At 39.5% G+C, this 576,716-nt stretch overlaps 2 protein-coding genes and 2 pseudogenes across 4 annotated transcripts; 3 read left to right on the forward strand and 1 right to left on the reverse strand.

The window, feature by feature from the left end:
* Positions 1-13,353: 13,353 nt before the first annotated feature.
* On the forward strand, positions 13,354-14,019 carry LOC149238067 (uncharacterized). Its single transcript, XM_089369460.1, has one exon. The coding sequence runs from the start codon at positions 13,354-13,356 to the stop codon at positions 14,017-14,019; it is 666 nt and encodes a 221-aa protein (XP_089225586.1).
* An 84,025-nt stretch (positions 14,020-98,044) lies between these two features.
* LOC149238068 (phospholipase A1-Igamma1, chloroplastic pseudogene) lies at positions 98,045-99,214 on the forward strand (annotated as a pseudogene).
* Positions 99,215-118,124: 18,910 nt separating this feature from the next.
* PEX1 (peroxisome 1) lies at positions 118,125-444,569 on the forward strand. 3 transcript variants are annotated; one of them, XM_089372907.1, is made up of 17 exons: positions 118,125-118,587; positions 176,276-176,449; positions 180,149-180,248; positions 231,462-231,944; positions 232,348-233,130; positions 233,248-233,339; positions 237,387-237,460; positions 237,698-237,920; positions 238,133-238,226; positions 238,445-238,599; positions 307,320-307,565; positions 313,190-313,393; positions 314,620-314,745; positions 314,852-314,913; positions 414,996-415,113; positions 443,569-443,862; positions 444,137-444,569. In XM_089372907.1, the coding sequence occupies exons 1-17, from the start codon at positions 118,378-118,380 to the stop codon at positions 444,173-444,175; spliced, it is 3,477 nt and encodes a 1,158-aa protein (XP_089229033.1). In that variant the 5' UTR covers positions 118,125-118,377; the 3' UTR covers positions 444,176-444,569. The 3 variants fall into 3 exon arrangements, with proteins under 3 accessions (XP_089229033.1, XP_089229035.1, XP_089229034.1); XM_089372908.1 differs by having other exon boundaries at positions 118,126-118,587; positions 313,193-313,393; XM_089372909.1 differs by lacking the exon at positions 443,569-443,862.
* LOC149238070 (calcium-transporting ATPase 3, endoplasmic reticulum-type pseudogene) lies at positions 268,755-282,764 on the reverse strand (annotated as a pseudogene).
* Positions 444,570-576,716: the final 132,147 nt, after the last annotated feature.

Raw genomic sequence — 576,716 nt, forward strand, 5'->3', positions numbered from 1 at the left:
ATGATTGTGCAAACAAGATAGTCTCCCCTGAGATACATTAAGGTATGAGCTTGCTTATGTCAACTACTTTGTGCTTGAATGTTTATTATGTTGTCTATTTGGTGTTTGAGTGTTTGGTATCTATTATGTAGTCTAGTTGATTTATCTAACATGGTACGTTTATCGTTTGTTTGAATGTTCGATTAATTGCATGATATGAGTATGTGTCTATAATATTACATGAAAAAACGATCTTGTTTTAAGATGATTGTACTAACACATGTGTGTTGAGACAGCTAATATGTACTTGAGTGTAGTAGGTGATAGTTGTACCATTATGTATAAAGACTATGAGTTGACTATGGATTATGACATGATCGTTAGTCTTAGTAAAGGTTGATTTCAAATTGATAAATATGATTATCTTGATATTTGGAACATTTGGTTGACATGTGTAAACAATTGTATGAAACATGTCTAGTATTAGCCTGACAATGTAACAATTAGTGTGTTTATATAACTAACAGTTGGATGATGTGACAATACATAGTAAGCATTGATTGCAACAAGGTAAAAAGGAAAAAGAAAGGAATTAGGAAAGAATTCCTTTGGTTATGTTTGGAAACCCTAATTCCAAACGAATGAGTGCTTTGCATATAGGAAGTCTTCTTAACCTTAATCTTGTCTGACATTATGTGGATATGTGCTAGACTCATGAACATGTACTTGACAAGCATATTAGCTAGTCTCTAGTTATAGGTGGATATGTCAAGGGAATTGGAGTCCCTTGAGAGATGGCAAGGATGTTTTCAGTTGCAAGAAACATGCTTGGCACAACAAAGTAAGGTAATTAGTGTATTGTTATGTTTATTTATGCACTGATTGTTATGTGTTGATGTCAATATGATGCAGGGATTGCATGGCAAAAGATATTTCCATGAAATATTAAAGAAGGCTCGGGTTGAGCTTTCACTGGGAGGCACTAGGATCCAGTGGGATTGGGTCATGGTGTTTGTTTCCAGTCTTTTGTTTTTGGTCTTTTGGTGATTTTTTGTGCTTGATTGTGATTTTGTTTGTGTCTTGTGCATGGTAATTCCACTTTGGTTGTGGTGTCGTATTGTTGTTTGCTTTCCATGGTTTTCTTCTTGTTTGTTTCGTGTCTTGCCTTTATGTTTGGGATCTGGGGAATTGGTTGGGAAAGAGGAAAGTTAATGGAGCCCAGGGAGAGATGAATGAAACCCAATAGGTGATGTAAGGCCTGGATGAAGCTCAGTGCATGTATAAGGGCAACTAAAGGCAAGCGTATAACAACTAGTTGGATTGGTTGGGTCCATTGGTGTAAATGGACGATGGCAGGACAATCATGAGAAAAGTAATTAGGAAAGGTAAAGTAAATAGATTTGAGGCATCATATGCCTTAACTACGTTGGGAATTGTTGTTCTCGATGTTGTACATGCGTTGCACAGATAAAGGAAGTTCTCTTAACCTTGACCTTATGATATATGGTAATTATGTTGTGATCATGATTGTGTCGATGTATATATATGTATACATGTATGTATGTAGGTATGTCATTTTTTACGAGATCATGATTGTTTTTTGCTAAATTTATATGTATGTATGTATGTATGTATGTATGTCATTGTCTGACAAGGTCATCAAGAATCGTTCTTGTGGAGGAATGATTTCTTATGCAAGTGAATGGCATGAAGAGATTCTTGGTTCATGAGGAATCAGGTGAGAAGAGTAGCCTCACAGATATCTGAGGTCTGTATCATGTGGATATGAATTGATATTACGTGATTATACTATGTTGATGTTTGTATTATGGACAGGCTAATACTGAGAGATACTTCAGCGAAATGAAAACAGTGTGATGCGCAACATGTTAGGATAAGCATGGATGGCAAAGAGACACTGGAAGCAAGGTTGCTTGGTAGAGACAGTGTGGTTTTGGATGTGTGGTACTATTGTTGTTCATATATTGTATATGTTGTGAATGTTGCATATGGAGTGTTCTGTGCATGCGGTGTTATATATATATAGTGTGTGTACATGTTGTTTATGACATGTTATACACAGGGTGGTATAGATAGTGTTGTGTGAATATTGCATATGCAATGTCGGGTATAGATGGTTCTATGTACATGTTGGATATGCAGTGTTGTCTATAGATGATGTTATGTACATGTTGAATATGCAGTGTTATGTATATGTGGTGTTGCATGTATGTTGTACATATGGTGTTATGTGCATGAAGTGTTGTGTACATGTTGTACAAGTGGCGTTGTGTGTGGGTGGTTTTGTGTAAATGTCATGCATGTCGTGCTGTGTACATGTCGTGCATGTGGTACTATGTACATGTGGTATTGTGTACACATTATACAGGTGGTACAATGTACATGTGGCATTGTGTACACATTGTATAGGTGGTACAATGTACATGTGGCGTTGTGTACACGTTGTGCAAGTGGTGCCATGTAGATGTTATGTTGTGTACACGTTATGCAGGTGGTGCTGTGTATAGGTGGTACTGTGTACATGTTGTACATGCAGTACTAGTGTACATGCGGTATTATGTGTATGTCGTACATGTTGTGTTGTGTATATGAGGTATCATGTATGTGCATGGTGTAGTCGTGGTATCATGACATGTGTATTCGTTGTGTTGTACTTTGTGTACGTATATGTATTGTGTTGTACATTAGGTGTAGGTGTATGTATTGTGTTGTGGTGTACACCGGATGTAGGTGTATGTATTGTATTGTGTTGTACACTAGATGTAGGTGTATGTGTTCTATGTCAGGTATAGGTGCATGTATTGCATGGTGTTATATGTCGTATGTGATTGTATGTGCATGACACACACTATGTGTATGTGTACATGGTTGAGGAGAAGGCACTAGGTGTTTTTCGAGTGTGGAAATTGATCTGGCAAAATAAAGATGAAGGTAGAATCTAAGGATTGATTAAAGGATAAGTATCAGTATTTTATTTCAGTTTTATTATGCCTGTGAATTATGATTTTCGTTTATGATGGTTACATGTGATTTATGATTTTGATCTATGATGGTTGTGTTTTGAGCTAACCTGATGTGATATATTTATACATGATGATTTGGTCAAATATGCTAGTTTGACTTGTTGTGACAGGAAGTAAATAGGATTGCAAGTGTACCTTGTTGATGAGCTACCAATGAGGTATGATTTGAATTTATTTGAATTTATTTTAATTCTAATGGAAGTTATGTGCTTGGTACAGGAAGCACAGAAATTCCCTGTTGGGTGGTTCAAATCAACTGCAAGCATTAGCAGCATCAGTGAAAGGAATTGAAACATGCAACAGTATGTTGGTAAAGCACTTCAGGAGCAGGGCTATTATGGTACACTGGTACCCAATAGTTTCCATTGATTTCCATGAGCATGCTATGACAGATATGATGGATTTGAGGCAGGGATATGCCTAGGTTTTTGACCTTCTGATGGAGGAAGGCTTTCCAAGGGATGGATCACCCAGGATAAAGGATGTCAGGGAACTTGTAAGGTGAGTGACTACACGGAAGGGGTGACCGGATTGCTCGAGAGATTGTGTAGCAGAGAAGGGAAGGTTGGGGATATATTTGTTTTTGTCATTAGCATTGCCAGATGGAATCATATGCACATTGGGAGTGTGCCCTGGAACAATGAACCAATAACTGTTCAGTGAGAGGACAAGTGGTGCATGATTGTAGCATTGGACATTGGATGCAATTTAACTGTGGCAATTTGATTCTGGACCTCCTGGGGAGGAGGGGAATCATGGTATTACATTGAGGGTAGAGGTGTGAGCCCCTAGATTCCCTTGTTGATTGATATGGCCATTGTATCCTTTTATTTGTTGGTTTAGAAAATATGCATATGAGTATATGTGGCTATTTTAAATATCGCAATGACATATTTTATAAAGCTCCAGTATGCGGTATCTTGTCATGCTGTCATGATGTTTTACTTTTGAGCAGGTCATTCATTGTAAATACTGCAATGAGCTAAGTTAGAAAGCTCCATGGGCAGTATGTTTGTTTTTCAGTGGTTTTGTTGAAGTCTTGGTGTGGTTTAACATCGAGGACAATGTTCCCCAAGGGGGTGGGTTCTATAACAGCCCTAGTGAAAATTCCATGTAATAAAAGTTAATAAAGGAAAAATAAGAGTATGATTAAGGGACACTTATTCCAAGCTGAATGTTGGGCAAAAATATCCTAGTGGGCATCACTGGATGTGTTTATGGCTAAAGGAAATTGGCAAAGGTAAAGACAAAGGCATTAAAAAGGAAAAAATGCATTTTTGGCACACTTATTTATGAAAATAAAGGAAAATAGGAGAAAAGGGAGGTGAAAGGTCACAGGTTGCATGTGAGAATTAAAATGAAGGAAAATAATGGAAATTGAAGAAAATAGAGACCTCATAGATAAAAAGGTTTCTAAGGATCAGTTGGTAGGCTTGGTCAGTGTAAGCATGGTCAGTTCAGTTTTGGAGCTCTCTCATTATTCTCTCTCTCTCACTCACTCTTGGACACTTAGAGTTCTCTTGGAGCACTCTAGCCTTGGAGCAAGGAAGGAAAAGCAAGAAAAAGGTAAATCAAGGAAAGAAAAGAACAAGCAAGGAAGAGCAGGATCAAGCAGCTTCAGCAGGAATACTTGCAGGTAACATATTACATGTGTGATTTCCTAGCTGGTTTTGACATGCATGGCTTTGCATGTTGATGTATATTTCTCTTGTTGTCGGTGGCATGGTTTTTCCAGGTTATGGCAATGGTTTTTAGCCTAGCCTTGCCTTTTTCCAGATGCCATGGTGTGTTGAGATGTTGATCTCGGTTTTGAGCTTTGGAATTGCCAGATGGATTTCATAATCTAGGGCGGAGGTTGTCTCAAGGTTCATTGCCAAAGGCCTAGGAATCCCTTAACCAATTTTGGTGGGATACATGGTAAAGCCTGAAGGAGGTGTCTCAATTTAGGGCCTAGTGATTCAGGATTAGATTGCAGTAAAGCCTGAGAGACAAATAGATGGAAAATTCCTCAAGGATAGTGATGGATTACAGATGGAATTCCAAGTTCGATTCAGTTTTGTGATCGGAGCACCGGTTTTGGTGTGATCACGGTTTGGTGAGGGTGGAGGTGTTTAACCTCTGGATTCCCTTGGTTGTTTTGTAATTGGTTTATCCATGAGATCACACATTCATGCTTGGAATATGGCATGGGGGTGATTGGCTAAAAGAAAGATTTGGTTTAGCCATATCTACAGTCGGGTGGTATGCAGAAGTCCTGAACCTAGTCGGATTTGCCTATGTTTAATAAAAGCTAAGTTCTCTTACTTTTGTACTTATTAATATGTGGATTTAATGGACGATATCTCACTATTATTTTCATGGTTTAATGTTGGTTATAATCATGGTTATATGACTGGTTATTTTCATGGTTATTTCATGTATTTACTTGTAACTGAAAGGATAATGGATGCAAGACCTAATTGATGTCATAACAATTCAAGAGAGAAGGTGGTGATCCTTCTTTTCATGTCTCATAAGATTTTTCAGTCATTCATTCCCTGTCATGTATCCTAGACCTGTAGATTTTATTGATGCCAAGTGTTTGACATAATGTTAGTCCCTGTTAAGGATGGTCAGGCTTAGTCCTGGAGTTAGTTTTTGGTTTATTAGTCTTGTCATCATGTGTTTAATGGATTCTGGAAGTTACAACAAGTTCTGGGTAGCGACCAGAATTTTGGGCTTGAAAAGTGAATTATATCCCATAGACTCTAGCACAGGTCTACTGGAAATAGTCCCTGGATGCAGGCATGCAGGCTTGTGGATAGCATGGGATTGTCCAGAGGTTTAATAGCTTAAAACCTCAGTGGGACCCAGGGGCATGATACTTGTGTGGTTGGGATGGATCATGGCAATGTTTTCGTCGATGTGAAAGGTATGTTTGGTGGGTTTACGTCGATTCCACTTCCTTAAGGATACCTAGGAAGAAGGTGTTACATGTTTACGTTGATTCACATGTTTACCCGGTTAGCCGGTTACTTGGGTAGATATAGGAAGAAGGTGTTACAGCCCCTGTCAATGTAATAATTAATCTAAATTTAATTTGAGCATATTCTTATATAAACAATACAACAATTATATATAATTTTATTGCTTCCCATAAAAATTTGTAGATTATAAATAATTGAATTTTTTATTTTAAAATATTTAAATGGGATGACTAATTATTATAATTATAATGAAAACATTTTCATCTATGAGATTATGATATCCATTTTATATGGTCGTTTCCATGCATATATTCAATGTAAATAAAATACCTTTCTTCATTCCATATAGATCTATCCATCACCTATTAAGTTCTCTTCATCTAAAATTACAACCTTTTCATATCCAATGCAACGTTTAGATTTTACCATATGCTAAATACTGAATTAGATGGTTCTTTTCATGTTGTGTTTTGCATTTTTCTTAGACTCGTAAGGTTCTCACTACTCAACCCAGTTGGTTCTCACATTTTAACCTATAGTGTAATTCTTCCTCATTATGTCTTAACTTCTTTACTTAAGGAGATTAAAAAAATTAATATATATAGCAACAATAATAAATAAATAAATATCATGGTTCGTACGGGGCTAGGGTAATACCCTAGGGTTTCTACTGTTACTGCAGACATACGTCTCTGTTCCGGCACCGCGCTCTGTCTCCCTTGCCGTCTCCATCCACACCCGTCGCTTTCAATTATAGACCTCTCGCTAAAAATGGGGGATAATATGGAGGTTGAGGGAGTGGATTATTCCGAGGAGCCTCTTCCTGATCGAGTCATCTTTGATAACCCTAGTTTTTCTCGTTCTCTGCCACTTAACTCTGCTACCTCGCTAGCTTTCCCGAATCCGCTATTGTCCTCGCCAGTCGTCTCTTTTCCTCGGCATAGCTCGGATCCCTTTCCCTCCAGGTCGCTTTCAGTGGACTCTCCGGGCTTTGAAGTCCCACCTCTGTCACCAGGTACCCTTCACATCCTATCCTCTCACACCCCCCCCCTCGCCCTCTTTTGACCTGCATCCATCGATCTTCACTATTCCCTCTGTTGATATTCTGGTGACCGCGGCTATCCCTCACCCTCCCTGCTCGGGTGCTCGTCCATCTGGTTGTTTTGAGACCCCTGCGGTCAAGGTAAAGCCGGCAAAACAATCCCCTGTGGTAGGCATTCCAAACCCTCTGGTGGACCATCCATCGGCTCCTCGCACCAGCAAAAAGAAGACTAAGTGCGTCAAGGCGACATCAAAAGATATCACCATTAGATTTGGAGAGACCTCGGCGATCGGTGAATTTGCTATCATGGCTCGCACGGTGCTGGTCGGTCATGTACGAGGACGAGCATATTCAGCCAACAGGCTGACTCAGTGGGTTAAGGAGATTTGGGGTGGTATCCTAATGGAACTAGCATAGGTCCATGTTTTGCCCAGGGGTTGGTTTTCCCTACATTTCTCAAAGGAAAACTACACGGACCTAGTATTGGCCAAGTACTGGCACATTCAGATGGCCCCGGTCCTTCTTAAATGATGGAGCCCTTTATTCGATCTTGAACATGAACAAATTGGGGCAGGGCCGCTCTGGGTTCGCCTGCCAGGGCTTCCACTACAGTTCTGGAATGAGGAGGTCTTTATCAAGATTGGCAATGCTTTGGGTACTTATCTAGATCATGACCGTACCTTTGTGGAATCCAAAAACAAAACTCTTGCTCGCATTTTGGTCCATTTGGATACACATGAGGGCTTGGAGGAAAAGATTACTCTGCAATGGGGGAAGTACATCAGGGTCCAGATCTTAGACTACGAAGGGGTGCCATTCCGTTGTAGACGATGTCACAAGGTTGGACATCTCTTCAAAGAATGCCCTCTCATTCGGAGAACAGAGGACTCTCCTAAAATCACGCCTGCTCCATCGAGGGCAAACTCTCCAGTTGGTTCGCACCCCCTGCCTTCAGGTCCGGCTCCAGTGGTCATCTCTCCTCCTCCAATGACTGTAGACAGTGGCTCAAGACTGTCTTCACCGCAGATGACCAGAGCCCGATCTACTGCGGAGGCCACAATTGCTTCGGGTATCTCTCTGAACCCTCTTCACTCATCTTTTGATTTTACCTCGCATATGGTGGCTTCTCCGACTCTATCTTCTATTGCTCATTGTATCATGTCCACTCCTCCGTCCATTGTCACTACCGCCCCCACTATTTCTGCTCTCCCTACATCCGATGCATTGTTGTCATCCTCTGGGCTGTCGCCCCCTCATCATTATTTCCTTCGCTCCAGGTCACACACCAAGGAACCTCCGGTCGGTCAGACTGGCCTAGGTCTTATAATGCCTGGTGTCATATCCCTATCTTCCAGGGGTCGAAAGTCAGATCTCTCCAAGGCTATCAGGAGGGCTGGGGCGGAGGTCGCTTCCGACCGCCAATCCACTATTGATGGGGTCCTTAGAGCAGGACATACCCCGAGAGGTGTCCCTCCATGAAGTGCTTGTCTTTTAATTGCAGGGGTTTAGCTAGTTCCCCAAAGAACTAGCCTTGAGGAGACTACTTGAGACTGAACCGATCGACATTATCTTACTTCAGGAGACTCTGGGTATGGCAGAACATATCACTCTTTCTCTCCAATCTTTGATCCCGAGCTGGTCATTTGTAGCTCTAGATGTTGTGGGGAGGTCGGGGGGTCTGGCTATAGGATTCAACCCCCGTGCAATCAGGATTGACGCATCTTGGGGGGGATCGGGATACTTGGGCCTGGATATTTTCTCAGCGGACCTAGGTATGACCCTCAGAATCGTGAATGTGTATGGACCCTGTCATCAAAGGGAGCAGTTCTGGCAGCGTTTTCTAAACCTATCCCTTTTGAATTTTGAGCGTACTATTGTTGGAGGGGATCTAAATTTTTCTCTAGGGTTCAGAGAATCATGGGGATCTGCAGCCCAAATCGATGCCATCTCGGACCATATGACTAATCTTCTGGAGCAGGCCGATTTCATTGATGTCCCCATGTAGAAACCATTACCCACCTAGAGGAACAGAAGGGTGGGAGATGCTGCTTTAGCTCGCAGACTCGAGAGATTCCTTATGAAAGGCCCTATGCTCCAACAATTGCATCATTACAGACAATGGCCCATCTATCTAGAAATTCAAGGGCCTTTCAAAAAGCCGAAAGCCCCTTTCAAATTCAACCATGTCTGGCTGAGCGACCCTTCATACATCAAGATGGTTTCTGACTTCTGGAATGCAAACCCTATTAACCGAGCTGAGTCCTTTGCAAAAGGATTCTGCAATAACCTCTCTGAAATCAAACATCTCTCGATTAATTGGGCTAGGGAGAAACATGTCCGGGATACCACACAGCTATCTAATATTGAAGCTGAGCTGAACACATTACTTGATGATCGAAGCGTGGGATTCAGCTTGGTAGAAGAGAAGATGCGACTGATTGAGCTTGAAAATCAGAAGGCCAACATCCTTAAGGAGCGTGAGGAATCCCAGAGGCTGAGGAGTAGAGCTATATGGTTAAAAGCTAGAGATGATAACACGAGGTTCTTTCAAAATTTTTCCAAGGGCCGAAAGGTATCTAATACCATATGGAATCTTCCTTTACCAGAGGGCGGACTTGCTGACACTTTCAACAAGCTAGCCAACCTTGGTACTTCACACTTCAGGAACCTCTACAAATGCCCTCGTGAAGCAAATCTTCCTGATATCATTAATGTGGCAAGTCACTTTCCTAGGTTTGTCAATGAGGAGGAAGCAGAAGAGCTCTTTGCACTAGTCAGTCCTGGTGAACTTGAAGGTACTTTGAAATGGTTCAAGAAGGATAAGAGCCCGGGGTCGGATGGCTGGACCATTAAATTCTATCTGGCTTTTTATGAGCTACTGGGGCAGGACCTATTGCAAGTAGTGGAGGAGAGCAGAATATCTGGTTCCCTTTACCATGCCATCAACTCGACCTTCATCGCCCTCATACCAAAGTCTGACTCCCCATCCTCTTTTGATGATTATCGGCCTATGTCCTTATGCAACTGCCTATATAAGATTATTTCAAAAATTATCGCAAATCGACTCAGGCCGATCCTCTCCAAGCATATTGCCCCACAACAATTCGCCTTCCTTGAGTCCAGACAGATCCATGAAGCCATTGGCTCAACTCAGGAAGCCATACACTCCATTTGGACCAAACAACTCAAGAGCATCATCCTCAAGATTGACCTCTCCAAGGCTTTTGATCGGGTCATCTGGTTGTATATTAAGATGATGCTGATTCATCTGGGCTTCCCTCACAATAATATCTCCTAGATCATGGCCTGCATCACCTCCCCCTCCTTCAGTGTCCTCATTAATGGATCGACCTCACATTTTTTTCACTCGGAAAGGGGACTTCGGCAGGGCTGCCCATTATCCCCAGTACTTTTTCTTATTGTCATGGAGGGGCTGAGCCGTTTGATTGCATCCGCCAAAAGGGATGGTGATATCTGTGGACTCAAGATCTCAGAGGACTGTTTCATCACTCATCTCCTTTTTGTAGATGATGTGCTTATCCTTCTTGATGGTAGCATCCGAGACTCCATATCTTTTTCCAAGATCCTCCTTCTCTTCTCTGCCACCACTGGAATGCTTGCCAACCAATCCAAATCCACCATTACATTCTCCCACACCTCTGTACAGGAATACCAATTCACTCTCCAAGTCTTCCCCTATGGTATTCATCCCTTGGATAGAGGTCTTAAATATCTGGGTTATTGGCTCAAGCCCACTTGCCACAAAATTGCAGATTGGGTCTGGCTAATGGAAAAATTGGAGAAGAGGATATCCATATGGAGCCATAGATATTTGTCCAGGATGGGTAGACTAGCGCTTATCAAATCGGTCCTGGAAGCTACTCCAGTTTACTGGATGGCCCTTGCATGGATTCCAAGGAATATATTATCCATATTGAAGCAATTATGTAACAGATATCTATGGAATGGGAATCAAGACAAAAGATTATTTGCATGGATCAGTTGGCAAAAAATCGCAACTCCAAAGAAATGGGGAGGATGGGGGCTGAAGGATCTCCCCCTTTTTGCCCAAGCCCTAGCTGCCAAAATGGGTTGGACGCTGTTGACAGGTCAGAATCTATGGACTCACATCACTTACCATAAATACATCTGGCCACAAAACTTGCTGGACTGGGCTCGACTTCCCACTTGGTCGTCGATGGGTTGTTCATCTGTATGGAAGGCATTGATTCACTCCCTCCCCCTCATTAGAGACAACCTGTCATGGAGAATTAATGATGGATCCTTGGGCAGGATAGGGTTGGATCCATGGATTTTTTTTGTTCTTCTAGAAAAGTGGAAATAGAAAAGTTTAGGTTTATTGGGTTGAAAGGCATGTAGCGAACGAAGGACTGGAGACCTAGGGTTTGGAGCTGCAACTTGCAGGTTCAGCAACAGTTCTGGAAGCACAAAGAGATAGATTAGCAGATCTACTTCTCAGAGGTCGAGGACTGACCCGACAAATGGTAAACGAGGGGTCCACTAGGACCCCATCCTTTAAGCAGGCGGTCATGCAGAAGCAGAAAACGCATGAAGGATTTAAAATCAATGGGTATGGAGAACGTAAGGATAACAGCGGCTGTAGTAGAGAAAGGACGCAGCAGCTGCAGAAAGAGACAAGAAAAAACCCAAAGATGGCAGGTAAAGCTAATAATGGACAGGAGAAAAATGAAAAAAGATTAGATGCAGGACAAAGAGACACAGCACCAATAATAACCCAAACAAAAGGCGAAAAAGAACATGGAACAGAGCAGCACCCACAAGAGGAAGAGCAGCAAGCAAATCCTGCAAACCCTAGCTCCAACCAAGCAACCCAAGGAGCTTGCAAACCGAAAAAAAATGAAACCCTTCGAGTGGTCTTCTCAGATCCGGACATTCAAGCCTACAGAGACCACATGATGGAACATGCAATAATATGCAAATTTATGGGACTGTGGCCAACAGAACGCGCACTCTGCCAATGGATCAAGCAACACTGGAAGCCAAAAGGTGATGTTAAACTCCACCTTGGGGCAAAAGGTTTCTTTACAGTTGTCTTTACAAACTTGGAAGACAAGGACAGAGTCTTCGATGGAGGACCTTATTTCATTGCCTCAGCTGGACTCTACATGAGACCCTGGAAGGCAAACTTTGTGCCTGAAAAAGAGACATTCACACAGGTTCCAGTGTGGATCCACCTATTCTCCCTTCCTATAGACTACTGGGGGCTAGAGACGCTTAAGCAGATAGGAGACCGTCTCGGAACCTTCATTAAAGCTTCAGAAGCAACGATGCAACGAAGATATACCTCCTGTGCAAGAATTTGTGTGGAGATGGACGTTTCAGGAGCCCTGCATGAAGGCCTGTGGTTGGAATTCAGAGATGAGGATTACTATCAAGCCATCGACTACGAACAAATCCCCTTCCGTTGCAGAAGGTGCCATGAGCACGGACACCTTGTCCGAGAATGCCCTCTAAACAGAACAGGGGAAGAACACAAACAAGAGCAAGCAACAAAAAGTAAAGAGGCCTTCACAAAGCCAAAAACAAGACAGAGAGCCAACAGAAAAAGAATATACAGAGCAGAGGCAGGACCTGGCATCATCAACAACACCTTCAGCATTCTGGAAACTGATACAGATTCAGAAGGCACAAATAGGGAAACAAAACTTATTGAAGAACCAAAAGACAAGCCAGAACACACAACAAAGGACGGGGAGGAAAATATAATCAGAACAGAAGTTCAAATGCAAGAGTTCGAAGACGAACGCGATGAAGACACTGATATGTTAACCAGCGATGGAGGTAGTGAGGAAATGGAGCTCAATGCAGTTCTAGAAAAGGAAGGGGTGAACCTCCCAGATATGGAGAAAAACTGGAGAACTCAAGGGCTGGACAACATTCTGGAAGAAGAAATAAGGAAGATCAGTGATCTCTTCATCGCAAGACAAAAAGCGGAACTAGATAGGCAAAACAGGAGATTAAGGATTGCAAAAGGCACAGGTAATCAGTCAAAGAGCATCTCTCTTAACCCAACAGGCCGGAAGCAAAATAAAAGAAGAGGCAGAAGAACCAGTGGGGAGGTGCTGCATGATCTGGGGATTTTAATGATAAACTCTGGTAAAATGAAGGCTCTTCACGCCTTCCCGTCCTACCAATAAGTATCTAGTTATAAATGAAAATCATTTCATGGAATGCAAGAGGGCTCAATAGCCAAGCCAAGCAAAGACTGCTCAAGAGAAAGTTCCAACAAGAAAAGCCAGACATTATGTTCATACAGGAAACCAAATGCGCCACTAACCAAATGGAGAACATCAGCAAAAGGCTAGGCAAACCTATCAAATATATAGATGTAGCCAGTCAACGATGGGAAGGAGGCATTGCTACACTTTGGGACACCCGAGTAATAGACATTATCTCAATGGAAGCTGCACAATCGTTTATTGCCACAGAAATTCAAATGACAGGTAACTCTGAAACTTACCTATGCATAAATGTTTATGGACCGCAAAGATTAGAAGACAAATTTTCTTTTCTTAATTCTCTCATGAATTTAAAGCTAAGATACCCAACCTCTAAAATCATCATGGGGGGAGACTTTAACATGATAACCTCTCTACTGGAGAAGAAAGGAGGACTCAGGAGGCTTAACAAAGATTCAGAACTCTTTGTGGATTTCATAAAAGCCGCCAAGCTTGTAGACATCCTTCCCAAAAATGGTTCCTACACTTGGAACAACAGGAGAGGAGGAAACAATAGGATTGCCTCCCGTCTGGATAGATTTCTGATCTCGGAAAGTATCTTACTCAATGGAATAACAGTGGACTCTGACATTCTTCCTAGTGGAGGATCAGATCACTGGCCAATAGCTTTGGAAGCAGCCTTCCTATGCACCCCTAGAAACAAGCCCTTCAGATTTGAAAAGTTCTGGTTAACTCATCCCAACTTTGCAAACCTGCTGAAGGAATAGTGGTGTGAACCATTAGATTTAAGAGGAACCAAAATGTTCAAGCTCCAAAGCAAACTAAAACACATCAAAAATAGAATTAAAGATTGGAATGCAGTCGAGTTTGGAAACATCTTCCAGGAAAAGAACATCATCGAAGGTAAGTTAAACCTAATTCATAAAGAATGGGCTTCAGGGAACTATAGAGAAGACTCAAAAGAACAGGAGAAGATACTGATGCAGCAATGGCAACTACGCTGCCAACAGGAAGAGACATTGTGGAAGCAGAAATCAAGGATCCAATGGCTAAAGGAGGGAGAACAAAATACAAAGTTTTTTCATAGATCGACGCTGGACTACAGGGGGGCAAACAAAATCCTTAGGCTCAACAATGAAGCAGGGGAAACTCTTCAAAATCACAAGGACATATCAACACTGCTCACCAGGCACTTCAAGCATATAGCTCAGGAAACGCAGGAAGAAAGATCCAAGGCCATAGAGGAACTAACCCAAGCTATACCCCACATCATAACCTCTGAGCAAAACACTGCTCTGCTAAGAAAGGTCTCAATGGAGGAGGTGGAAGACGCGGTCAAGAGCATGCCAAATGATAAGGCACCGGGGCCTGATGGTTTTACAATCAACTTCTACAAAGCTTGCTGGCCATCTATTAAAACAGAGGTATGGGAAGTTGTCGAAGACTCCAGACGTTCAGGCTCCATTCTCAAATCCCTGAACTCCACTTTCCTTGCACTAATCCCTAAGGAAGAAGAAGCCAACTCCCCTGATAAGTTCCGACCTATAGCTCTCTGCAATGTGATATATAAAATCATATATAAAGTCATAGCCAACAGACTTAAGCCTATTCTTCCTAACTTAATCTCAGAAGAGCAGTCAGGCTACGTGGAGGGCAGGCAAATTTTAGACAACATCCTTTTAGCACAGGAGATGGTTCATACCCTGCAGACAAGGAAACTACCAGGCATGCTGATGCAGCTCGATCTCTCCAAAGCCTTCGACAAAGTTAACTAAAATTATCTGGAAGCTACTCTAAATGCTTTTGGCTTTGACAAGCAATGGACCAAATGGATCCTTGCTCTGATCAAATCTACCAATTTTTCCATTCTGGTCAATGGCTCCCCCTCTGCACCTTTCTCCCCCTCCCGAGGCATTAGACAAGGAGACCCTCTCTCCCTCTTCCTATTTGTGATCCTTATGGAAGGGCTCAGCAGGCTCATTCACAAAGCAAGAGAGGAAAGGAAAATCAAAGGCTTACACCCTTTCCCCTCCATTCCTGCAACAACGCACCAGCAGTTTGTCGATGATACAATGCTGCATGGCTCTCCAACTGTGAAAGAAGCTATGGCCTTCAAAAACATTCTAAATCTCTTTAGCAAAGCCTCAAGCATGGAGATTAACCATGCTAAATCGACTATCTTCTTCTTTAACACTCATCCTGCCATCCAGAACCATATTTCCAACATTCTTGGCTTCTGAAAAGGCACTCTACCATCTAAGTATCTGGGAGCCCCCCTCACTACTAAGCCTTGGCTAAAAATTCACTGGGAAAAAATCTTAGTGAAACTGGAGAAAAAATGCAAGCATTAGACTCACAGGGCTCTTAACTTTGCTAGGAGACTAGTCCTCACCAAAGCAATACTGCAGGCCATCCCGCAGTATTTGTTATCCATCATGCCGGCTCCTAGCGGTATCCTTCAGAAAATTAGAACTATACAAAGATCTTTTCTGTGGGGTGGCAATGCGGAGAAAAAGAAATGGGCATTAGTGGCCTGGAACAAGCTTTGCACCTCGAAAGCAGCAGGTGGTTTAAATTTAATTGATCCCCACACCATCAATATGACATGCGGAGTCAAGTTGTGGTGGCGCTGGCTGAAGGAAACCAACCTACCTTGGGCCAGACACTGGAAGGAGAAATACACTCCTAACCACAACGAACAGGACCTAATCCGGATACAGGAAACACCGGAGGGTTCTCCAATATGGAATTTAGCCAGAAGAAACCGCAACTTAGTTCAGGACCACAGCTTCTGGGAGATCCGCAATGGGGAAACGACCCTCTTCTGGGAAGATGCCTAGCAGCAGCTCCCAAAGCTGGAAAAACTAGAGCTTGAAGAGTTTAAAAGAGAATGCCAGAACAGGGGAAAATTTACCGTCCACCACTACTGGAATCCTAACAGCTGCGACCAGGAATGGAGAGAATGGGCACTCCAGGACACTGAGAACCCAATTGAAGAAAACAACAACACAAAGGACCTTCTGAACTACATAAACAATCGAAAGATCAGAAAGACCACAGAAAGCGACATACTGAGATGGGGTATGACAGGGAGTGGTAATTTCACTCTCAAAGAGGCCAGAGAACAGATAGAACACTCGGAGCAGATGGAGGCGACACAATGGTGCAACAAAGTTTGGGATGCCATGTTCTGGCCTAAAATAAAAACCTTTCTATGGCTCCTCATGAGGCGAAAAACTCTCACATGGGAGAACCTTCGCAAAAAAGGTTTCGAAGGCCCCTCCATATGCCCTATGTGCAATCAAGCAGAAGAAACCATGAACCATCTTTTTAATACCTGTGAATGGGCTGATCACCTATGGCAAGGGATGGAAACTATATTGCAACAAACAAACAGAGATAGTGAATCCATTCAAAATACCATCATGAATTGGCCAAGCAAATACTCTAACAACGTAAGAATCAACAACATATGGAAAATTCTACCAGGCTTCATAACTTGGACCATATGGAAAGAAAGAAATCGCAGAATCTTTCAAAGTGAGCACAGAAATATAGAGTACCTGCAAAGCACCTTAATCCAAAACATGCGTCAATTAATCTTGGTAAAATGCAAGGTAGATCCTGAAAACCAACCTTCGGTCGAGGATCAGTGAATTCTGAATGCCTTCAACCTGCTCAACGAACAACAACTGGGATCCACTGCGCAGCAGCAAAACCTAAACACTGAGCCGAAGGGCTGGAAGCGTCCGCCAGAAGGGTTTCTAAAGCTAAACTTTGACGGTGCCTCGAGAGGCAATCCCGGCCCAGCAGGCATTGGAGGAATTATCCGAAACCATGAAGGAGAAATACTTCACATCTACAGTAAAGCTCTTGGGGAAGGCACAAATAATGAAATGGAATTTGCAGCTATGGAAAAAGGGCTAAGGATTCTCCAAATTAACCAAACAAGCAAAGCAGTAATTGAGGGAGATTCAGAAGTAGCCATAACTGTGGCCAGGAAAATCTATGGGGGAACGCCAGCCAGCAGAGTCACAAAACACTGGCGATTGTCCAAGGTCACAGACAACATTGCCAAGCTGATAGGAGAAATGAAAGGCCTCATCTTTCAGGCGGTAAGGCGAAATGCCAATTCGGTTGCTGACCACTTGGCAAATCATGGGATTGAACACCCCAACGAAATATGGGACAGTTGTTGGCAGCAGGTTGACAACCAGCAATTAAGGGGAAAATGCATCCAACTCTCACGGTTAGATATGGTGACGGCAGAGGAGTCCGACCGAAGGGTCGAATAGCCCAATGCCATAATTGCATGATCAAGTTGACTAGACGCGCCCCATTAATTTCCAGCAAGCCGCGAAGGACAAACAGGATGAGGGCAACTATGACAGAAGCAGGTGACAAAGATTTGTGCAGGTTCATAATCTGTGGTGACATGAGCCGCCGAAACATAATAAGGAAACGGGACACTTGGCACAACTTGGAGCAAGCAAGGAGCGGTGACCGTAAAGGGATTCAATTATTCCACAACCCAACCAAAATTCCATCACGCAGCAATTATGGTGATCTGACGTGCAAGTTGCACAAAGTTAAATGATCACACACTGGAAATATCCCCAAATTTTGTTATTTAACCACTCTCAAAGGCCAAACAAAAACATTGTCTCAGCGTGCAGCGAAACTAATCCTCCTCACTCTGCAAACAGTGCTCAGGATAAAGCCAGGCAAGTCAGAAATACAATGGCAGGGGAGGGCAGCCGCAAAAAATCCGCCAACCATGATCTGCAACAATCAAGAGAGATGTTTGAGAGGCGAACCTCACAACGGAACAAGCGCAAGATCATTGACTTAGAAGCCACTGTCCAGGACGAGGAGAGCAAGCTCTCTGACCAGCAAATCGGGAAAGAAGTTGATTAGCTCCAGGACCCTGGAACTACCAGCACTCGAGCCACTCAATTCGTAAGAACTCAGGCGGAAAGTTGGCGCATGAAGACCCTCCTCGCGAAAGCAATGGATGTCCAAGGTGAACACATAGACCAGCTGCGTAAGCTTAAGCAATTCGCAGAAACTATATCGCATGACCATATGGCGATGGTGGAGAGCAGCGAGTTCAAATTAAGCGCGATTCACCAACAAGTTGACACCATGGATAAAAAACTCACTGTTCTGATAAAGCTTCTACGACAAACCATCGGGCAAGACAACAAGCCCTCTGACATGCAGAAGGGTGAACCGTCGGGAGACCAGCAGGGCAATTCGCCCAGGCCAGGGCAGATCAACATGTCAAGATCTACTCCGATCTCGGAGATGTTCAAGCGCCTTTGACTTTGCAGTCTATCAGACCCCTCGTCCCCAGCGGTCTTCTTTTGGCTCGAGGCTTGCCACCCCTGCTTCCTCTCAGCGGGTTATTATGTTATCTGTCCAGGTTTCCTCTGTCTATGTCTGTTGTCTACTCTTGTTAGTTGCCGCCCTGCGTGGTGTGCCAGTTCTCAATCTCCTGTTATTATGTCTTTTCTCGTCTTCAGTCACTTTGTTCTCTTCTAGTATCATGGGGTAAGGCCTACAGCTTAACGGCCAGTAATCTGCTTCAGCAGAAATTTTGTACTATATTTTGTTTTTGTTAATATCAAAGCTTACTTAGAAAAAAAAAAAAGGGTTGGATCCGTGGATAGGATGTGGTGGAAGACATATTCTATCTAGAGAACTCATTGTATTTTTACATGCACGCGGGATCATGTTTTTCTCACACATCGCAGACCATCATAATTCAAATATTTTTTCACAAGCTTGGAAATCGGCCTAGCACATCGACCTTCCTCCTTGATGGCACCAAGAATGGCATGATTATGTTCAAGCTCTCCTGGAATCCCACATCAAATTAAAAGAGGGGCCTGATGAATTAGTTTGGAGCTTGATAGACAATGGTATATACTCCCCAAAGGCTGGATATTGCACTCTGATACAACACAAACAACCAGATCCGATTATGAATTGGTGGTGTCACATCTGGAAGCTTATTGCACCCCCACACACTAGACTTTTTTTCTGGTGCATCCTTAAAAACATAGTGCCCACGGGAGAGCATATGACACACAGAGCTATTTTTGGACCATCTTGGTGCATTCTGTGTAAGCAAGAGTCGGAATCCATGGATCACATCTTCCTTCTCTGTGTGGAAACACAAACACTCTGGCAGAACCTTTCCATATCTATCGGTTTCACGGGATTATGGGCTGGCAATGATATTCTCAGAGCATGGGAGGACTGGTCTGGAAGGAACAATGGGAAAAAACTACTGTGTATCCCCCTGATTGTCAGTTGGTCTATCTGGCATGCCCGAAACCGGTATATATTCGATAATAAATCTGTGTGTTGGCCCCACATTGAAGCTCGTATTACCTCTGCATATCATGAACTGCCAGATCCTGCTCCTCCTAGAGATCGCCGCACTCATCCACCTCCCAGCATTGATAAAACTACCCCCTCGGCCTTTTTTGATGGGGCCGCAAATCAACAGGGTTGTGGAGGGGGCTTCATTCTTTACATCAATGAACATCATTATTACAAAGTAAAAATGGGGTTAGGAGTGGGCACCAACAATTTTGCAGAACTCATTTCTCTTTGTCACCTATTGTATTTCTCTTTGAGACATCAGTGCTACAATTTGAACATATTTGGGGACTCAAAGATTATTATTAATTGGTTCAATAGCATTTCAGTTTGTCACACACACACACTCAGCATCATTCTAAATGAGGTGAATACTTTCAAGACGGAATTTAACAATATCTCTTGTAATCACATATACAGGGAACATAACAGCAGCGCTGACCAACTATCCAAGGAGGCCGCGTCACTACCCAGAGGTGAATGGATAATTCAAGAGCAGAGGGGGGCTGAGGAATTCCGTTATTACCATCGTCCGTATATGGATCAGTAGCAACAGGGGGCTCCCAGCCCCTGATTTACAAATGTAATTGAAAAGAATCATACAAATGTAATTTTTGAACTTTTTTGATAGTATATATATGAGATAGCATACTGAATGGGGTCCTGTGTGGCCTATGTATAGGCGAAAACAAATATATAATAGCATATAAATAACAAATTTTGTTTATTTTAAAGCAGATCACCCTGCGTGGTGTATCAAAACAGCACAGAGTCTCTCACAGACTCAGGTTATAGCATATGCAAACGCATCTACAATATGTAATTTTCTCTATCTAATGAAAATTACAGATTTTTCCAGTGGAAAAAAAACAACAATAATAAATATGGTTCATGATGAGAAACATGGGTATGAAATATGGACCAAAGATTATGGAAAAAAAAGATAACAACAATAATAAATATGGTTCATGATGAGAAACATGAGTATGAAGTATAGACCAAAGATTATGGAAGAAAAAGAATAAGGTAAAAATCACAGGTTCAAAATATGTTATTGTTTTAGATGACACTTTGATTATAGATGAACAAACTAAAATCTTTGAGTAATCATCAATATCAACGTATGTAATTTTTGAAGATAAAAATCTTGATGGAGGTTATTTAAGGAGATGATTTATTAAAAAGGAATTATGGATATAGTACTTTTATGTGTTTATAGCTTTTTTTTAATTTATATCTTCATCTAGTTTATTTTTCTTAATATATAGAAATGAGTACTTTTGTATTAAATCCACTCACAGTGGCAACAAATAACTAGGTGAATTAAATTATCATTATGCCCAAGGTCATCTGGGATATTTTTTGGTATATTCTAAATTGTTGCACCCAAATTGCATTAAAAGAACCATATCCTATAAGTACTCCTATTTGTCAGCAGGAGAATATACGACAAAATTGGAAAAAAAAACATTTACATTGAAAACCAAACATCATAGAGCTAGTCAATCTGAAGGTTCTGTTGGTCGATTGCATTCAATGTCATGAGGAGGTTCAACTACGAAGTTGTTTAGTTGAACACATTGCAATTTGAGGTCCGACACGATACTGCAGAGTGTGTCGAATTCATTTTTGAGGCTCGAGACACATTGTTGAAGAGTCATTATTATGTCATAGGTAATGCAGTCTGGGGCGCTTTGTTGATACAACATGACATGCAGATCATAGAGCTCATAGTTAATGATTGCATGTTCATTATTACAATGTTCACACATGGAAGAGGTTGAAGAATCTGAGTCCAAAGAGCTAGATTCCATGTTGAGGATGCATTGATGATGACATCAGGCATAAATTATTTTATCAACAAGATTAGTGGAGAAATAGGACCCCTGGTTACCGAGATAACTCCTTAAAATTAGAATTCCTCGGCTGAGCAACTGGAAAGTGTGGGATGCACTTAAAGAACCAAAGCATGGAGAAGAAGGGAAAGTCGCTCCCAATTAGACCATAGTGACAATAACAAGACAAGGGTATGAAAAAAGAAGGAAACTACAGGTAACCAAAATCGCACACTGGTAAAGGGAATGGAAATTACCATGCTTACCTCTAACCTAAAGGGGCCAAAAAACCAAACCACCCAGTTGTAGTGATTTTGGTTCCACCCTTGACTCACGTAACTATGGTAATCATGATACGTAGGCTAAAGCTCATCTTTGAGCTTCCAAAAGTGCTTGCGGCTAGGTGCAACCCTTATTAGAGGATCTCTCTGCTGAAAATACAAAGGACTATGGATTCAAAGTCTACTTAATTCACAAGAGATGAGTTTGGATGATCTCCCATGACCATATTTATTCTCATCGTTCTCTAAGGGTCACACTCAATCCATCAATTCCACATCATTACTTTCAGTTCTCCCATACAAAGTAATTATTAGAAATTTGTCCGAGAAGGCACACTTCTCACAGGCCATGAGCACGAGATTGATAATAGGTCTATTCTGTAATAATGGATTTGAATTATGCATGCTTGCAGAGATGCAACCATAAAACTATTTAAGGACCAGAATGAGGGCAAGTCTAATCCATACATTGTCCATTAAATGAGGCATGTCTGCATGAAAACGTTAGCCATGCAATGCCACATTGAACTGAAAAATGATATCATTGAAGAACCTTAGGTGGCGAACAAGGGGGTTTATACTATGGTTCAAGAGACCATATACGAATAGGGAATGAATGAGGGAGGGAGGGGAGATGAGGAGGCACCTAAGTTCAAGAGGGGGGGAGAAACGATTAATAGTGATAGGGGAACAACCCATAGTCAATTTATGGGATAGGGATATACTCACTAGTACAATTAATTTCAACATGTCCTTCACACAGAATACAACCTTTGTCATCTTGCAGATTCGCTTCAAAGTTAAGATTCTAGAGGATATGAAAAAAAAAGCATTGGAGAAGGAAAGAAGAAGAACTTTGATTCGATGGAATAAGAGACTTAGAGTGTTATATTTTGGAGTGTCCCCTCTCAAAAATCGAATAATCAGAAAAGAGTCACCCAAAATTTTGATTTCTTAGATTCCATGTCTTTGTGTTAGCAATATCCCCAAGTAAAGCCCATACAATTCTGCGTGATTGTTGGATTTTTTACCAAGCCCCCACGAGAATCTATCCACAATGTTTACTTTGGGATTTAGTAATATCCCTCCCCATCCTGCCACCCTTGGGTTATGCTTTAATGCACCATCAAATTGGAGGATCCATTTTTGGGCTTGAAGACACCACTCAACAAAGTCTTGAGGTGAGAGAAGATGCATCTAGGTGAAACTGGGCTTTCATTGATCAGAAGGAAAAGAGTTGGGAGAATGGGGGAGAAGGATCCAAAGAGATAACTAATGATGCTTTGCAGAGTCCAAAGAAGGGTCCAGGGAATGAGGATTAACTTCAAAGAAGAAGGAGAAGTATTTTAATGCCATGGATTGAGTAGGGGAAGGGACATTTTTTAAAATGGCATGATTATGGAAAGCCATATTTTCCAACACAGGTATTTGGGGAGAGCATTCCAGAGTAATTTGAAGGATGATTTGGTCTTAAGGGAGAAAATGTTGGATTTACACTGTGTCAAGAAAAAAAAATGGATATCAAGAGGAAATCAGATTCTATAAAATAGAGGTCCAAGGGCAAAGGCCCAAACAATATTTGTGCATGGGAAATAAAGAAAGAGGTGAGGGATTGAATCCTATGATTTGTCGAAGAGGGGGCATCATGAGGGACCAATAATTCCACACTTTCAAATATTTTTAGCTGTTAATTTTTTTTATGCATCAGAAGCTAACATAAAGTGTTTACATCGGGTATTGCATTGTCTCTCCAAAGTTTGTTCCATATATAAGACTTCTTCAAAATCTAGGACTGGAAAAGGAGAGTAGAATAACCCTCTTTGAGTGAATAACAAGAATATTTCCACCCTAACTTGTCGATTGCAGATCGGTAGAGTGGGGCACATTCGACTAATTTTCTTTTCATAATTTCGCTAGTTGGTTTATGAATGTTAGTGACATCCTCTAGCTTCTATTTCTTCCAAAGGCCTGTTACAACCAAATTCGAGAATTGTGAAAGTGTTTCTATCCCTACTTGCTTTAGATATTTCTGAAGGATTTGAATGGCCTCTTCTTGACCCATTGGAGGATGACCTAAGATCAAATATTCCGAAAGATTAATTTTTTTCTCGTTTCCCATAACTAAATACAAATGATTATTAATTAGGGGGGAAGATGAAACAATTAGTTTCCAGATCAAAGATCCTTGACTAGTTGCTCCATCCAAAGAGAAAACATTGTTTGCTTACATATACTTCGCTTGTAGGACCTGAACCCACCATAGGTCCGGTTGGGTTTTAAGCTTCCAATATAGCTTTGCACCCATCGCCATATTAACCAAAGAGGGATCTCAAATACATAGTCCCCCGTGAAGCTTCAAAGCTATGATATTGTGCCACTTCACTAAATGGAACTTTTTTAAATATGACTTACCTCCTTCCCACAAAAAATTCCTAAGATAGACTCATATTTGAGTCAACACATAATTTGGGGCCAACAAGGAAGAAAATTGATATGTGGGGATGGATGAAAGGATTGTATTTACCAATATTGTCCTCCCCAAAACATTAAGCCAGAGAGCACCCAAATTATCCAATTTGGCTTTGATCTTATCCAAAATATTTTGCCAAGATTTAGGAGACGTTTTCCTAAGATATATTGGAACTCCTAGGTATTTAAACTCCTTCCAGTCTTCGCGCACCTTGTAGCCCAGAATGCCTCAACTTTTCCTTTTTTTGTGCGTTGAAGTATTCCATGTGAAGATATGACTTTTAACAATATTTTTTAATCCCCCAAAAGCAAAAAGGAATCTATCTAGAATTGGTTTAAATATTTTTGCTATCAATAATGAGGCTCCCCCTAATAGAATAATATCATCTGCCATTAAGGGAATTTTGAGGTCTAAAATGGGCCTCCTAAGGAAATTATAAAATAATAGTGGAAATAATAAAATAAGATTACATTACATCATCAAATTTTAGAGGGAAAAAAAGAAAAATTATTTTTTTTCAACTCGTATTTTCAACTTATCTCCCTATGGGTTTACTTAAATTTCAAGTGGCAACACTTGTTGAATGCAGAATTTGATTCCTCATCCAAGGAGTACCTATGTTGCACACTTTCGATGGATTCTACAACACGAAAAATGCGAAATACATGAGAAACGTGATTGCAATCACGCTTTTTCATGTATTTCTCATTTTTCGTGTAGCAGGGTCCATCAAAAGTATGAAACATGGGTAGTCCTTGTATGAGGAATTAAATGTTTCATCCAACGAGTACTCCCGCTCAAAATTTGAGTAAAACTTTAGGGAGATAAGTTGAAAATACGAGTTGAAAAAATAGTTTTATTATTTTATTATTTTTTAATCTTTTTACTTGTTTACTCCAAAAATGGTGAATCATCCCCCATGGTTGACATCATTATCTTGAATCCTATTGGTTCTTATAAGGTTTATTTTGGTTGTACATTTTTCTTAGGAGGCCCATTTTAGACCTCAAAATTACCCTAATGAAATTTTCCATGGTTGGTGCTCTTTATTCAAGTTGTAAATATGATACCCGAGAGGCTGGAAGAAGACATTTCAAATTCCAGATGTCGACTTAGAGAGTCTGCCACGATGATGTATAAAAAGGGGGATAGTGGGCATCCATGTATCATGCCCTATAAATCTTTGAAAGAACAACTCATTTCTCCCATTCACTAAGGGAGCTATCCAAGGAGAGTCGATGCAAAGCTCCAACCTGTATTATAAATTTGGCATCAAAGCCCATCTTTTTTTGAAAATAAATTCATGGATAAATCAATCAAATGCATTAGCCATGTCCAAGTTTATGATCATCCCCTGATCTCCTCATCTCCAACTAAAGTCCACATCCTCTTGGACTAGGATTATATTGTCAAAGATTTATCTACCTGGGACAAAACAACATTGATTCACTAAAATGAGATGGGGAAGGAATTTTTTGATATGGGAAGTCAGAATATTTGAAATAATTTAGCAGATACATTGCAAATGGAAATCATATGAAAACAACATTCAATTATTTTGGGATTAAGTCCAAAAAGAGGATTTGATGCCTCCACCGATACAAAGTTGTTTTAAAGAGTATCCAATCATTCTACATAAATCCTTACTGATTAACTCCTAGTATTTTTTATAGAAGTCGGCATCAAATCCATATGGCCCGGAGCCTTATTCGGATGGACGGAGAGCATGATGCTCTTTGTTTTTTCAACTGAGGATGCGATTATAAGATAGGAATTCATATCTTCCATGATCAGATTGGGAACATGTTCTAGCATGTAATCTTCATCAATAGGATCTCCTAGGAAGTTATCTTGATATATGTGACTGTAATGAGTTGTGGTAGCATATTTAATGGCTTGGAAGTCTATGATATTCTTCCCTTGAAATCAAATTTCTAATATTTTGTTATTTCTCTCTTTGATTTTTGCTTGTTTGTGAGAAAAAATGATGTTTCGATCACCCACTTGGGGCCAAACATTGCTTGACTTGAGGCGCCAATATTCTTCCTCTTTATTTAGGAGCAAATGGTAGGTCTTAAAGGTTTCAACTTCTTGTTGCAAGACATCTCGGGTGACCATGTCAATTTACAACTTCTCTTGAATAGAGGTCATTTGTTGTTCCACTTTCACTATTGAATGTTGGAATTTGATCTTCCCATCCTTCAACCATTTCTTGATATTTTGTTTAAGATGTTTGATCTTAGTTTCCACAACACAATTTAAGGGTAGAAGCAGAAAGAAATGGGACCATAGTTTGGGGGGGGAGAGATTTAGGCAGATGGGCTGATGATCAGAACCTAGCTAGGGAAGAATAGAGGATTTTTTGGTAAGATTTAGGGTGCGGAGATTGTCAGAGGCTAAGAAGTGATCCAAGCGAGAAGCAATATGACCATGACCACAACACTTATTACTCTAGGTATAACGAAAGCGAGGAGGCTTACCATCAAAGAGGTTGAGAGATTGGATGAGGTCTTCCATTTCCTCCTGGAAGGGGGCCTTGACCAGGGACCCCCCCCCCCCCCCCCTCTTTTCCTTATGAATCATTGTGGTGTTGAAGTCCACCCCAAAAGTACATCTCTATCCAAACCTTGTGTCTTTTAGATCAATTAAATTTTTCCAACACTCTTTCTTTTCTCTAAAGCGAACAAGCATGTACAAGTGTATTACAATAGATATCTAGTGAATATCCAGTATTCTTAAGGAGATCGTTATCCAGTGAGTAGTTTTCATGGAGTGTAGGAGTTGCAGTTGATTTAGGTTCCATAACATGCATAGACCTCCAGAGGCGCCACAAGAGCCAACTACTGCCATATTTCCTCTACCCCATAATTTATTTTACTTAGAGGAGAGCTCACTCTTGCTCATTTTAGTTTCCTGGAAGAGTGCCATTGAGGGTTTTTCTTTAAGAATCATAGATTTTGTTTCATCCATTTTTTTTAGATCTAAGGACCCTGTAGTTCCAAGACACTATACTCATAATTTACTTTTGGAGGTAGATATCCCCTCAGTGTGGCTTGTCGATGTTCCTACCCCCCTGTTTATTTCCAAGATCTACTTCTTATTGGGGGATGGTGTGCTAATAACCAAGTTCTTTATCTTTCTCAGTTTTCTCTGTCTTTATCTCTTTATTAGATTTGTGTCTTGATCTACGAGTTCTCATGTCTAGTTCCTTTTCTTTCTCTTTTTTTGACTTCTCATACTTGTTTCTTGATATGATATTTTAGGAGCACACACCATTGGGCAGTCACAGTGCTCTTCTTTCATGAACAGGCTCTACAATTTCAACAAAACTCACCCGACAGGCCCATCTCTTGATCCTGTGTATGCTAAGTTACTGAAGGCCCAGTGCCCCATAAGCAATGAACGCAACAGCAAGAGTATTGTGGCCATGGAGGATGTAACACCCAACACCCTCGACAATGTGTAATACGACGATGTTATAAAGAATAAGGGCATGTTAACCTTTGATGCAACGCTTCTTGCAAATGAAAACACTAGGAATTTGGTGTTTGCAAACTCGGGCAGCTCTAATCTGTCTGGGTGGCAACAAAATTTTGGGGGTGCCATGGTCAAAATGGGAATGATTGGCGTATTGACCAGTAAAAATGGAGAAATCCGCCATAACTGCAGGGTTATCAACAATCGTCGTCGAGAATGATTTTTTTTTTTTTGTGTGACTCAGTCACCTTTTGAATTTGGTTTAGAGAAATGTATTCTTTACTATTTTAACATTTCACAAATTCTGGGAAATGAAAAGGATTGCCTCTCCACCACCATCTATCTGAATGGAAAAGTTATGTAGGAGATATCTTCAATCATAAATTTACACTATTCTTCTCACTAGTAAAAGTAGTACTATATAACAATCAAGTTTATTATGCAACTCTACAAGTTATGCATGGAATATTTAGAGTTATAAAGTCCCATGTTCTTCTTAGTCGTGAAAGTTAGTGTCTTTTTATTAAATATAAATTTTAGTGTCTTTTTATTTTCACCTCATCATGTTATCAAATAAATTTGAATGATTTTTAGATAAGTTATTATCGTTCAAAAGCTTCATTTTCTGTTTCCAATCCTAATTCTTTTCTTCATTTATTTAAAGTTTCTTTTATATATATATATATAATTTTTCACCAGATAATTGTATATATTTCATGAAAAATAATTAAATTATTATTACTCGCATTTTTACCATAGATGGTTGTACATATTTCACATGGAATAATCAAATTATTGTTATAAAAATATAATTTCACACATAAATTTACAATAAATAGTTTTTATTTATTTATTTTTTATGTTTTTTTTTTGCTATAGAATATTCTATTTTTAATATTGAGATGATATTTTTTTATTATTAATTATGTTACAATTGTTTGAAGTTTAGGTTAGCAATTGATTTATGTTAATGGAAAACAACTACTTTGATGTTACTTAAAGTGAATCTTACTTTCGATGGTTTTGGTTATGACACTCTTTTTACAAGGTGTTAAAAGTTCCATCTTAAGGGTTCGGCTCTGGAGCACGCTCAACATCTAGCCGTTGTTGCTCCTGCAGAGCTCTCTTGGCAGCCTCTTGTTGCTGAGACCAACCAACAAGAGTGGGATAGCTCTGCGCGGTGAGACTCTTCATCAAAAACTTGAGTCCAACCAGTATGGATGCTGGAGGGGGCCCCCCTCCCCTCCCTCCTGAGATTGTTGCCTTCAAACGATTAGTAGCCTCTTGTGGCAATAGGAAAGCAAACTCAAACCAGCAGAAATTTGTTAAGAAAGCCGAAGCCATCCCTTCGGTAGAATTGCATGTGGAACACCCGTGTTGGACTGCGCTGAACCTGGCAGAACGAGGGCTCGTTGGACAATTCACGGGCCTCTGGCCCTTTTCCAAAGCTATTCATGGATGGATCCAATGAAACTAGAGGCCCCTTGTCTCTGAAGGAATATGAAGCCACATGGTAAGCAGAGGTTATTGTGTTTTTGTTTTCGAATCAACAGAAGATTGAGATCTCATTTTCCGAAACGGTCCATATTTTATGGGCCCCCAAGGGCTCTATCTGAATAAATGGACACCGGACTTTGATCCTTCCCAAGACACTCCTTCAGCCGTCCCTGTCTGGGTAAGGTTACCCCATCTCCCTCTTCATTGCTGGAACTCGGAATCTATGGAAACAATCGGGAACAAATTAGGAAAATACATTAATAGGGCTGAAAGGAGAGAAAAATATTTGTGTTCCAGAATATGCGTTGAAGTCGATCTGGAGATAGGATTGCCTGAGGCAATCAAGTTGACCATAGCTAGCTAGTCTCACATCCAGGAACTAGATTATGAACAGCTCCCCTTCAAGTGCCGACACTGTCACGGCTATGGTCATTTCGCTCGAAACTACAAGAAGAAAACTGAGGAAGAATCTGAAAAAGAAAAGGGTGAACAGTGGACACAAGCCAGAAAAACAGGCACAACCAAACAGACCAACAGAGTGAAAAGGAAAGGAGGGAATCCAGAGACCGGAGGACCCTCTGCTGGGAAGAGTTTAACCGAAGATCAAGCCGCAACAAATGCCACCATCTCAACAAATCCTTTTGCTTCTCTAAACCCTCCAGAAGACCAACCAGAACTTGAAGAGGGAGAGGTGCAACAGAATATGGAACAGATAGCAGACACATAAATAAACTCAGGATCTCAGGAACAAACTGCAGAAGCCATTGCAGAAACCCCTTGTCTAGATGCAATCCAACAGGAAAATCAGGGCCCTCCAGTATGCGCCACTTCCCCACCCTCTTATGCAGAAATGACCAAAAAGAAAAAGCTAATAGACAGTCCTGGTTCTTCCAAAGATGAACCTCTTAAGAAATCCAACAAAAATGCAGGAAGGAAGTCTCGAAAGGAGATCAGAGAAGAAGAGGTGGAGTGACTAAAGATGCAGGACAGTCAGTCCACTAAAAAAATGTCACTAGGCAGAAACACAAGGACGAGACCCCCAAAGGGTGGGTCTGCACCACGCTTCTCCAGTAAATAATGCAAATCGTCTCTTGAAATTGCAAGGGTCTGGGAAATCCTCTGAAAGCTGAAGCAGTAAAAGATCTATTAAGAATGGAAACCTCAGATATTATCCTGCTCCAAGAGACAAAGATAGAAGAAGATTCTCTTCTATCTTTAAGTCGAACCAAATGGAAAAAGAAATCAGGAAAAGTGGTCAGCGCCCGAGGTACTTCAGGGGGCCTGGCACCCTTATGGTCGGAGGATATGTTCCATCTTAAAAGCTCTTTTACAACCCAACACTGGATATATACAGATCTTCTACACCCCCCAAGTAAGATTTCTTTAGCTCTCTTCAATCTTAATGTTCCTGTTAACTTCCTGGAAAAGAAGGACTGCTGGAATTCTCTCTCAGAATTCCTAGAAATATATGCTTCCCCCCCCCCAAACATCATTCTGGCAGGAGATCTCAACATCACTCTAGACCCAAATGAGAAAAAAGGCGGAGTATGGGGTAAATATCCCTTCCATGCCTCGGCGGAGTCATTAATTCTCGTGTGGGACCTTCTGGATCTCAAACCTAAGAAAGGTCGTTATACTTGGACCAACAATAGAGTTGGTAATGCCAACATTGCTGACCATTTAGACCGGTTCCTAGTTCAAAGTACTCTGCTGGAGGGGAAGCATTTAATCTCTTCAAAAATTTTGCCCAAAATAACTGATCATAACCCCATCTCATTGCTCATAGAGAAAGAGGACTTGGGCCCTATTCCCCTTAGATTCAACCCTCTTTGGGTATCGAGAGAGGGCTTTATGGACATAGTGGCTCACGTTTGGTCGCAACCAGTTGAAGGATCCCCCAACTTTGTGTGGGAACAGAAACACAAATACACTAAGTCTGCATTAAAAGCCCAGGGAAAAAAAAACCCCTTTCCACTCCAACGAACCATAGACAAAAGACAGTTAGTTGAGATTCAGTTAGGCATGGAAGGATCTGAAATCACCAAAGCTCAACTACTTATCAAATAGAATGCCCAGTTCAACTCCTTTCTTTCCTTTCGACAAGAAGGGGAATACTGGCGCCTTAAGTCCCGCAGTCTCTGGCTCCAACCTAGAGACAGAAACACAACTTTCTTTCACAGACAATGCAGAGCCCATCTCTCTCGGAATCACATTTCTGAAATATCCAACAGGGAGGGGGAAGTTATCAAAGGACAGTCTCTCATAAAACAGGCAGCCACAACCCATTTTCAGCACCTGTTCCAGGAGGATGGTTCTTTCGATGACGACCTAGCTGCCGACTTTTTTTCAAACATCCCCTCTCTTGTCACTGCAGATGTAAACGCTGGGTTAATGTTGCCTTTTTCTGAAAAAGAGATAGTTGAAGTTATTTGGTCAATGCAGCCGGACAAAGCACCTGGGCCAGATGGCTTCACCATTCATTTCTACAGAGCTTGCTGGAATGTAATAAAACTCGATCTTCTCAGAATGGTAAAAGCCTTCCCAAAGAAAGCCAAAGTGGTAGGGTGCACCAACTCCACCTTCCTTTCCCTGATCCCGAAAGAAGTTAACCCTAAATCTTTCGACAGGTTCTAGCCAATATCTCTTTGCAATGCCTCCTACAATATCCTCACCAAACTCTTAGCCAATAGACTCAAGCCTCTGTTAGGAAACCTGATCTCCTCTCTGCAGGGCGGTTTCGTCAAAGGAAGGCACCTCATAGACAATGTGATCCAAGTGCAAGAAGCCCTCCACTCTAGCCACTCTCGGAAGGAAAAAGGCATGCTCATCAAGTTGGATATGTCAAATGCTTTTGACCAAGTTAAACTTTCATTTCTCTATAAAATCCTCCTCTCCTTCAGTTTTAGTGTTGAATTTGTCAACTTGATAAAAGCCTGCACACTCAGACCTTGGATAGCCCCCCTGGTCAATGGCAGACCTTCTAACTTCTTCCAAGCTTCTAGAGGGCTCCGCCAAGGATGCCCATTGTCACCCTTTCTTTACATCTTGTTGGCAGAATCCTTAAGTAGAAAGCTGACAACGGAAATGGAAGTTGGCACTATTCCAGGTATCAAGGCAGCAAGAGGGGTGGATCCTATAAACCACACACTCTTTGCGGATGACTCTCTCCTTTTGGGAGGGGCCTCGATAAAGATAGCAAAGGCATTCAAAGAAATCCTTCAACACTTCTGTCTAATCACAGGAGCCTTGATCAATAAAAGAAAAAGTGTGGTTTATGGCTGGAATGTAGATCACCCAACTATTCTTCGAATTTCCTACATATTTGGATTCCCTGGGTATGACAAGTGGGAAAAGATCAAATATCTAGGCCTTCCCTTAACCTTGGGACCAAGCCCTCCCTCCCTATGGACTGAAGTAGTTAGCAAGATAAAAGCAAAAATAGCTTATTGGGGAGGCCAATGGCTAACAAAGGCTGGAAAGATAGTTTTGATAAAGGCAGTCCTCTCTGCCCTTCCCATCTTCCAGTCTTCCCTCCTGCTAGCTCCTAAGTCTACCACGGAACAGATTTCCAAACTCCTCTAAGACTTCCTATGGAATGGGGGCAATGGCAATCAAAGCAAGTTACATCTAGTAAGATGGCATATCCTAAATAGACCAATCCAGCAAGGTGGGTTACAGATACGGGACCCAGGCTTAGCAAATCTGGCTCTCGATGGAAAAATCATATGGCAATTGTATGCAGATAAAAATCATCCTGTCAGCAAGATCCTTTGGAAGAAATACCTAAAGGGAGGCTCCCTGAGAAACCTCACAACTGCTTCTACTCCAACAGGAACAACAATATGGAATTTAGTCAGAAGAAGTATCGACCATATTCAGCAGCATTTATACAGAATACTGGGTAATGGACAAAGAACATTACTGTGGGAGGACACCATTCAAGGGAATGCCCCATTAGCCACCCTAAATTCCTGTAACGATTTAAAGATCTGGCTAGTGAACAAAGGAATCCTCCGGCTTGCAGACATATGTTCTTGGGACAGCAAAGGGAATTGGGCAATATGGACTTTCCTAGGGATTCCTGACCCTTTGAAAGCACAAAAAAACTTGCTATGTGCAGCACTCTCTGGCCTCACCCCTGTCCATCGTACAACCAAAGATAAATGGGGGTGGGGAAAAACCGGAATTTATACAGCAGCTCAAGGATTCTCCTCTCTACAAGTCACACACGCATCTTTGCTGACACCGAAGCTTTGGAAATCCATTTGGTCTCCCTTTTGCCTACCAAAGTTGAAATTCTTCACTTGGTTACTCATGCATAAAAAGGCACTAACAGGAGAAAATCTGAACAAAAGAGGCTTCCACGGCCCCTTTAGATGTTGCATATGCACTTCTGCTATTGAAACCTCTAACCATTTAATGGTTGATTGCATTTCACACAAGAAGTCTGGAAGATGGTCCTCCACGGACTTAGCGTACCCACCCCTTCCCAGATTTCAGTCGTTTCTCTATACACCTCCTGGGCAGATCAAAACCCAGAGAAAAAAACTAAAAAATGCAGGCTGGAAAAACATTTGGCAAGCTATTCCAAAATTCCTTTGGTGGAAAGTGTGGTTGGCTCGAAATGAGTGTGTTTTCAACAACAGGCTCTCGAAATCAGTGGAAGTGGCTGCCAAAGTTAAAGCTCTCTTATTGGAAATAATAGACAAATCATCTTTTGCCTTTATTTTATCTGCAGAAGTCTCTGCGTGGATAGGACCCTGCGTGATAGGAGAAAGGAAAGATTCAATCAACAAACTGATGAAAGCTCCTACTTGGCGCCTGCGTCTCTCTGAAGGTGATTTTCTTACGTGGTGGTAGGGAACCCCAAAATCCACTAGCTTCTTTGATGGAGCGTCCAAGGGTAATCTAGACACTATAGGCGCAAGGGGATTGATTCTTTGCCTAGATAGATCGAATAAAATCAGCTATAGCTGGGGCCTAGGCATAAGTTCAAACAATCAAGCAGAGAGTTACAGCCTCCTAAAATCTTGCCAGATTGCGAAGGAGTTAGGATATAAAATAATCCAAATATTCGGAGACTCGAAGCTTCTGATTAAGCTCTTAAACTCCGAACATTATTTTACTAACCCAGCTTTAAACAAAACCTTGCAGAGAATTCGAAATACATTGAAAGACTTCGACACAGTTGACTCATATCATATTCTACGGGATTTAAACAAGCAAGCAGACTCGATGGCAAATAAAGGCTGCCTGTTGTCTCAAGGTAATCTTAGCCTTAATGGATGACCCTGCTCAATTCATCCTTTGCCTTAGACAATCTACAGAAGGCAGATCTACACTCACTGGCCCCAATATTCAGAGTGAGAGTGGTAATTGGAACCTTGAAAGTCACATTCAGGATCGCCAAGCAGCAAGCAGATGGAACAACAAGCACAAGGATTATCAAGCAGAAGGAATAGCACCAGAATGTGCAGCAGCAGATGGCAGAAAGAACAATAACCAGAAGGAACAGTAGCAGAATGAACTGCACCAGAAGGAACAGCAAGCAGAAGGAACAACATCTGAAGGAGCAGGCCGAAGGAACAACATCTGAAGGAACAACAAGCAGAAGGAACAGCACCCGAAGGAACAACAAGCAAAATGAATAATAGTAGAAGGAACGACAATTTAAGGAACAACAAAAAGAAAAACACAAGGAAAAGGTCGCAGAAATTGCTTCCCGAGATAATATGTAAGACAGAAAATAAGAATAGCCAAAGAAATCATTGAATTTTAGAGAATATAAGCATAGGAGAAGGGACTACGTCATCAGCTCTTTCTCATTGTTCAGTTTCTAAAAGCTATTGTCGATTGTAATAGGAGCATGCTCCACTTTTGGCAATAAATACATTAACTGTTCTTGTTAAAAAAAAAATGAATCTTACTTTCGTAAAATCATCCGGGAAAGAAATAACTTAAATAACTTATAAGATTTGTTACCTCCTTAATATAAAATTTAAATGCTACAAAGTTTTGTAATAAATGTTATACTACTGGTATTTATAAGGAATGTTTTCCAATGTCACCATAATTATGTTCCCTCTCTATAACTAGCCACATTGACTTCTTAAATTGTCACCATAATTATGTTCCCTCTCTATAACTAACCACATTGATTTCTTAAATGCAAAAAATTAAAGGAGGCTCCTTCCGAAGTTGTGTCTCTTTAACAATTACAAATTAGTAGTGAAATCTTGCAATTATGGAAAAAAGAAATATGCAATAACTTTAACATATAGAAATGAAAATAATAAAGCAATTATTGAACAATGATAATAATAAGTTATAAGAAGGTTTTGAAAAGTTCAATTAAGGTTATAATGCAAATCTTCAAATTACAAAACTTTTTAAAGACTTCACTAAAAAATAGTGCTCTTGTTATAAACCTTATGTCTTAAAAATGATAAGAAACCATAATTATAGTCTTTTTAAAGGGGAAAACTTCTTTTTATAATGAACACAATGTACAAGACAAAATTTGATGAACCTAGACTATATTTTCTTAGTATGTATATCAGACACAAAGGGTACAATTATAATAAAGTGGCACCATAAAATGTTCTAGCTTACATAACAATATAACAGTAGTAATGTAGTCACTCAATATCGAGGGCTTAATAAGGCATTTTAGGATTAATATGTGGCTATTGTAGGAATTAACATGCCCCTCCACTTCAAACAATGTTTTCCTCGACACTTAACTAACTGTTAGTGATTCTACATGAATAAGCCATCTTCCCATATCACTTCTTTCATTGGTAGGCTTAATTTGATGAGGCACCTCCAAAATTGTTTGGTTACTCAACTCTTAATTCTTGTTTTAACTTGTGTGACATGGTCTGTGCCACCCAGTTTACTCAGTAAATTCAAGTTGGAGGAGCTAGAGTTCAGTTAAGCATGTGTGATTGCTAATTTTTAGCAATCAAGGTCATTTATTTCAAGTTGTTTTCAGTTAAACTAGTTCCAACTGTTGGAGGAACTCGTGGAAGGTCAATTTTGCAGTGAGACTTTAGTATAACTCAGTGATCATCCAGTTAACTAATCAATCAGCCCAAAATAGCTAGTGCATGCAGAGAATTCGAGTTCCTCAGTTGTGGTGGAGATTCCAAGGTAATGTAACATCATTTGTAGTTTAGTCTTTAGTGTACAGGTGTTTCATGCAATCAGATGATCAACCTTGGGAATTGCACAATCATTTTGGAGGAATTTCCTAAATAATAAGGGCCTAATTTCTCTAGGAATTGCATAATGAAATAGGGGCTCAAGCTGAGGTAGAAATTGACTAAGTTTGGGTCAGAGCTTCTTAGTGAGCGGAGAGGTAGGTTATTCACTTGCAAGTTGTGCTCAGTTGAGCAAAGAAAACATAGAGATTGTTAGCAAATTAATGCAAGAAAACAGAGGGATTTTTAACAGATTTCTTTCCCCTGGAAAAATATTGTGTGCATGTGTTTTATTTCTCATTGCATGTTTGTGATTGATGTTCTAAGTTATGAATTGAATTCCGCAAAGCAGTAGAGTAGGTTTGTGTCTTGTGATTTTGATTAAAACTTCATGAGTAGATGCAAATCTACACCATAATTTCTACATGGTATTAGAGTAGGATTCACATTAGAGCAGGGATTTTTAAGTTGTTTCTGAGGAGGTTTGAATTTGCAATTTAGTGTAGTAGGATCTCTTAAGAGTTGGGAAGATGACCTTCAACAAGTTGAGACTAGAGTATACCTTCGAAGGAATCTCTAATTTCATTGCATGGAAGGATCGCATGGAGGTAGTGTTGGATGACAATGGCTTGCTAGAATACGTCAAGAGAGATGTCGCAAAACCAATGGAATCTGATGTCCATAACCTAGCCCAATGGAAGAAAGTTGTAGCCAAGGCGAGGAGAATAATCTTGAAGGGAGAGTGTGACCACATTGTCACAAATAGCCATGGGAAAGAAAACCCTTATGCAATGTGGCAAGCACTAATCTATCTGTTCTAGAATAACAACGACCATAGGAAACGGGTGCTTAAGGGTAAACTTCAAAATATCAAGATGTAGAGGAATGACACTATTCTGCAATATCTGAGCAAGTTCACACAAGTTTGTAATGAGCTTGCATGAGTTGGTATCACTGCTTCAAATGATGAATTGGTAAGCCTAGCCCTTCTAGGCCTTCCCAAGAGTTGGTATAGCTACCAAGATTTGGTGAACGGGAGGGAATTGGGAACACTTATGGTCTGATTTGGTACAGAAGGAAATAAGATGGAATACCAGAGATGGAACTTCATCCAAGGGCGAGGATGAAGAAAACATTGCATTGGTTGGAAAGGGAAAGAAGGGAAAAGGGAATAAATCTCAAACCAAACAAGATCCAACCAAGAGGGCAAGAAGAAATATTTTTCCAAAATTAAATTCTTCAATTGTCATGAATTCCAGCACTATTCCACGAAGTGTCAACACTAAAATTCAGGCAATAAGACCTCTGGAGGAGTAACAGGTGAAGCATTGGCTTCACAGTTCAATCTTGACTTCACCCTTATCACATACATGGCTAGCATAGTGATGGGGAGCGTATGCTACTTGGACTCAGGTGCATTGTTCCACATGACACTGTGTAGAGACTTTTTTAGTGACCTGGAGGAGAAATATCTCCAAATGCACATCGAGTTGGGGGATGACGGAAGGTACAACGCAACCAGGATTGATACGGTCACCTTTCAGAGGGAGTCAGGCTCCCCTCACAGACTCAAGGATGCCATGTTTGTTCCAAGCTTAAAGAAAAATCTCATCTTTGTTCTAGTTTTGGAAGACCTTGGTTATGATGTGAACTTCAGTAAAGGGAAAGCATTCTTGAAACACATAACCACAGGACACGTGAAGCAGATCAAGGTTTGTGTGAAGAACTTATATAAGCTAGATATGGAAGATTGTGTTGCATTAAGCATTAAGGCAGAGAAAGTGTAGAGTCGCGATGTCAGTGAACTTTGGTACAAAAAACTTAGCCATTTTCATCATGGCACCTTGAAGATTATGCAGAAAATAACCATTGGTATCCACAAAGGATCACTTGAGAAGGATGTATGAAAAGGATGTAGTTTGGGGAAGTGCACAAAATCCACATTCCATGATCGGGACAACAAAGCACATGCATTCTTGGAAAGGATCCACTCTAATATTTGTGAACCTTTCTCGATAGCCTCCATTTCCTAGACACAAATATTTTGTCATTTTTATTGATGATATCTCAAGGAAGTGTTGGATCTTCTTCATGCAAAAGAAATATGAGACATTCTCCAAGTTCATAGAATTCAAGGCACTGGTTGAGAAAGAAACTGGCAAGAAGGTGAAGGCTCTCAGGAGTGATAATGGAGGTGAGTATTTTTCGAATGAATTCAAAAAAAAAATATGTGAAATAAGGTATTCAAAGAGAGCTGACAACACCCCACAACCCATAGCAGAATGGGGTGGCTAAGAGAAAGAACCATAACATTGTGGGAATTGCGAGAGCTATCTTACATGACCAAGCCCTATTGGGCCTGCATTTGTGGGACAAGGCATTCAACACAACAATTTACTTGCAGAACCAGAGTCCTCATCAAATTCTTGGTATGATTAAACTAGAGGAGGATTTCTTGGGGAGGAAGCCAGATGTGTCGCACTTCAGGATTTTTGGAGCCTCTATTTACTGCCATGTCTCCAAATAATCAAGGAAGAAGCTTGAGCCAATATCAAAGTTGGGGGCATTTATAGGTTACACAGAAACTCCTCACAACTACCATGTGTACGTGTCATCCCTCATACTGACATTTGTGCGAAGGGATGTAAAGTTAGATGAGGAGAAGTGTCGCACAACAATTGTAGATTCACGCAGAAATGACAGAGTGCTACATGACAATTTCAACAACATGAATTTGGGGTTTCCAGTAGAATGTAGTGTAGACGGGTGGTAGTGGCAGCACGAAGGGCAAAGTTGCATGACCGAGCACGACTGCAGGGCAACTTTGGCAAATTGTACAGGTCGACTTTGGGTGGCTGCAAGGACTTGTAAAATATTGTAAATTGTAAAGTATTTGCATATTTATATTATTGTTGGGTATTCCTTACATGGAGTTTCCCCTCCCATATAAATGTGTGTATTTGTGTCTTGATGATGATTTTTATTTTGCTGCATATAATTGAAGATAAATGAATGAATCTTATTTTCGTTGCATTATGAACACTTGAAGAAATTTGACTAAGTGTTGAGTAGGCGTAGTCCGTGTACTTGAGTAGTGGTGAAACGAAAAATTTTAGTGGTGTTGCACCTGCCTATGTGTGGTTGGAAGACTACCACCGGGTTGGGGCGTGACAAGTGGTATCAGAGCCCATTTTACAGAAATTGGGCTTTGTTGATTTGAAATTGAAGAAAATCACTGCAACCAATAGTGTGACGAAAGTGAGACATAGTTGAGCAGGGGTGAAGCAGTGAGCTTGGGCCAAGATGAACGAAGGAAGATTAAAAATGTAATGGCTTTTTGAAAGCTTGAAGACATGACATATTATTGGAAGGACAATAGGAAACAACATTATGAAACTCTTTTGCAAGAGTGGGAACTCTTTGGGCACATTGGAGATGGAATAGTGGACGTGCGAAAGGCCTTGAACAATCTTCAAGGAAGGTTTGTTGAACTTTAGGAACTTGAAAAGAAGATAAAACAGGGTGACCGAAGTGTAGGTTTTAACCCCATACAGAAATTACCTGCATACGAATTATAAAACATAGAAAATAAACAATGCGAGAGCATAACACATAAAACACATATACACAGAGATTTTCCCCTGGATCCCAAAACCGGGACTACCAGCTTGATTTTTCATTATGTTCCTGTCAATGTTACAATACATATTTATACATGTCGAAGCATCCAATACCATGGACCGAAAACCATCGCGTCCAATACCATGGACCGAAAAACCATCACGTCCAAAAAAAAAACATGTGCGAAAATCATGCACAAAACCATAGGTGGGTCCGCCCAACCTAACATAGGGTCCAAAACCAAAATTTTCCCTTCAAACCCCCTGTGACCTTCCCCCCTCTAACCCCCGGTTAGCTATGTGGACTAGTCGTGGAAAGAATATAACACAACCCAACATTCTCCCACTTGTTGTTTTCTTTCCACTAGGGGCCACAAGAGAGCTTAGTCATTTTTCCAGCCCAGAAATGCCCATTGTCTCTCTACCAAGAGAACTTCTCAGAGCTCACAGATTTTGTCAATGCATCTGCAGTATTCTTCAAAGTGTCCACCCTTACCAGCAACACCTTTTTGTCTTCTATCATATCCCTCACAATGTGATACTGAACATCAATGTGCTTTGTCTTTGAATGATATGCAGGGTTCTTTGCCAAGAAAATTGCACTTTAGCTGTCACAATCTATCCTTATAGCTTCCTGTATTAACCCCATACTTGAACACAATCTCTACAACCAAATTGCTTCCTTGCTTGCATGAGTGGCTGCCATGTATTCTGCCTCTGTAGTTGATAGTGCCACTACAGATTGTTTCTTACTCATCCAACTGACTACACCTCCAAATAGGTTAAACACATACCCACTTGTAGATCTTCTCTGATCCAGATCTCCAGCCCAGTCTACATCAACAAAGCCACGAATATCCAACACTCTGTCCAATCCTGGTCTTCCTTGGTAGCACAGACCATAATCACTAGTGCCACACAAATACCTGAAAAACCGCTTCACTGTTGTCCAATGCTCCTTTCCTGGTTTTGACATAAACCTGCTCAGTACTCCCACTGCATGTGCAATGTCTGGTCTAGTACAGACCATTGCATACATCAGGCTACCAACTGCACTTGCATATGGAACACAGGACATGTCCTCTTCCTCTTCTTGTGTCTTGGGACATTGTTCAACAGATAACCTCACACCTACAGGAATAGGAACTTTCACCGGTTTACTATCCAGCATATTAAACCTCTGCAGTATTGTCTCGACATACTTCCTCTGGTTTAACCAGAGCTTCCTCTTTGCCCGATCTCTTTTAATTTCCATGCCCAAGATATAGTTTGCAGCACCAAGATCTTTCATGTCGAATTTGGAGGACAATTGGGTCTTCAAATCCTGGATAATTTCTTTATCATTTCCAACCAGCAACATATCATCCACATACAAGACCAGATAAATAACACGGTCACCAATTAATTTAAAATACACACAGTGATCTTCTTTGCTTCTGGTGAAGCCAAGTCCCCGTATAAATGTATCAAATTTCTGATACCACATCCTTGGTGACTATTTTAACCCATACAGAGACTTCTTTAACTTGCATACCAGTTCTTTCTTACCCTTCACCGCAAAGCCTTCAGGTTGCTTCATGTAGATTTCCTCTTCCAGATCCCCATGAAGAAATGTTGTCTTTACATCCATCTATTCTACCTCAAAATCAAAAGCAGCAGCAACAGATAAAAGTAATCTAATAGAAGTTACCTTGGCAACAGGAGAAAAAAATATTGCCAAAATCAATTCCTGGCACCTGGGAATAACCTTTTGCTACCAACCAAGCTTTGTATTTCTCCACTTTTCCTTCTGCATTTGTCTTCTTTTTTAACACCCATTTGCTGCCAATGGGTTTCCTTCTAGCCGCAACTCCACCAGATCCCAAGCCTCATTTTTGTGCAAAGATGTCATTTCATCAACCATGGCCTCTTTCCAGAGTTTTCCATCCTCTGAATACACTACTTCCTTCACAGTTTGGGATCACCATCAGTAACAGACAAAGCAAAATTGGAATGGAAAGCAGATGGACTATACCTTTCTGGTTGCCTTCTTTCTTGAACTGATCTTCTCACAGCCAGAGTTTGTGGCTTTTCATCTTCTGATTCCTCCTCTGCTGTAGAGTCTGATTCTTCCTCCTTTAGCTCAAACTCTATCTTCTCAGGTTCCTTTGGTTGGACTTCATGTTTGATAACATCTTTCACCTCTCTGAACACCACATCTCAGCTGTACACAACCTTCCTTGTTACTGGGTTCCAAAGCTTATAACCCTTTAAACCATCCTTATACCCAATAAAGATGCACTTTTCAGATTTACTGTCCAACTTGGTTCTTTTCTCCTTTGGAACATGTACATATGCATCACATCCAAATACCCTTAGATGTGAAAGAGAGGGTTTCTTACCAGTCCATACCTCTTGTGGATTCTTATCCTCCAACGCTGATGAAGGTGACCTGTTGACCAGGTAACATGCAGTATCCACTGCCTCTACCCATAATTCCTCTCCTAACCTGGCACCACTGAGCATGCTTCTTGCCCTTTCCATCAACGTCTTGTTCATTCTTTCTGCAACTCCATTTTTCTGAGGTGTATATGGAGTAGTCTTCTGTCGTGCTATACCACACTTCTTACAGAATTCTTCAAATTCCTTGCTGCAAAACTCTCCACCATTATCTGCCCTCAGCACCTTTATCTTCTTCTCTGTCTGATTTTCCATGAGAGCCTTAAATTCTTTAAACCTATCAAAGACTTCAGATTTCTTCTTAAGGAAATATATCCATGTATTCCTTGAGAAGTCATCTATAAATGATACATAGTACATAGACTTACCCAGTGATGGAACCTTCACAGGTCCAAACACATCACTGTGCACAAGCTCTAATATCTGTTTCGCCCTTTTACTACCAAAGGGGAAACTCACCCGATTCTGCTTCCCATATACACAATTTTCAAAGAAATCAAAATCTAGAGAGTTATTACTCATACCTTCTACCATACCTTTACCATGAAGTATTCGAAGGCCCTTCTCTCCAATATGTCCAAGCTTTTGATGCCACAACATGGTCTTCTCTCTAGAGACCATTAGATTTTCTGCTCCACTTTCAGGAACCACAAAACTGTTGCACCCATCAATAACAGTGCTATCTTTTAGCTTGTATAGAGTTCCGATTTGAACTCCCCGCATCAATACCAGTTCTCCCCAAACCATTTTGCAGGTATCCTTCTCGAACACTGTTTTTACACCTGCATCATCCAGCTTGCTTATAGAAATCAGATTTTTGACCAATGCAAGAATATGAAGAACACCAGGAAGTGTTCTAACCCTTCCACCTTGCAACTTCAACTTTACTTTTCCACGGCCAATGATTCTAGCCTTCCTATCATCCCCTAAGAAGACATCAACACCATCGTATTTCTCATACTCGCAAAACCACTCTCTATGGGGAGTGAAGTGAAAGGATGCACCTGAGTCAATCAACCATGCCTCATGATCTACATGTGTACTTGAAGAAGCCAAGTACACATCCCCACCTTCATCTGAGGTGGTTTTCACCTCTGCAAAAGGAGCCTCATCAGATCCCTTTCCTTTGTCAAGAACTTTAGATTTACAGACCCTTTTAAAGTGGCCTTCCTTTCCGCATTTCCATCACACCACCTTTACAGGTTTTCCTGGAGATTTAGATCTCCCTCTAGATTTATATCTCCCACTCTATGACTTATTTTGTTTTTGTTCTGGGACCGTCCTCGTACAGACAAAGCATCACCATTCTGGCTCTCCATATTTTTCCGTCTCATCTCCTCCGTCAAAAAAGATGAGTCTATTTCATCAAACTGCAAGGCAGTTGCATTACTACCTATTGCAATAACCAGACTATCCCATGAAAATGGTAGAGAACACAACAAACTGATGCACTTATCTTCATCTGAAATTTTAATATCAACAGATGCTAACTGACTTACCACAGTATTAAATGCGTTCAGATGCTCTATCACCGAGTCTCCATCCTTCATCCTCAGGTTATATAGTTTTTCCACAGGAACAATTTATTCACCAGAGACTTAGATTGGTACAAAGTCCCTAACTTGTCCCACAAAGCCTTCATCGGAGCTTCCCCCGATACATTCAGCAATACTGAATCTGAGACACACAATCGTATTGTGCTCTTTGCCTTCTGATCCAACTTCTTCTATTCTTCATCGGACACTCCCGTTGGTTTAGTACCCGGATCTACCATGATCCACTGATCTTTATCCACCAATAGATCCTCCATCTTGAGTTTCTACAACTCAAAACTCTAACCATTAAATTTCTCGATCTCTATCTTTCCACTGCTCGCCATCTTCTTTCACCACCAGAATAGATCTCGTAGATCTCCCACTGAACAGGGTCTACCACAGGCCTGAGCGAAACCCCTCAGCAACAAATGCGTCCCCTTGAAGCCAAAACTGCTCTAATACCAAATGTAGGTTTTAACCCCATACAGAAATTACCTGCATACGAATTCTAAAACACAAAAAATAAACAATGCGAGATCATAACACATAAAACACATATACACAGAGATTTTCCCCTGGATCCCAAAACCGGGACCACCAGCTTGATTTTTCATTATGTTCCTTTCAATGTTACAATACATATTTATACATGCCAAAGCATCCAATACCATGGACCGAAAACCATCGCGTCTAATACCATGGACCGAAAACCATCGCATCTAATACCATGGACCGAAAAACCATCACGTCCAAAAAAAAACATGTGCGAAAATCATGCACAAAACCATAGGTGGGTCCGCCCAACCTAACATAGGGTCCAAAACCAAAATTTTCCGGGGCGCTACCCCGGACCCCATAAAGTGGGGCTACGGGTGCCCTTCGAACCCCCTGTCACCTCCCGCCCTCTAATCCTCGGTTAACTACGTGGGCTAGTCATAGAAAGAATATAACACAACCCAACACAAAGACTCCAAGAACTCATGGATGAACGAGTTCACATAAGGGAGGAAAGTGCCAAGTTGCAGGGAAAAGTCAAGGGACTTGAGGAAGGGATCAAGAGGGACTTTCTTGATCGTAAACCCGTTGTAATAGAAGAAGTTGAGATTGATTACATTGACAAACTTGGAGATTATCACTGGGCCATGCAGGATGAATTTTAGATGGTTGGGTCGCTTTTCATGGGGGAGGTCGATGTATGCCAAGTAGGTGCAGTTGAGCAGCATACAAAGAAGGAGAAGCTTGATGGAACTCAAGCTAGACCAGAATCAAATTGCTCGAATGAACCACAAGGGCAAGTTGGATACCTTAAGAGGACAGTCAGGTCAAGGCATAAGTCGAAAGACAACTCTGAGGTGGAATTGTTAAGGAAGGTTGATGAGATAAGATGTAAGATGAAGCCTATGAAGGATGGAGATGCCTTGAGATTGAGTTTTGTGCAGGTGACCATACATGGGAAGAAGTTTGTTTCATTTGTTGACACAAGAGATACACATAGTTTCCTTAGCAGGAAGGCAACAACATCTTTTAGGAAGAAATTTGAAGTGGAAAGGGATTTGAGTGCTTTCAGAGCTATTAAATCAACTATGAAATATGTGACAGGTGTTTTCAGGAACACACAAGTGAGAATGGGTTCATGGTTTGGAAAGTTGGATTTTAGGTTGATTGAGATGGATGATTATGCAATGGTTTTGGGGCAATATTTCTTAGTAGTTGCACAAGCTATTTCGATGGTGGATCATGACATACTCTTGATTACAGCTAGGGGAAAACCATGACTGTTTCGATGACAAGGAAGAGTTGCTTGGGATACATATCAAGGGTTGCTTCGATGACCTTATATGAGAAGGACCCAATTGTGAAGCATGACTATGTGGAACAAAGGGAACTTGGATGTGTGATTCAAGTAACGAAGGAGAAGAGGATGGTTGACTTTATTGCGAGAGCCATGAAGGAAAGGAAGGATGGAGATGGAAAGACAGTTCCACCCATCATGGAGAAAATGACAGGGGCATCTTCTACTGGGAAACTTCACCATGAGGTTGTTGATGAGATAGGGAGTCTGGGTACTTATTCTAAAGAAAAGATTGCCATTGTGGACTACTGCAGGTATTCTATGTGCATATATGACTTTCAGTTGACGAAGGAAAACCTTGGGAAGCTTGGTTGTACACAGGAGGAGGTTTTTGTTGTGCACGAGTACTTGAGGATGAAGTATCAACCTGATACATGGGTGGACGAGAGTCACGAAGGCAACATTCTGGCCCTTGGCATGCACTAGACCTTTGAAAATGGGTGTGTGTAGTGCCTTGATGATGAGGAGGACTGCACCACCATGACAAAGGGGCCTTTGGGGAAGGGCCTCTCACACATATAGAGATGATGCTTGGATGGACGTGGCTGATTGGTACATGACCATGGACAACACATGGACGATAACATTGATGACAACATATTAAAGATGAGATGGAGGCTACTTCATGGACCTGGATATGGCTTACTTATAGTATTGGATGGAGATGGGATGGATTCTTGGTCAAGTTGAAAAATGTGAGAGAATGCAAGAGAAACAACCAACGATGGCATTAGGAGGAGCATTCTCATGGATTGGACATGACAATTGGATTGATCACCCGACTAGTTCGAGCCATGGGGGCATGCATTACACCAAGCTATGTAAGAGATATGTCAAGGGTTTACCGAGATGTGTTGTGTTAGGATGGAGTATCATGGTAGAGGTTCACTTCATGACGATACATGGTGGGTCGACACGATATATGTTGCAGTGAGAGCATGTAGCTGACTTAGAGGGACCAACCTTCCATAAGATGGGGAAGCATGGAGATTTTGACAAAGGTGGTTGATAACCATGGATTGAGGAGACTTACCCATTTATGGAGTCATGAGCCTTGGTGGAGGTTTGTGCGATGGAGAGTAGAGTTGGGAAGCATGAACATTGGATGTTGGAGTTGATGACACTTTGTGATATTAAGGAGTTTAGACAAGAGATGGGAGTTGTCGAGGATGACAAGCTTATTTAGAGTGGGGAAGGATGTCAAGGCCTTGAGTTGGGAGAACTCGAGGGAGTCGAAAAACCAAAGTCATAGTATGGGTGCACCTAGATGTGTGACAGGCACCTACATTCGGTTAAAGGCGACTCAAGTGGAGCATTCGATTAAAGGCGACTTGGAGATGAGACGTTTGGTTATGTGCGACCCATTGTCAATTAAAGGTGACTCAAGTGTAGCGGTAAGTTAAAGGTGACAACTTAGCGCGCATGTGTGGTAGGAAGGTCGTGATGGGCAGGAACTTTCCCAATGAGATGAGCAACCAAGTCTAGTGGGAAAGGCATTTGAGTGGACCAACAGGTTAGGCGCTCGGGTGAATGAGTCACTGGGTGGGCGAGTTAGTCGAGTCGAGTAGCTGCGAAAAAGGTGTGTGCAAAAGGTCGTCTCGGGTGAAGAATCAAGGAAGAGTCATGTCGTAGGTCGATTAAATGTTCAGGAAGGCCGACCCATGGGTAGACGCGGTGGTCCATGAGTAGGTGTGTTATGCACAACAGGAAGATCGTCCGAACAATATATGGGCAGGCTGACCCATAGGCAACACCAAGCGACAAGTTTGTTGGGAAAATGCATTTAGTGGAATGCGTATAAGAATAACATGAGTTAATGGAGTTTCACTTATCCATCACCCACTCATTCAACACAGAACGGTGGGAAGGAGTTAAGGGATAAGGTCGCAAAATAAAGGGTGAGTTCAGGCGAAGGTCGGGTCAACAGTTGTTCGGGTAGTAGGCAAAGTTTAGGCGGACCCCGACAAAGGCATGGGCAGGTCAGGTTTCGTCAGCACTGGGTTAGGTGATGCGCCCACACGACAGGCAACACGTGGGTGATACACGAAAATTCTAAACTTGGGAAGCATTGGTAAAAGTGTCGCACAACAATTGTAGATTCAGGCAGAAACAACAGGGTGCTACATGATAGTTTCGGCAACATGAATTTGAGGTTTTCAGTAGAATGCAATGCAAACGGGTGGCAGCGGCAGCAAGATGGGAAAAGTTGCATAACCGAGCACGACTGTTGGGTAACTTTGGAAAACTGTGCAGGTCGACTTTGGGTGGCTGCATGGACTTGTAAAATATTGTAAATTGTAAAGTATTTGCATATTTATATTATTGTTGGGTACTCCTTACAGGGAATTTCCCCTCCCATATAAATGTGTGTCTTTATGTCTTGATGATGATTTGTATTATCTTGCATATAATTGAAGATAATTGAAGAAGATAAATGAATGAATGTTATTTTCACTGCATTATGAACACTTGAAGAAATTTGACTAAGCGTCGAGTAGGCGTAGTCCATGTACTTGAGTAGTGGTGAAACAAAAAATTTCAGCGGTGTCGCACCTGCCTATTATGGTTGGAAGATTACCACCAGGTAGGGGCATGACACATGTTATTCCATGACAACCTTTTTGTATGCATATAAGGTCTTACCATCTTATTTGGCTTAAAGAAATAAGGCTCTATGAAGCACAAAATAAATGCCTCCCAATGTCACACTCATTTCATTTCCCTTATCTCAAATACATGTGGAGTACCTTGTTGGCGTCGATGTGTTTTCATGTAAAGAAAGGTGGCAAACGGTTGGGATGAAGGTCATGCGCCTCCTTAATTAACTCACGTGGCAAGGATGGATCCAAGCCTTATCTTTGTTCACTCCTTTGATTGTGTAATAACTATGATGGATTCCGAATAGGGTAAATTTAAGTTGTTCTAGATGGATTTGTTCCGTGAATCCTGGAAGATATCAGGGTCTTGTGCTATATTCATGGAAGAAAATTCTAGGTTAAATAGGAAAAATATAGTTTGAGAAGACGCAATGGTGCAAAACAATGGTATTTATGTAGGATGGTGGGAAAATTTATTCCTTGTCGCAAGTGAAATTTTGCCTTGGCTTCACAATTTGAGGTTGATTTTACTCAAATTTCATGTATGTCCAACAAAGTGATTGGAAGCGTGTGACACCTCGACAGTGGTGCCTCATTCCATATGACGAATAGTGATTTTTTCAGTGATTTGGAGGAGAAGGATATCCGGATGCACATCAAGATGGGAGATGATGGAAGGTGCAATGTGACTAGGATTGGTACAAACACCCTTTAGAGGGAGTCGATATCCCCTCTTAGCCTCAAGGATGTGATGTTTATTCTGGGTCTAAAAAAGAATATGGTCACCATTGCAGTTTTGGAAGATCGTGGCTATGATGAGATATTCAAAAAAGGAAATGCATTTCAGAGACTCATAGCCACAGGACAAGTGAAGCAGATCAATGTTCGAGTGAAGAACCTCTACAAGCTAGATGTGGAGGATTTTGTTGCATTGAGCACAAAGGCGGAGAAGGTGCAAAGTCACGATGTCGACGAACTTTGGCATAGAAGACTTGGTCATTTGCATCATGGCACTTTGAATATCATGCGACAAATTACCACATGCCTCCACAAAGGAGCACTAGAGAAGCAAGACACATGCAAAGGGTATACCTTGGGGAAGTACACTAAATCCACTTTCCATAATTGGGACAGTAGAGAACATGCAGTCCTTGAAATGATCAACTCTAATGTTTGTGGACCTTTCTCAACAGCCTCCACTTCTAGGCACAAGTATTTTTTCATATTTAGTGATGAATACTTGTAGAAGTGTTGGATCTTCTTTATGCAGAAGAAGGATGAGACTTTCTCCAAGTTATTAGATTTCAAGGCACTAGTGGAGAAAGAAACAAGAAAGAAGGCAAAGGCTCTCATGGGGAAATAATGGAGGTGAGTACATGTTGAATGAGTTTAAAAATTTATGTGCAAAAGAAGGAATTTGATGAGAGTTGACAGCGCCCCACAACCCACAATAGAATGGGGTGGCTGAGAGGAAGAACTGCAACATTGTTGGAGTAGCACGGGTGATGTTACATGACCAAAGCCTAGTTCTGCATTTGCGGGCTAAATCATGCAACACAAAAGTCTATTTGCAAAATAAGAGTCCTCATCGGATTCTTTACATGATCACAATAGAAGAGGCTTTCTTGAGGATGAAGCTGGATGTTTTTCACTTTAGGATCTTTAGAGCCTCTGTCTATTGCCATGTGTCCAAAAAATAAAGGAAGAAGCTAGAGACGACAACAGAGTTAGGGGTATTTTTGGGTAACCAGAAACTCCCCAAAACTACCATGTGTATTTTCCATCCCTCAGAATGACATTTGTGCGACACTACATCAAATTTGATGAAGTGTAAGCCATGTGGTGCTCTCTTGAGAGGGAGCTTCAGATCCCACCAGAGGAGGAGAATTTTTCTCCAAAGGGGGAACCTCAGGATGTGGAGAAACCACAAGCTTAGGGGCAGAGACTGGAAACATCCACTAAGAAGAATCATCCAGAGAAGGTAGGGAGAGAATCAAAGAGGCTGAGAGACTTGTGCAAGATGTGAGGGAGAATGGGGGTGATCCTTCAAATCAGTGTAGACAGAGAAGGTCACCAGATCGGTACACTAGCTACATGGCTCTAATTATTGAGCTAGTAGAGACCTAGCCATCCTATTTCGAGGAAGTAGAAGAGCATGGGAGCTTCACTCTATGAACCTTTGAAATAAAACGTGCATTCATGGCATACTAAACAATACCCCTAATTTGACTACATATTGGAAAATGCCTCTAAAAATCGCATTATTTAACCCCCTACCAATACGAACCCAATACACATTTCCAGTTTAAAAAACGGCTACTTTCACTAGATATTGTAGGTATCCAGTTTTTCATTAACATTTTTTTGTACCCCTTATATTTTTTTATTAACTTTGAGCTCCATTTTTTATACCTTCCAATATAAAAACCCTTTACCTGCTAATATATGGTCAATATATTATGTCATTTTTTCTTCAACATATATCCCCCAATATGAACCTCCATGGTATGGTATTTCTCTCCCAGTGAAGCCCCCGTGGAGTAGAGAAACCAGTCTAGGTTGATGCAATGGCAGAGCGGTAAGAATCCATTGTGAAGAACAGTGTTTGGGAAGTGGTCCCAAGACCAATAGACAAATTAGTTGTGTGCTCGAGATTGATCTTCAAGGTGAAGTAGGTTGCAAATGAAAGCATAAAAAAGTACGAAGCTGAATTTGTGACCAAGTGGTACTCTTAGGTGGAGGGGATTGAATATGAGGAGACCTTTTCTCTTGTAGCAAGGTACTCATCCATCAGATTAATCCTTGCTTTGGATGCACAGATGGGGTGGAAGATCCACCAGATGGATGTGAAAACAACATTTCTCAATGGAGTTATTAAGGAGGAGGTGTATATCGAGCAACCAGAAGGCTTCAAGGCTTTTTATCAAGAGTCTCATGTGTGCAAACTTAAGCAATCTTTGTATGGTCTCAAGAAAGCACCCCGTGCTTGGTACACTAGGATCGATAACTATCTCACTGGTTTGGGCTTCACCAAAAGTGAAGCGGATGCAAACATCTATCATATTTTGGTAGAAGGTAAATTGTTAATTATTTTTTTATATGTTGATGACTTGATCTTGACTAGTGATTGTTATAGCCTAAATCTACCTCAAGCTGAGAAAGGCAGGTCTAGGGTAACATCAAACCATGCTTAACCTGGTAGCTAGCCCTACCAGGTCGGGAGAGGGCTCTCTCCTTGTCAATCTCAGGAAAATATGGCAAATAATGCTAGAGATGACTGATGTAAATACTAATTTTAGGCTAGGTATATGCTCAAAGGAGTTTGATTGATTTTAATGGTTGTTTGCTGGATCAGATGAGGAAGGCAGTTTTGGGTCTGGGAAATCAACTCAGATTTGCAGAGGTTTCTGTGGGGCGAGGTAGGCAAGTGTTTTAGCACTTTGAATTGGGTGTAATGGTGAGTCTAAAGACCGGTGAGGAGTTGGAGAGGGCATGCAAGTGTCATGAGTCCTCTTCAAATAGCAAAAAACATTTAAAACTAAATAAACCCCAAGGCAGAGCACTGAAACATCAATGAATTCCACCTTTTACACTTGATTCATTTAGTTATGCAGAAAAAGAGAGAGATGATGGAACATATAAACATATGATAAACTAAATAAAAAAGGAGAAAACAATACTAATTCACATTACCACAAGAATCCCACAAAATGCTACAAAACCCTGGTTTATTTCCTTGCCAAACTGCAGAAGTGATGTACAAAGTAGCTTAATGCATCCACAAGAGTCCAACCTTGACAAATGACTAAGAAAGTACAAGATATAGGCATCAAACCACCTATGATAGCCATCAGGGGTCGAATCCATGAGTCAAGGATCTGTTTCAACAAGATCTAAACTAGGAACTGAAAAATAGGCAGTGGAATAGCTTGCCTCTAAAACTATGGAAACTTATTCATTCATCCTCAAACCAACTCTAATTGATGTATCTACCTCCTTAAGTCATTTTCTCATCATATTTACATCATGGTACATCAAGTTACATCAAATTACATCATTAATTGACCAAGAGAGAAGAAAAAGTCAAAGTGACAGCAAACTAGGCGAAATTCTGAACAAACAGGAAAAATTGGCAAATTTTTCTCCTATGCGTAGCGCCACTGATCCTATGTGTAGCGCTTTTTCAAGGCCACTTTTGGAAGGCTTCCCGAAGTCTAAATCAGGTGCAGGATAGCTCATTGGAAAGCTTGGTGAGTCTACTTTCTGGGAAAATTTGAATTTGTTTATTTGGAGTCCATCTGCCCCTCCAAAAATGCAATCTCCTAAGACTTCTTTCTGTGTGGCAAAAAAGTGGCAGAGAAGGCACTTTTTGGGTGTTTTGGCCCTTTTGGAGGTCCAAAACTTGTCAAAATTTCTCAGCCATTTATGAGCAAGCATAACCTTTCATGATGATTCCAAAATGCAAATGGAGGCCCCCATCAAAAGCGTAGTGCCAGTGGCACTACGCACCTGCTGAAAAAACCTGTTTTTTGCCTCAAAAAATTCAAAAATGACAAAAACTTCACCAAATTTCTTGAAATTTGGCATGAGTGATCCTTGTTATGTGCTATGCTAGGCCAATGATACTTCAACCAAGATCTTGAGCTTATCTTGCTCTTTTTTGTTCCTCAAAGCTCTCTTTAGTTTAGCCTTTAACCTCTTCACCCTTGTTTTGCAAATTTTATTCTGGGTTAAGTAGTGATAAGCCATATGGCGCAACATTTTCTTCTCCTTATTAGCTTTCTCAAGCAATTTATCCAAGTGAATGTTTGCCCTCTCTAACCATGATTCCCGGTCAGCCTCAATTTCTTGCTCAAGGGGTGTCATTTTGATTTTCCTTCTTTTTGTTGCTTGCCTGTTTTCTCTAATTGTTTGCAGCTCCATGATAGTTTGTTTATCCTCCAGTCGCTTGTTCTCTTGCTCAAGGAAGTTAATGATCCATTTAGCCCTCTCAAGGTCAAGTGACAAGGCTTGGATTTCAACCTCTTTTTCTTTGATGATCATATCTTTGAGTTTTGAGCTTTGGGAGCCCAAATCAGTGTCCTCTTCCTGAACCAAAACAAAATCTCTATCTTGACCTTCAGTAGGCCCTTCATCATGCAATTTTTGCTTTCCTTTGTCCTATACCTGTACTGCTGAAGAAGAAGGCAAAGCCCCTTTCACCCCATGTGAAGATAGCATTTGCCTATGATCTGGTGAAGGAAACGAGACCCCTTCCACCCCTGGTGGAGATAATACTCGTTTGGTAGCTGCAAAAAGTCTTCTTGTACCTTTTTCATAAGTTATAAACATAGGAATGTGAGCCTCTTCAGTTTTGCTTTCATGCTCTTTTTGTTGCCCGGAAGGTCCACCTTCCTCTTGAGGATCTGCAAAAATTTGAGGCCCCTTGAAGATTTCATGGGCAATGAAGGTGTCCCATGGCACTCCCAACTAAGTAAGCTGATCCAAAACAACAATTTTAATCAATGAAAAATGGTAAATGCTACTAAATTGTTGATGAAGAGGTTTCCTTTGCACATATAGAGCCATCTTCTCAATATTCCTGCATATAAAATATGGGAGGTTCATCATCCTCACTCTTGTGAAATGCATCAACAATCTAACATGGTAGGTATACAGACGAGAAACCTCCCTTCACAAGTGAAATACTTGATGATGAGTTTCACGAGTGGAGCATAAGTATCTTTCAAGTATTTGAAAGGAAAGACCCTACTGATTTGCCTCTGATAACTAGCCTTGATGTAAGGCTCATAATGCTCTCTGCCCACATGTTGCCCCTTATTCCACTGTTCACCCACATTAGGGATGCATGTTGTTGCTACAATGGTTTCAGGTGTCAAGGTGAAAGAGACACTAGCTAGTTTCACCTGGCCATTGTGAAGATGAAGAACAAATAACCTAGCAAGCTCATGGTGATATTCCACCCTGTCCACCATTTCACAAAACTAGTAACAAGACTGATGTTTAAAACAAGTTACTACAAGAGGGCAAGCAAGTAACTCTGTGAGAGTGGTGGGCTCCTCCCGGATATGTTTTCCTCCTTTATGTGGTTTTCTTGGTGCATGAGCCTCTTGGGAAGAATCACTGACAATTTCATCATCCCTCTCATATGCTGAGTCTATCTCCATACTTGCAAATTTGGAGTGAAAAATGATGAGTATGAAGATATTTTTAAAGTATGAGGGTGAGTAGGGTGATTGTTGTTTTTCTTTTGGGAAATGAGGGATTGACTGATAGTATGACTGTAAATGAGGGTTTTGATGGTGGAAGTAATGTAATGAGGGAATAGGAAATGGGAATTAGGGTTTTGGGAATGTATAGGGTTAATGTTTAGGAATAATGTATAGGGCTTAGGGTTTGGTAATAGGGAGTGAGTGCCAATGATTTTGGGAGAGGGAAAGAGGAAGGGATTTAGGGAAATTTAGTGCAAGGGAATGGAGTGTAGGAAGATAATCAAAGGGGAATTAAAACAGCAAAAAACAAAACCCTATGCAAATTTGGCAAGACAATTTTAGAGATAGCTAGGGTTTAGTTTTTAGACACACAAATCACCACCATAGATGAAAAAATCCCTTGCTAGACCAGATGTGAGGCTTTACTTACTTGTTGAGAGGTTACTTGTGAATTTGGAGGCAGAGGAAGGTGATGAAATTTGATTTGGAGCTCAACAGGCAGGTGTGTAGCGCTGCCTCCCAGGTGCATAGCGCACTTTGTATGCGTAGCGCACGACCAAAATTTAGTGCAAAACCTGCACCAAGTGTGTAGCGCACTTTGTATACGTAGCGCACGACCAAAATTCAGTGCAAAACCTGCGCCAAGTGCGTAGCGCCAATGCCCAGGTGCGTAGCGCCAGTGAAAATTCGTGTTTTTTGCTCAATTTCGCCTCTTTCTTCCACAAACCCGATTTTCTCCTTTTAGCTCACTCTCTTGCACAAAATGAAGACTTTCAAACACAAAGAAGAACTTTATATCCCCTTGGTTTTAATTTTTCATTTACAAACCCACTTTTCTAAAGTCTTATTCACTTTGCTTTAAAAACTCTATTTTTCATTTTGCAGTTTGACTCTTCTTGATCACTTGATGAACTGATGCATTGATGTTTTTGTTTCTTGCAGTGGTTGGAGTTGGCAAGGTGACCAAGGGCAATAGCTGGAACTTATTACATATAAAACATTGAAATTACATAAAATTTGTACATGAAATGGAAAAAACCCTGTTTTAAAAACCCTTTATGAAGCATATCATCAGTTAATTTGTAATTTTATGAACATATTAGACCTCCTTATGTGCCTCCTGACCTCTTATTGAGTTTTTTAGGACCATGGTGGCAAACCCTAGACCTAGTGAGACCTAAAACCCTAAAACTAATTTTGGTAAATGGAATGAAATAAAATGACAGTAAATGACCCGAACGTGTGAAAATAGGCCAACAAGTAAATGGCATGAGGGAAATTGACAATGAACCACTACCTTGAGTTGATCCATGACCTAATGGAATGCAGCTGATCGGATGAGACACCTAATATGTATGCAAAAAGAGAAATTTGATCACTGATGGAGGGATGAAGATACTGACACTAACATTGGCTCCAATGGGGATGGTAGCTCCTGGGAGGTGTCAAGAACCATAGATCTCTGGAAAAGTAGACCAGTGCCTCTTCCATTGCGCAAAATGGAGTCAATAACTTCTGAAGACTAAAACAAATTTCTTGACTCAATTACAAAGACTAAAAACTGACTCAATCTACGATCACTAAATAATAAAAGACTGAAACCAGACATTCAGTTTTATAGCCTTCACTTCGGCCCCCAAACTAAATGAATGACGACAGTAATACGTTGCAATGAGAGAAATAAAACGGTATGTACAATGACAAATGTGACAGCAAAAAATTTCTCAAAGATAATACCATTTCAGAAGCCGACCATTGGCCGGCCCTGCTGAACAATCTTCCCGGTTCATTTCTTTTAGTATAAAAGCATTTTGACCTCAATATGCAAAAATTTTGTATGGTCCCTTCCACAGATTCTTGAACTTGTCGTTCTTGCCTTTGTCCTCGTTTCTAGCATCCCACTTTAGCACTATGTCTTCAATCTGAAATTTGTTCGCCTTTGCCTTCCGATCATAAATCTTCTTAATTCTCTCTTGCAGCCTGAAAGTATTCTGAAAAATTTCGTCTCTCGTCTACTGTAAATGCATCATTTGGATTATTCTTCGCTGAAAATGATCTTCCTCGGTGCCAACTTCCTGCAGAAGTTTAACAACCGGGACTGCGAGAGATGTCGGGAACATCATGTCAACACCATATACAATCTCGAAAGGAGACATGTCGATTGACTTCTTCTAACTTACTCTATCCGCCCATAGTGCATTAACCAGTTTCTTATGCCAGCTCTTTGTGTTTATTTCCAGCAGGTTTTTTATGATGTTGACCAATGATTTGTTCGAAGATTCTGCCAATCCATTACCTTGCGAATAGTATGCAGTAGAATGTCCCAAGGTAATTTTGTATTTGTTACAAAAGTCAATCATCCTTTTGGACTTGAAAGCTGCTGCGTTATCTGTAATCAATTTGTTAGGACAGCCAAAACGTGACAAAATATTATTTTCAAGAAACTGAATTATTACCAAATCTGTAGCCTACCAAGTGGGAATCGCCTCAATCCATTTTGTGAAATAATCTATCCTTGTTAAGATCCACTTGTGTTGAGTTGAAGATGTGGGATGAATCTCTCCAATAAAATCTAGGCCCCACTGCTAAAATGGAGCACTAACTTCGACTGGCTTGAGAGGTAGAGGCTGCAACTTTCTCCTTCCCTGAAAAATCTGGCATTCATGACAGCTTGTGACAGTTTTATAAACATCAGCAAAGAGGGTAGGCCAATAGTACCCTGCTCTCAAAATTTTGTTAGCCGTCGTCTTCCAAAATAGGTGACCTCCATAGTCTCCCTTGTTAAAATCATTCATGACCCATTTTGCTTCTTCCTCGACCAAACAATTCAGCAAAATACCTCCGAGATTTTTCCAATAAAGTGCATTGTTCATAATACAAAATCTAGCAACCTTCAGTTTCAGAGTTCTACCTTTATTTTTAGCCATCCCCGGTGGCGATGAAAGGTGCTGAAGCATGTACACAATATATGAATACCAAGGAGAATGGAGAAAAATGTCAAATACCTGAACAAACAAACCATCTTCATCTTCTTCGAACATAGCAGCAATCAGTTTTATGTCCAAGGCATGCAAATTAGACTCGCCCATCAATTTTGCTAGACCCTGCCCCTTGATTAACTTTGTTGGCTTTATCTCCAAGTCATATTCTAACAAAGTTGCGATCCATTTACCTCACCTCCCTTCCGGATCTGTTTGTACCAAAACATCTTTGACTGCTGCGTTAGGGACATAAGTAAGAATATGAGAGTGTAGAATATATACCTGGAAATCTTTCAAATCTTTCACCAAGGCAAGAGCTTGCTTCTCAATAATGTTATATTTTAAGGTCGCATCTCGTATTGTCCTGCTAAAAAATGAAATTGGCTTTTCAAGCTGGTCTTTTTTCTGCATTAGAATTACTGTCATAGTATGCTCAGAAGTGAATGAAAATAATATGAAATCTTGAGAATAATCCAGGCTTATTAAAATCGGAGCTGAAGAAAGAGCCAACTTTACCAGGTTGAAAGACTTTATGGCTTCTTCGGTCCACTTGACCACACTATCCTTCTTCAACATATTTGTAATCTCCCTCAAGTGTTCAGCTAAATTTGGCACAAAACGACGTAAGAAGTTCATCTTACCATTAAATGCTTGGATCTCTTTCTTACTACGAGGAAAATCAATTTTCTGAATGGCTTCCACTCGAGTAGGATCAATGCAGTTACCCTCCTTTAATATTATGTGACCGAGAAGCTTTCCCTCGTCCATAGCAAACAAGCTCCTTTTGGGATTAAGTGAAATTCCATATTTTTCTACAACGCTGAAAAACAATTTTCAGATGGTAAAGATGCTCCTCATCTGAATTTGGAAAGACAACCAAATCATCGAGGTATACTACTAGAAACACATCTTTTTCATTTGCGAAGGCGATGTCCATGGCGCGCTGAAATGTTGCACCAACATTCTTTAATCCGAACGGCATCTTGGCATAGTGGAATGTTCCCCACGGAGTAGTGAATGTTGTCTTGTCCCTATCATCCTCATGAACCAAAATTTGATTGTAGCCGGAATACCCATCGAGCAGCGACATACGAGATGCCCCAACTACTCTTTGGAGTATGTGGTCCATTTTCGGCAATGGATAATTATCTTTCAATGACACCTTATTCAAATTTCTGAAATCAATGCACAATCTAATCTCACCTATCTTCTTCCGCACGGGCACCAAATTGGAGATCCAATCTGAAAATCTTATCGGAACGATTATACCAGCCTTGTACAATCGATTCACCTCTTTTTCTATTGATGGCAGCAACTTCGGATTTATCCTTCTCAACTTCTGGCGAAATGGCTTTTGATTTGGCTTGATTGGAATGATATGTTGAATTATACTTTTATCGTACTCCTTCAAATCTATATAGTCCCATGAAAATACATCAGAAAATGAAGACAATAAACTAATGTATTTTGCTTTTACCTGAGGAGGTAATGCCTTTGACAACTTCACCATCTTTGGATTTTCTGTTGTTCCGATATTCACATCCTCAACTCCTTTCTCGGTCGGCACTAAGCTTGGTTTGCGGGCTACATCATCTTGATCAAATAATTCCTCTAAAGGTATAAGGCCTTTAGGGATGACATTGTCCTTCAGCTGTAAGACTTCCATCTAATTTACCTCTATTTCTATTTCACCATCATCTTGCTCACCATCTATAGAAGTGTCTTTATATTTGCCTTCATTTTGCAGAAAATCTTCAATCTCTTTGTCATCTTGAAACACCTGCCAATATCTTTGATTATCAGGGACAGTTGAGCGATGTTTCACATGAATTTCAAACTTATTATTTGAATTCATCGGGATCTTTAGGTTACTTTCAGCTGTAGCAAGGGAAACTGCAATAACATTTTATGTATGAGGGACACATGTCAAAGTATGATCTGGAAACAACTTCAAAATATCTAAAACCGCATTACGGTAAGCCCTCATTCGAGGATGTTTGGCTTGGTATTCACCCTTGACTTGTTTGATTACTAATTCGAAGTCACCATAAACTGAAATTCTTTTTGCATTCAACTTCTTGAGGATTTTCAAGCCCACAATCAGTGCCTCATATTGGGCTTCATTATTAGAACAATCAAAAGCCAATTTATATGAACAAACTCTTGCATTAATCAGGACTTTATTTGGTAGGAAAAGTGGGCTGCGTATCGAAATACCAATTCCTGCACCATCCTTACCTACTGCTCCATCAAAATCCATACTCCACAAACTGGCTTCTTCCTCCAAGTGCTGGAATTTTGCCTGCTCTTCTACCTCTGGCTGTTGTCCGTCAATTTTCTGTTGCTGGCGAAATGTTCACTGTTCAACGATACTTTCAAGCCTTTGTCTCTCTTGATCAAGTACTGCTCTGAAATTTTCTGTTATCCCTGGAATATCTTCCACTTCAACTAATTGACTATTCACATCATTAAAACCATTGTCAGAATAAAGAACAAAAGATTATAAATCTATATGTACATAATTAATTGGATGATTCAAAGGTTTCTCCTTGCTTGTGATCATATACTTCATCTTTTTCTCCCTATATAATTTCCTCAACTGACCAAACACGGGAATAGTGGCATAGGAGAAATCTAACTGCAATGTCCCTTTGAGTTTTGCACCCCATGACCTAGATAAAAGCATGCCAAATCTAGGGGGAATGTCAGCCACAACTACATCCATGAGAACATTCTTTGCTGGAATCTGATCTAAAGTCACAACCAAATCCTTAATGAGACCAATACATCTGACCCTACCAGAATCAAAGGAATAAAGATCATGATACTTGTGAGTGATGTCTAAACCCAATTTTTCCATAATTGCCTTTGGCATCAGGTTGTGAGATGCTCCTGAATCAAACATGGCGTTGTGCAAGACATAATCATGCAATCTAAGGCTGATGTAAAAAGGGGCTACATCACTATCCTCATATTGGCCTTCTAATGCCGGACCAAAGATAAGCTCGGGTTGGTCATCTTCCACATTAACCATATCAGACAAGGGATCTACATTCAAAATCTTTGACACTTGACTTTTATAACTGCTATTCTTCATTAATTCTGTCAAAGGTATTGACACTTTTAACTTAGCAATCTCATTCTCTAAGCTAAAGGTTGTAGTTTTCTCTACCTCTTTGAGTGAAGCATCCTTCTTTTCGGACTTCTCCTTTGCTGCACTTGGCTGATTTGACTTTTCATTTGTTGATTGTGCTTTGCTGGAAGTAGGATCTGCTGGCTCCTTTCCTTTCTTCTGAACATTTGGAGAATCATTTTTTGATGGTGCTGCTTCCTTCCGCTTTTGAATTGGATTGATTGGTACATCCCTGCTCCTGAGTGAATACTGTATTTTTTGTGTTGTCAATGCATTTGTATATCCTCTCTGATATTCATCTGATTCTTCTTCTAGGACTGTTTCATTGGCTAATATAAAATCTTCATCTTTCTATACAACTGGGCTTTCTGAATACTCCTCATCCTCCGTGATATAAATTGGAAAACCATCTGGTGTAAAAAAGTGATTCTCCTCTCCTATTAGATTCTCATCATCATCTGATTCTGGACCATGTACAAAATTCTGTTGTAATGGTGTTTTGACTTGTTGTTGTGCTGCTTGGTCTTGCGCTCTTTGCTCCCATTGTTTAATCCTGAACTGTGGTTGCTGCTGACCACAGAAATTTGGATTTCTGATCTATGTCTCAGGCTTATCTGCAATGGTTAATCTATCAAACATCTTCTCAATTTTGCGAAGCAAATGATCTGAGGAAGAAGCTTCTTCCTTTATGGTCACCTTCTTCTCGGTCTTCGTTCTAGCTCTCTTAGCTAGCAGATTTGCCTCCACACTCACTGCAATTTTCTGCATATCCTCCAATGTAGTCAGGTCTCTTTCTCTCAATTGATATGCCATGTCGGGATCAAAGCCATCGGGAAATTTTATCAAAGCTAGCCCCATTGGTGGCTTGATATCAGCTAGAATAGCATTATAAATAGTATTGAATCTAACACAGTAATCCTGGACACTTTCACCAACATTCCTCTTTATGTTTTCATACTCGGAAAGAATTTGGAGTGGATTTTTCTTTACCTCCCAACGATCCAGAAATTGTCTATGAAGAACCGCCAATGTATTGATAGTCCCAGTTGGCAATGCTCTGAACCACTTTCGCACTTCGCCTCCAAAAGTTTGCACAAATAATCTCATAGTCACATTCTCTGCATCTATCTCATGAAGATCAAAGAAATCATTCATCCTATCAACATGTTGTTGCACTGTGATACCTTGGGTAGCATCAAACAATGGAATTTTACTTTGGTAATCAGCAGGCATAGCATCCAAATTTTGTGGCAAAACGAGAGGTGCATATCTGGCAGCCATTGCTCAAGGCGGATTTGAAACTAGCCTTGGGGATGTAGGAGGAGTGGGAACAACAATAGCAGTCGATGTAATGGGTGTATGAGGTGTAGAAGGAGGGGAAGAAATTTTAGATGTTTGAGGTGTTGAAGGGGTTGATGGGGGAGAAGAGACAGCGGATCTCTGATCAGATATGCGCTGTACGGGAATGGTGGGGATAAAAGGAGTTTCAGTAGGAATTTCTGAACTAGACACAACAACAGATGAACCAAGAGTAGCGGATGCAGATTCTAAGAACTCGGGAATATTGGTAGCCATGATAGAAGTTTGAAGATTCAAAATATAAGCATCAATTGATCTATTTGCCCTTTCAGTTTCAAGATATTGGACAAACTCCGGATTTAAAACAGTAGCACCAACTACACTTTCAGATTTAGTTTCAAACAATGATAGATCAAAATGTTCATTAAACTCGAGATCTTCAAGATATTCAAAAACAACTGGGCATGAATGAGATCTGAAAACCAGTATGACAAAACTTTTAGAACTTTCTTACCAGAGAATTCTTAGAATTAGATTCGGGTTTTCATACACGGGAGGAGGATCAGGATCAGGATTGGCCCTGGTATATCATCTAGAAGCCAATGTGTTGAATTATTCTCAAAAATCAAATAGACATTACAAATTTGTCAGCCTATTGAATTCTAAACTCATCATCCAAAAGTCTAGAATTGTTTTAATGTACTGGGGTAATAATTTTCAGTTCTTCCCTAGTACGGTCACCACTATGTTATAGCCTAAATCTACCTCAGGCTAAGAAAGGCAGGTCTAGGGTAACATCAAACCACGCTTAACCTGGTAGCTAGCCCTACCAGGTCGGGAGAGGGCTCTCTCCTTGTCAATCTCAGGAAAATATGGCAAATAATGCTAGAGATGACTGACGTAAATACTAATTTTAGGCTAGTTATATGCTCAGAGGAGTTTGATTGATTTTAATGGTTGTTTGTTGGATCAGATGAGGAAGGCAGTTTTGGGTCCGGGAAATCAACTCAGATTTGCAGAGGTTTCTGTGGGGCGAGGTAGGTAAGTGTTTTAGCACTTTGAATTGGGTGTAATGGTGAGTCTAAATACCGGTGAGGAGTGGGAGAGAGCATGCAAGTTTCATGAGTCCTCTTCAAATAGCAAAAAACATTTAAAACTAAATAAACCCCAAGGCAGAGCACTGAAACATCAATGAATTCCACCTTTTACACTTGATTCATTTAGTTATGCAGAAAAAGAGAGAGATGATGGCACATATAAACATATGATAAACTGAATAACATAGGTGAAAAAAATACTAATTCACATTACCACAAGAATCCCACAAAATGCTGCAAAACCCTGGTTTATTTCCTTGCCAAACTACAAAAGTGATGTACAAAGTAGCTCAATGCATCCACAAGAGTTCAACCTTGACAAATGACTAAGAAAGTACAAGATATAGGCATCAAACCACCTATGCTAGCCATCAGGGGTCGAATCCATGAGTCAAGGAGCTGTTTCAACAAGATCTAAACTAGGAACTGAAAAATAGGCAGTGGAACAACTTGCCTCTAAAACTATGGAAACTGATTCATTCATCCTCAAACCAACTCTAACTGATGTATCTACCTCCTTAAGTCATTTTTTCATCATATTTACATCATGGTACATCAAGTTACATCAAATTACATCATTAATTGACCAAGAGAGAAGAAAAATTCAAAGTGACAGCAAACTAGGCGAAATTCTGAACAAACAGGCAAAATTGGCAAATTTTTCTCCTATGCGTAGCGCCACTGATCCTATGCGTAGCACTTTTTCCAGGCCACTTTTGGAAGGCTTCCCGAAGTCCAAATCAGGTGCAGGATAGCTCATTGGAAAGCTTGGTGAGTCTACATTCTGGGACAACTTGAATTTTTTTATTTGGATTCCGTTTTCCCCTCCAAAATGCAATCTCCCAAGACTACTTCCTGTGTGGCAAAAAAGTGGCAGAGAGGGCACTTTTTGGGTGTTTTTGGGCATTTTGGAGGTTCAAAACTTGTCAAAATTTCTCAACCATTTCTGAGAAAGCATAAATTTTCATGATGATTCCAAAAATGTAAATTTTTTTGCAAATGGAGGCCCCCATAAAAAAAAAACCTGTTTTTTGCCTCAAAAAATTCATAAATGACAAAAACTTCACCAAATTTCTTGAAATTTGGCATGAGTGATCCTTGTTATGTGCTATTCTGGGCCAATGACGCTTCAGCCAAGATCTTGAGCTTATCTTGCTCTTTTTTGCTCCTCAAAGCTCTCTTTAGTTTAGCCTTTAACCTCTTCACCCTTGCTTTGCAAATTTTATTCCGGGTTAAGTAGTGATAGGCCATATGGCGCAACATTTTATTTTCCTTATTAGCTTTCTCAAGCAATTTCTCCAAGTGAATGTTTGCCCTCTCTAACCATGATTCCCGGTCAGCCTCAATTTCTTGCTCAAGGGGTGTCATTTTGATTTTCCTTCTTTTTGTTGCTTGCCTATTTTCTCTAATTGTTTGCAGCTCCATGATAGTTTATTTATCTTCCAATCACTTGTTCTCTTGCTCAAGGAAGTTAATGATCCATTTAGCCCTCTCAAGGTCAAGTGACAAGGCTTGGATTTCAGCCTCCTTTTCTTTGATGATCATATCTTTGAGTTTTGAGCTTTGGGAGCCCAAATCAGTGTCATCTTCCTGAACCAAAACAAAATCTCTATCTTGACCTTTAGTAGGCCCTTCATCATGCAATTTTGTCTTTCCTTTGTCCTGTACCTGTACTGCTAAAGAAAAAGGCAAAGCCCCTTTCACCCCAGGTGAAGATAGCATTTGCATGTGATCTGGGGAAGGAAACGAGACCCCTTCCACCTTTGGTGGAGATAATACTTGTTTGGCAGCTACAAAAAGTCTTCTTGTACCTTTTTCATAAGTTATAAACACAAGAATGTGAGCCTCTTCAGTTTTGCTTTCATGCTCTCTTTGTTGCCCGGAAGGTCCACCTTCCTCTTGAGGATCCGCAAAAAAGTGAGGCCCCTTGAAGATTTCATGGGCAATGAAGGTGTCCCATGGCACTCCCAACTAAGTAAGCTGATGCAAAACAACAATTTTAATCAATGAAAAAAGGTAAATGCTACTGAACTGCTGATGAATAGGTTTCCTTTGCACATATAGAGCCATCTTCTCAATATTCCTGCATATAAAATATGGGAGGTTCATCATCCTCACTCTTGTGAAATGCATTAACAATCTAACATGGTAAGTATACAGACAAGAAAACCTCCCTTCACAGGTGAAATACTTGATGATGAGTTTCATGAGTGGAGCATAAGTATCTTGCAAGTATTTGAAAGGAAAGACCCTACTGATTTGCCTCTGATAAGTAGCCTTGATGTAAGGCTCATAATGCTCTCTACCCACATGCTGCCCCTTATTCCACTGTTCACCCACATTAGGGATGCATGTTGCTACTGCAATGGTTTCAGGTGTCAAGGTGAAAGAGACACCAGCTAGGTTCACCTGGCCATTGTGAAGATGAAGAACAAATAACCTAGCAAGCTCATGGTGATATTTCACCCTCTCCACCATTTCACAAAACTGGTAACAAGACTGATGTTTAAAACAGGTTACTGCAAGAGGGCAAGCAAGTAACTCTGTGAGAGTGGTGGGCTCCTCCCGGATATGTTTTCCTCCTTTATGTGGTTTTCTTGGTGCATGAGCCTCTTGGGAAGAATCATTGACAGTTTCATCATCCCTCTCATATAAAGAGTCTGTCTCCATACTTGCAAATTTGGAGTGAAAAATGATGAGTATGAAGAGATTTTTAAAGTATGAGGGTGAGTAGGGTGAGTGTTGTTTTTATTTTGGGAAATGAGGGATTGACTGATAGTATGACTGTAAATGAGGGTTTTGATGGTGGAAGTAATGTAATGAGGGAATAGGAAATGGGAATTAGGGTTTTGGGAATGTATAGGGTTAATGTATAGTGCTTAGGGTTTGGTAATAGGGAGTGAGTGCCAATGATTTTGGGAGAGGGAAAGAGGAAGGGATTTAGGGAAATTTAGTGCAAGGGAATGGAGTGTAGGAAGATAATCAAAGGGGAATTAAAACAGCAAAAAACAAAACCCTATGCAAATTTGGCAAGACAATTTTAGAGATAGCTAGGGTTTAGTTTTTAGACACACAAATCACCACCATAGATGAAAAAATCCCTTGCTAGACCAGATGTGAGGCTTTACTTACTTGTTGAGAGGTTACTTGTGAATTTGGAGGCAGAGGAAGGTGATGAAATTTGATTTGGAGCTCAACAGGCAGGTGCGTAGCGCACTTTGTATGCATAGCGCACGACCAAAATTCAGTGCAAAATATGCGCCAAGTGCATAGCGCCAATGCCCAAGTGTGTAGCGCCAATGAAAATTCGTGTTTTTTGCTCAATTTTGCCTCTTTCTCCCACAAACCCAATTTTCTCCTTTTAGCTCACTCTCTTGCACAAAATGAAGACTTTCAAACACAAAGAAGAACTTTATATCCCCTTGGTTTTAATTTTTCATTTACAAACCCACTTTTCTAAAGTCTTATTCACTTTGCTTTAAAAACTCTGTTTTTCATTTTGCAATTTGACTCTTCTTGATCACTTGATGAACTAATGCATTGATGTTTTTGTTTCTTGCAGTGGCTGGAGTTGGCAAGGTGACCAAGGGCAGTAGCTGGAACTTATTACATATAAAAACATTGAAATTACATAAAATTTGTACATGAAATGGAAAAAACCCTGTTTTCACCTCAAAACAGAGTTTTGAGGTAAAAACCTTTTATGAAGCATATCATAAGTGAATTTGTAATTTTATGAACTTATTAGACCTCCTCATGTGCCTGCTGACCTCTTATTGAGTTTTTTATGACCATGGTGGAAAACCCTAGACCTAGTGAGACTTAAAACCCTAAAACTGATTTTGGTAAATGGAATTAAATAAAATGATAGTAAATGACCTGAACATGTGAAAATAGGCCAACAAGTAAATGTTATGAGAGAAATTGACAATGAACCACTACCATTAGTTGATCCATGACCTAATGGAATGCAGCTGATCAGATGAGACACCTAATATGCATGCAAAAAGAGAAATTTGATCACTGATGGAGGGATGAAGATACTGACACTAACAGTGATGAGAAATTGATCAAATCTTGCAAGGGGGACCTTGCAAGATAATTCGAGATGAAGGACATGGGTATCATGCACTACTTCCTTAGATTGGATGTAGGGCAAGGTGATGGGGAATTGTTTGTCTCTCAGGGCAAGTATGCCAATGAGATACTTCAGAGGTTTTTCATGGACATGTGGAAACCCATGGAGACTCCTCTAGAGACCAATTCGAGGAAATAGGATGCCATTTTAGGTGAGAAAGTGGATCTGACTGTTTGGCAACAGTTGGTGGGTTCACTCATGTATCTTGTGAACACATGACCATATATGTGTTATGTAGTCAACCAGTTGATTCAAGTTATGGTTAGGCCAACCAAATTTTTTTCAAGGACAACAAATCATGTTTTACGGTACGTCAAAGGCACAACCTAGTTTGGACTTTGATACAGAAGGATAAAGGGAGTGAAGTTGTGTGGCTTCACTGATGCATATTGGGCAAGAAGTCCATCAGATAGGAAGAGTACATCAGGTGGAATTTTCATTGTTCTTGGTACAAGAGGAAGCAGAGATCAATGGCACTCAACTCAGTATAATAAGAATACATGGCTGCAATTCAAGCACCATGTGAGGCGATCTAGTTGAGAAAGATATTTGTTGGCTTGTTTAGTCAGATGATGGATCCCACTGTGATATATTGTGATAATCAAAGTTGTATCAAACTCTATGAGAATCATGTTTTTCATGATCAATCCAATCATATTGATATCCGATATCACCATCTATGGGATTGTGTGTAGAGGCAGATTATGTTGTTGCAACAAATTCCAACAGAGGAACAAGATGTTGATATTTTGAAAAAGGCCTTGTCAAGATGGAAATTAGATTTCCATAGGTGTAGGATAGTGGTTGTTGATAATCTTGTTCTTGTTGAGAGGATGTTTAAAATGCAACAATAAAATCTCAGTTTGACTTTGCCTTGGTCAAAATAGAGAAAATTCAAATTTCCACATTAGCAAACAACTTGGATGATGTTAACTTGTCTGACATGGCTTGTGTCACACAATTTACTTAATAAATTCAATTTGGAGGAGTTAGAGTTCATTTATGCATGATTTATTGCTAATTTGTAGCAATATATTTCAGTTAATTTGAGATATTGTCAGTTTAACTAGTTCTAACTGTCATAAGAACTAGTAGAGGTCAAGTTGTGGAAATGGAATGGTGATGCCATTTTGATTTCTAACATATAAAAAATAATGTACTTTAATAACAATATTACTTAGATGCTCATTTTAACAAGTTAAACAACTATATACAAACCAAGGTAGATCCATCTTAACCATGATGTAGAAATTTTGAAAATCTACTCTCTTTGAAATTTCCACCTCACTTTTATTGGGTTGTAGATCTCCTCCATAGATTTTTCAATGTTGGAGATTAAACTAATTTCTACATTGACACTACGAAAACTTTAAATTTTCCTAATGCTACATCTAGGCAAGCTCAAGAATGTGGACATAGAAGAGACTTCAAGCATAAATCATTTCAACAATTGTTGGGGAAAATATCTATATCTATACATAGATTTGAAATTTTTTCAATTATAGTAAACACAACATCAACAAATATGATATAGAAGTTTCATTAAGCATGTTAAAACAATATAGGATTCAACCTTACTTTCCTGATAAATTGACTCACTAAATAGCCATGGAACTTTCTCAATACATGACACGATTAGATTTTGAATCAAATTCAAAACAATGAAGGTATACGTCATATTATCATAGTAGTGGAAATAAGGTATGCTACCTTAGCTCATCCCAAGCTAGGAAAATAATTCCTTCAGCTCAACATATGCAAGGACTCTCTAGTGCATCACAAACCTTAGCTAGGGATTCCATATTCTCTATGAACCCTAACAAGTGACATAAATTCTAGGCAAGTATCCCATTGAGTTTTATAAGCCAACCTTTGGAGGTTCCAAATAATACAACATCACACCGACTATTAAACTTGATTTTTTTCCACTTGCATCCCACAAACTATCGAGGAGATTCACTTGCATCCCACAAGCATTAATACTCAAAAATTTCATCTCACAAGCCAAGGGACACTAGCACTAGCATCGCAAAAGCACTTCTTGTTATATGAATATTGCATGATCTTCTAAGAAACTTGAAATATATATTATTATGCTAATTATTGATACAAAATACACAAATTAGTCATTTATGAAAAATATATTATCCTTCCTTTATATAGACTAAGGTGAGTCGAAGAATAAAACATAGACTAATTCCATAAGCAACCTTAGGCTAAGTTAATAAACAAAACCCTCAATGGAGACTCCTCAAAGCAAGGTGTCCTCATGTCACACTAGGGTTCATCCAACCCCTAAGGTGGTATGCCCTCTAAGCTAGGTATTTGCATGTCAAGTGCTCCACCTCCAATATAGTGTGTCATTAATCAATGATCCTAAATTCATGTGTTTCTTCTCAAAATATGTGTAAGGTGGTTGCTTGCTCTCAGTCCAAAACACCCATAACTATAATAAGTGTGCCCTTATAGAAGATGTAAAATACACCACATTATAACTACCACATCCAAAAGTTTACTTCCTTGGTATTGGTATTAACTCAAGAATGCACTCGATCTAAGCTATCCAAATGTAAGTCAAAATGTAAACAAAGGGGCTAGGAGACCATGAGCCATTCACACCCCATGAAGCACTTTCTTAGTTAAGTGAAAACACTTTTGAAGTAACCAATAGTAATGGTTCCCTTTTATCATGACAATATTTTCTCCATATATACCTCAATTATACACTCATTGTGCAAATCCAAGTCTCATGTAGTCTATAATTGTCTCCCAAACATCACCCTCCTCCACAATGGAATCACACACACACACACACGCGCATTTTACAAAACTAGAAGACTTGATAATGGAAGAAGTCAATACAACATGGTTCATGAATATCTTAGTGCAAACAATTTCCATAGCTAAAGTTTTAGGTGCTCCCACACATTTTGTAATGCTTAACTAAGCAATATCAACTTCCAAGGGGCAAAAGCATAGGGTAAAGAGGCATGCTTCCCTTGGCCTTTTGTGACCATATTCTTTGAGTCTTGTTTTATACCTAGACCATGTTCTAAAACAACAACCTTTTCAATTTCTTCAATCGGAGAAGGATATCAAACTTCAAATTTCTCACCAATAAATATTGCCTTTGATGTGTTGTCCTTTGGAATAATATGAGGATAATTATTCAAAATATGCATTTTTGCATTTCACACCTTTATCCAAAGACACATGGCCAAATATATGTCATGGACTGTTAAAGAATCTTAGCTTGAGTGGTTTGGTGAACAGTTTGTTTCCTTAGTTGTGTGGGTTCAAAGCTTTGGAAACACGAGCCCCGGGGGTTACCTCAGTTGGTCGAGTTCCCATTTCCAAATCACCTCGCTAATGGCAGGTCATAGGGTCAATTCTCCTTGACTCCCTTAGAGTTAGGCTCTGCTAATAAGTTGGTGGGATGTGATCTCTTCTGGTTGATCTACTTGGTTATTTCCTCGGAATATATATATATAACTCGAAATTTGTAGTTGTTAATCAATTCAGACTGAAAACAATAGACACAAATTTCCTCTACTCAATCTGCAGAAAGGAAAACATACAATAGAAAAACATGCAAATATTCAATCATAATGAACATAGTTTTTACTGGGGAACCCAACTAGGAAACACCCCTCCTCTGTTTGTATTATATCATATGATAACATTGATCTATTATAATGACAACTTCAATCCTTGAAGCTCAACTTTCCCTGCAATATTAGGAAGTATTATTGTACATATATATATATATATATATATATATATATATATATATATATATATATATACTTAAGGGTTCTAACTTAGTCTTTTTCTCATTGAAGGCATGAATATAAATTGGACTACTAAAGCCATGAAAATGTGATACCTCAAATGTCTCACCAATAAATATTGCCTTTGATATCTTGTCCTTCAGAATAATAAGAGGAAAATTATTCAAAATATGCATTGTTGTATTGCACACCTTTATCCAAAGACACATGGCCAAATATATGTCATGGAATGTTAAAGAATCTTAGCTTGAGTGGTTTGGTGAACAATTTGTTTCCCTAGCTGTATGGGTTCAAAACTTTGGAAACACGAACCTCGGGGGTTACCTCAATTGGTCGAGTTCCCATTGCCAAATCACCTTGCTAATGGCATGTCATGGGGTCAATTCTCCTTTACTCCATTAGAGTTAGCCTCTGTTAATAAGTTGGTGGGATGTGATCCCTTCCGGTGGATCTACCTAGATATTTCCTCGGAATACGTATATATATATATATATACATACATATATATATATATATATATATATATATATACATACATAGTATGTATGTATGTATGTATGTATGTATGTATGTATGTATGTATGTATATATGTATGTATGTATGTATGTATGTATGTATGTATGTATGTATGTATGTATGTATGTATGTATGTATGTAATAAAAAATAAAATAAAACCCCTAATTGTATGGGTTCAAAAATTTGGAAACACGAGCCCCAGGGGTTACCTCAATTGGTCGAGTTCCCATTGCCAAATCACCTCGCTAATGGCAGGTCATGGGGTCAATTCTCCTCAACTCCATTAGAGTTAGGCTCTGCTAATAAGTTGGTGGGATGTGATCCCTTCCGGTGGATCTACTTGGATATTTCCTCGGAATATATATATATATAATATAAATATATATAAACTCAAATTTGTAGTTGTCAATCAATTCATACTGAAAATAATAGACACAAATTTCCTCTACTCAAGTTGCGGAAAGGAAAACATGCAATTATTCAATCACAATGAACACAGTTTTTACTGGGGAATCTAACAAGGAAAAACCCCTCCTTTGTTTGTATTATATCATATGAGAACATTGATCTATTATAATCACAACTTCAATCCTTGAAGCTCAACCTTCCCTGCAATATTGATCTACTCCTCTTGAGTCTGCTCTGCCCAACACTTAGGCAAAATAGACCTCCTTCTATCTCATATTTCCTTGTGAAATTCTTGCTTCTAAAAAATAGGGAAGTTCCAATTTCCTTATGCAAATCCCAAGAGAAATAGCTCACCTTCTCAATGCAAACTCTGTACGCTCACTAGTATACAATAATGATTAAAATTATGCCTTTTTCCTCCACTCCATTACGCAATTCGAATTGCATACATGACTAGGGCTATTTTTAGTAAATTGACTAGTTAACTGAGAGATCACTGAGTTAACAATTGTTACAACTACTCACATGAAATCATACTAACTCTATTTTAGACTAGAGCTCAAATAATTGACTTTCACTAAATATAATTCCACTAGATAGCTAGATCTTATAAATAAATTCATGCACAACTCTACTTCTTTCCCACAAACTCGAATTGACTAACTTAACTGAGTGACTTAGCCATGTCACTCCTGCTAACAGTCTAAAAACTCATCCTGTTGAAGTGGAAATTCAATTTTCTACATTTGACTAAGGCACAAGTCAAATGAAACCTTTTCTTACTACAATTTAGCACTCCCTTTTAGCAATAAAATGGTTTTGAACAACCCTAATCCTACTCTTGTCGAACTGAAAATATAATTGTGGAAATAGATACTAGAAACTGAGAAAATACTAGCACACATACAATAAAAATGACATCATTATTTTTGGACAAAATTCTGTGGAAAAATCCAATGAGGGAAAACCGGTGTAGCAGTTGAGGGTTTTTATTATTACGCAACAGTGAAATTCTGAGTACAAACTATGTATTTCCAACTAGAAATCGAAACAACGAGAAAATATGGCCAAAATTATTTAAGGGAATTCCCTTCTTCCATAAGTAACCCTTACACAACTTCCCTTTAGAAAATTCGTCCTCTTGGACCCTCTGCGTCAGCGTATGTGCAGTGGTTTCCCAAACCCTTGGACATCTAAGCCATGAAATTCATCCGATGAAGTTCCTGTCTCTACTAAGGAAAATGATTCTCTATCCCTTAAGAAGGATTTCCTGACCTCTAGAAGCTAAATCAATTTTTCCTCTAGCCCAATCGAATTTCTCTTCTAAAGCAACTGCATAATCCTCTACACTACCTCACTAGGATTAACTTAACCTTCTTGTTGTTGCCTCTATGGATCTGGAAAACTACTTTTGGATAATTGTCTCTTCCCCTCACTGTCCCTTCTTACTCACTAAAGCTCGAACTCTCTGGAAACTAACTACTGCTACTATAGAAAATTGAATTCTCCATCTGACTATTGTGTATTTTCCATCACCACATCGATCCCTTCTTATATCTTCTTTGTTGGGACTCTAATGGCTAAGATTAAATCTTACTTGATGGCTGAGATCATTTCTGAATCGATTCATGTGAGTTTCTATATAATTCGCACCTCGACTTAATTGATCCTGATTAATTAACAAGTTTTCCTAAGTTTAAACTTAGGAAACATTAAAAAAATTGGTTAATAATCTAACTAAGACATTTCTAGGTATAATCTCCAGAAACGATTTATGGGTTTTGGATATCTCATGCATTCTAGTCTCTCCACCAAATTTCATGGCTATAACACATCTGATGCTACATAAACTAACTCTCCCTCTCAGCAAGGATTGTGTTCTCTCTCATGCTGCACATCCTATCACAACACCCTATATTCTATCACCTCCTATCATGCTGCTGATGTTCTGATGTTGTTGCCCATCAACCACTGTGAAACTCTGATGTTGCATTTGTGTTGCCACTAACACTGCCAACTCCACATCTCCACTACAACTCCCTCTCATCTATTGTTGTTGCAACCGCAACTAATGCAACTAAAAATCATCCAAAATATTGAATAATGTATATTCCATATGATGCATCTGTCTCTTGATTCTTGACTGCTACTAGCCTCTGCACTGTCACTAAAGAATCTGCGTTGTTGTTAGCTCTGCATTTATCCACCTTCTCTGTTGTCAACACTGCACTGTGCTCCCCAGTATCTAACTGCTACTAGTCTACAATTGTCACTTTGGTATTGACTACATCTACTGCCATTGATCCATCCTGCTACTGAATTATGTGGGCCCCCATAGCTAGGTAATGATCCATGAGGCAGACTCCTCAAGGACCTTGCCCAAATATGTAGCTCTTTGGGGCTACAACTCCAAGTCACCCCACCTCGCTCCTAGAGGTATGGTTGCCAACATTATGAAGTCTTCCTCCAATCTAGAGGACAACTTGTCGATTTCAACTGACACTGTCTACTAGTCCTGATTCTCCAACTTGTCCTTCTTCCTAAGAGGACATTGTATGTTGTAGTGACCAAACTCACCACTCCTGAAGAACTTGACCTTTATCTTGGACCCTTAGATGCTAGGGCCACATTCTCCTCCTCTTTCACCACCTTTTGTTTTTTGTTATTGTTGCCACTGATGGAACTCTTCAATAGAGCTCGCCTCAATTCCTCCTCCTGTAAATCAGCCCACATTATGTCCCATCCTGGTAAATCATGTCTTTATTTAATACACTTTGGATGACAACCTACCAATCCTCTAAGACATTATTGAGTGCCAATTGCACTAACTCGAAAGGTTGAGGAGCTACCCCAATAGCTAAAAGTTGGTCTTAGACCTCCTAAATCCTGGTGAGGAAGGGATCTATGCCTTCTCCCTTCTTCATCCTGATGAATCTCAACTTCTCCTCCAGGAACATATTTCGTTGCTCGGAAGTACCCTGGTATAGTGTGGAGAGAGCATCCCACATTTCTTTGGCTATTCCCTTGGCCACTATATGTGATACTATATGGTCTCGGACTCCATCCAGGATCAAACGCTTCACCCGCACCATCTCCTTCCTATATTCCTTAAGTTGGTCTGCATCTCGAGGAAATGCCACTATATTATCAATGTTGGCTTTGAAGACATATTCATCTAGAAGGAAAGACATCTTGGTTGTCCAGATGACATAGTTGGATGATCCATCCAACCTATCATGATCTCTAACCCTTGAAGTGGTCATCTCAAAAGCTGTCAAAAATCCACTCTTTCCTTATACTTAGTTGTTGCTCTGCTACTCGCACTCTCGTCTGGAGCGAGAATATCTCCTCACAACTACTGTCAATCTGCAAGGAAAAATCGAACTTCTAAGACTCAAAGTTCCATGAGAGAAATTTTCCCTCTATTATGTGTGCTTTTCTCTTCCACCTGATGTTGGTTTTGTTGTTGCAAAAATTATTTTCGTCCAACCATAAATGGTAGGCCCCTATACTACTAGTGTAACCCCTTATTGTTATTAGTACAACCCCCTTATTCTATTGTTGTACCTATGTAGTCCCCATATTGTTACTATTGTGCCCCATAGAAGCGCACTATTGTTATATTGTGCCCTTCCATTATTATTGTTATGTTGGATCTGACTCTCTTATGACTCCTTACACTCCTATATATAGAAAGGAGGTCTCATCATTTGTATCATCAAAGAATCATTCATTTGTGTAATGTAAAGGAGGTTGCCCCCTCGAAGAGGTTGAATTCTAAGGCGTTGACCTATCTTTTCCATCTTTTTGTGAGCTGGTTTCATAACGTTTGGTATCAGAGCTTTGGATTCTAGGGTTTCGCTGCTCCAAATAGGTCATCGTGGCATTTTCGCTATAACTTTTTTCTATGATGTTTCAAAAAAAAAAAAACCATTTGAGACGAGATCGCACTAAACCTCGGTTGCAAATTTCAGAGCTTTTCGCACTATATTTGCAGAGATATGATCTGAGGAAGTTGGTCTTTTTGTAGACTCCTGAATTACATTCCAAATAGGTTACCTAGGGAAAATAGTCATAACTTTTGTTTTGAGCATCGGATTGAAATTTCGTAAGAAGTTGCAAAAAGAGGACGAATTGTAGTTTCCTGTATATGTTTTTCAAATCCTAAGGTCAAAACAGTGACACGTGGCACTTCCTACAAGTTCCCTCTTCTGAAAAGGTCTATAATCAGGTCACCGTGGGAGCTTTGGCATAACTCTTCCTTGGAGAATCCAATTTGGATCAACTGGTGGCATTGGAAAGAGCACACAGAGGGCTATTGCAGGTCATGATTTTAGAACTGGAAGATCCGAAATTACAGAGTTACAGTCATTTCAAGATCAAGCTCCTAAAATCAAGAAAAAACGAGATGAGGATGTTTGATGGCAAGGATCCGGTAAATTGGATACTACATATGGAGAAATTTTTTGATCTACAGGGTGTACCACTATTACAAAAGGTATGTATTGCATCTTTATATCTAGAACCGGATCAATTTTTATGGTATAAAGTTCTTTGCTCTCGTAAACCACTCGTTACGTGGTCAATTTTCACGGAGGAAATGATAGCACATTATGAGGATACAAAGAGAAACACCTTGTTTAGCCAATTGATAAATCTCAAACAAAAGTGTTCAATGGAAGAACACATTGAGGACTTTCAAAAATTGAATATAAGGGTAAATGATATTCCAGAGAAGCAAAGGATTGATGTCTTCATAGGTACTTTAAAGGATAACATTCAACATGAGCTTCGTCTTTGGGAACCTGATTCATTGGAGAAGGCATTCAAGTGGGCAAGAAAAATTGAAAGTGAAATTATGGAAACAAGGAATCCAACCACTCACGACTATAATTATGGAAGTTTTTCTTCTCCTAGCCTTCCACAACCTACAAGGGTGACACCACAACAATTGGAAGAAAAAAGAGAAAAAGGGCTTTGTTACAATTGTGATAGCAAATGCACTAAAGGTCATAAGTGTGCTGAGAAGAAATTATTTTACATAGATTATGAAAAGGAGGAAGAAAAGGATCAAGAAACATCAAAAGAAGATTATATACACCAGGAACCAACCCCAGAGAAAGAAGAAATGAATCCGACCATATATTGTAAAGCATTGGCAAGAATTACCACTCCTCAAACTCTCAAGATAGAAGGACATATCAAGAAGAAAAAGGTTCAAGAAGTGAAAGATCACATCGAGAAAGAAGAAATGAATCCAACCATATCTTGTAATGCATTGGCCGGAATTACCACTCCTCAAATTATCAAGATAGAAGGACATATCAAGAAGAAAAATGTTCAAGAAGTGAAAGATCACATCAAGCATCAAGAAATGAATCCGACCATATCTTGTAAAGCATTGGAAGAAATTACCACTCCTCAAACCCTAAAGCTAGAAGGACATATCAAGAAGAAAAAGGTTCAAGCAGTGAAAGATCACATCGAGCATCAACAACAAGTTCTCCAACTTTTAAAGGATAATGCCACTTTGGTGCAGAATCGAATGAAACAACTGGTAGATCAACATCGCAGTGAAAAATGTTTTGATGTAGGTGATTGGGTATTTTTACGGCTACATCTCAAGCAAGCTATTTATGAGAAGGAAATGTTGGCAATACTACATGCACTTAAGAAATGGCGACCTTACCCAATGGGAAGACACTTCAAGGTAAAAATGGATCATGATAGTCTTAAATACTTTTTAGAACAAATATTATCTATAGAAGAACAGAAAAAATGGGTCACAAATATATTGGGTTATGAGTTTGACATCATCTATAGAAAAGGGAAGCAAAATTTTGTTGCAGATGCACTCTCAAGAAAGGATGAGGATGTGGAAGCATTTTTTTGTGCTATTTCTATTATCCAACCAGATTAGATAAACAAAGCAAGGGATGAATGGAAGAAGGACGAAGAAGTGTGGCCACTCATTCAAAAGTTGCAGAAGATCCCAATTCAAACAATATTGCCAGAACTTGAAGTGGAAGGAAAAAATCATATTGGAACCTGGAGCAATCACAGAAACAAGAACCCGACAACTACGAAATCGATCAATTTCAGAGTATCTCATCAAGTGGAAGAACTTACCCGCTAAAGATTCCACATGGGAGGACAAGAATATTCTACAAAAGCATCAAGAACTACTCAAGTGTTGAGAACAACACTTTTTGAAGGAGAGGGGCATGTTAGGCCCCTATACTACTAGTGTAACCCCTTATTGTTATTAGTACAACCCCCTTATTATATTTTTGTACCCATGTAGTCCCCATATTGTTACTATTGTGCCCCATAGAAGCCCACTATTGTTATTATTGTGCCCTTACATTATTATTGTTATGTTGGCTCTCACTATATTATGACTCCTTACACTCCTATATATAGAAAGGAGGTCTTGTCATTTGTATCATCAAAGAATCATTCATTTGTGTAATGTAAAGGAGGTTGCCCCCTCGAAGAGGCTGAATTCTAAGGCATTGATCTATCTTTTCCATCTTTTTGTGAGCTGGTTTCATAACAATAAATCTGCTCAGCAAAATCAGAGTTGCAACTCCTCCCTCTGACTGCTAGAATCACTTTGCTGGGCAAATCAATATTTTTTGCACCCCTGTAATTGAAAATCGAACTGTCAACCCAACAATTCAGCTTGCCTATCTGAGCATTAAACTTCCTCAAGAATTTCGGCCTACTTCTCCCTCTGAGCAGTGAAATTCCTTCTCCACTTCTTAGCTTCTAGGCTAATAAATCACACTCTGATACCATGTGAAAATTTCACCATTGAAATCCTATTGCAGCAACTGGAATTAATTCTTCTAATTTTTAATTAATTTAACAATTTATTTTCTATGGAAAATACCAAATTAATCACACTGTAGCCTTCACAAATAGAACTGCGGAAATAAATAGCACTGGAAATTGAGAAAATACTAGCATGCACACAATAAAAATGACATTGTAATTTTTAGACAAAATTCCATGGAAAAACCCAATGCAGGAAAGCCAGTGCAACAACTAATGGTTTTTATTATTATGCAGCAGTGAAATTCTCAGTACAATCTATGGATTCCCAACTGCAAATCCAAACAACAAGAAACTATGGCCAAAATTATTTAAAGGAATTTCCCTTCTTCCACAAGTAACCTCGACACAATGTCGCTTCAGAAAATTCATCCTCCTAGACCGTTTGTGTCGGCCTCTACATAATGCTTGCACAGACCCTTGGACATCTAAGCCTGGAAATTCCTCTGATGAATTCATTATGCCTATCTTTGTTGAGGAAATTGATTCTTAGGCCCTCTAGAAGGCTTTCCTAACCTCTGGAAGTTGAATCATTTTTTCCTCCAGCAAAATAAAATTTATTTTCTGAAGCAACTATGCAGTCCTCTGCATTGCCTCACTGGGAATAACTCAACCTTCTTGTGGTTTCCTCTCTAAATCTAAAAAACTTCCTCTGGATCATTGTCTCTGCCCCTCACTCTCTACTTCCTCACTATAGCTCAAAATCTCTGGAAACTGAATGTTGCTACTCTGGAAAATCAAATTCTCCTAGTAACTCTTATGTATTCCCCATCACCACATCAATCCCTTCTTCTATCTTCCCGTTGGCACTCTAATAGCCAAGATTAAATCTTAATCAATGGCTCAGATCATTTCTAGATTGATCCGTGTGAGTTTCTAGATAATTCGCAGCTTGACTTAATTAATTATGATGAATTAACCAGATTTCCTAAGTTTAGACTTAGGAAACATTAAAAAATTGGTTAATAATCTAATTAAGTCATTTCTAGGTGGAATTTCCAGAAATGATTTCTAGGTTTTGAATGTTAATTTTTCATAGGGCTATATTGTTCTTTGCTTTGATAATTGCATTTCTTCATTAACACATTAAGTTCACCTCGTAACATCGTGACATTATTCATATTTACATCATTATTCATCATCATATGCAATTATGTAGAAAGAACAATATCATCATCATCAATGTAGCGGAACATAACAAAACAATAGAAGAAAAACATTCACACATAGAGACACTAGGATTGGTCAGAGACTAAGGAAAAACCCATAATGGGGAAAACCCTTTTAAATTCTTCTTCTTATTAGAAAATCATCAAAAGATTCAGCAAAAGAGAGTACAATGATCCATATCTTCATATATGCAACTAATTAGCAAAACAACTAAAACATCCATGAAATGAACCCAACCATGTATATACTCAAAACCATGATTCTCAAGACTATAATGAGTTGTCACTGTGTGCAGTCAACTACCAAACTCTTCGGTCACTGAGCAAAATCTTTGAGCAACTGAGATTTCAACGTTTAGGCCTCATTCCCATGGAGGAGGTGTCATGTGAGCAATAGTGGCTTCCTAGACGCTCCCTTAAGCCTAGAATGTGAGAGACTAGGGTTAGATATGGACTATAGAAACCCTAAACCCATAGTCGCATGGATGGAGAGTTGTTCATGCGAATGGAAGGCTCCAGTCGCATGGATGGAGAGTTGTTCATGCGAATGGAAGGCTCCAGTCGCATGGATGGAGAGTTGTTCATGCGAATGGAAGGCTCTAGTCGCATGGATGAGCTTATGTGTGTGTGACTATGGTCGAATGCTTCCTATATTGTGCCTGCAACTGAGGCCTAAAACCATAAATTAGATATGTGAGCTTTAGACCCTGTAATTTCACCTCAGAGTGAACCTGATCCTCTGTGGACAAGCCTTGGAACTGTGCGACCCAAAAAAAAAAGAGATAGAAGAGTGTCTCATCATTGTGCCTAAATGAGGTAGAGGGAACTTGTATTTATAACCTTCCAAGGGTGTCCACTTTGCTTAGGGCCGACCTTGATAAATGTGCCCGTGGGATTTTCTTCATAAGTACACTTTCCCTTATCTGATTTGAGTGATATTTAGGTTAATTTTGGTCCTCTCAAAAAGAGGAATTCAATGAAATCATTATCTCCATCAAGTGAGTTTTCCAAAGTGAACTTTGACTACAGTTTCATATTTTTAACACTCCTTTCAACTTGGGAGAATTCCACCTGTCAATATCTGACCATCGATCAATATGTCATCCTGTCATCATATTCAATCTCAAGTATCTCATCATCTCATATCATCATTGATCATCTCAATTCATCTCATGCTCATTCCTGCTTAATCTATTGATTTTCCTTGCTCATATGTTGAATATTCTTGAAACTAAAAGAAGAAGAGTTTTGACATTGGAGGGGAGAACAATCTACCACCCTCTATCCATTGGGCTACTACCTATAAACTCTACCAACGGGCTTCTACTCGGAATCTCGATCAACGAGCTACTACACGGAATATCTGTGGGGAGTCAGATATACAACCCTCATCATCATCAAAGAGCATATCTCAGCCTATTATCTCATAGGGGAGCTACTACTATGACCCCATATCGAGAAATAGGTGATATAGGGGAGGTACTACTCAACCCATCATATTGCCTACTGATCTTCATAACAATGACCCTCAATAGTCATGTGGTAGAACACGTCATCATAATCTGAGCTTAGACGAGATACTCGACTTACCAATAGGTAAGGATCACACACCTCCAAGCCTCCTCAACCTATTGGCCAAACGGTCAGGGACAATCCCAGCAAACCCTGCTTGTGGGTATGATGCCAAATGGGGTATACTCTACAAATACCAATATAGGGTGAGCTACTACTCCAACCCTATGGGTAACAGATAGGGGTGATACCCTATTATCCAGAGTTCCCTCAACCCCATGAGCGCTCTATCTCAATTCATCACCCTAGGGGTTCAGACAGGGGGGAAGATATGGCTCAGTGTCCTCGATCAACGGTGCTCTCGTCATACTCATATCTGGTATCATATTGATCATTATGTAGCAATAGCAGCAGTCTCTTGTTCATGTAGGACATAAAATTAAATATCATATTAGAACATAAACAATGATATATATATCAAAATACGATACCATATTCATCCTCCCTCTCAAGGAGGTTCCAACCACAAGCTTAAGCTTGTCTCGTACAACAACACTATATCAATATATGAAGGTAACTCATTCCCAGATATATGTGAGATTGTTTGCTGATTGGTTCCCACTCTTCGTCATCATAATGTATCCGTGTCTTATCCATATGCTACTCGAACGGTTCTCTAAGGAGCTTCTTCATCCTGCCTCATAGCTAGCCATGCTAGAAACATTGTACTCAAACTTGGTCGTGCCATAGACCTCTCATTCAAGATATCATGGTAGAAATCATACTAAGGCAACATCCAAATGTGCTCATCAATAATAATCTCAAACATCATCAGTACATCCATGCAGTCACATATCGTAGAATGAATATCTCGTATCAAAATTGATTGTCCCATGCAAGTATCTTGAAGGGTGCTCAATGACAATTCTATGTTGATCTGAACTTAAACAGGAACGCAATAAATAACAAATATGATCATAAACACAGAGATGCAACAAAAAAACACTTCATTTCATTAATAGAAAAATATTGAACTATGCTTACAAACAAAATGGAAATAAGATAGCTCAGGCGATGGTAGCTTATCTCTGAGAAGAAATGTGGCAGCTACATGCCTCTGAACTGAGTTACAATGAGGCTCAAGGGCATTTTTATTATTGAAAAATAAGAGAAAACCCTAAACAACTAAAACCCTAACCCGAGGAGATGTAACACCAAGAGTTTATGGGCCTCGTTGGGGTTAGTTGGGCAGCCAACTTCCCGGGGTCGTAACTTGGTCAAATTATCTCCGTTTGTCGTGTATGATACCTCGTTGGAAAGATCTCTCCCAAGACTATAGTTGTTGACATGATTCCTTTAGCAATCATTAAAGGAATTTTGTCAAAAAAACATCGTTTAGGGCCTCAAAACGGCTCCGAAAGTTCAGGAACCGAAAAAACTGCCAAAAATAGTAAATTGTGCTACAATTAAGGAAATTGATGAAATTGACTGGGGGGTCTAGGTGGAATAGGTGGCTAGCCACCAATATCCACCTAGATCATATGTGTATGAAGTGTCTTAATCATGAATCATCTCAGATTCAATGTACAACATATATGTATACGAACGTGTGTTCAAATGGAACATCAATGCTTCAATGAACTGTCGATTTCCATGTCAAGTTCAACAATATCTCTTTACAACTTCTTGAAATTCAATTGCAGTGTCCAAGGATTTTCATTTCTACTTTCTAACAATTCTTCAATAGCTTCGCAATATAGATTTTCTTTTCCAACTTTATAAATCGAAACGTCATGCCATGATTCATAATTTTTCACCTCAAAGACCATATCCCTCTTACTTTGATTATCAGGCGCTCATTTCTTGTCAAGAATAGACCATCGGTATAAAACCAAAATCAAAATCAAAATCAAAGTCATACCTTGGAAAACTTCTGAAGTAGAGGTTTGGATCAACACATCTTCTTCTTGGCTTCACCAGATAACTCTCAATGTGGACATATATACATCGGGGAGCTTGCTTTACACAAATCTTTCTGCAAACATAACACTTTACCAAAGCAATATGCTTAGCTTTACAGGAATCAACTAATATCAAACTCATCAATATCATTTGCATCAATTATTTAGACTAGGTGATAAGTAGAGCTTTCATCAAGTCATGACTTCATCTATTGTCATGCCAACAAGTTGTCATTTATAAAAAACTATCAATCCAAATTTCATCAAGTCATTCTCATGATCATAATATAAGTCATTTTGTCACTAGATGAAAATGTAAACACCAAGGATAAGTTGTGCATATTCTATCCATTCATTTTCAGATTTCTTCATACGGAATACTTCAACCAATGTGCTAAGAACGAGGAGGCCAATTCAAAACCATTATCGAATACCAATATTAGTCATTGGAAGTTCATATATCATTCTCATCAAGGGAAATCATCAGTCATCAAATCAAATCATTAGTCATAAGGTCAAATCCCAAATTATATTTGTAAAACATATCTCAATTATCAAGTCAAGGTTCCAAATCATTATCGTGTCAAAACTCCAAACAATGCTCATCTATATTAAATAGCTAAATCTAGTCAAACTTTGCAACACAAACTTCAATAGTTAAATCATAATGACATGTCTATATGCATATCCCGGTCACCTACAAACATAAGTTGAATCTACATATTCAAATTATAGTAAGTCATTAAAACTTCCCTACTCATAAAACTTTTTGTTGTTTGCTTCATGGCTATAGCACTGACATCCTTCATCTGATTTCGTGCACAAAACTTCATGTTTGGTTCAAAAGGCATAGTCGCACCCATAGGCCTTCCTGCGTGCAGTTGGGAGATCACAGTCGCATCCTTCAGTATGTTATGTGACCGATTAAGGCCGGATCTACCCAGAACTATCTAAGTGCCTCGGTCTCACCCTTGAGCTTACTTCCATGCAAATGGGAAGCTATAGTCACACCTGTAGGCTTTCTTCCATGTGACTGAGGCTTAGAGTAAGGGTAAACTCTCTCTTCTTGTATTAGAACTTTGTTGCAGATCAATAATGTTAGATATTTTTCTGTTTATGCCCGTAAGTCATACTTCACTAGTAAATAATATACATATAATGCCAATGGTAATAGAAGTAAGGATCTTATGGAGATATTCTCCCTTTGAATGTGAATCCACTTTAGTCATCTTCATTCATTCCATCAACCTGTCTATAATGCTATCATGCATCAACAAATCTATTAGATCATAAAGTCATACCATATCACATATTCATCATGGTTATATTATGTTACCATCAGCTACTTCATCATGACATCAATTTGTCATCAAGGGTTAGTGTCAAAGAGCATATGAGCATAGTTCAAGAATCATAATATTAATTCTTTGTATGTAACTCAATCCATTGAGTTAGGGCATTCAATTTTACCAAATGCCATAATCACTAAGCACATCAAAACATAACCATGGCCAACAAAAAGATCTTGAATATCAATCTCATTGTTAGACTTCTATCATCATGACTACCATGCATTTCACAAACAAATAGTGTCAAGTTACCATCTACTAGAATCAAGGTGCTAACCTTATTTATGGGATCAAGATATCCAAAATAATATATGTTAGCCAAACATCAAGTATACCACTATATCAAAGATCAACATTAAGTAGCTTCATAGAATCAAGAAGTTCATCATGTTCAAGAAGTAAGATACTTGTTCAATACCAAGTGCACCATTTCATCATAAGAACCAAGAATCCAAATCACTTTCATATTTACGATCCAATTGTGAAAGCAACATTATCATCATACCTTAGATCTTACCTTTCCATCTAATATTACAGCTAAAACATAACATTGAAACAATATACCATGGATGCCTTGTAGTATTCAAGTACTTGTGCATCTTTTCATTTGACATAAGCATATTGTAGCACTTTGTCATCCTTTTATTAGGTGCCTATTTACCTTTTCCATCTCTAGATTTTCTTTCCTACATCTCAACTGATCCTCATCAAGGAGGTTAGAAGCATCCAAGTACTCAAATATTCATGCAGGAAGCAATAGTAATAACCAAAAACAATAATTAGATCAATATGTCTAAAAAAAAGTAAAACATAAAGGATCATCATAAGTCAAGAATACTTATCTTCAATGAGAGGTGATCTTCTCCCTCTTGAACCAAACTTCAAGAGCCATCACCGTCCATTGTCCACTTGATGCCTTCATTATTTCAATCAACTTATCAACAACCAAGCCTACTAGAGACTATCCCATCTAGGGCTTCATCGAATTTGCCACAATTGCTTGAACATCTTTACTTTGAGCATGCTAGGGTTTCTAGATTTCATATCTCAAACCTTTACCATAAACTAGGGTTTCTCTCAAACCCCCTCCTCATGATAGCCATCAAACCCTAATACACAAATTGTCTACGGTTTTCTTCAAACCCTAGAATTCTTTAAGGTCTCCACCATCCTCTTCTTGCTTCCATCAATGGTGTCATCATAGGGGTGATCTCCATGACTTTTCTTCAGCCATCTTTGATACCATGTTAATTTTTCATAGGGCTATATTCTTCTTTTCTTTGATAAATGCATTTCTTCATTAACACGTTAAGTTTATGCCATAAAATCATAACATTATTTAGATTTACATCATATGCAACTATGTAGAAAGAATAATATCATTATCAGCAATGCAATGGAACATAAAGGAACAATAGAATAAAATCATTCACACATAGAGACGCCATGATTGGTCAAAGACCGGGGAAAAACCCACTATGGGGAAACCCTTTCACATTCCCCTTCTTATTAGAAAGTGATAAAATTATTCAACAAAAGACATTACAATGATCCATATCTTCATCGATGCAACTAATCAGAAAAACAACTACAACATCCATGAAATGAACCCAACAATGTATATACTTAAAAACCTGATTCTGAAGACTATAATGAAATCTCACTATTTGCGATCAACCGCCGAAATCTATGGTCACTGAGAGAAATATTCATACAACTGAGATTTCATCTTTTAGGCCCCGTTTTCATGGAGGAGGTGTCTTGCGAACGACTGTGGCTTCCTAATCACTCCCTTAGGCCTAGCACGTGAGAGACTGGGGTCAAATCTGGACTGTGAAAACCCTAAACCCCTAGTCGCATGGATGGATAGTTGTATGTCCAGCTGGAAGGCTCCAATCGCATGGATGAGCTTCTATGTGTGCGAATATGGTCAAATCCTTCATGTATTGTTCCTGTGATTGAGGACCAAAACCGTAAATCATAAGGATTTCATCTTTGGCATCATTTCGATCGATTAGCACCTTACCCAAGAGACTCATTTTTTATTACCAATACAGATCCAGAATATGCATGTACTGATTTAGACATCCATGAGTCTGGTGAGTGTTTGGCACCCAATGAGCAACCACTGTTATGAATTTTGAATTAGAGTGACAATTCTACTCAGTAATAATATCTTCCTTGGATTCTCGAAGCTCTTACTGAATTTCTAGTGGAGTCTGCATGTGGGAAAGACGAGCCGACGATTAAGCTCAAGCTTGAGACTGTGAGCTCCCTTAGGAGTTGCAAGCCCTAACACCCCTTTGAGACCAAGCCCTTTGCCTGGGCAAGGTGACAAACCAATTGAGAGAAGCAAAGCATAAAATATATGAAGGCAAAAAATACAACCACTGGCATAAACTAGAAAAACCCCCATGCTTCCACCATGAACAAGGTATTTTTAAGGCTTCAAAAATTATACCTATGTATAATATTCTAGCTGATTATTTTGGTTTGAATGAAAAATCATACCTATATAATGTAGGTAAATATTTAATTAAAAAGACATGTAATTTACTATTAAAATTTATAAATTTATGGTGAATATTATCAATTTAATCACATCTATGTAAAAAATAGGTGGTTTTTTAGCCAAATAAACAGTTTGTTTATTTATTTCAAGAAAATGGCCAAAAAATAGCCAGTAACCAAAATTTTGCCCCTAAAAATATCTCTAACCATGAACAACCAGTGACTGAAACCTAATGAACCTTGTCACCAGATGAACCACCCCTACATTTTCAAGAGATGAAACAAAGCAAGGAGACCCATGGGACCACCATTGCTAGCCTCCCCTCACCCTTCGAGACAATCACTTGGACATATGCTCCCTAAAGAAGTCCCCAATGGGATAGGGCCAAGAATCTAATAATGCTTCCACTTCTAACCATGAGGCATTAAATGAAATAGAGCATACCCCTCTTCCTAGAAATCCACTATTGCACAAGAATGAAGCACTTCATTAGATTTAACGTTCCTAGATGAAGTTCTCTCTAAAAAGAGCCACAAAACCAACATGAACTCCTCTTTCCAACACAGACCCCCAAACAAAGAAAAGCTAAAACTAAATGAAGAGGGCCACCTATTTGTGCCTACATAACCAATAAATTTTCAACAGAGAAGATGGGAAGGAAAAAATTAAGAAGGAGCCAATATCCAGAGAATGGATGCAAGGTAGGGGGCTTGGCCTTTCACTTGGGCCACTCTTGAACAAATTCCAACACCACTAGCAAGTCCATTAGCAGATGCAAAGTCCAACCACCAAAACAATAGCCAAGAAGAGTAGAGAGTTTTGAGGATGCAACATTAACAATTGGAAGTTGCTAATCCATACAATTACCACCATCAGGAAACATAACATAACACCTTCATGAACCTTCCCAAGTCCTGCCACCTGCCCTGCGTGGCTGTTAGCCTTGCATATCTCCTACTACATGTGAGAGGAGCACAATCCAACCACATATTCATTAATCCAAATGCCATATGTACCTCCACTTTTTACACATTTCATTCATATTTAGGGTGATGGGCAAGTCTCCCTCAACTAGTACTTGAGGTGAGTGAGATGACTACGACTACACCATGCTTACCTCGACTCTCTTTGCATTGAGAGGCACTCTCTAGCCCAATATGGAAGAGATGTTGTAATGTCCTATCCTATTATGTTATGTTATATAAACATTTTGACTCAGTCTAGTTAACAATGGTTTTAAAACTTCAAGTTTTGACAACCCATGGTATTCTTCTCTAATGTAGCATGTTTAAATATTATATATAATATTTTAAACCAACCTAGATCCATACTAACTTCAGGGAATTGAGTGCCGCAGTATTGGTCTCACAAAAATTTATTGTTGATTTAAGTCATCACTCTCTAATTGTAAAGATTGTGTAGTGTGTGAGAGCAAGGTTTTGGTTGATGCATATAGCTAGTAAGACATGCCATGGGATTTGATTTGAAGATCGAGTTAGGATCACAAGATTCTAATCATTGTACTAAGGTTTTGCCATGAGTTTCGATCCAAAGATCAAGTTAATGAGATATTGAAATACAAGCATTTGTTGATTGTAATTGTTGCCCGAAAAGTAGCATGAGGGTTTGTGTGAAATTTATATTTCATGACCTTGCCTTTATCGGTGCACTTGTAAGCGAGTCTACACGTTAATAATAATACTTGAAAATGCTTTTCCTTTCCGAAAGGGTCGTGCATGACTATTTTTCCTAGCAGTGCCTCCTGCTACTGTCCTCTTGTGAATGGGCTTGATTTAGGGAGTAATGGCATTTTTTTGTTTTTATGTCTCTTGTTATTTCCTAATTAATTCCTATTTTGCTAATGAGTTTGTTACACCAGATGTTAGAACATTTCTTGTTTTTAAACTAAAACCCTCTTCCGTGCATAATATTATAGAAACACTCAAAAGCATGACATTTACTTGTGGCACAAAAAAGGTTTTAAAGTTTTTTTATCAATAAAAAAACATTAATATAAAAGTAGGGATTTTGATCTCTTGAGACCGGCGAGGATTGTATAAATTTCAACAGTGTAATCATTCTACCCATAGAGTTCTAATAGGTATTATAACTTGAATTATTTAAGAAATAATTGTATTATAAATTATTCATTCAATCACACCCTCGACATCACCTGATAAAAATAATTAAATATATTTAATAAAATAATAATTTAATTATATCAAATTTAAATTATAAAAATGATTTTAGAAAATTAAATATTTAAATATGTAAATTATAAAATAATTGTCTCTAGAGATGTTTTCTAGCTCATTATGTAAGAGATGTTGTCATGCTTTGTTAAACATGTAATGTCTTGTTAAGCATTTTGTTTTCATAATGAATTAAGCAAAGTCTTTATGTAGAAATCACATAAGAGAAATTTGTGGCGCACGCGTTTCGAACCAACAAGTGTGGTTCATCATCAGGACTAGATGATGAACCACACTTGTTGGTTCGAACCCGTCTGCCAAAAAATTATCTTAATCACATAAGAGAAATTTTTGGCCCACGAGTTTCGAACCAACAAGTGTGGTTCATCATCAGGACCAGATGATGAACCACACTTGTTGGTTCGAATCCGTCTGCGAAAAATTTCTCTTATGTGATTTTATCGAAAGACTTTGCTTAATTCTTTTTTTTGCTAAAGCAAGAGTCGTACCTTCGTTATCATTAAATCAGAAAATAATTGATATAGAACACACCCATCCACATGGATCCATGAACCAAGCAAAAACTACTCTCTAAAAACCAGGGGCATCGAGTTAAGGGTAAAAACTCCGATCCCTGCCCACAAAACAACAAAACCCTTAAATGCCCGACAGCACCAAGGCCAAACATTCGACCCACCAAAATCCAAATGGGGGACTAACACTCGTACCAATGAAATACCTAACATCCTCTAAACGGAAATCAGCCTTGAAGCCTTTAATCTCCACCGTCAAAACTCCTTGCACGAACCAACGATAGAGGAAGACATCGCTATGCCAAGACGTTCACCAATTAACAGTATGCACCCATTGACCTGCACGTTGTTTCCTGACCGTAGATCCTCCAAGCTTGATCTGACGGTAGAGGAAGATATCGCAATGCCTAAAAGCCCGCCGCTTAACTTTATGGACCCACTGACATGCTCGTTGATTCTTAACCGTAGATCCATCGTGCTTGATCCGACGGCCGAGGATCATATCGCACGGGTCTAAAGCACTACTAGTTAGCGTGCGATGAGGGTGGTATTCGTGCCCACCCCTCAGCCACGTGTAGCGAGTTGAGTGGGATCGCTCCCAAATCTTAAAAACCGCTTCCAGCTTGAAAGGCTCCCGATAAACCGAAAACCACTCTGCGGGTGGAATTGCGTCCCTGTGAAGAGAATCAAGGGTATTCTGGCCGCCACGAAAGCCCGGATTCCGGCTTCTCACGCCATCCCCTCTGCACCCGTTTATGAACCCATATAAAGTAAAACCCCATCCCTCCAGCCAACTACCCGGGCAGCAGAATCTGCCGAGCAACCCAAGAAGGAACAAAAAGAGGAAAAAATAGCAACTCATAACGAAACCAAATTATCTGGACACAACCTCCATGGCTTTATTACGATACACCATCATATCTTCATCGCTTGGCCACAACACTGTTCCTTAAGTCCGTTCTGAGGAAACCCTTGCCAACCCATCGTGACCCTGCTAATGGTACAGTTCACTCCTTGGTTAGCCAGTAAATCCACCAGTTTGTTGGCCTTCCTTCACACATGGTTAAAACTTATCGTGCGTAGGCCCCTGAGGTGGAGCTGGATCCATTGAAAGACTTGGATCAACCTCCAATGTTTTGAAACCTTCTCCGGCTCCGTGCCCCAACTAATTCTTTTGACTGAGTTAATGATTAACTCAGAGTCAGCTTCGATAATCACATTTTGCCGATTATCCTGCACCAGGAGTTCTAAGCACTGCTCCATAGCCATTAATTCTGCCATGTTGTTAGTGGCTCTGCCTAAATGGAAATGGAAGATGGAAAGGATATTTCCAATTTCATCCCTTAACACCCCTCCAAAGCCAGCAGTGCCCGGGTTGCCTTTTGAGGCCCCATCAATGTTATATTTCAGAAAACCCTGAGGGGGAGGATGCCAGTAGTCCTGCTCAGTGTCCATTATCCTAACCTTTCTATCCAGGCCCTGAGGAATAAGCCCCTGCATGCCCAACTGTCTTAGAATCCTCATATCAGCATCTGAAGGTGGATTCTTAGGGGGATTTCGCACAATGGTACTAACCGTCTCCTTAAGTTGTATCAAGGTCTGCTCAAAAAGACATTGGAAGGGTCTCTTTTCATTTTTGAAGATTCTATTGTTCCTTTCTTTCCAGACATTCCAAATAATGAAGCTGGGCGTAAGAGCCCAAGCTGAGCCAAGAATTTCATAATCAGAAAAATACATCCTCCAATTGGTTAGGGTCTTGATGATACTCCCTCTATCCCTGTCCGTCGTTTGGAAGATGGTGGCAAAAGAATCCCACAATCTAGAGGTGAAGATGCAATTATTGAGGAGGTGTTCCATAGTTTCCTCTTGGGCCTCACAGAGCTGGCATTTGGAAGGCCCCAGAACACCCCTTTTCTGAATGTTATCCCAAGTCAGAATTTTCTTATGATAAACTAGCCACATGAAGAGTTTAATCTTCATCCAGCCTTGATGCCTCCATAGATTCTACCAAATTCTATCCGGAGCAAGAGAATCTAGCTCAAGGAGTATATGTTTTGCCTCCTTAAGGTTAAAGGTGCCCTCATTGTTGTTGCCCCATCTTAACTGGTCATGCCCCCTGTTACTAGAATCTTCCTTTGTTCCAACATTTTCATAAGAGTCTCTCCTTTAGCTTTCAAGGGGCTATCTTCCCTGTAAACCATGTTCCTCCAATTTCTCCATTTACCTGCATTATTGGTTTGGTCCCAAAAATCTTTGACCTTAGATAACCCTATGATGTCTGTCTCTATCTTTAGGTCCCCAAAATCCTCTTTTAAAAGTGTCGGTTCTTGTTGCCATTTATCTCCCTCTCTGATTTCCCAGAAGTTGTTCTTTTGAACTAAGCCTCTATTCTCCCATGCCTTATTCTAGATGTAAGAGCCCTTTATACTTCCAAGCATCCTTATATGATTGTTAATTTGCCAAGTGTTGGCATATTTTTCTTTCCAGACATTAGCCCACTGAGCCTTTAGTTCTTTAACCCAATGCCACCATAATTTAGCCCCTAAAACCCTGCTTAGAACTTCTGGATCATCCAAACCAAGACCTCCATGATTTTTAGGTTGAAACTCCTTTCCCAAGCTACCAAGGCCCATTTCCTTCTTTTCTCCCCCTTACCCCAGAGGAAGTCTCTTTGAATGGTTTTGAATTGTTGTAAGACTCCTTTTGGTGCTGGGAGTGTTGATAGCATGAAAACTGGGATAGATTGAAGAACAACCTTTGTAAGCACCAACCTACCAGCCAAGTTTAAAGATCTGATGGTCCAATTCCTGATTTTATCCTGCATCTTATTAATCACAGGCTCCCAAATGCTCTTATGCAGAGGTTTAGCAGTTAGAGGAACTCCAAAATATTTTGAAGGTAGGGAATCCCTTTGAAAGCCCACAATTTTGGAGATATTCCTTTGAATAGCAATATTGGTATTAAAGAAAAAAATCTTAGATTTGGAAAGATTAACCTCCATACCTGTAGCCATGGCAAAGTCACTTAGAAGTTGTTTGTATGCAAGAGCTTCTTTGACCGTAGGGATTCCCTGCAGCATGGTATCATCCACAAATTGTTGATGAGTCAAGGACTGCCCATTCTCAGAAAGTTGGAGACCCTTGATTTTGCCTTCTTCTTTTGCCTGCTTAATAGACCAACCAAGTCCTTCCATCATGAGTATAAAAAGAAAGGGAGAGAGTGGATCACCCTGCCTGAGGCCTCTTGAAGGAATAAAAATCTCAGAGGGAGAACCATTTACCAAAATTGAAAAGCTGGAAGAAGTTACCAGAGCCATGACCCATCTAACCCAGTTATGATCAAACCCAAAAGCAATAAGAACCCTCCTAATATAGGTCCAGTTCAACTTATCATAAGCTTTGGCTAGGTCCAGTTGCATGATCATTCCATGGTCATTGAGTGCACCACCTCCTGTGCTTGAATGATATTATTGAGAATTTGTCTGCCTTCCACATAACCAGATTGTTCCCCAGACACAAGAGTGGGAAGAAGAGGTTTGAGTCTATTGGCTACAACCTTGGATATTATCTTGTAAACCACATTGCACAATGCTATGGGTCTAAAATTGTCTGGAGTTAGGGCATTGTCCTGTTTAGGGATCAGAGAGATGAAGGAGGTGTTGAGTGCCTTCAGAATAGTTCTATTCCTCCTGGAGTCTTCTACTACATTCAGAATATCCTGTTTAACAATATTCCAGCAAGCTTTAAAGAAATCGACATTGAAACCATCAGGGCCTGGCGCTTTACCATTCTGCATTTCCCTAAGGACCTCACTGATTTCCTCTTTAGTTACTGGCCTATTGAGGTTGAAATTGTCCTCTCTAGACACTAGTATTGGTATATGTCTTGTTAAATCCTTGATAAAAGGCTCTCTGTCTGAAATGGTTTCCTTTGCTATCCCACGAAAGTGTTGAACTAACACAGCTTCTATTTCTTCGTGGGAGCTAAGAAGTTTCCCTCCCTCATCCTTGATCGAAGAGATTCTATTATGAGCTCTGTTTGCCAAGGTGGATCTGTGGAAAAATCTGGTATTCCGTTCTCCTTCTTTTAGCCATTGCACTCTAGATTTTTGTCTCCAAAATATTTCTTCTTGTTTACATAAGTTCTCCCAATCTTGCTGGAATTTGGTGGCTTTATCATTTCTGACTTTATCAAAGCCATCCTTGATAAGGGATTGGTTGAGTTCCTACAATTTGTTTTTGACAGCTTTTTTTCCTTCAAAAATATTGCCAAATTCATTTTTGTTCCAATCTTTTAGCCTAAGCTTGATATGTTTTAGTCTTTTGTGAAGAAGAAACATACTTGTACCCTGAATATGCAAATCTTCAACCCACCAACTTGAAATGTTGTTGGTGAAATCTGGATGGGTGAGCCAGATATTCTCAAATCTAAAAGGTCTATTCCTAGGGGTACCAATGCCCTTGACCTCTAATTGAACCGGCCAATGATCTGATCCTCCAAAGGGGAGAATTCTCACTTCCATTTCTTATCATTGAGCATAAGGTCCTCTGAGATGATGAATTTGTCTAACTTTGAGGCAACTAGAGACTCTCCTCCTCTTCTATTGTTCCAAGTAAAGATACCATTACTCGAATCAATGTTAACTAGCTACATAGTATCCATAAAAGTTTGAAAAGCTAAGGAGTCTTTGTTTAGAGTTCTGGTGCCCCCTTTTTTCTCCGATAGTGACTTGATCATTAGTGACTTGATCATGTTGAAGTCCCCACCGATAATCCATGGTATCTCTACATATCTCTCTCTGAGATCCATAGGAGAATCTAGAAACCTGAGTTTGTCATCCATTCTCTGAGGGCCATAAACATTCGTGACCATATGGGTTTCCCTATCCCCCATAGGTTGAATAACCACTGATAAATAATTTCTATAAGCCTCAGCATCTATTATACCAATCTTTAGGGGGTTCGAAAGAGTAAGAATGCCTCTTGCTGTATTTCCTGCCTTGACTTCTAGAAACTCAAATCGATTGAGCCATTTGCCATATATTTCTTTGATCTTCTGAATGGAACATTTAGTTTCCTAGATAAAAATCATATCTGGGGCTTCTTGTTTCATTCTGTTACTAAGTAATCTTTGTTTCCTTTTACTACCTAGAACCCTAATATTCCAAGAAGTAAACTTCATCATTAAAGATTTGTGAAGGAGTAACTGGTAAGGTCTTTCATCTTACCTGAATCTATCATTAGCTTTCCACATTCCATCAACAACTCATTCTGCGCTTTTTCTGCCTCTTTTCTTTCCTGGGCATCTAGGTGCTAATCCTAGTGTTTTTTTTATAGTTTTCACACCTTCGCTACCCTGTCTTGTAGTGTTACTTTGCCTATCCATCCCTTTAGCCTGGATTTTCCATAAGTACAACTGTTATACTCTAGCGAACTCTTCTTGAGGTAACGAGTCTAACCCTCCCATGGTTCCCTGTTTCAAGAACCCTTCCAAATCTAGGTGTTCTCTATCAAGAATCTCCTGTAGTTCATGGTCCTCCATTTCCATCTCGCTCTGGGTCATTTCCTGGTCCATATCCAGTTCTACATCGCTCATCATAGCCTCTTTCTGTTTATTATTATCCTTTGTTAGATCTTTGTCTTCCTCTTTCTCCTTCTCCTCTGGACTTCCCTCCATTCCCTGATCTACTTTTGTTATCTCTTCTTCTTCCTCGAGAACTTGGTACCTGTTCAGATTGGCTTGAGGCCCTTCTGCTTGATGTTGCTTAAGTCCCCTTTTGCCCCCTTTTCCTCTATGGCTCACTTTATGAAAGCTTTCAGTATCTTTCATTGTGGAAGCTTTGCTCTTGTTCTCTATTTTACTGAGAGGGCAATCCCTGAAAAGGTGTCCATGCTCATGGCATCTGTGACATCTAAAGGGAATATGTTCATAATATATTGTTTGTATCCATTCTTCATCAAAAACTTCCAAGATCACCTCATCCGGTAGAGCTCCGGAGAGATCCATTTCCACACAAATTCGTGCAAAGGAAGTGTATTTTCCTCTTCTGGTGGCTTCAGAAGCTTTGACAAAACGTCCTAATTTATTTCCTATGGTTGTTAACGATTCTGTTTGCCAATAATCAAGAGGAAGGGAGTAAAGTCTTACCCATACCGGAACTAAAGTGAAAGTCTCCCGCTCCGGGACAAAGTTCATCATCCACAGCCTCATGTAGAGGCCAGCAGCTGCGTAGAAGTAGGGCCCTCCTTCAAACACTTTGTCTTTATCCTCAATATTTGTGAAGACCATAATAAAGAATCCCTTTGACCCCAGATGTAGGTCAATGCTCCCTTTTGGTTTCCAATGGTATTTAATCCATGTCTGTAACGCTTTTTCAGTGGGCCATACTCCCATGAATTTACAAATGATAGCATATGTCTGCATGTGGTCCCTGTGTGCCTGCAGAGCAAGATCATTCAGAACTACTCTGGGTGTAACTTCAGTTTTGGGTTTACATGGTCCCTTTTGTGCCTTGGTTTTTGCTCCCTGTTCCTTGTCGTCTTCCTCCTTTTCTTTTGTGCTTTTATTCTCCCTTGCTTTGAATCCTTCTTGCTCTGCTTCCATGCTCTCTTTCCCTTCTTTGGCAAGACCTCTTACCTCTTCTCTTGGCTTCTTACCTCGGCTGGCTACAACCTACTTGTAGGAGGGAGTGGAGCTCCCTCCTTTGCGCCCTTCCATGGAGTTCAACACCTGCTAGAGACTGTAAACCCTAGCTGTTTTTCCAGCGCTCCTCCTCCGTTGAAACTTCTTAAGAAAGATTTTGCTTAATTCATTTTGTTTCCATTAAAATAAAATAAAATAAACTAAAATTGAAAACATAAAATTCTCCCACCTGGCAAGGTATAAATGTTATAATGTCTTGTTTAACATTTTGAGCAAGTAAAAAAAAAACTATAATTATAATTATAATTAATAATTAAACCCACCTAGATCCATCTTAACTTTGGATCTACCAAGTGTCAAGAGGGCTCAAACCTCTTTTCACTCTAAAAGAGGTTTGCATCTCAAGAAATTTGATCCCTCTTAGCGCTTGGTAGATCAAGAGTTAAGATGGATCTAGGCCCATCCTTAGTCATCCCAAAGGTAATAAAATTTTAATTTTAAAAAAAAATCCTTGTCAAAATAAAATAAAAAAGTTAAAAAAAATAACAAATAAAAAATATCCCTATAAAATAAAATAATAATAAAAATAAAAATGGCCATGGTATTGACCTATGTATTCATGTGGAATATAACCTATTTAAAAGGGGAAATTAAACCAGCCTAGATCCATCTTAATTCTGGATCTACCAAAGGATCAAATATTAAATAAAAAAATTAATGTAATATAATGTAAACAGTTTAACTCAATCAAAAGATCTTGATATGCAATAAGAGTGAATAAAGATTTGAGGGCCTCTAGGTTAGTTATGCCAAGTTATGCTCTCCTTCCAAGTATAGAAAATATGTTGTAATGTTATATTATGTCAACGTTTTGACTTAGTAAAATTACATTAAATTAAAAAAGCAAATAAAATTAATAATTAAAATATTTTTACCCAATCAAATTACATAAAAATACAATTAAAACTAAAAATTCATTTCCCTACATTTCAAATTACTTATAAAATTAATAATTAAATTAATTTTATCTCATCTCAAAATCTAATGTCCAAAAAAATCAAATCAAATCAAATCTCTCATTAATACAAACAATTCCTTCAATTAAAATTTGCAATTTTTACGCCCAAAATTAAAATAAATATACACTAATTTTAAAACTTTTTCAATAAGCCATTTTAAATATTCTCCTCATTACCCCGTAAGGCGTTTCCCTCTGAAATGAACTCTCCAAACTGTTGTCGTGTCAAAATATGTGCCATTCAATTTGGTTGTTAGACGATCGGGTAATCATTAACCGTTGATTTGAATTGAGCAATGCCAGGCACGACGCTCCATACGAACCGTCAACCGTCTTTCAACAAGATGTTCCACAAGGTGGGGCTGGACAACACGGGTTACAACATCACCAAGTATCTCTACGCCATGTCGAACATTCACCTCCCTAAATGGTTCGGCTGCCCATTTTCCATGGACGACAATACATGGAGCAGGGACTCCAATTGGATTGGCTACGTTGCGGTGAGCACAGACGAGAAGGTGACGCGCCTGGGGAGGCGAGACATCGTGGTGGTGTGGAGGGGGACTGTGACGCAGCTCGAGTGGATGGAGGATTTTCAGGATATTCTCCATCCCTTGGGAGAGGTAGGCAGCCTACACGAGAATTCATCAGTGAAGGTGGAGCGAGGGTTTCTGAGCATATATACCTCAAAGGACCACAACACAGGATACAACAAGCTCAGCGCGTCCGAGCAAGCAATGAAGGATCTCGGCCGCCTGGTGGATGTGTATATGCAGAAAGGGAAAGACGTGAGTATCACCATGACCGGCCACAGCCTCGGCGGTGCCCTCGCTCTGCTCAGCGCTTACGAGGTCGCAGCGAAGGGCCTCAATTCGCTGAAAACCGATCCCGACAGGAACGTCCCTGTGACTGTGTTCTCTTTCGGAGCTCCGAGAGTGGGCAACTGGGCTTTCAAAGACAGATTGGAGGCTATGGGGGTTAAGGTTCTGCGCGTGGTGAGCGAACAGGACATGGTTCCCAAGATGCCCGGGATCATCTTCAACGAAGGGATGGAAAAATTCGAGCGACTGATGAAGCCGTTGCTTGACCGTTTCCCCTGGACATACGCTCACGTTGGAGTGGAAATCAAGTTGGATCACGGACGTTCGCCTTCTCTGAAACCAAATCTCGACCCTGCAGATTATCACAACCTGGAGGGATATCTTCATTTGTTGGATGGGTACGAGAGCTGGTGCGCCCCATTCCGATCAGGGGATGCCAAACGAGACGTGGCGTTGGTGAACAAGGCTTCCGACATGCTGAGGCCGGAGTTAATGGTGGCGGGGAACTGGTATCAATTGGAGAACAAGGGCCTCGTCTGCAACTCGTATGGAAGATGGGTGCAGCCTGAACGAGAAGCCGAGGATATCCCATCTCCTAACCACGTACTAGTGCAAGAGTCTCTGGGTTTCGAGGTTCCAATATAGTGAATGTGTACAGATCAATGTGTGAAAGTAATGCATTTTCGCTATTTTTTTTATATAAAAAGAGTATCTTAGTTTTTAGGAATACATTTTTCGAGACTCTGACTAGCAAGGCATGTTGGAACTAAAAAGCGAAACAAATTCCAATCATTTACAGTCTGTCAATGTGATCTTTCAAAAGAAAATATAGCTGTTACAGACATGAACAGTGCTACTAAAGAGCATATTAACTCTCAAATATTCAAAGAAAAATATAGAAAATATGAAAGCTGCAGCGTATTAACTATCGAATATTCAAAATCTAAGTTCTGAAAAATTTAGAAAATATGAAAGCCGCCGGAGTAGACCCTGTTGTCTTGTATATATGAAGCTTAGGAGATGACTCCAGGTGTTCCAATCACACCTTTTTTGGAAAGCATATCTATAATATGATTTTGCAATGTGTGTAAAGCATATCTGTAATATGGTTTTCGTTTCAGGAAAATGTGTGCAAATGAGATGTGCTGAAAGGTAAATTTTATGGATTTAATACGTTTCATCCCGTATGACATCACTGGAGGCCGAAAGCAATTGAGCCTTTTTATCCCATCAATGCAACTTTTTAAATCCCCAAACACCTGAATATCTTTGATGTTGAGCCACTGAAACAAGTATAAAAAACCCCAGATGCAATAATTTCTGCCCAGTTATTAGTACCCTACCACCTTAAAAACATGTTTATGTTGTATATATGGCCGTAGTACTAGCTGAGATATGTCAAAATAATAATATGGTATAAAAACTCTTATAAAGGTTCATAGTTGTGTGTATGAAAGATATATAATTTATCAGTTCTGTTGAACATATAAAAACCAGTCACAAAGTTTATAATATAGAGAAAATAAGATTGTCCTCCTGATAATCCACAATCAAAGAAAAAGCATGTAAATTGCTTTGAAGAAAAACTGACTTTATTACATTCTTTGAAGAAAAACTGATTTTATTACATTGTTCCGAGAATTGTTTAGTTTTTAGGAATACATTTTTCGAGACTCTGACTAGCAAGGCATGTTGGAACTAAAAAGCGAAACAAATTCCAATCATTTACAGTCTGTCAATATGATCTTTCAAAAGAAAATATAGCTGTTACAGACATGAACAGTGCTACTAAAGAGCATATTAACTCTCAAATATTCAAAGAAAAATTTAGAAAATATGAAAGTTGCAGCATATTAACTTTCGAATATTCAAAATCTAAGTTCTGAAAAATTTAGAAAATATGAACGCTGCCAGAGTAGACCCTGTTGTCTTGTATATATGAAGCTTAGGAGATGACTCCAGGTGTTCCAATCACACCTTTTTTGGAAAGCATATCTGTAATATGGTTTTGCAATGTGTGTAAATCATATCTAGAATATGGTTTTCGTTTCAGGAAAATGTGTTCAAATGAGATGTGCTGAAAGGTAAATTTTATGGATTTAATACGTTTCATCCCGTATGACATCACTGGAGGCCGAAAGCAATTGAGCCTTTTTATCCCATCAATGCAACTTTTTAAATCCCCAAATACCTTAATATCTTTGATGTTGAGCCACTGAAACAAGTATAAAAAAACCCTAGATACAATAATTTATGCCCAGTTATTAGTACCCTACCACCTTAAAAACATGCTTATGTTGTATATATGGCCGTAGTACCAGTTGAGATATGTCAAAATAATAATATGGTATAAAAACTCTTATAAAGGTTCATAGTTGTGTGTATGAAAGATATATAATTTATCAGTTTTGTTGAACATATAAAAACCAGTCACAAAGTTTATAATATAGAGAAAATAAGATTGTCCTCCTGATAATCCGCAATCAAAGAAAAAGCATGTAAATTGCTTTGAAGAAAAACTGACTTTATTACATTCTTTGAAGGAAAACTGATTTTATTACATTGTTCCGAGAATTGTTGATCCTTTTTTTAAATAGCCTTGTTGTGCCTTTGTCCATTTGAATTGGATGCGGAGGAATTGTTTGGATGGCCAAAAGTGGTCGGAATCTGGGCAAAATAATTTCAACAAATCTTGTAGATGCAGTGTTTGAATTTTATTTTTGATAGTAGAAATAGATTCAGCACCATCAAAAACATCTAGGACACTTAAAATTTTGAAATTTAACAACTATAACTTGGATTTACAAAAATCTTTACCACATATTTTCTAAATATAACCTAAATTTCCATAACAATCCAGACAATTCCTCAGCTAGTTAAACTATGGCATTTAGATTTGTTCTTACACAATTCATGGATCCTTTGATTCTATGAATGTGATGAAAACTGATAGGAGAGAAATGCATGAGATTTGAAATCATATTTTGATATATTGATAACAAGGTGTAGTTTCTTATTTCGAATGTTCCATTAATCAATCTATAATAAGTTTGGAATTTCTAGGTGATATTTTTTTCCTTTGCCATTCAGATATTTAGAGAAAATAATTGTGGATAATTGTTTCACACTGTGTCTATATTTACACAGAATAAAAATTGGAGTATGAATTGTTTATAAAAATTCAGCCTCCCATCCATCCTTTTGATGTGTCTCGTCACGCGGCTCTATTTTCAGTTTTACTTTACATATTTATTGCCTAGCATATTTATTTCTTTACATATTTACGCCATAAGGCGTTTCCCTCTGAAATGAACTCTCCAAACTGTTGTCGTGTCAAAATATGTGCCATTCGATTTGGTTGTTAGACGATCGGGTAATCATTAACCGTTGATTTGAATTGAGCAATGCCAGGCGCGACGGTCCATACGAACCGTCAACCGTCTTTCACATGCTGCAGGCAACGATAGCAAAACTCGCCATATTCTGTGCCTGCCGGGAGCAAAAGAGAGGCTCAGACTCTTCAAAGCTGACCTCCGCCAAGAGGGAAGCTTCCATGCTGCCGTTGAGGGTTGTGAGTACGTTTTTCATTTGGCAACTACAATGGATTTCGCCATTGAAGCACAGGTATTTTTTAACAACCACCCGAATGCACAACTTCCGGAAACAACGAATTTATTACTGGATTTTGACCCCTTTTTTGGATATAAATTTTCCCTTTTAATGTACTTTTTCTTCAGACACAGACGAATGTTATCGAAGCTGAGGTGAATGGTACTCTTGATATTTTGAGGACTTGCAGTCAGGCAAAGTCTGTGAGGCGTGTAATTTACACATCATCCATAACTGCAGCCTCGCCACTTAATGATGATGGCGAATTCAGGGACTGCCTCGATGAATCTTGCTGGACCCCAATCGATATCATGAGACGTGAAAAGCCTATTTTCTGGGTAAGTTCGTTGTTACTACTCACTTCAAAGATTTGTATTAAAAGATCCGTAAGTTTATTTTAACTTCAAATATAATCAATCTAGATTTATTAGGGTTAGGGTCCAGAAGATCAAATTTATGAGTTGTAAAGTTGCATGCTCATAATAGATTTAGAATTAGATAAATCTAATCAATCTGGATTTATTAGGGTTAGGGTGCAGAGGATCAAATTTATGAGTTGTAAAGTTGTATGCTCATAATAGATTTAGAATTAGATAAATGTAGACCGGTTTTAAAAAGTGATGAAATCCCAAATAATTTTCATATTCCACTGTAAAATGAGCTTCTTAACACAATCTCTTACCCAACACAATCATTATTTTGACTCGACTGTAAAATGAGCTTCTCAACCATTATTTTGAAATTACTTTGAAATGCAAATCTCTTGATATTTAGAAAAATGTAATTTACATTTTTATCTTGTCAAAACAATAAGGAGTAACGAATCACTTGATTTTAAGATGTATTATGTAGCAAAAACATTAGCAGAGCAAGCAGCTCTTCAATATGGGTCAGAGGATCATGGTATTGAAGTAGTGACGATAGCTCCAACTATAGTTGCAAGACCTTTTCTTACACCCACACTTCTGGCCAGCATTGAACAAGCGTTGCCATTTGTCACACGTATGGTATGCGTTCATTAGATATTTGATCTTATTTTTGTAAATTTTCATGGCTTGGTGTTTCTCTTATGGATTGTTTTATTTCTTTGAGTTTAGGTTGATTATGGATTCTCTGTATCTCATGGGTATAAGCATAGTTTTGTTTCATATCAATAAGATACATGAAATCTGAAATCAATATAAAAATGTTCATTTCATCTAATCTTATATTAAAGTCGCATCCTGTATCAATGTTGAACATTTTGATTCTCAGTATCCAATGGGTAAGAGCATAATTTTGAGATCTGCCATTAACAGAAAAATGCCCATTTTTTCTGTTCTTATATTAATGTTCACATCTCTCAGGCAACGCTGAACATTTTGAATGGTTAAGGGAGCTTCATGATATCATGGGTTCCATTTTATTAGTCCACACTGAGGATGCTTGTAATGCTCACATATTCTTGATGGAGCATCCCTCTGCGAGAGGTCGATATATATGTTCTTCTCCACCTCTCACTCTGCGAGAAATGGAGGATTTCTGTGCTAAACGTTATCCACAATTCTCCCTCCCACTCAAGTAATCAATTACTTCATATTTTGTTTAGTTTGTTTATTCCATTTCTAAATAGATATTCTCAAAAAGTCATTCGCTTATTTGGGAATTTGAATCGCATATTTCATATCAAAGACAATGTTCTTAATGGTGTGCCCTTTCCCTCAAGAAACTTGCTGGACATCGGGTTCACTTACCAGTATGGATTAGCAGAAATTTTAGGTGATAGCATTGAATTTGCAAGGAAGATAGGCCCGCTACCCTGAACATGTAAGTGCCAAGGATGTTTGGTTGGTTGACGATGAGATAAATAAAATGGTTGGATATTTTGTGGTTTGTATCAAAAACATGTTTCTTAAATGAACCTTAACTTTGAATTTATAGACTATAAAGGGATTATTTTCTTTTAAATATCTTTGGTTTATTAAATTTAAAGGTATCAAAAATATGAATATTTTAATCTAATTTAAAACTAATTATATTATTCTTAATTTAATTAAAATAAATTTAATTAATAATTACATTATTAATATGGAACATCCCAATATTATATTATATGTGAATATGGATTTTTAAAATTTAAAATTTATGTGAATGTGGATTTTTAATGTGATTTTATTTAATATATAATATATATTTGATTATAACCCAAAAAAAATTTATTTAAATGTTATTTTTATAATATATATAATTTAATTTAGTATGGAGTAGATTTGTAGGTATTAAATTTTTTAAATGTGAGATGTGTAAGAGTTAAATATGTGAATATTTTATATTTGAGGTTGAGAAATATACTTAACTCCCATATAAACATCCTAGTATGAAAAAATGTTGTTATATTTAACATTTTTCTTAATCAAAATAAAACTAATAAAATAAAAAACATAAAACTAATAATTATATTTATATTGATAATTAATATAAATCTAATATATATATATATATATATTAGGTTTATAATAATAATTTTATACTTTTATTTTCCTTACTCGTAAATAAATTAATATAAAAATAATATGACGTTAAAGGTATTAACTAATCTATTACACTAATATCTTTTCAACTTCTTAATGGATTACGTATGATGTAACATTATATAAATATATTTTCAATCTTTTAATGGATATTTAGTGTGATTAGATAATCATTGCTAACATGGTATTGTACCCAAGTTAAAGTGGTTGATGTGCTCTTATTATCACCTGTTAATATTTCTTCCTTAATTTTGTGAATTTGGCTTACTTGCTTTTGGTTGATTTGCATTATGGTGTGGTGGTTTTGTTATGCAAGTTTTTAGTTATTTCTTTAGTTGTTTTGCTTTGTTTCTATATATGGGAGCTAGCATTTGTCAATGCTAGGCCATATTTTTACTATGCGGAGGGCCTGTGAGTTGGTCATAGATGCACATGCATGCAATTTCCTATAGTTAGGATTTTTTTTTTTCCTCCAGATCCTTAAGCTTCTTTGTTGGATTTCTGTCTAGATAGCTCTCCTCCAATCGTGGATGCTAAGACTACTTCTTTAGAGAAAAATGGAGATAGACCCGATGGTATGTTTTTTTGTCAATTCAATCAACTTTTAATTTATGATTTTCCCCATAGATAGGGAGGAGGTCTAAATAACTATATGATGGGTTTTTATTCATGTGCCTCCAGAGAAAGAAGCTAACATTTCAGAGATTGACAGTACCGTTGTTGCGGCAGACAGAGCCACTACTGAATTGCCAGCAGAAGGAACTATAAGAGTGCTTCACTTTCTGCATCCAACGTTGTGTAGTAGTTTTTTGAAATATGGGATAAATTGCCTATAACAAGGATGAAGTATATTAGTGTATAAAAGTTTATTGCAGACACTTAGGTAAGAATGCATGTCATTAGTGAAGTATTTCGCGTAAATTTTGCTTTGTGATTGTAACAGATGGGAGTCAGCAGTGCATTTGAAGGCAAATATATATCAGTAGATAAAGTAAGAGATTAGGAGAAAAAGGAAGATAGTTCAGAGTACAAAGAAGGGGAGAAGAGCTCTTGTAAGGGAGACCTCATAGAGGGAAGTGTTGTTGAAAGACATATAAAGGTGGAAAACATTAAGGAAGAAAGTCAGGCAGACAGTATACGAGGAAACAATAATGATTCAAGCAAATTATTGCCACAGAAGCAAGAGGTAATCACCAAGACTGATTCAAGAAGGCAGAAACAAGAGAAACCTGGTTAGTGAACTTGCTCTTTTAGTGACAAGAGATTAATCTGAAAATTCAATTTATGGATTTTGTTTTCTTGCTTGTTTTCCATCTAAAAAACCTCTTCCATTAGTCATGGTCACGTTTTCATACTAATATACATCATCATATTTCTAACTGTCGGGTTCCATCAGATGTTCCATATCTCGTCATTTCAACTTCATGTGTTGTCAGTTGCTCCACCAATGGAGCTGTTGGACCTTCACCCATATCCATGGCTGTAGTAGGGTGGCCTAGAGCCTTATCCAAAGGTGAGAAATCTCTTCAGAGATGACTTATTGCTTTGGCTCACTGTTTCCAATAATCCATCTTTTACAATCTTAGAAATGAACTGTGTATATAACTAAAATCATATGTTATAATGTAAAATAGAGGTCATTTTATGACAAACCAGTCGATCTGATAGTTCCAATAGCGATGAAAAAGTTGCGATCAATTTCCATAATATCATATCGAAATTTATACTAAACGCTTCATAACAATGAATTGCTAATCTAATGGATCAAATAATGAAAATTGAAATAAATCTGATGGTTGTTATTCCATATTGGAATAGAAGATGTGAGCACATTAACCCAAAGCTCTTGATCTAATAATCCAGTGGTGAAAGGTGAAGAAATATCCAAATTCCATAATACATTAGAAATTAAGTAAAGTTTAAAAGCAAGTTACACTTTCACTGGATCTGACAGCTCTCATGATCCATGATTGAAGGTCTATATTCATACCATATCGTAACATACATAGAACTTAAAGTCAACTTACACTTTTGATATATTGAAGGGTCAGAGTGAGTTGAGATTGATGGTGAATATTCATATTAGGTTGTAACTTGCAGAGTTTTTAACCATAAGTTACATTCCAGTGAATCTAACAATGAATATCAATAATGGTGATTGAATTTTTAAATGGGTGGAGTTAATAGAATTATAACAAGTGGGTTCCACCCAATATTCCCACTATCTGTTATTAGGTCATTTTAATGGTGGTAATTAATAGAATTTGTACTTACATTTACATTAACGGTTTAAAGTACATCATTTTAATTGTGGTAATTAGTAGAATTTATTATTAATGGTTTAAAGTACATGTTATCACTGGGAATTTTACCGGGCTGTGTAAAGGAAAATCCCAAGGTAACATTGAATTAGTTTTTAGATTGGAAGTGGACCTTTCCAGCTTAGAGAGAGTTATCTCTCATAACTCAGTCACCCTGTGTCACCTCAATAACTCGCTATTTAATCAGTATAATGGCTAGATATTATGTACGATAAGAATTAAAATGTTGTAAGACAAAGTAAAATATCCATTGGGCATGGAGTAATGATAATAGCAAGAAATCTGATGGATCCATTTAAAATGTTGTAGGACAGAGTGAAATATCCATTAGGCATGGAGTCATGATAATTAGCCCGATATCTTATGGATCCTCCATTACCTGGGTATGGATATTAGGGATATTAAGGGTTAAAATGTTGTAGGACAGAGTGAAATATCCCTTGAGGATGGAGTCATGATAATTAGCAAGAAATCTGATAGATCCTCCATTACCTGGCTATAGATATTAAAAGCAGGATAGATGAAACTTTCTTAGATTATCAGTGTAGTTGAAAGTTGAATGGGGATGATAGTCCACTACAGTAGAGCATCCAACGCGGATGAATTCTAAAGTAGCTTTAGAAGGAAATGAAAGTATTTGATTGTAAGAAAATAAAGCATCAATGAGAAATTATAAAATATTTGCTTTCCAAAAAGTGAAAGTATTTGATTGTAAGAAAATAAGACATCAATGATAAATTTCAAAATATTTACTTTCAATAAAAGATTGAAGATTACATATAAAATAAAATCACCTAAAAAGAAAAAAATTCAACATAAAGAAACAGATAGGAAAGTAGCATCTCAAAATTCAATAGGGAAATTTGCATCTCCAGTGATGTAAGTCTTTCAGAACACAGATGCACATGCATGCAATTTCCTATAGTTAGGATTTTTTTTTCCTCCAATTCCTTAAGCTGCTTTGTTAGATTTCTGTCTGGATAGCTCTCCTTCAATCGTGGATGCTAAGACTACTTCTTTAGAGAAAATGGAGATAGACCTGATGGTATGTTTTTTTGTCAATTCAATCAACTTTTAATTTCTGATTTTCCCGATAGATAGGGAGGTGGTCTAAATAACTATATGATGGGTTTTTGTTCAGGTACCTCCAGAGAAAGAAGCTAACATTTCAAAGATTGACAGTACCGTTGTTGCAGCAAACAGAGCCACTACTGAATTGCCAGCAGAAGGAACTGTAAGAGTGCTTCACTTTTTGCATCCCATGTTGTGTAGTAGTTTTTTGAAATATGGGATAAATTGCCTATAACAAGGATGACGTATGTGTATAAAAGTTTATTGCAGCCACTTCGGTAAGAATGCATGTCATTGCTGAAGTATTTCGTGTAAATTCTGCTTTTTAATTGTAATAGATGGGAGTCAGCAATGCATTTGAAGGCAAATCTATATTAGTAGATAAAGCAAGAGATTAGGAGAAAAGGGAAGATAGTTCAGAGTACAAAGAAGGGGAGAAGAGCTCTTGTAAGGGAGACCTCATAGAGGGAAGTGTTGTTGAAAGACATATAAAGGTGGAAAACATTAAGGAAGAAATTCAGGTAGACAGTATACGAGGAAACGATAATGATTCAAGCAAATTATTGCCATAGAAGCAGGAGGTAATCACCAAGACTGATTCAAGAATGCAGAAACAAGAGAAACCTGGTTAGTGAACTTGCTTTTAGTGACAAGAGATTAATATGAAAATCCAATTTATGGGTTTTTGTTTTCTTGCTTGTTTTCCATCTAAAAAACCTCTTCCATTTGTCATGGTCACGTTTTCATACTAATATACATCATCATATTTCTAACTGCCGGGTTCCATCAGATGTTCCATATCTTGCCGTTTCAGCTTCATGTGCTGTCAGTTGCTCCACCAATGGAGCTGTTGGACCTTCACCCATATCCATGGCTGTAGCAGGGTGGCCTGGAGCCTTATCTGCTCTTGGGTATGAACATCTCTCTACCCTATTATGTTGATCATGTTGTTTTGTTGTTGCTTGTAATAAGCAATCATTTTTCTGAGCTGAAACAAAGATTTGTTCAGCAGGTATTTTGGACCAGCGACGACTACTTGGCCTGGAACATCTCTGCCTGGAATGATGCCTGTTGAAGGAAACTTGATGAAAGGCATACAGGTAGCTAATTTGTTTCCACTGATCCTTTAGTTGTGGACTACTTTACATTGCATGGTGAGTCCTTGTAATTTTTTTATTATCGATGTACGCTGGTCAATTCTTGGTAATGAAGAAGGCGACATGCAGGCTTTTATATTTTATATTTTATTGTGAAGTTATGTGTGGCTTCCTTAGGGTTGATTTTCCCATCTTTTGAACCTGTCAGATCATTGGACTGTAATAGCTCCTGGCGTGCACGTTATCATTGTATCTATGAATGGGTTTTTCTGCTTCTTGGCTTCGATTATGACCATTTGGGGTGGCCTTGTGCACTGATTTCCATCTGCCTTCAACATCATGAGCTAAAGAGTCTATGATGTGTTTTGTCTTATAAGTTGGCATGTGTTCTGTTTGATCATTATTTTGTGTCTTCGATCATGGTTTCAGTATTCCTGGATATAGTCTTCCAATTGAAGTGTTATATTTGTTAAAAGATGTTCAGATTTTCTCATTTTATCATGTGATGAATCAATGGGGATAATGAAATGAATGAATTGGGATATCGGTTTTATGTTGTCCTTCATGAAACGTTGTTCAAGTCGACATCTTTGAGACTTACCAATATATTCTCTGATGAAGGATTCGTGGTAGAAGGACCTTGAAAAAAACCTCGTTCCTCAGATTTTGGCAAAGATGATTAGATTTCATAAATGACAAATCAAACACATGTAACCATCAGTGTTGTTAGATTTATCACCAGCAAAATCTAACACTAAAAATTCAAATTCACCAAAGAGTATTTCAGAGGAAAATCATTGTGATAATTGAGTAATATGGAGAACAACTACAGATCCGTGCTACTAGCATTTTTCCAGGGAAAATAACCTTGCAAATTGAAACCCAACGACACCCTCTATGAAGAAACCAAAAATACCAGAAACCCTTGTCTTCTCATCAGATCTACCAAAAGATTCATATAACCGTAAGTAATTTCAATACTCTTCCACAAGAATCCTCAGCAAACATATCAGTCTTCAACAGTCCAAAGGTGAGAAATCTCTTCAGAGATGACTTATTGCTTTGACTCACTGTTTCCAATAATCCATCTTTCACAATCTTAGAAATGAACTGTGTATGCAAATAGCCACGCTTACAAAGATAGAATTAGATAGAAATGAGGGTGATGAATATGCAATATACAACCAATTAATAGGATTCTCATTGCTATCATTGTTACAGTCACGCATAAGTCAATGTCATGCAATCAGTGTTACTCTTACAGCATCAACAAATCGTTAAGGATTTGTCACACAAGGTTTCTGTCCTGTGTCAAGGTCATAAGCTATTAGTGTTATTGGTGAAGCTTCAGACCTAGGATCACAACTTGAAGAGAAGAAACTGGTAGAGCCTCCTAATATGAAGATAAATATCACAGATACTCAAAGAAAAGCTCGGTCTTCTCAAGTAATGGTGCTTCTGAGTTTGCTACTGAGGCATGACAACACAAAATTGTACATTGCTTCCTTTCTATTTTCTGAGGGGCAATGTACACTCTGAGTAGCCACTTGTGATATTAAAACAGTGAGCTCTGAGGTCAATATAATGCTCAGACTTATTGAGAAACAAGAGTTGGAGATATTCAATAGAAAAAGATGGAGATGGGAGTTTCAATGGACAATCTACTTCAAACAATTTCACCTCACGGAATCAGGAATCGATTTCAATTATTATGCCTCTATATAATTCATTCTCTGATGAAGGATTCGTGGTAGAAGGACCTTGAAAAAAACCTCATTCCCCAGATTTTGGCAAAGATGATTAGATTTCAGAAATGACAAATCAAACATCCATAACCATCAGTGTTGTTAGATTTATCACCAGCAAAATCTAACACTGAAAATTGAAATTCACCAAAGAGTATTTCAGAGGAAAATCATCGTGATAATTGAGTAATATGGAGAACAACTACAGATCCATGCTACCAACGTTTTTCCAGGGAAAATAATCTTGCAAATTGAAACCCAATGACACCCTTTATGAAGAAACCAAAAATACTAGAAACCCTTGTCTTCTCGTCAGATCTACCAAAAGATTCATATAACCATAAGTAATTTCAATACTCTTCCACAAGAACCCTCAGCAAACATATCAGCCTTCAACAGTCCAAAGGTGAAAAATCTCTTCAAAGATGACTTATTGCTTTGGCTCACTGTTTCCAATAATCCATCTTTTACAATCTTAGCAATGAACTGTGTATATAACTAAAATCATACGTTATAATGTAAAATAGAGGTCACTTTGTGACAAACCAATCGATCTGATAGTTCCAATAGCGATGAAAAAGTTGCGATCAATTTCCATAATATCATATTGAAAGTTATACTAAACGCTTCATAACAATGAATTGCCGATCTAATGGATCAAATAGTGAAAATTGAAATAAATCTGATGGTTGTTATTCCATATTGGAATAGAAGATGTGAGCACATTAACCCAAAGCTCTTGATCTAATAATCCAATGGTGAAAGGTGAAGAAATATCCAAATTCCATAATACATTAGAAATTAAGTAAAGTTTAAAAGCAAGTTACACTTTCATTGGATCTGACAGCTCTCATGACCCATGATTCAAGGTCTATATTCATACCATATCGTAACATACATAGAACTTAAAGTCAACTTACACTTTTGATATATTGAAGGGTCAGAGTGAGTTGAGATTGATGGTGAATATTCATATTATGTTGTAACTTGTAGAGTTTTTAACCATAAGTTACATTCCAATGAATCTAACAATGAATATCAATAATGGTGATTGAATTTTTAAATGGGTGGAGTTAATAGAATTATAACAAGTGGGTTCCACCTAATATTCCCACTATCTGTTATTAGGTCATTTTAAAGGTGGTAATTAATAGAATTTGTACTTACATTTACATTAATGGTTTAAAGTACATCATTTTAATTGTGGTAATTAGTAGAATTTATTATTAATGGTTTAAAGTACATGTTATCACTGGGAATTTTACCGCGCTGTGTAAAGGAAAATCCAAAGGTAACATTGAATTAGTTTTTAGATTGGAAGTGGACCTTTCCAGCTTAGAGAGAGTTATCTCTCATAACTCAGCCACCCTGTGTCACCTCAGTAACTCGTTATTTAATCAGTATAATGGCTAGATATTATGTACAATAAGATTTAAAATGTTGTAAGACAAAGTGAAATATCCATTGGGCATGGAGTTATGATAATTAGCAAGAAATCTGATGGATCCATTTAAAATGTTGTAGGACAGAGTGAAATATCCATTAGGCATGGAGTCATGATAATTAGCCCGAAATCTGATGGATCCTCCATTACCTGGGTATGGATATTAGGGATATTAAGGGTTAAAATGTTGTAGGATAGAGTGAAATATCCATTGAGGATGGAGTCATGATAATTAGCAAGAAATCTGATAGATCCTCCATTACCTGGCTATAGATATTAAAAGCAGGATAGATGAAACTTTCTTAGATTATCGGTGTAGTTGAAAGTTGAATGGGGATGATAGTCCACTATAGTAGAGAATCCAATGAGGATGAATTCTAAAGTAGCTTTAGAAGGAAATGAAAGTATTTGATTGTAAGAAAATAAAGCATCAATGAGAAATTTTAAAATATTTGCTTTCCAAAAATGAAAGTATTTGATTGTAAGAAAATAAGACATCAATGATAAATTTCAAAATATTTACTTTCAATAAAAGATTGAAGATTACATATAAAATAAAATCACCTAGAAAGAAAAAAATTCAACATAAAGAAATAGATAGGAAAGTAGCATCTCAAGAATCTTTGGACCATAAAATCAAGAATTTTTGGTCCAATCAGATTCAATTTATCTCAAATTTACACAGTAATTTTTTCTCTCTGAAACCGAACCCTTTGTCCTTTTTTTCATCTGTTTTATAGAGATATTACATATGTTTTTTCATCTGTTTTATAGAGATATTACATATGTTTTTTCATCTGTTTTATAGAGATATTACGTATGTTTCAGATCCAAAATCTGTGGAAAAATATTAACTACGAAATATTCAACACAAAATTGTACACTGCTTCCTTTCTATTTTCTGAGGGGCAATGTACACTCTGAGTAGCCACTTGTGATATTAAAACAGTGAGCTCTGAGGTCAATATAATGCTCAGACTTATTGAGAAACAAGAGCTGGAGATATTCAATAGAAAAATATGGAGATGGGAGTTTCAATGGACAATCTGCTTCAAACAACTTCAGCTCATGGAATCAGGAATCGATTTCAATTATTATGCCTCTATATAATTCATTCTATAATGAAGGATTTGTGGTAGAAGGACCTTGGAAAAAACCTCGTTCCTCAGATTTTGGCAAAGATGATTAGATTTCAGAAATGACAAATCAAACACCTGTAACCATCAGTGTTGTTAGATTTATCACCAGCAGAATCTAACACTGAAAATTCAAATTCACCAAAGAGTATTTCAGAGGAAAATCATTGTGATAATTGAGTAATATGGAGAACAACTACAGATCCGTGCTACCAGCATTTTTCCAAGGAAAATAACCTTGCAAATTGAAACCCAACGACACCCTCTATGAAGAAACCAAAAACACCAGAAACCCTTGTCTTCTCGTCAGATCTACCAAAAGATTCATATAACTGTAAGTAATTTCAATACTCTTCCACAAGAATCCTCAGCAAACATATCATTCTTCAACAGTCCAAAGGTGAGAAATCTCTTCAGAGATGACTTATTGCTTTGGCTCACTGTTTCCAATAATCCATCTTTCACAATCTTAGAAATGAACTGTGTATGCAAATAGCCACGCTTACAAAGATAGAATTAGGTAGAAATGAGGGTGATGAATATGCAATATACAACCAATCAATAGGATGCTCATTGTTATCATTGTTACAGTCACACATAAGTCAATGTCATGCAATCAGTGTTACTCTTACAACATCAACAAATCGTCAAGGATCTGTCACACAAGGTTTCTGTCCTGTGTCAAGGTCTTTAGCTATTAGTGCTATTGGTGAAGCTTCAGACCTAGGATCACAACTTGAAGAGAAGAAACTGGTAGAGCCTCCTAATCTGAAGATAAATATCACAGATACCCAAAGAAAAGCTCGGTCTTCTCAAGTAATGGTGCTTCTAAGTTTGCTACTGAGGCATGAAAACACAAAATTGTACATTGCTTCCTTTCTATTTTCTAAGGGGAAATGTACACCATGAGTAGCCACTTGTGATATTAAAACAGTGAGCTCTGAGGTCAATATAATGCTCAGACTTATTGAGAAACAAGAGCTGGAGATATTCAATAGACAAAGATGGAGATGGGAGTTTCAATGGACAATCTGCTTCAAACAATTTCAGCTCACGGAATCAGGAATCGATTTCAATTATTACGCCTCTATATAATTCATTCTTTGATGAAGGATTCGTGGTAGAAGGACCTTGAAAAAAACTCTTTCCTCAGATTTTGGCAAAGATGATTAGATTTTAGAAACGACAAATCAAACACCTGTAACCATCAGTGTTGTTAGATTTATCACCAGCAAAATCTAACACTGAAAATTCAAATTCACCAAAGAGTATTTCAGAGGAAAATCATCGTGATAATTGAGTAATATGGAGAACAACTATAGATCCATGCTACCAGCATTTTTCCAGGGAAAATAATCTTGTAAATTGAAACCCAACGACACCCTTTATGAAGAAACCAGAAATACCAGAAACCCTTGTCTTCTCGTCAGATCTACCAAAAGATTCATATAACCGTAAGTAATTTCAATACTCTTCCACAAGAACCCTCAACAAACATATCAGTCTTCCACAGTACAAAGGTGAGAAATCTCTTCAGAGATGACTTATTGCTTTGGCTCATTGTTTCCAATAATCCATCTTCTACAATCTTAGAAATGAACTGTGTATGCAAATAACCACGCTTACAAAGATAGAATTAGATAGAAATGATGGTGATGAATATGCAAAGATGTGGTTGAGTCAGAGATTGCAGACTCAAAGGTTTTCTTTATTTCTGGATGAAGTTTGGAGAGATGGTTCCCAGTTGATGGAAGAAATTTGGTTTGTTGCTGCTAACCCACCACTCCAACTCGAGACTTGTTGTAAGTTCAAGGAATCGCAAAGTCCTGTCAGAAATTGGAGTTGCAGAGACATCTATAATAAGAATGGGGGATTTGGTAGAAGAGGAAAATTGGAAGCTATTTTTTATTCATCCTTTTCGAATTCCATGATTCAGTTGGGGCTTACTCACGAGGTTCTTCTTCGGTTGTCCACACTCAGGGAAAGTGTTCAACCTTCAGCCAGTTCTTTGTTCTTGATTGGCATATTTGATTACAAGTTATTTTCTCACTGATATACAACCAATCAATAGGATGCTCATTGCTATCATTGTTACAGTCACGCATAAGACAATGTCATGCAATTAGTGTTACTCTTACAGCATCAACAAATCATCAAGGATCTGTCACACAAGGTTTCTGTCCTGTGTCAAGGACTTTAGCTATTAGTGCTATTGGTGAAGCTTCAGACCTAGTATCACAACTTGAAGAGAAGAAACTGGTAGAGCCTCCTAATCTGAAGATAAATATCACAGATACCCAAAGAAAAGCTCGGTCTTCTCAAGTAATGGTGCTTCTAAGTTTGCTACTGAGGCATGACAACACAAAATTGTACATTGCTTCCTTTCTATTTTCTGAGGGGCAATGTACACTCTGAGTAGCCACTTGTGATATTAAAACAGTGAGCTCTGAGGTCAATATAATGCTCAGACTTATTGAGAAACAAGAGCTGGAGATATTCGATAGACAAAGATGGAGATGGGAGTTTCAATGGACAATCTGCTTCAAACAATTTCAGCTCACGGAATCAGGAATTGATTTCAATTATTATGCCTCTATATAATTCATTCTCTGATGAAGGATTCGTGGTAGAAGGACCTTGAAAAAAACCTCGTTCCTCAAATTTTGGCAAAGATGATTAGATTTCAGAAATGACAAATCAAACACCTGTAACCATCAATGTTGTTAGATTTATCACCAGCAAAATCTAACACTAAAAATTCAAATTCACCAAAGAGTATTTAAGAGGAAAACCATCGTGATAATTGAGTTATATGGAGAACAACTACAGATCCGTACTACCAGCATTTTTCCAGGGAAAATAATCTTGCAAATTGAAACCCAACGACACCCTTTATGAAGAAACCAAAAATACCAGAAACCCTTGTCTTCTCGTCAGATCTACCAAAAGATTCATATAATCGTAAGTAATTTCAATACTCTTCCACAAGAACCCTCAGCAAACATATCAATCTTCCACAGTCCAAAGGTGAGAAATCTCTTCAGAGATGACATATTGCTTTGGCTCACTATTTCCAATAATCCATCTTTTACAATCTTAGAAATGAACTGTGTATGCAAATAGCCACGCTTACAAAGATAGAATTAGATAGAAATGACGGTGATGAATATGCAAAGATGTGGTTGAGTCAGAGATTGCAGACTCAGAGGTTTGCTTTATTTCTGGATGAAGTTTGGAGAGATGGTTCCTAGTTGATGGAAGAATTTGGTTTGTTGCTGCTAACCCACCACTCCAACTCGAGACTTGTTGTAAGTTCAAGAAATCGCAAAGTCCTGCCAGAAATTGGAGTTGCGGAGACATCTATAATAAGAATGTGGGATTTGGTAGAAGAGGAAAACTGGCAGCTATTTTTTATTCATCCTTTTCAAATTCCATGATTCAGTTAGGGCTTACTCACGAGGTTCTTCTTTGGTTGTCCACACTCAGGGAAAGTGTTCAACCTTCAGCCAATTCTTTGTTCTTGATTGGCATATCTGATTACAAGTTATTTTCTCACTGATATACAACCAATCAATAGGATGCTCACTGCTATCATTGTTACAGTCACACATAAGTCAATGTCATGCAATCAGTGTTACTCTTACGGCATCAACAAATTGTCAAGGATTTGTCACACAAGGTTTCTGTCCCGTGTCAAGGTCTTTAACTATTAATGCTATTGGTGAAGCTTCAGACCTAGGATCACAACTTGAAGAGAAGAAACTGGTAGAGCCTCCTAATCTGAAGATAAATATCACAGATACCCAAAGAAAAGCTCGGTCTTCTCAAGTAATGGTGCTTCTAAGTTTGCTACTGAGGCATGACAACACAAAATTGTACATTGCTTCCTTTCTATTTTCCGAGGAGCAATGTACACTCTAGGTATAATCCCAACCACGGGTATGATACAAGAGAGACTAATTATTTTTATTAATTAAATAATAATAAAAAAATAAAATTATGATTTAGTTCTAATAATCATCTTCATCTTATTGGAGAGAAACTAATTATTTTTATTAATTAAATAATAAAAAAAATTAAAATTATGATTTAATTCTAATAATCATCTTTATCTTATTAGATCGTTCACTATGATTTTAAAGCATACTTTCAGTGTTTCACAACCATTAATTAATTTTTATGAATAAAAGTGACTTTAGAAATAAATAAATTCAAATTGAAACTAAATTACTATGATTTTAAAGTAGATTCAAATTAACTCATATGTACAATTTATAGTTTTCTTCCTACCTCTCCTCTCCTTTGCCTATAACTTTCCCATTGAGCAACTTGGTAGCTTCATAGTCATGAACAACATTTATATGCAATATTAATTCAATCAACAATTTATATGCAATATTAATTCAATAATTAATAAAAAATAGTGTAAGGCACCCTAAATCAATTTCATTTCTACTACATCTCTACATTTAATTTAGATTTGCCCATTCCATATCGTGATTGTTCCTCAATTTATGCCTTAAAAGGTTTCCTTTGCAACATTTGGTGCAAATGCTAATTATTCATTTAAACAAATATAAATAAAGCATGAGATTAAAGTTTTCCACTTCTACCATAAAGCGAACGAGCACGTCATCTAATGGAGACGATCGAAACTAATTTGTATTTAGCAGAACTCCCGTCGGATGCATTTGCCCACTGGGTTGCAGTCCGTTGTCGCAGTAACTTCAGGCTTCAGAGTCTTCAAAATCTAACTAAAATACATGCACATCAGAGTGAATTATTCATGGAGTAGGGTTTGAAGGGTGGAATTATCACACAAAGCAAAGCTCGAAAATCAGAGCAGAAGAATCGAGCGAGAGCAAATTTTTTGAGATGGAAGTGGAGGTGAGAAGTGTTGCAGGCATGCAGGGGTGCTTTGCTGCTCTGCCTCTACATCTCATTGAGACTCTGCAGGCCACTTACTCGGGGTTTCTGCCTCCTCTTCTTGCTCTCGAGCTTCAACCCAACGACCCCACAGCAGCTGAGGCGTCCTCGTGGTTCGTCGCATGGATTGGGGCCGCTTCAAACTCTAATGCCATCGAGGTATATCTATGCAAATTTTCCTTATGTGTACATAATAACATGGACTGTGAATTGTAACTTTACTGCCTTGTTCGCGAATGGATTAGTTACAGTAACGTCACGCCAGTTGAAATATCAAGCATTTAATTGGGATGTTGCAACGTATCTAAAAGGCCTGTCTGAAAATTGTTATAAATGTGATAGTTTTAAAGTTCAGAAAGGCACGTATGCCAACTAAACTTTTAGTTTTATAGGCTCTCTTTTCAAATTGTAGGATGATTACTTTAGTGCCATTGTGTAATACTTGTTCACTATTTGTCGGTTCGAAAACATCGAGGTGCTAGTTTATTTACGGTGTTTTGCAACATAATAGCCATTCCGAGGAAGAGAGAATAATAAATGACAGGAAAATGAACCATACGACTCTGCCCCCCATAATGGTTTTCTTGGATTGTTGTAACTTTGAACTCCGGAGAAATTACAGTTGGCTTGGAATATGTTAGGCACCGGCATTGCAAAGCGGCCTGTTTTCAAAGCCTTCAAAGGGCAAGCCATGAATCACAAGCACCAGCAGAGTACTCTTTCGTCAAAATCACATAGGAATTGCTCCTGGGCCTAACCACTTATTTCTACCTTTAGGGGGAATTGAACCCTGGGGGGTGCCATGACATGCTACTGCTCTCACTCGCTGAAATACGACCCCATTGGCACCAAGAATACCTCAAAATGATGTGTTATTCATTTTTGAAAATATTCATACGAAGAATACCTCGCTAACAGAGTCATGTTTGGATTGCATGAGTCCATGAATGCTTAAGCCTCATTGTATCAATGGAGTTTAAAACGATTAGGGATTAACTGCTGGGTTTTAATTAATTGTGTTTTTTTAAAAATGGTATTCATAATTTTCAGATCTATATTGAAAGGATTAACTACAATCACTAAAAAAGGGAAATGGAACATTGGTTAGAACTTGTTTTGAAATGCCTGTTATCACAAAATTTAGCACCTTAATACAAAGCCTTTGACAAGGGCCTAGGCAAGTTTAACATGGACTTGTTACCATTGTCACTTTAGTAATCACCTCCTTCATTTTAGTGAATGATGAAATCCTACACAAGGGAGGCTTCCCTAGTAACTTCAAGGAAGCCTAGAGCAAGATGGGATCAAGTCTACAACCGCCCATCTTAAAATGGGTTCAAGTCTACAACCTCCTATATTAGTTACTCAAACATACCACCACTAACTTTAAGTGTTCAAGGTAAAAGCAAGGTGGTTTAAGCAAAGTGATTTCCAGATTTATGTGAGTAAATATCCAAGATAATTTGTGATATTTACCAAGTGAAGATAGGCCACGAGGGTACCCCAAACACTATAAATAAAGTAAAAGGTTATGGCTGTGTAAAACGTGTGTGGAAGAGGACCATCTTCAGCGAAGTATCAAGTTATAACAGCTTAAATAAATCAGCCCTTTAAACAAATAAGCATGTAACCAAACTAGCATTGAAATGGGAGTCAAACTGAGTTTTATAAACGATTATTTTTAAAGATTTAAAAGGCAGATGACAACCCCAAACAATGCAAAAAGTCAAGACCTAGAGGGCTGAAAATTCAATTAGCAATGCAATAAGTAACAAGGAGATACCTTTTGATGATAAAATGCTAACTAAACCCTAGACGTCTAGCCTAATTATGGCTGAAAATTTAAGAACAGTTGCGTACAAACTCTAACTTAACCCTTAAACAATAAATGAAAAGGTAAATTTGATTTTAAGGTTTGAGTAATGGGAGTTAAGACTAATGCCTACTATTATTGTTTTTTGGGCTTATGGAGTCAACCATGGACTCTCTCGAAGAAGGTAAAGCGTGGATATTGGATGATACCTAAGCTTGTCCACTACTAAACTTAGGAGATCTTTCTGTAGGATAAATCTAGGTTTGTTCACTATTAGCCCTACAAGATCCTCCTATGTTCTTTAACAAACTTTCAAGATAATATCAAGGGAAGGTTATCCATTAGAATCCTTTCCAGGGTTTTGCAAGATAAGATCCATTCAAGACTAATACAAGGAAAAAGCACCTTCACCACTTGATAAACACATTTACACTTCATACATTCAATAAACAAATACACAAAGATTTAAAAAGAACTTTTACGGGTAACTCAATACTCATCTATGAAACCCTAGCCAAGAATCACCCATCAAACTTGAGAAAGCATACGTAAATCATCTTTCCAAAAGGTCGTATAAGTTGTTTATCCATAGCTAGAGAGAAAAGATAGAAGTAGACAAGTAGTCGTAATCCCCCACAAGCAACAATGAATAAATGAGGTGAGCGCTCTCTCTATTTATATGAGGAAGCCAAGCACTTTACCTCTCTAAGTCTAATATCCACTAAAAGCCCCTAAAACATAAGAAATCTGTGATACAAGGTGGATAGGTTTAAAGCCTTTTGGAGATTGTAGCTATGGTCAGTCTTCATAATTTATCTTGTACTTGTAAAAGCTATAAAAGTCTTGTTGTATCATTTCAAATTTGTATAGCATGATCATCATGCTTGTTGTTAATCAAAGAATTCTCTAAGAAAATCAATTGTAAAAAGAAGGAAATTTAAATTTTTGTTTCAAGTATTTACCCTCCCACATGTGCCAAGTCACCCCTCATACAGTCAGGTCATCTCATCATTTTTGGAAACCATTTGCATGGCTGGAAGCCTATATATAGAGGCTATATGCATCTCACCCTGTTTTGTGATATCAAGAAAGGACGAAATATGTTGAAGACAAGGCTGAAGTCTCCTTATCTCTGTTTTGCTCACTCTTAACCTTGTTTGAAGGCTGGAGTGGTGGACTATAACTCTATGATTAGATCGAAGTCTCTCAAGCATAAAGAAGTCTATAATAAATTCAAATACCTGAAATCTGTCTCTCTGTAATAGCTTCCAAATTATGAGCAGAAGTTTGTCTCCTTAGCGAAGATCTTCTCTGTGGTAGACTTTGAATTACGGACTGTGGAAAGGGCCAAATCTCAAAGATCTGTGGACAGTTTTGAAGAAGAATCTATGGAAGATTAACATTGGAGGGCTGACTTGGCACAAGGAGAGGGTTTGATAAGCTACAAATCTGGTTTGTTTATCCTGACTTTGATGTATCTTCAGTTGAATTGACTATTTCTTAAGAAGATGGTTGCTGGGTTTTTGCCTTTTGAGGGTTTTCCCAGGGTAAATATTTGTCTCTTGATTCTTGTGCACTGTGATCTCTACTTTCTATGCTTTGCTACTGATTAAATTTCTGAAGTATAATTATTTGATGATAATTGAAGCAACTAACATAATCACAAATAATTATCATAAGTTCAGAAAATTTTCTAGATCCTCTTGCATTCTAGATTTTCAAAAAATCCAACCCCCAAAAATGCTTCTACAATGAAGATGTAATGCCAAAACAGCAAATTGTCCTCTGTAAATGCCATACATGTGAGTGCAATGGGTTCCAAAAGGTGACATCATCTCCAAAATAAGGTAGAAATGCTCCAAAGATCATGTGTCTGCCGAAAAGGTGCAATGCATCATCCAAAATGCGTGTCTCCTCATAAAAATGGTGCCTCATCATCATCAAATTATGTTTGGTTGACTCAAATGAGTGTCCCATCATCATCAAATGCAACGTCCCATCAAGAATGCAATGGCATCAAGCATCATCATGACATCATCAAGATGAAAGTCTCCATGACCTGTCCAAAGAGGTGTAATATCATCATAAATAGCAACACACCATAATGCTAAGGGAGAATGTCATCAAGGGGCTTAATGGCCTCTCCAAGTGGCACGTCAAGCTCATACAAGCAATGTCCTATCTCCAAGATGCAACGTCCATGGTCCAACAAGTGATGGAGCATATCAAGCAAGGTGCCAAGTCATCACATATTGTAACACTCCTCAAACAATGTGCAACATCATCCGTGGAGTGTGGTAGAGGCATCATCAATGCCCTTAAAGGACCATGCCTATGTATGAATCATCATCAAACATGAGCTCAAGGAATCCAGTGAGATCAACAAACTTGCATACAAGAGTCAATGCAACATAAAAAGTGAATCAAATTTAATGTAATAGCCTTCTAAGTAGATCACATTAGGTATCTTCTTCAAACGTCACACTAGCTTATGACCTTATACTATTTAGTATTTACCTAGTTTAGGTATGGGAGGACCATCATAGAATCCCATTAGGTGTGCCATTACCCAAGTAGAAGATTATTTCCCAAGAAACCCATCAAGGTGTAAGTGTGAATAATGATGATATGACTCGGGGTCCACTCCATTCGATTGGTGTCTTTGACATGTAAGGCCGTGTCTAATGGTCTTCTCCATAGGTGCCTTTGTAGAATATTTCTTTGATGCTTGAGTAGCCCTTTCCTTCAATATTTGATTTGGGGCATCTTGCTTCTTGTTTCATTATGCTTGTATGTAAATATACATTTATAATCTAGTTCATTAGGTTCACTGTTTATATACAGTTCATTGCCTGTGACATTGAGATAGTTCATTAGTCTTTTTTTATAGTAGATGCATTTGATGCATAGGATTAGGGGTGATGACCTCATGTAAGGGGGCATTGCTCAATTTGCTTGGCTTTTGTGGCAATATACATACATACGTATACATATACATATACATATGTATGTATGTATATATGTATATCCCTTTTGTTTCTCTTTTGCATTTTGACATTTTCATGAATGCTCTTAATTTTCTTTTCATTAGCATCAATTTTGAGCTTATCAGCACCTTCTTCCCACAGGAATATGAGGTACAAACCTTTTTGGGACACATCTAATAGCCTATCCTAAAAGATAGGACAATGGAAGGAACATGGGTGGAAAGTGTTAATTATGGAAGGGTATGGGTACTTTACCCTCTGAAGGCATCCTGGAAGTACCCCTTTTCCCCAAGAATGACAACATCTGACTAGAATACATATGTTGGCCACCAAGGTGAAACAAGGCAATAAGTATAACTCCCAAGCATCATGATTCATTATTCCATTTCAACCCATGATGTTTACTTAAATGCCATACATTAAATGTAAACACTTTGTATGAAATGATGGCTAAAGTATCTCATGTGTGTTGAACACCACCATCATTGGATGAGTAAGTTGATTAGGTGAATAAGCTGATAATGATATATAAGAGGCATCTGAGGGTTGTTGCATTTGGAGAGGTCATCATCGCTAGGATCACTATCTACAATGTGGATCATGAAAGAATCATCTCCTCTAGTTACCCCTAGGTGAGATGGGGTAACATTTGGCTGTAACATGGGGACTTTTGCTTACCATAGAGCACATGAGAACCTCAACTTCTCCAGTACTCCAAGACCCACATCCCTGCATCACTCTAAAAATGCCTTCTATTTTATAGCATAATACTATTAGTAACAAAATTGTCGGGGGATATGATCCACCTTGGTATATGAAAGGTATAAAATAAGTGTGAGAAGGACATTTTCATTTCATCATATATCATTTTTTATTATTATATGAAACTAAATTACATAAATGCATAACAACTAGACCTAATCAAAAGAAGGCACAATCAAGATGCAAGCACACAACATGACCTAATCAGAGTGAAAGTCCTTTTGCATCGTAGAGTTTGAGAAGGTACCCATTAATAGGTCAGGGTAATTTATCTCCATCAAGTTTAACAAAGTAAAAGGAGTTAAGTCCAAACTTCCTCTCAATCTTGTAAGGACCAAGCCATAGACCATCAAACTTCTTATTCATACCTAGATTTTCCTTTCTCTTGTCCCACATGAGTACAAGGCTACCTTTGTCAAAATTTCTTTGTCTTGCTTTATGATCAAAAGTTCCCTTGTTTTTATCTTGGTTCTTCATCATTTGATCAAATCATGTCTCCTAGACTCATCTAACTCTATAAGTTGATCAACTCTTCCTTGTAATGCTTCCTTATCAATTGTAAATTGTTGCATAAGGTGAAGGGCAAGAATCTGGAGGTTAGTGGGCAACTTGACTTCCAATCCATATTACTAACTCAAATTGGTTTTTTCTTGTGGAAGTCCTGGTTGTGATTCGATCTGCCCATAATACATACTTGATTTTACCATCCCAATTCTTATTATTTTCAGCCACAATTTTCTTAACAATATTCATTGGGTTCTTATTACTAGATTCAACTAATCCATTCCCTAATGGATAATAATTAGATGAGTGAGTGAGATAACACAATGCCACACTTGAAACATAAGTTTGCCAATGCTAAAGAGATAATTGCTTTTGCATTGTCAGTGGTGATTTTGGTTAGGGAAACAAATCTTGTGATCATTTTATCTTTAAGGAAACTCATTGCAGCTTCCTCAGTTGCTTTCTTTTTGGCATGGCTTCTATCCATCTAGTAAAATAATCTATAGTGGTCAAAACCCAATGATATCCATTACTAGAATTATCCTTAAATCCACTAATGAAGTCCAAGCCCCATTGTTGAAAAGGTGCTTCAACAATGACTAGTTTTGAAGGTAGAGCAGATAATCATTTTTCCCTTATGACATGGTTGACAAGACCTAACAGAATTATTAGTTTTATTGAATAATGTAGGCCAATAGTAACCTCCCCTCAAAATTTTATGTGCAGTAGTGTAGGCTGTTGAATTTCCTACAAGATTCATAGTAGACTTCAATTTTTTGCTAGATAATTTCTTCCTAATGATTTTTCCCCAAACAATATTCTCACTGATATCATTGAGCAATTACACTTCATAAAATATCAACAATAAATGCAGTGGAAACAGTAAAGATCATAGAAAGACAACCATGCACAATAGAGACAATATTTTTACCCTGGGAAACCCAACCTTGGGAGAAAACCTAACAACTTTTCTTAGGAGAAATTATTCTTCAACAAGGTTTACAAATCAACAATTTGTCTAGAAATTTGTGCCAAGTACAAATCCAAATACTAGTCAAAACTTGGTTAAAGTAGTAGCAGGTCAACGTTGCCCAAACCAGCCAAAATGCTTAGAAATCAACGCTGGTCAAACAATCAACTTGTGGTCAAACTTTGGCCTTGCAACTCCTGTGGTCAAATTCCTGCACACGTGCGACCATATTATAGCTCGATCAACTCTAGTCAAACTCGACCCAAAATAGTTCAGTCAACTTGGGTCAAACTCGATCAAACTAAGAGATAAACAACTCGGTCAAACAATCAACTCGTTCTCCTTTTTCTGTTGGAAAATCAGGAGACTTGTGTATTTAGATGATTTTCTGTAACTTGATAATTACTTGTGATTTATGTTGGCCTATTATTACTTTATTAGATCTTTGTGCATCAATGCAATTACCAAAAGCAATGAAGATCACAACAAGACAAAGTACACAAGATATAAGCTCCAAGCTAGGGCAAAACTCCTCCAAGGGGAAAACCTAGAAAATGCTTCTCTTCTTCTTTAGGATCTGCTTACAAAGAGACTTCCAAGACTCAGACCTAAGCCAACAACCCTACCAAGCACCAAGTTAGCCCCCAACAAGATCTTCTTCAAGGCAGCTTCCAGAACTTTGATATTGCTACTATGATGCTGCAACTTTGGCCTCTTGCAATTGCTTCACAGAATTTCAGCCCCCTGCAACAAAATTTTGGCCCTTCTGCAATTGGCAACTTCACAAACCCTAGAGCGAAAACATGAGAAGATAACCTTTAGACAAATTTCGACTTCTGCTCCTCTTCTTCATCCTTTCAACTACTCTCTTTCTACTTCGCTATTGCAGATTGAACTTGTGCTTGTTGTGTGTCCAAATAAGTCGAGCTTCTCTCCTTTATATAGCCTTTCTTGAGGGTCGAATTCCCTCCCTTAAGGTTGACTTGATCTGCTCCTTGGGTCGACTTGATCTTGGGCTTATAAGTGGTTTTTTCTTGACAAAATAAATATTTTTCTTTATTACAAAGTGTCCAAATGGGACTATGACACATGACCAATAATATTCTTTATCCTAGAAAGACCTAGAAAGCCTAAAAGCACGAAGAATACGCTTTTGACTCAAACTTGAGTATGAAACCCATACTTCAAAAATAAAATATAATTTTTCTTTCTTTCTTTATAAAGAATATACAATGTCATGATTACAATTAGGTCATTATGAAGACCAAACCTAATTACAATTTTCAAAACTCCCTCTTAACTAGAGAGGTATTCATAATCCCATTACATGGTACAAGGAATCTCAATCTTGAAGCATTCTCGTAAAAAGAGTTGGATTGATAAGCCATCTTTTTTCAAGCATCTTTATCATAACCAACACTGTTCTTGAAGGCCTTAACTAGACAAACTCATCCTTATTTGAGAGCATTATGCTGGGAGGCTTTACATGAGCTGCCACACTACCTCTAAGGCACATACCCCATTCGAATGTTCACTGGGTATGTCCTTTTAAGACTATTCTTATCTTGGATTGCCAAACCTGAACCCTCAAAGAATATCGGTTCTCTTCGACTACTCTTATCTAGGATGCACTACCTCATCCTCAAAGAGTGCCGTTCAACAACTTCTATCCCTAGATTCCACAATCCATTAGAAGTCTCAAACTAAGATGCTTATCCAATCCTCCAGACTCCATTCTTTCTTTATGGCCTTCACTAACACTTATGGTTGTTAGTCCTAGTCTAACGCATGACCCATAAAGACAAGAACTATCCAACATCACTCCCTCTCATATGTTAATGACTTACTTAACGCAGTTGAATCCCAAAATGATATCTAATATAATGCACTGCGTAAAAAATTCAAAAAGAGTGAAGGGATCTCTTCTTGAATGGTTCATGAGGCACAATACTTGCTAAGGTTTTGCAAATGGGGTAGCAAGCTAAGTGGGCTTGATTGTGGGGAAAACTCCACAGTTAAGCGCGCTTGAGCCAGAGGCGATCTGGGATGGGTGACCTCCCGGGAAGTCCTGGTTACCGGGTGCAAGCCCCGGAAGTGATGATTGACGCTATGTGATTCATTTCACTAGTTTCAATCCCACTTCTTCACCCCTGTGAGCATCACCCGATGCAATGAGTGCTAAGTGAACTATTAAAAAATCATGAGAAATTAGTCAGTTACGACTACCTCTCATGGAAATGGTCATACGTTAATGACTTACTTAACGCAGTTGAATCCCAAAATGATATCTAATATAATGCACTGCGTAAAAAATTCAAAAAGAGTGAAGGGATCTCTTCTTGAATGGTTCATGAGGCACAATACTTGCTAAGGTTTTGCAAATGGGGTAGCAAGCTAAGTGGGCTTGATTGTGGGGAAAACTCCACAGTTAAGCGCGCTTGAGCCAGAGGCGATCTGGGATGGGTGACCTCCCGGGAAGTCCTGGTTACCGGGTGCAAGCCCTAGAAGTGATGATTGATGCTATGTGATTCATTTCACTAGTTTCAATCCCACTTCACCCCTGTGAGCATCACCCGATGCAATGAGTGCTAAGTGAACTATTAAAAAATCATGAGAAATTAGTCAGTTACGACTACCTCTCATGGAAATGGTCATACGTTAATGACTTACTTAACGCAGTTGAATCCCAAAATGATATCTAATATAATGCACTGCGTAAAAAATTCAAAAAGAGTGAAGGGATCTCTTCTTGAATGGTTCATGAGGCACAATACTTGCTAAGGTTTTGCAAATGGGGTAGCAAGCTAAGTGGGCTTGATTGTGGGGAAAACTCCACAGTTAAGCACGCTTGAGCCAGAGGCGATCTGGGATGGGTGACCTCCCGGGAAGTCCTGGTTACCGGGTGCAAGCCCCGGAAGTGATGATTGACGCTATGTGATTCATTTCACTAGTTTCAATCCCACTTCTTCACCCCTGTGAGCATCACCCGATGCAATGAGTGCTAAGTGAACTATTAAAAAATCATGAGAAATTAGTCAGTTACGACTACCTCTCATGGAAATGGTCATACGTTAATGACTTACTTAACGCAGTTGAATCCCAAAATGATATCTAGGGAAGAGATGTCCACCAAACCAAGCTTACCTCTTAGGTACTCAAGCTTCTTGTTTGGTAACACTTTAGTCAGTATGTCGACTACCTGTTCATCTGTAGGTAGATAGTGCAGCTCCATGACCCCATCTCATACCAAGCTTCTGACGTAGTGGTACTTATTATTTATATGCTTTGTCCTAGCATGAAACATCGAGTCTTCTATCAATCTTATGCAACTTTCATTATCACAATGTATCCATGTAGGGCTAAGTGGTCCTTCAAACAAGTCTGATAACAACTTCTTGAGCCAAACTGCTTCCTGACAGACCTCGCTTGCAACAACATATTCAACTTCAACATTTTTCAAAGCAACTGTATTCTACTTTCTGCTCATCCTTGACATCATGGAAGATCCTAGGCTGAAGCATCTACTTGTTGTGCTTCTTCCGTCTGTCTCACTACCACCCCAAATTGAATCTGTATATCCCATGAGATGGATTTCATTACCAGTATACCAGAGGCAATGATGTATAGTTCCACACAAATATCTTAGGATATGCTTGGTTGCAATCTAATGATCATGTTTTGGCTCCATCTGAAATTGACTAAGGACATTTACTGCAAAACAAATGTCCGGTCTCGTATTCACCAGAAACATCAAGGACCCAATCAATTGTCTGTAGCAAGTAGGATCCACTAGACTAGACTATGAACTCCTCAATTTCTTTAGATTGGTAATCATAAGTGTCATCATAGGCTTGTTATTCATCATGCCAAACTTTTGAAGTATCTTGATCACATACTCACTTTGACCAAGAAACATCTCACCTAGCTTTTGCCATACTTCTAGTCCCAATTAATAGTGCATAATCCCAAGTTCCTTCATATCAAACTCGACTACTAACTACTTCTTGCATTCCTGAATCCGATGCTCTATATGTGTGATTAGTAGATCATCCACATTCAAGAGTGATGACCGATTCATCCTGAACCACCTTGATATATAGGTTAGGATCTACAGTACTCTTGATAAAACCAAGTCTCAACATGTATACATCCATTCTTTTTTTCCAAAGGAAAAAGCGAAACTTTTTATTAAGATTTATAAAAAGTTTACATTGAAAATGCAGAGCATCACTGATCCGTCAGAGGGGATACCGAGAACTGTTTTACAAACAAAAACACGCTGACTTGAACCTCAGCTGTTCTAAGTATGCTGCTGATTCTAAACTGAAACCTCTGAAAAGAGGTGCCATTCAAACACTGCAAAGGCACGGGACTGTTTGCACAAAAATTAAAACAGAAAAAATAAACGCAGCATGCCTGGCCTCCTCAGCATAGAGGAAAACGGCCCGACACCTGGTATGGAGGAAATATATGCAGTCCTACCAAAAGCTGTTTTGATTATATGGAGACACGAAAAATGGAGCCGAGTAATGAAACAAAAACAGCTCGAGATTCAGGGAGGCTGATGGTATGGCGGCTGAAACGATCTTCTAGTTTGACCTGGTTCTTCTTCTACGATCACCCAACTGCCCAAAACCTGTTGTAGTCCATCTTTAGACAGTTGGTCTGCTGATTCATTTCTTTCCCTGAAGATGTGGCGAAGAGAGAAGCTGTTAAAATATGATTTTAATCTCTGAACTTCTCCCAAGATTTGTTTTAGAAGTTGGTTCCTGCACGTACTTTGTCCATTTACCCATCTGATCACTATTTGGGAGTCTCCAAAAATTTGAATTGAGAGGATGCGCCTTTGAATGAGCCAACAGATGAGGAGTTTCAAGGCCATGAGTTCAGCATAGTTGTTTGAGCCAGCTCCAAGTCCCACCGATGCTTTTAGAACAGATAAAGGGGATTCGTTGATGACTAAACCTGCTCCGGCTTTATTATTCTGAGATGCGCCATCGAAGAAGGCCCAAGGGATTCCTTCTATGATCTGCGTTTCAGGAATGATTCTTTGGGCCAGGGCTTCCTTAGGATCGGGGATACTAGAGTAGATGGCAGTACTCTGGCTTGCGGTGATTGATATAGGAGTATCCTTATCCTGGAAGGTACTTCTGTTCCTACTTATCCAAATACCCCAACTGATGATGAGGGGGAGGTTGCGCAGGTTCCCATTGGGATGGGAGTCCCACCATTTTTGCCAAGCATCTTGCACAGTGTGTCCGTCCCATTCTAACTTTTTGTTCATGAGGTTCCCTACCTCACCCCAGATTTTAATGGCTTCTGAACATTTTAAAAAGAGGTGGTTTATTGTCTCAGCTTCTGATTTACACAGTGAGCACCTCCCAGGCCCGGACATGTATCTTGTCTGCAAGTAGTCCCAAGTTGGAATTCTGCTTTTAAGAATACACCAGAACAAGATTTTTGACTTTGGGGGGCTCTTAAGTTTCCATAGATGTTTTGACCACCACTCAGGATTCTCCCATCCTTTTCTTGACATAAGGAAACTATACCCACTCTTTGGAGCATATTCCCCAGTGTCTGCATGGGTCCAAATTAACTCATCCTGTCTATCATTCAACCGGACATTTGTTCTAGAGAGATCTTGAGTGAAGGTACTCCATTCGATCCACCATCTTTGCTCCAGATCCAACTCTTCACCATTCTTCCACGCTTGACCCCAGAAGGATGAAGATCCCGGATTTGCCACTTGACTAAGATAGAGAAACCCTTTATCCTCTAACTGCTGAATCAGTTCAGGGTTAAGGGCAAACCTTTCTGAACAGCCAACCCAAGGGTCCTTCCCTATCTTAACCTTTTCTCCATTCCCGATTTTCCAAGCTAGGCCTTGTTCAATTACTTTAAAAGACTCCAGAGTAGCTTTCCAAATTACCGACACATTCTTATGGCTCTTGACTGGGTTCCTGATCCAGACTTCCAAAGGAATAGGGTCTATATATTTCCTTTTAACTGTTCTGGTCCAGAGGTTTTCCATTTTAATGAGGCGCCACCCTGATTTTGCCGACAAAGAAAGTCTGAAATCGGGTAAATTTTTTATCCCCCAGCCGCCCCAGTCTTTTGGTCTCGCCACTTTCTCCCATGCAACCCATGGGAGAACCGAGGATTCTTTGGATCCTGCCCACAAGAATCTGCTACAGATCCTTCGAATTTTCTCCAGCACACCTTTTGGGACCCAAGTTAAAGTTGCCCAATATACTGGAATGGCTAGTAACACTGATTTGATCAGGGTCAATCTCCCTGCTCTGGAGAGCCATTTGAAGCTCCAGTGTCTGATTCTGGCTTCAATTTTTGCAATTAGCCAAGACCAGTCCTCCTTCCTATAGTTGTTTGGCTTCAGCCAGAAGCCCAGGTACTTGAATGGGGATGCCATATGGCACATTTCAAATGGAAAGTACAAGCTGAAATGTTCCTTTTCCTGTCTACTTAGCCCTTCCATGATGATTTGTGATTTCCTGGGGTTTATCTGCATTCCGGTAGCTTTCAAAAAGAGGTCAAAGATATTTTTAAGCTCCTTTAAATCGTTTGTGGATCTACTAGTAAAAACCAGAATATCGTCTACAAAGAGAAGATGGGATATGAAAAGGTTTACTGCTACCTCAATACCTTTTATCTTACCTTCCCTTCTGCTTTTGTGAATCAGCTGGCTTAGACCTTCAGCTACCAAAAGGAACAGCAGAGGGGATAAGGGGCAGCCTTGCCTCAGTCCTTTTTGTCCTTTGAAGAAAGGGGTAGCAGCGCCATTTATGAGTAATGCATAACTGAGATCCGTGATGCACCCCATAACCCATCTGATGAAATCCACTTTGAATCCTAGGTGCGTTAGGAGCAAGCGAATATAAGTCCAGTTTATCCGGTCATAGGCCTTAGATAAATCAATTTTTATTACAGCTCCCTTCTTGTTTTTCATCTTTACACTATGAAGGACCTCCTGCGCCACTCCTATTGCTTCATGAATTTGTCTCCCATTCAGGAACCCAAATTGTTCAGGAGATATATGCCTTGATAGAATTGGTTTGATCCTGAGAGCTATCACTTTTGCAATAATTTTATAAATACTGTTACAAAGGGAGATTGGTCTGAAGTCCTCAAAAGATTCCGGAGCTTCCTTTTTTGGAATGAGAGCAATAAAAGTTGTATTAAAAGGACTATAAATTTCTCCCTTTTGTCTTGATTCCTCCACAACATCTGTTATTTCGTCTCCTATCTGCTCAAAGAAGTGTAAGAAAAGCTCTACCGTCCAACCGTCCGGCCCCGGGCTTTTTTCTTTTGCCATGGATTTTATGACACTTTCCACTTCTTCCTTCGTTACCGGCTCCATTAGAGAATCTGCATCTTCCTCCTCCACATAGCTGTGAAAACATTGCGCTGTTTGGATGACTTCTGCTATGGTGATCTCTCCATTATCTTTAAATAAAGATTGGAAGTGGTTTACCCCGAGGGATGATAGCGCTTCAAAAGTCTTAGCCTCCCTACCATCTTCCGACTTTAAATGCCAGATGGTGTTTGCACTCTTCCTTCCTTTTGCATAATTATGGAAAAAACTGGTGTTATCATCCCCTGCTTTGAGCCAGATTGCCCTGCTCTTGAGCCTCCATTCTTCCTCTCTTGCCAGCAGAATTTGATTCTTTTGCTTTTCCAGTGCAACAATTTTCTCCTTTGATTCCTGGGTCGCATATCCATCTGCCTCTATGCATTCGAGAGATTGGAGTTCCTCTGATATCTTAGATAGGTCTTCATTCTGCTTAAGTTTCCTATCCTTAGCCCACGAAATAGTTGCCTTTTTCAGTCTTTTAAGGTTTTCCATAAGAAGAAAACCTTTATTCTCTTGAGATCCTCTGGCTGTATGTGTCCATGTTTCTTGGAACAGATTAGTGTAGGATTCTTCTTGAAGCCAAGTGGCATTGAATTTGAATGGAGCTGGAGGTTTTGAGGGGCCTTTGGATAGCTCAAGATAAATCGGAAAATGATCCGAAGGGCCCCCTTCTTCTACCCATTGCCTGAATAAAGGAATTGCATCTGATAAAGCCTCATTTATTAGGAAACGATCTAATCTCTTCGCCACTCTGGCAGCTCCTACTCTTCTGTTCCTCCATGTTGGTTTCAACTTGATGAGATTTGCTTCAATAAGATTATTTGAGGCTAAAAGATCCGTAAAAAAATTTGATTGCGGATCCTCTCTTGCAGCAGGGCCCCAAGCTTCCGCTCTTCCGAGAGAGAAATTTAGATCTCCTGCCATCACCAGGAGGTTATTCTTCATAAACGATGATCCCATCAACTTGTTCCAGAAAGGGATCCTTCCTTGGCACGGCCCATAAATATTGATGATTGTTAAAGGAGATTCAAATTCAGTGGTCTGGCATTCTATCCCCAACACCTGCTTCATTCCCCACCTGTTCCATATCCTAATTTTACTTTCTCTGATTCCCACAGCCAAGCCTCCAGAGTGGCCGTCGGAGTCCATTGCTATAAAGGACCATCCAGGAAGGAGAGCATTAAGCATTGATTCCATGTCTTCCCCTTTCCCCAAAGTCTCCTGAAGAAGGAGAACGTCAGCTTTGGAGTTCAACACTAGCTCCCTAAGGGCCAGTTTTTTGGGTTTACTGGCTAAACCCCTACAGTTCCAGGATGTAATGATCATTTAGAAACAGGTGTGGGGCTTTGCACTGCTCTAAGTGCCCCGGTTATGGAGAGTTGTTTCCCGTTTGCCACATCAAAGATAGCCTGGACTTTGGCTTCAGAGAGCTTAGATTTCCTACCCCTTTTTTTCCTTGGCAGGCTCTGAGATGAGGCTGGGTCAATGCCCCCTACGGCAATCGAGGATACAGGCTTGCTTACTAGGGAGCGGAGGTTGTAGGGGCATAGGGGTTGCTGATCCGGGGCAGAAGAGGTAAAGGCACACCCTTCACAATTCGGATCCAGGGAGGGGATGGCTGCCAATAAGTTTTTATTTGAGTTTTCCAGATTCCCTTCTTCCAACGTAACAGTTTTAGCATTTTGATCAGTGGGTAAATCATCAGATGAACATTTAACCATACATTTGTCTTTATTTTCAACATAAGGAAGAGGAGAATCTGGATTTATACCCTTTTGTTCCTCTGCAGGCCTTGGGTCTGCAGTTGATGGTGCACCTTCAGCAGCCTTCATAGCTACCTCTGGTTCCGGGTCGGCGAGAAAACTTTCCTTTGGTGGTGCCTGTGTTCCAGCTTCCTCACCTTGGCTCCCCTGTAGCATGTCTTTATCCATATGTTCATCCTCCTGCACTACTGGGAACTCCTTGTTTGGCTGGAAATGAGGGCGATTGAAGGTCCTTTCCGCCCACTCCCTAGTTCTCTGAAACCTTCTCCTGCTTCTTCCTAGAGGGCATTCCGTTGCCAAGTGCCCATACACATGGCATCTATGACAGCGAAACGGCAGATATTCGTAGTCCAAGATTTGATCAAAAACATAGTCCTTGTACTGGAGGATGATTTTCTCTGCCAATCCTCCACTTGGCTTAAGGTTAACCAGGATCCGAGCCATTGCCCTGTTGTGGGTTTCCAGGAAAGACATATCAGCCTCCAAATAAGTTCCTAGCCGGTTCCCGATCGCCTTGAACACTGATTCGACCCATAGAAACGATGGCAGCCCTGGTGCTCTTACCCATACCGGGAAGACATCAGCCTTTTCATGGTCTGCATCAAACATGGGGCTCCAGTTTTTGAAAAGTACCGGAATGTTTTCAATCGACCAATATCTCTTCAAAACCCAATCAGCTGCCTCTTTATTATCGAACCTGACTGAGAACCATCCTTTAGCCAAAGTCATAACCTTAAAGTTTCTAGTTGAATCCGAATGCCAGTTCAGCTTCCCCCAGGCTTGAATGAAACCGGAAGAGAATTTCTTCCCTCTAGCTCTGCTTACCAGGGTACATTCAGCAACCTCCAAAACTTCTTCAATCTGGATGTCCATCCCAAGCACCAGATTCCCTTCTACCCCTTGGGATTTGATCAATCTCTGCTTTTTCCTCTGCCCTTCTGAGACTTTGGTTCCTCTAGATGTATTCCTTCGGGCTTTGTCTGTCTGCAATCCTTTATGAAGATCTGAACCAGCGATCAAAGGAGAGATATCGGGCTCCGGTCTAATCTCCTTCTCAATCGGAGAATATGGGGGTTCTGTCATAGGGGGATTAAAAACCTGAGACCCATGAGCAGATCGCCTTTCATCCTCCCTTAACCCTTGGGTTCCTTCGAGGCTCTGAGACGGTCTCTCAGTCTCTTTAGGGCTGTTCCTGCTATATGCTATTAAAACACTTGAGATAGGTGCTGTGATTCCGACATCTCCAGTCAGCCTTTGCCCTAGTTTTGAGCCTAGGGTTTCGAAATCTTCCAGACCGCCGTTAAGAACCGACCCTAAGAACCCTGACTTCCCTTTATTTCCGAAATGAGAAATGGATGAGCTTGTCTGTTGTAAACCCTGAGACGATATTGTCAATCGATGCTGCAACTTTCCATCATGGGGCTCTGCTGCCGTCGCAGGCTTTTCTTTGGACTCGATTGGGAAGATTTGAGTGGTTCTAACAGGGTCCGAAACAAACGGAGAAGGAGCTGGATTTTCCACCGTTCCAAAGTAACGGACGATGTTCTCAGAGGTAGGGTCCTTTCCCCAGACGGAGAGAATATCTTCCAGAGCTGGGTTCAGGTCAATACCCTCCTCCGGATTAACCATGGTTCCTGTGCTGATCACGGTTTATTGTCGACTTGTCGAGTGCTGAGAAATCGCTGATATTGTCGACAGGTTAATACCCCCACCTGCCGACTACTGCCTACCTTACGTCAGAACAGGTTCAGTCTGCTACTGACTACGCCCCGTCCGAAACGATGAAGGACCCTAACCTCGGCCTTGCGGCCCTAGGGCTGGCTCCTGTTGCCGTCGAAGACTCCTGCTGCGCTCCTCCTCCATTCCAGCTTCTTATGATCTGTGATGTTTGACTTCTGCTGTTCATTATAGTTACCTGATAGAAATAACTACTAGCACAACCAAATTTACCAATGTCATTGTATACATCCATTCTTGCATACCAAGCCCTAGGTGTTTGGTTTAAGCCATATAGAGCTTTTTTCAACCTGCAAACATGAATCTCCCCTTGATTTATTTCAAATCCTTGAGGTTGCTCAATGTAAACCTCCTCATCAGTGGTCCCATTTAGGAAAGCTGTGTTGATATCCATTTGATGGATGTTCCATCCCATAGTAGCAACCAAAGAAATAAGCGATCTTATTGCTGTATATCTAGCTGTGGGAGCAAAGGTTTCCTCATAATCAATTCCTTCTTTCTGTGAGAAGCCTCTTGCTACAAACCTTGCTTTGTATTTAAAAATGCTCCCATCTGCAGCATGCTTTATCTTGTAAATCCATTTTGATGTGACTATAGACTTGTCACTTGTCCTAGGGACAATCTCCTAAACATCATTCTTCATTGTGGACTGATATTCTTCCTGCATTGCATTCCTCCACTCTTGATGGTTAGCTGCATCTTCATAGGAGGAAGGTTCTGCTTCAATAAGCTTTGTCATATATGCAGCTACCCAAAATACCTCTTTGGTCTCTTACTTTCCTGAAGGTTCCTAATGCCATATGTCCTTTTGCTTCTTGTAAAGTAGTTCTCAACCAAGCATGCCTCTTTTGATTTTTTGAAATAATCGCTTGTTGTATTGGCTCACTTGGACCTGTTATCGCCCTTATTGCACAGGCACTGCGACAACCACTCAAGGTGGGGGTCGTCACTCTAATCCCCGCCCACTCCGTTCTAGTTGTCTCCCAACAGTAGGCTATGGGGGGTAGTCCCTATGGAATGAGGTGAAGGAAAACAAGTTGGGAACCAACTTGTTTGGGAGACACGGATGAGTGACCTAGTTACTTGGTTAAATTTAGCAAGATTAATGATTAGATTAGATTTTAAGTATGAGACCAATGCCTTAATGGAGTCACAATTCTTGCTTATGATAAATTAAAACCAAGTGACCGGATGGATAACCGCTGCTTAGATGATTAACTAACCTATATGATGTGCAAGTCTTAGGACCTATGTGAGGTGCAGTGATCTTGGTTATTTTAATTGTATGCCTAATTTAAATATGGCCTTCCTTTAACTATTTTGAAGCTGGGCTTAAAGGTAGGTTGTGGGAAGGAGGTCAACAGGAAGCATGCTAGGGCCTGATTAACGATACTCTGTTGTGCTCCTATCACTCGATGCCTCTAGCGTTGCAGAGATTGTGGCTCTGACAACTGCAAAGTCATCGTGTTAACTGTCGAAGAGTTGCCAAGCCCCTCAAGTTAGGTGAGAAGGGTTGCCCTAGATCATACTGTGTCACAGATGGGTTATGTGTCTTGAGGGTCTAAGTCGAATGTGTATTCCATCTTTGTGTCTTGTAAATGTAAAATCTTATGTATTTGAGAGTCGGAAAAATATTAAATCCCCTCGTGTAAATTAATTAATTTTTTTGAGCCCCAAGGGTTAGCTCAGTTGGTCAAAATCAGTGCCTCGTCGTTCGGGAGGTCACAGGGTCCATTCTGCCCGAAGCCCTTGGGGTTAGGCCTTGCTAGTGGGCTGCGGAGCTAGATTCCCTTTGAGGTCGATCAACCCAGATTTTTCCGTGGACGTAGTGACCACCCGTTGACCAAGGTGTCCATGAACCACAACAAAAAAAAGAAAAAAAAAATTAATTTTTTTGGCAAAATAAAATTAAATCTTAAGCTAGAAAATTAATTAATTAGAGTCAAATTTAAATTGTCTTAGGAAAATAAATTTTCCAAATGGAAAAATTCGTGGGTCTTTAAAAAGTCAATTTTTAAAGGTCCTCCACCAAGGGAATATTGTATATTTCAAGGAAATGTGGACCCTTGGACCTTGGTGGTTAAGTCAAAGTCAATTTTTTGAGGAAATTAACTGAAAATAATTAATTTTGAGCTAATTAAAATGGAATTAAATGATAAATTCGAAAATTCCTCAAAAAATAAAAAAATTAAGGGCCAAGATTAAAAGATCTTGAAGTTTTTGTCAACGAGCAAGATTATTTTGACAAGGATCAAAGAAACTAGCCGTTATTTTTCTATTTGGAGGATTTATCTATAAATTAGAGAGTCGTTTGAGTCTCTAGCATTTTGATCTTTAGCTAGAAAATTGCTACCGAAGCATCTTTGTAACTATTGTCCCGTTGGGAACTATTTTTTCTATCATAATAAAGACTTTGGGGTGCAATTCAAGGTGTTCTTGCTTATTGATTTGTGGTATGTTCTGACTACAGTCATCTCTATGTTGTGTTGAATATTGGTAAGATCTGTTTTGTTCATTATATGGAGATAAAATCATACTATTGATAGTTTTAGGCTAATCTTAGGTGGTTTGATTCCCCATGTGATCTAACAGATTATTTTTTGAGATAAATACATAGTGCTTGCAGTTACTTTAGTCATTGGCCTCCAAGTTCACAAACTTAGGCAAGCATCACTGTTGCTTGGATTCCAAATATTTATATGGTGGATTAAATCTTCTCTAAGGCTATAGTATACATTGGGGTTTCTAAAGTATTTTTAGCCATTCTTCAAAGGAAAAAGCTCCATAAAAATATTTTTCTCAAAAATTTAAAAATTTGCAAAACCCTTGTATATTTGTAGATCTTGTGAATAATTTTGTAAATTATTTTATCTAACTTGAGTTTTGGGGATTTTTTAGTATTTGTATATATTTAGGGTTTGGGTGTTTTATTTTTATTTTTGCAGGTTGGATCAAGGGAATCAAGTGAAGGAAGAGCTAGATCTAGGCCCTTGAGGGTAAGATCTAGCCTCTTGAAGATTTTGCAGGGCTACCCACTGAAGATTTTTAAGCAAAATTTAGATCCAAGGAAGATTTTTTTTTCAAGGCAAGGGCTTCACTTTTCCAAGCTTCCCGGGCTTAGATCCAGCTCCTATAATCCCAACATCCTCCCTCCTTGGCCTACATCAGCCTCCAGAGGCCCTTCGTCATCTTTTTTAGGCCCTTTAGGGCAGGCCATAACCTTGAGAGGCCTCAACCTCCCCTTCCTAGCCCAACATTGGGGCTTTAGGCCCTCAAAAGGCCTAGCTGTGGGCCCTAGGACACATGACTACCCTCCTCTTGCCCAAACGACTGCTCTTTAGGTAGACAATACTCTTTTTGGCGCAAAGTTGCCTCCTAAACCCCAACGTCAAGCCTTTCTGGGTTTTCCTCCTCTAGCGTTGCATTTTTCCAGATGACTCTTCCCTTTTCTGTCCCCGATCTATCCAGTGTTTTTAAAAACGACTGAGCTGGCTCCGAATCGACCGAGCTAGACCCTCGACCGCTCTGGCTAGGCAGAAAAGATGGCTCGGTGGCCGGTTTGTTACCGAACCGGTCAACTCGGCCAAGCCTGAGTTAAACCGGCGGGTTTGGCCAGTAATGCCTAAGCACGCCCAACAGACCGTTTTGGGAGGAAAAACGGACCCCTAAGTTGATTGTAATTGGGTTTTAGGTGTTTTTGAAGTCCATTTACCTCTTCCAATCCTATAAAAGCTACCCAACCCCCCCACATTTCCTCACAACTATCTCATTGCATTTGTGTGAGAATTTGTGAGGAGTTTGTGAAGAGTTGTAGAGTTTGTTTTTGGAGCTGTAGTGAGAAGTCTTGGGCAATCATTGGAGCAGCAGTGAGGAGCTTCTTGGGCAGCCATTGGAGCAACATTGAGGAGTTGGTTTGTTGGAGCAGCATTGGGGAGGCAGTTTGTGCTTAGAGGTATTTTTTTTTACTTCTAAAATCTGTTTTAGCTTATTTTTTTGTGCAAATCTAGAAATTGAAAAGAGTATTTTTTTGTAAAAGAAATGAACATTGAAGCAATGTTTTTCGTTCTTGGTTTCATTTTCAGATTTTTTCCTTTCATTTCCAAGTCCAAATATTAGAAAATGGCTCCTAGAGTGAAAGATGCTGCTTGGGCATATGCTGGAATGATAGATACCAAATGCATTGCAAATTTTGTCATAGAAAAATTAAGGAGGGTGGAGGGGGCATTCATAGGCTGAAACAACACTTGGTTGGTATTAGAGGCCAAATTACACCATGTGAAGCACTATCAACACAAATTGGGGAGATTAGGAAGAAGTTGCTAGATAACTTTGAGAAGTTTGAGCAAGAAAAATATAGGCAAAAAGAAATAGAGGCTGAAATTGGGAGGAAGAGGAGTATACAACAAATGATGGCTGCTAACCCCAATTTTGATTATGAGGGCTCTTCATCTATCCCTTGCATTGATGCATCCAACCCCTTTCATTATGTTCCTCCCTCTTTGGAGTCTATTCAAGAAAAGGGTAAGGGTAAAATGAAAACGGGGGGTGATATCAAAAGTTATTTCACACCCTCCTCTCCATTAGATGCACATGGTCCTCAAGCTAGTAGAAGTCATATGCAGCCCACTTTAGATGACCATTGGAAGAAAGAATTGAGAGAGACTGCTTGTGATTACATAGCTAGATGGTGGTATGATTATGATATCCCCTTCAATGCTTCTCGTTCACCATATTATGAACCTATGTTTGATGCCATATTTGTCGCTGGAAAGGGCTTCAAAGGCCCTACTATGCATGAGTTAAGGGGATCTCTTTTGCGGAAAGAAGTTTCCTCCATTGATGATATTTGAAAGATTTCAAAAGTTCATGGGCAAAACAAGGTGTACCATCATGTCAAATGGATGGATTGATCAAAGGAATTGTACCATCATAAACTTTCTTATCTTTTGCCCACAGGGAACCATGTTTCTAAAATTAGTTGATGCATTTGATAGGATGAAAGATGCACACATGTTGTTTTAGCTTTTGGATGAGATTTTTGAAGAGGTGGGGGTGGCTAATGTTGTTCAAATCATCATAGATAATGCCTCTAACTATGTTCTTGCTGGTAAAATGTTAGAGGAAAAACACAAAACCATCTTTTGGACCCCATGTGCTGCACATTGCATAGACCTCATGCTTGAGGATATTGGCAAAATAGATTGGGTCAAGAACACTGTAGAGCATGCCAAAAGCATAACAAAATATATCTACAATCACTCATGGATTTTGAGCCTGATGAGGAAACACACAGGGGGCAGGGATATTATTAGGCCTACCATCACTAGATTTGCAACTCATTTTTTGACATTGCAATCTATGCTTTCCCAACATAGAAACTTGCAAAGGGTGTTTTCCAGTGATGAATGGAATGAATGCCAATGGTCTTGCAAACATGATGGCAAAGATGTGAAAAAGAAAGTTAATGAAGAAATATTTTGGAAAAGGGCAGCAAAGATTGTGAAGGTTGCTGAGCCACTGGTTAAGGTGTTGCGGTTGGTGGATGGGGAAATATTGGCTATGGGCTTCATTTATGAGGTTATGGATCAAGCAAAGGAACAAATAAAGAAAATATACAAGGATAGAGTGGCTAAGTATGGGCCCATTTGGGCAATTATTGATGAAAGATGGAACAATCAACTCCATTGCCCTATACATGTAGCTGGGTTTTTTCTAAACCTAAGGTATCATTATAAAGATCTGGAGGCAGACGCTTTGACTAGGGAGGTTAGAGATGGATTGATTGACTGCATTGACCGCATGATCCCTAAGGAGAGTGATCAACTGGAGATACACCGACGGATCACTTGTTTCAACAGAGCCACAAGTACCTTTGGCAAGAACCCAGCAAGGATTGCAAGGGAAGCAAATGGGCCAGGTAAACAAACAATTTCAATTTTCAAATTGTTATTTTGTTAAATTGTTTATAATTTGAAAGTTTGATATAATTTGTTGAGCTAACTCATTACACAACTATGTTTTTTCCGCACAATGGTGGGAGGCATTTGGTAGCCATTGTCCTCAATTACAGATTTTGTAATCCGTATTTTGAGTCAAACTTGCGGTGCTACTGGGTGTGAGCGCAATTGGTTTGTCTTTGAGAGGATTCACAGGAAGAAGAGAAACCGTTTGGAACAAAATCGGTTAAATGATCTAGTCTATGTCCAATACAACCTCCGACTAAGACGCAACCAATTGTTGAACAAAAGACCTAATACAGATCCCATTGTGTTGGAAGATATTGATCCAGAATCAGATTGGGTAGTGGAGAGTCATCCAACAGAGTTTGATTCTGACAAGGATTTTGGTATTGATTTGGATTTACAGATAGAGGCATTAGCTGAAGCTGCTGTTGAACATAATGTTCAGTTGAATACAAATCCACTTGTACCAGGCTCAACCCCAAGTCCTCCAGTTACAAGCACTTCCTCTACTCAGCCATGACGGAAGCGCATATCTCGTCTATCTCAGCGTGCAGCTGTTGCGCTTGCTAGTGCTACTACTTCTACAGTTGCAGTTGGAGATGGTGATGAGGAGGAGGAGCCATGGGTTTCCCTGTCTGACTCTGATTCAGAGTCTGAGCCAGATGATGTTGGCTTCTCTAGCAGTAGCCAGTAGTACTGGTGACTAGTGATGCTTTACAGTTTACTTTTGTTATAGAGGCCATTTAGAGCCTCCTTGGTTATGTGTTTTTGTTTTGAACTCTATATCATATATGTATTGGACAGTGCATTGGGTGCCATTTTGATATAATGGATATATTCATGAGCCTACTTTGATCATATGTTGTCTTCTCTCTATATTCTAATGCTTTGTGTTTGGAAACATGAATGAAAATCTTTAAAAATATGTTTTTTCATAAAAAATAAATATTTAATGTATTTTTTACAATCATTGAGTCATCGAAATCAAATCGGTCGAGTCGATACAGAGTCGGAGTTGGAGCTGACCCTTGGCCGGTTTCGAACTCGAGTCAGAGTTTTAAAACATTGGATCTATCATATAGACCCCTTTATCCCCAAATGCTAGCCTTACTTGGCCCAACGTTGCTTTCTCTTGGCCTCTTTTGCTATAATCTGCCCTAAAACCCTAGATCTGAAGTTTTGGACTGAATACTTGGTGGTTTTGCAAGTTTTGAAGCTCAAAAATTCTATTTTTCAAGTGGCTACTTGATCCCAAAGTTTCAACAAATTTTGACCAAGGGATCTTCAAGGCCTTGGGCCTAGGGTTTGACCTCTAAACCCTATTTTTATCTCTGTTTTATTACAACAATTAAATCAATAAGAATTAAGCCCTAAAATCACATGCTACATGGTCAAAATTGTTTAGATTTGCAAAATTTTCATTTTTATGAATTTTGGCCACTTGGGCACTTTAAATCTAGCTTTTAAGCTTGCTGAAATTTACTGCATAACTGAAAAATTTAGATCTGGAAATTTCTGAAGCATACACTTAATAAGTGTCAAAATTTTGAATTTTCAGTTTCCGGCAAAATTTTACTATTTTTAGGCATTTTGGGCATTGTCTTTAGCATTGCTAGCTTGCTGATCTGTCATCTGTTTACTGCTGTAATAAACATATCAGTTCTGAAATTTGCTGAGTCATACTGTCTTAAAGCCCTAAAAATTGATTTTTTTCAAGTTTTAGTGCATTTTTGCTATTTTTGGGCATATTGGTCATTTATTTTTGGCATCATTAGTTTGTAGATCTGTGGTTATTTCAGATCTGAAAATTTGTTGAAGAATACATCTTAAGAAGGCTAACATATCTGATTTTTCAGTTAATCAAGTTACTTGGCAATTGGGCATATTTTGGCAAGCACAGACATTGTTGGATTGACATTTACTTACTGCTGTAATAACTTGTTTATTATTGCCATAAATTGTTTACTTCTCTCATAATAGTCACTTGTTGCTCATAAAAATATCATAGGAACATAAAAGTGCTCAAGTATCTTCATAACCTTATGTTTGGTTACTTGTTCCTAGCATTTATATTGTGAAAGTGGCTAATATTGTTTGTCTTTTGTGAGTTTATATGTTATAAGAATTTATGCTTCACATCTAACAAGCTCACTCACTATAAGCACTTAGATCATAAGTCAAATCTAGTGATAAGTCTCTTGGGAATATTGACATCTTGTGAATCTAGTTTCATATCTCTTTGGCATTGAGTAATAAGATCATGTGTAATCTTGTTTTACATCTTTGATAACTGTGATTGACATCTTGATTGATAAGTGGATAAGTTGGTTTAATTGGTTAAACATCTTGTGGAAATTTCTTGAAGATTGCACTTGTATCTTTCAGCGTCTATCTTGCTTAAGATTGTATCTTAATATTGTTAAGTACTCTTGTTTTAAGACAAATTTGCAATGAGTGCTTAAGTAACATAAACAGTCTTAACCCAAGATATTCTCACTCATAATCTCTTGCACAAACATCTTAGATATTGCATTAATAATTTACCTCTTAGCATAAGCTAGGTTGATAGAAATATAGGGCAACCCTTCTCATCTATAGCTTGAAGGGCCTCGACAACCCTTCGGTGGTTAACCCAGTGACCTTGCAGTCGTTAGAGTCACAGTCTCTGCAGCGCTAGAGGCATCGGGTGATAGGAGCACAACAAAAGGTATTGTTAATCAGGTCCTAGGCTGCTTCCTGTTGGCCTCCTTCCCACAACCTACCCTGCAGCTCAGCTTCAAAATAGTTAAGGGAAGGTTACACTTAGACCAAGCATATAATTAAAATTAACTAAGATCACTGCATCTCACATAGGTCCTAGGATTTTCATATCATATAGGTTAGTTGATCATTCGAGGAGTGGGTGTCCATCTAGTCACTTAGTTTTTTAATTTATCATAAGCAAGAATTGTGACTCCATTAAGGCACAGGTCTCATACTTAAAATCTAATCGAATCATTAATCTTGCTAAATTCAACCAAGTAGCTAGGCCACTCATCCGTGTCTCCCAAACAAGTTGGTTTCCAACTTGTTTTCCTTCACCTCATTCCATAGGGACTACCCCCTAGAGCCCGCTTTTGGGATACAACTAGAACGAAGTGGGCAGGGATCAGAGTGACAACCCTCGCCCTGAGCGGTTGTCGCGGTGCCTGTACAATCCGGGCGACAACAAGACCTTCAGCATCTTCTTGAGTAAATGTCTAACCTTGACCATCATTGTACCTTGACATATCCTCAAAGATAAGTAACTCTTCTTCATCAGAGTTAACGGAACACCCTTCGATTTCTTGTAAGCCATGCTTTCATCAAAGATGAAATCCCTGCTTACTTCAATTCGACTATCCTCCTTAACATAGATTCTATACGCCTTTGATGAAGCACTAAAGCTAATAAAGGTGCCCTTTAGACTGGTAGGATCCAACTTCTTTCTCTTGTCCTTAGGTATATGAATATACACAAGACACCCAAATATACGAAGGTGATCCAGACTTGGCTTCTTTCCCGTAAATGCTTCTTCCAGAGTGAGGACTTCGGTTTTGCAAGTACACCACTGTTACACATGCTTCTCCCCATAGGAATTGAGGGAGATCTTGATCATGTAGCATGGCCCTGACACATTCTTCGATAGTTCTATTCTTCCTTTCAACCATACCATTCTGTTCAAGATTATTTGGAACGATAAGCTCCCTCTTGATCCCAGCTTCCCTGCAGAAAGATATCAGTTCTTTGGAGGTGTATTCCCCACCATTGTCTGACCTTAGAGTCTTGATCTTCCTCTTGGTTAGATTCTCTACTTCATTCTTGAACTCCTGAAACTTTCCGAATACCTCATTTTTGTTCTTGAGAAGGTATAACCAAGTCTTCCTTGAGAAATCATTAATGAAGGTTACATAATACTGATACCCACCGAGAGACTTGACTGCCATAGGTCCACATACATCTGAATGTATGAGATCTAAAACTTCCTTAGATCTGGTATCACTTCTTGCAAATGGCTTCTTTACATTCTTGCCTAGAGCACATCCCTTACAAGTCCCTTCATGTTCTTCCTTCAATTCGGGGATGCCATTGACCATTTGACTTAGAGATGGCAAAATCTTATAATGAAGGTGTCCATACCTTCTATGCCATAGTTCAGCATGACTTACATCCAAGTGGACTAGGGCATGAGATAGAGGTGTATATAGTCTATATAATGTCCCCTCATGAATCCCAATCACCCTATCATCATCAATACTAGAGCCCTTACCCCAAACCAAAACCTTGCCATCAACAAAATCAACTCTATCACCCTTATCCTTTAGACAAGAAATAGAAAGTAAATTGTTCTTCAAACCTGGAACATATAAGATATTGTTGAGGTGAATGTGTTAAAATTGGCAACTAGGGCCAAACTCCACATGGGTCATCTTATTTATGACAATTGATATTTTTCTTGGATTCCTCTCTCTGAGAGATGTAGGATTGATCTAAAGTTCATCTGATTATGACATGTACAAATGAAGTTATAAATTTATTTTGATTATGGTCAAATTGTTAAGGTCGACTAGCAAACTTATGTAGGCTCAGAAGCCCAACAGTCACGTCTATTCATCTTCAACGTTGCATATAAATAGAAGGTGACTTAGCCTCATTTGGACACACTCATCTTCACACTTCTCTCTCTCTCTCCTCATTGATTGGGTACGGATTTTTAGGCCTCTCTCTCTCTCCACATGCCCGAAATTTCAAGAAAGCGAAATTTCAGGATGCCGAAATTTCAGGAGACCGAATTTCTGGACAATTTGACCAAGCGTTGACTAGCATGCATTGACTTTTGACTGCGTTTTTGTGAGGGCTATCTCTGTTTGGGCAGGCTTCATTTATGGGCATAGAAATCGAGGCTAAATGTTGATTGTTGACCAACGTTGACTGCAACTAGGGTTGACTGCAGGTGGGCTGTTTGACTAGACTTTGATAGGGCTGAATTTGATTGTTTTGAGGGCTGTTTTATCTTGCTGTTTGGAGGCCGAAGTTGATTGAAGTTGACAGATTTGCTAAGGGTCAAATCTCCCCTACTGACCAACGTTGACTTTTCTGGTTAGGGCTGTTTTATTGTTGTTATAAATTATCAGATTTGTAAATTGTACTATCTCCTCGTGCTGAAGTATTGAAGACTAAAAGAAGATTTGATCAAGGGTTTCCCCACATTGGGGTTTGTCCCTGGCTGGTGCCACATCTTGTGTGCTCTTGTTCTTGGCTTATCTTCTACTGTTTATGTTTATGATCTATCTGCATTTTACTATCATGTTGATGTGATTGTTAATCTGAATATTGATACTGGGCTAATAAAGAAATTGAAGTAAAATTGCTCTAAAGCATAAAACATACCATTGTTGCCTAAAATTAACATGGTATCAGAGCTGAGGTGAAGACAAAGCCCAAGCAAGAGTGAAAGAGCAATCACCAAAGACAGTTGGACAAGGACAAAAGGTTCAATGGGTTCCTCATCCTACTTCCCGGCTGAAGACAAGCTCCATGATAAATCCGACTATCATGGATGGAAGATGTCTCTTGATTTGACCTTGGAAGAAAAAGAAGTGATGGACTATGCGCAGGGTAAAATTCTTGAACCTCCTTCAAATGCATCGGCTGCTCCGAAGACCAAGTACAATAGGGCTGAAGTCAAAGAAAAGAAGATTATCAGGGATTCCATTGACAAGCATCTGGTGGCCTATATCTCTGAATTGAAGACTTCCAAAGAGATCTACGACAGGTTGGTCAGCATGTTCAAGGTTAGTAATGCTAATCAAATTCTATTTCTCAAGAATAAGTTGAAGGATATTAAGAAGGGCAAGGACGAGGATATTCAATCCTATTTCTTGAGGATTACTGAGATCAAGAATGATCTACTCTTGATTGGAGAAGTCATTCTTGACGGGGAACTTACTCTCACTGCCCTTGGAGGACTCCCACCTGAGTGGTTTGTATTTAGAACCACCATCCTCAACAATGATCGAATTCCAGGGTTTGAAGAATTGATGTCGAAATGCATTCAAGAAGAAACAAGAATGGTGGAGCAAGAAATGCCTTCTAATAGAAGCAACCCCACTACATTCTTCACTCATGCCAAAAGGAGATATAATGCAAGGTCAAAAGGTCATTTCCATGGAAAGCTTGGATCTAAGGGAGGAAGGAAGAGCAGGTGCTTTGTTTGCAATAAGTTTGGCCACTATACAAGGGAGCGTCCAAATAGAAGGGACACATCGCATGATGATGATCACAATCATTCCAGGGGCAACTTCAACAACAACGATCAAAGGAATGGCAGGTCCAATAGCAAAGGAAAAAGGAATGCGGGACATCAAGGAAATGGTCGGCCCTCCAAGAAATCAAGGAACTCCAACTATGAAGAATCAAATGTTGTTAACAATAAGCAAAAAGAGTACTATCTTATATCAGCCCTCTCCACTGCCTCTCCTCCAGACACTCTAGGAAATTGGTTGATTGATAGTGGAGCCTCAAGGCAATTCATTGGATACAAGGAAGCCCTCTCTAATCTGATAGAAAATGAGACAAACTTGGAGATCATCCTTGGAGACGATGCCACTTATCCCATGAAGGGAGTAGGGAATGTTACCCTTCAATTGAATCAGGGTAACACTATTCATTTACAAGAAGTACTATATGTACCTGATCTCAAGAAGAACTTGGTGTCCATTTCAGCCATGGAGGACAAAGGATTCAAGGCGACATTCATCGATGGAAAGGTACGTGTTTAGAAAAGAAATTTTAAAGATGCTTTTACTCTTGGGTTCAGGGTTGACACTTTGTATCAAGTTGGAGGAAGTCCATTGGGAGCCATGTCTTGTGACACATCTCTACAATCTGAACTATGGCACCAAAGGTTTGCCCATCTTCATTATAAGGCCCTACCCAATGTGAGACAGATGGTGACAGGTATGCCCGAGTTCAAAGTAGAGCATGAAGGTGTATGTCCGGGATGTGTCAAAGGAAAACATACAATGGGACCATTCACCTCAAGTAATAGCAAGACCACAGATATATTGCAATTGATCCACTCCAACATATCTGGTACGATGCCCGTAAACTCTTTGGGAGGATACTTATATTATCTCACCTTTATAGATGATTATTCTCGCAAGACCTGGATCTACTTCTTGATGAAGAAGGATGAAGTGTTCACTTGGTTCCGACACTTCAAAGTCTTGATCGAAAACCAATCTGAGAAGAAAATCAAGATATTGAGGACTGATAATGGGACCGAGTACGAATCCAATGAGTTCCAAGATTATTGCAGAGAAGCTATCATTAAGAAGGAGACTACAATGCCATACACTCCTTAGCATAATGGTGTGGCTGAAAGGAAGAATCGCTCTATTGTAGAAGCAGTTCATGCCATGCTTCATGATCAAGGCCTTCCGAAGTTCCTATGTGTTGAAGCTGCAAATACTGCCGTGTATGTTCAAAACCGATGCCCTCATCAAGCATTGGACTCCAAGACTCCCGAAGAAATGTTTACTGGTAAGAAACCCGATGTCTCTCATTTTAGAATTTCTGGAAGTCCTGTATATTTCATGTGGCGAAAGAGAAAAGAAGCAAATTGGGTGCATTTGGGAAGAAAGGAATCTTTGTGGGGTATAGTGAAAATTCTAAGGGATATAAAATTTATGTGGCTGGTCAAAAGGAAGTTGAGATAAGTCATGATGTCACCTTCGACGAAGATATGGCCCTCAGGAAGATCAACAACCTTCCTATCCTAAGGAAGGACAAAGAAGATGACATCGGAAATTAGGGTGCAAAAGAAGACGAAACGATGCTTGATGTTGATGAACCTATGGATCCTATTGATCCTCCTCCTCATGAGCCCTCCTCCTCCAAAAGGAGACCCTCATGGCTTAGGGAGACTCTCGAAGATGCCGAGAGACACATTGCACCAAGGGGGACTTTCCGTGAAAGCAAGAAGTCGAACAAGTATCAAGGATATTTGACCGCCATGAGCACTATCATTCAAAATGAGTCTTCATCATTCGAAGAAGCCGTGAAGCATCAAGTATGGAAGGATGCTATGGATGAACAATACAAGTCAATTATGAAGAATGATGTCTAGGATGTGGTCCTTAGACCCCAGGACAAATTAGTTGTCACCTCTAAGTGGCTCTACAAAATCAAGCATGGAGCTGATGGAAGTGCAGACTCTCTCATTCACAAATGTAAGAGGGAGTTGGCTTCTGAATTTGAGATGAAGGACCTAGGACCGATGCACTGTTCCTTAGGGTTGGAGGTCTGGCAAAAGTTAGGGGAAATTTTCCTCTCTCAAGGAAAATATGTTGTGAAGATTTGAGATGGTGGACTACAAGCTTGTGACTGCTTCGATAGAACTTAACTTTAAGAAGTTATGTGGTAGTGCTGTTGGACCTGAATTGGGAAATGCTTTTGAGTATCGTCAACTCATAGGAGCATTGATGTTCTTGGTGAACTCCCATTCAGACATATGTTTTGCAGTTAACACATTGAGCCAATAGATGGTTGAGTCTCATCATATATATTGGATTGGTGCCAAGAATCTTCTGAGATATCTTTGGGGCACAATCACTCATGGATTGAGATACAATGCCGGACATGTGAGGCTGCATGGTTATTTTGATGCTGATTGGGCTAGCAGTGTGGTGGATCGCAAGAGCACTTTTGGATGTTGTTTTTCTTTGGGTTCTGCTTCGATATCCTGGATGAGCAGGAAGCAGAAATCGGTTGCCTTGAGCATCGCCGAGGCCGAATACGTAGCTTCTAGTATGGCCTCCTGTGAAGTTGTTTGGTTGAGGAAGCTCTTAAGTGAGCTGTTTGGACATGTACTGGATACCACCATGATCCTTTGCGACAACCAGAGTGGGATCCAATTATCAGAGAATCCCGTGTTTCATGATCGCTCCAAGCATATAGATATCAGGTACCACTTTATCCGGGATATGGTACAACGAGGAGCAATAAGGCTCCATCACATTGGGACTGATGAGCAGGTCATCGATATTCTGACAAAGCCCCGGGGAAGGTCAAGTTCTTGGCCTTCCGAGAACGACTTGGAGTTGTGGAGAGACCCTCTTATGAGGGTCCTGTATGAGATGGACATTGAGCTCTGGGAGCTCTGGGGGGCTTGGGGTACTTCTTGGAGCGATGAGCAACCATAGGGTGAGTGGTTCAACCTTCCCCTAGTGGTTTGCTGTGTACAAGGTGATTGGTTCACCCTTCCCCTCCGATACCCCTTGGTCAAATGTAGGCAGGATAAGTGGTTCATCCTTCTCCTGTCGAGACATGCTACCCATGTAGTTTGTGACTCATGGGAAGTACCTCTCATCTGGCCAATGAGTATGGAAATGAGGATAGGAACCATAGTACTACCGATGGACGCATCGTGTATTACCGTATTCCCTATTGTTCTGGGATCAATTGGAACTAACTTCGGGTTAGTAAGAGTGGTATGAGACACTCTCCTTTGATTGGAATTGACTTCGGTCAGTAAGAGTGGTATGACACACTCTCCTTTGATTGGGACTAACTTCGGGTCAGTAGATAATGTTATGATACATTCTCGATCACTTCTTCTTCTTCATAGTTCAGCAAGGCAGAGCAGTGCATTGATGGCAGAGATAGGATAGATTGGCAGATGGATTAGCAGATGGAGTTCTCCCTAGTTGAGAGGGAGTGTTAAAATTGGCAACTAGGGCCAAACTCCACATGGGTCATCTTATTTATGACAGCTGATATTTTTCTTGGATTCATCTCTCAGAGAGGTGTAAGATTGATCTAAAGATCATCCAATTCTGACATGTACAAATGAAGTTATGAATTTATTTTGGTTATGGTCAAATTGTCAAGGTCGGCCAACAAACTTATGTAGGCTCAGAAGCCCAATAGTCACATCTATTCATCCCCAACGTTGCATATAAATAGAAGGTGTCTTAGCCTCATTTGGAGACACTCATCTTCACTCTTCTCTCTCTCTCTCTCCTCATTGATTGGGTACGGATTTCTGGGCCTCTCTCTCTCCACACGTCCGAAATTTCAGGAGGCCAAAATTTCATGAGAGCAAAATTTCAGGAGGTCGAAATTTTAGGGGGCCGAAATTTCAGGAGACCGAATTTCTGGATAGTTTGACCAAGCGTTGACCAACATGCATTGACCTCCTTTGACTGCATTTTTGTGAGGGCTATCTCTATTTGGGTAGGCTGCATTTCTGGGCACAGAAATCGAGGCTAAATGTTGACTGTTGACCAGCGTTGACTGCAACTAGGGCTGACCGTAGTGGGTTGTTTGACCAAATTTTGACTGGGCTGAATTTGATTGTTTTGAGGGTTGTTTTATGTTGCTGTTTGGAGGCTGAAGTTGATTGAAGTTGACCGATTTGCTGAGGGTCAAATTTGCCTTGTTGACCAACGTTGACTTTTTTGGTTAGGGCTCTTTTGCTGCTGTTATAAATTATCAGATTTGTAAATTGTACTATCTCTCTCTGCTAAACTATTGAAGACTAAAAGAAGATTTGATCAAGGGTTTCCCCACATTGGGGTTTGTCTTTGGCTGGTGCCACATCTTATGTCCTCTTGTCTTGGCTTGTCTTCTACTGTTTATGTTTATGTTCTATCTGCATTTTACTATCATGTTGATGTGATTGCTAATCTGAATATTGATACTGGGCTAATAAAGAAATTGAAGTAAAATTGCTCTAAAGCATAGAACATACCATTGTTGCCTAAATTTAACGAATGCTTCCACTAGACTCTAGCTCTAACGAAGTAGATCCAATCCCTTTCACTGGATAGCTCTTCTTGTCTCCAAGTTCGATTGAATGAGAGGAATTTCCTTTAGATATAGTTTGAAGTTGACTGCATTCTCCTATCATATGTATGGAGGCACCAGTGTCAATAAGCCATACATTCTCATCCTTGAAAGTGCTAGATAAAGCAGAGAACAAACTTCCATCTACTACTTCCTTTGCAAGTTTGTAGATGATCTTCAATAGACAATTCTTGATAGATGTAACGATATTTCCAAGAGCCTTGAAACCCTTCCTTATAACCCTTGCCATAGTGCCAACAAAGATGTGATCTTTAGTCTTCTTCTTGCACCTTAGCTCTAATTCCATGTTGGAAAATCAAGAGACTTATGTATTTAGATTATTTTCCGTAACTTGATAATTACTTGTGATTTATGTTGGCCTTTTATTATTTTATTAGATCTTTGTTCATCAAGCAATTACCAAAGGCAATGAAGATCACAAGAAGACAAATTACACAAGATATAAGCTCCAAGCCAAGGCAAAACTCCTCCAGGGGGAAACCCAGAAAATGCTTCTCTTCTTCTTTAGAATTTTCTTACGAAGAGACTTCCAAGACCCAAATGCCAAATCCAACAACCCTACCAAGCACCAAGTTAGCCCCCAGCAAGATCTTCTTTAATTACTATGATGCTGCAACTTCGGCCTCTTGCAACTGATTCACAAAATTTTGGCCCCCCTGCAACAAAACTTCTGCCTTTTTGCAACTGGCAACTTCTCAAACCCTAGAGCGAAAACAAGAGAAGATAACCTTTAGACAAATTTCAACTTCTGCTCCTCTTCTTTGCCCTTCCAGCTACTCTCTTTCTACTTCGCTATTGCATATCAAACTTGTGCTTGTTGTGTGTCCAAATGAGTCAAGCTTCTCTCCTTTATATAGCCTTTCTCGAGGGTCGAATTCCCTCCCTTAAGGCTGACTTGATCTGCTCCTTGGGCTGACTTGGTCTTATAATTGGTTTTTTCTTGACAAAATAAATATTTTTCTTTATTACAAAGAGTCTAAATGGGACTATGACACATGACCAGTCATATTCTTTATCTTAGAAAGACCTAGAAAACCTAAAAGCACAAAGAACATGCTTTTGACTCAAACTTGAGTATGAAACCCATACTTCAAAAATAAAAGATAATTTCTCTTTCTTTCTTTATAAAGAATATACAATTAGGTCATTATGAAGACCGAAACTAGTTACAATTTTCAACATTCTCCACACGTCTGGTTGTCCAAAAGACCTTAGAAAGATGAAGAAGAAGCTCACTTGCTTACTGGAGAAAATAGGATGTCACATCATTTATATATACTAGTCAAATGGGGGTAAATAAACCCAAGGGACACACCCTTTCATGAGTTGGGCCGACTTGGTGCCCCAAAAATAAATTTTAATTTTAATTTCTTAGGCCGACTTGGAGACCTCTTTGGCATACGAGAATACCTCCCGATGCTACACAAAAATCAACACTTGCTCTTAGCAAGGGAGGTATTCTCCTTAGCTGCAAAAGATTTCCCCTTAGTTGAAATTTCTCCTCCACAAGAAAATTTCATGAGCTTGTTATGTTGGTGCATGTCTATAGATCACTCCATTCGGGAGTAGGCAATGTGATTATCCTGGGCCATTTACCCTTGGCCAAATCAGCATGGCCAGGCCAAAGACCTTTATGGCTCCTCAGATAAATGTATCAATCTCTTCTGGTCAAATAAGCATGAGCCAACCAAGTCCGTCTGGCTTCTCAGGTGAATGTATCCATCTCCCCTGGTCAAATCAACATGACCCAACCAAGTTCGTCTGGCTTCTCAGGAGATGGTCTACCTGATTTTGCAAAGACATCAACACTCTTTCTCAACGAGGGAGATATTTTGTATCACACAAAGCTTGTTTTTGAAGTATACAAACTTCACTCTAGATAGAGGCTTGGTGAGAATGTCTGTAATCTGCTCGTCTGTGGATTTGTATTGGAGCTTCACAACTCCCTTATGCACCATGTCTCAGATGAAGTGACCTAATTAAATAGTCCTGCAAGAAGCTTCTGGAGCCACACTACTTCTTGACTTGCGAGACTGGTTGTGATATACTCTGCCTCTACTGTATTGAGTGCAACAAAACTCTGCTTCTTGCTAAATCAAGAAATCATAGTCGATCCCAAGCTGAAGTAGCACCCCAAGGCGCTCTTTTTGTCCTTTGCACTCCTGACACAATCTGAATAAGTGTAGTCCCGCAGCCTCACTTCACCATCTAAGACTTATCTCAAGCCATATCCGATTGTACCATGTAGGTACCTCAACACATGCTTCGCTGCATGTCTTGGCTCAACCATAAACTGGCTAGCCTCCTTCACTGGATCCATCACCATAGCTGCTTTCTAATCACCTTGACTGGGTGCTCCCTCTAACACTAAAGCAAATCCTCCTGTGGCAATCCAACTGCTCTCTTCTTTCATGGAGGCAAATCCTCCTACCACTACTACTCCCTCTGTCATTGAAGCATACCCTGCTGCTGTCTTATATTGCTCCTAGAGACCTCCTGTCTCTGAGTATCTAGTCTGACAATCTTGACCCATGACATCCTCTTGGAAGGCTGCTCCTTCCACTTTGCCTGATTGATTGCTCCCTCTGAACTGGAAGCTCTTCCGGTTATCTAGCATGGTCCTAAGTGTCCTATCAATTTGTACAATCCTTCCTCTTGAACATTAACCCCTCTTGCGGAGTCTATGCTTGAGCCCTTATGCCATACAATAACTTGACCATTTGGCGACTGGAGCAAAAATCTCCTCATAGTCCACTTCCTCTTTCTAGGAGAACTCCCTTGCGACAAAAGCTGCTTGTATGTTGCCATCTGATGCGTGAATCATTGCCTTGGCAGCCTCCACAATGGACTTGTTTTGTCTTTCCCCATTCAGGAGTCCATGGAAAGGAAAAAAATCACAACCAAGCAAAATACAAGAACAAGAGGCTGACTAAAAAATAAAAGTAATAATAATAATCAAGGGAGAAAAAAATATAAAGTACTTATCTCTTGATCTGAGGATTGTAGGGAATTGTCAACTTTCTCTTTGACAAATCTGTAAGAGAGTCTCGTAAACCAAACATCACTACTATTGGTAATAATTTCTAAAGGAAAAATTCCTTTGAGTATCTTGACGTGGATTCTCATCATAATCATCATCAACATTGGCTGCTGATGCATGTTACTTTTCCTTCCTTTTTTTCTTAGGACACATGGAGGCATTGTGTCCAAAATCATTACAAATGAAACACTTGACCTTTGATATATCCTTCTTCTTCGAATCTTGAACAAAAGCAGGTCTTCTACTTGTATTCTTCTTATCAAACTTTCTGAAGTTCCTTCTTCCTTTTCCTTTCCTTGTGTGAGCTGCAAGAGCTTGAGTTTCTTCATCCTGCGGATTCTGCAAGTTATTCCTGGACAACAATTTGGTCTCCTCTTGGACACAATCAATCCATATCTTATCAAACTTGGGCAATTTTTCTCATGCACAAATTCCCTGAATAAATGGCTCCCATGAGGAAGGGAATCCATTGAGAGTCACTGTAACAAGCTTTGTATCATCAATGGTATCTCCAATGGCTACAAGCTCATCTCTGATCTAGGAGACTCTCATAAGATATGAGACAACAAAATCTGATCTAGTCATCATGACACTATGGAGACGATTTCTCAAGGTTAACTTTCTATTAGTGTTGCTGCTCTCATACAACCCTACCAGAGCATCATATACTTCCTTGGCAGTCTTCAATGCAACAACATGAGGAATCAAGTGGTCCTTTATGGAATCTACCAAGATTCTCTTGTCCTTGGCTTCATTCTTCTTATACTTGGCTTTCTCCTCAACTTCCTTTGGCTCTTGAATGACTTCCTTCACATGATCCTGAACATCATTTTCTTCCAAGACAAGGAGTATCTTGGTCTTCCAAGATCTGAAATTGGTGGCACCATCCAACATGTTTTCAACTCTAAGACTTGGTGCCATTTTAACAAGAGATCTCAAGACCAAGCTGTTGAACACTTGTCTCTTAGGTTGAATTCAATGGCTGCTCTTTCAACAACGCTGTGATACCATGTTGAATTTTCTACAGGATGCACAATAGACTACAATTTTCTGCTAGATAATTACTTCTTATTGATTTTTTCTCACACAATATTCTCATTGATATCATTGAGCAATTACACTTCAGAAAATACCAACAATAAATGCAACAAAAAAAATAAAGATTAGAGAAAGACAACCATGCACAATAGAGACAATATTTTTACCCTGGGAAGCCCAACCTTGGGATAAAATCTAGCAACTTTTCTTAGGAGAAATTATTCTTCAGCAAGGTTTACAAATCAACAATTTTTCTAGAAATTTGTGCCAAGTACAAATCCAAATACATATCAAAACATGGTCAAATTAGCAGTTGGACAACACTGGTCAAACTAGTGAAAATGCTCAAAAATCAATGTTGGTCAAACAATCAGCTTGTGGTCAAACTTTGGTCCCGTGGCTCCTGCAGTGAATTGCGATCAAATTCCTGCACACGTGCGGCCCTCCTGCAGCTTGGTCATCTTTGGTTAAACTTGTCCAAACAATTCAGTCAACTTGGGTTAAATAGAGAGAAACAACTCGATCAAACAATCAATTGTCGTCCTTTTCTCCACACGTGCGGCTGTCTAAGAGACCTTAGAGATGAAGAAACTCACTTACTTGGTGGAAAAAATGGGATGTCACATCATCTATATATACTAGTCTAATGGGAGTAAATTAACCCAAGGGACACACCCTTTCATGAGTTGGGCTGACTTGGTGCCCCAAAAATAAATTTTAAATTTAATTTTATTAGGCCGACTTGGAGACCTCTTTGGCATGCGGGAATACCTTCCGATGCTACACAAAAATCAACACAGACATCGAAGTGACCCCTATAATATCTTGAAGAAAGTTCGTTAATCAATTCGTTTCCTTCCTCCTTGTTAACACATCTAAGGATTGTTACTGCTCAAACTAGCAAGGGGTCTTAGGAGGGGATCCTATAGAGCAACTACTAAGTCAAGTGGCAACAATGGAGCGATAGCCCACTATCACCTCAACTAAGGCTCCCTGCTCTTTATGGACTTTCACCGATGGAAGGAGACTCGATATAAGAGGAACCACCAGGATGAATGGACCAATGAATGGATGAAGAGTGGTTCCTAGAGTCTATTCACGAGAGAGACTCAATTAAATAGCTTACTTGCTTGAGAAGCAAGTTGATAAGCTCTCTACGAAAGGCTAAGAGAACACTTGAGCCTAGGTTTGGAGGATATGCCTTGACACCGGGCTTCCTAGACTTAAGGATCCTTGTGGATAAATGAATTCTATGTAATCGTTGTGGAATTTGAGTTATAGAGTTATGGGACCATAAAGAACCCAAGTGGACCCAAACTAGGTCAAGGGTATGAGTTGATCGACCAAAGAGGGGCTTGACCTACTTAGGGAGAAGAATAGGATCAAATGATCATTTCTTTTGAGATTTGAATGCAATGATCCAAGTGAGGACACTAAGCCAAATCAACCTAGGGAAAGAAATGGTCCCGTGGTTAGGGCTTGCTATATGTCGGGATTCCACCGTCAGATTCTTTAAACTTGGAGGACCTGTTGCACAGTTTTTGTCAAAGTTCTAAGGAAGCGGAAGTACCAAATTTTGCAACAGGATTAGATCATCTATCAACAATTTATGTGTCATTGTAAACCCATTTTGCAAGTTATGTAATGTAAATGATGCTAGTAAGACCATGAATGTATGTAACAACCTAGGTAAGCCTATTATTTTGGTGAGAGTTTCATCCTAGGTTGTCTCATTGATTCATTTGTGTTTCTAAATACGGATAATCTGCAAAGTTTGTCCCTCTAACCTCACCCCAAAATTAGGGTGTAATTTTTCATCAAAGTCTTAGGTGAGTCCTAACATTCTAGTCGATTCTTATGTAAAAGTGATTTGAGAATAATTTAAGTTAATTGGCTAAATTATTTTATTACAAATCACTTGGTCTACTAGATCATATTGTGTCGCAGATTGGGTATGTAATTTGAGGGTCTAAGCCGAACAGGTATTCCCCCTTTGAGGGTTGAATTGTAAAAAATCTTATGTAAAAAATATTTTAATGCATGGTCCCTCATACTTAGACACCATGGTTAAAATATTAGAGGGTGGAAAAAATAATTAATCCCCTCAAGTGTCAATTAATTAAATTTTCTGGCAAAAATAAATTAAAATCCTAAGCCAGAAATTTAATTAATTAGAGTCAAAATTAAATTCATAGAGAAATTAAATTCTCTAAGTGGAAAAATTCGTGGGTCTTAAAAGAATTAATTTTTGGAGGTCCTCCACCAAGGGAATATTGTATATTTCAAGAAAAATTGGACTCTTGGACCTTGGTGGTTAAGTCAAAGTCAATTTTTTGAGGAGATTAGCTCAAATTAATTAATTTTAAGCTAATAAAAATAGAATTAAATGATAAATTCAAAAATTCCTCAAAAATAAAAATTCAACGGCTAAGATTAAAATAATCAAATATTTTTTGACGTCCAAGATTATTTTGACAAGTATCAAGCAAACTAGTCGTTATTTTCTATAAATTAGAGAGTTATTTGAGTCTCTTGGCATTTGATTTTTGGCAAAGAAGATTGCTACAGAAGCATTGATGTAACAGTATTGTCCCACTGGGAACGTTTATTTGAATCATAATAAAGACTTTGGGGTGTAGTTCAAGGTGTTCAATGTTCGTTGATTTGTGGTATGTGCCAAGTACGAGCTTTCCTATATTGTGTTGATTAATGCTAAAATTTGTTTTTCATTAGATAGGGATAAAGTCATTCTATTGATAGATTTTGGGTTTATCTTAGATGATTTGATTCGCCATATGTTTAACAATTTTTCTTGAGAAATATATATAGTGTTTGCAGGTTCCCTAGTCCTTGGTCTCCAAGTTCACAAACTGTGGGCATGAACCGACCTTGTTTGGACTCCAAATATTTATGTGGTTGATTTAACTTCGCTAAGGCTATAGTGTGCATTAATTTTCAAAAGTATTTTTAGCCATTTATCAAAGAAAATTTTACAAAAAATTATTTCTCAAAATTTATTTCAAAACCTTTGTATATTTATAAATTTTGTAAATAGACTTGTAAATTAAGTTTGTAAATTATTGTTTCTAATTGGGGTTTTGGGGTTTTAAGATTTTGTATATATTTAGGGTTTTGGGTATTTGTAAATCTATTTGTGCAGGTAAGATCAAGTGGAGAAAGTTGGAATAGAGCTAGATCTAGGCCCTTGAGGGTAAGATCTAGTCTTTAAATTTTTTTGCAGGGCCAACTATTGAAAAAATTGAGCCAAATTGTAGATCTGAAAGTGATAACTTTTTGTTTGTTTGTTTGTTTGTTTTGCAGTTGGGGATTTATTTTTCAGCCCTCCCAGGCCCAGATCCAACCTCCTTGGGCCAACGCTGGCCTCTCTTCCCCATGCGTCAACATTTTTAGCCCTTTTAGGGCATGCCGTAAGCCTTAGAGGCCTTAGCCTCCCTCCTTGGCCCCAACTTTAGGGATTTTAGGCCTTGAAAGGCCTCGCCGTGGGCCCTAGGCCACTCAGCTCCCCTCCTAAGCCCTAGACGACTGTCTCAAAGGCTAGCCGTGGCCTTTTCAAGCCCTAATTTTCCCTCTCCCGATAGCGTCAAGCCTTTTAGGGCTTTCTCTTCCTCCTTTGCCCTTCACTCTCTTTTTCTTGGCCTTTTTTGACCCCTTTTTAGCCCTCTTTTTCCTCTTTTTCATAGTGGCTAACCTTTCTTGAGCCTTTAGCCCTCTCCTAGCCCTAATTTGATTTTTATCCATTTCTGAAATTTTCAAGACTGAATACTTGGTGGGTTTTGCAGGAAAACGTTGCTCAAAATTGGTGTTTTCAAGTGCAAAATCATTGGAGAAATTTTGGGTAACTTGGGCAAGTTTATCTTCAAGGCCTTGGGCCCAGGGTTTACTTTCTAAACCCTATTTTTATCTTTGTTTTTTATACATCTGTAAATTCATCTTTATAACAGTGATAGAAGTGCCCTAAAAACATATCTAATTGGTCACAACACTCTAAAATTGCAAAATAAATCTTTCTTAAATTTTTGGCCACTTGGGCATTGAAGATCTAGCCTAGATCTAATTTTTGGTTTGTTGGAATTTCTCTGCATAATTGAGTAATCAGATCTGATATTTTCTTAATAACACACCTAAAAGGGCTCAAAAATTGATTTTTTTTTTTTTCTTTTCAGTTTGACAATTTTCTTTCAAGTTTTGGGCATGTTTCGGCACTTGTTGTAGCATCAATAGCTCACTGATTTTCTGATCTACCTACTGATGTAACAAGTTGTTTCAGATCTGATATAATTTTGAAATTTGCATCTTAAGAGACCTAAAATTTGAATTTTTTAGTTTGGCAAGCTAATTCTCAAATTTGGGCACATTTTGACACTAGTAATTCACTAAGTGTATGATTTTCTTACTGCTGTAATAAACATTTCAGAACTGATATATGTGTGGTAATTTCATCATAAGAAGATTGAAAACATCTAAAATATTGAGTTGGAAAAGTTGATTTGTTAGTTGGATTTCTCTTTCTTACATTGGGCAAGCATATGCACTTTGAATTTAGCATCTGAGGCAAATTTGTTCACAGCTGTTATCAGTCTCTTACCGCAGTCAAATCATTCACTTGTTGCTTATTAAGAGGTCATTGGAACATAAATTGCATAAGTGCTTTCATATTGGTACATTCTATTGTTTCTTGTTCCTAGCATTGATATTGTGGAAGTGGCTAACATTGTGTTTTCCTTGTGAGTTTATATGCTATAAATTTCAATATTCATTTCTAATAAACTCACTCACTAAAAGCACTATAATCATATCTTTCCGAAATATTAATTGAGCACTTAAAATCTAATTGGCATTGTGATATTAGCATAAAAACATCTTGAATAATTGTTATTGGCATTTTACTTACATCGTTGGTTAAAGTATCTTGTGGATTCATTTATTATTGGCACTAAGTTGATTGGCACTTTTCTTGGTTGTGAGATCGCATATAACTCATTGATAAGTACTATTGTTGTCAAAGACTCATCATAACTTAAAGTACTTAACATTAAGCTAATCTCCAACTAAGAATTGCACTCATAATCATTGCATACACATCCTAAGGTTAGTTGCATCAATAACTTACCTCCAAGCACAAGCTTGGTTGATAGACTCTTAGGACAACCCTCTCTCATCTAGCTTGAGGGATTCAACCCTTTTTAGTGGTTAACACAGTGACCTTGTAGTCGTCAGAGCCACAGTCTCTGCAGCGCCAGAGGCACTGGGTGGTTGGAACACAGGGGGAGGTATTGTTAATCAGGCCACTGCCTGCTTCCCATTGGCTTACATATCACAACCTACTTTGAAGACTGTTTCTCAAAATAGTTAAGGGAGAGGTTCAACTTAGATTAGGCATTTAATATAAAATTAACCAACATCCTTGCATCACACCTCTTCATATAGGTTAGTTTGTCATATAAGTGGCATTTGTCCATTCGGTTACTTGGTTACAATTTCTAATAAGCAAGAAGTTTTGACTCCATCAGGCATTGTTCTCAATATTAAATCTAATCAAATCCTTAATCTTGCTAAATTCTACCAAGCAGCTAGGTCACTCAACTGTGTTTCCCGAACAAGTTGAGTCCCAACTTGTTTTCCATCACCCCATTTCCATAGGGACTACACCCCATAGCCTACTGTTGGGAGACAACTAGGACGAAGTGGGCGGGGATCAGAGTGACAACCTCTGCCTTGAGCGGTTGTCGCGGTGCTTGTACAATCTCAGTGTCAACATGACCTCTTGAGCAAACTCCAGTGCAATAGTGGGCCAAAATCAAAGGGCTTTGGATGGCTACAAGGAATTTCGCTTGATGCCCTAGGTGACCCTCTAGGGTTAGGCCTAGAATTGAGAAAAGTGGAGAAAAGAGAGGTAAATTTGACCACCAAAGGGATGCGAGGATTAATGCCTTGCTTCCTGGGCTTTATGGAGTCAAGATACACATAGATCGAGGATTTTCGTGAACTAAGGAGACCTAATTGACCTTCGCTAGCCTTTCCAAGCGCAACAACTAGGTTATTAGGGATTTACACTTCAAATTTGCAAAGGAGATAAATTTTCGAGGTCTTTCAACCTATGAGGTGCCTCTAAGAACATTCACTCATTCCCTCAAAGAGTAACACATGCATTAAATCACTTATTCAAGGTGTTTAGAAGAATTTCGCATTACTTTAACCCATATAAGAATAATGATAACAATAACATGCATTAGACAAGTAAGATAACAAGAATAGCATTAAAAATTCACTTATATGAACCTCCCTTTGTCTCTCGTGGTGAGAGACATCCTCATTTGGGCCTTTGAACCTCTGCCAAGTGTGTGGTACAAGCGTGAAGCTGACTAGGCATGGTGATCTAAGTGCATCATCCTCATCCAAAAGGTGGATCACAAACAATCTCTGAATGGTGTTGGGGATCCATGAAGTGCTCTATGCTATGGTGGAGGTGCACGGTTCTCTACGCTCAACCTATAAGTGCTAATGTGACCCTTTGGAGGGCTTTGACCCTGTATAGGGAGACCAAGCCCCAAATGGAGACCCACCAACAATCTTGCATAAGATCCAATGCATCCCCTTGCCCTCTAGTACAACAAATCATTAGGATAATCAAGTAAAACAATTTACAAATTATGGAATCAAATGGGCACTTTATGGTGGCATGCATTTCCATAGTGGGCTTTCGCATGTACAGGTGTCTCCAAGTTCAATAAGGGGGTTAAACAATGACCCTATTAGGTGGTTTCAACCTTTAAAGGGGGTGACATGTCCATGGTACATCCATCAAGTGGTAGGTGGCATGTGATATAATGATGGAATGGAGTGGGGATTAGGGGATGGCTCCAGGCCACATGCCATGGTACAAGGGTGGCTATAGTAACGTAAGCCCACATATATGAGTGTAGGAGGGAGCAATCGTGGTACATGAGTTACCCTGACATTTGTTTTTACACCCTTTTTCATATGCTTTTTGCCTTTGATTGATTTTTCTTCATAACTGCTCGGGCTCCTGGGAATGAGAGCATGATGTGTAGGATACAACAGTGGATACCCCCTTTAAGGTGGGGTTCATTTCCCACTAGGGGTTGGGACAATCATGGGTTTCTTAATGTGGAGGGGGCTCATTTAGGGCCCATAGGAACTAGGGTGATGGCCATAAATAAGGGGTAGAGCTCATGTTTGGCTTTTGCCCATGTGTTAAATTCAGTGTTCCACCTCGCACCCCACGCACTCGGGACGGGGAGACTCTCGGGGATGCGTTTCCCCACGTCCCCCTTTTGGGGAGACTCTGGGAGACGCAAGGGGGTGTGTTTCCCCAGTGTGGGAGACTCGACTCCCTGAAAGGGGTACTTCTGGGCGTCCCCGGCGAAAATGGGGTTCTTCTGGGCGTCCCCCCGAAAATGGGGTTCTTCTGGGCGTCCCCCCTTCATTTTTGTCTAATTACCCTTTATAAACCAAAAAAAAAAAAATGAAAATTAATTTATTAAAAAAACATAAAAAATAAAAATAAACTAAATTAACAATTACAAATAAAAAATTACATGAACATTGAAAAGTTAGGGTTAACTCTACTTTTCAAGTTTTCATTCTGCCGCCATTCATTATGCTCTTACCTCAACGCATTTTTTTCTTCCATCTGCTCCCACTGCGCCCACGAGAGCCTCAGAGCTTCAGCGCATCCTCCCTCTTCTCCACGCAGCGGCTTGCTGTTAGCACTTAGCAGTTACGTTGCAAACTTGCAGTGGTTACTGCCAACTGGTTACCTTGCTGCTCCATGCAGCCGGCAGCATATCAGCGTAATCCAATTCTTCCAGACTTAAGGACGAACTGCAGAAGGTTGCAAGGCTGAATTTCTGCATCACATAGGAGGGTCGAGTAATTCAGTGTGACCGAAACCATATTTATAATTGTTGTTGGGCATACATGCTTTGATCGCTGGGTGTGAGACAGTGAACCACGGTTCCACCAGCGCTCCACGCAGCCAATAGTTGAAATGGCCTGCTGGTGATTTTTGTTTTGCAATCTACTATGCCAGTCTCAACATTTTATCTACCTTCTAAATTTTAATTCGATTCAGGCCATGCATTATTATTATTAAACTGTTTTACCAAACCCTCCACGCAGGCAGCATTGCTGCTATACCAACGCCCTCCACGCAGCCGACAGCTTTGCTGTAAGCCTGTAAAGTGTAACGCTGTTCCAAACTTCCACGCATTTGCAGAGTGTTGGGCTGCTGGCAGCTCGACTACCCATCCCCGCGTCCACCAACCCTCAGGACCACGTAGCTGCTCAGGACTTGTCAAGAATCCACGCAGCTGCTCCAGACTGTACGTAGTGAGTTTGGCTGCAATTTTTTTAATTTTTTTTTCCATGTTTCACTATTTCAGTGTTAAATTTTTAACTTTTCTCATTTACATGGTATTAAAAATTAAAAAACTCAAAACTGTAAATTCAATTGTTTGTCAAATTCATTGTTTAATTTTTTTTTTTTTTTAAACTCAGAACTGTAAAATTTAAATTGTTTGTTAAATTCACTGTTTAAATTTTAATTTTTTTTAAAGCAAACCCTTCTTGCAGGGCATTAAATAATACAAAATTTGCAAAATAAACTATTTGCAAAATGAGTGACAGCAACCAAAGTGGCAGTGACAGTCAAACTGAAAATGAATATGATTCTCAAACTGAAACAAGAAGTCCTCTTCAAACTGAAACGCCATCAACAAGGAATGAAACCCATGTCAGTAGTACAGCTAGTGCTGATGTCATTTCAACGACTCCAACCCCATCAAAGTCATTGGCAGAATATGCAAAGGGGACATTCAATCCAAGCAAACCTCTTTTGCTATATGCTACCAAAATCACTGGCTCTTCAACCCAACCAAAACCGGGAAGCACAAGAGGTGGGACACGCCATTGGAAATGCAACATTTGTGCCCATTCTTGGGCTGGGAGTTATAGTCATCTTAGGATGCATCTTTTGGGTGTAGGTGGCAAAGGGGTTAGCATATGTTCACATTTAACACTGCTGCAAAAATCAGAGCTCTTGAGAATGCAAATGGCAGCAGATGCAAAGGGCATGTTCTCAAGCAAAAATGTCATGGCCCAACCTCAAGAAAATTTTAATGAAGCCACAAGCTCAAAAAGAAAATCAAAGAAAGATATGCCTCCACCATCTCATATTGGGACTAAGGGTTCCCGCTCTTGTGCAGTGGGACCAACTCTTGCAGGGATGTACAGTAAGTTGAACCGTGATGATACAGATGATGCCATTGGCAAATTTCTTTTTGCCAACGGAATTCCTTTCCATGTTAGTCGTTCTCCTTACTACAAGGAGATGGTCAAGGCAATTGCAACAACAGGACCCTCATATGTGCCCCCAGGTGAACATAAGTTGAGGACAGTGATATTAGAAAGGCAAGTGGCCAATATTAATGTGCAAAAGGAAACTTTGAGGTAGACATGGGTAAGGGAAGGTTGTTCTATTGTTAAGGATGGGTGGACAGACATTGCCAAACGTCCACTTATCAACATCATAGTCACTTGCCGAGAGGGGCCTTTCTTTCTTAGAGCTATTGATTGTTCTGGAAAGCGCAAAGATGCAGCTTTCCAATTTGAGCTTCTTCGTGATGCTATAGAGGAGGTTGGCTCTACAAATGTTGTATAGGTTGTGACAGATGCAGCAGCAGTGTGTAGATCAGCAGGATTAATGATTCAGAGTAAACACAGACATATTTTTTGGACCCCTTGTTGTGTGCATGCACTCAATAATGCATTGAAAGACATTGGAAAAATTGAGTGGGTATCTAACTTGGTGACAGCGGCAAAAAATGTGCAAATGTTTATTTGCAATCACCACACCTCCTAAGCCATGTACAGGTCTCATGCGAGGAAGGAATTCCTCAAGCCTACCGATACCAGATATGCTAGTTATTTTCTTTTATTAGAGAGGATGTTGGAGGTGCAGTCAGCATTGCAGGCCATGGTTGTGACTCCAGATTGGAACAGATGGGCAGAATCCAAGACAGAGGAAGGGAAGAAAATCAGGATTCAGATATTGGATAATGATTGGTGGACAGATTGTGGTTATTTGGTGTCACTCTTACGTCCTGTAGTTGAGGTCATTCGCTACACTGATACAGATTCTCCTACTCTTGGAGAAATCTATGAGACTTTTGATAGTATGTTGGATCAAGTAAGGGTGGCCATTCGTGAAAAAGATCCTTCCTTAGAGTTCTATATGACTCAAATTCGACCCATTATTCAGCGTAGGTGGGATCGAATGAATACACCTTTGCACATGGCGGCATATGCACTCAACCCAAAATGGTATGTGGCAAGAAGTGGTAGAATTCTTCCCATTGAAGATCCAGAGGTCAAAAAGGGATTTTGAGCAGCCATTACAAAGATGTATAGTTTAGAAGAAGGGAGATCCATTAAGAGACAGTGGATGCAATTTGCAAGTCTCAGTGGTCCCTTCAACAAGCCGGATGCAAGGGAAGATCGCAATGATTTAGGCCAGACTGATCCCATTGGTTGGTGGACCATGCATGGGGATGAGGCTCCAGAGATCCAACATCTTGCTATTCGCTTATTGTCTCAGATTGCTAGTTCCTCTGCAGCAGAGAGGAATTGGTCCACATATAGCTTCATCCACTCTATCAAGAGGAATAGACTTTCCTCTAGGAGAGCAGAGAAGCTAGTTCCAGTGCATAGTTCTCTACGTCTTGCACATAGGAAGACACTAGAGTATCGGAGGGGACCAACAACACGATGGGATGTGGATCCAGAGGATAGTGCACAGATAGATGATGAGGATGGACCAGATGAGTTGCAGCATGGTTTGGTTGGAGTTCCATTGGTTACTTAAGAGAGTGACTCTGACTCAGATAATGACATTCCCATTGATGTTCTTGATGACTTCATGCAGCAGATGGATGTAGAGGACCAATCATTGAGATTGAGTCCTTGAAGTTGATTTTATTTTCAGTGTTCATTTTCCATTTTTACTTTTCAGTTTTACTTTTAAGTTTTAACATTTGAGTTGTGACACTAGATATTGATGACCGACTCTTCACTCTTAACTATTTTTGAGTTTGAAACTTTGAGTTATATAAATTGAAAATTTTAATTTAGTGTTCAATTTAGAATCTAGAAGACTAGAATGATGAATGATGAATTCAAAATTTTCAATTTTCAATTTAATTTATAAATCAATGATTCAATGTAAATTATAAAATGATGTAAATTATAGAATGATGATTGATGAATGATGAATGATATGGATCAATGTACATTGTATTTGAATATTTCATATTGAATTTTATTATTGAATCTTATGGTGTTGAATCTTGATGAATTAGCATTATTGAACAATGAATACGAACATGAAAATTTCAAAATTGAAAATTATATACATATATATAATATATATAATTAAAAATTATATTATATATAACTCGACGTCCCCCTGTCTCCCCTAAATTTCCCTAAAATTTCAGGGTTCTCCCACACGTCCCCTTTGTGCGTCTCCCCGTCCTGGAGACTTGGTGGAACATTGGTTAAATTTGTATGTCCCGACCATCTTTTGCATTTTGTGGTACATTTTCTATTGTATGTGGCCAAATTATGCATTTTCTTTTCTTTTTAGTTGCATCAACTTTCGGGGCATCGTTCTAGGCCCGACCCAAGGTGTGGGCAAGGTGGGTGAGGCTAACGCTATGTGGACCTAGTGGACAAATGTGGACCCAGATGGGAAAGTGATAAATGGGGTTAAAATGACTAGCGGGGAGTGATGTATTTGGTGTCGGGAAGCAGGACCACGAAACCAAAATCAAGATTTCCCATGTACTGCCAGTGCTAAAGCTTATAACAGGTAAAGGGGATTCCACGGGACTAGGATACAAGGCTAAACACCAAATCAAGCAGAGGAGACAAGAGTATAGAACTAGCCCACTCTTTCTGCCGAAGCCCCCCACCAATCCATACCTAAAAGTGTCCATGATAAGTAAACAAAATTACTCAACTATACCAATGAAAAGTCATACCTTTAGGCTTGGGAGGCCCACCTTCAAACATACGATCATAACAGATGGGCGAGAGACCACATGGCTAGCTCAAGTGGTGGATATAGTGGCACATCGAGCTATCTGGTGGCTGCAAGGGGTTGCTGACTGCCCATTGAGGACCTACTAGGAGAACTTTTTTCTCCTATGGATATCACCCACAAAGTGGTGGGTAACATTTGGCTCCAACTGGGATATGATCTCTCAGAAGATGCACAAATGTACTCGAATGGGGAGTTCATGAGAACAACAACAATCTCTTGGGACTGCAAATCTGTTACCTACACATATCAAAGACTAAGCACACAAGGCAACATGTTTTTGTGGTGTCTTATGATCACCCATGCTTGGTTTTAGGCCATAAAATCAACAAGATAATAAAATTCTATTCCAAATGCAATTTTAATCTAAATGCAGCTAGTCTATTTTGATAATATCATATGATGTTATTTCTAATAAGAGAAATCAACATGCAATGCATCTTACCTTAACATTCATATGATACAATGTCAAGAGACAAGGAAAGGGGTGATACGACTAAATTTGACCGGTTGTGGCCAAAGTTCGTCATTAAGTTTGGCAATGTAATAATAATCTTTTATGACTTTTCCATGAATCTTGACAGGCACAGGGTTTTTATCTACTAAAACCACATCCCCAACCTTGTATTCCCTTTTGGGCTTCCACTTCTTGTTCGTCTTGTGATTGGGTCTTTTAAGGATACAAATCTCTTGAGAAGGGAGAATTGAGGATGGTTCCTTGGTCTCTGGGATTTTATAATAAGAGATGGGCCCTGGTTTTACCACGTGAGTAGGGTACATGGGTTCTCTATAAAGGATGAAAGAGGTCCCATCAGATTGCCGAATGGTGACGTAAGATAAGTCCATTTGAAGTTGACCACCCATCGTGGCACCCCATTTTCTTGATAACAACATCCACCATACATCGAGAATATCTATGACATAACATCCATGAGTAATGATATATTAGGATTGATAGCCAAAGAAATTTTGAGATCCTTTTTGAGGCCCTCAACTTCAATGGGTTGAGAATTGAAACCACAAACCACCTTTTATCTATGAGTAATGTTAAGATTCAATTGCTTCATGACCTTTAGTGTTATAATATTTGCGGAAGACCCCAAATATAACACGCAGTTATGCAATAGGAGGTCATTAACAACTAAAGTGAGGAGGAATGGCTCATGCCCTGGGTTTAAATTGGGAAGTTGGATGTTTTGCAATGCTACGAGCTTGTCTTCTTCTTTAAACCCAAGGGTTTTCTTGGCTTGCCAACATTGTCGTGGAAGTTTCACAATCTCTTTTAATGGAACCTGAATGGTCATCTTTCCTATAGAAGCCTCTATATCAACTTCAAGCTCAACCTCTTTACCCTTATCCCTTTTTGTGGATTCCCCCTTTTGAGGGTTCTCTTTAGAATTGACTTTCTTTGGAGGATCCTTCTTATGGGGCTCTTTGAGGAGAGGTTCTTTGTGGTGGGTTTGCTTAGGGAGAGATTCATTCTTGTTGGTTTCCTTGGAGGTTGTGGGGTTCTCACCGTTGTTCTTTCATGAATATTGGATCCCTTTAAATCTTCCACTATCATTGGCATTGAGGATTGGCTCATTTTTCTCTTCCTTAATAGTCACTTCACTAATGGGAGGATGAGTGTACGAACCACCTAGAAAAATGTTAAAGGCTTTGGATTCTACGATATTGGCTTGCTCATTGATTTCTTCTTCTTCACTCTCATCTTCATCACTTTGTTCATCCGCAGAGGATGATTCTTGTTCCACAACATTTGTTGGAGCCAAAGTGTTGGGGACTTGAGATGAGCTTGTCTTGTCTTCATCATTTTGTTTCCCAGGGAAAGGCTTGCCTTTGGGAATATAATTTGATTTTTGGGCCCTTTACAAGGTGGTGAGCTTGTTCATATAGAGTCTATCTTGTGAGTTCATCTCCTCAGTTAGCTTATCGACTTTCTTAAGAAGCATTGAAAGGGTCTCTGCGGTTTGGTCCTTGGATTTTCCCTTTTTCACTTCAACCTTAGCTTTAGGGTGTTTATCCACATCCATTTTGGAAATTCGTAGGTCTTGTTCAACCTCCATAACTAATTCTTTAGCCTCAACCAAGGTCTTAGGTTTCTTATCCCTCAATGCATATGTCAGATGACCACCCACAACTTTAATGAATTTGTCAAGTATATTAGCATCAGGTGGTCTCAAATGGTCAGGGATATCCCTAACTACCCTATCAAATTTTTGGATAAGCTCTTTGATGTCTTCCCTCCCCCTACTTATTTGGTAAAATTTTTCAATGTTGAAAGTTCCCTGTGCATCACATGACCATCTTCTTATGAACATATGCTCAAATTGGTTAGAGTTTTCTACGCATCCTGGGGGAAGACTCAGGTACCACTCCCTAGCTTGCCCCTCAAGGGGGTGTGATCACCAACCTTTTTGAAATTCAGGGACAAAGCTAGTTCTAACAGGTGATGGAGTTCATTCTCCCGTTCTTGCAGTGACCCTAGTTAAAGGAGGAATGTTGTCACCTTCAAGCAAACTGGGGGATTGGACAATGAATGGAGTTGCCAAAGGAATATTTGAGATGTCGTTTATGAATCAATTCCTCAATGATTCACTGGGGAGGCAGACCTGCTTCCTCCCCTACAATGGTGCCAAAATGTTACCGCTCAAACTAGTAGGGGTCCTAGGAGGGGATTCTATAGAGCAACTATTAGGTCAAGTGGCAACAATGGGGTGATAGCCTACTGTAACCTCAACTAAGGCTCCCTGCTCTTTATTGACTTTCAATGATGGGGGGAAACCTGATATAAGAGGAATCACGAGGACGAATGAACCAATGAATGGATGGAGAGTGATTCCTAGAGCTTATTCACAAGAGAGACTCAATCAAATAGCTTACTTGCTTGAGAAGCAAGGTGATAGGCTCTCTAGGAAGGGCTAAGAGGACACTTGAGCCTAGGTGGAGGATATGCCTTGACACGGGCCTTCCTGGACTTAAGGATCCTTGTGGAGAAATGGATTCTATGTAATCCTTGTGGAATTTGAGTTATATAGTTGTGGGACCACAAAGAACCCAAGTGGACCCAAACTAGGTTAAGGGTATGGAGTTGATCGAGCAAAGAGGGGCTTGACCTAATTAGGGAAAAGAATATGATCAAAGGACTAATTCTCTTTTGAGATTTGAATGCAATGATCCAAGTGATGACACTAACCCAAATCAACTTAGGGAAAGAAATGGTCCCGTGGTTAGGGCTTGCTATATCTCGAGATTCCATCGTTAGATTTGCTTTAAACTTGGAGGACCTCTTGAGCAAACTCCAACACAGTAGTGGACCAAAATTAAAGGGCTTTGGATGGCTACAAGGAATTTCGCTTGATGCCCTAGGTGATCCTCTAGGGTTAGGCCTAGAATTGAGAAAAGTGGAGAAAAGAGAGGTAAATTTGACCACCAAAGATGCCTTACTTCTTGGGCTTAATGGAGTCAAGATACACATGGATTGAGGATTTTTGTGAGCTAAGGAGCCCTAATTGACCTTCACTAGCCTTTCCAAGGGCAACAACTAGGTTATTAGGGATTTATACTTCAAATTTGCAAAGGAGATAAAGTTTCAAGGTCTTTCAACCTAAGAGGTGCCTCTAGGAACATTCATTCAATCCCTCAGAGAGCAACACATGCATTAAATCACTTATTCAAGGTCTTTAGAAGAATTTCACATTATTTTAACCCATACAAGAATAATGATAACAATAACATGCATTAGACAAGTAAGATAACAAGAATAGCATTAAAAGTTCACTTACATGAGAGAGAGAGTATAACCATTCATCAACTTTGCATTAGAAAGAAGCTCCAAAGACAATAGCAAAAGTCCAAACATCATAGTGCATCAAGAAAACTCCAAAAATCTCATCCCAACAACAAGTGCGGAAATCTCTTAAGAGATACTAATCCAATCCAAGTGATAATGAGAGGAATGCATGAGCCTCTCATCTATTTATGCAATCCATAAGGGAGTTCGAATAGCCTAATTGGTCTAATTGAGTCCCAAATAATAAAATAATGTGCAACAATAACATTCCTTGGTGACAAGCCCAACAAGATATCTCAAGATAAAAGGATAAGCCTCTCAAGAGGGAAAAATAGTAAGAATAATGATAACAATAACATGCATTAGACAAGTAAGATAACAAGAATAACATTAAAAGTTCACTTACATGAGAGAGAGAGTGTAACCATTCATCAACTTTGCATTAGAAAGAAGCTCCAAAGACAATAGCGAAAATTCAAACATCATACTGCAGCAAGAAAACTCCAAAAATTTCATCCCAACAACAAGTGCGGAAATCTCTTAAGAGATACTAATCCAATCCAAGTGATGATGAGAGGAATGCATGAGTCTCTCATCTATTTATACAATCCATGAGGGAGTTCAAATAGCCTAATTGGTCTAATTGAGCCCCAAATAATAAAATAATGTGCAACAATAACATTCCTTGGTGACAAGCCCACCATGATATCTCAAAATAAAAGGATAAGCCTCTCAAGAGGGAAAAATAGTAAGAATAATGATAACAATAACATGCATTAGACAAGTAAGATAACAAGAATAGCATTAAAAGTTCACTTACATGAGAGAGAGAGTATATCCATTCATCAACTTTGCATTAGAAAGAAGCTCCAAAGACAATAGCGAAAATCCAAACATCATAGTGCATCAAGAAAACTCCAAAAATTTCATCCCAACAACAAGTGTGAAAATCTCTTAAGAGATACTAATCCAATCCAAGTGATGATGAGAGGAATGAATGAGCCTCTCATCTATTTATACAATCCATAAGGGAGTTCGAATAGCCTAATTGGCCTAATTGAGCCCCAAATAATAAAATAATGTGCAACAATAACATTCCTTGGTGACAAGCCCACCAAGATATCTCAAAATAGAAGGATAAGCCTCTCAAGAGGGCAAAATAGTAAACATGAGTCGTTGGGCCATTGGGAAGGCCTAGTGGAGTCCAAAGTATGAGAATGTGTGATAATAGGCTCCAAACATAGTGAATGCTGGGCTGACCCCTAGATATCCAGGCAAGTCACATGTGGTGTCCCCAAGTGGGTGTGGGGGCACAATGACATCCTCATGGGTTTCCAAGTGGATCGATAATGCTTGTAAACCATCTGCAAGGGCTAGAATGATGACATAAGCCCTCCCTTTGTCTCTCGCATTGAGAGACATCCTCATCTGGACCCTGGAACTTCTGTCAAGTGTATGGTACAAGTGTGAATCCGCTGGGCATGGTGATCCAGGTGCATCATCCTCATCCAAAAAGTGGAACACAAGTACTCACTGAATGGTGTTGGGGATCCATGAAGTGCTCTCTGCTATGGTGGAGGCCCACGACTATCTATGCTCACCCTACAAGTGCCAATGTTCAAATGACGAATTCCAAGACCTAAGACCCAAAAACCAAGACCCCTCCAAGGCCAAGTCAAGCCTCCTTCTGATAAGATTTTCTTCACAAAGTCAACACCAGTCAAACTTACTTCCCAACTTCAGTTTTCGACCCTTGCTTCAGATTTTGATCACTGCTTCAGTCCTGCACTTTTCGGCCAGTCTGTACCTCTTGCAATTTCGCACGTGTGGGAGTTTAGGGCAGAATTATAGGTCTTTTCTCCTTCGCTAGAGGTGGCTCTTCTTCCTTGTTAATTCGGCTTCCTTCCTTGTTCTCTCTTGCTCCTAAACTCAGCTCCTTGGTGTGACTGTAATTCTGTCTTACTGCAACTTAATGATGCCCTAATCCTTCTTCGCACGTGTAGGAGAATCTGCCCAGAAACAGTCCTTAAAATTTTGCTCTTTCTTCCTTTATTCGTCCTTACCTTTGCTGGTCTTTCTTGTGCTTGTACGAACTGCTTAGATGCTCTCCAAATGAGGCTGAGTGCTTCTTATTTATAGGCTTCTTGGTAACTCTAATAGGCCAACTTCTCACTGCTTTTAGCCCGACTTGTCTTGGAGGGTGATTTTGAATTAAATAAATTTTCTTGACTAGACACAATATGCCCAAAAGGTTCTCTAACATATTACAATGACACTTTTGACTTCTTGACTCAATGACAAAACCTAGAAGCACTCAATGGGTGCTTGACCTACTAAATAAAATAACCTTGAGCATGAAACCCATGCTACAAATAATAATAATAAATTTTTTTCTCTTTTCATTAAATACATAAAATCGTAATTACATTAGACATTGTGAAGACCGAACCTAGTTACGCTTTTCAACACTAGACATGTAGCCTATGCTAGAAGACCTTCCAATGCTATAAAATCAACAATCAGAAGTTGCTAGTTTTATTGTGGTATGCAATGCACTATACAATCTGAGAACCATTTTCATTCATTGCGATTTGAGCTATATTGCGTTTTTGTAACTCAATGGGATTAACAACCAATACCACAGCCTTGCCTTCATGTACTCTTGACGTTCTATGTTTTCATGATCTCTTCGTCATGGCTGTCTTGCTAAGAAACACATGGAGCTCTAAAATAAGAGATGAAATCCTGCGAATGAAGTAGATAGGAAAATAAATAATGCCCAAAATCTGCATATCTGTATTCAATTTCATTTGAGTGGTAATGAATCTTTAAATTGATGTGGTGTAGTCTCATTAGATGCTTTTTCATTGATATACAGATGCTTTCTTGTACGTTGATCTTTGTTTTTTAGTCTTTATGTTTACTTTTTGCTGTGCTCTTTTTGTCTAGTCTTGTCTTGTTTCGATGTTCAATTGGATTTAAAAGCTTCCTAATCAGTTTTTTTTATTCAAACATTGAAGTACAGAAATGGGAATTATAAGCATACTTCTAATGAAAGTTTTTCTTTGTTGCTAAGGTTGCTGAAAAGCTAGCAGAGTGCATCGGCCTTCCAAATTTTACTCAAGTGCATGTAAGAGCACGTGCAGATTTGCCAAAGGCAACTACAGTCATGCTTGAGCCTGCTACTGAAGATGACTGGGAGATATTAGAACTTAATGCAGATTTTGCTGAAGAACATCTCTTGAATCAGGTACTTTACTACATTTTGAAACTCATTTTCACATAAAAAGAAAGCAAACCAAGTCTTCTTTATCAAGCAGGAAAAAACTGTACAATATTATTACAAAATCGCTCTAAAAGAAGATTGATACTAATTGTAGAATAGATAAAAGAGTTTGCTTATAGAATCTTCAGCAATTTGTGCAGATATTACATTGTTTAATACTTTTTAGTTTTGCTGCATTTGATTGACATTTTGTTTGCAAGCATCTCTTTATTTTTTTTTGATGAAAATGTTTGGGCATTGGGATCTGCCTGGGAAATATATTTCATCCCACTCTTTAGCCTATAAGTGAGAATGAGTGTGCTTGTACCTTGCCAGCTCACACTAATAGCTGGAAACAACAACTTGCTTACATGTACATAGGCTCCCCTCCTCCAGATTTGGACATGTGACCTCTGAGGAGAAAACCTGTGTTCTTAACTGTTAGGCTCACTTGGGCTGTAGAGCAAGAATCTCTATATTAAGGCAATAACATGTAGTTATCATTTCTGTAGAAACTTATTTCTATCAAAGAAAGTAGTTTTTGTGCTTACATTGTTAGGTCTTGTTCTAGCAAGGAGCCAAGAAAATATCAAGTTCACACACATTACCTTTCATTCAAAATAAATTGTTTCTGCAACATGAAGCACATGAATCATGTTGTGTGCTGATAAATAAAATAACTGGAATCAATAAATGCGAAGCTGACTGTTTGTTTTGGGGGAAAATGTCTTATACTTCCAGAAAAATATTTATAAACGATAGAGAAAAGTGGAAGGGTATATACAATTGCAATCATAACATCTTCCATAAAGCAACTAAAACTGAAATAGTGTCTGAGTCTGCTATGGACTCTAAATTTTGGGCATCTTTAATCAACAGAACTCCCTTAGCTAGGTGCTGATGGTAAACTTCATCATGCCACAAGGAACAAAAAGCAGACAATCATCTAGCATCATTCTCAAAAACAGATTTACATTGGATCTTCCAGAGAATGACTAAAATGGAAATCCTCGAGCAATGCCAGATCCCAATAAAGGCAAAATGGACTATGGATCAGCAAACAAGGCAGCATGGCACTGCAAACTGCACCCGACGCTGATTCTGCTACTGCAAGCTGCAAAACCCTTCTGCCCCCAAACAAGGAATCTGCACAGTGAAATTCTGAGTTGCTGCTGCTCCCTTTGCCTGCCAGAATCACTCAACTGGCAAGCCAAATTTTTCTGCCAACTTGCACTGAAAAATCAAACTTCCCCAAGCAATTCGATCTGCCTAGCTTAGGTTTTGCAAAGTCCCCAGAAAAATTGTCCTGCTGCTTTCTTTGAACAACAGATTTTTCTGTCTCCGCTTCTGAGCATCCCTCTCTGATCAATCATGGTCTGAAACCATGTGAAGGTTTCAAGTCTGAAATCCTATTGTAGCAATTGGAATTAACTATTCTAATTGTTAATGAATTAACAATTTATTTGCTATGACAAATATCGAATAATTCACACTGCGACCTTCACAAATAAAACTGCAGAAAAATAATAGCGCTGGAAACTGAGAAATATGCTAACACACACATAAAAATTGACATAGTTATTTTTGGACTAAAGTCCCTGGAAAAACCCAACTTGGGAAAACCGGTGCAACAATTGAGGGTTTTATATTATTATGCAACAATGAGAAATTCTGAGTACAACTAGATGCCGAAATCTGGCAATCCTACAAACAAAATTACTTGCAAAAAATCTAGTGAGAAATTTTCCTCACCCCACAAGCAATCTGGGCTCTAACTGTCAGCTCCAAGTGAGCCATCCAAACTGCTTCTGCATAGGCCAGCATCACCCTAACATAGTCCCTTCCACGCTTAGCCTGAATCAGCCGCTCCTCAAGCCGTCTAGTCTGTTGCTAACTCGGAAAACGTCTCTCCTGGTCTCTAGAAAGTCTTTCTGGCCTCTAGAACTAAAACTCTGCTTCTCCCCAGCATAATCGAATTGCCTCTTAGAGGCTTCTGCGCAGCCCCTCTGTGGCTATCTCTGCCTCTCTGCAATGTACTCACTGGAACTAGAAAAATCTTCCTCTGGCCTCATTGTCCCTGCCCCTCTCTGTCTCTGCTCCCTTCTGAAGTTCGAACTCTTTCGGCTACTGCCTCTGGAAAGTCAACTCTCCAAGGAAATCGACCTCTGTGTCTCACAAGTGTGTTCTCTGTCTACCCATCGACTTCTTATAATCTTTTGTTGGACCTCCAATGGCCAAGATTAAAATTTAATCAAGGGCCAAAATTATTTCCCAGTTGATCCATGTGAGTTTCTAGATGATTCATACCTTATCTCAATTAATTTTGATTAATTAATCCCTTTTCCTAAGTTTAGACTTAGGAAATAATTAAAGATAGGCTAATAATTTAATTAAGGCACTTCTAGGTGGAATTTCCAAAAACGATTTTTGGGTTATGGAGAACTCCTGTGTTTTAGTCTCTCCTCAAAGTTTCAAGACTAGAATACCCCCAATGCTACAAAAACTAACACAAATGATCCAATGACATGAAGAGACGGGGCTCCATGAAGATGTATCCTCCATTTCAGTCCAATGCTCCAAGATACCAGCTGCAAATCTCCATCAATGTGATGGAAATCACAATGTGGAACCTCATACATTATGAGGTTTAACATGGCCGTCCTATAATTTTCTGCTATTTGAAGTAATTGCTTTGGGTTAGTTTGAGCATGTATGTGACAGCCCTACTATGCCTTGTTCCATCTCGTTTGAGACCCCTTGAATGTTAACTTTGACTCCACTGCCTATTGGAAAAGCACTTTGTCTTGATTGACCATTCCATTTTATTAATAGTTTATCTTATGCTTCACATAGGGATTTCCCCGTTGTGCTGGTGGATTTTGGGCCAAAAGGTAGAGGAAGGATTGCTAGCGTGACTATGGGAAATGTTCATGAGTTCCCATAAGGTTGCAGTTGTGTTTCAGGGCTTTATCACTTTGTGTGTAGGTTTCACATGTAACACACATCTCTAGAAGTAGGGCACCCTCCACAAGATGTGTTTTGGAACCACATTAGATTGACTAGGTTGGCCTTAATTATACCCTAATATTACAATAAATGAACTTATTATGGGTCCACCCTAGCTGCATGTGAAGATTACAACACTCTAAACATAAACCAACATTGTTACTTGAGCAATATTTCACCGAAACATTTGGTCTAGTACTTATGTGGTTGATCTGTTAAACTTGTAACTGTAATTTGGTCCCATTGTCTATTTGGTTTTGTATAATGTTGTTGTATGCCAGATTTTCTCACTCGGTTAAGTGTTTACCATTGCAATGTTGTTTTATAGACTATTTTTCTTTGCAAATATTTCTAATTTTCTACTATGATTTCATTTAAATACTATTTACAATTTTAATGGCATGCTTCTGAGAAGCAGTTTGAAAGATACTGGAACAAGAGAGCATAGATTCATTTTCATGTGTTTGAATCACTGAAAAGTGAATTACTGGATTTGTAGTATGCTATTGTGTATGGAACTTTTGATTTTCTTCGTACCTACTGCACCTAGGTGTGTCAAGTCTTGGTATTTTGCTTGAAGTGGCATTCAGATATATGGCAATTTAAAGATGTCAGCATTACCCATTGGTATTACAATTTCATTTTATGTATTTCTCAAGGGTTTTATTATGTTTACAGGTTGGCATTGTACAAGAAGGCTTCAGATTTCCTTTGTGGTTGCATGGGCATACTGTTATCACCTTTTGTGTAGCTTCAACTGAACCTGAACAATTGGTAGGTAAGAAAAATTTCTTGTACTATTGCAATCAGCTCACCTTAAAGAAGGCTTTGTTTATGTTGTTAATGTCTCTATAATAAGAATTTCAAACCAAACAAACAAAATTCAAAGTTTATCCTATCATATTGAGGAAGCACAAAGTATAATTTTGTTGCCATGTACATAACTGCATAAATTTGTTTCTTAATAGTTCCTTCTCTTGATGTCATTTTGGGGAAAATTGCTACACCTTTTTTTTTCCCTTCCCCAAGAAAGAAAATCTTATATTTGATATTCTAAGAGGAAATCAGAACATACATTGTCCAGCCAGTTATAGCTTCAAAGAGAGAGTGCCTGGCACACCCTTCACAGTCCTTAGCTGACATCATTACAGTTTTCCAGTGTTGGACATTTGACTACCAAAATTACAGTCTTCCATCATGAGTCCTTTAACCTTCACAGACTTACAGACAGAAGACACATAGGATGTTAGGGAATATAACTCGTACTTGTCTTAGGTGTGATGAATAGTTTGAGGTTTAAAAAGACTATCAGGTGGAGAGGCAGCAAAACTTGTCCTTTGCACAGGTGTGGGTGCATTTTGGGATACCAAGGTGCATTGTTTCAGACAAGGACGCTGAATTTCTCAGAGCATTTTGGGCTACGTTGTGGGAGACGATGGACACAAAAGTGAAGAGGCCTACAACATTCCATCCACAGACAGATGGAAAAACAAAAATAGTCAACAAGACTTTGGTACAACTTTTGAGGGGTTATAATTAGAAGCGTCCGAAGACCTAGGATGAAAATCAGGTTTATATGAAGCTTCCACAACAGAGTTGTCCACACTTCAATTGGTAAGTCACCATTTGAGACTTGTTTTGGATATTTTCCGCATTCACCTTTGGATGTAGTTAATGGACAGCAAAGAGTGAGGGGGGATCTCATAGGGGATGCTTTAAGAGTAGAAAATTTTGTTGAGAAGATCAAGCAAATCCATTTGCAGGTACAGGAGTAGCTAAAGAAGTCACAAGAAAAATATGAGGCTAGGCATGGTTAGCACAAGATAAAGAGCTCATTCAAAGTAGATAGAGTATGGTTACAGTAGAACAAGGTCTTTGTAAGAAAATCAAGGCATTGTGGTATGGTCTTTTCGACATACTAGAAAAGGGTATGAGATCATTCCTATAGACTCATATACCCCCATACGTGCACCTTTATTTAGTGGTGAATGTGGAAAATCTTAAACTCTATGAGCCTTCCATGTTGGATCAAGAAGAAGAGTAGGTCTTGTTATCCACCAAAATGGGTAAGCCCATAGGAGGAAATGTTTTCTCCTACATTTGACAGCCAACCAGTTAGCCAAACAACCAACAACCCTTGCCAACCACCATTAGATGATGATATGTCATGTGCCTCTGCCACTTACATCAGCCATGTGCCTCTCACCTTCTGGCATTGACACTTGGAGGAAGGTGGGCTGCTATTCAAAAGGTACTTCGATAATTTTGCAATCGAGTGCTTATAGTTGTTTGTTTTGGGCATTTAGTATGGATAATGGGGTGATTTGGAAGACTTGCAGACCTCGACCATAATTTTGTTCCCTCACCTTACAAGGGGGTTAATCTTTGACCCTAGTCCAGTGGAACCTTCCTTAAGGCCCTTTTGGGTTATTGGAGGGGCACGATTTGGAAATCCATGATTGAGATATCGTGTTCCATTCTCCCTATGCCATACTTAACACCTTCCATCCAACATTACATGCCTATATTTCACCTCCATTCTTGGGGTACAACTTGTCATTGGCTCTTGGGGATTTGGCACTCATATGTTCACATACCTTGAGTAGGGCTCGAAAAATTTGTCCTGGGTGGTTGATGCAGCTAAAATAAAAGAAAAAGCATATCACGACCACAACAAAACAAAAGAAAGAAAATCAACATGCAAAATATGGCCGGGACATAAAGAGTAGCATATGGGCAAAAGCCTGAGATGAGCTCTACCTACCTCAAATGGCCATCATCTGGTTCTTGAGCACATGATGCTCCATTATATAAAAAAGGAACCCTTGCATGTCCCAACTTGGATGAGCGATAAACTGACTCATCTTGAAGGGGTAATAAAACTGCTATATCATACAAAACAAGCTCTAACCCTTTAGCTATAACCAGTAATACAAGGAATAATCAAGAAGAAGTAAAAGGCGCACAAGAGGGTTGGAAAATCAGGGCGAGTTGGTAACTCATGCATCCATGAACGTTCTCTCCTCACATCTATACACTTAGGATGTGGACACCCTCATCAATTGGTCCCTTTTACCATGGCACTTGGCCATGAAGTCTTCTCCCCTCCATTACCACATTATTATACACTGACACCTATCAATTGAATGGTGGACCAGGAAAATGTTACTTCCTCATAGGGATGGAAGCACCTGATATGGTTGACCTTTAGCCACCCCTACCAAGGGAGAAAACACCTTTGTGAAAACTTGGTCTTGATTTTGAAAGGGGATCTTTGGTTCGAAGTCTTAATATGTCGTTAACATTCATGTTTAGTTCACTTAGATGCGTTATTGATCTTAGTCTCTAATGGATGGTTGCTTCCACTAGAATCCATGTTGCTTTTGTCAGGTGAGTCACTGTAGCGCATGCCTTGGGCACCCACTCCATAGGTACCTAGGCCTTTTAGAGAAGTACATTGGCCTAAGCGAGTGTAGCAATGAGAGATCATAACCTCCTAACAACACTAGCATATGACACATGTCCCAGAGTACCTTAGGACCCAAGGCGTTAGTCAAGTTTCAACTTTGACCTAGTTTTAAGGATTGTTCAGGATGACGCCACTGGACCTAGTAGGCCCCCAGGCTGGCCTCGACACAACCTGATGGGCAAGAGCTGATTCAAACCCTAGATGAGGATGCTCTCCCATTGAGAGACTAGGGAGGGCTTGTTACACTAGGAGAACCCCTAACGTTGGAGAGGAGGAGGCTTGACAGTTGGAGACCCATGGAAACCACTTGATGGCATCCCAAATGGATCTTGGGATCCCACAGGAGATATTGAGGTGGGTTTACATGCATCTACACACATTGGGACACCTCATCACTCTTTTTCATGGCATTTGGAGCCTAAACTAGGCATGAGGTTTGTTACCCGCTAAAAGTGGGTGAAACCTCGGAGAAACTTTTCTCTTATTCGTCTCTTCCAGCTAGCAGCCAAGAGCCCCTGATAGCCACCTTATAGCCAATGCAACGTGCCATTAATATCTTTGCCACCTGCACCAGTCATATATTTCCTCGCCCATCTGTTAAGAGCACATGTTGGAAGGTGGGCTTTTGATCAAAAGGTACTTTATTCATTTTGCAATCGGGTGCTTATGCTTGTTTGTATTTGGGCATTTTCACATGGATTATGGGGTAACTTGGAAGAAAGAAGGGTCTTGGCTGTAGTCTTGTTCCCTCATCTTAAATGGGGGGGTTAATTTTCAATCTTAACCTAGTGGGACCTCCCCTAATGGTCCATGGTTTTAGGAATGAGCCCTACTTGGGAAACCATGATTGAGATAACATAGCCCCATCTATCCTTATTCCATACTTACCATTTTCCATCTTACATTACAAGCCCTTATTCCACCTCCCTTCTTTGGGTCAACTGACCATTGGTTCATTGGTTCTCTAGGATTTGGCACCCACAAATCCTCATACATGGGTAGGGCCTGGAAATGCACCCTGGAAGGTTGATGCAGCTAAAAGAAAAAGAAAGAGCATATGATGGCCACAAGAAAAACAAAAGAAAAATCAAAATGCAAAAGATGGTCGAGACTTACAAATTAGCATGTGGGCAAAAGCCAAGCATGAGCTCTACCTCTATCATATGGCCATCACCTGGTTCTTGGACCAATGTTACCCTATCTCATAGAAGACAAGGAACCCTTGCATGTCTCAACCCCTGATGGGTGATGAACTGTTGCATCCTAAAGGGGGTAATAACTCCTATACATCATACAAAGCAAGCTCCCATTCCTCGAGCGGCAAGCAATAATACAGGGAAAAAAATCAAGAAAAAGTAAAAGGAAATATAAAGGGTTGGAAAAACAAAGGCCAAGGTAACTCATGCAACCACGATTGCTCCCTCCTTACATCTATACACCCAGGATGAGGAATTCCATCATAGATGGTCCCGTTGACTGTGGCACTTGGCCATGGGGTTCTTTCCCCTCCGTTCCATTATTATTCACATGGCACCTATCGATTGAAGGGTGGACCAAGGACATGTCACTTCCCTTTAGGGGTAGAGAACACCTAACAGGGTCGTCTATTAGCCCCACTCCTATCTAGGGAGGTAACACCATTATGTGACCAAGACCCCAATTTTGGAAGATAAGCTTCATATGAAGTGTTATTGTGCCCATTTATTTCAAGCTTGACATCACTTAGATGCAATAACGATTAATGTACCTGATGGTGAAAGTTGCAGCGTTGGCTATTTGTGTAATTGGTAGGTGGTTACATCTACAGGTTTGGGCAAATTAATTGGGTTTTAGGTCCTCTAGAGGATATATTGATACCCATAGGTGATGCGTTGAGAGCCATGGGACTTTAGACAGTTATAGAGCATCATTTAAAGCCATGGGCACCTTCAATACCCACAACATTCCTACATTTGCTTCATTATTCATGGGATGATGCACTTGGACTAGTTTACCCCCAACTGGCTTAACAATAATTACATGGTGTGGCTGTTGGTCTAGGGCCCATATGAGGTTTATTTCACACCTTAAGACATGGGGGGGCTAGATCATCTTCAGAGCCCTCAATCTTGGAGTAAAATCAGGCTTATTCATCTCTTCAAGACCCATGTGACCTAGTTTTGTGCCCCAAAACCACATTTTGAGTCTATAGGTTGATTTGCATAGAAATATAGGGGCCAACCCCTAGACCTTGGTTTTTGGAGCTCTCTACACTCATCATGGCCCTAGAGGAACTCAACGCATGCCCTAGAAGGGCATACGATAACATGATGTCAACATTTCGACCCTCTTGTTGGAGATTTATCTTGTTTTTACATTGGCTACAAGGTCGACTTGTGACCTTGATTAGTGATTGCTCATTATTTTATTGTTTGAGGGGCTCATGAGAGATCATTTCATTTGATCTCTCATCATCTCATCACTTGGAATTTTGACCCTCTTGAGCAATTCACACTTTTCTCTTGTGGAGGATTTGGAGTAATCTTGATGCACTTTGACATTTGGAGCTGATTTGTCTATTTTTGGAGCTATTCTTTGGATGAATGGAATGGATTCTTTGCATGTTATCTTGCAAGTGTATCTAGTTGTTGAAAATTTATCTCTTACAGGTCTAATGTATGGAATTTTGTTGATTCTAGCAATTGCAATTGTGCGCTAATTTGTTGAATATCTATTCAATGTTAATCTAGATGATCTATTGCATGCATTAGTCATAAATAATGTGTAAATGAACGTCCTTAGTGGTGAACTCTTGGCAACTTTCCATTGCATAGGTAATTGTTGGAATTTTACTTGCTAGGGCATCAAAATTTTGGCCTCCTTAGACGTTCTTTGGTTGATCTAATGTAATGAGGACTCCATACTTTGATGGAACAAGGGACTGGTCCATTTGGTTGGTGATTACATCTTAACTTTGTCCATATTTTATCTCTCTCAATTCGGCCCTTTCAAGGCTAAGTTAGGAAACTAGGGTTCAACGCGAAACCCTAGGTAAGAGGAATGCTGGTGGTTGGAGAGTCTAAACATCAAGAGGGTAGTATTTGCCACCAAATCTATCCTTTTAGTGGGTATCCACTTCAATTTTATTCATAAATTTCCTTGCCCTAGTTGCTTTCCCAAGAGGGGATCCCTAGTTCTCCTTCCTTCAACTTAAGAACTTCCTTGAAGGTGTCATGAGCATTGGCTTAGCAAATATACATTGGAAGAAACCTTTTCTCCTAGCCTTGACCTTCAGTTGCTTCATCACATCAAATTTATCAAGCCTTAGGTCTTGTGCCCTTATTTTTAGGTCTCTTCATAGAAAGCGAATTTCTTCCTTGTGAAGCCTTGAACCTAAATCATGTCTTTCTTGAAGAGTTCCTAATAGATCGTTTCAAATATTAACCCTAGAATACCTTATTATAAGTGATCTCTCTCCTATCAGGACTCCTCCCATCGATGAAATTTTGTAAAGAGCAAGGGATTTCAGCTATGGTAACAGTGGGCGACTACCCCATTGTTGCTTCTTGGTCGAGCATATGCTTTGTTGGGTTTCCCTCCCCAAGGCCTGCTAAATTTTGCGGCAACAAGGTCAACAATTAAGACGCTACGACTCACATGTGTGGGAAAATAAGGCTTAATTTGTTGGTAGCTAATGGGTTGGCTTGAAACCCAATTACATTTAATAATCAAACTTGTTTTTAGGGGTTTTGTAGGCTAAATTAGGAGTCCTAATCCTCATATAAATAGAGCATAGGCTCATTTCATTTCTCATCATCACTTGTGACTAATTTTGCCTTCTTAGAGAATTCAACCAAGCTGAATTTGTGATTTGCATCTCATGGAGATGTGATCTGTTGTGGATTTTTGCTTATGGAGCTATTCTTTGGCTTTGGAGATGTCATTTTGGAGCAATAAAGGACTTGTTCATGCATTCTATCTTGTAAGTGTACCTTGTATTTGATAAATCTTTGCATTTTGTGGCTATTGTATGGAATGGTTAATTATATAAGATTTCTATGTGCAAATTATTGTTGAAGATTATTCTATGAACTCTTGGTGATAGTGTTGCATGCATTACCCACTTAAAAAAAATTGTATGACAATCCCTTAGGTGAGTCTTTCAACTAGTTCTCCCCATTGACTTTACTCCCTCATAAAAGTGATAGTTAGGGTTTGAAATCTAGGGTTTCATAATTCCCTTAGTCTTTTGCCAAGGTTTAGTCATTTTTTCCCTAAGTTGATTGTCCCATAGACTCCATCACTGAAGGTCACTGGCCTTGGTCACATTGTTGATGACCTTGAAAAATCATCTGAAATTTCTTCCTTCCTCTCTTAACACTTATTTCGACCTCTTAAGGAAAGTTGTTAGCTAGGGCTAGGGCATCTTTTTCAACTAGGGTTGAAGACGTTGCTTGGTAGAGGGATTCAACACATGGAGATAAAGTATTTTCCTCAAAATCGAATCATTCCCGTTGCTAATTTCTTCATTTTAGGGCTAACGTCCTTTACCTTAGTTAAATTGGGCCCTAGAAAAGCCATAGTTTGCCCTAGACTTCAACTTGGGCCTTATTGAAGGCTTCTTGTTCCATAAATTGAAGATATATATTTATTGTAAGCCTTTTCTTGGCCTTGTGATCCTAGGCGAGCCTATTAACCTTGCTAATTCTCAAGCCCTAGGTCATGTTGTCCCTTAATTAGGCCATTTGGGGGATGCAAATTTCCTTGTCGTGCTAGCTAAACCTTGTTCTTAAGAAGAACAACCCACCTTGGCCTATCTTTGTCACCTTTACCCCTTGGACTAGACATATCTTGTGGGTGACCTTATGTAGGGAAGCCTTCCTTGTGGTGAAAGCCCAGAAAAGAGCAGGAGGTAGTGGTTGTGTTGGCAGTGGGCCACACCTCATATTGTTGTCCCTTGATCTAGCTCTTGTCTTGTGAGCTACCCTTATAAGAGTTGTTAGATTTTGGGGCAATAGGTCTGACCTTCCATAGAGGACTTAGCTCTAGATGCTCAAACAAGGTTGATAGAGGATACCATTTTGTAGAAGAGGTCCACAACTATAAGACAATGGTAGCCTGACCTTTGGCAGATTCGTCTGAAAGGACAACATCCGAGCAAGTCTAAATGGTACTCTAGATGAGAATGTAGAGGAAAAATTTCCTCACCTCATTCAGTAAAAGATATTGGGGACTGTTACCCCACATCTCAATAGGGTTACATACAATGATTTTGAAGCATTTTGTGAATACCATTGTAAGCGCAAGGTCACAAGACAACGCATTGTAATAACCATGTGAGGTTTTGTATGAGGTATTTTAGGCTTGTGTGTTATTTTTGAGTTTGTATCTTGTTGTCTTGGTCAAAGCATGGCTGGTTCCTTGTAATTCACTTTGGGTGCATCTTGTCCTGTATAAGATTGGAAAGCCTTAGGTGATCTTACTTGAGGATTCATGGTTTTATTGGAGAGTGCTTCTGTAGGGGTGATCACTGCTTTATGGGCCAGTGCAATGTGTGTCAAGGTGCACCTATGTTTTTACTACGTGGTTATGGTCTATAGAGTTGGTAAGTGGCCTTGGATTTAGTGCAATATTCCTCTGACATCTCTCATGCATCGCTGTCTCATTTTTGACAACTTTCATTTTTCCCAAGGTAGTACAAGGTTCCCAATGCAAACTAGTCTCGGTAGTCAAAATGTCAAATTGGTGTTAGATTGTTTAGCTTGATGAGAGGAGTCCATGCCACATTCCAATTTTCCAATCAGAGGTAGTAGTCGCTAGTTACAACTTGGTTAGAGGTGGTCAAATAGATCATACAGGTTTCTAGTTGGCAAAACAGGGCCAGCGTTGGGCAGTTCGGTACATGCATTATGTCAAAAGTGATATACATAATGAGAAGAACCTAACCCATCTCAGAATCCTCATATTGTTGAAAAGAGGCAGCTACAATCAAAATTTCATTTGCAAAGTCACGGAGAAAACTCATATTTTGTATTTTACCAAGTCTGCCTTAAAGAAGTTCATGTTAGCCCACACATGTGAAACGCCACGTCCCAAAATGCATATAAATACGCAATCGTTGACCCTCATTTGGACATCATCTCATCAACAACAATTTTGTTTGAAATTGCAAAGAGAGATCACACATGCAAAGGAGTAGAAGAGGCATTTTTGACCTGTGTTAGCTTTCTTCTTTGGATATATTTTGACCTTCATTGACTTCTATTGACTTGGGCTTAATTTTCTTCTGTTGACCGAGATTTTGATTATGTTTGGAGGCTGAAAATTACAGGGACTTGTTGACTTTTTTTGACTGAGGTTTCGCACTATTTTTGGGCACGTTGGCCATAGGTTGTTCGCATTACAGGACTCTGCGATTTTGACTAAAGTCCAAGATTATTGACTGAGGTGTTTTGACTAATTTCTTAACTATTGAAGGAGGCCGAAAATTGTTGATTGACTTTGATCTTTGACTAGATTCGACTCTCTCTAAATTGATTGTTTTTGGTTTGGTTGACTTGGACCCCATATAGAGAGACCAAACCAAAGAAAATATGAGCATTCATATACCCCTAGGACAATCATTCACTATACTTTGCATAAACATATGGAAAGGCCCTCTCAAAGACAAGATCAAATAAATTTGCATTTCATTAAAGCAACTACTCCAGCTTCATGAGCGAAAATATTCCAAACATTATTCAAGTGCAAGACATGAAAAAGAAACCATGTAGAAGACACTTACATGTATAGCGAAATTTTCCAATCACCAATAGAGACAAAAATCAAAGCTCCAAGATAAGAGATAAGTTCTTCCAAACATCAAAATGCATTAAACTTCCAATTCGTCCATCAATAAGGCCAACGAATTCTCAAGAAGAGATACAAGTCCAAATCCAAGTGATTATCAAATGAAATGATCATCACCTCAATATATATCCTCCCTAAGGGGTTCGATTTGTCTAATAAGGCCTAATAATGCCCCAACTAATATAATAATATGCAAAAATAACATCCCTTGGTGACAATCCCACCAAGATAGGTCCATAATACAAAATTAAGCCTACCAAGAGGGAAACATAATAGATACAATGGGTCAAAGGGCCATTGAAGAGGCCTAATGGAGTCCAATATGTGCCAAGGTGAATAAATGAGCTCCAAACATAGTGATAAAGGGGGTGGCCCCTTGATATCCAAGCAAATGACCTATGGTGCCCCCAAGTGGCTATGGGGGCACAAAACATCCTCATGGGTCTCCAAATGGATTGAAGAAGCCTGTATCCCATTTGTAAGGGCTAGAAGAATGATGCAAGCCCTCCCATTGTCTCCTGTGGTGAGACATATCCTCATCTGGGCCCTAGATAAGTTGCCAAGTGTGTGGTGCAAGAGTGGAGTCAGTTGGGCAAGGTGGTCTAGGTGCATCATCATCGTCCAATAGGTGGAACACGAGCAAGCCATAGGTGGACCTGAAGGATCCCATGAAGTGGCAACCTGTGCTCTGTTATGGTGGAGACCCGTGCCTCTCAATGCTCACCCTACAAATGCCAGTATGACCCTCTGGAGGACTTGGACCCCATATAGAGAGACCAAACCCCAGACGAAGACCCACTTGCAATCTTGCATAAGATCCAATGCATCCCTTCACCTTCCAGTACAACAAATCATTAGTGCAATTGAGTAAATAAGCTTACAAATCATGGAACCAAGTGGACACTTCATAGTGGCATGCCCTTCCATAATGGGCTTTAGAACGTACAAGTGTCTCCAAGTTCAAGAAGAAGGTTAACCAAGGACCCTATTAAGTGGTTTTGGCCTCTAAGGGGGGATGTCCATGGTACAACCATCTAATGGCAGGTGGCATGTGATATAATGATGGAATGGAGCAGGGCATTAGTGGAAGGATCCAAGCCACATGCCATAATACAAGGGTAGCTAAAATAAGGGAAGTCCACACTTGGGTATATGAATGTAGGAGGGAGCAATCGTGGTACATGAGTTACCTCGACCTTTGTTTTTCCACCCTTATTCATATGCCTTTTGCCTTTTATTGATTTTTCTTTTATAACTGCTTGACGCTCCAGGAGATGAGAACATGATGTGTAAGATATAATAGTGGATACCCCTTTAAGGTGGGGTAGTTCATTGCCCATCAGGGGTTGGGACAATCATGGGTTCCTTAATGATGAAAGGGTTCGATATGAGGGACCCTAGGAACCAGGGTGATGGCCATAATGATAGGGGTAGAGCTCTTGTTTGGCTTTTGCCCACGTGCTAAATTTGTACGTCTTAGCCATTTTTTGCATTTTATGGTACATTCCCTGTTGAGTTGCCAAATTATGCTTTTTCTTTTTCTTTTTAGTTGCATCAACCTCCGAGGCATTGTTCCAGGCCCAACCCAAGGTGTGGACAAGGGGAGGGGGAGGCTAACTCCTTGTGGACCTAATGGACAAATGTGGACCTAGATGGGAAATATGGTGATGGGGTTATAATGAGCGAAGGGGGGTGATATATATGGTGTTGGGGAGTGGGAGCACGCAACCAAAATCAGAGTTTCACATGTAGTGCCACCCCTAAAGCTAATAGCCAATAAAGGAAATCCCACGGGACTAGGATACAAGGTTAACCATCAAATTGGACAGAGGAGAAAAGTACAAACTAAGCCCACTCTTTCTGCCGAATCCCCCCACTAATCCATGCCCAAAAGTGTCCATGATAAGTAAACAAAAATACCCAACTACACAATGAAAAGCCATACCTTCGGGGTTGGAAGGCCCACCTTCAAACATACGATCATAACAGATGGGCGAGGGAGCATATGGCTGGCTCAAGTGGTGGAGATAGTGGCACATCGAGCTATCTGGTGGCTGCAAGAGGCTGCTGGCTGCCGACTGAGGACCTTATAGGAGAAAATTTTTCTCCTAAGGACACTACCCACGGGTAGTGGGTAACAAGTCACACGTGCGAGTAGCCTAGGGTTTTTGGCATGCAACTTGTCCGAACTTCAGGAAGGTGTTGCAGAATTAGAATGTGAGATCAAAAAGGCTAGAAGAACCCTTGCTTGAAGAAATATTGCTTCACTGCCTCTTGGAAATCTTGTCTTGCATTGAAGAAGAAAGTTTGGTTGGTTGACATGGTTCTTGGTGGGAGGCTTGGTCTAGGTTTTGGTCTTGGAAGTCTCCTTTGAAATTGATTCTATAAGAAGAAATGTTCTTTTTGGGTTTTCCCCTTGGAGGGTTTTTGCCCTAGCTTGGAGCCTATATCTTGTGTTCATTTTTGTATGCTTGTGATCTTCATGGTTTTGACATTTATTTGATGATAAGAACATAAGCATAATAATGAAGAAGAACACAATGTCACAAATAACTGTCACGCGAAGAAAAATTAAATTAAATTGCTGCCCTAATCAATTTTCCAACTTTCTTTTGTATCATCTATTAATCCTTGGAACACATTTTGCAGAAAACAATTAGATTTATTTGGGAGTTTACTCATCTAACTTTGGCAGGGATTTAGACTCTCAAGGCTGGAAATTACTTCGAATTTTTTTGCAGGCCGTAACCACTGTTTGGGAGCAGAGATTACTCAAGGCTGTGGGCCTTGGAGGCTGCTGCTACCTCTGTTAAAACAGTGAGCAAAGGAGGCTATCCTATCTCTGTTATAAAGTGAACAAACAGTCCCACTTTTCCTCCTTTTTGGGCATATTTCATCACTTTTTAGAGCTGGAGCTGTTTGGAGCAGTTTCCCTTTGAGAATCTTCAGAGTTACAGTGGGGAGTTTTTTCGTATTTTATTGCCAAAATTCTTGTAAAATTTCTTCACTGTTTTCTTGGGGAGGGATTCTATTGTTTTCAAAGTTGAATTTTCGTTGTAAAACCCTCCTTGAAGTTTGAGCCCTTACTCACTAACAAAGGGGTTCCTATCTTGTAAAATCATAATAATAAAAGTGACATTTTTCTCTTGGAGCTTGGGGAACCATCCCCTTGGCATCCATTCCCTCTCTCTCTTTGGGAGAAGGTCCTCTTCTTGTGTAGTGTTTCATTAGCTTTTCATTTTTCTCTTGAAGTTAGTTTTGGTGTTGTTAATGATCTCTTTATCTCATTTGACAAACTAATATTTCATGATCATTTGCTAATTATCCATCTCCATTTTATGCCATCTAATTTCAATTTCATTCATTTACTTCATAGTTTCATGCTCAATTTGGTCTAGTTTACTTGCAACTTGTTTCAATTTGGAATTTCATTTTGAGCACATCTTAACACTTTGAGCAACTTTTGTAAGTTTCATTTGTTTGCAATCTAACTTGAACAATCTATTTGTGCATTTTTGGGATCATTAGCTCAAACCTACATTCCATTTACATATTGGAACAACTCATTAGCCTATGCTCTCTTGCTTTACAAATGCAATGGTCACTTGGATATTTATCATAATATGTTGCAGTGGAGATACATTTTTCATTTCAAGGCACTTGAGTGGGTATTTTAAACATTGAGCTAATTTTCCTTCATTATTTCCATTGAGTTATTGGTACATGTTTTATTGAGCATCATTATAAGTTTATGTCATGTTGTGCTTAATGCAAACTTGATCACAAATTTCATTTGTTATCTCTCTATTTGAAGCACATTGTTATCAATATATTTCTTTGGATACACTTCAATAACTTTTAGGCATTTAACTTGCATATTAAACTTAGGATTGCATTTTCGAATTCACCTCCAAGCATAAGCTTGGTTGAATAGACATTTTAGGACAAATCTTTATGATTTTCTTTCACTATGTACGGAGTAAGGTTAAAACGCATGGATTGCAAGGATCTTGGGAAAAGGGTATCGTTAACGAAGGACTTGTGCCTCCTCAGCACATCTTCTTTGCGACTCACCCCAATCTTTGCCTCCTTGTTAAGTTATGGTATGTTCTATGCTTATAACAGTTTGCTTCTTTTTCTTATTATATTCCATCGATTAGCAATCACATGTACATAAAGTAAAGTGCAGATAGAACATTAAACGATCGACAGAAAACAAGCCAAGACAAGAGACACAAGATGTGGCGGCTAGCCACGGACAAACCCCACAATGTGTGGGGAAACCCTTTGATCAAATCTTCTTTTATCTTCAATAATTCAGCAGAGAGAAATAATACAATAAATCTGATTCATATTAGCAGTAGCAAACCCTAGATCAGTAGCATCAGCATTAGCGGCTTCATTATCAAACTAGGGCAGACCATATCTCACAAACCGACAGTCTGATTGACTTCATTCCACCACCAAAAGTTTCGGCTTCCAGAGGAGGTTCAGATGAACCTACAGCGCAGTTCAGATGAGGAGATCTTCTAGGCCACGCAAGTCAATGTTTACTTCTGCAGTTGCAGCTTCAGTTTCAGCAGTTTTCGGCTTCAAACTAGGGCAGTCGATATCTTGCAAACCATTCGTCGGATTGACTTCATTCCACCACCAAAAGTTGCGGCTTTCAGAGGAGGTTCAGATGAACCTACAACGCAGTTCCAAAGAGGAGATCTTCTAGGCCACGCAAGTCAATCTTTAATTCTGCAGTTGCAGCTTCAGTTTCAGCAGTTTCCGGCTTCACATGTGTGAGAGAGAGAGACCCATTTCAGCGCAGTAGAGAAGGGACTCATATCTGCGCAGTAGAGAGAGAGAGATGTGATGATATGAGTGAGACTAAATGAGGAAAAGTCCTCTTATATTTATACACAACGTTGGTGGGTGAATAGATGCGACTGTTGGGCTTCTGAGCCTACATGAGTTGTAGGTCGGCTTGATAATAATTCCATAATCAAAATAAATTCATATCTCCATGAATACTTATCGGAATTGGATGATCTTTATATCAATCCTACACCTCTCGACGAAAGGAATCTAATAAAAATATTATTAGCCATAAATAAGATGACCCACATGAAGTTTTGCCCTGGTTGCCAATTTTAACACTCCCTCTCAACCATGGAGAACTTCATCTGCAATCTGTCTATCGGTCGTTACTATTCATCCATCAAATGCACTGCCTTGTACAGCCTGACTCTTGCCCTGCTCTGCTCTATTTTTCCTGTTCTGCTTTGTCTTGTTCTGCCCTGCACTGATCTGTACTGTTTTGTTCTGTTCTGCTCTGCTCTTGCATTGTTCTGTTCTACTCTGCTTTTGTCCGAATTATGAAGAAGAAGAAATGATCGAGGATGTATCATACTGACTCAAAGTCAGTCTCAGAGTATGTACCACTGGTCCCAGACCAGTCTCAACCAACCCAAAGTCAGCGTCATAGTGAGTACAACTCCAATGGTCCCAGACCAATATCATCCTCCACTGACTCAAAGTCAGTCTCAGAGTATGTACCACTGATCCCAGACCAGTCTCAACCGACCCGAAGTCAGCGTCATAGTATGATACAACTCCTACCACTGGTCCCAGACCAGTATCATTGATCCCAGATCAATGGAGGTCATCCTAGCGTAGGGAGTATGATAGTTACAACGATGCGTCCATCGGTACTACTATGGTCCCTAACTTCATTTCCTTGCTCATTGATCAGATGAGAGGTACTTCCCATGAGTCCCAGACTGCATGGGTAGGATGCCCCGACAGGAGAACTAATCAATCCTGTCCTCACAGGAGAACACATCAATCCTGCTACAATTGCCATGGAGAACGCATCAATCCAGGCCTCACAGGAGAACACATCAATCCTGCTACAATTGCCATGGAGAACACATCAATCCAGGCCGCCATGGAGAACACATCAATCCAGGCCTCACAGGAGAACACATCAATCCTGCTACAATCGCCATGGAGAACACATCAATCCAGGCCTCACAGGAGAACTAATCATCCTGCTACACAGGAGAGCAAATCATCCTGTTCCACAAGAGAGCGAATCATCTTGTCCCACAAGAGAGCGAATCATCTTATTCCAGTGTGCACCACCAGGGGAGGGTGAGTCACCCTGTGGTTGTATGTTGCTCCAGTAATAATTGCAAGCCCTCAGAGCTCCCAGAGCTCAATGTATGCAACATGCAGGACCCTTGTACAAGGGTTTCTTACCGACTCCTGGAATTTCTGGCCTTCTTGAATGCTTGTCCCCTTCCTTGATTCCCAGCTCTCCTCTTATCTTTGCTGTTGAATTTTTCATTCCTTTGATTGCCATCAGAGGGATTTTGATCATCGTCCTAGAGTGAGTCCTTTCTATCAGGGCACTCCCTTGCATAGTGACTTGCTTTATCGCAAATGTAACATCGTCATTTTCTTCTAGCCTTAGGTCCAGCCTTTCCTTTTGATTTAGTCCCAGAATTATTTCTTTTCTTTGCATGAAAAGAAAAGGTAGTAGGAGGACCTTTAGGCATGGGCATTTCTTACACTTCTTCCCTTGTTTCTTCTTGAATGCATCTAGCCATTAATTCCTCGAAACCAGGAATTATATTATAGTTTAGAAGAGTAGTCCTGAACACATACCATTCAGATGGTAATCCTTCAAGAGTTGTGAGTGCCATTTCTCTGTCAGTAATAGTTTCCCCGATAGATAGGAGATCGTTCTTGATCTCGGTGATTCTTAAGAAGTATGCTTGCATACTTTCATCTTTACCCTTTTTGATTTCCCTCAGCTTATTTCTACGAAACAAAACTTGATTTGCATCATTAACTTTAAATAAACTCACCAGTTTATCGTAGATTTCCTTGGAGGTGTCTAGTTCAGAGATGTAGGCCACCAAGTGCTTGTCGATAGAGTCCCGGATGATCTTCTTTGTTTTGACTTCTCCATTTTTCCATTTGTTCCAGGCAGCAGCAAATGCATTTGATGAAGGCTCAACAATATTGCCTCTTACATGATCCAACACTCTTGATTCTCAAGGGTTAGATCGATAGACATCTTCCATCCGTGATAGTCAGCGTTCTCACGGAGCTTGTCTTCGGCAGGAAAGAGTGTTGAGGACCCCATAGTTCTTTTAGGATAGCCTTGCCAATCTTCTCTTCGATGATTGCTCTTGCTCTTGCTCGGGCTTTGTCTTCACCTCAGCTCGGATACCATGTTAAGTTATGGTATGTTCTATGCTTATAACAGTTTACTTCTTTTTCTTATTATATTCCACCGATTAGCAATCACATGTACATAAAGTAAAGTGCAGATAGAACATTAAACGATCGACAGAAAACAAGCCAAGACAAGAGACACAAGATGTGGCGGCTAGCCAGGGACAAACCCCACAATGTGTGGGGAAACCCTTTGATCAAATCTTCTTTTATCTTCAATAATTCAACAGAGAGAAATAGTACAATAAATCTGATTCATATCAGCAGTAGCAAACCCTAGATCAGTAGCATCAGCATTAGCGGCTTCATTATCAAACTAGGGCAGACCATATCTCACAAACCGACAGTCGGATTGACTTCATTCCACCACCAAAAGTTTTGGCTTCCAGAGGAGGTTCAAATGAACCTACAGTGCAGTTCAGATGAGGAGATCTTCTAGGCCACGCAAGTCAATCTTTACTTTTGCAGTTGCAGCTTCAGTTTCAGCAGTTTCCGGCTTCAAACTAGGGCAGTCAATATCTTGCAAACCGTTCGTCGGATTGACTTCATTCCACCACCAAAAGTTGCGGCTTTCAGAGGAGGTTCAGATGAACCTACAGCGCAGTTCCAAAGAGGAGATCTTCTAGGCCATGCAAGTCAATCTTTACTTCTGCAGTTGCAGCTTCAGTTTCAGCAGTTTCTGGCTTCACATGTGTGAGAGAGAGAGACCCATTTCAGCGCAGTAGAGAAGGGACTCATATCTGCGCAGTAGAGAGAGAGAGATGTGATGAGATGAGTGAGACTAAATGAGGAAAAGTCCTCTTATATTTATACACAACGTTGGTGGGTGAATAGATGCGACTGTTGGGCTTTTGAGCCTACATGAGTTGTAGGTCGGCTTGATAATAATTCCATAATCAAAATAAATTCATATCTCCATGAATACTTATCGGAATTGGATGATCTTTATATCAATCCTACACCTCTCGACGAGAGGAATCTAATAAAAATATTATTAGCCATAAATAAGATGACCCACATGAAGTTTTGCCCTGGTTGCCAATTTTAACAAAACTTGATCACAAATTTCATTTGTTATCTCTCTATTTGAAGCACATTGTTATCTATATATTTCTTTGGATACACTTCACTAACTTTTAGGCATTTAACTTGCATATTAAACTTAGGATTGCATTTTCGAATTCACCTCCAAGCATAAGCTTGGTTGAATAGACATTTTAGGACAAATCTTTATGATTTTCTTTCACTATGTACGGAGTAAGGTTAAAACGCATGGATTGCAAGGATCTTGGGAAAAGGGTATCGTTAACGAAGGACTTGTGCCTCCTCAGCACATCTTCTTTGCGACTCACCCCAATCTTTGACTACTTGTAAGAAATTGAAGGAAGATTTTTCACCATAGATTAGGCATTTAAATAAAATTAACCAAGATAAGTTGCATTTCACATAGTCTAATTTGGCATCATCTCATTTTGCATCAACTTGATTTGTGGGCATTCTATCTTACTTGCAACACTATTGTATGTTATCTCAACTTTTGCTCATGGCTATTTAATGTTGTCCTATTTTATTTGAGCATTTCTTTCAAAGTAGAAGTTTCATTTATTTTGCAAGTTTTATCTTGCTGCTCATTATTTCAATATCTTTTGTACTAACATTTGTCTTGTAGCATTGCTTACCATTGTAACATGAATTGTTATTTCCATTCTTGCAAGTATATAATCTTACCTGAGACTTGTTTGTAAGGCACTGGGTTCTCATCTTTACTTTTTGTTGAATGCCATATTGATCTTAATCGAATTTATCTTTTGCATTGCTCATTAACTTTTGTACTTGCTATTTTAAAATCAAGTTGCATTGAGAAGTGATTTCCTTGCCCTAGAACTTGTTGTTTTCAACAAGTATTTCCTTTAGAAACCTTCTTTAGGGTCCATCCTCGGCTTTAGCTAGGAGAGAGCCGCCAAGGCCACACCTAGTGGGGTTGAGAATTTTTCCCACATTAACTTAGGTGTGTAAGCGAGATGACAACACCTCCGAATTTGAGATGAAAGATCTTGGGTTGATGCACTATTTCCTAGGTTTAGAGGTGTGGCAGAGACCTGGGGAGGTTTTTCTTAGCCAAGGAAAATATGTTGTCAAACTCTTAGAGAGATTTGGGATGATGGATTGCAAATCCATGGCCACACCGATGGAGGCAAACTTTAGGAAGTTATGCGGTGAAGCTGCGGGGCCAGATCTAGCGGTTCCTTCTATGTACCAGCAGCGAATTGGGGATTTGATGTTTCTGGTCAACATTAGACCAGATATATGTTTTGCCATTAACACCTTGAGCCAGTTCATGGTGGAACCTTTGTATGCTCACTGGGTGGCTGCAAAACATGTGTTGAGATATCTACATGGGATGATTAATTATGGGCTGAGATATGATTCCAACGATGATTTGAGATTGCATGGATATACAAATTCAGATTGGGCCGTGTTATTGACAGAAAGAGCACATCAGGGTGTTGCTTTAGCTTGGGACCTGCCATGGTTTCCTGGATGAGTAGGAAGGTGAAATTTGTCGCTCTCAGTACAACCAAGGCAGAGCATATTACAACTAGTATGGCTAGCTGTGAGGCAATGTAGTTGTGAAAGCTCTTTGCATAGTTGTTTGATCATGTGCCAAATACGACTGTGATATACTGTGACAATCAAAGCAAGATCAAACTTTCAGAGAATCTAGTATTCCATGACAGGTCAAAGCACATCAAGATTAAGTACCACTACATCAAAGATATGGTACAAAGAGGAGCAATGAGGCTCCAACACATCTCGACAGATGAGCAGGTTGCAGACATTCTCACCAAGCCTTTGCCGAAAGTGAAGTTCTTATTCTTCAAAGAGTAGCTTGGAGTGCAGGAGAATGTATCCCTCCCTGAGAGGAAACATTGTTGATCGAGAACACCGAGCATATGCTCTTCTCCCAATCTTTTGACTGACCTTGGACTTGGTGGGGGGGGGGGCGAATGAGCAGTGAGGCCCCTGGGTGTGAGGGTACTCCGTGAAGCCATGGACTTGGCTGAGTACATACCCTAGTATGCATCCTACACACAAGTCACCTTTATGTCTTTATTGACCAAGGGCCATACTGAGATGGTTAAGCTTGTCGAGATTGCCACACATTTAGGCAGTGGGGGAGGAGACTTAGGTGCGTGTGATGTTTACCAAAGTTGGACGCGACATGGACTTGATTAAGGTAAATTGATCTCCCTAAGTATTGGATGTAGGTGCTCTACCACTTGATCACTGAGGATCAAGTTGGGTGAGGATCAATTAGTGGACCTAGGGTGTGTGTGATCTTTACCAAGGTCATTTATGGCTGCCATGGACTTGGTTGTGGTAAATTGATCTTCCCTATTGTCGTGTGGATCATTCTTCTTCTTCTTTGGATGGAGACATCATTGCTCAACTGAGATGAGATATACTCCTTGAGGTCATGGAGCTTGACTTGGACACCAGTAGGGTATGTGTTATCTTTACCAAGGTCAAATGTGATTGCCATGGACTTGGTTGTGGTAAATCAATCTCCCGTATTATCGATTGTGGATCATTCTTCTATGAGATGAGATGAGATGAGCTTCTCTTATGTTGAGACATGTACATCCGAGATGAGACTTATGGTGCAACTGGAAATTCCTCCCTAGCTGAGAGGGAGTATTGAAAATAGGCAGCGACGATCAAATTTCATTTGCAAAGTCATGGATAAAACTCATATTTTGTATTTTACCAAGTTGACCTCAAAGAAGTTCATGTTGACCCACACCTGTGAAAAGCCATGTCCCAAAATGCATATAAATACACAATCGTTGACCCTCATTTGGACGTCATCTCATCAACAACAATTCGGTCTGAAATTGTAGAGAGATCACACATGTGAAGGAGTAGAAGAAGCATTTCTGACCTGTGTTGACTTTATCCTTTGGATCTGTTTTGACCTTCGTTGACTTCTATTGACTTGGGCTTAATATGTTTCTGTTGACCGAGATTTTGATTATGTTTGGAAGCCGAAAATTACAGGGACTCATTGACTTTCTTTGATTGAGTTTCGCACTATTTCTGGGTACGTTGCCAGGTCAACTCCGCTGTTTTGACCAAATTCCAGGACTATTGACTGAGGTGTTTTGACTGAGTTCTTAACTATTGAAGGATGCCGAAAATCGTTGATTGACTTTGACTTTGGTTGACCAAATTTATCTTTGTTTTTGGGGCACGTTGAATGAGGTTGACCAAACTTCCACAGGCCAAAATTTGGCCCTTTGTTGCAGACTGATCTTTGACCAGATTTGACTCTCTCTAAATTGATTGGTTTTGGTTTGGTTGACTTGGAGAGTCAAAAGTTTAAAACAGTGCGACACACGCATGTAAAAGAATATCGAATCAATTGAATTAACCTGGAGCAAAACAGCTCAATGATAATACAAAGATATTTACAATATAGAACAAACAGTTTCATCTAAGAAACTGCTAAAAGAATAAAAATAGCAACAACTAAAAGACTGAGCATTACTAAATAGAGATATATTCTAATACCCTCCCTTAATGCTCAATCTATTTACAACACCAATAGACCCGCGAAATTTTACAAACTTATCAGGACCAAGAGGCTTGGTGAAAATGTCGGCGGGCTGCTCTGTTGTGGGAACATAGTGCAACTGAACTGAGCCGTCTTCAACCAGCTGTCGAATGTAGTGGCAGTGAGTTTCCACATGCTTTGTTCGTTCATGAAAGACTGGATTCTTGGCAAGTTTGAGCACTCCCTGATTATCACAAAACAAAGAAGTAGGCCCTGTCTGGAAAACATGCATATCTGCAAGCATACGACGAAGCCAAACTGCCTCACAGGCTGCCTTAACTGCTCCCCGATACTCTGCTTCTGTTGAGGAGAGAGCCACTGCCTGTTGCTTCTTACTAGTCCAAGTAACAGCACCAGATCCTAGACTAAACACATACCCAACTGTAGATTTACGGTCATCAACCGAACCGGCCCAGTCAGAGTCAGTGTAGCCACTGAGAATAGGATTGGAGCTGCGAGTATATAAGAGGCCATAATCAGAAGTACCACGCACATATCGTAGCACCCGCTTTGCTGCTATCCAATGATCAGCTTTAGGAGCTGACATAAAGCGAGAAATGTAGCTTACTGCAAAACTGATGTCAGGTCTGGTAGCAGTAAGATAGATGAGACTGCCCACTAATTGCCTAAATAAAGTTTCATCCACAAGGGGAGAGGATGACTGTGCTGAAAGTTTGAGCCCTGGTTCCATAGGAGTCGTGGCCGGTTTGCAATCCTGCATTCTGAACCTTTCCACAAGATTTTTGGCATACTTGGACTGAGAGAGAAAGATCTGATTTTCAGTCTGCCACACTTCAACCCCCAGACAGTAATGAAGAAGTCCCAAGTCTGTCATCTCAAAAGTTCTGCATAGATCTTGTTTGATCCCATGGATCAAATGTGCAGAGCTGCCAGTAATGATAAGATCATCCACATAGACAACTACAAACAAGATATCATCACCAGTATGCTTGATATACAGGTTTGCATCAGATGGACTCCGCTGAAAACCCTGATCTGTCAGGTACTGATCAATTTTCATGTACCAAGCCCGAGGAGCTTGTTTCAATCCATAGATTGCTTTAGCTAACCGACACACTTTCTGTTCTTGACCAGCAACCTTGAATCCTGGAGGCTGCGTCATGTAGACTTCTTCTTGGAGATCACCATTTAGGAAAGCACTCTTTACATCCATCTGATGAACTTTCCAATTGAACTGAGCTGCTAAGGCAAGCACAAGCCTTATGGTACTCATCTTGGCTGTAGGAGCAAAAGTCTCCTCATAGTCGATGCCTTCCTTCTGTGAGAACCCTCGAGCCACAAGACGAGCTTTGTACTTGTCTATGGTTCCATCAGCTTTGTATTTCACTTTATACACCCATTTGCAGCCTATGGGTTTTTTCTCTGCAGGAAGATCAGAAAGTGTCCATGTATGATTCTTCTGAAGACTCTGGAATTCGGCTTCCATAGCCTGTTCCCACTCAGATGTACCCTTAGCCTCTGAATAGGTTTGAGGCTCAAAAATACTGTGTAGGTTAGCCATAAGAGCAAAATTGACTGTAGACTGTTGTCTGTTCTTATGTCTAGAAGTTCTACCTTCAAGAAGCTCATCATCCCAGAGATCACCAATGGTTTTAGCCCACCATTTTGGCCGAAGAGTAGAAGAGCCAATATCAGGAGTAGCGGAACCAATATCAGGAGGAGGTGGAGAAGACTCAAGAGCAATAGGGGCCGCAAGAGGAGGGTTATTTTCTGGAGGAAGCTCAGATAGAGTATTATCAAATACTGATGCTACATCATCCCTCCCATCAGGTGGACCGACCGGAAGAAGAACACTGTGAGGCTGATCCTCAGAACACTGCTTAGAAGAAGAAGACTGAAAGAATCCTCTGTCCTCATCAAAAACTACATCCCGACTGAAGCTAAGACGACCAGTGGCTATATCTATCAGCCTATAGGCCTTGTGATGATCACTGTACCCTGTCATCATGAGTTTCTGGCTTTTGGAATCCAACTTAGAGCGCTTAGCAGCTGGAATCCAAACATATGCAACAGAGCCAAACACTTTGAGGTGACTGATCTTAGGCTTACGGCCGGACCAAACCTCTTCAGGAGTCTTCCCTGTCACAGCCTGAGTGGGTGATCGGTTAAGAAGGTAAATAGCAGTAAATACTGCGTCAGCCCAGAATCTGTTTGGAACACTCCTGTGTTGTAACATGGAACGAGCCATTTCAACAACCGTGCGGTTGCGCCGCTCGACAACACTATTCTGCTGAGGAGTGTAGGGTGTGGTTAACTGACGTTTGATGCCATGAATATCACAGAAATTGGCAAAAGCTGAAGAACAAAATTCCCCCCCATTGTCGGTCCTAAGAGTCATGATGTTACAGCCAGACTCTTTTTCAACTAAGGTTTTAAACTTCTGAAAGGTACTAAGTGCATCAGATTTGTTTTTTAGAAAATACACCCACATCTTTCTACTGAAATCATCTACAATAAGTAAAAAGTATTTGCAAGCAGTGATAGAAGCTGTATTCATAGGACCACAAATATCAGCATGAAGTAACTGAAGTACCTTAGATGCGCGCCAAGATTCTCCATTCTTGAATGAAGACCGATGTTGCTTTCCTGCTTGACAGGCGCCGCATACCCCCAACTGCTGAGTCTGAATATCAGGTAATCCTGACACAAGTCCCTCCCGGGAGAGCTGAGAGAGATACTGCATATTTAGATGCCCATATCGCTGATGCCAAAGAGCACTGATGGGAGAGACACGTGCTGCTAGAGCCACTTCAGGAGAGTCACCGGTGTCAAGTAGCCTGTATAGACCATGGTCCTCTAGGCCAACAGCAACGGTTAAACTAGTCTCTCTGTCAATAATGGAGCACTTGTGTGCACTGAACACAACATCAAGCTGAGGAGAATTCCTCATAATCTGGCTTTCAGATAGCAGATTAATTTCCATACCAGGAACATAGTATACATTCAGAAATATGAGTGTGCGCCCACCAGACTGAATTTGAACTGTACCTCTGCCAGCTACTGTGTACTTTTCACCTCCGCCAAATACCACGGAATCGCTGAAAGGTGAGAAGTCAATAAACCAGTCACGCCTGTGAGAGAAATGGCGTGATGCACCAGAATCAATGTACCATGCAGAAGAAGGAACATGATCTGAAGACCTTTTAGCCATAAAGGCATAAAAGGCTTGATTTCCTTCTAACATCAGATTGGTGAGCTTGGCCATTTTCTCAAAGACAATACAAATTTTAATGTGGCTGCCTGCTTATCCTGGTGCAGATCAAAAACAGAATTTGTTCTGCGAGAAATATATATATTTACCCAGCAAATAAATCTCCACAGAAATAAGACAAAACTCCAATTGTCTTAATTCAGGCAACCAAAAAAAATAATATAATGATCAATACGTGAGCCGTCGTACTGAACTTTCTCACACAGCAGGAAAAAACGAGGTTAGGTAGCACATAAGCCCATGCTGTGTCGAATGACCACGATATATTGCCGCTGATATACTGCCACTGATATACTGCCGCAGATCTGGAATTCTGAAACCACCGGAGAAAGCAGATACAAGCACCACCGAGCACCGGACAAATTAGATACGAAACACCGCAGAGATATGTTATTTCCACGCCAATACGAACCACAAATGATTGCCGAAGCTCTGCAGAAGATTCGTATTTGCCGACGAGTACCCGAAAGAACTTTGTCAATAATTTTTAATAAATCGAGAGCCGACTGTGCCAGAGATTTCGGCCTGAAAAACAGTCCCTCTAGAAAGACAGCACCTGCAGGGTTTGTTCAAAGCCCGTGGATCGAGAAGAAGACCCGAATCAGCGAAGCGGGTGCCGCTGAGATCAGAAAATAAATAAGCCGATAGTTGTGGAATCACTGCGGCTGAGTCCAAGCGGAATGACTGCGGCTGAGTCAATGACTGCGGAATGACTGCGGCAAAAACAGAACCGACACGCTTACGATGCGGATGAAAACGAAAGGGTCTGCGGAAATTCCTTCTTAAAACACTGTTGTGCCTCCCGCTGTCGTGGTGTAGCTAGCATACAAAGAAAATTTGGCGTCGAGACATATGCAAAAAATTTTACTCCACACGAAATGTTGGCAGTCTCGTGGTGCAGATCCAGGATTGGACGCGGCGGCAGAGAGCGGTCTTCACCGATTGCAGAGGTGACGTAACTTCTGACTGGAATTGATTGATGATTACCTGCAGTTGCTTTAACTCTGCCAACAAAACCCACCGAATCCACCAGCGATATCGATAACAGGAAAAACAGAGGCAAGGAGCTACCAAACGCTGTGAACACAATGTCGAGGGAATATACCACTAAGGAAACCCGAAAATACCACCCTTAAATTTTTTTTTCGAATGTGGCCACGATGACCAAAAATCCAGACCCCTAAAGAGCAATTTCGAAATGAAACAGAATTTTTCAAACAGTGAAAAATTATTCCGAAAGAAACCTGTGCTCTGATACCATAAAACAGTGCGACACACGCATGTAAAAGAATATCGAATCAATTGAATTAACCTGGAGCAAAACAGCTCAATGATAATACAAAGATATTTACAATAATAGAAACATCAGGTTTCTATGTAGAATATAGAACAAATAGTTTCATCTAAGAAACTGCTAAAAGAATAAAAATAGCAACAGCTAAAAGACTGAGCATTACTAAATAGAGATATATTCTAATAAAGTTTGACTTTGACTAGTTTGTGGATGTACTTTTGGACTATGTATGTCATGTTGAACATTGATTAACTTTGACTTTGACTAGTTTATGGATGTACTATTGGACGTGTGGCCTGGTAGATAAATTCGACCCTCTTGGAAATTCGCACTGGTTGGAATCAACTCGGCCTCCACTTGAAAATCTTGACTTCTAGTAGCAAATCGATCCTCCTATGCACATGGATCTTCCTACAAATTCTCCTTGCTCCAAAATTTCTCCCTCTCTGAGCAATTCACATTGCTTGCTAGGGTAATTTGCACCCCCTGCTGGAGAAACTCTCACCAATGGAAAACTGGCCACTTTCTGTAGAAAAATTGATCTCCAATTCTCCTTGGAAATCATTGTGAAGGATCTTTCTGACAGTCTCTGCTAAAACCCTTGTTGTTGATGTCCTTGCACAACCTCTGCGCCTTGCTATCACTGCAACTTCGTGTCTCGATGATATTCTCCAAATGCCCTTCGATTTCCTCTTATAATCTCTTGTTGACGAATCAATGACCACGATCTAATCACAATCGATGGCTAAGATCATCTTGACTCCATCAAGTTGTTGAAGAATCTAGGGCAAAGTAGTGTAGTGTGATTCTTCGTTTCTTGATAACAATTTTTGGAGTCTTTTTACTTTTCTTGTTAGCTTATTCTTCTTCTTCTCTAAGTTGCAGGAAACGTGGGCAGGGGGTCCGTTTCCCCAGGGGAAACGAAATGAAACTCGTTTCCCCGTACCGTACGGCCTGGAAACGCGTTTCCGGCCGTACGGCCACGTTTCCCGAAACGGAAACCTGGCCGTACGGCCGGAAACGCGTTTCCAGGCCGTACGTGCCACGTTTCCCCAAAAAAAACACTTGTTTTTTAAATTTTTTTTTTTTTAATTTGTTTTTAAATTTTTTTAGGGTTTCCAGGTAGTTCTAGAAACCTATTCTAAAGTTATAAAAGAGCAGCTTGGCTCATTCTCTCATCACATCATTCATGCTTTATGATTGCACATATATATAATAATAATTTTTAAATATTTTTAATATATATATATATATATATATATATTATTATATATAATCGCGTTTCACCGTTTCCAAAATTTGGGGAGGTCGCGTTTCGTTTCGCTTCCCGTTTCGGAAACTCGTTTCCGTTTCCCCGTTTCGTGCAACTTAGAAGTATTAGTGCATATGTGTGTACTTCATCAAACTTCTATCAAAACATAAAAACAAGAACACAAGATGTTGGCTCTCTGCCAGGGCCAAAACCTCTATTCTCTTGAGAGGAAAACCCTTTAGTGAATTTCTCTTTTTGAAGCTTCTATTGATCAATGCCAAACCCTAGACCCCTAACTAAGAGATCCTCCAAGCACAAGTAGACTTCAACGTTAACCAACCAAGATCCTTATTGAGATATGAGAGAATGACATTACTGTTGTTCTGCTGCCCTAGTTTCTCGTACGTGTGGGAGGATTACTAGGTACATATGCTCTTCTCTCCTTCGCTTGAGTGTCTTCCTTCCACGCTGGAGTAGGAGGCCTTTGTAGGCCTAGTTACTAGCCCAAACAATGAAGAATATACAATTGTGATTTTACTGCTGATATAGTCGCAAACTGTCCTTCATTCCCTCGCACGTGTGACTGTGTATACCCTAGAAACAGTCTCTTAATCTTCACTATTCTTCCTCTTCTCTTCACTGCCCTAGTAGACCCTTTACCTTGGCTTCCTTCGACCTTCTTGTCCTCTCTGTTTCTTGCGGATTTCAGAGCTTGAGTAGTGCGTTCTAATTGGAGTGGACAACCTCTATAAATAGAGGACTGTCCCTCCATTTAAGCCGACTTGTAGGCCGACTTGACTGGCTGCTTTTAGGCCGACTTTGAGGGCTGTTTGTAGGCCGACTTGTTGAGCAGTTTGTGGATAACTTCCATGGTGGTGTAGCATGCTTGAAGGAGCTTCTTGAAGGTGCCATTGCATAGGAGTAGACTTGACTTTGCTTGGAGGTTTTCTTTTTGACTTTAATACATATTTATACATGGTGTAACATGCCCTTAAGGCCTTCAATATTTTCTCTTGACTATTTGACTCACCTATGGCACTTTGACATGTGCTAGACCTACTTCAATGAGCAAGAAACTCATTCATATATATTATAAAAATAATATTTCTTTTCTTGAATAAGTACAAATATCAAAAGTACATTTATGAAGACCGAACCTAGTTACACTTCCTTCAACACTCCCTCTTAACTAAGGAGGTATTCATACAACATTACAAGGTGTTTGGCTATTATCAATCTTGAAGAATTCACATAAGAGAAACTGGATTAGCAATGCATCTGTTATAGCATCATATCCATCAACATTGTCATAGTGTAAGGCCTTGACTAACAACTCCATCTCTTTACGAGACCATGAGCTACAATGCTGGCGAGACCAATGATTTATAGACACCTTCATCTTTTCTCTCAAGCTACATACCCACCTGGGTGTTCTCCGAGTATGACCTTCTAGGACTATTTTTATCTTGGGTTCCTAGCCCTCAAAGAATATTGGTCCTCTTGCCTACTGTTGTCTTGGATGCCCTACACATCCTCAAAGAGTATCGAATGCCAAATGATTACCCAATCCTCCCATTCTTTCTTCCCAGGTGAAGACAAGAATGTTGTCTATCTTGTGTCTACATTTCCATTCATGGCCTTCATCTAGACTTACGACTGTTAGTCCTGGTCTAGTGCATGGCCCATGAAATGGAAAACACAATTGTCACTCCTTTGTAATCAGGGGTGATCCAAAACTCCCTCTTGAATAGGGACCTGTCAGAGCTCCCTCTTAACTAGGGACTCTTTCCTTCATCAACAGTTTCTTCTTCATGGGTCCTTCAGCGGCTTGATCTCCTTCCTTTCTTGATGTCATGAAGTCTTCATTCAAACTTCTTCTAGGTAGGGCACCATCCATTGATCACTTTCCTCCTTGGTTTGTCATGTCATTGATTTCTTCGAGGAATGTGGCTATCATGTCATATATCAGGTTTTCTTGTCATCTTGGCTACTCCTTTGTCATCTTGTCCATGCTTCGGAATATTCTTCTCATGGATGCTTTATTGTACTTGCTTGTTTACATTTCTGACCTAGTAGCCCATCATGACTTCATCCTGATATTGCTTCAACATTGCTTTTCCCTTTGCTGGATGGCTTCTTCATCACGACATCTTTATAGAGTAGAATCAATTATCTTCCCTTAAATATCTCCAAGGCCTTCATAGGTGTTAAGGGTCCTTTCTTCCTTTATCAGAGTTGTCCTGCCTTCTTTAGGGAGATATATTTAAAGCCTTTTATCAGATAGTGATTCTCGGTGATTATGGTGTTTTTCACATGCTTGATCTCTTTCTTCATTTGCTTCTTCTCAGATGAATAAGCCACCATCTAATGCTTCATGTGAGAGCATTCCTTCATTGCTTGCTTTCTAGACTTGTCAACGTTTCTTCTTGCTTCTTAGTCAACAATCTTATGCTCCTTATGTGAGCATATTCTTTTGTTTGACCTTCATTGCATTGTGGTACATGCCTTCGAGCATGTTCTTGGTGAAAGAGATTCTTTCATGCTTGATCATGTTATAGAACTATCCCATGACTCAATAATATACAAATGATAACATGACTAAACTTTGATGCATACATACCTCATCTTGATTCTCCTTTGATCATCCTTTGGTGTGGCCCTTCTTGCTTCATCTTAGCTTGCTTGCATATCATCCTTTTCTTGAATCCCATGAATGGGATTCCCAATGAGACATCTGCTTTGGTCCATGAACCTTCTTTTGAAGATTCCATCATAGGATCTTAAAGATCCTTGCCTTGCAAATGTTTCCTTTCTTTTGATGATGGAGGTCTTCTAAGATTCTTAATCATGATCAATTTTTCTTTCATCGTGGATGAGGTCCTATACTAGGTATGCTTCTTCTTCATGAATATCTTGAGCTATATCTACCATGCTCCTATATTCTAGAAGATATTTCTACTCATGCATTTTTGTTCTTATCATAAATGCTACATCTTTATGAGTATCTAGAACCTTATGTACATTATGCTTTTAGATTGTAGAGGATGTTTCTAGCCATGCAATTTTATTCTATTCCTACATGCTCCTATACTAAAAACTTTGAAAGAAGTCTAGAAGTAAAGAGTTTGACCTAGTCATAGTAGAGATCCAAAGGATCTTCCTTCTTTTGCTTCTTTCCTTCTTCTTTCTTTTCCTGAGTTATGTGAGCTTCCTCTCTCTTTCTTTTGTTGTTGTTGTCCTTCTTAAGCTTAGGACAATTCCTTTTGTAGTGTCCATATTCTTGGCATCCAAAACATTGGATTTTGGACATGTCTTTGTTGTTTGTTCTTCGTGGACCAAACTTGCTAAATTTACCCTTTCTCTTGGCCATGATAGCAAATGCTTGCTCCTTTGATCCGACATCTTCCTTTACCTTAAATTTGGTTTCCTCTGTTCTGCATAGAGACCACATTTCACTGAGAATGGTTGCTTCCTTCTTGGCATATATGCTTGATGTGAAGTTTCCCCACTCCTTAGGTAGAGCATTGAGTACTACAGTTGTCATTTCTCTGTCAAACATGACTTCCCCAAGCTCTTGAAGTTTATCTCTCATTTAAGAGATTTTCATGAAGTAGGGAGCTATTCCTTCCTTTGTTATCTTTATCGTGTATAAATTTCTCAGAAATATAACTTATCCGGTTGTGGATACCGAGAATAGCTCTATTAGCTTATCATAAATTTCTTTTGATGTATCAAACTTGGAGACATGAGGAATGAGAGAGTCTTTGATTGATTCTATCAAGATCCTTTGAGCTCTTGTCTCATCCTTATTGTACTTGGCTAAGGCTTGAGTCTGTTCCTTAGTAGGGATAGTGATATTCCCTTTGACATGTTCTAGGAGTTCATTCTCCTTGAGAAGTAGATCAGTCCTCTTCTTCCATGCAAGAAAGTTATTGGTTCCTACCAATTTATTGCTTTCCTTGCAAAAAGACATTGATGTATATTTAGAAGGGGACATGTACTTACTTGATAGATTTTGAGATGTAATGGATTTGCTTCCTCCTTGAAGGCTTGATGGCTTGTATTACCTAGATCTTGATGTTCTTCAAGTTGCCTTCTCCAAGTGGACTTGCTTGATGATGGGATTTGCTTGAAGACTTGTAGTTTGATGCAGGTCCCGCTTCAACTTGCTCTTCTTTGTAGGTGCCTTTATGTAAGGCTCTTCTTCTAGCTTTGTAGACCTCCTTGATGAATGATGGATTGTATACCCTTCTTGTTCTTGGAGTAATTGAGACTTCTAAGCTTGATGCTTCAACTTTGTAGATGCTTCCCCTTGATGAGTGTTCTTGAGTTGCCGTTTCCTTGATGCTTCACTTTAGCTCTGATACCATGTTGAAGAATCTAGGGCAAAGTAGTGTAGTGTGATTCTTCGTTTCTTGATAACAATTTGTGGAGTCTTTTTACTTTTCTTGTTAGCTTATTCTTCTTCTTCTTATTAGTGCATATGTGTGTACTTCATCAAACTTCTATCAAAACATAAAAACAAGAACACAAGATGTTGGCTCTCTGCCAGGTCCAAAACCTCTCTTCTCTTGAGAGGAAAACCCTTTAGTGAATTTCTCTTATTGAAGCTTCTATTGATCAATGCCAAACCTTAGACCCCCGACTAAGAGATCCTCCAAGCACAAGTAGACTTCAACGTTGACCAACCACGATCCTTATTGAGATATGAGAGTATGACAATTCTGTTGTTCTGCTGCCCTAGTTTCTCGCACGTGTGGGAGGATTACTAGGTTCATATGCTCTTCTCTCCTTCGCTTGAGTGTCTTCCTTCCACGCTGGAGTAGGAGGCCTTTGTAGGCCTAGTTACTAGCCCAAACAATGAAGAATATACAATTGTGATTTTACTGCTGATATAGCCGCAAATTGTCCTTCATTCCCTCACACATGTCATTGTGTATACCCTAGAAACAATCCCTTAATCTTCGCTGTTCTTCCTCTTCTCTTCGCTGCCTTAGTAGACCCTTTACCTTGGCTTCCTTCGACCTTCTTGTCCTCTCTGTTTCTTGCGGATTTCAAAGCTTAAGTAGTGCATTCTAATTGGAGTGGACAACCTCTATAAATAGAGGACTGTCCCTCCATTTAAGCCGACTTGTAGGTCGACTTGAATGGCCGCTTTTAGGCCGACTTTGAGGTTTGTTTGTAGGCTGACTTGTTGAGCAGTTTGTGGATAGCTTCCATCGTGGTGTAGCATGCTTGAAGGAGCTTCTTGAAGGTGCCATTGCATAGGAGTAGACTTGACTTTGCTTGGAGGTTTTCTCTTTGACTTTAATACATATTTATACATGGTGTAACATGCCCTTAAGGCCTTCAATATTTTCTCTTAACTATTTGACTCACCTATAGCACTTTGACATGTGCTAGACCTACTTCAATGAGTAAGAAACTCATTGACATATATAATAAAAATAATTTTTTTTTCTTGAATAAGTACAAATATCAAAAGTACATTTATGAAGACCGAACCTAGTTACACTTCCTTCAACACAAGTGACTATTTCGGAAGTCTCTAGAGGAAAATTGATTTACCCCAATTAATACTGATTAATTAAGCTTATTTCCCTAAGTTAGACTTAGGAAAATTAATTATTTCCTTAAGTAAATCTAATCAAGCCTTTTCTTGCGAAACCTTTTCTGGGTATTGGAGAAAATGTGTTCCCTAGCCTCATAGACACAATATGGGACTAGAAGACTTGTCTTTGAAGAAGTTGAACCTCACATTCCTCAAAACCTTCGTCAGTATACCTGCTACTTGATGATCCATAGGTATATACTGTAGCTGGACAATCTTGCACTGCACATAATCCTTGATGAAGTGGTATCTGATGTCCATATGCTTGGACTTGTCGTGAAACACCAAATTCTTTAAAAACCTGATGTAACTTTGATTATTGCAGTGCATCACTATCGTCTCTATCCTCTGACCAAACAAGGCTACTAGTAGCTTACGAAGCCATATAGCCTCGCATGTAACAATGCTCGCTGCTATGTAGTTTGCTTCCTGTTGTACCAAGAAACAACAATTGATCCCTTATTGAAGCAACACCTTGAAGTGCTTTTCCGATCCACTGTGTTACTTGCCTAGTCTCCATCAGTATAGCCCACCAACCTGACAACATCACCTCGAGCATATCTAATCCCATACTCGACTGTGCCATGCAAATACCTCAACACATGCTCTGCCGCTATCTAATGCACTCCCTTTGGCTCCACCAGAAGCTGACTAAGATAGTTTACTGCATAGGATATGTTTGGCCTGGTATTGACCAGATACATGAGACAACCTATCAGGATCTCTCAGGATGCATCTATCTTTCTCCAATTGGTGATCATGGGAGTAGATATGGCTCTGCAATCCTCCATCCCAATTCTCCTTAAGATCTTAATGCAATATTTCCCTTGACCAAGAAAAACCTTGCCATTCGTCTGGCACACCTCCATGCCTAGAAAATAGTGCATAAGCCCCAAATCCTTCATCTTTAACTCAGCTGCAAGATCCCTCTTGCACTCCTCGATGAGCCCTAGTGAACCTGTCAAGAACAAGTTGTCCACATATAGGACAAGAATGAGTACATCTCCCCCAACCACCAAGTAGTAGAGGTTTGAATCCGCTTCTCTCTTCATAAAGCCCATGCCCTACAAGTATTTATTGATTTGCTCATACCACGCTCTGGGAACGTGCTTGAGCCCGTACAAAGCTCTCTTCAACTTGCACATGTGGGTCTCTCTGCTGTGTGCCACAATGTCCTACGGTTGTTCAATGTACACCTCTTCCTCCAGTTCACCATTCAGGAACGCCATCTTGACATCCATCTCATGGATCTTCAATCCCATCTGTGCTTCTAATGAGATCACAACTCATATAGAAGTGTACCTGGCCATAAGAGAAAACGTCTCCTTATAATCTATTCCCTCCTTCTAAGAGAATCCCTTGGCTACAAACCTAGCTTTGTATTTCTCAATGCTGCCATTTGCACCGTGCTTGATCTTATAGATCTAATGTGATCCAACCACCGCCCTGTCTGTTAGTTTGGATACAATCTCCCATACATCGTTCTGCATGATTAAGGAATACTCCTCAACCATAGCATCTCTCCACACCTACTGATTGGCAAACTCCTGATAGCTTGAAGGCCCGCTATTTAATAACTGATTGACTAATGCCATATAGCTAGTGTACTACTACGATCTCCGCGCTTTATTGCCCATTTGAGGTGCCCCCGCAAACTCCTGAGCATCCCTGAGTATCTGTTGAACCTCCTGGTTCCTTCTGCCAACAGTGGAGTTAGGAATATCCACCTACTTATCCTCCTGATGCATCTCCCTGATTGACTACATCTGTTGCTCCATGCTCTATGAAGCCTCAAGAGCACTCGCTCTTGAACTCGTGCTCATACTAGTTACCATATTTGTGTTCTTCCCCTGGTTCTTCTGCTCAACTCTAGGAGATACTGCTGGCTGCTCACTTTGATCTTCAACTGTTGGCAACTTTCTGGACCTTCTGTATGCCTTTCCCTCCATGAACTTGACATCCCGCCTAACAATAATCCTCTTGGTCATTGGGATGAAGATCTTGTATGCCTTCGAGGTTTCGCTATAGCCAACTAAGTAACCTCACTCCGCAATCTGATCTAGATTCGAATGTGTCTTCACTGGAATGTGATAGTATGCTAGGCAACTAAATATCCTGAAGTGATTGACATCTGGCTACTTCTTGGTCAATGCCTCCTCGGGTGTCATCTTGCCAAGTGCTTTTAATGGGACCTTGTTCTAAATATAAACCATCGTACTACATGCCTTTGCCCATAAATAGAGTGGGAGATCCTGATCATACAACATTGTTCTAGTTGCCTTCGGAATATACCAGTTCTTTCTCTCAGCAACCCCATTTTGCTGCAGGTTGTAAGGAACCGTCCACTCTCTCCTGATTCCTGTCTTGGTGCAAAACTCTTGGAATTCTTTATTGGTGTACTCACTTCCATTGTTTTACCTAAGAGTCCAGATCTTTCTTCCTATTGCATTCTCCACTAGAACGTTAAACTCCTGAAAGCAATTGAAGGCCTCATCCTTGGTCTTCAAGAAATAGATCCAGGTCTTCCTGGAGAAATCATTGATAAAAGTAGCGAAGTACTCATACTGTTGATTTTTGGTAGCATCAGATGTGCTCTAGCCATGAAAATTGGTGGAGAGGCTAAGACACATGAGATTTCCAAGACCCAGAAATTGTTTGGGGAAATTCCACCCAGATGGAGAGATATTAAAATAATTAATATTTTTAATGAGCTTCCTAAGTCTAAACTTAGAAAATTAAATATTAATGTGTATTAATATAATATGGGTGAGAAAGTTCTAAATAACGAGGATCAAGCTAGATCTAATCTTAGCCGTTGATTAGGGACTTAATCTCGGCCGCTGAATTGTCAGCAGGAAAAGTATAAGAGGAGGCTTGAGGGTCAGTTAGAGATACACCAAGTTGATTAGTCAATTCGATTTTCTGGGGCAGGGTTCGCTGAGAAATCGAGTTAGTGATCTGTTTCAGCGAGGGGCAGTTCGTCAGAAGGCTGAGAATACGTAGCAGAGAGGCAGAGATAGTGCCGGAGAGACAATGCAGAGGCAACCTGGACTAATGCAGAGACAACCAGAGTTGATGCAGAGCTGACGCAGAGGCTTGGAGGGCCAGCGCTGAGGATGCAGGAGGCCGAGAAGCTGATGTAGGCAGATGCAGAGGCTAGCAGAGCTGACGCCGAGCAGGAAGAGCTGCGCTGTGGTGTTTTCGTGGGGCAGACTGAGAGCTAAGAGGCAGACGAAGAGCCGTAGAGGGTGACGCTGTCACCATGGGCCAATCATCCGGTTGCTGATGAACCGGAATAGATCAGCGATAAATTCTGTCTCTGGAGTAAGGTATTTCTGCAAAGGAAAATCTCTTAAGGGTGAGCCATTTTTGGCACCCTAGTTGTATTCAGAAAACTGCATAATAATAAAACCCTCATATATGCTGCACCAGTTATCACGCATTGGGTTTTTCCAGGGATGATTGTCCAAAAATAACGGTGTCCCTTGTGTTGTCTCAGTTATTTCAATTATTGATCTGTATATGTGTGAAGGTTGCGTTTGTGTTTATTTCGATATTTATATTAATAAATAACTTGTTAATGGAAAGAACAAGTAGGAGATAATAAACCAAATAATGCAGTAGGGATTTCTAAACTGTCAGAGTTAGAAATTTCCACATGGTATTAGAGCGATTGCAGATTAAGGAGGACTGGAGACACCAGCGAGCGAAATTTGAAGATTTGCAACAATGAAGCAGCTGTCGTGAGAGACAACGTTGTTCCAGAGCAGAAGCAGCAAGAGAAGTGACGCAGAGCTTGCGTCATCATTTTGAGCCAAGGAAAGGGCCAGTGCAGAGGCAGAGAGAGGCAGAAGAGGCTCACGAAGAGCCACGCCATCCTGCTAAGCCAGGTTGGATTGATGCAGTTGGCCAAAGGAGCAGATTCAGCTCTTGCCGGGATTGCGCAGAGCCTGAAAGGCTCAGTTTCTTCAGTTGCCGGGGCTTGGGGAGCTTTGGGCAGATTGTGATCTGAGGAGCTAGTGGGACGCTGTTTTTGTCAATATAGAATAGTGTCTAAGGAGACGGAACCAAGGTATAGGGAACCACTACCTTGACGGATTTCTAGCCAAGGGATCCAGATCCGAGTTGCAGTTGCATGGAGGATTGGAGAGGAGCAGTTCGACAGATGGCCAAAGGATTTCCAGGAGGGAATTCAGGACTCAAAGGGAGATTTCCAGGAGGGGAGTCGAGACTTAGAGGGAGTCCAGAAGAGGAGTTGAAATGACAGTGAACGGACTGAGGGATCAAGACAGGTTGGATGGGGCTTCCAACTTTGTCATCTAGAAGACCAAGATCCTGGTAGTCCTGGATTGACATCGCATCAAGGACTTTGCCTTGAAAGTAGTGGCTATCCCAGTGGACCTAGCTGAGAATGAGAATTATGAGGAGGTGATGGGGAGGCGAAGTGCATGATCCTAGACGGGGTCAAAGATCATGTCATGCCACATATTGCTGAGAAGAACACAACAAAGGAGATGTGGGATAGCCTGACCACCTTATACCAGGGCTCTGCCGTGCAACGGAAGATGCTATTGGAGAATCAACTCAGGTCATATCAGATGCGTAAGGGAGAGCAGATAGATCCATTCCTTCTCAGGTTGCAGGAGATAAACGACCAACTTACTTCCATGGGGTCTACACTAGATCCAGAGTTTATGGTTAGGATTGCCCTGAATGCAGTCTTTGAGGAGTGGGAGACATTTGTCCAAAGTATTTTGGGCAGGGCTACTCTTCTCGGTTGGGAGGAGATGTGGGCAGTTCTTCGACAGGAAGAGATCAGGAGGATGACTAAGGCGCGGAGTAGTGGTATGGGAACTCGAGTCAAGAAAGAGGAGGAGGAGAATGTGGCTCTAACATCTGCGGGACAACAAGGGAAGAGGAAGAAGAAGGATATCTCCAAGGTCAAATGCTTCAACTGTGGGGAGCTGGGACATTATGCATCTCAGTGCCCCAGGAAGAAAGGCAAGGGAGAAGCTTCCGATTCAAAGGCAGCTCCAGCTAAGGCAGAGAAAGAGGTCGAGACTGATGACGATTATGCCATGAGTGCTCATGCGCCTCTAGAGAAGAGGTGGGGAGACATCGAGTTGTAGTCAGGAGGACTACATACTAGGGGCAGGATCCTTGAGGTACCCAAACTCTTGGATCATATCTGGCTACGGGAGCCCTTAAAGACAGTAGCATGATGATAGGTGTCTGGTGGAGTAAGGTGTGATGGAGCGACAAGGTAGTGCTAGAGTGAAGTAGTCTGTAGCAGTGCAATGGAGGTTGCAGCAGTGCAAGAGGCACAAAGGTGTTTGCAGCAGCCCAGTGGCAGCAGAGGGAGCACATGATAGCAACAGAGGTAGCTTCAGCATCACGAGGCTTGCAGATTGACTAGGATGTCAGTGTTTGGGTGAAATCAGTTACTTACTTCTCGGTAATTGAGTTGCAGTGTAGCAATTAGCAGTGGCAATGCTAGGGGCAGCATGGGCAGCATGTTGAGAGGGAGCTGCAGTACAAATGTAGCAGTGGCAGTGGCAGTGTCATGGGCAGCAGTACAGGGAGAAACAGTGCAGAGGATGTGAGGCAGCAGGCCAAGCATCAACATAGGTACTGATGTAGAAGATCAGTGTGATGTATCTATAATGAAGCATTACTAGAGCACATTCCTCGCTAAGAGGGAGTGTTGATTTTTGGTAGCATCGGATGTGCTCTAGCCATGAAAATTGGTGGAGAGGCTAAGGCACATGAGATCTTCAAGACCCAAAAATCGTTTGGGGAAATTCCACCCGGATGGAGAGATATTAAAATAATTAATATTTTTAATGAGGTTCCTGAGTCTAAACTTAGGAAAATTAAAATATTAATGTGTATTAATATAATATGGGTGAGAAAGTTCTAAGTAACGAGGATTAAGCCGGGTCTAATCTTAGCCATTGATTAGGGACTTAATCTCGGCCGTTGAATCGTCAACAGGAAAAGTATAAGAGGAGGCTTGAGGGTCAGTTGGAGACACCAAGTTGATCAGTCAATTCGATTTTCTGGGGTAGGGTTTGTTGAGAAATTGAGTTAGTGATCTGTTGCAGTGAGGGGCAGTTCGGCAGAAGGCCGAGAATACATAGCAGAGAGGCAGAGATAGTGCCAGAGAGAGCGCAGAGGCAGCCTGGGTTGACATGGAGGCATGGAGGGCCGGCGCTGAGGACGCAGGAGGTCGAGAAGCTGACGTAAGCAGACGTAGAGGCTAGCAGAGCTGACACTGGGCAGGAAGAGCTGCACTGTGGTGTTTTCGTGGGGTAGACTGAGAGCTGAGAGGCAGACACAGAGCCGTAGAGGGTGACACAGTCCCTGGAGGGTGACGCTGTCACTGTGGGGCCAATGATTCGGTTGTTGATAAGCCGGAATATCTGTCTTCGGAGCAAGGGATTTCTGCCAAGGAAAATCTCAGAAGGGTTAGCCATTTCTAGCACCCTAGTTGTATTTAGAAAACTGCATAATGATAAAACCCTCATATCTGTTGCACTGGTTTTTCCGCATTTGGTTTTTCCGGGGATGATTGTCCAAAAATAACGGTGTCCCTTGTGTTGTCTCAGTTATTTCAGTTATTGATCTGTATATGTGTGAAGGCTGCATTTGTGTTTATTTCGGTATTTATATTAATAAATAACTTGTTAATGGAAAGAACAAGTAGGAGATAACAAACCAGATAATGCGATGGGGATTTCTGATGTGTCAGACTTAGAAATTTCCACACATACCCCCTAAAAGATTTCATCAACATTGGCCCACATATGTCTGAATGCACAAGGTCAAGTATCCCCTGGGATCTACTATCACTCCTTGGAAAAGCTTCTTTCGCAAATTTCCTAACACACATCCTCTGCACACATCGTCTTGCTCTGTGCTCACCTCTGGAACACTTGTCACCGTCTCACGAAGCAATCTAAGTGATCCATGATGAATATGGCCTATCCTCCTATGCGATAAATCCCCTTGGTCTCTCAGACTATTGTTGCTAACTAGTGCCTTTAGAGTGTCCATTTGTAGTTTGTACAATTTGCCACTACTCAGCTCGACTTATATCTTGCCTCTCGCTAAAATATCTTGTTCATTAGACCATCTATTCTTTATTTTGTTGCTTGAATTACACTCCCACTCCCAAATGGATAATTGCTAGATGGTTTCCTCAAGAATATAAGAGGATCCTTGTTCTTGGTTTTCCTACATGCATCTGCTATCATTGCCATGCCAATATTGTCCTCTCGTTTTAATTCTTTTTGTTTGGATGCATTCACTTCTGGATATTCTCCAAGTCTACAAGGTGTGCCCAACAAATGACCCTTAACTCGAAAGTAGGTGCTCTTAAATTGACTATGGCAAAAACTACATGTCCAAAAAACATCTTCTCATCCCTTTAACTTGGTCCTGGGCCCTTGATGTCTTGTAACATACTTACACAATGGATACTTTTGTTCTTGAGCCTATTGTCTTGCTAAAACAATGTTCTGTTCAACATTTGAAGCTGCTGTTGCAACCCCACTTCCAACAGATGGAACACTAGCAGAGTCTGATGAAATTTGAAAATGCATGAGGGGCGACATCATCAATGGGGGCATTCCTCCCTCTCCTTCGTCCTTTTCTAGCTGCCCTTGGTGATTGAGCCATGATTTCTGTGAAATGAAGAAGATGGACCGCTGTAGGAAAAATCTTGAAAACTAGTGGATAAAACGACTTTTCCAGCACTTGGAATCCCTTCTAACACTACTTAATAGCCCTTAGATGCACTCTAAAACCTCTTAGACCTCCAACCTGTGAGTGAAAATGAGTTTGAATGAGGGGAAAAATCGGTTTTTATGGACCACAGGGTCACTTTTCTGAAGGACATGTGTCCAAATTTCTGGACATGATAAGGGCACATGTTGGGCACGTGTTGTGTGAATAGGACATGTGCTCAACACATGTCCTCATCATGTCGTGACCGACATGAAAAATACATGACATGGGAGGTATATGGATGTGTCAGGTAACTTAGATTAAAACATGTGTTATATAAAAAATACTCACGAAATGCTTCGCCCCCGGAAACTTTTAGAAAATTGCGCTTTTTGTTCGAATTTCTAAGTTTAACTCATTAGAAATTCTTTCTATACTATCTGGTTTATTTCTTCCTACTTGTTTAATTACTTAACAAGTTATTTACCATGTAAATACTGAAAATAAACACAAGTACAGTATCAACATCTACAGATCATCAACTGAAAGAAAACAAGCACACAAGTGACACCGTTATTTTTGGACCAATGTTCCTGGAAAAACCCAATGCGGGAAAATTGGTGCAGCTATTAAGAGGGTTTTATTATTATGCAGTTTTCAGAATATAACCAGGGTGCCAGAAATGGCTCACCCAACAGAGAATGCCCTCGGCAGTAGTACCTCTCCTCGGAGATAGATATTCCGGCTGAATAATCACCGGATGAACGATCCCACAGCAACAATTGCAACTCCCACTACTTTGCATCACTCTGATAGGGATTGCGTCACCCTATCTGGCTCACCAACACTTAGTCTGTCCCATGAAATCCTTCTAGCGCTGCCTCTTGGCCCTACGTCAGCTCTGCTAGCCTCTGCGTCAGCTTCTGGAGCTTTTGCGTCAGCCCCTAGAGCCTTTGCATCTCACAGGATGGTCTCTCTTGGCTCTGCGTAGCTCCTGACTGCTTCTGCGTAGCACCCAGCTGCCTCTGCATCAACCTCTCCGGGCTCTGCGCTGTCTCTTTGGTACCAACTCTGCCTCTCTGCTATGTATTCACTGCCCCTCGCTGCTGATCACTGATTCTATTTCTCTTAGCAAACCCCGCTCTAAAGAATAGAATGATTGATCACTTTGGTGTATTCTCCAACTGACCCTCAAGCCTCCTCTTATACTTTTCTCATTGGTCCATCAATGACCGAGATTAAATCTCTAATCAACGACTAAGATTAGATTTGGCTTGATCCATGACTTTTGGAACATTCTAACCTAGTTTTATATTAATACCCATTAATATTTTATTTTTCCTAAGTTTAGACTTAGGAACTCCATTAAAAATATTAATTATTTTAATATCTCCCAAACTGGATAGAATTTGCCCAAACCATTTCTGGGTCTTGGAGATCTCATGTGATTTAGCCTCTCCACCAATTTTCATGGCTAGATCACATCCGATGCTACCCCAAATCAACACTCCCTCTTAGCAAGGACTGTGCTCTAGTAATACTCCACACTGAGCATCACCCTGATTATCCAACATCAGTCCTTGTGCTGATGCTAGGCCTCCTTGCCCAACATCCTCTACACTGCTGCATCCTGTACTGCTGCCCATGGCCCTGCCACTGCCACTGCTGCATCCATACAACAACTCCCTCTGCATATGTGCTGCTGCTGGTCCATTCTCCCAACACTGCATCTGCACTGCATCCCCTCTCATCATGTTGCATCATGCTACCGATAGCACTGCCATTGCTAACTGCTGCACTGCAACTCAGTTACTGAGAAGTAAGTAACTGATCCACCCAACTCTAACATCCCTGTCAGGCTAGAGACACTCCTGATGCTGAAGCTCCCTCTGCTGCTAACAAGTGCTCCCTCTACTGACCTTTGCGCTTCTGCAACAACTCCCTGCATCTTGCATCGTTGCAGCCTGCTAGCCTCGCGCTGTCCAGGGACTCTTGCACTGTAGCACTCTCTGCTGCTTCATCCACATTCGTCTCTATCGACATCCGCCAGTCCTGCTACTCCTCTTTGGGGCTCTCGTAGCAAGGTATAATCCAAGAGGTTGGGTACCTCAAGGATCTTGCCCTTCATTGCCTGTAGTCCATTTGACTACAGCTTGATGTCTCCCCACCTCTTCTCTAAAGGTACATGAGCACTCATGGCACAATCGTCATCCTCCTCGACTTATTTCTCCGCCCTCACTGGCGTTGCCTTGGTCTCAGAAGCCTCTCTCTTACTCTTCTTCCTAGGACACTGTTTCGCAAAGTGACCCAGTTCCCCACAATGGAAGCATTTGACCTTGGAGAGTTCCTTTTCTTTCTCTTCTCCTGCTTTCCTGCAGATTCTAGAGCCGCATCCTCTTTTTCCTCCTTCTTGATTTTGACCCGTTTTCCACTACTCCCCGCCTTGGTCACCCGTCTGATCTCTTCTTGGCGAAGCGCCGCCCACAATTCCTCCCAATCTGGAAGGCTCGACCTGCCCAGTATGATCTGGACAAATACCTCCCAATCGTCTGAGACTGTGTTCAATGCGGTCCTTACCATTAATTCCTGATCCGGCGTGGCCCCTATGGAAGTTAGCTGGTCACAGATCTCCTTCAATCAACTGAGAAAGACATCTATCTGCTCTCTCTTCTGCATCTGGTATGACTGCAACTGCTTTTCAAGTAACATCTTCTTTGCACGGAAGTATGCTGATACAATTTCTTCAGGGCATCCCACATCTCATTTGCCGTGTCCTTCTCGGCAATATGCGACACCACATGATCTTTGACCCCATCAAGGATGATGCACTTCGCCCTGGCCATTGCCTCCTCGTACTTCTCATTTTCATCTAGGTTAACTGGGATCGCTATTGTTTTCAAGGTGAAGTCCTTGATGTGACATTTGTCTAGAATGGACAAGATCCTGGCCTTTAAGACCACGAAGTTGGATGCTCCGTCCAACCTATCCTGATCTCTTAGTCCATTCATGGCCATTACGCTGCTCTTCTTCCAACTCCTCCGAGTCTCTCTACTTCCCTCTTGGAAGTCCTATGTTCAACTCTTGCTGAGTCTCTCAACTTCCCGTCTAGAAGTTCTCGGTTTGAATCCCTCTGAGTCTTGATTTCCCTTTTGGAAATCCCTCCTTGGTCTTGCCCTGTTAGGTACTGTTCTGACCACAATACCCCACCAGCTTTGCTCCGCAAATTACCCGTAGCCTCCTATACCCCAGCCACTGCAGGATTGAGCCACTTGGCTCTGCGCAATCCCGAAACCAGCAAATCAACTCCCCTAGCCAACTGCGTCAGCCCTCCTGGCCTCTGCGTGAGCCTGATTCTGCCTCCCTTAGCCTCTGCGCTGTCTTTCTCTGGTCCAGAATGATGACACAGTTTCTCTGCATCACTCCTTCCTCTGTCTCCTTCTGCACGGATTAGCTCTGTCACTCGGGACAGCTGCATCCGCTGTTACTACTTTGCTAGTTGATGCCTTCAGTTATCTTGTGATTTGCAACCATGCTTTGATAACATTTTGGAATTTCTACGTTTAATTCGTTAGAATTCTTCCTGTACTATCTGGTTTATTTCTTCCTACTTGTTTAATTACTTAACAAGTTATTTGTCATGTAAACACTGAAAATAAACACAAGTACAGTATCAACATCTACAGATCATCAACTGAAAGAAAACAAGCACACAAGTGACACCGTTATTTTTGGACCAATGCCCCTGGAAAAACCCAATGTGGGAAAACCGGTGTAGCTATTCAGAGGGTTTTATTATTATGCAGTTTTCAGAATACAACCAGGGTGCCAAAAATGGCTCACCCAACAGAGAATGCCCTCGACAGTAGTACCTCTCCTCGGAGACAGATATTTCGGCTGAATAATCATCGGATGAACGATCCCACAACAACAATTGTAGCTCCCACTGCTCTATGTCACTCTAATAGGGATCGTGTCACCCTATCTGGCTCACCAACACCTAGTCTGTCCCACGAAATCCTTCTAGCGCTGCCTCTTGGCCTTGCGGCAACTCTACTAGCCTCTGCGTTAGCTTCTGGAGCTTCTGCGTCAACCCCTAGATCCTCTGCGTCTCACACGCTGGCCTCTCCTGGCTCTGCGCAACTCCTGGCTGCTTCTGCGTAGCACCCAGCTGCCTCTGCGTCAACCTCTCCGGGCTTTGCGTTGTCTGTCTGGAACCAACTTTGCCTCTCTGCTATGTATTCACTGCCCCTCACTGCTGATCACTGATTCTATCTCTCTTAGCAAACCCCGCTCTAGAGAATAGAATGATTGATCACTCTAGTGTATTCTCCAACTGACCCTTAAGCCTCCTCTTATACTTTTCTTGTTGGTCCATCAAAGGCTGAGATTAAATCTCTAATCAACAACTAAGATTAGATTTGGCTTGATCCATGACTTTTGGAACATTCTAACCTAGTTTTATATTAATACCCATTAATATTTTATTTTTCCTAAGTTTAGACTTAGGAACTCAATTAAAAATATTAATTATTTTAATATCTCCCAAACCGGTTAGAATCTGCCCAAACCATTTTTGGTTCTTGGAGATCTCATGTGCTTTAGCCTCTCCACCAATTTTCATGGCTAGAGCACAACCGATGCTACCCCAAATCAACACTTTTCTCTTCTGCTTCAGCGCCCACTTCTTGTTCCAACTTTCTGCTCCCAACAGCCTTGGTCATGAGCTAGAAACCTCACTAAATTGGCGAGTACACTGTCTAAAATAAAAATAAAAAAACACAATAGTATCTAGACACTGGTTGTAAATTCAATTGAGGGCTTTTATCCATTTTAGTGAGGAAAATGAGATCATGCATAGTGACAATATCTGGAAAGGAATTTGTGGAGTACTACACCATGCTAAAGCGATAACAAGATCTTTAAAACCTGTCGGAATCAACGTTTGATGTCATTTGGTGGAGAAAGGGTGGGAGGGAAGTCACTAATGCAGGTTCAGTTTCAGACAACTGCCAATTTAATGTCCTTTTCGCTGCAACTTGTTTACGAGCCTTTTGCATTAGAGAACATATAAATTTTTCTTTCAGGGAAGCAAAACAAACTTTGAAAGGAAAGAGTTAAAAGCTTTGTCTACTACGTGTAGAGGAACTTTCTTCAATCTGAGTCTTTGAAATATCTTACAGCAATAAATACAGAGCTTACTCCTCAATTACTAACATCATGGATACAGTTGAGACATATGTTCCTATCATGTTTGGTGGGGGTTGGGGTGGAGAGTGCGTGAAGCGTTTCCTTTGAAAAAGCCAAGAGTAGAAGATTGCAATAAATCTTCAATGTTTCTGTTCGTAATTTTGAATTTTATAGTCTTTTTATTGTGTATATCAATGTTCCACCAAGACTCCGAGACGAGGGGACGCGGGTGCAGGGAGACGCGCAAAGGAGACGTGTGGGAGTACCCTCAAATTTTAGGGAAATTTACGGGGGACGGGGGGTCGTCGAGGTATATAATTTTTTTTTTTAATATATATATATATATATATATATCAAATTCATATTCTATAATGAAAGCATAAATACAATAATACATACATATTTGAATTAAATAATGAAATACATTGATCCATACTCATCATCCTTACTAATACATACATGATTCATCCATAGACCATGAGATTCAATAATGAAATACTCTGATCCATATTCATTATTCATTATTCACCATTCTAGAATCTACATTGATTTAAAAATTAAATTCATCATTCTAGATTCTAAATTGATTTAAAATTTAAATTCATCATTCATCATTCTAGAATCTAATTAGTACTAAGAAAAATAGACTATAATAGATACTAAAATCTAAAGTCTGGAATAGTAAATTGATATAGCTAAAACTAAAAAACAATGGAGTGATGAGTCTAAAAGTCACTCTAAAATACACAGAGGGCTTGGTGCTCTTGATTAAATACTAATTTCATACCCCCTTGTACATGACAAAATGCAAGGGAAACATTGCAATCCATTGAATCTTGAATTCTTGAAAAACTGTTAAGGCTGCTAGATTTTGAGTGAGATCTAAAATTCTACTTTCTCCATATGAAATCCAATGAGGTCGGAACCACTCTCAAACATCTTGAGTCATTTCATGGTAACGTTAAAAATTTAAGTAAAAGTGACATTCTCCTTTATTTTTCATTTTAACATTACCATGAATTGCATAGCATTAGTAGGGAAATATGGTCAAATACTAGGTTTTCCCTGTCATAAATCATTGTTTACAAGCAAATTTAAGGGGGGGCGCATAGCCCATTTTGAGGGGCGTCCCCCTTTTGGGGAGTCACGTCCCCCACACTGGGGAAACGCCCCCCTGCGTCCCCTGCATCTCCCCAAAAGGGGGACATGGGGAAACGTTTCTCCAGACGTCCCCTTGTCCCAGGTGCGTGGGGTGCGAGGGGTGCGCACACCCGACCCTGGGGGACGCGTCTCTATGGAACACTGGTGTATATGTGTGCACACACTATTTTAACACAAGAACGGTGAGACTTGGCTATTGTCTTCTGCCTTTGACGATCATGCAATCATGTTTGTTTGTAATTGCTAGAATCTATATGGTTGATGCTCAAATAATTAGTCATTAATGTACTATAGATGTATTCCTATGTTGATTTATGTACAAATATGCATGTTCATTGTTTTCATATATTTGCAACTAATTTCTTGAATATAAATGCAATATAATACACACACACACACACACTTAGACACACACACACACATAGAATAGATGCTTTCGGGATGCTTTGCTTTAAGGGATTTTTGGAAAATGATGTTTTCGACACTTCTCTTTTAAAAATTGCTCCCCCTTTGTGCAACATTGAGCTTGACAGATCTCATTAAACAAAGGTGATCGTGCAACATTAAATGAGATGAAGTTGAGATAGAAAACTAAACTCAATGGTAAGATCAATCTCATCTTGCCTCTCGCTGAAATATCTTGTTCATTGGATCAGCTGTCATCTATTTTGTTGCTTGAATTACACTCCCACTCCCAAATGGATAATTGCTAGATGATTTAGTCAAGAATGGAAGAGGATCCTTGTTCTTGGTTTTCCTACATGCAGCTGCTACCATTGCCATGCCAATATTGTCCTCTCTTTTTAATTCTCTTTGTTTCGATGCATTCACCTCTGGACATTGTCCAAGTCCACAAGGTGTGCCCAATAAATGGCCCTTAACTCGGAAGTAGGTGGTCTTAAATTGACTATGGCAAAAACTACATGTCCTAAAAATATCTCCTCGTCCCTTTAACTTGGTCCTGGGCCCTCGATGTCTTGTAACATACTTACACAATGGATACTTTTGTTCTTGAGCCTACTGTCTTGCTAAAACAATGTTTTGTTCAGCATTTGAAGCTGCTGTTGCGGCCCCACTTCCAACAGATGGAACACTATCAGAGCCTGATGAAAATGAGTGAGGGGCGACATCATCAATGGGGGCATTCCTCCCTATCCTTTTTCCTTTTCCAGCTGCCCTTGGTGATTGAGCCATGATTTCTGTGAAATGAAGAAGAAAATGGACTGCTGTAGGAAAAATCTTGAAAACTGGTGGATAAAACGAATTATCCAGCACTTGGAATCCCTTCTATCACTGCTTAATAGCCCTTAGCAGCTTAGCTGCACTCCAAAACCTCTTAGACCTCCAACCTGTGAGTGAAAATGAGTTTGAATGAGGGGAAAAAATGGTTTTTATGAACCACGTGGTCACTTTTCTGCAGGACACTTGTCCGAATTTCTGGACATGATAAGGGCACATGCTGGGCATGGGTTGTGTGAATAGGACGTGCCCAATAGATGTCCTCATCATGTCTTGTCCGACATGGAAAACACATGACATGGGAGGCATATGGATGTGTCAGGTAACTTAGATTAAAACTTGTGCTATATAAAAAATGCTCCTGAAATGCTTTGCCCCCGGAAACTTTTTGAAAATTGTGCTTTCCTTTTCTGCCCAGCTCCCATTTCTTGTTCTGGCTTTCTGCACCCAACAGGCTTGGTCATGAGCCAGAAACCTCATTAAATTGGCGAGTACACCGTCCAAAAGAAAAAACACAATCATATCTAGACACTGGTTGTAAATTCTTTTGAGGGCTTTTATCCATTTTAGTGAGGAAAATGAGGTCATGCATAGTGACAATATCTGGAAAGGAATCTGGTGAGTACTACACCATGCTAAAGCGATAACAATCTCTTTAAAAACTGTTGGAATCAACGTTTGATGTCATTTGGTGGGGCAAGGGTGCGAGGGAAGTCACTAATGCAGGTTCTGCAGTTTCAGACAACCGCCAATTTAATATCGTTTTTGCTGCAACTTGTTTATGAGCCTTTTGCATTAGAGAACATATAAATTGTTCTTTCAGGGAAGCGAAACAAACTTTGAAAGGAAAGAGTTAAAAGCCTTGTCTACTTCTTCTGTAGAGGAACTTTCTTCAATTTGAGTCTTTGAAATATCTTACAGCAATAAATACAGAGATTACTCCTCAATTACTAACATCATGGATACAGTTGAGACATATGTTCCGATCATGTTTGGTGGGGGTGGGGTTGGGGTTGGGTGTTGTGTGAAGCTTTTCCTTCAAAAAAACCAAGAGTAGAATATTGCAATAAATCTTCAATGTTTCTGTTTGTAATTTTGAATTTTATAGTCTTTTTATTGTGTATATGTGTGCGCACACTATTTTAACACAAGAACGGTAAGACTTGGCCATTGTCTTCTGCCTTTGACAATCATGCAATCATTGACATCAAAATTAAAGGTCTCATTCTCCATTATATTCTTCCTTGATCGGAGATATGTGCTTCTAATCATATGCCTTTCTTCCTTTATTTTTTGGTCAGCCTCTTGTCTTTTTATCTTATAGAAGCTTAATTGTCCATTGAATTTTCTTCTTAGTTCTACTAGGTTGCTTTTCCTGCTTTGGATATCAGGAAATGAGTGCTTGGTTATGATTTTGCCTTTTCCATGGCCTACTATAGCCAGTTTTTCCACTGTGCCCTTATTTTAGGGTATCCTTTTTTACATCCTGCAAGGTTTTCCATGAAAAAAAAAGAAGAGTAGAGGATTGCAATAAATCTTGATTATTGAATGTTTCTGTTCGTAATTTTGAATCGAATAGTCTTTTTATTGTGTGTGCATACAGATACTATTTTAACACAAGAAAGGTGAGACTTGGACCTTGTCTTCAGCCTTTAACAGACATGCAACCGTTTACATCAAAGTGAAAGGTCTGAATCTCAACTATATTTGTTCCTTGGTCCGAGATAAGTAATTCCATCCATATTTCTTTCTTCCTTTATATTTCAGACTTCAGTCAGCCTCGTCTTTTTATCTTGCAGAGCCTTGATTCTCCATTGAATTTGCTTCTGAATTCTAGTCGGTTGATTTTTCCTGCTTTAGATATCAGGAAATGATTGCTTGGTTATGATTTTGGCTTTTCCATGGCATCCTGTAACCAGTTTTCTGACTTTGACCTTATTCTAGTGTATCCTTTTTTGCGCTGTTTACTGTTTAGCTTGGATATAGTGCCTTTGGGAGATGCTTTAGTAATTTCCTTACTGGTTGTTCTCTACAATGTCATTTCTTTCTGTCCAGTTGACTTGTTGTAGGCATTTTTAACTTTTCAATATCAATTTCGTTTTCTACTCATAAGAGAGAAACCATATCAAAGGTCTCCGTTTTCTTGTTTTATTGGCATCTGTTACTCCTTTTCACTAGTTGTAAGTTTCTCTTCTGAGATTTGGGCAAACTAGATTTGATGAATAAATTTTCTGGAACCAGAAGGAATTTCTTGTCTTGATTTTTTAAAAAACAAGATCTCATTCTTCCTCCTTTTTGCTGAAAATTTTCTTTGTTTCTTAAATTTATCTGTGGTGTAATGCTCATTCTGGAAGGATGCTTCTTCGCTTTGGCTTTTAAGGACAAGTCGTAACCAAGTAATCATTGTCTTTGTAACTTTTATTTCTATCGAAGGACCATTTTTCAAAGTCCAGATAAATTGTTCATATGGATCCTGAATAGTTGAAATCTAGATTCATATTCAGCTGAAGCTGGTTTCTTTTCTCAATCATAGTTTTGAATATTTGTTTATGTTATGCATAATGTTTTGGAGAATTTCCTTGGTCACTGGGACCATTGTTCCTGATTAGAGGGGTGAAAGCGACTGACATCAATTGCTTCTTCGGAGCCTGGGCATCTAATTATGTTGGGCATATGTTTCAACCTTGAGTGTGAGCAACCACAAATCAAAATCTGACTGACTAATGGAATCTCTGCTATGAAATGTTATTCATTGCATGTCATCGATTCCTGTTTCCTGCAGGCCTTTATTGTCAGTTTGTATCCTTGTTTCAATGTTAATGTTTTAGACATATATTTCTGTATTTTCCTCAGAGAGGGTTCAAATAAACTAGGAAAATATGAGGATGATGTGTATTAGTCACTTGTGTAAGCAGAATAAGTGACACTCATTTGTACAGATAGTGAGAAAACACTACAGGTGCAAGTGGTAATTTTTCTTTGAGAGAGTTGGATATGAGTGGTTGAGTATCATCATTTATTATTTATATTTGACAGATATTTTACCTGCATGTAGTATCCCTTTGGCAAGTTTATTATGTGCTGTTTATTCTGTTTCTGTTTTTGCATTGCCTTAAATACTTATTTGGTGGTTATATGCCAGTGCAATTGGTTCCAGGAACAGAGCTTGCGGTGGCCCCAAAGCAGCGCAAAAGGGACCTGTCTTCAAATATAACTGAAGCAGTTAAATCTCACGATAAAAGTGTCACCACCAAGGCATTATTGCGAGTACAAGAGCTAGACAGAAATCTGGTACAATCATTTGAGAGTGGAAGCATCAGATTTGGTTTGGTTCCTACTTCCATGGCTTTTATTTCTCCTAGAACAGGGGAAAGATTTTCATTGTTAAATGGGCAATTGGCATTTTTAACATCTATATCTGCGGGGAATAAAAGTATCCAGAACCATGGAAGAAAAAAGGGCCAGTCGTATGTTCCAGAGAATGCAAACAGTATCAGCATAGACAACAATAATGGGGATATCAGACAAGCTATTTGTCGACTTGTCTTTTTGGAAACAGTGGCAAGAGGACATGTCATGCTTGCTCGGTCACTTCGCCATTACATTCATGCAAATCTTCACACTCGTATGTGCAATAGCTTCCTTAAAGTCATACTCAATGATATAATCCATTGCAGTACTTGGACCTTGAATTGCCTGATGATATTCTATTGTGGATATTCACCAATGAGTTCCCATGCGTTTGTAACTGTCAAATGTGCACCTATTGAACTATTGGAAATAAAGTTTACAGTCTAGTCTATTGTTAAATTTATTGAAGTTACTAAATTCATGGTTTTTAGGTATTGAAAAGCTAGTATCATATTTTCAATTAGCTTAAGGAGCTTAAATATATTTTGATTTCATATGAATTTTGAGGTTTGACAAAATTATTGGTTGTAATGTATATGAATGCTATACCTGTCTGCTTATGACTCCTGTTTTTGTGAAGAGGCAATTTGGATTGATCAAATTTCATATTATTGCAGGGGTCGTTGTGAAGGAATGCACCTGGCCAATCACTAAGCCTCCAGCATTATTATTATCTCCTGTTTATTTTAGGCCATTCCAAAACAATAAATCTCATAAAGAAAATGATTCAGATGCTGTGGACAGGAAGGAAAATCTGATTGAAAGTGAAAATACTAACAAGGAATTTGATTCATCCGTCAAAGGGGGAGAGAACATTGATTGGATTAAACATAAGGACATTCTTGATGCTTTTATTTCCATACCATCTCCTGAAGAAGAGAAACAGAATGTTTCTAATACTAGTCAGAGCACAGACCTTCTACAGGCTTGGATTATGAGAGAAACTAGTCTTATGACCAAATTTCTTCCTGGAAAAGACTTGGGATCATTTGTGGTAGGGAATGAAACAGTATTGCATTTTGAAGTATTTCCAGATTTAGGTAGAGAAGGCCAGAAGAATGGTCAACTAGTTGCTAATCAAAGTGCAGGAAATGGGAAAGCTACAGATGAGATTGTGTTTCTTTTGTCTGTAACTGATGTCAATGAAAGTTCACAAAGTGGTAAGGTGCATGTTGGTCAACCTGACAGGAAATCTCTTGCAAAATATAATCAGCTTTATGCTATTAGAGAGAGCTTGCTTTCAGTCAATAGTGAAAATGGTTCTACAAAAAGAACAGAAGTAAATCTGGGACAGCCTCTTCGAATTGTTTATGAAAAGGAAATTTACTTGAAGGGAAGCAGTGGGTCATCACTTTCCTCATTGACCTGGATGGAGACAGCTGCTTCAGAAGCCCTTAATCGTATCTCATTATTCTCTCACTTAAATCCATTGTCTTGTCTATCATGATTGACTTGAGTATTTTTTTGGGGCCAATTTTTATGTGTGGGATCTGATTTGATTTTTGCCATTGTTGCAGGGCTGACATTACTTCTGTCTCCAAATTCGGACAGGATCTTTAGCAACCTTTGTCTTCCACTTCCTGGTCATGTGCTTCTCCATGGACCACCTGTAAGTGATGTTTGTTTGGACTCTGGGGTGCTAATTGCTAACTATATATTTTAGTTTCAACATAGAAGTGCCTGGTTGCACAATAATTTACTGTTTTAATAGGTTGGCAATCTGAAGAGCATTTGATTGCTTTTCAGGACTATGTGCAATTTCAGTCATGTTTTTCAAGTGTTAATATGGAAGAATGCATGCAATTATTGGAAGAAATAGCTGTCATTACTTGTTGTCAATAGAGTACCCAATCTTTTATCGAATGAGATATAACAGCTGAAGCCTATCACTTAAGATGGATTTACTCAATATATGCTTGTAAGACGAGTAATAAAACAACATAATTGCCATTATAAACAGATTGGCTTTACTGGATTTGTAAATGGGAAAATTGTTAAAGAGGTATCCATCTGAGGCCATGGAACTGTGAGCTTGGGAGTATTAGCCAACTAAACATTTAGTACCACACAAGTACAATTGTCTGTGCCTGGCAATAATAGTAGCTGAAGTCTAACATCTTGATTACCAGTGTTGCAAATATCTCTCATTTCTCCTGATATTTTTGACTTTTCTGAGTTTTCCAGGTTGCTGATTTTTCTTTTTCTCCAAGTTTTCCAGGTGGTCAATTTTCAAAATCTTTCGAGTTTTCCATGTCCAAGATTATGCTTGCCGATATTTTCCCTGCTATTTCCGATAAGTTTCTTTCTGGATCTGTTACCCCGCATGTCAGCAGGGGTACATAAAAACTTTTGCAGCGTTATTCACTGAATCACCACTATTGTAAGGCCAAGGTCACAAGATAATGCATCGTAACCTCATGTGAGGTTTTATATTAGGTATCCGAGGCCTGTGTCTTGTTCTTCAGTCTATATCTTGTTGTCTTGGTTGGACCATGGCTGGTTCCTTGTAGTTCACTTCAGGTGCATCTCGTCATGTATAGGATTAGAAAGCTTTAGGTGATCCTACTTGAGGACTCATGGTTTTATGTGAACCTGTTTTTGTAGGGGTGATCATTGGTGTATTGGCGAGTCCAGCGTGCATCAAGGTGCACCTATGTCTTTACCACATGGTTGTGGTCTAGCAGAAATGCCTCTTGGTCTCACCCTCTAATTGCCCCTATCCAGTCAACTCCTTTTGAGGTCTGGTATCCTGATTTTGTTGACTTCCCCCACATGGTGTAAATGGATTCACACCCATGGCCTGTGCACCTTTGGTGTCTCTGTCATGAGGATGAAGATGGTCTTGGTTTATCCCCTTACTGCTACAAAACTAGGCCCACATTCTTTTTAATTCTATTATTTTCTCATTATTTCTGTGGATTTCTTCTTGGATCCTCCATGTACTCCACCTTTCTTGCGTCATTGGGATGTCCATACTCTCACCAATCAATGTGCATGCATGCCCAATACTATCATGATCTTGCTAGCTTCCCTGCAACTGGCCAAGATCATGCTCTGATACCACGGTAATATTCCAAATTGAAATTTATAGCTAATAATAGACACTTGAACTAGGTTATAGCAAATAAAATCACGAATACGCATGCACCAGCAAAACACCAAGAAATTGGGCAAATAAGCTTGAGCCATTTTATTGATTCCTATGTTGCACGAAACTTCTAGGAACCCGACGTTTCGGGACATACCCATACCCAAAACTCCGAAACTCGGCCGAAACTTGACCGAAACTCGACCATTATGTAATCATCTATGAGAGTTAATATAGACTTGGTTTTCCTTCTAAATTGTCATCTATGGGTCTTATTCCCTTTTTTCTTGCAAGATAATGTGTTATTCACTTATTTATAAATTTCTTTTTATATATATAAATATATATGGCTTTCAGCCAACGTTTTGGCCGACATTTTCCTTTTTGGGAGGTAACGTTTATAAACGTTCCTGTTTTGGAAACTCCGCAACGTTTCGGCATTTCGTGCAACTTAGATTGATTCATATGGATAAATCAAGTACAATAGGATGAGGACCATAGAAGCAAGCACGCCAAACCCAGGTGGAAGGATGTAGTCTCAAATGCTGGAAATGGACCCCCCTGATAGCTCACACGACCCCGTAAACTACTACTGCTGCTGAAGTGGAACTGGTGGTTCGGGCCTCCAAACTACTCAGAAATTTCGGGAAATTAACTGGAGCCTCGTCACAAGGAACCCATAATAACCCAAAAAAATCTCATGGACCCAAGTGGTAAAATTGTTCGCTCAAATAACTGCACCCTGTTATAAGAAAACTGGTGCTGCTAGCTGGAGCAAATCTTGTGTTTTTGCCCTCAAATGTGCCCAGAAAATTCTAAGAATTTAACTAGGGCCTCTCCTCATAAAACCCATCAAAATCCAGAAAGGGTTTGGGCTGGTCCCAATGTACCTTGTTGACCCCAATTTGTGCATGGACCTCTAACTGGCGTAGATGAAATCTGCTATAAAATGCTCCAAATCTCTCCTAGGAAATATCCTTCCCACCAGGGTACTTCCTCCCAAAAATTTCCCTTATTTCTCTGTAGCCACACCACAGATTCTCCTTGCACAAGTGACTGCACAATAATGCTCAGTGAGCCCCTGCGCAGGCCAAGAATTGTAGCAGTTGAACTCTCCCAAATGCCTCACCAACAGATCTGCAATTTGACAAGAAACTCCAGCCCTCTGTGGAATAATTCTCTGCTAATTGGTTGGCCCAAACTCCCCTTTTTGCTGGCCCTTCCAAGAGCCATGAGTTTCTCTCCTGCGCCTGAGGGAAACTCACTCCAATTGAAGGAAATGACTGTAAATATGCCCAATGGAAACTCTGAATTGAGCTCCCCAAATTGCCTCACTAGGGAGACACTCGAAGTTCTCTGAAATGAGGGTGGAATTCCCGCTTGGGAAATCCTTGTGCTAAACAACACGGGTTGTCTTGGCTTAGCAGTTCAAGAGAACTAGTGATTAAAGTTAAAATGATCTAAGATGCCCCAAATGAGAGCCTCCTTGCTCTATTTATAATTGTTGGCCTTTCTCTCCCTTGGTGGCCCCCACTCTCCACTAGTTCACCCCCTTTCTTTTTCTCTCTCTTGCTCCCCAAGTGTGCATTCCCTTTAATTCTCTCTTCCTCCACAACTGCACACCCCTCTTGATCGAATTCTCTCTCTTGTGGCCTCCACCTGCCAATCAGCTGCAATCTTGCCTTTTCACCTAAGCTGCTCAAGGCAAATTCATCTCCTAAACTCTAACTATAAAATTGTGCTATGCCTAGCACCTCCCCAATAAACTCTATTAATCTCTTCAAATGAAAAATCAAAATTGGGGATATTACATCTCATCGGCTTCAACTTACAAGGTGGTTGTCAGGTGCTGTTGGCTGCCGGCTGGAAGAAGATGGTTAGGAGAAAAGTTCTCCTAGGGGTAACCACTTTTGGTGGGTAACACCAACTAAACCCAGCAAATGGAAAGAAGCTTTTTGGGGAGAAACAATAGGGATTAGAGCAAGCACGGTGACAAGAATTACAAGTGCCAGAGCGGTGTCTTGATGAGTCCAGTACTTTCTTTGTACTGTGATCATGGATCAAATTTATGCTTTGTCAGATCTTTTTTCCCCCTGTTGCAATATTTTATGCAGTTTCTTTATTGTAGACTGTCACAGTTAGACAATTTTGGCTCTGCCAAGAAAGATATCTCTGTGTAAGCATCTTAGTCCCTAGGGCAGTTGGCCTCATAGACAGTTTAATAATTAATTCTATTGAATTCTCTCTCTCTCCCTCCCCCACACCCCACAGTTAACTCTATGTTTTGATAATGTTCTCGTAAGTTTCACACCCTTTGAAAATCACTGCTAAGCAAATTTTGGATTTGATGTCTCTTCAGTTTCATTTACTTTGAATATTGCCTCATTTCTTCAAAATATGTGATTCTTGCAATGTTTCAAATCAAAATGAAATTCTTTAATTGCTAAAATATAGCATACTAGCATTTCGCATGGCATTTTATTTCCCTGTACAATATCAGATGGTGTCTTTTGTGACCCATAACCTAGCCTTGTGTAAATCACTGGAGATGATATCTTATTTTTGCAGGCTTCTGGGAAAACACAATTGGCATTGGCCCTCGCACAACACCTGGAGGAGGATCAACATGTACTTGCACATGTGTATTTTTCTTGCCTTATTCTCCTCTTTAATGCATGGATAGTACATCCCCATAGATTGACTACTTGCTTAAAAAGGTTGTTTCCAGTCAATAAGTATATGAGATCATAATAGAAAATGACTGCTTTTTCATATAATTGTTTTCATGATATTTGATAAAATAATCTGGAACCTAGGTTGCATATTTTGATCTTGAAAGGTTGTGATTTTCTGAAGTGTCACATGGAGGTTTGTGGCAGTGTCTTTGTGAGATGTTCTGAGTTGTCAGGGGAGCAAGCTGACGCAGTTCGAGAGGTTCTTTCCAGTTCTATGTCTGAAGCACTTGATCATGCACCATCAATCATAGTGTTGGATGACCTAGATAGTGTTATCTCATTTTCAGCTGGCTCAGAGGGCTCCGAATCCTCTGGCAGTGCCATTGGCCTGGCAGAATATCTTGCAGATTTGATGGATGCATGTCAGGTGTTCTACAGTACCAGAACTTTTCATTTCAAGCCTTGACCTATTTACTGAACAAAATGATGTTCTGTGCTTTTTATTCATACTGTGGCAGTGTTAGGTAGAATTTGTGATATACTTTTTAAATTCCAAATTCATGACTGTTTTTGCAAGGGTAATCAATCTTTGATTAAATGCAGGGTAAAACCGTCTCTAATGTTTTTGGGTATGAGCAGGATAGAGGGAAGATAGCTTGTGGGCTTGGCCTTGTTGCCTTTTTGGCTGTTGTTCAGTCCCCAGGGGCACTGCCTGGCTGTTTGTGCTCTTCAGGTTTATTGTCACCTCTACAATTGATTGTTGCCAATGATTTAAACATTAAACATATAGTTTGGAACTTGATTACTGGGAGAATTAACTTTTCTGTGTTATAATCTTTCTCATGGTCTTAGATTGTATTCTTGAATGGAAGTATATATTTCACCATGATGATCACTAAGGTTAATTGTAGAGTTACATGTTTTCTAACGCACATTTGTTGTTCTGCATAGGGAGGTTTGATTTTCATGTTCAAGTTCCAGCTCCTGCAGCTGCTGAGCGTGCAGCTATATTAAATCATGAAATATTAAAGCGTGGCCTGAAGTGTTCTGATCATGTTACTTCTGAAGCTGCATCAAAGTGTGATGGTTATGATACATCTGATCTGGTAATGCATGGCTCAATTTTAATGCTCCCAAGAGTTAGATTTTCATCATGGTTCCGTTGTTCTCTTTGGAAAATTAGCAAAGAAGTCTTATATGTAACTTTTCTTTTCAAAGAAATTTCAAAACTTAATCGTGAATGTGGCTGAAGCAAGTAATATGAAATACTTGTTTGAGCATATATTGAATTTTAGTCTAGCTGCAGGGAGTTATTTGTGCTTATGCATATGTTCAATATAGTCAAAGTTCATTAGCCTACATAAAAGGCAAATGAAAGCTAAAAGGTACATATATTATGGAGTCTAGACTGTACGTTATGCTTATACAATTGCAAATTGATAAATCAATTCCTTCATTCATGCACCCTTTTGTACCTTTTTGATGACTGTTACAATATTATTAATTAGCAATCACATAGGCCAGTCAGCTAGATCAACATGTTGGCGAACCTGTAACGACCTATCTATAAATATAGAGAATTCAAGGATAATAGCGGGCATACGATGCATGCATATGATAGCTACATATGCATGTGTCGCATACACCGCACTAGTATTATATACTAAATTAACCATAAGTGCTAAATACCATGACACTTCTTTGAATAGAGGTTCTACTCATCCATCAATATTGCTTAATGTATGGGTAAATATTAAAAGAGGACTATATAAATTATATATTCCAGATTGTTGATAAAAATTATATTAATAAATTAATAAAATAAATTTTAAAATATATATAAGAAATTAATTAAAAGGGGCACTATGTATAAAGTTATAATCTTTATATTAAAAGAATACTTTAATATATCACATTGTGTTTTTTTTTCACTTACTGGTTCACGGATACCCGGGTCAGTGGGTAGCCGCTACGTCCAGGGTTTTAAACACTGAGTGGACGCCACCCGAAGGGCATCAACACCCCTCGGCCTATTTACTGACCTAACCCCAAGAGCTTTCGGGATTCGACCCTGTGACCTCCCATTGGCGAGGCACTTGATTTGACCGATTGAGCTATCTCTTGGGGCTATATCACATTGTGTTTTATTAAAGTATTCTTTTAATATAAACATTATAACTTTATACATAGTGCCCTTTTTAATTAATTTCTTTTATATATTTTAAAATTTATTTTATTATTTTATTAATATAATTTTTATCAACAATCTGGAATATATAATTTATATAGTCCTCTTTTAATATTTACCCATACATTAAGCAATATTGATGGATGAGTAGAACCTCTATTCAAAGAAGTGTCATGGTATTTAGCACTTATAATTAATTTAGTATATAATACTAGTGCGGTGTATGTGACACATGCATATGTAGCTATCATATGCATGCATCGTATGCCCGCTATTATCCTTGCATTTTCTATATTTATAGATAGGTCGTTACATACACTCCCCCTTCAGAAAACTTCATCCCGAAGTTAAAGTTTTTATTTTATATGATTACTTATGATAGCAATTAGTACACTCTTCTTAGGATTGTAAACCGAGGTTAAATTCTTATTTAATATAAGGATACTATAAAATTGGTGTTTTGAATACTTCTGGGTTTATAATTTTAATGATTAGGTTCCCAAGCTATTCAAAATCATCCTATCCTTCCTAATCTCTTCCGCTCCCATCCTATCCGTCCTCTACTAGAGTATGCCATGGCATCAGTTTTACTGACCTAACCATTCATAAACTCTAAGGATGACAGCGTCGGTTATATCGACCTGATTTCCAGTAGGCATCCGGCAGTCATCATCACACGTCTAGGGGAGCGTGATTCGAACAGTCCTCCCATGACTCTAGGGTTCGGAGGATAAACGGTGGGCAACACCTCCACCCCTCCCAATAGAATTTAGGGTTAATACCCTATCATAGAATCTCTTCGAGCCTTAATTGTTCTGAGGTTTTGGGCACGGGGGAACTGTCGGCTTCTACTAAGAGGCTTACTGGATTGAGCAGCCAGGTTTTTCTCAGTTTGGCTAGGTTGATTCGGTCTTTTGGTAACTGTAGCAACGTAGCTGGAGGCATCTTCAACCGCAGGGGCACAGGTAGGTACCTCAGCAGTTCTGTTAGTTGATTTTGTAAGATTTCAGGAAATTGTTTACAGGTTCATGATATAAATCCCTTTACTGTATTTGCATCTGTTTTCGGTCTTTACATTTGGTATCAGAGCGGGTTAAAACCCTTTGACCTTATAGGCCTTACACCCACCTGTGTTTTCCTGAATTTTGACTTGAATAATGGTATACAATGGTATTACTGTTTGTAAATTCTTCACTGCCCTGCCCTGCCTGTATTCGAATTATAGAAAGTAAGTTATTCCTTACTGGTTCGTGGAAATTGGTCTTTATGCTACAACCTAACTGTCTAGCAAGATAATATAAAGCATTAGGAGGTCCAGAATCAAAATTGAAGAACAGTTTCTCAAATATCAGCACTACTTTCTGTTCTAACCGCTTGATGCAAGGTTCCAGTTCTACCACTATCTATCTGGCAAGTATATCGCTGTATAAACTGTCTTAGCAAAATAACAATTTTCCAAAACATTGCATAATTCAAAAACTAGTGATGTTCAGGCTCACTGTCGGCTTTTAAATTGTTATCGGACTTGGTTGACTGAACAACAGAGGATTGTTTCATTGCTTACGCTGATGGCTGCTGCACAATAGCATACTCCTTATCCATTAGAATGTCCATTTCAAATGAACCAACTCAGAGGGAATGATGTACCCATGACTGATTCCCCTCATTAACATATTTTTTCTCCAGCTCTATCTTCTCAATCCTGGCCTGCAACATGTCTATTTTATCTGCTATCTCATCAATCTTCAGAGTGTTGTTTTCTGAACTGATTCCAATTTGCCTCTGCTGGTTTCAACTGAGTCTATCTGAAATTTGATACCATTTATTTGCCTTTGCATTTCCTTGGCTTCAAATGCATTCCTTCTCTCCCAGTCGTTCCTCCAACCTTCCTACTGCTGGTATACCGAGAAAAGAAATCCTACAGCTGTTAACTGTTTGTACATTTAAATTTGTATTTGAAAACCAAAAATTTGCTAGATCTTCATACATAATAATACTAACACCAATAAAGATGATGTGTTAAAAAAAATATCGTACCAAGAAATATATAATAAGGAATGAATAGTCATTTGCTCTGATGGCGTTGGCGTCGCTGTAAATCCACGACAACTACGGTAATATTGTCTTGGCTACCTCGAGCAATCGCCAGCTTTGTCAGCAACGCTGCGGCGATAGCAGCGGGAGTGTCATCTCGGCCCTCTGCCTGAAGACCGCTGTAGCTTCTGTGTGATCGACCCGACAGACATCTCACACCTCCAGATGCCTCTATGCAGCTCCAAGTTTTCACAGAGAGTGCGATGTTCTGAATGACAATGGGGGTTTGCTGTTTTCTCCTGATGAATTTGTTCACTACAAATAGTTGGGTCTAATACTATCACATCAGGGCGACACTACTTGACCTTTTGAGGGTTTAAATTTGATTATCTTCCCTGAATATACGTAAATTATTGATCTAGATACATTACATCAACGACGTCCATAGTCGACAGAGACGTGTCCTTTCATTCGAATTCACCTTGATCATTGTTGCAGTCAATGAGACAATTAATAAAATAAATTTTAAAATATATATAAGAAATTAATTAAAAGGGGCACTATGTATAAAGTTATAATGTTTATATTAAAAGAATACTTTAATAAAACACAATGTGATATATTAAATCATAAGACATATATACGATATAATGTTTATATTAAAAGAATATTTTAATAAAACATAATATGATTTATTAAAACATAAAACATATACCTACGTGACCTTTAAAAGAGATAAGGGAGATGATACGTGACATGGAGCGTGTCACCAGCAAACTGAGCGGTGGGCTGCAGATGGAAGAGCGGCCACCACTAAGCAACGGGATAAAAACCACGGAACAGAGATTTAGAGGGGACAGAGGGGAAGAAATTCGGAAGGAGGAGGAACATCATCTACTGAAATCATCCACAGGAAGAGCTTGAGTTGTTCTGAGGTTCTGGGCACGGGGGAATAGTCGGCTTCTACTAAGAGGCTTACTGGATTGAGCAGCCAAGTTCTGCTCAGTTTGGCTGGGTGGATTCGGTCTTTTGGTAACTGTAGCAGCATTGCTGGAGGCATCTTCAACTGCAGGGGCATAGGTAGGTACCTCAGCAGTTCTGTTAGTTGATTTTGTAAGATTTCAGGAAATTGTTTATAGGTTCATGATATAAATCCCTTTACTGTATTTGCATCTGTTTTCAGTCTTTATAGAACCAGATAGTTTGGCTAGATAGATTAACCCTGCGGCCTCCATTGCCATATATGGTCGCCAACTAAGTCCCAGCCTGTCTTGCGACTTGTTACTGCTCAAATTAGCAGTGTTGGCAAGGTTCAACCAAGACTGCTACACGGTAAACACTATTGGGAGTACTCCCAATGTCACCTCAGCATATTGCTCTCACTTTAGCCCAAGACTTGCCCAACTCTCACAAAACGCCACGGGCGGTATTCCTACATACAACAACTCAACCAAAGAAATGATAGACCCGTGCCTAGATAAAGTATATGGAAGAGGTAAGAGTTAGTTAAACTAAATTCTGATCTGATTTATGATGTGTTATCCACCAAAATGGATAACCCCATATGAGAAAACCTTTCTCCTCATTTGACGGCCATTCGGCCAACAACCCTTGATGTTCACTTCTTGATGATGATATATCTTGTGTCGCCGGTATCTGCATTAGCCACACACCTCTCACCATTCAACATTCCCACTTGGATGAAGGTGTGCTGCTATGTAAAAGGTACTTTGATCAGTTTGCAATCGGGTGCTTATGTTTGTTTATTTTGGGCATTTATTATGGATAAAGGGGTGATCTGGAAGACTAACCGATGTTGACTGTAAATCTGTTCTCCCACCTTACCAAGGGGTTAATCCTTAGACCTAGTCCAGTGGGACCTCCCTTAATGGCCTAGGGTTATAGGAGGGGCACTACTTGGAAAAACCAAATTGAAATAGCGTGTTCATTTCCCCTACACCATCCTTGACACTTTCCATCTCACATTACAAACCCATATATGCCACCTCCATTCTTCGAGTCTAACTTGTCATTGGTTCATTGAGATTTGGCACCATCATGTCCACACTCCTTGAGTAGGGTCAAAAAACATTGCCTTGTGTCATGTCCCCAATAAATAATTTTGCCAAGTAAAATCCTCATTTTTGCAATTTTGGTGTTAGGGAATATTTTGGCATATAAAACTTAGGAAAAGTGGGTTATGGAGGCCCCACTTAATTTTTGGAGGAAAAAGGAGAAATAAACATTAGAGGAAAAGGAAATAATTTTTGTTAAGTGAAATATGGGGACCACCAAAGAGGGAAATTCGACCCCCTTGAGAAATTCGCACTAGGAGAAGGAAAGAGAAAAGAAGGGGAGTTTGAACTTGTGGAGAGAGGGGACCACCAAGGGAAAAAGGACCAACATCTATAAATAGCACATTGGGGCTCCACTTTTGCATCTTTTGCTCATTATTTTCTGAAGATCGAACTCTCTCTTGGAGGTTGTTCAACACAAGAGAAGCAGAGTTGTTTAGCTCAAGAGTTTCAAGTGAAACTCTCCCTCATTTCGGAGAACTTCGAGTGTCTCCCTCGTGAGGCTTTGGGGGAGTCTATTTCAGGACTTCCATTGGAGTTTATTGCAGAGTATTCACTCAGAAATTCGCTATTTCTGGGCACAGAAGACAAACCCCGAAGGTTATTTGGAGCATCATCTGTCTATTGCAGGTTCCAGGTATTTACAAGAGATTTTCTACTAGTTAGAGGAGTTTGGCACCATTTTTTAGAGTCATTCCTGTATCTTTTAGCTGGGCTGAATTTTTTCTTACAGAGCATGCGCAAGGGTTGGAGAACATAGTATTGTTGGTGTTTGGTGTTGGCATTTGTCGGGTGATTTCAGTGGGGAGTGATAGCTATTTGCCGGAGGATATTGTGCACAAATTTCTCTGCCATTTGTAGGAAAGTTTTATCATTTCTCAATAGTTTATTTCTGGTTGGGTGCGGAACTATGTAGTTGTGAAATTCACACCTATTTTGGGCATTTCGGGTGAGTCAGAATTAGCCCATACGATTCTGGGTTTTGTTGGTTTGGGTGTGGGGAGCCAAAAGCTAATTTTATGGAATTTTCCCGGTGTTATTCGAACTAGAATCATACATTCTTATAGTAGGGCGTATTGTTGGTTAGTTGAACAGTTTGCATCACATTGTGGGTTTGATTTTGGATTAGAGTTAGGCCAAACCTTTTCTGGGTATTTTCGGGTTATATGAGAGGAGTTTATGGTTGCAATTCCAAATCGATCCGGGCATTATTGAGGTTAGAATTTTAGTTTCCTTCTAGCAACAGTTAGCAAAATTTCTGGGCAGTGCACAGATTTTGTGGGAGCCATTTCCAACAGTTGGATTAGTGATATCTCACCTGGGGTTTTCCTAGCTTGCATAACAGGCCCAGGTTCTATCATTCCTTGCCATTTATGTACTCAAATTTCTGTATTAATAAAATGGCTCAGTTGTTTGGCTCAGTTTCTTGTGTATTTTGATGTGCATGTTTGGAATTTGTTTATTGTTGTTGCTTCCTTGTACATGTCTTTGTTATTTGCTGTAAATTTCAATTTGGAACATTACAGTGGTATCAGAGCATGATCTTGGCCAGTTGTGGGGAAGCTAGCAAGGTCATGGAGGTGTTAGACATACATGCTCAGTGATTGGTGAATTTATGGACATGCCAATGATGCAAAAAGGGATCATGGATGAGTTGGTGAGGCAGAACCAACGGAGGTTGAGACAAAACTAGGAGATTCTAGAGATGATGCAGCAATTAATGGGCATACGAATACAGAACATGCAAAGCACCATACCTCCTCAAAAGGAGTGGATAGGACTGGGACAGTTAGTGGGTGGGACCAAGAGGCCCTTTTGCTGGTGGAGACTTGGCTTTAGATATCAAGAGCCTGTAGAGGCGGTTGAGCAAGAAGTTGAGGGCACATAAGATTGTGAGGAGCACGTAGATACACCTAGTGTGATGTAGGAGTCACCCTTGTTAAAGATTCCTTTGATAGCCCCAGTTGACACATTGGTGGAGACAAATGAGCATACACCCGTAAGGCCATCTGTTGATGAAGTGCCAGGGGACACAGAGGTACCACCTGTTGATGAGGTGCCAAGAGACACAGAGATACCCATTGTTGATGAGGTGCCAGGAGACACAGAGGTACCCAGAGTTGTGCCCGAGTTTACAGATGTTAGCCGCTCACAACAGTTTCATCAACTCCAGGCCAACCTTCTAGCATTGAAAGAGAAGGTCAGGATAGTTCGAGAGATCATTCTGCAGCAGAACGAGGAGCTGGATGGCATGAGAGCAGTTTGTGTCGTGTTAGTGGCCAAGCTGACTCGTGTTGGGGAACGACTGGATTCCCTAATGGTACAACTAGAGGAGTACACATTGGAGCATCAGAGCAACCCTCTTCAGGCATACATAGATGGGACTTGTAGCGTTGTTGGGTTACCTTAGCACCTGGGAGAGAAAGAGGCAAAGTTACCTAGTCAGATCTCATGTGTTGACCACGACAATGAGATGAGGCGACATGAGTTGTGCAGGGCGCAACATTCGCATGTTGGGGTTGTTGCATGTATGGGTATATGTGCATTCAATCCTTCCTTTGGGGTTGGATGGCGAAAGATTCTGAGTTGGTACCCGGTGGAGTGGGCTAGACCTATGGAGATGATTGTAATCCAGAGTGAAGCTCAGCGGAAGCTTTTAGACATTGGGGATGTTGGAGGCCCAGGTTGGCATTGGGATCCAGGTGGGGCTTCCTATCATATACTAGAGATGCAGGATGCCTACAACATTGGTGGTATAGTTGACCCAACAATTGAGCACACACATTCTCTAGGGGAGTTCCAATCGGCACTAATGGCTAGTCAATTTGAGAGCAAACTCCATGGGTTGTTTGGGCATGTTGGTTGTGCATGGGGTCGCGGGATGATTAGCATACTCTGGCAGGAGCTTGTCGGAGGAGACAACATGGGTAGGCCACCAGACAAGGCATTGAATGGAGACGATGCTCTCCCATTGATGTATTTGGCATAGGAGCCATCGAGGATTGACATAGCAATGATATCCCCTCTAGTAGGTGTGGAGTTAGGCCGCTCGGGTCTACAGGACAGATGAGGAGATGTGACGCGTCATGGTGGGTTCACTGGTAGAGTGGCGGACACTTTGACGCATGTGGTTTACCATTTGATACAGGATGGTAGAACAATAGGCAATAGTACCTAGGGGTGTATAGAGATATGCCTCAGAGTCTAGTGTTATGCAGAGGGATGCGACCTGATGCATACATACACAATTTTTGACCTTAGCATCCAGAGGCTTATTGGGGTATGCAATGATGAGCAGTGGCCTGTAGAGGAGCACGAAGGTGTATGGTGGTGTGTCATGGTGCATGGGTTTGCACCGTGGAGTAGGAGCGACTCACGCCACATTAGGTTTGCGGATGGAGTGATAGATGCATAGGTACCAGTGTTGCACGAAATGCCCCCCGATCTAAACCGGGATCTATGTCCCGTATGGATCTGCTGCCGGATCCACGGTTCGAAAATTTGGAACTGTGGATCAGGCTGGAAATAATGGTTCTTGGAATTTCGGAACTGTTCTGACCCGATCTGTGGTTCTGGATTTCTGAACCGCGGATGGGGCGCGGATCCAATGCTTGACGGGCAACTAAGTTCCGCGCGACCGACCCAAAAAAACAATTTTCTTTTTCTTTTTATTTTGTTTAACTTGAGTTGGGGGTGGGTTTTGGTTGAGCTAGGGAAATGATAGATGGGGATAAAGCTCATTTCCCCCTCTGATTTCCTCACTCTTATATTTTTGGAGAGCTTGAAGAAGAGAGGAGAAAGAGAGAAGAGAGGCTTGAAGAGAGCTTGGAGGGGTGAAGGAGGAGGAGCTAGGAGCAGTGGAGGAGGAGGAGCTTGGAGGAGTAAAGAAAGGCTTCCATCTACAAGAGCGAGGTAAGTGCAAACCCAAACTCCCTCATTTTTCTGCCATTGTTGTTTGTATTTTTTCTCCTCCCTCTCCTACTCTTTCCCATTCTTTCTTCTTGCTCATTTCATTGCAGGTTGTCCATCTATATTCATATTCCAAAATGGTGTTCTTTTGGCTTCTATGGATCATTCCACTTCTAGTTTTCATGATGACAAGGGGGAGTAGGAATAGAAGGGAAGAAGAACAAGAGGATAGTGGTCTTCATATGAGTGACCAATGTATGATGAGGAGGAAGGGTTTGAAGAGGAAGGGGATGAAGTGAACACTGAAGTGTTAGAGGGGAAAGCTGCATTGACAACCTTGTGGAATTATGAGACCAAACTTGAAGGAGGAAAAGGTGGTGGAAGCTACAAGTTTTTGTGCCGTCATGGTTGTGATGGAGGACAACCATATAGTGGTTTATATACTCGTGTGAGGAGGTATCTTTGTGGGGTTTTGGACAGTGATGACAAAACGGGTGCCGTGGGGATAACAATTTGTGAAAATTTCTAAACACTGAAATTGTACTGCAGCGACTGATTTATTTCATCTACTTATTATTCACAGTAAGTTATTTACGAAATCCCTTTAGCAAATATTAAAATAAATTCTACTGCAGTTATCACACAATTACCTAGAGAAAAATACATGTACAAGAACCAATCACATCAACGCAGTTGTTTTTAAACAATTGTCCTCGGAAAAACCCAATGTCGGAAAACTGGTGCAACAGATGAGGGCTTTATTAATTTGTAGCAACAATTGCTTTTATAAGGAATGATTTTACAGAGAAACTGAAAGAAAACACCCGAGACTTTCCCTTTGAGACTTTCTGACACTTTGGAGACCCTGTTCCCACTCCTGCGTCACTCAACGTGGCTCTGCGTCAGCGTGCGTGAGGGCTGCGTCTCTCTTTGCGCTGTCTCCCACTGTCCCTGCGTCACCTCCTCAGTCACTACCTGCTGCTGATGCCCTCCTCTTCCTCCACCCTGCAACTCTCCCTCTGAAATCGATCTCCTTTACTTGAGAATTGATTTTCCTAGAGATACTGAGTATCTGCCAGTGTGTCTCCAAATGATCCTCAAGTCTTCTCTTATACTTTTCCTGTTGATGAATCAACGGCCGAGATTAAGTCTCTAATCAATGGCTAAGATTAAAACAAACTTGATCTTCGTTTCTTAGAAGCTTCTCACCCTTATCTTTATTAATACCCATTAATATTTTTATTTTCCTAAGTTTAGACCTAGGAACCCATTAAAATTATTAATTATACTAATAACTCCTCATCCAGGTGGAATTTCTCAAAACGATTTCCGGGTCTTGGAGATTTCATGTGCCTTAACCTCTCCTCCAAATTTCAAGGCTAGAGCACATCTGATGCTACCAAAAATCAACACAATTTGCCCAAAGGTTTTAGTTGAACAAAGAAGTAAATATATCCAAATAGAGGACGTTGCACAACAAAAGAATAAGAAACAAAAAACTCATTCTAAATCAAGTGCAACCTCTAGATTTGGTAGCTCATCTCCTCATGGTACTTCTGCAACCTCTAGAAGTAGAAGAACAATAGGGGATTTCCTTAATGTTGCTGGGAGGGATGATGTGGATGGAAATATAGTTCTGTTTCTTTGTGCTTGCAATGTACCATTCAATGTGCTTCGCTCTCCGTATTGGCATGATATGGTTAAGGCCATCAATGAAGCCCCAAAAGGATACAAGAGCCCCAACTATGAGAAAGCTAGAACAATGTTATTAGAAAGGGAAAACGCAAAGGTTCAAAGAGCTTTGACACATTTTACAAATGAGTGGGTGGGTTCTAGGGTATCCATTGTATCAAATGGGTGGGCAAATGTTAGAAACCAACATTTGATAAATGTTCTTGGTGTTTCTTCTAGTGGTGCAATATTTATTACATCTCATGACTCCTCCCTTAGTGCAACTGCCCAGAACATTGCAGATCTCCTATTGCAATCAATCAAAGATGTTGGTCCTCATAATGTGGTTCGAGTGATCACTGATAATATTGCAAATTGTAAGGCAACAAGGAAAATTATTGAGCGTACTCATCCACACATATTTTGGTCCAGGTGCTTGGTGCACACATTGAACCTTTTAATGCGTGATATTGTGAAGCATAAAGAATGTGGATGGATTAATGAGCTTTACAAGAGAGGGAAGCAACTCATTAAATTTATCACAGGGCATACAAGGGTAAACTACTTTTATGGCACTTACTGCAAGTTGCAGTTGCTTAAACTTGCAAAAATAAGATTTGGAAGTTATTACCTCACCTTTAGGCGGCTAGCGAGGGTGAGACAAACTTTAACTAATATGGTGACCTCTAAATCATGGGAGGAAATTAACACTGATAGAGATGGTGCTAATGTAGCCAAGGACACTATTCTTGACAGTTACTTTTGGTCATAGATTTTGCGATTCACCAAACCAATTTATTACATGATCAAGTTTGCAGATTCAGATCGACCAATAATTTGGGAGGTGTATGAGCAAATGGATAGCATGCTGGGGTAGATTAAAGACATTGTTGAGCCTAGAGATATTGCCTTGTATAATTATATTCGTGCAGAGGTGGAAAAACAATGGGATATGCTAAATGTTCCATTGCATGCCTTAGCATATGTTCTGACACCTAAATACTATCATCCATCATGGCTTTCAACACCAACACCTGGGGGGGGGGGAGCAGGAAAAAACCACCTAGATCCAAAGGTTCTATCTGGTTATATGAAAGCATTGGATAAATTTGTCTCTGATGAGGAGGTTGCCATGGTACAAAAACATTTGAGCAACTATACGCTTAGCATTGGTCCATTTGGGAGCATGCATGCAATTAGAGATCGAGAGAATTTTTCGTCTCTTGAGTGGTGGAACATGCATGGAGGTGCTACTCCACTTTTACAAACTTTGGCATTGCGGGTGCTATCACAGGTGGTAAACACTTCTTCTGCAGAGAGGTGTTGGAGCTCTTATTCTTTCATCCACAGTGTTAAAAGGAACAAGTTAAATTTAGATTGGGCAGAGAGCTTGGTTTATGTTCACTACAACTTGCGATTGTTGTCCCATTATTGTGATGATGCAAAGACTAATAAATACCTTAAGGTTTGAGACAGAAATCCAGAAGAGCCCAATTTGAAGGATGGAGTGTTGCGATTAGAGCAATTGGAGGATGCTCTTATCTAGGATGATGATGATTGAGTTGAGATGCCACCTCCATCTGGTCCCTTGGTTTCCAGGTTCCATGCTTCAACACCAACAACATGGGCTTCATCTTCATCAGTTCCACAGTCATTGCCACAACTTCCAAAGCCACCATCTTCTTCATTGCTACCAGGTGGGGCTCACGTCTTGTTCGTGGTGGAAGGATGAGAGATTAGTAGATATATTCATAGTTTACTACTTTTGTCATAGATTAGACTTGTAGATTCCTATTGTGAATTTAAACTTTTTTGTCTTACTCTTCCTAGTTCCTTGTTTACTTGAGTTTTGGTGGTGGCCAAGTGGCCTATTTTGAAAACATTATTATTTGAATTTTGGACATGAGTCATGTTGACAGTTGCTTACTTGCTAGATAAGTTACTTGAATGTTTGATGATTTTATCTTCTAAATATTTTATGTTTTATGATATGCTTAAAAATTTGATGTATGCTTGTAATTGCTAGAATCTAGATGGTTGATGCTCGAATAATTAATCATTGATGTACAATGGAACCATGGATGCCATATATATCTTGATTTATGTAAAAATATGTATGTTTGCATGTCTTCTACAACTAATTTGATATTTGGGATGTTTTTTTTAATATAAATGCAAAAAAAATATAACTATATATATATATATAGATATATATATATATATATATATATATATATATATATATATATATAGTAGATGCTTCCGAGATGCTTTGCTTCCTAGATTTTTGAGAATTGATGCTTCCGCATGCCCACTTCCAAAAAATTTCCCCACTTCGTCCTTGCTTTGTGCAAAGTTGATCGGTACATACGGGAAACCAGAGGATACAGGGTGACACAACAGTGGGCGGTGGCATTTGGTGGTGTACAACGGTATGTCGCAAGGCACAATGGTGCGCAAGAGTGTACAGGGACATATGGTTGTGTGCAACGTGTGATGCTACGTAACGATATCTTGGAGCTTTGCCTCTGAGGGGGACTCTTGATAGGGATGTCAGGCATATCATTGTGTTTGGCTTCCCTGGAGTCGATGAGCGGATGGATGATCATTTGGAGACATCGAGTTCAAAAGGGGACAGGTCTTCGATTGAGTCATCAACAGATTCGAGGCGGAGAGAGGGACATCCATAGGATTACCTTTGAGTATCCATACGGGCTCTTGATCCTACCCTTGGGGACCTATACACCTATCACTCTCCAGTATTGCTCATAGTCACAGAGAGTTTGGTTGCTTCCCCTTGATGCTCTTAGTACAGGTGGTAGGACGCGAGAGGCTCACTTGAGACATTTGGATGGGACATAGTGTATCCAGAGAGAGACTTTATCCAGAGAGAGACTTCTTGACAGTGACCTTTGGTTTGGGTGCGAGTTGATGGATACAGGATCAGGGATTGCGTGGTTTGTCACAGAGGTATCATATGTTCCACCCCTGAGCTCACACTTACGGAGATGATTGCAAGGGAGCCACATGTTGGAATTTCAATAGGATAGACTCAGGCGATATGTGAGCACGAGGTACAATGGATGGTAGACTTCGACTACAGGAGTGTCTAGACTCTAGGAAGTGTCTAGGTGCATCACTAGGTGTTGGGATAGTTGGCAGGAGCAGAGTCGTTTGTCATGTACACGACTGTATCTTGAGATTACATACAGGAGTCAGTGATGAGGCACAGATGGGTCCTAGCGGATAACAGGGCTTCACAACGGCAACTGGTGAGGAGTGGGAGTTGTGAACTTCCAGTGTGGCTATGGGATCTAGGGATCCAGTTGACTGATGGATCGTTCCACTTTGTGGTGAGTACGCCCATGATAGCAGGTGATTCAGTTCATTCTCCAATTGACTCATAGGGAATTGCTATTGTCTTCATCATATGGCGAGGTAGGTTGCTACTCAGGATCGAGGCTAGCCATGGAGTGGTAGACTCTGGCATTATTGAGTTTCCCTTGAAGGTTGGGCATAACTTCGATCATGACAAATATTGTGGCCGAGCGTTACAGGAGAGGAGGCTCTAATACGAGCATGCTAGACAGTCAGTCATGACAGGGGTGTTGCAGTGTGAGCAAGTCAGTCTCACACTGCGATGGGCATGGGATTCTAGCATCACAGGATTCGACAGTTCAACTACCCTTAGGGATGAGCTAGTTCTTATAGGGGAAGATCATTCAAATCTTCCATTGGGTTTTAGTGGTTTGTTGTTGGCGTGGGGAACTTCACCAACATGGCGGGATGATTAGCAGGAGGAGATCAGGGGGAGCTCATGTGGGTGAAGATTTATCTCCACAGGGGTTGGATTGTATCTTTAGGAGTCCACCCTTGGAGATGGGTGACTCAGTAGATCAGTTGCACGAGGAGTCAGTGAACACTTTATATTATCATGATGCTCTACTTACTGACGGTATGTAGAGGGTTTCTGGTGCATGTACTAGGTTGGACAGTGAGTGGAGCAAGGGGTGTTTCACATTGATCAAGATGGCTCAGGACCCTGGTGTCGGGGAATTCCTTTATGACAAGATAGTGTTGGGGACAAGGATGACTTAGTGGTATATTTGGGACGTCGAGGTCGATTGTAGTAGACATTTGTGTTAGGTAATTAAGAGGGTGCTTGTTCAACTATCACTTGAGGACAAGCAATTTTTGGCGGGGAGGACTGTCGTGTCTCCAATAAATAATTTTGCTAAGTAAAATCCTCATTTTTGTAATTTTGATGTTAGGGAATATTTTGGCATATAAAACTTAGGAAAAGTGGGTTATGGAGGCCCCACTTAATTTTTGGAGGAAAAAGGGGAAATAAACATTAGAGGAAAATGAAATAATTTTTGTTAAGTGAAATATGGGGACCAACAAAGAGGGAAATTCGACTACCTTGAGAAATTCATAGTTGGAGAAGGAAAGAGAAAAGAAGGGGAGTTCGAACTTGTGGAGAGAGGGGACCACTAAGGGAAAAAGAACCAACATCTATAAATAACACATTGGGGCTCCACTTTTGCATCTTTTGCTCATTATTTTCTAAAGATTGAATTCTCTCTTGGAGGCTGTTTTGCACAAGAGAAGTAGAGTTGTTTAGCTCAAGAGTTTCAATCAAAACTCTCCCTCATTTCAAAGAACTTTGAGTGTCTCCCTAGTGAGGCTTTGGGGGAGTCTATTTTAGGAATTCCATTGGAGTTTATTGCATAGTATTCACTCAAAAATTCATTATTTCTGGGCGCAATAAACAAAACCTAGAGGTTATTTGGAGCATCTTCTGTCTACTGCAGATTCTGGGTATGTACAGGAGATTTTCTACTAGTTAGAGTATGGCACCGTTTTTCAAAGTTATTCCTGTATGTTTTAGCTAGGCCGAATTTTCTCTTATAGAGCCTGCACAGGGGTTGGAGAACATAGTTCTGTTGGTGTTTGGTACTGACATTTGTCAAGTGATTTCAGTCGGGAGTGATAGCTATCTGTCGGAGGATATTGTGCACAAAATTCTCAACCATTTGCAGGAAAGTTTTATCATTTCTTAGTAGTTTCTTTCTGGTTGGACGCAAAACTATGTAGCTGGGAAATTCACACCTATTTTGGGCATCCTGGGTGAGTTGGAATTAGCCCAAACGATTTTTGGGTTTTGTTGGTTGGGTGTGAGGAGCATATAGCTAATTTTATAGAATTTTCCAGGCGGTATTTGAGCTAGAACCATACATTCTTATAGTAGGGCGTATTGCTGGTTAGTTGGGCAGTTTGCATCATATTGTGGGTTCGATATTGGCTTTGAGTTAGGCCAAACCTTTTTTGGGTATTTCTGGGTTATAGGAGAGGAGTCCGTGGCTGCAATTTCAGATCAATCCGGGTAATATTGAGGTCAAAAATTTAGTTTCCTTCCAGCAGTAGTTAGTAGAATTTCTAGGTAGTGTGCAGATTTTGTGGGAGCCATTTCCAGTAGTTGGCCTAGTGATATCTCACCCGAGGTTTGCTTAGCTTGCACAATAGGCCTAGGTTCTATCATTCCTTGCCATTTATGTACTGAGATTTTTATATTAATAAAATGGCTCAATTGTTTGGCTCAGTTTCTTGTATATTTTGATGTGCACATTTGGAATTTGTTTATTGTTGCTGCTTCCTTGTACATGTCTCTCTTATTTGTTGTAAATTTCAATTTGGAACATTACACCCTGGATGTTCATGCAACTAAAAGAATAAAAAAAGCATACCATGGCCACAAAAAAAGAAAAAGAAGAAAATTAAAATGCAAAAAATGGCTGGGACATAAGAATAGCACATGGGCAAAAGCCTAGCATGACCTCTACCCTTCTCATTAGCCATCACCCGGTTCCTAAGTATATGATGCTCCATTATGTCAAAAGGAACCCTTGCATGTCCCAACCTTGATGAGCAAAGAACTGTCTCATCTTAAGGGGTAACATTGAATGCTACATCATAAAGAGCAAGTTCTAACCCTCGAGCCAATGTTTTAAAACTCCGACTCTGACTCCTACTCGGCCGAGGATCGACTCCGACTCTGACTCCGAAACGGTAATGACTCGGCCGGCTCGATTTCAATGACTCGGTCGTTGTAAAAAATACATTAAATATTTATTTTTTTTATTAAAAAACATAATTTTAAATATTTTAAACATAATTTTAAAGATTTTCATTCATGTTTCCAGAATCCAAACACACAGCATTATAATATAGATGGAAGACAACATATGATCAAAGTAGGCTCATGAACCAATCCATTATATCAAAATGGTACCCAATGGCAATACATAGTCAACTGTCATACATGATCAAAGACTCAAAACAAAATACAAATAACCAAGGAGGCTAGAAATGGCCTCTACAACAAAAGTAAACTGTGATGGTGACCAGACTCCAATACTAGTACTACTGCAGCACTGCTAGCAGCTACACTACTACTGGCTAGTAGCTACTGCCAGAGGAGCCAAGATCATCTCGACCAATCTCTGGATCATCATCATCAGAGTCAGACAAGGGGCCCCATGGCTCCTCCTCATCATCATCGTCTCCAACTGCAACTGTAGAAGTGGTACCAGTACCACTAGCAGGCTGTGCAGCAGATGCAAGCTGAGATAGAGTAGATATGCGGCTGCGCAGGCGCTTCTGTCGTGGCTGAGCAGAGGAAGCACCTACAACTGGAGTCCTTGCTGGCTGTGAGACTGAGGCTGGTGGATTGGGATCTGCATTCAACTGAACAGGCTGAAGTTGAACAACATGTTCAAGTTCAACTGATGTCTCCATATCTATATCTACATCAAGATCCTCATCAGGATCAAACTCTGGTGGACGACTCTCCACTACCCAATCTGATGTTGGATCAATGTCTTCCAACACAATGGGATCTGAATCAGGTCTTTTGTTCAGCAAATGGTTTCATCTGAGCCGAAGGTTGTATTGGACATAAACTAGATCATTCAACCGTTTTTGATCCAAACGGTTTCTCTTCTTTGTGTGAATCCTCTCAAAGACAGACCAATTGCGCTCACACCCAGATGCACTGCAAGTTTGACTCAAAATACGAATTGCAAACCTTTGCAATTCAGGGCAATGGCCACCAAAGGCCTCCCACCATTGTGCTGCAAAAAACATAGGAGTGTAATGAATTATGAGTTAGTTGAAGCTCAACAAAATTACAAATTATATCTAACTTTCAAATTATAAATGATTTAACAAACTTTAATAAAAAAAGTAAAACCATTAAGAAATTGAAAATTGAAATTTTTGTTTACCTGGCTCATCTGCTTCTCTTGCAATCTTTGCTAGGTTCTTCCCAAAGGTACCTGATGCATTGCTGAAGGTTGTGACCTGTCGATGTATCTCCAGCTGATCAGACTCTAATGGGATCATGCGATCAATGCAATCAATCAGTCCATCTCTGACCTCCCCCCTCAAACCTCCTGACTCCTTAGCTTTATAATGATACCGTGGGTTCAAAAAATACCCAGCTGCATGTATACGGCGATGGAGTTGATTGTTCCATCTTTCATCAATGATTGCCCAAATGGGCCCATACTTTGCCACTCTATCCTTGTATGCTGTCTTTATTTGCTCCTTTGCTTGATCCATAGCCTCATAAATGAAGCCCATAGCCAACCTTTCCCCATCCACCAACCACAACACCTTAACTAGTGGCTCAACAAGCTTCACAATCTCTGTTGCCTTTCTCCAAAAAATTTCTTCATGGACTTTCCTTTTCAATTCTTTGCCTTCTGGTTTGTTAGACCAATTGCTTTGATTCCATTCATCACTAGAAAACATCTTTTGCAAGTTTCTATGTTGGGAAAGCATAGATTGCAATGTCAAAAAATGTGTAGCAAATCTAGTGATGGCAGGCCTAATAATATCCTTGCCTCCAGTGTGTTTCCTCATGAGACTCAAAACCAGTGTATGATTGTAGATAAATTTTGTTATGCTTTTGGCATGATCTACAATGTTTTTGACCCAATCTAATTTTCCAATATCCTCAAGCATGAGGTCTATGCAATGTGCAGCGCATGGGGTCCAAAAGATGGTCTTGTGTTTTTCCTCTAACAGTTTACCAGCAAGAACATAGTTAGAGGCATTATCTGTGATGATTTGAACAACATTAGCCACCCCCACCTCCTCAACAACCTGATCCAATAGCTGAAACAACAAGTGGCCATCTTTTACCTTATCAGATGCATCAACTGATTTTAAAAACATGGTTCCCTGTGGGCAGAAGACAAGAAAGTTTATGATGGTACGGTTTCTTTGATCAGTCCATCCATCTGACATGATGGTACACCCTGTTCTTGCCCATGAGTCCCTGAACTCTTGCAAATACTCATTAATGGGTTGAATTTCTTTCTGCAAACAAAACCCCCTTAGCTCATGCATAGTAGGGCCTTTGAAGCCTTTTCCAGCAGCATGTATGGCATCAAACATAGGCTCATAATGTGGTGAACGAGTAGCATTAAAGGGGATATCAGCATCATACCACCATCTAGCTATGTACTCACAAGCAGTCTCCCTCAATTCTTTCTTCCAATGGTCATCTAAAGTGGGCTGAATTTGACCTTTACTAACTTCAGGACCATGTGCATCTGATGGAGAGGAGGGAGTGAAATAACTTTTGATAGTCACATCACCCTTTTTCAAATTCGTTCTACCCTTTCCCTTATCTTGAATAGAACCAATAGAGGGAGGAACATATCGGAAAGGGTTGGATGCCTCAGTTTGAGGGATAGAGGAAGAACCCTCAAAATCATAGTGGGGGTTGGTAGCCATCATTTTTTGTATCTCCCTCTTCCTCCCAATTTCAGCCTGTATGTCTTTTTGCCTAGCCTTCTCTTCTTTAAATTTCTCAAAGCTGGCCAACAAATTCTTTCTAATCTCCCCAATTTCTGGTGAGGTACATGGGGTAATTTGGCCTCTAATCCCTGCCAAGTGTTGTTTCAGCCTATGAATGCCCCCAGGACCTTCCTTAATTTTCCTATGGCAAAATTTGCAATGCATTTGACTATCAACCATTTCAACATATGCCCAAGCAGGATCTCTTGCCCTAGGTGCCATTTTTTGACTAGGAAAACAATCTGAAAATGAAAAAAAAAAACATTGATTCAATGTTCATTTACTTGACAAAAAACACTCTCTAAGCTTTCTAGATATGCACCTAAAATTTACTAAGCAAAAACAGATTTATAGAGGTGGAAAAAAATACCTCCAGGCACAAACTGCCTCCTCAAGCTTGCTCCAAGAATCAGCTCCTCAATGCTGCTCCAAATGGCTGCCCAAGAAGCTCCTCACTCCAGCTACAATGCTCCTCCAAGACTCCTCACTGCTGCTCCAAAACAAGCTCAAGAACTGCTCACTAACTCTCAAAGAAGACTCTCACTCAAATGCATAAGACTGCTGTGAGTGAATGAGAGCACTTGGGTGTGTTAAATAGGGTTTGGGAGGGGGAAATGGACCCCAAAAATCATTTAGCATATTGGTATAACAGTTTGAGATCCAAAACAAACATTAAACAATTTAAAAATCCCAAAAAAATCAATTTTTTAATGCTGTTTACGTGTGGAGGGCCGTCCCATTGTGACTCGGCCGAGTCATATCGGAAACGGCCGGGTTGGCCGAGTCACCCATGACTCGGCCGAGTCATTGAATGACTCGGCCGAGTCATGGGTGACTCGGCCAACCAGACCGTTTCCAAGGCCGGGTCACTCCCAACTGCTTCAACTCGGATCAATCGAAACGGCCGGTTTTTAAAACAATGCCTTGAGCTATGCACTGTAATACAAAGCATTATCAAGAAAAAGTTAAAGGCACACTAGAGGGGTGGAAAAAGTAGGTCGAGCAGGGTAACTCATGTCTCCACGATTTCTCCCTCCTTTACATCTATTACACTTAGGATGTGGACTCCCCATCAGCTGGTCCCGTTGACCATGGCTCTTGGCCATGAAGCCTTTTACTCTCCATTGCCATACATTTACACTAACACCTATTGGTTAAGGGGTTGACCTTGGAAATGCCACTTTCTCTTGAGGGTTAGAAGCACCTAATCAGGTTGACAATTAGCCACCTCTATCATGGTAGGGAACACCTTTACGGGACTTGGTCTAGTTAGCTATCGGGAGGTGATTCAAGTTTGATGTACTATTATGCCCTTAAGATTCAAGCTTGTTCCACATAGATGTTCATATGATCTTAGTCTATAATGGATGGTTGCTTTCACTTGAGTGCATACTGGTCTTGTCAGGTGGTCCATAGCAGCCCAGGCCTTGAAGGCACATTCTCCACAGGTACCTATGCCTTTCAGAGATATAGATGGCTTAACAGATGTAGCATTGAGAGTTTTGGGCCTTATGATGACTTGAGCAGATGTAACATGTCCCAGAGCACCCTCAAGACCTATGATGTTGATCCTCATCAACCTAACACAGAGGATTCTTGCTAATTGCATAATTGGACCTAGCATGCCTCCAAGTTGGCCTTGACACCACCTGATAGGCAATGTTGAAATTGCTAAGTCTATCCGTTAGAAATTTTATCTGTATTTTTCTGGTTTATTTCCCCTACTTGTTAATTACAAACAAGTTATTTAAACATATAAACATCGAAATAAACACAATACAGTCTCAACCATCTATAGATCAACAGCTGAAAGAAATAGCAAACACACAAGTGACACCGTTATTTTTGGACAACTCGTCCCCGGAAAAACCCAATGCGGGAAAACTGGTGCAACAATTTTGAGGGTTATATTATTATGCAGTATATCCTTGAGTACAACTGGGTGCCAAACTGGCTCACCCGACAGAGAAAAATAACTGGTAGTAATACCTCTCTATTCGGAAGTAGATATTCAAAAAATCTGCCCCACGAAACCCTCTTCAGCACAACTGAAGCAATGCGTCAGCCCTCTTAGCTTCTGCGTCAGCCTCAAAACCCTCTGCATCAACGCTTTGAGACATTGCGCAACCTCTACGACCTTCTGCGTCACTCCTGCTGCCCTTTGCGTGGATGACACAGGCCCTCTGGCCTTTGTGCTGTCTTAGCTAGCCTCTGCGTGGCTTGCTCTGGCTTCTGCATTTGCCTCTCTGCCTCTGAGCTGGTCTCTCAGCACTATCTCTGCCTCTCTGTCCAGTACTCACTACCCCTCGCTGCAAAGTGATCACTGATTCGACTTTTCTTAGCAAACCCCGTTCTAGAAAATCGAATCACTGATCACTTTGGTGTGTTTTCCAACTGACCCTCAAGCCTCTTATACTTTTCTCGTTGGTCCTTCGACGATCAAGATTACATCTCTAATCAACGACTAAGATTAGATTTGGTTTGATCCATGACTTTTGGAACCTTCTAACCCAGTTTTATATTAATACCCATTAATATTTTACAGTGTTTTACGACTCCGACTCCGACTCCGACTCGGTAATGACTCGGCCGGCTCGATTTCAATGACTCGGTCGTTGTAAAAAATACATTAAATATTTATTTTTTTTATTAAAAAACATAATTTTAAATATTTTAAACATAATTTTAAAGATTTTGAATTTTCATTCATGTTTCCATTGTCCAAACACACAGTGGGGGAAGAGTCGAAGACAATTTTGGAATTTATTGAAGGTGCTTGGCCCTTTCTTCTAGACCACATATGAAGTATCTGTGGCTCCATTGAAGCTACCTGGAACTATAATCTTGAGCAGTCACATAAAATGCTTGAATCTCCATGTTCATTGCACATGCTAAGTATGAGTTCTGTTGAGGTTATGACAATGTTTGCATTAACAGTTTTGTTGGTGACTCTTCATCCTACAGCAGCATGTAAAAGTTACACAATTAACCAGTCCTATTGTTTGCAGCATTAAGGTGATTGAAGAAGTCTTGGTAACAGTATGGTGGTGGAGCACATACATGTGCATTGATCTTTGGATCCTTGATCAGAATTTCTGAAAGGGTTTGAACTTTGTATTGTTGATATGAGTATTTTCATAAACATTATTGTCCATACCGTGATAGACAGAAGATGCAGCCTTCTCTTCTGTAACTTTTGATCCATCACATGTGAAGGTTTAGGTCTAAATATTGACTCTACCGTAGTCACTAATCACTATCAGTAAAACTTGGATCTCTCCTATTCTATAAAGAAGAGATGATACAGACTATTCGACATATGTCTTAGAGAAATGACGAGCTAGTTGCTATGTAATTTTCATGTTTTGAGTTAATAGACAGTGGTGGAAATGGTTGCTGCAATATTAGCTTGCTGTAAAATTATAACACTTATATTGTGATTTCACAGTTCACTTGTGACTCGGCCAGCTACCCGGCCTGGTTGACCGAGTCACATATGACTCGGCCGAGTCATTGGATGACTCGGCCGAGTCATATGTGACTCGGTCAACCGAACTGGGTAGCTGGCCGAGTCACTCCCTAGGCCTTTGACTCGGTTCGACTCGGCCGAGTCGGAGTCGATTCGGCCGTTTTGTAAAACAATGATATTTTATATTTCCTAAGTTTAGACTTAGGAACTCCATTAAAAATATTAATTATTTTAATATCTCCCAAACCGGGTACAATCTGTCCAAACCATTTCTGGGTCTTGGAGATCTCATGTGCTTTAGTCTCTCCAACAATTTTCATGGCTATAGCATATGCGATGCTACCCCAAATCGACACTCCCTCTTAGCGAGGACTGTGCTCTAGTAATACTCCACACTGAGCATCACTGTGATTATACGACATCGGTACCTGTGTTGATGCTAGGCCTCCTCGCCCAACATCCTCTGCACTGCTGCCCATGGCTCTGCCACTGCCACTGCTGCATCCGTGCGATAGCTCCCTCTACATCTGTGCTGCTGCTGGTCCATCCTCCCAACACTACATCTGCACTGCATCCCTCTCTCATCATGTTGCATCGTGCTACTGCTAACCGCTACTGCATTGCAACTCAGTTACTGAGAAGTAAGTATCTGATCCACCCAACTTCTGACAACCCTGTCCGGCTAGAAACACTCCCGATGCTGAAGCTCCCTCTGCCGCTAACAAGTACTCCCTCTACTGACCTCTACATTGCTACAACAACTCCCTGCATCTTGCACACCTCTCTGTGCCATCCTACACCGTTGCAACACTTTCGTGCCTCTCACACTATTGCAGCCTGCTAGCCTCGCACTGCTTTGGGACTCCTGCACTGTAGCACTCTTTGCTACTTCATCCGCATCCGTCTCTACCTACATCCGCCAGTCCTGCTACGCCTCTTCGGGGCTCCCATAGCAAGGTATAATCCAAGAGGATGGGTACTTCAAGGATCTTGTCCCTCATTGCCTGTAGTCCTCCTGACTATAGCTCGATGTTTTCCCACTTCTTTCTCCGCGTTTGCTGGCGCTGCCTTCGAGTCAGAAGCCTCTCCCTTACTCTTCTTCCTCGGACATTGGTTTGCATAGTGACCCAGTTCCCCACAATGGGAGCACTTGACCTTGGAAAGGTCCTTCTTCTTCCTCTTCTCTTGCTTCCCTGCAGATGCTAGAGCCACATCCTCTTCCTCCTCCTTCTTGATCTTGACCCCTCTGCTACTACTCCCTGTTTTGGTCACCCATCTGATCTCTTCTTGGCAAAGAGCCGCCCACAATTCTTCCCAATCTGGAAGGTTTTCCCTGCCCAGAATGCTCTGGACGAATGTCTCCCAATCCTTGGAGACTGCGTTTAGAGCGGTCCTCACCATCAACTTCTGATCCGACTTGCTCCCTATGGAAGTCAGTTGGTCCCGGATCTCCTTCAATCTCCCAAGGAAGTGATCTATCTGCTCCCCCTTCTGCATCTGGTATGACCGCAACTGATTTTCAAGTAACATCTTCCTCTGCATGGAAGTATGTTGGTACAATGTCTTCAAGGCGTCCCACATTTCCTTTGTCGTCTCTTTCTCGGCAATATGTTGGACCACATGATGCTTGACCCCATCAAGGATGATGCATTTCGCCTTGGCCATTTCCTCCTCGTACTTTTCTTTGTCAGCCTGGTCAACTAGGATAGCCACTGTTCTCAAGGCGAAGGCCTTGATGCGATGTCTATCTAGAATGGACAGGATCCTGGCCTTCTAGACCACAAAGTTAGACGCCCCGTCCAGCCTGTCCTGATCCCTCAGTCCATTCATGGCCATCTCTCTGCTCCTCCTTTCGACTCCTTCGATTCTCTACTTCCCTCTGGAAGTTCTCTCTTCGACTCCCTCGGAGTCGCTACTTTCGGTTTGGAAGTTCTCTGCTAGACTCCCTTTGAGTCTTGATTTCCCTCCTGGAAATTCGCCTGCCAATCGTCGAGTCACCCCTCTCCGATCTCCTATGCACCTGCAACATTGATCCAGATTCCTTGGCTAGAAATCTGCCTCGGTAGCGACTCCCTCTACCTTGGTTTTGCCTCGTTAGGTACTGTTCTACCTACAACACCCCACCAACTTCACTCCCCGCAATCTGCCCACAGCGTCCTATGCCCCAGCAACTGAAGGATTGAGCCTCTAGGCTCTGCGCAATCCCGACACTGGCTGAAATGCTCCCCTAGCCAACTGCGTCAACCCTCCTGGTCTCTGTGTGAGCCTTTTTTCTGCCCTCCTTAGCCTCTGTGCTAGCCTCTCTCTGGCTCGGACTTGATGACGTAGTCCCTCTGCGTCAACCCTTCTTCTGTCGCTTTTTGCAAGGAAAAACTTCTGTCACTCGGGACAACTCTTTCTGCAGCAAATGCTCTGCTTCAGCTTGTGCCTTCAGCTCTCTTGTGATCTGTAACCATGCTTTGATACCATGTTGAAATTTCTAAGTCTATCCGTTAGAAATTTTATCTATATTCTTTTGGTTTATTTCTCCTACTTGTTAATTACAAACATGTTGTTTAAACATATAAACATTGAAATAAACACAATACAATCTCAACCATCTACAGATCAACAGCTGAAAGAAATAGCAAACGCACAAGTGACACCATTATTTTTGGACAACTCTTCCTCGGAAAAACCCAATGCTGAAAAACCGGTGCAACAATTCTGAGGGCTATATTATTATGCAGTATATCCTTGAGTACGACTGGGTGCCAAACTGGCTCACCAGACAGAGAAAAATAACTAGCAGTAATACCTCTCTATTCGGAAGCAGATATTCAAAAATTTGCCCCACAAAACCCTCTCCAGCACAACTGAAGCACTGTGTCAGCCCTCCTGGCCTCTGCGTCAGCCTCAAAACCCTCTGTGTCAGCCCTCTGAGGCACTGCGCAGCCTCTACGACCTTTTGCATCACTCTTGCTGCCCTTTGCGTGGATGATGCAGGTCCTCTGGCCTTTGCGCTGTCTCAGCGAGCCTCTGCGTGGCCTGCTCTGGCTTCTGCGTCTGCCTCTCTGCCTTTGTGCTGGTCTCTTGGCACTATCTCTGCCTCTTTGTCCAGTATTCATTGTCCCTCGCTGCAAATTAATCACTAATTCGACTTTTCTTAGCAAATCCCGCTCTAGAAAATCGAATGACTGATCACTTTGGTGTGTTCTCCAACTGACCCTCAAGCCTTCTCTTATACTTTTCTGGTTGGTCCTTCAACGGTCGAGAATACTCTTTAAGGGAACCTTCTAACCCATTTTTATATTAATACCCATTAATATTTTATTTTTCCTAAGTTTAGACTTAGGAAACTCCATTAAAAATATTAATTATTTTAATATCTCCCAAACCGGGTACAATCTGTCCAAACCATTTCTGGGTCTTGGAGATCTCATGTGCTTTAGCCTCTTCACCAATTTTCATGGCTAGAGCACATCCGATGCTAGCCCAAATCAACAGGCAAGCCATTATTTAGAGCTCAAATGAGGTTGGTCGTCCATGAGAGACTAGGGAGGGTTATTGCACTTGATGGAGCTCTAACGCTAGAGAGAGGAGGACCTGTTTTGACCGTTGGAGACCCATGGAGATGACATGGTTACATCCGAGCTAGTTTTGGGACCCCAAAAGATGATTTGAGGTGGATTTGTAATGTACCCAACAATTATTCAAGCCATTTGGATGCACAAATTCAATTTCCTCAAGCAAATGTTTCCAAAAATATTTATAAATTTTTATGACACCTCTCTTCAAATAATTGAAGCTCAAACATAGTCATTCTACTCAAGCAAGTAACACAAAGAATCTGTGTGCAAACTGGAGTAGGAACAATTTGAGGCAAAGAAGATATTTTTATTGAGAGCAGGGTTGCGGGGGAGCGGTCCCCCCCCCCCCCTCTCGAACCTGCTCCCGAAATTTTCGCTCCTTAGCCTTTTTTGCAATTTTTTTTTTTTGTAGTAACATTCCAAATGCAATTTTTTTCAAAGAAATAAATAATTTTTGTGGGGCAGCCTAATTATCAAGCCTATGCCCCTAGTATTGATACACGATTCATGGTAATGTTAAATTCTTAAAGTAAAAGTGACACTTTCCTTAATCTTCGAAAACGAAAATTAAGGAAAATGTCACTTTTACTTAAATTTTTAACATTACCATGAAATGACTCAAGATGTTTGAGAGTGGTTCCGACCTCATTGGATTTCATAAAACGAAGATTAAGGAAAATGTCACTTTTACTTAAATTTTTAACATTACCATGAAATGACTCAAGATGTTTGAGAGTGGTTCCGACCTCATTGGATTTCATATGTAGAGATTAGAATTTTAAATCTCATTCAAAATCTAGCAAGTTGATCAATTTTTCAGGATTTTAAGATTGGGGGGATTGCAATGTTTCCATTGGATTTTGGCATGTATTAGGGTATGGAACTCGTATTTAATGAAGAGCACCAATCCCTCTACCTTGATGTTAGTGACATTGGTTTGTCGAACTCCTCTATCATGACCCTCCTAAAAATGTAATCATCACTCGAACAAAATCTTGACTTGACATGCTATGTTTTTCTATCTTATGTTAGTGAGGGTGATATTAATGACAAATATCTTGATTTTCCAACAACACTCAAAAATTAGACATTTCTAGCGGCGACAAGAGACCCAAGCATTAGCAATAGATAATAGATTTACTTGTCTTTTCTAGTTTCTAGTAGTTTGTAAAACTGATGACTCTTTCATATTTATTATGATATTTTTTGTAAACAATATATGACAATTTGAGTTTGAAGTTTGAAGTTGGCAATTATAACTCATTGGTAATGAACTATGAATATGATGCTTCGTGAAAGTTTAAAGTTGTTTTATTTCATTTCATATTATAACATTTCATTTCATGTTAGATATTATTTGTTGTAATGGTTACAGTTAGCTTACAAGTACAACTTTGGTGATCAATAATGATAAATGTTATATATTGAATTTTGAAAGCTTGAAACTTTAAGATTGATGAATCATGATTCATGAGACTCAATATGTTGTATGTTACTACCTTGTGGACATGGTTGATGAAGATTATAACTTCTAGATGATTGTTGTTATATTGTTCAATCTATGTTTTTTATGTTTTTTGTATCTAATTCATCATTTTACATGTTTTTGTTGAAATATATGCATCAAAATATAAAAAATATATATATTATATAAAAAATGCTCCGGGATTCGCTCCCAAACCGGGAGCTTTTGAAAATGTCGCTCCCGCTCCTGTTTTTGCTCCTGCTCCCAAGTAACCTTGATTGAGAGCAAATGCCAGTATTACAAATGTTTACACTTGGAAGTTGCATTCTCTTTCAAAATACTACTGGAGGAAGACTTGGAACCAATTCAGCTTCTTTATGAAGCCGCTACAGTCATAAGATCATTAATAAGAAGCTGCTACAGGCACCATGACAATTCAACTTCCATGGAAAGAGCTGCTACAGGGCAATACCTATTCAACCTCCTTGAAATAAAGGCTAAAATGTCCCTCCTTCAGTGGAAGAATCAGGTCTGGAATCAATGGGTGTCCTTGGCATAAACTTAACACAATTCTTTGAGAAATGTCACACGGCATCTCTCAAGAAATCAACTGCTTCATGGGTGTGCAACTTCAATTCTGGAAAATCTCTCAAACAATTCGATTCTCCCAAATGAGACCACAATTTCGGCCCTATGAATTCTCTGAAAAAGACACCCAACAATTCGTAATTCGGCTGCCTTGTCTTAGCAGGGATTTCGAACTTTCGAGGGATTTGACTGCCTTCTCTTAGCAAAGATCTCGAACTTCTGAGGAAGATCACTGAGAAATATATGCAAGGAAACCCCACAGAGTTGTTGAGAAGAATCTCGACCTCCAATCTAATCTTCCTAGTGTGTGCTTCCTTAATGCCAAGAATTAGATTCGGCTCTCTAAACTTTAATTATTTCGCTCCTCCTTTGAATATGAACTTCGGCTTGAGGGTTTGTCACTTGGCCAAGGAAAATTAGTACCAACTCGGCCCACCAATGCTTAATCTTGGCTGTCCTAGGAAGATAGTAATATTCGACCAAATGTGGAAGAAAGAGTAGTCCTACAAATCTAATCACAAGGCCAATAATCTCTGTAAACAAATATCGTTAGATCTTCAAGAAAGAACAATAGGAAATACTAAATAGCTCTACAAGGGTGACAATGAAATTCACCGAAGATAGAGAAATCTAACTAGGGTGGCAAGAGATCCACCGAAGCTAGTGTGAGGATCTGACTGGAAACCCTCGGTAGTGAACTCACTTGAGCTTCTTCACCAATGACAAATTATATGATGGAATAAAATGATCGATCATTGAGCTCCCTTCTCCTTTTATAATCTTTCATTGAGACTTCTCGAAGCTTCTAGATCTTCCTTTAATATTGTTTATTGAAGAAGTCAATTTTCCCTCTTAAGTGATTTTGCCCCTTTTTAAAGTAAAATACCTTTTGCCTCTCCTATTATTTATTATTTACCCTTTTTTATTTAATAATAACAAAATTGGGTAAATTCCCATGGATCTCCTAGATTAATTTTTCGTTCTCGCTAGCCGATTAGGAGATGACTAGGTCACTAGGCAAGCAGAAGTCATGTCTCCAGCTCATGAGATAGGGAACATTACCATCCTGCCCGCCTAATATTGCTTGTCCCAAGCAATCCACCTGTATTCCTGGATCCCACTCTTTAATCAAAAACCTGGATATGAGGGCCAGAATGCTTAGATCCCCACAATTGTTAAAAGTTAAAACCAATGATGTTTGTGCCATTGTTAAGACCAAAAGGTCTCATGATAATCTTGCATATTCTTGTAAAGTTTCTCATCTGTTTTGATCTTGCAAGTTTATCTTGTTCTAGTACCACGGGGTTCATAACTGAATGGTTTGCCGAATTCCCACAGAGCCATTTCGCCACGGCCTTGAGGGTATCTGTTTCATCAGCATCATTAAGTCCATAAACCCCTAGTATGGCATCTCTATTCAAAATATTAATAGGAATGCAACAAACCTTCTATGTACAACTGCAACCCATGATGAATGTCCATTAATGCAGAACATTCAAAACTATTGAGAATACTGCCAACTATGATATTACAGATTTTGCTAAAATTCTCTGTGCTATCCAAACTGACACAACCATATTCCACAGAATACTTTGCAAGATCAACAGGCTTGCCTCTTTCACAAATTAAATTTTCATCTCCTGAATGCTTTATTTCTTCTGTCAGTTTTCCTGGTGTCACAGAGAATAGTGAAATATAGGACTTGGGCTGACAGTGGTCTCCCTGGTTGCCTGTGGCCCCCACAACATGGATGGCATCCACAAGCCTACCAATGCCTGAAAAATGTACATATAGAAGCAAACAGGCAGAAGACAATCGACAACTGTAACAATTGAGGCAAAATTATCATCAATCAGCACCATATCAGAAACACCCATTTCATTTTGGCATTGTATGGCTTCAACAAGCATCCTATTGTGAGGTAGTTCAACCCTTAAAAATAGTACCAAGCGTTGTAGAGCTATTGTTATTTGAATTGGTGATAACTCATCAAACTCTGACACAGTGTAGGAACATCCAACCAGGTCATAAAAGGCTTCAATGCAGTGACAAAGAAACTCTGCTGTTGACTTCTTGTCACCTGTAACTACAACATCACGTATTCCAGCAGACATGCATGTTTGGATGGAATTTCACACTGCAGCTCTTGATTGATTAGGCATTCTGACCAAGCCAATAAGCAGGAGACTTGACTTGTCCTCAAAATTCAATGATTGCTGGCTATGTGTAACCCATTTCAAGGTGAGAGCTGAACACCTTAATGTCTTCTTTTGTCCAAGGCTGTGGGCCCTGTTCTCCACCTCTGATCAAACATTAAGAGTTAGAGGTATAACAGAGCCATTGTTTGAGCATCGAGCAATAATACTCTCTGAAAACATAATTTTTTGTTGGTTAAAGCTATGAAGAACACTAATCACCTTATGTTCTTCGAAAGTTTCCAAAACAACAACCTCTTTAGATTGATGATCCCAATAATGATTGCAGTAAGATACACATCCATGTTTGCACAACATAATCAATGTAGATGGCCTTGGATTGAGAATTGGTGAGCCAACCCTTTCTGTGAGAGCACGGAGAGCAATTTCTGTAAACTCTCCAATTTTTCCATACGTTCCCTTGTCTGAATTAAATTTCAAGCTTGAGTAATTGCACAGAATTGAACACATAGATATATGTGCAGGATGTTGAAATCGTAAACCAGCTGGATCATAAATTACACCGTCTGGAACATATGTTGTCCCTGTGACTGTATATTCTGTTGAGGTAGGACCATGATGAACAGAACGAATTACCCAAATCTTAAAGACAGTCATAATTTTGGTCATTTGAGTGCCTGTCTTGGCACTGCAAATCACTGTTGGGCATCCTTGTGTCTCAACAGAAGGTAGGGATTGCACAATAGCATTCAACTTGGCCATTCTCTGTGCAAGAACCATGGTAACAACAGCTGGAAAGTCGATTTTTAAGGCCATACTAAAACACAAGTCACAACAACACCCTTTGCAAGGAAGGCACCAAATTTATCTAGCTTTTTCTTTAGGAGTGTCATTACATCATGAAAACTTCCTATCACTGTGTTAGAGCCAATACTGACAGCGATGGCTTTGGCCCATCCAACTACCACAACTGTTCCAGAGAAGAGAATGTTTATCTTATCTTGATAGACAGCTTTAGTTGTACTTGTAACACCAACTTCCTTTCCTACTGAACAATTTTCACTGGTTGGTATAGCTTGATCTACATCCAACTGGTTATCGATCATCCGAATGACTCACCTGTCAGCTGGGACTTTGCTTCCAACTTCAACTATATCTCCTGGAACAAGATCTGATGCTGGAAGTATTGATAAAAGGCCCGGTTGAAGAGCAATCAGTTCTAGTGTCGAAGTACCTGAAGAAATCGGATGAAACGAATTGATAAAAGCTGGTCAATATAGATTAAGTGACTTAAATTTAGCTCTGCGAGAACTTGATTCTTTGATCTCCTCAACATCTCTGCAATTTTTTTCAGTGTATGTGTGGTGTTATCAGTTAGAGAAAACCCTGGCTGTAGGGGAAAAACTCTAAGGTAACTCTAACTGCTTTGGGGTTGGAGCTGGCCCTTCAATTCGGAGGGGGATCTCTCCTCAAACTCAACTACCCTAGGTCACAATGGTAGCAGGTCTGTTAAACGCTCTATGGCCAGATTAATGTGGAAGTTGCTAAACTTGGTTGGAGTATGGGAAGAAACCATTGGGCAATGGAGTCAAATAATCTGAGTTAAGAATCTTTGGAGCTTGGTTTGTAAGGATTTTGCGTTCCAAAGGCATGTATTTCAACAATATGCTAGACATTAATCATCTATAGCATGAAAGGAAGAAGAGGAATACACTCAGAGCTTAAAAGCATCATAATGAGGAATTCTGTATTTAACTCATCATCTGAAAGGTGAATATCTGAATATAAGATATGTGACATGAATTCTACATCTGCTTGCTGATTTAGATGAGAAGCTTAAACACTCAATGAATAACAAAGAAATAACACAACACTAAGAAACAGACCACAAATGCTGAAAAATGAATCTTTGGCACAAAACCCCTGTACTTCTGTCCAAAAGTTCTTCTATTAATCAAATGCACATGGTTACAATAGGTTTTCTCTTCAAAGTCCAACCCTGTACATTACAAAAATGATAGTCTTTATAGACTACTTACAAATTGTTCAAGATCCAAAAATAATGGATCTCAAATCAATTTATCTATCTATAGCTTACTAAATCAAATAATAAAGGAGATAAGATTTGACTTCAAGTCGAATTGATGAGGTGGCTTTCCAACTGAAAGTAGGTTAAACGTTTTTTTAAATATAGAAAAAATTAATTTTGGCGAATTCCTGAAAAATAGGCTCCAAATATTTCTTCGTATCTCTGAAACCATGATAACTGTGCAAAATCTGAGAGAGGTTTTTGTTAATGGGCCCGTTCTTAACAAAAACCTAGTTGGGTTTTCAAAAATTCATCCCCATTTGTTCAAAAACTGATTTTTAAAACAGTGGCTAAAACAAGAAAAAACTGAATTGGAAAATCCTGAAAAATAGGCTTCAAAGATCCCTTCGAATCAGTGTTGTTAAAATCGCGATTTTTTCCTCTGCCCGATCAAATCGCGATTTTTATCTGTAAAAATCGCCATTTTTTTTATACCGATTTTTATCGAAAAAATCGCGATTTTTTGAAAATATCGCGATTTTTTTGAAAAAATTGCGATTTTTTGCGTAAAAATCGTGGGAGGCGCGGGCAGCGGGGTTTTATATGGCAAATTCGATTTTTTTTTAATTCATTGTGCTGTCGCCGCGCGGAGGAGGAGGAGAAGAGGTGAGGGAGAGGAGCTGAAGGGTTTCCGTCGGATTTGGGAGCGAATCCAAGCGTTTTTAGGAGGAATCCAAGCCAAGATCACCAATTTGTCCATAAAAGAGGTATGTAGATTAATTTTTTTTGGTTTTGCTTCTATAAAAACTTTGGTTTTCATTGTTTTTAAAGAATTTTTTGAAATTTTTCATTGATTTGGGATGGGTAATTTGTTATGACTATGAGAACCAATTTTTTATTTTTATTTTCTCATTTTTTTTAAACATTGTTTATTTTTTTTGAATTTTCATTGTTTTTTGGCATTTGCCATTGGCATTTGGTTGGGTAACTTGGGTTTAGAAATTGAGATTTTGGAAATAATTAACTTGTAATTTTGCAAATGCTAAATTGTAATTTGTATTATGTAATCCTAAATTCCTATTTCCTAATCCTTATTTTTCCATAGGTTTGCAAATTCAAAATTCAAAAACAAACATGCCAAGGAAATTGGATCCTTTCTGGGAATATGGTGACCCTAAAACTCCGAATGATAGACAAAACTTGTATTGCAAGTTGTGTGAAAAGGAAATATTCGGGGGGGTGTACAGGTTGAAGTTCCACCTTGCACAAATCCCTGGACATGATGTGGGGCCCTGTCTAAATACAAATGCTGAAATTATCCAAAAAGCCATGAGAGCATTGGGAGAATTAGAGCACACTAGAGATGCCAAAGAAGAACTCAAAAGGCAACTAAAAAGGTCAGTTGAAGGAAGTGGGCCAAGTGGCACTGGTTCTACTGCAGCGTCAGTCAATCCGGTAGCTGCATCATCATATTTTGTTCCTCGAACCACACCTGGTTCACAACCAACTATTGGTTCAATGCTAAAAAGAACTGAAAAAGAACAAGCTGACAAGTTGATGACAAAATTTCTCCTCTGGAGTGATATTCCTTTCAGCATTGTAAGGAGTAATCCATTTTTCCAACCTACTGTTGATGCTATTGCCAGTGTTGGCCCGGGGTACAAAATCCCTTCTCTTCATGATTTCAGAGGCCGGCTTCTTCAAGATGAAAAGCGTGACTGCACCCAAAGATTGGAGGATTTTAGGGCATCATGGGCACAAACAGGATGCACTGTTATGTCAGATGGTTGGACTGACCAAAAGGGGAGAACCCTTATAAACTTCTTGGTTAGTTGTCCCAAGGGGACTATGTTTATCAAATCTGTTGATGCAACTCATCAAATCAAAGATGCAAGAACTTTATGTGATTTGCTGGATGTGTTTATTTTGGAGGTGGGTGCAGAAAATGTTGTCCAAGTCATAACGGACAATGCTGCAAATTATGTTGCTGCTGGTAGAATGCTTATGGACAGGCATCCTGCTTTATTTTGGACACCTTGTGCTGCCCATTGTATTGATTTGATGTTAGAGGACATAGGGAAAATTCCCTTTGTCAAAGAGGTTGTTGACTCATCAAAAAGCATCACAAAATTTATTTACAATCACACATCTGTGCTTTGCTTGATGAGAAAATGCACCAACAACAAAGAGTTGGTGCGCCCCGCCATTACACGGTTTGCGACGAGTTTCATATCTCTTCAATCCCTCTTGAATTCTATGTGGGATTTGAAGAGAATGTTTCTTTCAGAGGAGTGGCGTGCTTCGTCAATGAGCCGCAAACCAGAAGGAGAGGCCGTCTGCAGACTAGTTTCATACCAGGAAGACTTCTGGGCGGGAGTGCAGGAGGTGTGCGCTGTTACAGAACCTTTGGTAAAGGTTCTTCGGTTGGTTGATGGTGAGAAGCCCGCAATGGGCTATTTGTATGAAGCCATGGACAGGGCCAAAGAAGCCATTCGGTCCTACTATGATGATAAGGGAGATGATGGGTTTCAGAGACAACTCCTTCTATGGGAAGTCATTGATGAGCGATGGAACAACACACTCCATCGTCCCATTCATGCTGCTGGGCTTTTCCTGAACCCTGCATTTTCTTATGCATGTGGGTTTAATTTTGATGTTGAGGTCGTGGAAGGATTATTAACCTGTGTCCAGAAGATGGTGAGATCTCCAGAAGAACGTATGGAGATCTCTAGACAAATTGAGCAATATAAGTTGTCAGGTGGCACATTTGGCTTTGAGATGGCTGTCATTGATAGGACGATTAAAATGCCAGGTATTTTTTAGTTTGTAGTATGTACTTTGTAACTTTGTTTCAACTTTCAAATTTCATTGTTTCTTCAAATTCCATTTTTTTCTTATGTTTATTTAAAATTTTATTTGTAATTTTGTTGTAGACGCATAGTGGAAGATGTATGGTGGCAGAGTACCCCTTTTGCAAAATCTTGCCGTACGCATCCTCAGCCAAACATGCAGCTCCTCGGGATGTGAGCGCAATTGGAGTGTATTTGAAAAAATACACAACAAGAAGCGCAATAGGTTAACACTTAAACATTTAAAATATTGCAAATTTCCAAATAAATTTTTGAATTCATTAAAGTTTTAAACAATATTTTTTTTATAATATTAATTATTAATTATTATTTCATGAACTTTGTACAGGTTGGAGTCCCATAGACTTAATGACATGGTCTATGTCTACTACAATCTTCGATTGTGGGTGAGACAACTAGAGAAGAGTAAGACCCCTGATACGGAAGCCATCTCATTGGATGGGATTGACACCACTGCTGAATGGAGGGTTGAGACCGAGAGGCCTCTCATGGATCCCACTGAGGATTGGTTAGTGCAGGATGAGGGGGAGGAGGAGGGGGAGGAGGAGGAGGAGCAGGAGCAGGAGCAGGAGGAGTTGGAGGAGCAGGAGGAGGAGGTGACACCGCCTACCCGGGCTACCCGGGCTACCACTACCACCAGTAGAGGACGTGGTCTTCGTCCACCTAAGCCTCCTGTAGCTGCTACTACTAGTTCTTCAGCTTCTAGAGCACGTCAGACTCCACTGCCATTTCCACCAGCACAGGCACCAGCTTCTACATCTAGAGGGAAAGAGAAAGCTGTGCCATTTTCTCGCAAGAGGGGCAGAGGAAATCAATAGGATTAGACTTTCATTTTATTGTATATGACATTATGACATGATGAGATACATTATCATATTTTTTGTTGATATTTTGAGGCTGAGTTGGACTTGGGACTCAGGACTTACTATTCAGGACATGATTCAATGTTATGTGTGATTTTAGCGCTAGAAATGATATTAAACATCTTATATATTAGTTTTTTTATCATATTTATGTGTCAATGTATTTATTTTATGTTGTAGATGGTTTAGATATTAAAAAAATTGAAAAAAAATGAAAAAAAATGAATATTTTTGTGCCAAACGCTTTTTTCCCGCTTTTTTCCGCTTTTTTCCCGCTTTTGTCGATTTTTTCCGCTTTTTTCCCGGCGCCGATTAAATCCCGATCGCGCTTTGTGCAACATTGCTTCGAATCTCTCAAACCATTACACCTGTGTAAAAATTGAAAGAGGCTTTTTAAATGAGCTTGTTACCAACAAAAACCTCTTTTGGTTTTTAAAATTTCGTTTCCAATTGTTCAAAATCTGCGCCCAAAGTTATTGTGTTTTACAGGAAAAAACATAGTAAAATAGAGTTTTGTCGCTAACATATTAATTGTTAGCACTCACTTGATCAAGTTCCCACTCCTTCGTTGACATGTGCTCCATCAATGCTTTTTAATCTTGACCATCCAAACTTAAAATTTCCTTTTAATTTGCCAATTTTACATATTTACGCTGCTACTTTGGTTGTCAGCGCATTTTTATTTTACAAATCCACAATAGCGCTGATATTTTACTTGTCAGCGCTTTTAAACTATTTTTACAAATTGGTACGTTGACACTGAAACTGTTAGCGCCTCAAAACTATTAACTAAAATTGTGATAACATGTGGAAAGGAAAGATGTTGTATCAGAAATTGGTGCATAGTTAGGAGGTACTGGAAGACAGTCTAAAATAAGTGCACTTGGCTGTATGATTGGCATCTTCACACCTAATTTCTTCAGTGATTTTCGAGATATCTATCCCAAAATCTTTAAGGCCTCAATAGGAAGCAGGCATCGAGAAGAACTGTTGGTTGATTGATAGCCATATTTCTCTAAAAAGGACCAAAAGCACTATGTTAAATTTGGCAACTAGGGCCAAACTCCATGCAAGTCATCTTTTTTATGGTAGCTGATATTTTTCTTGGATCCCTCTCATTGAGAGGTGTAGGATTGATCTAAAGATCATCCGATTCCAATAAGTATTCATGGAGATATGAATTTATTTGTGTTATTGGACAAATCATCAAGGTCGGCCAACAACCAAATAAACCCCACAAGTGTTCAACGTTTTAGTATAAAAGGAGATGACTTGAGAGTCATTTCTCACACTCACTTCACTCATGATCTCTCTCCACTTGTTTTGGGTTTGGTGGCTAGAGAGATCTAGAGGGAGAAGCCCTAGACGTTGAACCTAAGATGCCCTAGCCGCAGTCAATTCTAATCCGCAACTAGAAGAGCCCTAATCCGCAGCAGAAGGAAGGCCCTAATCCGCAGCTAGAGGAGGCCCTAATCCGCAGTCAAGAAGAGGACAAGACATGAGGAATGATAGGATTTTTTTGGGTTAGTTTCATCCTCTACAAAGGTCCGAGTTGAGGGGAAAGGAAGCCACAACTCATAGAAGGATTCTAGGGTCACTTAAGGGCTGAATTAAGGAGCCGCAGGGTATTGAAGTCTTAACATAGCCGTAGGTCATTTTGGGCAGCTATAAAAGGAGGCCGAGACTCTATGTTAGAGAGTTGTTCAGCTCAACAAGAATAAAAGGAAAGGCCGCAACAATTTCAAGAAAGATTGGGCATGTTTGAGTGGGTTGAAGATGATTATCATCTTGCCCTAACCAAACCTTAAATTGCAACAGAGATATATCAATCAAGAGGAAGATGCATGTTGAGTTTGTGCTAGGTGGAAGATTATCCATGTGTGGACAAAAGTTTATGCAACTTGTATGAGCAAGTGAAAACAAGCTACAGTCTTGGGTGTAGGATCTAGGTGACTAATGCAGTCATAGATGGAGCATAGATCCGCATTATAGAGGACAGTTTAGGATGTCCTTCTCGGAGGTTTGATATCTCGAATGAGGTACAGTAAGGTACCTCTGCTAAATCATATCTACAAGTTACAACTAGCTGCTTTGCTAGGCTGCAAGCCATAGCAAGCAGCTAAGGTTGTTCCATGACTGTGTTACAGTATGCAGCATGTAGGTGACAGCATGTTGGGTGCAGCATAGTAATGAAGTGCTGCATAGCGATGATGAGATACAACATGATGAGATGCAGCATGATGGAGGATGCAGCATGATAGGATGCAACATAATAAGATGCAGCATGATGGAGGATGCAGCATGATAGGATGCAACATGATGAGATGCAACATGATGTAGGATGCAGCATGATGAGATGCAGCTTGATGTTGGATGCAGCATGGTGATGGATGCAGCAAGGTGATGGAATCACCTTGGAAGAATGTTTGCCTTCATTTGAATTCAGAACTGCAGTCCATGTCCTCAGATCTGCAACCCCATCTTCATGGTGAAGATCTCTGCTCTTATTTTGTCAAGTCAAGTGTTGACTTCTGATGTATATGTACTATCTCTCTCTGCTGAACTATTGAAGAATATAAGAAGAATTGATCAAGGGTTTCCCCACATTGGGGTTTGTCCCTGGCTGGCGCCACATCTTGTGTCCTCTTGTCTTGGCTTGTCTTTTGCGATTTATGTTTATGTTCTATCTGCAATTTACTTTAATGCTAATGTGATTGCTAATTTGGAAAAGGTATTGAGCTAACTATGAAAATTGAAATAAATTGCTCTAAGCATAGAACATACCTAAACTTGTTACTTAACACACTAGGCACACCTTTCCTTGACAATGTTTTCAGATCTAAAATCTTAATACCTTCTAGCCTGCAAATCACCTTAACAGTGATTGTAGGATATGATAACGACCCACTTTCTCAATTGGGCGGTTTCTAAAGGAACTGCACCATTTCTCTTATGGTGTACTTCTCCTCTTACCTCGATCAAATACTATGATTACATTGAAGGTCTTCTGGTTGCCATGATGGTATACATCCTCCAAATTAGCTCCTGTAACTTTACAAGAATCAAAAGGGGTATCCTTCATAATTTGGTCCCTATTCGGTCTTTTGGATAAATTTCTTGTTTTTTCCTTGTAAGGTGATCACACCTGGCAATTATTCCTTTCTTCCCAAGCCCAAGGTTTTGCTACTATGTAGTGGGATAGTAACAATTTCCTTAACAATGATGGAGCAGTCTTCAACATTATTTATAAAATGGCCAGTGCCATCCTTGTCCAATACATGGAAAGACGGTTGACAAACATCTTCTTGGCATGATTTTAACCTTTTTGGTCGTCTATTACTCGTGAAGGAATCGTCTATGGGCTTGCATAGAGCTTTATCACTATCTTGACTCTTGAGGATGATCCCCAGGGAAATCGACCTCATATCCTTCTCCGCATTCTTCTTGGTTTGTGGTGACTGATTTATCTTCGAGTCTACAACCTTCCCTTTCTTTCTCTTCTTTCTTTAACCAAACCCATGCCTCTAAGTTCTGTCACCTTTGTGAAGGCTTCACAGTAATCTTCAAATTTTTGATTGGGGCACATTTCTCTTTAGCCTTTAATTCTGATTCTAGAATTCTCCTCCTTGGTGGCACCACTTGTCTTAGGCCCATAGCTAGACAAGACCATGCTCTGCTACCCCTGTAATGTACCCGACAATTATTCAAGCAATTTGGATGCACAAATTCAATTTCCTCAAGCAAATGTTTCAAAAAATATTTATAATTTTCTGTGACACCTCTCTTCAAACAATTTGAGTGCAAACACAATCATTCTACTAAAGCAAGTAACAAATAGAATCTGTATGCAAAGTGGAGTAGGAAAAATTTGAGGCAAAGAAGATATTTTATTGAGAGCAAATGCTAGTATTACAAATGCTTACACCTTGAAGTTGCATTCTCTTTCAAATACTTCTAGAGGAAGACTTACAACCAATTCGACTTCTTTAGGAAGCTGCTGCATGCATAAGATCATTAATAACAAGATGCTACAGACACCATGAAAATTCGGCCTCCATGGAAAGAGTTGCTACAAGGAAATACCTATTCGGCCTCCTTGAAAGATAGGCTAAAATGTCCATCCTTTAGTGGAAGAATTAGATTTGGAATCAATGGATCTCCTTGGCATAAACTAACACAATTCCTTGAGAAATGTCACACGACCTCTCTCAAGAAATCGATTGCTTCCATATCAATTAAGATTTGCTACAAGACTGGAGATAATTAAATGTTGGGTTTGCGGCTTCAATTCTGGAAAAGCTCTCAAATAATTCGATTCTCCCAAATGAGACCCCAATTTCATCCTTATGGATTCTCTGAAAAATACGCCCAACAATTCGTAATTCGACTGCCTTCTCTTAGCAGGGATTTCAAATTTTTGAGGGATTCAACTGCCTTCTCTTACCAAAGATCTTGAACTTCTGAAGAAGATCACTGACATATATATGAAAGGAAACCCCACAACGCTGTTGAGAAGAATCTCGACCTCCAATCTGATCTTCCTAGTGCCGGCTTCCTTAATGCCAAGTGTTGGGTCTAAAATGTGGATGCAAATTAGAGTTCCATTTACTATCAACTTGGGAAAGTAAAACTTCGAGGAACATCCACCGTATGTGGACTTAGAGACAAACTAAATTAAGCTAGGTGAAGAAATACCAAAGCTCCCTTATAGGAGGTCTATTCATTAATATTTCTAACCATCTTAATCAATAAACTAAGAAATGAAGGCATTTAAACATAATTCAAATTGATTAAAGGAAATATTAAAGCTCTCTTACAAGATACTATTCATTTATATTTCCACCATCAAGATCTTTTAAAGTAATGAAATTAAAAACATAAATGAAAGATTACTATAACAAAACAAGTATGCAAGTGAGGCAATGGGGGCCCTCCATAGCTCCACAAGCACACCTAGAAAGAAGTCAAATGTAGAAGAAAATCCAGTCCACTTTATTTATCATCAATTGCAAATTGCAATTACAAGCTGCAAGTTCTACATTCCAAGAGATTCTAAATCTCCATTACAATGATCCTAAAATCTAAAATTACAAATGAAGGACTAAATTTCTAAATTCTAAGGAAAATTAAGGTTACAAATGAAGGAGATAACACTCCTATTTATACAACAAGATGAGATAACAAACTCATAATGATGATCCACTATTCCCTCCTTTGATCCACTTATTTCTCAATCAATGGTGACACATAACCCTATCCTCCATGATCTTCTCCATGAGGTCCACGATCTTATCCATGAGGTCCATGATCTCCTCAAATTCGAATTTGAACATAGAGTGCCACATAAGGGTGTCTTAGAAGCTTCCTTTGTACCTACACATGTCAACAAACTCATTCTAATTGTTAGGTATAAGTATATGGATATTATTTTCTAAATTTTAACCACAAATTCTCTTAAAAATACTAAGAATTAATAATATTTTGGAAAACACAATGGTAACCCATTTAATGATGAAAGTGAAGCCGATGTGGTGACATGGTGGTGGAATAGAGGTGAGAAAATGTCTGAATGGAGTGAAAGTGGATCTATTTTAAGGATAATTCTTAGGCCCAACACCAAGAATTAGATTTGGCCCTCTAAACTTTAATTATTTCGCTCCTCCTTTGAATATGAACTTTGGCCTGAGGGTTTGTCACTTGGCCAAGGAAAATTAGTACCAACTCGGCCCGCCAATGCTTAAGCTCGACCCTCTTAGGAAGATAGTAATATTCAACCAATTGTGGAAGAAAGAGTAGTCTTGCAAATCCAGTCACAAGGCCAATAATCTCTGCAAACAAATATTGTTAGATCTTCAAGAAAGAACAATAGGAAATAGCTCCACTAGGGCGACAATTAAATTCACTGAAGATAGAGAAATCTAACTAGGGTGACAAGAGATCCACCGAAGCTAGTGTGAAGGTCTCACTGGAAACCCTCAGTAGCAAACTCACTTGAGATCCTTCACCAATGACAAATGATATGATGGAATAGAATGATCAATCATTGAGTTCCATTTTCCTTTTATAGTCGTTCATTGAGACTTCTCCAAGCTTCTAGAACTTCCTTTAATATTATTTTATTGAAGAAGTCAATTTTCCCTCCTAAGTGATTTTGCCCCTTTTTAAAATAAAATACTTTTTGGCTCTCCTATTATTTATTATTTACCCTTTTTTTATTTAATGATAACAAAATTGGGTAAATCCCCTCCCTCTTAGCTAGGAAGGTGTTCTAGTGCTGCACTACTGTTACAACACTCTGCCTCTGTATCACCCTTTGTCACACTGCTGATGTCTGGCCATTGTGACTACCTGCCATTGCTCACCATCCATTGTGCAACTTTGATGCTGCATTTGTGTTGCTGCTGACACTGCTATACTGCTGCCAACTCTGCATCTGCATTGCAACTTCCTCTCATCTATTGCTGCTACTACTGCAACTGCTGCAACTGAGAAGCATCCTAAATATTGAATCAACTGTGTCTGCTGCATTTGTCTCCTGATTTTTGACTACTACTAGCCACTGCACTGTCCACTAAGGAATCTGCATTGTTGCTGACTCTGCACTGCTACCAACACTGCACTGCGCTACTCAACATCTGACTGCTACTAGTCTGCAATTGTCACTCTGGAATTTGACTGCATCAATGACACTAATCCATCATGCTACTATATACTATGGGCCCCCGTTGCAAGGTAATGATTCATGGGGAGGACACCTCAATGGACCTTGCAAAACCTCTGCAACTTTGGGACTATAGCTCCATATCGCCCCCCCTCACTCCTGGAGGTATAGCTGCAAACATCGCGAAATCTTCCTCCAACTTGGAGGACAAATTATCTATCTCTGCAGACGCTGTCGCCTAGTCCTACTTCTCCTGCTTGTCCTTCTTTCTGAGAGGACACTATGTACTGTAGTGGCCAAGCTCGACACACTTGAAGCATTTGACCTTAGATAGGTCCTTCTTTTTCTTCTTTTCCCCTTGTCCCTGACTGGGACCCTTTGATGCTAGGGCCACATTCTCCTCTTCCTTTTCACCCTTCATGCCCTTGTTGTTGCTTCCGCTTATGGTGCTCTTTAATAGATCCCAGCTCAACTCCTCCTGCTGTATGTCTAACCATATCCTTTCCCATCTAGGCAATGTGTCTCTACCCAAGATACTTTGGACAAACACCTGCTACTCCTTTGAGACACTATTCAATGCGAACCATATATGCTTTGTGGGTTGGGGTGTTTCCCCAATGGTTGCAAGTTGATCTCAGACTTCTTGAATCCTGGTGAGGAAGACATCTATGCTTTCGTCATTTTGCATTATGATGCTCCTCAACTTCTTCTATAGGAACATCTTCCTTTGCTCAGAAGTACCTTGATATAGCTCAGAGAGAGCAACCCACATTTCCTTGGTCGTACCTTTGTCTACCACATGTGAGACTAAATGATCTCGGACTCCATCCAAAATCATCCGCTTCGCCTTCGCCATTTCTTTCCTGTACTTTTTAAGCTGATTTGCATCCTGAGGTACTGCTACCCCATTCTTTGCATAAGTCTTTAGACCATATTCATCCAATAGGAAGTAGATCCTAGGCTTCCAGATGACATAGTTGGAGGCTCCCTCTAGAGTCCAACCTATCTTGATCTCTAAGCCCAACCGTGTCCATCTCTAAATCTGGTTGAAAATATCCCCGTTTCCATATGCTCAGCTGTTGGATCTGCTATATGCACTCCCTTCTGGAGTGAGGAATTCTGCCCACAGCTTCTGCCAATCTGCAATAGGAAAATTGGATTTCTAAAACTTGAAATACCCTAAGAGAAATTTCCCTCCTCTGTGTGCTATTTCTCTTCCACCCAGTGCTAATTCTGCTTCTGCAATCGCTGCAAAACCCTCTGTGCCTAAACAAAGAATTTGCTCAGCGGAAATCTGACCTGCGGTTTCTCCCTTTGCCTGCTGGAATCACTCAATTGGCAAGCCGAAATTTTGTGCTAACTTGCACTGAAAAATCGAACTTCCCCAAGCAACTCGATCTTCTTGGCTCAAGCTCTATGCAGCCTCCAGAAATTCGTTCTGCTGCTCCCTCTGAACAACGAATTTCTGCTTCTGCTTCTGAGCTTTCCCGTATGATCAATCACGCTCTAATACCATGTGAAAATTTCAAGTCTAAAATCCTATTGCAACAATTGGAATTAATTCTTCTAATTGTTAATTAATTAACAATTTATTTGCTACGACAAATATCAAATAAATCACACTGCAACCTTCACAATTAAAACTACGGAAAATAATAGCGCTGGAAACTAAGAAATATACTAGCACACACAAATTTGACACTTATTTTTGGACTAAAGTCCCTGGAAAAACTCAACTTCGGAAAATCGATGTAGCAGCTGAGGGTTTTTATTGTTATGCATCAGTGAAATAATCTGAGTGCAATTTGGATGCCGAAAATTGGTGCAATCCTGCAGAGAAAATACTGGAAAAATTTATCTGAGGGAAATTACCTTCACTCCAAGCAATCCCGACACTCTCTGAGTTGTGATAAGCTAGCTGTCCAACTTGGTCCGCACAGGCTTTGCGTCACTCTGGAGCTACCTGCCACATGCGCTGCCTGAATCAACGACCAATCTAACCATCCTACCTGTTGCTGACTGGGAAATTGTCTCTCTGGAACTCTGGAAATGTCTTCCGTCCTCTAGAATTGATAACCAGCTTCACTGCAACAAAATCGAACTGCCCTTTGAAGCTTTTGCGTTGCCTCTGCGCAACCTCCAAGAGAAATTTCATCGTCTCTGTAAAGTATTCACTGGGTTTGGAAAATCTATCTCCTACTCCACTGTCCTTGCCCCTCTCTATCTCTGCTTCCCTTCTGAAGCTTGAACTCTTCCGGCTACTGCCTTTGGAAAATCAAACTCACCAAGGAAATCGATCTGTGTGTGTGTGTGTTCTCCATCTACCCATCGACTTCTTCTTATAATCTTCTGTTGGGGCTCCAACGACCAAGATTAAAACTTAACCAAGGGCTAAGATCATATCAGAGTCGATCTGTGTGAGTTTTTAGATGATTCACACCTTATCTCAATTAATACTGATTAATTAACCCCTTTTCCTAAGTTTAGACTAGGAAATATTTAAAAATAGGCTAATAATCTAATTGAGACACTTCTAGGTGGAATTTCCAAAAACAATTTCCGAGTTATGGAGAGCTCCTGTGTTTTAGCCTTTTCATTAAGTTTCAAGACTAGAACACCTCCAATGCTACAAAAAACTGACAATGTAGGGAACCGTGGACATGGTGGTAGGATGGAGTGACTTTGGAGGCATGCATATGATCTGGAGTATGGAGCACTTATTAACCCTTATTACACCTTATGGTGGCTTATTGAACTCATTTGGAGGATGGTGTGATGCTTTAGGAACATTTTTACCCACACTTGTGGGCTTTTATGACACATTTATTATTTATTTGAGCTACGAGGTTGGCTTGTAACCATCTTCTTGTGGAACACTTAAAGTAAACTTGTCAATTGTTTAATTGTAAAAATGACCAGGAGAAAGGCTCATAAAAATAGAGACTCCCATAATTTTATTTCATTATCACACGTGATCAACATTTTTCCAAGAGTGTGTGACTTGTCTCTTTTTCGTGACATTGGGCAAAATGTGAAGTTTATGGATGCGACTTGCTATTGGAAGTGATTTTTGCTTGGAGACATTGTTTCAGGATTGAAAGAAGTGCTTTTGTGGAAGATTGTTGTAAGTTTATTGTTTATCATTGATATTTTGCATGCTTTAATGTTAAAAGTGGTGTTTTATTTGTTCCATGACTAAATGGTTATCATTGCTGAAATTTTGCTTCATAATTGCACGTAAAATTGTCGTCTTCAAGCTTTGTAAAGAAACTCTATATGTAAAGACCTTATACTTATTTGTTCCCTCACTCTAACAATAGTTAGGGCTTTAGAAGTGGATGCCCTAGAGCATCCCTCCTTACTCCTTCAATATCCTTCCTTGGAATTTTGTGTTAGAAAGACTCCATTAACCCTTGTAGGATAAGGCGCTGGTCCAAAAGTGTGTTGAGTACCTTAAAGCTAAATAAAATTTCTTTTTTCTTTCCTAGACGGCTAGGGAAGCAACTAGGGTTTAGGTATGATATATGCATAGGAATTGTTGTTTTATTGCGTAAGGGTGGCTCATAATTGAGAGTTAGTCTTTATAAATCATATAAAAACAAAATCTAGCACCGTGGATAGTCTTGCATACCCTAAAAGTGTTGAAATCACCTTTTATTTTTGCTGTTTATGCATATCTAGCAACCCGAAAACTGTGTTCCCTACTTTAGCCCTAGTTTCTATCTGAGGGCCTTGTTCCATTCTTGTTGAAGATCATTTTGAGGGCTTTTCTTAGGCTGTTATATGACATTGTATGCCTAACTTATAGCATCCCATGTATTGGTGTAACTTTAGAGTGTTTGAATCTTAGCGTAGGGAACCTAGGTCATCTTTGGCCTTGCCAAGCTCTCTATCCATCTTTAGACCTTCAAAAATTTATCATCTTGAGTCTTAATATTAGAATACCTATCATATAGGGAGCTTTAATAGGTGATTTAGGGAAGCCTCCCTTGTGGTTTAAATCCCCCCACTAAAGAGCAAGAGGAAGGTTGTTGATGTGATAGTGGCAACCGTTCTTCATTGTTGCCACAAGGTCCGGCCCCTCACTTGGTGAGTTTTTACACTAAGCCTGTTAGATTTTGCAGCAATTGGACTCCAAACAAAAAAATAGTACTATCAAAATCCTCTTTAAAATATCCAATAGGATTCAAAATGATGATGTCATCCCCATTGGTAAATATTTTTAGATGGAAAGGAAGAAAACTATTTTTCTTATCATATTTTTGACTCATCTTCCTATAAGTTTACTTAAATGTCATGTGTGGGCACTAGTTGGATGTAGTGTTAAACTTATCTCCATAATTTTTTTTTTAAATGTCAAGAGTAGATGCTCGTTGGATGCATAATTTAATTATTCGTCCAACTAGTGCCTACATTTGACATTTGAGTAAAACTGTAAACCTATAGGGAGATAAGTGGAAAATACCTCTAAAGGAGTAGTTTTCCTTCTTTCCCTTCAGAAATTCATCAATATTATTTTACTATTATTGTATTATTTTCCTTAGGAGGCCCATTTTAAACTTCAGAATTTCTCCAATGCTATATACACAATTCAAGGTGACTCTATTATGATTTTAACTAATGTGAGATTTATTTTTTAAAGGACCAGTGGTAGTAATAATATAAAATAAAAATAGTCCATATTTAGTATTTTAAGAATATTTTTCATATATCAAGACGATATTAACAAGTTCTTAACCAAGATGAGGTTTATGTTAAATATTGCGAAGGAAAACTTGACACAATCATCTTTGGTTTCTATCTATCCAACTCAATTATTATTGTTGACTCAATTTCTTGAAATTCTATTGGTTTTTGAATTCCAACTCATCAGTGCTTTTTCCTTTGGCACCATTTTAGACCCCAAATTTAATCCACTGATTGGATTTGTTGTTTTCTCTCAAATTCTCATTTTATCGTCACTGCTTCGCAAAAGACCCTTATGGTGTAGTGCTTGAAAGTTTGAAACATTCTGCATTGTGTGTGAGGTGACTTATATGAAAAACTAATATTACCACCAAGATCCGTTCTGTTGTTGTTTTCATGCTTAGTTTCACTAAATTTCTCCTTTGGAATGGAACTGCCCTTTAACGCCCTCAAACAATTACACAACCAATTCCTAAATATAATATTGTATTGGACTTGGAAATTTATTTAGACTTTCATTTTAACCAAAATTTAACAATTTAAATTCAGAAAAATACCTGGAAATCCGTTTGAAAGCGTTTTTGGTCTACTATTACTAACACCCCTATTATCGAACCGACTGTTTCCTCCCAGCCTATTTGGGATCAACCTATCTGGTTCCCAAATCTAGAGGACTTCAAAATAGAGGTCTTTTGGCCCTTGTGCCCAAAACTACAAGAACAATTGCTCAAAGTTACTGCTTTGCTCGTAGCTCTCTGTATTTCTTATGTTGTCTTGGCTTCATCACATAAAGACAAAATTTCCCCCTCCCTTCTAAACTCCTCCTCCTCTTGTTAAATCCTCGAGGTTTCTTGCTTGCCCCACAATCTCTTCACCGCCTTCAATAGAATATTGTTCGAAATTCTGTAGGCGGTCACCGCCCTCTGATAGGATGGGTTAATAGATTTGGGGCACCTTTCATTTAATGATTGAAACTCTATTTAATATTCTATATGAATTGTATTTCTTACTTAATTCGTTTATATTTATTTCCTTTAGATTGTAAAATATTTATTTTATGATCTCTTTTAGTTAATATAATATTTATATTATAATTTTATTTAATATATATATATATATATATATAATTTCCCTTTTGTACAATATCATTATATTCCCTTTTATACTTTGTATAACCCATTGTATTTACTTTTATTTTGTATAATATATTCTAGTGCGATGCACATTAAGTACCCCACTTAATATATTCATTATATTCTGGTGAGTTAAGTATTTACTTAGTACTTTAATAATTGACTTATTACCCTATAATTGGACACATTTTTTTTTAATACTAGCATGTATACTAGTGCAGTACATTCGATGCATGCATAGGTAGCTATCATTTGCATGCCTTGTATGCATTCTAATATTCCTATGCTCCCTGTAATTCGAGATGGGTCATTACATGCCCTCTGTCTCTATTGGAAGAACCTTCTTTGTGGAAGAGTTTTGGATTTTTCTAGGGAGTGCTCTATTAATTTTTGGTAGCTCAGTAACAAATTCCAACCATTGGACTATGCTCCTCATTCTGAGAGGACTAAAATTGACCTTTGAAGCACTGGATTTGGATAAGGGAAAGTTTATTTTTGAAGTGAATCTGACAATGTCACATTTATTTAGGTCGGCCCTAAAGTGAAATTGGACATCTTGGAAGCCTATAAATACAAGTCAAGTGACCCTCATTTGGATATTCATCAAACATCTTCTTCTCTCTTCTTTGGATTGGTTAGTACAGGTCTGAAGTGAGTTTGTGGAATTTGGTTCGTATAGGTCCAAGATTATAGGGCCTGAAGTTCGCACGTTTGGTTAGGGTTTTTAGTTTCCAGCTACATGGTTGACTCAGGGAATTTTTGGCTATAACCACATGCACGCAGGTTCATCCATGCAGTTGGAGCTTCTCAACTGCACACATAACTCTCTCTCCATGCGGTTGGGATCTAGGGTTTCAGTTTGATAGTTGATCACAGTTGACCGTAAACAGGAAAAGTTGACACTGATCTATATTATTGCTGAACATATTTTTGGATATTGTTGGGTTAATTTTGCTGGATGATTATGTATTGGCTCATTGTACTCTTTGCTAACATTTTATGACAATCTAATAGAATAAAAATTACAAAGGGTTTTCCCCCTTGTGGGGGGTTCCCTGGTCATTGACCAATCTGGTGTCTCTTGTTGATGTGTTGATTGTATCCTATTGTCATTGCATTTATTGTTCTATGTTCAATTACTGTTGATGATTGGAAACATTACTTATTATTGAAATATTGCTAATTGAAGAATTGAACTGGGCTAAAGTAATTGAAACAACATAAAGCAGTGTAAAATTAACATGTTATCAGAGCTAAGTTGAAGGACAAGTCCAAAGGAGACAAGAGTTGAAGCAATCATCTTTGGAAGAGTTGAAGGAACCTATCTAATCAAGTCAAGATGTCCTCCTACTTTAAGGAAAATGAGACGCTGGGTGACTCATCTAATTTTGTTGCTTGGAAAATAAGATTGGAAATCATAGCTGAAGGCAATGATGCTTGGGAATACATACAAGCAAAAGTACTTGAGCCTCTGGAGAATGCTTCCCTTGCTGCCAAGAACAAGTGCAAGAAAGGTGAGTTAAAAGCAAAGAAAATTATAGCCGATGGTTTACAAGATCATTTACTTGCTTATGTTGGGAATTTGAATAAGTCTAAGGATATGTATGATAAGTTGGACGACATGTATGAAATCAACAATTTGAATGAAATCATCACCTTGAAAGATCAACTGAAAGACATGAAGATGAATAAAGGAGAGACTGTGCAATCCTATATCATGAGGATATCTCGTCTTAAAGATCAATTGCAAAGAGTTGGAGAAATTGTACTTGACAGGAAATTGGTGATTGTAACTCTTAGAGGTCTCCCTCCTGTTTGGGAACCTTCATTACCGCCAAAAGCAATAACAACAATTTTTCATCATTTGATGAACTTGTTGGAAAGCTCACTCAAGAAGAGTCCAGGATGATTTCAATAGGGAGAATTCATAAGCATGGAAAAGAAGAGGTCGCTGCATTTGTTACTCAAGATAAGAAGAAAAAGGGAAAGTGAAGAACATCTGGTTTGAATAGGTCCTCTCCCAATTCTAGGGACTCTTATAGAAGATCAAGGGTTGTTGAATGGTATAATTGTCATAAGCATGGTCACTATGCCTGAGACTGTCCAAGAAAGAGAGATGCTACAAAAAGCTTCCTAAGAATCTGTTAAAGAAGGTTGCTAAGAATGTGGCGCTTGCCATTAAATCCATTAGCTCAATGAGTTCCCTGCACCATAAACTCATTGAAAGCAACCCTATCACGCCTAGAATCTATGGTCTCCCCAAGATTCACAAGGATGGGGCTCCCTTGAGGCCCATTGTCAACACCATTGGTGGTCCTACCTACCTTCTTGCTAAGTTCCTTGCGTTAAAGCTTAAGCCCTTGGTTGGTCGTACGGAGTCCTTCGTAAAGGACTCTGCTTCCTTCATTAAGGAGCTCAAGGACATCAAGCTTGACCCTGGGGACATTCTTGTTAGTTTTGATGTTGTTTCCCTCTTCACTTGCATCCCTATTAGTGAGGCCATGGAGGTGATCAACCGCCTAACAGATCCTGACACTGCTAAGTTAGTTGAGATCTGTCTCACTTCTACGTTTTTCTGTTTTGAGGGAGAGTTCTTCGAGCAAACCTGCGGGGTTGCCATGGGCTCACCCCTTTCCCCTGTCGTTGCTAATCTTTTCATGGAAGATTTTGAGTCCAAGGCTCTAAACTCTTCCCGGCTCTTGCCAAAGCTTTGGAGAAGATATGTGGATGACACCAATGTTATCTGGTCTCACGGCCAAGAAGAATTAGATCTCTTCTTCAATCATCTCAATAATCAATCCTCTGCCATTAAGTTCACTATGGAGCAGGAGGTCGATGGTTGCCTTCCGTTCCTCGATATTCTTATTTCTAAGAATAGTGATGGTTCCCTCGGCCACCAAGTTTTTCGGAAGAAAACGCATACTGAGCAGTATCTTCATGCCAGTTCCCACCATTTCCCGGCTCAAAAGATGGGTGTTCTCAATACCCTTGCTACTCGGGCCCTAAGGATCTCGGATAAGAAGAGTTTTGAGAAAGAAAAATCCCATCTCCTTGATGTCTTTGTTGAGAATGGTTATAGTAGATTCATGGGTCAGAGGGCTTTCCTTAAAGCTTCCAAGAATTCGCTGTCTCAAAGAGAACCGAAGGAGCGAGTTCCAGGTGTCCATCTTCCGTATGTTCAGGGGACTACTGATAAGATTGGTAGGATTCTTAGGACGCATAGTGTCCCTGTGACCTTTAGGCCCCTGAACACCATTCGCATGTCCCTCAGATCAGCGAAGGATCCTATCGACCCTAAAGATATGAAAGGTGTGTACTTGATCCCCTGTTCCTGTGGGACCCCCTACATTGGGGAAACTGGTCGCTCCATTAATCAAAGGATTAGTGAGCATGCAACAGACCTTAAGCATAGGCGAACTAAGTCTTCCGCTTTAGCTGAGCATGCTGAGAAAACCAATCATCATGTTTGTATTGAGGAAGCTAGTGTTATTGCTAAGGTTTCACACTTCCATCATCGGAAATTTAGGGAGGTGCTTGAGATTGAAAAGAGGCCGAGTAATCTCAATAGAGATGATGGCTGGAAAATCAATCGGTGTTGGGTCCTAGCACTTTCCACTTAGTCTTTTTTTTTTTTTTTTCTTTAACTAATTTATTTATTATTATTATTATTATTATTCTTAATTATTATTATTATTATTATTATTAATTAATTAATTTATTATTATTATTATTTTTTAAGTTGACTTATATTAATTTTCTCATTTATTTGTTCATACTTTTAACCTTCTCTTTCTTTTATATTCATTTATTCATATAAGAATGGTCCTGTTTTTAACTAAATTCCTTCTAATACTAATTTAACTTATTATTAATTATTTATTTTTAACTAATTATTATCATGAATTATTTTTAATTACTAATTTAACATAAAAATTTTAATTATTTATTAATAATTTTTAACTAACTATTATCATAAAATTATTTTTATTTATTTTATTTTAAGGGATTGGTCCCCCTAGGGTAATAATTTTTATTTTTTTTTATTTTTAATTACTAATTTAACATAACATTTTAATTATTTATTAATATTTTTTAACTAACTATTATCATAAAATTATTTATTAATATTTTTTAACTAACTATTATCATAAAATTATTTATTAATAATTTTTAACTAACTATTATCATAAAATTATTTTTATTTTAAAGGATTGGTCTTGCTAGGGTAATTTTTTTTTTCCCTTAAATATAATTTTTAATTATTTATTTTAACTAACTATTATCATGAATTATTTTTAATTACTAATTTAACATAACATTTTAATTATTTATTAATATTTTTAACTAACTATTATCATAAAATTATTTTTATTTATTTTATTTTAAGGGATTGGTCCCCCTAGGGTAACTTTTTTCCCTTAAATTATTAAAAAGGGTTTTGATCCCGGTACCTAGTCAAAAGTAGCTGTTGGTCTTTTTAGCCGTTGGAGGCTCTGCTCTGTCTATTTAACTTGCTAAGCTGGATTTGTTTCTTCAACTTGTCGTGATGATGAACCACACTGGTTGGTTCGAAACGCGTCGACAAATGATGTTTCATGTGATCTTCGCCGAAAAATCTTTTGTAAACTTGATATGGATCACAGAAACCTAAACTCTACTAAGAAGAGATACTCTGAATGATTGTGAAGAAAGTCCTTGTCCTCAAAAGAAGTCAAGAAGCTCTAGATATGGAAGTAACGTTGCTACTAGCCAATCTAAATACAATTCTAGACATCTCACCGGGTATAAGGAAATCTCAAATCTGGTTGAGAGGGAGACAAGTTTGAAGATTATTCTTGGGGACAACTCTACATATTCAGTGATGGGCTTTGGTACTATCAAATTTGATTTGGACTATGGAAAATCTATTATTCTTCATGAAGTAATGTATGTTCTGGAATTAAAGAAGAACCTAATATCTATTTCTGCCTTGGAAGACAAAAGGAGAATAGCCTTTATTAATGGAAAGGTACTAACCTTGCCGAAGGAATCCCCGATGAAAGATGCCTTTATCTTGGGATCTAGAGTGGGAGGACTATATAGAGTCACTGGAAGACCTCTTCTAGCAATAGTTGACGACATCAATGAGCTATGGCACCAAAATAAAGAAAAGTCTAGGGGACCATTCCCCTCTAAAAGATCAAGACCGATGACAATTCCAATCAAAATGATGTAACTGTGGTCGAAGAATTAATTATGAAGGATGGTGTATGGGATGGTGCAACTTCAAAATGGCTATATGCAAGATGAAGTATGAAGTAAATGGTAGAATTGAAAGGTACAAGGGAGAAGCAATGTGTTGAGTAGCCTCTGAGATTTGATGTATAGGATAGGAAGACTCCCATTAGCGGATTGAAGAAAGCATTATGTGGTTTGAAGCAAGCTCCTCGATCCTATGCCTAGATTGACAGTTACCTAGTGAAGTTTGGATTCACAAAACATAATGTCGATCTGGACCTCCACTTCAAATTGGTCTTGTTGCACTCAAATTGTCAAAGTTCCAACGAAGCAGAAGTACCAATTTTTTCAACAAGGATCGGATCACATATCAGCAGTGCGTGTGTCATGGTCATCCCATTATGCAAGTTATATATTGTGTGGATATATCTTTTGGAGTCATCGCAGTCATGTTTTTTTTTGTAATCGACGTTTCTAACCAACCTTTGTGAAACACTCATCTAGATCAGATGAGTGAACCACAGAAGTTGGTTAGAAACGCCGATTACAAAAAAAAACATGAATGCGATGACTCCGGAAGATATCACCACACAAGATACAGATCACAAAAGCCTCAAATCTATAAGTTATATATTTAAAATGATCTTAGTAAAACCATGAGTCTATGTAACAACTTAGGTAAGCCTATAATTTGACGACGAATTCCATCCTAGGAGGTTTTTTAACCTCACTAATTACCTGTGTTTTTCGACACAACTAATCAGAAGAGTTTCTTCCCTCTAGCTTAAACCTCCAAAGCTAGGGTGAAATTAATTGTCGAATTATTAGGTGAGTTCTAGTGTTTTAGTTGAGTCTGATGTAAAAGTGGTTTGGGAATAATTTAAGTTGTTTTATTACAAATCACTTGGTTTACTAGATCATATTGAGTCGCAGATGGGTTGTGTCTTGAGAGTCTAAGACGAATGTGTATTCTCTCTTTGAGTCTTATAAAAGAAAAATCATATGTATTAGAGGGTTGGAAAATTAATTAATCCCCTCGTGTAAATTAATTAATTTTCTGGCAAGATAAAATTAAACCCTAAGCCATAAAATTAATTAATTAGAGTCAAAATTAAATTTTCTAGGAAAAAAATTCTCCAAATGGAAAAATTCGTGGGTTTTGAAAGAATAATTTTTTAAAGATCCTCCACCAAGGGAATATTGTTTTTTTCAAGAAAATTTGGACCCTTGGACTTTGGTGGTTAAGTCAAAGTCAAAATTTTGAGGAAATTAGCTCTAAATAATTAATTTTGAGCTAATTAAAATGGAATTAAATGATAAATTCGAAAATTCCTCAAAAATAAGAAATCAAGGGCCAAGATTAAAAGATCTTGAAGTATTTATCAATGACCAAGATTATTTTGACAAGGATCAAAGAAACTAGCCGTTATTTTTCCATTTGGAGGATTTATCTATAAATTAGAGAGTCATTTGAGTCTCTAGTCATCTTGATCTCTGGCTAGAATTGCTGCTGAAACATTGTGTAAACTATTGTCCCGTTGGGAACTATTTTTTCTACCATAATAAAAGACTTTGGGGTGCAATTCAAGGTGTTCTTGCTTATTGATTTTTGGTATGTGTTGACTATGGGCATCTCTATGTTGTGTAATTCAAGAGTTAGAAAAAGATAAAAAGGCTTCAGGTAAATCTAAGATCCCTAGTTACGAAAAAGCTCTGGTCAAAATCAAAGAAGAATCAGATACAGTGAAGAAATTAACCAAACTGGTTAGGGATATGGAAATTAAACATGCCAAACAGATAAGTGACATGTAGAATCAGTTAATACAAATGGAAAGGAATGCCAGGATGCAAATGCAGAGTATGCCTCTTCAAAACAATAACAACAACAGAGGGAACAATAACAACCAATGGCCAAAAAGAAATTTCGCAAATGATCAAAGGCCTCCTACACCGCTTGATTCTGCTAACGTAGTTGATGAATATGTTCCTTTTTGCAAACCTTGTGACAGTTTTCACGAAGAAAGTACATGTGCTTTGGCTAGAAGAATCTTAGAAGAAAGTAAATATCAACGAAGTAATAAGGCAAGTCAAGTGAAAACCCATGTGAAAATATGATTTCTTCAACCTTTGGAATAAACACCTTCGATGAAGAAAAGGACCCCACTACTCAGCCATATGGTGATAAAGCAACTCAGGAACAAGTTCTCGAACATGCAAAAAGTAAGGGTTACACATATCAAAGGAAGGGCAAAGGGCAAAGTCAGAACAAGCAGGTTCCCGTCGAAAGATACAAATCTGGTTTGAACATGGATTGGGCCGCATGGATAAATAATGTCCTTGTACTTGAACTTTTAAAGATTCCATCTCAAAGGGCATATTTCTTCAAGGCTTTGGGTATGCTTCAACAAGAAGATAAATGGAATTAATCATCAGGACGAAGAAATCAAAATAATGGATATCAACTGTTATATGACTAATGAAATTCATGAACCATTCTTTCTCACTTTGTACATCAATGACAGATTACTTCACAATTGCTTGCTAGATTCTGGTGCATCTAAGAATGTTATGACCAAGAAGGTCATGGAACAATTAAACTTAAGAATTTCTAGACCATATCATAACATTTGTTCAATGGACTCTAGAAAGGTTGAAGTCTTTGGTGTGGTTAAAGATTTACAGGTTGCCTTAGCAGATTATCCATACAAGATCATCACCATGGATATTGTGGTCATTGATGCGCCAAATGTATGGGGGATGCTTCTCTCCCAGTAGTTTGCAACTGATTTAGGTGGATACATTCAGATGGATTTGTCTTATGCCACTATTCCAGCAGCAATAGGTGGAATGGTCAGGTTATACAGAGAAGTAGAAAGAAGATATCATGTGGAAGTTCCAAAGAAGTTGGAAAATGGTGAACAGGTTGTACCACAAGAACATTCGCCTCATTTTGAATCAGAGATATGTCACTTTTTCCACCACCCATCCCCTTCGCCAAGCAGAAAAAGAAGGTTTCAGATTGACAGAGATATGCAATGCAGTGATGAGCAGTCACACCGACCTAAGAGGGTCAAACTTCAGCAAGGGACATCTAAAAAGCAACCGAGTGATCTACCAATCAACGGACAGATGCCCGAGATTGTTCCTCACTGATGACATTTGATGCCATGGGCATCATTTTGTATAGTATCTCTAACCCTACTCCCTTTCATTTATGTCATTAGCTAGTTTATTTCACGCATTTATATTATGTTTTTTATATTTCAGTTTGTTAGGATAGATTTTCTATTCCAGCGGTATTTTCTATATATGCATGATGATTTCGATGTTGAATGGATATCTATTTGATGGACTTTTGTTTCCTTGGATGCAAGATTCTGGGATTCTCATGTTACTTCTTGGAAGCAACATGTCCCCATATGGAGCCAGATGTTGCACTCAAATTGTCAAAGTTCCAAGGAAGCGGAAGTACCAATTTTTTCAACAAGGATTGGATCACATATCAGCAGTTTGTGTGTCATAGTCATCCCATTCTACAAGTTATATATTGTAAATGATCTTAGTAAAACCATGAGTCTATGTAACAACCTAGGTAAGCCTATAATTTGATGAAAAATTCCATCCTAGGAGGTTTTTTAACCTCATTGATTACTTGTGTTTTTTGACACGGCTGATCAGAAGAGTTTTTTCCCTCTAGCTTAAAACCCCAATGCTAGGGTGAAATTTATTGTCGAATATTTACGTGAGTCCTAGTGTTTTAGTCGTGTCTGATGTAAAAGTGGGTTGGGAATAATTTAAGTTAATTGATTAAATTGTTTTATTACAAATCACTTGGTTTACTAGATCATATTGAGTCGCAGATGGGTTATGTATCTTGAGGGTCTAAGACAAATGTGTATTCCCTCTTTGAGTTTTGTAAAAGAAAAATCATATGTATTAGAAAGTTGGAAAAATAATTAATCCCCTCATGTTTAAAATTAATTAATTTTTCTAGCAAAATAAAATTAAATCCTAAGACAGAAAATTAATTAATTAGAGTCAAAATTAAATTGTCTAGGAAATTAAATTCTCCAAATGTAAAAATTCGTGGGCCTTGAAAGAATAAATTTGTAAGGGTCCACCAAGGAAATATTGTCGTTTTCAAGAAAATTTGGACCCTTGGACCTTGGTGGTTAAGTCAAAGTCAAACTTTTGAGGAAATTAGCTCAAAATAATTAATTTTAAGCTAATTAAAATTGAATTAAATGATAAATTCGGAAAATTCCTCAAAAATAAGAAATCAAGGGCCAAGATTAAAAGATCTTGAAGTATTTATCAACGACCAATATTATTTTGACAAGGATAAAAAAAACTAGCCGTTATTTTCCATTTGGATGATTTATCCATAAATTAGAAAGTCATTTGAGTCTCTAGTCATCTTAATCTTTGGCTAGAATTGCTGTTGAAGCATTGTGTAAGCTATTGTCCCGCTGGGAACTATTTTTTCTACCATAATAAAAGATTTTGGGATGCAATTCAAGGTGTTCTTGCTTATTGATTTGTGGTATGTACTGACTACGAGTATCTCTATGTTGCGCTGAATATTGGTAAGGTTTGTTTTTATCATTAGGTGGAGTTAGAATCATACTATTGATAGTTTTGGGCTAATATTAGGTGGTTTGATTCCCCATGTGATCTAACAATTTATTTTGAGATAAATTCATAGTGCCTGTAGGTACTTCAGTCCTTGGCCTCCAAGTTCACAAACTTGGGCAAGAATCACTGTTGCTTGGAGCTCTAGTTTTTATATGGTGGATTTAATCTTCACTTGGGCTATTGTGAATCATTAATTTTTCTAAAGCGTTTTAACCCTTCTTTCAAGTAAAAAATATTATAAAAATTATTTTCTCAAAATCCATTTTGAAAACCCATGTATATTTTGTAAATAAAATTGTAATTTTTTTTTGTAACTAGGGTTCGGGTTTTAGATTTATTTTGTATATATTTCAGGTTTGGGTGTTTCTATTTTCATTTTTGCAAGTTAGATCAAGGAGTTAAGTGGAAGAAGAGCTAGATCTAGGCCTCTTGAGGGTAAGATTTAGTCTCTTGGAAAATTTTGCAGGGCTTCCATGAAAGAATTTTTCAGAAAATCAAAGAGTTGAAGCATAAAATTTTTTGGAGCATGGGTTTCAAACTTTTTCAGGGCTTCTAGCTCGGTTCTGCCCTCCTTCACCTTAGTGTCAGCCTTTCTGCCCTCTGGGTCTTGGTTTTCAACCTTCCTGGGGCTACTCGTGACCCCTTAGGGATGTGACTTCCCTTCCTTGCCTTAGCCACAGGCCTAAAAGGCCTTGTGGCCTCCTCTTTGGCCCTCCTAGGCCTGCCGCGGGTCTCCCCTCCTCTCGGCCTCCCTCCTTTCCTCCTTCCCTCCTCTCAGCCCTCCTCCTCTAGCCCTCCTCAACCCTCATTCTCCCCTTGACCTTCTTCCCTTCGACCTCCTCTCTTCCTTCCTCTAGCTGCAACTCTCTAAGGGCTTGCGGCTCCCTTGTGGAACCTTTTGGCCCTAGGCCTGAGGCCTTAGCCCCTAGACCGTCTTTTCCCAAATGCTAGCCTCTCTGGGCAAAGCGTTGGCCCTTCTTGGCCATTTCCAGCCTCCTTGTGACCTGTTCTATCATCCTAGCCCATTTATCCCCGCAAATTCGCTTCCCTTGTCTTTGTTCTCCAAATTTCGGCTTCTTTGGCTCCAAAGTTGACCTAAAACCCTAATCTGAAGATTTAAGGCTAAATACTTGGCGAGTTTGTAGGATTAAGGTCTCAAAATTCATATTTAGCAAGCAGCAAAGTAATCCCAAAGTTTCAATGATTTTTAACAGTGGGATTTTCAAGGCCTTGGGCCTAGGGTTTTGACCTCCAAACCCTCATTTTGCTTCAGTTTCATTATGATAGTTGAATCATTAATTTCTAAGCCCTAAAATCATATTCTAATTGGTCAAAATCGATTAAAATTGCAAAATCTATTTTTTCACAAGTTTTGGCCACTTGGGCATCTCTAATTTGACCTAGATCTAACATTTTAGCTTGCTGGAATTTACTGCATAACTGTGAAATTCAAGTCTGAAATATTTCTGAAGCATATACTTGATAAGGACTAAAAATCTTGAATTTTCAGTTCCCGGGCAAAACTTACTATTTTTAGACATTTGGGGCAGCGTATTCAGTATTTTTAGCTTGCTGATCTATAACTAACTTACTGCTGTAATTAGTTTATCAGTTCTAAATTTTCTGAATCATATTCTCTAAAACACTCAAAAATTATTTTTTTCAAATTTTGTGAAAATTTTCTATTTTTAGAAGTATTGGGCATCTATCTCTAGTTGGGTTAATTTTCTGATCTGTGATTAATTCACTGCTGTAATATTCATATCAGATCTGAAAATTGCTAAGGAAAACTCACCAAGAGCCCTAAATTTGAATTTTTCAAGTTTTGATGCATTTTGCTATTTTTGGGCATATTGGACATCTATCTTGAGCAGTTTTTATCTTGTTGATCTGTCTTTACTTATCGCTGTAATCTTAAAATTAGATCTGAAATATTGCTGAATACACCACCATAAAGTGTGCTAAAGAAACTAATTTACATTGCTAGTCAAATTGGAAATTTTATGCTTCAATGTGTTGAGTAATTTTCATTATTTGGAGTGGTTTATGCACTGTTGTTATACATTGGTAAATCTGAATTTTCTGAAGTAGTATTGCTGATATAAACTGTCATAAATCTGTGATCAACATCTTGATTGACTACTGTTAGCATTTGACATCTTGGGTATCTTGGTATATTGTTGAAATTTGCACTTGTATCCGTAAGCAATTTATTTTGTTTAAGATTTGCAATTCACTACTGATAAGTACTCTTAAAATGTTTCTAATCAAAGTACTTAAACAACTTAATAAAATTTTAACTCAAAACAAATCTCACTCATAATCTCTTGCATAAGCATTCTAGATCTAGATTTGCATTAATAATTTACCTCCTAGCATAAGCTAGGTTGATAGAGATATAGGTCAATCCTTTCTATCTAGCTTGAAGGGCGTCAACAACTCTTTGGTGGTTAACATGGTGACCTTGTAGTTGTCAGAGCCACAATCTCTACAGTGCCAGAGGCATCGAGTGATAGAAGCCTAATAGAAGGTATTGTTAATCAGGCCCTAGCCTGCTTCCTATTAGCCTCGTTCCCACAACCTACCTTGGAGCCAAGCTTCAAAATAGTTAAAGGAAGGTTACACTTAGACTAGGCATTTAACTAAAATCTACCAAGATCACTGCATCTCACACAGGTCCTAGGATTTTCTTATCATATAGGTTAGTCAATCATTCAAGTAGCGGGTGTCCATCCGGTCATTTGGTTTCAATTCATAAGAAGCAAGAATTTGTAACTCCTTTAAGGCACTGGTCTCATAATAGAAAAATCTAATTTAATGAATAATCTTGCTTAAATTCAACCAAGTGGCTAGGTCACTCATATGTGTCTCCTAAGTAAGTTGATTCTCGACTTGCTTTCCTTCACTTCATTCCATAGGGACTACCCCCCATAGCCTGCTGTTAGGAGTGAACTAGAAGGAAGTGGGTGGGGATTAGAGTGAGAACCCCCGTCCTGAGCGTTTTATTGGTGCTTGTACAATCCTAGCGACAACAGGTCCAAGGTATGACTTTGATTTTGATTTTATATATTGATGTTCTATTCTTGATAGGCAATGAGCCTCCAATGATCAAGTGTAAGAAGGATTGTGGTCTGAGATATACTTCCAGAGATATGAGACTATAATATATATGGATACACCAACGATGATTGGGCTGAGAGACTCTGTCATACTTCGACTGATGAACAGATTGCAGCATGGATTGATGTGACCTTCCCGAGTAAGGGTCCAGACTGATCGAAGACACTGAGGGGGAAGAATTGAGATGTAGGGCTCTTGGGTTGAGGGATCTCTGGACAATATTATATCACCTGTATTTGTCACCCATAGGATGGAGGATGTTGCTCCCCTATCTTGGTCTAACAGAGTATACCCCAGTTGGCATCTGCCTTTCCCACTCATTTGGCCAATGGGTGTTGGCTACTTGAGTTAGGCGCGATCCTTACCATCTATGGTAAGTGGCATCCTACTCAAGCTAGAGATGTAGGTGTTCTACCACTGAATTTTGAGGGTCAAACAAATAATAGGATAGGCACGATCCTTGCCATTTATGGTAAGTGGTATCCTTCCTATTATCGCCAGGCAGTGGGACAGGTGTGATCCTTACCTCCTAAGGTAAGTAACATCCGTCTTATTGTCTATGGTTTCCCAGGTCATAGCATTGGCTCCCCGTTAGTAGAGGTTTCCCGGGTTGTAGCATTGGCTCCCATTGGCAGAGTTTTCCCAGGTAGCAACATTGGCTTCCCGCTGGCAGTAATTTCGAGCGATAGCAGTGGCTTCTGTTAGTTTTTGTAGCATCGGATGTGTTCTAGCCTTAAAATTTTGTGGAGAGGCTAGAATACATGAGATCTCCAAAGCCCAGAAATCGTTTATGGAAATTTCGCCTAGAAATGACTTAATTAGATTATTAACCAATTTTTAAATATTTTCTAAGTCTAAACTTAGGGAATATGGTTAATCAATCAATATTAATTAAGTCAAGGCGAGAACCATCTAGAAACACACACAGATCGATCCAGAGATGATCTTAGCCATCGATTATGTTTTAATCTTGGCTGTTGGTGCTCCAACAAAGGATTATAAGAGGGGATTGATGTGGTGATGGAGGACACACTTGAGCAGTTCGATTTCTTGGAAAATTGATTTCCTGAGTAGCAGCAGTCAGTGGTCGGAGAGAGAGTCAGAGGTCGAAGCAGTGAGAGGGGGGCAAAGACAATGGAGCTGGAGGAAGGTTTTCAGATCCGGTGAGTGCATTTGCAGAGAGGCAAGAGAGCCACAGAGAGGCTGATGCTGGGGTAGCGCAATAGCCTTTAATGGCAAAGTCGATTTGCTGGGAGAGATTGACGTTTTCAGTTCCAGAGCCTGAGAAGGAGTCCCAGAGTGTCGAAGAAGCGTCTTTCTGGTCAGCAGAAGGCAAAATGACTTCATCAGAGTCCAGTCCGAGGCTAGACCAACGAGTTACACAGAGGTTGATGCAGAGGCTCAGAGGGCCGAAATTCTGAAGGCAAGTTGTGTCGGGAGATTTCCTGTCCTCTCCAGATTTTTACCAATATTTCTCTGTAGGATTGCCAGTTTCAACATCCAGTTGTACTCAGATTATTACACTGCTACATAATAATAAAACCCTCAGTCGCTGCATCGGTTTTCCCAATTTGGGTTTTTCCGAGGACATTTGTCCAAAAATAACTGTGTTAATTTTATGTGTGTGTGCTAGCATTTCTTCCAGCGTTTATTCTTCCACAATTTTATTTGTGTAGGTTGCAGTGTGATTTATTCAGTATTTGCTGTAGCAAACAATAAATAAATTGTTAAATTAAATTAACAATTAGGAGAATAATTTCCAGTTGTTGCAATAGGATTCCAGTTTGGAATTTTCACATGGTATCAGAGCGCAGTTGATCAGCTGGAGAGCTCAGAGGCAAAGAGAGAAGGAATTTCACTGTTCAGTGTGAGCAGCAGATTGAAATTCCCAGGGGCAACGCAGTCACTTTGCCAAGAGGCCGAGTTACTTGAGGAGATTCGATTTTTCTGAGTGAGGGGCAAAAAAATTTGATCTCTCCAGATCGAGTGATTCTAGAGGCAGAGGGAGTAGCGCCGTATTTTTTTTGTGGAGCAATCTCTAGCTGGATGCAGTGGTTTTGCAGCAGTGTGCTAGAGTAGAGCCAACGTCAGGGGGAAGGAAGAAGAGCACACAAAAAGGGAAAATTTCCCTTAGGGAACTTCTAGTCTCAAGAAGTTCGATTTTATCTTGCAGATCGGTAGTCATTGTGAGCAGATTTTCTCACTCCAGAAGGGAGTGCGAATAGCTAAGCAACAGCTGAGCAGAAGGAAAGAGGATATTTTTAACATTTGTTGAGATGACCACTGCTAGGCTTCGTGATAAGGACAGGTTGGATGGAGCTTCCAACTATGTCATCTAGAAGGCAAGGATGTCCTTCCTTCTGGATGAGTTTGGCTTGAAGATGTATATTGATGTAGTGGTGGCAGTGCCCCAGGACGCAGATCAACTGAAGGAGTACAAAAAGAAGATGGTACAGGCAAAACGTTTGATCCTAGATGGTGTCTAGGATCATGTGGTTTCACACATAGTTGGAAAAGATACTACCAAAGAGATGTGGGATGCCCTCTCTACACTATACCAGGGTACTTCCAAGTAGCGGAAGATGTACCTAGAGGAGAAGTTGAGGTGTGTTAAGATGCAGAAGGGGGAAGGCATAAACCCCTTCCTCACCAGGATTTAGGAGATCTGGGACCAGCTTTGCCTCAACCCATAGAGCTAGTGCGATTGACACTCAACAACGTCTCAGAGGAGTGGCATTTATTCGTCCAAAGTATCTTGGGCAAAGATACCTTGCTAAGGTGGGGCAAGATGTGGGTTGATTTGCAGCAGGAGGAGTTGAGACGAGCTCTGTTAAAGAGCTCCATCAGTGGCAGCAACAACAACAGATTGAAGGTGGTGAAGGAGGAGGAGAATTGGCCCTCGCATCAAAGGGTCCCAGTCATGGGTAGGGGGAGCTGAGGAAGAACAAGAAGGACCTCTCAAAGGTCACGTGCTTCAATTGTGGTGAACTCGGTCACTACAGTACCTAGTGTCCTCTCAGGATGAAGGACAAGGAGGAGAAGCAGGACCAGCAGGCAGCTTCAACAGAGATCGACAGGTTGTCCTCTAGATTGAAGGAAGACTTCGCGATGTTCGTAGATATACCTCTAGGAGTGAGGTGGGGAGATTTGGTGTTGTAGCCCGAGAGCATTATAGATGGGCAGGATCCTTGAGGTGTCCACCTCATGGATCAATACCTTGCTATGGGGGCCCATAGTATTCAGTAGCTGGATGGATCAGTGACACTTGATGCAATCAGATGCCAGAGTGATAGTTGCAGAGACTAGTAGCAGTCAGATGCTGGGGAGCGCAGTGCAGAGTTGGCAGTAGTGCAGTTGGCACATTGCAGAGTCAATAACAACGCAAAATCTTTAATGATAGTGCAGATACTAGTAGCAGCCAGAGACTCGGGTGACAGATGCATTATACTGATCACAGTTGATTCAGTATTTTGGATGCTTTTCAGTTGCAGATGTTGTAGTTGCAAGAACAATAGATGAGAGGGAGTTGTAGTGAAAATGCAGTGTTGGCAGCAGTGTGGCATTGTCAGCAGCAACACAGATGCAACGTATATCAGAGTTGCGTAGTGGTTGGTGGGCAGTATGGCTAGACATCAACAGCGTGATAGGAGATGATGCAAAGACAAAGTGCTATTACAGGGGTTGCAATAGCACTAGAACACGTTCCTCGCTAAGAGGGAGTGTTAGTTTTTGTAGCATCAGATGTGTTCTAGCCTTGAAATTTTGTGGAGAGGCTAGAATACATGAGATCTCCAAAACCCATAAATCGTTTCTAGAAATTCCGCCTAGAAATGACTTAATTAGATTATTAACCAGTTTTAAAATATTTCCTAAGTCTAAACTTAGGGAATATGGTTAATTAATCAGTATTAATTAAGTCAAGGCGAGAATCATCTAGAAACACACATGGGTCAATCCAAAGATGGTCCTAACCATCGATTATGTTTTAATTTTGGCCGTTGGTGCTCCAACAAAAGATTATAAGACGAGATGGATGTGGTGATGGACGCTTGATAGTTCGATTCCTTGGCAGATCGATTTCCTGAGTAGCAGTAGCTAGTTGCTGGAGAGAGAGTCAGAGATCGAAGCAGTGAGAGATGGGCAGAGACATTGAAGTCGGAGGAAGGTTTCCAGATCCGATGAGTGCATTTGCAGAGAGGCAAGAGAGCCACAGAGAGGCTAACACTGGGGTAGTGCAGTAACCTCTAGAGGCAAAGTCGATTTGTTGGGAGAGATTAATGTTTTCAGTTTCAAAGGACGAGAAGGAATCCCAGAGTGCCGGAGAAGCGCCTTTCTGGTCAGTAGAAGGTATAATGACTTCATTAGAGTCCAGTCTGAGGCTAGACGTCTAGCCAGCTACGTAGAGCAGCGCATAAGCTGACATAGAGGCTTAAAGGACCGAAATTCTGAAGGCAAGTTGTGTTGGGACATTGCCTGTGGGTTGAGGAAAATTCCTCTCCAGATTTTTGCCTATATTTCCCTGTAGGATTTCCAATTTCGGCATCCAGTTGTACTCATATTATTTCACTGCTGCATAATAATAAAACCCTCAGCTGCTACACCGGTTTTCCCAAGTTGGGTTTTTTCGAGGACATTTGTCCAAAAATAACTGTGTTAATTTTATGTGTGTGTGTGATAACATTTCTTCCAATGTTTATTCTTCCGCAGTTTTATTTGTGTAGGTTGCAGTGTGATTTATTCAGTATTTGCTGTAGCAAGCAATAAATAAATTGTTAAATTAAATTAACAATTAGGAGAATAATTTCTAGTTTGCTGTAATAAGATTCCAATTTGGAATTTTCACAGCTCCCCGATGGATAGAGAGTGGTGGATGAAGCTACCTTATGATTCTTTTTCTTTAGATTCGAGAATGTTTTGGCAGATAGAGTCGAGCAAAGATGGGACATGATATGATGACAGGATACTTGCGATGATTACATGATGCAGTTGGAATTTCTCCCTAGCTGAGAGGGAGTTTAAATTTCTGGTAGCTCAGTGATAAATTCCAACTATTAGACTAGACTCCTCATTCCGAGAGGACCAAAATTGACCTTTGAATCACTGGAGTTGGATAAGGGAAAGTGAGTTTTTGAATTGAAACCCACAATGTCACATTTGATCAGGTCGGCCCTAAAGTGAAATGGACACCCTTGGAAGCCTATAAATACAAGTCAAGTGACCCTCATTTGGACATCATCATCAAGCATCTTCTTCTCTCTTCTTTGGATTGGTTTGCACAGGTCTAAAGTGAGTTCGTGGAATTTGGTTCGTACAGGTCCGAGATTGTAGGGTTCGAAGCTCGCACGTGTGATTAGGGTTTTTGGTTTCCAGCCGTAGGGTTGACTCGTGGAATTTTCATCTATAACCGCAGGCATGCAGGCTTATCTATGCGGTTGGAGCATCTCAACCGCATGCATAACTCTCATTCCATGCGATTGGGATCTAGGGTTTCAGTTTGACAGTTGATCGTAGTTGATCATAGTTGACTGCAGGCACGTAGGTCCATCCGTGTGGTTGGAGCATCTCAACTGCATGCATAACTGTACTTCCATGCAGTTGGGATCTAGGGTTTTAGTTTGACAGTTGAGCACAATTGACTGTAGGCAATAAAAGTTGACACTGATCTCTGTTTTTGCTGAGAACATATTTCTGGACATTGTTGGGTTAATTTTGCTGGATGATTTTGTAATGGCTCATTGTACTGTTTGCTGAACATTTTATGACAATCTAATAGAACGAGAATTACAAAGGGTTTTCCCCCTTGTGGGGTTTTTCCTTGGTCATTGACCAAATCTGGTGTCTCTTGTTGATGTGTTGATTGTCTCCTATTGTCATTGCATTTACTGTTCTATCTTCAATTATTGTTGATGATTGGAAATATTACTTATTGTTGAAAGATTGCTAATTCAAGAATTGAATTGGGCTTAAGAAATTGAAACAGTATAGAGTAGTGTAAAATTAACATGCTCTACACATTTTTGGGGTTTATGGGTTGTTACATGCATCAAGACTTTGGTGCTTTGAAAGTGCACCAACACTAGAATTAATTTCTAACCTTCACAAAAGGTCTCATCATTTCTGTTGTTCTCCCATTAGATTATGCTATTACTGAATATACTGGAATATTTCCTGATTTTCATATATAAATGGTCTGTGATTTATTTTCCTCAAGTTCAGAGGAGGCACACTCATGTTCACCTCTTTCTTTTTCCTGTTTTAAGAATATTCTTATATGTGAATGATGACATTTCTATTTGATTCCAATGACAATGATTATACAATGAGAGCAATGTGGTAAACATAGCATCATTTGGTACATTTTGGGATGTAAGTCTTCGATTCACTTTAAAATTGAATGTTGAAACTTGAAACTAGTCATTTAAGAAAAATTGAATCCCTTACTAAAGTATTTTGTGAAGATCTGAAACTGCATGTGGTACTTTGAATGAAGTTCTGTTAAGTTTGAAGTTTGCTGTTGTGTCTTGATATTTTCTTATGGTGTATTCAAATAATTTGAAAATAACAGTCCTATTGATTCTCTAATCTCTTAGCTAATTTTGAAATTATTGAGGTGGGTACAGGAAGTCTTGGTGGACAGGGCCATCCATGCAGCAGCAGTACGGTCTCTTTCTCTCCAGAACTCAGAACAGTCAATATCTACAGAAAACTGCAAGAAACCAGAGTTATTTGGTGAAGACTTCTCAAAAGCTCTTGAGAATTTCCTTCCAGCAGCTATGAGGGGTATTGCAAAATCTAGTAGCCAAGGTGGGCGTTTGGGGTGGGAGGATGTTGGTGGCTTGTTTGAGACTCGCACTGCTATCAAGGAGGTAAACTTCCAACCAGATTACCCTACAAGAAAGTTACTTGTGATCTAGTTTTCTTTGCATGCCATTGCCCATGATGAAGCAAGGGGGAAAATTGTTCTAACATTTGAATTGTTCTGTAATTAGATATTATGCTTAATCCATACTCTCTTCTTTTCATTCACCTGTGCCATCATTATGCTTATTCCATACTTTCTTCTTTCCATTTGATTGTGCCATCATTCTTTGGGAGGGATTTTCTCATCGCAGAAATTCTGCATACTAAGCACCCTTCAGATGCTGTGAATCCCCATACAGAGAGAGAGAGAGGTCATTGTGATGGTGTCCTCAGCATGCTATGGCTAGAGTACCACAGTATTGTCACCTTCATTCTAGGCCTTGTAGATCTGCTTTTATCCAACGTTGAGGACCTTCTAGTTCTCTTTATGTGCATCACATGACAAGGGGATAGGCATACATTACCAGTGTTCTTTCTACTTCTGGAGTTTCATTGGCCTGAGATATTAGGAGAGATTTTAGGGCAGGCACCCTATGTTGTCTAAGAATTATCTAGTCTTTGCTTCTAGCCGTGAACACTCTCACATGGATATTTAAGATCCAGTATTTGGCTTGTCGAAGTGGTGGATGATGTCTGCATTGGTCCTTTCATTTCTGTTTCAAGCATTTATAGAGACATGTGACAGCACCTATCTCTTGTCTCGGCTTCCTGCTTTGGTGTTCATCTTTCCTTGACAGCTTTGTATGTGTAGCTTATCCACCTTGAGTCTACCCTCTCTGGCTATGATTAGTTCACATTATTTCAGCATCTCAGTGTTTAGTTAAAACTTTTAGCCTCCAGGGTAGAAATTAGTTGCTTTCTCAGTCCCCAGGGTTTTTTCCTACATCAGATCTTTTCTGTTCTGTTGGATGTAATTTCAAGTCCCACTGGACTTCTCTTGTCATTCATGGACATTAATATATATTTTTTTAAGTTTTCTTTGTTTCTTTCTATTCTTGGCTTTCTACCTACTTATGTCATAGATAAATTATTTCAACCTTTATTTCTATTGCTAAATTATACTGGACAACCTGTTTAGTTAATATTGGGAGGTTCTGTAATATAAGCTTATGTACCTTAAAGCTCTATTGATTAATTAATTTAATTTGTTAGCTATTTCTCTGCTTTTAGGTGAGTAGTGATAGGAGTTGCTTTTGCACTCCCACAGTTAATTTGGCTGTACTTTTGAGTCCCATTGACCATCATTGTGGCCGCTTATTGGACACTAATAAAATTATCTTACCTCATCTTATTATTCCACCACTAGATTTTATTATTGTATCTATTATAGTCTTTTTACCACTCAATCTAGCAGGAGTCCTACAAGGGGTACCTAAGGGACAACTACTAAACCAAATGACAACAACGGGGCAAAGACCCATTGCCATTTCAGTCAGTGTCCCCTGCTCTTTATAGACTTTCACCGATGGAAGGAGTCCATGTATAAGGGAAATCACTTGAATGATGGGATCGAGGGCAAGGTATGATGTGATTTCCAAAGCCCATTCAAAGGAGAGACTCAAATAATGACCCAATGCTTCAAAATAAGCTAATGGCTCTCCAAGAAAGTCTTATAAAAAAACCTAGACCGAGGACGAAAAGCTATTCAAATATAAGGGATACTCCTAGACCTAAGGCTTCCTAAGGAGGCAAGACCTCTCCAAGGGCTTTGTAAGATGATTACCATATAAGGATTCGACACCAATGGAGTGACCTAGGGGAAAATCCAAGCAAGGCCTAGGACTTGAAATGACTGCAAGAGGATGATCTTCAATGAGACTACTAGGTCAAGCAAGGATCAGAAAGGCCACAAACTGATTAACTTCCTTTGAGCAAATGACCTTTGGAATGCCTCTAACCAAAGAAGTTTAAGGGTAGAATCAATATTGGAGCTAGGGATTGAGATTTCTCTCAAGCTAGCCACAGGAATTGCCTCAAATTGGAAGGGCTAATGGAGGACACTATAGTGCAGTACCTTACCAATTCGCTCTCAAAAATACCCCTCCTAAAGCAATTCAAATTTCACACTAGGCCCTAGTTGACCTTCTAGGGTTAGGGAGAAATTTTGTGAAGGCTGAAAAAGAAAAAGGTTTTAGGTTGATCACCTAGGATTAAGACCAGTGCCTTATCAATTTGGAGAAATGGAGTCAATTTTTCCTTTGATTTAAAGACTTCGCTCTATCAAGGAGACCTATGCAACTTTTGCTAACCCTAAAGAGGTAGAAACTCGGCTACAATAGATTTTTATACTTCGCTTATCAATTATTGATGGAGATTCAAGGATACAATAAGCAAAACAAGCCTCTAGGAACATTCATTCACATCATCTATGAGTAATTCATGCAATACTTCAATAATCTTATTGTTTTCATGAAATTTGCATTAAATTAGGACACATACAAGATCATGACAAGATATTCCATACATTAGACATGTAACAAATTAACAATGTAAAGATATGGCATCAAATAACACTTACAAGATAATGTGAGTATATCCATCCATCAAATTTGCACATAGAAGCTCCGAGACAAGATAACAAAAATCCCAAACATCAAAATGCATCAATAACATCCAATTCCATCCGTCAATTGCAGGTTTGAATTATTTTTACAAGAGAAATCCCAATCCAAAATGATGATCAACTACAAATGAGGTCTCTTCAATTTATATGAGCCCCTCACAAGTTCGAATGGTCTAATTGGCCTAATTAAGCCCCTAATAATTATTTTAATGTGCAAATAACAACTTTGGTTACAAGCCCACTAAATAGCTCATATGTGTAAAATAAGCCTTTCTATTGAGGCCAAAATGATAGAATAATGGTGCAAAGGGCTGTTGGAAGGCCAAGATGAGTCCTTAACGTGCCATGATGAAGAGGAGGGCTCCAAAAATGATGATCAAGGGGGTGTCCTCTTGATTTCCAAGCAAACCATCCTGTGGTGCTCCCATGTGGCTGTGGGGCACAATCAATGGTCTCATGGGTCTCCAGTGGCTCAATAACAAGTTGATGCTCCATCAATAAGGCCTAGAATGATGACACATGCCTTCCCATGTCTTCCTGGACAAGACAACCTCCTCTAGGACCTGGATCATCTGCTAGATGCCTGGGGTAGTGCAGTTCAAGTGCATGATCATCTCTGGATAACTGGGGCATGAACAAGAAACTAGTGGTGCTGAAGAAGTCCATGGTGTGGCAATCAATGCTTTGCTGTGGTGGAGGCCCATGGCTCTCAACACTCACCCTACAAGTGCAATTATGACCCTCTGGAGGGCTTGGATCCTGTATAGGGAGACCAAGTCCAAGATGAAGACCCACCTGCAATCCTATATAAGATCTAATGCGTCTCCTCACCTTCCAGTACAATTAATCATTAGTGCAATTGAGTAAATAACCTTGCTGATCATGGGAAAGAGTGGACACTTCATAGTGGCATGCCCTTCAAATTGGGCTTTAGAAAGTATAGGAGTTACCTTGCTTGACAAGAGCGGTTAATAAAGGACCCTATTAGGTGGTTTCAACTTCTAAGGCAGTGGCAGGTCCATGGTACATCCATCGAATGGCAGGGGTCATGTGAAATGATGATGGAACAGAGTCGGGCAATAGGGAAGGCTCCAAGCCACATGCCATGGTACAAGGGAAGCTAGAATGAGGGAAGCCCACACCTTGGGTATATGAATGTAGGAGGGAGCAATCGTGGTACATGAGTTACCTCGACCTTTGTTTTTCCACCCTTCTTCATATGCCTTTTGCCTTTTATTGATTTTTCTTTCTTTATTGCTCGGGGATCCAGGGAATGAGAGCATGATGTGTATGATGTAGTAGTGATTACCCCCTTAAGGTTGGGCAGTTCATTGCCCACCAGGGGTTGGGACAATCATGGGTTCCTTAACGATGTAGGGGGCGGTCATAGGGACCCTAGGAACCAGGGTGATGGCCATAGTGATAAGGGGTAGAGCTCATGCTTGGCTTTTGCCCACATGTTAAATTTTTATGTCCCGACCAACTTTTGCATTTTGTGGTACATTTTTTGTTGTAAGTGGCCAAGTTATGCTTTTATCTTTCTTTTTAGCTGCATCAACTGTTGGGGCATTGTTCCAGGCCCAACCCAAGTGTGGACAAGGGGTGGGGGAGGCTAACACCTTGTGGACCCAATGGACAAATGTGGACCTAGATGGGAAAAGTGTGGACAAGGGCTTGTAATGAGCAGAGGGGAGTCAAAGATATGGTGTCGAGAAGCGGGACCACACAACCCAATTTAGGGTCTCCCATGTAGTGCCACTCCTAAAGCTAGTAACCAATAGAGGAGACCCCACGAGACTAGGATACAAGATTAACCACCAAGTTGGGACAAGGGAACAAGAGTACAATTAAAGTCCATTCTTTCCACTGAATCCCCCCACTAATCCATGTAAAATGTGCTTAAGAAAAGCATAAACACCCAATTACATAATAAAAAGTCATACCGTTGGGGTTGGAAGGCCCACCTTTAAACATACGATCATAAGAGATGGGCGAGAGCACACAATGGCCGGCTCAAATGGCGGAGGATGGTGGCACATCGAGCTATCTGGTCGCTGCAAGGGGCTGCTGGCTTCTGGCTGAAGATGAACCTAGGGGAAATTTTCTCCTATACGGGTCACCCACTGGTGGTGGGTAACAATTCCTAATGGTCTTATCCTCTCCTTCAATCAACCAGTCTGTCAGTTATTTGATATTGCTTTTCAGCCTCGAATGTTATATAATTTTGAGCTTTAAAACTCTTTGCTATCTTTTTGTGATAAATGTATTACTGGATTTCTTATATGCTTAACATTCTTTGGCTTGATCTTTTTACCTGTTATACCTAAAGCTGAATGCAGATTCCTTTTATGTTCAAAAGACACTGATGAAAAACTAAACTATTAAATGATGCAAGCTTTGGACTGCACATCCATCTAGGTCCATAGAATGCATTCTTGCAGGAAACTGTTCAGTCATTTTAATTACTGTTGTCATGTATGGCTGATGAGTTTTAGCAACAGTTCTTACCATAAAGCTATTTTCATCCTGCCATCAGGCCTGAAGATAGGCTCAGGCTATTGTAGATCAGTTTTGTTTTTATTTATTCTTTTTATAAAATTTTTGACACAATTGTGACAACTCCAGGTTCCTGCAGTAGATTATTTGCACTTACAGCATTGTCTTTCTTGTGTGGCTATTGTTAGGAAGCTTTATGATATGATGGAAGCATTATTGAAGTAATCGGTTTTAATCATTAAACACTATATCTTGGGACAATTGATACATTAAATATACTTGCAAAATGTTTTGAAACTTGCACTACATTCATACTCTAAACATCAGTCTTACTTTTTGTTTCCTGAAATTATCTGTCCGAATGATCAATTCATTGGTTATGCAATTTCATTTGATTTCTATTCCTTTTTTATTGGCTGCTGCTAGATTAGGCTTTTTGGGGTGAAGTACTTCAGTACCAATCAAACAATATCCTTCCGTTCCGGTAACTCTTATGGTTTTAGAATTTGTCCTTATTAGTGGTTAATATTGCTATAACCGAAAGTTGCATTGTCTTTTTTCTTCTGTCAGCAGATGCTGGAGTTGCCTATTAAATTTTCAAAGATATTTGCAGAAGCACCTTTGAGATTAAGATCAGGAATTTTATTGTATGGCCCCCCTGGGTGTGGGAAAACCCACATTGTTGGTGCTGCTGCTGCTGCCTGTTCTTTGCGATTTATCTCTGTGAAAGGACCTGAGCTGCTAAACAAATATATTGGAGCATCAGAACAAGCTGTAAGAGTTTCAGTTTTTCATGTATCATGCATGGTAATTTTGAGTGTGGAACTAATTCTAATTTTGGGGTCCTTTAAACATGTGAAGCTTATCCACTTGCCTGTTTGAGCCCTTACGTTGGTTTTGAATGCCATTTGTCCATAGATCCTTCCTTTTCAAAAATTCCAGGGTCATAATTTTGAAAGTGCAAAGTGAGTGGTTTGCAGGGAATAGATGACTCATTCATAAAACTCCACTTCTTAGACCTAGCATGGCAATATTCATTTGGACACCCTCCTGAGGGATGAGATCAACAAGCTCATTGATGGTGGGCCCAATTGGCAGGAAACATGTTCTCAAGCCAAAATGTGCCAATCCTTTTAGCAGCATGACATTGAACCCTAGAGAGCGTGCCAAAAGATGCCATTCTTACTTAGGTGCCAGGCCTGAAAATCAGAGCTCTGCAATACAAGTAGAGTGTCTTGCCAAATCTCAACCCGCTCTACTGTCAATTATATTCTATCTGACTAAACCCACAATGGCCTTCAAAGTTGCCTAGATACTCCTAAAGATAAATGAGCTTGCCACCAAAAACTGGTGGAGTAAGATATAATGTTTCACTTGCAAAAGATGCCTTGAACCTTGCGCATATGTTGAGTAGTAATCAACTAGTGCCGCAATAGTATTTTGCCAAGGGGCAACATCCTTGAAGCAAGGCATCACCCATCAAGCATCAAGGATGCCCCCTTGGGCAGTGGCATCAATCAACCCTTTCACTTGCCATGCTGAAGTCATAATGGCCAAGGAGGTCATGAGGTCAAATCCTTGTTTTTTCTCTACAAAAAATGTTTTAATTTGCTCTATTCTAAGTGTTCGCAGACTTTTGTTAAGCATTTGAATACTTGAGGTTTCGATCCTTTTTCCAAGATCATGCTCAGGAGCTAATGAAGCTCAGGTTTGGCCTTGGGCTTATGTGGATGCCATTGACTTAGTAACCAAAATGGTCCCCAAAGATAGTGCCGATTTTATCTTCAGACATGCTTAGGATAGTCCAGATTTAAATTTAGAAAGGGTTCGTAAGCTGTTGGGGATTTTAATGTACATGTATATAAATTCGTCATTTTTATATGATATATACAGTTTTTTCTTGTGAGACTAAAATGAACCCCATGAAAAATGATGGTATCAGCAAATGAATGATGAGATAACAATTTAAGCCAGATGATGGTATATCCCATGAAATGCAGGTCCGAGATATATTCTCTAAAGCATCTGCAGCGGCTCCATGCATTTTATTTTTTGATGAATTTGACTCTATTGCTCCAAAAAGGGGACATGACAACACTGGTGTAACAGATCGGGTTGTCAATCAGGTACCTCTATTCTTTAAGGTTATGAAGTTGTGATTTCTTTTTCAAATATGATTTTCATTTCAAAGTTTTATTGCTTCCATTTATCTATTTTCTGTTTGGGTTCCAGCTGTTGACTGAACTTGATGGTGTTGAAGCATTGACTGGGGTATTTGTTTTTGCAGCAACCAGGTTTGTTCCATTTAAAATATTTATTTTCTAAAGAATTTGACTTAAAAATGGAACAAAATATTGTTGGTGCTTTTGTTTCTCAAATGAATTCTGTCTCACAGAAAGGAACTAAAATTTTTAATAAATTCTTCATATAGTGGAAATTCAAAACGAACTCATTAGTGGAAATTCTTCATACAATATTTTTTTTGTAATCATTCTTCAATAATAGTTCATGTTAATTTCTAACCCTAGCAACCTGGCTAATTATTTCCTAGCAGATTATTATGTAGATACTAAACACAAATCATGGATGGGATTTTAAAATTAAATAAAAGAGATTAACAGTGAAAACAAATTAAAACACCAATCTCATACACATGCACACAAGATTTTTGCGCTTCAAAATTTGCTGTTTCATTAACAATAGTCTACAGCATACAAGGGCTCGATTCCTGGGGTAATGGCCCTTTGAGGGAAAACACAAATACAACAATAAACTTGGAAATGATCCAACTAATTAAACCTTCTGCAGATCTGTCCTTCGATGTTGCTTGGATGATCTGGATCCTTCCCCCTTGCTGCCTGACGCAAAAACAATTTAACTCTGTAATTGACAGATATATATATATATATATATATATATATATATATATATTAGAAACTGAATGATGATTTTTACAGAGAGGGCCCCTGGCTTAAATATGGCCTTTGGGTGGCTTTTCGTGAAGGTGCATGATCTTTTGACTGTGCCCTTCTTCCTTCCTAATTACACATATTTAATTTTTTACATAACACTGTCACTTGCAGTTTTCCTTGGACTCTACACACCTGGATGAAAGTCGTCCACCCAATAATTAAGATCTCACTATTTCACTATGTCTTGTGCTCAAAGATGTGTCTTCTCCTTTAGCCTAGCCTTCATTTAAGTTTTAGTTATTGACTGAATCCACAGCCCTAGTCTCCAAAGTGTTTTACAAAGATTTTGAAGTACAGGAAATTCTGAAACAATAAAATATATATAATTGAAAAAGAATCAGATATATTGTGTACAAATCCGGACCCTTGCTTAATATACTAGCTAAGGTTCCTCTTCGTGAATAGTTGTGATGTTTTATTGCAACTTATTAATTTTATTCATATCATTGCCTTCCCCTTAAAAGAATGCTTTGTCCTCAAAGCATGGTAACAAAGGATATTGTCAAAAATTCTGTCTCCCAAGAAGCATATTCTTCTGGTGGGCTGTTCCACTTGATGAGGTATTCTTTAATTACTCAGGAACGTAATCACTTTTCTCTGGTGGCAATGATAACTTCCGGTTCTAATACAACTTCTCCCTCATCATTCAATGTAAGAAGTGTTGTTTGTGCTGTTTGATGTTTACCCAACACCCTTTTTAGATAGGAAACATGCAAAACGTTATGGATGTGTCTTTTTTCAGGTAATCTTAAACCGTAAGCTACTTGACTAATTTTCTTGACAACTTGATATAGCCCATAGAACTTAGGGGCTAGCTTGTTTTTTCCTTATTGTTTTAATGATAACTGTTTGTAAGGTTGAAAAATTCTTTTTCTGACCTATGTTGCTCAACTTGCTACTTCATACGGTTTGTTGTGATATTTAAATTTTTCTTTAGTGTTTGAACAACTTTTTGGTTCTCCTCCAATTGATCCTTTACTACTGGAATTTTTATATCATTTATGGCTAACTCCTTCCATTTAGGGGTTCATAACTATAGAGAGCTTGAAATGGCGTCATTTTTGTTGAAGTGTGATAAGTGGAATTGTACCACCATTCTGCCAGATGTAACCATTTAAACCATTTGTTTTTCTTATTTGTTACAAAACAACGAAGATATGCTTCCAAACATTTATTGACAATTTCAGTTTGGCCATCTGTTTGGGGGTGGTAGGCTGAGCTCATGTTGAGGGATGTCCCAATTTGTTTGAAGAACTCCTTCCAAAAGTTTCCTTTAAATTTGGCATCCCTGTCACTAACAATGATCTTTGGAAACCCATGCAATTTGTAAATATTCTTGCAAAATATTTCAACAATTTGTTTTGCTAAGTCCGATCTCTTTACGCCCATGAAATGTGCATATTTAGTGAGTTCATCTACTACCACAAGGATTTTGTCCTTTGTAATATCCCTTCTATTTATTTGTTTAAATTCCCAAAAATTTTCAATAAAATTTCCTTTAGAAAACACAATAATTTTTTGCCAAGAATTTTAACCAGTTTAAACATACTATGGAACCAACAATCACAATGCTTGTAAATAATTCTATTGCAAAACCCCAACTATTTTATTCATAATTATGAGAGGAGAATTACATAAATTTAATTTGAGGAAAACCTAATGGATAAATCATCTGGAAATACGTGGCTGTATATTTCATCAACAATTCACTGACTCCCTTGCAACTCAATCTCCTAGCAATTAGCAATTCGGCCCCCCTTGGAGATATTAATTCGACCCAACTAGAAGCAGCAATTCGGCCCTCCTGTCGATAATAATTCAGCCCTCTTGAGAAATGAAACTTGTGTTGAAGAATGCAACTAGTGTCAGTCTTCATAATTATATTTAAAATGTATTTGTCAAAAGAAAGAAAAATAAATATCATTATTAAATAAATTGACTTATTAAAGCATGGGTTTCATACTTGGGTCAATTGTTTTTAGGTCAAAGTCTCCATTGAAGATTTCTAGGGTTTATGTCAAGTGTCGTTTTCCTTGTCATAATGTAAAGAACCCTTCTTGGGATTTATTTGTCATGAAAGAAAATTTATTTTATTGTAAAATAGGTCAATTAGGCCTCCTCCACCAAGCCAACCTCAAATTGGACAATTCGGCCTAAACTGGGCAGCAGAATCACTATATAAAGGCAACAACTCAACCTCATTTGCCAGTCCTTCACAACAAGTTCGATCTAGAGTTTTTGGGCTAAGGAAAAGTGTGAATTTCAAGAGAAGAAGAGAAAAAAGGATAGCAAAGAAGGAGGTCTCTCACAAGCATAAGAAGTTAAAATTCTCTCTCTCTCACATGTGTGAAGATGATGGAGGGGCCGAAATTCTGTAGTTGCTGGGAAGGCCGAAATTCTGAAGCTACTGGTGGAGCTAGGGCCGAAATTTCTAGGTTGATGCTGGGTTGAAGCTACTGGACAAGAAAAGACTACTAAAGTGCGCTAAAACATATTGGAAAGCTGACTTGGTGGAGGAGGTAGGTCTATTGGTCTAGGGTCTTGGTCTATCTCATTTGAATTACTGAAGGAAGAGTCCTTGAGTGGGTTTTCCCCTATATAGGGTTTTTGTCGTGGTTGTGCACCTACATCTAGTGCCCTTGATCTTCGTGTTTTGGTTTTGGTAATTGCTTGATGAACTAAAATAAAAGAAGAACATAAGAAAGATAATAATTATTCAAAGAAATCATAAGTAATTATCGACAAGAGAAATCTTTCTGTCTTTTCGATTTTCTAACTTGGTATCAAAGCTAAGGTGAAGAAGGAAGAAAAAGGCAAGTTAAAGATCTATTGAGGAAAAAGAGATCAAGGAAAATTCAATATAGTGAAAATCCTACTATATACATTAACTATGTCAAACTCAATGAAGGGAGAGAACAAATTAGAAGGGGCCTCAAACTACAAGGCCTGGAAAAAGAGAATAGACCTCATTCTCGAAAAGAACAAAGTTTTGGATCTCGTTCAATGAAAAATCAAGAAGCCTACAAATGAATCAAGTGAAGCAGAAACAACAAAATTTAGAGAAATCAAAATCTTTCCTATGAACCTTATAATGGATGGAGTTAAGGATAACCTAATTCCATACATATCCTACATAAATTTTGTCCAAGAAATGTTGGAGGCTCTCTCCACAATCAAGAACATTGGTCAAATAGCAAGCCTCAAGAATGAACTAAGAACCTAAGTCACAGGACACGTCCTCCAGGGTCCCGTGTCCCGTATTTTACGTATTGGACATGAAAACGGCCCTAATACGTGTCGAATACGGTTTTTATCATGTCCTGTAAAATGGAATACGTATTCGCTGGTTTTCGTCGTGTCCTGAATTTGGAAAACGCGTATTTCGTTGGTAGAAAACGTTGCCTGCATAAGCTGCAATTTGTTTTGAAAGAAACAAATAATTTTTGAGTGGGGCAGCTTAATGATCAAGTCTAGGCCCTAGTATTGATATGCTATTCATGGTAATGTTAAATTCTTAAAGTAAAAGTGACATTCTCCTTAATCTTCATTTTCATCCTTTTACTTAAATTTTTAACATTACCATGAAATGACTCAGGATGTTTGAGAGTGGTTCCGGCCTCATTGGATTTCATATGGAGAAAGTAGAATTTTAGATTTCATTCAAAATGCAGCAGACTTATCAGTTTTTTAGGATTTCAGGATTGGGAGATTGTAATGTTTCTAGGTGACACCCCCTGCCCGGGCTACCCTTGCCACCAGTAGAGGACGTTGTCTACCTCCTATAGCTCCTACTTCTAGTTCTTCAGCTTCATAGCGAACTCCACTGCCAATTCCACCAGCACCAGCATCTACATCTAGAGGGAAAGGGAAAGCTGTGGCATTTTCTCGCAAGAGGGGCAGAGGAAATCAATAGGATTAGACTTTAGTTATTTTCTTATGTGTTTGTAAGTTGTACATGAACAATGAACATTGAATATTCAAGAATCAAGACCAAGCATATCACATTCTAATTTCTAAATAGTAAATTTTGATTCTATTTATTTTTTTAAAGTGAACTATGAACTTTGAGAAGTAATTATATTTTAATTTGATTAGATAAGTTGCAACCTACAATTTAATATGGATAAAAAACTATATTTCGGTATGTATATATATGTGTATATATATATATATATATATATATATTAAATATATATAAAACGTGTCCCCCGTGTCCTGTTTCCAAGTCGCTGCGTTTCGTATTGAATACTCGTATTTACGTGTCCTCCGTGTCTCGTGTCCTCGTGTCATGTGACTTAGCTAAGAACTGTTAAGATGACAAATGATGATACCGTCTCATCATATTTTATAAGGATATATAGAAATAGAGATGAACTCCAAGCAATAGATGAAGTTGTCCTAGAAAAGGAGCTCATAATCACTGCCCTTCTAGGACTACCAAAATCTTGGAGTGCCTTTGCATCAGGACTTAACAGTTGGAAGGATACTCCAACATTTGAACAAATGTTGAAGGCTTGTAGTCAAGAAGAAGCCAGAATATCGTTAGTAAACAATAATGAGGATGAAGAAGAAAACACCTTGAATACCTATTTTGCTCATCACAAGAAGAAGGGAACCTTCAAGAAGTTCAAAGGACCAAAGAAGAAAATGGACCTATCCAAGATTGAATGCTACAACTGTCGCAAGATGGGTCACTACATAAGCCATTGTCCAAAGAATCCAAGAAATAAGAAGAGAGAATGGGAACACGCAAATATTGTTGATGAAGATCCACCTAAGAAGAACAAAACCCAAGAATCAGAAGTCAAGGACTTATACTACTAAGTCCTCTCTCTCTCTCACATAGCCCTCTTAGTCTTTTATTTTTTTTGAATTGTTTTCCTTTATGTTTTGATTTCTAGAACTTGTAGGTCTAACATGTCTTATTAGAACATTTTTGAATTATTTTGATGAGTTATAGGTATCCCTTGAGATTGGATTAAGAGGGAGCCTTCCAAAGGATAAGTATCTTATTCCTTGTCTCCTCTTTTGTGTTTGGTTTCTCTCTCATATCAAAATATGCTTGTATTGTATGCTAATAACCTTTCTCTTTATATTTTCCTTGGTTAGGAAAGCTTGTTGATTGATCAAGGGTTATGAAGAAGACTTAAAAGAACAAACTTGAAGCATGGAAGAAGTTCTGCTACAAAGAAAGCCCTTCAAGGATTGATGTCCTACAAGGTTTGTTAAGAAACAACTCAAGGTATGTCTTAGACTATAAACTTTGTTATAAAGTTCTCTTCATATAAAAGGTACAATCATTTTTCTTTGAAAATTTGCTTTACATTACTAACATCATTATGTCTAAGATTTTGAATCACAAAGATTCTTGTTTGGGTGATTAATCATTAGATTGAATCTACCCTCATTAGATTATCATTTGATTATCCTTATGGAACCCTAAAAGGTTCACTATAAAACCCTAACCTAAGGGTGTGTCAATATTGATTATGAAACCCTAGTCTACTCAGGGTTGTTGATGAAATCTAGAAAACCTATTCATTCTATGTTTAGGATTTTTGGTATTGTTATAGAAACCCTATCCTTTTAGGGTTTGCTGTTAATATCTAAGTCGTGTATTGAAAACCTAGATCTTTTGTTGAAATTTGATGACTAAAAAGAGTTTCCAACAATCCCAACTTGATTTTAATTTCACCTTATCACTCCCATTCAGTTAAATGCCCTTTCCCATAAACATACGTTCAACATATAGAATTTTGGAAATGAAATTTTCAGATTAAAACACATGGGGCTGTCAACACATGCTGAAAATAAATATGGACATAACTAGACCAGCAACACACATAAAAATACACACAGATTTTTTGTCAACTTAGACCCAGGCAAAACCCCTTCAATCTTCTCTGGGGAAAACCTGTTAGAGAGCTATTCAAATTCATTTATCTTTCAAGTTCAGGAAAAATGCATTTGCAGACAAAACAAACAACAAAATACAACTTATCTCATCAGCCCAAAACTCCTTGAAAATCGTGCCCACTTTGCCTCGATTTCCATGCCCACTTGAAGTTGAAAATATGTACAGTACAGATATGTTTGTACGGACTGTACATATTTTTTTTCAAAACTTCTCTCGAACAGCGTGCAGCTCACGACATTCAATGTCGTTCTTACTGCACCTTCTGCTATCTTGTAAACCTACCTTGATTTCCATGCCCAACTTTGCCTTGAAATCACTTTTTCAGCTCGCTGCAACAAATTTCTCCTTCAGAACTTTTCTCCATCTCTCAGCCTCCTTTCTCCAATTTGCTCATGAAGAATGAATACAATCTCTCTTTTCTTTTCCCCCTTTTGTTTCCCTAAATGAGTTTTGGGCAACCCTAAGATCTAATGGCTCAAATTCATTTAGATCAAGGGATGAGAATAAATGTGCATTTAATTCTCACTTTCTATTTTTTAACTCACCCATTAAATAAAGTACCCACATTGTACTTTATGTCTAAAGTCACTTTTCACTTTATAATTTAACATTGATTTTACCACTTAGAAAGTCACTTTCACTTTATAAAGTCACATTTAGGAAAAGAATTATTTTGAACACTTTTCCCTAGGTAGAGACTAACCCATGGGAAACCACTTGTCCAAGGTACATTAAAAATCAATAACTTTAGGGTTTGGTAATTTAAGGTTTATGAACTAAACATGTGCAATATCTATAACAAGGTCCTATGAATGGATCCCTAGGTATATGTTCGTCTGTCTGATCGAAACCCTAGCCTAATCAAAATGCTTATATGCCTAACTTTGATGTATTGATGATTGTGTAGATATTGGTGTGAATTGCTAGTGCATGAAATCCTAGATATGTATTTGCAAGTATGCTGACCTAATTATTGATGTCATAGATTGTTAATTTTAGGGTTTGTAACAAAGCCCTAGTAGTAGTAATTGATATTCTAGGATATGATAATATTGTTTTCTGATATGATTTAGTATTGATGATAAAATCTAGGGTTCGCAAACAAACCCTAGTAGTGTGTAACATTGTTGAAACCTTACATGCATGGTAGGATTGTTATTAATCGCTGATATCTAAGACTATGTCTCAAAGTTGGAATCTAAGGTTTGTAGTAAAGCATAATAGAGTCTGTCATTTCTTTGAAAGTAATATTGAGGCCTTAGGTAGAATAAGTCTGGTTTCTTGATTGAGTTGCTTTATATTGTAGTCAAAGGGTTTATGACAATAACCCTAGCAAGAAGTATGTGCCTCTTGTTGATCATGAACCTAACTAGGTGTTGATGTCTAAAGTTTAATTGCTTCCATTATATTGACATGATTCTTATATTGTTAACTTCATGCTTTTGTATTTGGTTGTACTTGTTTAAGTTGTGCAGGTACATAATCTTCAAGTTAGAGATATTCGTAAGTAAAATTGACTTGATTATATTGGTAAGCATGATAAAGGAAGTTATGATGATAACCGTGATATTGGAAGAAGGAATGAAGCCATGATAGGTTCTCCAATGTTATAGAAGAAGTGGTTGATCTTCCCAAGTTGAGAGAGAGCATGGTTAGAAGAAAAGAGTATATCTCCCCAATTAAGAGGGAGGTCATATTATGATAGTCATGTTGGATACCCTATAGAAGAAATCAGAGAATGAATGAATGTATTGAGGATGTCTTGATATTGCTAAAGAAATAAAAGAAGAAAATCCTCTAACTAGTTGCATATGAATAACTTGATATAAGTGGCATCAAGATGATTGAGGACCCCGAAGGTTTGTGTTTACTTGTATATGTATATTTGAAAGTTTATTACTGATTGGGGTTTGTGTTTGAATAGGTAAATCTCTCCATGAAGAAGGATGAACAATTAGGAAGCATGCTTGGACAAATGGATATGTCTAGTTTATTAGGGAGAGATGAAGCATCTAATGACGGATACTTGGGAGGACATCTGGCCGACCTATGTGTGTTTGATGTCTAGATCCCAAAGAGGGAGTGTGGCTTTGGTCTTGGAGATTTGACCTTCGATACACACCTAGATCCTTGGGTTTATGGTTAGTTAGTAAGTCTGATGGTACCTAGATTGGCTGAAAGCTTTAGTCCATCTTAGTCCCACTCGGATAGATTACCCTGGTCAAGAATCTATTCCTCAACATTGAGTGTGCTATAACTTTTCGTAGTTCATTTTGGAGATCTTCCTTGTACCTCTATAAATATAGGTAATTATGAATACGTCGCTAGTTAAAGGGGAGTGTTGAAGAACGTAACTAGTGTCGGTCTTCATAATTATATTTAAAATGTATTTGTCAAATGAAAGAAAAATAAAATCTATTATTAAATGAATTGACTTATTAAAGCATGGGTTTCATGCTTGGGTCAATTGTTTTTAGGTCAAAGTCTCCATTGAAGACTTATAGGGTTTATGTCAAGTGTCCTTGTCCATGTCATAATGTAAAGAACCCTTCTTGGGATTTATTTGTCAAGAAAGAAAATGTATTTTATTGTAAAATAGGTCAATTAGGCCTCCTCCACCAAGTCGGCCTCAAACTGGACAAGTCAGCCTAAACTAGGCAACAAAATCACTATATAAAGGCAACAACTCGACCTCATTTGTTACTCACTCACAACAAGTTCAATCTGCAGTTTTTGGGCTAAGGAAAAGTGCGAATTTCAAGAGAAGAAGAGGAAAAAGGATAGCGAAGAAGGAGGTCCCTCACAAGCATAAGAAGTTAAAATTCTCTCTCTTTCTCTCACACACGTGAAGTTGCTGGGGGGGTCATAATTCTGCAATTGTTGGGAAGGCTAAAATTTTGAAGCTGCTGGTGAAGCTAGGGCTGAAATTTCTTGGTTGATGCTGGGGCCGAAATTTTTGGGTTGATGGGGGGTTGAAGTTGCTGGACAAGAAAAAGACTACGGAAGTGTGCTAAAACATATTGGAAAGATGACTTGGTGGAGGAGGAAGGTTTGTTGGTCTAGGGTCTTGGTCTATCTCATTTGAACTTCTGAAGGAAGAGTTTTGGATTGGGTTTTCCCATATATAGGGGTTTTGCCGTGGCTGTGCACCTACATCTGGTGTCCTTGATCTTTGCGTTTTGGTTTTGGTAATTGCTTGATGAACTAAAATAAAAGAAGAACATAAGAAATATAATAATAATTCAAAGAAATCACAAGTAATTATCAACAAGAGAAAATTTTTCTACCTTTCCAATTTTCTAACAACTTGACCCTCTTGGAAATGTCAATCCAGCGTCTCTTGAAAACAACAATTTGGCCCTTCTAAGAATGGGAGCTCGACCCTCTTGGAAATGTCAATTCGACCCTCTTGAGATTAATAATTTAGCCCTCCAGGAATTATAAATTCGGCCTCCTCCTAAAGCTCGCTATCCGACTTCTTGACATAATCAATTCAGCCTCCTCTGGGAATTAACAATTCGACCTCCTAAAAATGATAATTCGGCCTCCCTGAATAAGCAATTCTGCCTTCTTATGTGATGACAATTCCTTAGACTAGCTAGGGTGGATATTTTAGCACCGAAGCTAATCGTCACCAGCTAGGGTGTATAGTTTCAACACCGGAGCTAGGCACTGCACAAGGGTTTCCCCTCACTGAATAAGTTGCTTGAGCTCCAAGTAAATTAAGTTATTAACAAATCAAATCTCGCACACATCCATTTTTTAAGCCTCCTTTTATAACTTTTTGCCTCCTCAAAATATCATGGATGGTTTTCAATACCATGGGTCAATATATTTTCCAAAGTGACTTACCGCTTTTTATTTAATTATTAAATTAGTATTTGATAATTAGCTACCTGACCTCCCTTTTTCCTGACTATAACCTACCAGGATCATGATATGTTATTAAGTCGAGCTCCTTGCTACTATGGATTGGAAAAGGACATCACAATGCTACCTTCCTGATTTTTCTTTTCCTCGAGCAATTGCAAACTGGTATGCTACAATACCTTTTCGCCTTCGCAAGTGGCATCTTCAATAGGGAGGTCCTTCCGTTTGATTAAATATTCCTTGATAGTTGTGCTCCTTAATTTCCTTTCCCTGGTGTCTATTATCTCCTTCAGAATTAGGACCAATTGCTCCTCTTTGTCCAATGGTGGTAGCTCTGATGTAGCTTTGACCTGTTTTCCAAGTACCTTTTCAAGGCTTGACACGTGAAAGACACTATGAATCCTACTTCCTTCTTCTAGAGCCAACTCATAAGCTACTTCTCCAACCTTCCTTATCACGTTGTAAGGACCAAAAAATGGGGGCTTTAGTTTTTTGGAGCCACTCTTCTTCATAGAGGATTGCCTGTATGGTTGTAGCCATAAGAAAACAAGGTCTCCCTCCTAGAAACTGTGTTCAACCTGGTTGCGATCTGCAAACATCTTTTATTGATTCTGGGAAACCTATAGGTTTTATCTAAGGAGCTTGAGTATATCTTGACTTTCCCTTCAACCAATCGTTGGCCTTTGGAGCTTTGCTGCCCCAGAATGCCATCTCAACAAATTATGGCGTGTTGTACCCATATAGTGCCAAATAGACTTATGGTAGGTAGTGTTGTATTAGTACTCACCTAGATGCAAACATCAAATCCATGCCCTTTATTGTTTGGCCACATAGTTTCGCAAATAATCTTCCACCCATTTGTTGAGAATTGTTGTCTAGCCATCAGTCTGGGGATGGTAACTAGTACTTGAAGACAATTCGATGCAGGCCAATCTAAATAATTCATGCCAAAAGGCGCTAAGGAACTTGTTATCTCTATCATTGACAATATGCCCAGGGGCAGGGACCTCGTGCAATCTAAAAACTTCTCGAAAAAATGCCTTTGCTACTTGTCCTGCTATGTAGTCAAATGATATGGCCATGAAATGTGCAAATTTAGTCAGTCGATCCACCACCACAAAAATGCAGTGTTTCTCTTGCAGCCTCGTAAGTCCTGTAATAAAATCCATAAAATGCTTTCCCATTTTTATCTGGGATGGGTAGTGGCTGTAGCAGTCTCGCGGGAAGAGTTTGTTCTACCTTGTTCTACTGGCAAGTGGTGCACTCTGCCACATGTCTCCAAATATCCCTCTTGAAGTCCTTCCAAGTAAACCTTTCTCTCACTTGTTGATATGTCTTGAAGAGCCCCTAGTGACCAACTACAGTTGAGTTATGTGCTACCTTCATAATTTTCTCTTTCAGGTGCGATTTTGGGACCAAGAAAATCCTCCCTTTGTAAAACATGATGTCATCAATGACCTTATACCTATCATCCTAAATTAGCCCCTCCATAATCTCGCATGCAAAATTGTTTTTGGAATATTCAACCAGTAGGAGTGCCTTCTAATCACTAGTGATCTCCATGAGTGAACATGTTGCGGTTCTTCTTGAAAGAGCATCGGGGACTACATACCTTTTTCCCTTAACATACTCAATATCAAAATTGTAGGATTGTATTTTACTAATCCATTTTTGTTGCCTCTCATTCAATGCCTTTTGTTTCGGAAATATCTTAAGCTGTTGTGGTTTGTTTTGATCACAAATCTCCCTCCTACCAGGTACTGATTGAACAACGCATGCATAATCGCAAGCATCTCCTTATCATAGATAGAATAAAGTCTCTTTGGCTCTTGTAGCTTCCTACTTTCAAAAGGTATTAGGTGTTTATCTTGTGTCAATATGGCTCCTTGCCTTCCCTTAATGTGTAACACTCGAGCACAAAAGGCCGTGAGAAATTTGGAAGTGCTCTGATGGGACAAGTACTCATTAGCTCTTTACACTTCTCAAAAGTATGTCATTTGAACACCCCCTTTTTAGTTAGATCTGTTAAGGATGCCACCATCTGTGAGTAACCCTTGACGAAGCGCCTGTAGTAATTTCATATGCCCATGAATCCACATAGTTTTGTGAGATTCTTATGTGTTGGCTAGTTAAGAATAGTTTGTATCTTCTCTTAGTGTACTTGTACCACTTTTGTGTTGATAATATGCCCCAGGTATAGGATCTCAGTCATCCCAAATTCACACTTGGATTCTTTGGAAAAAAAGGATTGTTCCTCGAATTTGCGCAACACCTCCTCCAAATGTCTCAAGTGCTCTTCCCATGTTCTGTTATAGATGAAGAGATCATAAAAATATACCAACAAGAAATTCTGTAGTTGCTTCCTGAAAATGTGGTTCATGCATGATTGGAAGGTGGTAGGTGCATTGCTAAGCCTAAAAGTCATGACAAGGAATTCATACTGCCCATAGTGGCATCTGAAGCCAATCTTGTGTATATCTTGTTCATGCACCATGACCTGATGGTAACCCGACCACAAATTAATTTTGAGAAATAGATTGCTCCATGTAATTCATTTAGAAGTTCATCGATCCTAGGTGTGGGTTCTTAATAGTCTTCTTATTTAGGGCCTTGTAATCGATTCACATCCTTAACGTCCTATTGATTTTTGTGTAGCATTGGGAGGTATTCCCGCATGGCCAAGGGTCTTCAAGATGGCCCTAAATGCATTATTCAAAATTATAATTTTGAAAAAGTCAAGTCGGCCGGCCAGTGAAGGGACGTTTCCCTTTGGGTTGTCACACCCCCTGGATGTATATAAATAAGATGTTAAGACGCCGCATTTGGAGACCATTGAAGAGCAATTCTAAGTAACGGAGAAATTGGTTTAGAGATCATCTTTTCCTCATTTTCTATCTCTCCCTTGGCCGCACGTGTGGAGGAGCTTTGATCGAATTTTGACCAGGGTTGACCACATTGTTTTTGGACCGAGTTGACTAGAGTTGACCGAATTGTAGTTGATCGCGGGAGTGTTGTACGTGCAGACTGTTGACTGTAGTTGACCACTGCGATATTCCCACTTAGTAATTATTGCTAAGTGAGAATATAATTTTTGTACAGTTTTGACAATTTTGGGTTCTAACTTACGAGAAGTGGGTTGGAGGACCACACTTCCAATTTTTAATTTCTGGAGGCACTCACACTATGGGAAAAAGGCAAAATTAAAGTCTTAGTGGAATGTGGGGCCCACTAAGAAGGAAATACGCTCCACTTGGGAAATTCGAGCTACATGGGAAGGAAGGGAGTTCAGCGATGGGGCCCACATGAGGAGGAGGTAGTCAAGGTTAAATTGAAGGGGCTCACTTTAGTTTAGGGGCTTTTGACAATTTGACATTCACTTGCACCTAGCACGCTTGAGCTGCTTAGCCGAGTCTGCACTTGAGATTCTCAAGCAAGTTTTTCACCCCTTGCTTCAATGGACTTCAAGTGCCAGCCCAAGGAGGGAAGTCGATTTCCATGTGAGCATCTTTAGCTTCACTCTTAAAGCAATTCATTGGGGTTTCATGGCAGTTTCCAGGGTGTAGTTGAGGAGTTTGATTTGTTTGGAGGGCTAGTAGAAAGCAAAGGTATTGCTGAGATTTCTGAGAGAGTTTTGCATCACTAATTGCTGGATTTTTGAGGTAGGAATCAGCCAAACCCGGGAGGAATTCTGCTATAGCAAAGAAACCATCTGAGTGACTACATGGGCTTGTGCAAGAGGCTTTTCTGGGCACACGTGGGAGCTAGGGAGGTGATCATGGGAGCATATCTATGTTGGGGATTTAGGGAGATTTCTGGAAGGGTGAACCCTTGGCATCTTGGAGGGTTGAAGCAGTAATTCATCAGGTGGGCCGAAATTTCTAGCCATTTGAGGAACACGCTGAAATAGGGGTCAATTTCGAAGGTCAGAAGTAGGCCAAACCCTTTCTGGGTTTCGGTGGGTTTTTGGAGAGGAGCCCGAGATTAATTTCCCGGAATTTTCTGGGCACTGGAGGAGGGTCTTTCAGCAAGTTCTTTCTAGCAGATAGAGTAGTTATTCTAGGGCACTGCAAAGAATAGTTGGGGCAGCTCATTTCATCATCTGGGCATTGTATTTTTCTACCTGGGGCTTGTTTACCTTGCCATTTTGGCAAGCCCAGGTGCACTCCTTTCATACCCCATTGTACTATTGCTCCATATAATAAAATGGATCAGCAAGATGATGTTTTTGGAGATTTTCTGGGTGTCTACTTATGTATCTGAATTTTTGTGTGTGCATGTCAATTTTTGCTTTGTTTATCACAGTGTTTCCTAAGTAGGAATATTACAGTGGTATTAGAGCTCATAGTCTTGGCTGAGCCTGTGGGTGCAACTATCAATCTATGACACTAGAGGATAAGCAGAACGTCACTTACAAAAGGCAAAGATATAGAAGCAGAGAAAGGAAGCTATAAATTACTCTTGATCTAGTAACAATTGAATCGGAGCTTGAGAGGCCAAACATGGGGGATAATGAGGGAGATAAGATGAGTAGAGAAGAAGAGTTCACTCAACATCTTTTGAAGGCCATCAACGATTTGTCTAGGGGTATTGATGAACTAAGGCAACAAAACTGTAACAACAATAAGGGCAAGGGGATTCAGGGAGAAACTCATTTGGGTGAAGGCTTAGGTACTTCACACCACCATGCAACAAATCCACCAAACATACCTCTTGTTTCTAGCACACCACCCAGGTCAACCATCCCCACATTTCTAGCATCAGGTGCTGGAGGGTTGCAAGGGCAAGAGGAGATGCCCATGGGGGGATTTTTTGTGGAGCATCAATCCTATGGTCCTAATTTCAGAGAGGTCATCACCTTCAGGGACTTCTGTCAGCTTAAGGAGAACAATAGGAGCAGGGGACAGAGTGGAGGAGGCTACTCACATGGCACCGATTTACAATGCACGATGGGGAGGTTATTCCTCCCAACTTTCGATGGATCGCCTAAGAGCTCAGCCAGGGTATGGGTTGAGAAGCTGGATGTCTATTTCCAGCTCAACCAGATGACAGAGTGGGAGGCAATCAAAATTGCCACGCTGCACTTAGAAGGGGAAGCCCATGATTGATGGTTCCATGGGTTGACCACGCTAGGACATGCAGGAGTTAAGACCTATGAGGATTTCACTCGGAAGGTACTGGAGCGTTTTGAGAGGATAGAGTGGGAGGAACACCTTGGGGAGTTGACACGGCTCAAGCAGGCTGGGAGTGCTGAGGCCTATATCTTGGAGCTTCTGAGGCTGTCAATGATGGTACCAGATTTATTGAAGGCTAGGAGGGTCTTCATGTTTTTGGAGGGGCTAGCAGAGCCATTGAGGGGCTTGGTGAGGTCCAACCGTCCAACAGAGCCACCACTTTGCAGGGCGCAGTTGGTAAAGCTTGGGACTTGCAAGATACTCTACCCAGGACCAGAGCGCAGGTGCCCACTAGGCATGTATTCCAACAGAGTGGCCTTGACTCCAAGGCTCCACCACCACTAAGAGCCAATTAGGGGCATGGACAGTTGGATGAGGAGACTAGGAGAGACCTTCAGAGGAAGGCCCAAGCCATGAATGCACAATGAGCAAGGCCCATTATATTGAGGTCTTCTCTAATAGTGACTAGGAGGATGATGTGTAGTTGGAGATATAGGTGAGGGTGACAGTGAGACACATGCAAAGAGGGTACCATCTCCACCACCACCACCTGGGGGAACACCTTTCACATCAACTAGAGGAGTCGTAGCTTCGCTGCATGGGGTTCCGAAATTTTTGACCTTGAGGATCAGAGGCACGTGTCTCGGTTTTGGTAGACAGTGGGGCCACCCACAATTTCATTGATGCACAGATGGTTCAAAGGCGAGGTATCACTACGGAGGAGTTTTTAGGGGTTTTTAGTCCTTCTACTTGGAGATAGGACCATGCAGTGTACCCGATATGACCATGTTATGTAAAAATTAGTTAGGGTTATGTAAAATTAGATTAGTTGTAGTATTTAGGCAAAAGGGCATGACCAAAGATCATGCCCTTTCACCAAGAGGCACCTAAGGTTGTATATAACGGGGCCTCTCTCAAAAAATGTAATCATCAATTCAGTGTTCATTTATTAATAAGATATTTATATATATATTTCTGTTTATCAAGAAGTTTCCACTTCATCTGGTATCAAAGCCTACGATCCTCGACCTGCAAACCATCACTGTTCTGCTGCCCCTCGACTGTTGTCCATCAGTGTCCGCTGTCCTCTGTCCGTTGCCCACAACTCGTCCACTGCCCATCTGCTGTCCAGCCATCCATCCGCTCATCTGTTCCACCAGCCAACCATCGTCATCTCCTCGACCTGTACACGACATCTGCCATATCCACTGTCGTCGTTCCGTCCCGGTGAGCCTCGTTACGAGTCGTGTCAAGAGCGTAAGCACCCAATCTTGTGCCGGTTCGAAGAAAACCCTTGCCTTTTGGAACCACGAGTCGTTATATTAAGTTGATATTTATTAAATATATAAAGTTCATATATTAAATTTTTATATAGTTATATATTAAAAAAAACACTTATGCCATATAATTTAATTAATTAAATTAAACAAATAAAAAATAAAAAATAAAAAATAAATAAATTTAAGTTGGCAGATAAATACACGCCCCCACAAACATGTTCAATGTCGACAATGACAACGACGGATTTCCAAAAAAAATTGGTTGACACAGAACATAAGATAAATAACAACCACGACGAGGTCAATAAAGGATTAGATGATTTCGAGATCAAGCTTAAGGGGTAGGCTGACAATATCAAAAAACTTCAAGATACGATAGATCGAATAGAAATAAAGATGGAAAATAACTGTGTCCAAACAGAAGTAGATCTCAGAGAGTCCTTAACATTGTTGAAACTTCTGTGTAAAAAGATGAATTGTACACCCGCACAACTACTACAAGAAAATGAAGAGAATCAAGAGCACAACTCATCAGATTCAACAAAGTCAACAGACTCTCATGAAAACGCTGAATCCCCAAAAAAATAAGCGATACCTCACTAAGAAATGAGTAATGCGACTCTTACAAACAAGCAACTCTGGGATACCTTTACCATTCAACACCCCTTTTTCGCTCAACCATTAGCGACATATCAGCGAAGGGCAAAAGTTGAGATGCCTAAATTCAATGGAAACGAAAAAAACAATGTTGCATGGATAAATAAAGCAGAAGAATACTTTGAGATATATGACATCAATGATGATGATGAAAAGCTCAGGCACGCATCCATGAAAATGGAAGGGGAAGCATATAATTAGTATATGTGGTGGAAAGGGACAACACACGTCATTAGCTGGAGAAAATTTAAGGATGCATTCTTTATAAGATTCCAAGGTGTAAAGGAAGAAGAGTTCTTTTTTAAAACTCATCAAATTACGACAAAAAGGAAGTGTGGATGAATACACTCAAGAATGGGAGGCCTTAGTAACACGAGTACCTGGGTTATCAGAATCTCGTCTAATTCAATCATACGTCTCCGGACTCAAAACCCATTTACAAGTAGAACTTGAGATGCATGACATTACATCAATAGAAGTAGCAAGACGAAAAGCAAAAACAGCCGAAAGAAATTCGAACAAATATTGTGGTCAAAATCCAAAAAAACATATTCAAGACGAAGAATACCCCAGTATGCGGACACAAACAATACAAGATATGTTCCACCACATCGCCGTGAAGATGAAAAATCTAATGTGAAAATGCAAAGGATAAAAGAGGGTAAATGCAAACGCTGTGGTGAGAAGTGGGACCCCAAACATAGATGTGCTAAAGGAAAAGAACCAAAGAACCTATATAATTGTGAAGCAACCAATGATTCAAACAATGAAGATTCTGACATAGAAGAAATAGAAGATGCCCTAGAATTCTCACCAGAATTAGATGATGGAAGTACTCCACAAGTGTCATTATCAGCTATGACAGGTATATCACAACCTCAGACCTTAAAGTTAAAAGGACATATAATGAAGAACAACGTAGTGGTTCTGAACGACTCTGGTAGCACATACAATTTTTTAGATGCAACTGTGGCAAAGAGACTCAATATTTTTTCATTTCCCTTACCAAACATGAAAGTGATGGTAGCTGACGGTAAGAAGATTGAAAAGGTGGGGAAATGCCATAAGGTCAATTTGCAGATTCAAGACTTTAATTTAGAGTTCCCGTTCTTTGCGGTACTGTTAAGAGGAGTAGATGTAGTCTTAGGTATCCAATGGCTACGAACTTTAGGTACTTATGTCGCCAACCATCAAGTACAATTTATAAAATTCAAATGGGGAGGTCAGAAGTACAAATTACACGGATTCCAAGCACCAGAGAATCAAATTGTATCATCATCTCAGATGATGAAGATGATTCGAAAAGGAGCACTCGCTTATGTAGTACAATGTCACCAATTAGAAATGTTATCTGCAAATATGATCAGTGAAGAGTCACCAGAGATACAAGATCTAATCCGGAAGCATGAAAAAGTATTTCAAGACTTACCTATGAAGATGCCGCCTAATAGGGAAATTTAGCATACAATAGAAGTCGAGGCAGGATCAGACCCCGTCAACATCAAGCCATACCGATATCCACATCACCAAAAAACGGAAATTGAGAGATTAATCCAAGACCTTTTAAAGTGTGGGATCATCTCGAAAAGTAAAAGTCCTTACGCTGCTCCAGTGGTATTGGTAAGGAAGAAGGATGGTTCATTCAGGCTATGCATTGATTATAGAGGATTAAACAAAATAACAATCAAAAACAAGTTCCCAATCCCCTTTATCGATGAAATGTTGGATGAGCTACATGGCGCAAAGTACTTCTCAAAATTGGACTTAAGATCAGGCTACTATCAAATTAGAATCAGATTGGAAGACATACCAAAAACGACATTCCGAACACATGAAGGTCACTATGAATTTAAAGTAATGCCGTTTGGATCAACCAATGCACTAGCGACGTTTCAAGCAACTATGAACGAATTATTTCGTCCACATCTTAGGAAGTTTGTATTAGTATTCTTTGACGATATTCTAATTTATAGTAAAACTTGGAAAGAGCACTTGCAACATCTGGACAAAGTTCTTACACTACTTAAAGAACATCAATTTTATGCAAAAAAATCCAAATGCACCTTCAGAAAGGAAGAAGTAGAATACCTTGGACACATTATATCCCATGAAGGCATAAAGGTGGACCCTAATAAAATCAAAGCTATAAAAGAATGGACCAAACCTGTCAATATATCCAAGCTAAGAGGGTTCTTAGGTTTGACTGGATATTACCGAAGGTTTATTAAAAACTATGCACATATAACTGCACCTCTGACAAATCTTTTAAAAAAGAATTCGTTTCTATGGGATGAGGAAGCAGGAAGGTGTTTTGAAAAATTAAAGGAAATTATGTCTAATGCTCCCGTATTAGCAACACTAGATTTTTCTAAACCATTTATCATTGAGTGTGATGCTTCCGGTTTTGGTATAGGTGCAGTGTTAATGCAATAAGGACATCCAATAGCTTTTGAAAGTAGGAAGCTCAACAAAAGAGAACGCCACAAATCCACATACAACAAAAAAATGCTTGCTATCATGCACGCACTAGCTAAGTGGAGGGATCTTTTGGGAAGTAAGTTTTCCATTCGAACATACCACAATAGTCTCCAGCATCTCCTTCAACAAAAAACACTTTCCTAAGAACAACAAAAAGGATTGAAAAAATTGCCGCTTTTGACTTGGAAATACTACATAAAAGAGGTAAAGACAATGTAGTAGCAGATGCCTTATCCAGGAAAGATGAAGAACCAACACTACTTGCAATTTCGGTTGTTGTTCCTGAGTGGCTTAACGAAATTCGAAGTGAGTATGCCAAGGATCCAGAAATAATGGCAATAATCAATAACCTTCCCAACAACTCAAAATTTGAATGGAAGAATGATATCCTATGGTACGAGGGAAGAATCTATCTAAATACAAATTCCAAGTTTAAATTTAAGATACTCAAGGAATCACATGATTCACCGTCAGCTGGACATGTAGGATTCTTTAAGACTTACTACAATGCACGTCAATCCTTCTTTTGGAAGGGAATGAATTGCGATATTCAGAAGTATGTAGTAGAATGTGACACATGTCAAAGGAATAAAAGTGAGAATATTACGACACCGGGATTACTTCACCCTTTAAACATTCCAAACCAGAAATGGGAAGAAATCTCGATGGAGTTTATCAAAGGATTACCAGTATCTGAAGGCAAGGACAAGATTTTCATAGTAGTCGACAGACCCACCAAATATGCTCACTTTATGGCATAAAGAAACCATACTCAGCAAAAGAAATCGCTGAAATATTTTGCAAAAATATATATAAGTTACACGGTTTTCGGAAAGTCATTGTGAGTGAGAGATGCCAAGTTCAAGGGTAATTTCTCGAAGGAATTGTTTAGCCATATAGGAACCTACCTAAATATGAGTTCCGCTTATCACCCTCAAACAGATGGCCAAACAGAGGTTGTCAATAAATGTTTGGAGGCCTACCTATGTTGCTACGCTACAGAAAAACAAAATAAGTGGGCTCAATGGTTACATCTTGCTGAGTGGTGGTATAATTCCACTTATCATACATCAGCAAAAATGATGCCATTTCAAGCTTTATATGGGTATGAACCCCCGAAATGGAAGGATCTAGCTATTGTCGAGAGAAATCTACTTGCTGTTAAAGATCAACTAGAAGAAACCCAAAAAATCGTCCAAATATTAAAAGAAAACTTGAATAATGCAAGGAATTGTATGAAGCAACAAGAAGACTGTAATAGAACCGAAAGAGAGTTTGAAGTTGGAGAATGCGTGTTTGTCAAGCTCCAACCATACAAACAATTATCCTTAAAACAGAAAGGAAAAAACAAATTGGCACCAAAGTTCTATGGACCTTATCAGATCAACAAAAAGATTAGCCAAGTTGCGTATGGTTTAAGCCTTCTAGAGACAAGTCGTGTTCACAACGTCTTCCACGTATCTTGCCTTAAAAGGGCACTAGGCAACAATCAATCAGCACAAACAATGCTTCCATCCTTAGATGATGAGGGAAGAGTCATTCTAGAACCAGAACATATTTTGTCTACTAAAGAAAGAAAGCTTCGACATCGTACTATCAAGGAATATCTGATCAAGTGGAAGGACTTACCAGAAGAATAAGCTTCTTGGGAGAATGAATCATTTTGTCAACAACATCTGTCGTTACGTATGCTTTGAAGACAAAGCATTCTTTCAAGAGGAAGGCAATGTTATGTAAAAATTAGTTAGGGCTATGTAAAATTAGATTAGCTGTAGTATTTAGGCAAAAGGGCATGACCAAAGATCATGCCCTTTCACCAAGAGGCACCTAAGGTTGTATATAACTAGGCCTCTCTCTAAAAATGTAATCATTAATTCAATATTCATTTATTAATAAGATATTTATATATATATTTCTGTTTATCAAGAAGTTTCCACTTCACTCCACCACCACTAAGAGCCAATTAGGGGCGTGGACAGTTGGATGAGGAGACTAGGAGAGACCTCTGGAGGAAGAAGCTATGCTTCACCTATCAGGAGCCTTGGGCACCAAGCCATAAATGCACAACGAGCAAGGCCCATTATATTGAGGTCTTTTCTAATAGTGACTAGGAGGATGACGTGTAGTTGGAGATAGGTGAGGGTGACAGTGAGACACATGCAGAGAGGGTACCATCTCCACCACCACCACCTGGGGGAGCACCTTTCACATCAACTAGAGGAGTCGTAGCTTCACTGCGTGGGGTTCCGAAGTTTTTGACCTTGAGGATCAGAGGCACGTGTCTCGGTTTTGGTAGACAGTGGGGCCACCCACAATTTCATTGATGCACAAATGATTCAAAGGTGAGGTATCACTATGGCGGAGTTTTTGGGGGTTTTCAGTCCTTCTACTCGGAGATAGGACCATGCAGTGTACCCGATATGCCCCTTAGCGTTGACAGTGACCATGGGGAACTACTCAGTGACAGATCATTTCTTTGTGGTGGATGTATCAGACACCAATGTGGTGATGGGTGTTCAATGGCTCTACTCTCTAGGGTGAGAGACGATTGATTGGCAGAAGCTAGAGTTGGACTTTGTGGGGCCAGATTAAAAGCCAATTGTTTTGAGGGGCATGCATTCATACCTACCACAGATAGTATCAACACATCAGATGGACGCTGATTTGAGACATGGGGACTTTGAGTGGGCCTTGGAGTTGAGGATTTCAGAGGTTGAGCGTTATTGTCCCCCGGATTGTACAAGCATTGCGACAATACTTAGGGTGGGGGCTGTCACTCTGATCCCCGCCCACTTCGTTCCAGCTGTCTCCCAACAATAGGCGATGGGGGGTAGTCCCTATGGAATGAAGTGAAGGAAAACAAGTTGGAAACCAACTTGTTTGGGAGACACTGATGAATGGCCTAGCCAATTGGTTAAATTCAAGCAAGATTATTAATTAGATCAGATTTTAAAGTATGAGACCAATGTCTAAATGGAGTCACAAATTCTTGCTTACAGTAAATTGGAACTAAATGACTAGATGGACATCTGCTGCTTAAGATGATTGACTAACCTAAATGATATGCAAACCTATGACCTATGTGTGATGTAGAGATCTTGGTTATTTTTAGTTAAATGCCTAATCTAGATGTAACCTTCCCTTAACTATTTATTAAGCTGGGCTCCAAGGTAGGTTGTGGGAAGGATGCCAACAGGTCGCAGGCTAGGGCTTGATTAACAATACCTTCAGTTGTGCTCCTATCACTCGATGCCTCCAACGCTGCAGAGACTGTGGATTTAACGATTGTAAGGTCACCGTGTTAACCACTGAATATTTCCTGAGGCCCCTCAAGTTAAGTGAGAAAGGTTGTCCTATATTTTTATCAACCTAGCTTATGCTAGGAGGTAAATTATTAGTGCACTCTAGATCTAGTATGCTTATGCAAGAGATTATGAGTGAGATTTGTCTTGAGTTAAGATTTTTTTAGTTATTTAAGTACTTAGTGAGAGTCTTCTTATAGCAAGAGTACTTAACAATAGTACAATGACAATCCTTAAACAAGACAAATGCTTAGAGATACAAGTGTAAACTTCAACAATATTCTACAAGATGCCAAATAACCAATGAACTAACTTATCCACTTATCAATCAAGATACCAATCATAGTTACCAAAGATGTAAAACAAGATTATACTTGATCTTAGTGCTTAATGCCAAAGAGATGTGAAGCAGTGTTAGTCACTTTAACAATGTAAATGCTAGGAACAAGTAACAAGATATGAAGACACTTAGGCACTTTATGTTCCAATGATCCTTTTTATGAGTAGTAAGTGACTAATATGACAACAGTAAACAATTTATGACAGCAATAAATAAATGCTACTTCAATGATGCCTATGCTTACTCAATGCTGCAAAATGTGCCCAATTGCCAAGTAAACTGAGAAATCAAATGTATTAGGGCCTTTAAGGTATGTTTTCAATGATTTTTTTCAGATCTGAAATATTTATAACAACAGTAAATAAATCGCAGATCAGCAAGCTAATGAGGCCCAAGACAATGCCCAAGATGTCCAAAAATAGTAAAATTTCACCAAACTAAAAAAAATTAAATTTTGGAGCTATTTAGAGGATGTGATTCAGAAATTTCAGAACTGATATGTTTATTACAACAGTGCAACAATGACAAATCAGCAACCCAACAATACTTAAGACAATCCCTACTATATCCAAAAATAGTAAAATTTTGTCGGAAATTGAAAATTTGAAAATTTTTGGCCCTCTTTAAGTGTTTGATTCAGAAAATTTTGCAGACTTGATTAAGCAATTTACGCAGAAAATTTCAGTAAGCAAAAAGTTAGATCTAGGCGAAATTCAAGATGCCCAAGTGGCCAAAACTTGTGACACTTTAGATTTTACAATTCTAAGTAATTTTGACCATTTAAAACGTGATCTGAGGGCTTAAGGATTATTGATTTAACTGTTGTAGTAAAACTGAAGCAAAACAAGGGTTTAAAGGTCAAACCCTAGGCCTAAGGCCTTGGAGATCCCGTGGTTGAAATTCGTTGAAATTTTGGGATCAAATTGTCGCTTAGAAAATATGAATTTTGAGACCTTAAACCTGCAAAACCATTAAATTTTAGATTAGAGTTTCAGGTCAAGCTAAGGCAGAAAATGGCTAAGGAAGTTCAAAGCCAGGCCAAGGAAGGCCAATGCTTGGGGTAAAGGGGTCAAGATGATAGATCGGGGGTCAAGAAGGCTGGGAAAGGCCACAAAGGTCAAAGTTGGAGGAAGAAAGCCTAGAAAAGCTTGACGCTGGGGTTTTGGAAGACAAACTATGGCCAAAAGGAGGACGACCTGCCTAAAGGGTAGCCGTTTGGGCAAGAGAAAGGCAGCCGTGTGGCCTAGGGCCCATGGCTAGGCCTTTTGAGGCCTTAAGGCCCCAACGTTGGGCCTAGAAGGGGAGACGCTGGCCTCCCAAGGCTACGACCTGCCCTAAAAGGGCAGAAAAGATGACACAAAGGGCAAGGAAGGCTGATGCAAGCCAAGGAAGGGAGACATTGGGCTTGGAGGAGGCAGATCTAGTCTTGGGAAGGCCAAAAAATGAAAACCCTTATCTCAATTTTTTTTTCTTCTTTCGGATTTGAATTTTGTTGAGTAATCTTAAGTGAATGTACTTGCAAAATTATCTAGAGACTAGATCTTACCCTCAAGGGCATAGATCTAGCTCTTCCTTGACTTGATCCCTTGATCCAACCTACAAAAAATAAAATTACAACACCTAAACCCCAAATATGCAATGTTCCACGAGGACGCGTCCCCAGGGTGGGGTGCGCGCACCCCTCGCACCCCACGCACCTGGGACGGAGACTCTCGGGGGTGCGTTTCCCCACGTACCCCTTTTGGGGAGACTCTGGGAGACGCAAGGGGGTGCGTTTCCCCAGTGTGGGAGACTCGACTCCCCGAAAGGGGTACTTCTGGGCGTCCCCCCGAAAATGGGGTTCTTCTGGGCGTCCCCCCTTCATTTTTGTCTAATTACCCTTTATAAACCAAAAAAAAAATTAAAAAAAATGAAAATTAATTTATTAAAAAAACATAAAAAATAAAAATAAACTAAATTAACAATTACAAATAAAAAATTACATGAACATTGAAAAGGTAGGGTTAACTCTACTTTTCAAGTTTTCATTCTGCCGCCATTCGTTATGCTCTTACCTCAACGCATTTTTTTCTTCCATCTGCTTCCACTGCGCCCACGAGAGCCTCAGAGCTTCAATGCATCCTCCCTCTTCTCCACGCAGCGGCTTGCTGTTAGCACTTAGTAGTTACGTTGCAAACTTGCAGTGGTTACTGCCAATTGGTTACCTTGCTGCTCCACGCAGGCGGCAGGCGGCAACATATCAGCGATTCTGCGTAATTTTCTTCCAGACTTAAGGACGAATTGCAGAAGGTTGCAAGGCTGAATTTCTGCATCACATAGGAGGGTCGAGTAATTCAGTGTGACCGAAACCATATTTATAATTGTTGTTGGGCATACATGCTTTGATCGTTGGGTGTGAGACAGTCAACCACGGTTCCACCAGCCCTCCACGCAGCCGACAGTTGAAACAGCTTGCTGGTAATTTTTGTTTTGCAATCTACTATGCCAGTCTCAACATTTTATCTACCTTCTAAATTTTAATTCGATTCAGGCCATGCATTATTATTATTAAACTATTTTACCAAACCCTCCACGCAGGCAGCATTGTTGCTATACCAGCGCCCTCCACGCAGCCGGCAGCTTTGCTGTAAGCCTGTAAAGTGTAACGTTGTTCCAAACTTCCACGCATTTGCAGAGTGTTGGGCCACTAGCAGCTCGACTACCCATCCCCGCGTCCACCAGCCCTCAGGACCACGCAGCTGCTCAGGACCTATCCAGAATCCACACAGCTGCTCCAGACTGTACACAGTGAGTTTGGCTGCAATTTTTTTTATTTATTTTTTCATGTTTCACTCTTTCAGTGTTAATGTTTTAACTTTTCTCATTTACATGGCATTAAAAATTAAAAAACTCAGAACTGTAAATTCAATTGTTTGTCAAATTCACTGTTTAATTTTTTTTTTTTAAACTCAGAACTGTAAAATTTAAATTGTTTGTTAAATTCACCGTTTAAATTTTAATTTTTTTTAAGCAAACACTTCTTGCAAGGCATTAAATAATACAAAATCTGCAAAATAAACTATTTGCAAAATGAGTAACAACAACCAAAGTGGCAGTGACAGTCAAATTGAAAATGAATATGATTCTCAAACTGAAACAAGAAGTCCTCTTCAAACTGAAACGCCATCAACAAGGAATGAAACCCGTGTCAGTAGTAAAGCTAGTGCTGATGTCATTTCAACAACTCCAACCCCATCAAAGTCATTGGTAGAATATGCAAAGGGGACATTCAATCCAAGCAAACCTCTTTTGCTATATGCTACCAAAATCACTGGCTCTTCAACCCAACCAAAACCGGGAAGCACAAGAGGTGGGACACGCCATTGGAAATGCAACATTTGTGCCCATTCTTGGGCTGGGAGTTATAGTCGTCTCAGGATGCATCTTTTGGGTGTAGGTGGCAAAGGGGTTAGCATATGTTCACATTTAACATTGCTGCAAAAATCAGAGCTCTTGAGAATGCAAATGGCAGTAGATGCAAAGGGCATGTTCTCAAGCAAAAATGTCATGGCCCAACCTCAAGAAAATTTTAATGAAGCCACAAGCTCAAAAAGAAAATCATAGAAAGATATGCCTCCACCATCTCATATTGGGACTAAGGGTTCCCGCTCTTGTGCAGTGGGAACAACTCTTGCAGGGATGTACAGTAAGTTGAACCGTGATGATACAGATGATGCCATTGGCAAATTTCTTTTTGCCAACGAAATTCCTTTCCATGTTAGTCGTTCTTCTTACTATAAGGAGATGGTCAAGGCAATTGCAACAGCAGGACCCTCATATGTGCCCCCAGGTGAACATAAGTTGAGGACAGTGATATTAGAAAGACAAGTGGCCAATATTAATGTGCAAAAGGAAACTTTGAGGCAGACATGGGTGAGGGAAGGTTGTTCTATTGTTATGGATGGGTGGACAGACATTGCCAAACGTCCACTTATCAACATCATAGTCACTTGCCGAGAGGGGCCTTTCTTTCTTAGAGCTATTGATTATTCTGGAAAGCGCAAAGATGTAGCTTTCCAATTTGAGCTTCTTCGTGATGCTATAGAGGAGGTTGGCTCTGCAAATGTTGTATAGGTTGTGACAGATGCAGCAGCAGTGTGTAGATCAACAGGATTAATGATTCAGAGTAAATACAGACATATTTTCTGGACCCATTGTTGTATGCATGCGCTCAATAATGCATTGAAAGACATTGGCAAAATTGAGTGGGTATCAAACTTGGTGACAACTGCAAGAAATGTGCAAATGTTTATTTGCAATCACCACACCTCCTTAGCCATGTACAGGTCTCATGCGAGGAAGGAATTCCTCAAGCCTACCGATACCAGATATGCTAGTTATTTTCTTTTATTAGAGAGGATGTTGGAGGTGCAGTAAACATTGCAGGCCATGGTTGTGACTCCAGATTGGAACAAATGGGCAGAATCCAAGACAGAGGAAGGGAAGAAAATCAGGATTCAGATATTGGATGATGATTGGTGGATAGATTGTGGTTATTTGGTGTCACTCTTACGTCCTGTAGTTGAGGCCATTTGCTACACTAACACAGATTCTCCTACTCTTGGCGAAATCTATGAGACTTTTGATAGTATGTTGGATCAAGTAAGGGTGGCCATTCGTGAGAAAGATCCTTCCTTAGAGTTCTATACGACTCAGATTCGACCCATTATTCAGCGTAGGTGGGATCGAATGAATACACCTTTGCACATGGTGCATATGCACTCAACCCAAAATGGTATGTGGCAAGAAGTGGTAGAATTCTTCCCATTGAAGATCCGGAGGTCAAAAAGGGATTTCGAGCAGCCATTACAAATATGTATAGTTCAGAAGAAGGGAGATCCATTAGGAGACAGTGGATGCAATTTGCAAGTCCTAGTGGTCCCTTCAACAAGCTGGATGCAAGGGAAGATCGCAATGATTTAGGCCAGACTGACCCCATTGGTTGGTGGACCATGCATGGGGATGAGGCTCCAGAGATCCAACATCTTGCTATTCGCTTATTGTCTCAGATTGCTTGTTCCTCTGCAGCAGAGAGGAATTGGTCCACATATAGCTTCATCCACTCTATCAAGAGGAATAGACTTTCCTCTAGGAGAGCAGAGAAGCTAGTTGCAGTGCATAGTTCTCTACGTCTTGCACATAAGAAGACACCAGAGTATCGGAGGGGACCAGCAACACGATGGGATGTGGATCCAGAGGATAGTGCACATATAGATGATGAGGATGGACCAGATGAGTTGCAACATGGTTTGGTTGGAGTTCCATTGGTTACTCAAGAGAGTGACTCTGACTCAGATAATGACATTCCCATTGATGTTCTTGATGACTTCATGCAGCAGATGGATGTAGAGGACCAATCATTGAGATTGAGTCCTTGAAGTTGATTTTATTTTTAGTGTTCATTTTCCATTTTTACTTTTCAGTTTTACTTTTAAGTTTTAACATTTGAGTTGTGACACTAGATATTGATGACCGACTCTTCACTCTTAACTATTTTTGAGTTTGAAACTTTGAGTTATATAAATTGAAAATTTTAATTTAGTGTTCAATTTAGAATCTAGAAGACTAGAATGATGAATGATGAATTCAGAATTTTCAATTTTCAATTTAATTTTTAAATCAATGATTCAATGTAAATTATAGAATGATGTAAATTATAGAATGATGATTGATGAATGATGAATGATATGGATCAATGTACATTGTATTTGAATATTTCATATTGAATTTTATTATAAATTCTTATGGTATTGAATCTTGATGAATTAGCATTATTGAACAATGAATATGAACATGAAAATTTCAAAATTGAAAATTATATATATATATATATATAAAATTAAAAATTATATTATATATACCTCGACGTCCCCCCGTCTCCCCTAAATTTCCCTAAAATTTCAGGGTTCTCCCACACGTCCCCTTTGTGTGTCTCCCCGCACCTGCATCTCCCTGTCCCGGAGACTTGGTGGAACATTGCAAATATGTATAAAATACTAAAAATCCCCAAAACTCATGTTAGAAGAAATAATTACAAGTTAGATCTACAAAATTATTCACAAAACCTACAAATATACAAGGGTTTTAAAAATTTTAAAATTTCGAGAAAATATTTTTATGGAGTTTTTTCCTTTGAAGAATGGCTAAAAATCTTTAGAAACCCCAATGTATACTATACCCTTAGCAGATATTTAATCCACCATATAAATATTTGGAATCCAAGCAACAATGATACTTGCCCAAGTTTGTGAACTTGGAGGCCAAGGACTGAAGTACCTGCAAGCATTATGAATTTATCTCAAAATAATTTGTTAGATCACATGGGGAATCAAACCACTTAAGATTAACCCGAAACTATCAATAGTATGGTTTGATCTCCATCTAATGAAAAAACAAATCTTACCAATATTCAACACATCATAGAGATGCCCGTAGTCAGCACATACCACAAACCAATAAGCAAGAACACCTTGAATTGCACCTTAAAGTTTTTATTATGATTGAAAAAATAGTTCCCAGTGGGACAATAGTTACAAAGCTGCTTCAACAGAAATTTCCTAGTCAAAGATCCAGATGCTAGAGACTCAAATCACTGTCTAATTTATAGATTTTTCCTCCAAGTGGAAAAATAACGACTAGTTTCTTTGATCCTTGTCAAAATAATCTTGGCCATTGATAAATACTTCAAGATCATTTAATCTTGGCCTTTGAATTTTTTATTTTTGAGGAATATTCGAATTTATTATTTAATTCCATTTTATTAGCTCAAAATTAACTATTTTGAGCTAATTTCCTAAAAAAATTGACTTTGACTTAACCACCAAGGTGCAAGGGTCAAAATTTTCTTGAAATATACAATATTCCCTTGGTGGAGGACCTTTAAAAATTGATTCTTTTAAGATCCACGAATTTTTCCATTTGGAGAATTTATTTTCCTTAGACAATTTAATTTGACTCTAATTACTTAATTTTCTTAGGATTTAATTTTATTTTTCCAGAAAAATTAATTAATTTACAGATAAGGGGATTTAATTATTTTTCCAACCCTCTAATACATAAGATTTTTCATTTACAAGATTCAAAGAGGGAATACACAATTGGCTTAGACCGTTAAGACACATAACCCATCTGCGACACAATATGATCTAGTAAACCAAGTGATTTGTAATAAAATAATTAAGCCAACTAGCTTAAATTATTCTCAAACCACTTTTAGATCAGACTCGACTAAAAACACTAGGACTCACTTAATAATTCGACAATAAATTTCACCCTAGCTTTGGGGTTTAAGCTAGAGGGGAAAAACTCTTCTGATTAGTTGTGTCTTGAAACACAGGTAATTAACGAGGTTAAAAAACCTCCTAGGATGAAATTCGTCATCAAAATTATAGTCTTACCTAGGTTGTTACATAGACTCAAGGTTTTACTAAGATCATTTATATTACATAACTTGTAGAATGGGATAACCATGACAAATAGACTGTTGATATGTAATCCGATCTTTGTTGAAAAAGTGGGTACTTCCGCTTCCCTGTAACTTTGACAATTTGAGTGCAACAGGGGTTAGCCCAAGCCACCTCAGGTTATCTTAGATAGGTACCCAACAGTGTTTGGGGACATCCCACTAGGACGACTACTTGACAGAGAATTTGAGCATACAATTGAGTTGGAGTCGAGGGTGCAGGCGGTCATTACCATCCCTTACAAGCATCCCAAGGCTTACTGGGATGAGATCGAGAGGGCCATCTAGGAGTTGTTGGCATTGGGGCATATTAGGCCCAGTTCTAGTCCTTTCGCTTCATCAGTTGTCCTCGTGAAGAAGAAAGATGGCACACTGAGGATGTGCATTGATTATTGGGCCCTCAATAAGAAGAATCTAAAGAACCGGTACCCCATCCCCCAGATTGACGAGTTGATGGATGAGCTTAGAAGAGCTAAGTACTTCTCTAAGATAGACCTGTGTTCGGGGTACCACCAGATCAGGGTGTGTGAGCAAGACATCCCCAAGACAACTTTTCGTTGCCACTATGGGCATTTCGAGTTTTTGGTGATGCCCTTTGGGCTAACCAATGCACCAACCACATTCCAGTCCTGCATGAACCATGTATTTTGTGGGCATTTGAGGTGTTATGTCCTTGTTTTCTTCGATGACATATTGATCTATAGCAAGACATGGGAGGAGCACTTGCAACATCTAGAGGAGGTGCTCAAGATCTTGGAGGGACAACAGTTCTATGCGAAGCTGTCCAAATGTGAGTTTGGGCTCACAGAGATGCTCTATCTAGGGCACATTATTGGAGAAGATGGGGTGAGGGTGCACCAGGAGAAGATCAGGGCCATTTTGGACTGGCCCACACCCAGGAGCGTGACAAAACTACAGGGGTTTTTGGGCATTTGCACCTACTACAGGAAGTTCGTGAAGGGGTTTTCACAGTTGGCAGCACCCCTCACGGATTTGACCAAGAAAGGTGCATTCGAGTGGACAGATGGGGCGCAGGAGGCTTTTGAGTGCCTCAAACAGGTGATGAGCAGTTGTCCGGTGTTGGCACTTCCAGATTTCACACAACCCTTTGTGCTTGAGTGCAATGCATCAGGGGAGGGTGTAGGAGTGGTCCTGATGCAAGGGGGACACCCGATAGCTTTTGAGAGTCGAAAGCTACTTCCCCATGAGTGGCTGTACTCCATTTATGATAAAGAGATGCTAGCCATTATGCATGCATTGGCCAAGTTTAGACAGTACCTGGTGGGCAACAGATTTAGGGTGAAGACAGATCACAACAACCTCAGATTCTTTTTGGAGTAGAAACAGTTGCAAGAGAGGTAGCAAAAGTGGGTGAGCGAAATCCAGGCATATGACTTTGGCATTGAGTATATCAAGGGTCGGCAAAACGTGGTAGTTGATGCATTGTCTAGGAGGCCGACTACTATTTCGCTTATGAACCTTGCATGAGATTAGAGGGTGCAGTTGCTAGTGGAGTATTGCAAGGACTGACATTCATGCGAATTTCTTGATGGTACAACTACAGATGAATGGTACAAGGTGATGAACGAGGTGATCTACTATAAGGATTGGATTTATTTGGTGCCCAACTCCCAATCGAGGGAGAAGATTATGCAGGCTGCCCATGATTCACCATTAGCAGGACACCAAGGGTTCACCAAAACATACAGGGCCATTAGGGAGCGTTTTTCATGGAAGGGCCTCAAGGGAGATGTTTTGAGGCACATCCGGGAGTGTGACACATGCCAGAGGAACAAGGGTGAGCAGACACACCCCGCTAGATTGTTGCAGCCTCTTCCTATCCCCGAGGGGAAATGGGAGAGTATTTCAATGGACTTTATCATAGGGTTGCCTGCGGTCCAAGGCAAGGACTACATCTATGTGGTGGTCGACAGATTGACCAAGTTTGCCCACTTCTTTGTTATTTCCGCTCGGTCTTTAGCTTCACAGGTGGCTGAACTATTTTTCAGGGAGGTGTTTCGACTTCATGGTCTCCCCAAGACCATCGTTAGTGGCCGAGACAATAGATTCATGGGAGGGTTTTGGTAGGAGTTATTCCGGCTGGTGGCCACTGAGCTTACTCCGAGCACTAGCTATCACCCCCCGATCGATGGGCAGACAAAGATTGTGAACAAGTGGCTGGAGGGATATTTACGCAACTATGTGATGGGCTAGCAACGTGCATGCATACGCTGGTTGCATTTGGGCGAATACTGCTATAACAAAATGTACCGCATGTCCATTGGTGATGTGAAAATGGGGCATTAAAGGCTTCTTGTCAGCTTATAAGAACCTCTCCCACTTCCAAAGCTTAAATATTTCCCAGATCTTATGATTAACCAATTGCGGAATTAAAAAGTGCTTGAAAATAGGTGTATGCTTATGTTTGCCTTTAACTGTTAAGTGCTTTAAGTTCTGTTGCTTATGCGGATATTTAAATACATGTGACAGTAAATAATGCAGCAAATAAACAAACACACATAACAACAATAATAATATGGAGTTCACCCAAACCTCTTGGGCTACGTCTCCTTGAGCTCTAGTCAACTCAACTAGGCTCTTTGGGATTATGGCATAAGTTCTTTTACAAGCTCCACGCTCAACTCCATTGGATTACACAGAAACAATGGGCTTAGAACACCATCTTATCCCTGGCTCTAAAGCTCTTAGCTTTTCTGGCTCTGGCTCTGGCTCTGGCTTTAGCTCTGACTCTTGGCTGTGGCTGTGGCTCTTGACTTTGGCTCTAGCTCTGGTCTTGGCTCTGGTTCTCAGCTCTGGCTCTGGCTCTTGGCTTTGGCTCTCGCTCTGGCTCTCGGCTTTGGCTCTTCGGCTCTGAGCTTCTCTCGGCCTCTGCGTGCCTCTGTAGTTCGCTTGACCTCCCAATGACTCTCAGCAACCTTCCAGCGACCTTCAACAACAACCTTCGGCAGCTATGCTCTTCGAAACAAGAACTAGTTTGCTTCGCTTGGCTCTATGGCCTTTGAGGAACCCTCGGCTCTGTGGCTTCCATCCATTCCTCTGTCCCCAATCACGAGGAATCATTCCCTTTTGCCTTTGTGGCTCTCGGTGCTTCATAACACACAGGTGTGATGGCTGTTCCCAATGGAAATGGACCTGTGGGCACGGAGAACTCGGTCGTTTGGCCTTCCTGTGCAGAAATCCCGAAAATGGCCAAATTTCCAATACACAGAGAATATACGCAGAAATACACTATCGGGCGCGAAATCCAGACTTCAAATATTATCGAATTGCCCCTATAAACCCTATCGGGTCCGCCTTTTATCGACATATCGCAATTGCATAGGTGGGAGGTCAAAAACCTCAATACATGGGAATACATTGAAAATCCCGAATTCCCGGATTTCAAAACTTATGAAATTGGGTTTATAATCCCATCGGGTCTGGCCCTTTATCGCTTATCGCAATCGCAGTCGCACGTCGCATGTCAATGGCCCTTGTATCAGGGATCACCGATCGCCGATATCGGCGTATCGCTATCGGCCCTGTTGCTGTATCGCATATCGCAATTGCAACGGGCCCGAGGGTCTTCCCTTTGGTTATGCCGACCACCGATCTGCTGATCGCCGATGTCGCACCTTGCATATCGCATCGACGGGGTCTATGCCTTCTGCTCCTCCGATTGCCGATCACCCCGATCGCCGATTCAATCGCATATCACAATACCTGGGGTCCCGATATCGGGTGCAGCCTACCTCCGACCCGACATATCGGAGATCGCTAATCGGGGGTTCCTTTCGCCCTTGCGTTAAGTCCTCCTCTTAACCCTTCTGATGCGATTTTCCTTTATAAGGCCTTAAGCCCATTTTTGGAAGAATTTGCTTCATTTTCAAAGGACCATGGCAAACTTCTTTCTGCGATAACTTCTTCATCCGAAGTCCATTTTAGCCCATTCAAATTGCAGTAGATTCAGAGTGAAAATATCTACACAATGGGACTATTTCCAAGAGCAGCGCTTGACTTTCATTTTCCTCTGTGAGGAACACTTTAGGCTTAGAAGTCTATCCAAGATCCATTTTGGATCAATAGCTATGCCCCCATTCTGGGCTTTTTACGAGTATGATGCATTGACTTTTCCTGACATGATGTTTGGAGACAGCAGGGCCCCAAGGGCCAAGGATTGGATACAAGAGAGTCAGGATATTATTCGGGCTCTCAAGGATAACTTAAAGATTGCGCATAACCAACAGAAACTATACGCAGACAGGGGACGAGTAAAGAGGTAGTTTGAGGTTGGGCATTTGGTTTTTTAAGACATCAACTGTACAAATAGTCCACGCAGAAGCAGAGGAGGGCCGAAAAGCTTAAGCCCTGTTTTTATGGACCATACCGGGTCACCAGGCGGGTTGGAGAGGTGGCATATGAGCTGGAGCTACCTCCAGGGAGTAGAGTCCATAATATATTCCATGTGTCTTGCCTGAAAAAGGCACTGGGCCAGCAGGTGACAACAACTACAGAGTTACCGCCCTTGGATGATGAGGGGCATTTGGTTTTGGAGCCGGAGAGAATTTTGGACACCTGTGAGAGACGATTGTGGAACAGGGTCATCAAAGAATTCTTGGTCAGATGGAGAAACTTGCCTGATGAGGATGCCACTTGGGAGGGAGAGAAGGTACTCCAACATCCATATTTGCAGTTGCCTGGGGAGAAGCAACATCTATTCAGGGAGGACTGTGATATTCCCACTTAGCAATTATTGCTAAGTGAGAATATAATTTTTGTACAATTTTGGGTTCTAACTTAGGAGAAGTGGGTTGGAGGAACCCACTTCCAATTTTTAATTGATGGAGGCACTCACACTATGGGAAAAAGGCAAAATCGAACTCTTAGTGGAATGTGGGGGGCCAAGGAAATACGCTCAACTTGGGCAATTTGAGCTACTTGGGAAGGAAGGGAGTTCGATGATGGGACCCACATGAGGAGATGGCAACCAAGGTTAAATAGAAGGGGCTCACTTCAGTTTGGGGGCTTTTGACAATTTGACATTCACTTGCACCTAGCATGCTTGAGCTGCTTAGCCGAGTCTACACCCGAGATTCTCAAGCGAGTATCTCACCCATTGCTTCGGTGGACTTCGAGTGTCAGCCTAAGGAGGGAAGTCGATTTCCATGTGAGCATCTTCAACATCAGTCTTCAGGCAATTCATGGGGGTTTCATGGCAGTTTCCAAGGCGTAGTTGAGGAGTTTGATTTGCTTGCAGGGCCAATAGAGAGTATAGGTATTGCTGAGATTTTCTGGAGAGTTTTGCATCACCAATTGTTGGAGTTTTTGAGGTAGAAATCAACGAAATCTGGGAGGAATTCCGCTGTAGCAAAGCAGCCATCTGAGTGACTGCGTGGGCCTGCGTAGGAGGCTTTTCTGGTCACACGTGGGAGCTAGGGAGGTGATCACTGGGAGAAGATCTGAGCGAGGGATTTGGGGAGATTTTTGAAGGGGTGAATCCTTGGCATTTTGCAACATTTTGGAGGGTTGAAGCAATAATTCATCAGGTCAGCCAAAATATCCAGCTAGTTGAGGAGCACGCTGAAATAAGGGTCAATTTCGAAGGTCGGAAGTAGGCCAAACCCTTTCTAGGCTTTGGTGGGTTTTTGGAGAGTAGCCTAGGGTTAATTTCCCAAATTTTTCTAAGCACCGGAGGAGCGTCTTTCAACAGGTTCTTTCCAGCAGACAGAGCATTTATTAAGTTATTCGAGGGCAGCATAGGGCATAGTTGTGGTAGCTCATTTCCTCATCTGGGAATTTTATTTTTCTACCTGGTGCTTGTCTAGCTTGCCATTTTGGCAAGCCCAGGTGCACTCCTTTCATACCCTGTTGTATTATTGCTCCATATAATAAAATGGCTCAGTTGGATGATATTTTTAGAGATGTGCTAGGTGTCTACTTATGTATCTGAATATTTGTGTGTGCATGTCAGTTTTTGCTTTGTTTATCATTGTATTTCCTAGGTAGGAATATTAGAACCACATGACCGAAGTTTAACCGCAAGCTAGTTTGACTAGGCTAAGTTGATCAGTGTTGAATTTTTGTGTTTTGACTGGTTTGACCAACATTGACCAACATATGTTTTGACTAGGTTTGACTGGTATTTGAGTTGGATTATTGGCACAAATTCTATACAAATTGCTGATATGTAAACTTGGCTGAAGAATACTTTCTCCTAAGAAAATTTGTTGGGTTTTTTGCCAAGGTTGGGTTTCCTAGGGTAAAATTATTGTCTATTTTGTGCATGGTTGTCTTTATGTGATCTTTACTGTTTTCGCTGCATATACTGTTGAGATTTTTTGAAGTGTAATTATTCAATGATAGCAGTTGAAAATCATAAAGGAAGTAATTACTTGGCAGAAAATTGTATTTTACTACACTGGCCATAGAATTTCAACATGGTATCAGAGATTTGTTGAAAGAGCAACCATTGAAGTAAGTCTAGGAGATAGTATTCAATAGCTTGATTGGAATTTTGACCTCTTGTCAAAATGCTGCCAAGTCTCAGAGTAGAAGATGGGTTGGATGGTGCTACTAATTTTAGATCTTGGAAGACCAAGATACTTCTTATCTCGGAAGAAGATGACCTTCAGGGTCATGTGAAGGAAGTCATTAAAGATTAAAGAGCCTGATGGAGCTGAGGAGAAAGCCAAGCATAAGAAGAATGAAGCCAAGGCTAAGAGAATCTTAATAGACTCTATAAAGAACTACTTGATTACACATGTTGCTAAGTTGAACACTGCCAAAGAAGTGTATGATGCTTTGGGGGGGTTGTTCCAAAGTACCAACATTAGTAGGAAACTAACCTTGAGGCATCAACTTCATAGTTTCATGGTGACTAGATCAGATTTTGTTGCCTCTTATCTTATGAGAGTCTCTCAGTTGAGAGATGAACTTGGAGTTGTTGGAGATACCATTGATGATGCAAAGCTTGTTACAATAACACTCAATGGATTTCCTTCCTCATGGGATCCATTTGTTTAGGGAATTTGTGCATGAAGAAGTTTCAAAGTTTGATAAGTTATGAAATGATTGTGTCCAAGAGGAGGCCAGATTGTTGTCCAAGGATAACCTGCAGAGACCTCGGGATGAAGAAAATCAAGCACTTGCAACTCATTAAAGAAAGGAAAAGGAAGAAGAAATCTTGAAAAGTTTGATTAGAAGAAGAAGGATATGTCAAAGTTCAGGTGCTTCAATTGTCATGATTTTGGACACTATGCCTCCCAGTGTCCTCAGAAGAAAAGGAAGGAAAAATAGCATGCATTAACAATTGATGTTGATGATGATGATGAACATCAACCTCAAAAGAAGACAAAGGAATCTAAGCTTGATAAGATTGTAGATGGACTTTGGAAAGAATACTTCTTTTGACATTCATTAATGGTTTTTTTCCATGAAGGCCAAGGATGAGGTCTTCAACAAGATCCAAGAGTTCAAGGCTCCAGTAGAAAATTGACAGGGAAGAAGATCAAGATTTTGAGGTCAAATAATGAAGGAGAGTATACTTCCAAGGACTTCAATGATTTCTGCAAGGAGGAAAGGATCAAGAGGGAGTTGATAGTTCCATACAACCCTCATCAATTTCTTCCTTGATCAAGAGGGTCTCTTGAATGGGGTTTGCGAAAAGGAAGAACAAGTCCATTCCAGAGGCTGCCAAGGCAATGATTCATGCAACAGATGGCAACATCGAGAAGTACCAAGTGAGGTTTTTGACAAGAGGGTTCTCCTCGAAATAGGGAGTGGACTACGAGGAGAATTTTGCTCTAGTCGCAAGATGGTCAGGTTCTTGTATGGCCTAAGGGCACGAGCATAGACTTAACAAGAGTGATTGGTGTTCGAAAGGGAGGATTGTACAAATTGTTAGGATGTCCAACATTGTGCTAGATGTTGAATTTTTGTAGCTACGATTGGTATTCATTTATTGTATGATCCCAAAAATTAAAAAGAGAAGAAAACATAAATTTGATTTTTAAGTCGGCTCCAAATTAAAGAGGGAAAATTCAAAATTCGAATTTTCAAATTGCCTCCAAAAGTCAAGTCGGCCCAACCCAAGGGATGTGCCCATTGGGGCATGTTACCCACCACTTTGTGGGTGATGTCCCTAGGAGAATTTTTTTCTTCAAGATGGTCCTCAGCTGGCAGCCAGCAACCCCTTGCAGGGACCAGATATCTCAATGTGCCATTTTCTCTGCCACTTGAGCCAACCATGTGGTCCCTTGCCCATCTGTTATGATCACATCTCTGAAGGTGGGCCTCCCAACCCCAAAGGTATGGCTTATCATTAGGTAATTGAGTCTATTTGTTTACTTATCATGGACACTTTTCAGCATGGATTAGTGGGGGTTTCAACAGAAAGAGTGGGCTAGGTTTGTAATCTTGTCTCCTATGTCGCTTTGGGCGGTTAACCTTGTATTCTAGTCCTGTGGGATCTCTTTTACTTGCCTTAAGCTTTAGGGATGATATTACACGGGAAAGCTCGATTTTGGTTGCGTGGTCCCACTCCCCGACATCACATTTATTACTCACCTTTTGCTCATTACAACCCCATTCATTACTTCTCCCATTTGGGTCCACATTTTTCCACTGGGTCCACAGGGGGTTATGCACCTCCTCTCCTTGCCCACACCTTGGGTTAGGCCTGGGACGATGCCCCAGAGGTTGATGCAGCTAAAAAGAAAAGGAAAAACATATTTTGCCACTCACAACAGAAAAGTGTACCACAAAATGCAAAAGATAAGGCACGTGGGCAAAAGCCAAAACATGAACTCTACCCCCTATCTATGGCCATCACCCTAGTTCCTATGGGCCCTAAATGACCCCCCTCCATCATTAAGGAACCCATGATTGTCCCAACCCCTGGTGGGCAATGAACTGCCCCACCTTAAGGGGGTATCCATTGCTACATAATACACATTCATGCTCTCATTCCATGGAAGCCCGAGAAGTTAATAAAGAAAAATCAATAAAAGTAAAAAGGCATATGAAGAAGGGTGGAAAAGAAAAGGTCAAGGTAACTCACGTACCACGATTGCTCCCTCCTACACTCATATACACAAGTGCGGGCTTCCCTTATCTTAGCTACCCTTTTACCATGGCATGTGGCCTAAAGCTTCCCCTTCATGCCCCACTTCATTCCATCATTATATCATATGCAAGCTACCATTTGACGGGTGTACCATGAACATATCACCCCCTTTAGAGGTTGAAACCACCTAATAGGGTCCTTGATTAACCTCCTTTCGAACTTGGGGACACCTGTACATGCCAAAGTCCACTATGGAAGGGCATGCCACTGTGAAGTTCCCACTTGTTTTCCATGATTTGTAAGCTCTTTTACTTGATTACTCTAATGATTTGTTGTACTGGAAGGCGAGGGGATGCATTAGATCTTATGCAGGATTGCAGGTGGGTCTCCATTTGGGGTTTGGTCTCCCTATATAGGGTCCTAGCCCTCTAAAGGGTCACATTGGCACTTGTAGGGTGAGCATTGAGAGCCATGGGCCTCCACCATAGTAGAGAGTACTTTATGGATCCCCAACACCACTCATTGATTGCTCGTGTTCCACCTTTTGGATGAGGGTGATGCACTTGGTTCACTGTACCCAACCGACTCCACACTTGCACCATACACTTCGCAGATGTTCCAGGGTCCAGATGAGGATGTCTCACTGTTGGAGACAAAGGGAGGGTGTATGTCATCATCCTAGCCCTTACAAGTGGTTTACAGGCATTTTCGATCCACTTGGAGACCCATGACGATGTCATTGTGCCCCCACATCCATTTGGGATCACCACTGGGATTTTCTTGGAAAACAAGGGGCCAACCCCTTGTCTAGTATTTTTGAGGTCCATTTTCACATCATGGCACACTTTGGACTTCATTAGGCCTCCTAAAAGGCCCAAAACTCATTTTATTGATTATTCTACCCTCTTGAGAGGCTTATTCTTATGTTATTGAGTTATCTTGGTGGACTTGTCACCAAGGAATGTTATTATTACACATTATTTTATTATTTGAGGCTTAATTAGGCCAAATTAGGCAAATCGAACTCATTAGAGATTGTATAAATAGATGAGAGATGATTAATTCTCTCATCATCACTTGGATTTGGGATTAGTCGCTCTTTAAAGAATTTCACATTACCTTTTGGAGGACGAGTTTGGATGAATTTTGATGTTTGGATCTATTTCACTTGTCTTGGAGCTTCATTATTGACGTAATTTGATGTTTGTATATACTCATTTGTACATGTAAGTAATCTTTGTCATGCTTATTCTTGTTATTTACTTTATCACATGAATGTTGTTGGGATTTTCGCTATACAAGTCTGAAATTTACTGCTTTCCTATGTGAAATTGTGGAATTTTTGATCTTTTGTTGTGTTGCATCATTGCATGGGCCATGTATGAGTGGGTGAATGTTCCTAAATAATATTTTGTTAAAATTCATCTCGATAAGTTATCATTTATTGCATATTGAACTATAAAGATCTTGAGTAGCTACTCTCATGCCCTAATGCCATGTGAAGTTGCTTAAAGGCCTCCTTGATAGGGTAAATATTTTCCAAGCTATAAATTCTCCTTGACTCCATCTCTCCCAAAGGATAAGGCACTAATCCTTCCATAGGCGGAACTAGAATCCTATTGCAATGACTGGAATTTATTTTCTAATTGATAATTATTTTAACAATTTATCTGCTACGACAATCCAAACAAGAAGAAAATCTGGGCAAAATTATCAGAGGGAATTACCCTTCCTCCAGATAATTTTGGAGGAAGGGTAATTACCCTTCCTAAATAATATTTAGTTAAAATTCATCTCGATAAGTTATCATTTATTGCATATTGAAGTATAAAGACCTTGATTGGGTAAATATTTTCCAAGCTATAAATTCTCCTTGACTCCATCTCTCCCAAAGGATAAGGCACTAATCCTTCCATAGGCGGAACTAGAATCCTATTGCAACAACCAGAATTTATTTTCTAATTGATAATTATTTTAACAATTTATTTGCTACAACAATCTAAACAACAAGAAAATCTGGGCAAAATTTTCTGAGGGAATTACCCTTCCTCCAGATAATTTTGGGGGAAGGGTAATTACCCTTCCTAAATAATATTTTGTTGAAATTCATCTCGATAAGTTATCATTTATTGCATATTGAAGTGTAAAGACCTTGAGTAGCTGCTATCATGCCCTAATGCCATGTGAAATTGCTTAAAGACCTCCTTGATTGGGTAAATATTTTCCAAGCTATAAATTCTCCTTGTCTCCATCTCTCCCAAAGGATAAGGCACTAATCCTTCCATAGGCGGAACTAGAATCCTATTGCAACAACTAGAATTTATTTTCTAATTGATAATTATTTTAACAATTTATCTGCTACGACAATCCAAACAACAAGAAAATCTGGGCAAAATTATCTGAGGGAATTACCCTTCCTCCACAAGCAATCCCGACACAACTTCTCTTCCTAAACTCGTCCTCCTGGACCCTCTGCGTCAGCCTCTATGCTGCTCTACGCAAACCCTATGATGTCTAGCCTCTAAACTACCTCTGATGAAGTCGTTCCTCCCGTATCTGCTGAGGAAATCACATCTCCAACACTCTGGACCCTCTACCCGGCCTCTAGAACTGAAAACAAATTTCTCTCCAGCAAAATCGAATTGCTTTTGAAGCAACTGCGCAGTCCTGTGCGTTGCCTCATTGGGAATAACTCGGCCTCTCTGGATCTAGAAAACTTCCTATGGATCACTGTCTCTGCCCCTCACTGACCCTGCTTCGATCTCTAGATCTTTGGAAACTGTTGCTGCTCTCTGGAAATTGATCTGCCAAGGAAATCGAACTACAAAAGTGTCTTCTCCAAGTGCATATTGACCTCTTCTTATAATCCTCTGTTGGAGCACCATTGGCAAAGATTAAAACTTAATCAGTGGTTAGGATCATTTTGGAGTCGATTTGTGTGAGTTTCTAGATGATTCTCACCATATCTCAATTAATACTGCTTAGTTAACCATATTCCCTAAGTTTAAACTTAGGAAATATTTTAAAAATGACTAATAATCGAATTGAGGCACTTCTAGGTGGAATTTTCAAAATCAATTTCTGGGTTTTGGAGATCTCATGTATTCTATCCTCTCCACCAAATTTCGTGGCTAGAACACATCCAATGCTACAGAAACTAACACTGTCTCTTAGTGAGGACTGTGTTCTCTCTCTAGTGCTGCACATTCGGCCACAACACCCTGTCTTTGTATCACCCTTGTCACGCTGCTGATGTCTGGTTGCTGCTCCCCACCAACTATTGCACAACTTTGATGTTGCATTTGTGCTGCTGTTGAGACTGCCATATTGCTGCCAACTCTGCATCTCTCTCTCATCTATTGCTGCTGCAACTGAGAAGCATCCAAAATACTGAATCAATCGTGTTTAGTATGATGCACCTGTTTCCCGAGTCTCTGACTGCTACTAGCTACTGCATTGTCCACCAAGGAATCTGCGCTACTGCTAACTCTACACTGAGCCACCTGATCTGCTGTCAACATTGCACTGTGCTCGTTAGCATCTGACTGCTACTAGTCTGTAACTGTCACTCTAGTACTTACTACATCAACTGCCACTAATCCATCCTACTACTGAATATTGTGGGCCCCCGTAGCCATGTAATGATCCATGAGGATCGACTCCTCAAGGATCTTGCCCAATCTCTGTAGCTCTCTGGGGCTACAACTCCAAGTCACCCCACCTCACTCTTGGAGGTATGGATGCCGACATTGCGAAGTCTTCCTCCAACCTGGAGGACAATTTGTCGATCTTATCTGACGCTGCTTGCTGGTCCTGCTTCGCTGAATTATCCTTCTTCCTAAGAGGGCACTACGTGTTGTAGTAGCTGAGCTCACCACACTTGAAGCACTTGACCTTTGACAGGTCCTTCTTCTTCTTTCTCTGCTCCCTTTGCCCCTGACTAGGACCCTTAGATGCTAGGGCCACATTCTCCTCCTCCTTAAACCACCTTCTGTCCGTCGCCGCTGATGGAGCTTTTCAGCAAAGCTCGTCTCAATTTCTCTTGCTGCAAATCGACCCACATTCTGTCCCATCCTGGTAGCATGTCTCTACCCAATATACTTTGGATGAAGACCTGCCAATCCTTTGAGACACTGTTGAGTGCCAATTGTACTAGCTCTGAAGGTTGAGGCGTTGCCCCAACAATTGACAGTTGGTCTCAGACTTCCTGAATCCCGGTGAGGAAGGGATCTATGCCTTCTCCCTTCTACATCCTGATGCTTCTCAACTTCTCCTCTAGGAACATCTTTCGTTGCTTGGAAGTACCCTTGTATAACGTGGAGAGAGCATACCACATTTCTTTAGTTGTTCCCTTGGCCGCTATATGTGAGGCTATATGACCCCAGACTCCATCCAAGATCAATTGCTTCGCCTGTGCCATCTCCTTCCTATATTCCTTGAGTTGGTTTGCATCCTGAGGAACTGCCACTACATTATCAATGTAGGCTTTCAGGCCATATTCATTTAGAAGGAAGGACATCTTGGCCTTCCAGATGACATAGTTGGATGATCCATCCAACCTATCCTGATCTCTAAGCCCTACAGTGGCCATCTCGAAAACTGTTGAAAATCCCTTCTTTCCTTCTGCTTGGCTGCCACTCTGCTACTCGCACTCCCTTATGGAGTGAGAAGATATGATCACAACTACTGCCAATATGCAAGGGAAAATCGAACTTTTGAGACTCGAAGTTCCCTGGGAGAAATTTTCCCTCTGTTATGTGTGCTTTTCTCTTCCACCTGACGTTGGTTTTGTAGATGCAAAACCGTCTGCATCCAACAAAAAATTTCCTCAGCGAAATCTGAGTTACAGTTGCTCCCTTTGACTGCTCGAATCACTCTTCTCGACAAATCGAATTTTTTGCACCCTTGCAATTGAAAATCAAACTGCTGGCCCAACAATTCGGCTTGCCTGTCTGAGCACTGCGCTGCCTCAAGAATTTCGCCTGCTGCTCCCTCTGAGCAGCGAAATTCTTTCTTCGCTTTTGAGCTTCCCGGCTAATCACTCATGCTCTGGTACCATGTGAAAAATAAAAAACTGGAATCCTATTGCAGCAACTGGAATTTATTTTTCTAATTGTTAATTATTTTAACAATTTATTTGCTACGGAAAATATCAAATAAATCACACTACAACCTTCACAAATAAAATACTATGGAAATAATAGCGTCGGAAACTGAGGAAATACTAGTGCACACATAAAAATGACACAATGATTTTTGGACAAATGTCCCCGGAAAAACCTAATGCGGGAAAACCGATGCAGCAGATGAGGGTTTTTATTTTATTATGCAGTAGTGAATTTTGAGGACAATCTATGGATGCCCAACTGGCAATCCAAACAGCAAGAAAATCTGGGCAAAATTATCTAAGGGAATTACCCTTCCTTCACAAGCAATTCCAACACAACTTCTCTTGAAAAACTTGTCCTCCTGGACCCTCTGTGTCAGCCTCTACGTTGCTCTACGCAGACCCTATGATGTCTAGCCTTTGAACTGCCTCTGATGAAGTTGTTCTGCCTGTCTTTGTTGAGGAAATTTCTTCTCCGACACTCTGAACCCTCTGCTCGATCTCTAGAACTAAAAACGAATTTCTCTCCAGCAAAATTGAATTGCTTCTAAAGCAACTGCGCAATCCTCTACGTTGCCTCACTGGGAATAACTCGACCCCTTGCTCTGACCTCTCTGGATTTGGAAAAATTCCTCTGGATCATTATCTTCGCCCCTCACTGACCTTGCTTTGATTTATGGTTCTCCAACAACTACTGTTGCTCTCTGAAAATCGATCTACCAAGGAAATCGAACTACAAAAGTGTCTTCTCCAAGTGCCTATTGACTTCTTCTTATAATCCTTTGTTGGAGCACCAATGGCCAAGATTAAAACTTAATCAATGGCTAGGATCATCTTGGAGTCGATCCATGTGACTTTATAGATGATTCTCACCTTATCTCAATTAACACTGATTAATTAACCATATTCCCTAAGTTTAGACATAGGAAATATTTTAAAAACGACTAATAATCTAATTGAGACACTTCCAGATGGAACTTTCAGAAACGATTTCCGAGTTTTGGAGATCTCATGTACTCTAGCCTCCACCAAATTTCGTGGCTAGAACACATCCGATGCTACAGAAACTAACATATTTCTCTCACCTCTCTTTCCCTTCCTAGGCATAGCCTCCATAGGTCACCTAGGGCATCATTTTTCTCCCATTGTAGCCATCAAAAAAGTTCAATCTCTTGTTCATAACTGTGCTAGGGTTTTCTCTAGAGGTCCTCCAAATTTCAAGAAATTTTGACAATGTGATCTTGAGATATAGCAAGCCCTAGCTGAAAGATCGTTTCTTGCCCTAGGTTTCCCTTGGCTAGTGTCCTCATTTAGATCATTGCATTCATTTCTCAAAAGAAACTTTCTCCTTTGATCCTCCTCTTCCATAATTAGGTCAAGCCCTTCCTTGGCTGATCAACTCCACATCCTTGACCCAATTTTGGTTGCACTTCGTCTCGTGTGGTCTTGCAACTTTACAACTCAAATTCCACAAAGATCATATAAAGACGAATTCTCCATAAGGATTTCTAGGCCTAGGAATCATCTTTACAAGATATATACCCAAACCCTAGCCTCGAGAATCCGCTTAGCCCTTCCTAGAGAGCATATCATCTTGCTTCCTGAGCAAGAAAGACATATAATTGAGTCTCTCTTGTGAATTGGCCTTAGGAATCACTCATTATCCTCTTATTGATCTATTCATCTATTGATTCCCTTTATATCGAGTCTCCTCCCATCGGTGAAAGTTCATAAAGAGCAGGGAGCTTTAGCTGAGGTGACAATGGGTTATCACTCCGTTGTTTCCCTTGACCCAGTGTGCTCTATAGGGTCCCCTCCTAGAACCCTTGCTTGTTTGAGCAGTAACATTTTGGCATTGTTGTCGGGGACACGAGACATGTGTCTTGTTTTCCCTTACGACATCATTGACATATCATTCTTGGCGAATCCATTGGAAGGACGAAGCCCTAGTTCTTCATTGAACTTCAAAGTTTTCGCTTGTAGGGTGAAGCAAGCATCTACCAAGGCACTTAAATAAACCATGGCGACTCCATTTTGGCATTATATGCAAAATCATGAAAAATCTCTGACTTTGATGAAGAAAGTATCCATGACCTTAGCCCTGGAGAAATGCAAGGCTTGTGGGAAAGATTGGATTTGTGGTTTGAGCTTTGTGATCATTTGATAGAGCATGAGAACGAAGACTTCATACTCAATTTCTATAACAAGGGTAGGTTAAAACTCCACATCATAAGGTAGGAGTATGAAGGAAGCCCCACATATTACCTCTTCTCTGAGCTTGCCTATTACACTAGTGCATTCAATTCCTTGTCTCATGAGATTGAAGAAAAATATGGCTCATTACTAGATGAGGATTTGGATGACCAAGATGATCAAGAAAGCGAGGATGATGAGCAAATATCAATTATAGAATTCGAGGCCAATTACAATGAGGTGGGGAACATCTCCTTTGAAGGTGATGAAGAGTTTGATTCTGAAAGCCTCTGGATCTTGCAAGAAAGAGTGGATGAATATAGTAGGTCATGTAGGGGGTTAGTAAGGGAATGTAATGCTAAGGAATTATTCTTCCATTTGTACAAGGAAGAGGAGAAGCTCTATAAAATGAAATGTGAATATAAAGAAAACCCTATTGATGCTCTCCTCCTAGAAGCATTATACCAAACTCATGTAACAAATACCTTAGCTATTGTTCTCCAAGAGAAGAGGGAAGAAGAGAAGTCTTGCTTGCCTAGTAATGAGGATGATTTTGAGGAAAATCAAGATAACCAAGCAAGTGAAGAAATTTTGAAAAATATTGATTTGGGAATTGATATGAATGTTGGCCCCATTGAAATCCACAAAGATGGATGTGATAATGTAGGCCCTCCCATTCAAGGAAGGACGTTAGAGGATGTGGTTATTATGGATACTTGTGATGTCGACATTTTTGAGTTCCTCTATATAAACAAGGGAAAATGGGATATCAACCATCACTTCCACAATGACCCTATTTATGATACTGACAAGGAAGATGAGTTTGAAATTAATTCTCCTTTTCTCCAGGACATTATTCATAATAATATATCTACTCACACCATTGAAAAAGAGGATCATTGTTTTCCCATGCATGAAGGAAACTTATTGGAAATAACATTCCCCGTTTATGATACTGATGATGACACTAACAAAGGCCTTAATTTCCATTGTCTTCTCCAGGATCCCAATGACATAATTACATTGTCTCATACCATCTCTAATAGTGATTCTTCTCCCCCTTTCTGGTATGAGGTTGAGGAAGAACTATCCGTAGGATGTATCCTTTATACCCCTCATACCCTCAAGATTATGAGCACATCATAATTGCCCCTTTACAATGTGACCATCACATTGAGCAACCTAGTTGTTGTGCCCCTCCTTTTCCTCAGCCCCTCTTCGTCCCATCATGACCTTGTAGCATCCACTAAGCATAGCATTGTGAGCAATGATTGTCATGGAGAGTTTGTAAGTTTAATCACTTGTTCTTTTATCCTATGCTTAGAAGAAAGGCTTCACACTTCTAGATTGATTTCCTTTTCCTCACCCAAAGTTCCTTTCCACGCCACATGGGTATCATATTTTCCTGCTTCCCACCTGCATTGCCCCTCACATGATTGTGTCTGTGTGTTGGTTTTCGGATTTATTGCCTGAGTGATCATATAGGCAAGCATATTTATATTTATATTGATTTGATGATATGTTGCTTGCACTAGCTTTATGATTACACTTACTATTGGCCTTGTTATATGCATGTTAGGGTAGGATGCATTGCATATTGATTTTCTCATTAGAACTAACGTCATATGATATTTTCATGCTAGATTAGCTGCATTTAGATTAACATTGCATTTGAATTTTTAATTGCTATTTATTATTTGATTTTAGTGGCCTAATATAAGCATGTGTGCGATTATGAGATGTCGCGAAAGCATGTCACCCAGTGTGTTTGATTTGTGATATTGTAGGTGATAGGTCTACGGACCCAAGAGATTGTTGGAGTTCTAATGACCTCCTGTTCAAGTACATTTGTGCACTCTTGGACGAGAGCATTTTCGAGTTGGAGCCAGATGTTACCCACCACTTTGTGGGTGATGTCCCTAGGAGAAATTTTTTCTCCAAGATGGTCCTCAATCGACAGCCAGCAGCCCCTTGTAGCTACCAGATAGCTTGATGTTCCATTTTCTCTGCTACCTGAGCCAGCCATGTGGTCCCTCACCCATCTGTTATGATCGTATGTTTGAAGGTGGGCCTCCTAACCCCAAAGGTATGGCTTAGCATTAGGTAATTGAGTATTTTTTATTACATATCATGGACACTTTTGGGCATGGATTAGTGGGGGATTCAATAAAAAGAGTGGGCTAGGACTGTACTCTTGTCTCCTATGTCCCTCTGGGTGGTTAACCTTGTATTCTAGTCCCGTGGGACCTCTTTTACTGGCCTTTAGGCTTTAGGGATGGTATTACATGGGAAACCCCGATTTTGGTTGTGTGGTCCTGCTCCCTGACATCACATATATCATTCCCCTTTTGCTGATTACAATCCCATTCATCACTTCTCTCAGCTGGGTCCACATTTGTCCACTGGGTCCGTAAGGGGTCAACCACCCCCTCCCCTCGAGCCTGGGACGATGCCCAAGAGGTTGATGCAGCTAAAATGAAAAGAAAAAGCATATTTGGCCACTCTCAACAGGGAATTGTACCACAAAATGAAAAATATGGTCGAGACATACACATTTAGCACGTGGGCAAAAGCCAAAACATGAGCTCTATCCCTTATCTATGGCCATCACCTTTGTTCCTATGGGCCCTAAATGAACCCCCTCCATCATTAAGGAACCCATGATTGTTGCAACCCCTGGTGGGCAATGAATTGCCCCGCCTTAAGAGGGTATCCATTGCTACATACTACACATCATGCTCTCATTCCCTGGATCCCCGAGAAATTAATAAAGAAAAATCAATAAAAGGAAAAAGGCATAGAAAGAAGGGTGGAAAAACAAAGGTCGGGGTAACTCATGTACCACGATGGCTCCCTTCTGCACTTATATACCCAAGTGTGGGCTTTCGTTATTTTAGCTACCATTGTACCATGGCATGTGGCCCAGAGCTTCCCCTTCATGCCCCACTCCATTCCATCACTATATCATATGCCACCTACCATTTGACGGGGGTACAATGGACATATTACCCCCTTTAGAGGTAGAAAGTCTCCCTATACGGGGTCATAGCCCTCAAGAGGGCCACATTGCCACTTGTACGGGCAACGTTGAGAGTCATAGGCCTCCACCATTGCAGAGAGTACTTTACGGATCCCTAACATCACTCATTGATTGCTCGTGTTCCACTTTTTGGATGAGGATGATGCACTTGGTTCACCGTGCCCAACCGACTCCACACTTGCACCATACACTTCGTAGATGTTCCAGGTTCCAGATGAGGATGTCTCACTGTTGGAGACAAAGGGAGGGTTTATGTCATCATCCTAGCCCTAACAAGTGGTTTACAAGCATTTTCGATCCACTTGGAGACCCATCACGATGTCATTGTGCCCCCACACGCACTTGGGAGCACCAAAGGGATTTGCTGGGAAAATAAGGGGCCAACCCCTTGTCCACTATGTTTGAGGTCCATTTTCACATCATGGCACACGTTGGACTTCATTAGGCCTCCTCAAAGGCCCAACAACTCATTTTATGGATTATTCTACCCTCTTGAGAGGCTTATTCTTATGTTATTGAGCTATCTTGGTGGGCTTGTCACCAAGGGATGTTATTATTGCACATTATTTTATTATTTGGGGCTCAATTAGCCAAATTAGGCAAATCAAACTCATTTGAGATTGTATAAATAGATGAGAGGTGATTCATTCTTTGATCATCACTTGGATTTGGGATTAGTAGCTCTTTGAAGAATTTCACATTCCCTTTTGGAGGACGAGTTTGGATGTTATGGATAAATTTTGATGTTTGGATCTATTTCTCTTGTCTTGGAGCTTCATTATTGGCATAATTTGATGATTGGATATACTCATTTGTACATGTAAGTAATCTTTTTCATGCTTATTCTTGTTATTTACTTTGTCACATGAATGTTGTTGGGATTTTCGCTATACAAGTCTGAAATTTACTACTTTCCTATGCGAAATTGTGGAAAATTTGATCTTTTGTAGTGTTGCATCATTGCATAGGCCATGTATGAATGGGTGAATGTTCCTAGAGAATATTTTGTTAAAATGCATCTCAATAAGTCATCAATTATTGCATATCGAAGTATAAAGACCTTGAGTAGCTGCTCTCATGCCCTAATGCCATGTGAAGTTGCTTAAAGGCCTCCTTGATTGGGTAAATCTTTTCCAAGCTATAAATTCTCCTTGACTCCATCTCTCCCAAAGGATAAGGCACTAATCCTTCCATAGGTGGTCACCTTTAACAAATATTTCTCTCACCTCTCCTTCCCTTTCTAGGCTTAGCCTCCATAGGTCACCTAAGGCATCATTTTTCTCCCATTGTAGCCATCAAAAAAGTTCGATCTCTTGGTCATGACTACACTAGGGTTTTCTCTGGAGGCCATCCAAATTTCAAGAAATTCTGACGGTGGGATCTTGAGATATAGCAAGCCCTAGCTCAAAGATCGTTTTGTTGCCCTAGGTTTCCCCTGGCTAGTGTCCTCATTTGGATCATTGCATTCATTTTTCAAAAGAAATTTCTCCTCTAATCCTCTTCTCTTCCATAATTAGGTCAATCCCTTCCTTAGTTGATCAAATCCACGTCCGTGACCTAATTCTGGGTCCACTTGGTGTTGTGTGGTCTCGCAACTTTACAACCCAAATTCCACAAAGATCACATAAAGACGAATTCTCCATTAGGATTACTAGGCCTAAGAATCATCTTTACAAGATATATTCCCAAACCCTAGCTTCGATAATCCTCTTAGCCCTTCCTAGAGAGCATATCACCTTGCTTCCCTAGCAAGAAAGCAATATAATTGAGTCTCTCTCGTGAATTGGCCTTAGGAATCACTCATTATCCTCTCATTGATCTATTCAACTAGTGATTCCTCTTATACTTGGTCTCCTCCCATCGGTGAAAGTGTGTAAAGAGCAGGGAGCCGTAGCTGAGGTGACAGTGGGCTATCGCTCCATTGTTGCCCTAGACCTAGTAGTTTCTCTATAGGATCCCGTCCTAGAACCCCTACTAGTTTGAGTGGTACCAGGGCACTCTAATCCACTATACATACACCATTCATCTTTCTTCTCAAGGCATCAATTATATCTCTCACACACATCTATTCCTTGCACACACATGTAGAGGAAGGAGGAGACCAACGAAGTTTTTGAGGCACAATTTGACTAAATTTGAGGTAGTTGACTAAAGTTTCTCTATTTATTTCTGGGCAGCAGACCAAATTTTCCTAAGGTAGCAGTTTGAATTTTGAGGAAAGTGCAGGAGTCCAAATTTTGTCTTTAGTTGACCAGGTTTGACCTAGGTATATTTGTGGTCAGTTTGACTTTGTTTTGACTGGAAGATCAAATTGTATCTCTTGTTGAATTGGACAATTTCTATGAGAAAAGTTTGTTGGGTTTTTCCTTAGTTAGGGTTTTCCCTGGATAAGTTTTGTCTGTTGTGTTTGGCTGTCTCTTCATGATCCTACTGTCATTATTGTTTTATTGTTGATATTTCTTATGTATAATTACTTAATGATGGATGCAATATAAGATGAATTGGTTAATGAATCATTGGAAAGTAATTATCAGATTAGGATATCATGAAAAATCAACACCAGATGACCAAAAGAGCTTCCAATTCAGAGGGACTAGACAATGTGGTAGAGTGGAAGGAGCAACCTTCCAAGAGGATGTCATGGGTTGAAATTGTCAGACTAGATGCTTAGAGATAGGAGGTCTATAGGAGCAGTATGCCTTCTATGAGGGGACCATGCTAGAAAGCAGGGTATGCTTCAATACCAAAGGGAGCAACAGTGGCAGGAGGATTTGCTTCCGTGACAAAGGGAGCAGATAGGATTGCCACAGTAAGAACTGCTTCAGTGTGAGAGGGAGCACCCAGTTAGGGTGACCTGAAAGCAGTTGTGGTGATTGATCCAGTGAGGGAAGTTGTCCAGTTTATGTTTGCGCTGAGGCAGGCAACAAAGCATGTGTTGAGATACTTGTGTGGTACAATTGGACATGGTGCAGAAGGGAGTGATGAAGCTCAAATACATATCCACAGACAAGCAAATTGTAGACATTCTCACCAAACCTTTGTCTAGAGCGAAGTTTGTAGACTTCGGGGACAAGCTTAGCGTGATGCAAAATGTCTCCCTCTGAGAGAGGGAGTGTTAATGTTTGTGCAGGATAGGGCAGACATTCTCCCACGAGGTCATGCTGATTTGACTAGTGGGGGAATGATACATTCACCCATGGAGCCATGCTGATTGGGCTAGGGGTGAATGGCCCAAGGCAACTGCAGCATAGGGTTGACAATCTTCCATTAGAGCCATGCTAATTTGGCATCCATAGGGCCATGCTGATTTGACCAGGGAAGAATGATACATTCACCTAAGAAGTGTTGAATTTTTGTAGCTATGGTTGGTTTTCATGATTATTATTTTAGTCATTGATGTATTTATAAAGGATGTTCTTCATGCTATTGAGAAAAGAGAAAAATACTTGACATGTTCATGTTGGTTTTTAATAGAAAAAAAATTTGAATTTTATTACTTGAATTTTTTGCTCCAAGAAGCCAAGTCAACCCTCCTAGTCAAGTTGGCCCCAACCTAAGAGGCACCTGTTCGACCCAGCAAAAGACTATAAATATGTGCCATTCAACCTCCCTCCAAGCAAGCAATTTGGATCTGTTTGAGGCAAGCAAGTTTCGCCTATCTGAGGTAGCGAAGGATTATATCTAAGGTCAAAAAAAGAGGATGAAGGTCTGAAGCAAGAGGGCGAAGGTTTGGTTTGAGGTAGGAAAACAAAGGTCTAGTATGAGGCAATCAAGCAAAGGCCTGAGGCAAGAAAATAAACCTAATATGAGATTAAATAAAAGGTCTTCTCTGAGGAAAATAAGAAGGTGATTTGAAGGTTGCAGGAGTGAGTTTATGGAGGCTGAAATTTTGCCTTAACAGAGCAAGCCAGATCAAATTTCTTGGGTAGCCATATGACTTGACTAGGAGGTTGATGGACCAGATTTGACCTAGCTTTATTGTTGCTATGTTTGACCTTGTATTTGACTAATGTATCTTTGTTGAACTTGATGATTTCTCTAAGGAAAAGGTTGTTGGGTTTTTCCCCATGTGGGTTTTGCCAGGATAAATACTTGTGTTATTGTGTGGTTGTCTCTTTATAATCCTTATGGTATTTTTGTTTTACTGTTGAGCTCCTTTGTATAATGAAAAGACTACAAGAAAAGGATTAACATAATGTAAAATCATAAGAAGTAATTATCAGTTTAGAGAATTCCCTAAAATTCAACATGGTTTTAGAGCTGGGATATGAGAGCAACCTATTGAAGAATCTAGGGCATGGAGTTAATGAAATTCTTCTTAACATGATAACTATTTGTGAGGAATTTAACATTTAGCTTATTAGCATTTTTCTTAACATTAGTGTGTCTTCTTTAGTTCATTAAATAGCTATCATAACAAAGAGACAAGGACACAAAATTTTGGCTTTCTGCAAGGGCCAAAACCTCTCCCTCTTGGAGAGGAAAACCCGCACAAAATTCTTCTTATAGAGATTCCAAATGACGAACACCAAGACCATGACCCTTGATTGACTGAGCCCACTCCAAGACCAAGGCACCAATCCTCTTCTTTGTATTGTTGAGTTCATCATCATCACTGCATCATGAAGACATTCATTAATGCTGCAACATCACTGTGCTTCCACTGAGAGACTTGTCATAACTATGAGCTTCATTGCTGCTTCATCACACAGAGATCACAATGATCCTCTTTACCATGTATATTCTGAGATAGTGAGATAGTGATCATCAAAATCGTGACTGTGTTTATGTTAGATGAAGGCCGAGACAGAGTTTGATAGAGATCCTTCTTGCCAAGGGTGTATACTTGTGATTGCACTTATCATGACACCGAACTTCTTATCATCTCTTTTCCACTGAGGAGTAAACTACATCAACAATGCACCGAGGCCTGTAACAAGGAGGAGACTGAGACTTCTTTGCGAGATTTCAGGTGAGTCTGAGATGGTATCTATATTGTACTTATCTGAGAGAGTGCTCCTTCAAAATATGCGAAGTCACAGACCTGTACCCATCCGAGTTTCTTCAGAGAGATGTGAGATGCTTTTATGTTCTTTTGCGGTGACCCCAACTGCCTATTTATAGGTGTATGTCCATGCATTCAAGCCAACATGAATTAATGAACTGTTGAGTCACTTCATTTGAGCCGACGTGTCTATTCTTTATATCAATTTTGCTGGCCGACTTGACTGTTCTCTTCATCGTTTTGCTTGCTTGTCTTCAAGAGGATTGTGCTGGTCTTGGAGGGTTGTTCTTGACTCTAGGTTGACTCATATACATTTCATAAATGCCCAAGAAGAGCTCTTTGACTCTTTGACTTTCCTAGACCTATGGAATGAGCAAGAAACTCATTCTTATAATTCACAAAATAATTTTTCTTTACAAGTACAAAGATCAAAATTACATGTATAAATACCGAACCTAGTTACATTTTCTTCAACACTCCCTCTTAACTAGGGAGGTATTTACAATGGTACTTGGTCATTCTCAATCTGAAGAATTTCTAAGAAGAATTAGATTGGTAACCCATCTATATAGCATCATATCAACCAACATTGTCACAGTGAAAGGACTTGACTAACAACTCCATCTCTCCACGAGACCATGAGCTACAATGCTGGTGAGACCAATGACTATAGACACCTTCATCATTGTCTCTCAAGGTACATACCCACCTGGGTGTTCACTGAGTATGACCTTCTAAGACTACTCTTATCTTGGGTTCCTAGCCCTTAAAGAATATTGGTCCTCTTGCCTACTCTTATCTTGGATGCCCTATACATCCTCAAAGAGCATCGGATGCCAGATGATTAGCCAATCCTCCATTCTTTCTTCCCAAGCGAAGACAAGAATGTTGTGTATATCATGTGTCTACATTTCTATTCATGGCCTTCACCTAGACTTATGGTTGTTAGTCTTGGTCTAGTGCATGACACATGAAATAAAAAAACACAACTGTCACTCCTTTGTAATCAGGGGTGATCTAATCCAAGCTCCCTCTTGATCAGGGACTAGTCAGAGCTCCCTTTTAGCTAGGGACTCTTCCATACATCAACAACTTCTTCTTTGTGGGTCCTTCAATTGCTTGATCAACTTTTCTCCTTGATGTTATAAAAGTTAGTTGAGCTTCTTCCTTGTAGGGCAACAACTATCGATCACTTTCCTCCTTAGTTCGTCATGTCATTCCTTTCTTCATGGAAAGTGGCCTTCTTCATATCTGGAACCTTCGTTATATGATTCCTTCTTTCTCATCATGCTTCTTCCATCCATCACATGAATGCTAGTTGTACTTGTATTTACAACTCTTGTTCGAGTAGCCCTGCATTATCCATATATTATTCAAGAAATCAAAACATCATATTACATCAAATCATACCTTACGAGATGGCTCTTCATCATGACATCTTTCTGTAGGTATTATCATCCTACATACATGTTGACACATCTCCCAAAGATATCCATTGTCAAGGGTCTTCATCTTTTCCATCAGTCTTCATATCTTTTTGGGAGATTTTCTAGTCAAGTCTTCTTTATCTTTTGGATGTTGATCGCCTTCATCAAGGTTGCATATCTCACGATCTCTTCCTTCCTCACACATTCCATTCTCAGTAGCTTTTAATTAGAGTTTCTTCATTGTAGTCGACGACCTCATACTTCATATGAGGACATATTATGTTGACTTCATCTAGTGTGACTTAAACCTTCAGAGGAGGAGATCCTCTTTCTCTTGATCATGCTTCTTAAAATAGAAGCAATGAACTATGTTACCTGCAACCATATGACATGACATTATAATATTAAACACAAGCATACATACCTTATTTTACCTTCAGGTCATCGAGGCTTCTTCCAGTAGCTTCCTTGATTGAAGAGATCTTCAATCCCTTGATTTGCTTTATGTCATCACATCATCATCTCATGGATTCCATAAGTTGGAGTTCTTGTTGAAACACTTGCTTCCTCTCTAGATTAGTGAACCCTACGATGAGGATTCCATCAGAGAATTTTGAGGATCTTGTATATCCCCAACTAGCAGATGTTTCCTTTTTGACTTGATGTATGATGAGCCTTGTCTTAGATGATTTCTTCCTTTCCTTCAATGTCCACTGAGGTTCTCAAGAGCTATATCCTACATGTTTGTCTACCATGGATTTTGTCTTTCATGATTCCCATGGTGATGTCACGAGCTCTTGTTTCTAATGCTTCCATGATGCCATGATGCATCTTATTATCATTGTCATATCTTATAGCACAAGATTTAGGAGCTTATAATAGGACCCTTTTTGTGAGGGATACTATCTTACTAATAGGAGAGATTTGTTACTCTCTTTCCTTGGCCTCTTTCTTAAGATTACTCCGTGATATGAGCTTCCAAAATCTTTCTATAGCATTGAATCATAGCTATACTTATTCTGTCTTACATTGCTTGAGGACCAAGCTTTTGTGTGGGTTTCAGTGATGTGACCTTCTTTACTATAATTTCAGATTTCATATATCTCTCTTTATGTCTCCTCTTTTAGCATGTGAGGACCTTTGAGTGATTTCATATGATTCCTACGAGTCTCTTGACAATTCAAGCACCATTTGACCTTCAGAGACCTTTCCATAGACATCAATGATTTCTCTTTTCTATGAGGATTATGACAATGGTCCTTATTTTAAGCAAGGACCTTTTTTCATGAGGACTATGACTATCCTTCAATAGTTCTATTTCCTTGCAAAACAAAGTTATTAAACCAAAAACATGAAAGATACTTACTTGGCATGTGAAGAGGAGATCTTCACCTTGATGCTTCTTTTGCTTGAGCTTCCCATCATGAACCACTAGTATCCTTTTACCAAAACTTCTTTGGAGACCTTCTGGCATCATGACTTTTGTGATCTTGTCATCACCGAAACTACTTTATGATCTTGAGATCATCTTGATTCCTAATTCATCTTTTTGGTTCTTTCGACGACTTCTATATTGAACACATTGTTGACATGCTCGTGATACTGCCATCCCACAAGTGGACCTTATTATACTTCAGCATCAACAAATTCATGCTCTGATCTGAGCATCATGCTATTGAGATCATGTTTATAGACAAGATCCAGAACTGTGACAAGTATATCGCTGTAACACTGTACCGAGACAATGATGTCTATGAGTGCTGTTCATTCAAATTGTGCACTGTGTTGTGAGCCCAAACTTGTCACTGAATTCATCACTGTGTCTTTATTGAGATGTGTATTGGAGATCTGTCTTTTGATCTATCGAGATCATGACTGTCTCTTCATAGTTTTCACTGAGATCATAACCTATGTTAGGATCATGACTGCTCCTTGACCGAGAATGTAATTGTGTTTATCATCGAGATCTCACTTGTCATGACTATGCGGAGAATATATATATATTATTGTAGTATTGCTAAGTTTGTTATTCGAGACTGTGTATGAGACTGTTCACTACTGTGGGATTACCATGATTCTTTCCATCGAAACTGAGTGGTGCTATAGGATCTTTGAAGCCATCATTCTTATGCCGAGAGATTACTGAGACAGAGATACCAAGACTTGTTAGTATCTCTCCATCATGAGCATGCTAATAATATATTACGCAGTGACATCATTTCGTATGTTGAGGACTGCGATTATGAGGAGGTCGAGACAGTGATTGTATTGTGATCACAAGAATGCTGAGATATCATACTTCGCTTTGCTTATTGAGACTAATAGAGGAGAAATTCATCACTGAGGTCCTGTAACTGTCTGTACCATCTGAAGATTCAGAGTGATCCGACTTCTGAGTACTAGCATTGAGACTTCACTTTAACTGAGATTGATCTTGAATTGTCTTGCTATTGTATACTGCTTGTTGAAGACTGATCTTTCAATTCCTTCAACTTGTTCTGATGTCCTTCTTGAAGTTGATCCTTAAGTGTCTCTTTTATGCCCTTCCTTAGACTGCAACCATAGCTCTGATACCATGTTGAAGAATCTAGGGCATGGAGTTAATGAGATTCTTCTTAACATGATAACTATTTGTGAGGAATTTAACATTTAGCTTATTAGCATTTTTCTTAACATTAGTGTGTCTTCTTTAGTTCATCAAATAGCTATCATAACAAAGAGACAAGGACACAAAATTTTGGCTTTCTACCAGGGCCAAAACCTCTCCCTCTTGGAGAGGAAAACCCGCACAAAATTCTTCTTATAGAGATTCCAATTGACGAACACCAAGACCATGACCCTTGACTGACTGAGCCTACTCCAAGACCAAGGCACCAATCCTCTTCTTTGTATCGCTGAGTTCATCATCATCACTGCATCATGAAGACATTCATTAATGTTGCAACATCATTGTGCTTCCACTGAGAGACTCGTCATAACTATGAGCTTCATTGCTGCTTCATCACACAGAGATCACAGAGATCCTCTTTACCATGTATATTCTGAGACAGTGAGACAGTGATCATCAAAATCATGACTGTGTTTATGTTAGATGAAGGCCGAGACAAAGTTTGATAGAGATCCTTCTTGCTGAGGGTGTATACTTGTGACTGCACTTATCATGACACCGAACTTCTTATCATCTCTTTTCCATTGAGGAGTAGACTACATCAGCAATGCACCGAGGCCTGTAACAAGGAGGAGACTGAGACTTCTTTGCGAGATTTCAGGTGAGTCCAAGATGGTATCTATATTGTACTTATCTGAGAGAGTGCTCCTTCAAAATATGTGAAGTCATAGACCTGTACCCATCTGAGTTTCTTCAGAGAGATGTGAGATGCTTCTATCTTCTTTTGTGGTGACCCCAACTGCCTATTTATAGGTGTATGTCCATGCATTCAAGTCGACATGAATTAATGAACTGTTGAGTCACTTCATTTGAGTTGACATGTCTATTCTTTATATCAATTTTGCTGGCCGACTTGACTGTTCTCTTCATTGTTTTTCTTGCTTGTCTTCAAGATGATTGTGTTGGTCTTGGAGGGTTGGTCTTGACTCTAGGTTGACTCATATACATTTCATAAATGCCCAAGAAGAGCTCTTTGACCCTTTGACTTTCCTAGACCTATGAAATGAGCAAGAAACTCATTCTTATAATTCACAAAAATAATTTTTCTTTACAAGTACAAAGATAAAAATTACATGTAAAAATACCGAACCTAGTTACATTTTCTTCAACACAACCTTAAAGTAGTCAACTTGTCCATGTTTTGAAAAGGAAGGAGTAGATCCAAAGGAGATCTAAATTTATTTGTGTCATAATCCTAAGTTGACAGTAGTACAAATTCACGAAGGTTGAGTATCTCAGAGAAGATAGATCAAATATACATTCTTTAGGTCGAAGTATAGGGCCAAAGCCCTAATCAAATCTCAAAAGGTCGAATTTTGTTGAAGAAGTCCGAAACAATATTCCTTTGTCTCATTATAGGTAGATTGAATTTCATCTTGTATTGGGACTCATTTAAAAGGATCGCGATCCATCCTTAAGCCTGAGAGAAGGCAAAAGATCAAGATTTAAGTAAAGTTGGTCGAAAAGGCCTCAGAGCATATTACATAAGGTCGAAGCTCAGAACCTTAGAATAAAGTCACCTCAGAGAATTACAGAGGTCCAAGATTCACAATAAGTTGACAAGACAGTTTTAGTCAGTTACTTTAATAGCCAAAGATTGCCTCGTACTTATAGCTCAGATTTCATGGTCTTGTTTTTGCACAAACTAACAGGCCTTGTAAATAGGCAAAAGATGGAGGGCACGACAACACTTGGGAGTTAGGATAGAGGCCCACTATCACCACGGCATAAGTCCCTACTCTTCTCGGATTTTCACCGACAAGAGGAGTCCCAGTATTACTCACTTGTGATAGATGTGTGTCTATGAATGGTTTTAAGTGAGGAAAGGTGGTTCTTTTAGTGGAAAGGTTCAACAAAAGTATGATTTTTGGGAGAAGCTAGTAAGACTTTCCATGAAAAACCCCTTTGAAAGATGGCTACACAAGACCTAGGGTTGAGATATACGATGAGATATGAGTGTATCCAAGGTTAAGGTAGATAAGAGAAAAGGCAATGTATGATTTACTTCAATGAGAACTGAAGCACATGCCTTCAAAGAATCTCCAAGTTGAAGGATTAGCTTCTAGGGTTCCCTCTTGATGTGATGGCTAGGGCATCAAATTTACAAAGAATCCACTACGGGAATTCCACCAAAACTTGAGGATCCCTAGAGGAGACACTAAGGAAGAATCCTATCCAAGTGAAATTCAAAATGCTTCCATACAAAGTATTTCACACCAAGCCCTAGGGGAGCCTCCCTATCCTTAAAGGGATGAAAAATAGAGGTGAAAAGAAAAATATTTTGAGTTGCAAGTCATCACCAAGGATTCAAGACCAGTGCTTGGCCATTGGGAGGTTAGAGTCATGACTGATTTCGATATAGACACCTCACACTTCAAGGAGATCTAAAGGTATAGACTTTCGCTACCCTTTAGATATTTATACTTCTTTAGACACTTGTCAATGGAGTTTCAAGGAATAAAATGCATCAATTCCCCTAGGAACATTCATTCATTCACTATCTATGAGTAACACATGCAAAATTTCTCAATAGTTACAATCTTTGAACAATATTTCAATAACTAGGGCACATTAAATAACCATGAGATAATATTCCATGCATTAAACATTACAAAATTCAGAAATTTATCATCAAATAGCAGTTACAATATAGCGAAGAACATATTCATCCATAACAATGTCAATTAGAAGCTCCAAAAAGATAGTGAAATTATCAAAACATCAAAATTCATCCAAAAATCTCCAAAACACTCCACAAATTGGATGTTTGAATTCTTTTCCTAGGCCGAAAATCCAAGTGATGACGATTTAGAATGAGACTAGGTCTCATCTATTTTTATGTGTTATGAATTTTGTTGATCACTTGATGTCAACCAATGTTGCACGACTTGTACTCGTATAAGACTCGTCAAAATACAAAAAAAACTTAAAATATGGTAAATTTTAAGCACAAAAAAGAAACTAATGACAATTCCAATCCTTATAAGTTATAAAAACCACAATATATGCAATAATTCATAACATCATCTCATATCTATAAAAGTACAACATAACATATTTGATTTTTGTAAGCAAAACATTTAGATACTGAATAAGAAAAGGACTCATGATTCCATAATTAAAATAAAAAATGTCAGCAAGTTCAAAATTCAAATACATGTCATAAATGATAAATGATTGTCTCATAACAATCTTGAGTCTCATCACTCATGGATGACCACGCCTAAAATAAGCCCTCGTGGAGCTAGTGGTAACATCGGAAGGTTGAAGCAACTGTGAGGCAGGTGTATTTGGAGTCTCCATTTGAGATGGCAAACTAGAGAGATCCTCAGTCTCTTTATCAAGCCAACTCAAATCAGGGGCCTCCTCCACAACCCATTCAGACTCTAAATCAATAGTATCCAATAAAATTAGATCTGTATCCTTTGGTTGTCCTTGTTTTGTGAGCATTCGAAGGTTGTAGTAGATGAAAACCAACTTGTCAAACCTCTCATGCTCCAACCTGTTTCTCTTTTTGCTATGGATGTGCTCAAACACTAACCAATTGCGCTCACAAGAAGAAGCGTTGCAAGGTTGACTCAGTACTCTGATGGCGAATTCTTGTAATTGTGGTGCTTCAGTGCCACAATCTATCCACCAATGAGTTGTGAAAAAATAACAACAAAGATTATCAGTTTGCAATGCTAAACATATAAAAGAGAACTAGCAAAATTACAAGCTAAGTTCTAACAATTTGCACTTACAAGGCATTTTCTTGTCCTTGAGACATTGGCTTGAGCTGAATCCAAACATGCTAGATGCTTCCTTGTACATATCTTGTTGTATGTTGATTTTCTCCTGAATATCTTGATCCGGGAACATCTTCTCAATGCATATCATGACACCTCTCATCACCTTGGGATCTCTTTGAATGCTAGACCCCTCATTATAGAATAAGCTCGGATTGAGATATGCTTTTGCTACATGCAATGGTGAATGTAGTTGCTTGTCCCACTTGGAATCAATAATTTGCCATATAGGGAGATATTTAGATTCATTTCCCTTATAGAAAGTCCTAATGGCCTCTTTGGCCCTGTCTAGGCTTTCCAAACAAAAAAAAATTGAAAAAAAAAAAAAAAAAAATGAATACATGGAAACATTCTAACTAGGTTCATGAAGCCTACCTAAAGCTTAGTTTGATCTGATGAAGCCTCCTTTAGCCTCCTTTTGCCTCCTCCAACAGCTCCTTCACACTCCTTTAGCTTCACTCTCAAGTTTCAACACTCACACAAATTAGCCAAACACTCAAATGACAAGCGAATGAGAAATGGAAGGGTGAGAGGTGCTTATAAAGCTTTTTTTCCCTCCAATTTCTCTTTTCGAATTTTTGGACAGATTGTGGGTTTTGATGCCTGAGGGTCTTATACAGGTCCAATGCGGGTTTGATGGGCTACTCGCAGGTTTGATGTGGGTAGCCGAGTCTTATACAAAACCTGCTAGGTCTAGGTCTAGACCACGGGTTCTATGCGGGTGACCCAACCTAGCATAGAACCTGTCCTTACCCGCGGGTTTTATGCGGGTTGTGCTTCATTGATGTCAACTACCCCTTGAATAGAGTATAGTGCAGAATAGTAAAAACAAATTCAGATTTCATCATCATCATGCAACTTATGGTCATCATAATGTAATCCAAATTTTGTAGCCTAGTGGGCCATTATGTAAAAATGATTCTAGTATGGTTATAAAGCCATGTAAAACATCTAAGCCTTTGATTTTTACCAAAGATTTTCACTCTAGGGAGGTTTTTTCATCCCCCAATTATCTGTGTTTTTAAACATTTATAATTGATAGAGTTTTTCTCTCGAGCATGCCCCAAAGCTAGAGTGGGGCTCGATAGTTAGGTCGTAGGTGAGTCCTAATGTATAGAGTCTATGTAAATCATCATATGAGATCATTTGTAAAGTGTTGCAGAATTTGGTTGTGTCTAGAGGTCATTTTTAATTGTCAATTTTCCCCTTCTAATGGGATGTCTATGTAATTTTTGATGTAAAAAATATGTTGTGTATAGAGGTTCTAGGGGGTGTGAGTACTCAAAATTATACCTCAACTCCTAAAATTTTTATTTAGACACACTTTGAGGGTGGAAAAATATGTGTAAACCCCTCTAAAGTCATTATTTTTATTTTTTGGCAAAAATAGCAAAATAATTAGCCATAAATTAGTTAAAAAATTAAAATGAGAGAAAATAAAATTTTCTCCAAGTGGAAAAATAATTAAAAAGGGAATGTGCACTTTCCAAAAAAGGGATCAAATTGAAAGTTGAGAAAAGTCTCATTTCCAAGGCAGAAAAGTCCCACAAAAAATTTGTTGGGCCAGAAGGAAAATAATTTCTCAAGGGAAATCAAATTTTTTGGTCTAGGTGGTTATTTTGAATGAGGGAATTTCAAGAAAAATATTTTTGAAGATATTTTGATGGTCCAAAACCACTCCAGGGTCAAAGATTGGTCCATCTAGCACATCAATCAAGGAGTTCGAATTTTTCTATGGATCTGTGCAACAATAATCAAGGGTTCAAATTATTTTGAGGAAGATCAAGCCATGGATCAAGTCAACTAGCCATTTTTTCCACTTGGAGGCTCTCACACTCTCATTTTTCTATATAAGGAAGCTCTAAGCTCCTCATTTGATCATGAAAAATCTTGAGCTCTTGGCTAAGTGAAGCTCTGTTACTTTTGTAATTTTTTTTTGAGCAATAAAATAAAGTCTTTGGGGCAAAGCTATGGTGTTATTCTTCAGTTATATGGTAATATCTTTCTGATCTATTGTGCTTCATGTTCTACTAATGTTTTAATTTTGTTATTTCCATTAGCTTTTGAAGATTCATTGGTGTACAGTTACCTTGCATCATTGTTTAGATTTGGAGAAACAATTTGGGTAGTGTATATCTATTGGTTTTCAGTTAAACCCTTAGACTCCTCTTCCACTGTGCTATCCAAATCTCTGTGGATCTAACAAATACTTTTCAAGTGTGTAGAAAATAATATTGTTGATCAGATCTTGGATACTTGGGGACATTCTCGGTTGAATTAACCAACTATTCAGGGCATAGAAGCTGAGGAACACATATTGGGTTAGTTGAAGAGTTATCATTTGAAATAAGAAAAGGGGGTTTCTTGCCATCTACTCTAGATCAAATTTTATCTATCTTTAAAATCTTCCAAATTATTTTTAGATTTTTAAATGAATAGATTTGTTACCGAAGAGCTTGCTCTTGTGAATTTGTAAATAGATCTTGTGTATATTTTCCTCTAACCCTTGTATCTAAGTTGCACGAAATGGGGAAACAGGTACAAGTTTCCGAAACGGGCACCGGTACGAAATGTGACCCCCCCAAATTTTGGAAACGGGAAACGCAATATATATATATATATATATATATATATATATATATATTAGGACATTTAAGAAATATGTGCAATCATAAAGCATATATGATACATTCTAATTTATTACATTATGATTAAATTGTCAATTGTCAATGCATAAACTATAATTCTCTAAATTTACATCACATTTACTCATGAATGATCACATAATGAAAATATCAATATCCAAAATCAGCCACAAGAAATTTCTAATTTCTTGTCTCGTGCTTGATTGGGAGTCTCCTCCTACAAAGTTGAACGACCTTAGTGCTCTTGATTAAATACAAGTTCCATACCCTAGTACCCTACGTGCTCTTGATTATTGGGAGTCTCCCTTGCATAGAGGGCTTGGTTCTCTTGATTAAATACAAGTTCTATACCCTAGTACATGACAAAATCCAATGGAAACATTGCAATCCCCCCAATCTTGAAATCCTGAAAAACAAATAAGTTTGCTGGATTTTGAGCGAGATCTAAAATTCTACTTTCCCCATATGAAATCCAATGAGAGCGAAACCACTCTCAAACATCATGAGTCATTTCATGGTAATGTTAAAAATTTAAGTAAAAGGATGAAAATGAAAAATTATTTTTTTTCATTTTCATCCTTTTACTTTAATAATTTAACATTACCGTGAACTGCATATCAACACTAGGGCCATAGGCTTGAACATTAGGTTGCCCCACTCAAAAAAATCATCTTTTTTTAACTTGAGAGGCATATAGAAGCATCCAGAAGATATTTTAGTTGCCCAATAAAAAATTAGAAGCAAGAAAAAAAAAAAATACAAGAAAAAGTCAAGTTAGAAGAGGAAACTCCGTTGTACGGCCTGGAAACTCGTTTCCGGCCGTACTGGCCACGTTTCCTCCTCGAGGAAACGTGGCCAGTACGGCCGGAAACACGTTTCCAGGCCGTACGATACAAGTTTCCTCGTTTCCGTTTCGTTTCCGGCTGGAAACGAACCTTCTCCAATGTTTCCTGCAACTTAGCCTTGTGTATATTTGTCCATCTTCTATATATGGATTGGGGTTTTTCTTTTGTTCTCTTGTGGATCTGAAGAGAGGGACAACAATTTCATTTTTTATTTTGTTTGCAGTTGGATTAGTCCAATGAATCAAAGAGAAACACAAATTTTGGGAAGCTATACCGTCATCTGGCCTGGCAGCTAGGGTTTTAGCGCAGAAATCATCTTTTAGAGGGTCGTCTAGCATCTTAGTTGTCTCTCTTCAGGGCCACAAGCCTAGAGGCCATCTCTAGGCCTTTTGTTAAAATTGGCAACTAGGGCCAAACTCCATGTGGGTCATCTTATTGATGGAAGCTGATATTTTTCTTGGATCCCTCTCATTGGGAGGTGTAGGATTGATTTAAAGATCATCCGATTCCGATAAGTATTCATTGAGATATGAATTTATTTGTGTTATGGGACAATTCGTCAAGGTCGACCAGCAACCAAATAAACCCCACTTGTGCTCAATGTTTTAGTATAAATAGAGGTGGCCTTCATGTCATTTCAACACACTTGGGATCTCTTCCTCTCTACTTGTCTTTGGGTATTAGTAGGAGGAGAGATCCTAAGGGATAACGCTGCCCTAATCTAGAGGGCAGAAGCCGGAACTGCAGGAACTGCCGGAAACTGCCAGGAACAGCTGGAATAGCTGGAACTGTCGAAAACTACCAGGAATAGCCAGGAACAGCTGGAACTGCCGAAACAACCGGAAACTGCTGGAAACAGCCGAGAACAGCCGGAACAACTGGGAACTACCGGGAACAGCCGGAACTGCCAGAACTGTCAGGAACTGCCGGAACTGCCAGGAACTGTCAGAACTGCGGGGAACTATTGGAACAAACAGGAACAACTAGGAACAGCCGGAATTGCCGGGAACAACCATAACTGCCGAAACTGTCGGGAACTGTCGTAGCATCTGTGTTCGAAGGCGAGCAGCATGCAAGGGACAACTAACTAACATTGGGACAGTTGTATGGTACTTAGCAGCGAATACACCAAGCATGCAATGTTATAGCTAGCATGCAACAACAAGCATGCTAAGGACAACAAGCATGCAAAGGACAACAAGCATGCTAGGGACAATAAGCAAGCAAGCAAGCAAGCAAGGTGCAGCCAGAGCATAGGTTAGTACGACAACATGGTGTAGCAATGGCACATAATGCAGTACAGTGATGGGTACAATCATGATTAATGAAGCGTGACGAGATGCAGAATAGTGATGATGGGTGCAGCATGGTGCAACGTGGTGAGGTGCAACATGATGATGAAATGCAACACAACGATAGGTGAAGGAGTCACCTTGGAGAATCAGTTGAAGCAGCATGTCTTCAACTGATCTCATGTATCATCTTCTTAGAGATGATCTCTGCTCTTATCTAGATAAGTCAAAGTGTTGACTTCTGTTGTAAACATTCTCTCTCTCTCTCTCTATTGAACTATTGAAGAACATATAAGAAGAATCGATCAAGGGTTTCCCCACATTGGGGTTTGTCCCTGGCTAGCGCCACATCTTGTGTCCTCTTGTCTTGGCTTGTCTTCTGCGATTTATGTTTATGTTCTATCTGTAGTTTACTTTAACGCTGATGTGATTGCTAATCTGGAAAATATATTGAGCTAACTATGAAAATTGAAATAAATTGCTCTAAGCATAGAACATACCTAAAATTAACATGGTATTAGAGCTGAGGTGAAGACAATACCCAAGCAATAGTGAAAGAGCAATCACCGAAGACAGTTGGGAAAGGACAAAAGGATCAGTGGATTCCTCATCCCTTTTCAAATTCACCGAGGGTGAAGTCGAAGCAGAGAATATTATCAGAATGGCGCAGCGGAAGTTTCTGATGGCCTACCTAAAGATCACTTCATTGGGAAGTCCGGATCTAAGGGTTGAAGAAAAGGCAGAGGCCTTGGTTGCAATAAGTTCGGCCATTATGCGAAGGAGTGTTTGAGGTAGGGACACATCACTTGATGATGATAACAATCATTCCAGGGACATCTTCAGTGATTAGAGGAATGACAAGTAATGCAGGTCATCAAGGAAACGACCGACTCTTCAGAGAAAACAGGGAACCCCAGGTATGAAGAATCAAATGTTGTTTCTGATAAGATAAGGAAGCATTATCTTGTATTGGCCCTCTCCTTAAGATTCTTTGGGAATCTGGCTTATTGATCGTAGTGCTTCAAGGTACCTCATCGGATAGAAGGGTGCTCTCTCGAATTTGGTAGAGACAGAAACAACCTTGGGATTATACTTGGAGTCGATGCCACCTATTTCGGAAAGGGTGTAGGGAATGTCTCCCCTCAATTGAATGAGGGTAGCTCTATTCATTTAGAAGAATCTGTTTTATGTACCTAATCGCAAGAAGAACTTGGTGTCCATCTCGAAAATGGAAGTCAAAGGTTTCAGGGTGGCATTCATCGATGGAAAGGTATGTGTTAAAAAATAGAATTTTCAAAGATGCTTTTTCTCATTGGTTCAAGGTTGGCAATTTTTATCAAGTTGCAGGATGGTCCATTGGGGATCATGTCAATTGACATATTGCATCTATAACACCGGAGGTGTACCTATGGGGCCCTACCCGATGTGAGTTAGATGGTGATAGGGATGCTTGAATTCAAGAAGAGCATGAAGTTACATGTTTGAGATGTACCGGAGGAAAATCTTATAAGGGGACCATTCCCCTCCTGTAGCAGGTCCACAGGTTTGGAACAACCCGAGGAGTTTGAGATTCATGATTAGGAATCTCATGTATACAGGTGGAAGAAAGCCGTCTATGGCTTGAAGCAAAACACCCCGGGCGTGGTATGAGAGGATTGATAACTGTCTGATGAAGCTGAGATTCACTAGGAGTGAAACCGATCCAAACCATTACCCGAAGGTTGTGGTTGATAGACCTCTCATACCGACACCTTATGAGGACTACCTATTTCAAACAGGTGCAGACCCTCTCACTTGCAGAAGTAAGAGGGAGTTGGATTCTGGATGTGGAATTGTAAACTGCAAGCTCGTGACTACCTCGAGGATCTTAACTTTCAGTAGTTATATGGTGATGATGCCGGACCAGCTTTGGGAAATGCCTTTGAGTTTCATAAACTCATTTGCATTGATGTTCTTGGTGAACTTCCGTCCGGACATACGTTTTGCAGTTAGCATGGTGAGCTCATATTTGGTTGAGCCTCATTGGATTGGTGCCAAGAATCTTCTGAGATATCTTCGGGGTAAAATCTCTCATGGATTGAGATACACTGCCAGAAATATGAAGCTGCATGATTATTCGAATGTTGACTGGGCAGGCAGTGTGGAGGATGACTAGAGCACTTCTCATCGCTGGTTCTCTTTGGGTTTTGCTTCGATATCATGGATGAGCAGGAAGTAGAAGTCGGTTGCTATAAGCACCACCGAGACTGAATACATAGCTACGAGTATGATCTCATATGAAGTTGCCTAGTTGTGGAAGCTCTTCAGTGAGCTGTTTGTAACTTTGTACACATGATGAATACCATTGTGATTCTCTGTGACAACCAGAGGGGGGATTCGATTATTGAGGAATCCTGTATTTGATGATTGCTCCAGCAGATAGACATCAGATACTGCCTTATCTGGGATATGGTAAGTCGATGAGCAAGGGTGCTCCATCGCATTGAGACTGATGTACAGGTCGCAGACATTTTGTTAAAGCCCGAGGAAAGGTCAAATCTGTGACTTTCTCGAACGACTTGGAGTCGTTGAGAGACCTTCTTATAAGGGTCTTGCATGTTGCATGCATTGAGCTCTGGGAGCTCTGGGGGCTTGGGGTACTTACTAGAGCAACATACGACCACAGGGCGACTCACCCTCCCCTGGTGGTGCGCTAATAGCTATGTATAGGATGATAGGTTCAACCTTCCCCTGTGATACCCCGTGGCGACTGTGGAACAAGATGATTAGTTCTTCTATGGGCCAGGATGATTAGTTCTCGCATGGCAACTGTGGAACAGGATGATTAGTTCTCCTATGGGCCGGGATGATTAGTTCTCCCGTGGCAACTGTGAAACAGGATGATTAGTTCTCCTGTGGGCCGGGATGATTAGTTCTCCTGTGGCAACTGTGGAACAGGATGATTAGTTCTCCTGTGGGCCGGGATGATTAGTTCTCCCATGGCAACTGTGGAACAATATGATTAGTTCCCTTGTGGGCCGGGATGAATTAGTTCTCCCGTGGCAATTATGGAACAGGATCATTAGTTCTCCTGTGGGCTGGGATGATTAGTTCTCCCGTGGCAACTGGGGAACAGGATTATTAGTTCTTCTGTGGGTCGGGATGATTAGTTCTCCCGTGGCAACAATGAAACAGGATGATTAGTTTTCCCGTGGGCCGGGATGATTAGTTCTCCCATGGCGACTGTGGGGCGGGGTTATTCGTTCTCCTGTGGATAGGATGATTAGTTCTCCTGTTGAGGCATCCTACCCATGCAGTCTGGGACTCATGGGAAGTACCTCTCATCTGATCAAAGAGCAGGGAAATGGGGTTAGGGACCATAGTAGTACTATCAATGGATTCATCGTTGTATCTACGTACTCCCTATGCTAGGATGACTTCCATTGATCTGGGATCAGTATGAGTGTTTTGAGACACTCTCTTGTGATATTGATCTAGGATCAATAAAACTGACTTGGGTCAGTAAGAGTGATGTGACACACTCTCTTCAGATGAAACTGACTTCGGGTCAGTAGAGAATGGTATGAGATATTCTTGATCAATTCTTCTTCTTCATGGTTCAGCAGAGCAAAGCAAAGCAGAGCTTAGAAGAGTAGAGCAGGGCACTGATGGCAGAGATAGTATAGTCGGACATATGGATCAGCGGATGGAGTTCTCCCTAGTTGAGAGGGAGTGTTAAAATTGGAAATTAGGGCCAAACTCCATGTGGGCCATCTTATTGATGGAAGCTGATATTTTTCTTGGATCCCTCTCATCGAGAGGTGTGGGATTGATCTAAAGATCATCCGATTCTGATAAGTATTCATGGAGATATGAATTTATTTGTGTTATGGGACAATTTGTCAAGGTCAGCCAGCAACCAAATAAACCCCACTTGTGCTCAACGTTTTAGTGTAAATAGAGGTGGCCTTCAATTCATTTCAACACACTTGGGATCTCTTCCTCTCTACTTGTCTTTGGGTTTTAGTAGGAGGAGAGATCCTAAGGGATGACGCTGCCCTAATCTAGAGGGCAGAAGCCGGAACTGCCAGGAACAGCCAAAACTGCTAGAAACTGCCGGGAATAGCCGGAACTGCTAGAAATTGTCGGGAACATCGGGAACAGCCGGGAACTGCCGGGAATAGCCGGAACAGCCGAAACTGTCGGGAACAGCTGGTAATAGCCGGAACTGCCGGGAATTGTCGGAACAGCCAGAACTGTCGGGAACTACCGGAATAGCCGAGAACAGCCAAAATTGCTGGGAACAACCGGAACTGCCGGGAACTGTCGGAGCATCTGTCTCCGAAGGAGAGCAGCGTGGAAGGGACAACTAACTAACATTGGGACAGTTGTATGGTACTTCGCAGCAAGCACACCAAGCATGCAATGTTATAGCTAGCATGCAACAACAAGCATGCTAAGGACAACAAACAAGCAAGGGACAACAAGCATGCTAGGGACAACAAGCAAGAAATGGACAACAAGCAAGCAAGGTGCAGCCAGAGCATAGGTCAGTACGGCAACATGGTGTAGCAATGGCACATAATGCAGTACAGTGATAGGTACAATCATGATTAATGAAGCGTGATGAGATGCAGCATAGTGATGATGGGTGTAGCATGGTGCAGCGCGGTGAGGTGCAGCATGATGACGAAATGCAACACAATGATAGGTGAAGGAGTCACCTTGGAGAATCAGTTGAAGCAGCATGTCTTCAACTGATCTCATTTATCATCTTCTTAGAGATGATCTCTGCTCTTATCTAGATAAGTCAAAGTGTTGACTTCTGTTGTAAACATTCTATCTCTCTCTCTCTGCTGAACTATTGAAGAACATATAAGAAGAATTGATCAAGGGTTTCCCCACATTGGGGTTTGTCCTTGGATGGTGCCACATCTTGTGTCCTCTTGTCTTGGCTTGTCTTCTGCGATTTATGTTTATGTTCTATCTGCAGTTTACTTTAATGCTGATGTGATTGCTAATCTGGAAAAGATATTGAACTAACTATGAAAATTGAAATAAATTACTCTAAGCATAGAAAATACCTAAAATTAACACCTTTCAAAAGGGAGGATTCAAATTTTTGTGGCTTGGATTTCATCGAATTTTCTTTTTAGGGAAGCCACAAGGGTTTGAGACCCTTCCTCCAACCAAAACCGATTTTAGTTGCAAGGGTTTCCATTTATAATCTTTTGTAAATAATCTTCGTCTTGAGGGCGAACCACATTGGATGGTTCAAAATGTCGACCAACAACTACTGATGTGATTTATCCGAAAGACATTCTCAATAACAATATGGATCTCAAAAGTTTGAAATCAATGAATTTTTTGAATTGTTTTTCAAATTTTTCCTTTGCAAATCTGACTTGGGTTCCAATGTTGTAGATCAGATACTCATATTTTGGGCTTAAGTTTTTATTTATATTCATTCGGGCTAGCCGCTAACTTCTTGTCTCATTTTTGACCTAGCCGCAAGGCCTTTAGGGCCTCCTTTTGCTTCAAGTATTTTGTGAGTAACTCTTGGTTGTTTGCCGAGAAATCATTCACATTTTTGAGGGGTCTATGCATCGATTTTTTTTTGTTTCTAGGAGCTAGGCTTTTGAGGCTAATCCTTGGAGATTATTTTTGGAAACTAGCTACAGGCCTTGGGAGGCCTCTTTCTCCTAGCCTAGGGCTTGAAGAAGGTAGCATACCCTTTCCAATCTGAAACAATTTCATTTCGAGGATTATCGAAAATTTTCAAGAGGTTAAAGGCTTGAAAAATTTGCAAAGTCATCGTAAAATATTTATTAAACATTTTCTAGCTTTTCATTGACAAAGTCGTGAGATTTGAGGGTTATATTCATGAAGGCCGTGGGTTTCTAGAGGCTTGGAGCAGTTCGTTTTCCATTGAAGTTCATCATCTATTGGCTTGTAGCCTCTTCTTGATATATTGAAGCTTGAGGAGCAATTGGTTGTAAAGTTCTAATTATCTTTGTAATCTCCTCAAGGTTGTGGAAGAGCTCTTTTCATTGTCTAAAGGGTTACTTCTTCATTGTAACATTAATAATAAAGTGATCTTCTTGCTTGAAGGGAGCTTGGGATTCAATCCCTTGGTATCCCCCTCCTTATTTAAAAGGGAGGATCTCTTAGCTTAGCTTCTTTTTTCTTTAGCTTTAGATATGATTACTAACCTCTTTACTTGTTTTATTCTAGCTAGTTGGTTTTCATTTTCATTTTCTCTTGTCTCTATTCTCATCTGCATAGTAGATTGGTACTAGTTTTTCTAATCACTGTGAGCAATCTCATTTGCCATTTTATAAATCTCAATTGTTTTAATTTGTCATAATAGCATAACTGGAGAACATCTTAATAAGCACTATAATAACTAAAGGCATTTGAGCTATTGTTTCTAACATCTAATCTAATTGCATCACTTCTATTGTTTCATTGAGTAATATTCTATTTGCTTCATTTAATCATTGTTGTAAGCTAATCATCTTGTGTTTTAAGTAAATCTTGATTATAAGTGGATTGGCTTTTCCTTTACTGAATCATCTTGTTGTAACTGGATCTCATTGAAGCATTTGCATTTGCATCTTAGATCTAAATTTTCATTCTTAAAATTTACCTCCAAGCATAAGCTTGGTTGATAGAAAGATAGGACAACCTTCTTCCTATCCAATTTGAGAAGCTTGACCCTTAAACAACGGTTAAAACGAGTGACCTTGTAGTTCTCTTGCAGCCAAGCCCTTGTAGGAACGAAGGCACTTGGGTTACTAGAAGTCCTGGGTAAGTATCGTTAATAAGGCCTTAGCCTCCTTCCCCAACACTTCTTCCAACAACCTTGTTCTAAGACTAGCTTTGATAATTGAGGAGAAGACCTTCACCTTAAAATAGACATATAATTAAAATTAACCAAGATCTTGCATCTCACATAGGTATATCTTGGATTCACTCATCTAATATTGTCATTTACATTTCAATTGAATATTGTAATTGGGATTGAGAGCCTATTTCATAATTGCAAATCTTACATTGTTATACTTGTCATTTTCAAGTTTATTGTCTCTTGAATATCATCTTTACTTGAAGTCTTATTTATATTGCAAGCTTGTCTCTTATTGCTCACATATCCAATTGTTTTAATCTCTTGATCTTTCATACTAAACTTGTCTTGTAGCATTCCTTTTCTTATAACTTGAGATACAATTTATTATTGTGCAAGCACTTTATTTCATATTTTGAGCATTGTTATTAAGGCATTGGTCTCACACTCTTTATCATTTTAAGTGTCTCATTGATCTAATTAAATCTATCTTTAACACTTACATTGTTCATTAATAATCACACTTTCCAATTAACTTCAAATCAAGTTATCTAGAGAAGTAATTGCCTTGCCCTTAGTCTCCTAGAACTTGTTGTTCCAACAAGTTTTCCTCTTTCATTTATCTTTAGGGACTACCCCCCATAGCTTGTCTAGGAGAGAGCTTAAACAGAGTGAGTAGGGAATAGGTGACAACCCCTACTCTGACCATTCACCTTAGTTGTACACTTTGGGTGACAACAAGTTCAAATGACAAAACATCAAGCCACTCTAACATGTCTAATGTGAAACCACTCTAACATGTCTAATGTGAAAGGTAACCCACCCATGATAGCTTTAAAAATTAAATTAACTTTCTCTCAATCCACGTGTATTTGACGTCATGCATGCAAGGTAGGCTAGAGAGGCATCATTGAGGCCTCTTCTGCTAAAAATGTGGGAGAGGGCCTTAAAATTCATGATGAAGATGGTCATGCCCTCCCTATGCTGCAAAACATCTCCAAACCCCTATTTGGGCCTTGTGGGCTCCAAATGAGTCTAATGGGTCTCCATCAATGGGGGCTAGAAGATGACACATGGCCTCCCATGTCTCCCTAGGAAAGACATAACCTCCTTTGAGCCTTGGATCAGTTGCCAAGTGTTGGGTGCAATGTGTAGTCAGTTGGGGCAACGTGGTCCAAGTGCATCATCATCTTGAATAAATGGGGCTCGAGTAAGCAAATGGTGGTGTTGATGAAGCCCATAACGTGACAATCAATGCTCTGCATGAATGGAGGCCCATGGCTCTCAACGCTCACCCTAGAAATGCCATTGTGATCCTATGGAGGGCTTGGATCTTGTATAGGGAGGCCAAGTCCAAGATGAAAACCCATTTGCAATCCTATATAAGATCCAATGCGTCCCCTCACCTTCCAATACAATGATTCATTAGTGCAATTGTGTAAATAGTTTTGTTAGTCAATGGCAAAAATGGACACTTCATAGTGGGGTTCCCCTCCAAATTTGGGGCTTTGAACATTAATAGTGTTACCTTCCTGGGTAGGAGAGTTTAATGAAGGACCCTATTTGGTGGTTTCAACCTCTAAGGGAATGATAGGTCCAAGGTACACCCTTCAAATGGCAAGTGTCATGTGAAATAATGATGGAATGGAGTGGGGACAATGGGAAGGTTCCAAGCCACATGCCATGGTACAAGGGTAGATATGATGAGGAAAGCCAACACCTTGGGTATATGAATATAGGAGGAAGCAATCGTGGTACATGAGTTACCCCGAACTTTGTTTTTTCACCCTTCTTCATTTGCCTTTTTCCTTTAATTGTTTTTTCTTCATTTTATTGCTTGGGGCTCTAGGGGATGAGAGCATGATGTGTAAGATATACTAGTGATTACCCCCTTAAGGTGGGGCAGTTCATCACCCACCAAGTATTGGGACATACATGGGTTCATTAATGATGCAGGGGGCACTCATAGGGGCCCTAGGAACCAAGGTGATGGCCATAATGATAGGAGCCAGAGCTCATGTTTGGCTTTTGCCCACGTGCTAAATTTTATTGTCTTGACCATGTTTTTCATTTTGTGGTACATTTCTTGTTGTATGTGGCCATATTATGCTTTTATCTTTCTTTTTTTTTCGCTACATCAACCTCCGAGGCATCGTTCCAGGCCTGACCCAAGGTGTGGATAAGGGGAAGGGAATGCTACCACCTTGTGGACCCAGATCAGGAAAATATGAAAAGGGCTTGTAATGAGTGGAGGGAGGTGAGATATATGGTATGGGGAAGTGGGACCACGCAATGTTTCCCCTGTAGTGCCACTCCTAAAGATAATAGCCAATAAAGGAGATCCCATGAGACTAAGATTTAGGATTAACCCCCCCCCCCCAAGTTGAGGTAAGGGAACAAGAGTATAAGCAAAGCCCTTCTTCCAAGTTACCCAATAATCCATGCCCAAGTGTGCCCATGAAAAACAAGCATAAACACCCAATTACATAATGAAGAATCATAAGATCATGACAGATGAGCGAGGGTACACAATGTGAAATTTTCAACTATTGTAGCAACTGAAAATTATTCTTCTAACTGAATATTATTATGTGTAGTTTATTTACTATTACGACAAACAACAAATAAAATCACAACTACAATTTTCACCAAAAATAAAATCCATTGTGGAAAACAAAGCTAGAACTGAGAAAATGGAGCGCACACAATAAAAATGACACCAATATTTATGGACCAATGTCCCCAAAAAACCAAACTGGGAAAATCGGTGTAGTTTGAGGGTTTATTTTATTACATGCAGCAACAAAATCAGAGTACAATATCTAGATGCCCAAACTGACAATCCTCAGGGAAATAATCTGGCCAAAATATCTATGAGACAATTTGTCTCACTCCACACCTGATCTGGCTCCAAAAACTGCCTCTATTGGCATCTTGAACTAGCCCTACGTGAGCCTCTGCGCAGTGCTTGTGTAGGCCCCACTCGCACTCCTCCTGGAACTGCTCGAAATTTGACGTCCTGGTTGACTTTGCCTCTGGAAGTGACTCGCTAGGCCTTCTAGAAATTTTCACGGCCTCTAGCTGTAATGTTCGAAAAATTGCAATTTATAGCTAATAACAAACACATAAACTAGGCTATAGCAAATAAAATGACAATTAAACATGCACCATCGAAAAACACCAAGAAACTGGGCGAATAAGCTGAGCCATTTTATTAAAATTATGAACTGTAAGGAGTACATATAGCAAGGAATAATTGCACCAGGGCTTGCATAAGCAAGTTTAACCAAACGCAGGTGAGGTAGGTGTCTCCAATGAGTAGAAACTTCAACCCCAAATGGCTTTTGCGCTGAACCAGGAAATTAGTTGTTGCTGTTGCTAGAGAATAGCTCGAATCACCCACTGGGATGCTTGGAATGGCCTGAAATTGTTGTTGTAGCCTCATCTTAATTTTTCCCCACAAGACCCAGAAAGGAATTGGTCCCAATCCTCTACATCGGAAAACCCACAAAATGGTGCAAATTACTAGCAATTACTAGCTAGAAAGTGACACCTGTTTGAGCCCTCTAGATTGCTGAGGAAATTTTGCTAAATTAAATGTGTCGTCTCCTCCACAAACCCATAAAGGGTTTGGCCTATTTCTGACGCTCTAATTCACCCCCAAATTCATTGGGCTCCTCCACTGCTTGGAAAATACAACCTGTAGGATATCTGCCTCTGCAACCCCTCCAAAAGGCCGAGAAATCTCCCCTTATGAACCCTTTTGCACCCCCAACTCAATTCAGCCCCAAATGTTTCTGCCAAGCTTTCCCCACAAGTATCTCCACCAAGAACTGCGCAAGCCTCTGCAAGAGAAATTCAACCTGGGCAAAGCACACTCTCCAAGCCTGCAAATTCACCGGAAATCTATTGCAAATTGACCAAGGAATGGACCTGCAAAGTCTCAGTGCTCTCACCTCCGGAATACTTTCCTACAAGACTGCATGGCTCCCTCTTCTGCGTCCAGTCTAAAGCAAGGCAGCTCGTACCACCTGGAAACTGTTCCTCAAGCCTCCACAAAAAATTATGGAATTACCTTTCTAGGGCGACACTCAAGGTCCAACAAAGAAAGGGTGAAATTTCCCCTCGGGCATCTTTGATGCTGAACAACGGTTGTGACCCAGCTAAATGACTTGAGCAACAATGGTGTAATTATCAAATTAGCAAAAGGTCCCAGTTGCTGTCCTCAACCTTCTATTTATAATTGTTGCCTTACCTTTCCTTGTGGGTCCCTCCAAATATTTCGAACTCCCTTCACAAAATTGATTTTTCTCCTAAGAAGTGCGTATTCCTTGAGGGGTGGCCCCCACATTCCACCAACTTTAATATTTGACCCACTTTCCCTAAGTTGGTATCCAAAAATGTGTTAGCTCCAAAATGGCAATATTGTTAGATCTCTTCTAGCAGAAATTTATTGAGAAGGGACATTACACTAGCACTTGAATCACCCTGCTCCTCAGATGAATCAAACTGCCTTCTCGAGGCTTTTGCGCAACCCCTATGCAGCGTCCGAGTGGAATAATTCAGCGTCTCTACTGCTGACTCTCCAGAACTAGAAAGCTCCTTTGGAATCTCACTGTTGCTACTCCTCAACCTTTTGCTTCCTTCTGGTTCAAACTCTTTTTCACTGTTCGACTTTTACAGCCAAATAGCTTGATTTTCCAAGGAACTTGCTCCTCTGATGTGTCTATCTCCATCCGCATCGACCTGCTCTTATAATCTCTCTTTGGTGAACCAACAACCATGAATAGATCTCCATCAACGGCTAAGATCATTTCAAACTCAATTAGTGTGAGTTTCTAGAGATTTCTCACATTTTCTTAATTAATTGCTATTAATTAACCAGTTTTCCTAAGTTAGACTTAGGAAATATTTAAATGATGGCTAATTAATTTAATTAAGGCATTTCTCTAGCTTTTCTCGCGAAACCTTTTCTGGGTTTTGAAGATCTCATCTTCTTAGTCTCTTTGACACAAGTCGAGACTAGAACCCCTGTTCAATGCTACAAAAACTAACATTGCCTCTTAGCGAGGAAGGTGCTCTACTCTCTTTTTCCTGTAACATCTTCGTCACACTGCTGATGTCTGACACTTGTCCATCAAGCCACTGTGCATAGTCTGATTCATTTGCCAACTTTGTCGCTGAACCACCCTACATTTACGTTGTTGTTGACACTGCACTGCTGCCAACACTGCCCTGCACTTCTAATGATCTTATCTTGTTGTTGTTGTTTTTGCTGCAACTGAGCACCAATCTATGAATCAACTTTGTCACTGTTGAACACTCTGTGTCAACTACCCTATAGCAACACACATTTTTTCAAAGCATTCCATCATGTTCTAGCAGTCAGACATCCAAAGATAATCATCATCTTTAAGCAGTTTTGTCAAAATTGTAATTCAAAATTTTGCAGCCCTATGGGCCATATGTAAAAATGATTATAGTATGTTTATAAAGCCATGTAAAATACCTAGGTAAGCTTAAGATTTTCGGCAAAGAGTTTCACTCTAGGGAGTTTCTTAACCTTGACTAATTATTTATGTTTTTCCTAAACATCAAATAATTAGCAGAGTTTTTCTCCCAAGCATACCCCAAAGCTAGGGTGGGGCTTGACGATGATGTCTTAGGTGAGTCCTAGTGTATAGAGTTGATGTAAATTATCATGCTAGATCATGTGTCTTGCAGAATTTGTTTAAGTCTAAGTGTTTAATTTTAATTATTAAAATTTCCCACTAGTCAGGATTTTAATAATTATTTTGATGTAAATTGTAAAATGTAATGTTTATAGAAGTTGATGGAGGTATGAGTACTCATAATTAGAACCTCTACACCTCAACTTTCTATTTGGACACCTTTTGAGGGTTGAAATTATGTCTATCCCCTCAAATTATTTTTAATTTTCTTTTTCCGGCAAAGAATGGCTAAATAATTAGCCGGAAAATGGTCAAAAAATTAAAATGAGAGAATAAAAATTATCTCCAAGTGGAAAAACAACTTTTTGGAGAAGATTGACTTTCCCAAGGAAGGTTAAATTTGAAGGACCCATTTCCAAGGCAGAAAAATCCCACAAAAAATTTGTTGGGCTAGAAAAAATAATTTCTCAAGGAAAATCGAAATGTTTGGTCCAAGTGATTAAATTGAATGAGGGAATTTCGAGAAGGAAAATTTAAAGAAAATATTTTGTGACCCTCCATCAAGTAAAAAATCGATTTTTTGAGGAAAATCGAACTTTTGGACCATGGTGACTAATTGAAGGGGGATTTTTCAAGGAGAAAAATCTGGAAAAATTATTTTTTGGACCGGGATCAAAGCCTTCTTCAACAAATTCGAATTTCTTTTTCTACATCAAGGGTCAGGATTAAATTTTGGCATGGATTGAGTCAAACTTAAGCACTTCATTGGACCTAGCCGTTTTCCACTTGGAGGGGGATCTAGATCTCTCATTTTTCTATAAATTGAGCATAAGGCTCCTCATTGTAAACATCTTTGGATGGTGTAATTGGCTCTGGAATCTCTGTAATTTTTTCTCTAGAATTTAAAAGCAAAAGTCTGTGGGGGCAACGCTGTGCATGTATGTCTTCAACTTGTTATGGTAATACTACTATGATTATTTATGCTTAAATTTCTACTAAAGTTTTTAACTTGTTATTTTCATTAGCCTATTGGATTTATTGGTCGTTTGTTTGCCACTTGTTTTCGCCTAAAGTGTACACCCAAGGCACAACGCGCAGAGTAGGGGTTGCCACTTTGATCCCTACTCACTCCGTTTAATCTATCTCCTAAGCAGGCTAAGGGTTTAGTCCCTAAAGGTGAAATGGATGAAGAACTTGTGGAGAATCAACAAGTCTAGGAGATACATACGAATATCTTAGCAACTTGATTAGGAATAAATGGCAAGTAAGATTGTTTAGAACAACAAAATGGATTAAATTACATCCTTAAGATATGCTAGTGAGAGACCAGTGCCTTAAATGCCCAAATTAAATTAAACACGCGCAACAATGATTAATGTACCAAGTTACTAGATAAACAAATGTTGCAAAGATGAGTTAGCACCAATGGCAACATAGAGATGAGCAATGAATTAAGAGAACAACTGCAAGGAAAGTAAACTATAGCAATGTGAAGCTTGCAATTATGAATTAAGTTCACAATCTCAATTGCCAATGATCAAGATGAAATGCAAAGATCTATCTAATTTGGAATGCAAGATCTTGGTTAATTTTAGTTAAATGCCTATTCTAGGTGAGATCCTTCTCCTCAATTGTTTTGAAGCAAGTCTCACACAAGGTTGTAGAAAGAAGGTCCTAGGAAGGAGGCTAAGGCCTCATTAATGATACCTCCTCTTGCTTCTAATGACCCAAGTGCCTCTGTTCCTACAAGGGATTGCCCACAAGAGAACTGCAAGGTCACTTGTTTTAACCGTTGAGCAAGGATCAAGCGTCTCAAATTGGATGGTGAAGGTGTTCCTAAGTTTCTATTCGACCAAGCTTAGGCTTGGAGGTAAATTTTAATTATGCAAGTTTATCTCTAGGATGAGAATGCAAATGAGATCACAATAAACCCACTTGTAACCAAGATTATCAAGTATTGCTTTTTAACACAAGATTACAAGATGCCAATAACGATTAGTGAAGCATTTCAAAATTACTCAATGGAACAATGATAGCAATGATGTTTGATTACTTATATGTGCTTATTAGGATTCTCCTTCACTTGTAATATAGCAATTAGAACAAGAAGAACGCCAAGATTACACAAACAATTATAAGCACAATTAGATGAGATTGCTAATAGTGATTTTAGAAGATGAAATGCAACAAGAAATCCGAATATGCAATGAAACTTAGCTAACAAGAGAGAAGCAACTATGCAATTAGTCAAGAGAGGAAACAGAGATGGTTAGTGACCAAACTAGATAGCAAAGGCTATCCTTGACACTTTGACAAGATTGGAAGAGAAGAACCAAGGCCAAATACCAATCTGTTATCCAAATACCTCGATGATGATCAATTTCAGAGATGAAAGAATGCACCAGACTTCCAACATGCTACTGCCAACAAGAGATCAGTCCACAAGACTTCAATATCAACTACCAAGATGCAAGGAACAATAGTTAATGCACAACAAAGCTTAGGAGCAATGTGTTAGAATGCAGATATGCCTCTCTAAGATCATATCAGACCACTGTAGTAATGAGATCAGTCAACTGAAGTAATAAGATCAGTCCTCAAAAAACAAGATTAGTCACCTAAATAGCAAGGAATGAGAGGCAAAACACTTTAGATTGTTCTTGTGATTATTATGTATTATTTCCTTAGTGTTTTAGGGCTTATTATTAGGTCCAATGTTGCACAAAGCGCGAGCGGGATTTAATCGGCGCCGGGAAAAAAGCGGAAAAAATCGTTAAAAGCGGGAAAAAAGCGGAAAAAAGCGGGAAAAAAGCGTTTGGCACAAAAATATTCTTTTTTTTTCATTTTTTTTTCAATTTTTTTAATATCTAAACCATCTACAACATAAAATAAATACATTGACACATAAATATGATAAAAAAACTAATATATAAGATGTTTAATATCATTTCTAGCGCTAAAATCACACATAACATTGAATCATGTCCTGAATAGTAAGTCCCAACTCAGCCTCAAAATATCAACAAAAAATATGATAATGTATCTCATCATGTCATAATGTCATATACAATAAAATGAAAGTCTAATCCTATTGATTTCCTCTGCCCCTCTTGCGAGAAAATGCCACAGCTTTCCCTTTCCCTCTAGATGTAGATGCTGGTGCCCGTGCAGGTGGAAATGGCAGTGGAGTCTGATGTGATCTAGACGTTGAAGAACTAGAAGTAGGAGCTATAGGAGGTAGACCACGTCCTCTACTGGTGGCAGGGGTAGCCCGGGCAGGTGGTGTCACCTGGAAACATTACAATCTCCCAATCCTGAAATCCTGAAAAACTGATAAGTCTGCTGGATTTTAAATGAAATCTAAAATTCTACTTTCTCCATATGAAATCCAATGAGGCTGGAACCACTCTCAAACATCCTGAGTCATTTCATGGTAATGTTAAAAATTTAAGTAAAAGGATGAAAATGAAGATTAAGGAGAATGTCACTTTTACTTTAAGAATTTAACATTACCATGAATAGCATATCCATACTAGGGCCTAGACTTGATCATTAAGCTACCCCACTCAAAAATTATTTGTTTCTTTCAAAAAACATTGCATGAAAAAACCCAAAAAAAGTTATAAAACTATGCTGTCCTGAGCCCCCACGATTTTTTCGTTAAAAATCGCGCTTTTTTCGAAAAAATCGCGATTTTTTGAAAAAAGCGCGATTTTTTCAGTAAAAATCGGCAAAAAAAAAAGTAGGCGATTTTTTCGTATAAAAATCGCGATTTGATCGGCAAGATGAAAAAATCGCGATTTTCCGATAAAATCGCGATTTTATCGCGATTTTAACAACACTGATTAGGTCTGCTCTTGATGATTAGGGTCTGCAATATATACTTCAGATCTGCAATATGTGACAGTCAATCAATAGGCCACAGTTGAGAGAAACAAGGCCTGAAGGCCTGCGGCCTAGCCTTGAAGTCTAATACACCAATGCAAGTGCTCAAATTACAATGTATAGACCTCAAACCGATGTGAAAATCCTTCCAAATCCTCACGCTATACCTGCCATCACAAAGGGTTAGCCCTAATCCAAAATCAACAAACGATCAGACCCTAAGAAGGGCTTGCTGCCAAGGCTAGAGAGGCATCTAGCCTTGTGGCTAGGCCTATAGAGATAGATCCGTGAGAGATATGAGTACCCAAGCCAAAGTGAAAACCAAAAAACCCTTTCCCAAGTGATATATAAGCCTGCAACAAGAGATTATGATCAGAAATTTCAATGGATCAGACTTTGTATTTGCAACTTTCTCAACGAAAAACAACACCAAGCCCTAACAAAACTTCTGATTAGGCCTGCAAGACAAAGAGATTAGTCCAGTAATCAATTGTGATGGATTTGATTAGCCTCCAATGCTTTTCATCTAGGGTAGATGGTCTTTTTAGGGTTGCATTAGGGTTATAGAAGCAAGATAAGGCCTGCGGCTAGGGCTTTAGCCTCAAATCCTTGTGGCTGCTTCAACAAGGCTAGAAACTAGTCTTCTTCGGCCTCAAAAATTTGTGACTATCCTGCAATGGAAACAAGTAAAATTGATGTCACAAATATGTTTTACAAGCACAAGAAATATTTGCAAATAATTTTAAAAGACAAGCCCTTGAAGAAACCCTTATTTGCAATGAGTCTAGCCCTTGTAGGGCTTGCGACCTCCAATTGTGGCTGAGCGTTGATGGAAAAAGGGACAATAATGATGGCTCTTAGGCCTTTGGAGGCCAGATATGGCTTCAAAACCCACTTGGCCCTCTCCCAAGAGCTGGACGACTTCCTTCAAGGTGAATAGATACCCAAACCCGAGCCGCTAGGCTAGGTGAGGGCATAAGCCTTCACAATTCGAATTTTCCTCCTGCATCTTGAAATATAGCACCTGCTAAATGACAAGAAGCCTAGCCGTCCCTCCAACTTTATAAGAAAATTCAAATAAAAAGAACAAAACCCCAAAAGCTATATACACAATGAAAAATATTTACAAGGGTTAGTAAGTATTTATTTGCAAAATTATTTACAAATTTAATATACAAATTATCTACAATATTCACAATAAATTTATTAGCTCTAATTAGCAGATATATCTTTTGTTACACAAAAATTGAAAATGAGATGAATTTCATAAATAAGTGATCTCGGTAGAGTAAAAGACAAGAAACCCCCTTCATAGATGTTGATGAGCCTTCGAGAGTCCCACTATGGGTTCTTAGTTGCTATGGGCCGAGGAGATGAAAATCCAAACAAAGATTACTTCAAATGCTTGACTCGAGTACTTGGTTGATTCAAACAAGAATTTCCCCAAGTCCTCGATACCTAATCAGAAAAGATTTTCTACACAACTTCAAAAAATTTTGTTAGCTTCAATAGGGATGGGTTAACACAGTAAAAAGGAAATCTAATGTCCAAGCAAGGATCCACTAGATCCGCCTAATCAAATGTGTTTCCCAATCCAAATGTAGGAGCAAACAAGCTACAACAAATCCAGATGGCTATTGAAATAACAAATTAAAACCCAATAGAAATTTAAATACAAATCATTAAAATAAATTTACCATAACAATCTAAAGACATACACACATAGCTTTTACCCCCAAAGACTTTTATATTATTCAACAAAAATATTACAGAGCTTCCAGGGCCACTTACACCATCCAAAGATGTTTCAATGAGGAGCCTTGGGCTTCTTTATATAGAAAATAGAGAGATCTAGATCCCCCTCCAAGTGGAAAACGACTAAATTTGACTCGATCCCAGAGAATAATGACTAGTTGAAGCTTGATCCATGTCAAAATCAAATCTTGTCACTTGATTTGGAGGGAAAATTCGAATTCCATGATAAAGCCCTTTTTTCCTAGTCCAAAAGTTCAATTTCTCTTAAAAAAATGATTTTTCCCTTGATGGAGGACCTCAGAAAATTAATTTCTCTTGGACCCACGAATTTTTGAGGGATTTTCTCCTTAGGAATGAGTCTTTCACATTTGTTTTACCTTAGGAATGTCCACTTTCTCCAAAATTTGTTTTTCCACTTGGAGTGAGTTTTTATTTTCTCTCATTTTTATTTTTTGATCATTTTCTGGCTAATTTTTTGCCATTTTTTCCAGAAAATAAATTAAATGACTCAAGAAGGGATCACACATTTTCCACTCCCAAAGTGGGTCTAAAAATTATTTTGGTGATGGTGCCTAGTTATGAGTAACCATCCACCAAAAATATTCCTAGACAACACTTTTTACATCAAGATATTTTTACATAGACATCCCATTAGAAGGGGAATTTATGATAGACACATGACCTCTTAGATTCAACCAAATTCTGCAACACAAGACATATGATCTAGTATGATAAAAATACATAGACTCGATAACACTAGGAGTCACCTAAGACCTCTCCATCGAGCCCTTCTCTAGCTTTGGGGGATGCTTGGGAGAAAAACTCTACCAATTATTTGGGTTCGGAAATGCGAATAATTGGGAGAGGGTAAAAAACTCCCTAGAGTGAAACTCTTTGCCAAGAGTCAAAGGCTTACCTATTTGTTTTTACATGGCTTCATACTCATATTAGAGTCGTTTTTACAATGGAGACCCACAAGGTTGCAAAATTTGGGATTACAATGATACATTGGAAGGCGCATGATGATGATGACTTTGAAATTTTTTATTCATTGATATGTACTCTGCTTCTTGGGGTAGTTGACACACATGTGGTCAACACCACCTATATTTGGATTAGGGAAACACATTTGATTAGGCAGATCTAGTGGATCCTTGCTTAGACACTAGAGTTTCTTTTGGTTGTGTCATCCAATCCCTATTGAAACTAACAATATCTTTTGAGATTGTGGAGAAAATCTTATGTGATCAGATATCGAGCATTTCGAGTAATTCAAATTTGAATCTTCATCTCCTCGAGTCAAGCATTGGAGTAATCCTTGTATGGATCTCCATCTCCTTGGCACATAACAACTAAGAACCCATAGTGGGGCTCCCAAAGGCTCATCATAAGAATATCTTTGAAGGGAGTTTCCTATCTTTTATTCTGCCAAGATCATTTATTTACAAATCAAATCTTTCACCTATTTTGAAGAACTTTCATTGATCTATCTGCTATTTGAAGAGACTATTAATTGATTTAAGTGCGGAGGTGTCCTCATACCCTATAGATCAACACTTGTAAATTATTTGTAATTTTTCGTAAATATTTTTTCTATCCTTTTATTGTAAAATGTGTAAATAAATTTGTACATATTTTATCCTAACCTTGTATGTATTTCCATCTACTTTGTATATACTTGTGGGGTTTCCTTGAATTCTTTTCCACAGACCTGAAGAGAAGTCGAGTTTACAGCTTGGATCTATTTTTGCAGGCTTGATCCCAGTGAAAATTTGAAGGAAAATCAAATTTTGAAACTAGATCTGCCTCCTACCCTAGACGGGTAGGGTTTCAAGGGCAAGAAAAGAATTTATGGGAAGTCGTCTAGGGTTTCAGACCATTATCTCACATTTAAGGCAGTCATCCAACCTTTTAGGAGGGCCGCAAGGGTTTTTTGAGGCCCATTTGCCCTTAAAACGAATTTCTCTTACCCTCATAATTTTTTTCTGCAAATTTTTCAGGGTTTCGTTGGGGGTTTTCACTATTATTTCGCTTCAGATTTCATTTTTAGTTAGCCGCTAGCTTTGGAGGGTTACATTTGGCATCCGCTGGGGTTTAGGCATCATTTTGTTACTTCCAATAAATTTTTGAGACCCTTTGTAAAGGTTGCAAGCCTTTTTAGGCCTTTTCTCAAGGTCGCAAGCCCTCACGGCTCCAAACAAATTTGCATTTGGTTTATTTTCTAATCCTTGTTTTCTTGCAGCTGTTTTCAACGATTTTTTTTGGGAGGGTTTCTTCACATATAATTTTTGGCATTGGATCTGATCTCTCAAGCCTTTAAATTTTGCCACACTAACCTTGATTTGTTGCAGAGATTGGCTGATTTTTGTGAAGGGTTTCTATGACATTTGGATTCTTGGATACATTTATGACATTTTGCATTGATCAAAGTTGTATGAAGATTGTCGGAGAACCGGGAAGGTCGAAGCCCATTATGATTCGTGACATGATGCAATATGGAGCTGTGAAGCTACAGTATATCTCCACTAACAGGTAGCCATGTATTGGTGAAGTCCTTTTCTAAGGGAACAAATGAGTATTTTTGGAGACAAGCTTGGGCTTGTGAATATCTCCTCCCTGTTTGAGAGGGAGTGACGATGGACACCTTTGTTCTCCATGTGTCATGTACTATGGCCAGGAATAACAGCCATAAGTCTAGTACATGAACACTTATATCGAGAATGGTGGATTGGATAAGCATCAGGGACTGACATTCTTGAGATTTGTATTGTGACTAGGACTAACAGTCGTAAGTCAAGTACATTGATCTAATATAAGAATGGTCCGAAGGACCGACATTTCCTTGTGTCAAGTATTGTGATAATGGATTAGGAAATGGTCTTGTGAGGACATACTTTGGTGAACCTAGGTGGAGTATGTGCCTTGGAGAGGCGGTGGTGTCCTATTGAATGCCTCCCAGCATTGTGCTCTGATCTAGTGGAGAGATAGAGCTTACTTGTCAAGGCCTTGGTAGTTTGACAATGTTAGTTATGATGATGTTATCATCATTGATGTTTATCAATTTGGATCCTTTCTTATAGAAGTCTTCAACTTGAGAATATCCTGATGAGTCATTATGAATACCTCCCTAGTTAAGAGGGAGTGTTGAAGTTGTAACTAGGTTCAATCTTCATAATTGTCATTGTATCAATATGTATTTTATGTAAAAACAAAAGAAGAAAAAATTATTATTTTCTAGCATGTTCTTCATGCTTTATTTTGGTCAAATGAAAATGTAAAAGGACATGTTCTTCATGACCCTTGTAAAAGAAGCAAATTTGAATTTTTGAAAAGCATCATTTGTCTCTCCAATTTTCCAAGTCATCCCTCCAAAAGACAAGTTGACATGCCTAAAGGACGTGTCACTTCGCATGAACGAACAACTATATATTGGCATCTATTCTCCACCTTTTGGCAACTAACTTGGATCCCATTTGTGGAAGGAAAGTCAGACTTTATATCTGAAATGTGCGAGCTTTTTGTGGCACCATATGACTGAAGTGTATGAGCTATCTATGGTACTATATGACTGAAGTGTGCGAGCTTTCTGTGGTAATATATGTCTGAAGTTTGCAAGTTTTCTGTGACACTAAATCTTTGAAGTATACGAGCATCTCCAAGATAGTTTGTAGAGCATCTCTGAGGTAGTTTGTACACCATCTCTGAGGCAGAAAGAAGGACATTCTCTGAGGCAGTTATATGAAGTTTCTGAGGCAAGCCATGCGAAATTTTTGAGTAGAATTAAGGACAAGACATGTGGCATATCTTGGACATAATTATGACAAGGCTATTGTTTCATGGAGGGTTGACTTGGCACTTGGGTTATTGGTTAGTTTATCTTTGACTTGGATTTCTCCTATTGACTAAAGATTCCATAAGGAAAGGATTATTGGGTTTTCCCCTTGTGAGTTTTTCCCTGGGCTCTAGCCTAATCTCTGGTGTCTTTTGTCTCTTGTGCATTATGATCTCTCTACTTTCTTTATGATTTTGAATGTATAATTGCTTGATGAGATAAATGAACAAAGTAAGGTCTAAAACTAGATTGCATGAAACGGGGAAACGGGTACGAGTTTCTGAAACGGGTATGAATTTCCAAAACGGGAAGCGATACGAAACGCAACCTCCCCAAATTTTGAAAACGGGGAAACGCGAATATATATATATATATATATATATATATATATATATATATATATATATATATATGTGCAATTACAAAGCATAAATGATACATTATAATTTATTACACTTAAACATTAAGATTTAATTTACATCACATTTACTCATGAATGATCACATAATGAAAATAAAAATATCGGAATATCCAAAAGCAACCTTTATTATATATCCAAATCTCAAAATCAACCTTTATTTATATTAATATATGAGGCTGCAAGTACAATAAAGACTATAAGGCTGCAAGAGAGAGATCCAAATTAGGATTTTCTGCATCCACATCCCATTCTTTAGAAGGACCACTGTTGTATTGGGAGTCTCCTCCTACATAGTCGAACGACCTTAGTGCTCTTGATTAAATACAAGTTTCATACCCTAGTACCCTACATGATCTTGATTATTGGGAGTTTCCCCTGCATAGAGGGCTTGGTTCTCTTGATTAAATACAAGTTCCATACCCGAGTACATGATAAAATCCAATGGAAACATTGCAATCCCCCCAATCCTGAAATCCTGAAAAACAGATAAGTTTGCTGGATTTTGAGTGAGATCTAAAATTCTACTTTCTCCATATGAAATCCAATGAGGGCAAAACCACTCTCAAACATCATGAGTCATTTCATGGTAATGTTAAAAATTTAAGTAAAAGGATGAAAATGAAAAATAAAGGAGAATATTACTTTTACTTTAAGAATTTAACATTAACATGAATTGCATATGTCTCAAACTTCCTGATGAACTGCATATCAACACTATGGCAAAAATTCACTTTTATAACTTTAGACATGCATCTAGAAACAACTAGAAGTCACTAACATACCCTAAAAATAAATTAAAAAACAAATTAAAAAAAACACAAGTTAATGAGGAAACTTGAGTCGTACGGCCATGAAATGCGTTTCCGGCCGTATTGGCCACGTTTTCGTTTCGGGAAACGTGGCAGTACGGTCGGAAACGCGTTTCACGGCTGTACCAAACGCGTTTCCGCGTTTCGTACCAGTTTCCGTACAGAAATGGACCTCTGTACCACATTTCCTACAACATAGGTCTAAAAGGAAACATATATATCAATCAAAAGTAATTATAATGTTAAGAAATTCTATCATGCACATGGATTTCAATGCTTTGATCATTTTGCAATTGGGTGCTTATACTTGTTTGTTTTTGGGCATTTAGTATGGATTATGGGGTGATCTAGAAGATTGATAGACTTTGACTGTGATCTTGTTCTCTCACCTTACTTGGGGGGTTAATATTTGATCCTAGTCTAGTGGGACCTCCCTTAAGGCCCTTTGGGTATAGGAGGGGCACTACTTGGGAAACCTTGATTGAGATAGCATAGTTCCATTTTCCCATATGTCATAATTAACAAATTCCATCTTGCATTACAAGATTGTATCTCACCTCCATTCTTTAGGTTCAACTTGTCATTGGTTCTTTGGGATTTGACACTCATATGTCCACTTACTTGGGTAGGGCTCGAAAAGTCAGGCCTGGGAGATCGATGCAACAAAAAGAGAATATCATGGCTATAGCAAATTTAATGAAAGAAAAATCAAGATGCAAAAGATGGCAAGGGAAATAAAGATTAGCATGTGGGAAAATTCCTAGCATGAGCTCTACCTCATTCATATGGCCATCATGTAGTTCCTGAGCACATATTGCTCCATTACATCAAAGGAAGGAACCCTAGCATGACCCAAACTTGATGAGCGATAAACTAACTGATCTTAAAAGGGTAATACAACTACTACATCATACAAAGCAAGCTCTAACCCTTGAGCTATAAGTAGTAATACAAAGAAAAAATCAAGAAGAAGTAAAAGGAACACAAGAGGGATGGAAAAACAAAGGTTGAGTTGGAAACTCATGCATCCACGAATACTCCCTTCTCACATCTATACACTTAGGATGTGGACAACCCTATTAGTTGGTCCCTTTGACCATGGCTCTTCGCCATGAAGTTTTATCCCCTCCATTACCATCATTATTATTCACTAATACCTATCAATTGAAGGATGGACTAGGGAAATGTCACTTCCCCTTAGGGGTTGGAAGCACCTAATAGGGTTGACCTTTAGCCACTCCTACCTAGGGAAAAAACACCATTGTGAGATCAGGGTACTAGTTTCAGAATGGATCCTTGTTTGAAGTACTAAATTGCCCATAACATTCAAGTTTGGTTCACTTATATGCACCAATGATCTTTGTCCCTGATGACTAGTTGCTTTGACTATATTCCATGTTATTCTTGTGAGGTGGTTTAGCAGCCCAAGTCTTGGGCACCTTCTCCACAGGTACCTGTTGTTGCACAAACTATCAAGCCTTGTGAATATGCAAAAGCTAGAGGGCACAACAACACTTGGGACAAAGGCCCACTATCACCATAGCCTAAGTCCCCTACTCTTCTCGGATTTTCATGGACGAGGGGAGTCCTAGTATTACTCACTTGTGACAAATGTCTCTATGATAGGCTTGAAGTGAGGCAAGGTGGCTCATTCAATGGAAAGGTTCAACAATGTTCAAGCTTTGGGAGGAGCTATTAAGGCTTTCCATGAAAAACCGCTTGGAAAATAAACTACATAAGACCTAGGGTTGAAAATTGACACGATATATATGTGCATCCAAGGTCAAGCTAGGAGAGGAAAAAGGCAATGAATGATTTACTTCACCAAGTACTAGAGAGATTGCCTTCAAAGAATCATCAAGTTGAAAGATTAGCCTTTAGAGTCCCCTCTTGATGTGACAACCAGGGCATCAAAATTTATGGAGAATCCGCTGTAGGAATTCCACCAAAACTTGAGTACATTTAGAGGAGACACAAAGAAAGATTTTTATCCAAGCCAAACTCAAAAATTCCTCCTCTATTGAAATTCGCATCAAGCCCTTGAAAAGCCTCCTTATCCTTAAAGGGACGAAATTTAAGAAGAGAAAAGAAGGAAAATTTATGGATTAAATCCAAATTTGACCACCAAGGGACTTGACTAGTGCCTAGACCATTGGGAGTATGGAGTCATGGGTGCTTATAATTGGCTAAATTGACCTTCAAGGAGGCTAAAAGAGGAAGCCCTAGTTACCCCTACCAACAATTACCTTCCTTAACATTAGTTAATGGAGTTTCATGGATTAAATGCAATCATTATCCACTAGGAACATTCTTTCCACATCATCAATGAGTAACACATGCAAAACTTCCCAAGATTACAATTTTGAAAGGTATTCAATAAAACAAGAGTATGAATTCTTATCATGAGAACAAATTCCATGCATTAGACATTATTTGCAAGATAATTTCACCAACAAGAAACACTTACAAGACGATGTAGAGTACATCCATCCATCAACAATGCATTAGAAGCTCCAGAAAGATGGCAATAAAGATCCATAGATCAAAGTACATCCCAAAGGCATCCAAAAAATTTCCTCAAATTGTAAGTCAGAAATCTCTAATGAGGCATACAAAAATCCTTAGTGTGATCATTTGAGATGAGAGTAGCTCTCTGTTGAGAGTTTTAATTCGTTATTTTAAAGCTCCTAATATTAAATCATCAACCAGGGATCGTAATCACTGAGTTACACTGCGTATTGGTTCAGATTCAAGATCTAATTACAGAGTAGGTGATTTCCTCTTATAATCAATGTTTAAGTACAGAAACCTATTTACTCAAACTCCTCTATCTACTTAAAGCATTCAACCATGAATCAAGTGTGTTGCTCTAACAAAGCTTCAAAGAAATCATACTTGTTTTAAAAGACTCAATGCTCAACAAACTCACTCACTAAATATTGAAGAACTCATTCATTAAATCCTATAGAATCCATTCCTATTTTAACTCTATTCAGTCACTCGTTTAAACAAGAATATTACAACTAAGACAGGCTTGCTACAAATTACTTCTATAATGCAAAACTCAAACAAATCATTTCAAACACTATTTCTCTTAACAGTAAAATCACTTTGACTTATGAAATGCTAATTACAAAATTCAAATTACGTTTAATGGGAAACACTCATTCGATTGTTCTAATGCTGATCAAGACAAAACATGAATCACTAGATCAAAGAGCATGAAGATTAAATCTAAACTAAGCTAATGAACTTGAAATCTAAATTAAACTAGTGAATGTAAAATCGAAATTAAGCTAGTGAATGCGAAATTGAAATTAAGCTCTGGAGTTCTCTAATTTAACTCAATCAAAGAAAGACATTCAACATTCAAACGCAAAGACTACCTATCTCAAAGCAACTGAAATGATACTCAAAGCAATCTAGACAAATGACATTTAAGGAAATTGAACCCTACTATTGAGAGATTTATCAAATCGACTACCCTAATCAAACTGGAAGGAAATCTAAGTGACAATTTAAACAAACCAGAACCTCTATTCCTAATTGAGACTATAGTTGCACTACTTATTCACAATCGAAATCGAAAGAAACCTAACTACTGTTCAAAAGGGAAATCTGACTACTATCTATGATAACAATTTTAAGAAACCTAACTACTGTTCGTGAATGAAACAAAGTCAAAACGATTGCATACACACCAAAGTCGAAGGCTTAAATCGCAGCAAAACTTCTACAAGATCACACAGAATTCGTAAGTCCGAGACTACTGGCGAAATTCAAGAAACTAAATTGTTACACAAATCTTATAGATCTAAAACTACTGAACAAAGCTCGAGAAACCAAACCATTCTTCTCACAAAACTCAAAGGAATTTCATAACCCTGCGCGCAATTCCAATGTAAACAATCTTGTATTCATTATACGACACAATCGATTGAGAAACATAATGCTGAAGTATCCATGTACATTGTTGAATTCGAAGGGTTACAGAGTATAAGGTTCAGAATACTATTCAAAATTCTATTAATAATTCAAATCAGAACGATTCACAATGCATCTGTATGATGAGGCTCTTCAGAAGAGACAATTAACAATTTAAGTCGTTGCTCAGTGTCTATGGATTAATCAGGAAAGTTTAGTTTGTCAATTTAATCTACAGGATCGAAATAAAAACTTAGGTACGGAATCAATTAAACCATTCGAAAACTAAACAATCACACGATATGCTATGTAAAATTAACACAGTAAACTAATCCTAGATCTAGACTAACTATAAACTTGGTTCCAGAGGTGGTGGGCCCTTGCCACGCCTGGAGCAAGTTAAATTAACTCAGTAAAACGAAATTCAAAACGCAACCATAATTACTTACAGTAGAACAATGTTGGAACTGAATTAGATCAAAGCTTAAACGTTGACATACATAGTCTGGACTCTCAAAAATAACATAAGTTTTCAAAATCAATGAGTCTGGAACATTACATCACCATCATTACTCGGCAGTAAAACAAATTCAAACTCATCGGGCCTTTAAGAAGACAACCGATGGATACTAGGTTTAACTAACTATCTCTTAACATAGCAAACTATTGATCGATGACTATCACGGGTTGTATAATATCTCATAAGATCAATCCTGAATCAGCTGCGCATGACTCAATTAGACTTTGGTTGGCTGCGTTTGACTTGAAAAACCACTTTCTATCCTCGACCACAAGGATATCGGTGTATGATATGCCAGAAGATCCCATAAACCGCTTACTATTCCACCAAAAGAAGTTGTTGATCATTGACTGCCAGCTTAAGTACAAAATTGTAAATGAAGTTTTAAGTACATAATGACAGTGACACTTAAATGATGAAGTGTCCACCTCCTCATGCTTTGACCAGATGTTTAGCTTGCCATTCACCTGCCAACAGTCTCCATAGCTACGAGTCCAATAAAATAGATAGTTAGAGATGGCCTAAAAAATAGATCCTATAATCTATCCAAACTTAACCAAAAACATCGAAATAATGCTAAGTAGAATGCCTTTACCTCTAGTCATATGATGATGGGGTTTTGGCATTAAATGGTATAGTATAGAAGGTAAAAGAAGTACAATATAGGTAAAAAGAGTGAAAATGTAGGTGAAAAGAGTAAAGAAATGGGGACAAAAATGGGCTCCAACACTCTCATTTATTTATACAAATGTTATGAGTACAAATTTTAAGTGACAAAGCCCCTCCATATGCTTAATGTGCTAAGTAACCCACCCATGGTTACAAACCAACCATGATAGCTTTAAAATTAAATTAAATTTCCCTCCTAAGCCCATGCAAGGCTAATGTCATGCATGCGTGGAGGCCTAGAGTGGTAGCGTTAAGGCCTCTTGTTCTAGAAATGTGTAAGAGGGCTTCAAAAATCATAATGAAGAGGGTGATACCATCCTTCTACTGCAAAACAACTCCAAACCCCTATTTGGGCTTCGTGGGTTCCAAATGGGTCTCATGGGCTTTCAAATGGCTCGAATCAAGCTGATGCTCCATCAATGAGGGCTATAAGATGACACATGCCCTCCCATGTCTCCCTAGGAAAGACATAACCTCTTCTGGGCCTTGGATCACCTGCCAAGTGTTGGGTGCAATGTGTAGCCAACTAGGGCAATGTGGTCTAGGTGCATCATCATCTCGAATAACTGGGGTAGGAACAAGCAAATGGTGGTGACAAAGAAGCCCATGGTTTGGAAATCAGTGCTCTGCATGAATGGAGGCCCATGGCTCTCAATGCTCACCCTACAAATGCCATAATGAACCTCTGGAGGGCTTGGATCCTGTATAGGGAGGCCAAGTCCAAGATGAAAACCCACTTGCAATCCTGTATAAGATCCAATGCGTCTCCTCACCTTCAAATACAATGATTCAATGGTGTAATTGAGTGAGTAAGCTCGTCAATCAAGGGCATAAATGAACACTTCATAGTGGGTTTCCCTTCCAATTTTGGGGCTTTTAACATGTAATAGTGTTACTTTCCTGGGTAGGAGCGGTTAATGAAGGACCCTATTAGACGGTTTCAACCTTTTAAGGGAATGGCAGGTCCAAGGTACATCCTTCAAATGGCAAGTGTCATGTGAAATAATGATGGGACGGAGTGGGGACAATGGGAAAGCTCCAAGCCACATGCCATGGTACAAGGGTAGCTGTAATGAGGAGAGCCCTCACCTTGGTATATGAATGTAGGAGGGAGCAACCGTGGTACATGAGTTACCATGGCCTTTGTTTTTCCACCCTTGTTCATTCACTTTTTTCCTTTTATTGATTTTTCTTGATTTTACCACTCGAGGCTCCAGGGAATGAGAGCATGATGTGCAAGATAAAGCAGTGATTACCCCCCTTAAGGCGGGGTAGTTCATCGCCCACCAGGGGTTGGGACATTCATGGATTCCTTAATGATGCAAGAGGCACTCATAGGGGACCATAGGAACCAGGGTGATGGCCATAATGATAAGGGGTAGAGCTTATGTTTGGTTTTTGCCCACGTGCTAAATTTTATTGTCCCAACCATCTTTTGCATTTTGTGGTACATTTCTTGTTGTATGTTGCCATATTATGCTTTTATAATTTTTTCATTGCATCAAGCTTCGAGGCATATTTTAGGCCTGACCCACGGTGTGGACAAGGGAAGGGGATGCTAACACCTTATGGACCCAATGGACAAATGTGGACCCAAATAAGGAAAATATGTGAAGGCCTTGTAATGAGCGGAGGGGGGTGAAATATATGGTATCGGGAAGTAGGACCACACAACCAAAATCAGGGTTTCCCATGTAATGCCCTTCCTAAAGCTAATAGCCAATAAATGAGATCCCACGGGACTAGGATTCAGGATTAACCCCCCCAGTTAAGGTAAGCGAACAAGAGTACAATCAAAACATTTCCTTCTTCCAAGTCTTCCAGTAATCCATGCTCAAGTGTGCCCAAGAAAAACAAGCATAAAACCCCAACTACATAATGAAAAATCATACCTTTAGGATTGGATGGCCCGCCTTCAAACAAACGATCATGACAGATGAGCAAGGGCACATAATGGTTGGCTCTTGTGTCGGAAACAAGTAGCACATCAAAGCTATCAGGTCGCTGTCAAGGGGTTGCTGGTTGTCAGCTGAAGACAAAACTAGGAGAAAATTTCTCCTATGGGGTCACCCACCAGCGGTGGGTTAACAGTACCCAAGCCTTCTAGAGAAGTATATTGACACAAACAGATGAAGCGTTGAGACTCTTGAGCCTCCTAGAAACATCATTGATGACACATGTCCCAAAGCACCTCTAACACCCAAGATGTTGGATGATTTTGTACCAAATTTGATGATTCTTCATGGTGACACAATTGGACCCAGCAAGCCCCTAGGCCAACCTTGACATAGATTGATGGGTGGCAGCTGATTCAAAGCCCAGATGAGGATGGTCTCACATTGAGAGACTAGGGAGGGCTTATTGCACCTGAGAAGCCCTCAATGCTAGAGCAAAGGAGGCCACTTTTAGCAGTTGGAGACCCATGAAGACAACTTTGTGGTGCCCCAGTTGGATGTTGGGACCCCACAAGAGGCAATGATGTGAATTTGAGGGCCAACCCTCAAATCATGGAATTGACACGCTTCTACACCACCTTGGACACCTCTTCACCCTTGGACATGCCATTTGGAGCATTTTCCTTGGATGATGTCAGCCCTAAAGAGCTTACAGCTCACATGTGTGGGCTAATTAGGGCATATTTCATAAAGTTAATGGGTTGGCTTGTAACCCAAGCATGTTTTAGCATCAAACTTGTTATAGGGACTTTCATTAGGCTAATTATTAGTCCTACTCATATAAATAGAGGAGAGGCTCATTGTGTTAGATCACCATCACTTGTGACATATTTCAGCCCTCTTATAGATTTCAGCCTTCTTGGATTCTTGTGGAGATGTGATTGTATGGTGTATTTTGCTACTTGGAGCTATTTCTTTGGCATTGGAGATGTTACTTTGGATCAATAAAGGATTGTACATGCATTTTATCTTGTAAGTAAGCCTTGGATTTGATAAATATTCATTTTTATGTCTAATGTATGGAATGATTTGTTATCTAGGGTTTCTATTGTGCTAGTATTTATTGAAAATCAATGTATGCAATCTAGATAATGACATTGTATGCATTACTTATATATGGAATATGAATGGCAATCCCCTTGGTGTATCTTTAAAGTAGCTCTCCCAAGTGACCTTGTTCCCTCATAAAAGTAATAACTAGGGTTTTGAGTAAGGGCTTCAAATTTCCCTTACTCCTTACCAAATTATCATATACGATTGCACCATATCTTAAATCTAGAGTCTAGAGCTCTGCAAATGTTATTCTTCATGAAACTAGGAGTTTATATTCTTGCTTTAGAAGAAGTGTATGCCACTTAACAACCTCTTATATGTCAAAAGTTTTTCTTTTAAGTATTTTTTTGTTTAGCTTAGAGATGCCTTGGCGACATCCTTATATCTTTATGTATTAATAGAAATTCATTGTTCAAGTTGAACACCATTGACATTTCTTTTAGTTTTCCTTCACAATTTGATTCTCATTTATGTTTTGTGGGTAATGCTTTAGCCGCCCAGATTTACTAGATGCTGCTTTGTTGCGACCTGGGAGGTTAGACCGTCTCCTCTTTTGTGACTTCCCTTCTGCGCGTGAACGGCTTGAGATCCTTGACGTTCTTTCCAGAAAGGTTGGCTATGCTCTTTACAAATTAATTTAGTTCTTGTCCATGTATTTTTTATTTTTTAGCCTTTTTTTATTTTGCTTGAATAGAGCAAAATGCTTACACATAGATTTCCATTTTGGTTATGTCACCTCCATTAGTTTTCTTGACTAAAATTATTTATGCATGCTAATTTTATATGATAAGTGAAAGTGAACTGACATACAACTAAATAAATCCATTTGTGTGATTTACCCCGTTGGCTTTTTTCCCAGGTTTTATTTTTGTTAATGATTTGAACATTCGATACAATATTATTGCCTTTGCTAATGCTGGAAAGTCCGTTTCGAGTGGTGTTTTTGATAGAAAACGATATAATTCTCCTATATATCTCAGAAGTGAAAAATAGACATGAATTCCTTATTGCAGTTTCTTTACTTTCCTTGTTTTGTATGATTTCCTTTCAATTGGAAAATACGTAGTTCATCTCTAGTAGAACTAGACACTGCTATTAAGCTAAGCTTTTAGGTCTCTTTAGTCTTCAAGTGGAAGAAAAGAAAAATATATCCTTACAAGTAAATTGTCTGAACCTAGTCTTCTGTAAGAAGTGTTGTTGCTTAATGCTGATTATGGTTTGTGGACTACTAAAATATGGTAAGTTTGATTATATTCTAAACGTCTTTAAGAAAGGAATAACTTTGTTTTGCTACTTTGGAACATGGGAGTCAGAAATAAACTCCCTTTGTTATACCATTCTGATGTTTCCCACTTGTAAACTCTATTCATAATACATCCAAGTCTGTGTCGATAGAGTGTATGCTTTGGCATTATGAATCAATTTGTTATTTCCCGTCCATATATCTAAGCGTACTATACTATAGAGAACCATCATCATGCCATTATTGCCAACTATTTATACAAAGACTTATCTTCATGAAGAAAAAATGGATTTTAATGACACACACATAATGATACTGAAGCCATTCATTATTTGCAACTATTTTCCAAAAATCTTCTCAATCTACTGATTTATACAAATAGATAAAATCCGCTAGGTGAACTACTAAAGTATTTTCTCTACAAAAGCAAGTGCACATAATACTTTGATGCTTTTCTTCTTTTCTTTTCCTGATGTGTGTGTATTAATTCTTTTGTTGAAAAGGCTTGTTGATATATTATATGTTGTCTATAGCAATGTAGTCAAACTCAGACTTGGACTTGGCCATTCGACTTGGAATGGACTCTGGAAAAATAAAAAATACATACAAACTGTTTGAAGATGGAGTTCCCAGTGAGATCTCCAGTTCTAGTCCAACTGAGGTTTGAGGCCAGTTGACTCTTGTGCGTTACAAGCCACTATGGTGGCTGGTGGTTGAACTGCCCTCCATTTGGATTTTCCAGTGAAGATCCCACAATGTTTTCCTTAAAAATGTGTGTGTTCTTGCATATCAATGCGAATATGGACAAATAGACACCTAATATGCAGGTTTCCTGATTTATATCACAAGGGTGCAAATGGGAAAAATCATGTTCAGATTCATAAAATTACAAGCTTTGATATACATAAAATTAAGATCCCTAGAAAGTTTGTGCCAAATCAACTCCAATAGTGTTAAATGAGCTCCATTGCTCCTTCAGGGTGACTACCTTAGAACCACACTTTGAGGAGAGTGATGTTGCTACATTACAAACTTCTTGTTCCAGCTTCTCAGATCCAAGCCTGCTTCTCTCCTACACTCCATCATACACTTGTGTTTTAGATTCATTCTGCAGTGGTATATCAATTGTTGTTCCTTGGACAATTTATATCATACGTGCCAACAGACATTATTCCATGATTATTTCTTCCAGTTATTATGATTCCATGTGTTGCTCCCTAGCTTAGAAGGGTGTTGATGATTCTAACTTGTTTTTAAAGTGTGCTACAACATAGATATGAACCTTTATTATCTATGTCTAAGTAAAAGTCTTACCTTCTTGCCTCGTCTAACATGGAGAATATAATTGTTCTCAGACAAATTTGTTTTGACTTAATTCTCTAGGTGGTACTAGGTATTAGTGTTGATAATATCGCCGATATATCGGCGGTATTTGAAAATATAGCGATATTTTTGGCAAAACGATATATTGCCGAGTAAATATTGTGATATTTTCAAAATATCGCGATATTTTGAAAATATCAGCCAAATATTGCCATATTTTGAAAATATCGGCTATGTTTAAAAATCTGAAAAATTGGATTTTTTATGTTTGCTGATATTGCCGATAAGATGTTTTCAAGAGCCTTGCCGATATTTTTCCAATATTGATATTTTCAACACTACTAGGTATCAAGGTAGGTAGCGTAATCATACCACCTCCATACTTAACACTTTTCATAATTCCCTTTGCATTTCCATTTTTTCCATGTACATTTGCATTCCCTAATTTGTAAAGGTGTTGTCAAATGTTATCATGAAAGTCTAAATGAAGAAATGAAAAACATACGAACCTCAATTAATTAAGCCAAAATAGAAGGCCGAGAGGTAAAGAGTGTTGATTTATCTTAGGGCAGAATTGTTCTTTGCTTTGATAGTTGCATTTATATACTTTTCATCATTTAAATATTCATTCACCCCATAACATCATTAGCAACATATGCAATTATATAGAAAGAACAACATCATCAATAGTGCAGCGGAAATAAAAGGAACATCAGAAGAAAAAACATATACACATAGAGAAACCAGGGTTTGGTCGGAGACCAGGGAAAAACCCCACAAGGGGGAAAACCCAAAATTCAATTCTTCTTCTTCTATTAGATTTCATCAATTGTTCAGTTGAGATACAAAGTACAAATATGTAGGCTGCCCAGGGCATGTATATGTCTTGTTCACAACATCGTTTGTGAACAAGATTTATCAAGAATGTTGTTACATAATCCTATCATCAATAGCCTGCCATATACCACCATAGTAACTGCAATGATGCCATATCAACCAAGAAGACTTCTGCATATATCTGAATCAATTATAAGGGTTTCTCTTTAGGGTTTCAGGATAGAATCAATGCTATGTACATACTGTTGAAGAGGACTGTGCATATCGAAGGTAGACAATACTTAACCATTGGAGGTAGATTATACTACCACTGACTTCATTTTGCATAGGGCTTATGTTGGAGAATATCAAAGATACACATAGCAGGACTGTAATATTAATATGCCATGATCACCTTGATGTTGTACATATAATGCATATGATTGGTGCCATGTATACAAGGTAATGTTGCCAGGTATCAAACATTGAAAGAACAAACTATACTGCAAAGATATCATACCCAATAGAATATTGCAGAGATATAGATTAATCCCCAGTCGAGACCTTGATGAGGAATCATATGCCATAACAGTTAAGACTATAATTTCTTAACAATGCGAAGTTAATATTGTGCTTCATGCCATAATAATGCGATGTCAATGTTGTATAAAATATACGATGACAAGAGCTAAAGAGAGAGATTGGGCCTATGCAATGATGTCAAAACAAACTGATGCACATGTGTATATACAAAGAATTGATGTCATACTAAATCATATCGCAAAGGAGCCATACGTATAACTATTGGTACATATCATTGTGCACAGACAGAGCCATACTGATGCCATATGAAACGTTCAGATGCGAGTCATGGTAACTATACATTTGTCGGGTCAACGTATCCAAATAGTCATATCACGGAGCATATGACAGGTGTGAAGTCATATATGAGATACAAGCCGAGGTCTTGTTGAATATATGAGCCCTATGCGAGCTAAAGCGAGGGTTAAACCTGTGGCAGAGAGATGGTATGGGCTGACGATTAAACCTGAGACAACGTAGTCTTGAGCAGAGTGAGAGCAGGCGAAACATAACCTTTTGCAAAGTCCAGAAAAGACACTTGAGATCTTCAAGCCATTTGAATATACGAACTTGAAAAGAAATTTTATGCCATACAAAGATGCCCTTGGATATCCATCAGGAGAGAATATATATAGAATTTTTCCAATCGAATGGGTGCCTTTGAATTAGGTTGACTAGAGGAATAAGGAGGTAATTCCTCAAATTTCAAATTTTGAATTTCGCCCAAAAATATTTAAATTTTATCTCCAAACCATTTTATAAATATTTTCCCAATTAATTTTATTTTTATAATTCTTTCTTTGGTGAAATGGACTTCATGTGGGGCTTGGGGTTTCCCTTGAGGGGAAATTTGTCCTGACGCTACCAAATTTAACACTCCCTCTCAGCTAGGGAGAAATTTTCATCTGCATATATGGTCTCATCTTATCTCTGCTCTTCTCAAAACAAATCTCATCTAAGTTGTGTCATCATTACATCTCGTCTTATAGAAGAAGAATAATGCACAATTAACAAGAGGGAGATCAATCCTCAAACCTTGTCTTTCAGAAAAGACTCATGATTTCCATCTTAGTTATATCAACAAAACATCCATCTCATCACATATTGTCCCAATTTCCTTTTATCATCAGCTGAACAATCTCGATCAGAAGAAGAAGAAGAAGAAGAAGAATCATAGGGGAGTCCATCTCAACCCACATCATCATCATCATCATAGGGAAGCATCCGACTTCCATCCTATATTCAACAATCAATGTGGTCATCTGAAATAGAGTCGTCATCGTCATCAAGTCTTATCTCGTTTCGACATATCTCGCTCATCTCCATTTGTTGAACAATCTCGAATTTGAAGAACAACGTCAGAGAGCTTAGGTCAATCAGGAACATCAGCAGGGAGCCTTGCTCAACCTAGAACCATATCGGGGAGCCCAACTCAACCCGAAATATCTGCCAGCGGGGAGCCACTACTTCCATCCAGGATCATCGCCATTGGGGAGCCATTGCTACCAACCTGAATCATCGCCATCGGGGATACATTGCTACCACCCAGAATCATTTGCCATCTGGGAGACATTGCTACCACCTGGAATTATCGCCATCGGGGAGCCATTGCTACCATCTTGAATCCACAGACAATGGGCGAGTTTAGACCTACCCCAATGCATAGGGATGACACTCTATCCCAAATTCCTTGACAATAGGTGAGATCAACTTACCGGAGGTAAGGATCACAATCTACCCTATTGTCCCTAATCTTCCCATCTTGACCTTTGAGATTCAGATGGTAGAACACCCACATCCACCAACTTGGACGAGATCCACCTATTGCAAGGGTTAGGGATCACACTCTATCCCAAGTCCCTCAATCCATTGGCCAGATGGGAGAGGTTATCCCACAGAGTGGGCAGGATGCTAATTGGGGCATACTCTGACTAGCGGAGATCCCAGATCACTACACACCCTATAGGTCAGAGGTCTCTCATCCCCAGGAGCCTGCCAACTCCATTCCCCACCCTAGGAGCTCAACCAAGGGGGAAGAGCAATGCTCAGTGTTCTTGATCAGTGTGGACCCTTGCCCAGGAGGGTCACATTCATCAATCCATGTTGCTCTCTGAAGATCTGAACATATCAAAGTGCTTGTATCAGTAACAGCTTAAACAACTTACTAACGAGTTCAATCACACTGCTTCATAGACTAACAAGAGTTGCAGTTCTCCATTTTCCTGTTCACGACATAAAGAAAATATGATATTTATCCTCTCTCCCTCTCACACAGGGAGGTAGCATCCACAAGCCATGAAGATGTCTTAATACTCACTGTGTATGCTGCAACACCAGGATCTATCTGGCTGCTTGTTCATCACTGAATCCACCAAATCTGTAATCAATTCATTAATGTAATCCAATATACCATGTCTCTGACAATACACTTCCTTCGACAAGGAAATCCTCATCACCTTTACTATACTTTTGCACAAGAAGTGAACCACTGCAAGATTTCAAGGCAAATCCCTCTGAAACTGATGAGATATGTCAATCCTGTCAGAAATAAACTGTTGGTATGTAAAACCAAATATCAAAGACATACCTGATGTCCATAACAGATATTCAATAACCCAAGTCCAGAAGACTTGCTTCAATTTGAAATCATGAGTCTCCTACACAAAACCTGAGGTAGTCCCAAAGTATGCTTCTTCATCATGAGGAAAGGCCAATTTCACAAATATCTGATAATAGGTGCTAGGATCTCATCATGTGATTGTCTTGTGTCATATCAGATCATCATATTGCTGTCAAATCTTCCACCAAGCCAAACTATATCAGGCTATCACATTTATATCATTGTTTATCTGGACATCCATCAGTGTTATGACAAGTCATCCAGCAAAAAAAAACTTTCCAAGTCAAGTCATCATTAGCTATTTAATTAGGACTCACAGTCATGTATGTATATGACATCAATCATTTATCATCAGTTGCACATAAGAGTTAAAGTCAACCATACCTCAAGGGTTATGGTCACAACATCACATTTCTATCACATTATCGATCATACACATCGGGGTCCTGACACCATCAAGTCGAGGCATCTATGCATTGTCAAATTTACTTATGTTATCAAGTCACCATTACTGCTGTCAAGTTCATGGCCATTCTTTGTCAAGATCACTGACACATATCTATATATATATATATATATATATATTAGGTTTGACTTCCAAAACAATAAGGTGATAGACATCTCTAGTTAAGGATTATATCCCAGCAAGGTATCTTTACCAAGTTATAACCATACTGTTGTCATGAGGGATACCATTCATGAAAGCACTGTATCTGTTACCATACACTACTGTTAGATTTCAGACATAGTTCTGAAGGAGAGAAACAGGGATCATTGAATACCTTTGCTGTCATTCTCAGAAAGACATTACAGGTATGCCTTCATATCAAGGATTATTCCATTAAAACTCAGATCAGATTACAGTGTCAAGCCCAAAAACTCGGACCAAGTTTTAGTTGTGCCAAGGGGCAAATTTTTTGTATCACTGTTCTATAGTCATGAGGAAATCTTGCATAGTATTATACCTAGGACATGTCATATCATCATAGAAACTTTGAGAGAAACAGAGACTATAAATCTTAGATTCTAGAACAAGAAACTTGAATGACCTCAGAAACTCGAGTTGATTTGAATGCTTAGGAGCTTGCAATGATTACAGTATAAATTATCTTATAAACTTGAAGATCAAAGGTTGAACGTCCTTAGATATTTGCATTAGGGTAACAAAAGCCTTCAGTAAGAATTCATATTTCTTACTTAAAATACAGTTCGAGAGTGTCAAGGATTCCATAAAGACTTTTATTATCATAGATCACGTTACAGTTCATATTATTGCTTGAGCTTGCTTTCCAGGACTTTCTTCAAACAAACAATGTTAGCAACAACAACAATCAATTTCAACAAAAGAGCTAAGTTACTGGGGTACTTATCTTTGAAGAAGAAGGAAGCCATCAGCTCCTTCTTGATCCATTCATTTCCTTAGCCATGAAGCATCATGATTTATTGATCACGAAATTGCAGGGGAAGAATAGCTTGCCTCCAGAGTACGCACAGTAATTACATCATCTCCTAGGTTTTTCAGATTCAATGCTGTTAGTCTTTCTTATGTCAAGACTACTCCTTAAATGTTTCATTCCCATCCCTAACCATCTTAGGGTCCTTAGGGTTTACTTCAAACCCTAGCATTCTTTTAGGTCTCCACCAATTTCGTCTTTGACCGGGGAATCCTTCAAAGGTGTCTTTCTCGGGGTGATCTTACTGACTTTTCTTCAGCCCAGCTCTGATACCATGTTGATTTTTCTTAGGGAAGAATTGTTCTTTGCTTTGATAATTGCATTTATATACTTTTCATCATTTACATATTCATTCACCCCATAACATCATTAGCAACTTATGCAATAATATAGAAAGAACAACATCATCAATAGTGCAGCGGAAATAAAAGGAACATCAGAAGAAAAAGCCTATACACATAGAGACACCAGGATTTGGTCAAAGACCAGGAAAAACCCCACAAGGGGGAAAACCCAGAATTCAATTCTGCTTCTTCTATTAGAGTTCATCAATTGTTCAGCTGAGATACAAAGTACAAATCTGTAGGCTGCCCAGGGCATGTATATGTCTTGTTCACAACATCGTTTGTGAACGAGATTTATCAAGAATGTTGTTACATAATCCTATCATCAATAGCCTGCCATATACCACCATACTAAACTGCAATGCTGCCATATCAACCAAGAAGACTTCTGCATATATCTGAATCAATTATAAGGGTTTCCCTTCAGGATTTTAGGATAGAATCATTGCTATGTACATACCGTTGAAGAGGACCGTGCATCTTGAAGGTAGACAATACTTAACCACTAGAGGTAGATTATACTACCGTTGTCTTCTTTCTGCATAGGGATTCTCTTGGAGAATATCAAAGATACACATAGCAGGACTGTAATACTAATATGCCATGATCACCATGATGTTGTACATATAATGCATACAATTGGTCACTGGTGCCATATATACAAGGTAATGTTGCCAAGTATCAAACATTGAAAGAACTAATTATACTACAAAGATATCATACCCAATAGAATATTGCAGAGATATAGATTAATGCCTAGTCGAGACCTTGACGAGGAATCATATGCCATAACAGTTTAAGATTGTAATTTCTTAACAATGCAATGTCAATACTGTGATTCATGCCATATTAATGTGATGTCAATGTTGTATAATATATATGATGACAAGAGCTGAAGAGAGAGATCGAGCCCATGCAATGATGTCAAAACAAAGTGACGCACGTGTATATACAAAGAATTGATGTCATACTAAATCATATCACAAAGGAGCCATACGTATAAATATTCATACATATCATTGTGCACAAACAAAGCCATACTGATGCCATACGAAACATTCAAATGCGAGTCATGATAACCTAAGCAATCGGATTTGTCCTAAACCCCCCACGAGTTCGAATCCTGCGAATCAGACACAATTCGCTAGGAATTTGAATCCTAGAATGGGACACGACGTGTCCGTACGGGATTTGTACAAATCCAGTATGAATCCCGTACGAACACATCGTGTCCCGATTCTGGGATTCGAATCCCCTAAAACTGCTTGCTATTGAGGCACACTTATGTCTATTTTTGCTTGTCAACCAAGTCTGACTTCTCCTTTAGATGATACCGATGTGCTGCGACAACACTTTGAGCTTAGCTGACTTAGTAACTTTTCATGTTTGATTTATCAAAGAACTCGGAGATGAAATTATTATGTCCACTTATAGAATTTCCAAACTCTAGAATCTGAGAAATACTAAGCATTTCTTAAGACAATAAAGTGAAGGAACAATAAGCAGTATTTGGTGAGATTTCCCTGGAGATACAACATTGCCTTAAATCCAATAGTTTTGAAATAAGATGATACCAGCATAGCAGTTCAGATCATTGGAATCCTATTCTAGAGATAAAATATTGTTTGCCATTGGCAGAACCGATGTTAGTCTTGTTGGGAATCATCTGTTTGGAGCTTCCAAATATGATATTAAGTGTGAAATATTTCCAAGTTCTATAAGCAGGCATTGTTGTGAGAGGTTAAAGATTTTAAGTAGTGAGGATAATAATTTTTCCTTATTGAAACTTGCTATGAAGTTTCCTAAAGACAGAAGCCAAATTCTAGTGTAAAACTTATTGATCTGAAAACTCAAGTAATAGGAGGAGGAGGATGCAGAGGAGAGCAGTGGTGACCATGATGATGAGGACATTGATGCTGATTCTGATGATGACTCTGAGGATTGATGACTACCTATTGCCTTGAGGCTTGTATACCTGTAGTTGTTTTATATTTTCTATTTCTATTTGCCATTGGCATTGCACCAGCACTACCTATGTAACACATTTTGATTTCATGACTTAATGAGAAAACTACAGCTGTCAGTGTCTTTATCTTACTATCTTGTAGTTGTATGTTGTCTTTCATTTATGAATCATGATTTATGTGACCACTGACATGTATTTGAATTTTGTATGTACTATGCATGCTATAGATGAAGATCTATGTTTGAAATCAATGAATTTGTATCATTAATTAGAATTTGTGTAAGAAATATCTAATTTTTAATATATATATATATATATATATATATATATATATATTTAAATATATATATATATATATATATATATATATATATATATATATTTAAATATATATATATATATATATATATATATATATATATATATATATATATATTTTTAATAAAATAATATATAACGAATCCTACGTGTCCTGTTCCGGGAGGTCAACATGTTCGAATCCGACACTCGAATCCCGTATCCTACGAATCCCGAATCTCCGTGTCAGGTGACTTAGATGATAACTATACAGTTGTCGGGTCAGCGTATCCAAATAGTCATATCACAGAGCATATGACAGGGGCGAAGTCATATATGAGATACAAGCCGAGGTCTTGTCGAATATATGAGCCCTATGCGAGCTAAAGCGAGGGTTATACCTGTGGCAGAGAGATGGTATGGGCTGACGATTAAACCTGAGACAACATAGTCTTGAGTAGAGCGAGGGCAGACAAAACATAACCTTTTGCAAAGTCCAGAAAAGACACTGAGATCTTCAAGCCATTTGAATATACGAACTTGAAAAGAAATTTTATGCCATACAAAGATGCCCTTGGATATCCATCAAGAGAATATTTTTAGAATTTTTCCAATCAAATGGGTGCCTTTGAATTAGGCCGACTAGAGGAATAAGGAGGGAATTCCTCAAATTTTGAAGTTTTGAATTTTGCCCAAAAATATTTAATTTTTATCTCCAAACCGTTTTATAAATATTTGTCCAATTAATTTTATTTTTATAATTCTTTCTTTGGCGAAATGAACTTCATATGGGGCTTGGGGTTTCCCTTAAGGGGAAATTTGTCCCAATGCTGCCAAATTTAACAAAGAGAAAATAAAAATAAAATAAAAGATGCGTACTACTTCAATAAAAGGTCCACCCCTAAAGTCCTATATTTGAATGCTTATCAAAAGAAAGGAGGACTAAAATTTAATAATAACAATATTAAAATAATAGAAAGGGGAAGGAAATGGTGTCGAAGTAGTAAAATGTTGAATAAAGAATTTCTTCTCAAAAGTTTTGCAAATGAATTATATGAAGATTCCTAGTCAAAAAAAGACTAGCTGGACTAGAAACAGACTCCACACCCCACTTTGTAACTCTGAAAGCTATTTAATAAGTTTTCCTAGGCCCCTTTTTACAAAATTGCATCATCCTTACCTATTTTTAACCGTGAAACCAGGGAAGATACCTTATGTCCTACTCCAAAGACAAATGCAAATGGAATGAAGTTGTAACACCATGGTTTGCTTAGGCATGTTGATAAGACTAGCTCATGTTATTTTTGCTGACTTGGATTATCTATGTTGTCGTGCCTCACATTTTGTTTGGAATTTGATTCATCATGATAGGTTGGGGTGCTACACAATGGAATTCATACACTACCTTTGTGTAGACAACACATCATCAAGGTGTCCACATCATTTTACAACATTACATGGATTTCCCACATTGATTTCTAGCATATATGAGGGATTTTCCCTCTTTGTTATTAAGCCCATTTCACATTTAAGAGCTTTTTCATCTATGTATTTTCAAGCTAATGTGTCATACATGTGTGAAGTCAAATAGCCTATTGTAAAACAATATAAGCTCAAGGAAGGTCCCCAAACAAACACTATCAAGAAATTATACAATGTTATTGTAAAGTAGCTTATTAAATGAGAAATTGCAGCCATCAGAATCTATGGTAATAAAGTAAAAAAGAAGGGCTAAACTAAGAGTAAAACAAGAATTTAATTACCGCAATTTTTCTGATTTTATAGAGCATATAGCAGCAATTAAAATCCTAGACGTCAGCTCTAGAAAGTGGCTGAAATATGCAATAAAATGGCACTTCGCATTTTCCAATTTATTCCGAGACTCTCTAACCCTAGGACTACACCATCCAAATTAATAAATGCTGAAAATTAACGATTCTGCTGTAATTATACCCTAAATTACCCTAAGACAAAAAAAACAAAATTTTAAAGTAATATTGATTGCCACAAGAGAAAAGACTAGTGCCTTTCTTAATCTAGGGCATACAAAGTCAAGGATCAACACACTCAGATAAGTTGGAGTAGGTCGAGGTTCAAAAGGCTAGGGTAAGTACACTTACTACGCCTAGGATTTTTGAAGCAAGGCTCTCAATCTTCAAGGATGAGATTAGGGAGGGAGTCCACTTGCTCCTTCCTCAAAGACTTGGCAGAAAGGATTTTTCTAAGGGTTTAATTACCATAATCCATAGACAATAATCAAGGCAAAAGAAGTGCACTTACTTGGTTTATCATGCATTCATCCAAGCTTCACCATAATCCATCCAAGAAAAGAGTGCAAAATCCACGTCAACAACTCCTCCTAGGAGGTTGCTCTACTCAAGCATCCATAGCGAACTAGAAAAAAAGATGGTAATCCAAGAGAGGATGTCTCTCCATAATTTGCAATGTCTCAAATGAAGGCTAGCACTCCCCTATACAAGGGAAACCAAGCACTTGGCCTAATAATTAGACTAATATCCACTAAATGCCCTAAAACTACATAATATTCATGATACAAGGTGGATAGGTCTCAAGCCGACCCCCAAAATTGCCTCTAAAATGAATATCCAATGCTAAAATGCATCCTCCATAAAGGGTTATAAATGCTCCAAAGCTCACATCTCCTCATCAAAATGTGCCCAAACATCTCCTCATCAATGCTTGATTGGCTCCACAATTCATCATATGTCACATCAAGATAGTAATCATCAAAGGAGAGACGTCCTCAAGCTAGGGCATCACATCATCAATGGAAAAGGTTCCATGACCCCTCCAAAGGATTGTGCTATCATTGTCATCTGTCATGTCATAAATCCAAATGCCAATAAGCTCAAGAAGGTACAAAATCTTCAAGGGGCTCCATGCTCTCTATCTCCAAGTCCCATGTCAAGATCATAGTGCAACGTCCAAGCTCCAAGATGGAATGTCCATGGCCCAATGTGTGATGGTGTATGTCAAGAAGTGTTCCATGTCATCTCATGGAGGGTCCAACATTCATTAGTGAGTTCAATCGCCTCCAAAGGGTGTGTAGCAACATCAATGAAGTCTGGGAGAAGCATAATTGATGTCCTTCAAAGGACCATCTCTATGTATGCATCATCATCAAGCATGGCTCATGTAACATAAAAGGTAGAATCATACTTGATGTAAAAGCCATGCAAGTAGATCACATTAGGTATATTCTTCAAACTTTGCACTAGCTTATGACCTTATGCAAGTTGCCAAATTTAGGTATAGCAGGCTCATCAATACCCCTATTAAGTGCTCCTAAAGGACAATGAAAAAAAGAAGGCCAACCCTTTAATTGACAGATGTGTGGTAAGTGATATGGTTAGGGGTGAACTTCAGGAGAGGTGCCATAGTCTTATAAATGGATTATGCATTACCATCATCCATTAGTGTCTTTGAAGAGGGAATGCTTTGGACTTGAGTTACGCTTTCCTCAACCTTTATTTTCCCACCCCTTACCTAGCCTTCTCTTTTTCTTTGATTACCTTGTTTTGCAAGCTTCATTGATTCAATTAAATCCCCTTTTTAGTATGGGCAGTTCATTTCTCATAAGGGTTGTGATGTTCTTTAAGTCCCTTTTACTTTGATAGGTGTGATGTGCATGGGACTAGGGGTAGGGTCTCATAATAGGGGGTAGAAGTCAAGCTATCTTGGATTTTAATTATATGATTCATCCCTTGCCTTTAATTTGCATTTTAACAATTGGCATTTGCTCTTTTATTCTTTCTTGCAACAACATCAACCTTTGGGTATTTCCAAGCCCCTTCTTCTCATAGGGTAAGACGGACAGGGAAATAGTATGAATGAATGACAACAACCAACTCTAAATGGAGAAAGGGAAAAGTAGAAAGTGTCAAAGTGTGGAAGAACATGGACACACTATCTCTATTAAGGCATCCCATTCATGCTTCTCCTAGGCATTGAAAGAAAAGACCAAGGGGGTCACACTAGACTAGAAGGAATTGATGACCATCAAGGTGAAGTAAGGAAACAAGCATAACTTCCAAGCATCATGATCCATTATCTGACTTCAACCCATGATCCTTGCTTAAATTCCCAATACATTAAATGTAAACTCTTCATATGAAACAAAGGCTAATGTACCTCATGTGTGTTGAACCACCATTATTAGATGATTATGTTGATCAGGCAAGTGAACTGAGCATGATATATGAGGCATCTAAAGGGTTGCTGTTTTAGGAGCATGTGAGGTTGCTGGCTGGAATTGTGCATTGAGGAGAAAAAAATTCTCTTGTGGTTGCCCATGTAGATAGATGGTTTACAAGTACTCCCTTTTGCAACTTTCATTAGTAAAGACTTTTTGAAAGAAGATTTTTGTGGAAAGGGTTGGATTCCATCCCCATTTATTATACTTAGTGTTGGAAAATCGAAGTAGTTATATTAGGGTTTGATTCTCCTTTCTTGATAATTACTTGTGAGTGTGTTGGCTTCTTTTACTTCTTTATTATCTTATCTTTCATCAAGCAATTACCATGTTATGTGTGTAAGAAGATCACAAAACAAGAGACACAAGATATAGGCACTATGCCAGGGAAAAACCCCCCTCGAGGGGAAAAACCAGTCAAGATAATTCTTCCTTTCAATAGTATTCTTTGAGACTCTTCACCCTAGACCAAGACCAAACCTTCCCTCCACACCAAGTTAGCCTCCCAGATCTTTGACCCCTTCTAGCAACTTCGACTAGGCAACAACTTCTGGCAACAACAAAACTTGGAAGACTTCGATCTCCCAATCCAGAGCACGAAACAGAGAGAGAGAGGCACCAAAAGTTCGATTTTTTCTTTCTCCTTAGACTTCCCCAAACTCGCACTTCCTTCGGCTTCCTAACATCACACTTCGCACTTCTCCAACTACTCTTTAGATATCATACTAGCTTGAGAGATGATGCTCCAAATGACTTCGACTAGATTTTATTTATAGGCTTCTTGTGGGTCGAATTAGGGTCCTTAGGCCGACTTGATGTGGAGGATACATAAATCATATTTGACTCAATACTCAACCTTTTTACATGATTCAAAAGCCCAAGATAGGTTTCTTTAAAAGTACAATGAATCTATTGACTCAGAATAAATCCCAGAATTCCTTAATGGGGACTTTGACCTAAAACATGGTGACCCAAGCATGAAACCCATGCTTTAATAAGTCACAATAATAATAATAATAATAAATATTTTCTTTATTCTTTTGACAAGTACATTACATGATGAATCAAGTACATTAATGAAGACCGAACATAGTTACATTTTCCAACACTCCCTCTTAACTAGGGAGGTATTCATAATGTACAATTACAATGGAAGATCTGAAACTATATGAACCATGAAGAACTTTAGGCACCACAATGCCATGGACTAGATTCTTGACTAGGGAAATCTATCCATTGGTCTCAACAATTTAGGCATCACAATGCCACAGACTAGATTCATGACCAGGGCAATCTATCCATTGGTCTCTCAACAATTTAGGTACCGCGATGCCATGGACTAGATTCCTGACCAGGGCAATCTATCTAAGTGGGAATAAGGTGGACTCAATCTTTCAGCCCCTCTAGTTACCATCTAAGTCACGAGGTTCGGGTTCGAGTTCGAGTTCGGCGACCTTGAAATTCGAATAAAGTTCGGCAACTAAAATTCGAAAAAAAAGAATGTATATATATATATATATATATATATATATATATATATATATCAATTTAAAGTCAAATTCAAAGTCCATAATGCACATTGCAAAGACATAAGATTATTGCTCAAACATTTAAATCATTTCGACATAATTTTAAATTTTTATAAACCATGAAAGTGAGTGCCAAATTCCAATAAAGAACCAAGTTCCAACTTCCAAAGTTCCAACTTACCACAATGCCAATGAAACACCAATTCAATTTAAGATGTGAAAGAATAATATGCTTTCCAACTAATCAACTTCAAAAAATATACCAGATCTTTAAGTAACAGAGATAAGCTCGCTGTAGCTTATTACCAAGTATGTACCAGTCACTTAATGATGAGATCAATCCATAAGGTCATGTCCAAGATGCAAAGGAAAATGCCAATGCTTAGGATCCAATTTTAGTGCCAGAAGCAGAGTAAAGTTACTAATTAAAGTGATAAGTGATAGTTTCAGAAATTGATCGAATTTCAATAAGTTTAAAAGATATTTTTCTTAAATTTATTTATAAATTATATATATATATATATATAGTGAGATGATATTAAAATAATCACAATATTTTTAATTTCCAATAAATGAAACTATATATAGATAATTTATATAAATTGAGATATTATATGAATTTAACTTCCAATTTGATTAATGAAAATGTATTTACTTTTAATTGTGTTTTTAAATATTTTCACTTTTCCATTGTCATCCTCCTTTTTAATTTTCACAAATTAAACGATTAGGAAAAAAACTAAACAACGATTGAAACGAAAAGTGACAACGGGGATTTTCCTGCCAAAAAAGAGGGAATCTTTTCGCCAGCTCAGCGGCCACAGGATCTGATGTGGGTGATGTAATTATTGAGATTACAACGCTTCCTTTTTGAATTTCTATCGGTGGACACTGGACGACCCACGCTGTCGGCACGTTTATGCCCGATATGTCGATCAATTTATGTTTTGAAATGCATCAAAATTAAAACGAAATGAAACCTTTTAATTTAAAGATTTAATTTTATCTGCTATTCCGTTATTTCATTGTGGTTTTTTTTCAATTCTTTTTCCATTGTGATCGGTCTTCATATGAGATTACCAAGACAGACTGCAGTTCCTCATTTTTGCTTTATCAGGAGGCCATGCAATTGGGTACGGGTCCATATCAACTGCCAGAGTCACAAGATGTTTGAATTTTCCATCTTTTTTAGTAAACCGGAAGTTGGCGCTTTTGATATTATCACTCATGCCTCTGTTGGGTCTTCAAGGATGGGTTCAAGTGAAGATACTGCGCGGTTTTGCTGCTGATGCAAAGGTTAAAACTATCACTGAGTATACATCCTGCATATTCTTAGTGGAGCTCACAACTTGCCACACACATGCAGTGAAAGCAGGGAGTGTAACTGTGTATCAAACGATTCAAACCCTCTGCACGACGCAAACAATGAAACTAACAGTCTAACCCTCCGGCGAACAATGAAACCCGCAATTGATTTGGTAAAACGGGCCCGCAATTGATTTGGAAATTTATTTAAAACAACAAAACAATTCGAACCAAAACGATTTTCTTCGAACCCTAAACGAACTTAATCAATTTTGTTCGTCATTAAATTAGCATTCATTATTAAATTCGAGTTCGCCGTAAAATTCAGCGAACTTGAACGAATAAGTTCGTATTCGTTTGAAGTTCGGCGAATTTCAAACTTATTCGTTCAAATTCACCGAACCTGGTGACTAAGGTTACCATCAGGCTTACTGGCTAACCACCAATCCAAAGATCCAGATGTGTATCCAAAAACAGAGCTAAATAACCAACACCATCTTTCCAACTTCGGGACATCAACACAACGTGTCGGCCAAATGTTCTCCCAGGCAATGCTTCACCCACAAAGCCTCAACACTCTTTGATCCAGCAGATCAAGGATAACCAATATCTCCCAATCAAACTGATTGGTGACCAGCATGCTATCAAAACCTTCGAGAGATTCATTGTACAAACACAACCCTAATCAATAATATACTTTCACATGTACATAATCAAATACAAACCACCGGGGTCTTTCAGACAACTTGATGTTGCTTCTCAACTTTTGATAGTAGGACTAACAACCGAATCTTTGTCAGAAGATTCCTCAATCATACATTTTTCTTCCCTACTTCATATGCAGCAACACGTTCTTCAATCAGATCCTTCTTTCAGTAGCACCTCAAAAATGCATTCTCCAATTTCCTTCTCCTACTTATGGCCTTCACTAAAACTTATGGATGTTAGTCCTGGTCTAGTGCATGACACATGAAGCAGAGAATCATATATGTTACTCCCTCTTAAATAGAGAGAATCTAATCATTCCTATACAAGGAATATTCTCAACCATCCTCTTATCCTAGGGAGATTCCATCCGGGCTCCCTCTTAACTTAGGGAGTTCTACTTCTTCTTTTCGTCATCAGAGAATCTTTCGTGGCTTCCAACCATTCCATCAGAGTTATTATCATCTTCATCATGCTTATCAATGAGCCTCTTCACCAAATTGAAGATTGTGTACCTGCACAACTTAGATAGCAAGTGCAACCAAGTCTATAGAAGCATGAGGTCAACCATATCAAAATCACGGAAGCATTTCAACTTTATACATATCAGATACCTAGACCTAATTTGATCCGGATTTAAACAGGAACGCAACAAATTACAGAGATAACCATATACACAAAGATGCAGCGGAAATAATACTTCATTTCATTAATGGAAAATACTGAAATATGCTTACAACCAGAAAAGGAAATAAACCAGCTAGGGCGATGGTAGCTTATCTCTGAGAAGAGATGTGATGGCTACATGCCTCTGAACTGTGTTACAATGAGGCTCGAAGGCCTATTTATTGTTGAGAAACAATGGAAAACCCTTAACATTCCAAAACCTAACCCTAGGAGATGAAACGCCAAATTGTGGGCCCCGTTTGGGGTAAATTGGTACATCAACTTCCCGGGGTCGTAACTTTGGCATATGATCTCCGTTTGACGCGTACAATAGCTCATTAGAAAGATCTATCTGAGCACTATCATTGTTGGAACGGGCAACATCAATCCATTCCATGGACCCATGTTGCCCCCGGATTCCCCAAAAAATGTCGTTTAGGGCCTCAAAACGGCTCCGGAAGTTCAGGACCCGAAAAACTGCTAAAAATAGTAAGTTGTGCTACAATTAAGGAAACTGAAAATGCCGAGAAAGACAATGGTGGGGGTCCAGGTGGACTTGGCAGGTGGCCACCAATATCCACCTGGATCATTCCTCCCCCCTTAGGAAGCAATGGTCCCCATTGCGTTGAGCTCCTCCATGAGATGAGGAAACTTCTGCTGAACTTGTTCCCTGGTGAGCCACTTGCCCTGCTGAAGGAGTTGGCCTGCTTTGACAACTCGATACAGTTGGATATTCTGTTGGCGAGTGTTCTTGATCTGTGTGTCCATGATCCGATCAGTTGCAGCTTGTTCCATGCAATCTGGATTTAATTTTGTGGGTTTGAGCTGTTCTGCAATGTCCGATGTGTCTAGTAATGGTGGAAAGTATGGCCGAAGGCGGTCCACATTGAACACTGGGTGCAGGCCAAGGAATGGGGGAATGCTGAGCTCAAATGCATTGTCTCCCATAGCCTTAGTAATGGTGTAAGGGCCATATCAGAGTGGTCTCAATTTCCGATAGGCTCCAGTAAGGCGTTCCTTTTGCAAATGCAACCAGACTTTGTCGCCCACCTGAAACTTGTGTGGCACCCGATGTTGATCATGTCGCTGCTTGTACTTGGCATTTGATTTCTCAAGAATGTCATGGACCTGCTGGCGAACTATGTTGGATGCGCTCAATGAAGCTGGTGGCCTTATCTGTTTCGGACTGGACATGAGCTGAATTCATGTGAGTAGTTGCAAGTGGCATGGCCACATCAATGGGGCATAGTGGCTGGAATCCCAAACCCACCTGAAAAGGGCTATGGCCAGTGGAGCTGTGAAGAGCTCGGTTGTAGCTGTGCTGAACATAGGGGAGGCTCTCGTCCCATGTGCGTGGATGCTTTGAGTTATACATGCGCAGAATGTGCACAATCATCCTATTGACAACCTCTGTCTGGCCATCAGTTTGAGGATGGAAGGCTGTGGACTTCGTGAGTTTGGTGTCCAGCATTGACCAGAGACTGGACCAAAATGTGCTGAGAAACCGACTGTCCCGATCTGAGATGATAGACTGTGGGATCCCAAAGTGCACCCACACTCGTTCAAAGAAGAGTTTAGCAGTGGCTTCTGCTGTGATATTCTTCTTGCAGGCCATCATAATGGCCATCTTCGAGAACCTGTTGACGACCACAAAAACACAGTCATTTCCATGCTTAGTGGAAGGAAGGCCTGACATGTAATCCATGGAGATGGATTCCCAAGGTCGACTAGGGGTAGGCAACGGGGTATAGAGGCCGTGCTTCTTATTGGTCGGTTTGGCAATGGCACAGGCAGTACATGATCGAATGTACTTCCCAACATCCTGTCGAAGATTCGGCCAATAGAAATAATTTTGCAGTACTGCCACTGTTTTCTCGACCCCGAAATGCCCAGCAGCCCGACTGTAGTGTGCTTTCCAAATCATCTTGGCACGCTCGCTTGAAGGAACACAAAGGTGACCGAGGTGGCATAATAGGGCATCCTGGAGGTGAAAATTTGCAACATGCCGACCCTCCAAGAGTGTCTGGTATGTGTGGCCGAATTCTGGGTTGCTTTTGTAGAGAAGTGGCCAATCAGAAGTCTCGTGCCCACAAGAGTTGAGCACGGTGGTTAGCGCCATGATCGGTGGTCGACTGAGGCAATCTGCAACATTATTGGTGCTGCCCTTTTTATACTTGATATTCAAGTGAAACTGTTGCAAGTATGTAGACCACTTCTGATGGCGATCATTCTGCAATTTCCCTTGGGTCTGTATGAACTGCAGGGGTTGGTGGTCTGTGTGGATGACCGTTTCCTTCCCCAAAATGTAATGCTTCCATTGTCGGCAGGCCTGTACAATGGAATACATCTCTTTATCATAAGTGGGGTACTTCCGGACTGTGTCTGAAAGTGTTTCACTGTGATATGCCACTGGATGTCCATGTTGAGTAAGGACTGCCCCAATAGCATAGTCAGAGGCATCTGTCTCGACCTCAAATGGTTGTTGTAAATTTGGTAACGCGAGCACTGGTGCTGTGCAGAGGCGATCCTTCAACTCCCTGAATGCCTTCTGTTGAGATTCAGACCAAAAGAATTTTGCTTTCGCCCCTCCCTTGGTGACTTGACTCAAGGGCCAAGAAATATGAGAAAACCCCAACACAAGCCTGCGGTAGAAGTTGGCCAGACCTAGAAAGCTGCGGAGCTCTGTTAGAGTGGTTGGAGAGGGCCAATCCCGAATGACTTGGACCTTGGCTGGATCGACATGCACCCCCTGTTCATCAATGATGTATCCCAGATACTGAACCTGGGTCATGCCAAAAGTGCATTTCTCCAAATTGGCACATAGCTTGTGTTGCCGCAGTGTTTGGAGAACCTGTCGGATGTGGTGGAGGTGCTCTTCCCAACTCTGGCTGAAGATCAGAATGTCATCCAAGTATACTACTACAAAGGAGTTGGTGAATGGCCGCAAGATGTCATCCATTAGCCTCATAAAGGTTGCAGGAGCATTCGTCAATCCGAAAGGCATGACCAACCATTCGAAGAGGCCCTCCTTGGATTTGAAGGCAGTCTTCCACACATCGGAGGGTTCGATTGGTACCTGGTGATATCCTGACTTCAGATCGATCTTGCTGAAATATTTCGCCCCCTTTAGTTGGTCTAGGAGGTCATCAATCCGCGGGATCGGGTACCTGTTACGGACAGTGATCTTGTTCAGCGCCCGATAGTCAATACAGAGTCTCCACGTCCCATCCTTCTTCTGTACCAACACGATCGGGCTCCCACAGGGCGATGAACTCGGAAGGATGTGACCTTTCTGCAGGAGCTCCTGAATCTGCCTCTTGATTTCATTGTTCTCCAAAACTGAGCGTCGATAAATTGGTCCATTGGGTAGCGGCGCACCTAGGGTCAGATCGATGGAGTGCTTGACTTGACAGTGCAGAGGAACCCCTGCCGGGGAGGTGAAGATGTCCTCGTACTCCTCCACAATCTTGTCCATCTGTAGTTGTCATGCAGAGGGACCCCGTTTGGAGGCCGCGACCACTGTCTTCTTCTTTCCTTGAGTGCGTATCATCAGGAAAACAAATTTCCTGGTTTTGGAAATGATCTTACTGCATTGTTTTGCAGTAATCAAAGAGATGGCGGCAGGTGGTGCTACCTCTGGTATCCTGGACAACTTATTTCCCAATGTAATAATAACAACACGGGGCCTTGATTCATACACAGCATGTCGCTTCCACAAGTATGGTTGTCCTAGTAATACATCACAAACTTCAAGGGGAGAAATGTCACACAATACCTCATCCGTGAAGGGCTTGATGTTGTATGGAAGGCGACACTGCTGGCTCACGCGAAGATCTCGTCCTTGGTGAAGCCACTCAATGGTGTATGGTTGTGGATGTGCTGTGGTCGATAAGCCCAACCGCTTCACGACCTCTGCCGAAATGAGGTTCTTTTGACTCCCGCTATCAACAATGAACTATATCGGGGAGCCCTTTACCCACATCTGGGAGTGGAAGAGACGCTCCTCCTCCTCTGGATCTTCGGGTTCATTTTTCTGGATCTTTGCGGTAGCAACAGTGGCGCTGGGATCCGCATCAATGATCTGCTTCCCTTTTTCATACCCCTTATCGGGTTCTGACTCAGAGTCGGAACATGCATCTGATTCTGAAACCTTTAGCTCAACCACCAGTGACTGCTTGGCCCGACACTCACTTGTGTTGTGAGTGGAGCTCTTATGGAACTCGCACCATTTTCCAGTGTCCTTTCTCGGCTTCGCGGCGCTGCTCTTTGCTTGCAGCTTCGGCTGGTTGTCTTGGGCTGTCCCGCCTTGGCTTTGTCCTTTGTTCTGTGGTTTAGGGGCACCTTTCCCCTGCTTTGGATTTGTAGATCCAAAGTCTCGCTTCTTTTGTTTAAACTTCTGCTCGACCTTGATGGCATATCGGTATGCTGCGCCGAGCGAGGGGATGTTTAGGAATTGTATTTCTTCCTGGATGTACTTGTGCAGGCAGCCACGGTATTTGAGTATCAAATGTTGCTCCGAATCCTTGATACCCAACTTTGTGCGAAGGGTATGGAAAAGATTGGTGAACTCCGGCACGTCTTGGTCCCTTCCCTGCCGCAGCGTGGTCCACTTTATGTATTCATCCTCATAGCTTCCGACACGGTAGTACTGCTCCTTGTTGGCATCCCGGAATGAATCCCAGGTGGGTGTGGCTGAAAATAGTGAGCCAGTACTTTCATCCTTCTGCTCGCAGTAGGTTTCCCACCAGTCCTTGACGTGGGGGGCTGCTTTGAGAAGAGCAAAAACAATCTTTTCCCGACTCGAAAATTCATGAACAGAAAAATAACCCTCTAGCAGATTTAACCATTTATCTACGGCATCTGCGTCTATCTGACCCTCGAATATGGGGATTTCAAAATTAACTTGTACCTTAAAGGGTGTGGCGTTTCCAGAGTAGCTGCTGGAAGCCGATGCGTCGCTTCTGGGTAGCCGCTGAAGGATCTGGGCAAAGCTGTCCATCATCGCGTTCCGTTGTCGCTCGAGGGCTTCTTCGAGCAAGATTTTGATGGGATCTCCTGCCCCCTCGTCTTTCTTCTCGTCCGCCATGGGAGGCCGTCAGGATTTGCGAGGCTGGTCTTGCAAAGGTTCAACCAGTTCAAGCCCTAACTCCTTATATCCCGACCTTGTTGGGGACATGCAAAGAAAAACAGAGAAAAAGCAGACCGCTCTGATACCACTGATCCGGATTTAAACAGGAACGCAACAAATTACAGAGATAACCATATACACAAAGATGCAGCGGAAATAATACTTCATTTCATTAATGGAAAATACTGAAATATGCTTACAACCAGAAAAGGAAATAAACCAGCTAAGGCGATGGTAGCTTATCTCTGAGAAGAGATGTGATGGCTACATGCCTCTGAACTGTGTTACAATGAGGCTCGAAGGCCTATTTATTGTTGAGAAACAATGGAAAACCCTTAACATTCCAAAACCTAACCCTAGGAGATGAAACGCCAAACTGTGGGCCCCGTTTGGGGTAAATTGGTACATCAACTTCCCGGGGTCGTAACTTTGGCATATGATCTCCGTTTGACGCGTACAATAGCTCATTAGAAAGATCTAGCTCGTTTAGGGCCTCAAAACGGCTCCGGAAGTTCAGGACCCGAAAAAATGCTAAAAATAGTAAGTTGTGCTACAATTAAGGAAACTGAAAATGCTGAGAAAGACAATGGTGGGGGTCCAGGTGGACTTGGCAGGTGGCCACCAATATCCACCTGGATCATAATTACAAACAAGAGACATATACTCTTCAACATCTTGCTAGGGACTTTGTCATAAACCCTAGACTACATCATAACAACTTTCATTACATCTAGGGTTTCAATGTTTCTTCCAAAGGTATGACATACCTTACTACAACATATAGCAAGCCCTAGAAATGATTCAAACAAATATAGATCTACAAAGCATCTAACAAATTTTCAAAATTCATATGTTAGACTTTTCACTAGGGTTTCATGCAAATCCTAGATTTCATACAAAATAATCAGTCAAAACCAATCACAACTAAGTCATTAACATGACTAGCTTCCACTAGGGTTAGTTGCAAACCCTAGATTTTCAATCAAACGTCAATCCCAACTGAAACTTAGATTTCAACAATCTTACACAAATCTCAAATTATCATATTGTCATCATTCATCAGAGATTTTTACTTCTACTAAGGTTTAACTCCAAAACCCTAGAATTTCACAAATACTATCATCCTAGAAAGACAACCTTTGACTAGGGCTTGTTTCCAAACCCTAGGATGACAAACAGGTCAACTCATACATCTAGGACTTCATCATCATGCATAGGCATTTCATATCATGTGTTAGTCAAACCCAACTTCACAATAAACTTGATTAGATTGGGGTTTGATCAGACAAACATACTTATATCAAGAAATCATTTCTAAGACATTATAAGGGTCTTTCTTGCACATTCCACCAAACCCTAATGAATTAGGGTTTCAATGTAGAAACATAGCAAACCCAACATTACCAATATTTCAAAGGTTCAAGATTTTAGACTTTATCATTCAATCCTAACAAGTTAGGTCTCCCTGATCATACCAAAATCCCAAACATGACATTATCAACAAAAACTTTGAATAACATTTCTCAATAACCCTAAGCAATTTAGGGTTTCAGACATTCACATTAGCACACCCTTAGGTTAGGGTTTTCCATAACTTGTCTAGGGTTCTACAAATTCAATTAAGAATATGAGTGGAGGTGGGTAGATTTATCAAGTGATGAATCACCCAAAACCAGAATCACTATGATTCAATGTAGCTAGACACAACAATGTTAGTAATAGATTGTCAAATGAATAAACAAAAGAAATCAATGTTTTAAAGCATACCTTTGTTCTTTGACAAACCTTGTCTTGAGAGGTCCTCTTTCATACTACTTGAGAATATAGCAAATGTTTTTTGGAACATTAATGTATGTTGGACTTCCAAAGATTCAGAGGTGATCCACACTCAGCTTCTTTCCTGTGAATACTTCTTTGGATGTTGTATTATGAAGACTCTTATGAGGACTTCTATTTTGAATGCATACAACTGTCATCGCTGCTTCTCCCCATAAGAACTTTGGTAGATTTTGATCAAGGAGCATAGTTCAAATGCATTCTTCAATTGACCTATTCTTCCTTTTAGCCAATCCATTTTGTTCAGGATAATAGGGAACAATGAGCTCCCTCCTAATACCTTCTTCCTTACAATATGCAATCAATTCATTAGAAGTGTATTCCCCAACATTGTCAGACCTCAGAGTTTTTATCTTTCTTTCGGTTAAGGTTTCCACTTCAGCCCTAAACTCCTTGAACTTACCAAATACTTCATCTTTTGTTTTGAGGAGGTAGAGCCATGTCTTTCTAGAATGGTTATCCATGAATGTCACATAGTAGAGATGACCTCCAAGTGATTTGTTAGACATGGGCCCACACACATCGGAATGGATGAGGTCTAATGTCTCTTTAGACCTAGTTTCACTATTATGAAATGGCTTTCTTGTATGTTTTCCCAAAGTGCATCCCTTGCACACACCTTCACGATCTAACTTCATATTAGGAATACCATGAACCAGTTGACTAAGAGTAGGGATGACCTTATAATGTAGATGACCATACCTCCTATGCCATAGCTCAATGGGACTTATTTCCATATGAACCAGAGCTTGAGGAGGTGGTGTAATGACTCTATAAAGACTTCCTTCACGAACTCCAATAACCCTAGCTTTACCGATACTAGAGTCTTTTCCCCAAACCATTACTTTTCCATCAACAAAAGCAATTTTTTCCCCTTTATCTTCTAAATAAGAAATAGAAAGCAAATTCTTTTTCAAACCTGGAACATATAGAATGTTGTTGAGATGCAGCTTTGATCCATTATCTAGCTTCAACAATGTTGACCCCAGGCCTCTAACAACATAGCTTTTGTTGTCACCCAATTCCACTGCATGAGAAGATGGCTCCTATAATAGTGTATGAAGTTGTTTAATTTCACCTATCATGTGTGTCGATGCTCCACTATCAATGATCCATGTGTTGTTATCAGTAAGAGAACATGTAAGAGCAGCCAAGAATCCTTGACTCTTGACCTTGTTGAACAAGTAGTAGATGACCTTCTTGATCCAACTTCCAGCAATGTTAAAACCCATTCTTATGTAGTTCATAATAGAGGGAGAATCCGTGCCAACAAAGTGATCTTCGACTCTTCTTGACTTTAACTTTGATCCCATGTTGAAAAATCAAAGTAGTTATATTAGGGTTTGGTTCTCCTTTCTTGATAATTACTTGTGAATGTGTTGGCTTATTTTACTTCTTTATTATCTTATCTTTCATCAAGAAATTCATATTATGTGTGTATGAAGATCACAAAACAAGAGACACAAGATATAGGCACTATGCCAGGGCAAAACTCGTTTCGAGGTGAAAACCCAATCAAGATAATTCTTCCTTTCAATAATATTCTTTGAGACTCTTCACCCTAGACCAAGACCAAACCTCCCCTCCACACCAAGTCAGCCTCACAGATCATTGACCCCTTCCAACAACTTCGACTAGGCAGCAGCTTCCAGCAACAGTAAAACTTGGAAGACTTTGATCTCCCAATTCAGAGCACGAAACAGAGAGAGAGAGAGGCACCAAAAGTTCAATTTTTCCTTTCTTCTTAGACCTCCCCAAACTTGCACTTCCTTTGGCTCCCTGACAATAGACTTTGCACTTCTCCAGTGACTCTTTAGATATCGAACTAGCTTGAGAGATGATGCTCCAAATGACTTCGACTAGCTTGTATTTATAGGCTTCTTGTGGGTCGAATTCGGGTGCTTAGGCCAACTTGATGTGGATGATACATAAATCATATTTGACTCAATACTAAACCTTTTTACATGATTCAAAAGCCCAAGAAGGGTCTCTTTAAAAGTACAATGACTCTATTGACTCAGAATAGATCTGAGAAGTCGTCAATGGGGACTTTGACCTAAAACATGGTGACCCAAGCATAAAACCCATGCTTTAATAAGTCACAATAATAATAATAATAATAATAATAATAATTTTCTTTATTCTTTTGACAAGTACATTACATGATGACTCAAGTACATTAATGAAGACCGAACATAGTTACACTTTCCAACACTTAGATATCTACATCCCGCAAATCTTGGCAATTGGATTCCTATCATATCTGGGTTTCAATTAGTCCTTGAGCAATGCCAATTGTATTCTGTGATTTTATCTTTTACAGATTAATTTATATCTCCTACATCTGCAGCTGCACCTAATGCATGGCATAAGCCATAAGTCAATATAATTTTGGATATGACAACTCTTCCTCATTACCAGAGCCTTAGCACTTGGACTTCTCCTTGTACAGAATCTAAATGTGTTATTGACGATATTTTCACACATATGAACTATACTAGGATCTATGTGCTACAGGTGTGACTCTTAGGAAGCAGCCACAGCATGCTCCCTCTTTTGGTATATTTGAAGGCGGTATATTAAGGGTAGAAAAATCAGAGCATCTGTAGGATTCATGTAAGAGGGGAGAAATAATAGAATAAAATATATTGGTAAAATGAATCCAGAGCATTGCCCTCCTCGTCCTTATCCACATTTCCTAGTGATTTTATCTATGAACAGCCAACTTGTGGTCTTTATTCTCAACTCAGGTATTGTAAGAAAAGTGGAAATCATAAAAACGGGATTTTAAAATTCATGATGATTTTGTTACAAATATAATTCTCAAATTATAATGAGAATGTTTTCACCTGTTCACTCTTAGTAGAATTCACACAGATGGTGGTTTTAGTCCCTCCATCTATTACATACTATCCTGGTATCCTCCTTTTTCCTATATGCCAAGCTGCTCTTATTAATTGTCTTAGTTTTAAGATTCTTTGTACTAGTCTATCACTTTCTGTTGTCTCTAATCATGCTCAATGTTCTGGTTGTAATCAGCTTCCATTGGCAAGTGATGTTGATCTAGGTTCCATAGCCTCTATTACAGAAGGTTTCAGTGGTGCTGATCTCCAAGCGCTTTTGTCTGATGCACAACTTGAATCTGTTCATGAGTTTCTTGAAAGTGGTACGAGTGGGGCTTATGGCACTTCAGCAGCACACCCCCTTATAACACACAGAATTTTAGAATCTGTTGTGGTCAAGGCTAGACCTTCAGTGCCTGAAAGTGAGAAGCATAGGCTATATACCATATACAATGAATTCTTGAATTCTAAAACTTCTGTCGCAGCTAAGGTCTCTCTCTCTCTCTCTCTCTGGCACACACATACACACATCTGTGCACAACGACACACACAGATGACCTGTCTAAACTATGGATATAATAAAGTGAGGAAAAATAAGAATGTCAACAAATGAACATAGTCCCCAAGCAAAGGCAGATAGGCATAGTTAAATCCATTAGCATTAATTCTACTGAAATGCAAAAATAATCATCAATCCTCAAATCTGTTTCTTTCAAGTTGTATTGGTTTGTCCACTTGTCTTAACTCTGTTGATTTCTTTGCAGACAAGGGATGCAAAAGGCAAAAGATCGACTTTAGCTTGATACATCATTAGTTAAACATAAATGCAGAAAGCCAGTTCTGAGCAAGATGCGCTATTTTCTTTACATATAAAATTGAAATAAATGCAACTCATGGCGCTTTTCGTTCTTGCAATTTTCTCATGAGGGCTGCAGTTGCAATTCCTGTCACGTGGAAGCCGCCTTCTGAAGCAAATCTAATATGATACAAATATTTTGATAAGTTTTGTAGTTAATTGAGCATGCCCATGTTGTGGTATCGTGGGCTTGCCATTGTGCAAAGGTATCAAAGCCAACAGCTAAATATAGATAGCCTCTTTTTTTTTAAATGCAAATGAACATGACATATGGGTGTCCATTTGCTATATGAGTTATGCATCCTGGTTTATTTCATTAAAAATACATTTTTCTTTTTCAATCTTTCAAGATAACATGATCTTTTGCATTGATATGCATGGATAATTTTATGACTTCATCACATATAGGCTCTTTTCCGAGGACGTTTCTCAAAACATAAATTTTAAAATTGCAGGGACCTTTCTGAAGCAAATTGTACATTCTTTCTACATTTTGTGAGAATTGGTTATTCACATTTTACATTAAATAATAATGCTAACATTTATTTTCCTACAAAATTGCAAGCAAAATATGTATTTGTAGCTTGAATTCAAAGGCCATCTATAGTTTATATTCTAGTCGAACGTCTTCTATAGGAGATTTCAAATATTGATACAACTTTCAATGACTAAATCTTCAATAAATGATCAAATGAAAAGCAAAATAATAATGTGATTTTTGTTGAAATAGAGTTGCTGGGTGTTGGTATTTTGGACCGTGAACTTGGAATGATCCCTTACAAATAGGTAAAAAGAAGCTGATTAATAGTTCCCTGTCCTCACATGTTAGGTTTTGCATCTTTACAAGTTGCCCCCAACCCGGCCTAAAATTTCAAATCTACCTTGCTTGTCAAGTGAAATTTTGATGACAGCCATTTGTTTTTCATGTGTCATTTACATTCTATGTAGAGTCACGTGTCAAATTCTGTCATTATTTGTGTTCATGAGTGTCATTTTTTTGCGTTGCAATAGGTGGATCCTTGCACCCCTAGAAAATCCTAGCTAGAATATTGAAGTGATATGTGCTCAATGAACTTAATGCTTCAGTAGTCTAGAGTCTCGAGGTAGGATTACAATAATCATCCCTGTTGTCGCCTAAAATGTACACCTAAATGTGGGAAAAGTTTCCAACCCCACAAGCTATAATCGCTATGATGCAGCGCTCAAAAAGCAGGGGTTGTCACCTATTCCCTACTGACTTCGTTTAGGCTCTCTCCTAGGAAAGCTAAGGGGGCAGTCCCTAAGGATGGTTAGTGAAGGAAAACTTGCTGAAAAAAACAAGTTCTAGGAGACTAAGGGGAGATTAAGGGCAAGGCAATTACCTCTTTAGATAACTTGATTTAAAATTAATTAGCAAGTAAGATTATTATTGAACAATGTAGAGATTAAGGATAAATTTAATTAGATCAGTATGACAATTAACAAGATAGATAAGATGATAGACCAATGCCTTAATAACAAGGCTCAAATGTAACTACTTGCACACGATAATATTCCAAGTTACAAGAAAGACAATGTTGCAAGACAACCATAAGTATAAGAGATCAAGAGATTAAAAGCAACTAGAATATGAGCAATAAGCTTTCAAATAAAACTTGCAAGAAAATGTAAGCTTGTACTTCAAGTAAAAGATATGTGCAACAATGATATGGCAATTCAGGATACAATAAGCATGAAATTGACAAGTAGAAGGATAACATGTTTATAGAGTTTATTTAACCCAACGTTTTGGACTTCCAAGTGAGTGCATCCTCAGGGGATATGCTAATTGTTTAAGAGGATATTAATGATGTATCATAGAGTTGATCTTATGTATATATGTAGTTTATGGAAATGATCAATATGAAATGATTTAGTCGGCTAGGGTTATTTGACATTTTGGGTAAAATTACTATATGTGGTTTAGATCATTAGATGATTTAATTAAAATGGGATTTTTTATTACTGTCCAATGCAATGTATTGATTTTAATGTGAAATTAGGGTTTAATTAGTTATTATGGTTGTAATGATTTTAATTGGATTTCTATTTGACAAATTTAATTTATGATTCTATAATTGCAAACTTTTAATTTTATTCTATGAGGCTATATAGTTATAATTATTAAAATCCAAATAGTGTGCAAATTTTGGATTTTAGTAATTATAACTATATAGCCTCGTAGAATAAAATTGTAAGTTTGCAATTATAGAATCATAAATTAAATTTGTCAAATAGAAATCCAATTAAAATCATTACAACCCTAATAACGATTTAAACGCTAATTTCACATTAAAATCAATACATTACATTGGATAGTAATAAAGAAATCCAATTAAAATATCATTAATAATGGAATTTCCATTTTAATAAATCATCTAATGATCTAAACCACATATTGCAATTTTACCCAAAATTTCAAATAACCCTAGCTGACTAAATCATTTCATATTGATCATTTCCATAAACTACATATATACATAAGATCAACTCTATGATACATCATTAATCTCCTTTTAAACAATTAGTGTATCCCCTAAGGATGGACTCACTTGGAACTCCGAAACATTGGGTTAAATAAACTCTATAACAGGTTATTCCTCTCTTATTAAAATTCTCCCCGCCTGTATGGATTCATTATTTAAAAGTACAAGGGTGTAAAAGTAAATTTTGAAAGAGAAATAAATAGCCCACAATTCTAGGTAAAATAACCAAATAAGTGATGAATGAAATGCAAGACTAAACTAGGTGTGATGCAAGAGTCTTGGTTAATTTTAAGTTAAATGTCTAATCTAAGGTGAAGACCTTCTCCTCAATTGTCAGAAATTAGTGTTAAACAAGGTTGTAGAAAGAAGTGTTGGAAGGAGGCTAAGGCCTCATTAACGATACCTACCCAGGACTTGCAACGACCCAAGTGTCCTCGTTCCTACAAGGAATTGCCCACAAGATAATTGCAAGGTCACCTATTTTAACTATTGAGTAAGGATCTAGCTCTTAAATTGAATAGTGGAAAAGGTTGTCCTATCTTTCTATACAACCAAACTTATGCTTGGAGGTAGATTTTAAAGATGCAAAATTATCTCTAAAATGCAAATGCAAGATACAATGATATCAAGATGCTTCAAAAAAATAAATGCTAATATGCTTATAATCAAAAGTGAAATAGTTACTTTGAGCACAAAATTATTAGCTTATAACAATAACCAATGAAGCAATAGTAAAACTCAATGAAACAAATATAATGCAATGGATGACAATTAGATTAGATGAGTTAGAGCAAGATCGCACAATGCCTTTTTTGTGTATTTGTTAAAGATGTTCTTCACTTAATTCAGACAATGAAATAAATGAAAATTATATGATGTAAACCCAACTTGAAGATGACAAATGAGATTGCTAACAAGGAGTAGAAAAAACCACTTTAGATCATCAATAACAAGTGAAACAAGACGAGAAATTTCAAATGCAATTAGATCAAGCAATTAGTTAAATGATGCAATACAAGAAATGAAATTAGGATGCAAAAAGGAGTTAGCAAATGCAAGGAATGAGTTAGTGATTAGATATAAGTTAGTGAGTCAGCAAGATCTTCCTTTTAAACAAGGATAAAAGGTATACCAAGGGATCAAGGTCCCAAGCTCCCTCAAGGCAAACAATTTTTTATTAATAAAGTTACAAGAGTGACCCTTTGACAAAGAGAAGGGCTCTTTGAAACCTTTGAAGAGGAATTACAAAGATAGAGCTCCACACAATAAGATCTTCTTCAAGTTACAATGGGATAACAAATGGATTGCACAAAATGAACTATTTTCCAATCACTGATTAGTAGCAACCCTCAATGAAGATAGAAGAGGCTTCTTTGCTCTCGGCCTTGGTGATTTAGAAGTTGCAAATGCTCTCGTCCTAGGGGACAAAAACCTCTGAAAGCTCTAAATTTCAAGCTCAGCAAATGGGTGAAGAATCTTTGCAAAAAAAACAATGGCTTGAACTTCAGTGAAAGGTTCACTTGCAAGGTGTTGAGAAATCTATGGGCAATTAGATTAGGTGAGTTGTCTTACTTTGATAACTGTTTGTGATATTCTTTTACTTAACTTATGGTACTTGTCATTAACTTCTTCTTCACTTGATTATTTTTGTGTTCTCTATCATCAAACAACTACCAAACAATGAATATCAAAGAGATGAGAGGATACAAAATGTAGGCTGCTAACTAGGGCCAAAACATCTCCTCTAGAGAGGAAAACCCACACGAATTCTTATCTTTTTATAGAATCTTCAAATAACGAATTTCAATATCTAAGACCCTTAACAATGACCCCTCCAAGACCAAGTCAACCGTCCTTCTTGATGAGCTTTCCTTACACAGCTTGCAGCAACAACCTTTGACCTTCCAGCAACAACTTCAACCCCCAACAACTTTCCAACAACTTCTACAATTTCGAATTTCCCAGTGACTCTTTTTGCAACTTTGACTTGCCCAACAACTTCTGTATTTTCGACTTGCCCAACAACTTTTGTAATTTTGACTTCCCCAACAATTTCTTCTGCAATTTCGACATGCCCAATAACTTTAGAAACCCTTATACAAGAGAGAGAGAGAGAGGTCCAAAACTTCGACCTTGCTCTTCTTCTTCCTATCCTTGATTTTCGTCCTTTTTTCGGCTTATTTCTTGAGGAGATTGAACTTCCTTGTCTTCTCTTCAAGTGAGGTCGAGTTCCTTCTTGTATATAGGCTTTACAAGGGTACAAATTGCCTCCACGACACTGATAAAAAAAATCGACACGTATAATAATTGAGACACGATGATGGAGGATGTCAGTAATGGAAATTTATAAGAAGGAAGCGACGGTTGGAGGAAAGGGGGAGGAAGGAGGACGAGAAAAACTGATACATAGAGTTTGTTTATGATCAAGAAGTTTATGATCAGGAAGACCTAACTTGTTCTGAGGTTTCTGGGCACGGCGGAAATAGTGGACTTCGCTTGAGAAGTTTACTGGACTGAGTAGCAAGGTTCTGCTCAGTTTGGCTGGGTGGTTTCGGTCTTTTGGTAACTGAAGCAAGCGCAGTTGAGGCTTCATCGATCGTAAGACTACAGGTAAGTACTTTTATTAGTTCTGTTCTGTTAATTAAATTTGTAAAATTTAGGAAATTTTATTACAGGATCATGATCTGTAATTTTGAAAACTTCACTGTCTCTGCATCTATTCTTTTCTTATTTTGTTCATAAGGAAAAGTTATTAAAATAGTTCACAGTTCTTACATTAAAATGGTTCACAGTTCTTACATTTGTCATGTGGGCCAACTTGTTGCAACTCATTGACAAGGTCTTGGAGGGTCTTTTATGAGTCAAATACATTTCTTTTACATAATACAAGATGCCCAAAGGGGTCTTACATGTATGATAATGACTCTTTTGTCTTCATAATTCTATGACAAACCTAGAAGCACTCAATGGGTGTTTGACCTATAAATAAATTTACCTTGAGCATGAAACTCATGCATCAAGAATGAAAATAATATAAAAAAAATCTCTTTTCATCAAATACATAAAATCATGATTACAATACACATTATGAAGACCGAACCTAGATACACATTTCAACACGAGGCAACAATGTTAGCCTCCAAAAATACCCCACACCAATGATGCGAATAAGCTCTTGGCCTAGAAAAACCAATGTTAATATGTTTACAACCAGATCTAGGACAAGGATTAAAAATCGATTTAAATTTTATTAAATTTTTTAGGGAAATTCTTAGGATTTCAAATTTGAAAATTCTAAAAAAAAATTACTATAAACCCTCTTCCGATCAATGAAAGGAAGGGCTTCTAAGCCCTAGGCTCCCTCAAACAAAACCCTTTGTGGCTTGCAACATTTGATTAGAAAAACTCAATGAAAATGAAATTTGCAATGAATCAAATGAATTTTCTTTCAAAAAAAAATTATGAAAGAACCCTTCAACCTACACAAAAAAAAAAAAAAATTGTTAGACTTAAACGAAATCCCTCAAAAATTTATGAACAATTTCTCCCAAAAAAAATCACTTTTGAAAGAAGAGATGGCCCAAAATTTTCAACTTGCAAGGAGAATGAAAAAAGCCCATGAAGATTTCTTTAAAAAATTTACAAAAATTTTTGGGATAAAAATACCCCCAAAAAATTCAAATTTAAGGAGGAAAACCTCCCTCAAACCCTCAAGGCTTTCCTATAAAAAAACCAATGTAGATCTAAGCCAAAAATCCAAGCGAAAATATCAATGGATCTTTTAAAAAAAATGTTCTAAAGCAAATGTTGATATTTCAAACCCTAGTCATCCAAGCTAGGATAGATTTGGCCTTAAAATTTTGATTTCTCTTCAAATATAGTGTGGGTCCACTTGTAAAAAATTAGATCATATGATAGAGATCAAAATTCCTATTAATTTTCCATTGTTATTTGTTGTTACAATTACTTTAGCCTAATTCTCATCTTCAAGTAGCAATCTTTCCAAAACAATTTAATATTCCAATGATCAATAGCAATTGTAGATAAAACAGTAAATGCAATGAATAATAAGAGACAAATAAGAGACACCAAGTTTGGTCAAAGACCAAGGAAAATCCCCACAAGGGGGAAAACCCTTTCAAATTCTTCTTCTTATTAGATTGTCATAAATTGTTCAAGAAAGAGAGAGTACAATGTTTCAATTCATCAATCACAAGACTATCCAACAAAACCAACCATACAATATCCAAAAGATGAACCCAACAACAATATTGATCAGAATCAAAGTTCTAAGTTTGTAGTCAATTGTTATTAAAAACCCTAGGTCACAGTCACACAGAGCTAGCAATCATGATTTTGGCTGCAACTTTCCAGCCGCATTGAGAACCTTGTATGTGTGTGGCTATAACCAAGATTTCCATGTTCCAACCATGCAGCTATAGATCAAAGCCCTAATCCACACGTGCGATCTCGGACCCTGCAATTCTAGACCTGTAAGAACCAATTCCACAAACCAACCTCAGACATGTGTGAGCCAAACCAAAGAAGAAAGAAAAAGAAGATGTTTGATGATGTCCAAATGAGGTTCACTTGACTTGTATTTATAGGCATCTGAGGGTGTCCAATTTATCTTTTGGGTTGACCTGTCCTTTTGTGCACACATGGGTTTCGATATTAAAAATATATTTTTCCTCAACCAAATTCAATTCTTCCGAGGGCTATGAGCAGTATTTCTTGATGAGGAACGTTGTCCAGTGGAGGGAATTTGTCCCTGACCTGTCAAATTAACAATTCTTATCTTCCCTCTTTAGATCTGCAAAGAGAAACAAGAGATACACAAGAAAAATATCTACAAAATATATACAAGATCTGTATACAAGGTTCATCAATACAAAGGTTAGAAAAATATTTACAAATAATTTGCAAGGTTGATCTATGGGTATGAGGACACCTCTGCCCATATATCAGATCATATAGCTCTAGAAATAGCAAATAGATCAATGAAAATGCTTGAAAATAGATGAGATAATTTTATAAATAGATGATGTTGGTAGAATAAGAGGTAGGAAACTCCTTTCAAAGATGTTCTTATGATGAACCTTTGAGAGTCCCACTATGGGTTCTTAGTTGTTATGTGCCAAGGAGATGGAGATCCAAATAAGGATTACTCCAAATGCTCGGTATCTGATCACATAAATATTTTCTACACAACTTTGAAAGGTTTTGTTAGTTTCAAAAGGGATTGGATGACACAGAGAGAAGCTCCAATGGTTCTAACAAGAATCCACTGTATCTGTTGAGAAATCTAGGGCAGCATCTAAACTATATTCTTTAGCTCGATTTCTCTTATGATTTGACAAGTTCTTGTGATTATTATATTTGATCTTCGTTATTATTACTATGTTCTTTTCATCATCAAGAAAAATGCCAAAAACAAGAAGATCACAAAGAGACCAAAGATAGGAATTCAGCCAGGGAAAAATCCCTTGGAAGGGGAAAACCTAATCAAACTCTTCCACTAGTAGATTCAAGTCAAGTTGAGATGACCAAGACCCTATTTACCTGAACCAAGAACACCTTCCATCCATCAGGTCAACCTTGTTTAGAGACAACACATCTGCTAGTCCATTTCTTTATAAGTCAATGACAAGTAGTTCCTCAAGATGCTCGTCCATCTTTATGTAACCTTGACTTCCTTAGTTCCTGTGATAATAGAGAACTTTGATTTTGTAGTCTTCTAATACTTCGGTCCTTAGTCCTTAGTCTTGTACTTAACACTTTGATCTTGCAAATGATATGGTACCTTAGTCCTGTACTCAATACTCCATTCCTGCAATGATGTGATATCTCAGTCATGTACTGAATACTTCGTTCATGCAATGATGTGATACCTCAGTCTTGTACTCAATACTTCGATCATGTAATGATGTCTCAGTGCTGTAGTTACTCAAAATTTTGTTATCCTTTACCCTAACTTCATTGTTCAATAATTATATCTGAACTTCTTGACAGCGTCAGGTTCGGTCAAGCTCGCTTAGGTATATATAGTTATTTTTTCCTATAAATTGAGGCCAACATGAATAATAAGAGGAGCTGACTTATAGAAGATGAAGTTGGAGCCAATTTCGAAGAGATTTAGGTCGACTTGTTGGATGGAGGGTTTGACATGAAAAAATAAATTTCTTTCTTTGACAGCATGAACCCAAGAAGGGTTTCGTACATAATAAATTTGAATTTGACTCAACAAAAATCCTAGAGCACACAATGGGTGCTTTGACCTGTTGACCATTGAGCCAAGCATGAATCCATGCTTTAATAAATCAATAAAAAATTCCTTTTATAAATAATCTTTCTTTTCATAAATACATGACTCAAATACAATTATGAAGACCGACACTAGTTACATTCTTCAACAAGATCTACCCAATCAACAATGTTTCCCCAATCCAAATAGAAATGGAAAACAAGCAACCAATAAATCCAATAGGCTAATGAAAAAAACAAGCCTAAACTTTGTAGAAATTTAAGCACAAATCATTAAAATTTTATTACCATAACAATTTGAAGACATACACCATAGTCTTTCCCCAAAGACTTTGTTTTTATTAATCAGCGAAAATGTTACAAAGCTTCCAAAACCAATAACACCATCCAAAAATGTTATGATGAGGAGCCTCGTGCTCAATTTATAGAAAAATGAGAGATCTAGATCCCCCTCCAAGTGGAAAATGGCTAAGTCCAATGAAGTGCACAAATTTGACCTGATCCCAGAGAATATCAACGAGTTGAAGCTTGATTCATGCCAAAATTTAATCATAACCCTTGATTTGGAAGAAAATTTACAGTTCCTTAATGAAGGCTTTGATCCCGGTCCAAAAAATATTGTTTTTCAAATTTTTCTCCTTGAAAAATCCCCCTTCAATTAACCACCATGGTCCAAAAGTTCGATTTTCCCTAAAAAATCGATTTTTTACCTTTAATAGAGGGATGCAAAATATTTTTTCTTGAAATTATCTCATTAAATTTAACCACTTGGAGTAAAAAAAATGATTTTTCTTGAGAAATATTTTTTCTTCTGGCCCAACTAATTTTTTGTGGGCTTTTTCTGCCTTGGAAATGAGTCCTTCAAATTTAATCTTTCTCGGGAAAGTCAATCTTCTCCAAAAAATCATTTTTCCACTTGGAGAGAATATTATTCTCTCATTTAATTATTTTGATCATTTTCCGGCGAATTATTTAACCATTTTTTGCCAGAAAAAGAACATAAAAATAATTTGAGGGGATAGACATAATTTCAATCCTAAAAGAATTGTCTAAATAGAGAATTTATGTGTAGAGGTTTGTTGTAGTGGCTACAACCACCCTCCAAAATTTTGGCCTGCAACAATTTTGAAGCCTCCCTTGAAGAGTTTCACTTGATGACTGCACACACTCGGGTTCATGCCGTGAGGTCATGTGAGTCTTTACATTCGCCTTACTTGTTCATTGCATTCAAGTCCCTGCATGTTGATGTCTAAGTCATTTTTGCGACCATGTTCTGGTTATACTCAAAGTCTTTGCTTTGTATGTGTTTGTTGTGTTCACCATGAAAGCATCAGTCGCACTCACACATGGAGTCACATTCACTGTCGCGGAAGCGTCGTCTCTGTCATGAACGATCAACCATGAGTGTCGCACTTGTCACTTGCACCGTCGGTCAGTCATGTTGAATATGTGTATCTGGATGGTTTGGTCGTTTCGTCGTCAAGTTATGTGAGTGTGTGTTCATATGATCACTTATGCATCTTTCAATTGTTCACACACTTAGTCATTTTCGCTGAAGTTCTGACGACCAAACTCCTCACTGATAGCCAGACCATAACCCTACTTTCGACTCGATCGACTATCAACTAGAATAGCGCAGAAGCGCCAAGCCAGTCCTTTCAAGTTGCGTTGCCTGCAAGCAACTTAATAAACTCTCATGCTAGCCACTTGGACAATCGGACTCGACAGTCACCCCGGGACTGACTCCCCTAAAAAATTGCGCAGAGGCCATTGACCTCACCCATTCAACTGACTGAGGAAATTGCGCAGATAGGCCGGACAGACACCAAGTGTCATTCCCTGTCTCCTTCAGAAAATTGCGTAGCTTTCCCAGTCAGTCATCCGAACAGTCGATCAACTATTCATCTCAAAAATTGTGCAGTACTCTTGAGTAGGTCTTTCACTGCCCATCAGTCAGCGCAGCTCAGAAATTGCGCAGAGATGATCAGCAAGCTGGCCTCTCGGCCTCAGTGCAGTTTTCCCAACCAGCAACTCCTAGTAGTAGATTGCCTATTCCCTCCAGGAATTGCGCAGTTTCTGCTGTCAGTGACTGAGCAGCCAACTGGCAGTTCCGTCTGGGAATTGCGCAGTTTTCGCTGCTAGTGACCCCAGCAGCTAACTAGTAGTTCCCTTTGGGAATTGCGTAGTTCTTGTTACCAGTCTCCTGGCGAGTTCCCTAGAAAAACTGCGCAATCCCTACTTGCTGACCCTTCATGCAGCCCGACCCATTCCTCTGGAAAATTGCGCAAATCTGGCTGTCCAGCCCCTGCTGACTGTTCGTTCCGGAAAATGCGCAGAGCATGCCTGCTTTGACCTCTTGCAACCCAAGTTGTCCCTCCTAAAATTTGCGCAATTTTGCCTCCCCGTCGAGGTAGACCTTGCAAATAGTCACTATCAACTCAGATTGTCTATATCCATCCCTCAATGACTCTTGCGCAGTTTTCATTAGCAGTCGCCCGTAGCCATCATCCCGCGTCACTGCCATGTTGCCTCTCCCGGTCACCTACATCCAAATGATCACTTGTCATGGTAGACTAGGAAGTTTTGGATTTGATGTTGTCTCGTCATGAGTGATCGCAGGTACAAGTACACCAACAAACATGTCAAGACGAGCACATGCAAATGGACAGGTTCACCAACGGACGAACGAACGAAGCATGTGAAGCGGACGAACGTGACGAACATGCACCTTCGCGAACAAGTGATCCTATTAAGCCTTCTAACATGAAATCAAGGAACAACATGCTAAAGATTCATCAAGTAAACCAAGGACCATCGAAAAATCCACACACTTTGCAATCAATGCAAAGGTGAAGCTATGATACACCATGAAGACATCCATCACTCAGTAGCATTGTAGCTCGACATGCACTCCAGCAGCAGCATGAATGTACCAGCATTGTCATGTCAAGTCATGTCAAGTCAAGTCATGAGTCATGTTGCCCACATCTCCACTATGGGCTTGTTGTCAATCAATGTGATGTAACGTGGAAGTCCAAGAGACCCACTTGTTGAACATAGAGTCATGTAATTCGAAAATTCATGGAAGTCGAACGGTCATGAGGGTAGTCGAACATCTACAAGGGTCAGTTTCACCCTTGGCTATAAATAGCCCCCTCATTTGTACATGAAAGGACTTTTCACCTCAGCTCCTCCCACATAGCCAAGAGAGTCTGTAATCTTTTCTTTGAGGAGTAAGTAGTGGCTCTAATGCCCCACTGACGAGGTTAGTGATGTATGGTGTAACGATGTGTCTTGAAACTTTCGCTTGTTAACAGGCCAGCACGTTTTCACACGTGTTGTATTTGTTGTAACACTGATCTTTAGCACTTGTAATGCATGTTGCTTTAACCTATGTTCAACATCTGAACTAATTCATTTGTTGTAATGCATAATCTATTAATGGAAATGTGTTGTATATGTTGTTAATGATGGCACGTCTGTGTTGACTGCTCTGTCGAACATCAGACAAACCTTTCACATGAACCTTGCTGTAACAACTATTACACTCGTTTAGACTGATCCGTGAGTGTTGCACATGTTATCTTACCTTGTATGTTGTGACTACCACATTCGAGTGGACTGCTCTGCCGGAAGTTGTGTATGTCCATTTGTGTTGTGTTCTTAGCCGAGTTGGGACTAATCCCTTTCAACCTGGAATTCACCTTCACCTTCTTCCCCTCATAGTGAAAGCACCATTGACACAAGTACACTTACACTCACCAGGCACACGAACCTCACTTCTCGAAGACAAAGCAAACCACTCTCCTGTGCTGACAAGCAATAGTTGAGGCAAATCCTTAAGACAATGGCAATCGGGCCATCATACCGGATGGGACTCCCACACCAAATGGTGTGAGGTCTAGTTGGGACTTCATACCGAGGTGATCCCCTGAATGTTGGCGGGTCTAGCACCGTTAACATTTCTGGCGCTAGAAGGAGGACAACTAGTTGTACATGGCTAAAATTCCCCTCACACTCACTCATCGACCATCTGGTCAAGGCAGTAACTCGCACTCCCTCTCTCACGACTCAGCAGCTGGTTACTCCTCACCTCCCAGAATTGAACACGAGATTTCATATCAATAGCTTCGCTCCATCCATCCCATCACTCGCCAATTCACAAAAGCAGTCAGACTGATCCAAGGCATACAATATCTTCCACACGCGTCTAAGAAGCCAAAAGCCACTCCCACAGGGGTTGTTGTCTCATCGGTGGAAGAAGCAGTCCTTGCTACCCTTGAAGGTTTGGAAGAAGCTATTGAAGACGAAGAGGAACCTCCAATCTTCTTTGAAGATGAACAAGGCACTCTTGTGGTCTTGGGATCGAAATCTAGTATAAGAGGCGGAGGGGAAGGCAGCGGAGGAGGTGGAAGCAGAGACGAACTGACAGACTCAGATATGGAACCATCAGTTTCCAAAGGAGAGGATGAAGACGATGAGGACAAAGAAGACGAAGAGATGGTTGACCCAAATATTGAATGGATGACTCAGGGACCATTGGCTCTCCCGGCTGTCCTGCATAAGATGCCGAAGCGAGTAGAGAGAATGAACATCAAGTTTAACCCTGACAATGTAGTGAAGACAAAAGACCACTTAGACAACTTCTACCTATAGCTACAAACCCTTGAGGTACATTATGACGACATAGCATGTAAATTGTTTCCATGTACCTTGGACGGCCGTGCAACTGCTTGGTATCACAGCCTTCCACCCAACTCCATACAGAACTAGGGTTCTTTCAAACGTATGTTCCTTGAAAAGTTTGCTAATGACAAGACCCCAGCCATGCTACTCAAAGAATTGGGAAGCCTAAAGATGGAGGGAAAAGAGAAAGTGAAAGATTTCAATAAGAGGTTTATGCATATTTTAAACAAGTTTGCAGCAGACACCAAACCTCATGACTCCATCACTGTCGACTATTACACGTTTGCATTGCCAACCACCATTGCGCAGTTCGTCAAGTGAGCTGCGAAGCTAGAAATTTTAGAAAGCTACCAAGAGGCTATTGCTGTTGAGAAAGACTTGTGCGCCATTGGAGTCATCAAGGATGACGAATCAAAGAAAGACTCCAAGGATACGAGCAGAAAGCCCCAAGCAACGACAAGAAAGGGTAGAGACAAGGAAGCAACTGATATTGAGACCTTCACTCGCCTTGTCAAGAACTTGACCACCGAAATGTTCGAACTCAAGCAATGGAAGACTGAAACATTCGCGAGCAGTCATTCCCCCAGACAGAGACAGGCAAGTAGTTCATCAACCGGCTCATCAAGCAACAACCGATTTGGTTCCAAATTTGCGCAGAAGCCTATGTTCCAACTCAAGCAATGCACTGATACTATGTTTTGTTCCTTCCATGAAGAATTTCATCCTGAGAACCCTTGTTCAGATTAGAAGCGAGTTGTTACCTTTGTCTGTACTCATACACTCGATGTGGATGGCGACATACAGGAGAAGTCGAAAGACACTGATGATAATGAAGAGGTTGCACCTGATGAAGCACCAAGTTCTGGGCATGTGGTGAACGCATATTAGTGCTCGCAAGTAGTCTCGAAGACGAACACCGAGAAGCAACCCCAAAAACAAAATGATCGTTATAATCTTAGAAGTAAAGGGGCTCCCCCTACACTTAGGGAAATGCAAGAGAAAGTGAGACAGCTGATAAAGAAGGTCGATCCACTGACTACCTCAAAGCAACAAACACAAAGCAAGTCTGGGAAGACAGCGACGAATAAGAGTACGTCCATAGGCAGCAAGTTGCAGAACACTCCGCCGGACAGCACGAACATCCGTTCCACCCCGGACACCTCGGTGAGTCTACCACCTCTGGATTACAACATAGTCGATGACATGAAGAAAACTCGAGCGAACATCAGTTTGTTCGAGTTAGCCAAAGTCCAGAGTCAGCGAGATATCCTGCTGCGCGCATTAGGACAAACAACAAAAGGCAGTGCGACCTCTGCCAACAAGGAAGCATGCACACCTCTCGGATCACTATCCACTGTGCTCAACACACTTCAGATAGAAGAAGCAAACTCAGGTTGCCCCCCATTCCTGCTTTCATTCAAAGTTTTCAACTACAATGTCCACAACTGCTTGGTTGATTCTGGCGCGACAACCAATGTCATGCTGCTCTCCATTGCTAAGAAGATCAATGCACGATGGAGTGAAACATCTGCCAGAATCATCCAACTCGATAGAACATCAGTACCAACCATTGGTGAACTACGAGACGTGATCATCTGACTATCCCATGACAGTTGAGTCCACCAATGCATCAACATAGTTGTTGTGGACATACCGGAAGCATATGGCCTACTACTCAGCAGAGACTGGTCCAACAAGCTAGATGGATATTTTGCTACAGACTGGTCTCACATGTGGCTTCCGTACAAGGGCAGATGCAACCAAATCCGAGTGTTATCGGAGAGGTATATGAAACACAATGTCACTCCCCTTAACGGTGAGAACGAACCATTGGCCTTCGTAGAACTCATGTTTGGCAACTACTTCTTGGAAAAGACATTGGAGTGTTATCTTGCACGACCAACCCCAACCTCATCAGACAAGCAGTTGGGACTCCTTCCTCGCCCAAATGATGATAATGAAACTTGTACAATTTGTTTTTCCGATAGTAGCAGTAGTAGCAACAACGATAGTAGCAGCAGTACCAGTACGCCAAACAGTCCATGTACAGACGAGTTGTGGGCTATGAGCCTTGACAAGTCAGGGACACATGATGGCCCAAGGACCGAGTGCACCTTAGTCATCCAAAATAATGGACAATGCATGATTTCAAGCTTTTTGATGTTCGAAGTCACAAACAATGATGCTGAAGCACTCATGATAAACACACGAAGGACCAACACTATGAATGAAAAGAGCAACATGGGAATCTACCATGATCCAAAGATGGCCAATCTTGGTACAAGTTATACACTGCAGCAGCAACCAATTGTTGACCACTTGATCGAACAATACCAAGATGGGTCTGCATGAGTAGATGATGACCTCAGTACCCATTGCACGCGAGCAATCCAACATGAGATTCCAGGTAAAGGAGGAGACAAGCCATTACAGCAAAGAACATGTAACACATACATGTTGTTTGTCCTCCTTTTGCCGAAAAGATTAACTAACATTTTAAGTGTTTGGATTACTTGCAAAGTTCGTCATCATACTTGGTTTTCTAATTTAAATCCTACACGTAAGAAATCTGGGAAGATCCGCTTACGCATTGACTTCAAAAACTTGAACCCTTCCCAGAGTAAAAACAACTACCCCATGCCATCATCTGAGCCCATGTTGCACACAGTATCTGTAACAGTGGTGTTATCTTCACTTGAAGGTCTTCTGGAATGCCACCAGGTTCTGGTAGCGAAGCCCGGTGGACTGGCATTGGTCCACGAGAAACTTGGCTCACACACATATCATTTGCAATCACTTGACAGGAGGATTGATAATCTTCCTGTCAACGACCAAGTCCTCAAACACTAGTTTCAGTAGGCTAGGCCATGCTCATGCCCGTGACATGTACATAGTCTGCTTACTGCTCATTGTTTCATTTGGTTTGTTTTTCTTATTATCTTTGCTTTCGCTTTGTTTGATTCTTCTTACTATTTTTGTTTACGTTCATTTTTTTGTTTGATATATTACTATTTTTGTTTCCGGAAATAATTGCTGCCAACTACTACGTTTTGGTTTTTGAATAGAGTATGTGGTTGAAATTTGAAGAGACTTGTGACACTGCAGCACTTGGCCAGTCTTGTGTCTATTTTCTTTGTGCTTGGTTACAACCTTCGGCCGATGAAGTCCTGATGGAAAATACGAACCGCCTGTAAGGGAAGATTTGGTCCAACCGTGAACCTGTGTCCAGACTGGGAAGCCCTGTGCCTGTAGTCACCCCTTTGCTCTGTGTGTTTAAGCTAATCCAGCTAGTAGAAACGGAGAAGGGGAAAAATCTAAACGAGCAAACCTATGTCAAAGGTCTTACATGCTTCTCTGAATGAACAGCCTCTTCTGCTCTCAATAAGTTGGGATCCCTCTTCCGCCCCAAAAATAAATAAGTGCCTATGTATAGTTCTCTTAAAAAAAAATACAAAGGTGAAAGAAGAGAAAGGCTGCTGGTGCAGAGAGGTGAAGCATGCAACTCCACAGGGGTACTAACCAAGCTCGCTGACAGTGGAGCAATGTGTGTGTTCCTGCGTGACTTCGTCGGGGTACTGTCCAAGCCTACTGGCAACGTAGCAACACCAGAGATGAAAACTTATACTCTGAAAATCTTCAACTCGCGAACTAAACTACCCTTCCCGGATTCGAAACACTGAAATCTAAGCTGAATTTTTTATTGTGTTTGACTGAGTTGGAAAAGGGTGAACCATGTATGTCCATGGGTTAAGTGGGGAAACTGAATTAACCTGCACAACGATTCAATACTCCCCGAAAGACCAAGGCCCTGTGCTAGCTATGTACCAAAACAGAGAAGCTAAAGTTCTACCAGTGTGTCGCCAAGTGTTGTAGCGGCTACAACCACCCTCCAAAATTTTTGGCTTGCACCAATTCAGAGCCTCCCTTGAAGAGTTTCACTTGATGACTGCACACGCTCGAGTTCACGCTCTGAGCTCGTGTGAGTCTTTACATTCGCCTTGCTTATTTGTCACATTCAAGTTCTTGCATGTTGATGTCTAAGTCATGGTTGCGACTGTGTGCTGGTTATGCTCAAAGTCTTTGCTTCGTATGTGTTTGTTGTGTTCGACATGAAAGCATCGGTCGCACTCACACACAGAGTAAAATTCACTGTCACGCAAGCATCGTCTCAGTCATGAACGATCAACCACAAGTGTCGCACTTGTCGCTTGCACCATCGGTCAATCATGTTGAATATGTGTATCTGGATGGTTTGGTCGTTTCGTCGTCAAGTCATGCGAGTGTTGTAGAAATTATGTCTGTAGATTAACCTGATGATGCAATGTAACCAAAGCAAAATACTTTAAACTACTTCTATAATCAATTTGTGGAAGCTTAAAAGATTTGAGCAAGATCAAGATGAACCCATATAACCAGAAGAAGAATCAATGCACATGAAACACAGAAGAATACTCAGGGGAAAGCCTCAACTAAAAACCCCACTATCTGTATTATCATACAAGTTGGAAATATCTCAGAATTACACCAAGCCTTAGCTCTCACAGCTAGCCAGCTCTCAGTACAATCCTCACAGATGCTCACAGGCAAAATAGACTTCTCATAAGCCTTCTCCTCTACCCTCCAAGCTCCTATTTCCTTGCGCAGTTTCTCCTGGGTGATCCTCTTGTTACCAAGTGGAACACTGATCTCACACCCTATAAAACTGCGCAATCCTCAAGGAATGATTTTCCTTCTGCATGCATGAGTTTTGTTTATAGGAAAACACATGCAACTGATAGTACACTGTCCCTGTATTTAATCTCAACTGGGTCTTTCTCATAATAGACATGCATGAGTTAATGATGAGAGAATCTTTAGTTATCTGGAGTACACTAGTTGAGTGCATGCATGCATCAACTGACTAATAACTCACAATTAGTTCCTCAAACAGTTTGGAACTAATTTAACTGGACTTAACTCAGTAAACTGAGCTAACTAATTACAACTCAAATATAACTCAATCTTATCTCCTTAATTAAGGGATAATCTCCTTAATTTAAGGGATAACTGTTGCATGACTTCAAAAAGACTTCTAACTTGAATTTCTCCAACTAATTAACTCAAGATGAATTAATTAATTATTTTTCAAGTAGCTGGTGAGACTAAATTCGAATTTTAATTCACAATTTTAATTCAAGGACAAATTAAAATTGGAATATTCTTGTTGCCACATTTCAACACTCCCTCTCAACAAGAAAGGGATTATCTGCCACCTCGATCCTGTCTCTATGGAACTCGAATTTACACTTTGACAATGCCTTTGTCAAAATGTCAGCATCTTTCTCCTCTGTCGAAATATACTGCAGCAACATGATCCTCCTCACTACACAGTCTCTGAGATGATGGTACCGGATATCGATGTGCTTGGACCTATCATGAAATACTGGATTCTCAGAGAGTTTGATACAACTCTGATTATCACAATAGATCACAGTTGGATCCATCCTCTGATCAAACAAACCAACTAAGATTTTCCGCATCCAGATGGCCTCACATGCTGCCTGACTTGCAGCCATGTATTCAGCCTCTATCGAGCTGAGTGCAATCGACCTCTGTTTCTTGCTGTACCAAGAAACTGCAGCTGACCCAAGGTTGAAAATCCCTCCTGATGTGCTCTTCCGATCTGATGGACTCCCTGCCCAATCTGCATCAGTGAAGCCCTGTAGCTTCACTCCCTCTGTCCGTCTGTACCATAATCCATATTGAGATGTGCCTCTGAGGTATCTCAATACATGCTTTGTCGCCTTCCAAAACATCTTGGTAGGCTGAACCATCGCTTGACTCAGCTAGTTCACTGCATAGCACAAATATGGTCGTGTGTTCACTAAGTACATCAGTGAACCCACAAGCTGCCTGTACACAGTAGCCTCTACTACTTCTGAAATAGCATCCTCCCTCTAGTTACCTGCTAGAGGAGTCTGCATGGGCTTGCACTTCTCCATGTGGAATCTCCTGAGTATCTCGTTGGCATACTTGCCCTGAGACACAAACAACTCCCCATCCTTCTGCCACACTTCCATGCCAAGGAAGTAATACATGAGACCCATGTCTTTCATCTCGAATTCTCTTGCAAGGTTCTCCTTGCAAGACATGATCAACTGATCATCACCTGTCAATATGAGATTATCAACATAAAGTATAATGATCAATGGCTTACCTTTCACCATGATGTGGTACAGGTTCGCATCTGCTTCACTCTTTGTGAAGCCCAACCCGGTGAAGTAGTTGTCTATCCTGGTGTACCAACCACGAGGTGCTTGCTTCAACCCGTACAATGCTCTCTTGAGTCGGCACACATGCGACTCACGACTGAAGGTCTCAAAACCTCATGGCTGCTCTATGTACACGTCTTCCTCAATCTTGCCACTGAAGAATGTAGTCTTCACATCCATCTTATGGATATTCCAACCCATCTGTGTTGATAGTGCCAACATCAATTTGATAGATGAGTACCTTGCGACAGAAGAGAAAGTCTCATCATAGTCAATCCCATTGACTTGTGAAAAACCACGGGCAACAAATCTTGCCTTATGATTCTCCATACTACCATCAACAGCTTGCTTTACCTTGTAAAGCCAACGGGAACTCACAACTGACTTGTTCTCCGGTCTCGGAACCACGTCCCAAACACTGTTATGAACTATGGAGTCATACTCCTCCACCATAACATCAACCCAAATCGGCTGCTGCACTGCTTCCTCAAAGGAAGATGGATCGGTCTCAACACATTCCCCAACAAGGGCCATGTATCCAGTGTACCTCTCAGGTGACCTCCTCTGTCTGCGCTGAGAAGATGGTTCTCCCACATTCTCTCTCGCATCCATCAACAATCTGTCAGCTTCTCTTGTGCGCTTTCATCCATCTCTGGAAGACTCTACTTGAGTGGATGTCTCCACTCCTGGAACCTCTACATGCGGCTGCTCTGCATCAGTCTGAGGCTCCTCCTCCTTAGGAACCAACAGTTCCTCCACAGCTTGTAGTTGGAGCTCCCTCTCAAGGGAAACTCGCATGGCCTTCTGCTCATCAAACTTGAGATCTCTGCGAACCACTGTCCTCCAACTGGTAGGCAGATACACCCGATAGTTGTGGGGTGTATCAGTGTACCCCACAAGTATCCCCAACTCTACTGTCGGCTCAAGTTTCTTCCATGCATCCTTTGTCACATGGCAATATACTAATGAGCCAATGATCCTGAAGTGACCCACATCTGGTCTCTTACCAGAGAAAGCTTCCTCTGGTGTCTTCATCCCAAGTACGTGATGTGGGCTTCTATTCTGCAAATAGACCGTTGTGTTGCATGCCTCAGCCCACAAGTGAAGTGGTAGGCCTTTTTTCATGCAGCATCGCCCGTACTGCCCCTACAATAGTTTTGTTCTTCTTCTCGGCCACCCCATTCTGCTGTGGGTTATGAGGTGCCGTCAACTCTCGTTTAATTCCTTCCGCTGCACAGAAGTCCTTAAACTCTTGAGAGACATATTCTCCACCATTGTCACTTCTCAAGGCCTTGATCTTCTTCCCTGACTCTTTCTCGACCAAAACTTTGAACTCACAAAACTTTGTGAAGGTTTGTCCTTCTTCTGCATGAAATAAATCCAACATTTACGAGAATAATCATCAATGAAAATCACATAATACCTTTGCTTTGTTGTGGATGCCATCGAGAATGGTCCACACAAATCAGTATGAACTCGCTCTAAGATAGCCTCTGCTCGACTGGCTCGATCATGAAAGGAAGACTTGTGTACTTTCCCAAGGTACAACCTTTGCATGTGTCAACTTGCTCAAGTTTACCTTTGGGAAGTCCTGTAGATATCTGTTGCATTATCTTCGAGGCCCCATGATGCAAATAGCCCAACCACCTGTGCCACAACTTGCCAATGTCTTGGCTTTGCACCAATTCTTCTTTCGTACTCAATGTTGCACAACCATCTACCTCTAGTTTATAGAGATTCTTCACCCGAATCCCTATCCTCTTGGTCTGACCCATGGCTATGTGTTTGAGGAACGCCTTTCCTTTACTGAAGACAACATCGTAGCCTTTGTCCTCCAACATCGCGACCGATACCAAGTTCTTCTTTAGCCCAGGCACATACATCACATCTGTCAAGGTGAGAGGAGCTCCATGCTTCCTCTAAAAAGCAACCGTGCCCACTCCTGAAACACTATACCTTCCATCGTCACCCATCTCTATGCACATCTTGAGGTCTTTCTCCTCCAAGGCATTGAATAAATTTTTATCACCGGTCATGTGGAATGAGGCTCCACTGTCAAGATACCAGACACAACCCATCATCGATGACACCATGCATGCGATGAGGGTAAAGTCCATTTCGAACTGAGAGGTTAATGCCTCACCTTCTGATCCTTTCGAGGATCCCTTCTTAGACTTCTTCGATGGGAAATTAGTCGCATAATTTCCCATCTCGTGACAATTAAAGAACCTCATTTTAGACTTGTCAACCTTCTTCCCTCCATGAGAAAAATTCGATTTGGAATGGGAAGCCTTCCCCTTCTCTTTCCTTGCCTTACTTGCTAAGGCCATATTTTCTTCATCATCATTCTTGGATGAAGAACCATCTCATGTGCTCCTCCTGATCTCCCACTGCATGAGATCCGACCACAGTTGTTCCCAATCCGGCAATTTCTCCCTTCCATTCACAGAGTCTTGGTAGCTATTGCAGCTCTTTGGAAGGCCAAGGAGAGTGAGGCTCACCATATCATCATTGGCAGTAGTTATTCCCACACTGCTAAGCTCATATTTGCAGGTGGTGAGCTTGTTCAGATATGTGGAAATAGTATCGCCCTTCTCCATCTTGATTCTTCAAAGCTTATCCTTGAGCGCCAATTTCCTTTGGTCGCTATTGTTCTGGTAGAGGTCCTTCAATGTCTTCCACATTGAAAATGGAGTATCCTTCCCATGGAGACTCGAGACAATATGGTCTCGAACTCCTTCAAGGATGATCCGTCTTGCCTTCGCCACACACTTCTTCCACTCAGCCAACTCTTGTGCATTAGTTGAAGCTGGATTTTGGATTTCTTGATCAATGAATTCCTTCAAGCTGTTGTCTTCTAATACAACCTCCATGCGATCTTTCCATGCTATGTAATTCGAGCTACCATCCAAGGCATACTCGAGTCTCAAGTCATTGAACGCCATTGGCCAACCTTGAAGTATGATAAGAATTCGATTTTGCACCTGCAACCCCGAACTTCAAACTTTGAATTCTCTTCTCAGTATATTGTTCACAACTCCGATAACCTTTGCTCCAATACCATGTAGAAATTATGACTGTAGATTAACCTGATAATGCAATATAACCAAAGCAAAATACTTTAACCTACTTCTACAATCAATTTGTGGAAGCTTAAAAGATTTGAGCAAGATCAAGTTGAACACATATAACCAGAAGAAGAATCAATGCACATGAAACACAGAAGAATACTCAGGGGAAAGCCTCAGCTAAAAACCCCACTATCTATATTATCATACAAGTTGGAAATATCTCAGAATTACACCAAGCCTTAGCTCTCACAGCTAGCCAGCTCTCAGTACAATCCTCACAGATGCTTACAGACAAAATAGACTTCTCATAAGTCTTCTCCTCCGCCCTCCAAGCTCTTATTTCCTTGCGCAATTTCTCCTGGGTGATCTTCCTGTTACCAAGTGGAACACTGATCTCACACCTTGTAAAATTGCGCAGTCCTCAAGGAATGATTATCCTTCTGCATGCATGAGTTTTGTTTATAGGAAAACACATGCAACTGATAGTACATTTCCCTGTCTTTAATCTCAACTGGGTCTTTCTCATAATAGACATGCATGAGTTAATGAGGAGTGAATCTTCAGTTATCTGGAGTACACTAGTTGAGTGCATGCATGCATCAACTGACTGATAACTCACAATTAGTTCCTCAAACAGTTTGGAACTAATTTAACTGGACTTAACTCAGTGAATTGAGCTAACTAATTACAACTCAAATATAACTCAATCTTATCTCCTTAATTAAGGGATAATCTCCTTAATTCAAGGGATAACTGTTGCATGACTTCAGAAAGACTTCTAACTTGAATTTCTCCAACTAATTAACTCAAGATGAATTAATTAATAATTTTTTCAAGCAGCTGGTGAGTCGAAATTCGAATTTTAATTCAAGGACAAATTAAAATTGGAATATTCTTGTTGCCACATTTCAACAAGTGTGTGTTCGTACGACCAGACTCCTCACTGACAGCCGAACCATCACCCTACTTTCGACTCAATCGACTGTCAACCAGAACAATGCAGAAGCACCAAACCATTCCTTTCAAGCTGTGCTGCCCGCAAGCAACTTAATCAACTCTCATGCTGGCCACCCGGACAGTCGGACCAGGTAGTCACCCCGGGACTGGCTCCCCTAAAAATTTACGCAAAGGCCATTGACCTCACCCATTCAATTGATTGAAAAAATTACGCAGACACCAAGTACCCGTCCCTGTCTTCTTAAGAAAATTATGCAGTTTTCCTAGTCAGTCATTCAAATAGTAGACCAACTGTTCATCTTAGAAATTGTGCAATACTCATGAGTAGGCCTTTCGTTGCCCATCAGTCAGTTCGGCTCAAAAATTACGTAGAGATGATCAGCAGGTCGGCCTCCCAACCTAAGTGCAGTTTTTCCAGCCAGCAGCTCCTAGCAGCAGACTGCTTGTTCCCTCTAGGAATTGCGCAGTTTCCGCTGTCAGTGACTGAGCAACCAACTGCCAGAACCCTCTGGGAATTGCACAGTTTTGGCTACCAGTGAACCCAGTAACTAACTAGCAGTTCCCTTTGGGAATTGCGCAGTTCTGGTTGCAGTCTCTCAGGTAGTTCCCTAGAAAAACTGTGTAAACCCTATCTGCTAACCCTTCATGTAGCCTGACCTGTTTCTCTAGAAAATTGCACAAATCTGGTTGTCCAGCCCCTGCTAATTGTTCGTTCCAGAAAATGCGCAGAGTATGCCTTCCTTTCCCTCTTACAGCCCGGGCTGTTCCTCCCAAAATTTGCACAATTTTTCCTCCTAGCCAAGCCAAACCTTGCAGACAGTCATTGTCGACTCAGATTGTCTATCTCCATCCCTCATTGAATCTTGTGCAGTTTTCATCAGCAGTTGCTCAGAGCCATCATCCTGCATCACATCCCTGCTGCCTCTCCCGGTCACCTGCATCCGAATGAACATGTGTCATGCTAGACTAGGAGATTTTGGATTTGATGTCATCTCGTCATGAGTGATTGTAGGTATAGGTACACCAACAAACATGTCAAAACGACGAACAAGATGAACGAAGGGAGGACATGCAAATGGACAGGTTCATCAACGAACAAATGAACGAAGCATGCGAAGCGAATGAACGCGACGAACTTGCACCTTTGCAAACAAGTGAGCCTATCAAGCTTTCCAGCATGAAAGCAAGGAACAACATTCTAAAGCTTCATCAAGCGAACCAAGGACCATCGAAGACTCCGTGCACTTCGCCATGCGGAGGCGAAGCTATGATACACCATGAAGATATCCATTACTCAGCAGCGCTGTAGCTCGATATGCACTCCAGCAACAGCATGAATGTAACAGCATTGTCATGTCAACTCATGAGTCATGTTGCCCACATCTCCACTATGGGCTTGTTGTCAATCAATGTGATGTAACGTGGAAGTCCAAGAGACCCACTTGTTGAACATAAAGTTATGTAAGTCGAAAAGTCATGGAAGTCGAATGGTCATGAGGGTAGTCGAACAACCATAAGGGTCAGTTTCACCCTTGGCTATAAATACCTCCCTCATTTGTACATGAAAGGACTTTTTACCTCAGCTCCTTCCACATAGCCAAGAGATTCTGTAATCTTTTCTTTAAGGAGTAAGTAGTGGCTCCAATGCCCCACTGATGGGGTTAGTGATGTATGGTGTAACGATGTGTCTTGAAACTTTCACTTAATTCAGAAGCCTTTTAACAAGCCAGCACGTTTTCACACATGTATTGTATTTGTTGTAAAATTGATCTTTCACACTTGTAATGCATGTTTCTTTAACCTGTGTTCAACATCTGAACTGATTCATTTGTTGTAATGCATAATCTATTAATGGAAATGTGTTGTATATGCTATTAATGTTGTCCCATCCGTGTCGACTGCTCTATCGGACATCAAAAAGACCTTTCGCATGAACCTTGCTATAACAACCATTACACTCGTTCAGACTGATCTATGAGTGTTGCACGTGTTATCTTACCTTGTATGTTGTGACTGCCGCATTCGAGTGGACTGCTCTGCCGGAAGCTGTGTATGTCCATTTGTGTTGTGTGTTCCTAGCCGAGTTGGGACTGATCTCTTTCAACCTATAACTCATCTTCACCTTCTTCCCTTCACAGTGAAAGAACCATTGACACAAGTACACTTACACTCACCAGGCACGCAAACCTCACTTCTCGAAGGCAAAGCGAACCACTCTGGCTGACAAGCAAGAGTTGAGGCAAATCCTTAAGACAATGGCAACCGGGCCATCATACCGGATGGGACTCTCACACCAAACGGTGTGAGGTCTAGTTGGGACTTCATACCGGGGTGATCCCTTTAATGTTGGTGGGTCCAACACCGTCAACAAGGTTCTAATTATGAGTGCTCATACCCCCATCAACTTCTATAGACATTACATTTTTCAATTTACATCAAAATCATTATTAAAATCTCGAGTAGTGAGAAATTTTAATAATTAAAACTAGGCACTTAAACTTAACCAAATTTTGCAAGACTTTTAGACATGGTCTAGCATGATAATTTATATCAACTCTATAAACTACGACTCGCTTAGGACATCACCATCAAGCCCCACTCTAAATTTGGGGTATGCTTGGGAGAAAAACTCTGCTAGTTATTTGATGTTTATGAAAAACACAAATAATTAGTTGAGGTTAAGAAAACTTCCTAGAATGAAACTCTACTAAAAATTCTTAAGCTTACCTAGGTGTGTTACATGGCTTTATAAACATACTAGAATCATATTTACATACGGCCCACAGGGCTGCAGAATTTGGGTTTATAATCTTGACAAAAATGTTGACGAATAATGATCTTTGGATGTTTGATTGCGCGAACACAATGGAACGCTTTGAAAAAATGTGCATTGTTATAGGGTAGTTGACGCAAAGTGGTCAACAATCCCCACCAATAAAATCCCTAGTTTGGTATTTTTTTTAATCTAATGGTAAATGTGCATGAAAATTGAAATTGTATCGTTAGACCACATCCCAATTAACAAATGGTTTAGATGAAATGTTATGTTAATGCTCCTTGCAAGGGAAAGTTTACATCAACTAAAATCATATTTGGATATCTATGACCACTATTTTCTTTGAGGTCGATATTTTAGTTCAAATAGTATATTATAGAAAAGCAACACAACGGGAAAGAGATTTATTCAAACTCTCCAATGTGCAAAAAGGAAAAGTATTGGAAACTTAATTTTCCAAACAATATTTGCAAATGCATTGTATTGTGAATAATTTACATAAAGTATCTAGTAGTGGTCACATACACTATAAATATATGTATGAGCTTCAAGTTACTTACACAACTCAATACAATGCTCATGCCCGTGACATGTACATAGTCTGCTTACTGCTCATTGTTTCATTTGGTTTGTTTTTCTTATTATCTTTGCTTTCGCTTTGTTTGATTCTTCTTACTATTTTTGTTTACGTTCATTTTTTTGTTTGATATATTACTATTTTTGTTTCCGGAAATAATTGCTGCCAACTACTACGTTTTGGTTTTTGAATAGAGTATGTGGTTGAAATTTGAAGAGACTTGTGACACTGCAGCACTTGGCCAGTCTTGTGTCTATTTTCTTTGTGCTTGGTTACAACCTTCGGCCGATGAAGTCCTGATGGAAAATACGAACCGCCTGTAAGGGAAGATTTGGTCCAACCGTGAACCTGTGTCCAGACTGGGAAGCCCTGTGCCTGTAGTCACCCCTTTGCTCTGTGTGTTTAAGCTAATCCAGCTAGTAGAAACGGAGAAGGGGAAAAATCTAAACGAGCAAACCTATGTCAAAGGTCTTACATGCTTCTCTGAATGAACAGCCTCTTCTGCTCTCAATAAGTTGGGATCCCTCTTCCGCCCCAAAAATAAATAAGTGCCTATGTATAGTTCTCTTAAAAAAAAATACAAAGGTGAAAGAAGAGAAAGGCTGCTGGTGCAGAGAGGTGAAGCATGCAACTCCACAGGGGTACTAACCAAGCTCGCTGACAGTGGAGCAATGTGTGTGTTCCTGCGTGACTTCGTCGGGGTATTGTCCAAGCCTACTGGCAACGTAGCAACACCAGAGATGAAAACTTATACTCTGAAAATCTTCAACTCGCAAACTAAACTACCCTTCCCAGATTCGAAACACTGAGATCTAAGCTGAATTTTTTATTGTGTTTGACTGAGTTGGAAAAGGGTGAACCATGTATGTCCATGGGGTAAGTGGGGAAACTGAATTAACCTGCACAACGATTCAATACTCCCCGAAAGACCAAGGCCCTGTGCTAGCTATGTACCAAAACAGAGAAGCTAAAGTTCTACCAGTGTGTCGCCAAGTGTTGTAGCGGCTACAACCACCCTCCAAAATTTTTGGCTTGCACCAATTCAGAGCCTCCCTTGAAGAGTTTCACTTGATGACTGCACACGCTCGAGTTCACGCTGTGAGCTCGTGTGAGTCTTTACATTCGCCTTGCTTATTTGTCACATTCAAGTTCTTGCATGTTGATGTCTAAGTCATGGTTGCGACTGTGTGCTGGTTATGCTCAAAGTCTTTGCTTCGTATGTGTTTGTTGTGTTCGACATGAAAGCATCGGTCGCACTCACACACAGAGTAAAATTCACTGTCACGCAAGCATCGTCTCAGTCATGAACGATCAACCACAAGTGTCGCACTTGTCGCTTGCACCATCGGTCAATCATGTTGAATATGTGTATCTGGATGGTTTGGTCGTTTCGTCGTCAAGTCATGCGAGTGTTGTAGAAATTATGTCTGTAGATTAACCTGATGATGCAATGTAACCAAAGCAAAATACTTTAAACTACTTCTATAATCAATTTGTGGAAGCTTAAAAGATTTGAGCAAGATCAAGATGAACCCATATAACCAGAAGAAGAATCAATGCACATGGAACACAGAAGAATACTCAGGGGAAATCCTCAACTAAAAACCCCACTATCTGTGTTATCATACAAGTTGGAAATATCTCAGAATTACACCAAGCCTTAGCTCTCACAGCTAGCCAGCTCTCAGTACAATCCTCACATATGCTCACAGACAAAATAGACTTCTCATAAGTCTTCTCCTCTACCCTCCAATCTCCTATTTCCTTGCGCAGTTTCTCCTAGGTGATCCTCTTGTTACCAAGTGGAACACTGATCTCGCACCCTATAAAACTGCGCAATCCTCAAGGAATGATTATCCTTCTGCATGCATGAGTTTTGTTTATAGGAAAACACATGCAACTGATAGTACAGTGTCCCTGTATTTAATCTCAACTGGGTCTTTCTCATAATAGACATGCATGAGTTAATGATGAGTGAGTCTTTAGTTATCTGGAGTACACTAGTTGAGTTCATGCATGCATCAACTGACTAATAACTCACAATTAGTTCCTCAAACAGTTTGGAACTAATTTAACTGGACTTAACTCAGTAAACTGAGCTAACTAATTACAACTCAAATATAACTCAATCTTATCTCCTTAATTAAGGGATAATCTCCTTAATTTAAGGGATAACTGTTGCATGACTTCAAAAAGACTTCTAACTTGAATTTCTCCAACTAATTAACTCAAGATGAATTAATTAATTATTTTTCAAGCAGCTGGTGAGACTAAATTCTAATTTTAATTCACAATTTTAATTCAAGGACAAATTAAAATTGGAATATTCTTGTTGCCCCATTTCAACACTCCCTCTCAACAAGAAAGGGATTATCTGCCACCTCGATCCTGTCTCTATGGAACTCGAATTTACACTTTGACAATGCCTTTGTCAAAATGTCAGCATCTTTCTCCTCTGTCGAAATATACTGCAGCAACATGATCCTCCTCACTACACAGTCTCTGAGATGATGGTACCGGATATCGATGTGCTTGGACCTATCATGAAATACTGGATTCTCAGAGAGTTTGATACAACTCTGATTATCACAATAGATCACAGTTGGATCCATCCTCTGATCAAACAAACCAACTAAGATTTTCCGCATCCAGATGGCTTCACATGCTGCCTGACTTGCAGCCATGTATTCAGCCTCTATCGAGCTGAGTGCAATCGACCTCTGTTTCTTGATGTACCAAGAAACTGCAGCTGACCCAAGGTTGAAAATCCCTCCTGATGTGCTCTTCCGATCTGATGGACTCTCTGCCCAATCTGCATCAGTGAAGCCCTGTAGCTTCACTCCCTCTTTCCGTCTGTACCATAATCCATATTGAGATGTGCCTCTGAGTTATCTGAATACATGCTTTGTCGCCTTCCAAAACATCTTGGTAGGCTGAACCATCGCTTGACTGAGCTAGTTCACTGCATAGCACAAATATGGTCGTGTGTTCACTAAGTACATCAGTGAACCCACAAGCTGCCTGTACACATTAGCCTCTACTACTTCTGAAATAGCATCCTCCCTCTAGTTACCTGCTAGAGGAGTCTGCATGGGCTTGCACTTCTCCATGTGGAATCTCCTGAGTATCTCGTTGGCATACTTGCCCTGAGACACAAACAACTCCCCATCCTTCTGCCACACTTCCATGCCAAGGAAGTAATACATGAGATCCATGTCTTTCATCTCGAATTCTCTTGCAAGGTTCTCCTTGCAAGACATGATCAACTGATCATCACCTGTCAATCTGAGATTATCAACATAAAGTATAATGATCAATGGCTTACCTTTCACCATGATGTGGTACAGGTTCGCATATGCTTCACTCTTTGTGAAGCCCAACCCGGTGAAGTAGTTGTCTATCCTGGTGTACCAACCACGAGGTGCTTGCTTCAACCCGTACAATGCTCTCTTGAGTCGGCACACATGCGACTCACGACTGAAGGTCTCAAAACCTCATGGCTGCTCTATGTACACGTCTTCCTCAATCTTGCCACTGAAGAATGTAGTCTTCACATCCATCTTATGGATATTCCAACCCATCTGTGTTGATAGTGCCAACATCAATTTGATAGATGAGTACCTTGCGACAGAAGAGAAAGTCTCATCATAGTCAATCCCCTTGACTTGTGAAAAACCACGGGCAACAAATCTTGCCTTATGATTCTCCATACTACCATCAACAGCTTGCTTTACCTTGTAAAGCCAACGGGAACTCACAACTGACTTGTTCTCCGGTCTCGGAACCACGTCCCAAACACTGTTATGAACTATGGAGTCATACTCCTCCACCATAACATCAACCCAAATCGGCTGTTGCACTGCTTCCTCAAAGGAAGATGGATCGGTCTCAACACATTCCCCAACAAGGGCCATGTATCCAGTGTACCTCTCAGGTGACCTCCTCTGTCTGCGCTGAGAAGATGGTTCTCCCACATTCTCTCTCGCATCCATCAACAATCTGTCAGCTTCTCTTGTGCGCTTTCATCCATCTCTGGAAGACTCTACTTGAGTGGATGTCTCCACTCCTGGAACCTCTACATGCGGCTGCTCTGCATCAGTCTGAGGCTCCTCCTCCTTAGGAACCAACAGTTCCTCCACAGCTTGTAGTTGGAGCTCCCTCTCAAGGGAAACTCGCATGACCTTCTGCTCATCAAACTTGAGATCTCTGCGAACCACTGTCCTCCAAATGGTAGGCAGATACACCCGATAGTTGTGGGGTGTATCAGTGTACCCCACAAGTATCCCCAACTCTACTGTCGGCTCAAGTTTCTTCCATGCATCCTTTGTCACATGGCAATATACTAATGAGCCAAAGATCCTGAAGTGACCCACATCTGGTCTCTTACCAGAGAAAGCTTCCTCTGGTGTCTTCATCCCAAGTATGTGATGTGGGCTTCTATTCTGCAAATAGACCGTTGTGTTGCATGCCTCAGCCCACAAGTGAAGTGGTAGGCCTTGGTCATGCAGCATCGCCCGTGCTGCCCCTACAATAGTTTTGTTCTTCTTCTCGGCCACCCCATTCTGCTGTGGGTTATGAGGTGCCGTCAACTCTCGTTTAATTCCTTCCGCTGCACAGAAGTCCTTAAACTCTTGAGAGACATATTCTCCACCATTGTCACTTCTCAAGGCCTTGATCTTCTTCCCTGACTCTTTCTCGACCAAAACTTTGAACTCACAAAACTTTGTGAAGGTTTGTCCTTCTTCTGCATGAAATAAATCCAACATTTACGAGAATAATCATCAATGAAAATCACATAATACCTTTGCTTTGTTGTGGATGCCATCGAGAATGGTCCACACAAATCAGTATGAACTCGCTCTAAGATAGCCTCTGCTCGACTGGCTCGATCATGAAAGGAAGACTTGTGTACTTTCCCAAGGTACAACCTTTGCATGTGTCAACTTGCTCAAGTTTACCTTTGGGAAGTCCTGTAGATATCTGTTGCATTATCTTCGAGGCCCCATGATGCAAATGGCCCAACCACCTGTGCCACAACTTGCCAATGTCTTGGCTTTGCACCAATTCTTCTTTCGTACTCAATGTTGCACAACCATCTACCTCTAGTTTATAGAGATTCTTCACCCGAATCCCTATCCTCTTGGTCTGACCCATGGCTATGTGTTTTAGGAACGCCTTTCCTTTACTGAAGACAACATCGTAGCCTTTGTCCTCCAACATCGCGACCGATACCAAGTTCTTCTTTAGCCCAGGCACATACATCACATCTGTCAAGGTGAGAGGAGCTCCATGCTTCCTCTAAAAAGCAACCGTGCCCACTCCTGAAACACTATACCTTCCATCGTCACCCATCTCTATGCACATCTTGAGGTCTTTCTCCTCCAAGGCATTGAATAAATTTTTATCACCGGTCATGTGGAATGAGGCTCACTGTCAAGATACCAGACACAACCCATCATCGATGACACCATGCATGCGATGAGGGTAAAGTCCATTTCGAACTGAGAGGTTAATGCCTCACCTTCTGATCCTTTCGAGGATCCCTTCTTAGACTTCTTCGATGGGAAATTAGTCGCATAATTTCCCATCTCGTGACAATTAAAGAACCTCATTTTAGACTTGTCAACCTTCTTCCCTCCATGAGAAAAATTCGATTTGGAATGGGAAGCCTTCCCCTTCTCTTTCCTTGCCTTACTTGCTAAGGCCAGATTTTCTTCATCATCATTCTTGGATGAAGAACCATCTCATGTGCTCCTCCTGATCTCCCACTGCATGAGATCCGGCCACAGTTGTTCCCAATCCGGCAATTTCTCCCTTCCATTCACAGAGTCTTGGTAGCTATTGCAGCTCTTTGGAAGGCCAAGGAGAGTGAGGCTCACCATATCATCATTGGCAGTAGTTATTCCCACACTGCTAAGCTCATATTTGCAGGTGGTGAGCTTGTTCAGATATGTGGAAATAGTATCGCCCTTCTCCATCTTGATTCTTCAAAGCTTATCCTTGAGCGCCAATTTCCTTTGGTCGCTATTGTTCTGGTAGAGGTCCTTCAATGTCTTCCACATTGAAAATGGAGTATCCTTCCCATGGAGACTCGAGACAATATGGTCTCGAACTCCTTCAAGGATGATCCGTCTTGCCTTCGCCACACACTTCTTCCACTCAGCCAACTCTTGTGCATTAGTTGAAGCTGGATTTTGGATTTCTTGATCAATGAATTCCTTCAAGCTGTTGTCTTCTAATACAACTTCCATGCGATCTTTCCATGTAATTCGAGCTACCATCCAAGGCATACTCGAGTCTCAAGTCATTGAACGCCATTAGCCAACCTTGAAGTATGATAAGAATTCGATTTTGCACCTGCAACCCCGAACTTCAAACTTTGAATTCTCTTCTCAGTGTATTGTTCACAACTCCGATAACCTTTGCTCCAATACCATGTAGAAATTATGTCTGTAGATTAACCTGATGAAGCAATATAACCAAAGCAAAATACTTTAACCTACTTCTACAATCAATTTGTGGAAGCTTAAAAGATTTGAGCAAGATCAAGTTGAACACATATAACCAGAAGAAGAATCAATGCACACGAAACACAGAAGAATACTCAGGGGAAAGCCTCAGCTAAAAACCCCACTATCTATATTATCATACAAGTTGGAAATATCTCAGAATTACACCAAGCCTTAGCTCTCACAGCTAGCCAGCTCTCAGTACAATCCTCACAGATGCTTACAGACAAAATAGACTTCTCATAAGTCTTCTCCTCCGCCCTCCAAGCTCTTATTTCCTTGCGCAATTTCTCCTCGGTGATCTTCCTGTTACCAAGTGGAACACTGATCTCTCACACTGATCTCACACCTTGTAAAATTGCGCAGTCCTCAAGGAATGATTATCCTTCTGCATGCATGAGTTTTGTTTATAGGAAAACACATGCAACTGATAGTACATTTCCCTGTCTTTAATCTCAACTGGGTCTTTCTCATAATAGACATGCATGAGTTAATGAGGAGTGAATCTTCAGTTATCTGGAGTACACTAGTTGAGTGCATGCATGCATCAACTGACTGATAACTCACAATTAGTTCCTCAAACAGTTTGGAACTAATTTAACTGGACTTAACTCAGTGAATTGAGCTAACTAATTACAACTCAAATATAACTCAATCTTATCTCCTTAATTAAGGGATAATCTCCTTAATTCAAGGGATAACTGTTGCATGACTTCAGAAAGACTTCTAACTTGAATTTCTCCAACTAATTAACTCAAGATGAATTAATTAATAGTTTTTTCAAGCAGCTGGTGAGTCGAAATTCGAATTTTAATTCAAGGACAAATTAAAATTGGAATATTCTTGTTGCCACATTTCAACAAGTGTGTGTTCGTACGACCAGACTCCTCACTGACAGCCGAACCATCACCCTACTTTCGACTCAATCGACTGTCAACCAGAACAATGCAGAAGCACCAAACCATTCCTTTCAAGCTGTGCTGCCCGCAAGCAACTTAATCAACTCTCATGTTGGCCACCCGGACAGTCGGACCAGGTAGTCACCCCGGGACTGGCTCCCCTAAAAATTTACGCAAAGGCCATTGACCTCACCCATTCAATTGATTGAAAAAATTACGCAGACACCAAGTACCCGTCCCTGTCTTCTTCAGAAAATTATGCAGTTTTCCTAGTCAGTCATTCAAATAGTAGACCAACTGTTCATCTCAGAAATTGTGCAATACTCATGAGTAGGCCTTTCGTTGCCCATCAGTCAGTTCGGCTCAAAAATTACGTAGAGATGATCAGCAGGTCGGCCTCCCAACCTAAGTGCAGTTTTTCCAGCCAGCAGCTCCTAGCAGCAGACTGCTTGTTCCCTCTAGGAATTGCGCAGTTTCCGCTGTCAGTGACTGAGCAACCAACTGCCAGAACCCTCTGGGAATTGCACAGTTTTGGCTACCAGTGAACCCAGTAACTAACTAGCAGTTCCCTCTGGGAATTGCGCAGTTCTGGTTGCAGTCTCTCAGGCAGTTCCCTAGAAAAACTGTGTAAACCCTATCTGCTAACCCTTCATGTAGCCTGACCTGTTTCTCTAGAAAATTGCACAAATTTGGTTGTCCAGCCCCTGCTAATTGTTCGTTCCAGAAAATGCGCAGAGTATGCCTTCCTTTCCCTCTTACAGCCCGGGCTGTTCCTCCCAAAATTTGCACAATTTTTCCTCCTAGCCAAGCCAAACCTTGCAGACAGTCATTGTCGACTCAGATTGTCTATCTCCATCCCTCATTGAATCTTGTGCAGTTTTCATCAGCAGTTGCTCAGAGCCATCATCCTGCATCACATCCCTGCTGCCTCTCCCGGTCACCTGCATCCGAATGAACATGTGTCATGCTAGACTAGGAGATTTTGGATTTGATGTCATCTCGTCATGAGTGATTGTAGGTATAGGTACACCAACAAACATGTCAAGACGACGAACAAGATGAACGAAGGGAGGACATGCAAATGGACAGGTTCATCAACGAACAAATGAACGAAGCATGCGAAGCGAATGAACGCGATGAACTTGCACCTTTGCAAACAAGTGAGCCTATCAAGCTTTCCAGCGTGAAAGCAAGGAACAACATGCTAAAGCTTCATCAAGTGAACCAAGGACCATCGAAGACTCCGTGCACTTCGCCATGCGGAGGCGAAGCTATGATACACCATGAAGATATCCATTACTCAGCAGCGCTGTAGCTCGATATGCACTCCAGCAACAGCATGAATGTAACAGCATTGTCATGTCAACTCATGAGTCATGTTGCCCACATCTCCACTATGGGCTTGTTGTCAATCAATGTGATGTAACGTGGAAGTCCAAGAGACCCACTTGTTGAACATAAAGTTATGTAAGTCGAAAAGTCATGGAAGTCGAATGGTCATGAGGGTAGTCGAACAACCATAAGGGTCAGTTTCACCCTTGGCTATAAATACCTCCCTCATTTGTACATGAAAGGACTTTTTACCTCAGCTCCTTCCACATAGCCAAGAGATTCTGTAATCTTTTCTTTGAGGAGTAAGTAGTGGCTCCAATGCCCCACTGACGGGGTTAGTGATGTATGGTGTAACGATGTGTCTTGAAACTTTCACTTAATTCAGAAGCCTTTTAACAAGCCAGCACGTTTTCACACATGTATTGTATTTGTTGTAAAATTGATCTTTCACACTTGTAATGCATGTTTCTTTAACCTGTGTTCAACATCTGAACTGATTCATTTGTTGTAATGCATAATCTATTAATGGAAATGTGTTGTATATGCTATTAATGTTGTCCCATCCGTGTCGACTGCTCTATCGGACATCAAAAAGACCTTTCGCATGAACCTTACTATAACAACCATTACACTCGTTCAGACTGATCTATGAGTGTTGCACGTGTTATCTTACCTTGTATGTTGTGACTGCCGCATTCGAGTGGACTGCTCTGCCGGAAGCTGTGTATGTCCATTTGTGTTGTGTGTTCCTAGCCGAGTTGGGACTGATCTCTTTCAACCTATAACTCATCTTCACCTTCTTCCCTTCACAGTGAAAGAACCATTGACACAAGTACACTTACACTCACCAGGCATGCAAACCTCACTTCTCGAAGGCAAAGCGAACCACTCTGGCTGACAAGCAAGAGTTGAGGCAAATCCTTAAGACAATGGCAACCGGGCCATCATACCGGATGGGACTCTCACACCAAACGGTGTGAGGTCTAGTTGGGACTTCATACCGGGGTGATCCCTTTAATGTTGGTGGGTCCAACACCGTCAACAAGGTTCTAATTATGAGTGCTCATACCCCCATCAACTTCTATAGACATTACATTTTTCAATTTACATCAAAATCATTATTAAAATCCCGAGTAGTGAGAAATTTTAATAATTAAAACTAGGCACTTAAACTTAACCAAATTTTGCAAGACTTTTAGACATGGTCTAGCATGATAATTTATATCAACTCTATAAACTACGACTCGCTTAGGACATCACCATCAAGCCCCACTCTAAATTTGGGGTATGCTTGGGAGAAAAACTCTGCTAGTTATTTGATGTTTATGAAAAACACAAATAATTAGTTGAGGTTAAGAAAACTTCCTAGAATGAAACTCTGCTGAAAATTCTTAAGCTTACCTAGGTGTGTTACATGGCTTTATAAACATACTAGAATCATATTTACATACGGCCCACAGGGCTGCAGAATTTGGGTTTATAATCTTGACAAAAATGTTGACGAATAATGATCTTTGGATGTTTGACTGCGCGAACACAATGGAACGCTTTGAAAAAATGTGCATTGTTATAGGGTAGTTGACGCAAAGTGGTCAACAATCCCCACCAATAAAATCCCTAGTTTGGTATTTTTTTTAATCTAATGGTAAATGTGCATGAAAATTGAAATTGTATCGTTAGACCACATCCCAATTAACAAATGGTTTAGATGAAATGTTATGTTAATGCTCCTTGCAAGGGAAAGTTTACATCAACTAAAATCATATTTGGATATCTATGACCACTATTTTCTTTGAGGTCGATATTTTAGTTCAAATAGTATATTATAGAAAAGCAACACAACGGGAAAGAGATTTATTCAAACTCTCCAATGTGCAAAAAGGAAAAGTATTGGAAACTTAATTTTCCAAACAATATTTGCAAATGCATTGTATTGTGAATAATTTACATAAAGTATCTAGTAGTGGTCACATACACTATAAATATATGTATGAGCTTCAAGTTACTTACACAACTCAAAACCAAAATATTGGGTTTCAATGAGAAATTGAAGCCCACAAATGTAAAATTTGCAATTTATTTGATATCCAAACCCTACAAATACACAAAATTTGTAGGTGGAATTAGAGAACTACTATGTAAAATGCAAAATTCTAATTAAAAATCCCCAAGTTAATCATAATAGGATGATGTCTCAACATGCCCTGACCTACTAGAGAAAAGCAAACCCAACACTAAGTAAAAACATTGGAAATTATCAAAGCAAGGCGTAATCATGGGAGCAGAAAGACCCTTAGAAGTTAATGTAGCAAAGTTGAACCTCTAAAGTTGAGCAAACATAGTGTTGAGCAAAGCAAAGTTGAATATTATGGCCCATGAGAACCTAAAGTAACCAGTAACCTTATATGTGGAGTAGAATCTGGGATAAATCACAACACAATTTCATTGTTCTTTTCACTTACTACTTCACCAAACCATTGGTGACATGGCATTACCCTACCAAGCAGTGTGTAACTACATTAGCAGTGACATATATGTATATATTTAGTAGTAGCATGTAAGTACCCACTATGATTTATGACAGGGAGTGAGTGCAGCTAAATGTCAATGTGAAAGGTTGAAAATTTTCATATAGGTAATATCGACTTTGTCCCCACATGTCAAATAGGGGTTTGGATAGCAAATATGTGCTCGAGGCCATCAAATTCTAGTCTTGCTCCCAACTTCTCCAGCTTTGCTCATTTTGCAATAAATAATTGAATTGGAAATGGCTTTAATGATTGCTAGTGTTCTCTTGGCTTTAATGATTGCTAATGTTCTCTTTTCCAGTTTAACAGAGATTCAAATGAATGTATTGGCTGAACGTTAACCTCACAAAAAAATCAAATAATTTTATGAAATGGTATTTAATAATATCGTAAATGAATATGAAAGGAGAGGAGAATACTTTTTAAGTTTATGTGAAGGCTTTAGAATAGTTGAAACAATGTTATTTTCCTAGTTTTACAACGTTAGTCATATTATTCACTTTGTCTAGTATATATATAAGTTACCCATATATTCATGGGAACATCACATATCCTTGGTAAAATGTATGTTGCTCTAATTCTTCAAAACATTATCACGATTACACTTGTACAACTTTTATAATTATTTAACACGGCTTATTGGCCATCTGGTTTGAGTGGATATTGGTTTTTTTTTTTATATATTTGAAATTTATTCCAAAATGCACTTAGATGGTAGAAAATGAATAACAATGGGTATTTTTGTATAGATAATTTAAACATTTAATTTAAGAGCACTAATGAAAAGAATCATATATGAAGATATGTTTTATTTATATATAATTTTATTTTTTCTTGGTAAAATGAAAATTAGTTTAATTAATATTTGTAATTGATTTAATTTCCAATCTTTTTTAAGGCATGAAAGTGATTTTAGTAGATTGTGTTTAAGGTAAGTGTTAATAGGACAAGTTTTTGTAAAATAGAAAGTAAGTTAGAGAATACATCTCAGGGTCTATCTTTGTAAATGTTAGTGACACTTTTGGAATAGTTATTAATCAATACAATTATTGTTTGGATGTCATGTTCAAAAGGCAATGATGATTATCCAAACTATTAGTTGTTAATTCTCAAGGCTTGGGCATCTGCATTCAGTTGTGTTCTAAATGATTGTTATAATTGTACCTAATGATCGCTAAGTGATGAACAAAACATAACTTCACCTTACACAAAGAGAGATTAGGTCTCAATGTTTTCAATGAAATTGCTTTCAAATCGTTATAAGATTTAGGATTTAGGGAGAAATGATTCTTAAGTTTTAGATTATTTTAAAGCATTAATATTTCTTGTTCATGACTTTATATTCTAATTCTTTATAAGGTACGAGAGTATGGTTCTTGCATGATTAATGTTTTGTAATATAATGGCCATCAATTTGTGTTCAAAATTAGGTGTCATTAGGACATGAGTTTGTGATCTAATTAAAAAGTGGAAAATAAGATATAGGTCTCATGTTCCATCCTCTCTAGTGTCAACAACACTCTTACAATAGTTAACTATTAATTGGGCTAGTCATTATTTAGATCTTTTATTTAAAAAACAATGGTGATTATCTAAATTAGTTACTGTTAAATATTATGTATAGACATATATATTCAATTGGGTTCTCAGTAATTATTGTGATTACACCTATTAATCTTTATTCTTCTGACTTTTAAATTATTTTAACATTTTAAGAAAATAGTTGTTATTAACTAGTAGTAATTCTTTAAACATTAATACCCATTCTTTAAACACATTATAAATTATAAAAGCAATATATTAAAATACAATTATTATCCGAAACAACTGCATATTTATATGTGTTTTTAATGTCTTGTTACATCTCAACAACTTTGAACAAATATACGATATATGTAATGGCAACCATGAAATTTAAACGGAAAATTAATAAACAATTAAAAAAATATGAATTTTAATGGAATGTTAAGAAATAGTGGGAAATTGTTTTAAAAGTCATGTTTTCAATAGGCTTAAGTTGTTGCGATTAGGGTTTCTACTCTTGTGACCCCCTTCCTCTTAGTGAAAAAAAAGTTCATTTTTTGATAGAATAGTTTGGCTTCTCAAAAAGCTCTACCTCAAAAAGTAGGTTGTTTAATTTTTATGGATTTGGCCAAAAATATGTGCTATAATTAGAACCCTCTCTTTTTTGGGCTTAAAATGTGATATTTTCAAAACAATGGAAAAATAAATAAAAGTGCATGGGAAATAATAATAATAATAATAAATTAATTAAGAAAAGTTAGTTAAAAATTTGCCCCTATTTCCTTTTCTTAATTGTTTCCCTTCCACTTAAGCTCGCTCTACCATCTACAAGTTCAATTAAAGGCATTCGCCAGTCAATCTGCAACCACACCGAAAATAAGCATTTGTTGGAATTGATTCCTTAAAATGATGATGTGGGAGCTAGAGGGAATCATGTTGAAAAGGGAAACATTAAGATACCTAGCATGCAGCATGTCTGGCTCCCTTAGATCCCACGTGCACAAATGGATATTTCAATAGCCCTTCCTCGGTTTCTTATGGTTTATTTAGTAATATTTAACTTCAACCTAGTACTTTTCTCTTAAACTTTTGTCTACAATATTTGGTTTGCTCTATCACCTATGGCTGCACACTCTATTCAATGAGGAAAAACCCTTGTTCGTTAAACCAAGGTGGAACCTGCAACACTAGAAGTTGCCCAAGCATTTCATTGCTCTATCTTGTTTGCCACAAGGAAAACACTTAAGGAGTTGGAGGTTGATTTGAAGATGGAGCACACCTATCAATATGATGGAGAGCTTGACTTGTTGATTAAGGATTTTGTTCTAGGTTGGGTATTGCTTGCATGAGAAACACCAAATCCTTCAGTACTCTTCAGTTATACTAGCACACTAAAACATTTGTCACTCATGCTCTTCACACAAAGGAAGAAAACCACCATTAAGACTCATATGGATAGGCTAGTAAAATAAGTTTGTCTACTCGTTACCCTCTATTCATAGCTGGAAAAAAAACATGGGGAGGTTCTCATCTTAGATTATACAAGGGGATCTAAAGACAATCTATTTGACATAAATTCTAATCTAGCAACAAAGGGGTCTCCCTCTTTATCTTGATTTTAGGTTTTATGTTTGGTTTTATGGCTGTAGAATTTTTCAATTACATTTTTCATTTCACTATACTATAGAACTCTAGCAAATGATAAATTTGGTTTCCTATAAGGCAAAATCACCCCGTTATTTAATGTATTTATGTTGTTCAATTATATTGTTAAACTTTGCCTTTGCTTTGTCTTCCTATGGGTAGGCTCTTGGGGATTTTTTTGGTTTTTGTGATCTATCTTCTCAAAGAGACACAAAGAAACCCTCCTATAATAGATCGTGTTTCCTTTTGCTAAGTAGATCATGTAGCCTTTATGTTCTATGAATTCTCATGATCTAATGGTAATAGAGTATAAAGCTTAACAAAAAAACAAAAGTTTCCCTCCTACCCTACTTTCCCTCAATTTTGCTCGAGCCCCACATGCACCAATCCCATCACCCCACTTCCCCCCAATTTCTCCTAACCTTCTCCACCAACCTCCTTCCCCCACCCCCCACCATTCCCATTCCCCCAACCCAACCCCAATCAACTCGCTCCCCTACTTGATGCCCCCTTCCACCCTCTCTCCTATGCAAGCCACTAGCCCCCTCATGAGACCAATACCTTTGCAAGGGCTACCACTGAAATGAGAAATGGAATTTTAAATTCACTACTCATTTTGCTGGAAATGTATGGCTACCCTTACTGCCTTTGTAATGGCCATTAATTGCCCTTACAAAGGCACCAAGTTAAGGAGGCAACAAGGAAAGGGGGGATAGAAAGGAGGGTTGAGGGAGGAGTAATGAAACTACTGTGAAATAGGGAAATGTTAGGTAAATTGGGGGTTGTGGGGGCCTAGCATGCCCACTCCCCCATATAATAATTATAATAAAGTAAAATATGTTTTTATAGTTTTCCTCTCTTTTTTTCCTAATTGTATTTTAATGTTTTTTTAATTATAATTTATACGGATTTTTATTTAATTTATTTTCTTCATTTTCTTTTCAAGTTGCTTTTTAAAGTATAAATTGTCTTCAAATTATGCATTTATTTAATTTTGGGGGGTTGTGTGTGAGAGTGAGAGGGGGGGAGTGGGGGTCTAGACTACAAAATAATAAAAGAGGATATGTGAGTGGATTTCTTTTTAATTGTTTTCCTTCTTTTCTTTTCTTTCTTTTATTAAAAGAAACATGTTTTTCCTTTTCTTTTTATAACATTTGTTCTTTTATTTTTATTTATTTTTCCATGATTTTTATTGTATTGTTTAGCGTGGAAAAATAGAGGGTGACACCAAAATCACCTCTCCAATGTGGGGGTTGATTTTACGAATTTGGTTGCAAGTATATTTCTTGTTAAGGCTATGATTTAAAAAAATTTGATTTTTTTAGTGCTGAAAAAAGTGGGGTTGCTACCAAGAAGACCACTTTTCAATTCAAGGGTTATTTTAAAAATTCAGTCGGAATGATACTAATTGTTGAGTCCATGGTTTCAAAGAAGTTGTAATTTTAATTTTGAAAAAAAAAATGTTATTGTTATTAGCATCATTTTTCAATTCGAGAGTCGATTTTAAGGTAACATTACAATGTTTAAAAATCGATGGTCGCAAAAGGTGGTAATTTTAGCCCCATGAAAGAAATTGTGGTACAAGTAACAACACTTTTTGAAATAGGGCTACAAAAAGCGATTAAATTTGACATATAAAGAAATGTGAACTATCAATAGTTCTCATAAAGTCAGTAACTATGTTGGTTATGAATATCAATCCATCTAAGATCAAGTTTGACAAGGTTCAATATTACACCCATGGATTACTCTGTAGGTTTAGAAACATATGGTTGAAGCTCAAAGGTCTCCAGCATTGGATATGTAAGTTAGAGGACTCATTGGAGGACATTGTGGTGATAGATTCTTATGCCAAGGAGTTTTTTTCCTTGAATTTATCTATGTGCTTAAGAGAGCTAATGTCTTGTGCAATGGATCTTAGTTTATGGGTAAGTTTGGGACTTTATGAGGGCTTGGCACTAAGGTTTCAAGTTGTTCACTAAATCCTTTAATCTCAATTTGGTTGTAAATGTTCAACTTGCATATTGAATTTTGGAATTCTAGACTCCCTTGAGGTAAACAAAAATGCTATGGTAAGTTTATTGTTGTGGCCCTAGAGAAAATTCATATGTCAACTTCTACCACTCTTTGAATTGACATTAAAGTTCATTTGGGCGAGGATATTTTTGAAAATACCATATCATATTGTAATGGATATAGTTGGATCCAACTATTGGACTATGAACACATTGGTTTTTTGTTGTAGGGTTTGTTTTGACTATGACCATCCTCATGTCCAACTTAGCTTGCTTATTGGAAAAGGAAATGCAAAAATTGGAGTCCACCTAGTGAAAGGATTCTAAAGTATATTGTGTTATGAACCTAATGGGAGTATATATGAGGTTAAATACATGTGCAATAAGAATTGGCTTAGTAGGGGAGCCACATGTGAAATTAGTTAGAATATGTATATAGAGGTCAATATAGTGATTATTTCCTACATGGGATTATGATTAAGATATATTGGCATACTTACCTCGATAGGGATGTTGGAGCACATTCCCAAGGAGAAAGGGGAGAAGGGCAACCACCTTGCTGCCACCCCAAGCATTAAAGACAGGGGTGTTGTGGTGAAATATCCCCATGCAATCACACATGTTTTTTATTACGATGATGTTGAGCATTAAACTAGACACTTGCAAGACCATTACTTCATTGTTGGAGTTTCCCTACTATTTTCTAGAGACTTCGCTGCAACACTGGCTTGCTTGTGGGATATCTCCTCCCCTGCGTTCAAAATTGTGTTACACCTTGAAGGAAGTCCTAGGCAGTCCTAATTATGCCTTATAAATTTCTTCCCTTGTAGTTGGTTGGATTCTCTATAGATTCAAACAACCGTGAGGTTGAATGCAGCGGGTCAGAGCGGTTTCCAGTGGGAGAACTAGCACCAAATCCCATCCTGGTCTTCTGGAATGCGTCTACACTAGGCCTTTAGGTAAATTTCTTGAATTTCGACTACTCTTGTTAGTATTGTGATTATAGTGTTATGGTTCAGGAAATTGGTCTTGTTCACCTAGGCAGTGAGTTTCACATGTTGTTGTTTTCGAAGAGACTACCTAACTCTTCTATAGACCAAGGAGGACCCTTTGTTTCCATATGTTTTTCTCTCCTCATTCTTGCAATCTCCCTAAGTCTGGATGCACTTGACATTCTTTCTCCTGACGCTCTTCTTCTTGCATTCAGCCTTATGCAATCCCCCCTTTATTCTTTAGTCCCCTTCCCTCCTCTTACCTCTTGGGTTTCATTTAGCTTGGCATTGGCATTTCCCTAGTGCCTTGTTGCGACAACGCATGTACTCGACATGCGGTTCTAGTGGTAGAGATCCTACTGGCATTCCTCAAGCTCAATCTCAAGCCCAACATGCAACATCAATTTACCATTTAGCCACCTCCCCATAAATTGAGGACAGAATTTTCCTTCTTAAAGATTGGGCAATTCGAGACAGGAATTCCCATTCAGACTCATAGGTGCAATCTGATGTTTATAACTGGGTTCCATATCTTGGGCTTATTAGGGGTTGTAGGAACCAATGCTTCCATTCCATCACTCTGTATTGGAAGATGAAAACAATGTTGGGTCATGTCATTAAGAAAAAGTGTTATTCATCTCAGCAATATCCAATAGGTACAAAATAACTTGCACTCTTTCCTTGTTAGCGTGGACGCTCAGTTGGCACATATTAAGATGCATATTCGATGTGAGTAACAGTCCCCAATATGGTCAAGCACACATAACCCCACCCCTGCTACTTCTTCTAAGGAATGATGATCACCCAAGTTTACTCGAATTTTATGTTTATGTCTTATAAATTTCCTTCATTGTTGTTTATGTTTTATAGCTATGATCTGTCTACAATACCTGGCTAGTATTTTTTAACATCCATGAGAACTCTGTCAGGCATCTATCATGGCCTTATGGTAGTTATGTTGTAGTTTTTATTTGGTATATTTTGTTAGACATAAGAACTCTAAACTATCTTCACTGTCTCTGGTTTGGTTTCCCATGTGGCAAGCCATGATAGTAAGGCTGTTATTTTTGTATAATTGATATATGATCTAATGGAAACCGGAAAATAAACAAGAAAAATGATATTTTGACATACTTAGGTTATATAGGAGTAGTTATATTATATAAGGAGTTTAAGTATTGCTTATTGTTAATATCATTTTTGCGGTTTTTATCCACACTTATATTTGGTATACCTTGTGTGTGTTTTGGTTTATTATATAATTTTAAGTAGTGGGTTCATATATAACACTTAATATTATATTGGAATTCTTGGTTGGGTACCATAAAACAACACCTTCTACTACTTTGTTTATATATTTTTTTTCTAGGGAACTCTAAAACATGTGATATTTGAAGGGTTGGAAAAAGGACACATTGAACTATATTTAGTCCAAATTCTAAAAGTAAAGGCTTGGAAATCTTGGGAGTATTAATCTCTACAAGTCAATGCTTTTGCTCAATCTTAAATTTGAGTTTAAAGTGACAAGGGAATTTAGGATGGTGCAATTGAAAATAGGAAATATAAGGATATTATAGGTCTATAAATCATACACATTAGTGTGGAATTGATAGAGTTACCTTCAATGCAACTTCACTCCCCAAACATGAGTGAAAATCACTGAGTGATGGCAGATTGGACATGGTTTTTTCTTGGCAAATACATATTGAGTGAGATATGTGGCATTGTAGCTTAGAGATATTGATAAGCAATTGCATAAAAAAAATTCAAACTTAGTGGTGTAAAATTTTTGGAAATATGATGTTACCATGTAACCTACTTTCTAGTTTGCAAATAAGGGTTCATAAAGGTATGTTTGCTTAAAATTACCATAACTCTAGGTTGGAAGATCATATTGAAGTAATTTAAAAGTTGTTATAAAGGAAAAATATAGAAGATTAAATTTTTACAAGATTTGTGACAATTTGGGATAAATATTTTAAGGTTAGTAAAACTAAAAATGTATGGTCTTGAATATTCCCTAGTTGCTTAAAAGCTCATGTAAATACCTAAGGTGGACTCTAGAGATAAATATGGTACCTATCCACGAATGGATGTCCAAATCGACGAGGCCATGGAGGTAACAGAACTAACCCTGGTAGGAAGGGCCAGAGGTAAGAAATACTCCGCCAACTATATTCAAGAATGGACTACAAAAATTGGCAGGAAGTGCCAGACACAGCTTTTGTGGTCACAACACTAGCGAAAGGATGGTTCATGGTCAAGTTCGGGAAGAAAGAATCAGCAGAATGGGTCATGGCGAGGAATTGGTGTTTCAGGAGGCACCCGATCTTTTTTAAGAAATGGAACCCCATGTTTGATGCACAGAGGGAAAGAGTGGACGAATTACCTATATGGGTTCGCATGCCAGGACTACCGCCATTTCTATTGGTCGAATCAGTATTCAAGGCCATTGGCAACCATCTGGGAAAATTCATGGAAGCAGATATGTTGTTTCTGCAAACAAGAGATCAAGGGATGGCTCGTATATTGGTATGCTTAAACCCTCGTGCAGGTTTGGCAGAGGAAATCATTTTACAATACAAGGACTTCAAGTATACCCAAATTTTAGATTATGAACACCTGCCATTCAGATGTCACAGGTGTCACAAATATGGACATCTAGCAAAAGAATGCTCATTGGGGTTCAGGCAAAGAAGAAAGTAGAGGAAGGAAGAGGGAGGGAAAGCAGTAAAGGAGGAGAACAAGGGGGAAAGTCAAATAAGGGCTTGGGGGATGATCAGATGGATATTGATAAGCCTCAGGAGGATTCAGGGGAGAACATGGAAGTGCAGGAAGAAAGTCACCCAGCAATCCAGCCAATTCAGTAGCAGAAGGAGACAAACCCAGAACCAGAACCAACAGCAGTGGAGGCCGGGAGCCATACTCATCCAAAAGAGGGTATGGTTCCAGTTTCTACCCCTACTCTTTTTACTCCTGCTCATTCTTTGATTCTTCCTGCATCAGTGCTTGGTCCCTCCAGGCCTCAGAATCTTGTAATTCCCCTTTCAAGCATAGAAAATGAACAACTAGATAGTATTATTACTTCAATCCTGATTTAGATCTGAACCGAAAGAATGGGAAGGGTGAGGAAGTCTTGAACTCAGTCGATACCCTTGTTGTAAAACCCTCCTACAACCTCAAACCCCATAAGAAAAATCCCCCTCCTTGGGAGGTTGTGGGTGGAATTGAAATGCAGATTCTCCATGAAGGGGACCAAAAGGCTAGAGGAAGGAAATCAAACTTGTCTAAGGCTCAATTGCAAGCTAAACTGGATATTGCGGATGGGAAGCAAATGTCCATTTTTGGGGCGCTTAGAGCAACAAAAAACCCCCCAGAGGTAATCCAATGATTATTCTCTCCCTAAATTGTAGGGGTTTAGCTAGTAGTCCTAAAAAAATGGCCATAAAGGAGGTGTTTTGCATTTACAATCCGGACATTCTCCTCCTACAAGAAACGTTAGGTGTTGGATCTGAAGTCTCAAATACTCTGTCTAAATTATTACCTGGATGGCACATCCAGGCATTGGATGCCAAAGTCCATTCTGGGGGACTGGCATTGGGGGTAAAAGAAGGAAAATTAAGAGTTTTGAACACTTGGGGGCTGGACCAGGCAATCAGAATAGAAGTATACTCTTTAGAGCTCTACACAGCTCTGTTGATTCTCAACATTTATGGGCCCTATCAAGATAGAGTCCATTTTTGGAATAATCTTTGCTAAAAATCCATTATGGATAATCCGAACCTAGTGATCGGGAGTGACTTAAACTTTTCCATGGGCATTGTTGAAACCTGCGGCCCCTCTGCATGAGCAGACCCGCTCTCAGATTTCTTCTCTAAAATTATTAGAGAGAATCAGCTGCTAGACATTAATCTACTGAAGCTGAGACCTACCTGAAGGAATAGGAGAATGGGGGAAGCTCGAGTGGCCAAAAGACTGGATCATTTTCTCATAAGAGAGAAGGTAGTGGCAAAGATTCCAGTTTTTTGTCAATAGATAGGAGAGGGAGGTGATTATGATCATCTTCTCGTCTTTCTTGAACTAAAAGGGCCTCCCAAAAATTCGGCAGCTCCCTTCAAATTCAATGCAGCTTGGCTAATGGAGGATTCCTATAACACCCTCTTTAAAGAAACCTAGAGACCTGTGAGGCTTAGTGAGAATGGGGACAAAGCTCACCACTTTATGGAGAACCTAAAACGCCTTAAGAAGGCCATGATGGAATGGGCCAGAGTCAAGAAAATGAAAGAAGATGAAACCTATTTCAAATAGGGATGGAGCTCGATGAGCTCGAATGCCCGGAAGCTGATGGATATGAGACAACTAAAAAAAGGGATAGGATCAAGCTGCTGGAAACCCAAAGGAGGAAAATCCTTTTAGCAAGAGAAGAACAGTGGCGCTTGAAAAGTAGGGCCATATGGTTAAGGGCAGGGGATGAAAATACTAAATTCTTCCAAAATTATGCAAAAGGAAGGAAAAGTGAAAATACCATTTGGTCTTTAAAATCAGAGGATGGAAGGAAGGCAAAATCATTTGAGGAATTATCATCAATGGGAATCAGACACTTCAAAAACCTTTTTACAGCACCTTCAGAAGTTTCGTTAGCTAAAGTGATTAAGACAGCTCAAACTTTCTCGCGCTATGTGGATGAGAGGACTCTGTTGAGCTCATGGGGGAAGTCACAAGAGGGGAGGTCGAAGGAATCATAAATCCTATGCCAAAGGACAAGAGTCTAGGTCCATATGACACTTCTTTGAGACTATAGGTAGTGAATTAACTTATGTGGTTGAAGAATCCAAAAGGAAAGGTGTGATTTTTGACCCTTTTAATGCCACATTTATAGCCCTTATTCCCAAAAATGAAGACCCAGTGTCATGAAACCAACTCACAAGAAGATAGAAAAGAAAAATCAACACCTTATAATTCAGCCTCTTCGAGGGGGAAACCTCCTTTACATTACACAAATGAACAATTCTTGGATGATACAAATGACAAAACCTCCTTTCCATATATAGGAGTCTAAGGGGTGACAATATAACCAAAGCCGACCTAACAATAATAATATAAGGGCACAAAAATAAAAATAGTGGGCTTTTATGGGGCAAAATAATAACAATATGGGGATAATACAGGCACAACAATAACAATAAGGGATACAATGACAATAATAATGGGGGAATCACTAGTATTATAGGGACCTAACATGCCCCTCTCCTTCAAAAAAGTGTTGTCCTCAACGCTTCAGTAGTTCTGGATGCTTCTGTATAAAATTTTCATCCTCCCATGTGGAATCTTCAATGGGTAAGTTCTTCCACTTGATGAGATACTCTAAAATCGATCGATTTCGTAGCTGCCGAGTTCTTGTTTCTTTGACTGCTTCAGATTCCAATATGATTTTTCCTTCCTCATCAAGTTCTGGCAATATTGTTTGAATTGGGATCTTGTCACCTATAACCTTCTTTAAGCATGACACATGGAAAACTGGGTACACTCGGGAAGCTGCAGGAAGCTCCAATTTGTATGTCATAGTACCTATCTTTTGCAATACCTTGTACGGACCATAATACTTTGGTGATAATTTATTATCCTTCTTGGCTTGCTTGAGGGACATTTGTTTATATGTTTGTAGCCATAGGAATACCCAATCACCTACATCAAAACTTCTTTTGCTGCGATGTTGATTTGCCTGATGTTTCATTCTATTCTGCGCCAAGGTGAGGTTATCCTTTAAGAGTTGGAGAACTTGTTGTTGATGCTTGATGTGATCTTCAACTGCTTGAACCTTAGAATTTTCTCTTAAATATGATGTGATGGATGGCGGACGATATCCATAAAGTGCCATAAATGGGGTCATTTTTGTTGCAGTATGGAAGGAAGTGTTATACCACCATTTAGCCAGAGGCAACCATTTGACCCATTGTGTCTGTTTATCAGATACAAAGCAACGAAGATATCCTTCCAAACATTTGTTTACTATCTGAATTTTCCCATCAGATTGAGGATGATAAGATGAGCTATGAGCTAACTCAGTACCAATACAAGAAAATAATTTTGTCCAAAAATTTCCAAAGAAAATGAGATCTCTGTTGCTTACAATAATCTTTGGGTTTCCATGTAGATTTTGAATTGTTTCCATAAATGCAGTATAAATTGTACTCGCTTTAAATGGATGAGATAATGCACAAAAGTGTGCATACTTGGTAAGTCTATCAATTACCACCATGATAACACTCTTTCCTTTGAACTTGGGTGAACCTGTGATAAAATCCATTGAAACCTCCTCCCAACGTTGACTTGGAATGGATAAATGTTGTAATAAACCCGGGGTCCTAATTGTTTTAACTTTATTTTGTTGGCAAACCAAACATTCCGCCATAAACTTTTGAATATCTGATTTAAGGCCATCCCAAAAAAATTCCTTCTTAACCCTATGGTAAGTTTTTAGAAATCCTAAGTCCCCTCCTAAGGGAGAGGTGTGCAATTCCCTAAGAATCTTTTGTTTGAGTTGGTAATTCTTACGTAGGTATAACCGATATTTGTACCATAACAAATCATTTTTTCAGCTAAATGTATCAGATGTACTGGGATCTTGTTGTAACTTTTGAATGAGTGCCCACACTTCTTCGTCATTCTTCCATTCATCTCTTGCTTCATTTACCCAATCTGGTTAGATAATAGAAATGGCCCAAAGAAATGCTTCCACATCCTCATCCTTTCTTGAGACTGCATCTACCACAACATTTTTCTTCCCTTTTTTATAGATGATTTCAAAGTCATAACCCAACATCTTTGTGACCCATTTTTTTTGCACTTCTTAAGATAATCTTTGTTCTAAAAAGTATTTAAGATTATCATGATTTGTTTTTACCTTGAAGTGTCTTCCCATTAGGTAGGGTCGCCATTTCTTAAGTGCATGTAGTATTGCCAAAATTTCCTTCTCATAAATAGCTTTGTGTAAATACTTTCCTTTGATCAGACGAATTTCGAAAGAAATGGATCTTTCTTCTTGCATTAAAAAAGCACCAATTCCATTTCCTGAGGCATCACATTCCATAATAAAGTTTTTTGTGAAGTCGGTGTAGCTAAGACCGGTGCTTGGCACATTGCCTCTTTAAGATGTTCAAAGGCCTTCGTTGCTTCTTGAGTCCATGAAAATGCATCTTTCTTCAATAATGTTGTTAGAGGTGCTTCTATTCTCCCATAATTCTTGACAAACTTGCGATAATACCCTGTCAACCCGAGAAATCCTCGTAGATGCTTTATGGATGTGGGGATTTTTCATTCCTTAATGGTTTTAATTTTGCTAGGGTCTACCTTAACACCTTCATGAGATACAATATCACCCAGATATTCCACCTCTTGTACTCCAAAGAAACATTTGGAGCTTTTTGCATATAATTGTTTCTCCTCCAATAGTTTGAGCACCATGTCAACATGTTGAACATTGTCCTTCCAAGACTTGTTGTAGATTAGTATATCATCAAAAAATACTAACATAAATTTTCTAAGGAAGGGTTTGAAAATGGAATTCATCAAACCTTGAAATGTAGAAGGTGCATTGGTAAGGCCAAAAGGCATGACAAAAAATTCATAATGACCCTCATGAGTTCTAAACATTGTTTTTGGAATGTCTTCAGTCTTCATTCTAATTTGATGATATCCTGAACAAAGATCCAACTTGGTGAAGTAAATTGATCCATGCAATTCATCCACTAATTCATCAATGATAGGAATGGGAAATTTATCTTTAATAGTGAGTTTGTTGAGCTCCCTATAATTTGGACACATGCACCATGATCAATCCTTCTTGTGAACCAATGCTACTGGAGCAGAGAAAGAACTTTGACTAGGTTGAATTATACCAGCCTCTAGCATTTCTGCAACCATACGTTCAACTTCACTCTTTTGGGCATAGGGATATCTGTAAGGCTTGATGTTTGGAGGAACACTTCCTGGAATCAAATGAATAACATGATCATGATCACGAATAGGTGGGAGGCCTTTGGGAGTCTAAAATACCTTGGAATGATTGTCCAAGACTTTTTGGAGATCTGGAGAAATAGATGATTTCGATGTGGGAACCTCTAGTGAACATAATTGTGTAATTATGCCTCGTTTTTCTTTCTTTGGAAGTTTTGTCATTCCGTTAGAGTTGATTATCCTTCATGGTTTCCCTGCGATACCCCTTAATTCAACTTCCTTTCCTTCTGAAGAAAAATTTCATGAAAAGTTCTTGAAAATTAAAAGCTAGTGTACCCAAGGATTGTAGCCAATGGACTCCAAGTACAACATCAGCACCACCCATTGGAATGGAAAGCATTGGGCTATTCAATACATATTCTCCCATGGATAGCTTGATATTATGGAACTTGCTTGAGAAAGTTATGGTTCCTCCACTTGCAACCATCACTTGACACTCTAGTGCTGGATATAGGAAGCAATTCAATTCCTTGGCTATCTTACAATGAATAAAATTATGGGTACTGCCCAAATCAATCAACACTATTACCTTTTTCTTCTTGATATGTCCTTCTATCTTGATAGTTTGAGGAGTGGTAATTCCAGCCAATGCATTACAAGATATGGTCGGATTCATTTCTTCTTTATCTAGGGTTTGTTCCTGGTGTATATCCTCTTCTTTTGATGTTTCTTCTTCCTTTTCTTCCTCCTCTTCACAATCTATGTAAAATAATTTCTTCTCAGCACACTTATGACCTTTAGTGTATTTGCTATCACGACTGTAACAAAGCCCTTTTACTCTTTTTTCTTCTAATCGTTGTGGTGTCAAAGTTGTAGGTTGTGGATGGCTAGGGGAAACAACACTTCCATCTTTATGATTGTGAGTGGTAGGCTTCTTTGTTGCCATAATTTTTCTTTCCATTTTTCTTGCCAACCTGAACGCCTTCTCCAATGAATTAGGTTCCCAAAGGCGAACCTCATGTTGGATGTTATCCTTTAAAGCCCTATGAACACATCAATCCTATGCTCCTCTGGAATATCTTTTACCCTTATATTCAATTTTTGGAAGTCCTTAATGTGCTCCATCATTGAACCCTTTTGTTTGAGATTTATCAATTGGCTAAAAATAGTGTTGCTTTTTGTATCCTCATAATGTGCTATCATTTCATCCATAAAAATTTCCCAAGCGACAATTTGTTTACGAGAGCAAAGCGATCGATACCATACAAACTGATTTGGTTCCAAATATAAAGTTGCAATGTGTACATTTTGTGTGTTTTGGACATTATGGAGATCGAAAAATTGCTCCATCTATAGTATCCATGTTGCGGGATCCTTGCCATCAAACTTCCTCATATCGATCTTTGGAACATGGTGGTTCTTCGATCCAACATTAGAGTCTATGAAATCATGATTAAAATTTATTTTGTTCTCATCATGTGTTTCCTTTACTACCCTTTCGCCATTAGTAAGCATTTCTTGTAGAAATTTTTTCAAATATTCCATCTTAGCTTCCACGCCTTTCTTTAAATCATCCATCTTAGCTTCCATGCCATCCATCTTAGCTTCCACATCATTCATCTTAGCTTCTACGCCTTTCTTTAAACCATCCATCTTAGCTTCTACGCCTTTCTTTAAACCATCCATCTTAGCTTCCACGCCATACATCTTAGCTTCTACATCTTTCTTTAAACCATCCATCTTAGCTTCTGTTACTTTTTGTGCGAGTGAAATTTGTTGCACTTGGTCTCGTAATTTTGATATATCATGTTGCATTTCTTCCTCTTCTTCATGAGTCATGCTAGAGCTTTCAGGTTGCTTACTAGGTGTTTCCATTTTCTTTCTTCGGGGCATCAATTACTGATAATAATGCTTCACTATGCCCTTTGAATTCCTTCAAACTAATTTTTCAAACCAAACTTATGCAAAAATTTAAAAACAAACTACACACCTTTTTTCACTTTGTAGGAGCTCGATATTGAAACGACTGTAACTCTGTAATTTCGGATCTCCAAGGTCTGAAATTACGACCTACAGTATCCCTTTGTGCCCTCTTTCCAATGCCACTAGTCTGATCAAAATTGGATTCTCCAAGAAAGAGTTATTCCCCACCTCCCAAGATGACCTGCTTATATACTTTTTCAGTAGAGCGAACTTGTACGAAGTGCCACGTGTTACTGTTTCAACCTTTGGACCTAAACAAGATACACAGAAAACTAATGTCCATCCTATTTCTGTAGCTTCTTACGAAATTTCAATCTGATGCTCAGAGAGAAAGTTATGACGATTTTCCCAAGGTCGCCTGTTTAGAATGTAATTCGAGAGTCTGAAAAAACCCTAACTTCCTTAGATTATATCTTCGAACATATAGCAATACAAGATTTGAAATGCAGACCCTAGCTTCACTAAGATTTCGGCTCAAATGAGTTTTAATTTCAGAGTTCGAACCTTTGTAGAAAAAAAATTATAATGAAACTTCCACAATGACCTGTTTGAGATGAAATTATGGAGCTTTCAAAAACCCTAACTTCATCATATCATAGCTCCAAAAATATAGCGAGACAAGATCTGAAATTCGGACCAAGGTTTAGACCGATTTATTCTCAAATGGGTTTTTTTTTAGCTTCTGAAAATTCGTAGCGAAAAAGTTATAGCGAAAATGCCACGATGACTTGTTTAGAGCAGTGAAACCCTAGAATCCAAAGCTCTGATACCAAATGTTATGAAACCAGCTCACAAGAAGATAGAAAATAAAGATCAATGCCTTAGAATTCAGCATCTTCGAGGGGGCAACCTCCTTTACATTACACAAATGAACAATTCTTGGATGATACAAATGACAAAACCTCCTTTCTATATATAGGAGTCTAAGGGTTCACAATATAACCAAAGTCGACCTAACAATAATAATATAAGGGCACAAAAATAAGAATAGTGGGCTTCTATGGGGAAAAATAATAACAATATGGGGACAATATGGGCACAACAGTAACTATAAGGGATACAATGACAATAATAATGGGGGAATCACTGGTATTATAGGGACCTAACACCCAGCCCCTTTTAAGGATTTTAGACCGATTTCTTCATGCAATTGTATCTACAAAATTATAGAAAAAGTGATCGTTGTCAGATTGAAGCCACTTCTATCCAGACATATTTCAAAAGAACAATTTGGATTCCTGGATGGAAGACATATTCATGAAGCAATAGGAGTGGCCCAGGAAATTATTCATAGCATAAAATAAAACAAAAGCAAAGGAGAAGTAGTGAAAATTGACCCATCTAAAGCTAATGACAGAATCAGTTGGATGTACCTTCGAATGCTTCTAACTCACTTGGGGTTCCAAGTGGACTTCATTAATTGGGTCATGGGGTGTTTGACCAATGTGAGCTTTATAGTGTTAATCAATGGAGCGACATCCCCCTTTTTCCAATTAGGTAAAAGAGGGATGGGACAAGGATGCCCCTTATCTCCCCTCCTCTTCCTAGCAGAAGGTCTTAGTCAGTTGCTATTAGAAGCCGGAAGAAAGGGATATATCCAAGGAGTTGAAGTGGCAGTCAACTTATATATAACTCATTTACTGTTTGTGGACGACATTCTTATTTTCAGCAACGGAAGAAGGAGTGAAACAAAGGAGTTAAAAAGGATATTGGAACTTTTTCTCAAGGCGACGGGCATGCTCATCAATAAGGAGAAATCCCATTTACTTCTGGAAGGATTCAATAGAATGGAAGCAAGGTATATAGCAGAAGACTTTCCCTTCAAAGATCGGAAGTTAGAGGATAGTTTCAAGTACCTGGGATTCTTCCTAAAGCCACGCTCATACAGGAAACAAGATTGGTTATGGCTGGTAGCAAAAATAGAATCCAGGATTAATCATTGGAGTTTCAAATGGTTGTCCAAAGTAAGAAGATTGACACTCATTAAATCAGTACTATTGGCCATACCAGTATACTGGGTGACATTAACATGGGTTTCGAAAGGAATTCTGGAAAGGATCAAATGAGTATGTAGCTGGTTTCTCTAGGAGGAATCAGTGTTTCCCTGGGTGGACTGAGAGAAGGCGGTAAGACCAAAGGAATGGGGAGGATGGGGAATAAAAGAGTTATTTGCATTTGGCCCATTTCTAGCAGCCAAGTTGGGATGGAGATTAATAAATATGGAGAACCTGTGGACAATAGTGGTCAAACGAAAGTACATTGATCCCATCCCTTTGGAGGATTGGATTAGGAAGCTAGATAAGAAGAAAGGGAATGCTTTGGTGGTGTGGAAAGCCACCATCGATGCCTTCAATATCATAGAACAAGGCCTCTCCTGGAAAATAGGGAATGGAGAACAAGTCAGGATAGGGAAGGATCCATGGGTGGGGTGTAATGAAGGATTTTCACTAACTCCGGGCCTTATAAACCAATTAGGCTCTAGAGGCATTCATCATATAAGCCAGATCGGAAAGAATGGTCACTCCATGATATGGGGCCAAGCTTGGTTATCCGAGACTGACCTTAATCTCAATCAACAATGGAGGGAGGAGTGGCAAAACTTCACCAAGGAACTAACCAGGTCAAATGTTAGACTTAGAGATAGACCAGATCAGCTCGTCTGGGCACATGCCCCCATGGGCTCCTATTCTCCTAAACAAGGCTATAAATTTCTCATGTCAAGAAAGGGGTGGGGGAATCAGGAATGGTGGGTTAGCCTCATCTAGAAGCTTAAATGCCCAGCCAAAGCTAGAATGTTCTTCTAGTGCATACTAAGGAATAAAGTGCCAACCTGGGACATATTACAGAGGAGATACAAGTTAGGCCCAAGAAGGTGTGCTTTATGTAAAAATGACGTAGAAACAACCCACCATATTTTCCTAAAATGCTTGTTCACAAAGGAGGTGTGGATGGAATTAGGGAGATTGATGCAGACTAGGATGACCTGGGAAGGGGAATCACTAGCAGAAGTATGGAACAAATGGTGGAAGGATTATCCAGAAGGAAATTTGAGGAATCTACCCCTAATCATAGCCTGGGGAATCTGGTTGGCCCGCAACAACAATATTTTTAAAGACCAGAAACCCACTGCAGGTCACATTGTTGTAGAATGCACCACAATTTATTCAAGCATACCTGAGCCTATTCGGGATGCAAGCCCAAGAATAGTAAGAGAGGAGAAAATAAGAGAAGGAACTCCATGGGCCTACTTTGATGGGGCCTCAGACCAAAATAACAAATGCGGGGCAGGTTTGGTGATTCACCTTAATGCCCACAGGAGTCTTAAAGCCTCTGTTGGATTGGGGAATGGAACCAACAATTACGCAGAACTTCTTGCTTTAAAACTACTCCTTTGTTGGCTTACTCACCTGGGCATTCATTCGGTTTAGATCTTTGGGGATTCGATGAATATCATTAAATGGTTCAATGGCGTGAGAAGATGCCAGAATTACATTTTATCTCCTTTGTTAGAAGAAGCAAAATACTTAAAACCTTTTTTTAATGATTTTTCATTATGTCATATCTACAGGGAACACAATAGTATAGCAGACCAGCTTTCTAAAGTGGGTCTACAACAAGATATGGACAGTTGGAGGATAGAGGAAGTTGAACGAGATGAGATTCGTGTGTCGGATCAGCCACCATTTTGACATTCTTGTCACACAGACATGACTTCGGCATATGATACTTTTTTTATCAGTATTTTTGTTTTAATTTCAGTTTTCAAGGTTTAAGCAGCAAACAAACTTATTTACATGTCAATCCGCTTCTAGAAAACAACATCACCGATTTGGTTAAATACATTGCCAAACTTTAGATGAACACATTCCTGTTTGGGTTGTTTTCCTCAATGAGTGGGCCCAGGAATGGCTCAAGGCATTTTTGGTGCTTTGGTTTTATCAGTTATTTGTTTATTTTGAATTATACTCTATTTTTGGACAATTACTGGAAGCTGATCATTATCCTATTGGGTTTTTTTCCTCGTTGAGGAGGTCGGGATAATGATTTCAATGATCTTGATATAGCAAAAATGAGATGGTAGAGTTAGAAGACACTCATACTTACCATTTCAGAACAACTCTATGCTTAGAACAAAGCCATACAATTTACTGAATGCTTAAATGCATATACTATGTAACTTTTTATTACCTTAATGAAAAGTTCGATTTTTTCTTTGATATATATATATATATATCAAAGTACCTAGATAGAGAAATTTATAAATGGTTTTTCCAAGTTGATAATGAACTATATCTCTGTGAGAGAATTGAAAAATCAATCTCATATAGATGAATAATGGAAATGAAATCGAAGTACATGAAAAAATAAAATATGAATTAAAGGAAGATAAAGAAGAACTTTTGAAATTGCAAAAGGATAATAAGGAAGAAAAATAAGAGCTCACAAAGAGAGTGATGAGTACTAAGATGAAAGCCTTTAATGAAACACTAATTGAGGAGATTAAAAACTAAAAAGTAAGGAAAGATGAGCCAATGTGAGATGGATAAGGATGATCCAAATGAATAATTACAAAACAAGGATGAAAAAATTATAATACAAAACCATAACCAAGCACTTCTTAATGAGGGCAAGGGATTAAAATAACATGATTATGAAAATTAGAAAAAATAAAAATTCTAAAGTGAAGAGACTACCAAAATTCTTTAAGAGAAAATTAGTAAAACTTTTGAAGAATACCTAAATATGGGGCGGGGAGGCGGCGGGGACACAAATCAAATATGCAAGAAAGATTTGAAAATGTACAAAAGAAGTTGATGATAACATTGTTATTCAGCTTCAAAAGGAGAAGATAAACTATCATGAATGAAAAATACTTAAAGAAGTTGAGCTTCGTATGGAGGATGTATGTGTTAAATATGATAGTAATATCTCAAAAGTAAGAGTAATATAAGAAGATATGAAATAGTGGTACCATGTCATTGTAACAAGAAAATGGATTTATGATAAGGGTGTATAAAATTAAATACAACATCAAAGGTGGAACCATATTGACACCCTTATTACCAAGAAAGTAAGAAATTGGCATTATCATTACTAAGGAAGGATATGGTAGAATCAATAATATTAATCTAATAGGTCATTAATGAATTATTTTGCGATAATATATTGTCAAAGACCAACAACTACAACAAATTGAATAATCTACAACAATTCTTGTTATTAAAAGAAGGAAATTATGTAAAAACAAACTATCATGGATTAGCAAAAAAAAGAATTGAATATGCATGGATGGATAAACATAAATGTTGAAAGAGATCAAGAATATAAGGAAACCATATTACTTGGTTTCATCACATGTAAAAACGTTAGCTATAAATCTTTGAGGACAAAGATTTTTTAAAGTGAGGTAGCATGTTATGACCCTAATGGGGATATGTATGGAGTTAAATGTATATTTAATAAGGGTTAACCTAATAGGAGGCTCATATTTGCATTAAATGAGAATATGTATTTAAGAGGTCAATATAGTCATTTTTGCACACATTAACTTATGGTCTAGATATATGGATACACATGGGTTATTTGGGAGTTCTTATCTTATTATGTAAGGATTTATTGTGTGAGTTGTCATTATTATCATTATGGAAGATATGCTTCATGCTCATATTCTATGGACAATGTGTGTATTCTAGTTTATTTTGTTAATTTTAAGTATTGGGTTTATGACATTTCCATTACGTGGAATCAATCTTGAAGCAAGTTGATCTTGGACCCCTTGACTTTGAACAAGCTCCAATTCCACCACTTAATGGAACTAGCACTATCCTTGATATTCTCAAGGAAAGTGTAGAAAAGAAATGTTGTGGGGGATACATCCTCCTTGACATTGCTACTCTTCCCACTTGTTGATTAACCAAGGGACATGTTGGATTAAGTAAGAAAAGGGAAGGGAATCTATCCCTTCTAATAAGACGAACTGTGATAAGGAAAATATGATCCTGAAAGAACCCATTAGCTCCAAATAAGTCTACTCTAAATCTTTTCGAAACAATGGGTTGAAATAAAGAAAAAAGGATAAGGAAATCTCTTCAAATTATATGATGCTCCAATTAGGGAATCTTAAAAATTGCATTACTTAATGAAGATTGAAAAAGGGACCTAGATGTTGCTCCATTTGGGGGATTTTTTGTTAGCTTTCTAGTGAAATTTTTAACTAGTTAGTGTTGATGTTAATAGATTGAGTTGGTGCTTTTGCATAGACTAGGTGTCAAGTATGCAAAAGATGTCAAATTTCCTATTTAAGTGCTTGCTCATGAGTTAGTAAATGACTTTTATAATCTACTTCCTAAGCTTTACTTAGGAAAAGTACATTAATTATTTTATTAATTAATGTTGACTATTCAACTAAGTTTCTAAGGATAAATAATTTAATTATTTAAGTGATCTAGATCTGATCTCAACCATTGATATCAAGTGAGGCTTAGGGTCTAATCCTAGCCATCCATAATTTAGGAGATCTAGGGTTTAAGATCTAGCTCAATGAGAAACTATAAAAGAAGCCTAACAGAGAGGTGAGGACACATTATTCTTGTGAGAGTGATTTTTCTTGAGCGAGTGAGAGACTCAACATTGAAGGGAGGTAAAAAGTGTGCATCTATAGGATTTGTGTGAGCACATGTTTGTGGGTTGAGTGCATAAGAGGAAGGTCGAGACTCATTTATGGATGGGTTGAGGATGTGCCACATGGAGGAGGTTCATCACAAAAATATTGAGGTCGGGTTCTAATAGGTGGGATCATATTTTAGGGAGGCCAAGAGGGTTGATGCCAGACTTAGGAGGGGGTCGTGTTGCTACAAGGGTGACAAAATTGTGAAATAAAATCAACATAGGTGGTGGTGAATTTTTTACGGGGGTGGGGGTGAGTTCCTAGGTTCCATTGTTCTATTTTTTTGAGTTGATTTCCTTATTAAAGGAGGCCCTACTTTTCTTGAGTAATGGAAAAGTGGAGGAGAATTTGTTGGGAAATTTTGAGTTGTGTTTTGTCTCTTATTTTCTAGTAAATTTCTGCTGCAAATTATTTGAGTTAAATTTCTGTGTATTTTTTATTCAATAATTTTCATGAAAATAATTAATTCTGTTGGGGTAAATTTAATTTTTGGTATAAAATAAATTGTTATGAATAATAAATCAGATATGGTATTGAAAATTTAACACGATATGATAGCACTAAAATTGTAAGGAGAGAGAATATCTATTTGTCCTAGGAGTTTACAAACAAAAAAAAATCCAACATTTATACTTTTCTAGGGATTTGAGGATTTGATTTGGAAGTTGTGAGAATGGTTGCAACAAGGTTGAGATTTGAATACCATATGGAGGGTGCATCCAACTAGAGTCCTTGGAAGGAGAGGACAACATTAGTGTTGGTGGATAATGGGATATGGGAGTTTGCAGATAGGCAAATCACCCCTTCTATTGATGCTACACAACTGACCATCCATAACCAAAAGGATATGAAATCCAAGAGAATCATTATGGATGGGGTGAAGGATCATGTGATACCTCAACTTTCTAGAAAGAAATTAGCCAGGAAAATGTGAGAGGACCTAACTAAGTTGTATTGAAGTGGCAATCACGATAGAAAAATGATGTTGAGGGAAAATCTCAAGAGCACTAAGATGTCCTGGTCAAATATCGTAGCATCTTATATCACCAAAATCACACTGGTTTGTGATTAGTTGGCTATAGTTGGGGAGGTTGTATCATATGAAGATTTGGTGAGGACATCCCTGAATGGATTCAAAAAGCCATGGGCTCACTTCATTAATGGTATTTTGGAAAGAGATAAGCTTCCAGACTAGGAGAGGTTGTGGGATGACTTCATCAAAGAAGAGATATAAGAGGAGTATCTACGTGGTGGAAAGCAAATTGTGATGGTAAAAACCTTTCCCTCACGAGCAAAGCAAGGAAGGGAAAGAGGAAGCTACTTCATAGGATGTGAAAAATAAAGACAAGAGAAAATTTAAGTGCTTCACATGGCACAGGTTTGGCCACTATGCAGGTCAATGTCCAAATAAGAAGAAGGGAAAGGGGAAGGCACAAGTTGCAGCTTCAGCAGATTCATAGACCAATGCGTTTTCAACCACATTCAAGAAGGAGTTCTCACTGATATCTCATCTTTCTAGCACCATATCCAACAGTGCATGGTTTGTGGATAGTGGTGCTTCTCATCACATGACGGGATCATGATATTTTTTCACCATCATTTCAGAGGGAGACTCAAAGTTACATGCAGAGGTTGGAAACAATGTTAGGTTTGCAGTAGAGGGGGTTGGGATTATCCAGTTCCATCTAGATTCTAGAGAACCTTTAGAGGTGACAAGGGTACTATATGTTCCAAGGTTGATAAAGAACCTTCTAGTAGTCTCATCCATAAAGGACAAGGGGTACGAGGTTTTCTTCCAAGATGTACAAGTACTTATCAAGCTAAGATCTTCTAGTTGAAGCACAAGTTGGGTGATTGGGAGGAGAAAAGGGGACTTGTACATGTTGAGGGGTCAGCTTGTATGAGCCTTGGTACATGACAATGATATTTTGTGTGAATTATGGCACATGAGGATGGGTCGCTTGCACCCACATGATATCACTGGTCTTCCTGAGTTTAGAGTGAAGTAGTGGGGTTTTTGTAAAGGGTGTACACTTGACAAGTATGCCATGAATGCTTTCCCGAGAAGTGATTCTAGGTCCAAAGGGTTATTGGAGTGGTACATTCTGACATGTGTGGGCTTATGTCAGTAGGGTCCTTGAATGGGTATAACTATTATGTGACCTTTATAGATGATTGTTCTAGGAGGACTTGGATATATTTCATGAAGACAGAGGATGAGGTCTTCAGTTAGTTTCAGGATTTTAAAGCTCTCATGGAAACCAAACTAGGAAGAGGATTAGAGTTCTTATATTAGACAATGGGTGAGTATATCTCTAATGAGTTTAAGAAATTTTGTAAAGAGGAAATCCTGAAGAAATATTTTATAGTTCCTTACAACCCACAAAATAATGGGGTTGTTGATGGGAAGAATGGGGCCATAATTGTGGTTGTTAAAGCCAAGTTCCATGATCAGGATCTTCCGATGTTCTTATGGCTAGAAACACGCAATACAACAACCTATATTCAGAACAAGGGTCCTCAAAAGGTGTTAAGGGACAAGACTCATGAGGAGGTGTTGATGGGAGTGAAACATAAGGTGGGATATTTTTGCATTCGTGGATGTCCAATGTATATCTATGTACCATCAGAGAAGAGGACAAAGTTGGAGCGCTCAAAACAAAAGGGAAATTTTTTTTTTTCTTCGCAATGAGACTTCCAAAGCATATAGGGTGTACATTGCATCATAGGAGAAGATTGTGGTGAGCGAGGATGTGAGATTTGAGGAGCACAAAATCTTGAGGAAATCACATAATACCATGCCAATAGTAGTAAATGATTGGGAGTAAGAGTCTCTGAAGGTTGAGGAGAATCCAACAACACAAACAACAATTACTCAATATTTAGATCATGAGGAGGAGCAGGAGGCACCTTCTAGTTCTATCAGGAGGTCGCCAAGATGGCTTGAGAAAACTTTAAGAGATGCTCAGGAGCATGTGGAGGCTCCTAGAAGGACATTTAGGGAGAGTAGACCATCACAAAAATTTTCCATCTACATGGCACTTATGAGTGACATTAGTGATTTCTAACCTTCTACATTTGAGGAGGAAACAAACCAATAGGCTTGTAGGGTGCCATGATGGAGGAGTATGCCTCCATCATGAAGAATGATGTGTGGTACATTTTCCATAGGCCATAGGGGAAATCAGTGGTCAGTTCGAAGTGGATTTATAAGCTAAATAATATTGCATATGGTTGTATTGAGAAGCATAAGGTTCTTGGTGAGACGATTCTCCCAGAAGGAGGGATTGGATTATGAGGAGAGTCGTCAGGTATACTTCTATTAGTGTTGTTATATCTATTGCTTCAAAGATGGAGTGAAAGATACATCAAATGGATGTGAAGACAATCTTTCTCAATGGAGTTATTGAGGAAGAGGTGTACATTGAACGGTCACAGGGATTTTAGGAGCATGGGAGAGAATCTCATGTATGCGTGTTGAAGAAGGAATTATATAGATTCAAGCAGGCACCGAGAGCATGGTAATTGAGGATTGATAGGTATATGTTGGGCATGGGATTCACCAAGGGTGAGGTGGACCCAAACTTTTATTTCACACTTGTTGGAGATGATCCAGTCATTTTGGTTTTGTTTGTTGATGACCTCTTTCTCACAGGATCAAAGAAGCTCATAGAGGTGTGAAGTGTGAACTTTCTACAAAGTTTGAAATAAAGAACATTGGAATGATGCACTACTTTTTGGGATTGGAGGTGTGGAAATAGATAGGTGAGATATTCCTTGGATAGGAGAAGTATGTAGTTGAAATCCCAAAGAGATTTGGGATGGCATATTGCAGGCTTATGTCAACACCCATGATTACCAACTTGACGAAGTTTAATGCTTCTAATATTGAGTTGGTGGATCCCACATTATACATGCAGTTAATAGGTTCTCTGATGTATCTGGTCAACACTAGGCAAGATATATGCCTTGATGTGAACACATTGAGCCAATTTATGGTGGAGATAAGGAGGGTTCATAAGGTGGCAATGAAGCATGTGCTTGAGTTTCTCTGAGGTACAATGTAGTTATATATCTCATGATTGGTGGATTGTAGCTATAGGGCTATATAGACTCAAATTGGGATAAGAGTACAGTGGAAAGGAAGAGCACCTCAGGATGTTGTTTCATTTTTCAGTTAGTAGTGATATCATGGTTCAGGAGGAAGCATTCTTTTGTGGAACTTAGTTCAGCCAAGGTGAAGTATATGGTATCTAACTTGGCGGGTCATGAGGCCATTTGACTTCATAAGATGCTCAAAGGATTATTTAGTCTTGTTGGATTCGATGACGATTCACTATGACAAACAAAGTTGCATCAAGTTTTCTAAGAATCTATTGTTTCATGATAGGTCCAAGCACATAGAGATCAAATACAACTTCATCATAGATAGGGTCTTGAGGGGAGCTATGAAGCTTCAATACATATCCACAAATGTGCAGGTTGTAAATATTCTCACCAAAGCCTTGGTGAAGGGGAAGTTTATTTTAAGTTTTGATGGTGCAGAATAACTTCCTCGCTAGGAGGGAGTGTTGATGTTAATAGCTTGGACATGTGCTTTGGCATAGGTTAGGTTTCAAGCATACAAGATATGTCAAATTGTCTATTTAGGTTCTTTCTCATGATGAGTAAGTGATTTTTATAATCTCTTTCCTAAGTTTCACATAGCAAAAGTTTCTAAGGATAAATAATTTAATTATTTAAGTGATATATATCGGAACTCAAATATTGATCTCAAGTAAGGCGTATGATCTAATCCTATCCATCCATCAATTAGGTGATATAGAGTTTGAGATCTATCTCAATGAGAATTTGTTAAAAAAGGGCCTAAGGGAGAGGTGAAGACACATTTTCTCAATGAGAATTTGTTAAAAAAGAGCCTGAGTGAGTGAGAGACTCGAGACTTAAGAGAGCTGAAAATAGTGTAGCTACAGGATTCATGTGAGCACTAGTTTTTATGTTGAGCATACAAGAGGGTTGAGACTCATCTTTGGACATGATGAGGATATCACATGGAAGAGGAGGTTGACGTTGTTGAGGTCATGTTCCAGTAGGTAGGTCGAGAGTTTGGGAAGTCCAAGAGGGTTGATGCTAGACTTGGGAGAAGTTCGAGTTGCTACAGGGGTGCCAAAATTGTGAAGGACAACCAACACAAGTGTAAGCAATTTTTTTAGGGGGGCGAGTTACCAAGTTTCACTATTCTATTTTTTGTGGGTTGGCTTCCTTGTTAAACGAGGCCCTAATTTCCCTCACTAATAAAAAAGTGAAGGATAATTTGTTGGGAAAGTTTCCACTGTGTTTTTTGATTGAGTTTTTAGTAAATTTCTACTCCAAATTATTTAAGTTAAATGCCAAAGTATTTTTTATTCAAAATTTTTTTAGAAAAAATATTTTGTTAGGATGAATTTAATTTCTAGGTATAAAATAAATTGCTAAGCATAATAAAATCAGTTATGGTATTGAAAAATTAACAGTTAGCATTTAATATTATCGATCTTTTAATAAAATGATTTGATGGGAATTTATTGGGTATCAAACCTATTTCAAATCAAAAAAATTGTAATATTAACATACAATCATGTACGTTATTTTCCTTTAAATGGAATTTTATATATTAAAAAAATAATACTAATAATCAAATAAAAGTTGCATTTGTTTTATCTTACATGTTATTACAACATGACATGGACTTAGTTTTATCCTTGATATTGTGGTGGATAAAAATAAAATAAATTTCCTTAAAAACTATGAAATGATCATGTCAATAAAAATAATATAATAGAAATGCAAAATATAGCACTCCTTACTTTGGCCTATAGGTAATCTATTTTTGAGCTTTGTATAGTTAATCAAATATCACAATTGGCTTTGGGTCTGTTATGAAACCAGCTCAAGAAAAGATAGAAAAGATAGATCAATGCCTTAGAATTCAGCCTCTTCGAGGGGGCAACCTCCTTTACATTACATAAATGAACAATTCTTGGATGATACAAATGACAAAACCTCCTTTCTATATATAGGAGTCTAAGGAGTCACAATATAATCCAGCCGACCTAACAATAATAATATAAAGCCACAAAAATAACAATAGAGGGATTCTATGGGGCACAGAAATAACAATATGGGGGTAATAGGGGCACAACAATATAAATAAGGGGTATAACTACAATAGTAATGGGGTAATCACTAGTATTATAGGGACCCAACATGCCCCTCTCCTTCAAAAAAGTGTTGTCCTCAACGCTTGAGTAGTTCTGGATACTTCTGCATAAAATTCTCATCCTCCCATGTGGAATCTTCAGCGGATAAGTTCTTCCACTTGATAAGATACTCTGAAATTGATCGATTTCGTAGCTGTCGAGTTCTTGTTTCTGTGACTGCTTCCGGTTCCAATATAATTTTTCCTTCCTCGTCAAGTTCTGGCAATATTGTTTGAATTGGGAGCTTGTCACCTATAACCTTCTTTAAACATGAAACATGGAAAACTGGGTGCAATCGAGAAGCTGCAGGAAGCTCCAATTTGTATGCCATAGTACCAATCTTTTGCAACACCTTGTACGGACCATAATACTTTGGTGATAATTTATTATCCTTCTTAGCTTGCTTTAGGGACATTTGCTTATATGGTTGTAGCCGTAGGAATACCCAATCACCTACATCAAAACTTCTTTCACTGCGATGTTGATCTGCCTGTTGTTTCATTCTATTTTGTGCCAACACGAGGTTATCCTTTAAGAGTTGGAGGACTTGTTGTTGATGTTCGATGTGATGTTCCACTGCCTGAACCTTAGAATTTTCTCTTAAATATGATGTGATGGATGGTGGTTGATACCCATAAAGTGCCATAAATGGGGTCATTTTTGTTGCTGTATGGAAGGAAGTGTTATACCACCATTCAGCCAGAGGCAACCATTTGACCCATTGTGTCTGTTTATCAGATACAAAGCAACGAAGATATCCTTCCAAACATTTGTTTACTATCTCAGTTTGCCCATCAGATTGAGGATGATAAGATGAGCTATGAGCTAACTGAGTACCAAGACAAGAAAATAATTCTGTCCAAAAATTTCCAGTGAAAATGGGATCTCTGTCACTTACAATAATCTTTGGGTTTCCATGTAGCTTTTGAACTGTTTCCATAAATGCAGTAGAAACTGTACTGGCTTTAAATGGATGTGATAATGCACAAAAGTGTGCATACTTGGTAAGTCTGTCAACTACCACCATGATGACACTCTTTCCCTCAGACTTGGGTAAACCTGTGATAAAATCCATTGAAACCTCCTCCCAACGTTGGCTTGGAATGGATAAAGGTTGTAATAGACCTGGTGTCTTAATTGTTTCAACTTTATTTTGCTGGCAAACCAAACATTCCGCCACAAACTTTTGAATATCTGATTTAAGGCCATCCCAAAAAAATTCCTTCTTAACCCTGTGGTAAGTTTTTAAAAATCCTGAGTGCCCTCCTAAGGGAGAAGTGTGCAATTCCATAAGAATCTTTTGTTTTAGCTGGGAATTCTTACAGAGGTATAAGCGATCTTTGTACCATAACGAATCATTTTGCCAGCTAAATGTATCAGAAGTACTGGAATCTTGTTGTAGCTTTCGAATAAGTGCCCACACTTCTTCGTCATTCTTCCATTCCTCCCTTGCTTCGTTTATCCAATCTGGTTGGATAATAGAAATGGCACACAACAATGCTTCCACATCCTCATCCTTTCTTGAGAGTGCATCTGCCACCACATTTTGCTTCCCTTTTTTGTAGATGATTTCAAAGTCATAACCCAACATCTTTGTGACCCACTTTTGTTGCTCTTCAGAGGATAATCTTTGTTCTAAAAAGTATTTAAGGCTATCATGATCCGTTTTTACCTTGAAGTGTCTTCCCATTAGGTAGGGTCGCCATTTCTTAAGTGCATGGAGTATTGCCAACATTTCCTTCTCATAAATAGCTTTGCTTAAAAACTTTCCCTTGATTGGACGACTTTCAAAAGCAATGGGTCTTTCATCTTGCATTAGAACAACACCAATTCCATTTCCTGAAGCATCACATTCCACAATAAAGGTTTTTGTGAAGTCCGGTGTAGCTAAGACCGGTGCTTGGCACATTGCCTCTTTAAGATGTTCAAAGGCCTTTGTTGCTTCCGGAGTCCATGAAAATGAATCTTTCTTCAATAATGTTGTTAGAGGTGCTGCTATTCTCCCATAATTCTTAACAAACTTGCGATAATACCCTGTCAACCCAAGAAATCCTCGCAGATGCTTTATGGATGTGGGGATTTTCCATTCCTTAATGGCTTTAATTTTGCTAGGGTCTACCTTAACTCCTTCATGAGATACAATATGACCCAAATATTCCACCTCCTGGACTCCAAAGAAACATTTGGATCTTTTTGCATATAATTGTTTCTCCTCCAATAGTTGTAGCACCCTGTCAACATGTTCAACATGATCCTTCCAAGACTTGCTGTAGATTAGTATATCATCAAAAAATACTAACACAAATTTTCTAAGGAATGGTTTGAAAATTGAATTCATCAAACCTTGAAATGTTGAAGGTGCATTGGTAAGGCCAAAAGGCATGACCAAAAATTCATAATGACCCTCATGAGTTCTAAATGCTGTTTTCGGAATGTCTTCAATCTTCATTCTGATTTGATGATATCCCGAATGAAGATCCAACTTGGTGAAGTAAATTGATCCATGCAATTCATCTAGTAATTCATCAATAACAGGAATTGATCCCTATAATCTGGACACATGCGCCATGATCCATACTTCTTGTGCACCAATACTGTTGGAGCTGAGAAAGAACTTTGACTTGGTTGAATTATACCAGCCTCTAGCATTTCTGCAACCATACGTTCAATTTCACTTTTTTGGACATAGGGATATCTGTACGGCCTGATGTTTGGAGGAACACTTCCTGGAATCAGATGAATAGCATGATCATGATCACGCATAGGTGGGAGACCTTTGGGAGTCTCAAATACCTTGGAATGATTGTCCAGGACTTTTTGGAGATCTGGAGAAATAGATGATTCCAATGTGGAAACATCTAGCGAACATAATTGTGCAATTACACCTCTTTGCTCCTTTTTTAGAAGCTTTGTCATGCCATTAGAGCTGATTATCTTTCCTGGTTTCCCTGCAATACCCCTTAATTCAACTTCCTTTCCTTCCGTAGAAAATTTGATGAAAAGTTCTTGAAAATTAAAAGCTATTGTACCCAAGGATTGTAGCCATTGGACTCCTAGTACAACATCAGCACCTCCCATTGGAATGGAAAGCATTGGGCTAGTCAATACATATTCTCCCATGGATAGCTTGATATTATGGCACTTTCCAGAGCAATTTATTGTTCCTCCATTTGCAATCATCACTTGACACTCTGGTGCTGGATATAGGAAGCAATTCAATTCTTTTGCTACCCTACAATGAATAAAATTGTGGGTGCTTCCTGAATCAATCAACACTATTACCTTTTTCTTCTTGATTTGTCCTTCTATCTTGATGGTTTGAGGAGTGGTAATTCCCGCCAATGCATTACAAGATATGGTCGGATTTATTTGTTCTTCATCTAGGCTTTGTTCCTGGAGTATATCTTCTTCTTTTGACCTTTCTTGCTCCTTTTCTTCTTCCTCTTCACAATCTATGTAGAATAATTTCTTCTCAGCACACTTATGACCTTTAGTGTATTTGCTATCACAACTGTAACAAAGCCCTTTTGCTCTTTTTTCTTCCAATTGTTGTGGTGTCAACCTTATAGGTTGTGGAAGACTAGGGGCAACAACACTTCCGTCTTTATAGTTGTGAGTGGTATGCTTCCTGGTTGCCATAATTTTGCTTTCCATTTTTCTTGCTAACCTGAATGCCTTCTCTAATGAATCAGGTTCCCAAAGGCGAACATCATGTTGGATATTATCCTTTAAAGACCCTATGAACACATCAATCCTATGCTCCTCTGGAATATCTTTTACCCTTATGTTCAATTTTTGGAACTCCTCAATGTGCTCCATTATTGAACCCTTTTGTTTGAGACTTATCAATTGGCTAAAAAAAGTGTTGCTTTTTGTATCTTCATAATGTGCTATCAATTCTTCCGTAAAAATTGCCCAAGTGATAAATTGTTTACGAGAGCAAAGCCATTGATACCATACAAACTGATTTGGTTCCAAATATACAGTTGCCATACGTACCTTTTGTGTGTTTTGCACATTATTGAGATCGAAGAATTGCTCCATCTGTAATATCCATGTGGCGGGATCCTTGCCATCAAACTTCCTCATATCGATTTTTGGAATATGGTGATTCTTCGATCCAACATTAGCGTCTATGGAATCATGATTAACATTTCTTTTGTTCTCATCATGAGTTTCCTTTACTACCTTTTCACCATTAGTGACCCTTTCTTGTAGCAACTTCTTCAATTCTTCCATGTCTGTCTTCAAATCTATCTTCAAATCATCCATCTTAGCTTCCATGCCCTTTATCTTAGATTCCACGCCATTTATCTTAGATTCCACGCCACTTATCTTAGCTTCTGTTAGCTTTTGTGAGCGTGACATTTGTTGCACTTGTTCTTGTAATTTTGATATATCATGTAGCATTTCTTCCTCTTCTTCATGAGTCATGCTAGAGCTTTCAGGTTCCTTACTAGGTGTTTGCATTTTCTTTCCTCGGGGCATCAGTTACCGATAATAATGCTTTACTATGCCCTTTGAATTCCGTTAAACCAAGCTTACACAAAAATTTAAAAAAAAACTACACACCTTTTTTCACTTTATAGAAGCCTGATATTGAATCTGATGTATCTCTGTAATTTCAGATCATCCAGTTCTGAAATTGCTACCTGTAGTAGCCTTCTGTGTCCTCTTTCCAATGCCACAAGTCTGAGCCAAATTGGATTCTCCAAGGAAGAGTTATGTGAAATCTCCCACAGTGACTTGCTTTTAGACTGGTTCAGTAGAGCGAACTTGTACGACGTGCCACGAGTCACTGTTTCAACCTTTGAATCTGAAACACACACACAAGAAACTAAAGTCCGTCCTCTTTCTGTACCTTCTTACGAAATTTCAATCCGATCCCCAGAGAGAAAGTTATGACGATTTTCCCCAGGTCACCTGTTTTGAATGTAATTCAGGAGTCTGCAAAAAGACCAACTTCCTCAGATCATATCTCCGCAAATATCGCGCGAAAAGCTCTGAAATTTGGACCCAAGGTTCAGCACGATTTCTTCTCAAATGGGTTTTTTTTGCGACTTCTGAAACGTCACAGAAAAAAGTTATAGCGAAAATTCCACGATGACCTGTTTGGAGCAGCGAAACCCTAGAATCCAAAGCTCTGATACCAAATGTTATGAAACCAGCTCAAGAAAAGATAGAAAAGATAGATCAACGCCTTAGAATTCAGCCTCTTCGAGGGGGCAACCTCCTTTACATTACATAAATGAACAATTCTTGGATGATACAAATGACAAAACCTCCTTTCTATATATAGGAGTCTAAGGAGTCACAATATAATCCAGCCGACCTAACAATAATAATATAAAGCCACAAAAATAACAATAGAGGGATTCTATGGGGCACAGAAATAACAATATGGGGGTAATAGGGGCACAACAATATAAATAAGGGGTATAACTACAATAGTAATGGGGTAATCACTAGTATTATAGGGACCCAACAGGGTCATTCATCAAGATAAAGGATGCCAACATAATTATTGCACTCTAATTTTTTTTGGTTACCCTCTAAGAGGATAAACCTTGTCCACCAAATCCTCCCCTTCGTCATTTTGTTACATTGAAATGGGAAAATTCCTTATAAGAAACCTTTTTCTCCAAAATTAGGTCTTATGGGCCTACCTTTTTCCCTTTCCACATTGCATGGGAGTGCCAGTGGTGCATGGTGTGCATTGTACATTAAGATATCTCTTAAAAGCAATACAAAACAATGTTTCTCTCATTTGCAACACACAGGCTCGTGTAATGAAAGGATGAAGTTACATAGTGTAATCATTAGATGGAAATAAGTACCATGTCTTTACTCATTATGACGTATCCATCTAAATATTTTACTTTTCTACTGTGGAGTATAGTTAGCTAGAGAGTCCCTAAATTGTCTCATTGCTTTCAACTTGAAAGTTAATTTTAGGCATTATTGGGCCAACAATTGTACTTGAGTTCCCTTCTTCTTCTTCTTTTCATAGAGTGAACTAATTTCTCTTTTCATAATCAAAACATCATTGTAGCATCCTCATACCCAATAGGAGATATTGGTCACTCTAGTGCATAAATAAGTTAACAACCTAGTTGTAATAAGTACACATTATTTATTAAAGATATGAACTTAAGCAACGTAAAATTCATGGCATGTTTGGATTTTTCATCTTAAATTGTCTTTTTGTTTCCTATTAAAAAACCTAATCTTTTCTTCACCTTATTTTCTTACCTAGATAAAATAGAGATCCAAGACTTACGATACTTTTGGTCCCAATTGGGTCTGTATGCATCAGGCCACATCCCTCTACATAACATTGGATGCTACGACCTGACTCTGTGCAGTCTTGTGTACCACTGCCTATTGTCATACCACCCTGTAATATATAGTATCTCACATGTGCCAAAGTGTCTACCGCTCTACTCGTGACCCCATCATGACACATGACATGTCCCCTCGTCCATCCTGGTAGACCTAAGCACCCTAACTCCACTCCTGCTAAAGGGTATATCTCTGTTGTGTCAATCCTTTGTGACCCTTAAGTCCTAAACCTCAATGGGAGAACATCGTCTCCATACAATATATGGTCTGGCGGCCTATCCATGCCACCTCTTCCAACCAGCTCCTTCCAAATAATGTTAATCATCATGCGCCCCCATGCACAACCAACATGCCAAAACAACCAATGGATTCTGCTCATAAACCACCTGGTCACTAGCGGTGATTGGAACTCCCCTAAGGAATGCATGTACTTAGCTATCCTGCATGTCTGATATTGGATAGGAAGCCCCACCTTGATACCAATGCCAACCTACGCCTCCAGTACCCTCGATGTTTGAGAGCTCCCATTGAGCTTCACTTTGGACTACAACCATCTCCATGAGTCTAGCCCACTCCACCAATTACCAACTCAGAATATCTCGTCATCCAACCCCAAGAGAGGGATCGAATGCACAAAATCTAACACATATAACAAGCCCTCCATCCTGTGAGTGTTGCAACCTATGCAACTCATTTTTCCTCAACTCACCACCTTGGTCAACACATAAAATTTGTTGGGGGGTCTCTTCATCTCTCTCTCCATGGTGCAAAGGTAGTCTAACAATGTTTCAAGTCGCATCTATATAAGCCTAGAGAGAGATACTATCTAGAAGTACTGCAACTCTATTGACGATCTATGCATCTATATTCTCTATGTCAGTGGTTGGCGCTAAAGAATATTGCTCGTCCTCCACCATGGCTCAACATGAGTCACAAACTGCTCCTCCATGACTAGCTCACGCCCCTCTATGTGATATTTATGTTGTTGTAGGTGGTTGTCATCCCACAACTCTGTCGTAGATTTGGGTGCCTTTGTACCTATCAGCTCCTCATCAAGGGTGGTGATGTCTCTCGGTAGCTCATCATCTTTTCGTGCACTGTTATCACCTGAAAACTCAGTCACGACCCCGAATACCTCATCAATGGATACCTCAACAATGAATGTCACCTCCTCAATGGTGGACATGTTTGTGTCTCTTAGCACCTCGTCAATGGATGGCCCTATGGGTGTATGCTCTACTCTCTCCCCCAAGGTGTCAACTAGTGCTATCAAAGAGGCCTCCAACAATGGTGACTCATGTGCCACACTAGGTATACCAATGTGCTCCTCACACTCCCACGTGTCCTCTGCCTCATGTTCAATCTCCTCCTTAGGCCCCTCATATCTAAAAGAAAGTCTCCACCAGCAGAAGTGCCTCCTAGTCTCACCCTCTAATTGTTCCAGTCATTTTTGCTCCTTTCGAGGAGATCTGGTGTCCTGAGTCTGTCGATTTACCCCACATAATGTAGATGGTTGCACCCCCATGGCCTATGTACCTATAGTGTCTCTGCTATAAGGATGAGGATGGGTTTGGTTTGTCACCCTCCTCAACTGGGCCAGCCTCTCATTGTCCTAATGGATTCCACCCGAGAATTTTTTCACACTGAATTTATCTTGAGCCATGGGTTTGTCTATGGTTTCACCCGTTATTGTGCCTACGTACCCGAACCTTCCATGATCTTACTAGTTACCCACATCTGGGTCAAGATCATGCTCTAATACCACTATAATTTTCCAAAATAGGAAAAATAGTGATATGCAAGAAAATAACAATTTTCACCACAGAAATTTCAAAACAATTTAGTAAACACCTAGAACAATAAAAAATATGGAAGAAGTTGAGCCATTTTATTATAAACTAGTGCAAGAGTACAAAATATGGAAGGAATGCACATGGGTTTGCCTCAAAGGCAAGCGGAGCAAAGCCTGAGTGAAGCAATGACAACCCAAAGCTACAATCAATTGACCAACTGTTGCAATGTGCAGTAACCAACAATTTTGCACTGTCTGCTACAAAGATATGGCTGAAAACCCCACCTCTGGTGCTCATAAAATTTTGCAAATTTATATCTAGGCTCCTCAAGAAAAACCCATAAAAACCCCAAAATGGTTTGGCCTGATTTTGACCTCCCAAAATCGACCCCCAAAAGCATTGTGCAGTCCACAACAATTTTGCACTATCTACTACAGATATATAGCTGAAAACCCCACCTCCGGTGTTCAGAAAATTCTACAAATTTATATCTACACTCCTCAAGAAAAACGTACAAAAACCTAGAAATGGTTTGGCCTAATTTTGACCTTCCAAAATCAACCCCCAAAAGCCCTACACTTTCCAATAGTTGTTGAAACACGTTGTCTGTCAAACCACTAGCAAAATCCTCCCTAGACATTCTTGAAATGTAGAAATCAACTTCACCAATACTTCCCTTATTTCTCCCGGCAAGCAATAGCCCCAATGGTTGAAACTCTATCTCCCACGTATGCCTAGTTTCTCTCTTTTGCGCTGGCCACAAAGTCTGCAAAATCACTCCTGAATATTGTTGCCACTTCCAGCCCTCAAACTCACCCAATAGCCAACAAATCTATTGAGCCTTCTTCTCCTAATTTCTCCTGGAAATAGCCCTCCGGAAGAATGTTGCAATGGCCACACTAGATCCACTACTGCGTCCTCCATAAATACGCACTGCTGGGGCGAACTGAATACAAATGTTGGAAATCTCTCTACAAATCTCCTCCGAATGATAATGGATGAACCTCTCTAGGGTGGCACTCGAAGTCCCCCAAAGAAAGGGTGAGTTCTTCACTTGGAAAACTCTTGCTAAACAACAAGTGACCCAAATAAACAGCTCAAGCAACATAATCAAATTCGATCCTTTTATAACTTTCGTGGAGTCTTTCTTCCCGTCTTTTCTTCCCTCTCATGCATTTCGAATCATTGGCTTAGGAAGTGTGTATTTCTTATGTGGGTGGTCCCCACATATCATTAACAAAACAAAATAAAATAAAATGAACTTGCCTCTAACTCCTAAGTCTTCTATCAAAAATCAAATGGGCCCCATCTTCACCAAAATTGGCCCCCAAAATGTCGAAATAAATCTTGTTCAAAAATAATTTAGGAAGGGACATTACAATGTAAGATCTCAATGAAGTTTTATAATATGATTTGGAGACATGATATGACATAATCACTAATCTTATTGAATAGAGCCTCAAGGTTGTGATATGTTCAATACTTATTGCAGTCAAAACATGTGATGATTTTTAATATCGAACCATGATGTTTGACATGTAAAATATTAGTCTAAATAGTCACCATTCAAGCACAAGGTGGGGTATAATTGGTGGTCACAAGTGGTGGAGTGTGAATGAAATGGTAATGGATTGTGTATAAAATTGGATGGCTTCCTTATTATATTTAATTTGTGTATCATTATATTATTAAAATAAAATAGCATGCAACATCATATGTGTATGTTGACTTGCTTATGAAAAGCATATAGTGTTAGGGCCATAGATTTATTATTTAGTACTAGTGCACATGTCAAGTTTTCATGTTGTGACTACACGTGCACATCCTATGTTTGCACATTATTATTATTGTATTAAAAATGTGTTTTGTGTGATGAGTTCATTATGTGTAGTTAGTGATAAAAAAATTCAATAGATATGTGCACTTGGTAAGTAAATATTGAACAAATTTATTTTTATTTAAATGTGTGCAAGTTTATTAATAGGAGTTAAGTGTATTTTCATATATTTAGTCAATATGATTATTTTAGGGAATTGCATATTTTTAGAGATGTAACATACCCAATCTCCATAAAAAAAATTTCTTATTCAAATCCAAATTCTTATCTGAGGTTGTTATCGCTTTCTCTTCGTCAAGAGATTTTTGGTGGTATAAACTTTACTAAAATATGAGCCTTGATCATGGAGATATGGTCATTTGATTTACACCCTTAGCACCATGTCAGTGTTACTTAGAAATTGCCACATAAAAGATGCCATGGTACCCCATTCCAAATGCCATAATGGAGTGATGCCATGACAGCATTAGGGCCACCTACCCTACCATGTCATCCACTAACTCAATTCATTTGCTTTGCCTTTATTTGCATGAATGATATTTAAATAAATAGTTATTTATGTAGAGAGGCACTCTATAACTCAGTATGGGGGAGATGTTGTATTGACGCATTGGATGAGTTGATGTAGTGAAGCATTAGATCAAAAAATAATAATAAAACATAATGTCAGCTTGATTAAAAAATAATAAAAAATAATAAAATAATACAAATAATAATTAGATCCAAGACACAAGGAATTGGATTTTAGTATCTTCAAGTTGACTTGGGAGGAGCTGCTATGGAGAGTGAGGGTTTCGAAGTCGAGACCATCTGCAATATCTGAGGAAGGGTCTCGAGGTTCAAGATTTTACAGCTCTTCGTCTAGGGTTCTCATGGTTAGAGTACTCGATCTGCAAGGGGTTTCGTTCCTCAGTTTATGGTGATGAGAGACGCTTCCATTTCAAGGGTCAAGGTCACAACCCATTGTTCTTGTTACTTTCTGATTTCCCTCTCTAACTACAGTTTTCACATTGCAACCAAGGGTGGACCTCTGTGGTCATGCATTCTCTGCTGGAAGTTTACGAGACTGTGGGTCAGTCTGGCAGAAGCATTAAAATAAACCCTTGTCCTGTTTTGGGTCCAACAGAAACCGTTGTTTTTTGTCGAGGGTTTGCAGCTAATTACAAGGGTTATGTCAAGATACAGCGGTCTAGGGTGAGGGTAATCCCAATAGGAAGGCGCGGCAGTAAGTTTGTTTTTACGGGTTACCTTGTAACGGAGGCATTGTTTCTCTACCTCCCTAAGGATTCCTGTCATTTTATTACTATTCTAGGAACGACGCACTGTTTGCTTGGGCAGCTGGCTCCCAGATGGATGAACAACTACTTGACTACACCTCTGACTCCCTTTCTGCTGAGGATATTTGGGTCAATTTCACCCGACCGGTTCCATCTTTGACTACGCCGGTGATAGCCAGTTTACCAGTCACAAGGGTTGAGGCAGTTATAACTCAAATGGAAGATATGGAGGTCTCACCACAGACACTAGAATCGACTCTGCCCCCGTCAGTTACGGAAGGAATATTTATTCCGGAAGAAGGCCTGGAGTTACCTTTCCTACCCATCCCCTCCCCGTCGGACCTGAATTCATGGTCGCATACCTTCCAGGCAGCAACAAATACCCAAGGCGGAGCGGGTGTTTCTGGAGTAGGACCGAGCAATTTGGGACAAACAGCACAAGGATTGGTGCCTGAACAAGTTGGAATCCTTGGAACTGCCCCTTTTTATATAGAATTCCAACCAATCAGCTCGGCCCCTCCTTCAATATGCTTCATAGGCATTCCCGGATAGGATCAAGCTTCAGAAGGGAATCGATCTGATTCTGAGGACATTGGCCTCGAAGAAGGAGAGCAAGCGGCCAAGGCGCGGCCAAAGCAACCAAAAAATCAAGGAATTCAAAAATCAGAGAAAGGGACAGGAGGTTAATATTTGGAGAAGGAATCTCAATGGCACAAGCGGCCCTCACAGAGAGCACGATGTTAGTTGGAAGGGTGAGAGGCCAAAATTACTCCCCGATGCGCCTTCGAAAGTGGACAGCAGAAATTTGGGGGAACCTTCTCATACAGCTTCCAGGAATCCTCTCGCTCTCCAGGGGTTGGTTTGTGCTGATTTTCGCTCATCCGGACCAGGTAGACTGGTTTCTCACGCGCTATTGGCACATTGAGATGACACCAGTGCTATTGAAGCAATGGACGCCAATGTTTGACCCAGAAAAGGAAAACCATGGAGCGGGGCCAATCTGGGTCTGATTGCCTACTCTCCCATTACAATTTTGGGGGGAAGAGATCTTCAAGGTAATAGGAGATGATTTGGGTGTCTATCTGGATCATGATAGAACCTACCAAGACACAGGTTGCCTAGCATTGGCACGTATTCTAGTGCACCTAGATACCAGAGAAGGTCTGGTAGAGAGCTACCTGCTTCAGATGGGAGACATTACTCGGAGGCAAATATTAGATTATGAAGGCATTCCCTTCCGCTACCGCAAATGTCACGAAGTGGGGCATTTATATAAAGATTGTCCAAGAATCTCTAGACAGAACCAGATCCAGGCCAAAGTGTTGGTCTCAGCCTCCACTTAAACTATGGATTCAAATTTCGTCTCTCCAGGGGAACTCCATGAAAGTTCGTTGCCCTCTTACCAGACTCTGCAGCAGGCTGCAGCTCACCAATCTGCAAAGGCTTCGGATCGTCCCCCTTCCAGAACTTGAGACACAGCTTTCGCGGGTACTCCTCCTTCCACTCTTCCTCATATTTCTCATTCTATTGAAGGTTCAGTACATTTATCTTCTTCTTCATTGAACTGTGTAGTCTCTCAATCTGAAGTAAATAAATTATGTTCCTCGGTATGTCCTATTCCCATTGTCCCCCTCTCACAGCCTTCCCCCATTCCCCATCCCTCTGTGGATAGGACCACCTACTCGCTCAATGATCGCCCACTATCAAGTGGGCCGCACCGTTATTTCCTCAGATCCCTCCCTGCTACACCCCCCTCGGTCCTAGGCCTGGACCTTGACCCCTCTCCTTCAATTACTCTCAAACCCCTGCGTGGTCGTCAATCAAAAATTTCTAAGGCTATTAAAAGGGCTAGTGTTGAAGTAGCCTCTAGGGTCCAATCCCCAATCGACTGGGTTCTTAGAGAAAAGATAAACCCTCACTCCTCACCCCCGTAATCTTTCTTTCCTTTAATTGCAGGGGTCTAGGCAACCCAGACAAAAAACTAGCTCTTACGAGGCTTTGTCAGTCTGAAAAGTTGGATGTTATTTTCCTTCAAGAAACTATGGGGGATGGTCACCAGATAAATAAGCTTCTCTTAAGTTTTCTTCCAACTTGGGAATTCCATTTTCTGGATGTGAAGGGTCGTTCTGGTGGCTGCTCTTTAGGGTTTAACACCCGTTCAACAAAAATTCTAAATGTTTGGGGAGGAGAAGGTCTACTTGGTGCAGATATCTTGTCTATGGAGCTCAGCGAGCCATTTAGATTTACCGACATCTATGGTCCTTGCCAAAACAAAGAACTCTTTTGGAATAGAATCATGGAGGCTGATTTCATGAATCAAGATAATATAATTATTGGTGGAGATTTAAATTTCTCCCTCGGCACAGCGAAATCTTGGGGTTTCAGAGGTCAAAGTGATCATCTCACAGCCTTTTTTGAAAACTTGTTGGATGCTCATGACTTTCTAAATATTGACCCTGTCAAACTCAAGCCAACTTGGAGGAATCACAGATTGGGGGTAGATGCCCTTGCTAGAAGATTGGACCGATTCTTGATCAAAGCCCCTCTGATGGCAAGTTTAAATCTCTTTCATCAATGGGTGGGGAGTGGCGGAATCTTTGATCACTCTCCTATTTTCTAGAGCTCAAGGGTAATCTTTCTAAACCCTCTTCACCCTTTAAATTCAATTCCTCTTGGTTGTTGGAGTCGAGTTTCAGGAACTTGGTCTCGGCCTCTTGGATCCATTGCTCTCAGAATGAAACTTCCTCTCCAGGGGAGCTCTTTGCAAAAAATCTAGCAATTCTAAAAGGAAAAACAATAACCTGGGCTAGATTAAAACAAAGAAAAGATGAAGAAGATCTACAAAGGATTGAAAAGGCTCTATTAGCATTCGAAGAATCAATTCCCACTGGATCAAACTCGGCCGAACAAAAGATGCAGCTAATTCAGTTGGAAACAAACAGAATTAAACTCCTTCGTTTAAAAGAAGAAACCTGGAGGCTCAAGAGCAGAGCAATCTGGCTCAAAGAAGGTGATGAAAATTCAAAGTTCTTTCAACAATATGCAAGGGGTCGGAAAGCCATTAACACAATCTGGGAATTACAAGACTCGGAAGGAAGGAAAGCGGGCAATTTTGAGCAACTAGCTGACATGGGGATTAGACATTTCTCTAATATCTACAAAGCCCCCATTGGAATAACCCTCCCAAGTATCATTCAAACTGCCGAAGCACTGCCCAGATTTATTGAGCCAGAGGAATTTGAAGATTTAAACTCTCAGGTTACTAGAGAAGAGCTCGAAGTAGTGCTGAAGTGCTTTCAAAAGGATAAGAGCCTAGGTCCTGATGGGTGGCCGGTTGAATTCTTCAGTTCATTCCTTGATTTAATTGGCGATGATCTCATCCAGACCATTGAAGAAAGCCGAAAGTCTGGCAGAATCTTGGAGGCCTTCAACTTGACCTTCCTGGCCCTTATCCCCAAATCTGATAACCCTTCCTCCTTTGACGATTACAGACCCATATCCCTCTGCAATAGCATTTACAAAATCATCTCCAAAACAATAGCCCTCTGTATTAAGCCAGTTCTCTCCCGAATGATATCCAAGGAACAATTTTCCTTTCTCAGCCATCGCCAAATCCATGAAGCAATTGGTACAGCTCAGAGCCCTCCACTCGATCAAGAAGCTCCATAAAAAGTCAGTCATCCTAAAAATTGATCTTTCCAAAGCCTTTGATCGTACCTATTGGTCCTACCTCAGGATAACCCTCACTCACATTGGATTTCCTATTGCTTTCATCAATTGGATCATGGGTTGCCTCTCTTCAGTCTCCTACAACATTCTCATCAATGGAGCAGCTTCGGGTTTCTTTCATGCGGAACGAGGCCTTAGGCAGGGGTGTCCTCTCTCCCTGCTACTCTTTCTCCTCATCATGGAAGGTTTTAGCAGACTGATAAAAAAAGGCAGAGAGGAAGGCTCCTTGGTTGGAGTCAAGATCTCGGATATGTCCTCTATAACCCATCTCTTATTTGTAGATGATGTTCTGATTTTTTTAAATGGATCTTTTCAAGACTCATATGCTTTCAAGGCTATTCTTGATCTCTTTTGTAAAGCTACAGGCATGTAGCCAAATATTGCAAAATCAACTATTATCATAGTTTCTTGCCAGCTGAATGAAGTAAGATTAGCTAGCCAGCTTTTTGAATATGAGTGTCATGACATGGATGAGGGGCTTAAATATCTGGGTTTCAGATTGAAACCAAATGGTTATCGTATAGCAGATTGGACTTGGCTTATTGCCAAGATTGAAAGCAGAATCAATATTTGGCAACAGAGATGGCTTTCTAGAGCAAGTAGGCTCACCCTCCTCAAGTCGATCCTTCAAGCCATTTCGGTATACTGGATGTCGCTGGCCTGGATCCCCAAAGGAATTTTAAAAAGAATTCAACAATTATGCTGTCGCTTCCTTTGGTGTGGACAAAATCCAGGGAGAACCTTTGCTTGGGTCCATTGGGACAATATTGATAAGCCCAAAAAACTGGGGGGTTGGGGCATAAAAAATTTGCATCTTTTCGCTGAGGCATTGGCTGCAAAACTGGGCTGGCAACTTATAAATTCCAGAAGTCTTTGGCAGGAAATCACTTATAATAAGTATATATATCCGCTCTCAGTTCTGGAATGGATTCGTAGACCTTCAATTCCAACGTCTGGCGCCTCCATAATATGGAAAGCAATATCGCAATCTATCTCTCTGATCAAGCGAGGTCTGGCTTGGAAAGTTGGCAATGGAGATCAAGTGAGGATTGGTCTGGACACATGGAGTGGATGTGGGAATGGCCATATTCTTCCCCGTCCTCTTTGCAATTTCCTTCAAGTCTCAGGCATTACCCACTTATCACATATAGCAGTTGCTTGCCAAGACAATTGGCAAAACCAGAACTGGAAGGATCACATAACGCTCAATATTCCGGATATTTGGGTCGAAGATTGGCAGAGATTCATAGGTTCCTTAGAGGAGGCCAACGTGCGTATAAGTGACAATCAATATGTCCTTATTTGGGCATTGGATCCCCATGGCAGATACACCCCCAAAACAGGTTATGCTTATGCATTGGTTGCCAGACACACTGGTGATTTCTCTTGGTGGTGGAATCATATTTGGAAATTAAAGGCCCCTCCCAAATCTAGGCTATTCATGTGGTGCATTTTAACAGACAAGGTTCCCACTGAATTAATGTTGAGGCGTCGTGCAAATTGTGGGCCTTCTAGATGTTGTTGTGTACAATGCATGAGGAAGATACTTCTCATCTCTTCCTTAACTGTCCTGTCTCGAAAGCCTTCTGGTTAAGGATCCTCACGTCACTAAATCTTCATATTGATTGGTCTGGACAAGATATCGAAGAGGCTTGGCAAAGATGGTGGATAAAATCCAACTCACAGAAAACTAGATGCCTTCCACTATTAATCTGCTGGGGAATCTGGCTTAACAGGAACAAATCCATCTTTATGAATGACAAAATAGATTGGGATTCCTCCAGTATATCATTGTTGGCCATATTCAATTTGATCCCAGAGGACCAAGATACTCGACCCCCTCGGATCATCACTCAGGAATTCATAGACATAAACTCCCCCTGGGGTTATTTTGATGGCTCGGCACAAGCTGAAGGTTGTGGTGGTGGGGCGGTGCTGCATATGGATAATATAGTGTCTTATAGAATCAAGGTCGGCCTAGGCAGAGGCACAAACAACTATGCAAAATTGAGCAGCTACCTTCTCTAGGCTTTTGCAAAAGAACAAAATTGCCAACAACTTCAGATATTCGGAGACTCACAGCTTATAATTAACTGGACAAATGAAGTTAATCATTGTCACTTGCACACACTTAGAGATATTCTAACTGATATCCTTTCTCTAAAGTCTCAATTTGATTCATTTTCATGCTCACATATATACAGGGAAAGGAATGAGATCGTTGATTGTTTATCCAAAGAGGCAGCGCAGCTGAATAGAGGTCAGTGGCAGATACAAGGAATACAGGGACAACATTTTCTACAATTACTACCATCGTCCTTTCATGGACATGAATGGTTCTTTTCTGAATGATCGCTAGATCATTTATCAGTTTTTACTATTACTTTCTCCTTCTATGTATATAACTTGTCTAGTTTTCAGTTTTTTTGGACAAAACACTTATATCAGAAACTTACTGGACTTCTCTGAAGTTTATTATCAGTAAGCATCATAATAGTTTTTGTAAAGCTTATAATAGCTCTAAACAGTACTCTCTTATCGCTGACAGCAGTTCATATATGCAGTTTCATACAACATGTAATTTTCTTATATTTTTAATGAAAATTATGTTTTTTCCGAGGAAAAAATAATTAGATCCAATTCAATTTTTTGTATTGTAATTTTGTTTTTATTAATAAATTTACAAACAAATTTTCAGAGAAAAAAGTGATAAAATGCATATCACATTAAAAGAAATTTAAATAATGATATTTCTGAACTTCATGTTTAAATTTAATTAATAGACATATAAATTAGAAATAATAATATTATATACATAGAAATATATACATAGAAAAATCAAGCAAATATTCAAATGAAAAATCAAGAAAAAAAACTTCAGATAAATCTAACGAATATATACCACCTCAATTATGAGACGATGGTAACCGCTACTTGAATCCAAAGAAGAAAAGGAAAACAAACATTTGAAATGTGGAGACAAATGTGCACCTGGACATAAATGCAATACAAAGAAACACTACACTTGTGAAGCAAAACATGAGGAAGACTTAGCTAGAAGTGATTCAAATGAAGAGACTAATGAGGAAGTTGAAGTCCCAAGCACAGAACTAGAAGAAGAGGACATGCCCAGGGTTTTTCTTGTTACAATCACAGGAATAGTGCAACCACAAACCTTGGAATTAAGAAGACATATAAAAAAGGAAAAAGTCATTGTGTTAGTAGACATAGGAAGAACTCATAATTTTATAGATGTAAATATTGCAAGAAAACTAAATCTTCTTTTGTACCCAACGACAAATATAAGAGTGATGGTGGCAAACGAAAAAAGTATAGATGGAGTTAGCAAATGTCACAAGGCTAAATTACAACTAGACGATTATGAGTTGGATTCTAGTTTCTACACAGTACCCCTGGGAGGAGTAGACATTGTTTTGGAATTTAATGGATACAAACATTGGGAATAAACTTTGCAAATCACTAGAAACAATTATTAAATTCAAATAGGATAGTAGAAGATATAAATTGTTAATATTCCAACCACCTCCTACTCAAATTGTATCTTCACAACAAATGAAAAACTTATTTGAAAGGAAGCACAAGTATATATTGCACAATGTCAACGAATATAGTTATTAACTACAAATGTAGTTCAACCACAACAACCAGATATTTCATCTTTAGTCAAAAAATATAACAAAGTATTTTAGGAATTGCCTATGATGTTACCACCAAAGAGAAAGATAGAACACATTATAGGTCAATATTTTAGTTCAAATACTCTATTGCAGCAAAGCAACAAAAGGGGAAAGATATTTATTCAAACTCTCCAATGTCAAAAAAGGAAAATTATTGGAAACTTAATTTTCCTAATAATATTTTCAAATGCATTATATTGTGAATAATTTACATAAATTTTTTGGTAGTGGTCACATAAATTGTAAATACCAGTATGAGATTCAAGTTACTTACACAATTCAAACAAAAATAGTAGGTTTCAATGAGAAATTGAAGCCTACAAATGTAAAAATTGTAATCTATTCGATATCCAAATCCTACAAATCTATAAATTTGTAATCTATTGCCTACATATATGGAAAAATTGTAGGTGGAATTAGAGAACTACTATGCAAAATGAAAGATTCTAATTAAAAATCCCCACGTTAACCATAATAAGATGATGTCTCAACATGCCCTGACCTACTAGAGCAAAGAAAACCCAACACTAAGTAAAAAGCATTGGAAATTAACAAAGTAAAGCAAAACCATTGCAGAAGACCCAACATTGACTAAAGCTCTTGGAAGTTACCAGAGCAAAGAAGATCCAACGTTGAGCAAAACCTTTAGAAGTTAATGAAGCAGATTTGAACCTCCAAAGTAGAGTAGTCATAGTGTTGAGCAAAGAAAAGTTGAATTTTATGGCCCATGGGAACCTAAAGTAACCAATAGCCTTATATGTGGACTAGAATTTGGGATAAATTACAACATAATATCATTGATTTTTTCATTTACTACTTCACCAAACCCTTGGTGACACGGCATTACCCCTACCAATCAGTGTGTAACTACATTATAGCATATATGTATAGACTTAGTAGTAACCTATAAGTAAATGTTATGATTTATGACAGGTAGTGGGTGCAGCTAAATATCAATATGACGGGTTAAAATTTTTGATGTAGGTAATATATATATTGTCCCCACATGTCAAATATGGTTTTGGATAGCAAATAGGTGCTTCAAGCCATCAAATTCTAGGTCTTCCTCCAACTTATCCAACCTTGCTCATCTTACAATAAATAATTGAGTTGGAAATGGGTTTAATGATTGTTAATGTTCTCTTTTCCAATCTAATAAAGATTTGAATATATTGGTTGAATATTAACCTCACAAAAAATTAAATAATTTTATAAAATGGTATTTAATAATATGGTAAATGAATATGAAAGGTGAGGAGAATACTTTTTAAGCTTATGTGATCCACAAAACTATCCATGAAGGCCTTAGAATAGTTGAAACAATGTTATTTTCTAGTTTTACAACATTACAATCATATTGTACACTTAGTATTATGAATTTTAAGGGTATATTTATTTATTTGTTTATTTGTATCTTCATGGGAACATTACATATCCTTAGTAAAATGTATGGTGCTATAATTCTTCAAAATATTATCATGATTAGACCTGTACAAATTTTTTATTGTTTAGCCAGTCTTATTGGCCATTTAGATTGGGTGGATATGGGTTGTTTTTTATATTTGAAATTTGTTCCAAATGCATTCAGATTGTAGAAAATGAATAATAATTGGTATTTGTTTTATAGATAATCTAAACATCTAATTTAAGATCACTAATGAAAGAGTTATATATGAAAATATGTTTCATTTATATATAATCGTTTTTTCTTTTTTTTCTCGATAAAATGAAGACTAGTCTATATATATAGATAATTGATTTTTTGATCACGAGCATATTTTTTGTAAAAAAATTTACAACTTGCAATCCTTTATGAGGCATGAAAATGGTTTTAGTATATTTAATAACATTATAATAAAATTGCATTTAGTTTGTGTTTAAGGTAGGTGTTTTTTTTTCACATAGGAAAATCTGGGCAGATCAACCCCAGAGGGCAGCAAATCCTGTCGGCCAGACTATCAAGGCCTAACCCCAAGGGCGTCGCGGAGAATTAACCCTGTGACCTCCCAGTCGATGAGGCACTTAACAACAGGGACTCGACCGGTTGAGCTAACCCTTGGGGATTTTTTCCCTTGGAAAAATATGGGAGATCATCCCCGAATGGAATCTTTTAAAGCTTGTCGGTCATACTAGCAGGGCCTAAGCCCAAGGGCATCGTGGAGAATTGACCCTGTGGCCTCCCGATTGGTGAGGTACTTAACAACGAGGACTTGGCTAGTTGAGCTAACCCTTGGGGCCAGTGTTTAAGGTAGGTGTTAATAGGCTGAGCTTGTGATTTAATAGTAAAATAGAAAGTAAGTTAGAGAACACATCTCAGGGTCCATCCTTGTAAATGTTAGCGAAACTTTTGGAATAGTCATTAATTAGTACAACTATTGTTTGGATGTCATGTTCAAAAGATAATGGTGATTATCTAAATTATTAGTTGTTGATTCTCGTGCTTAGGCATTTACATTCAGTGGTGTTCTAAATTACTCTTATAATTATATCTAATGATCACTAAGTGATGAACAAAACATAACTTCACCATACACAAAAAGAGATTAGGTCTCAATGTTTTCAATGAAATGGCTTTCAAGTCATTATAAGATTTAGGGAGAAACTGTTCTTTTAAGTTTTAAATTATTTTAAAGCATTAATGTTTTATATTTATGACTTTATATTCTAATTCTTCATAAGGTACGAGAATGTGGTTCTTGCATGTTTAATGCTTTGTATTATAATGGGCATCAATTTGTGTTCAAAATTAGGTGTCATTGGGACATGAGTTTGTGATCTAATTAAAAAGTGGAAAATTAGGATATAAGTCTCGGGTTCCATCCTCTCTAGTGTCAACAACACTCTTACAATTGTTAACTATTGATTGGGTTAGCCACATTTAGATCCTATATTCAAAAGGCAATGGTGATTATCTAAAGTAGTTACTATAGAATATTATTCCTAGACAAATATATTCAATTGTGTTATCACTAATTATTGTGATTACACTTATTAGTCCATAAGTCAAAATTAAATAAATAAATATATATATAATTTAAAATCAATATAAAGTATATATATATATATATATATATATATATATATATATATATAATTTAAAATTAATATAAAGTTAATGAAATAAATTATTCTTTTGACTATTATATTATTTTAATCTTTATTTAAGAAAAGGGTCACTATTAACCCATGTTAAGTCCTTTAACACGTTTTAAGACATTATAAATTATAAAAGAAATGTCTTATAATAATTGTATTATAAGAAACAATGTTATATTTATATGTGTTTTTAATATATCATTTTACATCTCAACGACTTCGAAAAAATATATGTAAGAGCATTAGCAATCATGAAATTTAAAAAGAAAATTAATAAATATTTTAAAAAAATTAAAGTTTTAATATAGAAATTGAATGAATCATTATATATATATATATATATATATATATATATATATATATATTCGCTAGTAAAAGAAGCAAGCTCGGAACGGTTAACAACAACATTGTATTTATATAAGTCAATCAATATAGAGACAAAGTCGATAGTGTGTGATATTATCTCAACAACTTGGAAAAGTTGTAAACAGAATTAATAGAAGGACAAAAAACATTGATTGAGAAAATGGATAAAATACTACAAAGAGATAACAAAATCGATGAAACCACCAAAACACTTAACTACCATATCGAATAAATTAGACAACTAATGGAGAAGATAGACATATTAATAGTACAACCTTTTACATATCAAAGGCCAATAACTAATCTGGAAAATGCAAGTGAACATGACTATTAAGAACATCCCGAGATATCATTTTCAGATAATCAATATCACACAAGAATCCCAAAGAGAAATCATCAACGAATTAAGAACGAATTACCAAATTATGATGGTAAAGATCATAGAGGAGCACTCATCTGGGCCAACAAGATGGATCAAATTTTTTAAGCAAACCCCTGTTAGGTGAAAGAGAAAAGATAATGATCGCTTCCAACAATCTAGAAGAGGAATCTTATGACTAGTTCCTATGGTGGACAAAAGTACAATGTTCATTATTTTCATTGGAAAGGTTTCACAACAACATTATTAAAAATGTCCATGAAAAAGAGGATGATGATTTGTACAACAAATTTGTGCATCTCAAGCAGAAGGAAACTGTAAGTGATTATACGCATGAATGGGATGTTTTGGTGATATGACAAAGTGGATTCACTGAAGAGAAGCTACTTAAAATGTATATATGTGGACTAAAGGATTATATTCATGGCTAAATTAAACTATGGAGGCCTAACACTATTGAAGATACTAGATACACAACAAGTCTCATTTAACAAAACAATATATTCAATAAAGACATCATTCACGGGTCTCGAACAATCAAGAAAATATTCAAATGAAAAATCAAGTAAAAAAATTTCAGATAAATCTAAAAATATATATACCACCCCAATTACAAGAGGATGGTAATTGCTAGCTAAATCGAGAGAAGAAAAAGGAAAACAAATGTTAGAAATGTGGAGACAAATATGCACCCAGACATAATTGAAATAAAAAGAAACTCTACATTTGTGAAGCAAAACATGAGGAATACTTAGCTAACAGTGGTTCAGATGAAGAGACTAACAAGGAAGTTGAAGCCCCAAGCATAGAACAAGAATAAGACGACATATCGAGGATTTATCTTGTCGCAATCACGAGAATAGCACAACCACAAACCTTGAAATTAAGAAGACATATAAAAAAGGAAAATTGTGGTGTGTTAGTAGACACAGGAAACACTCATAATTTTTTAGATGTAAATATTATAAGAAAAATAAATATATTTGTGTACCTAGAGGCAAATATAAGAGTGATGGTGGCAGGCGGAAAAAGAATAGATGGAGTTGGCAAAAGTCACAAGGCTAAATTACAATTATATGATTATGAGTTGGAGTCTAGTTTCTACATGTACCCTTGGCAGGAGTAGTCCTTGTTTTGGGAATCCAATGGCTACAAAAATTGGGAACGTACTCTCCAAATCTCAAGAAACAATTTATTAAATTCAAATGGGTTGGTAGAAGATATTAATTGTTTGGATTCCAACCACCTCCTACTCAAATTGTATCTTCACAACAAATGAAAAACTTATTTGAAAGGGATCACTTGTATATATTGCACAATGTCAACAAATAGAGTTATTAACTAAAAATGTAGTTCAACCACAACAACCAAAGGTTACAACTTTAGTCAAAAAGTATAACAAAGTATTTTAGGAATTGTCTATGAAGTTACCACCATAGATAAATATAGTACACTTTATCAAAGTTAAACAAGATGCGGCACCAATTAATATTTAACCATACCAATACCCTCATCATCACAAAATAGAGATAGAAAGACTAATTCAAGATCTCTTACAATGTGGTGTTATTTCAACAAGTAGAAGCCCATATGCGACTCCAATGGTATTGGTTTGAAAGAAGAATGGATCTTTTATATTATGTATAGACTATCGAGGGTTAAACAAAATAACTATTAAAACTAAATTCCTTATTTCGTTCATAGATAAGTTGTAAGACGAACTCCACATAGCAAAGTACTTCTAGAAGTTAGGTATGAGGTCAGGCCATTATCAGATACAATGCTAGAAGATGTAGAGAAGACTTCTTTCAGAACTCATGAAGGATACTATGAATTCAAAGTGATGCAAATGCCACAACTACATTTCAAGAAACTATGAATGAGATTTTCCATCCATATTTATGGATGTTTGTATTATATTTCTTTGATGATATCCTTATCTACAACAAGACCTGGGGAGAACACCTTAAGCATATGGAGGATGTACTTTCCTTACTAGAAAAATAAAAGTTCTATGCAAAATTATCAAAGTGTACTTTTAGTGAAAAAGAAGTCGAATACCTTGGCCACATCATATCCAAGGAAGGAGTCAAGGTAGACCCTAGTAAGATCAAAGCAATCAAAGAATGGAAAAAACAAAAAAAAATATATCAAAATTAAGGGGATTTCGAGGATTAACAGGATTAACAGGATATTATAGGAAATTTATCAAAAACTATGTGCATTTGGTTGCACCTCTATCAAACTTGTTAAATAAAAATGTCTTTCAATGGGATAGAAAGGAAAAAGAATGTTTTGAGACATTAAAAAAAGTAATGTCGTCTACTCCAATACCAGCAATCCCAACTTTTTCCAAGCCTTTTGTGGTAGAATGTAATGCTTCAAGGTTTCGAATAGGAGTGGTATTAATGCAGAACAACCATCTAATAGTTTTTTAAAGTTGAAATCTCAACAAAAAGGAAAGCCTCGGTCTACTTATGATAAGGAAATGTTTGCCATCATACATGCATTGAATAAATGGTGTCAATACCTCTTTGGAATAAAATTCTTGATTCATACAGATCAGAACAATATTTAATTCTTTTTATAACAAAAAAATTATCTACATAACAACAGAAATGGATGGAGAGACTCTCCACTATTGACATGGAAATATTACATAAAATGGGGAAGGAGAATGTATTCGTTGACACATTTTGTGAAAATATAACAATATAACAACATGCACATCATTAGTAATAATTGCTAACTAGTTAGATGAAATTTGACTTGAATATGCCAAAGATCTGGAGTATTTCTCTATAATAAAAAATTTGAATCAAAATCCCAACTTTGAATGGAAAATGATATCTTATGGTATAAAGATATAATCTATCTAATCCCATCCTCCAAATTTAAAATGTAGGTTTTAAAGGAAACATACGGTTCGCTAGCAACGGGACATGTTGGATTCTTCAAAACATACTATAATGCTTTTCAATCATGTTATTGGAAAGGGATGAGTAAAAAGATCAAAAAATTTGTTGTTGGATGTGATATATGTTAAAGAAATAAAAATGAGAATGTTTTAACCCTAGGATTACTTCACCCTTTACATATCCCAAATCAGAAGTGGGAGGAAATATCAATGTATTTCATTGAAGGGTTGCTTATGTTTGTTAGAAAGGAAAAAATATTCATTGTGGTGGATAAGCGAATCAAATACATACATTTCATGGCAGTTAAAAAGATTAGTTCAAAAAAAAAAATTGTAGAAGATTTTTGCAAAAACATCTATAAATTATGTGGCCTCCCCAAAACCATTGTCAATAATAGGTACATAAATTTTAAATGGAATTTTTGGAAGGATTTTTGTAACCAAGTTAGAATATCCCTTAACATGAGTTCAGTTTGTATTCGGCAAATAGATGAAAAAAAAAAGTAGTGAAAAAATGTTTAGAAATTAAGATGGACCTATATTGGTTTTTAAATCTACATAGATATTTATATTCCACCATTAATAAATAATAAATAAAATATATCAATTGCAAATAAAACTCACATGTGGGCATAATCCAGATGCTAAATTCCAAATTGTCGAAGGCTTCATCAGCCATCATGAGAATTTACAATTTTTCAAAGTATTGAAGGCTTCATTAGCCATCACGAGAATTTACAATTTGTCCATAGTGCAAATGCAATGGCTAATAAGGTAAAATTCCAAAGATTTTGCCATAGGTCAACCTAAATTTTGTTCCTATTCACTAAGGTCAACCCTAAATTTTTAGTTAACTAATACCTCAACCTTAATGACCATGAAACTTATGGAGCACTATGTGAAATTGTTTTGGTGTCAAACGTTTTGGGTGAACACATCACCCATCTTCATGGACAAAATGCTAAAATGAAGAATTGAAGAGTGTCAAACTAGGTATAGATGGAGAAAAGAAATGATAAAGTAATTATAACCTTTAGAGATAAATGTAATTATTGATGAAAATATATTTATTAATTAATTTATTAATAATTATTACTAATGAGTCAAAAAGGAGAATTAGAAAATAATTAGAATAAGTCAAATTAGAAAAAGAATTGAATGAAGTTGAAAGGATAAATTATTAATTGGTCATATTGAGTTAAAATATTGTCATTAATTATTAAATGATATTATTATTAAATTAAATTAAATTATTAAGATATCAAAGTATAATTAAAGAATTAATGAATTTGATTATTAAAATTAATGTAGGATTAAATTAGATTTTAAAAGTATTAATAATAGAATAATGGGAAATTAGCAAATAATTAGAATATGTCAAATAAGAAAAGGAGATGAAAGTAATTGATGGGTCAAATCATTAATTGGTTAAATTGAGACAAATATTGCTATTAAATAATAAATAATATTAGAGTAGGAATAAAGAATTAATGGATTAGATTATTAAAATTATTAAATTAAAATTAATAAAAGATTAAAATAGACTTGATTTATGTGTGTCACATTAAATAATTTTATTAAATATATTTAGTTTAAATTAAATCATTAAGATAGTGTTAAAATAGAATTAGATTATTAAATAAGAAATAAATAAACTTAAACAAGAGTAAAATAGAATAAAAGATCATATTATGAAAATGGAGTTTTTTAAAAGAAAAAGAAGGGGAAGAGGGAAAGGGAGAAAGAAAGGATTAGACTAGAAAAGATAGGAGATGGAATACGAAGGGATGAAATAGGTAAAAGGAGGAGAGGGGGGGATGATTTCTTGTCTCCATATATATCTGCTCTAGCACTTCTTGATTCTTCATTTCAAATATTTTTCCCTGAGGATGGGCGATGTGTTGACCCGAAACGTCAAACACCTCAACAACTTCACAGAGTGCTCTAGAAGCTTCATGATCATTATGTACTTAATTGTGGAAAATCTACATGCTAAAACACCTCAACCTTTTTATTGAATTTTGATGGGCGCATTGCCCATTGGTGAAATTTGTTATGTGACTTTAAGAAACCATTCACTGAACCCCGATTTTATCGCCAAAATTTGACATGTAACTTCATTAGAAAAAATTGATATGTAACTTTTATAAACTTGTCTAATTCCCCAAACCCATATAGTAATATAGGTCCTTAATAAAATTTAAAATTCTCACCTAGTAAAAGACTCACGAATTCTTTGGACTTCCAACGGATTATATTTTAGCAAGCTCTACAACAAATCTACGAGAAAGTTGCATTAAACATTAAAGAAGATTATATCTAAAGAATTTTTTCAAACTTACAATGAACATCCTTTGTATGAGCTCCAATGGTTGTAGACTGGGTAAAATTCTCCCCCCCAAAACCCCTTCTTCTTCATATAAGTAAATTATATGTATAGAAATATTCTCACATAGGTAATGCATTAAAGAAAATTTCTCTCTTGGAATGCATTAGTACTTGGATTTATCACATTCACTTAGGTAAACATGATTGCATACCAACATTTACTAACCTTAAAATTTATGTATACATTTCTTTATGTATATAAGAACTTATATAGTTGAATATTCAAACCCAATTCTTGGCAAGAAGGCAACTTGTAACATTCTTCATACCCTAGTAGATAAACATAATTACCAAGAGTTATTATCCACCGTAATTTAAGCAAGTATTTGCACCAAAAATACATTGAAATTAGATGTAAATAAGCATGCTTAACACATAGATATATAGGAGTAACATGCAAATATAGAGACTTACTAGAGGTTATTTTCCACCAAAATTTAAGTAAGTTTTTTCGAATGATTAGGCAAGGGGATTATGTAGTTTAAGTTCTCCACTTCATACATCAATTTATTCCCAAAAATATTGTATACTAAGAGTAATATACATTATGTTAAGATATATTAAACTCAAACACAACATTATATCTCTGGATGAATATTTATATTTGATATAATCATTTAAAAAAAAAATATTATCGAAAAATTAAATGCCACAGAGTTTTACTAGATTTATTCAAGAGAAAAGGAAAATAATCATATGTACAAAGGAAACACTTATTTGAACTTTCAAGTTGAAAATCGATTTGAAAGGAGCCTTTTCCACCCAATCATAAGCTTAGCTACACATCAACTTTATATAGTTGGCCACCCCCTAGCTAGGCCATGTTAACATGAGGGAAAAATTGAAAACTCGCTAGTAATTAGGCTAGGTGAAACAACTTTTGTTCACACATATGATAAAATCAGGGATCTCGATTCCCAATTGATTATGGACCTATGCAATCTCAAAATGACTCTCAGTTTGGTTAAAAGGGAAAATAAGGAAATCCCTTCACTGCTACGTAATCCCTCAATGACTTCCCCACCTCTTGCATGTCATCCTCAACCAACACACATTAAATCATAGCCCACTTTGTGTAGTTAGAGTTAAAATCTTGAAATTCATTTTTAGGGAGCCCAAAACACACCAGCATCATTCCAATTTGTGATTGGTGTTTTTTTGTGCATATTTAGGCACCCAAAACACAGTTTAATCACCCAAAATGCTTCATCCATCATTGTAGTAGGGATTGACAACATTCCATTTGCAATTCTCACTACTTAGACACCCATGTGTCTTTTATTTTTGTGGGTCTCTCGCTCTTTGTAGGAATGTATGTTTCACAACCTTTTTCCTTCATGGATCTCAGTCGTCTTACATAATTTTCCATATTTAATATATGTTTTTGTTGGATGGTCCAATATTTACCTCATTCTCCCAAGAAATCCATGGGACAGCTTCAAAAGGAATGTACTCAGCCTATTCCTTCCATTAAATTTTGAAGAATATTGTAGCTGCCACCCTAACTTCTACATTTATGATAGTGATTATTCCAATTACCAAGTCATTCACAATCAATTGGTTCTTGGGAAAGATGGAAAAATCTCAAATCTAAATTTGAATTTCATGGTGAGGCTTTAGCAAAACAATTCCCCACAATGTCCTTATAGTTTTTCCACTTGTGGTATCATAGCCCATATTAGTGTTGATATGTTCCATGTTGGTTGCTCAACATTTTTAATTAATCAAGAATTTAGCTTGCATATACATTGTTCTTGGATTCATCCAGTTCATCCTTTTTGTGGTAACAACTCATCTATGTCAACACAGGAAATAATTAATTACATTTTAACTCAAGGTCAAAATATGGATATTACAGAGGATTACATGTATGACTTATTATTAGAATGGTGTGCATAATTGTGTGATATTTAGAGATAAAGAAGTGGATTTTGGTGGATTATGCATTCCTATATCACTTCAAGTGAGATTTAAATATTTCAAATATTAGCATATGAAGTCTTGAGTAATTAGATATTGTTTTCAAAGTCAAGTTTGATGAGTCTAAATTAAGAGAAGAATTTGGTATAATATTAGTGATTGTGGGCTCAATGAACCTTCAACTCAAGGGTTGAGGGAATTAGTTTGAGAGGAAAGCGTTCATGTCTTACATATTTTGCTGCAAATATCCTTGCTAAAGAATTTTGTGGCTAAAGCCAATCCCTTTGGATTACTTTGTTGGAGGTCTTAGAAACTAATCAAGTTTAAGCTTGAGAGTCTATAGACCTTCCACTTTTAAAAAACTATTATTCTTATTATAATTACATTTTTTAAGCAATATAAATAATCCCATAAACCTATTTTAAAAATATTGTATTTCTAAACCATAGGTGTAAAAGAAAAGGCCCAATCAAGTCCAAACATTAGGCCCTATAGATCCTTCACCTATGAAATCTTATCTCTATAATTTTCAAAGAAGTAGCAACCTATTTAGAATAATTGATAGAGGATAAATGAATGAGTTAGTAAAAAGGTCAAAATAATAGATATAGAAAATTATGAATTTAAGTTTCATTTCCAAAAAAATAATCATAAAAGTTGTTCCATTTATAGATTTAAATTAAAATGCATTAAAATAATTGACGCATGCTAAAGTAGGGAAATGTGTATGTGTATGGGGGGTGGGGAGAGTTCACATACCTCAAAGATCAGTGACTTCTACATCCATGGAATATTTGTACCAGACAGGTCCACCCAAAGGGATCACCACCTATCAATTCAACCATAGATCTTGACCCTGAGAGTCTCGAGAGAATTGAACTTATGACCTATCAATAGAAAAAGTTCTTTTTATGATGGGGACTCGACCAATTGAGCTAACCCTCAAAGCTATATATACTTAAAATTTTGAAAAAAAGAGAATTTTAAGATTTGAACTCAAATCCCTCGCAAAAAAAGTAAAACTCTATTTAAAATGCAACTCAAATTTTTACTTATAACATCAAACTTCATGAGGTGCCAATGGGCAAGTGGAATCAATCAATAAGGTACTTGAATCAATCTTGAATAAGATCATACAAATGCATCATAAATATTGGGTAGATCAACTTCCCAATGAACTTTGGGTCTATAGGACCACATGGAGGGATACCACGAGATTTACACCATATGAGTTAGTGTATGGAAAGAAAATTCTTCTCTTAATAGAATTTTGGGTGAAAAAATTCAAAACCACAATTTGGTTGGAGATATACCTTTCATATGCCAAACAACAAAGAATAACTCAATTTAATGAGTTAGATGAGATGCACCAGGAGGCCATTTAACATACAAATCTCATCCAAAAATAGAGTAGTAAATGGCATGATAAGTTCATCTGGAAAAAAAAAATAAAAAAAAATCAAACCAGGTGACTCGGCCCTCCTTTTTAAATCAATATTTAAATATTTCGAAGGAAATTTTAGTACATGTTGGATGTCTTATACGAGATTGATTAGGTTTTTGACAGTGGTTTAGTTAAAATCAAGACAATTAATGGGGAAGGAACTTCTTTTTTTGCCAATGGACATAAGTTGAAAGTGTATTGTTGGCTCGAAAGAGTCATCAGGGAAAGACCCTGGGTTCAGGCACAAGCAGCCAACAGTGGTCCGTTGTAGTCTAGGACAGTGCTGACATTTTCACCTCACCCTGAAGGGCAAGGAGTCTCACCCGAAGCGTGTCGCGACCAAAAGGGAGAAGGGTTCAGCATGGGGTCGAGAGAATATCAATCAGGCACAGGCGATCACAAACATATGCATCCATAATACATGAAACAAAGATAATAGTACCCATAACTCATAGGCATATATCCATTAGAAAGGACATAGAACTAACAGCATCCTTGAGTCAATCTATGAATTACCATTTACATGCAACAGGTAGACTTATTTAAAATTTTAATAGGCCCACTAAGCACAATCCTCAACACATTAGAGGTCTCAACAGCCATCATCTTAGTCTTATATTAACTTAGAATAACAGTAAACATCATAATCTGGCATTCCACCTTAAACATTACATAGAATACCTGGCTCAGTTGCTCGGGTTAGATCAGCTCTGCAACCCAGTCCCTCGAATCCCAGCTCCCTCTGCTTCAGCATCTACACCTGTGTACCTCTTCTACAAATAACTCCTTCTTCCTTCGGCGGGTCTAGCAACAACCTTCTTCCTTTCTGTTCTTCCCCTTTTATGTCCTTCCCAACTGCCTGGACTGCCAGTTCTCACTCGACTGCTTTCTCTCTTGGCTGCTTTTGCACCTTCTCGTCTCCTTGGATGCCTTTGCCTTCCGCTGCCACCTCGCCATTACTCCTCTGAAACTGTTCATTCTGCCACCCAACCGTTGCTGCCATTTATCCCTTTCTCGCCTTTCAGTCAGTCAAAACTGATCAAAATCATTCAAAATTAACGAAGGCTCCAACAGGGCCCGACCACAATTTCTTGACTTGTCCCCCAGTCAAGTCATCTCAACCTCTAGCAGTCCCGTTGCTTCTTCCATGTGCTCTACAGGTGGTGGTTGCGTTACTACTGGTGTTGTTCTCGTTGTCTATTGTGTCGTCACTTCTGCTGCTTCGATACTTGCTTGCGGAGTAGGCACCTCTTTTGTCTCAATCCTAGCTTGTGGCATGGCATTTGTTCTTGTGGCCCTTTCTTGACCTTGTGGCTCCTCCGTTCCAAACGAAGGCTCCAACTCTGGGACTGAGGTTGTTATTTGCTGCCTGAACTCAGTGTATTGTTGAATTGCCAAGTCCCAGTTGGTGAGGATTGCATCGGCGCCTTGTGTGAATGCCTCGACTGATTGTGATGTTAAAGTTGTTGGCCGATGTCTCTGTAGGTCGTCCCATTGTTGGCCGCTGGAGTCGCATGCCTCCTTCAAGAGAAGAACCTACATACGAACCGGGGGCCACAGGTCTTGGATTATCCTTTTCATCCTCATTGATTCCTCCTCACTGCTGTCAACTTGGGCCTGGAGGATGTTGATTTGCTCGTTAATTTGCTGCAGCTGAACATGGTCTGTGCAATCCCTTGTGCTGGCAAACAGGGACTGAATTTGTTCTCTTAATGGGTAAACCAGGTGGTTCTTTAGAGCTAGACTGCCTGACCAATCGTGGACCTTCCCCATTAGGGTGTATCCGTAATTGAGGGCTTCGTCCAAGGCTTTTTTCTTCACTTCCAGTTCCCTTACCTTGCCTTCAACCATCCTCACGTAGATTTCCATGGGATATGGTAATGCAGATCGTACTGTCTCTAGCTTCCACTTCATTTCTGAATTTGTGGTTGCCAAGCGCGTGCACTCCATCTGTATGTGATTGCAGCAGTCGATCAATGTGCAAGCAGACATGTCCGTCGATGCTTCAGTGTTGGTTTCAGTGACGGTTGGCCATATTGATTGGAACCTTTGTGTAATCTGATCCACCTAGGCTTGTAATCCTGTGTTTACTTCCCGTAGGTGATCTCACTCTTCCGTCACTATGAGCAACTACATCTTCTATTGCTCATGTTCTTTGGCTAGGTCTTCATGGAGGCTCTCGGCCTTGTGGGCTGCTTGTTGAATAAAAGAAAATAATTGGGTTGATGACCAGTGATGGAGTGTATCAGCCTGCATTGTGCTTGGTTCTGGGAATTGTTGTTGTATGGGTAGGCCGCTTGCAATGGACTTATCTGAATGGGAGGTGGGTGAGTGTTCTTGCTGGGATGGTGGAGTGAACTGTGGTGTGAGTGGAGTAATGCTAGGGTTTGGAGGGACTGTGAGCTTTATAGGGAGAGCGGGCAAGTACGGGTCAGTCCTTTCTCTCTGCCAAATGGTATCCAGGTGTCTCCCTACTGGTGGGTCCAACCCAAGCATTGGTGATGTACTATCTGCTGGTGGCATCCCTATGGTCGAGGTGGTGCCCTCTATCAGCCGGCTGACTGAACTTCTGCTTCTGCAGTAGTCCTTCGGTGGTCGAACGGGAGGATCTCAGACAAGGTCGCGGAAGTGGAAGCGATTTGTGGGGATGACTCCTGCGACGACTGTACTACAGTGGATGTGGTGGAAGGGATCTCCTCGACCATGGTGGTTGCGGGAATGGGTTGTTCGACCTCAACAGTGAGATCGGTGATTGGAGATGGTGGGTTAATTTTCGGCTTTTTAGTAGCCAAATTTTTTACTTGTGGGGTGCGGATGACTTGTTTCTTCTGCGGTTTGGGGACTGTCATCTGGGAGGGAGCCTGAGCTGCTCCCACGGGAAGTGCCATAGAGAGAGGTGGCGTTAGAATAGGGAAAATCATGGTGGAACCTTGAAAGTGCTCGGGATAATCACTCTCACCTGACTCGAAGCTTGTGACTATCTTTCTTGCTTTGAACATTTTTTCTTCCATTTGGAGCAGCATCGGTTGGAGTACTTCATCGGTTGCCTACTTTCGACTGCTTTCTGCCCCATCTCCCTCTCATTCCTATGGCATCAGAGCTCTGAACAGGTACCTCAGCTTCCCTTCTCTTACCTCACAGGCCACTTCCGGCCAGGACTCCACCTCTCTGCGCAATGCTTCCTCTGTCAGGCTAAACCTCTGTGGCCTCAATTTGAAAGTGCTTGGGTTGACACACCGCGGTCTTAGATAAGTGTGCGTGTGGGAGGTGCCAAACCAGAGGTCGCCTAAGAACTCATCCAAGAGAGCCTTGGGTATCCTCTCGGTGGACTGAATGGTGTCCACCATCTGCTCGTACCAGCTCTTGAAAGCCCTCTCGTTGATCTCCTTTGTGTTGGGATCCCCCGATGCCTTCCACGGTTCATACCTGAGTGCAATTGGCTGGTCTTCAGTAATGGTTGCCATTTTCCTTTCTGGTGGTGGCCTCCATTTCCACATTGCTAGTGTCATTACCAAGTATCCGAACACAAAGCCAATGCTCCTCCTGTAGACATCTTCACATGCCTCGAATAGTTTGTTGAGCACGAAAGCTGACTAGTTGAGTACTTCTCCTTGGCAACATTGTTCCACAATCGAAATGGTGTCCAAGGTGCACTCGTTCCTCGTGAAATACCTCATTGTCTTGCCTGCAATAAGATAGCAAGCAAACCTAATGTTGTCCTTATTGATTTTGTCCAGATTTGCGCCCTTCCCTCCTCGCTCTGTCTCGTATCTGGCGTAGATGTTGTCTTCTGTTTGCTTCTTCCCCCGCTTGACCCCAACCTTGAACATTGTGCTAACTGCATTCCCCACTTCTACCATCCCAGTGAGTCAATAGATGTCCTTGACATGAATGGGGTATTCCTTGTCCAACCATAGCGACCCTCCGTGCATCCTGCTTGCCAGTAATTTGGTGCATTGCATGGCAGTAAATTGGGTGCCGAATACGGGAAAGTTTCGTAGGTGGAACAGCATGGACCTTTGTATCCCTCTGAAGTCCTCTTTGATTCTGGATGCCTGGATGCCATCCTCCCTTTGAAATTCTTCTTCATACACCTCCCTCTTCATGGCTGGAAGTGGGAATCCATCCATGAAGTCATTGTCGATGAGATTTGACATGTCATACTTCCCATATAAATCGTCCACTACCTCAACTCGTGAATCAAGAGCATTTTGTGGGACTAATATGATTCCTTTTTCCATTGCTTCTCTTTTGCGGTAAATAATCTGTATTGGTGGTCTCTTGCTTCTCTTCTTCTGAGTGATCCTGGAATTCTTCTGTGGTTTGAAACTCTAGCATTCCCTGCATCCTCCTGTGATTTATGTAGCCAACTCTGACACGACGTCCCTGACTGATGAGGATTTAATCAACTAATTATTTCAGTGACCTTTCCATGTATTCTAGCTATATTTTGCCACCGTCGGTCGACTGGTACGTGACAACTATGACGTGGCCTGGAAGGTACAAAGTGGGCTGCATGGCATCTTTATTCTATCATGATGGGCTTATTTATTAACTAATTCTATGCTTAACGGGAAATATTTTGCGACCCTATCTTGACAATTGCCTTATTGATTACTTAATCAGGAAATAACTATTGGTACGGTGGATGGGACAGGTACTTGTGTGGCCATCAATTCTGGAAAAGGTTCGGACCTACGTGTATTTTGCTGATGAGGGTGACATGTGTGGCTACTATCCCTGCTGACTAGGCCTACCAATGCGACCCCTGACACTATCCACCCTCTGGTGACTTGGCCTACTTATATGGCTGCTGACACTACCCCCCCCCCCCCCCGACCACAAATGGGTTGCGGTATCCCAAGCATGGCCGCAACCTTATTATTCGAAAATTATTATTATTATTATATTTTTACTTGTGGAAGAGTTTCAGGCGTGCACCATTCACCCATCCCTGTAATAGGACTCCATCCAGTTGCGCAAGTCTTACCGCGCTTGATTCTTTTATTTCTGTGATTATGAATGGGCCTAACCAGTGCATCTGTAGTTTTCCTGGGAACTTTAGGAACTTGTTGTCATAAAGGAGCACTTGGTCTCCAACTTCAAACGATTTCTTCTTGATGTGCCTATCATGCCAAGCCTTCTGTCTTCGTTGCTTGACTGATTGATGGAACTCTACTAGGAACTGGGTTTTGTCGAGTTCCTTCAGTTGGCTCAGCCTGTTTCACAAGGCACTGTTATCCATCATTCTTGTAGCCTTTGAGACTAACATGCTGGGTAGTATAAATTTTGCTAGCACTGCTGCCTCTCTGTCGTAGACGAGCTGAAATGGAGTTTGTTTGTGGAGTCTTTTGACTTTTGTCCTATATACCCATAGAGTCGCTAGATTTCTTTCGTCCTAGTCATCTCGGTTGGCAGATACAATTTTTGTTAGCCCTTTCTCCAGTATTTTGTTAAATGCCTCTACTGCACCATTTGCTTGCGGATGATAAGGACTACTCTTATTATGTTGTACCATAAAAGTTGTTAGCAGAGCTTCAATTGTTTCGTTCAGAAAGTGAGTGCCCTGGTCACTTGTGAGGCTTCTCGGGCATCCGAACCTTGAAATAATATTTTCAAAAATGAATCTTGTCGTTGTTTCTGCTGTGCAGTATTTTACTAGTGCAACCTCTACCCATCTTGTGAGGTACTCTGTTGCTGTGATTATGTATTGGGCTCAAGAGTGTCTTGCAGGTGGAGAAATTGGCCCAATGAAATCTACTTCCCACTTATCACAGATCTGAACCGTATGGACCGAGTGTAGTGGTAGCTCATCACATCGAGAAGGCTTACCGACCCTCTGACAGACATCACATTCTTTGGAAAATGCTTTCGAATCCTTATGGATAGTGGGCCACCATAATCCTGTGTGTAGTATCTTCCTTGTAGTGGCCTTGCCTCCTACATGGCCTCCCGCAACCCCTGCGTGGCACTCCCATAGGATGTCCTTTCTTTCATGCTACAGGACACAGCGTCTGAGTATTTGATCCAAGCCCATTTTGTAGAGGTGTCCCACTATGAGCTGGTAATCTGCTGCTCTTACCACCAAATGTTGCTTCTGTGTTGCCATGTATCCCTCTAGGCAACGACCTGTTGTTAGCAAAATAGCAATCTCTTCTAGGTGATTGGAAATGGCTTATATCCTAAATAGGTCGGCATCGGGCAACTGATCGTCTATTGCTCCATCATTCTCCCCTGTTTCAGGCAAGACAAGTGATCTGGCCCTACATTCAATCTACTTGGCTTAACAACCACTTCAAACGTGAATTCTTGAAATAGTAATAACCACCTGCATATTCTTCCTTCTAGTACTAGCTTGTTTACTAAGTACTTCAACGTGGAATGGTCTGTAAAGAATTTGAACGGCGCACCTAGTAGGTAGTGCTTGAACTTTTGGAGAGAGTAGACCATTTCCAGAGCTTCTCGTTCTGTTGTTGTGTAGTTCCTTTCTGCCGTGGAGAGCTTTCTGCTAGCATAGTATACTGGATGGTCCATCTTTTCTCCTGGTTGCACTAAGACTGCTCCTAGCGCTATTCCAGATGCGTCGATGTGTACGTGGAACATTTTGTTCCAGTCGGGGTACACTAATATGGGTGCACTTACCAACCTTTCTTTTAGTTTATTTAGTGTTGCTTGACAGTCTGTAGTCCAAATAAATTCTTCCGTCTTCCTTAGTATTTTCTCCATTAGGGCTATTATCGTTGTGTATTTCCTGATGAACCTTCTGTAGTACCCCGTGAGGCCCAGAATTTCCCTGAGTTGTTTCACATTTCACGGTGGTGACATGTGAACAATTGATGCTACCTTGGCAGGGTCCACGCAGACTCCATATTTGCAGACAATATGGCCCAGTAGAGTTCCAAAGGGGACTACAAAAATAAATTTTTTTAAATTTAAGGTTATCTGCAGCTGTCTGCACCTCTCGAACATCACTCTCAGCAAGCTGGTATGCTTCTTCAATAGGTTGTATACTGTCCAGTCATCCATGTAAACTTCTAGAAACTTATGAATGTAATCCCGGAATGCGGCTATTACAATCCTTGAGAAGACTGTTGGCGCATTCTTTAATCTGAATGGCATTACATTGTATGTGTACGACCCCCACTCCATCGTGAAAGTTGTTTTCCTTTTATCTTCCTTGGCTATTCAGACCTGGTGGTAGCCTGAGAACCCATCTGTGAACAAGTATGCCTCATTCCCCGCAACATTGTCTAGGACTTCATCATTGAATGGCGTGGGGAACGGGTCATGCACACATGCATTGTTCAGTTTTCTCTAGCTGACGCATACCCTAATTTCAGTCATATCCTTCTTATTCTGAATAACTATGGGGCTTATCCAGTCAGCTTCATCTACCGGAAATATGATCCCTGCATCTAGCATTTTGTCAATCTCCCTTTTAACTTTCTCTTTTACCCTTGGGTTCAGTCAGTATGGTCTATGCTTTACTGGTCGGATGCCTAGTTTTAGAAAAATTTTCATCTCTCCCAGGTTACCTTTTATCCCCTTGAGTTCTGCCACTGAAGTTGGGAACAAGTCCTGGTATTCTTGTAATAAATCAAAAATTTCTTTGGTGGTCTATTCATCCCAGTAATCTCCCACTGATGTTATCTTGGGCTTATCTTCCATCCCTACATTATGTTTTCTCAGCTTCACTGGTAGGAGATGGGCACCTTCCGTCGAGGGGTTCTCCCGAATCCCTCTTTCTCCCTCTGTTTCTTCAAAGGCTAGGTGTCTAAGCCCCTCCAATCCATCCTCTTCTAGTTCTGCATCAATTTTGTCGCAGGTCAGAAATCCTAACAATTCCATATCATACAAGCACTGTAGAAAGTTTTCTTCATGCTCCCCTTCAACTAGTGTCTCTGGGGTGAACAGAACCCCCTTCACTACCTGGAGCACCTCTGTCATTTGTGCCTCACTGCGTTTGAATGAAAATTCGTCGATGAACTGTGCTTCCAAGGTATCCCAGCTAGTCGTTTGTCATCTAGCTCCTCCTGGATATACCAAGCCTAGGGGATGGTGCTGAGGGTATGTATAAAAGCATGTACCCACAGATTCCTTGGCAGTCCCCGACTTTCCCAGTTGGTCGTGCAATATTTGATGTGCTCCTTGGGACTTGAATTCCCCGTGTATTCCCTTTCATCTTGTGGCTGATCTTCTTTCCTGCTAAACCTCTCCTTCATTGCTTGCTTAGCGTCCTTCCAGTCTCTTAATACTTGGCAGTGCGCCTTCCACCATCATGCTGGAGTTGCCATAAGTGCAATGTCTAAAAAGGAAATTCTCTGGTCTTCTGGTACATCCTAGTCCACCCTGTCCAAGAACCGATCTATCGGCTCAAGGCCATAGTACTTCGAGTTGTCGCCCCTTCCCATGTCTCCCCAGTTTACTTGGCTTATCATTGCACATCGTTGGGTTGTCAGTTCATATCCACCCTGTTTCCATGCATCCCATGCAGCTTCTAAACCAGCTTCTGAGCTTTGAATGCTTCTCCAGCTAATAGATCCTTTGGCTGTAGGATTTATGTAGTCCACCCTTTTCCCTGATGTGAGTGTATATAGCTGGTCTAACGCCCCTAGTTTCTCTCTGTCATCCATTGGCTCTATAAACCTGGGTCCTTGGTAGGGGTCTAATGGCTCGATCACCCTTAGCCCCTCTGCTTCAAAAATTATCAGCTCCTTAGTCAAGTCTATGACAGTGTAGTTTTCATATGCCCAGTCAATCCCCAAGAGTGTTGGATATGGATCTTTATCCCCCATAATATCTATCACTTCGAACTCAGTGTGCATTTTCACCCCTGCCACATCAACCTCGACATTTTCTAATCATCAATAGGCAGTATACAATATTGATTTGCCATTCTTAATTGAATTGGCAAGTACTTCAGCTGTGGCTTCCCCATTGCCTCCCAAGTCTTCCTAGGTAGGATGTTTACATCTGACCCTAAATTTAGCATGGTGTCCCTTATCTGGAATCCTGCTGCTTGCGCATTGATTCAGAACTCCTTTACGCTTCTTTTCTTATTCTTCTTCACTCTCCTGGAGGCTTTCTCTAGCCAAGTTTCACATGGTTGTTCTGCTTCCTCTTTTTCCATGGATACTGCGGCCTTTAAGCTTTTCCGCAATTCCTTCAACATGGCCTCATCTTCAACAATTTTTAAGAAACATTTAAACCATTCCCCAATGGACTAGGCAGGAGCGGGCCCATGGACTTGTGGTCTTCGGGCATCCCTATCTTCAGTCATTCCCTCGAACAATTTGGCTGCTTCTTGATAATAATGCTTTTGGAGCTCGGGTTGATATGCCCTTCATGGTGACGTTGATTTAACGATCAAAGGTGCTTCCTCAACATAGCGATCATCCACTGTCTTCTTCCCTCCTCAGGTGATTATATTAATATTTGTCGCAGGGAAGCCCTCGTTGGTCCGAGGCTCAGCATTCACCAGGTTGGCCCCTCGCTGTCGGGTTCTCTCTTCCCACTTCGCAATGAGCTCCGGGCAGTCCTCCATCACATGGGTGTTAACTCTACACTGCGAACACCAGGGTCTCCTCGGGAGCGGGCATTCCCTTGCGACATGTCCTTCTTGATCACAGTTGTAGCACCTTAAGGGTCCTCTTCCTCCCATTCTTCCTCCGCGTCCATTTCCTCCTTGCCCCCCTTGACTCGCTTCATTGACCCTGAACGTGGATCTGTCCAATCTTTCTGCTAGAGCGTCCAACACTCAGCACTGATCGGTGTGATGAGTGGTCGATGCACAGAACTCGCAGTAGTTGTTATTGGGGACATTAGAATACTTTTGCAGAATTGGACACATTCGTGGCAGGTGTCCATATGTCCTACAAATCTCGTAGAAGTCTGCGTTATTCCTTCTTGGGAAGGGTCCTTACACTCTTATTGCTGCAACTCCTATGGTGGGAGGGGTTCCTGATGGCCCCACCACCCCCCTAGTTGATTAATTCCCCGCAATTGCGAGTACTCCGTCGCAACATGCCCTTCCACTAGGTAATGGGTGCACCAAACATTAGGCCTGGCCAGTCGTACAGGCTGGAGATCCCTCAGCTTCTCGGTCAAATTTGCGATCTGGATTTGCAGGCCCGTGATCGCTGGATCTTGCAAACTCATGCCTCCCAGGTATTCATGGGGATACCCTGCCATTGCTTCTATCCGGGAGACTTTCTCTAATGCATCCTACAGGGTTCCTATCTTTTGTTGTGTCAGCAGTGTTCTAGTCAAGGGCAAGAGTGCCTTGATGAACCAGTCCCACTGGTGGTTTGGGTCCAGGGTGTAACTCAACTTGGCAATGGCATCCTTAAACCTTTGCATGAGCTCCCAAGCCATCTCACCCTCCCTCTGCTTAATTTCCCACAGCTCTGATAACCCCTGCTGATCTATTTGCGGTACCTTGAATTCCTACACAAATCCCCTCTTAATATCATCTATGGTGGGGTTCTGGTTCTATTATGCCCACTTTATGAACCAGCATAGAGCTCGTTCCCTTAGCGTGGTCTGGAATTCCACTGCCTGAATGTTATCTAGAGTTTGACACGCCCTCCAGATGGCTTCGTAGAGGTACTAGTGTTGCTCCACATCCTCTTTCCCCTTTCCTGCAAATTTTGGGTATCTAGTAAACGATCCTGCCATACTGCTCTAAGTATGGGCTAACAACACAAACCTTTGTTCCCCACCTGTTGGGATCCCTGTAGTCCCAAGTTACTACTATAGTCGGTTCTTGTATCACTTCCAATATTGAGACCGGTCCTGTATTTCTCCTGCGCACTATATACTCGCGTTGCCTTGGCTAAGCTAATGACAAATTCTTCTGGTTTGTGATAAAGTACCAGGGGAAGGTCGGGGAAAATGCCACTTATATTTTGGGGTTGGGGTTGTTGAATCTTGATGGATGCTTTTTCCTCATCAAACAACCTCCTCATCCCATCACCCACATTGTCGTCATCTCTTTCCTCATGCCAACATGGGTGCTGATCTCACGATCCTACTTCCGCAACCTACAGGGAGGATTCCCCGTCCGTTCCTTGTTGCGATTCCATTTCCGCAACCTTCCGAGACGGTCCTCCTCTGGTCTCCTATTGCGATCCTATTTCCACAACCTGCAGGGAATGTCCTTCCTCCTCTTCCTGATTCCAACATTCCTTTTTCCAGCACTCGGGTTGCCTAGCACCGTCTTCTCCCTTCGTCTCAACTCGAGGATTTCCCATCACCACTCCTATTTGGTGGGGTCCCCTCCTTCTTTTCCCTAGAGCCTGAGCTGCTCTTGCCTGCCACTTGTCTACTAGCAGCGCCCTCCTCTGTGCTCTAACATCCCTAGCTCTCCTCAATCCTTTTGTATCCATCCTCTCGCAGCATCCCTAGCTCTCCTCAATCCTTTTGTATCCATCCTCTCGCAGCATCCCTATCCCTTTATAGGCAGCATTTCCCCCTCTAATTCCTTCCCTCGATACTGGGGTTTTACGCTTCCATCCCGGCAGTGGGTAAAGGTAGCAGTCCCTCCTCTACCAAAAACATCTTAATCCACGTCAGGACTTCCCTTATCAACTCCCCCCTTAGCTCGGAGTTGAACATTGCCTCTGCCTTTGAGAAGGATTGGTAGCTCTCTACAACAAACTTGACCACGTAGCCCTCCACTGTAGTCTTCACCCAGAAATCAACTGCTCTCGTCCGATCGTTATCCAGCTATTGTAATAATGTAGTATCAGATGGAGTCCAACTATGGCGAACTGTAGCTGAGCCACTTGACTGACTTTGCCTCTTCAACTCCCTCAACCAATTGTATAGGTCCTCAACGAACTTGCACCAGAAAATTTCATACTGGTCATCTGAGCTATCAACGTATAAAATCCCCTCACGTACCTTGTCAATCAGTTGATTCCTACGGGCAGCTTTCTCTGCCACAAATTGATCTACTTTGTGGTTCCACTAGTCTCTAATCTCTCTTTTAAATACCCTTAACACCATATTCTGAACCAGTTCTCTCAACTTCAGGTCCCAGCAATGGAACCATTTGTTGGCTCGAAAGAGTCATCAGGGAAAGACCCTGGGTTCAGGCATAGGTAGCCAACAATGGTCTGTTGTAGTCTAGGATAGCACTAGCATTTTCACCTCACCCCGAAGGGCAAGGAGTCTCACCTGAAGCATGCCGCGACCAAAAGGGAGAAGGGTTCAGCATGGGGTCAAGAGAATATCAACCGGGCATAGGCGATCACACACATATGCATCCATAATACATGAAACAAAGATAACAGTACCCATAACTCATACGCATAGATCCATTATAAAGGACATAGAACTAACAGCATCCTTGCATCAATCTATGAATTATCATTTACATGCAACAGGTAGACTATTTAAAATTTTAATAGGCCCACTAAGCACAATGCTCAACACATTAGAGGTATCAACAACCATCAGCTCGATATTATATTAACTTAGCATAATAGTAAACATCATAATCTGACATTCTGCCTTAAACATTACATATAATACCCGACTCAGTCGCTTGGGTTAGATCAGCTCCGCAACCCAATCCCTCGGATCCCAACTCCCTCTACTTCAACATCTGCACCTGCATACCTTTTCTACAACCGACTCCTTCTTCCTCCGGCGGGTCTAACAACAACTTTCTTCCTTTCTGTTCTTCCACTTTTATGTCCTTCCCGGCTGCCTGGACTGCCAGTTCTCGCTTGACTACTTTCTCTCTTGGTTGCTTCTGCACCTTCCCGTCTCCTTGGTTGCCTTTGCCTTCCACTGCCACCTTGCCATTACTCCTTCGCAACTATTCGTTCCTCCACCCAACCATTGTTGCCATTTGTCCCTTTCTCGCCTTTCGGTTAGTCAAAACTGATCAAAATCATTCAAAATTAACGAAGGCTCCAACATGTATCAAAGTCCCCTCAATTAAGAAGAGTTCATTCAACATGTCAAACAACAATTTGAGATGGAAGTAGTGGGAAATAAGGATTCTCAAATTGTAGTATTTTCTCCTTGATTCTCTCTCTCTCTCTCTCTTTATCCCTTTTGAAGATAAATTTTAAAGTGAAAAAAAATTAAAATAATAGATGAAAACAAACAAGAAAAGTAAAAGATAAAAATAAAATTCCAATTGTGAAAACCAATCTTTGGTGCAATTCGATAGGGGTTATTTTCTTGAAAGTCAAGTAATTGGTGTGAAAATTCTCCCTCAAATATTCTAATAAAAGGGAGGTTCCTACTTGCAAGAGAAGCAAAAGGATATTGTCTCAAAAGGAAGGATTTTTTCTACATCTAATCTTTTTAAACAACAATCTTGAGTTAGTCAGAAGTTAGGGTCATGAAAAGCTTCTTCTGTATAGAGCTGGAGACATCCATTCTTGTTAATCTTGGTACCCAACTAGCGTTCACCTTTGTCGTGGTTATTTTCATGGGTTACCCTCTTCTTCGGCAAGTTTCTCTTTATCTGTTTCCATTTTCCATTTAGTCTATAAAAAATAAAAAAATAAAAGTGTCAACATCAACATTAGCACTCAGGTTTCTTTGTTTCGAGGAAAAGGCACAATAAAAGAAGTATATAATTAGTTTTTCCTTCAGCATTAATCCTCGTGGTTATCTTCAATATTTAGTTCTCATTTTTATTTTCCACTAATAACACTTTTGAATCCTTTATAATAGAAAATTGTAGGAGATTGGTCATGGGAAATGTCAAAGGAAGCATTAGCAATGTTTTTCACGCACATACAACTTTTCTTATAACAAACACACAATCCTATAACTTTGGCTATATGACCACATAATGGTTATAAGAATACCTATAACATGCCAAATCAAGATAGTTTTCACTTCCTTGGGTTCTTTAGAAATAGATGATCATTGGATGATGGTATAAAGCCACCATATGACTTCAAATCCCTCCTCTTCTTCCTCCATCCTCCAGATCTTCTTCAAGAAAAAAACATCAATTTGGTTCAGAAATTCAACAAGGTGATTAGTTCTTGTTTTCCAAAACACATTAGCACTTGTCCCTAAAATTTGTGTCTAAATGGCCTTAGCATTTCAAAGTCAACAACCTTAGCACTCTAGAACTCAACAGCATCAACATTCTCATGATTGGCAACCTCAATATTTTCATAACATGCAGGTTTTAAGGCTCTATTTGCAAACATGTTTAAAATCATATGGTAAGGTTGGAGGTATGCATACTCAATTAAGTTCTTTTAATATTTTAAGACTTGGAATCATATACAACAAGACCTTGGTTATTATTAACAAATTGACATTCTCCACCACCTTATACAACATCCCTCACTATGAATCCTTGTCACATCAAATTCTACCATTTTTCCTTTCTGCCACCTCAATAAATCCATGCTCAATATTGATCGACATGCTCTACATGCATGATCATTTAATACAATTCCTCCCTACTTGCCTAATCAAAAAAACTTGGGATGAGTTTCCATGACCAAAAAACCCAACTTTCCACTGAATCCGTCTGCCCATTCTCAATACAAGTTGTAGAAATTCCTTGTAGATTCAAATTGCTTATGCAATTTTCTAAAACAAAAGACTTGAATCTACTCTACTCATCAATGGAAATAATTAAATGATTGCGAAATCACAAAGCATACAAGAGAAAGAATTCAATCAACACATTACACAATGATTTCCTGGGGAAAGCCACAGCTAAAAACCCCTACTATCTGTATATTGCATTAGTCATAAAATATGAGAAGATTACAATGCTTTTCTCAAGCCCGAGCAACCTCTGCACTATCTATATCTATCTCACTGCTTCCTAGACAATCATAGGTCAATACTTAACCAATTTTTGGCTTGCCCAAGTCCCTATTTCCTTGCATTGTTTCCTTTGTAATTATCCCCCTATTAATTAGGGAAATTCCTCAATATGAATTGTGCAATCCTCATAGGCCTTCCTCTGACTGCATGCACCACCTGTATAATTCAGATGATTATACAATTGATAGTACATTTCCCTTGAACTCCAATCTCAATTAGGTAACTCTCAGATCTAACACATTGAGTTATTTATGAATGAATCATTAGTTAATTGGTTGAACACATGAAGAAGCACCCCACTGTCTGACCTCCTACTAGTTCCTCCATCAACTGGAACTAGTTTAACTCACTTTAACTTAGTTAAACTGAATTAATTAATTACAAATCAAAATAAATTCAATCAGGGTTCCTATAAAGTAGGAAACACTCTAAATGACTCAAGTTATACCCTCAAATTGAATTAACTGAGCCAACTAAGTCAAATTAATTTAGTTAACTCGTACAAGTTGTCTTGTGATGTGGAATTACAATTCCTAATTTAATTCAAGGAAAAAATTAAATTAGGATTTTCTTGTTGCATTTTCAACACTCCCTCTCAACAAGCAAGGGATTATCACATACCCCAATCCTACCTCTATGGAACTCGAATTTCCCTCTTGATAGTGCCTTATTCAAGGTGTTTTCATCATGTTCCTTTGTAGGAATCTACTCCAGCAACATGATTCTCCTTTGGACACAATCTTGTAGATGGTGATATCGGATGTCGATATGCTTGGACCAATCATGAAAAACAGGATTCTCAAAGAGTTTGATACAACTCTAATTGTCACAGTAAATCACTGTAGGATCCATCTACTGACTAAATAACCGAACAAGAATCTTCCTCATCCAGATAGCCTCACAAGTTGCTTGACTAGTAGCCATGTACTATGCTTCTATTGAACTGAGTGCAACTGATATTTGCTTCCTGTTGTATCAAGAAATTGTTGCTGACCCAATACTAAAGATTCCCCTTGATGTGCTCTTCCTGTTAAATGGACTCCCTGCCCAATTTGCATTTGTGAATCCTTGAAGCTTCACTCCCTCTGTTCGTCTATACCAAATACCAAACTGAGTGGTGCCTCTGAGGTATCTCAACACATGTTTAGCTTCCTTCCAATAGAGTTTGGTTGGCTTAACCATTGCTTGACTAAGTTGGTTAATTACAAAACATATGTTCGGTCATGTGTTCACTAAATACATAAGTGAACCCATAAGCTACCTATAAATAATAGCCTCCACTACTTCACCTGAAGTAGCATCTTCCTTCCTCCAATTTCCTGCTAGAGGAGTCTCCATGGGTTTGCTTCTCTCCATGTGGAAATTCTTCAATATCTCGTTGGCATACTTTCCCTGAGAGACAAACAGTTCCTCATATCCTTTCCATACTTCCATACCAAGGAATTAATTCATGAGCCCCAAGTCCTTCATCTCGAATTCTCTTGCAAGATCCTCTTTGCAAGATTTGACCAGCTTATCATCACTTGTTATAATTAAATCATCGACATATAATACTATAATCAATAATTTACCTTCAACCACAATATGGTAAATGTTTGCATCTGCTTCACTTTTGGTGAAGCCCAACCTAATGAAATAGTTGTCAATCTTGTTGTACCAAGCACGTGGTGCTTGTTTCAATCCATATAGTGCTTGCTTGAGTCTGCACACATGAAACTCTCTGTTGAAGGTATTAAATTGTTCCAACTACTCAATGTACACCTATTCATCAATCACTCTGTTGAGGAATGTTGTATTCACATCCATCTAATGTATCTTCCATCCCATCTGCATTGAAAGTGTTATAATATATTGGATTGAAGAGTACCTTGCTACTGGAGAAAGAGTATCCTCGTAATCAATTCCCTCCACCTGAGAGAACCCTCTGGCCACAAATGTGGCCTTTTATTTCTTGACACTCCCATTTGTTACTTGCTTTACCTTGTAAATCCATATGTAACTCACCACTGACTTATCTGCTGGTCTTGGGATCACTTCTCAAATATTATTTCTGATAATGGAGTCATACTCCTCTACCATGGCATCAACCCATACTAGTTTTTGCACTACTTCCTCAAATGAGGATCGCTCAATCTCTACACTCTCACTGACCATATCCATGTAGCCATTGTACTGATATGGTGACCTCCTCTACCTGCATTGTGATGTGGGTGCTCCCATATTCTCTCTAGCATCATGCATCAATCTTTCAGCTTATCTAGTGTGCTTCCTTCCATTTATGGAAGTCTCTTCATGAGTGGGTGTTTCCACTCTCTTCTCCTCTGAATGTGGTTGCTCCACATTATCCTGAAGTTCTTCCTTTGGAGCTAAAAGCTCCTCATCTACATGTAACTTAAGCTCCCTCTCTAGGGAACATCTCATGGAATTATCTTCATCAAACTTCACATCTCTAAGAACCATTGTCATCCTGTGAGATTGTAGGTACACCCGATAGTTGTGAGGTGTATTAGTGTACCCCAAAAATATGCCCAACTCAGTTGTTGGCTCTAGTTTTTTTCTTGCATCCTTAGTAACATGACAGTAAACTAATGAACCAAAGATCCTAAAGTGCACCACATCTTGTTTCTTACCTGAAAAAATATTATTTTGGTGTACTCATCCCGAGAATCCGATGAGGACTCATGTTCTGCACATATACAACTGTGTTGCATGCTTCATCCCACAAGTGCAGCGGTAGGCCCTGATCATGTAACATCGCCCATGAAACTCCCAAAATACTTTTGTTCTTCCTTTCATGGGGTGCTATTAACTCCCATCAAATGTATTTTGATGCACAAAAGTTCTTGAATTCATTTGACACATATTCTCCATCATTATCACTCCTAAGAGCCTTCACTTACTTGCCAGTGTCTTTCTCAACAAGTTATTTAAATTCACAAAATTTAGAGAACGTTTGATCTTTCTTCTGCATGAATAAAATCCAGAACGTACGTGAGAAATCATCTACAAATATTACATAATACATGTGCTTGGTCGTGGAGGCTTTCGAGAATGGTCCATACACATCTGAGTGAAATCTTTCAAGGATCGCTTGCACTTGATTATCCTTATCATGAAAGGTGGATTTGGTGTACTTCTCCAATGTACACCCTTGGGAAGTCCTGTATAAATATTCAAATCTCTTGGTGAATATGGCCCAATATTCTATGTCATAATTCATTGATGTCTCAGCTCTACACCTTCTCTACTTTTGTTCTCAATGTTACACAATCTTATACATCCAATTTGTAGAGGTTCTTCACTCGAACCCCAATATGCTTCACTTGTCTTGTGGCTATGTGACGAAGGAAAGCCTTTCCTTTACTAAATATCACATCATAGCCACGATCCTCCAACATAGCAACTGAAACTAAATTCTTCTTTAGACCTAAAACATACATGACATATTTTAATGTGAGAGGAGAACCCGACTCCCTCTGAAAAGTAACAGTACTGATGTCGATCATGTTATACCTTCCATCATCTCCCATCTTGATGTGCATCATGAGGTCTTTCTAAAAAATCTTTGTTGTTTGTCATATGGAATGAGGATCCACTATCCAGATGCCATACACTACCCATGACTGATGTCACCATGCAAGCAATGAGGGTGAAATCCAAGTCGAATTGTTAAGCAAGAGCATCACATGTTGCTCGTCCTAAGGGCTTCTTGCTAGCCTTCTTGTGCAGACACTCCATGGCATAATGTCTCAGCTCATGACAGTGAAAAAATTTAATCTTGGAAAAGTCCTTATTTTCACCCTAACTAGAATCTCCTTTGGATTGGAATTTCTTTCCTTCCCCTTTCTTCGCCTTTCTAGCTAAGGCACAGTTCTCCTCATCATCATGCTTGGATGAGGTTCCATCTCTAGTGCTCTTCCTTATCTCTTCTTGCACCAAGTTAGACCACACATGCTCCCACTTTGGTAGATGCACCCTCCCATTTACTGATTCCTAGTAGTTGTGCCAACTCTTGGGAAGGCATAGAAGTGCTAGACTGACCAGATCATCTTCAAAAATTGCAATACCAATGCTCCCAAGCTCATCTCGACATTGGGTGAAACTGCTCAAGTACTGAGGTATTGTGTCTCCCTTCTCCATCTTGATCTTTCGAAGCTTGTCCTCCAGTGCCAGCTTCCTATGGTCATTGTTGTTCTGAAACAATTCAATCAAGTCTTGGCACATTGCATATGTTGTATCCTTATTGTGGAGGTTCAAGACAATATGATCTTGAACTCCTTCTAGTATGATCCTTCTCGCCTTTGCAACACATTTCTTCCACTCTGCCAGATATTGGCAATCTAATGTTGGAGGATTAGGAATATATTTGTCAATGAATTCCTTCATTCGTTGTATTCCAAAATTGCCTCCATCTTGTCCTTCCAAGCAATATAGTTCGAACTACCCTCAAGGGTATATTTGAGTCTCAATCCATAGAAAGACATCCTTCTAGCTCTGAAGAATGATATTGCAAATTCGATTTCACCTGCAAAAGACAAACTCGTATTCTCCTCTTCTAGAGTGATTTTTGCTTTGATACAATGTATAAATTCCTTGTAGATTCAAACTTCTTATGTAATTTTATAAAACAAAAGAATTGAATCTACTCTACTCATCAGTGAAAACAATCAAACAATCGTGAAATCACAAAGCATACAAGAGAAAGAATTCAATCAACACATTACACAATAATTTCCTAGGGAAAGCCATAGCTAAAAACCCATGCTATCTGTATATTTCATTAGTCATAAAATATGAGAAGATTATAATTCTTTTCTCAAGCCCGAGCAACCTTTGCACTATCTCTATTTGTCTCACTACTTCCTAAACAAACCTAGGCCAATACTTACCCAAATTTTGGCTTGCCTAAGTCCCTATTTCCTTGCGTTGTTTCCTTGGGAATCATCCCCCTTTTAATTAAGGAAATTCCTCAATATGAATTGTGCAATCATCATAGTCCTTCCTCTGACTACATGCACCACCTGTATGTTTAAAATGCAACAAGATGATGGAGCTTAGTGGAAAGGAGTCGCCTCCACTAAGTGGGCCCACAGGCTATTTTTGGCGCAAAGTCTATTTTTAGACATATGGATCATGGTCTATGAGTTGCAGGATGCTATTTGTGGATGATTGGTCATGTTGGTAAAAATAGATGGACTTCTATTTTTAGATATATGTGTGGAGTCTATTTTTAGACTGTCAGGTTAAAAATAGAACAGTCGAATATTATTAGCTCTTAATAATATTTGGACTATAAACATTATCTTATCCTCTTGGAGCACTTCAGTTCGAGCTACGGATGTGGCACATGCAACTGTCAGAAGGAAATACGCTTTTCTTATGGGTCAGTTGAGTTATTGCATGATGGACTTCAGTTAGAACTCAAGTGGTTGAGTTTGGTGGAGTTGATTGAGGAGTTGATGGAGTTGTGTTCAGTTTGACTTGGTTGAACTAGTTGTATTTAGTCTAACTGCAGAATACACTAGTGATGAGTGATGTGAATTATTTATTAATTAATTCACTAATTATTAACTCATAAAGCAACTAAAGAATACATCAGTTAACTCAGTGCATGGACAGTTCAGTGGAGAAAAGTGTTAGAGGTGGGTGAAAGAGTGAGACTGCTATCAGTTGTGACTATAGCTGTGCATGAGATTTGCACAATAATTGATGGAGATTGCCAATGAGGATTGCGTGGTACAAGTCAAGGGAAAACGAGTTTGGATCAGATCTATTCTCACATTCTCACTTTGGATTGTGCAGTAGAGGCAGGCAGACAGTGGAGGAGATTTGAACCTGTGACTTGATTCAGATCTGAGCTAGTTTGTGTGTAGCAAGTGGAGATAGTACTGAGTACTTGTGAGGAGTATTGTACTACGTATTGTTACATGTTCTCTATCATTATAATATACAGATATTTGGGGGTTTTCAGCTGTATGCTTTCCCCGGTTACATACTGTGTTAATGTGCGCATGTGATTAATTTTTCATTGTTTTTAATTCCGCAAAATTGATGATCAACGTAGAGGAGGTTATGTATTATGCATGCATTCCGCAATAGTGTATAATCAGGATAATCTCTGTGAATAAGTGTTATATTATTCAAAATTTCTACATGGTATCAGAGCAGAGTTGATCATCAGATCTATTATTCAGAAAGTGGTTACATTTTATTTCTTTAGGCAGAGTCTGTAATCGGGCCAGGTAGCCTCTGGATTCATCCTTCTTTTGGAAGGTGAGATATCTGGTAAAAGCCCATACAGTCAATCTCTGTACGAGAAATACTTTGTTCTCATGAATTTTAGATCAGAAGCGGTTGATTTTTTAGCTGGTGGAATTCGAATTTGCAGCAATGTTTTCTTGGTGTCAAAGTTGAAATGTCTTTCAACGAATTGTGATTGGAGTATGCCCATGAAGGCAGCTCGAATTATATTGCATGGAAAGACAGGATGGAGGCGGTGTTAGATGACAATGGGCTGAAGGAGTTCATGGAGGCTGAGGTCCCAAAGCCTACTGATGCTGCTCATGTTGAGGTTTGGCAAAAGAAGACAGCAAAGTGTCGAAGGATTCTATTGGAGGGCGTGAAGGATCACATTGTATCCAGCCTGCATGGAAAGGCTTCTCCATACTTGATGTGGAAAGCGTTGACAGATTTATTCCAAAGCAAGAGCGACGAGAGGAAGTTGGCGCTCAAGGATAAACTCATAAACATTAAGTGTGAGAATGGAGACAGTATGCCCAAGTATCTCACGAAGTTCACCCAATGCTGGGATGAGCTGGGAAGTGTGGTGGTGACTGTCGATGATGAGGACTTGGTGAGCTTGGCTCTCCTTGGTCTTCCGAAGAGTTAGCATTCCTATCAGGACTCTGTCAATGGTCGGGAGAAATTGCCAGGATGGGAGAGACTTTGGTCAGATCTTGTGCAGGAGGAGATCAAGCGGAATACCACGAACGGATCTTCATCAAAGGCATCTGATGAAGAAAATTGCGCTTTGGCTGCCAAAGCAAAGAAGGGGAAGGAGAAGGGTTCTCTTTTCGAATCCAGTTCTTCCAATGATGGGAAGAAGGTTGACAAATCGAAAGTGCGATTCTTTCATTGTCATGAGTTGGGCCATTATGCTGCAAATTGTTCATGGAGGAAATCCAAGAAGGGATCCGGGGAAGGATCTGAAGGTGAGGCACTTGCTTCACAGTTCGAGTTGGATTTCACACTCTTCACATGCATGGTTTCATCCATGGTGGGAAGTGGTTGGTTTCTTGAGAGTGGAGCTTCTTTCCACATGACCGGTGACAAGAGTTTGTTCAATACTTTGGAGGAGAAAGATCTCCAGATACTCATAGCGATGGGTAATGATGAGAAGTATAGTGTCTCAGGTGTAGGCATGGTTATTTTTCAGAGGGAGCATGGAGCTCGCCTTACCTTGACCGATGTCAAGTATTTACCAGGACTAAAGAGAAACTTGGTGTCGATCATGATGCTGGAAGACAGAGGCTATGATGTAGTCTTCAGAAAGGGAAAGGTTTTCCTTAGACACATCATCACTAGACAGGTGAAGCAGATTGGTTCACGGGTCAAGAACCTATATGCTCTTGAGGTTCGAGATGCATTCAAAGCCTTGAGCAGCGAGGCAACTGATGGAGACTTGGTGGTTGAGAGGGAGCGTATATTACCTCTCAACATGCAGAGCCATAAGAAGTCTCAGACGATTGTGGAGGAGCCACGATTGGTGCAACAGCTTCAGGAGGTTGTGGAGCAGCCACAACAAGGGAAGTTGAGAGGAGATCAAGTAGAGACATCTACTCATGCAGAGACCTCCAGTAGGGGGAAACTTCGAGCCAGGTGGGCTGAGGGATCACATGCAGCCATACCTCCAGGTAGGAGGTGGGGCGATATAGAGTGATCGTCCCAAGGAGGAGGGGCAGGATCCTTGAGGTACCCAACCTCTTGGATGAGACCTTGCTACGGGAGCCCCGATGTGGAGTAGCAGGAACTGACTGATTGGGTAGAGATAGATGCGGATGGAGCGGCAGAGAGAGCGACAGTGTAGGGAATCCCAGGACAGTGCATAGCTAGCAGGCTGCAGCAATGCAAGAGGCACAAGTGTTTTGCACAGTGCTAGGTGGCACAGAGAAGTGTGCAATGGTGCGAGATGCATGGAGATGTTGCAGTAGCGCAGATGTCAGAGAGGGAGCACTTGTCAGCAACAGGTAGAGCTTCAGCATTAGAGTATGTTCCTAGCCCAACAGAGTGGTCAGTTGGGAGTGTTTTTGTTCCAAGTGTTGTTGGAGCAAGTGGACCGGGCAAATGTGTTGCATGCAGAACATTCCAGAGTTGCAGGATAGGGGTTGCAGATAATCCATATCTTGTTGAGAGGGAGTGTTGAAAATGCAACAAGATGCTAGAGCTTAGTGGAAAGGAGTCACCTTCACTAAGTGGGCCCACAGGCTATTTTTGGCGCAAAGTCTATTTTTAGACTATGTCTATTTTTAGACATATGGATCATGGTCTATGAGTTGCAGGATGCTATTTGTGGATGATTGGTCATGTTGGTAAAAATAGATGGACTTCTATTTTTAGACATATGGGCGGAGTCTATTTTTAGACTATCAGGCTAAAAATAGAACAGTCGAATATTATTAGCTCTTAATAATATTTGGACTATAAACATTATCTTATCCTCTTGGAGCACTTCAGTTCGAGCTACGGATGTGGCGCATGCAACTGTCAGAAGGAAATACGCTTTTCTTATGGGTCAGTTGAGCTATTGCATGATGGACTTCAGTTAGAACTCAAGTGGTTGAGTTTGGTGGAATTGATTGAGGAGTTGATGGAGTTGTGTTCAGTTTGACTTGGTTGAACTAGTTGTATTTAGTCTAACTGCATAATACACTAGTGATGAGTGATGTGAATTAATTATTAATCAATTCACTAATTATTAACTCATAAAGCAACTAAAGAATACATCAATTAACTCAGTGCATGGACAGTTCAGTGGAGACAAGTGTTAGAGGTGGGTGAAAGAGTGAGACTGCTATCAGTTGTGACTATAGCTATGCATGATATTTGCACAATCATTGATGGAGATTGCCAATGAGGATTGCATGGTACAATTCAAGGGAAAACGAGTTTGGATCAGATCTATTCTCACATTCTCACTTTGGATTGCGCAGTAGAGGCAGGTAGACAGTGGAGGAGATTTGAACCTGTGACTTGATTCAGATCTGAGCTAGTTTGTGTGTAGCAGGTGGAGATAGTACTGAGTACTTGTGAGGAGTATTGTACTATGTATTGTTACATGTTCTCTATCATTATAATATACAGATAGTTGGGAGTTTTCAGTTGTATGCTTTCCTCGGTTACATATTGTGTTAATGTGCGCATGTGATTGATGTTTCATTGTTTTTAATTCCGCAAAATTGATGATCAACGTAGAGGAGGTTATGTATTATGCATGCATTCTGCAATAGTGTATAATCAGGATAATCTCTGTGAATAAGTGTTATATTATTCAAAATTTCTACACTGTATAATTCGGATGATTATACAACTGATAGTACACTTCACTTGAACTCAAATCTCAACTAGGTAACTCTCATATTTGACATGCATGAGTTATTTATGAGTGAATCATCAGTTAACTGGTTGAACACATGAAGCAGCACCCCACTATCTGACCTCCTACCAGTTCCTCCATCAGTTGGAACTAGTTTAACTAAATTTAACTCAATTAAACTAAATTAATTAATTACAACTCAAAATAAACTCAACTGGGACTCCTATAAAGTAGGAGACACTCTACATGACTCAAGTTAGACCCTCAACTTAAATTAATTGAGCCAACTAAGTCAAATTAACTTAGTTAACTCGTACAAGTTGTCTTGTGATGTGGAATTACAATTTTATTCCTAATTTAATTTCAGGACAAAATTAAATTAGGATTTACTTGTTGCACTTTCAACACAAGCATCCCATTTCCTAACTAGCAGAGAAATGTTGAAACATAGAGCACCTTGAAGCTTACTCTACTAATCCAACATGGGAAAATTAGGAGCAATAACAAGATCCTATGTTGATTAAATTTTTGGAAGGATGTCCTGAACAAAATGCATGTAAGCCAATGTTGAGAGATATGGAATAGCTTCCATTCATCTAGAGATTTTGTGGGTATGGCAATGTTGTCCCCCAGGTTTTCACATAGGGATTTTATGGGAATATTTCCCACATTGTGGATCTCGTCATGTTCATTTCAGAGGAGTCAATGGCCCAAGCCACTAGACTTCCCCAAACTAGAGACCGATGGTTCAAAAACAAGTAGATCAAGAAGGGGTTGTGGAGACAATTTCTGTGCTCAGAAGAATTGAATCCCAACTAGGTGTTGGTTATTTGTTATATTAATTGCACTACTAGCTCCACATGAAAATCCACTCATAGTGGGGCGGACCCTGTTACACTAAAAAATGTCACCATGACTACTTACAGTTAGTATGGCTCAAATCAACAGTCATGCTACCCTCTTAGGCAAGTCTTATGCCTCTGCTATCCATCTCAAACTCAAAGAAGAGAGAAAGTCTTGTAAAAAATGTGTTTATCTCTGGGGACGCAGGTTCTCTCAAGCCTTACCTGCGGGGACACTCACAATGTTCACAAAGACTGCGTCCTTGGACGCTCTGTATGTTAAGGGACAGGTGCGTCCTTCTGTAAAAGGCAAAATGCGCAAGTTTCATCTTAAAAAAGTTACTTGTGGTTACTTCTAGAACTTTCTAGAGGTCGGTTTGATGAAATGGATGCGCCTCCAGTTGGTTCATGTATCCCTATTAAGGAGGAACTTATCCCATCAATAAGGGAGCTATCCCACCCAAAGAGGGGGATTATCCCATTGATGGTGGACCTGAATAACCTCTTTACAGCACTATAAATAAAGGCATTGAGCCAGAGGGAGAAGAGGTTGAAGCTATACATTTTCTTTGGGTAAATGCTGCAGGAATTAGGACTCCCATTTAGAACCTTGTGAGGAGAGATTGTCTTTGCTTGATTCTACTTGGAAGTGGGTGAGCTTTGTCAAAGTAGAGGAAAACCCTTGATGGACCCTGGGAGGAACTTGCACAACACCAAGGCCAGGTTGTAAGAGTTTCTTTGTTTCGTTATTAATACAAACTGGTTTATTTTTCTCAATAGCTTGTGTTAATGAGTTATTTCATGTGTTCCTTGGTCTGCATGTTGAATATATGTTTTATTATATGAAATGCAAGTGCTTGGTAATTGTTTGATTGTTTGTGGTTGCAGAAATTGATGTGAAGGAGGAGCTCATCCGGATCGGCAAGGACGGACTACAACAACAGCGTTTTGGAATAAGGTAAGCCTAAACACTTGTAGTTTTCATGTTTTAAAAGGTGTATTTAGAGAAAGATCGCTCCATTTTGTCTTGTTTGTCGCTAGAGAGTTTAGACTCCTAGGGAGGTCAGTTGTGTCCGCACAAACGACTTTTTCCGCCACGACAAATTGGCGACTCCGCTGGGGAATCCATTAATGAGAAAGTCTTTTCCTTTGTGTGAACTTTGCTCTAAGAAAATCATTTTTATTTTCTGGTTTTTGACTGTGAGAATTAGTATTTGGGTGGCTTAGCTTTAGATTTAGTTAGATTTGGTTTTTCTTAACTTTTCCAGAAGGACGCACCCTCTGAGTACTGCACAGTGCGTCTTTGGACGCGCTGTTGCCATTTGCACAGAGCGGGCCCGCGCCTGTTCTAACGGGTTGCCTGCGTCTTCCTGTAAAATTTAGGAAAATTCCATTTTTTGCTTTAATTGCTTTTAGATTTTGATTTTTCTTAGTGTTTTCTGCCCAGATCCTTTAGTACCCTGTCAAAAATTTTCACCTGAACTTGTTTTGTGAGCTTTGAGTGTTTTAGTGGATTTCAACGAAGTTTAGGCCTAGGGTTTGATTTTTGAATAGGTCCTGTAGTGACTTTGACGGTAGAAAGTTGTCCAGCCTTAGATCTCTCTGGTTTGTCAGCCTTCTTAGAAGTCGGGCCTGTCGTAAAGTCTCCTTGTGTGAGCAGCTTACCATTTAAGTTGTTTTGGGTCAAATTTCGAATTACTTGTTTATAAAGTGTTGATTTCCATTTTACAAAAGAACAAAAAGATTAGAGTTTTGTTTTGGCTAGTTTTTGGTTCTGCAATAAGCTAGTCCTTGATTTGATTGTGATCAAGTAAAACACCTTAGAATAATCATTGTTGGTTTTGGCCTCGTTAAGATTGCTTAGAGTAAATTTACCTTTTAGTTTGCTTATGAGTGAATTTTCGTAGATTTTAATAGTTGTTAAGATTGATTTTTGTTACCTTAGATTTATTTGCTTTATTAAAAGAAAAATACAAAAACATCTTCTTTAAAAGTCTTGTTTCAAGTAGCTTTTTGTTTTTGAAAGAGAAAAGAGTTTTTTCGTGCATGTAAAGAGCGGTCATGTTTTTATGCTTGGAAAAGACAAACGAATTGTTTCTTTGATTGTCTTCAATTAAGAAGTTGCTTTTATAAAGATTGCATTCTCTCAACTTTTTAGTTAAGCAATTCATCGAAAAAGTAAAGTAGTGGGTAAATCATCCTAGGTGCATTTTGTAGTGGTTTCGAGTCGAGTCAACACACCACTGGTTTCACTTCCATCACCTTTTGACTTAAGAAACAACCTTAAAAGTAACGCTTAAATTAAAATCAATCTAGTAATTTTTATTTTTCTAGGGCTCTGAAACACCAACATAGCTTAGGCTAGGGTCTTGGAGTAGGTGAGTACTTAACTCTCCAAGACTACAAAACCAAACAGATAGTTTATCTTGAGTAGAATAAATCCAATTGTTTCAGTTGCACTCTGGGAAAGCTCCTCTTAAAGGAGAAGCACGAGCTCGTGTCCGAACCAGTGAGGGGATCATTCCCCCCTCGTTGGGAACGACGCCAGACAGTACGTATTACAAACGGTAAACCTCGGATTAACCATTGTCGAGGAGCCAGGGGTCACTTATCGGTAAACCTTGGATTATTGTCAAGGAGCCGGTAAGGGGATTGAGCTTGTTACTCTGCCCTTGCGTGCTGTCGGAGTTTAGACTGTTCCCCCAGGTGTAATTGTTGTGATTGGTAACTTTAGTGACCATAATCTTTAGGGTTCTACCGAGGTGACGGTGGAGGGAAGGTCCCACTGTACCTGGAGCAGACGTCGGTTATACTCACTTGGATTTTCCGGGGGGTTCACTTCACTTCGAGACGGTTAAAGTGGAGGAACTTGTGCCGGTCTATTCATTAAGCAGGTTGTCGGGGTAACTGTTCCACCCGCCATTTCTGTACTGAATCCTGCGAGGTTGGGCCTAATCACCAACTAGCGCTTTTGGTCCGGAAGACTACTGTTTGTGTTTGGTTTGACGCTCTAGATTATTTAGGCGTGTGCTTCAAATTTGTTTGCTTCTTTAGAAGACTTTAGGTGGTTTGATTTGAAATTTTTACTTTGTTTTCGTGTGTTGTAGTTAAAAATCTTTAATTGTGGCGGAATTACCGAGACAGTCCCGTCGACTTCGGGGCAAGTCTCCTGAGATTGTTACCGGAATAGATTTGTTAAGAAAACTCCGTAAATCGCGGGGTGAATCTCCTGAAGACATTCCGGGTCAGTACGAAGGGTTAAAGGTCCTTGTAACTCCTCCTAGTGACAGTAGAGTAGGTTCACCTGAAGAAGGAGAATCTTCCTTGGTAGTCCATCCAGATTACCAAAGTTTAGAGACAGGTTATAATCCCGAAGCTGTTTCAGTTTCTGAGCTTGTTGGTAGTTTTTCATCTGCTAGTGATACAGGCGAAGAACCTGAAATATCTGAACCTGTTACTCCAACTTCTAGTGTCCCTGATTCACCGAGAATAGAAAGAATTATCACCGAAAATCTTCCTTCTGGTTTGATTGCTATAGAAGAACTTGCTCCAGAAGAGGATATAGGTGTCTCTCACCTTGAAGGTCAACTTACTATTGATCTAAGGGAGCGTGAATCCATCTTTTACAGTCCTCCTAGAAGTACTTCTTGGTACCTTGCGTTAACCAATTTTTTAGACAACTCAGTAGGTTTTTCTACACCTCGTACTCCTTTTCCACCTGGAGGTATTTATACTCCTGTAAATATGTCTGGTCAGTCGTCCGTGTTTACTCAAAGTCCTGAATCTTTTTTACACGGCGGTCCTTCTGTTCCCACTGGGTATCAGTCACTTTCTGGTACCTTTGCGGGGGCATCTCCTCAACCCGTTGATCATGGGTTATTTGCTGGAAACAGTGGTAATATACCATTGGGTGTAGGAGACATTTACATGATGTCAGGTTCAGTTCCCGTTTCCCAACCTCAAGGTGGCCAATTACCGCCTGGGGGGCAACCGCAGTTAACGCCTGGGGGGCAACCTCAAGGTACACAAATCGTGTCTGGGGGGCAACCTCAAAGTCAGTATGTAACTATGGTGCAATACGTGCCTCAAGGTCAACCTCAGCCTCAATATGTACCCCAAGGTCAACCTCAGTATCAATATCAACCTCAAGGATGGCAACCCCAAGGATGGCAACCTCAAGGGTATCAACCCCAAGGTTATCAACCTCAAGGGTACCAACCTCAAGGTCAAGGTCAACCCCAGTATCAGTATTTACCTCAAGGTTATCAACCTCAAGGTCAATACTCAAGTCAAGGTTATCAACCGCCTCAAGGTCAGTCATATGTTCCAAGTATGGGAACTGCACCTTACAATTATCAATCCTACCCTCAATCTGGTTATGGATCTCAGTATCCTCAACCTGTTACGGGTCAATACCCTGGAATGTTAGTGTGGGATCCATCACAGGGTCAACAGGTGTTGCAGCCAAGTGTACAGATGGTTCCTCAAGCTGGACAACCCGTAGTTTCTGGTCCAACCCAGCAACCGCAACCTGTCCAGCCAAATGTTCAAACTTCTGTAGCTTCGGTAGTTACTCAGCCGTCAATTGCACCTAGTACTCCATCTCAAACGGCTGCTGCAACTACCGCTACATCTACCATACTTACTTCTGGAGTATCGACGGCTCCAGTTTCTACTGTCCCTGTTACCACACCTCAGACATCTTTACCGTTGTCTGGATCTACGATTCAAACCACGGTCCAGATGCCTGTAGGTCAGCCTGGTATAAGTACGGTTGTCACTACTCAACCTCAATTTGTTCAACCTCCGTACCAGGGACAGTACCAACATGGGCAAGCTGTCCAACAACCGGTTTACCAGTATCAACCGTATCCTGGGTACACTTATCAACAACCTCAACAACCCCAGTACGGTCCGGTTAATCCTGGTTTTCCAGGAGGATATAATATCCCAAATGCGACTCCTGTTCCTAGTTATCCTGGATATCCTCCTCCTGGGGCTGGTATTGTGACCCAGAGTTTTAGAGATCCTAACCGGCAGTTACCGTTTATCGCAACTTTGGATTTACCCGACTTGACGCGCCTAACGAACGATCCAATTCAATATCTTCAGTTCTGGCCGCCAATGCCAAATAAGTTGCCCAGCGATATACCCAAGTTCGAAGGTAAGTCTGGAGAGGATCCGTCCAATCATGTGATGACTTACCACCTCTGGTGTGCTTCGAATTCTATCTCAGATGATTCCATCCGCTTACGTCTTTTCCAGCGTACACTCATTGGTCTCGCGGCCAAGTGGTACATTGAGTTACCACGGGCCTCTTTTTACAACTTTAGCCAGTTAGCTACCTCGTTCTTAACTCACTTTCAGTTGCCGGTCAGATACGATAACGGCACGGAGTTATTAACTTCACTAAAACAATCGACGTCCACGTATATTTCTGATCACATTCATGAGTGGAGACGTCGAAGGAGATTAGTGAAAGTTTTTATCCCGGACCAAATCTTAGCTGAATGGTTTGTCAAATCATTATTACCGAAGATTACTGAAGATGTAGCTAAGGCCGGAGTAGTTACTGAGGAGCAAGTCATTGCTCAGGCACAATACCTTGACTTAGTTTACACTCAGTCGGGTACGTTACACGAGAAGATTCCGGATCTTCCAAAGTCGAATCAAATCGCTGCTGCTCCTTCGGGATCTCATGCCGCTGATGGTATGATTGGTATCGTGACTACGAAGAGCAAGAAGAAGTCTTCCAAGGCTTCAACTACTCCAATTATCACTTTGCCTGATTCTCCGACAGGAGAGTCTTCTCCTGAACTCACCGCCGACATTCACGCTGTAGAGTCATCTACGGCCAAATCAAAAAACGGTGGAAAGAAGAAAGGAAAGAAGAAGGCTAAAGCAGACAAGGCTCCAAAGGAGAAAACTGAAAAGTCGGAAACCAATGACGAAAAACGCAAACCTCGATATCCTTGTCTTATTTGTGAAGAGGATCATTTTACGAGAGATTGCCCTCATCGGGCCGAGGTTGTGAAAATAGTCAAAGGTTCTCCCACTCCTGCTGTGTTAAAGAATCCATTTCCAGAGCAGGAGAATAAGATGATAGGTTCTTCTTCGAATGCCAGTGAAGAACCCATTTTGATGATGTCTCATGTGAGGATTGCGACTCGATCGCAAGATTATGGTAGTAAGGCTCCTGTTGATGGTAAGGAAGCAGAATCTTCTCACTCTAACCCATCAACCTCAGCTCCTGGTTCCGATCCACTACAGATCGAAAAACCTAACCCAGACTTAGTGATTAAGCCGCCCGCCAAGGGTGTACTTCGAAGGTCTGCTTTCAATCCACATGCGAGAGCAGCCCAGAATTACAACATTGTTGAGGACTTAGCTGTTTCACCTTCAGCAATGTCGGCACTCGAAGTGCTGCAATCATGCCCAGCACAACGGAAATTGCTTTTGTCGGCTATCGGAGCTGTCGATGTTCAGGACCCGAACCTAATGATCTTTGATCTAGAAAATAGTACGCCACGTCTCCCCCATCAAATGGCTTTCCAAATTCCAGTGATAGTCAAAAACAGGCCTATTCATCGGACTGTGATTGATGAGGGAGCTTCTACGTGTATTATGTCGATTCAATGTTGGAGATCGCTTGGTTCTCCTTCGTTGAACCAATCCCCCACCATCCTTAAGGCCTTTGATGGCCGTGGGTTCCGTCCGTTTGGTATTCTACAAGAATTGCCTATAGGGGTTGAAGGTAAAACCGTTAGTCTGGATGTGGAAGTGGTTGATGCCCCTCTAGACTACAACCTTCTTTTGGGTCGAAGTTGGTCATATGCTATGACAGCGGTCGTTTCATCGGTCTTCAGAGTAATTAAGTTTCCACATAACGGTAAGATCGTGACTATTGATCAGCTGACATACTTTTCATCCGACCCAGCCTCTTCAGAGAGTATCCAGCATGTCGGTAAGACGACAATCCCTTATAGGGACGTTGGTGTAGGTTTAGTTAAGGATTCCGGTTTACTGGGAACTTTTCCTCTCCCTCCACTCAGCGCAGATCCTTCGTTTGCAACAATTCATATGATTACATCAGAAAACATTATTTATGATGATCCTTGGTTCGTCCCATCTGACTCTGAGATAGACTCACTCGGTGATGCTATGCCTTTGAGTCCGTATGAAATTGCTTATGAAGCTCTCATGTCTTTTACCGACTTTCATTCAACCGAAGTCGACCAAATGAATGTGGTCAGTGAAGAGTCACTTTTCACCTCACCCTTAGAACGGATAACGTTTCCCGAAGTCGTGTCATCTGACGAACAACTTCGCGAAATCCTAAGTGTAGACGATCTACCATGGGAGGATCTCCATCACAGATCTTCGTTTTTACCTAAGGATGATGCATTTGAAAATGATTTTTCATCTATCTTTACCGCTGAATATGTCAAAGACGCTCAGGATCCAACGAAACATTCTGATTCAGAGTTGAATTTAGGGAATATTTCTCGTACTATTCCCATTGATATTTCAGTGAAGCCCGGAATCGAGGAAAACATTCATATAGGTGCCGCATGTACAGAAGAAGAAATCCAAACTTACAAGGCCCTATTCCAAGAATTCCGCGACGTGTTTGCCTGGTCTTACGAGGAAATGCCGGGAATTGATCCTGCCATTGTTGTTCATGAAATAAAGACCTACCCGGATGCTAAACCCGTCCGGCAACGGTTGCGTCAAATTCACCCTCGAAAAGCGGCTGCGATTAAAGCAGAAGTCGAAAAGCTGTTGAAAGCAGGTTTCATTTATCCGATCCCGTTAACGGATTGGGTATCGAATATTGTTCCGGTCAATAAGAAACAAGGAACAATAAGAATCTGTATCGACTATAGGGATATAAATCGAGCTTGTCCAAAAGACAACTATCCTACGCCTTATATCGATCAAATTATTGATGATTGTGCCGGAAGTGAAATGTTTTCCTTCATGGATGGTTTCTCGGGCTATAATCAAATCAATATTCTACCTGCCGACCAACCAAAAACGGCATTCATTTGTCCATGGGGGACATTTGCTTATTGCAAATTACCTTTTGGGCTTAAGAATGCCGGGGCTACTTTTCAACGGGCGATGTCTTATGCATTTCATGACATCAAGCACATTGTGCAACCCTATCTCGATGATTTGCCTGCTCATTCTTTACATCGAGCTGATCACCTTGTCCACCTACGAGCAATCTTTATGAGGTGTAGGCATTATCGAATTCGGTTGAATCCCCACAAGTGTGTTTTCTGTATAGAAACAGGTCGATTGCTGGGATTTGTTGTTTCAAAAGCCGGCATTCGCGTCGATCCCTCGAAAGTCGAGGCTATCATCAAATTGCCTCCTCCTTCGAGTTTGCGCCAACTCCAAAGTTTGCAAGGGAAAGCGAACTTTTTACGCCGATTCATCCCAAACTACGCCGAGGTCACTAAAGGTTTTACACGGTTGTTGAAACAGAACGCACAATTCTTTTGGGACGAGATTGCCCAACAATCTTTTGATGCACTTAAACACGCGTTGACCCATGCACCGTTATTGCATCCTCCCAACTACAACCAGGACTACTTCTTATACCTCGCAGCTTCGCATTCCACCATTGGAATGGTGTTAGTTCAAGAAGATGAATTCGGAGCGG

The sequence above is a fragment of the Pinus tabuliformis genome, chromosome 8 (genome assembly GCF_031772625.1).
Source record: "Pinus tabuliformis cultivar Carrire ecotype Pingquan chromosome 8, CPIR1, whole genome shotgun sequence".
Classification (NCBI taxonomy): domain Eukaryota; kingdom Viridiplantae; phylum Streptophyta; class Pinopsida; order Pinales; family Pinaceae; genus Pinus; species Pinus tabuliformis.

What these genes read in the sequence shown, in the direction of transcription:
- LOC149238067 (XM_089369460.1), top strand. Translation starts at nt 13,354, where the DNA reads ATGGAGAACATCAGCAAAAGGCTAGGCAAACCTATCAAATATATAGAT.
- PEX1 (XM_089372907.1), top strand. Translation starts at nt 118,378, where the DNA reads ATGGAAGTGGAGGTGAGAAGTGTTGCAGGCATGCAGGGGTGCTTTGCT. An exon ending in AAGAACATCTCTTGAATCAG is followed by an intron (nt 176,450 to 180,148) that starts GTACTTTACTAC and finishes TTATGTTTACAG; the next exon opens with GTTGGCATTGTACAAGAAGG. An exon ending in TTGACGTTCTTTCCAGAAAG is followed by an intron (nt 415,114 to 443,568) that starts GTTGGCTATGCT and finishes GGTTGTAATCAG; the next exon opens with CTTCCATTGGCAAGTGATGT.